General features: G+C 40.9%; 8 protein-coding genes and 2 long non-coding RNA genes across 31 annotated transcripts; 5 read left to right on the forward strand and 5 right to left on the reverse strand.

Moving 5' to 3' along the window:
- Positions 1 to 177,752: 177,752 nt before the first annotated feature.
- Positions 177,753 to 187,694, reverse strand: LSS (lanosterol synthase). Its single transcript, XM_055813020.1, has 22 exons — positions 187,620 to 187,694; positions 187,348 to 187,537; positions 187,135 to 187,273; positions 186,943 to 187,051; positions 186,503 to 186,624; positions 186,075 to 186,171; positions 185,109 to 185,244; positions 184,786 to 184,894; positions 184,324 to 184,442; positions 183,787 to 183,884; positions 183,624 to 183,651; positions 182,961 to 183,017; positions 182,188 to 182,259; positions 181,436 to 181,486; positions 181,142 to 181,291; positions 180,704 to 180,800; positions 180,397 to 180,502; positions 179,779 to 179,844; positions 179,272 to 179,352; positions 178,798 to 178,968; positions 178,295 to 178,373; positions 177,753 to 178,073 (listed from the first exon to the last, which is right to left on the reverse strand). The coding sequence occupies exons 1-22, from the start codon at positions 187,652 to 187,654 to the stop codon at positions 177,888 to 177,890; spliced, it is 2,298 nt and encodes a 765-aa protein (XP_055668995.1). The 5' UTR covers positions 187,655 to 187,694; the 3' UTR covers positions 177,753 to 177,887.
- A 6,236-nt stretch (positions 187,695 to 193,930) lies between these two features.
- S100B (S100 calcium binding protein B) lies at positions 193,931 to 202,599 on the forward strand. 4 transcript variants are annotated; one of them, XM_055813201.1, is made up of 4 exons: positions 193,931 to 194,209; positions 195,483 to 195,635; positions 196,158 to 196,313; positions 202,348 to 202,599. In XM_055813201.1, exons 1-3 carry the CDS (start codon positions 194,030 to 194,032, stop codon positions 196,296 to 196,298), a joined length of 474 nt encoding a protein of 157 aa, XP_055669176.1. In that variant the 5' UTR covers positions 193,931 to 194,029; the 3' UTR covers positions 196,299 to 196,313; positions 202,348 to 202,599. The 4 variants fall into 4 exon arrangements, with proteins under 4 accessions (XP_055669176.1, XP_055669177.1, XP_055669175.1 ...); XM_055813202.1 differs by lacking the exon at positions 202,348 to 202,599 and adding an exon at positions 197,144 to 197,662; XM_055813200.1 differs by lacking the exon at positions 202,348 to 202,599 and having other exon boundaries at positions 193,944 to 194,209; positions 196,158 to 197,113.
- Positions 200,973 to 204,258, reverse strand: LOC101912059 (zinc finger protein 239-like). Its single transcript, XM_055813199.1, has one exon. It carries the CDS (start codon positions 203,886 to 203,888, stop codon positions 202,812 to 202,814), a length of 1,077 nt encoding a protein of 358 aa, XP_055669174.1. The 5' UTR covers positions 203,889 to 204,258; the 3' UTR covers positions 200,973 to 202,811.
- A 234-nt stretch (positions 204,259 to 204,492) lies between these two features.
- On the reverse strand, positions 204,493 to 326,585 carry DIP2A (disco interacting protein 2 homolog A). 3 transcript variants are annotated; one of them, XM_055813197.1, is made up of 39 exons: positions 326,165 to 326,577; positions 290,481 to 290,552; positions 272,740 to 272,859; positions 263,530 to 263,649; positions 257,826 to 258,071; positions 251,353 to 251,481; positions 250,428 to 250,547; positions 249,023 to 249,220; positions 247,263 to 247,354; positions 246,904 to 247,014; positions 246,032 to 246,155; positions 245,649 to 245,758; positions 245,115 to 245,217; positions 243,363 to 243,427; positions 242,949 to 243,042; positions 242,378 to 242,497; positions 240,849 to 240,963; positions 239,589 to 239,728; positions 230,261 to 230,397; positions 228,779 to 228,859; positions 228,456 to 228,583; positions 226,638 to 226,752; positions 225,281 to 225,482; positions 224,591 to 224,700; positions 224,372 to 224,452; positions 221,780 to 221,903; positions 220,856 to 220,977; positions 220,432 to 220,543; positions 220,098 to 220,207; positions 219,448 to 219,578; positions 217,706 to 217,874; positions 216,362 to 216,532; positions 214,248 to 214,277; positions 213,117 to 213,178; positions 211,481 to 211,538; positions 210,939 to 211,013; positions 210,100 to 210,274; positions 207,373 to 207,496; positions 204,493 to 206,488 (listed from the first exon to the last, which is right to left on the reverse strand). In XM_055813197.1, the coding sequence occupies exons 1-39, from the start codon at positions 326,259 to 326,261 to the stop codon at positions 206,236 to 206,238; spliced, it is 4,746 nt and encodes a 1,581-aa protein (XP_055669172.1). In that variant the 5' UTR covers positions 326,262 to 326,577; the 3' UTR covers positions 204,493 to 206,235. The 3 variants fall into 3 exon arrangements, 2 of the variants coding, with proteins under 2 accessions (XP_055669172.1, XP_055669173.1); XM_055813198.1 differs by lacking the exon at positions 214,248 to 214,277 and having other exon boundaries at positions 326,165 to 326,575; XR_008748623.1 differs by lacking the exons at positions 204,493 to 206,488; positions 207,373 to 207,496; positions 210,100 to 210,274; ... (11 more) ...; positions 224,372 to 224,452; positions 224,591 to 224,700 and adding an exon at positions 225,633 to 225,720 and having other exon boundaries at positions 225,346 to 225,482; positions 326,165 to 326,585.
- On the forward strand, positions 206,375 to 207,532 carry LOC129785091 (uncharacterized). Its single transcript, XR_008748625.1, has 3 exons — positions 206,375 to 206,514; positions 206,865 to 207,160; positions 207,407 to 207,532. It is a non-coding gene; the product is annotated as an uncharacterized LOC129785091 (long non-coding RNA).
- On the forward strand, positions 210,991 to 223,253 carry LOC129785090 (uncharacterized). The gene is made up of 2 exons (XR_008748624.1): positions 210,991 to 211,439; positions 223,121 to 223,253. It is a non-coding gene; the product is annotated as an uncharacterized LOC129785090 (long non-coding RNA).
- A 1,979-nt stretch (positions 326,586 to 328,564) lies between the features above and the next one.
- PCNT (pericentrin) lies at positions 328,565 to 420,278 on the reverse strand. 15 transcript variants are annotated; one of them, XM_055811580.1, is made up of 55 exons: positions 420,104 to 420,278; positions 414,185 to 414,412; positions 412,146 to 412,196; positions 411,039 to 411,218; positions 409,458 to 409,601; positions 407,757 to 407,921; positions 403,987 to 406,449; positions 403,785 to 403,877; positions 403,384 to 403,560; positions 402,091 to 402,346; positions 400,147 to 400,205; positions 399,791 to 399,965; positions 398,119 to 398,255; positions 397,490 to 397,601; positions 395,785 to 395,817; positions 394,087 to 394,351; positions 393,729 to 393,813; positions 393,118 to 393,334; positions 391,452 to 391,690; positions 388,542 to 389,017; positions 386,699 to 387,275; positions 385,353 to 385,586; positions 384,332 to 384,496; positions 382,426 to 382,572; positions 380,794 to 380,945; positions 379,757 to 379,971; positions 379,074 to 379,282; positions 377,484 to 377,646; positions 376,255 to 376,398; positions 367,859 to 368,088; positions 367,295 to 367,414; positions 366,715 to 366,735; positions 363,836 to 364,063; positions 363,277 to 363,447; positions 361,720 to 361,872; positions 360,957 to 361,127; positions 359,568 to 360,689; positions 358,099 to 358,251; positions 354,608 to 355,129; positions 353,624 to 353,729; positions 353,013 to 353,167; positions 349,043 to 349,240; positions 348,596 to 348,766; positions 347,767 to 347,962; positions 346,877 to 347,090; positions 346,030 to 346,180; positions 343,609 to 344,313; positions 342,650 to 342,930; positions 341,757 to 341,859; positions 338,280 to 338,444; positions 336,707 to 336,945; positions 335,678 to 335,766; positions 334,080 to 334,233; positions 332,061 to 332,185; positions 328,565 to 328,965 (listed from the first exon to the last, which is right to left on the reverse strand). In XM_055811580.1, the coding sequence occupies exons 1-55, from the start codon at positions 420,155 to 420,157 to the stop codon at positions 328,922 to 328,924; spliced, it is 13,602 nt and encodes a 4,533-aa protein (XP_055667555.1). In that variant the 5' UTR covers positions 420,158 to 420,278; the 3' UTR covers positions 328,565 to 328,921. The 15 variants fall into 15 exon arrangements, with proteins under 15 accessions (XP_055667555.1, XP_055667553.1, XP_055667552.1 ...); XM_055811578.1 differs by having other exon boundaries at positions 353,624 to 353,726; positions 379,074 to 379,285; XM_055811577.1 differs by having other exon boundaries at positions 379,074 to 379,285.
- A 5,767-nt stretch (positions 420,279 to 426,045) lies between these two features.
- C8H21orf58 (chromosome 8 C21orf58 homolog) lies at positions 426,046 to 433,603 on the forward strand. Its single transcript, XM_055812031.1, has 7 exons — positions 426,046 to 426,117; positions 426,744 to 426,798; positions 428,686 to 428,753; positions 429,465 to 429,608; positions 430,061 to 430,175; positions 431,568 to 431,707; positions 433,427 to 433,603. Exons 1-7 carry the CDS (start codon positions 426,058 to 426,060, stop codon positions 433,601 to 433,603), a joined length of 759 nt encoding a protein of 252 aa, XP_055668006.1. The 5' UTR covers positions 426,046 to 426,057.
- Positions 433,604 to 437,966: 4,363 nt separating this feature from the next.
- On the forward strand, positions 437,967 to 448,569 carry KMO (kynurenine 3-monooxygenase). 2 transcript variants are annotated; one of them, XM_005241334.3, is made up of 15 exons: positions 437,969 to 438,151; positions 439,806 to 439,875; positions 441,180 to 441,277; positions 442,217 to 442,306; positions 442,548 to 442,596; positions 443,348 to 443,435; positions 444,094 to 444,259; positions 444,783 to 444,854; positions 445,369 to 445,490; positions 446,778 to 446,925; positions 447,377 to 447,434; positions 447,545 to 447,627; positions 447,897 to 447,998; positions 448,092 to 448,151; positions 448,348 to 448,569. In XM_005241334.3, the coding sequence occupies exons 1-15, from the start codon at positions 438,098 to 438,100 to the stop codon at positions 448,513 to 448,515; spliced, it is 1,428 nt and encodes a 475-aa protein (XP_005241391.1). In that variant the 5' UTR covers positions 437,969 to 438,097; the 3' UTR covers positions 448,516 to 448,569. The 2 variants fall into 2 exon arrangements, with proteins under 2 accessions (XP_055668367.1, XP_005241391.1); XM_055812392.1 differs by lacking the exon at positions 444,783 to 444,854 and having other exon boundaries at positions 437,967 to 438,151.
- Positions 448,570 to 449,921: 1,352 nt separating this feature from the next.
- ITGB2 (integrin subunit beta 2) lies at positions 449,922 to 463,774 on the reverse strand. 2 transcript variants are annotated; one of them, XM_055812390.1, is made up of 16 exons: positions 463,606 to 463,774; positions 457,036 to 457,102; positions 456,625 to 456,713; positions 456,146 to 456,329; positions 455,803 to 455,973; positions 455,345 to 455,586; positions 454,861 to 455,016; positions 454,564 to 454,659; positions 454,335 to 454,424; positions 453,866 to 454,006; positions 453,423 to 453,607; positions 452,490 to 452,734; positions 452,010 to 452,229; positions 451,657 to 451,862; positions 451,383 to 451,549; positions 449,922 to 451,101 (listed from the first exon to the last, which is right to left on the reverse strand). In XM_055812390.1, exons 2-16 carry the CDS (start codon positions 457,097 to 457,099, stop codon positions 451,036 to 451,038), a joined length of 2,322 nt encoding a protein of 773 aa, XP_055668365.1. In that variant the 5' UTR covers positions 457,100 to 457,102; positions 463,606 to 463,774; the 3' UTR covers positions 449,922 to 451,035. The 2 variants fall into 2 exon arrangements, with proteins under 2 accessions (XP_055668365.1, XP_055668366.1); XM_055812391.1 differs by lacking the exon at positions 463,606 to 463,774 and adding an exon at positions 458,647 to 458,736.
- Positions 463,775 to 464,195: the final 421 nt, after the last annotated feature.

Raw genomic sequence — 464,195 nt, forward strand, 5'->3', positions numbered from 1 at the left:
ACTTTGTTTGATTTTGGTAATGACTAATCAGTCATTAGTCTTCTGTAATAAGGTATTTCTTCAACCACCTGTTTCTTGTTAATTAATACCTAGCAAGTACATTTATCCCTGCACGCTAATACTTCCCAATACCAGCTCACAAGTGGAGCCTTACAGCCAAGTACCAACACACACTTTCACACCCCCATACGTACAGGTGGAGTGAATTTCTGGTATTCATTACTTATTTGGATACCTACATCTGTGTCACCTATCCTATCCATGTCAACAAACAGGAAAGAAAACATACTTGTTCAACCAAGCAAAAGATAGTTTCAATTTACAAAACCAGGACTGAAGTTACTAAAGAAAACATCAAAACAATAAAATGTCCATCTGCTACCAATCTTCTTTCCTGCCCATCATGTAAAATTTCTAGGGCATGTTTTAACTATGGAAGCAAAATCAACAATCTAGCGCTACTGTTTCCCTTTCTTTTCTCCCCACCTAATAATCAAGATTACCTTCAAAATTAGTGTGAGAAAAAGGGAAACTTTGACTAACACTGGGTTAAGATGATGACAATACTCTCTAAATAGAAATTTCTGTAAGAATCATGCATACTTTTCAGCATTCTCAAAGTCAGCAGATGTTTTCATGGAGACCATACACAAAATACACAAAGATGACTGAAATTTCACATTTGAAATTGGTTTTCTAAATCGCTTTTTTTTCTACTTAAATACACTCTTCCCATTTCCCAAGAGAAATGATGCATTGTTTTCCTTAATGTATTTTGTCTTTTCCTTAGATGGATTTTATTCTGACTTTTCATCCTTTCATGACTTTCATGGATTAGAGCTGTCCCACTCTCTACTTTGCGCTCACTGCTCTGTCTTCTTCCCTAATTTTTGGATGGGATCTAGCAGTTGCATGGCTTCAGGTGAGTCTCTGCTTTCCTGATGGTCCAGGTTTTAGTAACAGGAGGGAACACCCCAGGGATGCAACATGTGACCGCAGTCCTAAAGACATAATATTTTTTTTGTTTACCAATGAATATCTAGTTTCTATCTCTACTCTTTAAAATGTCACTTCTGCAAGTAGTCTTACTACTAAATAAGGGAAGTGTGAGCAAATACGTTCTCATATTGACAACAGTTTACAAATCAACTTAAATATGTTGCTATTGCAGCATCTTGCATGAACCCGCAACTCCTTATGTCATAACCCAGCCATGCTTTATTCATAACAATCCTCTTGAAGCCAAATGTTGCTACATGAGCTTTTTGCTCTACTTGCCCATTTTACCCTAAAATTTCTTACATACTCCCTACAGCAAAAGAACTCTGCTCTCTTCCCATCTTCTTACTCCTTCCATGAATTTTCCAGAACCTCCTACTCCATTTACCTTAAGTTCTCTAGTCCTTGTAAAATTTTCCGCTTCCTAGTAAGTGGACTCATCCTTCCCTACTGAAAAAAAAAAAAATGAAAATTTCAGCAATTCTTTTTTCATGTTGCACATAAGAGAACACGAAGGATCTTAGCTAATCTTCCTAAACTTAGAATTTTTGTTCCTGTTGTATTGAAAGCTTCTTAGTTCACCCTGAAGGAAGACATCCTTTCAGAACCTTCAGCTTTTGACATTTAGAATGGCAAAGCTGTTGATATTCAGGAAGAACTAATGTACCAATATGGCAAGTAATTTTCCATTAATGTATGGCTGATTATAATGATACAAAGCAGAAATGCCCCTGGAAATACCTCCTACCACGCCACTGCAATCTCTCTTGTCTAGCTTAATGAAGCTAAAGGATGTCTGCTAGGGCAATACAGTCATATTCACCAATGTCAGCAAATAAAATTAGCTTCCCTAAAAAGTGTATTTTCTTGATATTTGCTCCTATTTTTCCTTTAATAACTTTTCTCCCTGCTGCTGTCTCTAACAACATATTTCTGAATCATTACTTTTGTCAGTGACTTGTAAGTTGTTTTCTTTGTCTTCTTTTAATATCTTAGTTTTGCTAATTGTTCATCTGAGAACAATTCTGTGTCTTTTTGCTTTCGTTTGTTGCTGCTCACTTTTTTAAATGGTCACAAATAGTTTTATTCCTATTTTACGCCATATTCTTCTATTAGATATCATTAAATATTGACTTTTTGACAGTCTTTTCTGATATCTTGTTTGTTCAAGGTTCCCCCGCCTCCATCTTGTGCTTACACAGCACGACTGAGCCAACTTCTAAGCATCCAACATTGCATTGAGCTAATCTCTGGTGGCAGATCATAGCACCAGTCTCATGGTCAGATGACAACAAATAGGACAAAGAAAAAGATAGCCGTCACTCAGTGCATATTTATTCCAGGTAGAGATGTATACATCCGCTTCTCAATTTGCTGTAGAAGACTAGCACATGCTCAACATCATACCTGAGTTGCAATGGAAGAGCTCAACTGGTTCTAAAGCTCAGCTTCACCCATCAGTTCACCTTGTTTTACAAGTATTATACATTTGTCCAAAAATCAAATTCCTGTTGATGTGCAGCCTCAAGTACCTTCTGGACAATCAGACCTCCTCACGTTCTCTGCTCATACATGAAACGCTAATGAACACTACCAATTTCCATTTTCTGTGTCTCTGAAGGGCACAAGGTGGAGGCCATTTATTTAAAACTACAACAGAAGAGAACTACAACTACTTGACAACCAACATACCGGGACGTAAACATACAGCACAGATTAAACATTGCTATGAGGTGAATGCCAGCTTCATGGTTACAGCAAACATCTGCCTTTAATCTATATTGCTCATTAGCTGGAAGTATTGCACACTTGGGATTAGTTATAGTAAATAATGCTGAAATGGATACCACATGGATACATTTTTCTTGTATTAATGTGAGAACTGAAAGGAAACAAAACAAAGTGAAACTCCCCCAGTAAAGGCTGCTTGGCTGTAATTTGTTATGCACAAAAGGTCAAAGAAGATCATGTGATTCCTATGGTAATTTCTGATTTGCAAAAAACATTTCGAAGGATTACTGCCCTTCACCCTTAAACACTTACTCCCTTACCTTTATGTTGAGCTGTTTGTGTGGCCTCTTCACAAGTTTATATACAGATCTTGTGTTGAAGAGAAAAACCTAGATATATAGGGTTCATATTTTCTTTTTCACTTACTTATTTGAGAGCAGGATCTTAATTACCAATTAAGACAACTGAAGAGAGCAAATTCCAACTGGGAGAGACTAAAGGGAGAGGGAAATAACAGACTAAAAACAGCTAAAATCAGGAAATAACAGACTTGAATCAGCTGTAGGCTGACAGAAATCACAGGCTGGAATCACATTGTACAGTGGGGTGTTTGTTTACCTCCTCAAAAAGGAAATTACTCCAGTTTTGGCATCATCCTTGAGCTAACTGATACCACCCTTTGGTCAACAGATGCCTAAGGAATGCAAGATTGGCTTCTCAACATGAATTGCAAATGAACAATTTTCTTTGTGTTCGCTTCAATGTCAATTATGTAAGTTGTTCTATTCGAATGAGTGGGATCGAGATTTTTAGTTTTAAAACCATAAATTAAGGTATGAAGAGCTCACTGTCTAACAAATTATGCCTTTGTTCTTTTCAGCCAAAAGTCTTTTCTAATCATTACTGTGACATTTTGGAGGATTTCATTAGTTTCCATCCCCTTAGAATTACTGTTTCCTAGCACACACCCCCTTTTAGTTATGTTTATCTTGGAGAACTCCTAGCATATAAATTTTACTTCTAAAGCAAATTTTAACATTATTTATAAACTCCTAAGAAATCCAGCAAGCACATACTGTTACTTCAAAAGAACTATTCAGCCCCTCCAAAGAGATAAATTTCCAGAGAAAAGTTTGGGACACAAGTCTTAAACTCCTTTCTCAGATCAAGTGTGCATCAACAGGAGAATTACAAGCATTTTAGATTTGTAATTTTATAGTCCTGTAGAAATACCTAGTTAACTAACCAGATTAACTCACTAATTAACTCACATGGGTGTTTGAAAATTAATTACTTATTGTTTAAAAACCCCACAGACAAAGAGCAAAAGTCTGCAAAACACATCAAGATCTGGGAAATCAGTAAGAAAAAAGTAACAAAGATAGAAATCCTTGCTCTTTGTGAAACAGGAGCAGAAAGTAAATCAACATCCTTTACTTTCAACCACTTGTTCCTGTGTTTCATTGCATGCTTGTAGTCTGAAATCTGTTTATGCTGTATACCATCAAGTAGGATATTGAAAGCCTCTTCCCTTCATTCACAGCTGATGAGGATAAGGAAAGCAAAAGCGTAAAACAATGTAGCCATCAATAAATGGAGCCTAGCAATTCCACATATCCACAAGCTCTAGGATAGAAAGGCATTCCTATGAAAGTACGTATATAAAATAAACAGACAGAAAAAATGGAAACTGGTGGGAAAAGGAAGATAAAATAATGACAACTGGGGTAACAGATGACCCAAAGAAAGGGAGAGACAAAACCAACTGGATTTCCAGGCTGTGGGACATATTTTGCTAATGGTTTATGCATTGACTGTTTACTATCAGAGCTTACTAGAGGAAAGATCTCAACTTCAGCAAAATAAATTTATGTTTCCCTGCCTGACAGCCATTAATCTATCTCATTAAAAAGAAAAATGTATTTGAGATCAAAGCATTAACCTGCCTCCATAGTTTTCCTTGTACTAATCTTGCCTTTTATGCTGTACCCAGGCATAGTTTATTATTGTAAGCTAGGTTCTGGAATCAGATACCGAAAAGACCTAAAACATCACTTAGCATGTACCCTGCTATTTCCTTATTGTTTCCCGCAGCTGTTTCTCATACTTTATCTAGTCTGAGTTTTTGAAATTGTGACCTTACAAAATAATGATGGAGAGCAAGAGAGAAGAAACATTATAGGTTAGTATGGTTTCAACAAGAAAAAATTAGACTTATGTATGTGAAGCTACATCTTCTGTGTACTTTTATATGAGAGCTCTTTATCAGCATGCACCACATATCACTGCATCTGTCTCTTCATCGTGAATCTTGCTATGCTACACAATGCCAAAGAACATGCAATTGTTAAAAGTTTATGCATTTAAAAACCACATTCATAAAGGCACAGCTATTTTTGCAGTCTTATTACAGTTTCCTTGTTTTGGAGACATCTTCAGCATCAATACAGTTGGGAGTATTCTTTTGCAATTTTATTAAAGAGGAAGGATGGTTGATTAATGTCGCCTTATTGAAATCAACACCAGCTGGATTTTATGTCCCAGTCGTAACGCATAAAGACTGTATGTGTTCAGCATACAAGCAGCAGAACGGAGACGTTCTGCAGCCTGTTTATTTTTCTTATATGACAAAGAAAAAAGCATTAGAAACACAACAGGGGGAAAAGAAACACGAGGGAAAAAGTGGCTTTAAAGACTGAAGTTTGAAGAAAGTTAACGTCAATAGTAGTCAAAAATACTGCTTAGGTCTGTGTATTCATTTCCAAAAGAAACTTTTAACATTTAACCAAAGTATAGCAAAACAGACACAAAGTGCACAGAATCACAAGTTTAAAGAGCCGTTTTCAGAAAAAGGAGGTTTACTTTGCTGCAAAAATATTTTTCTTAGGAAAAAGTAAAAATTCCAGAATAACGACAACCACAGTTGCAAGTCAGCAGTTTAAGTTAGAGGTACTTTGATGTCCTTGGTTTTGAAACGTTAATAAAAAAAATCTAAAAAGAAATAAGTAGCCTGTATCAATCCCCATGGATGGATAAGACCTTTTCAAACTAACTTGTTATATCAAACAAAAATAGTCTTCCAACCAGCCCTGTTGAAGGAACATCTGATACCACAAAAGTAGAACCATCCAGCTAAAAACACAAAAAACAGATTTCTGTTAGAAACATTAGCCTGGGAAAAAATATATTCCCTCCTTGAAGTGTAGACTGTATATTTAGAAGAGAAAAAAAGATAAAATAATCATTTAGAGAATCCTGTCAAGATAGATTATTATTATGGGTGTTTCCATATGTAACTTGACTTGCATTAAAACAACAGAAATAGAAAAGTGATAACCTCTGTGCAAGGATACTCCTGACCAGAGAGAAAATTAAAAAAAAAGGCAAGAAGGCATCATTTTCCTCTTTTTTTTATTATTATTTTTAAATTTGTAGCACAAAAATGTATAGGAAGGGAAACAGTAAAAGCCATTTGGTAGAAAAAAATCCAGGTTTCACATATTTAGAATCTGAAGTGTTTGAAAGTTAATAGACTCAGTTGCAGTGGGTTTTTAATTTAACTCCCTGTTTAATGCCAATTACTTCTAAGAGTTAAGAAAGTTAACTGCTCTAGGAAGCTCACCTTGAAGACCAAGTCTGTACACTGTACTGTACAAAAGTACAAGTAACAGTGAATTGACTGGTAGTATTCCATTGCATTATCTTAACATTTGTTACTAACTAGGACAAAATGTATTCCCATTATGACTCCGAGTTTGATTTTGTGCCCTGCAACAAACTGCAGATAATGAGACTGTCATTCAGAGTGGTGTTCAATTGTGGGGTAACAGAGCAAGCAAGAGAAGAATCCTTAGGACAATAAAATGTGAGCACACTGAGGAATAATAGCCTTTGAATTTTTAATTGAAGGTATTGAAAGCACTACAGACTAGATAAGGGCACGCTGGAAGCACCTGGCAATTCTCTGTGAACATGTGTATGACTGCACAAATACAAGTTGCTCTATACATTTTTGGATTTGATTTAGGATTAGAACTAAAAAAGTCCACTGAAATTCCTAATAATTTACAAAAGGCATTGGTGTAATAAAATTACAAGTTTTACCTTTTTATAAAACCTGGTGATCAATATAAGTTAATGTAAAAGGGGGCTGTTTGTATTTAAAAATTAGTAAACAGCATTCAGTAAATTCCCTGCATTATTCACAGTTCAAAGACTGCAAGATTAGGTAGCCGCAAAAGAAATTCTGCCCTTAATTTTTTGGCAGCAGCGCTGAATCCTAAAATTGGTATTTTTCAGAAGGACACCAACTGGACTTCATTCCTCATTCCAGATGTGTTTGCAGATGGAAAACAACCCTCCCTTTTCCAGTCCTATGAGAGGTAAAGAATATAAACCACACTATTTAAAAAAACTTTTAAGTGCTGATTAAAAATTAACTTAAACTAGAAAATCAGAAACTTGGGTAGATCATTTGCATAAGGGGGTTCAACCATTTTCTAGTAAAGCATCTTTTTTGTGAAAAAGAAAATAATCCAATTAGAAAGAAACATCAACACATTACCTGTACAACTGAGCTGATCACTTGGTTATGTTCTGTAAGTAAAGAGTCTTCTTCCTTTGTGATTATATTTGAGTGTCCTGACGAACAAAACAGATGCAATAGGTTGTTTTTCCTGCATTACAAAATGGAAGCCAGGCAAAAACTTGCCTTGAGGCAGGCCTTAGGGAAAAAATGCCTGCAGATAAAGGTCTGTCTTCTCTTCAGCTTGGCATCAGGAGAAAGTCAGTGCATTTAATAGTATTAAAATCTACTACGGCACCTCAGAGGGCAAAACATCTTAAAACACATCAGAAGGTCCAGAGCACAGATGAGGTCATGGCCCTTTTCATTACATGATTGCAGAATAGACTGGCTATTCCTTGAAAGGCAACGGCACCATGTATAAAGCTCATTTGAATTATACTTCCACCACTGTGAAACTGATTAAGGCCACGCTTAACTTCAGCAACATGTGCTGTAAATTTGCATACAAAATGCATTCACTATTATGCATTTCTTAAAGTGCATCTTCCTCTTTTCTCTAAATTTCATGCAAATAGAAGTTTCTGTGTTAATTTTAGATCATTGTTGTGCAGGCTGCGAAATGTGTCTTAATATTTTATCATCTAGAATTATTCACTTAGAATCATAGTCATAAAATAGATATTTTTTTTTCTAGTGCTCAAATTATATTCACCAATTGTTGTATTAGCATAGCTTCCAGAGATCAAGAAATAAGGAATGAGGGAGAAAGTTTGCACATTCTGATATACACAGTTAGAAAATTGAATGTGCTTCTGAAATGCAAAATTGCAGACTATTTTTATAATACAAAAACGTCCCACGTTAATCTTACTCTGATGCCCAACTAGTGTGATCATTTCTAATCATTTTATATTTCTAATCACATCAATAACTGTCTGTCATACAAGTGAACTCCAAAAAGTCAAAAAGTCCTATTGCAAGTCACTTCCAAATTGTGCACAGCAAGCGTTACCAGGAGTTAAAATACTGATTCCTCCCTCACCTGAACTCCTTTTCAAGTTCTCATTTATAAGTCACTAGCAATTGTTAGAGCACTTCTGCTTCTACTATAGGAAGACTTCAGAGAAACTTAAGCACGGTGAAGTACAGATGAATTCTCAAGAAGCAGTTCAACAGGATGATGGGGTGGTACAAAAGCAGAAGATAAGCCAATTAGATTATCTGCTCAGTGAACCCACCTTTTCAGACTTGTTTGATGAGCCTTTGCCAGGGAAGGTTCATATTCTGTATCCTGTTGGTAATCTGCTGAAAGCCTGAAGAACAAGTTGCTCTGGGTAATTGCTTGCTTTATTTCTCTCTAGGCCAGAGAACTGAAGCAAGCAGTCTACACAGTGTCAAAGTGAAAATCCTGCATGCAAAATTACTGTTATTAACTTGATTAATACGTGAAAACAGAACTTATTCATCTGCTTATTGTAGGAGGTGCCATCTCCCAACTGCTAATCAATTTGTGTAGAAGTTGTTTACCTGTCTCTGAGAATTGGCAGAATACTTTCATTACAAATTCACAGCAAAGAAGTAGCAAGCCTTTTTTAAGATAATTACTAATCTAGTGGTACACCTTGCTGTGAATTAACCTCATTAGCCTCTCAAGGGTAGTCTTAGTAGGCACTTGACACCAAAACAAGAGTGTTTCCATGCCTCTCAAATTTATCTCACCTCATATCAAATCCAATGATAGTAAAAATAAAACCCATCAATCAGGCATGATACAACAATAAGGAACTGGTGTCTGGATAATGTGATTTTTCTACATCACTAAGTTCTTAATGGGAAAAAAAAATCTTCTGCCTTCTTACACACTGGAGAAAGAACTGGATATGGTTGTTCAACACATGGACTGATTTTACTCATTTAGCAAATTGTTAAACAGGCAATTTATCTATTGATGCATACTGCTGTCATGCAGTAATCTAAATTATGTTTGTTATTCATGGTTGGAACTGTTGCTTAAAATACTGCATCCTGTTGTTGCAAACAAGATTTAGAGCCAGTAAAATGCTTCCTCCCTCATGTTATAAACCTGTCCCTTTTGGAACAAGCATTAGACTTATTCAAATCTCTTAATCCCAGTAGAAAGAGAAAGCCTACATCCAACAGCACAGGAAAAGAAAGCACACAAGAAACAACCTCTGCTTTGAAGGACATTGCTGGAAAAGACAACACTGTATTGACTTTTCTTAATGAATTCCAAGGAAAATATTCATGCCTCTGTAGCCTGTCTAATATTCCCCGATACATCAACTTGTGGTTTAGATATTCTTCCCCCCATTGCTTGGCATTTGTTAATACACCGGACTCTGAAAAGTAAAGGCTACTACAGAGCAGAGATGGAATAACTCTGATTCAGTACAAAACCGAAATAAACACAGACAATTCTTTCTGATATGGGCATGATCACTGCTCAGATCTCTGACATTGGTTCTGTATAACTTGAAACAAATAGAGATGAGATTAATTTATTAATTTTTTTTAGGTTTTAAAATAAGTGATACTAACTAGCTGGGAAAGATGCCAAGATATTTCTTCTTTAAACCTGAAAAAAACCAACCCCATAGTCCTCCCTGCTCTCCAGTTTATTTACTTGAGAGCTATAAACCAAATTAAGAGCCCAAGAGAAAAATACTAGGGGAATTTGAGAAGACTGATCAAACTGCTATTGTAGTTCCAAACAGAATCCAGAGATTTTTTCAGAGTACATCAAGATACCATGTAAACAAAACCCATATCATGAGTATCTCATGGACTGAAGGGAAAGAAAAAAGTACAGCTAACTATAGAGAGAAGGAAGTATCTTTCCTAAGGCAGATTTTTCTTACAGAAATAGTCACTTTTCCTTTTGTCTCTTGAAAAAATTCATACATATGACATGAAGAAATAAAGGGCAGCTGTCTTTGATAATTCTTCTGTGGAAGAAAATGATAGAATTTCAATAAGGAAACAGATCTGCTAGCTACATCATAATGGATTCAGAAACGTCTAATTTCACTTTACCCAGAATTTCAGTCAATGAAATATGCTAGCTAATCCAGCCAAAATACAGATAATGTTTAGTTGCGTGGAGTCCTCCCAACGTACTTCTGCTTTTTTTTTTTTTTTTGTCTTCCTTCTTTTTTAATTAAAAGAGAAAGGTCTGGTTGTTTTGGTTGGGATTTTTTTTCTTTTTTTTTTTTTTTTCCAATTGGCATTGTCCTTCCTGAAGAAAACATTCTCCTTGAAGAGTTTGTAAAAAACCACATTATTGAGGAAGGTGGGTAGGGGGAATGTATTTCTCATTTGACATCTTTTCTAGATTAGATCAAGACCTTGATACCTACTGTAGTCAATCTTGAAAAAGAGGAAGAAAACAGGCTGAAAAACAGAGTTGCTTACAGAGATGATTGTAAACTCATATTGGGACACAGTGTCCTCTAAGGAAGACAGTTCTTTTTCAAAATGTAATATTTTGCTGAAGGAAAAGTATTCATCACTGCCTACATGCCTTGTTTAGTGTTTACGGTAAAGGAGCCTGATCTGTGCCCTCCTTTCTTTTGCACATTATTAGCCACTCACATTTCTGCTTTGGTCTAAACTGTGAATATTTTAGATAAAATACTATTGAGCAGTGCAAGTCTTGAAACCTGACATACCATATGGATATCATATGCAATCTCCTCAATGTGTTTTCTTGCACTGTGGTTAAACTCATAGCTTTTCCTGTACCTGAGGTTTCTCCCATCTGTCATTGCAGACGTTTGTTGTAGTGAGGCTAATACAGCTAAAAGGTGTTTTCAAGTCTTGTCAGAGAACTAGAAAACGTCAAAACATGAAGATTCCTTGGATATTTAATCCAACTGAAACTACAAGCATCTTGATTCAGACTGTGAACCATTTCACTTGCTTGAGAGAAACCATTCTTTTCAAAACAGTGTGAAAAGTTAATTAGTTGTGGTATACCTTTTTCTGGAATTATTACAGCTTTCCTTGGGTCAAATCCTGGCCCCAGCACGATTAAGTGAGCTAAATACTGAGAATTTAGATAGGAAAAAAGTATCAAAGGCCCTTCCTTGCTCCATGACAACTGCCATTAATTGTACCAATTCATACAAAGATAAATTGTGACTTGACCAACTCCTGTGACCCTTCTGGGTTTGTCTTATAGTTGGCAGAGACTCAGCTGCTTAAGAACTCTTCCCCCGATCCTTCTTAACCCAATCAGCCTGCCCCAGCTATTATACCTTCCATCATGTGCTGGGTAGTAAACTGTATTCATCCACTCACCAGTATTCCTCTTCCTCTGGGAGGCTCTGAACTGTTCCCTCTGTTTTAATTTTTCCTTCATGATTACTGGGAAGAAATCTCTCCCTAATTCATAAAAAGTGTTCTTGTAAGTCATCACACTTTGCTTAATAGTTTGGCTGGCTATCTGCTGTCATGTTGAAAAGAGCCTCTAGCTGCAGGTTATTCCTTCTCCTTTAAGGATCCAGATGATAAACATCACTTTTCTGTTTGCTATTCTGAACTATTCCCTATCATCAGCTCTTCATTATCACTAGTGAACTTCTCAAACACTTTAATGAAGTTTTCATTAAGTCTGTGCACACAGACACTTTAAAAACATCTCTAGAAACTTGAAAAATGCAGAATGTAGTTCTGTAGTCATTTATTTCTAGTCCAGTAATTTAATCACTGTACAGTGGAAAGCAGTGATATTTTACAGTGATAAATATCAATTCAAGATACAAAATAAGGCCTAGTAGGAGCTAACATTTTTATTTACACAGGGAGAAAATTCATATCCATTCTTCCTTGCCAAATAAATACTTCTCAAATACTTTATATTAGAACATATTAGCTCCAGAATGAGTTCTGGAAACCAAACTGTTTACCTTCATTTGTCAAGCTCTGATTGCAATTTAGGAGAGTATGTGATGGGCCAGGGGTTTTATTCCTTTAGAAAACTGAAACAACTGCAGAATTTAATTTTGTTACATATATTCTATATTCAGAGGAGTACTTGAAGTAACCAAATAATAGAAATTTTGAAACATTTTGGGGACTGTTTTGTGATGGTACTCTAATTCTGAAAGTGAAAATATTACAGGAGTTTGAGTTGAAAATAATCTGCTAGAGAACCTAGAAAACCGATTAACAAAAAGTATCTGCTCTTCTGGCCAGTGTTGATTGAAATCCTTCATCCTCATATGCTGTTAAACTACAGAGATTCTGGCTGATACCAGAAGAAAGTGAACCATCCTCCTCCTTCACAATATAAAACTTATAATGGATAGTAGATGTTACAGAATATATTCATGTTAAACTCATTTTTTGCTAGGTCAAAATATATTAAAAGAATTATTTATCACTAACAGTAAGAATGAGACAAATACTACAAAAATCAATGAAGCTGAAGTAGAAAGCTTCGGTTCCCATAGACTTTGTGTTCAGACAGTAGGCTGATGCATTGAAACTCAGCATAAACATCTAGGGCCTAGAACAACTTGTAAACTAGTTAAACTTGGGCTTTTTCATCTTTATTTATAGAAGAGTTGTTCTTTAGACTTACAGAATCTACAAGAAAATGTTTTCCTCAACTGAAGTCCAATTAAAGGACATACTAGCTTGAATAGGAGTAAGCGCTGTTGGAAGACAACATGAGAAAGAGCACAGTTTTTTTCCACAATGCAAGGTGACATGAAATGTTTTTCACACACCAAAAGCACATCCAATACACTAACTACTGTGCCCTCTGCTCCATTATTTTTCACCTGTCTGTATATCTCTTCCAGGGAAGTAAAAATACAAAGCTCTTTCCTACAGTTGTGTTGTTCCTATGAAAGTGAAAATCCCTCTTCCCTTCCTAAAAGTGTTACCATATTGTGCTACAGAGCCAAAGTACAGATTTTCAACATTATCTCATTAGCAGACCATAGAATTCCCCCAAAACTGAAGAAAAAATGAGAAATTAATACTTTCATACAGCGTTTAAAGCTATACAATTTCAAATGCAAAATATTAACTGCATAACAGCTTGTCTAGATTTGGGTTGTATGTTTTGTTTAATCATCTTACTGCAAGGTTTGCATGCAAACTTTTTCCACTTGGGCTTACTTTCTTAACTGCTACAGGTCATCGCAAGGAAGCCAAGTAATGCCAAGGAATGAAACTGTTTAATTTTTCTGTTTAAAATAGTTTTTTAAAGTTTTGAATATAATGACCTTGCTCTTTTGCCTTCATTTTGCAAAAGGACATGCAAAGTCTAGTCTTTGAAAGAAGCCAAATGCTGCAAACAAGTGTTTAAATAGCTTTTTGAATGACATGTATCAAAGTCAAGGAAATTTGAATGGAAAGCTTCAGACTGTTAAGCGATGGCCTATGAACACCCAATACAAATATTTCAGTAGGCTTTATACAATGGCAATATCACCTCGAGATCAAGAGATCCCCCCCAAACTACAAGTTAACATTGCTAATTGTAAAATGTTCCGCTACACAAAGTTAATTAAGATGACATACCCGTCCTGTGTAAATGTTCTCTTGCTCTTCTGAGTCCAGTATAACATTCATGACATTTTGTTCTACTTTTGTTCATGTGAGAAGAAATGGCCATCAGAGCAACAGATATTCACAAGAAAACTACAGTAGACTAATTGAGGTTACATTTCTTACACAGCTCAGCTTCAGACATTGTGAGGGTCAGGCTTCCAATACCTACTCTCCTCCTCTTTACATTAAAAGTTTTATTAGTTTTATAGTATATGGGACATTATACATGGTTCTTTCTTAGCAAAAGCACATTGCTTTACTTGTATTCCTTGCATTTGGTCAATTTTACATAGCAGATATTCTGAAGAACCAGCAAATAAATCTGATAATCTTAAAAGAATAATTAGAAAGAGATAAACACGTAATTCAGTATTTAGAACCTCTGCTGTCAGAGAATCAAAATGCAGTTCTCTCATACATTTCTTATACACAGTTGTTCCTCTTGTACTTGTCTTTATGGTTGCTAATATCTTATTGAGTTGACGTCACCTTATAAAGGTATCAGGTTTTGGTCAGTTTCGGTTTGGCTATAGCTATTGTTGGTGCACGGGCAGCGTGCGGTGCTGGTCCGGACCATATGCTCCAGTGACCACCTGGCTTTGGGAAAGGCATGCTTAGCACTGCACCTCACAGTCCAAGGCCTTGGATCATTCAGAGCGGGGGTCCTGCTGGCACAGACCACGGTCTTCTGCCAGCCTGCACATGGGGCATCCATTGGAAGGAAGCCCAGGTCTTGCACTGGAGCACAGGTGGGTCAGGATTTAACATTTGTGATAGCAGCAGCTATAATTGAACCCAGTTTGGCCAGCCCTTTGAAATGAATTTGCCAATATGGCCTACTATAGCAGTCTAATCAAGATCAAAAGGCTTTGAATATCTAAAAGGCTAGACTGTATTTCTGTATAGTCTAGGATGATTAACTTATTAAATAGAAAAATAATTAATGAAGGAAGACAGCATAGAAATAGGGTGAGAAAGGAACTGTTTTTCAAACCATTGCCTTTACAGTGCACATCTGTGCCTCCAGCCTTTGTTTCAACTGACTGAGCTGCAGCAAACACCATCGAAGTGCCCTTGGGTCCCTAGGTGGTGCCTTCAGATTTTTAGTCCTGCCCAGCTGCTTATCCTCTGCAGAGCTGCAGCTCACCAGTTTAACTCCCCTTTACAGCCTCCTCAAGCCTGCCTCCAAGCCTCTCCCCCCCCTCCTCGCTTTACCCTTCCAGCCCCAGAGTATATACCAGGCATACAGCTGAGAGCACACAAAACTATTTGTATCTATCATAGCAGTGTAAAAACAGCTGTTAGAGATGTTAAGCTCTTGGGGGCAGAGAGGGGTGCTAGAAGGAAGAATATTGTTGCTGCTGTCAGCATTGCAGAAGTTATTAAGCATAATAACTTCTTTCTGATAAAACTTTGAAAAGCAAATATGTGAGATGTCATTTGGCAAAGAAATAGCAATGAAATCTTAATCTACATTCGTATTGTGGTACCTGACTGAACTGAAAATGGGATAGTGGAATCCAGAGAGGGATATTGCCTGATGGAGACTATGCAATTCCTGAACTCCCTGGTGCAGGAAGTCTTGGGGGTAACCCAAGAGGTGCTGCAGGCTCAAGGTAGAAAGACACAGGGCTTCCAGAATAAGTCACCCCACATAATGTCACATCAGCAGACTCTTAGTCATTAATTATTGTATCAACATACTTAATTTGTCACTTTGTCATAGTATATTAATGCTGTCTTTAGCCAGGACTTTCAATATTATTTTAATTTTTGCATTGCTGAGAAGAGTCCTATTAAGTCTTTGAAGAAGCAAAAAATTTGCTAGACCAAATTTGCCAGACCAGGGGCAGAATTATATCAAAAGAAAACCTGCATAAAAATGGTTAGTTTAACAAACACTTTGAAAAAATACCATTCCCCATAACGTGCCAACTTTCATATGAAATCAATATTTGAAGGCAGAGGTGTGAACACAAAAAGCATCAGTTATTATCTAATGTGCTATTTGATCAAAATGATCCATTACACATATTTCCAGTCTAAAAAGCTTCCTTCATGTACAATTAAAAGCATCTTTAATCTGAGGCTTGGATTTCACAGTCAACAACAAACAGCTTGTTGCCATCTGTCCAAGTCTGTTTGCACACACAAAAAACCCCAGATTTTGTGCTCCACCTGTGAGGGAATGGGAATGACATCCCTTAAGCTTTAATAAACAAAGGAGTAAAAGAGATAATGTGATATGCACACAGATATATCTAGAATACAAACTTTCTGGGCAGAATAACCCATAGCAATCCCCGTTATCATTTACCACTCAAGAATAATTGAAGTTCCTAGAATAACATAAGTTTTTCAGACAAATTGGCTTGATTGAGTATTTGTGGAAATCAAAATAGTGACCACATCTCCGAGACCTGAGCTAGGGCACTGAAATGAGGTTTCAGTTTTTCTTCTTTTCCCTGAGAAGATATTAGATAAGAACTACATTTATCAAAGTTCCCTTTCTTTATTGCAACCTATCCTTCAATTATTATAAACTTCAGTACATACCAGACTATTTTAATTTTAACACTATAAATAGCTTAAGAAAACCTTTTAGTATCTTATAAATGAAGTTAAGTAGTATTGAGTCACTGACTACAGCTCCCATAGTACCCAAAAAAAGTTAGTTTAGTCTTTAGAAGCAAGGCAAAAACCTGTGTTTTTTACCTGCTCACTGACACACTTTCATGTGCCCAATAGCTCACAACAAGCAACTGTAAAATTTCTCCTGCATAAATTAAACTTTACAGCAACTATTGCTCTCTTTTCTGATCCATCCTGGATTATTTTTCCATTCCTCACAAAAGGTATGCAAAGCCCCCTTTTTATAGGCTTTAGCTCTTGGTGGAAAGCTGCCACCATCTCTGTTACCTCTGCAATTCATGTAGGGAAAGTGATCTGCTAAAAAATAAGTAACTGTCATTGTTACTGTGGGGCCTCTGGAGTCTTTGGACATTAAGTCAGTTCACACATACCCCAGTTACTGTACCCCATATACATATTAAGGGAAAAAACAAGGCTAAATTACTCTTTACGCAGAAGGGAGCAGCAGGAGCAGGGCAGTTCCCTCAGCGAAGGGAAGCTGGGAGGCACCACACAGGCCAGCAGCACACAGGCCAGCGGCGCCATCCTGCAGCACCAGCAGAAGGCAAACAGAGCAGCAGGTCTCCAACAACCTGGTCACCAGCAGGACCACAGGCCAAGGCTGCCACCACCACGGGCCAAGGCCACTGCCACCACTATGGGCCAGTCAGAGCCCCCACACAGCCCCCCCCCTTAAGAAACAACCTAGGTCAGGCCCCAGCCTGAGCTTAAATGGAGTCCCTATACAGAGGAGGCCTCAGTGAGGCTGCTCAGGGCACTTAAGGCCTGTTAGTGCCCTCAGGGACTTTGACATTATTTACCTAAGCTTCTTATTTCTTTCAGGTGCTGTGTTTTTGTTATATTGCAAGGTGTCGCTCTGCATGCAAGTATTTTGCTATAAATGGTGCAGGTGGATGTTGTACTCATTTGGTAAGTAATACTCCAGCTCTTCACAGAGTTGCTTGTGTCTTTTCCAGCGTGGTTTGCATTAGACTGGTGTATTTTTTTACTAGAAGTTGCTTTATTATGCAATTGTTCTCTCAGTATATTTTTGGGACAGTTCTGAGATGCCTTATTGGTATGAATATTGCAGTATTTTCAGCTTATCAGTGCATATGTGTGTCAGAAAAGTACTTGTAAGAGTATCATTTTAAAATTATTCCTGTAGTGGCTTCAATCCCAGTGACTTCAACACAAAGCGCTGTTAATCCTCATGAGAGGTCCTGTCCCTGACATTGTGCAAACACTGTAACAGTTGAAATACACAGGCTGTAGTTACTCTGCATTTTGAAGAGCTTAAGGTTGATGCTTTGGGTTTGAGTTTATGTTAGCCAAAAGTTTAGCACCATTACTCTTCAAAAATCAGAGGGATTTTTTTTAAAAAAAGTTCCTTTTCCCAAGCTTTCTCCAGAGGAATTTGGTCTGTTGGAACATATTGTTTCAGTTCTGATGAGATCACTGCTATTACTGGAAAGTTGGCAGTTGATGATAAATAAAACAACAAAAAAGTCTCTTTCTAGTTCATGCAATACTCTCAAAAAATCACCAGCAGATTATATATAATACCACTTACATAGTCTTCCAAATACGATACCTCTATTGTTTTTATAGCTAGAAAATCTCATTAGAATGTGTTTTTACTTAATAAATATACTCAACAGTTCTAGTGGATGAACAGTACATGCTTTTTTCCCCAATAATTTTGGAAAGCCCAGCTTAACATGGAATTAACAAAAATATTGAAATAGCAATGACAAAGACTTCTATACTTCTGTGCCTCCAGAAGGAAAGTTGCATGGACATCCCAGCAGCAATAAGGGACCCCAGGTTTAATTCCAAATTAAGGTTCAGAAACAGATTGGAGACATGGTAAAAAGCTATGAATGCATTAATCAGAGGCAAGCATTTGCAGAAAGCATTCAGGCTGTATCTAAGTAACAACATGACGTGGTGGCGTGGTTTAGCTCTAGCATGCTTGTGCTGCCAGCTGTGAACTGGCCAGCTTCTGCAACCACAGTTGTGACAACAGAGCTTGTGCTGGACTAGCAGCTAAAATACTTCTCAGGTGATTTTCTGGGTCCCCAGCAGAGCTACCCTAGAGGTGATGCTCCATGCAGAGGGTCCTCCGGCAACATCTGGGGTTTTGCTGCTAGATTAATATTGGGGCAAATTTGCTCACATGTGCTACAGCCATACTTCATTTGGCTGTGCAGAGACATTGCTTTAGAGGGATGTGCTACTCTCAGAGGGGGAAGGAAAGACAAAGATGTTCCTGTTGTGTTGATCAGAAATGGAACATTGTTCAAACCACCAAACCTGCCTGAAATGGCTTCTTGGTTTGATTTTGTCGAATCAGCTTTACATCAAATTAAGACCTCACTAACACAGTCCTGTTTAGAAAGAATGATGTGTGTGTAAACATTGTCCACAGCTCTCCATCACAAGCCCTGCAAACTTGTACCTAAAGTGGTTTACACAGGCCTAAATCTAATCTTGTTCTGAACAGATGCAAAGACAGCCTGGTTCCTCTCAAACTCTCAGCTTAAGCCACAGAGTGCTTGCTTTGAGCAGCTCTCTGATTTCTCTGAAAACTGGACTTATCAAATCCAGTGGCAAATATCAGTGCAGAAGGCATAAAGTACGTCACTAGCCTTGACAAATCTCTCCCAGTTTATCCACAGCTAAAATCCCTTGGAGAAAGCCTTCCAAAATGTACCTGTTCCTACTAGCTACAGAATATCTAATAATAGCTGTGATAACTAGTATAGTAAAAGTAATTAGTGACTTTGTCAGGGAAGAAATTATCCAGCTGTGCCAAAACATGCAAATTAGGTAATTATTCTCAGCTTCAAGGAATCATGTCAACTTCAGCTAACCAGTTTTCAGGGCTCTGAGTGTACCAATAGCCCTTAACTACCCCAATCAGCTTCTCCTGGGATCTCTGCCCACACACCCTCTGCATAAAGCTATTTAGGATCCATATTTGAAGCTACTGGACCTGATTTAGGCTTGTGTTATGGTTTTTGGTGTGATGATTTTACAATTAATGTTCCTGGTCTGGTCTAGTCGACCACATCTTTGCTGGTAAGGATGCTGTTTCTGTTTGTGTTGTGGTCAGTCTTGTTTCCTTGTTTGCCTTCCCTGTGGCCCAGCTCTCTTCTTTCTTTTTTTCTGGTGCTAGTCTACCTGTGTGTCCTCTGAACTCAGTGCACAAAAGTAAGTTACTGCATATTTGATTTAATGTTTTGTATCAGCCTGTTCCTTTACTGATTCTAAAAGGAAGGCTTCTGAGAAGCCATTGTGCTCAGGAGGAAGGGTTTCTATCATTAATGCTCTGGGGTTTTGTCTCCTGGTTGTTCTTAACCAAAACTTAGTTAGGAAAGGTGCCCTATACTAGCCTGCTTCATTTTATAAGTCCTATCAGACTGCATATTCTCATTTCTTTTACTTGGCTTTATTGGGAAGTTTGGATAAATGATTATGTTTGGTAGAGTAATGCTATCATTTTCTTTATTTAATTTAAGTACACTGGAAGATGAATGAACAGCGTTATGTTGTAATCCAGGAATGTCTGAGGTGATGCTGTTAAAAGCATGGGAAAGATAGGTAAAGAGGAGGTAGAGCTTGTACTCTACAAAAGCAGTATGTTTTCCTGCCTATCCTGCTGTTAACAGAAAAACTGGACACCCTGATTATAAATGCTGCCATAATTCTTTCCGCCTTTAAAAAGGAGGAAAAATAAAGGTTTCTTATAATTAAAGATTTAGCTAGAGAAAAACACACTCCTTAGCATTATATGACCTAATAAACTCCCTGAAGATGAAGCTGTAATTGTGAGCAGCTCCCTTCCAAGGAGATAAAGGGGAAGTGGAGGGAAATACAAGGCTGTAATAGTATTCCTTTTATTACTGGATTTATGGCAGGGTTTTTAGACTTCTCAAGTGTTAAATTTGTGCCACCTAAATAATTATTTCCGCTACCTAAATACCATAAAAGTATGTCGTGCAGGAAGAGTTCTAGTTAAATAGTAAGTCTTCCAACTTACTTAATATTACTCAAACACAAGTAGAATATTCACCAGTCATTCCTTATCTTTATGCATAAGCTAAGAGCATTTGTTCAAAAATGTATGGCCTTTTCCCCAAAAAACCTATACAAACTAGAGCTACAGGATGTACAATAGCACTTTTTATTGATTAAAGGCTTGGCCAGAAACACCATCCTTGTCATGACCAGGGAGGTCTGCCTGCTGTTAAATATTTATCTAGCATTTTAGAAACTATATGTATAAACTGCTGGAATTGCTTAGTCTTCTAAGATGAATGCAGGTAAGGACCCAGTGAGCAGACAAGCATGTTGATTTGGCTCATAGAAGAGACTTTAAACTAACTGGAGATTCTCCAGCCTTATCATGTAAAAACTAACTGGCATACCTTGGGTATTAATCTCTCAATTAAGACTGCTTAAACTTTGCTGTGCTAATGCTACAAATGAAAAAACTTGAAGTTCTAAAAGCCTATGTAGTGTTGCATCAAATAATTTAACTGGACTTCTTTTTAGCTTGTACTTCTAGCTTTTTAGCTAAAGAGTCAAATAATTGTAAGATTAGAAAAAAACAAAACAGAATTTGTTTTCATGTCGACAAAGAGTTCGTGTTGCCACTGGGGAGTAGCACTTTCTTGTCATTATACTCTTCAAAGTAACCAGGATAGAATAGTGTGTACTTTGCCAATCTTTCTTAGTCTTCAATTATTCTCAGTGGAATGTCTTGTCTTATGCATTTGTTATTAGAAAATTGGTTTCTTTCCATTATTGCTGTACTCTTAGTTACTGCTAATGCTGCTGACCCAACATATGTTATGAATTCCTACATTATAATACTTGTTCCATTCCAAAAACTTGAGTAATATATTGTGCTTTGACTGTCAGTTTTACCTGTTTGTAGCTTTAAACTTCCTGATCCCAATGAATTCTGCTTATACATTATTTATCTGTTCATATAAGTTTCATAAATATCTGTGGCATGCTGAAGCATTAGCCTTGATGGGATAGAGTGAGTGTTCTGAGGATGTATGCAGGGAAGAAATGGGTCTGAGAGATTAGCTGTCTTGCATGTATTCCTGTGAAACAGTTGTGAATTACTGGATTTCAGTGGACCATGTTGTAGTAGATACTGCTTCGTGTGTTAAGGAAAAACATTCTGGTTCCATTCACCTCTGCTGTTTATTCTGCAGGTTTTATTTTGCAGAAGCCATTGCATTTCCTGACTAAATGATTAAAGCGAGTGTATTTTGTAAAGTCCTTCACTGATATGCAGGTAGGATAATGCTTTGAGATTTGCATTCCCACCGCTTGAAAACACGGTGGGGTCGGGGGCGGGGGGGAAGTATGTTCTAAACATAAGTATTTGTAAACTAAGATTTCACTCTGGCGGGTGTAACGTGCTAGAACCACTTGTTTTGGATTCTCCCATAAATAGGGTTGCGTGCAGCCACAAGCTAACGGAGGGCTGGAGTATAACTATTCATTCCATCTTCCTTTAAAAGCAGGGATTGTGTTTATTTCTGTGGTTGTGTGTTTATGGTGATGGATTATTTATTTGACTTTCCAGAACTGTAAGATGAGATATATAAATATCTGGTAGCATCTGAAATCAGTATTTGGGAAGAAAGCTCTTAAACAACTTTGCGCAAAGTACGTAGCACAATCAAAAAATTTAACTTGCTGATTGTTGATAAATAACAAGTAACAGGTACAGGAAAAATAGTGTATTTCTTTGTATGTTCTCATATCCAATCTAAAATTATCTATTTAACTTGCTGATTGTTGATAAATAACAAGTAACAGGTACAGGAAAAATAGTGTATTTCTTTGTATGTTCTCATATCCAATCTAAAATTATCTTTCTGGAGGATCTTATCTTTACTAAACCTCAGCCTTAAAAGAAATTGATCTTAAACTAAAAATTTAAAAACAACCATTCCTGAGAAGGATTGAAACTAGTATCGCAGTGTAATTATGGCATTAACAAATAAGAATATAAAATTATATATACACATATATTTCAGAGAGAGAGAGAGAAATTGGGAACTTTGAGCACACTTTGAAGTAGGCTTTTCAAATAGGAAACCATAGAAATCAAAAATTCTCAGAAGAATGTGCCAGGCTTTATGGGGTGTCTCCACCTTCCCACTGACTTCCCCTAGCAGGTGCTGGGAAGAACCAAGGTGTGATCAAATCTTTCCTGAGAAGACTAAGATGATGTGTGAAGCTCTTTCTGCTCCAGACTGAGGCTAGCAAGCCTCATACAAATATCCCCATTTGTGAATAAGAATGCTGTATTTTAGAAAAATAATAAATTTTTAGTGATATTTCTCATTGAACCAGAAGGCTGGTTTCTCCTGAGAAATACTATGGTGAAAAGCAAGGAAGTAAGAACAGCAAAACAAGTTAATGACTTGAGTGTAGATTGGCTACAAAAATATTTTTATTAATCTTTTGCATGTCAAAGGAATCTAGCTCATGGTATACTTGAGATTTAGTCATGAAGTTTAAATTGTAGCAGAGAAAGGGACAGTCTATGATTTTTAGTGGGGTTTGGTGTTTTATAAGCCTTTTTTTTTTATATAGTTCCCTTATCCATCTTATTTTTAAATAGTGGATAAATAAAAATGGAGAAATGAGAGTCCTGTGAGTATTGTAGTTCTAGATTTTTGTTTGTAACTATCCTGGAGCAAACTGTGTTCCAAAAGAAATAAATTGTAAAAGAAGAAAATTCTAATTAACCCTGGGCCGTTTGGGTAACATGCAGTGTTTCCATTCCTCTGTTACCTTTGGACCATGAAGAAATTTGTGAAGGCAGAGCTGGCTGAAGAAAGCAGTCAAGAAAGGATGTGACGCACAAGACAATAAGCTAAAAGCACTTTGTCATGAAGACAGTTGCTCTACAGGGTAATACAAAGAAAAAAGTTTGCATTGGTGCCATTCTGATATTATTTTGTATTATGTTTTCCTATTATTTTCAGAAGTAATTGTCTCTGTATATACATCTGGCACCGTTTATGAATCTTACTTGGAGGACTGAAAGCATCAAGGACAGGGGAGGCAAATTGTTGTATAAACCTAGGCCTGTGTATAGATCTTCCTAGGAACAGGGCCTGGCTCTTGACATGAAGATATCATTCAAATTAATAAAGGAAGAATGTTTGGTGTATGATACATGAAAAGTGAAGCACTATAGAAAAGTTTCAGATAAAAAGTATATACATATATAAATTGAAGATGTCTGTGATGGGGAGTCCTGTATCTTAAATGATCCATTTATCATCATCTTTATATATAATCTAAATTACATTACTGAATCTGAACTGGTAAAACTAAGCAAAATCAGAGCTCCTGCACACTGTGGTTTTGTGGCGAGGAGTTAGCATAAAAGGAAATTGTCATGAATCAGAAACAAAGAGGACTGATGGAAGACTGTCTGGATATAATTTCACTTAACTGCAGTTAAGAGTTTTATACAGTATCGTACAAAAGACTAATCTACCAGGTCAATCTGTATTGTACAGGGAGCAATGAATAAAGCATTAGTTTGAACACCAAAGACAAATGATACTTACGTAAAATAGAAACAATTTAAGAAAGGAATGTTAAACCTCTGATACCTCAATCCTCAGTGCAGATGAGAAACAATATATTAATGCACTGATTACTTGGGGTTTTGTCATTAAAAAAATGTACTATTTAAAGTGCTTATCTTTAAGGTAAACCATGTTTTCTTAAAATTATTAGGGTCTTACACAAAATATATTTGGTGAAGGGGGAAGGGATTGTCATTCCTGATTGATTTTGGTTCAGGATAGAAGATTACAGCTGTATTATAAAGTTGTTCATATTGAACTTGTTTATTATGGCTGTGGAACAAATCAAAAAGCAAAGAGCCCAGTTATGTAGGAAAACATCTTCTAGTTTGTTTAAAGATTTATTTTTTTACCATTATTTTTTGTACTACTTTGATGGAAAAATCTGGTCTTTTTTTTTTTTTTTTTTCTAGTATATAACCTCTTCCAGTGGAGGTTAAAGTGGGGAGAAAGATGATAGAATATTAAACTTATCGGAGTGTCCCACATAAACACTTTTTCTTATTGGTAGTGTTCAAATTAAGTGAGGAATAATCGGGTGAGTCACGGGGAATAGCTGTTTTGAGATTCCTGGTTGTCTGTTTTAATAATAAAGTATTATCTAGCTCACACTGACAATGAGTGTGAGGTATTGTCAGGTAGAAATTCAGTCGTCCTCTGAGGGTAAATTTTCTCAGGCTGTATCTAGGTTTTACTTGGTGCTGTATGTTTTGCAGGGAAATGTAATGTGTTTTAAGTTAGAAACATTAATGTCTATTGTTGTGGACAGTCCATGTATGCTGCTAGTCCCTAGGCAGCATCACCAAGCAAGTAGAAGTTTGTAGATTTTTTTAATGCTTTATTTTTCTAAATGTATGTAAAAATGGATTATGGCGAGCCTCTCATCTAATAGCAGTGTTTCATGCGTTCAGTGCACATAGATAATGTTTTCCTCTGAGGGAACACAGTGAAACATATGGCTGGAGTACTTGGTAAACTTTGAAAGATTCAAAGCTGCGTGTCTAGCTCCAATTAAAAAAAAAGTCTTGGGAATCGATGGACTATAAATGGGCAAGAGTTACGTGCTGCAGCTGTTATTGACTATTTAATCACAATGTCTGGAAGCAAAATGGAACTAAATATTGTTCAAATTTACGTATGCAAAAGGTTTGTCTTAGACAAAGTCTGCACTGTGATAACTAGGAAGAAATTTGTTAAGGCTCTTTCTAGGCTGGTATTGATAGCACGTTAGAATACACCAAGCAAATTAGCATCTTATTGAATGATCAGATTCAAAAGTATGTGTGACCAGTAGCAGAGACAGAAGTTCTGATACATTTGCAGAGTACAGATAAGGGAATGGTGGCAATAGGACGACAAAGCAAGGGTCATGGACTATTACTTGCACTGCTTATATTTAAAAAAAAAAAAAAAAAAAAACCAACAAAAAAAATCAGTAACAACCCTGTTATACAGCAATCCCAAAACTCAATTCTTTGCTTTGATGGGTTTTTCTTGCTTACGTGAAATTTCTTTACTAGAAGGTGTTATAATTTAAGCATGTGCAATTCCTTTTGTGTACTACATGTTATAATTCTTAACAGGAAACAGTTTTAGGGGCATGAACTTGTGAAGCGGGGTTGTATATTGCTGCTAATACTCAATGATGCCATATCGATAATAAGTGTTTATTAAAAAGGAAGACTCATTATTTTCGCGATTAAAAGGTAGCATGGTTTAGTCACAGCGTAGCAGTGGGAAACCAAATCAGCGGCTGAGGCAGGTGAACAGAAAATTGAACACAGGGATAGTAGCGCACTCTGAAAGTAGAGTTGTGTCATGGTCAGTGGAGACTGTGTCTGGATGTATTTCCAATCAAAATTTGATATTAAGCAAGTGTTTGTCACAAGGCAATGGATCTATCTTAGGGAGGAGAAGTAGTTGCAAGCAGGAAGGCTCGGTCCTTGCTTAAGCAGAATTACCAACCCAACTGGCCTGGAAAAGTAGGTACTGCCCTGTCAGTAGTGGCCAGTCCCTTTGTGAGAAAGGGAACAGGATATACAGCTGAACCCTAGAGCTTTGTTAGATGGTCTCAAATGTGCTTGTTGAGACTGTATTTTATGTTTGGCTGAAGCGAGATGTACCTGCAAGCAGTACTTGCTGGAGAAAGTTGGAGTTTATTGTCGTGTTAAGGTAGAGTGACACATCAGCACTGCAGGAAACGCTAGTCAGTCCTTTATAACTTTTATGTGCAATAAAGTCTGCAACAGCTAGTGTGAAGTCTGTGTAACTAGCTGTGGTGTGCAGGGCAGTGGGGTCACCCTTGGGAGCTGAGCCTGCAGTAGGTGACTTGAGCTTAGCTCATCGGGCTAGGGGGTGCAATGGAGGGGTGTCTACAGCTGAGGCAGTACCTTGCAGCTGGATGGGGAGTAGGGGCTTGACATCTCCAGCAGAGGAAGAAGGGAACTGCTGGTAAGTGAAGGTAAGATACTAAGGGGCTGAAGGTGGTTAGGTAAAAGCCCAAAGGTCTTGAACAAAAGAGCCTTGTTTTGTGGACGTGGGGCTGAAAAATTAAGAAAAGAACAAGTGCAGTTTGGAAGGTGGTAACAAAAAGTCTTTACACATCTAGTTACAAAATAGTAAGGAAGATGTATACAAGCTGTTAGAGAGATTAGTTCAATGTTGATGTTATGTTGAGCTTTTAAATCAAAGCCACTTAGTGCTTATTTTGCTTCAACTGAAATCAGAGGAAAGACCTGTGGAGCAGGGTCTGTGTGACTCAGGCATTTGTAGAGCTTTCAGCTTGAAGTTTAGTCACAATAAAATATGAAGTCTAGTGTTAACTACTGTAACCTGTGCTAGCTGGCAACAAAGGTTGAATGCTCTCAGGAAGCCAGGGTTTGTTATGCAAGGTGAAAACTTTCAAAGAAAGCTAGTAATAAGGTGTGTCTGAAAGCTTAATCACTGGATTTTATGCATATCCACACACTTCCAAATAATTTTGGTGAAATGCCTGATCAGTTTTGGAGAAATATATTCTCATAGAACCGCAAATCAAGGGATGTTTTAATCTTCCAGTGAGATTATGACTAAATCAGATGAGTGAAAGTGTTCTTTTGAACTTTCAGATTAATTGTTATGCTGAATGAGAGAGAAGATGCTCATTAGAGGGTGTAGACTCCTGCCAGTTCCAGGTTTGTGTAAATGGAAACTCAAGTGACAGAGGATTGAATTGTAAGCAATATGCATTAAGCTCATTACCTTCTCCCTGTGCAGACAACAAATGTGATCAGACATATCTTGTATCTCCAAATTCAAGGCTACAAGCCTAGAAAGTATTTATGTCTGTACTCTGCCCCAGATGTAGCAATAATATTAAAGTTTGTGGGCTGCTAATGCAGAAATGAGATGTAGCACCTAATTAGACAAATGACCCCACTTCATTTGTGCTGGCACCTATATGGGTCATGCCACTGAAATGTTGAATATGTGGGACTGTGGTATGCAAACATTTAGATCTGCCCTTTATTCCTATGCGTTAGGTTAGCTGCATGAGGAATCTGGGTGAATTTGGACTCTGAGGGGTCTCCAAGTGCTTTATAAGTGGCATAATTCTTCTGAAGAGTTGTTCACTGTCTCTTAGTAGTAAGGTTGTACTTAATAGACTCCTCCAGTCGGAGGCATAGAAGACTTAGAGCCGAGAATAGGAAAACATGAAATGTGTGAAATGTGGCTCTTGGAACACATAAACCAGCTCCAATATTAAGTCTGCTAACAGGCTCTGTTACTGAGAGACTAATCAAATGATGTAGGAACTAACAGCAAGATGTGATTCTACTGTATATGTAAATTTTAAGCTTCAGGGTAAGATTGTCTTGCACAGGTATCTTCAGAAGCCAATTTTGACTGAAAATTATTCTACTTCTTCCCAAGTAATTCTGCACAATTTCTTTTTCTATGTGTTTTATGCGACAGGGGAATAGGATCTAAAATAGTAGTGTCGTCTTGTTATTTCCACAGACATGTTTTTTTCCTTTCTTATACCCTGCTGCTTTGTCCTTGAAAGTTAAGAATTGGTTCTGCATAGCACAGTAGAATAAATTCTAAAGCTGATATTTATTTCTATATGGACTGCTACAGTGTTTTAAGTTCAGATATGTTTGCAAGACTTTCAGTGATCCTTAATTTTACATGTTGGATTATCTGAACCTTAATGTTGGGTTAAATTAATTTTCTAAAACACTGTTTCTTTTTTTTTTTAACACTAAAACCTTTCTTGGGCTTAAGTTGGGAAGCAGAGCAATCTGTTTTTGTCTGTTCCTCACCTCTAGGCTTGCTTGATAGCACAGTCCAGATCAGATGTCTGGTATCAGCAACATTGTGGCTTTTAGCCTGGTGTGGTAGTAAGCTTTCTAAAATTACTAAAAATCTCATGGTATAACAGTGAAGCCAGTTAGCCATAGCTGCTCAGTTTTCTTGCCTGCTTACTGCTACGCTTGTAGAGCTTGTACATTAAGAGTTAAGAACTCTATGGGAACTTCAGTATAGGATTAGGCATAAACAATCTGTCTTTCTCTTTCTGCCCTCCAAGAAAGGGGGAGGGAAGCTTTCTGGCTTTCAGGTTTTTTTTCTCTGTAGCAGACTTGGCACGTCGTTTATTTGCACTCAGTTGATGTTTGAAAGGTTTCCTTTGCAGAATGTCTCTGGAAGCTTTTCTTCCCTTCAAAGCTTAGGCTTCGTAAATGCTAATGATTCTTATGTGAGAGAAGGGGTTGCTATGTCTTGTCCCTTCGCCTTCCCAATCTGCCACTGGGAAAGTAAGCCACTTAATGCTCTTTGAGTTTTCTTCCTGAAGATTTGCTTGATAAGAATTCTACCATTTAACTCATTTTATTAGCTGCAATAAGCTCAGCTACTTTTTTTTTTGTTTGTATTTTCCCTTTCCTGAAGCAGTCACAAAAGAATACAAGCTGTGTATTGTGGTAAAAGTACATTAAAAAAAAAAAGAAAACACCACCACCACCACCACCACCAAAATACTTTATAATATGTGATTAGAGACACTCTGTTCTTATTTACTGCACTGATTAATGTGAATGCTTCACAAAAGATTTATGCATAGTCAAGACTAATACCATGACTTTAGTTTTCTAAAGTGTGCAAAAGAACCCAAGGTCTGCTGCAAAGATCCTGAAAATTCAGGACAAAATAGTAGTGTTTAAACAATTTCTGCTTTTTGGATTAAATGCATTTGAAGAACACTTCATTTGAATTACACTTTTAGGAAGGTTTATGATATAGCTGTAGCTGATGGATCCCATTTATAGATTTCAGACTACTTCTGCTACACTAAAAATCTCATTTTATTCCTTTAATTCTTCTCCCAACTTATAAAATTAAAGAGACTTATTTGGTCTATTGCGTCGGGTATTGGTTAAAAGCTCTACTGAGACAATGTGAATATTAGGAGAAGCATGATAAAATAGATCCAAAATGCTCATTTCCTCAAAAGAAACAAGCTGGAACTAGAAATGATTAAAAATGTATTACAGTTGATGCTTGGTGCTTTTTTTTCTAATGATATTAGGGACAATAGCATACAAGATACGGGTGAATATTAAAAGTAATGGGTGCAAAATAACAAATTTTTCCAAGTAATTAATTTGGTTCTACAAATACTTGTGTCTGTAAGTGGCCTCTGCTCAGTTCCACGTGCCTAGCATGACAGACAAACATCTGTCATGATGAAAGTTGTTGAATATATTCAAAGAAATTCTTTAGCTGTATGTTTGAGAAGAGAAGGCTCTGTTAGGGAGTTTGGAGAAGGGGATTTCAAACCTTCTAGTGTACTCCCTCTTGTGTTTTTTAACATGAGACTAATTGATGGTGAAATGCAGTATATAGGTCAGTGTAAAATTCTAGTTCAGCCCTTAGGAATCAATGTTTTAGTTCCTCCGGTTTAAGTGTGCAATGACTGCCAATATCTAATGTGTTGCTAAGTGAGACAACAGCTTAGCTTATGGATTGTGCCCTTTTTAAAGGCATTGAGAAAATAAAACAAGATTCCCTATTAGTGTATTCCCCATAGAAATGAAGAATCCATAGTAAACACAAAGCTGGAGATTTAGTTAAACTTAATGAGATCCGATATCAATTTGTTTGATTTCAGCTTTCTTCAAACTGATTTATGAAGTAATGAGATGGGTGTATTTGGATTTTCTTTAACTGGATCGGTATGTTCATTGCACAGTTGATCAAACGCAAATGTATCGTGCGGAGCCTTCTATTTCCCATTCTATGTTTTAAGCCAACACTTGAAATGTCGTAGTTCATTCATTGTAAAATGAAAGGGTATTATTATGATTCAGTGCAAACACCTTGTATAATAATTTAAATTCTGCCTTCATGTTTGTGTGTTTCTACACAAAAAGCTTTGACTGTTTTGGATAACCAGTACTGCCAGCAGAGTGGCTTGCTACTATAGTTAAGAAAACCAAGTGAAGAGCTGTGAGGAAAATAATCATACGACAATTACACAAGAATGCTCTAACATAAATGAGGTAGAATTTCCTAGTTCTAAGTAGTTCAAATAAACCAAATTTACTTACAGTGCATTTGCAAACTTGTTTCACACAATATGACTTTACTTTTCCAAGAAAAGAGAATAGCCTTATCAAAAATGGGTGAAATCAACTCAAAACAGGCAGAACACCACTTAGGTTTGTTGTTGAAGCTTATTGTTAGGTCTTAAATGAAGCGCTAGATAACAGTTCTTGAGGTGTAGAGTAGGTTGCTCTGCTAGATAGAGCAAAGGACTTTAGATGTCACTCATCTTCAGACACCAATACCAGCTTTAATGATTGGTATGCAACACATGACTTGGCATGTTGGCGAGACAACAGTTTAAATGTCAGTGCTTATTGCACATTGCTTATGCAGAGGAACTGAAATACTGATTCCAAAGGGCTGGACTAGAATTTTATACTGGCCTACATACTGCTTTTCACCATCGGTGCCTGTTGCGCTGAAATGGAGTTCACATAACTGCATTCAGATGGAAGCGTGTAATTCTCTGCCTCTGGACCAGTGATGCCATGTCTGAAATGAGGTAAGTGGTAACCACTTCCCTTCTCTTGCTGCTGAAGATCTTAAGGGGAATACACTTGTGCTGTAACTAGTCATGTGAGAAGTAAAATCTATGTTCAAAATAAACTTTCTGTAACAATGCAGTAAGTCAGTAAGCACTTGTTATTTGCTTCCTACCTGAAAATTCGAAAGCAAACCTTTCAAACACTAGGAAGCAAATTTTTTTAAAGTACTAGAATGTTATGGAAACTCTGGGAGTAACATTTGTGAAGGTAGAAGTAGCAATGGCTGAGCACTACAAGCAAGTAGGCGTCCTGGAATATGAGGCTGTTGCTTCAAAGTCCTGAAAATGTTTTGTTCCATTCTTAATTCTTTATGTAGGTGCATGTCCCAAGAATAGGTACATGGAGGCACTGCTTTGGGGAGGTTGCTCTGTTTTTAATGCCCTAGGGGTGAATGGAAGAACAGTGGTGGTTAGTCTTCTGCAGTTTTTTTGGATGGATTGTCTGATCTGTTTGAACACCTGATGTCATTTGCTCAGTCTCCTACTTTTGTGGTATGCAATCTTTCCTCTAGACAGATGTCACTCTTCTTCTGGGTTGTAGGAATTGCATACTTGTACATAGTGCATCTTGAATACTAACTTTGGAAGTAGTGATTGTTTTAGCAGTATGAAGACCCCTTTGCTTATGGTAGATTTTGCTACGGACCAAATTTTCAGAGATTAACCACAATATAGCTGTAGATTAGTTTTCAAAATTAATGTTTGAGAGGAGTTTTACTAATGAATTGCCTGTCTCCCAAGTCTTCCTCTCAATGCAGTACTTTTCACTAAGCCTTTCAAAGAAATAAGACACTTTTCTTGAAGAATTATTTGATGGGTGTAAGTAACTTTTTTTTCTGCTTATGGCAAGGTGACTCTTCTCTTTTGTGGAAAACAATCCTTAGGATCAGTGAAAAATGCTAGTAAGTCTAGGTTACTACTTCAGGAAAAACAATTGTATTTGCAGGACTACAGGACTGATTGAGTTGTGTATATTTCTCTGTTCTAGTAGAGGATCATAAAATGGAGTAATTTAAAGAGAGTGTCTGTGAAAAGTACATGCCAATCAGATGACATTACTTGTGTTACAGCTTCTGCATTTGCCAGTCAGGTGCATGTCTTTCTGCCTGTCAAAACCCATCATTCTTTAGTGAAGAACTTAAATGCTTTAAGGAATTATCATGAACTGTTAGAGATTTTCATAAGACTCATCAGATTTGGGGAAATAATGGTCTTGCCTATCCTTTCAACATTTCCCTTCTCTATGATTGATTTGAATAAATTCCTTGCTGTGTTAGTCATATGGCTTAAGATCTTTCTTGGACTTACTATTAAACTCGATGTACAGATTATGAAACTGATAAAATAAGGAAAAACAAATTCAGTCTGGGGAACAGAGCCTGATGAGCAACAACAGTCTTACTATTGACTGAAATTAACACACGGGTTTAGCAATTAAAAAGTAGTTCTTTATTTTGTAATTGAACAAGTGATGAGAATATTCTTGTGATATCAATGAAAACAGGAGTTCTTCTGTATTGTAATATTTTTGATATCTTGAACTTCTCAAAGGCACTACTTGCAGAAGATTTAACTTGCTTTTGCCAAAATAAAGATAAGAGTTTGAAACAGAAAACTTGAAGCCTTTCAGCAGTAGCTTATATATCCATCAGTGTTCATAATGAAGTTTCACTATTGGGTGTCTTCCTGACTAAATGATTTTGAATTCAGTCTAGATTTGTTAAAAGTATTTAACTACTCCGCTACAGTCTGAATCAAGGTTAGGACTGCCTTGATATTTCAAGGTATGTTTTAGAAATCTCCTAAACTATTTAAAAAGCAATTGCAGTCCTGTAGCGGAGATTTTTTTTTTAAAAAAAAGACTTGATTCCTGTATAAATTTCAATGAGTAACTAAGCTTCTCTGTTCCTGTTGCCTGTCTATACAGAGAGGATAATGCTTCCTTTCCTCCTCGTCTAATTAGGTCTTTGGAAAAAAAAGAAAAAGAAAGCATTATGTGCAGGGAATAGTATGTTAGATTATTTGAGAATTTGTAGTAAAGTAATACAGATGCTGTGCACATTTAGCTTGTGGTGTACTTGTACATAGTAATAACTTTAATTACTTCTTGATGTGCAAAATAGTAAACCTTGCCAGATCAAAGAAAAAGAATTGCAATATTGTGCTTTCTCTCAATCCAAAACTCATTTTATGTTAGTGTTCTGGAGGCTTACCTATAAAGATCATGTTGCTACAGATCACTTATTTAAAGGCGATGTAGAAAATTATTATTGAAGACTTATGGCTCAGCAGTAAAACATTTTAGGTTGCTTATAAATCAGTCAAAACTTCAATTGTGGTTTAGGGCTGCTTAAATAACTTGTTCTCATCTCATTAAAATTAACATGAAGTACAAAAGAAGGGCTCTAGGAAGAAAATACTCAGGATTTTAAGGGAATATATTAAGTTAAAATTAGCTGCTAGCTTTAAACCTAGAATCCAGAGAGTCTGAAATAGCTTTCCAGTATAAATGTCTCTTGTAAATACAACTGAAATATTTTTGGGGATTGAACATATGGTCATCTGGCTGAAAACTGAATACAGTTTTATGGTACCTTGAAATAACCAGAAAATATTTTACAGTGTGTATAGGGATAAACGTATTAACTTTTGGAGAGCTGGCTTTGTGCATCTGATGCTGGTCTACATCTATGACACATAACACATGCTCTAGTTATCTGTTGGTTGATGAGGGTGAAGGGATGCAGTCTACTGGCTTGAGTTGGGTAAAAAGCACAGGTGAGGTTACAAATGTAAACATTTTTCGAAAGAGAATTAGAGAGGATATTCTTTTCACATCCTTCCTCTCCAACTGCATTGTTCAACAGATGGAATGACAACTCAAAGGAAAAAAAAAAAACAAAATCAACCCCCAAATCAAACCCCTTGTCGTCAGTGATGGTTCTTTACTCCTGTCTTTAAATATACCTTGTAAAACATGTTTCTGTTTGGACTTCCTAAAAGCTGTAGTGGCTTAACAATAGCTGCATATGCAGTATCTTTACTACTTTGGCAATGAGGTATAGCATAAAGTAAACATACTTCTGCTACTGGGGTAGAGCAGGAAGCCTCTCTGATTATTCTTTGAACCATCTCAGTTCTAGAGACTCGGACACTGTTTGCTGTCTTTGTTCTAGCCTCTAACTTAATCTCTGTTGTGGATCATGCCATTACAGATGCTTAATGATTTAATAGGTCGCATATTAGTCTTTAGCTTTTGTGGTTGTATCAAAAACCTTAGATTGAATTTTTTGTTACACAGGAATAGCTGAAAAATTTGGCAGAATCTGATGTTTTACATAGGAAATGCATTGCCCTTACAAATGCTCTAGCTTTTTTCCAAAGAATTAATAAACTATAAATAAGCCTTTAATTTTTCCTAGATTGGTTCTAAGTTATTAAGCACTGCTTATGTTGAGGTGTTCCTTCCTAAGTTATCATAACTGTCTTTGAATATATCATGATGTTTATAGAGTAGTATCTGCAAAGTAACTTCTGTTTAATTGTAGGTTCTTTGCAATCAGGATTAGTTTTGCTTGTTCAGATTTCTTTATGGAATAAGAAAGGCAAAGGACTGGATCCCTCAGTTTCCTGTTTTCGTTGGAATCATGCCATTGTCCAAAAAGAATATGTTTATCACTTAATCATATTTGTTTGAAACTTGTCAATTTAGTGGTACTGCAAAAGAAATCTTAAATGGTACATGTAAATGCCTCTTAGGAAATGACCTTTCTATATTTAATAATTTTAAAACTTAATTCATGTACCTGTATTGGACAGAAGCATGCTAACTTCCAGTTTTTGTGTATTATGGAATCGCATTTTTAACAAAGCATTTTATCATCTCAACCTGGCTGCAGATCAGAAGTAACCCTCTAATCAAGAATTCTCGGAAGAGGTAATTGAAACAGTTTTTAAATCTGTGTTCTATGGCAGGTCTCCAGACTGGGTAGTTTCCCCTAGTTTCATGAAGTATTTAATCATAGCTCAACTTTTGACCCATTCTTGCAATTAAGTAGACTAAAAACTTTTAACAACTTAGTCTGACCTTCCTATTGAAATAGCAACAAGCTTCTGAGGAAAAGATGATGATTGTTTTCTCTATACAACAGAAAAAAAAAAAATATTTTTTACTGGAGAGCCTGTCAGTTCAACTTCTTCACAAATACAGACTTGTGACACAGGCCAGACTTTCTGAATTACACTGGAGTGACCAGGACTTTAAGACTTCTCTCTTGATGTTTTATCCATCGAACTCTGAAAAGAACAGCTGTCCTGACCAGCAGACCACTTAATAATGAAAACAATGTTGTTTTAGACAAGCCCAAACTAACTGCGTCCAAGAGGCCATTTCTGGATCTCCGTGTTTTGACATAGATTTATGAAAATCAGAAGTTATAATTGCATTTTGTTTGCCCCCAGCAAAACTATTGTAGGGCATAGCTTGGTAGACAACCTCGGTTTGTAATCTTAAATATAATCTTTATAGATGACTCATTTTGCTTAAAAAATGTTTTTTTGCTTCAATGTTTTGACAGAACTGTGTAAAATAGAAAGCAATTTCTTGGTGTTTCAGTACCAACTGAAATACTGCCTGGAAACCAACTTTTTTAGCCTATAAACTGCTTGGGAGAATTAAAATCCAAATATTTTTTAAGCTTCTTTTAACATTAGGGTCAGAAACAAAACTAGTTTGATAATATTATAGTTGTTAAAATCAAAATGAACTTAAGCATCATGAACTGTTGTACTGTAAATGATAAGCGGCTGATTAGTGACACTTGGGGCTAATCAGCCTGGAGCTAGACAGTATATTCAATTTTTCCTAGTATCTGAGGAAATGGTGATGTAGCTAATACATCTGTTGCCTCACGTTGTAAAATAAATTAATATGAAGTGACACAGCTTGCTTTTCTACAATAACAAGATTTGAAGTTATACTGTGTGCATGGGTAGTGTATAGTCAAAATGCTGTTACAGCAGTCCTTTTTTTTTTTTTTTTTTTTCTCCTCTTGTTTACACATTTCAGAATTGGTTTAAGGCAAGCTCTTTGGAAATTAAGTTACTCTATCTTCCCCGTATTTATGTATGCGATGTATAATGCTGTGGTGCTGGTAGTTACTGTCAAGCACCATGATTTTAATTATTATGGGTCATCAAAATGTTACTTTTTCTAATTTGAATCATAATTTCAATCGTGGCTTATTATGATGGTAGCCCACTTCTCAGGTAGGTGTTGGCTGGTCATAATACTTATTCATGAAAGAGTATAAACAATACAGTAAAGGCTGCTGTTGTTTGTAGCAAGTAATGTACTATTTGTCATGCAGCAGCTATGCTTTAAGCAACTGAACAGCTGTCTTCCTAGACTACAATGCTAGAGTATTTAAAAGTTGAGGATAAAAATTTAAAAACCAATTTTTGACTGAGTGGGTTTACTGCTTATTTAGTGTTAATGTGGTATTTCTGCATTTCCCTTGATCTTGGCACATATAGACCTTTGATGCTAGAAGCAAACATAGGAAAAGCACTCTCACTAAACCCTTTTTGACATGTGATTTTCAGTATTTGTAAGAAATTATGAAAAGCATACATTGCTTATTCTTTGTTTTCAGTTGAGGCATGCTTTGAGGATGGTAGTTTGTATTCATAAAGGAAGTTTTTTATTGTGTGCATCACAGAGCAAGTTTATTTTAGCCTGCCCTTTACAAATTAGTGTTTATATTAAAGGAAAGATTCTTGCAGGAAGTTAGTGGCTCTACAAATAATGATCCTGTAAACAAATGAAACCTTTCTAGATAAGAGGCATTATTTGATTTTTATAGACTAAAAGAGGGGGGGAAAGGTCTAGTAAACATAACCTTTCCTTGGCTTTGAAAGAGGCTAAATAATGATCTACCATTACCTGTGTAACTCAAACCTGTTTGGTAATTTCTGTATTGCATTTAAAACATAGCCTAATGTTAGGAGTCTCAAACTAGATCAATCATGGCTGCCTCATTTTTTTTCCAGAACTTTTTAAGCTCAAAACCTTAGTTCATCACTTAATAATGCAAACTTAAGGATTAATAAACCTTCTAACTTCATGTCCTGGCCCTCTAGTAATCCGAAAAGGATCTTTGGTTATGTCTAATTAGGACTTCACTTGATGCATGCAAAGCTTGAGATTAAAACATTCCAAAAAATTGTTCCTCTCCGGTAAAATCATGATATTTTTGTCTTACTTTAGGAACATATTCTTCCTACAGCTTTGAGATGTATATGGATGATGCCATTTCTTGTGTATGTTGTAGATATTTGGTTGTGTCTTATACAGATAATTCAGTACTCAAAGACACACAAAAATAATGCAGTGGAAATTAAAACTGTACCTGATACTGTTTCCAGTACTTAATGCGGAAGTAGAATTACTTCATGGTTTCCTAAAAGTTAGTCTACTGACTACACTGTTGCTGTGTGTAGTGATGCTAAAACATGAGGTACACATTTGTAATCCTGAGATATATAGGATGTATATTAAATGAAAAGATTAATGTTCAATAGAAATATTTTTGAAAGAAATACTATTGATCTTTCTAAATCTGATTTTGGCGGGTTTTTTCTTCTTTAATAGCTTCTTTTTGGACAACAGTGAGTTTTTCAAGTTATGTGTTCAAATTTTTGAATGCAAGTCTATGCCTTTGTGGTAATGAACAAGACGTGACTAATTTCTAGCAATTTGGTCTCTGGACCATGTCCTGGAGGGCTGAAGTATTCGGGTGAAAATGTTGACTTGAATCAGCCTGTCTGTTGCCTGATGTTGCAATTACAGGAAAAGTCTTGGGCTCTGCACTCTTACTCCTGTCAGACTTCATCTGTATTATTTTTGTAAGCTAGCCAACAACTTCCAATTCTGTTCACTCCTTAAAAAAAAAAAAAAGGGCAACTAACCCTGAACACAAACCTGTGCAAGTCTTGTTAGAAAGCCTGTGAAGGACTAATTAAAGCTGACTCTTTGTTCATTGCTGTTGAATGTGGTTGAGGCAGAATAAATAGCCTCTGTGTGCATCACTGAAGCCCGTAGACATGGGCATGTGAAACTAGCTGAATTTTGTCACTTCTGCATGTGTTGCATATTGTACCACTGCCTCAAATCAAATTAATTGTACAAGCACCTGTGGAGCAGAAATATGAAAATAGCTTGTTTTTATAAAAAAACTTGTAACAATTTATATATATTAATACTAAAACCATTAAGTTTTAAATAGCATTTAGCTGTAGAAAATTAGTAACTCTAGTGAACAGTTCCCTTGAATTTCCTGGATTGAAAGCCCCTGGATATTGTCAGACATCTCCTGAAATATATCTTGTCAAGGGGAAGGATTACACTGTGGTTCTAACTGGGAAGTGGTTTCCATATCACTTTTTCAGAAGCTCTGAGCTATTCTTCAGTCACCTATTAGGTCCATGCAGGAGGTCAGTGAGCAAATGGAAGGTAAAAATTGGCCACTTTTAATAGGGTTCAGCAAAGCTGTTCTGAAGCATGGTTCAGAACCTGAAGACAAATGCATCCATATCTATCCCCAGATGCATCCTCTGAAATAGGAAAAAAAAAACCCTGATGGATGGTTTTGGCATCTGCTTTTAAAGAAATCCTTTTTTTTTTTTTGTTGTTGTCATACTTACATCATGCTACAGCTTTGATACATCAATGTATGTGAGAGAACAAGGTAAAATAGTGTCATAGAAAAAAAAAAATAGTATGTCAAATAGATCATGTCTTTTAAATTACTGTTTCACTTCTGTCAGATATTGTTCACTATTTACTGATAATACCAATGACTGTTATGTCTGAAGGAACAGTTTGGAAAGTGCATTTCTTGGAGGGGAATTTTGGCAGCTTAATTCTACTTTCTTCATTATTTCTGGGAAGAGATGGATAAAACCTCTTAGGGTAATTTGTTGCTCAATCCATTTCATATCTGATATGTGACAGTAAACTACAACCCATCGCATGGCACGTTTTTGCTCTAGCTTAAAGTACTTTGAATTATTCCCCATACCCCCAATGTAACTAGTCTTAATTTTCTTCTTAAACCTTTGTATTTTTGTGAACACAGATAATTTGTATTCTGTATTGGTTTATCATTTTATCTTGTCTACATATTAAAAAAGTAATCTTCAGTTGTCCTCATATTAATCCCTTCTTAGTCTGATTCGTTTTGGTCAGCTCCTTTTCCTCCTCTGAAGCCAATAAGTAGGAACTGTTATTAATGTCTTTTTGACAGTTTGTGTGAGAGTACTTCGGAAACACATTGTCAGATGTTGCATTCAAATATGTTAGCGAATAAGTGAATTCAGTGCTAGGTAGCTTGTATGTTATGGTCAGCATTATCTCAGTTAGTATACGTTGTTCTGGGTAGTCAGGGTAAAGGATGATTATAATGAAGCGGGCAGGATCAGAGCAGTGGGGCAATGGGGTGGTCCCATGTTGTGGTATCTCTTGGTGCTGATAGTTGAAAGAAAACATAATTGTCACTTCTGCAGATAGGCTGTCTCGTTATGATTCCTGTAGTGACTAATTTGTATAACTTGATTGGAGTTCTCCCTGTCCTTAACTTTATCTTAAACTCCCTTTCCAGCTTTGGCAAGCTGGATTTTGGTTAGATGTTTTGAGTTTTTGCAACCACTTCGTTTCTAATGTAGGCCATGTAAATAATGTCTATGACTATTTATGTTAGTGATAATTATTCCGTAGGTCCCAAACTTATAAACTTAGGTTGTACTTCAAAGTACACTGACATTTTTATATCTCTACATTTAATCTAAATGGACCCTTTCCTTGTGAGAACATGAGACTATGAAGAACAAACAAAGCTCACAAGTGGGAGTACAGCATGCTTTTTCCTTGGAGTCTGCCTGCAAACCTAGAGGTGGTACGTAGACCAGCATGCAGAGATTTATTGGAGTGGTTCTGAGATTCCTCCTTGATTACAGATGACTGAAAGACTCCTGCCCACCTGTTCATGATGGTTAACATCTCCAGGTGAATCCTTCACCACTGTTGTGATGGAGGGAAGAGGCTTTTGGAAGGAAATAAATATGAAAAAACAGTGGTGGAGGGGATGGGATGCACCTCCCTGTTCAAAACGGACTTCTTTCATTTTCTTTGCTACCTCCTTGGGTTTTGCTATGTTTCTCTCTCTCTCTGCGAATGCTTTAATCCCCTCTTTGAGGACAGGAATGGAAGCTTTATTATTCTCAGAGGAGACAGTGAGCTAATAAGTCATTAAAAGAAAAAGGTGCTTTTTGCCAGACTTCAGGTGCAGTTATCTCCCACAGATGGCTCTCAAAGTAAATTGTTCTTAATGCTGGCAGACAGATGGTTTTCTGAATCATCCAAAAGAAATCAGATTTCTGGAATTATTTTCTGTTCTTCATAGGTCTTTAGACTCTCTCATTGTCTGCCAGTGAAAACATTTGTGATAATTAACATTGGGATAATGTCATGCAGACCTAAGTAGGCCTGTCCTCTTATTTCAGCTTTCAGGATGGAGAAGGAAGAGTCAAAGAAATGAGCTTCCCTTTGTGTTACTGCTTTGTATATCAGCTATACTTGATAGTTCATTCTAGAATCCAATTGTCTAATGTCAATGCATGTTTACAATCAGTCAGTGCAGATAATTGATCCAGTTCTGTCAGGGAGCACCCACTCAAAATATATTGTCTAAATGCTACATTGACTGCAGAAGAAACTCCTGTTGTCTTTGGACAATGTCATAAACTTAAACAGTCTTCAAGTTTGAAGTCACTGAGTAGACTGGTATTTTTATGGAGCAGAATATTTAGAAAAAGAGCTTTCTACCTTAAACCATGTTGCTGTACTTACTGTGTACATTTCTTTTTACTAGTGGGAGGGGGTTTTTTAGTAGCTTTTCTGAAAAGCTTGTGAAAAATTGCATAATGTGGTTTTGAAGACGTTCATTGCTTGAATAGATAGTTTGACTCAGTCAAAGTTTCACCAGAAGCTGAAACATCTCAAAAGATGAGTGAAGGGACAATGGGGTTGGGATAAAATGTTCTGGCAAAGGAGCTGTTGGAGGTATAGAATGGTAGTAACGGATTATTTCTTGAGTTCTATTTTGATGTTCTCATTGCCACGGTAGAATAAATTAATATTTCTCAATCTGTAGTTTAATTTTGCATAGAATCCATGGATGCAGGCTAAGTTTTTATTATTCAAATACATTACAAAAATCAAGAGAAGTGATAAAATGTGGGCCTCATTTTTATCGTGACAATTAAACCTGTTATACCTAAATTAAGAAAAAATAACGCCTGGCTTAGCCTTTTTGCCTCCACACTTCTCAACTGCAACAGATTATCTTCAATCTTGCTTCAAGCACTTTGAAGCTGCTTTATTTGTTAGAAACTGGCATTATGCTAAACCAGTCCTTTGTGTAAAGTGTGCCATTAATTACAAGCTTACATTAATTAAAGTAAATGCAATCATGAGGGCATGCTGGCAGTGCTAAAGTTAATGACCCAAGACATTATTACTTAATACAACTTTGAAGATCATTCAAGAGATTTCAAACTGTAGGAATTAGGTTGAGGTATGTGGTCGTAAAATTCTAGAAGCCATGATTTTGGCCACTGTGGGATGGCCCTGATGGATTTTATGTCAGCTTGAATAAATTAACTGTGTAGCCAATTACCCAATGCTGGTGTTTTTGCAGAAACTTGAATTTGCAAAAATGTACATGCTCAGATTTTATGTAATCATGCAATATTTATATATGTTGAAGTCAAAACCCCAAATTGCACTGAAGTATCCATTGTGGTAAGTGCTGCATCAACTTTAGGAAGACAGTGTCTTTACCTGAAATGTCACCAGCATGTTTAAGATGAGGTAAAGGATGTGAGTTAATAAAAAGGCAGAGGAGAGACATGAAAAAGTTGCAGATTATAATAGGCCGGAGTTCAAGCTTATTGAAATAGTATGTTCTAAGCCTTTTTTTACTTAAAGCTTTGTAACTACATTCAATTTCACCAGTGAGTTCCACTTTTACATCTGAATTTATAGTTTCCAGTATGTTGGACTGTTTCTTGCAGGACAAGGTTCATGTGGTAGAAACTGGAGTCTTTCTCTAGGTCACTTCTGATAATGTTTGTAATTCACGTTCATGGCTATTCAGTCATAATCTACCCAGGTGGTTTTTTTAAATTTATTCTAAGGACTGAAGTCTTAAACGTCTTTATCATTAATGCAATGCATCTAAAAGCTGAAATTATAAGACGACCTGTATTTGTCTTGTTTTTAATACCTTTCTTCAACATTTGTCAGTTCTGGCAGTCTCAGAGGACTGTAAATAGCTGTGCAAATTAAATTACCGTTAGGGCTTTTTTTGTGTGTGTTCTGTGGTATCATATTCATCAAAAATGAAATCAATGCTATTTTCACAAAGCATCTTTTTAAATGCAGTGGTGTCAGTCCTGAAGTACTGTGATATCACAGTCTGGTCCCCAAAAAAATTGCAAGGTTTTTTTTATTGAATGAGCATTCAAAAGGTTAAGTGGGTATGGGCCACTGTCAAAGATCAAACAAGTTTTGTCAACAGCAGGATCTTTTTATCTCACTTTAAGTGTTTATGCAGCAAAGCTATCCTTGTCCCATAAACTTAGGTCTGCAAGAGGTAGGATTAAACAAGTTGCTTGAGGCAAACCAGTAATTCAAGGGACCCTTTTACTTCCATACTTCCATTTTATCAATTGATTTGATGAAGCATTTGCAAGAGTAAGGTACACTAGTGCTTAGTCAGAATACACGGGTTAAGCTAGAATGTAACTGCCTTCCTTAAATACCCTGAATAAACTTCTTGCTAAAACTAGGGGTATAAAAACACAGGTCAGTTTAATAGCCTCTTCGTAAACTTTAGGCACTATGGCTCTTAAATTTGAGAATAATACCCATAAGGAAGACAGTACTAACTTAGGAATAATAGTAAGAAATTGCAACTGGAACAAAGTCAATTACTTATGAAGTAGATGTGCATGTTATACAAGCAAAATGCAGTACCTGTGTATAGCACTGGTTAAACCAAGATGATTGTGTGGGGGTTTTTTAGCTACATGTTAAATACAGTCTGTCTTCTGAACTCGTGAATGTGAGGTACTGTTCACCTCTGTTTCAGCTCTTGTCCTATCTTCAATTAATAGTGCTGAATCGGATCTTTATAAGCAAAAAAACTTGGAAAAATCTATGCCATCACCTTTTCTACTTAATGTTTAAATGTCATCATTGAGGGGGATAAAGAGACTATGTTGATAAAGGCGTGTAAGGAATTATTTTAATTACTCTAATGTTCTAAAAATTCTCCTTTTAACAAAGAAACTCATTGTGAGCACGTCTGTGTAAGAAGGGAAGAAGCGGAATTAAACTAATAAATTTTAACAGTCTCTGTGCTTAGGTTAACCTGCAATATTATAGTACTTTCTGTAGGCGGAATCTTGGCTCAAAACTCATAGTAGTGTCTGATTTCCTTTCTCCTTAATTAAGGGTGAAAAGTAGACCCTACAACATTACTGTTCTGTAGAAAGGAAATTATCAGAACTGTAAATCTGTTGCTTCTGTGAAATCCCATTGGTATAGCAAGCCTGCAAAATACTGGACACTATGCCTTCCCCTTTTAGAGCATCACGCTTAAAATTATAATCTATGTTGTAGGAACAGGATAGCACCCACAGTGAGAACACTGGAGAGCTGTAATGGAATCTCCTGTGTTAGTTTGTACTGGAAAGCAACTTTTGAGGTTGATAAAATTGCCCTTTTCTCGAAAATTACCACTAGATACCTCTTTCATGATCATGCTGGATATGCTTACAGTGTTTGCCATAAGATTTGCCCGGATTTTTAATGTGCCTGCCCTAGGCTGTAACATGTTAAGGCTGCTATTCTCCTACATTCCTCCAAGGATGAAACAGTCTATCTTGGCTTTCACATTTTTCTTCAGGTTCAGGTATTTATCAGAGAGCAGAATAACTCAATGTGATGCATTTGCCCAAAGCACTCTGCAAAAATCTGTGGGTGATTATACATCTCTTAACTTCTTCAGGAAGCAATGAAGGTAATAAGTGAATCCTCACTGAGGACACATTTCTCTGGCTTCCTGCCAGCAAATGAAAAATCTTAGACTTATATCCACCACATAAAACAGTAATGAAGTGACAGAAACCTTATTAGCTGCACTGTAGTAAATAGCTACCCTGTTAGAGGTGCTGCAGGTTGAAGGAAGAGTGCCAAGACACTGTGAAAGTAAGAGTGTAGAATGGAGGGAGAGAAGTGGTGAAAAGAAACGAGGGAGTGTTGTCATAGCACAAAGGAACTAGAAGAAGCTTTCATGGTCCTCAGGCTCCTGGATTTTTATGCAACTGTAACTCTGCAGTAAAACATTTGACTGTATGTAGACCCCTGAACTGCATCATGTTTGTGGTAGGATTGATTTAATAGGACAGTGCAGATAACAAAATGAAGCACTTCTGAGACTGAAATCATTCTAAAGGATGCTGTTCCTTCTGCTGGTAACAACCCAAAAGCAAAGAATGATTACCTGTGAAGAAATTTGTGCTGATAAAGAAATGGTTTTCACTGCTGGTGTATGGGATCAAAAGGTATTTCCTTCAAACTCAGGAGTTTCCTTCATGCTTCTGGAAGGAATGAACGTCAGGGAGTTTTCTTACATTTTTTAGGTCCCCCTGCTTTTTTACCACAAAATAGACTACTATGACCAATACAGTCTTTATCTGCATTTTTAAAAAATTCAAAACAAATATTAAGAAATAGCTTGAATAAACAGTAAATTAAGAATAAATTAGTGTAGTAGTCTTGTTAGTGGGATACTTGGTAGTTGCACAGATACAGGATGTGTTTTTCCAGTATATATAATATTGAGCATCTGACTTTCTGAGCAGGCTTCAGTGTCTCCTCGGAATCAATATTGATAATCTTGTGCAAGTGGTATTGAAATTTTTGTGCCTGTAGCATGTAGCCCTGTGCTGAGAAGCCTCAGCAATTATTACTAACCAGCTTCCCAGAAAGTAAATTGTTTTTTAGATATATTACATCTATTCACTGCAGATGTCTGGTTATTTCAGAGTGCAGTGGTAACTGCAGTACAGCTGTTTTTTCTAATATTGATGGAAACTGCCTCAATGAGAAACAGAAGTCTGCTGCATCTATTTCTGCTTCATATGTTCTAGCAGTCTCTTTCGTAGTTACTAACTCTGTATGGCTGAAAGAATTGCTGTGATAGCCTACACACAGCCTGCTATGGAGTTCTGTTTTATTTCCTTGTCCGTTGTCTGTGTTGCTTTCTAGTGTGTCTGTAGTATAGGAAGAACTATCTGTTGTCTATGAAAGGAAGGTAACAAAAAGCTGGCTTTGTACTTAAGCTGTTCAAGGCATGGCTTCTTTTCTTACTGTTTACAGCTTTCCACTTGAATTCCAGAGTTATTGGGTATTATGAAAGCTGTGTGAAGTTTGTTTCAAGCCATGTGATGGATGAAACTGTCCAGAGGCAATAAACAGTGATGCTGAAGAACTAGAGTAGACTTAGAAATGTGTGTGAGTGAAGAAATTTGGTTCTGCTTTCTCAATAACTTTCTAATTCCTTTCTTTCTACACCAAGTATCTTGTCTGTGTGTTCTTCCTATTCTGCATATAGCATTCTTAATGTTAAAGGCCAATTTCGTGAGTTTTCCCCCAGATAAGTGTTGATGTACCGGGGCGGGGGGGGGAAGGAACCCACCAAAACCAAACCACAAACAACCTACCCATGCCAAGAAATCTTAAAACACAGAGTAGACAACATTATGGTGGTGCTTGGAGGGGGGAAAGCACCACAGAAAAAAAACCAAACAAAACCCAAAAGCCTATCAATATGTTGAAACACTCAATTTCTGTGTTGTGTTACACTGTTATTTTGCAGCATTTGACTATTTAAACCTGAATTACATGGACATATTTACAAACTCTGAAAGGAAGATGAATTCTAAACCTTTTTTTCATTGTTTAAGGGATAATGACATTGGTGAATTCTGGAAAATAACCTTCCTGGCCTCCGGAATTTAAACAGATTTTTTAGAGGTACTGTCACAGGTTAGAATTTAATGGGAGTCTATACTTGAGACTTAAAAGCCAATGTTGCTGGCTTAAGATATTCAGCTCATTTGCATTAGCATTCAGGACAATCTTGTTTGCCCAGTCTGCATGTGTTCACATGAATCCCCTACAAACAGAAATTATAGGACAGCATGGAATGAAATTACTTTATGCATAAATATTTATCTTTAACACTGGTATCTGTTTAATTTTTTCTATTGACTATATTACTCAATACTTCTGAATTAAATTAACAGCACATGTGGAAGACTTATACTGCAAGTTAAGATTGTATGTAATGTGGAATTTATCGTGGTGTATGTATTTGGTGCTCTGCTAATAAAGAAAACATTCTGCTTCCCTTCCTGTATGAGTTAAAATGTATTTGAAAATAGGGTTCTACTGCAGCCTTCTGTCTGCCAAGAGAGAGCACCATAACCACCATGCAAAAAGTCATTTTCAAGTATACTTTAAGCTTTAATAGTAATGCCAGAACCCTGAAGATAATTAACAAAGAATTTGGGAGCTTTAGGTCTTCACATAGGAAGGCGTATATAATCAAATAATTTATTATTGAATTATTAAAGCAGGCAAACACTATTGACTAAAGTTTGGAATAGATGTATCTTCAAAATTGCCGTCCGAGGCACTCCTTTAGCCAAGGAAAAGAATCAATTACGCTTACTGTTCATCTGCCAATTTGCTGAATTGAACAATAGGAAGATTCATTATTATTCTAATTATGCAAGTCTTTATTAATGTGCTAACTGGAAAATCACAGACCACCACATAGCAGACCTAGACCTAGTTGATGATGCTAAGTCATCATTCCTAGCTTTCAATTACTTTGCTAAACTTCTAATCGCTTGCTGTGTTTCCTGTTGGTTCTGACTGCTGAATTTCTGCTTTAGGCTGATTGTACAGGTATGCTTCAGCCATGTTTAACACAAAAGCCAGTATGTACAAGAGCGCTCTCCTCTGAAACCTTGAGTGCAGCGTTCTGCAGCTTCAGAAAAATAATAATCCAAACCAACATCAACTGAACTGTTGGTCTATTTTAAACCTTGACATTCAAGACTTGTATATATGGTTTCATGCTTGTGCTAACTCTGCTATAGGATATGGTACTATGGGTAAAATAAAAGCCAAAGCACTTCTATTTACAAAAGACTGCATTGTAACGTGGTGGGGAACAGAAAGATGGAAGCCTGGGGCTTTTGGAATTGGGATGTGAAAGAGAAATCTGCTTATGGAGACAAAGAGGAAGCACCTGGGATTACTCCTTTCAAAGCAACTAAGCAAGTTACTCCTCAGTTAGTGTCAGATTCTGACAGTAACTCATGAAACAATCCTTGCTATTGGGACATGTAGTTTTGAAGCAGCATTTAAACTAATCAATAAGCTATTTTTCTTAAGATTTGTTTATGGGGCTTTGTACTTGAGGATCTCCAAGTTTGTGTGGCTTCTCAACTCATGGAAGGAAGCATAGAGCCTCAATTAATGTAAACCAGAATAGCCCTATTTATTCAGTATTTTCCAGACTACCTAAGTTATCAGTAAAGCTGATTCCTGTCCTCTAGAGTTTGTCAAGAATCTTCCTGGGGAATTCATTGTAAATCTAGCAGTAGGTTACACTCTATCTCTTTAGAAGACTGTAGGTGGCTTTAAAGCAATGGTTCTTGCATTTACATTTTAAAATACATTTGAATAAGAAAGAGTTGGTTTGTGAAATTCTTGTTACACATTTAGAAACATGTTTAGAATTAAATGCATTATGACATTGTATCAATATTTCATAAGCAGTTTTTGAAATTAAAAACTTCTTGTGTAGGGGGGTCTTCTACAACATGGTATGTCAGGTTTAAATATACAGATTTTTTTGTATCAAGGAATGTGTACTTTTAGATCCTTGCTGTGGCTTGAACTTCTGCATCTGATTAACAGATCCAGGAGTAGTAGCTTTATGGGCTTAGATACCAATTTAATTACCAGCTTTTAATGTGCAGTCTGGTACTTTTATTAGCTTGGCATATAGAAAAGTCTAATGAGCTCTGTTTTGCATTACGCTGTTCTGGAAAATAGGTACTAGTGGTTAGGGTGGGTGATGTAGGTTTTCTGTTCCTTTTAAAAAAAAAATAACGGCTGAATAAGCAAAGTCGTCTCTTTGAGAAAAATATTTTAATTACTTTATTGTTGTAATGCATGTAATATTTTCAGTGTAACGATGGGTGGATATGCCTGTTGAAGTGTGCTGTCCTTGTTCTGTGTAGTCCTATATTATGATTTCTAAGATACTGTTAGGGCAAGTGATGAAGAGCTTACGAACTGAGCTGAATTACTCCCGGTGTGATTTTACTGACTAGCTTATTGCATTCTTTTTGCTGCAGCTCTACAGAATAATTCTCAGTGCTCTTTAAGCTCTTCATATTTACATATTTCCTGTTCCTTGGACGTTTAATGTCATCTAATTGATTCTCAAAAAATCGCCACCACCTTTTTCCGATTTTGAAACACTTTTGCCTGTAACTGGCTTGCTTGCTAAAGTGTTTGTAATTTTCAGGGTAAACAGTTGCTAAATTGCTGCTCGAGGACAGCTTCTTTGTTGTTAAACCTCTAATTTATGTGAGAAAAACATTATGAGAAGACAAGTTGCTGTGTCTTCAGGCCCGGTATGTACTCCAAATCATATGTAACTTAATTTTGTTTCACTACCACAGCTATACATCATAGATGTCCCTGCAGTAGCAGGCCTCTTCCAAAGAGAGTTTTCTACGTAGATTTAGTCTGACCCATGCTGTCTTATTTTCTTTCTGAAGTACTGCTTGAAGGTCGCTGTGAAGTGGTCAATAATTAATAACGTAGCTGTCTGCTGCGGAACTAGACCCGATTACCCTTGATGTGCTTTCTAGATCAATGTTCCTAATTCCCAAGATGTGCCTCCCATGTGGAACATGGGGAAAGAGCTGTTCTCTGACTATCTTTTTACTTGGTTTATTTTTGAAGGAGAATTTCTAGAATCTGAACTTTACTAGCAGCCCTGCATTTAAATTATGCTGCTTGAGATCAGAGAGGAAGAGATCAAAGCCTCCAACTCAGTTTCTGAAGTGCTGTGTTCTCAATCTCTCTCCAAAAATTCTTGTCAGTTCTATAAGTATCCTCCAGGTTGACTTGAATGCAGCTACAAGTCAAACTACTGGTCCCAAAATTTTCTGTATTGCTAGGCATGTCTACTCCAAACAGACACCCAACACTCATAAGTAGCTCAGGAAAAAATATGCGGGTGGAACTATAGAGTACTGTGAAACTGGTGTAGCACTGCTTGTATATCTAATTACATGGTGCTTCATTAAAAAAAAAGAAAAACAAGAACATACAAATTGAGTGGGGGAAATCAGATACTATAGACACACTACAAATAGTTAACTACTTAAATCCCATAACACTTCTAATAATAATAAGCTATTTAAGATACTGGAAACACTTTAGAATTTTAGTTTACCATTATTGGAAATGTTTTAGAATTTATGCTACTTCACAACTGCATATTCTCATTTTATCTCACAACCCTTGTACTGCATTCCTGCCTCATTTGGAAATTTTTTTTTAAAAAAAAAAGCTCCTCGGAGTATTTTAAAGTAAACAATTGCCTTTCTCATGCATTGGAAGACTTATCCATATTGCTGCTGCTTTCACTTGAGAGTTTTCAAATATTGTTGAAGGTAGTAAGAGACAGACCGGCAGGGAGTTCATAAACATTCATGCTGTTTCCTAAACTTTTCATACTTGCATCTGTATGTTTTTGTACAATGTCCTCATCAAAGATATGACTTTCTAAAGTTAATATTTATGAAGACCTTGAGGAAGGTCATATAAGTTCTCTAAACTATGTTGGGCTTTATTTTTTTCTCTGTATATGCAGGTGAATGACGTAGAGTTGATTCTATTAAATATTGATTTGATCTGGAATCTTACTGTGTTTTAAAGACTAATCAGGCTTACAAATGCAGACTACAAATGGGTCTGAACATTCTGCACTCTTAATTCCTGGGAGATTACCACTCATTTGTTTTGACAGATAATAATTTGCTGTCTGTTCTCAATTTTTCTACCCCCAGCCATAAATATACTCTTATCTGCAGTTGAGAATTAATTTAATTGGTACACAAAAAACAATTTTTTAAAATGTTTTTCTGGCTATACTGTATGCCTGTACTTTTAATTAATTCAGCTTTGGGGAGAGTGTTTCAAAAGGTCCATCTTCAAGCTATCTCTAGTTTATTTTTCGTTGTGCGACTGTTGGAGCCTGAACTAAGAATTTGCAGTTGCAATATGGTAACAGAGAAATTCTGAGCCAAATATTTATGAATCTACTGTACAATATTCCAATTCGGAGCTTAGATCTGCATATAGTACCTCATCAAATTCAGAATCCTGGCCTGGGTCCTTGAAAGATTCAAAAATATTAATTATTTTAATTGTGGACTGCTCTTGTAACAGTTGTTAATGTGCTTTTTTTTATTTGTGTTTAAATATGACAGAATTTTAGGTTACTCATGTTCACAACTGATGTATAGCCAAAGCAGGCAAAACAAAATTCCCTAAAGCCTCCAAGTTACACACAATAAGATATAAGAGGGTTGCAGGAGAGAAGACTGCCAAGAAATGTTGACTTTGAAAATTTAAAGCACTAAACTTGCATTGCAGAACATTACAAATTTATAGATATCTTTCAATACATGGTGTATTAACAGAGTTTTCTTCTTTTCCTGTTTTAAGGAAAGATGAAATAAAATATGCTGGCAGGTCTCTTGTCAAATCTGTTCATCTTCCCTTCCTAATCTCTTAGCATAGGTGAAGACTTTTTTTTTTAAGGATACACATTTATTTTTTTCTATCTTTTTTTTTTTTTTTTAATACCTTGATGAAGATTCACTGCTGTTTCCAAAACAGTGAATAGCTGTGCAGAGATTGAAGAACAGTCATTAGAATGTGCATGTGGTTTTATGGGATGCCTATAGAACTGTGCGTAACAGCTGTGATACTCGATCAGTAGAGTATCTTGAAGCCATAGTGTGCTCTCAGGGACTTGAATGAACTAGTCTTACGTGACTTGCATTAGACTCTATGCATTTTTATTACTAATAAATAAAGCTTAATAGTGCTTCAGCCCATGGAAAATTAAATGTTCTTCACTGTTATGTTCTTAAAATCCCTACAGGATTCTGGTGTTTCAATGCAAGATCTTAAATGCTAATGACACCTCTGGGGATCTACAGCTATGTACATGTTGAGAGCACATGCTACTGGTGCTTTCTTGTGTCAAACCAGCTTCAAAGGCTCAGTTGCTGGCTAGCTCAGGTGATCATGTATGACCAGGTCATGAAGTTAAAGGTGACGAATGCTGCTCTCTATTGTCTTCACTGGTATACTAGGAGAAGGAGATCATGAGTGCTCCTGTAGAAATTATCATAATATAAAGGGTACTTGGCTGCCAAATAGTAGTACTATTTCATTCACCATCCACTTGTGTTACCTACAAGAATGGACAGCAGCGCAAGCTTCACTCTCTAACATCAGTTTCCGTTGCTAGGCCTTTTTGCATTCCAGGGTGTCCTAGACAGATCATTGTGGAGTCTACAACACGTCAAAACACCTAAACACGTTAACTAGAAGCTGAAAACTACTTCAGTGAACACCTAACTCCTGTAACAAGGGAAAGCTGTAACTGGAATGATTCTGCTTTTCACATAAGCACTGGGAGCATGGATGTTTGAATTTGGGTTATAATGGAATTAAGCAATTTGGGATTATATAGAGTGATTGTCTGTAGTAGACAGCATCTAGTGATGGAGATGTAAATGTATTGTCAGAAAAACTTTGAGCGGCTGTAAATATAAATAAGGCTACAAGAATGGCACTTTTCAGTCCTAGCTATAGTCATATCTCTGACTTTACCTTTTTCTTACTTCCTTGAGATTTACTATAAAACCAATGAAGTACTGAAGATTTTTCCAGTTTCTGGACTACGTACAATGATCGCGCAATAAAGAAAAGCTCATTAAGTTTCTCACACGGATATTTCTGGTGTGACTGGCTTATTAGTCTGAATATTGCATGCCCTCTTCATGCTTGCGCTGCCTTGAAAGTGGCTGCAGGAAATAATAAAGAGAGCTGACTGATTATTTTCAGTCCTGAAGTGTCAGACTTTGAGTCACTGTGCAGTAGCATGCTTTATCTTGCTGCAGGTTTATACGTTCAAAGAGAAACTTGTCAACATGATCTGTGTCCCATTAGTACCTAGTCATCTTAGCAAGCAGAGATGACTGGCATGTGAGAAGCCTTACACCCTACAATTCAGCAAGCCAAGAATAGCCAAACTATCTTCTGGTTTAGCTTGTTCTGCAAGTTATGATTTTTTTTTTTTTTTTTGCAGACCTTTAATGACTGAAGTAAAAAAACAGTAGTAAGTTTCACTTACTGATTAATATATTTTTGCAAAATCTAACTTCAGGAAAATAGTTCCTTGAATTATAATAAAAAACAGCTGACTTTTTTTGAGTCAGAATCTCATTTTCAGACAAAAACAATTTTCTTCCTTTCATTCCCTATGGTTATATACTATCTATTTTTGGAAGGGGAATCTCTTAGAAATGTGAACCATCAAAATTTTTCTGACATGGGAACGTGCTTCTTTCCCTCCTCCCTCCCATACTACAATAAGTTATTGATACTGATAGGTGATCAAGAATATTTTTTCCTAAGTAAAGATTAAAAATCACAAACAAAACTTAAGTACCCAGAAAAGTAAACACTATGCTAGTCCTTCTGTTGAGTATTGTTCTGAGCCATGATTCGTATGTGCATACAAAACTATAACACACCATAAAATTCTCTTGTTCACTCCTTAAATTCTGAAACTATTTCTCACTGTCCTGAAAAAATTAACTGTACCCCTGGAAAAATACTTGTAGGAGAGGATACTTAAAGAAAGGAAAAAAGGAAAAGGTGGTACTTGGTTCATGTTCAGTGTTGTAAATGATTACATTTTTACTGTTTTCTACCATGGTGGTCTTTTTTTATTTTTTCCTGACCTTTATTTTATTTTATAAATACTGCCTGTAGGACACTCGCAAGCTCTCCCACCTGGGATTCTTTCTCTTATCCCTTTGTGTCACACTTTTCTTAATATATTACAGTATTTCTACAAAATCGCCAAATATACTTTGGAGCTGAAATACATAGCCAAAGAACTTATTTACCATAAATGTTTTTTGAAAGCTTCTAAAATAGTACTTTAGTGGGAATCTATTTGATTCAGGAATGTGTGTCTTACATTAAAGGAAATGGAAGTATTATTTCCAAATCTACAGTTTAAAACTACTTAGTGCTGTATTATGATGCCCTCATAAAGCACTGAACAAGCCACCTATACATCTCTATTGGAGACTGAAGTTCTGATGGCCATGAGCCACTTTAAATGTCAGATATTCACAAATACAGGATATTAGTTTGGCAACACATTCAGAGCACTATAAAGGGATTATTTTGTCAATGCCACAATTTTTTTTGTAGTGACTTAAAAATGCTTGGAATTTTTTAACTTTCAAATTGTGATTAGAGATCAGGAAGAAGGAAAATCTACTTCTTCCTTCTGCTGCTGAAAAATATTAAACAGCTCAAAATAACAAAATTTACTTGAGGAATAGGGCTTGCGGCATTAACCCTATAAACCCTAATTGCTTTACATCACAATACACCCTTTCAGTAACTGGTAATATTCTGTGAATTAATTAAAATTAATGTAATGTCTTACTGCTGGTTGCACACTATCAGTGTAAGTCTCCTGAACTTTTTTTTGTACCTAGGTAACGTTATTTCTGTGTAATTCAAATAAGTAACATAGGGCATGTAGTAAAACCTGAGTAACCTGGTTCAAAACTGAAGAGGCTGAAATAGAACAGGCAGCTACAATTTTTAGAATCCTTTTGTGTCGCTGGGGGTATGGTACCTCAGGGGTAGTGTGCTAATCATAAAAGAAAAATTGTTAAAAATACTTGTTGCGACTGCTTTGTCAGTTCTTCTTAAACTTTCTCTGGGAAGCACAGTTAAACTTTCTCTGGGAAGCACAGTAAACTGAGTTACAACACTGTATATACACTTACATGATTCTAATGTAACTCTTGTATAGAGTCTCTCCACTTAATTAATAGCTCCCTACCGATTTTAAAGCCTGTGAACCATCAACAGCTGTATAGTCCTGACGTTCAACAAACACAATGTATGAATACTTTAAATTAATCGGCCACACTGTTAGTTTTATAGAATGGTTTGGGTTGGATCATCTAGTTCCAGCCCCCTTGCCACGGGCAAGGATACCTTCCACCAGATCAGGTTGCTCCAAGCCCCATCCAACCTGGCATTGAACACCGCCAGGGATGGGGCAGCCACAGCTTCTCCAGGCAACCTGTTCCAGCACCTCATTGCTTATTTAAATAAGCGCTATTAAATAAACTACCAAAAAGCCTCCATTTAGAGTTTCATAATACCTTTCTTATTGTTGTAAAATGACATTTGTGGAATACTAGAACAGTTTGTCTGAAGTGCAAGTTATTTTTCTTAGCTTAACTTTTGTGACGTAAAGCATACGCAGACTGGTTTGTTCACATTAAATCTTCCTCTGAGGCTAGCTTTCTAAAGCAGGCTTGCTAAATCAAATAAATACTACTTTAAAAAAAAAAATTGTGCAGTACAAGTAAATTTAGAACAAAACCTTTGTGGCTTCCTGCTTGCTAAGTTGCAGCTTCTTGTCAACATTTCTAGACTCAAAAAATCCCTGTGTTCAGTACTCTGATTCCAGATTGACTTTGGGGCTTGCATACGAGACAAATACATACATACTTGAAGATCAGAGACCCAGTATTGCTTTCTAAAGCTGTCTATTGCTTGACCTCCTGCTCTGGGGATAGTAATTCCTTCAGCAGGACCACTTCCAAAAGGTATTTGTAGTTAAGAATGTCCTTACACCATTAGGAATCATCTGTCTGCCCATCTAGAAGCTTTGCCAGCAGCCAATATCTTAAAGATATGAAAAGGATACAAAATATTACTGAAATTCTCTGAAAGACTCTTACTCATCTGTTAGGCATGTTTAGGCAAAGAATGGATTTCACTTTTCAAATACACAAATTACAGCAGAACTAATGCTGCTGCTGAGACCTGCACTGATGGAAGCAGCTAGTTATCTGGGTACCTTCGTGACCTTGACAGTACAAGGTAACGCAAATGTCTCTGGGGTGGGTTTGAGGAGAAAAGAGTACGTTCCTGCTGGTGGATGTCAGAGGGTCTGTGAAAGAAGAGCTTCTCTGGATGCAGACGCTGACAGGTTAGAACAACCTTTGTTGTTTATGGCTGATAGTTATTTATATACTTACTTTACTTAGGGGTCAATACTATATAACTTGTGCAAGCATACTATTAAAATCCCTCTCATTATTTTTTTTCCACCTTTTAAAATATATATTCTATTTGTGGAGCAGGCTTTTTATTTTCCAACTAGGCGTATGCTAGCGTGACGGCAGTGCCCGTCCTTGCGATGGTGTTAAGAGGGGGCTGCAGGGGTTGGGCCTGTCGCTGTTCAGCTGGGGGACTTTGGGATCAACTCCTGGAGAACCAGCCACACCTTTCCCGTGCTGGTATGGGATGGGAAAAGCAGAGTCCTGCCACAGGGGTGCATCAGATAAGAGATGGGCTTGCTGCGCTGCTGCCTGTACTCTGCAGACTGCGGTAAAATGAAGCAAACCCCTTACATGTGCCGTGATCCTTCAACAGCACTGCACACTGTTGCTTGTTTAAATAACGCATTTTTCCTCTTACTGTGGTAGCCCATGAGGATCGGTGACCAGACTGCAGCTGAAAAAAGGAGCATGGCTCAGGTCTGCATTCCCTCAGTCCCAAACCCTCTGACACTGGCAGAGAAGAAAATTAGCTCATGTTTTTCCTCTCTATTATTTGCTTGGTCGTCTACTCTGGGTGCAACTGGTTTTCCCCGGAAGCCCTGCTTGCTTTCCTTTTCTCTGTTTATTTGTGTTTTCCTCTTCCTTACCAAAGCAGCAAACAAAAAGTAAGAAGTATCCTTTTTCCCACATTTTTTTTTTTTTTTTTTGAGCATGGCAAAAAGAAAAAGTAGCCTCCTGGTTATATAGAAAGGATTTTCAGACTACGAAGTGAGGTAGTTTGAGGATTACATGTAATAAGATTCTGCCATGAAGTAAACACCTTAGAAGATGGCACTTCAAGTGAAACATAGCCTAGATTTACAGAGGACTAAAATCGATCTGATGTGCCGTTGCAGTTGGATGCCAAAGGAGGCTGCTATTCATGTTCATGGTATTTCACAATGACAGCGCGCTATTTTTCTTGCGTAAAGAAGGACTTATACGAGTTTATTTGTACCTTGTCTAGCAAAACAAATCAACACATTTAGGCTGCTATAAGAATGTTCTAGCAAGGAAAAATTAGCACAAATAAGGTATACTTACTCAATTTTAAAGCCTGAATGTTTTGCAAAAGAGAAGTTTCAAGTGGAGCTTGCAGAGGCACCTTGGATCTGAGCCCCTAATTTACTTGCTGTGTTTAGCACTTTTTTAGGTATGCTTTATCACAGTTCAAACCCTTATTGCTCATATGTGAGACCACTCTATCTTAACTAGAAGATATATAAAATTGCCTTATATGGCATTGATAGTCTAATAGATTTTCTCTGTTTTCACATAATATCAGCTAAAGCTGAACTTCAGCTTTGGTTTCTCTGCGATGGCTGATTATGGCAATTATTTGAAATAATTTATTCATGATTAAATTACTGTTTGCTTAGAGGTTGCATGATGACAAATTCCTGTGATCAGTGTTAAAATAGAACAAGCCCTGATTTATCTGTTTGGGATTCTAGAAATGACTTAAATTCTTGGCACCGTGTTAGGTCTCAGAATGCAGTCACTCCCTGCACTGGCATTGCAGCAGGCATTACAGCAGGTTTTCTGTTACTGTCTTACTCGGTTTAATCATACAGACGCGTTGGTGTAGGCAAATGCCAGAATAATTCAGTGATTACCAAAAAAATTGTGATAGCCAAGTACTAAAAGTCTTTTCCTGACAGGAAGTTCTGCTTTATGAATGAACTGCTGAATTTGGTGATAGAGTTTAAAATTGTCTTAGAAATAATCAAGATTTTTGTAGGAAAATAAGCAAAATTATTGAGAGCTAAATCATTTATTGGGTCTGCAACTCAGCTTTATCCATAGGGTGCTTGTGCACCACTTGGTAGCTTGGGGAGTTTTTAATCAGCATGTTTTTATAGAAATGTCTTTTTCCAGAAAGTCACTTGAGGATGATTGAAACTTTGTAACGCTGACAAGATCAGGTTTACTGGCTTTAAGAGGTTTTTTTAAAGAATTTTGGGCTGTTGCTTTGTTCAGTTGAATTAAGGCTCTGGTTGGCATTGGCACCTTGTAATTATGCAGACACACACAGAACAACACCTTCATAAAGGGAATTAATTCTATGATCACAATTTATTATATGTCTTTATTAATTACTTATTACCACTTAACCTGAAGTAGAGAAGGGCTTCAAAAGTATGACTTCTGTTTGATGTTCATCTGGTTTTGAGCTTGCCTCTTAAAACAACATGTACATTACTGCATACTTGTGCTACTGTTTGCTGTCTTAAAATTACAGTAAGGGTAATCAAACAGCAGTGTCCCCTCTTTTTATGACTAAACTTTTTTTTTTTTTTTTGATTCCTCACCATAAATTGAGCTACTTTTCTCCTCCTGTAAATAGATTCTGTTATTTGGTCACTTCACTGGGCAGCCTTGCACGCAACCTCCCAAATGTTATCAGTAGGCACTCACGTGATTTAACATAATCCATACAGATTTTGTAAAGATTAACAGTGCCTGGTCCTATAAACCCTGATTTATTTCACATTTTGGGTGTATAATTAATTATTAATGGAATTCTGCATATAGTTAAGAGAACTGTAGTGTTTGAATAAGGTTGTGAATAGGTGAAAAACGTATAGAAACTTACTAAGGATGTAGACTTTATTATTATTAAAGGGCCTCTTGATATGTTTCTAGTGGAAGTATGGCAATGCTATGAAAAAATTCCTAACATGGTAAACTATCTGTAAATATGTGGTCTAAAGCAGAGCAGGGATGAAGAGTAGGGAACTTCTTTACTGGATTTCTGTGCCTCCACCCCACCCCCGATTACTTTTCTTCAATCCTGATTCAGTTTCTTACTCTTTGTAGAGTTGTAGAAGACCACCTTTAATGAAATGGTCGAATGGAACTTGCCTTTTGTAAAACTACTTCAGTTAAATTTTTGTTAGGTGCAAAGTCCACGATCATTTCCTCTGTAGAAATTGTGGACTCTTTCCTGAACCTTGTTACATGAAAGGCTTCGAACTGCAGTAAATATTCAATTAGAAGAGGGAATTGTAATTCTGTGGAACCTAACTGATAGCGACAGAACTATTACAAGGCTGTATGTATCTGGTGGCTGCTTATTCTGATGTATGTGTATGGTTTTGAAATACTGACTTTTCTTGCTAAGTGTTTGGGTCATGAAACTAGGTGCTTAATTTAACAATTTCAGTCAAAGACTAGCATTTAAATGACTCAAATCTGAAGGCGAAAGCTCATTTCTCATAGCAATGAGTAGAGCTTACTCAGGCAGGTAATAAGGAGACTCTGAAAAGTGAGAAAGCAGTAGAAATTACTAATAAAGACAAAATCAATACATTAAGATAGCTGTTTTTAAAAAAAAAATAACATTCCCTTGAGTAAAAAGCCTGTAAGAGCCTGTAAAAAGTATGTCTAATGGAGTGTAACATTATATTGATATTATTATATTGATTATATTTTGAAATTAATTACCACTAGGACTAACAAGCCATGATTGTGACTTGTCAGCATGATATTGCATATTACTTGTGGTAGTCAGTTTCCTTCACTAGAAAATGTGATGAGTTGTTTCCAGGCTCAAATACAGTCTTGAATTTAGCATTTAAAGCTGACTGTAGTATCTTAGTACCCAAAGGGAGTTAAAATATGTGTTTCAAAAAATCCTCCCACCTTTTCCATGCAATGCATGGGAACTGAACATTCATTAAAGTAGGGAGTCTAATTGATACTAATTACCAGCTGTATCCTTCCAGTGCTTGACACAAAGCTGAATGTTTGTCCACAGAGGGCTTGGATTTTAACAAAAAAAATGTTTCCTGCAGACTTCTTCACTAAGAAAACTCTGTTAAATTTACCTGTTGTATCTTCTTGTGAGGAACAGCTGAAATAATTTTTGAAAGCTGACAGATCTGTTTGTGACAAGTTTACCAAAGTCTTTCTCAGACTTGTCTCTTTCATTTATGTGAGTAAACGTATACTGGATTCTAAAAAGCATTCTTTGTCAAAAGAACTTTTTTTGTTTATTTTTTGGTCCTTTAATACAGACTCAAGCTGATGGTTTGAATTTAGTATAAACATCATAAAAACCAATAAATTGAAATAATTTAAATTTTTAATTTCTAAAAGATGGTATTCTAAGGCATATTTTTCTTTCCGCATTAATTTTTGAAATTAAATGGTTATTCCATCTAACAAATGCCAAAAAGCAAATCTTTTAATTAATCTTGCATTACTGCTATTAAGACAGTAATTTAAGATTCATGTTCTTAGACTTCCTTATTTAGTTGTTTTGTGTACTTTAGCTTCTCTGTACCATGATTCTGCTTTACTCCCCTGTTTCCCTGTGACATCAGCTTGAAAACCAGTTTTTCAGCCTTACTTCACCATTTGTGTTGGGTTTTTCCTGTGCTCCTTACTTTGTGGCACAGTCAGAAATCCTCCTCAATATTTACTTCTGAAATCCTTCTTAAGACTGGATGCTCTTGTGGTGCCTAGAGGCATCATTTGTAATGTTGCACATGTTAACATAATTTATCAAACTTTGAAAATTTTAACTTTTAGTGTGCTTATCAAGAATGATTAAGTGTCAGTGCATTTTTTTAATTATAAACCTGATAGAATTAGTTCTTAACTTCGGAATATGCTAAGGCTAAAGGGCTTGAAACAAAGTTGGTTTGATTACAGGAGTCTGACTACTGACTAGCAAATACACAGCTCAAAGTATGAGATCCAAATGTGATCTGGGAAAAAAAAAAAAAAAAACCTAACAAAATATGAGTTGTCAACACTGCTTTTGTGACTACTACAAACAGTTTGACTCAGGGCTTTTTTCCCTCTTAGTATTGATCATGCAAAGTATTAATATCACAAGGTGCTCCCCTGTGCTAAAGAGATCACTGTACAGATTTTATATCAATACTATCATTAACATCGACATAATGGTTATTTAAAAATTGTGATGAATAGTAGAGCTGTACACCTGTCTTGGGGATTCTGGGTTGGGAGATTTAAGATTATTCCTCTGAATCAGTTGAAAATGCCATACGGGGATGAAAAAGTTAAGGCTTAGAGGTTATTTCAAGACAATTGCAATTAAGGGGGATTAAGCAGCTGCTTAAAGAAGAAGCCTTAATTTTCTCTGCATGCCTATATGATTTTGCTCATCTCTTCTGTATTTGAATAGCATCAATATTAAGAGCCAAGTCCCACTTGTTCCGCTTACAGCTACTAACATGGGTAAGGTCAGAGGAACTGGGCTTCATTGGAAAACACTTCCATGCTTCGAACTACACTATTAATGTCAACAGAAGGTTCCTGGTAGAAATAGTTGTACACTGTAGATAAAAGGAATTACTGATTACTGGGTGAGCAGATAACAATGAACGCTGATTCAGAGATGTAATGCCTAATCTTCTGTTGCATTGACAATTTTCAGACCAACTACTGCTCTGCTTAACAGAGCACACATCTATCTACAGGGGCAGATCTCAAATGAACTTTATGACTTACCGGTGGTGAAGCAAAATGATTTTTCTTTTTAGATTATTCTTTCTAGCTGATTAAAATAACCTCTGATCTTTACGGTAATATTTCAGTTTCTCAAACTCTGTGAAAGTGTTCACCACCTTCCCCCTATGAACACAATGTCTCTTTTGATACTACCAACTGTGACAATGATAGTTTAGAAGAATGAGAAAGACAAAGACAACTTGTTCTCTCCTGTTAACCTCCTGGCTAGTTTGTTTGTAAGATTAACTCTGATGTAATTCATGCTATAATTTTATTTAGTTAAGAATTGCAGGAAAATATGCTAACTAAACTGTAATGCATTTCAGAACATTGTCTCCCTTAGTCATGCCCCTGTCTATAAGGTGCAAATCCAGATACAGATCACTGATAGCAGCAAGTCTTCTGGTAGAGGATGAAAATAGTCGGTCATGGGCTTTGTCTGACCTGCTGAGCTATGATTTGGGTTACAGTCATTGAGGAGCCACTGCAGGGAATCAGTCCTACTGGGAAATATAGTCTTCTCTACCTAGATGATGTCTGATTCTATAATCTTCCTGTAGCTCATATCTGACCTACAGAGAGACAACAAACCGCTTTCATCAAAGCCACGTTGAAATGAGACAACAGAGTAACAGTGTCTGGGAATGTACAGATGGTGATTAGTTCTGTCTACAGGAATCCCTGCTAATCCAGTAAACGATGAATTCCCATGTATTCTGAGGAAGACATTTTTTCTTAAACTAGAAATCTGTTTCACTGAACAGAGTATCAGTCTGTCCTCTCTTGCTTTCAATCTACTTGGTGGATAATCATCAAATAGCCTCCTAAAGTATTTGAAAATTTGCCTGCAGTGGTTTCAGATCTTATCGTATGTCTCTAATTGGCTGCATTTTATCAGAAGTTTTGTGGACAGTGAGATAAGGGAAGCTTATGAATATGAATTTCCGTGGTATCACACTACAAAACTCGTAACATATTAAAACTGGAGTGAACACTTTAAGCCTTATTGAAGAACTCCATAATTTGGTTATTTTGGGTAGGTTTCATAAGGATGCCAGCCTGTTGGGGCTGTGAACTTTCAGCATTCTTGAGTCTAATACTGCTTATTTGCTGCTTGTGGCTTAACTAAAGTTGTTTAGCTAAGTTTATCTACTTAAATTGTAGATTACCATGGTAGCATTAAAAACATAACAAAGCCATATTATATACAATGTATATACTTGTAAAGCATCATAATGAAGAATACAAGTCCTATATTACCTTCGAGATACTAAATTCTGTTCACAGCTCAAGCTTCTCCTTATCTCAGCATGTTTTACAAATATAAACCTGACCAAGTGTGGAACCCAACAAGATTGCTACTGTTCTGACTATAAATTCTTTGTTCTTTACTGTTTATTGGGAAGGATGTTAGAATTCCAGTTAATCCTCATTCATTTTGCTGTAACTATATATTCTATCTAGCGCTTATTATTTAGCAGAAAGTAATTGTCTTTTTAATATTGTTGAAAATTCTTCTGGAAAAATGAGCCCACTTTAAGGAGCTATAACTATAGCTGTTTTTTGAAATAGACAACTAAGCCAGTTAACTCTCAGTGGAAACCTGGAAATTTTGTATTTGTAACCCAGATTTTCTCAGTGTTGATGAGAATAAAAATATGTGGACTTTGTCAAAAAGATTTTTGTGAATCTTGTGACATGGTTTCACATGAATGATAAATTGTCATGTTTAGTATTTGGATCCTATTATATATCAACTAAGAAACCTCTGAAAGCTCTGGAAAAGGGCAGGTCTTTCAAGTAGATTTGAGCAGCACTGACTTTTTTTTCTGTCAATGTAACTTTATGCAAGCTCAAGTGGGGCTTTTTCAAGTTTGTTGTCCTGTTTTCAAGATTAAAGACATTGCCTCTGACATCAGAATTAAAAAAACTCTGGAAGTTTAAATAAATCCTTAGAATAAACTGAAGTTGCGACAAGTAAAAGTTTTAGCTATCTGATGTTCAAATTTGATCAGGCTTTGTATTGAAATATATGCTTTGTATGTACTTCAGAAAATAGAACACAGGGCGCTTAAATTGCTTCAGGGCTTAATCTGTAGTTCATGACCTTCCTTGTTCCATGCTCTGCTTCAGAACTGCAGCAAAAGCTGGTTTTAGCCATATATGAATCAGAGCCTTGTCACCTTCATAGACAATGTGATATTGTGAAAATTAACATCTGTGGAAAGAGTGGAGCAGAGATAAGTTAGCTGAGGGGTTTGGTTTTGGGTTTTTTTGTAGGTTTGGGGGTTTGTTGCTCATGTTCAGCTGAGGGGAAGTGGAGTTTTAAATATACACTCTTAACTTTTTGGAGAAGTTGACTCAAATGAAAACAATAGGTGACCTGGGTTAGAAATAGGACTGTACACATGCCTAGTACCACTGAAGTGTGCTGTAGTAGGGTTGCGAAACACTGATGTTTTCTCAAGACCTGTGTTCAGGCCTGACATAGTACCTTTGGATCATTGGTGAAAAGATATAGGATGAATATTTTTCAGTATTCTAATGGTTTTTTTAGTCTCTGAACTGTTTTGGATGCATTACACATGTCGGTGAAAGTCAATTGTCTGAGGGCACATTAGAGAAAATCATGTCTGAAGCTTGTAGACGAGGAATTGATTGCCAGATACTGTTGGTTAAAGGCAGAAATATTATGAGCAGTTATTTTTCCATGTGTATCTGACAATTATGGCCTTGATTACATTTAGTGAATGAATAAGGAAATCCTTTCTACCGTTGGCAGTACCTCAGGTTACTGCTTATTCTTTCCTCTCCTTAGTTATCCGATAAGGGCACTTAAAACTTGGAATGCCCTACTATTTTTCTGTGAACATTGAAATGGAAGTAATTAAACAGCGTTATGAGTGTAGTTGACCCTGATCTTTTGATAAAACACTGTTGGTTTTAGTTGGAAACTGGAATATAGTTAATGTGCTAATTTCTGCAGTCTGTGGAAATATAATGGCTTAATAGAAATTATTACGATTTCTGTTCCACCAAAGGATTTTATGTAACAGACTTCCTGGGCAAAATGACCTACTAGAAAAGCCAGTATCTGTGAGAAATTTGGAGCTTTTGGTGAGACCAGACCCCTGCCTGTCTGGTCTGCTCACGAGCATTTCTAGGAAATGGGTAACATTGGCTGCATAACACAGTTTGGTCTATCCCTGTTACCCAAGGATCTTTGTACATCCACAAAGAGTCTGTGTTTTCTTCACTGTGATAGAATTAGCCAATTTAAATAGGAGTTAAGATTTTTCTTTTTTTCTCTAAGGAGGTAGTATCAATAAAAATAGGAAGTCATTATTTTGTCTAATATTTCAGTACATCAGGAATATATTGTTAAATGCTACTTTTAGTGTTGTGCCATTAACTTACAGAATAGGCGACTGTTTTTCAGCATTGATGTCTGTTGTGAGATTTGGAAGAGTTTAGCTGTCCCTTGCTAGCATTCCATCTCTTTTTGTTTCACCACCAAGCTAATAAGGCCTAAACCACAAACTTTCATTAATATGTTATGATTATTTGTGTTCTTTTTGTCCTATATAATTTCTGTTCTTGATCAGAAATACAGGCTATCTTTCTCAAATATTGTAACAGTCTGTGTAATCAATAAATTAAGAAGTGTTCTTTAGGAGTAGGCTGATATAGTCTAGTCAAAAGCCATCAGCAGTGATAGTTCTAGGAGTCCAAAAAAGTTGAATAACAATCTAATCTCAAGTGGTTGAAACAGGAAGGGTTATGCTATGAAATGAGTGTTATAAATTTGTGTGTGCTATGGGGTGTACTTATGTCTACTCTCTCCCTGCAGCTTACATAAAAGGGGGAAAAAATGCAGCTCCTGTTTCAGCAGTCTTATGTGAAATGTTGATCTGAAATCTTGCAGGGCAGTGCTATCATAATAGGTACTCTTCAGTCACCTAGCAGTGCATAATCAGAGACACTGAGCAGGGAAAAACCTCCATAAATTTTTGGACAATGATTACACTAAAGAATAGGCAATTATCTAGCAAGCTTCTTTCCATTTGAGGTTTTGTAGGCAATTTTTTCCAACTATGATCTAACTTGCCCACAGCAAAGCCCAGACTAATTCCATTTATTTCCATGCCTATTTTATTTCAAGGGGAGTCCCTCATGCATTTCCTCACAGGTACTTTTAGAGGAAGCATAGTACTATTGACGTTTCAGTATTAAGAAGCAAATACAGTCCTGATGAATATGTGGTTCAATGCATGAATCGCTTCTCAGGGAAAGTGCATCTCTTTCGGATCAAGAACCTGAGTCTACTGTAAGTAATCAGAGCAATCTTATGGGAATGTTTTCGTCATTGATTTTCCGTATTCTACTGAAAGGTTTCACACAAGAATGTACTATTGATGTTTGCGTTTTTCATCTATGCTTTGGAGTAATAACACGGATTTCAATTTTTTGTATTTTGATAATTTGCATGAAGATGTTTGTGTCCATTTATAGTACATTCATAAGGATCCTTAAGGATCTAGCAACAAAAGAAGGCAGAGAAATTGCGGGCATGTATGTCATGTTAGTTAAATCACAGGTACTGACTGTAACAACACACTATGCAGAGTTGTTTGATCTTGTGGTTGTCAGCAAATTACACAACAGATTCATTTTGTGAGCAAAAATAAGGTAGCCAGCCTTAAGTGGTGGTTAGCAGTAAATATCATATAAATGAATATTAGTTATGACTGCGTGGTGAAAGCCTGTTAGATTAATGGATTCTTAACAGTATTTCTAGAGCTTGGAGGTATTAGGTTTGGATATTATCTCTTTGAATAAAACTGAATCTTTCAGTATAAAACCACTAATCCAGTACAAGAACAATTGGGAATGGAAGACATAATGTCCTTGATTGTTTTGATGCTAATGATATACTCTGCACCCGGCACATTCTGTCAGCACAGTATGTAATTCTCCTTAATTGAAGAGTAGTTTGTGTATCTTTCTCTGATTTTCATCTTTCTCTGATTTTCCTCTTTCTCTGCTGTACAGCATCCTTATTCAGTTCATTTTTTTTATGTAACTGTTCATCCTTTAATGTGACCAACATGTCAACAGGAACAGATAGACCCTGTGAGATAAAATAAATGGGAAGCAGGGTGTGTGAAGGCACATATGTAACTTTGGGCTAATAAAGAGCATCTAGAACTTCTATGCTAAATAAACTTACTGGATTGATGCCATTTGAGGCTCTTGAAGTCACCTCTGCTCAGTTACAGAAAAGACTGTGAAAGGAAGACTGCATAGTGTACAGCACTGGATGTTCTAAAGTGAAAAGCAGCTTGATACATATTGTCTCTTCATGTATTTTCTTATAACTACCTGTACCTCAGTGGTCAAAACAAATATTTATATAGAAAAATTGGTATTGACTCTAAGGTCTTGCTTTTTGTCTTTATTCTGTTCTCCCTTGTTCCTCTTCTCCCCAGTCTGTGTGGAACTGCTGAACGTACATCCCTCAGTCAGTAAAAATAAAGGAACAAGGTTACTGGCTAAATTATGAAGAGCTGAAAAAAACCCCCTCAAAAGTTACATTGCAGATATATATCTCATCAAGCTGTTCCTTTAGACATTTTCTTGCATTAAATTGCTTTTGGGCAGTCTTTTCAGGCACAGGTATGAAATAAAAAACTGGCTTCCTATTCCAGTCCCAGCAAAGAGATCAGAATTCTTCATAACAGTGACTGATACAATTTTACAATCCTAAATAATTTTTGGGCAAAATAATGAAATAAAGAAGTCTTTAAAAAACACACTGGGCTTCCTGAAATCCTAGATGGTGAGTTTTGGAGGATTTCTTTTTCACAATCTATACAATACTTATTATGAACCTGCTTCCTAGAAAGTGTTTGGAAAATGTATTTGGTATACGGGGATATTGCAGAACCTGTATAAAATTTGTGAATTCAACATGAAATGTGAGGTTTTTAATTTATGACTGCTATAATCACGGTGGTAATGACACTAAAGTCTGTAGTTTGGAGCTGGGATCAAGCAAAGGAGAGGAAGAACTTAGTTGTTAATGGAACAAAAAGTTTATCCTTGTGACTCTATTGCCTGAGTGGTTTATGAGGTAAGCAGCACACAGCTGAAAGATGGCGATGATGAAAATAAAGTAAGATAGGAATGACTGAACTTTCAAAGCAATATATAAATGTATAAAAAAAGATTTTGTTTCTGTTTGTGCCTGAGCAAATTTCCCTGCAGGAACTCATGTAAAATGCTATGGAAATAAAAAGCAAATTCTTTTGCATGTTTTATATTTATTACTCTTTCATGAAGAGTGATCTTCAAATTAACCTAATGTTCCATCACACTTAATAAGCTTTTCTCTCTTTTGCCATAAAGCATCACTAATAACAGTTCTGACAAATGGAAATACTACTTTAAACAATTTTTTTGTCTCTGCAAATAAGACATAATGCTTCATCAGATCAGAATTTTAAGTGTTGTCAGACAGTGCTGATTAGTACAGGCTGGAGACTTCTTGAGCCAAATTCACACATGCAGTCTGAACATACTAATTTGAAAATTAGATATGATTAGACAGAAGTTATCTTATGTGCCTAGACCATATACTTTTGTTTTGAGGTATAAAAATAAAAAGATAGTCACTCTGTCTTAGCCTGTATGTTTATCTGAACTTTTAGGTCTTTCTCTCATGAATTTTCTTTGACTATAAGTACGTTCAATTTCAGTTCTTAACACCTACTCTGCATTTAAAAAAAAATAATGTAGCAAGATCAGAAAATAAAGAAAAAACTTGTGAAAACAATTTCATCTTACTCTGCAATGATTTCAGGACTTTTTAATTAAGTAGCTCTGTTGCTTTTACTCCATTCAGTTAAATCATATGCTGGACTCATTGGTCCATGACCATATTCCTAAGTGAGATGTTCTGCTGCGTTGTGGCATATTTGCTTGCCTTCATGTCACTGGCTTTATTAAAAATGCTTTTTCTGCAAACAAATAAAAGAAGTTTTGTTTAAATTGCCAAAAATGCTGCCTCAGAAGTTGAAGGAAACTTGTACTTCAAAGACAGAATTAATTTTTGAAAACTTCTTTTCCAATTGCTGCTGAAGCATAACACTGTATGTATGAGATATGTAGGTATTGGAACACAGTCTGCATTACGCAAAGCATTGGCAGATGCTGTTTTCATAATATTTGGTGCTATTCCTTAAATATGAAATGCAACATCTGCCAGTTTCCTTGGAGCAGGCTGTATTTTTTCCAGAATGCCTACATTATCTCATGCGGTAACTTGAAACTGACTTACTGTGAATTAACAGGGGAATCCAGTTTCAAGAAGTTCTGGTCTGAAGAGGAAATTTCAAATTATTTTTCTGTTACAGCAAGAGCATAGCTCAGTTGGAAATAGTTTCTGTAACACCCAGTTTCTTGGAAGGTCTCCCATCTGTAGGGAGTAAAGGCATGTTTAATTTCATGGAAGAAAATCCCCTTTTCCTTCTCATGTTTATAGATTTAAGAAGGCACTTAACTTTTTTTTTTTTTTTCCCAGAGCTGTTTATATCAATGACTGGTTTCTTTGCAAAATAATAAAAAAAAGAAATTTCTAATGATTACTTCAGGATGTACCTTATAAATACAAAAATGGATCACCCATTTCCTGTCCTTGGAAGGCTGCTCAGTCTCCAATGTGTCATACTTCTAAGTTTATTACAGGCTGTTTTGCTTTCAGATGAAATTGTTCCTGAGGCAGTTAAGAACTGTAAGTTATATTGGTTGTTAGCTTTTTTCTTTCCCTTTGGGAAGAGGGTTGGAGTTAGAGGCTCAGCAGCTACAAAAAAACACCAAACCCCTCCAGCTTTTTTTATTTTGTAATTTAAAGACAGACTTGTGCGCTTTTGGAGAGGAGTATCCTTATGTCTTCTGTTCTTCATGATGGCAGTGAGCTGGGACATTTTGTTTTTTTCCCCAGCAACAGAGCCTTCTACCATGGCCATTGTAACAGGGGTTGCAATCCCCGTGTTAGTCATGGATCCCTTGCTGTGGCCATCAGCAGTCTGCTGTCAGCTTGAGAAGGCACTACTTCAGCTGTAGCAATGCTGAGCAGGACCAAGAGATGCAAAGGCGGCTGCCAAAAAAAAGTAAACTGAAGTGTCTGACAAAAGAAAGGGGATTTTAAGGACAAGAAATGTGGCAGAACACATATGCTTTTTGTTTAATGAAAGCAAAATCATATTTTCTTTCCCAATCGTTTTAAATTAATTCCTCCAGTTCGAGAACTGCCAACCAGTTCTCTGCCTGACATGGATACTGGGAAGAAACAACACAGCAGGAGTATCTGATTTCTAGTTTTGCTCTCCCCTTGTATCTGACCCTATTTCCTCTTACTTGTATGCTGCCTTATTCTTTCTCTCTGTAAATGAGCCACTTCTTGTTCCCTCTTGATCTTTTGAATGAAGTGAGAATGTTGTGTGCCTAGTTGGGACGCATCCTTCTCTTTTCTGAGAGCACCTGGAATAAGGCAGAAAATGGTGATCTGATCATGCAGAGTAAGTTCTAACTGAGGCTAGGAACAAGCCAAAGAGAAGCCTCCGGAAGGTAAGACTTAGTATGTAGTGTGTTTTACTGAAAAGAGAGCATTTGGGGGCAGGTATCTAAAATTTCTAAGTAAACTTAGCAGAACTTTTCCAGTTCATTGGCTCAAAACTTGGAAAAGCCCTTTCTGTTTTCTGTAAGGCACCTCCAGGCTGTGGCTTCTGATAGGACCTGTTCTCTAGTCTGTCAGACAAAAAGAAGTGGGAGTTGAGGGGAGTGCAGAAGAGGAGGGGAGAGTAAAATGGAAATAGGAATATGGTCGTTGTTAGCATACTGTGTTAAGTACTAATGTCCTGTACTCTGGGGTAGTAAAACTACATCTTTGCTTTCTCAAACCTGTAAAAGGCCTTTTATGGGAGCTTGGGAAAAATTACTTAGTGCCACTACGTCGCTTTGTGAAGCTGAGTTATTCATTTATTTAAAGGTTATTTAGAAATTATGAAAAGATACTGTGAAATAGCATAGATACAAAATAGATGCCCTGATCCCTGTCACTGCTTTCCTGCAGAGGAAACATGGTTCAAAGAAACCTAGTTAGAATCTTCTCTGGGTGCTTGCATACTGGTTTGCTCTGCTAGCATTAGGTAAGTTACATTGCTAATGATAAGCAATGAATGTTGAGTGGTGCAGGGAGTAAACTCCAAGAAATCCAGCACTGCTCTCTTGGAACTTGAAAGACCTTAAATGAGTTTCCCTTTTGTGCACAACTTTCTCTTTCACTGTTGTCTTATATATTGGCTCACATCTCTAAATACGTCAAGCTGATCTGATTTTAAGGCATTTTTACACTGAATTTAGATATTTGACAGCGGTTTGACTTTTTACCCTCTTACAAAAAGAAAAAAATGTATCGACTGCCAAAATCTAAGTTGATACTTTATCTTTTTTGATCTTTAGCAAAGCAAAACATATATGTTATAGTCTTACACTATAATTTCTTTCAGTTTTTCTTTAATACCATTTCCCGAGCCAGGCTATGTCTCCTTTTTGCAGATGCAATGTAAATCAGAATAGTAATTGGAAGAGAATGGGAACCAGGACCTCTAATCCCCAGTCTGACAGTTCTGGCTTTAGGCAAGTTGTCACTTAAATTCTCTCTGAGATTCCCATAAAATGGGATAACATGTCTTTTGCTCATTGGGGTATTGTATAAATTGATTTATACTTGTAAGATTTTGCAGAATACTCTTTTACTGCATTTTAGTCAACCTCACTCTCCACTCCTTATCCCCCTGCTGATTTCTGGTTTTGCATTGGCCAAAACAGACATGATGGAGGGAAGGAAAATTCTCATTACTGTTAAGAAAGATAAATGTAAAAATTAATATAAGAATAAAATTGCCACTTGTATTCATGTGACTATCGCTCTAAGTTTGCAAATGGAAAACACATGGATGTTATGAAGTCATAAAATGATCCTGGGCAATTTTCTTATGGTCTCTTGTCAAGAATCTGATAGGTAAAGGGATATGTTTTGGATTTTGCCAGATGTTGAGGAAGATATGAGAACAGCAGGTTCATTATGCCCTGTGCTATACCATTTGCAGAACATTTGTATCACCTTTTTTTGTTTGTTTGTGGTTCTGTGAGGGTTTTGGTTTGGTTTGGTTTGCCTTTTTCAGCCAGTAGGCTTTGTAGCTCCTACAATAAATGCAAGTTCATCCTTGTTCTGGAACAGGTCCTGTGCTACAGGAGCTGTTGATGTAAACTTTTAGAATTTTCACTGCAATTTTCTTAAATTGTCTGGCCCTATGTTTACAAATTTTGAACTCAGCATAAATTCTAGATGGGCTGGGAAGAATTCATAAGTGATTTAAATTACCTTTCAGCAGCCAGAGCAATGCTGAGCACTGGCTGGGCAGTCTTATGTAGACAACTATAGCTGCAGAAGCAGTTGAAGCCAAACCCTGATATCCCTCTAGTGTAATGGAGAAAATGCCATCAGAACTTCCCAAATCCCATAAACTAATCAGACAAAATACCACTTCTTTAGGGAAATCTCTCTATATCAGAAATTCTGATGAAGTCAAACCCTGCTGAGCAGTATATGTGATTTGAATTGAACGGGTGCAACTTCATCTGTGGAACTTTGAAATGCAGACCAAGACAAAGCCTTAATCTAACCATCAGTTTCCAGAAAACGTTCCCTGTGTGTATATTTTAAATGCTAATTCTAATCAGTAAAAAAGACATCTAAACTAGTCATGGAGCTCAGTCCTCTTGAGAGCAATAGGATTTACAGTGTAGCTTGTTGTCTGATGAGCCTCCTCAGCAGTCATGTGAAGAGATGCTTAAATGAGAAAGTATTGTATTTGTCAGTTTGTGACTTTGAAAATGTTTCCAGCTGTTTCTTTGAATTTAAAATGCTAAAGACTGTAAGCGTCTAAGTATTTGGGCATTTGTTGCTACAGTAATGTTTTGTTTGCTTACACTACTGTATGTTGAGGGCACTAACGTAACTCCTGATCAGCTAAAAGAAAGAAAATCTGGGAGTGGAAATAAGAAAGGGGTGTAAGGAAACAGTTGTATACTGTTACACCATATGGGAGATGGCAGTGTGTTACAGGAAAATAAGAAACAGCATTTTTGCTGGGGGGGTGTGTGTGAAGAAAGCATTCCCTTTCTGTGCTGCCAATTTTTATCTGCTTGCAACTGCTGTCAGCAGTCTGTACGGACCAAGAGGGCGGTATTCAGTCACTGTTGAAGTGCTCAAGACAATACTATGTACTTGCACTGTGCTTTATCCATTCTAAATTTCCTACAGGGACCTTGACAGTTTTAAGCATCAGTGGGACCAAGACAGGTGTAAGGTGTGATAATGTAAGCATTACCAATAGTTACATCTCTTTACTGTCATTTGAGCCAGCTAATGAGTCAGGCACCACAGGTCTGGTGTGCAAGATTTCCAGTGACACCTAATGGCAAGTTAACACATTTTCTGTAGACATCTTGAAAATTTTCCTTTTGTTATTTTTTTTTTTAGACTTGTCCCTCTCTGACAGATTTAACTCTTGCCTTTTTGATCCGCTTCTAAGTTCTCTAGCGAAAAAACAGGAATTGTTTATTACCTTACAAAATATCAATCTACTCTGAGTTATTTTGGGTTTGGGATTTTGGGGTATTTTTTTGTTCTTCTCAAGTAGGCAAACTGCAACAGTGCCCAGAAATAAAATATACAAAGTGGCACTGTTTATTCTTTCTTCCAATACATAACAAGTTTCTTAACACTAATTCATAATGCTAATTTAGCGGGTATAGTCATAGTCAAATAAATTCTGAAGATCTTCGAACATTGGTAGCAGTGTAACTGCACTATTCATATGCTATAGGTTAACTGCTGTGGTTGAGAGTTAGCTCAAAGACCTGTCTGATATGGCTCTGTATTGTCAGCTCTTTGAATAAACATGTACAACAAGGTAAAATAGTGCAGATTATAGACTGTAAACTCAACCTGATCTGTGGCACTTCACCTGTGAGAAAGATGCAAAAGGCTCCAGTGTCATGTTAGAATCCTGTGTGCTATTTATCTAGTTCAGAATAGTCTCGTTTGCCGGTGCAGGATTGTGCAGTGAGGGCCCTAAGCTACAGTGGCATTCATGGAACCAACATAGTCTGGGTGGGAAGGACCTTTAAAGGTCATCTAGTCACCCGTCCTACATTCATGCTGTAGGAAAAGGGAAAATGGAGATGTATAGTTTCACGTAGAGCCAGAATTTACCACTGTGTAACATAGCCCTTCTGAGGATGTCTAAAATCAGACAGCAACCTGTGTTGTTATGTTGGGTTTTTTCTCAGGTAAGGGCTATTGTGATTTAAATACGCAACAGTATTCTGGAGATTTGCTCAGGAATATCTGATTTGGAAATGTTAGTTAAGAGTAGACACAGCTGAAAAAAATATAAATCAAAAAAATAAAAGGTGAATGACTTCAAGAAGGATAGAACAACTCAAAATTAAGACCTGGATAAAAAAAATTAAGTCCACTATGGCTGAAAAACCTTTGGAAACAGTATACACCAATTGAACTGGAAAGTATCAGGGAGGTGTGCCAGCATTTCTTTGATTAGTAGTGAGATCAGTTTCTCTTCAGAGGGAAATCAGATAAAATTTGAAAAAGTGAAAAACACTTCAACTGCGTTTTGTTTTGAACTCATATTTGTGCGTATGTGCAAATACACTGTAAAAGCAGAAAAAAGCATCCAAAGAAAAATATTTCAGTCAAACGGAAATTCTAAAACCAAAATGTCTGCCGCAAGTTTGTTCATGTGTGGAACTTTAAATATTAATTTTACTTCATTTTGATATCATTTTAATTGACTTCATTTAAAATATTAATTTCGACTTAATTTTGGCAAACAACCGATATTTGGAGAAGAGGCAGAATGAATAAAGCATACAGTTATTTTCAGTCTTTCCAGACACAACACTGGCAGATTCCAGAGATTTATGGTTTAGGAACTTCCCACTTTGTAGCTAGCCACTGCTTTGCAAAGGAGTAATAACAAGATGTTCTGGAATCTAGGTTTGTAAATTACTGTAAATTGATTGAGATGAGTTTTGTTAGGTCAATTCTTGCCTAGTGTAGGCTTAGTGCACAAGCATTTTTGTCAGATAAGCTTTCCGCTTGCAAAAAACTACCCTCTGGAAGAGAAAACCATGAGCAAAATAATTTCAATTCCTTTTTTGTCCCCATAACTAGCACTACTTTGGAAATTCTTTGACACAGAACAATGCCTTCCAGGAAGGAGTAATAACTTACTAATGTGTTTTGTATTCACTGTTAGGAAAGATGTCTGAGTGATATGATTGAAAATAGATCATTTGAAAACTTAGATTTTCCTGTATTCCCTCTGGGTGCAGATTAGCCATCAGCAAATGTTAAATACTTTAATTAGGAACATTATAAGCTAACTGTGGGAAATTATCCAGAAATAAAGTAATACAAGGAAAAGCTGAACATTGAAGAAAACTAGTAGAAGCTATGTATGTTCTTCATTAGCAAGCTTTCCTGAATCAACAGTTGCGAGTGTGAACTTTGATTATGAGAACAACAGAAATAACTGGTTTGAAAATTGTATTGTACAGGCCCGAATCGGCATGCAGTCCCTAGTCACATAAAATTTCATCAATTTAAATGTGTTACCTTACTCCCATTTAAGTTATACTTCAATAGACTCCAATAACTGGCAAAAATTTTTGGAAAGCTGATGCATTTTTATTTGACTGCAAATATGGAAATGTCCATTTATTTCTAGAATCAGAATTCTACAGGTTCTGTTGTGTGCCAATAGACCACTAAAGTCTTTGTTACTCTAGGGAAGTAGTTAGTTAAAAATTGACTGAATTGACAGGAATATTCTGAGGTACTTCAGCTCACCTGCCTGGAACTGGGGGAACAATGAGAGTTCCCACAGAATTATGTTGTAAAATAGGAAAATATTCCTTATTCTTTCATTTAGTTATTCACCAGCTGGTTTTAGTTGTCATGCTTTTAAACAAGTCACTGGCTTAACTGTAGTTTTTTCTTCTGTACGAGTACATTATTATATGTTGGTTCTTAGCAACTCATTATTAACACATTTAGAGATTATGTTAACATTAAATTGAAAAGATCATATACTACCAATATATGTGAAAATCCTATAAGAATTTAATTTCACAGCTAATCAATATACATGTTAGGACTTGTTTCCTTTTTATATTTAATGTGGATGTTAGAGGCCTTATGATTTATTTTGCAAACCAATTGCTTTTACATAGTTTATCTGGAGCAGGAAACGTTATACTTTGCATTTTATTGAGTCCTCGGACCAGTTTTTAAATACCTTAACTTTTGTTCTGCCTTTAGCAATTACGTTTTATCATTGCTTTTTTTCCCCCCATCCTTCTACCCTCTGCCCCCTCAAAATACCATCAGGATATACTCAAATACATGGGTTTTCCTACTTAGAGAACCATTTGTTTCCAAACCCCATGATCCTCTCTGGAATACTGTAATAATAAATTGAATGTTTTCTAAGGCTTTTATAAGGAGTTTCATTTCAAACATAGCATAAATCATGAACTGCAGTGGTTTGGAACAACATCCAAAAGTACCCACCAAATACTGCAGTATTTTTAGTTTAAAAGATGGAATTAGAATGGAATTAATGATGGTGTTGTCCTAGGAGGACTGAGTGGCTGATGTCAGCGAAATGACTCCAGTACAGACGGAGGAATGTTTTTGCTTCATTAGCTGTGGTGAAAGGCAAGTTCAAGGCATAGACAAGGGTCCCAGGAAAACAGGCGGTTCTGTAGGAGATGGGTCTGTGTAGTGAGGTTGGCCATAGTTTATGCTCTGTTAATCCTAATTCTACAGTGAAATTATACCATTTTTTTCTTCTGTATGACTGTTTTACTACACCTGCAGTCTAATGTGTGTTGGGGTGTTTTAATGTCTCCCCTACTGATCTTTGCTAGCTGTTGTGGTAAAACAAATCATGTTTCTTGCATGTGAGGTATAGAAAAACAGGCAGACCAAAACTTACTAATATTTGTGATAATTTTTCAATTTATTTTGTGGAAAGCTTAATTTGCACAGTTTTCCCTTCAAGTAAAAAACCTAAAAATCTAAAATCTTTTGGGTTTGTTTTCAAAATCAGTATGTTTTACAGTTCCTTTACTATTGCAGTAACAGAAATGTCATGAATGGCAATACATAAAACAACTAAATTGCTGGCAATGGGTGTCTGTGAAATGGTTAAAACACAAGGTAGTTTGGACTTCAAACCAAGTCTTGCATTTACTTGTGTCCAGTAATGATGGTTAAATTATGGACCTGTTTATCTTGGAGTGGTGAAAAATGTTATTCAAATGCAGAAGGTGCTTTCTTCAAAATCTAAAACTGTAAATCAGAAATACTGTCAGATTTTGAAAATGTGTCAATGCATTTTGCTTTACAAAATTCTGCAAATTTGTTTCGCTATGAATTATTTTAATTGGGTGTGATATGTTAACAGTGTACTGTATTTAGAGTGAAATAATTGAAAGTAGTGAAAGCTTTCATTATTTTAAAATAGACCTTAGTACTGATAAAGCCATTTTCTTATCTTTTCAGTGTTTCGTTTTGCTGTGCATGGCATTCTGGAGAGATTCGGTGGTGGTGGGGATATTGTGATACTTATCAGATGGTGCTGACTGTAGCTGTCTTTTTAGTTAGGTCATCATAGTAATTAAACTATTTTATTTTTAAGTACTGCTAAGAAATAGTGTAAAACTATAACAATTGATAATTCCAAATGTTTAGTTTGTAGTTCCATATGAAAATTGCCTGAAGAAGGAGGTATTATATGTATATTTGCATTTTTTTATGGAAAAATTAAAACTGCTTTACTCAAAGGAGCAGCAACAATTTTATAGATCTAAAAAAAAAAAAACAAACAACCAAAAAAAACCCCCCATAACTTCTAAGGCTATTTTTCCAGCTCTGATACTGTATTTCTTCAAACAAAAATCACTGTAATCAGTCCTACAGATACAGCTACTAGCACTATTGTTTCTCTGTGTTCAGTTTCCTTGTGTTGTAATTGCTCTCTTCTTTTAATGGCAGACTTGTTATACGGTCTGAGTATACGTGAAAGGGGGGGTGTACATGCTGAGTGCTACATTTCTTCATAATTTTGAATAATTAGCACTCGTTTATTAAGCAGGCACTGCTGCAATTGAAGCCCATGGGATGAGGTATGAGCTTCATGGGTGATGGGTGAATGGTTAGTACTGTGAAATGAAAATGTTTAATTCATGTCTATTACTTCTCCATTTACTTACATAAGAACTAGTATAAAATAGAACTGAAAAGTTATTCAGCTTGGATTGCCTATGATCATATCTGATTCTAGGATTAATTAACTCAATTGCCTGCAGTTTTCCCTTACCTATTTTATTGATACTGACTGAAGAATACTAACACTCAATTTCAATTATAGATACAAGTTAATCAGCACAAGTGCTGTTAAGATCAGGCAGTTTGTCTAGATGTAGAATACATAATTACTCGCTTTGATGTGATGTTAATCTTCTAATCTTTGCCCCTTCCAAAAATAGTATAAGGAAGTACTTTACATTGAGTGGAAGACACTTCATGTGTTTTTTTCTCTCTCCTTTTCCTGTCCTAATTTTGTCCTTCCTTCTCAGATCCTAGGCCGTTTCCTAGGTACTGATTTTTATTTTTTTTTCTGCAACCGTCAGACTTAACAGATTTGGATAGCTCATGTTATTTAGTAAAAAAACTGTTAGTTTAATCTCTTTGGGTTCTATGTTCTATCATATAGCCTCCTGTTCAGCTTCAGAGGACCTGTTAATATTTTAGAAGTTTCACCTTCATTATCAAATGATTTCTAAAAACACATGATTTGGCTGGTTTATGTGCTCTGCTGCTTTATCACCATAATATTGATTATTCCATGAGCTTTAATGACATAATTAGTTTGCCACATGCTTAAAATACTGAAAAGTCAAGAATATGAAGTGAATGTGATTCTTATCAGTTACTCAAGCTTTTCATCCTAAATAAGTGTGGAGCTAGTAATTTCTTCAAATGCAGAAATAGGCTAAGAAAAGTGTAGGGTTTTTTTCTGAAGTTATGGGTGAAGGAAACATCCTACTGCATACATATTTCTTCTATAGCATTAGGGCAGTCTTCTGGGTAACTTTAAACTTCTGCTTCCTAGCTTCAATAAGCATTCTGATAATTTTAAACCAAGTGACATATCAAGGAACTTTTTGTAAAGTATATCACCACGTTTCAAAGCATCTTACAATGTGTTATTTTCTTCAACTACTCTAAAGGTTAAGTTAATATAAGTAGGTTTTGTTTGTAGGATATCTGTTGTGGTTTGTTAATTGATATTCATATAATTGGCTTGATGATTAACTTAACCAATGTACTAAGAAGCATTTTATTGATTTTTTTTTTTTTAATGTTACCTAACATCTTCTCAGTTGTTTTCATAAAACAGCTTTTCTGATGCAGCTGTTCTGTCCCTCGCTGCTAGCATAGCAACTCTCAAACTAGCCTAAATAGGTCAGGAAAAATTTGTCTGAGGCTATAATAGTGCTTTTATTTTATATAGATATATATATATATACACATAGTCTGCATAGACAGTCTGTAACTGTCGTCAGACTGGACTCATTCCCATTACACTAGAAAGTTTTGTGTAATCAAACTGTCATCCTCATCCTGGCTGAAAGCTTGCTCTGAAATCACAATCTTTGCATTATTTTTAAACCTTACAGTTTCAGCACTGCAGCAATATCATGTTGCAGATGTTAATAACAAAGGCTTGGAGCAAGTACAGAGACTCAGGAAAGTACCTGCGTCTGTCATAATTATTTTATGTTGCAACATCTATTGTCAAAGTGTTAATAAAAATATTATTTCAGATGTATTCAGATCTATTGAACTTGTTCCTTAACAATTTTGCATATTTTAGTTTTTTAATAGAAACAAAACCCTCTAAATGCGCCAGCTGTAATGTTGCTTTACAAATGACCTCTTTCAACCATGACTTCATTTTATTCCTAGTTTAGTTTCACTTCATGTGGAAAAATTGGATTTAAACTCTGAAAATGCTGCTGTCATTTTCTCACTTCTCGCTTGCATTCAGTTTGATATTTTCAGGACATGTGATTGGAATGTGCCTGTTTAAAGTGGCTTGTTTCATGTCATAATAAATCCATTCCAGTCTTCACCTGTACGATTCCCCAATCTTAAAAACTACTTCTGCAGGTTTATAATGCTTCCTCCTTTTTTCTCTAAATAATGAGGTCCTTGGCACACAGAGAAGTTTGATTTCTCTACGTGTCTTCATAATGGCTGAGGTACATAATTTCATTGTAGGAAACACTCAAAGGCGGAGCTCTTTTAGCACTTGCATAACTTGCTGCTTTATACTGGAATGGACTAATATTGGTTGCTGCAGTTCTACTGGGGGAAGAATAGAGGGACTATGGATAAACATCTTCAACAGTTTCAGGGCAGGAGCTTAGCTTCTAGGCAAACCCTGCAGTTTTCGCAGCAAGTGCAGGAGCTGTTTGATCATGAACTGAGAACAGTTACATCCTATGGTTTTGATTAACCTTTATCTCTGGCTGCTTGTGCCTGCTCGCTCCTGTCTGTCTCTTCACATCAGCATTGCCCCAGTTCTCATATCTTTAATTACAGCAAGTATTTAGCCTCTCAAAGCTGCCTGGGAAACGTGAAACAGGAATTTAGTGAATTTTGTTTGGCCAGGGGGTGCAGTACCAACAAAGCTTAAGTTGTTTGGAGCGGTGGAGTTGGTGCAGCTCCCAGTTACTCTACACCTTTGGGGAGCTCACGGTTACTCTACACCTGTGGAGGGAGGCAGTCCTGGGACCTGAGCTCACAGGGGGCAAGTTTCTAGCAGTTAGTTGAAGAACTGTCTGGCATTTTCAGTTGGTTGGACCGGGTTGTGTTTAACTGCCTCTAGTTCAGCTGCTGCTATTTATAGATCTAAGCAAAGTATTTTCTATAGAAGCTGCAGTAGTATTTTTGTAAGTATGTAGAGAAATCTATAGTGAAGAACCTCTAGTCAAGTGGAGGTTTGAAGACAGAATGGGGATAGATGACTCTGTTGCACACTAACTCACACGAGAAATACAGGAAATGCATCGTTAAACTATGAAGAGATGAGCTGTGCAAAGATGAAAGCCATAAAAACATTTTACAGTAAGAAAAACAACAGAAAAGTAATAGGTACATAGTCTGACTCTCGGAGGTGCTCAGCACTTCCATCAGTCACTGTCAGAAAATCCTGCAGCTGCTTGACATATCCAAAACTGATACCACCAAAGGCAGTAGAAAATGGACTCATTTCTGGTAGAAGGGCTTAGGCCTAATTTAAAAAAAAAAAAGTATCAAAGATTGTGAAATAGAACACCTGACTGGTTTTTATCTGCTATGCATAAAATGCCTGGCATATTGCTACATAAAGCCTGCAAGGATATGTTCTTTCAGTGCTTACAAATTTAAGGAACAAGGTTCCTTTGACAAGGTGTGTTGCTACATTTTTCTTATCTGTACAAAATCGTTTTTTCACTGCAATGATGACATTTTAGGGCATTGGTATGCAATAAAACTGAGAAGTGAAGTCGAAATTAAATATTTTGTATCATTGCAGAATAAAAAGCTAATAAGAAATATATTCTATGTGTAAAATATTAATGATATTAACTTCATCACCATTGCCTCAAGACTGATTATCCCATTTTCTCCCATTTCTGGGAACCACGCAAAAATAAATCTTAGATATAAATGATAAATGAGTTTAAATGAATTAATAGAAGTTCTAATTCACATAAGTGTTGTAGATTAGTCTGTAGAAAACACTTTTGCATCGGAAGTGCAAATAGCTGTACTTTTGCATGGGCTTTTGTTAAACTTAATTCACTTGCCTAAGGATAAGCCAAAAGATTATTTAGATTTTGCTTCTGTGAGTGACTTTCTGCAATCTATGGAATGTCTTTGAAAAAACATTTTGCACCTTGAACTGAGCTCCGAGTGAATAAGAAGTTAGTTTTCAAATAAATACAGGAATCATTCATCAGTAGAATCCATCACCTAAGATTTAATAAAATTGGAGGAAGAGAAAGGTATCAGTATACTGAGCATTGATCAGAATGACACAGCAAGGCAAAAGTATGCACAAAGTGGGCTACAGTGTTGTAGCAAAACTCGGTCCTATTACCCATCGGAGGGGATACTGGGCCTCTCCCCCACGCACAGGGGTCGAGCCCAAGCAAACATCTTTGTACAGCTTCATGCAAAGCAACTATGGAAGCTGGAGAGGTCAGGCAATCGTTCTCAAAGGTCCTGACTGCGTGCAGTTACTTAGAGCTGTCCACCAAGTGAAAGCATTGGCGAGTATCTTTATTTGCACGCATTGCTCTGCTTCCGTATGGATTCTGCAAATGATAAACTCTGAAATATTTTGACTACAGAAAAGGTGATTATAGGAAGACAAGGGAAGCACACTGAGCTTGAAAACAGGGTTGATGGCATTTATTTTTTAGTCAGCTTCAGCTGATAATAGGAATGTTCATGTAATATTAATCAGGATAGTAGCCTCTGCTAATACGGTAGAAATGTACCTCTGAGGAACGAGTTTATTTTCTTAAATGTAGCTATATGTAGATGTAATACTAAAGGTCTTTTTTAAAATACAAGCATTAAATGCATTCCATAGGAAAATAAATATTTTTCCATTGCCTTTCCTTGATAGCTTTTAACTTTTGCAGTAACTTCATAGAAAACTTGGCTTTTATAAATGTGACTAATCAGAATGACATTTGGTGCACTTACATTCCTGGTATTTATTGTTCCAGTACAGTAATTTCACCAAAATCTAATTTAATCAGCGTGGACATATATGGAAAGAAAAAAAAACCTTGAGGAAATTATTAGTGATGCATAGTCCATCACCCGTACTTTAGTTATCATGTATGCAGGCTCAGATTTGCACTTAAAATATTATTTGAAGTTCTAATGGAATTGTTTTCAATTGCCTTAATGTATTAAGCTATTTTTCTGTGGTCATAAGTTTACTGATGTCATGTTTTGTGACGATATGTTGTACTTGTCTAGCAAAATTAGGATTAGAATGGCCAAATAGTTCACTTGTATTAAAGTCAGTTTGGTTTGGAAGGTCCACAATTACTGTTTACAAATAGTTGTAACTTTAACTTAAACTTTTTAATTTTTACAAATGAAGCAGTCAATGCATGTTGAATATTTGGAAGACAATATTAGTGAAAATGCATTTGGCTGATGACTGAATTTAATTTTGGACCTCAGTTTTTCATCTGGAATGTTCTATTTAGCTAATGCTGTAGCACTATTTCAGGGAGAAAAAAGCTAGGGTGTCAAATACTCTTACAGAATGGCTTATGCCTAACTTAATAAACCTTTACGAAGTTTATATTATATATGAATATACATTCCATATTTTATACAGTGTTTTACATGAAGACAGTTTTCAGCAAAAATTACCTTCATGTGTACACTTTGAATGCAAAATCAATCGGTAGAAACTATGACTGCCCATGAAAAAGAGATGCAGTCAATATTTGCAAAATGCATTTGAATTTAAATAGGTTTAGACTTAACCATCTGTAATTTTACAGCCAGACTTTCTTCCTCCGAAAGGACTGAAATGTTTTATCAGTAGGTTTGACAATTTCATCCTATGAGCTTAGAAGTCAGCTTCCATTTCCTGGAAATATTTAATACCTTTAATGCATACCAGCATGTAAATGTTTTGCCATCTTGAGAATACATTGACGGCTGCTGTCCCTCTGGAGTTGCATGCTGCTGCATAAATTTGTCATAGCATTTTGCTTGCCTGCATACTTATTTTGTAGGCAAAATCTACTTGCCCTGTGGACATATATACTCTACTGATGACTGAGATAGTGAGAGAGCAGGACTTGCTCCACTTTTAACACCTAGTCCCCTGTATGAGATCACTAACTCGGATCTGCCAGCTTGAACTGTTCATGTAACTATTTACTTCAGGCAAAAGAAGCTAGTTTAGAGTCTATAAACAGCAGGTCTTTGCTCCTGGTTCATTTTGACTGAAATAAAAGAAAGGACTTTTTTAGGGTACTATTACTGATATCTAGCCCAGAGAGGGTGATGCTTGCACAGGTAGGATGGATGGAGACATTTTGCTTTCAGCTTTGGAAAGTATTATCTCCAGAAGAACAAGCAGCACCTGTCTGGGGTCTTTAAATTCCTTGCACAAAAGGGAAACTAAGATAAAGCTATGACTGACACAATGTTATGTCAGTCATGTTTAAGCACTCCCCACTGACGTCAGCGTGGTGTTCTTCACAAATATTCATGTCATAATTTCACTTCAAAGCACACATGCAGGTCATGAGTCCTAACATGCATTAGATGTTAATAATCTGATTAAAAAGGAGCCTGTGGTCATCTTGCTAAAAATTATTTGTAGGCAAATAAGATGTGTTAAAAGCATAACACTTTTAATGAAATCTGATGATTGGAACAGCTTATAATGCTGTTCCTGCAGTGATAAGATAAAAAATAGAATTATTATAACTAATGTGCCCATAAATTTGTAGGACAAAGATTATCCCCAACAGTGGTTATAATGAAAAAACACCCAAAAGAATGTAAAGACTTTTTGTTACTTCAGTGGAATAAGTATAGGTTTTGAGGCAGCTTTTTTAATTTGTTTTATATTGGTGAAGACGGCGTGAGGGGACTCAGGAGAATAGTATAAATGGTGTGATGCCTTTTTGGCCTGGGAAGATTACATGTAGAAGAAATATTATACAGCATATTTTTGCCTATAGGATATTTTGGACAAATACTTTGGACTGCAAAATTACATTAAATAGCTTTTGAAACTGGGAAAGATTGGATAAGTTGGAAGAATGTTTGAGTTGCTTGTGGAGATTTTGCATCTTCAACTTATGATTCTTGTCATCACTCTATGCTTCTCTGAAGTTCTTGGTTCCACAAAATAGGGTTCTATTTGATAGGAGTTCAGTATTTTATTATTCAAAACTAGAAGATTTATAGTGAGGAACAAAAAATTAATTATGGACTTTATAACTTCTATTTTTTTAGTTAGTGCACCACTATTGACTGAGTTGGTCTTCCTGTAACCTGTAGATATGATAAGGTGGACGTGTTTTCATTCGGTGTAGCGGTATGATTCAGCTGATGAATATAGCATTGTTCTCATTAACAGTAAATGTGCACCTCTTTTCCTGAAATACTGTTACCAGACAGTAGTTGGTTGATTTGTTTTTTGGCTCTGTGATGAGAGAGCTGATCCATGGCAATATACTGGCATTTCTGTTTAATTGCACTGTCAAACAAACAAACTCTTACAGAAGACATATTCAGAGTCAGTTAGGAAAAAATCTATAGAAATTCCTCCATAGAACTGTGCTGCATTATTTATCCAACTGCTGTGCCTAAATGCAAAAATAATTCATATTTAAGAATAAGCTATATTTAAAAAGTTGCATGAAAATGTTCACCTTGTAATGTTCAATGTTCGAAGAAAAATCTGCCAGAAAATGTAATTAGTGTTTAAACTTTAGATGGGCATAACTAGAAATGTAAAAATTACACATACTGCCCTTCAGAATGCTTATTTTATTTTCTGTTTTCAAAGAGCTATAAGCAGGCATTTGGAAAAAAAATATCTAAAGATGTTAAGAGAATTATTCCAAAATCTTTAAATTAAAAAAAATTGAATAATATTTGTCATGACAGGTGAAATCTTTTCCCTTACAACTTAATTGTGACTTCAGGAGCAGCTATTAGGAAAAGAAGATGCATAATTTTTGATATCTTTTTGGGTAAACACTGAGCCCTGTCTGTCTTTTCTTCCTCCTCATTATGTGGAAGGAGGAGTAATAGTGATCTGCTGTCAGTCTGTATTGGCACTGTTGTAGCATGCTGTGCTCCATCACAGCTGTGTTTTCCGTAAGATAGAATACAATTTCCAGGTTCCTTTCTTTTGCCAGCCAACCTGTCTACCACCTGCTGAAGTGAATTAAAGCAAGTGTAGTGCGAACTGAGTTAGCTTTGCATTCACCTTCTGTTCTGCTAGTGACTGGATGTGATCACCAAGGTCATGAATCCCCCACTGGATTTTCAGAATCAGTTTGCTAATAGGAAAGCCAGACACAAGTGTTTAACTGCTCGTTGTGCCTCTGGGAAAAAAAATGTCTGTGTCTTAGGCTCATTTTCACATGGCTTCATTTGAAATGTAGATAACCCTCAGTCCATCAATGCTGATAGACTGACTGTTCCTTCATTCCACTTATTAAAAGATATTCAAATCTGTCCACTAATTAACGGTTTGCTTTTGTCTGTAAAACTTGTTTTCTGTATTTGTTAAAGAACAAGGGTTTGAATTCCGTGACTAGAAATTAATATATTTGTGAAAATAAATTTAAATCCTGAGTCTGGTGACAAAGCTCACATTGAATTCCAAGGCCAGCATTTTTTCTCTTTAGCATTGAATCTTCCCTTCTGGAAGTTCTTGTAAACTTTCATTGAACTTTATATATTTCAATAGGAGACAGAAAAGCATCAGGAAGGTTAAATATTGTAGGAGCTGTCTTTATGTTTTGGGGGAGATGCATCTGTGCATTTTCATTTATTGGGTGGGAATCAAGTTCCATCTTTCAACTCTTTCGGAATTGTGCAATAACTTGTTTCAGGGAAGATTTACACATATTCATGTATTTTCCTTCAGTCATGAGTTATCTACTGTTTCTCAATGGCTGACAAAAGCTTCTGCCTGGAAGTTGGCATTTCAGAATGCAGCGTTTACTTGCAAGGTATAGAATAGATTATTTTATCTCTTATTTTTACAGGAAAATTGGAGGATACCCCTAAAGCATCTAACCTTAACTATTGGGGGGGGGAAATCCACATGCATACTTACATGCAAATTTAGACAATTATAGACTTCAGTGATCATACTGTTGATCTATGCACTAACTGCATGTTGATCATGCACTAACTGAATTAGTGAAAGTCTGCTGAATCTGTCCCTGAATTTGTGGGTTTCTGCAGCCCTGGGTGATTGAGAACAGATCAAAGAACTAATTAAAAAGTACTGCAAAGAGCAGTCATAATATGCAGGTTCTCAATGGCTGCATGAGTTTAAAAAAAAAAAAATTATGTTCATCTTGGGCCTTTTTTGTGTAGTTGAAGATTAGTTGTGGCCCTTCCGCAGGCTCTAAAGCTTTATGAAGCTCATGAATTAAACTCTCTTAAGTAAAATATCCCCTTGGATTCCAGTCATGTTCAATGCTTGGACACATTTATTATGGCTACATATTTTATCTATTGATGTAAATGGGTCGGGGTGCAATTAAGTTTGCTTTTGTAGGAATTTTTGTGGCACCTGAATTCATCCTTTAGTCTGTCATGCTCTTAAGGCCCTTTCAGGTGATCAGGTCATAATCATTGGTGCTGGGGACTGACAAATCAGGAGTAATACATACGTATATTAAAAGTAAATCTACTTCTAGCAATCTATTTTGAGAGAGTAATGAGGCCAAGAGTAAGGTCTGTTACTAGCATGGTGCAATAGCAAGTGATGTCGTAGCATGTCTGGAGGAATGAGATGTCTGTAGGCAGCCTGTGTCTATTAGTTGAAAGCTTCTCAAGTTTCCGCAGATGTTCTTGTTATAAAGAGCTCTGTATGAATAAATAAAACCATTGCTCTTTTATTCTATGCATTGCTCAGTGTTAACCATTACTGAGATTAAGAGGAAAATTAGTAAGTAAAGTACATTCATGGTAAATTGTTATGGGAATCACTAAGTTTGTACAGTATACATAATTATATAATTAATATCTATAGCGGAAACACTAGGTCTGGGGAATATATTCCCTTGGCTCATAATTACACATTTACTCTAATCATTGAAAGATAACTGTCTATCAAATCAACCAGAAGAAAAGCAATTGGATTGACCACGGAATCACTGAGGTTGGAAGTGGTCTCTGGAGATTATCTAATTCAAACCCCTGCTCGAAGAGGGTCATCTAGAGCAGGTTGATCAGGGCTGTGTCCAGTCAGGTTCTGAATAACTCCAAGGAAGGGAACTGGCAATCTGGTCTAACGTTTGACCACCCTTGCAATGAACAGGGTTTTTCTGTTTGTTTTACGATCAGAGGGAATTTCAGTTATTGCAGCTCCGTCCATTGACTCTTGTCCTTTCACACCAAGTTTAGTCTGGTTCTATCTTCTTTATTGTTTCCCATCCAGTACTGGGCTCATTGAGCATATGTACTAATCGGCTCCCCTATTGCTTGTATCAGGAAGATGTTATTGAGCCCTCCAGGGAATGCTTGTGCCCTGCTCTGTTGTCCTTCCAGCAGGTATTCAGGTGGTTAAGGTCCCCCTTGAGGACCAGGGCCTGAAGATGGGAGGTTTATTCCACTCGCCTGAAAGCCTCGTCTGCATCTTCTTTCTAATCAGCCCACAGCAGACACCTAACAACAACATTGCCCATGTTGGTCTGTCCTAAACCAGACGGCTGAACATACTGTTTTTCAAAGATTGTGATATATGAAAATCTGAAAAAGCATCACAGTACTAGTCAAAATATCACAGAAGTGATTCAAGGGAAGGGTTTTAATCAGGAAATGGGGATTTGGCTTTATTGGCTATTTAGAAATCAGTCATGGTTTTTTACTTAAGACTTACATTAATATGCTTACGTACTATGTTAAATATTACAAAGCACGGTTAAGAAAGTTGTCATTGACTTGTCATGCATCCCTCAGCTTTGCCATTTGTGAATAAAATGACCTTTCATCGTCCACAGGATTTAAGTGATAAAGGCAGGTAGAATAATGAGAGGGGGTAAAACCCAACCTTGGAAGTAATCTTCCCAGAAACCTAATCAGTCTTTAAAATTAAAATGAAGAGGGTTTTGCAGAGGATAGTAGTAGATCCTTTCCTCTCGCAGAAGCAAGTCAGTAAATTATACTGTGTTAGTGAAGCCTTGGAATGCTAATGGAAAAATTCATTACATTCAGAAATTAGTCTAGTAGAAGTAGGGTTCCTGTCAAACTTGCCACAATGTGTTATATTCTAAATCTTAAACCAAAATTTCACTACTATTAACATAAGTTTTAAACAATTAGCCTTTGAGTTATTTCCTTTGAACTAATGCTGGTATGACATTCAAGAAATATTTTATTTACTTCTCACACATATTGGACACTGTTGGCTTATTTTAAAACTTAGATATCTATATCTTTTTTTTTTTTCAAATGTCAATCTCATGTGATACAAAAATGTCATATATGCTCCTAACTGTCATGCAGAAAAAAAGAATGTGAAAATACATTTCACAGTTTCACATACATACACAGTTTCAGACCCTGGTTCAAGAAGTCATCTCACAATTTCCTTCCTATTAAACACAGAAGAAAGATGGGATAAATGAATACCCAAACAGATGCTGCTTTTTCTATTTTCAATCTGGTTGAGATACTTAAAGCTCAAGGACACAGGACTGGGTTTGGGTTCAGAGCTTCTTTCACAGTAGAGCTTGTAAATTTCCATTTGGGTGTGATTTTATGCATGTTGTATCACTTGGAATAGTAGGGCTGTCAAGACAGAGAACTATGCCTTTATAATATGTATGTTTTTAAATGTTTTATCTTGTCCATAGTAACATGGAGGTGAAGTTTGAAGCATAGAAAAGTAACAAAGTTCTGTACTCTGTAATGGCAAAACAGCCCAACCAGCCATTCTTTTTTTCTCTCATGAAGAAAGCAAAACTATTGCTGTCACTTGGTAATTTCAGTCTGGGGTAACTACAAGCAGATGCTAATTTAAACATGACACTAATACAATCACAGGACTTAATAAAATTGGATTGTGACATTATAATTTAAGTAGATAAGGCACTGAGAGCTCCGTATAGCATAAGAGAATTGTGATATGAAACACAGGAGGGGATCTTCGTCGTACTGTAAAGAGCTATAATAGAAGCATTTTCTCATTGCAGCTACAAACCTGAGTCAGAAAAGACTCGGATTCTGTATAAACAAAAATGCAAAAGTATAGTAGGCTTATAGTATATTGATATGGATCTAGCTGTGGAAGGGGTGTGGGGGGGTGGAGATCAAGGGCTTTAATTGGTTAGTATTTGTTTCTTTGCTCTTGTTTTTTAAGAGATTTCAGTCTGTAACCAGTGGGAAACGCTGCTGAAAAGCATTGCTATCTTTTTACCAGGCTTACGTTACAACTAGTAAATTGCAGTACAAAAAGCTGAAGGCTGGTGTTTCAATACAAAGTCCTTGTAAGTGAAGACCAGCTTACTCTTCTGATCAACTGCAAATCCCACAATAACTAAAGGACAGAGAAGACACTTAACATAAATCCTGAGCTTCACAGATAATTACTATTTTAAGTTCTGGAATTCACCATTTTGGTTTCATGGAAGAAATGGAATTGTTGCTTAGGTTTTGGATAGGTGCCATCAATTCTGCTGGATGGCACTGGCCAGGCTACCTAGGCAGAGGTGGTGAAGTGCTTTTAAAGTGATTCTAAAGCTCAATCTTGCATTATTTTGCCAGCACTGATTTAAATATATATATTTGTCTCTATCAAAATTTTGTATTCCAAAGAACTATAGTACAGTTACAAATGTAAGTAAATAGTAGCTATTACTTATATGTTTACCAACAAACTAAAATAATCTGTCAGTGACTGAAACAGCCACTCTGGCCTGAAAGGAAATCAAGATCATGTCATATACTGTTAAGGTTTATAAGTGGTGTCTGTTTTGACCTCTTATTTAAACCTGCTGGAAGAGTTCTTGTTTCATTGTGTAAAACTGACTGCAGTTTTGTCCACAGATATTAGATTCAGGTTTCGGCCAATATTTATTTCTTAATCCATGCAGAGATACTGAGGTTGATACACCTGTATCAGGCCTTTATTATAGCCACAACTGCATCTCTAAACTGATAATTTAAACTTCAGTTTAAAATGCTAGTAAAACTGAGATGATTCCAGAGAATTCCACTGTAGTCTGCTTTTCTGGCCACGGTTACACTGTTATTTACTGGCTCCTGAGACTCCCTCTCTCTGGATTTATCTTTATGTATGATTTGCATCTACACAGTGTTCTCCAAGGTCAACATGGAAGGTGAGAAGACTGGAAAAAGTGATTTTATGCAGTTCATCAAGATCTATCCCCTGTGTTTATGGTCTTTTTGCACCAACTTCTTTGAGATTTTTTTCCCCATTTTTTTAACTGCTGTAGGTGCGATGACTGTGTTTTATGGGGCTGAACACAATCCAACATCTGTTCTGAATAAACAAAAATGCTGCATAAAAAAATCTCTTTATTTAGTAATAGTTATTTCAATCAAAAGATACACATTTGATTTAGTGAGCTCTAAAACAGCTAAAGGGAATGTAATGTTTTTTCTTGTATAAATATTAAGATTATGTATTTAGGCTCATGTATTGATGCTGTTTGCCGTATGATGCAAACAATGGAAAATGATTGCCTAACCAGTGCTTTCCCTAGGTGTGGTCATGAGAAATTTCCTGAAATTAGCTAATAGCTCTAATGAAAGTAATTATCAGAAAATTAAAAAAAAAATAAATAAAAATTGAAAATTGTCAGTTAAAACAAAACCCCACTGCCATTATGTGCACATCCATCATCATCATCACTCCTGAAAGTTATGTATAATTGCTTATAGCAGTTTTCTCATGTTTATAAAAATTGTATCTTGCAAGACCTAGAATTAAGACGAACAACGTTGATTTAATGGGGGATGGGAATGAAGACAAAAATCCCACAATAAATCATGCCCATATCTTTCCTCCTAATCTACAATAGTTGTCCTTTCCTGAAGTTAAGCATAACTGCATAACTTTCTTCCTCTTTTATTCTGCAGTCATGCAGTAGTAAAGTGTAATATTCTATCCCTTTTTCACTAGCCCTGCTTTAAGAAGAAACATTGAGCCACCTGCTCGAAAGCAGACGACAGAAAGAACCCAAAGCAATTTCCCCTCCACACATTATGTAGAGCTGCCCAGTGCTTCTAAAGAGGCTTGGCTGCTGTGGTGTGACATCCTGATGTCATCGGTTTGCATTAAAGGTTTCTTAATGAGGTTGGGATTTCTGAAATTGTAGCAGCTGGGGAAGTAACTCATACCAGTTTAGAAATGTCTGGTAGTTGAATGCTATGTTACAGTAACTGTTCTCAATATTTTACAAAATCCCACTGAGATTAATTAGTGTGAAGGATAAGAAGGGGCAGAAAAGACTTACAAAGCTTCCAGCATTGCATTCAGTAATACTGGCTAAAAGCATTGTCTTTACCACAAGGGGAATTGATGTTGGCTGAATACTAGGTGTTTGTGGAATCTTTAGGTTGTTTTCTACAGGAGCTAGGCTCTTGCTTAAACAGATAATTAGTTAATGTAATACCTGATGCAACTACTAGTGTAGGTTTGTCAGCTTAGCATTGTTAATATAACTGTTTAAGTAATCCAGCACCCTACAGAATCATTCTTCCTCTTCAGTTCTCTGTCTGAGACTCCCTCAATTGCATTTCTCTTTAAGGTACTATGGTATGTAGAAGGGAAAAAGTCCTTTTTCTCCTTTCTCAGCCACAGACACAGGTAGAGAGCTAATCATACTGTTGAAACATATTTTCCATGGTTTGAAAACCAGGCTATGGAAGGTTCAAACAGCAAATCTAATCTTTCTGGTATGACACACACTGTATGTATTATTACAGCAGATGTGTACTTATCCTTTATTTAAATATGTGATTACAGAGGCAAGTTAAGGGCTCTGGTATACTGGCAGTGGAAACCATCAGTATTGTAGAGGATGTCTTAGGTAATACAGTCATGCTTATCTGGAAGGTGGGTAAGTTACTCCACACTGAGCTTCAAGACTATTGGACTTTAGGTCTGTGCCCTTGAGTCTCTTGCATTGTTTGTGAACCATGCAGCACACTTCATTAACAAGGTTAACTTCAGCGATTCTGTCTGAGGTTTTGTACATGCTATAGTGAGATGTGTCACCAAAGCTTCTTCCTTAGCTTGTGCTGGATCTTCAGTTGCCTCCTCAAAGCTTCTGCAAAACTGAAACCACCACCAGTGATTAGAAGAGAAGGTTTTGCTGGTACTGTCACCAAGTGGGATTAGAGTTCAGGCAAAAAACTTTCATTTTTCAGTCTGAGCTCCATGACACAAGCTGTGTCATGGTACAGCTTTTTCACCAGCTAGGGTTTTTTGAGCCAGTGTTCATTCTTGTATAGTTACTCGTTGTCTTATTGTTAACTAAACATTGTGTGCATCTTTGTCATATCCTGTCCCATTGGACCCTCTTTTGATCTTTTGACCCACTGATGTGTTCTGTTCCTTTTTTTTTTTTCTTTCATCATCTGAAGGCTTTTTCAGTCTGGGTTCAGTCTGTGTGGCTAGGATTCAAAGACAGCAGCCAGGATAATATTGTTTGTGATCTGTATCATAGGAAGATTTCCTTTAATTGTCAGAGGTGGGGGAAGGAAATTTTTTTTAAAAAAATCCAAATCAAAGCCAAGAGAGTCATTTATTATATGCTGGGTTTTGGAAACACTGATTTTAGTTGATACCCTTCCATTTTTCTCTTAAAAGATCACTGAGAGTATGCTGGTCCACTGAGTTTTTTGAAGCTAAGTAGGTTGTCGTTGTCCTTTCCGTGGCTTTGCTTATACAAAGAATTGCCTGGCATAAGTAGAATATAATACACATTCTTAAATAACCATTTTATTTAGAGTTGGGGCTATACAATATAATATTATTGAATATGTACTTGTATAATGGTTATGTATTAACGGTGATCTGTGTTAATCTCTTGAACTTTAACATAAGAATTTCTAATTTTGGTGGTTTAGTTTAAAAATAGTGAGGCACTTTTTGTTGTTGTTGTTGTTGTAACACCCTGTCTTTGTAATATCCCAAAAGGACAAGTTAAGAATATCAGATGAATTCCCTTCTTGCTGGTAACATATCATGAGACATATAATTGCATTCCAGATGCTATTTAAAATCTGACAGAGATAAATTTAAGTTGTTGGTACATTATAATGATAACAGAACTGGATAGATGCTTAACAAATAAGGTCAAAAAAGTTTCAGACACTACCCTGAATGGCATCAACATTTTGTCTTACATATGAAGTTTCCCTTATTGTACTCCTTACTATCTTTCTACTGTTCATTTAAAAATTCTTAACTGTATCTAAAGTACCAATCACAGAAGTCACGTCAACGAGACTGTCCACTGAATCTAAACACAGACCACAAAACAAGAGCACACATGTAACTTCACTGAAAGAGCTGTGTGGATGCCTTAGTAATGCTGATACTGTTAGATCTTTGCACATTGCTTTCACAGCATCTTGAATGAAGCATGTGCTGACATGTACTTACTGTCCATCTTCTAGCTTTAATAATTCAATGGTCATTGGTATTGAAGCGAGGAACATTAAAGTGAGTTATTAGTATAGATTAAGGACAGCTACGGGGAATGTGTTTTTAATAAATTTGCTATTCAAAATTACTTATCAGTTTGCTTTCACCAAATGTTATGGTTTCTGTGGTTTCAAAAATTTTTGCAAATGAAAGAAATGTCTGTTTCAGATGTTAAATCTTATTTTATATGAGCAGTGTTGCTGAAATACTTGAAAGTAGGTGGAATCTTAATAAAATAGGCAAGAACTTTTTTTGAAGATTCAGTATCTTTAAAAAGAAAAATGTTACAGCTTTACTGTGAAGGCTTTGTTTTAAAAACTTCTGATAAATGGATGCTGTGAATACAGACAATGTAAATGCAAACAGAATATTTGCTTGTGAGCACAGACCTGTGAACTTCAGTGAGAGCGGGAGATGGTTTGTTGTTCTCTTGCCTCAGATTAGGCCCCTGTACCACACCTCAGGTGTCTGGGTGAGCACCACCAGTAACCCCCCTTGCTTTGCTTTGTATTAAGTACACCAATATTTATACCCTAGAAAGCACGTGTAAACATACACACTTTCTTCAAATATTTAGTATCTGAATGCTAATTCTTTCTCCAACAAATATTCAACTATTTCTATCTAATAAGGTGGTATCAAGAGGAAAGACTGAAATGAGTTATTTTGTGGTGTCTTGTTCCAGGCAGCACACTAGCCTCCGGCACCAATTAAAATTCCCCTCATAGAAGGCAGGGACTGAAAACCAATTCAGTGGTGTGTGGCAGGTTACCATAAAGAGTGAAATGCTGAATAAAGGGAGCATTGTTATCTCCTTTCTTTCTTGCTTAGGTTTGAGGGTTTATCAATGAAACTTTTTTCCCTCTGAGATGTTTTTTCTACCTTTTCGCAAAGAAAAAGGTGCTTTTTCAAAAAAAAAAAAATCTTTCTTTAGATTGAATTACAAATTTCATTGCTAGGGTACTTCAGCCATTTTAACATTCTCAACCTCAATCTCATTGTGTCACAGCAGCACTGAATTATTTTCTCACTTTGTATTTTAGTGAGAGCTAGGATCTGGTTGAAATTGAAATTAGCTGCTGTAGTTCATGGCATTCAATTTTTCTCATTCCTACCTCATCAAAATATGCACCAAGCTGCTTCTTTCAAACTTGCACTTTACTACTTAAAGCATTGATATAAATAGCAATGTAGCTATTTCAGGGATGAAAGGAATTTAGTTCTATGGAAGAGGATGTTTTACCACTGATTTTAAATTCTTTTATGGACATCTGCACCAGGAACTGCTTTGTCCTCTACTGTGAAGCAAAGTGAAACTATTAGTCACCTGATTTGATTGAATAGTTTATTTTCCTTTCTCCCATGCTCTTACTATCACTACACCTATATTTCTCCCACCTTATTCTTTTACTAATTTTGCTTACTCTATTAGTTTTTTTCTTTGTCTATGTTCTCTCCCCTGGAGCCCCCAGCTACCCTGCAGAGCTGGTTCAAAAGCTGTCAATTCAGCAAAGCAAAAAAGCACAAGGCAAGCTAGATCCAATTGTTAATTACAGGATGACTTGTCAGGATTTGTGAAATCCTGCAGATGATGAAAGGGAAAATTATACTTAAAATCCAGGTGGAAGCTAGAATGTTCTAAGTGAATTTTCTGTATTTAAACAATGGGAGTCCAGAAATAGATATGAAAAAGAGTTGGGATACCTCAAATTTCACTTTTTCTTTTGTTTCCTTCTCCCAGACTAAAACGTCAACCTATAGAGTTAGCCTGTGGTTACCTATTGACTTAAGATTTCTTTCCAAATCACTGAAAGTGCAGGGAAAAATTTATATTTTTCAAATGTCAAAAATGCATTAATTTTTTTTAACTCCAAAGTGCATCTCATGAATCGTACTGATACTACACTGTTAAAGGAATATTTAAGAGTATATTCATGGAAAAAGGTAAATGTGTTATATTAAATAGTTATTGCATATAATTTTAAATTTGGTGAACTGTCTAAAGTATGACTTTTGGAATTAACTACAGCAGGTCAATATATAACTGGTCTCACACAGAACACACGGGTCTGGGTCAAAGGGACCTCTGGAGCCCATCTGGTCCCTCCCCTGCCAAAGCAGGGTCACCCAGAGCAGGTTGCACAGGGTCACGTCCAGGCGGGATGTGAATGTCTGCAGGGAAGGAGACCCCACAGCCTCTCCGGGCAGCTGTGCCAGGGCTCTGCCACCCTCCAGGGAAAGAAGTTCTGCCTCACGTTCAGATGGAACTTCTTGTGCTGCAGTTTGGGCCCGTGGCCCCTTGTCCTGTCATTGGGCACCACCGCAAAGAGCCTGGCCCCGTCCTGCTGACACTCGCCCTTGAGGTGTCTGTAGACATCAATAAGGTCCCCCCTCAGCCTCCTCTTCTCCAGGCTGAACCAGCCCAGCTCTCTCAGCCTTTCTCATCAGGGAGATGCTCCAGTCCCCTCGTCATCTTCGCAGCCTCCGCCAGCCCCTCTCCAGTAGCTCCCAGCCTCTCTGGAACTGGGGAGCCCCGCACCGACCACAGCACTGCAGCCGCGGCCTCCCCAGGGCCGAGCAGAGGGAGGATCCCCTCCCTCGACCTGCCGGCCACGCTCCTCCTCATGCCCCCCGGGTCCCACCGGCCCCTTGGCCACCCGGGCACACTGCTGGCCCGCGGGCACCTTGCTGCCCCCCAGCACTCCCAGTCCCTTCCCCAGAGCTGCCCCACAGCTCAGCCCCAGCCCGCGCTGGTGCCGGGGGCTGTCCCCCCCAGGGCAGGACCCTACGCTGGCCTGGGTTGGGCTCCATGAGGTCCCTCCCCGCCAGCTCCCCAGCCTGGCCAGGCCTGGCCCAACGGCAGCGCAGCCTCTGGGGTGCCAGCCGCTCCCCCCGGCTCTGTGCCATCACCACCCCGCCGAGGGCACCTCTGTCCCCTTGTCCCGGCCAGGGTGGAGGCGTTGAACAGGGCTGGAGCCAGCCTGACCCTGGGGAACCCTGCGAGCTACAGGCCACCAGCCAGGCTCTGTGCCGCTGGTCCCAGCCCTCTGGGCTCCTCCATTCAGCCAGTTCCCAACCCACCTCGCTGCCCACTCATCTCACCCACACTGCCTGAGCTTACCTACCAGGGTCTTACGGGAGACAGTGTCAAAAGCTTCTCAATCTTTTCTTCGTTGCATCTAGTGTTTGGGAAATTTGGTTTGTGTTAGTGGTTTCATTTTATTTGTTAGGAAATTTGAAGGTATTACATAGGCTTAAAAGGTATTATTTTTCTATTTCACAGTAATAAAGGATGATTGATCTTCTCAACAGATGGTTACTGGTAAATCACAGCAGCCTTTACTTAGAAATCTGCTTTCTTCTGAGTTATCTTATTAATCTTCGACAACCTCTTTCCTGTGGGATAGTATGTTGCTATTTCAATGGTTCCACAGAAGTACAAGCCATGGAAAACAGAGAGAGTTCTGTGATAATTTCATGTGCTTGAGGGTTAGCTTATAGCAATACAATCCATTCCAAGGAAAGGACAGTGTGTAATGATGAATTGAGACCAAGTTAATCCATGGGTCCTTTCTTTTGTACTTTATTTTATGGTAAGAAAAGAATCTATTACTAGCCTACCGAAACATGAAAAAAAAATATCTGTTTTTTCACTTCGTAAATGTGAAAAATAGGTTTGCTCTGTGATCAAAAATACTCTGATTATTTTTTTTTTCTTCTCAATGCACTGGATGAGGCAGAAAAGAAAGAGCTGTGGCCCTATTTAGGATAGGGGTCGCAGCCATGTAAAACCATCTGCACACAGCCATGTAGAGTCAGTACTATTTCTGTGCACTGGAAACAAGAAATACATATAGAAGTTGGGGAAAATGAATCACTGGGATTCTGAATAAATTTAGGCACCCAGTAATGTTGCAGTCTCCTGTAACAGGGCTTTTATGGATTGCTCTTCTTGTGTGCACCTCGTTTCAGTGTCCATGCCAGTTAAGAATCCCAAAGTGCCTTGTCAATCTTGCAACTTGTGTGGGGAAGATCGTCATCTTTGAGACGATGTATCTAGCCGCTATAATGGACTACTTTAGAATATATGTTATGGCATTTTTCTCTTCATTCAAAAAAATATTTTTAACAGTGTATATCTCTTGCATGATTGCAAGTGGTAGTCTTCTCTGCTTTTTTGTGTTTTGCATCCTTTGCAATTTGCAACAAAAGCTTCCCATTAAGTATCTCTGAAGAGCATACCATCAGAGAAAATGAGGCTTATAATTAAATAGAATGGCTAAGTATCTTTTCAGGGTGTCTGTGACTGGGTGTAAAGACAGTGTTATTTTTCAAGGGTTGGTGTACCACTTACAAACTTATTTGGTGTACTGGTTTTGCCTGGGGTAGTGTTAATTTTCTTCACAGTAGCTGGTATGGGCTGATTTGGATTTCTGCTAGAAACAGCTTGGTAACACAGGGATGCTTTTGTTATTGCCGAGCACACTTGCACAGAGCCGAGGGCTTTTCTGCTCCTCACCCCACCCCAGCAGCAAGCAGGCTGGGGGTGTACAAGGAGCTGGGAGGGGACACAGCCAGGACAGCTGACCCTGACTGACCCAAGAGATATTCCATACCATATGATGTCATGCTCAGCAATAAAACTAGAGGGAAGGTTGGCCGGGGGACTGCTGCTCAGGGACTGCCTGGGCATCGGTTGGTGGTGAGCAATAGTTTTCATTTGCATCACTTGGCTGTCTTGGGGATTATTTCTTTCTCCTTATTATTTTTGTTTTCATTACAATTTATTGTTGTTATTATTACTATTTTAGTTCAGTTATTAAACTGTTTTTATCTCAACCTATGAATTTTCTCACTTCTACCTTTCCAATTCTCTTCCCCTAATCCTGCTGGAGGAGGAATGAGCTAGCGGCTGTGTAGTGATTAGTTGCTGGCTGGGGTTAAACCATGACACTTGGAATTACCAATGCTAACGTAAATTTTCTGTACTTGCCTATTTGACTGTAGACAAGCTATATTTTCAAACCAGCCTTTGACTGAAGTAATTAGAATGATTTTTCAGAGTTCACTGAAATACAACTGCAATTTTATGTGAACCTACAGTTATAAAAATTTCACTAGAATAATTTTAAAAGTAATTTGATACCTGTATAAAACTTACTTTTTACTTGGCAAGAAAAGTAAAATAAACTGAGGTAAAGAAGGTGCTTTCTCCAAATAAATCAGTATAATCAAAGACTGAAATCTTTTAAAAGTAAGCTATAAAGTGTTAATTTGTTACCTGTGCTACATTGTGAAAACATGTTTGTGGCTGTGTTTTTGGTCTGCAATTGCAAATGTGAAGAACCTCCCTTACAGAAAGAAAAATCAGTTAATTCTTAAAATTCTACCTGCTATACAAAATGTCCTAGTTTTGTCCATGGCAGATGAGGAATGAGCATATCTTTCAGAAAGGAAGAATGTTCAGCAATTGACCTTCATCATTAGTCATCCATATCTGCTTGGCACTGTCAATTACCAGAAGAGACATTTCCTGAGTGAAACGTTAGGCAAAATCAGATTAACGTTTGCCCCTTCACAATGCATTTAATGCAAGCTGCCTTCTTTAGAAATACAGAAGTATCTGGGAACGCAGTGCACACTCCTGGTTTCCAAATGAAGATCAACAACAATAAAGTCTTCAAAGGTCCTTATGACAAGCCCTGGAAAATGCTTCTTTAAAAGGAAATACGTGCTGCTAAGAGTGATCATCTGCTTTTAATGCAAACTGACACTTTTTCAGATCTTCTTTCCCTTGAATTTGTAAGTCACAGTAGATCTGTACACCTTCAGAATCAGGGGAGGAGTGACACTATTGCAGATTTATAACTCTTTACCAGTGACAGTTAATTTTTTCAAATTTAGGATAAATAGCTCTAATGTTTTTGCAGCAAATTGTAAAAAGCTTTTTCTTATTCTTCAGAGTAAAATAGAAACAAGAATTGTAAAATACACAGAAAAAATGTGGAATACTTGTTGGCATGTCACCACAAGGATCTAGGTCTCTTTGTTGCCGCGTAGGCATTCCTAGAAAGTACAGGAGCATCAGAGGAATAAGTTGTTTCTGTAATTGCTTACCTATGTGAGACTAAATCCTGCGAGGTCATGAGGTAGATGAATGTTTGAAATTCATTGCTCTATCTAGAGATCAGTTTTGGTTTCTAATCAAAGTATTGGAGAAATAGGTTTCCTCTAAATTCTATAATATGTAGTAAGAAAAAAACAAACCCCAAAATATCCTGATCTTGAGGGTGGGAAGATTGGTTTTAATATGTACACTTCACAAAAATTCTGGAGCAAAGTCTTTTCTTTAGATAGGCTAGTGTTGAAATATTACACGTTTTCCCTTTTGTCAAACTGTTTTATCAAGTCGGCTTTCTAGCAGAGCTGCCTGATGAAATGTCCTCAAAGGCCCTTTTGAATGTTCCCAAGAGCCCTCCACCTCATACAGAGCACTCGTGTTGGCAGCTCTTTTTGAAACACTTGGGAATGGGTACATACTTCTTAGATGCGACAAAATAGCAACAAAACAACACGTAATGACTCTATGGTGAGACACAAACAGAATAGCGTGGGCATGAATTAGGAGAAGGAGCTAGTTTGTCAGGTGAACTAGAGTTTGGTCTCATCTGTACTAGTTTTAGCTTATGTCTTTTCTGGAGAATAAAATTAATCCAAGCTTCTTGCATTTTGTTGCTTTGGTTGTTTGGGTTTGTTGGTTTTTTGCGGGGGGGGGGGGGGGGGGGTTCTGCAGAATGCGGTATTGGGAGCAAATCTATAGGGAGGGAAAGGAGGAGGAAAAAATTAAAAGTTGCTGAAGATGGAATATTTAAAATTGCCAGAAGAGGGGAAGCTTAGTGTCAGAAAGAAGTACAATGTTACAGCTTGTGGAAAGAGGAGAAGAAATAAATGGGATTTGAAACTACTTAACCAGTTCAATTTGAAGACCTTGATGTTTTAGATGAGGCTGCAAACTTAAAGCCCAGCCCAGAAATAAATTTCAAAAATTTCCCTCATAGACTTAATCTGAGAAAGTAGTTAAGGCTCCTGTCTGAAAGTCATGGCTAGAAAACAGCTGCCTGGCTTTGGGATGGAAACTTACGGGAGTTTTAGATTTAGTCCAACTTCCTAAGCTTTGCTGAGAGCTCAGGACTGCTAACCAAGTAAGCCTGTGGCCAGTTACTTAATATTAGAGAAGTCTAGGATATCTTGAATGTGAGAAAACAGTCACAACAGCTCTGGGGTTCCCCTGCTGAGTAGTCTACAGTGAGTGTAGGTTCTGGAGTCTGAGCTCCACAGGAGCACCCTGCATAAGGTAGCAAAGAAGTCTTGAGTACTTTACACTGCCTGCTTCATCTTAGAAGACATAAAAGGCTATATGCTTTTGTAATTTCTATTGAAAATTTGTTTTTCTAGGTAATTTCCAAGCAGCCCTATCATGAAATTTAGACTAGGGATGGTGAGCCAGCAAGAAGAGCTAACCAGTTGCTGGGGTTTGGTGTTTTTTGGGTTTGGTTTTTTTTTCTTTGGATTTTTACTTTCTTTAAAAGCAGTAGAAGGGGGGACAGAAAAAATAAATGCAAGCAGAGGGTATAATTTTGTAAAAGCACATTCTTCATAACCTTTCCTTAGTAAGACATTGGTTAGACCTTCATAGGCAATGGGGCTTTGGAGTCATATACCTCTTCCCTCCGCCCCCCCCCCCCCCCCCCCCCCTTGTAGTTTTTTTATGCTATGAAAACTGTAGATTCTTACGTCTATGCTGCTTGGTAAAAAGCATAATAGAGGTTTGGTTTTTTTAGTGATCATGTCCTATAACACGGCTTTCAATGTCAAGTCACAGTACTTCTTGATTAAAATTTGTGTGGAATTAATATAGTATTTGGGGGGGTGGGGGGGTGGGGTGCCGGCGGTTATAATAGAGCTGGTCTAAACCTCATTGGAATGAAGGAATTTTTCATTGACTTAATTTAAGTATTCAATCATTTGGGCTAGAACTCAAAATAGTGAATCAATCTATATTTTTTTTCAATCTTTCTGAATATTACTAAATTTTATGGAGTGGGAATTTTAAATGGTTTGTTGTCTTTAAAATTAAGTTCAATTGTTTTGTGCCTTTATCAAGCCAGAATGCCAGAATTGAACTCTTAATCCAGCAAATCATTTGTGATGAAAAACTGATTTTTAGCTTAAACCAACTTCAAATACATATAAAAATACAACTTCTGTGTCCATTTTTCCGTTTTAAAATGAGGAAAAGTGGCCTTGCTTGATGATAAGCATGTAACAGAGTATTTCTGGATCTCTGTATAAATTTCAGATTTCTAGTGTCAGGGCTGTAGTATGTCTGTAAGTTATACCCAGCCCAAAAATCTTCTATTCAATCACCTTCACATAGATGGTGGAAGACACGAGGCAAAGGGAAGCACAACTGTGCAAGACACACCTTTTATTCCTTAAAATCGGGAGCCAAAAGTTCCACTGAAAAAGACAAAACTCAGCTGAATGTCTCCTAAACTATCAACATGCTGGGCCCCATTGCAGCTGCAATGCATGTGGTACCTGCTTTTCTACTCCAGCCCAGCTGAGTACATGTCAAAGGTAAAAAAGCTTGAAGTTTGGTTAAGAAATGTTAAGAACAGTCTTCTGTCTTTATGGTTTCAGGGCAAAGATGAAATGGGGGAGGAAATGGGTGTATGGAATATGGTTTCATTTATTCCAGTTTCTCATCCAAGTCTCGCTTAGTTTTCCCATTACTTGTAGCCCTATCAAAGCTTCAACCTAGCTCATAAAATGTAAATGTAATACTAAATTTCCGTCTGCTGTCTCTGTGCTGTTAATCACATTCAGAAATAACTGCAGACATGCAAGATGTGTGCAGTTACATCTGTCCACATAGCTCAGTGTTACAGTCCTAGATGATGGAGTGCCTGACAGGACAGCTACCCATGTGGCAGTTCAGCTGTTAGGGCCTTGGTTTCATTTATACTACGCAATTAGTTTTGATTAACGGAGATACTGATTTCCATGTATTATACAGGCTCTGTATAAAATTAAGGCTTCTCTATTGACTGTATAGACCACAAATGCACGTTATCTACACTTTACGTTGAAAGGTAAACTAGCAGCAAGAGGGATGATACATCTATGTAAACTTGGGAAGCCTCAGTGTTGCTCTCGGCTTAGAACGGTGAGATTATAGCCTCACTGATGTCACTGAAGTCTTTCTAATCCAGTTAGTCTTGACCAACAGCCGTTTGGGGCTGCTATACTGTTCTCCAGAGTATGAGGGGTTATGGCTGAATATTTCAGTCTTCTGAAAACTTCAATTTTTTATTTTTCTTACGTATTTTTGACAGAACAAGGTGGCTCTTCTTCATTTCCCTGTTAGAAGGTAGAGGTTAAACACCTAAGTCTTCCTTTCTTTTATTTTGCATATCTTTTCCTTTCATGACTTGGAATATCCTTTGGGATATGCAGATGCTGGAAGAAAAATCAATGATACAGAACACTGGTGTTCTACTTAGAAATTATGTCTCTCTTTGTAAGATCTGCTGACTTCTGCTTTCGTGGTGCTTTCAGAAGCTCCCTTTTCTCTCTGCTGCTGCACCAAATCAATGTCAAAATAGACAGGGTACAGGTTTATAGTCCATTGACTCTGCTCTTTTAGAAGAAATCTTTACTCTGAAGACAAACTCTTGTCCCTACAATACCATTTGGATAAGAAAGCCTTTTAATTTTTTGTCCTGTTGTTCCTGAGTCAGCAACCTGTTTCTTGGGGCCTTTCTTTGAAGGTCTTCCTGAACGGAAAGTCACAGCCTAGGCAGTAGGAGGCTTATGTTAAAAGTAAATGCAAAGCAAACAAGATGTTAACTTTACCAATAGATAATTTCAGAAAAATAAATCCTTATGGGTTTACTATTGAGCCAATAAGGAATAGTGTTACTTTTACAAGTGAACTCAGCTACCTAGTACTGAGAAATTATATAGCCTTTCTAGGTGAAAAAGTTACTATGAGAGATCTGTAGTAATTTTTTTTGTTCTGATAACCTATGTTTTCTATTTTCTTACTTTATTCATTTATTCCAAATTATACCCTCCTAAGGCACTTTTTAAAATCTTCTCCTTCCAGTAGATGTTTATATGCTGCAGACCTTTATGGATGGCTGTCAAGTCACAGGTTTGCTGTCAAACAACCAAACAATCTTTTTCAGTTAAATCCTTAATTAACCTCGCCATAATTGTCTCTGTTGTCGTATTATTGAGTCCAGTTCACCTATCTTCTGCTGTTAATGATGTGCAAAGGTCAAAAAAAGTCTAATACTTGCAGGCTCACACAAGCTGCATATTCCTTTTTTCATGTATTTTGACTGGTCCTGATCAGTGTCTTTTGAGTGTTGCTCAAGTGGCAAAGAGTCATTGAGTCTCTCCAGCCGTGCTGGCAAAATCCCCTTGTGATTTCAGCTATATGTTTGTCATCCAGTTGCTTCAGCATGGCTACACTGCAGCCTGAAGCACAGTGGAAGGCTATACTAGATAATACAGCATCAGGGGATGCTATATAATGTTTTCATGTTTGCGTCTTGGTCTGAATTAAGAGTGAACTTTCCTGGAGGCTCTTGAAATCAACCCTACTTGTTGTGTTTGGTTCTCAGTGTTGTGCTTTAGGAGTGCATGGGTGAGACTCATTTCAGGTGAAATTAAATTGGCATATGTACTCTGATATACTCCACTGTTCAATCATCAGACTAAACAAGAGCCATTATGAAGTAAAACAAGATACTCAAAATGCATATAATGTGGCTGTCAGGTGTCTAGCTGGTACTAGACTATTTTGCTCCACAGATGTGGTCTTTTGGGATTTTGCTGTTGCTAAAGTAGACAATGCTATGTAGCTCGTTTAGATCAGGGTGTAAAAAGCATGGCAACATGAGCATGACATGCTGTCTGGTCAAATAAGCTGTGCAGACTGTATATATTTCATAAGATTTAGCATGCAAGTATTTTGATAAGTTTGATGGTCCTTATTGATCCTATCCGTGATATATCAATGAAGGTAGAAATAGTTTATAAATATATCAAAATCTACTACTAAAATATGATAAATTCTAGTGATGTGAAAGTGCTGGCTTGCTCATTCATAAAATACTTTTGGTTTAGAATTGTTTAATTTTTGACCTTACAGTAGCATCCCAGTACCTAAAGAGGGCCTACAGGAAGGCTGGAGAGGGACTTCTTACAAGGGCATGTAGTGCCAGGACAAGTGGGAATGGCTTTAAACTGAAAGAGGATACATTTATATTAGATAATAGGGAAAAATTCTTGACTGTAAGGGTGGTGAGGTACTGGAACAGTTTGCTTAGAGAAGCTGTGGATGCCCCATCCCTGGAAGGGTTCAAGACCAGGTTGGATGGGACTTTGAGCAACCTAATCTATTGGAAGGTGTCCCTACCTCTGGCAGGGGAGTTGGAATTAGACAGTCCTTAAGATCCCTTGAAACCCAAACTATTAAGTGATCTGTCTAGCCATTGGTCTAGTCTAGTCTTTAACTTCTGCTCCTAGTTCTAAATACACATTTGTGCCTGTGAATACCCTCAATAGGTGGTAAAACTGCTTTTAGAAAAGATGGTTATTATGCTCATGCATGGAATAGTACCAGCTGAAACATGAACCAACACAATATCTGACGTTACCTCTGAGTTAAGAATTACGTCTAAGTGAACTTCACTCAATACAAAATGGCAAAATTGAGAGTACTTGAAAAGTTCATCTTTCTCAAACACTAGAGGAGCCATTGGATATCTCAATACCACCATGTGGCATAAAAATAATTCTTAACAGAAGTAAGCAGTTATCACAGCAACAAAATAATAAAACATGATATATCAGTTTGTTTGACATCTGCCCAATGTTTTGCTTTATGAAGCACTTAATTATATCTGCTATTGTTGTAAATCTTCTGTGTAACAATATGTGTAATTTGTTCAAAGTAGTTCACAAATTTATTAATGCATTCCATTTAGAGTATTCCCGCTGTGTCAGTCATAGCAGGGAAATACATGACTTAGTCCAAAGTAATTATTTAGTTTAAAATCAATGTCACTGAACAAGTTGGGAACTTAATTGCAAAGAGAAATGCTTATAAATGATCTGTCGGGAGATGATTTGGAGCAGTACTGGGCAAATCACAGAAGTGAAGAATCTGGTCTTTTGAAATTTTGATCTACAGCAGCCTCCTTAACCTGAACCAGTACTGACTTCAGTCTCCTGCATCTGGTCTGAAATAGTTATAGATTGACATTGATTGCATTATGCACTGAGAAAGGAAATTTAATTGAAGAGATGGTAAAAGCTGTCCAAATGGGCAGTTAGTCTTATGGTAGATGATAATCCTACATGAAGGATTTTTAAGATGCACTTCATAAGCAAGTTGAGACCTCTTCGTACAAAAAAGGAGGTATAAACAGCAATATTGATCTGCTGAATCACTTTATTTCTATGTAACATTAAGCAGGCATAAAAGCCTAGAAAAATTAATTGTCTTGACCTTTCTTATTGCTTCTAAAAATTTCTTCTTGACATATTTCACAATTAAAGCTGCCTTCAGAATTTTTTTATTGAGGTTATTTCAAGGTCTTTATACTTATGAACCATAAATTAATAGTACATTATTTGATTTTGAACGTTATGAAACAATTTTGTTTGGACCGTAGGTGACTTCACTCCCATTTTTGGTGTAGCATGTGGCTAATTATATTGCAATGATACTCTCAAAAAGAGATTATCTGTCTTATAGATCTTACTTTTGAGCAAAAGACAGCATGAAGTTATATATACATTTTTTAGCCTTTCCTTTGATATATTTTCTGTGTAATTCTACCTGCTGCAGGAAAAGCTTCCTTGATATTTGAAACATCCTTCTGTTTTAGACATTAGTAGCATGTAACTGGACAAAACGTGGCAGGCCACCTGCCAGAAGCAGGACTGTAGATTTCCCATAGGAGAAGCACGGTACCTTTTGGCCTAATAAAATGTTCCTCCATGGTTTGGAAAACATAGAAGGTTTAAATTTGTAGAGGGTCTGGTAAGACTGTTTTTGCTAGTATGTATACAGAAGATCTGAACAAAGCTAAGAATTTCTAGTTACCTTGGAGCTTGGAAGAAGGCTTCATGTACCCTGCATATAGTATCTTTTCTAATATATGTATTTTATTGCTGAAGAACAATAGTATACCTACCAACCTTCATGAAAATGATACATAAAGGCAGCTTAGCTAAGCTGAAGTAACATCTGTATTTGGAACTTCTTAACTGTGCATATTGTGAGATTCATGCTATCAAAGCTTCTAAATGCCTAATCATTTTTCAGTAAATCTTACAAAGGCTGAGACTTTAAAAAGCATTGGTGACTATTTTTGTCACATCTTCACTTCTCTCTTTCCTCCTCAATTCTAAAAGACACTGATTTCATTACTTTCTCATCAAACAAAGGAAAAAGGCAGACTGTTCTGTTAAAAACGAGAAAATTTGAAGAATTTGAGAAAAAAAAATTAGCACTTAGCTGCAGCAGAAGTTCAATTGCAGTGACCTTTTCCAAAAGGAAGCATATATTCAAAGAATTTCAGGGTCCATAGGAAGTTATTTTACTTTGCTGACAAAATGACTATTTTTAAAAGCCCTATTTTTTTATTATTGAAATTTCAAACATTCAGTTCTTTATTGTGGTTGCTCACTATTCTTTAAGTAAATGCTGCCATCAAACATTAACAGACCTGTTTAATGCAGTAGATCTTTTTACCAAAGATGAACCAGATAGTCATTGTAGCTTACTGGAAATACACCTACTTGGATTCTATAAAATTTTATATAAAAAATAACAGGATTTCCAATTTATTTTAAGATTTGTCTTTAATTGTCAATGTATCATGATGTAACATGAGGGTAAAAAACTAATTTTTGAAATAACTTGAACATGTTTTGCTTAAATAATACAAGAACTTTGGGTTAACAGAGATGAAGCACAACAACCAAACCCAGCTAGTGCCCAAGGTCTCTACTGGTCACTTGCTGCTGGGTTCAGCCACAGTAAATTTCTTCATATAATTTTGTTTTTCCTACAGAAACCTAATTTCCCCCAAAAAATATAAAATATGATAAATATTTGACATCTGCTTAAACGTGATTTGATGCTGAAGGACAACAACCTAACAAATATGTTATGATCAAGTCTGTGAGAGCAGGAAATGTTTTCTAGTGCAGTGGGGTTATTTTACAGATCAAGTGTGACATGACCATAGCAATTTAGCTTCACAGACAAAATTATTACCTGTGAAATCTCTCACTTCCCCAGTAAATAAAGGAAAGAAGATGAATCCTCCAACAGTGAGGAGAGTCAATTTACAGTCAGGATTTCCAATAGTGAATAATAACTTGAAGTCTTTTGTAATGGATGAGAAATAAGTCTGAAATAATTATCTGCCAAGAATCAGAATTCTTTCAGTTCTCAGGTTGTATATTGACAACTAAACATGCCCCTAATTGTTACTTGTTAATGAAAATCTTAGACTGCTCAATTCCTTGCAACTTACTGTGTCTAGTCCTCTCACACTGTGTAGTACCAACAGGAGCCTACTACAAACATTAGAAATGTTTCTCATGTAATGAATCTACTAAATGTATTTTGTCACTGAGATCTTTCAAGTATCTCTTCAGATCTCTGAGTCATCATACATCAAATTTTTGATGACAAAAAAAAAAAAAATCAAAACCCAAAGGGAATCATTGCTATTTATTCTACTAAAAATCTCATGGGTAATCTGGGATGTCAAAGGCAGATACTGCCAGATATGCCATTGAAAACAAATGCACTTGGAAGTGCAAATGAGTACTTATAAATGAGATTTTTTTTTCAGGGTAGTTAAGTAGTCAAAGATGCAAATAAACACCTGACTAATTTGATATCACTGAGCTGAACTGTTTGAAAATCCTATTTTCTGCCTATTTGCATCTTTGTCATTAAAAACATCTACTGTTCTAAATCAGGCATCACACACTTAGTGAAGATTCCCATTGTATTTATGGAAGTGTAATGTAAGCAGGGAGAGAAGAATGTCAGTCTCCTTCCTGCCCTGAGATAATTTTCCTCAAAATTATTGTCAGTACAAAAACTAATGTTATGCATTCGAGTGAAATTTCTGTCGGCTCTTGGGAGCAATAAATTATGTACATATCATAATTAGCAACATTAGGTTGTTGCATTATTTATAAGGATAGAAACCCTTCCAGTAACTTGACATCCAGGTGTTGTGTGTGACGGTAGCTATAAACGGAGTTATGTAACTCTTAAATCCCCAAGGGAAGGTCATGGCTTGCACTGTCTGAATCAGTCTGGAGGAGTTAATTGCTGCAAATATTTGCTAATTAAAGGAAAATGTTCAATCAGAATATAATTCATAATTAAAATAACATTTTCATAAAAAAGATGATGAAAAACTAGTTAGCAACTCTACAGCAAAGATCACCTGATAATTGTGCCATAACCAGGCTTCCATTCAAAATCAGCTTTGTACTAGATAGTGCTTGTAGGCTGCATATTTGGATGCTAGTGTGGGAGCATGTTTTTCATTTATTTGGATTAATGAAACTTCTACCAAACCTGATTTGTTCAAATATTTGGCTAACTTCAAATTAATGTGAGAGAGAAGCTTTTAATCAAACTCCAGCTGGAGCAGGGAATGGGATACCAGGAAGAGCTGCTGCTGGTTCTGAATTTATTACAAAACTGAAACACAGTCAAACCTTTTTCCTCTGTTTACTATTAGCTTTACCTTCTGAAGCTGGAGCGGTGTCAGACACAAAATGGCAGCTTTGACTCACCATATGTAAATGAAACTCAGTTTACCAGATTAACTGCCTAATAGGCAGAAATTGCCTTTATAGGGGTGGGCGTGGGTGTGGAGCGAGGTGTTGGTTTGTAATATGTTTATGCCAGTACTCAAGTATCTCTACATTTTTAGTTATATGTTACTGTAATTATTATAATTGCTTCTGGATTATTTGCAAGGTAAGGTAGGACTTAATTTTCTCAGAAAAAAAAATCCTTTCATGAAGTAAGACAAAACGGTAAATCAAATGAACTTAAGTCTCAATGGTGTGTGAAAATCAGGCAGGCTAGAGGAATGTGTGTGTGTATTTATATAAACAACATCTAAAAAGTTGAAGTTAACAGGTCAAATGAATACCTGTTGACATTCACACAATAACAGCACGCTTGCTTATTAATTTTCCTTAAGATAATTGTATTACCTTTGAGTATTGGAAAGCACAGTCAGTTTTGAAGATACATTTACAAATAGGAGATAATTAAACTTAAAGCACATATAAATGCTTGTTAAACAAGATGGAAGAATGACATTTTGCCACGGCTTGTACAAGCTACCCTAAACCAAGAAATTATTGTGTATTAAAATTACTACTTTGAAGCAAAGAGAAAAGAATATAATCTCTCCAAACCGAAAGATCCTTGTGATACCTAAAAATATAAAGCTATTTTACAAGCTGAGTCTTTGTGTTACTAAGACTCTGAAGCAATTTAATTATGAGGTGCAAAGTTTAATTTCTGCTTGAAGAAGTTTAACCCTTTCCCTCTTCCTCTGGCAAAATGAACAAGCAAATTCCTTGAGCTTTAAATTTAGCGAGGGAAACAGCTCAAGGCATTATTTCAAGATTTCAGTGTGCCTTGCTAGTAGTGTGATGATGCACAATTGGGAAAGTGGGAGGCAAAGGGGAGAGGCTGGATACAAATGTAATTATTTATCCCTGGGACTAATCATACTAGATTACCCTTAGTACTATAGACTATAAATGATTTCTTTCCAGAGCATTTGAAAGGCAATTTTTAAATCAATACAATGACACAAAGGCTTCTGCGATGGAACCTGCAATTGTACCTTGGGTTACTGTAAAACAATGTAGGCAAGGAATATTTCTGTCTGAAGAGGCTGCTAAGTTATTTTTATCACATTTCACACCAATAGCATAGTCTTAATACCTGCTCTGTTGCTCCTGAGCTATTTAAGCTTCTGTGTTAGGGAGTTCCTCTGTGTCCTATTAATTCAGGACTATTTGCACACAGGATTCATCAGTGCTGTGTTAGTTATGGTTGACACTGGGAGGCATTCAACCAGCCACAAGTATGCTTGGGCTTATTGTAGCCAAAATGCTTACCTGTAATAATCCATCTGTCCTTTATAGGAGCCTGTTGAACATTTGAGCGGGCAAATATTGAGGATCACGTTTCTTAGTGGTTACAGTATCTTGAAGATTTGAGACGTGGAGCTTTGTGCTCTTTATTCATTCTGTCAAGGCTCACTTTTCACTGTGCTTTTGGGAGCACTCTGTACGGAACAAACATATAAATGGTAATCATTTTTGCAGCTGTAAAATCAACAGCTTAGTAGACTCTTTCAGATAAAAGGAGAATCTGTTTTGACACGTTCTTCCTACAAAATGTTGACCTTTTAGCTGAAGTACCTCATCCCTTCACTACCATAGGAGTAAAATAAAAGTTCAGCCTGTTTTCTGTGTACTGAAATGCATAAATAAATAGGCTGGGGGGGAGCATCAGAAATTAATAAAGTCCATATGTATCTGCAAGTTGATGTGCTTCTCTGCTAGTTAACAGAAAAAAAGAAGTCACTTCAAAATAGTCATTTGCAAGGATAGCAGAATCAAATAATGTTTGCTGGTTGTGACTGTTTGACAAGACTGTTAACCCAGGTTGGAAAGACAGAAACAGTCCTGGAAAAGCCCATACTTGTCATATATTTAGCATAATTTGGTTTAGCATATTTTAGGGCATGTATTCCAGATGGGTACAGGCACAGAATCTCACAGACACAAAAGCTGGCATCTGCACTGCTAGTGACTACTGTCATCTGCCAAAGCAGTGCTTTGTTCTTTCCAGCACGTGTTTGTGGTGAATGCCTGAGGATTATTTTTATTTTAGGGCCACGAGTTTCTTGCTTTTGTGGTTGGAAAAAGAATTGGCATGTGCTATTTGTGAACTCAGAAATCAGAATGTAATATGCTTTCAGTTTTATAGAGTGGAGCGATGTGGAAGTCTTACAGCACCTGGAACGTTGTTGCTTTTGATCTTGAGCCATTGACCTAGATTATGTGACTGAAGTAGGCAAAAGGGTTGTTTCTTGCCAGCCAGCCCATAGTGCATGAAACTCAGCCGATTCACTAAAATGAAAAAATTCTTAAAGTAAAAGGAGGGGAAATGTGTGGCTATAAAATTTAAATTAACAATTGTATGACTATTAAAAAAAAAAAAAAAGAAAGAAAATGTAAGTTGAGCAATTTAAATTTTCCCTTTCAACAAAATCTATTGATGTTCCTACCTAGGATTATTCAGAAGATCCTACTTAAACCATCTATATTCTTAAAAATACACAAAATTTAGATATATTTTTTCAGATTATGGTCTCTACACACAATTTCTTTTGACATATTTTATTGAATTCTTTGACTTCTATTTCTCTTTGGTTCTTCCACTTGTGCAAAGGACGTTTTTCTCACTTTCGTTGAATCTACAAAAAGCTTCCATAGAATCCATTAAAATACAGCTAAACTTTAGTTGCAGCCGAGATTTAAAGACACCAGTAACCTTGTTTCTAAACATGTCACATCACAACAGCTAATGAATTGTGAAATAAAAGCTAGCAACCAGGCAAGACTTCTTAAACAGTTTGTTCAGGTCATGAACTGCCCTACAAATACCAGAAAGAGATGCCCTGGAAAGCCCTTGGTGTAACAAAATCGATTTCATTTTATTTTTTTCTACCACCATAAGTGCATGCCTCTGAAGGGGCCTCATTCAACGGTCTTTGCATTTGCTTAAAGTTCACGTAAAAGTAGCTGCATGTACATGTTACTAAAATATCAAGTTGTACATTTGTTTGCACACGCTATATTTCATTGTAGTTATTAAGGTGACATAGTCTGTAGGCAGCTAATCAGGTCTTGATTAACAGATAGAGTTGATGCAGCCCATTAAAAATGACAATAGAAAAGTCTGCAGAAGCAGTGATGGGCAGGTTTTCCTTACAGAACAACAGTGTGAAAGAAAACCTCTCTCCCAGGATTACTGTTTGCCTTCCTAGGAATGGAAATGAAGATATGAAAGCGGCTGGGCTGCACTCTATACAAGGTGCATTCATGGAAAAAATGGGATGTGTAGAGAGAGATGAAGCAAACTTATAATTGCTAGGCTATTAGCCTAGTAAAGAGCAAACCGCCTTTTGGCTCTTGTGATTGACTTACGGCCGGGAGAGCAGAGGGCTGCACTCTGGGTGTTTATCTGCAGTAATAAGCAGCGGAATTAGTCCTTTGGGTTGGCTGTAGTCCTGCTGTCTTGTCAGCAGCTGGCAGGCACTGTGTAATCAATCTTGCGTTTTTCACATCTTCTGCATTCAATTTGGAAAATAAATATGAAAAGGATTAGCATTTCTCTAGCAGATGAAGACTGTAATAAACTGTTATTATTAAGCAACTTTAATAATAAAAATCATAAACAAGGGAAAAGACATCTACGAATATAGTACAAGCCTATGCATGCCACTGTTTACTTTGCATCTAATGCAGAGGTAGCCTGAACGCTCTTTGTTCATCCTTTTTCTTAATCTTTGATGCAGAAGGGCTTCCTCCAGGAGATCCTTGTGTCCATTATTTCATTTTGGCTCTGAAAATGAAAAGTCTTTTTCAATACATAAGAGTCCTTAACTCATTGCGCTATTCTGCTTGTGGAGTTCGTACCCCTTCGAGTTTTGTCTTGGTCCCTACTGATGTGGCAGTTTCAGGGGGAAGTATTTCTCTGAGTTACGGGCATGCTGAGCTGCTGCATTTTGGTAGCCCTGAGCAGTAGGCTGGGAAGCTGGATTTTCATCTCTGCTCTACCGTTATCTTGTTATGCAGTACTATTGGCTATTTGTAAGTGTCCCAGGGAGACTGATGCCTACAAAATCTTCCATCCCAGGCTGGTGTTCACTGTAAGGACTAATTCATGAGACCAGGCATGTATTTGGTGTATTGGCAGCCAGAGTAATCCAGCCTGTGGCTATTACATTTTCTACTGTGATGCTCCCCAGTTCCTCCTTCATGAAGCCGCACCACCTCCTGGGGCTGCCTGCCAGGACCTCCTTTCCGAACCATGGTTCGGGCTGATACTGTAAATTTTTAGGTCATACATTGTATTTCCTAATTTAAAGTGTACAGGATCGCTCTAACATTGATCTGGTATTTCAAAAACTGGTGGTTTTGTCATCTGGATTTTGTCTGACTGTTCCGTTGCTGTGTCTTTGTTGCCCCTCTGTTGTGTAAGCGCATGATGTCCCATCTCATATCTGGTTGACGTGATTTTTTTGTTTGTTTGTTTTGTGGTTAAGCAAAGCTTTAGTGAGTGTAGGACAGACATACTGTTTACCTAAACAGAAATAATGAAATTCATGGCCTTCAAAAGTCACCTATAAAGCCTAGCTTTATCAAATTAGCATGCCTAGAACTGCTTCACTCCAAGTCTTTTATGTGGATTAGAGATTACTGCTGCTTCATTACTTGTGTGCAATACATGTAATGTGATATTCTGTCAATAAGATTTAGGTGTCCTTTGTAGAATATACTCTTTTATGCCCCTGAGCTTTAGAAGGTTTCTTCTCTGGAATATCTAACATGACAGGAATGCTTAATTCAAATAACTCATGCAGTTTGCGCCTCATTTTCCTGTATTGCTAACTTTAATTAAAGTATCAATAATGTAAACTATACTTTTAAATTTTCCAATTTCTGGTTGTTTTACTGCATTCACCTAGATTTGCATAATGCGTGTGTCACAACAACAGATATTAGTTCCCAAGTCAACAATTTATTTCAGCATTACTCAGAAATGTTACATGCTTTCTAAATAGTCTGGCTCACTTCTAAGGCAGACAGGACTTTATGCAGAGACACATGAGAATTTTTTTAGTGAGGTTTTTAAATCAGGCTTTTTGTCTCTGCTACCTCATTTGCAGCCACAGTAGTAGCATTATTGTCATAGCTCCAACAAAGGAGCAAATGCAAAGCAATCATTTCACATTATTTCCGGCAATGCAAACATGCCAGGAAGTAATTGTGCCAGTTACAGCCTTTGCTGGAATGTCACCATGAGAGAAAGGACCGATAGTTTCTTAGCGGTGCTTCAGAATACAAATATGTTTTCCTCTGCCCCAGTTATGTGCTTATGGGACAGTATTTTAAGTTACTTCAGTATCTGTTGAATCAGTTGCTAGGAGATAGAATGTGTAGATTGCACCAAGAAATCTCTTTAATGATATCCAAAAAGACTACGGAAAAATCCCTCTGTTAGCAGTCATTCTTTATTAAGAGGAACTGGCAAAGATTTAAGTTGGTTCTGTAGTATAAAGGTGGTCATTGAAAAGTAACTGTTCTTCTTTAAAGGGTATTAATATCATGAAGGTTCCAGAATAAACTGCATTAGTATAACTGACCTGTTTACATGGAGGAATTTGTTTTGATTTTGGCTCACATCAGAATAAAAAAAAAAACTTTTTTTCAGTGGAAACTACAGCCTTTGTAAAATGTTGTTTTATTTAGTTGCGGACCAGAAGCAGTAAAGGTACAGTTGCAACTGGTTGAACGTTTATTAGCTTCATGCTTCCTGTGGACTACTTTGGTCGAAAGTAAACCATTTTATGTAAAATTCTGCCTCCGCTGACCTCAGTGAAGATTCAGTTTTAACCTCTGTCTTTAAAGCAAGTCTCTCCTTTGATGCAAGTGAAGAATAATGATTAAATCCAAGACTGACTATAGTGCATAGTTTTCTACGCTCTCTCCGTTAGGCAAACAGAAGCAAGCCTATAGAGCTGTTAATTTGGCACTAGTTCAAGTCTAGAATTAATATTAATTATATAGTGTAGATCTAGGTAGCTCCACCAAAATCAGTTAAGTAATTGTGAAACAAATGTGAATTGAAGCTTACATTTTGAATACATATTAAAAAGGGCTTATATTTCTTGAAATGTTTAATTAGCATAGTTCTCAGACTTCTTCAAGAAGTGTTATAAGCCAGTATAAGACAATGTTATGGTTGAATTGAATCTGAACCATACTGTAAGGGTTTAAAATATACAAGATTTCCTGTATTTAAAAAATATTTTGTACATCAGTGTGTGTAATTAGGATGTATATGTTTCAGTGTTTATGGCTCCAACTAGACTTCAGAGATTACTAGTCATAGACTAGTTCTTTCAAATACACACTGAATTAGAATTATTTTGATATTTTAATAAAATTAATAGGCTTTAAGGTTACAGATTGAAGTGTTATCTGTCAATCTATTCAATAAATTCCTCTATTTCTTGAATCAAGCCTTAAAGTTTAGCTTTAGCTATCAAAATCCTTTTTTAAAATCCATGATGGTTTGTTTTCACATACAGTGTTAAGCTGTGATTGCTAAACTTTCTTTTCTACTCTGTCACCAGCTTTCCCTTTTTGACATGGATAGATCTTTCAAGACTAGAAAAAGCATTTTCTGTTTCCGTGCAGATTATTTATCTCAGCAAGCCCAAAGTGCAAGAAAAGAGTGTGTCGAATTATTTAAGTAAAGAATTACCTATACTTAACTGCTGTGAATAAGTATAGCAACTTCTGGTTTTGTTTAGCACTCCGGAGGAGAAGAGTATAGAGTTATGGCTTTGCTTTATATATAAAGTCTGCATATTCATTATTTAAATAGGTTAGATAAAGTATTCATATAATTATACACCACACGTATGTGCAGCATTGGTATGTTATTCCTGTTGGCTAGCACTGCATGGATGAAATGGCTCTTTCAATCTAATATTTTGTTTTTATGGCTATTAATATCACTGTATCACTATGTGTTCTCTTAGGAAGATAATAATATAGGAAGGATAATAGGAACGAGACTGCTATGAAAAGGATGCCATTATATGTGTGATACCCTTACAAGCTCCAGTAAAAATACTCTTTATAGTAGGCAAAGAGTAACAGTCATGGGAAAACTGCTGTAAGAAGTATTTAATGGTGCAAAATATTCTAGCGGGGGTAAGGCTGTCTGCAGAATAAAGACTAATGCTGCTTTCCACTTGAGCCAGACAGGGCATGTAAACAACCTGATACGTATCAGTTGGGGAGCAGGGAGGGGGAGACCATATGCATTTTGCTAATCTTCTATGCAGCTCTAAAGACTGCAGGACCCCGTTCAGACTATCTGTCTTGATGCTCCTCTCCCAGTGGTGCCAAGGCTGATCACGATGATTCCTCACTCCCAGACTCTGACGTTTGCCTATACTTTGAAATGAGCCTTATCTCAGTTCTGCAGCTGATTGAATCCTCCTTGAAGTCATTGATCTGTTTCTTTTGAATTCAGTGGACACCAGATTGTGATCATAAAGAAAGAAGATTAAATAATGAAAAAATAGTCTGATGATAAATGAGAATCCCCAGTCTCTGGATTATGGACAACTCGATGAATCAGTGGGCAAACTACAATAGCACTCAGTGCACATTATTTCTCTTCTTGCTTTAAATACGGAACCAATTTACTACCTATACATTCAACATTTTACATTATGAAATCTAGTTGACTACATTTGAAGGGAGGCTCAGATTTAAATATTTCACTTAAGCCTGTCTCTGTGACCTGGATCAAGCATTTCCAATTTTCCTTCAGTTTTTATGTCCGCAAAATGATGAAATAATTTGCTAGCATAATCTTATTGCACTTAGCTAAGAAACTGTTGTAGGGCTGGAGGTCTGGACAGGGAGCCTACAGGGGTACGTACTTGGTAGCTTTCACAGAGCTAGTGATCAGTCTAAACAGGTCAGCACTGCAAAGGAGAATACATCAGCAGAGAAACAACAGTAGGTTAAAAGAGGGAATCCGTCTGAGGCAAACTGAATTCCAATTGAAACTTTTTCTAATTAGGCTATTTCAGATGCCTGGAAATAAAGTACAAAAGTAAAGCACAAAATTTGCCATAAGTATCAAAAGAATTCAAAACTCTGGACACAGACTGATTGGCATGATTAAAAAGAAAAATTATGAAAGGTGGGAGTACAGAATTCACTAGCTGTACATGTCTGAAATGGCAAATTTCACATGGGCAACATAAAAATAAATTGTAAGCCAGCCCTGGGAGCTCTTTAACTAAAATGGGACTCTTTGATTGAAAAGATTTCTTTTTTTCCTAAGCACGTAGGAATGGCAAGAAAATGGGTCTGTCTTTGCGGGGGGTGGAGTGCGGGGGTGTAGTTTATTTAATTGCAAGTCAACAAGAGAAGGAAATGAACCTCCATAGACCAGAAGTATGCTTTCCAATGCATCATGTTATTTTTGTCAGGTTTGCAGACTTTTTAAAATACAACATGGCAGGAAGGTCACAGCTATTTCTCTCCTGAACATTCTGGTAGATAAATTGGTATCAGATTGAAAGCAGAACACTGGATTTTTGCTGCAATTACCATCTGAACTTATTTTAATATTGTTAACAGGCATTTGATTTGGAATGTCTTATTTTTCTTCTTTCCTCTCAAGAGTTAAGGCAGCTGTCCCTGATTTTGGCTGTTGCTTCTGATAATAGCTCTTGGCTTCTAAGCTGATTTTTAAAAGAAACTGTCCATCATTTCCTTCACTTAGAGCCCTAATGTGGGACACCATTGTTCACCATTTGAGGCATAGCATAGAATAATGCTGTGACAGGACTTTGGAAGAATTTAAACGTAATAACTGTAAACTAAAACTGTAAAACTAAACTGCAAAATCATCTTCATCATAGTCACTCTGTCTTGTGTTTTCTAGCTGGAGAGCTTGTGTGACTTGTTATATACTGTAGGCCTGCATACATAAGATTTACAATATTTTAGTCTGTTATGAGGTAATCAAGTTCACCTTTCCATTCATGTTACTGTTTATAAGCGTTTGAGTCTGAAGGTTTACAAAAGCCAATACAAAGACAGCTATATACATACATACAAAGTACCAAAAATAGACATATAGAATAGATGAAACCATTATTACAAAGAAACATTAATTAAAGCAGGTAGAATTGAAAGTATGCACCAGGAATTGTTCATGCTAGCAAACCAAAAGTAAAACTGAACAATTCTTAATAAAAAAAGTGTGTAAGTCTTGGAAGCATAATATCTTTGCTTTCATAGTAGAGAGTAACGCAAGGGGACAATGACAAGAAATCAAATCATCAGTTTTGGTTATTAAGAATCAGTGGACACTGTTTCAACTGTGTCTCGAGGTGACAAAGGGAAGCATGATTCATACGTAAAAATACAACTCCATGAAAATTTCACAGGACCCTTTGCTCTTAACTCCCCATTTGAAAAAATGTGATGTTCTCTGAAAGAGGGGAAAAATAGAATTTGCTTTGGGTTTTTTGACAGGGCTTTAATAAATGCATTAGCAAATAAATTGGTACCAGTTCTGAAGTTGGGTTTTGTACATGAAGAAATTTCTATATATATGGCCCATTACAGAATGGCATGTTGAAATGGCTCAGAGGTTCGAATTGCCTCTGATACCTGGTTTACCTGATATGGTACATCATGGCATATATTTGAAGAAAGATGTCTTATATGTTTATACATGTAGAGAAAAATGCTGGCATGGAGCTCTTATGAGAAATCAAGCCTGAAACTTTTGTCTTTCAGTCTGTGTCTCAAGTGGTCTTAATATAGAAGAACAGTGAGTATGATAATTCGGTAAGAGACCAATCTCCTGTGGCAATTTTCTGTTGAGTGACATGTGAGACACCAGGCTTGTCCACCAAAATGGATGGGGCCATAATGCTATCTCCACAGTCATATAGTGGGGGGATGGGGAGGAGAATTCTGTTTACTATTTTCTGCCTTCTGAAAGCTCAATAATCATATTTTGAATACCTGAGATAGAGAAGGAGAAAAGTCCAGGATTACTTCTGACAGCTAGACATGGAGTCTGCAGACATTAACAGCTGACACTTTTTCCTTTGACATTCATATTTAGGACTAACATAAATCTTCAAAAATGCCAAATGCAATTAAAAATTTAATTCTGTTTATATTAGCTGTCTGTGCTGAGTATGGGCATAGTTGAGATTACTGACAAAGGCTAGGGAAATTTAAAGTGCCAAGGACAGCTGGTGAATGCTGAAGAAAGCAGAAAAGGCCAAAAAATACTGATGGTCACAAAGGTCCACTAAATATCAGAGGACTGGAAACAGCTGCAGTGGGAGGAGAGCTGAGTCTGCTCTGTCCAAGAAGCAGGTGGTGAGGTGGTGTCAGGAGGAACATGTGTGAGTTGTATGAATGGGGAGCTTGGGAGGGGTTTTCAGAATGTCCTGAAGCCTTTCAATACTATGTTGTTAATCCAGAAGACAAAACCCTAGAGATGGTTTATCACTAATTAAGCTAAAGTGCATCTTACTAAAGAGAGGAGAAAACTACATGCATAGGACTACCAAGATGCCCTTGCTTTGCTTAGTGCTATGCCTTACAACAATTGTGTAGCCAGCTTGCTTATCTTTGGAAGTGATGTCAGGGGTGAACAAAGAGAAATTCAATCTTTTTCTTTGAGTCAACCAGTAACTATAATTAAGAAATTAGTAAGCTGTATATACCAATATCCAATTCCACATTCTGAGAGAAAAATCTGATTATAAGGCCCATTAAATTCTGTGATATACCAATAATATACTAGGATAGTTTAATTTAAAATTCTCCTGGCATCAGTTCTTTTAAGTATGTGTATTTCTGTATCATGCAAGTAGTTTTTCTTTAGCGCATAAGTTGGATTACTGTCTACAGTTCAAACTAATTGTCATATTACTATCAATAATATTGGACTGACTTCCCAAGATATGTTGACACTTAAAAGTTTTAATAGTATAGCAGGGTTTTAGTCCAGATTTATCACTCACGTTCTTGAACCGATGAAGGAACCTGAAAATAGCATTGATTCTGAGTGGTTAAAAAGACTGGTTAGTGATTTAACACAGCTTCATTTATCTTTGGTTAGATGGACTAAACACTACCTGGAACATATTCTTAGAAGAAAAAGCAGAACTTTCAGAAATCCAGAATGCAGGTGTCTTTTTAAGTGTCAGTGCAAGAAAGGACAAATGAATCCCACTCCAAATGCCTGCCTTACACAGAGGCTCCTAAACTGAGTCTTCACCATCTAATGTCTGAAAGGCCTGTATCTGTCTCTAGCTCTGCAATTCAATGTAGTAAGGCTGTGTAAGGTGTTTAACTCTCTGGATAATTTTGTTGCACATCTTTTGCTTTGGGGGTTTGAAAGATATTTCAAACTGGATGTTCAGACCCTTGTCTACACTGTTGCCAGTTACTGCCCTGGAGTGGTCATGAGACACAAGTGAGTCTGGATAGCCTGGTCATTCTGCATCGCTTTGCTTTGTTACAGTTTCAGAAATGACCAGGCAGGGATGTTCAGTCTTTCCCTGTACATTGGGAGACCTTATTTTTCAGATTTAAATGAAATTTCAACTGGGTGCAATGATGTTTCTTTGCAAAGCATGCAGTATAAGCTTGCACTGTGCTGTTGGTTAGGTAAATGTGCACTGGTCTTTACTGGCTTGTACGGTACATAAAATTTCTTTGTGAATCGTGATTCAAGGTCTTTATTTTAAAGCTTAATACCTGAGGGAAGGTACAAACCATCAGAAGGAGTTTCCATTTCTTCAAGTGAAGGTTACTAGCTTGATCATTATTTACTTGGACCAAACTGTGGTTAAGTAATAATGCATTTTAATGTGCATTATTACATGTGCAAATGCTTTTAGAACAAATTCTACACCTATTTTAATAAAAAATAATTGCTTTACCATGGTGACTGCTTAATAATTAATATCAGGAATGAATTAAATGAATATTAAGACTTTAAGATATCTGAGGAGTTTAGACATGTTCATGTGGTAGGGGACTGCTGTATACGTACGCCACCTCTCTGGGATCCAGCAGTTTAGATTGCACAAGCAATCCATCAAAAGCTTAAATTCAAAGCTACCTGTAAAACCCCTTAGTTTTCAATGATGAGGCAGAACTTACAATTTCAGTAGTCTGTAAAGCTTTAAATGATAGTCTTCTGTTCAGTAATAAATGTTGACAGTGTTCTTTGATGCAAGTTAGTATGTCTAAAAAGAGATGACAGTACCCTCAAGGACAGCCTTGCAAATACCTGTCATTAGAGGTAGATGAAATTGGAATTTTCCTTTTATCATTTATTGCTATTATTTCTACACCCTACAAAAGTGACTTTCAGCTATTCAAACATGTGCTTAACATATAGGTTGGCACTAGAATATGATGTCAGATATGATTAAAGTCACAAAGTATCAAAAAGTAGAAACTGGAAGAAGAAATTTATTTTAAAAAAAAAAAAGTGCCACTTCTCTGAATTAGGGTGGCGTTTCTATGTATAGCCTGAAGAGAGGCGGAGAGGCAGGAGCCAAAGGATGGGAGAGGGTATAGTGTCATAAAAATACTGTACTGTTCAGATAAAGTTGTATCTTAGTGGTAGTAAGCGATGTTTTGGGAAAAGATTTTTGCCATGTTTTCATATACACTGCATGCACATGATTATGCTTGCATGTGAATTTCATTTTTATTAGAGGTAATTTTATTTTAGTCTAAGCACAGATCAATTTTAAACCCAATTTAAGCTATATTTATTTCAACCTACAATTATTTGTTTAAAAAAAAGACATCTGGGGAAAAATAAAAACCCTGTATATTAAAATCAAAACACAGTTATGTGGTAATATGCAAAGGATTTAAAAACCAAACAACCACCTTAAAGAAGAGAATTTTTTTAAAGAATAAATTTTATGTTCAAATCATGAATTATTCTTAACTTTTTTAAACCTATACGAAAACACCAAGGGAGTAGTCAAATAATGAGTTCCAAAAGAGGTATCTAACAATATCAGAAATCTAGTTTGGCACAGAGAAAACTTGTAGTATAAAACAGTAATTTTATCATACCTATTATTTACCACAATTTATTTTTGATGATGAGGACCAGCTTCCCAAGAAAGCAGCAGCTGGCCTTGAATTTCTCCTTAGATTTAATTGTGTAATAACATTAATCTCACAAATGTGTTGCCCTGTAAATCGCTGCCAACCTAGCAATACTGTTTGTGTTTTCATGAGGATAAATTAAGTGAAACCTTTTCCATTCGTTCATTCTCTTTGTCTTGTTTTGTAATCATAAGGTTTTGGATGAAAGAATGTTATCTGCGTGTCACTGTAGAAAATATTCAAACCTTAAAATATAAATACTAAACAATGTACAACAGTCTTGACATTTTATTTAAAAAAAAACCCAAGCTAACCCTATGGAATCTTATTCCATGTATAGACTGTCTTAGATTTTCAGTAGTATTTGTCCACTATTTTTCCCCATCCTTCCCCATAACATATTAATTTCTTAATACAGTATTGAAGTGAGTGTTTTAAGGAATGGATGGCTGGTATATGACTAATAGTATTTAATAACACTTCTGAGAATGACTAAATGTTGACTGAAAATGTTTCTGTGCACTGGAACTGCAGTGAAATTGCTGTGCCGAGAAAATTGCTGTTGAATCAGAATGCTGCTCAAGGAAAGCGAATAATTTGTTTCATTCATTAGGGTCACTAGGCAAATTAGCTACAGGTTTTCCTTCAGACTGATACAAACAACTATATTAAATGCAGAAAGGTGCTGATAGAATGAGGAAATGATTTGAAATATTAATTCTGTGGAAGCCTATGTCAATATTCTATGCAGGTGAAATTATCCTAGTGTACCATGATGGATGCTCAGCTGCAATAAATACAGTCAGCCCTTCACATCAGTCAGTCTTTTTACGTGTGTCTGCACATTTGTACCTTTCTTCCCAAGTCCTTCCAATTCTTCTGAAAGTCAGCAAGGAGCTAAAATAGAATACCCTCTTAACTGAACAATTTTAAACATGGGTGCTTGAATCTGGCCGATTAACTGCATGCTCATACTTGTTCCCACAGATTGCTACCATTTTCATGCAGAACAGGACTCTGCTCTTAAAGCTTTCTGGAGCAATATGTCAAAATGGAAGCTATAATGCCTGCAGAAGGTAGCAGATGTGCTGTGGCCAGTGGCTACAGAAGCATTGCCACTTCCACTTAGCTTCCCACGGCTCCCTCTTCTATGCAATTATACCTCAGCCCAGATGAACGATATTACAGCTCGCAGCGTTTAGTAGTCCCAGGATCACACAAGAGTCAGTGTCTGAGTCAGTCCTGGGCTTGGATTTGCTGCTGGAATGAGCGAGCCAGATGATTGCACTTGCAATGACAGTTTTGTGATATGTACAGACATTTACTGCTCATCAGCATCAGGGATGAGGCTATCGGGCTCGCTCACAGGAGCCTTCAAGCCGTCAGCTGATGGCAATAGCTTTCAGCGGTAATTGGCTAGAACATAGGTCTTTCATCGCTAAACTAGCTTCCTTGAGTAGTCCTTAGAAAAGGCTGCTAAACTAATTTCTGGTTTTCCTCTGTAAATAAAGAAAATATACGATTGCAATCCAGACCATATCAGTGTAGTTCTATGGATTTCACTTGTTCATAACTGTTGCAAGGCATTATCTATGATATTTTTTCCGTTTTTTTTAATGTCAAAATCTGGGGTTTTTTTCTAGTTGGATGATCTATAAATAGGCTATAGATCATTATTAAATATGAAACCCCACTTGAATTCCCTTCACTTATGTTGCTAGGAAGAGATTGCATAGCCATGATTTATTCTATCAGTTTATGGAAAAAGGAAATATAGCCTCAAAACCCACCATCTTTAAATTGCTTAAATGCCTTTCCAGTGAGAAACTACCACCTGCAAGCAAACAGATCACACGTCAAACTGGTGTTATAATGTAGTCATTTGATTGGGTCTGTATGAAAGTTTTCAGAACATGCTGTGAGAATATTTTTCTCTCTAAAAAGTTGGCAAAGTTCTGAGAAGGCTCCTTCGTTCTCTTATTCTGTTAGAAGGCTATAAGCTAGATATGATCAAAACATATCTTTAGGTTAACATTTAAATTTAATTCAAAGTCCATCCAGATTTAAGGGGTCTCAGCAGGCTGACATTAAGGTGTTTCATTGTCTAACAGGTAAGGAGAGCAAACTTACCCAATGGCTGTCTCTATATACCTTATACTCTTTAATAACCAAGCACCTATGCATCTGTTTTAGATGGTGGCAGGTTTTGCATGAATGTAAAAAAATTATCCAGCTAACATTGTGTTGTCTCAGTGGCAAGTAGCTGGTGCACAAAGCTGCTTGCAGAACAAGGAAGCACAGCAGTGTGCTCCTTCCTGAATGCCTCCCCAGCATTCTGCAAAGGAGAGCATTCCCCCCAGAAAAGAGTTCTGTTTAAGTCCTAGGTGTATTTTACTTCTATCAATATCTCTCTGCGTTTTTTAAAGCCAAATGGCCTTCACAAAATTTCATATCACAAGTTTAAAATTCTGTATATTTGCCCTATAAAAAGTTATTTATTTTCTTTGTTTTAAATTTAATAATAAGTACTTGATAGTCTTTTAGTATTTAATAACCTGGAAAACCACGAGCATTAGTTCTTTATTTACCTCCACATCTTTTGTACATTAGCATATAGTGACTCAATTTTCTTGGTTTTTTTTACACTCATGAAGTGTAATTTCATGAATGCAGTGTATCAATAATGACCAATAAGGCATTACCTACCTGAAGAGTAAGCTTTTAACCTCCAACATTCCTGCTATTAAGTACATGATGAAAATTGTGGTTTCAGCCATAACAGCTGTTTAGAGTTACCAGAAACAGATTGATTTACATAATAACCCTAAGCTTTTGGAAACATTGGTGGTGTGGACTTTTATCTACTGGAAACATTCACTTAGCAGTGTCCTGCTTTCCCTGCAGCCAAACAGGAGCCAAGACAGCTTCACCAACTATTTTACCAGGACCAGTATTTTATCCCATCTGCTTCTGCGTAATTGTTGATAGCATAGTGACACTGAAGCAGATAAGTTTTGTAGGATAACCACAGTTCAGGTATAGAAAACGTCATTGCCCAAAAACTATTATGATTTTTTTATCTAAAACACAGAATTTTGAGTAAAAGATTTTGATACATGAAACATGGCCATTTTTTTCTGATACATGATAAAGTTTTGTAATATATAATGCATCCAGTAGTGTGTCTGTTAAGTAGGTACATATGAGCAATTTGAGGTTTGAATGATATAAGGTTTTGGCGTAGAGGCTTTCTGTTCTACATGTAATGCAAAAAGCAAAACTTGGAAACAAAGAGCCTCTTAGCCCTTGAAAATACAGAAATCAGATTTGATCCTTTGAAACTAAGCTACATTTTTATTCGTGTTTTGACTGCAGAAGTGTGGTAGAAAAGAATTCATCAAGAATGTTTCATGTGATGGAAATAATAGTGTGGTACCCTATTTTTTAATTAGTTCCCTTTACTAGAAGTATTTGGTAACAAAGAGAAAAAGGTGGGCTGAATCAACATTTTGGAGGTGTTCTTTAGCAAAGTAAGAACCACTGTAATGAGGTATTGAAATTATATGATAATATGCTAGCATGTGCTTCTGAGTTATCTGGCTATAATAAAGGTGTCAAAAGCAGAACGCATGTTAACCCATAATTCCCAAGATAATTTTGTTCACTGCAATTTAGACTCCATGAGAAAATGCAACAGGAACTTACAAGGCAATGCACCATTAACAGCTTGAATAATATTTTTATTTACAGATTGATTTTGTTTCAAAAGCATATACTTATTTCAAAAAGTATGGTGGAACAGAAATAAAGCATGGCTCCAGAGATTCATAATGGGATATTCAATGAATATTTTAGCGCTGCATCATAGACTTGGATGCTGTCCCCACCAGTAATATTTCAATGTGACGTGACAGCTGTCTGGTTGCTTATGTGAATTCCCTTTCTGAAGGATTTAACTTTACTCAGGTTTTTCATCTCCTGGATATGTCTTTGCCTGGGGGGTGCAGATGGAGTAATTTTTTCTTGTTCTCACATCTGTAATAAGAAATTGAAAACCACCAACACTGGGGACTGGGAGACTTTCTCAGAGTTGAGTCCCGCAAGTTACTGTTTAGGAGAGTACTATGAAATGGAAAATTTCAGCTCTGGTCCTCTTGGACTAAGAGCTGACTTCTTTACAGGTCATCATCTCAGAAAGAGCTCTCAAACTACTCAGCTACTGGGGAAAAATGTAACTGGCACCACTCCCGATGATTTTGAAAACCCAACCCTGATTATTATTTTTTTCCACTAAAATAAATCAGAGAAAATAGGTTCAAGCTCTCTCAGTTCTAATTATTATTCACTCTGTAACCTTTTCAGTCTGTTGGAGCACAGTCTGCTTTCTATTTGTCCCGAAAGGCAAGTATCCTCCCCCTGAAACTGTGCCGTTGTTAGAACTGGAATTGTGTGGAATCAATTATTTTTCAACATGACTAATGAATCACAATCAGTTCCTCTCCTATGAACTGTAATTTTACCAGGAAAGCAATAGTTTTGAGCTGCATTTAGTTACCCTGAATTCAATTGGCATCTTTCATCACAGGAAGTCATACTACCTGTTGGTGCATAAAAGCTCTTTCTTAAGGTTGGGTTTGGGTACTCACTTTAAACGGGGCAACAGCTATTTATGCTTCAGGTAACATTTGCTGAGTTTGGTACAAGTGTTCAAGTTTCTTCACGGTACAGTAACGTGGCAACTCAAATTGCGATTCCTGAAATTGGCGGTCAGTTGTGAAAGTATTCCTTCATTTGTCTTTTCACCAGTTTCCTCAGTAAAGGGGAAGCATTAAACCGTATACTGAAGTTCTCTGCCTGAATCTGTTCGTAACTTTGTGAATCTTCTATCAGGAAATGTTTAAAATATAATTCCCTCAGTTGGCCAGGTCACTTAAGGAAATGTTTTCAATCATGGAATAGACATCAATATTTTTGGATAAAAAAATGAGCCAAATGGGCACTTGGCATTTCTACTACTGTCCAGTCAGAAAAGATTTTGTACTGTCACTGCTTTCAATAGCAATTTAGGATTGAACTGTTGCCATTTAGACTATATTATGACATTTATGGAATCAAAACACACTGAGTCTGAGTTGTCCTCAACACCTCAATAATTAAGACTCAGAATTAAGAAATGTTTGACTCTGATACAAAACTTTTATCTATTCTGATGGTGTATGTTACCCAGACAAGTAACTCTTACAGAATTAAGCAGGGTGAGTAATCATTGAATTCTTTGATTATAGCAGTACGGAAGTTGGTAAGAGTATCAAGATAACTGAATCAACTGATGAATGGTTCATTGATTTTAGTGCTTATACGTATGTGACTGCAAACTTAGACTTCGGTTAGCTTTCTCGCTAATCTGCCTGCTAACCTATGCATTCCCCATCTATCATTGTATTACATGAATGTTTTGTTATTAAGTCTCTTTTCACTTAAACGCTTTGAATATGGGGAGGTCACACACTCCTGATTTTTCTTTCTGATTTACAGAACAATTCTTGAAGACTTGGCAGAATTGTCTGGTTGTATTTATATCTTCATCTACTGATGCTTGAAAGCACCTAATAAGGTAACTAAACTATGAAAAAGTGCTGGCTGATCTCAGGAACATGTGATAGGGACTTCACAAGGACAGGGAGTGACAAGTATCTCAGGATCAATGGTGTCATTTCAAATGAAGTCAGAGTGTTTCCCTCTTTTCATATGAGATCAACTACAGTGGCATACTTGTTGATTGCAGTGAACACTGATTCATCTTTTATTTAGCTACAAAATAAGTGACGTATAAAAAAACAAAACCAACATGAATCTGAAGAAGCACCCCGGTTACAACAGTGATTTACTTCAGATACTTAGAGGTATAATTAAGCTTTCTCTGGATGCGGACAATAGCAAGTTAAGTGTTCACATTTATCAACTAAATTTGTACTATTATCTCAACAGTTAATATGTATGGAGAGTTGCTTTTGTCATTATCACCGTTCTAATAGCCTTTCAGGGGGATTAACTGGTAAAGTAAATCTGGTGTCAATAAGCAGCCTGTAGGAATTTCTTCACTTAAGTTGTTTTCTTTTTGGACAGCAGATATATTTTCAGTAGGGGCTTAAAAACTCATTTTATAAGGGTTTTGGTCTTATTCTCAAACTTCCTTAGGGAAAAAAAAACCCAACAACCTTCTCTGGCATTACTGCCTTGTGTGCTTTAGGATATGATTAAACTAATGTGTCCAATCCATTTCACCTTAAGTACCCCATTGTGTGGAATGCATAGAAGCAATGAACTGTGCCCTAGGCCACTTACAGGATTTTCTTCTAGAAGATAGTCAAAGCTCTATCTTTTATAAATAGCATAGAGTCTTCAGAGAGGTCTTTGGTGAATGATTTAACGTATTCACACAGTTACTATTTTAAAAAAGATAGCGTGCATTCAGCAGGATATAATGGTGAAGAGAGTAGGGAATAGTTACTACTGTGACCTTTACTGCTCTTGTTATGAGCAGTTGTTATATTTCATGTTTTTATTGCTGGTTTTGCATATGCCTAGTCCTTTGTACAGGACTCTGTACAAACGAGCGAAATACGCTGTCATTTAGCAGGATGAAGTTCCTGGTGGTCTCCACACTTGGTGTCATTTAGGGATCATCTGTGCTGAGATTTGGACTTTCATTTTTTGCATGTTTTGGTGGAGCTCTTGTCTATCTATTCTTGCTTGACAGATTGTGGATTTTTTCTGAATATATATCTTGTTTAAGATGCTCATTCCAATAGCACACCAGGGAGGCTCTATTTCTCTTTTTCCTCATGTATAACTACCTACATGCAGCTGACAGTCAGGATGGGAACTGTGAATGGAACTTAATTTTAATAACTATTTGTATAATTATTTAATTATTTTTTTTAAAACCTAACTTAGTGTTTTAATATTGGGGGGGGAAACAGAGAAACTCCTGAAATTAATCTCTTATTCACAAACTTTTTGACTTGTGTAACATTTGGACTGTCAAAATAAGATTTTTGAGTGGCCTTGTGAGATTGTGTGAAACTTACAGGTTTGTGTTGTAATTACCTGTGGTATTATCTTAGCCCTTGAAAATATAGAAACCTTTGTTTTCTTTTAAGTGTTTGTTTTGTTAGGTGTTTTTCAAGGCTGAATCCTTTTCTGCCTGGGATGGACAAAAGTTGGTCTGCCTTTTATTACCCCTCAGTTTTGATCGCTGTTATGATCTCATTTCAATTGGTATCAATCTGCTGCTTTATCTTCCCATGTTTTATATTTTTTTCCAAACTTCCCAAAGTAGCGAGAACAAATTTGACAGCCATACAATTGTATGACACTGTTATACAAAAGGGACTTATAGCTTTTAGGATGTAACCAACTATTTTAATTCTTGCCATTTTAATGATGATTTTGTGGCACTGGTGTATTGCATCATGAGGAGGCAAAATGCCACCTCTGAATGCTTGGAAAAGACAGTGAATTCATACCCGTAGGATAAAAATCACAGTGTAAAAGAGGTCAAATACATACCTATCCTGAACGTGTTTGCTTCTGGTTAAAATCAGCATGTAACTACCATGCTGTCAGCTGTTCTGATAAAAATGCTATGTAGAATATTTGAACTCTGCTGAATTCTGTGATTCACTGTTGTAGGATTATGCCCATATACTGCAACGCTGTATATTGTTCCGACAAAGTGGAGGAAAATTTATAACGAGTACCTCTGCCTTCGTAGGACTCAAATGTGCATCTGCACAATAAATCAGAAGATAGAGAAACTAGTTGAAATTGTGGTCTTGAAAGTCAATGACAAAGCGCAATTAATTTTTAGAAGACTACGAGTTTGGGTGACGGGGTTTTACTTCTCCCTACAGCCAGAGATAAGTGAATCTACATTCTTGACTGGAAAGAATCTAGAGAATGTAGAGCTATGGGAATAAAAAATTTTAAAAGGCATCTCCCCATATTTCTTTAAAGTCTGTCCTTGAAGCATCCTGATGCTTTTGATCATTGTCATGCCTTACACCGATCAATGCAAGATCAAACGTAAGGATAACAACAAGGAACACAGGAAGGACAAAGAATCTGCAGCTATCCTTGTACAGCAATATAGTTGAAATACATGGCTGTCAATGAATCCTGACTTAATTTGAAAATAGTTCAGGGCTTTTCATTTAAAAACAAAAGTTCTTTAATTCAATATTTATTTCTATAATGCTTTTTCCGTAGTGAGCAATTCCCCAGGCTAGGTCTGTTTTGTGAGCCCTGTTTTCCAGCTAAGCTGGATGTGTCTTGGTGCTGTTTCATTGAATGAGTCATTGATTCAATTAGAGTTAAAGCTAATTTCTCTTAGCTACTGTTTTGCCCTTTCTGTTAGAGTCTTCATGGGTTACTGCAGGAATCCAAAGTGGCAATGCAATTTGTGAACTGGAACCATACAGAAAAATTAAAGAAACCTAAATTCTAATTCAATTAACTTCTAAACAAACAAACAAAACTCTTCAGCTGTTAAAATTACTTAAAATATATGGTACCTTTTGATTTGTGAAAATAGCTGGAAACCTAAAATAAAGTAGATTCTTCTTTGGAACTACATCAGTCCTCCTGCTATCTTCGTAATCACACTGTGTGCAAGCTATTGTATGTGTCGGAATAAATCCTTGACTTCCATGTCACCAGGTCCCCAGCGCTGCTGTGGAAAGTGGGTTTCAGGAGTACTAACAACAGCACGTATGAAACACTCGTACCCTTGTGCCTACACCAGAGGACTAATATAAACATTTATGTAGTAACTGTGGTATTACAATGAGAAAAATTACTGGTGTTATTTTACAACTTCTGTGTGTTTGAAATCATGATAGCATCTTGAAGCATTTAATTTGGTGGTTTAATTTTATTTTATTTTGTTTTAAATTTATTTACTGTGTAGGGAAGCTACGTAAGATTTCCTCTCTGAGCTGAAATAGGAGAAATTATATATAGAATTCTGCTAATATGGTATTTTTTTCTTTTTAATTTCATATAGCAGTTTGGGGAATAGCAAAATATGAGATATATTTTCAAATAGTTCTGGCATCTCAGGTGACTGAAAATGGAAAAAGTAGGAAGCTGGAAAGGGTCCGTGTCTAAAGTTCTTAATACTGTAGCTGATATCTTACAACAACATTATATGAAATTGTAGGTTTGAGAAAGTTAAGTCCTTTTTTCATAAAGTTTCTAATTCTTAAAGGGTTTCACTTTAGACAGGACTTTCACAACTGAAGGTCCTAGCCCAGAACCACAGTCAAACCAAAACCATTAACCAGGTACTAGTTACACAGTAACATGTATGTCAAAGGATTGTTAGTGTCAGGATGTGATGAAAACAAGTGGCATTTAGTGATCTGTGGCTTAAGGGAGGAGTCTCCCTAGGAAGGCCTTATTCTGTGGTGGTTTTAAAATCAGAAGCAGAAACATTAATGAGGAAGTATGCTTAGCTCACCCAGCTACACTGAATTCCCAAAAGCAAAATCTCCCTGTAGATGAAAGCTGAGAAACAAAAGAATCAACCAGTTAGACTTGACTACATTAATTTGGAGAGGCTGTGGGGCATAATGGATTTAGCTTTTGAACTGGCCAGGAAAAAGAAGGATGCTTCTCGGTGCCTAGAGTCAGTGAAACAAAACTGCAATGTTATGCAAGTACTACTAAAAAGAATGATCAGAAAAATAAAGAGGTTTTTGTCTACTGCAAGAAAGGAATGAGACAGAAGCATCCACAACCCTGCTCTTGGGGCCTGTTTGAAAACCTGAGGTTTGGATGTGTTCTCTTGCATGAGAGGCCCATAAGTGGGGAAGGAAGCTATGTGAAGATAATAAACTCTTAAACCTGAGAATAAGAGAAACAGGAAGAACTTCTTGGTTTCTCTCTGTCATTTGCTTTCCTTATCAACTCTGACTTGCCTTAGTGAGAGAGGAGAGAAAGTACAACAGGAGAAATAGAAAGCACTATGTATTGGGTTTTTTTCTCTTTAGAAACAAAGATAAAGATACTATGCTGGGATCGGATGGACTGAGTTAACAGGGTTTGTATTATTCATTGGGTTTGGCAATGGAGGCATAACTTGGAAAAAATTATTCTCTTTTTGTAAACGGCTCTGGAGGGAGGGAACAGTTTTTCCTATGATATATTTGAATCATACTTGTCATGTGATCCCTTAGCATCATGGGAATTTCTAAATACTGGGTGTAATTTAAAAATTAAAAAAATTAAAACTTGAAAGCCTAATTCAAAGGCCCCGGACTCAAAGGAAAGGATCCCACTATCTCCAGCAGTCCCTGGATCAGATTACGTTCTCACTGAAGAAATAGAAAATCTCTCAGCAATACCATTTGCTGAGTTACCAGAGATTTATTTACCTATTTTTAAGGTTGTTTGCTTTCAGACAGCCAGGTGTTGCAAATATTCATGCTGGAATAAATTTGCTTGTCAGGGGTATTCAGTCCAAATGATTCTTTCAGTAGAAAAGGTGCCTCGTCCTTTTTCTGCCCAAGGGCTCTGGTAAATTTTTGATACGTACTGTGGAAAGAGATAGACAGTTCTAAATATTTGATTTATCAGGATCCCTGACCTTTCTGTCTTGTTCTGTGGCTCGCATTGTCTTTAGATATTGAAGCCAATATAACTGGTTCTCCATAGAGCTGTGCAATTTAACTTTTGTAACCTGTGAAAAAGGCACCAGGTGTTACTGGGCTCCCAAGTTTCACATCTCTGCTTCAGACTTGTCTTCCTCCAATATAGTTATTAAACTTTGGCTATAGCCATAAAAGCTTCTTGTTGAAGACAGTGACATTGTTGTCTGATGCTCTTATGTTACTGTTTAAAATACTATCTAAACCAGCTAAAAGGACAGCACATCAAAGCATGTCAGAAGCTGTAAAGGAAAGGCCGATTCCTTTTTAGGCAAAAAATATATCAAGATTCACATATTTCTAAGCACAAAAGCGTAGAGTACAGGGTTTTGTCCTCGGTTATAGCCCTGGAATAGCTATACATTCCTCTGTCATTCAAAAACTGGAAAAAATGTACTAAAATCCACAAATAGAGCAGGCGCTACCTGCCTTAGGGAGCCTGATGTTTAGTCATGGTGTAACTGTTTTGTAACGCACGTTCACGTTTTTCCCTCCTGGGTTATTAAAGACAACACCGCTAAGGTATTCTGATGTGACTCCTTTGAAATGTTTGTAACTGTCATTGACTTCATAAAACCCAAAATACCCTGAAGGTCTGAAATCTTCTAAATTTTCCCCCACTTAACATGTTTTTTCATTGGCAAATTATTGTAGTTTAAAAATCTGGGCAGCTTTTTGCATTTTGAGAAAGCTGATCTAGAAAACAAGTTGTCATACATACTTACAACTTAATTAAGTAATCTCAGTAACTTTACTCATGTTCCACAGACAGATTTTCAGAAAAGCAGTTACCATTCACTGTTCTAATTAGCAATACAAGCAGAGATCATGACATAATTCTTTTGTCAATTCATGAGTCTTTCCAGTGGCTTTCATGAAAGAATAGATTTTGTTGGATCTTAGTTTGCTATACTTTGCAAGACATTCTGTTTTTCTGAAATGTTTTCATCCTTGGGGGAAAAAAATAATCTGCACTTCAGCTGGGCAAAATACCTTGGCTAAACCATAAAATCTTGAAATAAATCAGAGTATTTCACTTTTTGGTGCCTGACAAAAAGCAAAAAAAAAAAAAAACCTTCTTGTTGTTTTCAGTTAAACAATAATTAAACACAAATAACAGAAATAGAATAAGATAAATAAATAAATAAAAAGCCAAAAAGTGGTTTCATTTGGTAAAAGAAATGAGGAAATCAATAGAAGACTTACTCATGGATGCCTAGTGCTTATGAATGTCATTTCCATAGATCATGAGAGCAAGCCCATTGGCAGTTTCATTACTCCGAAAATCAGTGGATATGGGCTATCAGACTTGCAGGACCTGCTGGAAAATATTGATCCCCTTGAACCTTAACAGGGCCCCTTCAAGCAAAAGTCTTCTGGTTTATGCTAATAGTTTGTGCAGTTTACCTCAGATCGTAATCGACTTTCTATTCCTAACGAAGCTTTAACTGTACTGAGCAGTACTGAGCAGATTTACATACTGACTGAAAGCTTGAAACTGTAAAAGGGGTAAAAAACAACAATAAGCACCCCTACTATCTGGTTAGTGACCAGCAGCCATCCGGGTTTTTTCTAAGTTACCCATCTTAAAAAAAAAAAAAAAAAAAACACCAAAAAAACCAAAAAAAAACCCACAAGGAAAACAATAATAATAATTTAATAATTTTAAAAAAAGGCTAAATTTGCTTTCTGTGTGTATGACTGCTGGAGAATGATATTACAGAATATAACTTATGCGTAGCTGTCAAGTTTTTTGCATTGATTTTTCATTCTTTTTCAGAGGCTGCCACAAGTTGGTTAACTCACACTTTTCAGTTTTTGATTATATATGCACACATGTATATATGTGTGTATCTTGCAGGCTTATAACCTATAAATAACAAACTGAAAACTTTAAAGATGAAATCTGAACTATTAACTGAATATGCAAGTAGTAGATGGCTTTATATAGTAGTTGACAGTATATCAGTTAAGAGTAGTTGTTTGTTCCAATCTCTTTTTTATGTATACTATGAAAAATACTCTGGGACACTGCTGAATATTTTAGGGCTTGAGTAATGAAAAGGTTAAACTTTGGCCAGCACAGCTGCAGAAGCCGTCAGACCTTTTCGTATCTTGCAGATAATGAATTCTCAGCAACAATTCAGCTTCTCCAATTTCGATCCAGGCTTCTAAGCCCAAACCTCTATCACTAGTAGCAATTTCAACTAACATCAGATGGAGCTTAAGAAACACCTTTCCATGCCTTCTCTGTATTTCTTCTTTCTTAAAACAAAGAAATAAAAAATTAATCTTAAATTCCTCTGAGTTTCCTTCACAGAATGGTAAAAGAGAGAGAGAGAGAAAGTTATGGATTTATTTGACAGCATAAAGGAGAACGAACTCAATCTCAGGGTTCTGAAAACAGGTAGGACTATTTTCACAAAAAAGCCCAGTGGATGAGGTATAAATGTACCTGCAAACACTTCTAAACTGCTGATAGCTCCCAACTTTATCCTGTCACTTTGTCAGTGTCACTCATGTCACAAGTCTTTCTGATGAAAGAACGACAAGAATTTGGCAACTCCTCTGTCATTTTTGTCTCAATAGACCTTAAGGGACAGACTGCACAAAAAATCGGAACAAGGCAATTGGTGTTGGACCATGCATAAGAATTCAGGAGCATGAGAAGATATTAAAAAGCTAAAACTGCAACTTTTTCTCAATTCAGCATACTCATAATATGTTTCCTATTTTTTACTATAAATCAACTTTAAAAACATGAACCTTATTTCAAACTCTGTATTTATTTCTAATAATTAATTGCATTGAAAACCTTTACAACCAAGTGGCTAAATGTGCATTCCCTCTATTTTTTCATAATTAAGCTTTTATTTTGTCTTGTATTACCAGATGTACGTGTCTGTCATTTCTTATCTCATTGAGAGGAAAATAGTCAATAACAGATGAAACCTTGTTATTTTAAAGTATTTTCTTTAAGGGCAAAAGGAAAAGATGGAACTAGAAAGAAAAGGGTGGTTCATCTTCTGTCAAAAATATAAATGCATGAGGAGAAGGAGCATATATATACACACAGGATTTGGTTTTATATGAATAAGCATACAGTACATATGTGTAATAGCTATGCATATCACAAAAGAAAGAAAAAGTCAGAAGTTTCCTTCAAAAGTCCAACTGCTTTTTACCGAAAAGTGGGGACCTGGAAATCTTTTACCAGCCAAGATTTACTATTGTCATTATGATAACTGTTTTTCACAGAACAGGTAATTTGCATGAAAACTTTTATGTGAAATGCCTTCCTCTTTAGCTACTTTAAGCTGAAATGTAACTAATTAAAGTTCAATAGGGAATAAAGGCTAAAACAAATGTGCTCTGTGTTCAGGTTTGTTAGAGTAACCTTACTGCTCCAGGGAGGACATAAAAAAAAGTAATTTCCTTTCCATTACGAAAATTCCCTCGGTGTCGGTACCTCATTTCACTTCAGAAGCACAGTATTGGTTATTCACCTCTGCATCATTGGCCATCTAAACACGTTAGTGTTTGAAATGTTACAATACAAATTTAAGCTTTCACCAGCCATACCTCATGATAGGTTACAAAATTCTCTTAATTCTTTTTTTTTTTAATTTCCCAGATTTTTATCTTTTGTGATAGAAAAAAAAAAAAGTAGTCACCGTTTTTATTGAAATGTAGCAAGCAATAAACCCAGAAGTTGAAACTGAGGAGAACAAGTGATTATAAAACTTGTGAATATTCATAAGCATGCTCCATTAAAAGAAAAAATATAAAACCCACAAAAATTTACACAAAAGTAAAAAATTGAAGACTGCCATTCTTTTTTAGGCAGAGTGTTAAATCTCAAGTGCTTGCAATGTTTTATCAGCATCATTTATGGGTTTTACCGTACTGTTGACTGGACAATGTAATAGCAGCTAGTAGAGCAGTAGTCTGCATGTGTGCTTTTATAATTCCTCCTAGCAATAGAAGGATTAAAGAGGCATTTCAAATTTTCTTTAGCTTTAATCTAATTAGTCTCAAATGTAGGATTGAATATCTGCATTGTACAGACACAAACAAGCGCAACCAAAGAGCAGAGTTTAACCAGTTACCAAACCTATCAGCTAAACTACTGTAACTGGGTATATGCATGCTTTCTGCTGGTCCCAAATGTGATGAGAGCAATGTTGTGGGGTTTTCTGTTGAAGTACCTTCATTGACCAAGTGTTCTTCAGCTCACCCGGTAAGCAAACTCGGCCTGTACCATTACAAACCTCTGCTGTCTCTTACAGATGGCAATTTCCTATGCTGCTTTAGTGCAATCACGTGCCAGTCTACTCACACTGTTTCAGTGGATGTGCTTTTTAAGGCAGATTTCGTCATATACGGACTTGTTACAGAAAACAAAGTAGCTGAAAGAACAGTAGATAAGCTCGTAATTTCATAGTAAAGTCTATTGACACTTTCTCAACCCTCTTTCTCTAATGTATTAACATACAAAACATTTGTGTGTCAAGCTGACAGGTCTTATGTTCTTTGGGGCTGAATAAGCACTACTATTTAGGTTTCTTTTGGCTACGTGGAATCCTCTGTCAGAAGACATCTGCTTTTGACATTTCTATCAGCAAAGTGATACTGACAGCAGAGCTGTGTGATTCTACTGATGTCTTCACGTTCAATTAAATTCACATCTGAACATCAGCCAGTGCCATTTTTCTACATTGTTAATTGTTTGGAATATTTTGCACTTCATTATGGCCAAAAACCTTCTAGGTCAGAGAAGATGGTGGAATAACATAAAAATCATCACAAATTCAGGCTAAGAAAAACGCTAAATGCTGGCTTCTGAAAGCCATTGCTCGCGTTATTAAATACTACTAATCCTTTGAGTGTCTCTTCCTTAGTGCAAAGTCAAGGGATTTGGCTTAAAGAACTTTTGCTGATGGCTTTGTGTGGGAATGCTGACACAGTGCCCACACAGTCCTGTTCAATGTCTCCACTGAGACACTAAGCCTACTCCTCGTTTTGTATGATCTGTCAATACGTTTCTGTTCCAGCACAAAGTTGAACAGTTAGTTTCACCTAAGCTCTTCCTTCACTCTGCTGCATTGTCAAACAGCACTTCAAGCAAACTTGTTTAACTTTGCACTAGGAGTCACTGCATCGGAACCGGCAGTTTAAGAGGTCACCCTTTTCTGTCTTGCAGCATTTAGTGGCTACTGACAGCTGCGATGCAGTACTAGGCTTTCCAGTGAGTTAAATGGAAAAAGAGCAGGAGTCAAGAGGATCAAGGAAAAGCTCTGGACTGGGGCCAACATCAGTCCAAGCACTCACCACAGACTTTGTCAGATAAAACATGTATGTCATGTGTTTGCCTGAGTTTAAGAGAACGCTACTGCACAAATCAAGAATGGTGTGTAGGTTATCAGTTATCAAGACAATATTAACAAGATAAGCAAATTAAAACTGTAAACAGAAAAAATATCTGTTACCTTGTAAAGCATCTTCTAATATTTTTGTACATATACTTCCTTCTTTAGCCCAAGCTGCCACATACATCACTGAGTTTTGGAATAGGTAGCAAAAATCCTACTGAGGTCTATTACACAGGTGCATGAACGCTCAAGGGCTCGATAACACTTTTCCTGAACTTGCTTTTCAACACAAGAAAGGAATTGACAGGGAGGCTTTTTTTACTTAACAAGGATTAATGAGATTTGATGTCTCTGATGGTGAATAATGCAGATGTAAATGATTTATTCAGCTTATAGCATTCATTCTGAAATCAGAGAAATCCAGCCTGAGCTATATCAACTCAGACTTGCATGTTCCCATGACATTTGTGATTTAATTCTGTGTATTTTTATTTGGCTTGTCAGCTACATTATCTACTTAAGCAAACTCAAAAGATAGTAGATAAGGTCTAGTATGCCTAAAACTAAAGCAAGTAGACCCTGGTATGAGATGAAATTATCTGCCATTTTCTGTAAGCAGTAAAAACATACTCTGTTATTCAGCAAACTATGTCCCATCACCTTAAGAGATGCAGGTTCTGCACTTTTATGATCCGAAGCTGATTTCTTCTCCCTTCAACTCTCTTTGTGTCTTAAGACATATTGTACTTAAGATCATATTTAAGAGCCTTGGAATTGTTAAAATATTAAGCCTTGGGCAGCTGGCCCCTGGAATGGAGTGTATCAGAAAAGCATTGGACAGATCCCTGTTCAGAAACAGAATTCTTTGGGGAAAAGTATTTTGTAGAAGCATAGAGTTGCTTTCTCACAGGCTAACCAGTAATGTTCTGTGCCTCTTTTTCAGTCCTTGTCTGGTTTTCTATCATCCTTTATTTACTACTCTTCCCCCAGTACCATCCCCGCCTTCACTTTGTTGATTGCATTTGACCCTTTGCATCCTTTTTATCATTGCTCGGGCAGTCTTGGTCTTTCTAGGATGAATAAATCCTCCTTACTTTAGCATGTGAAATCAGTGGAGTTCTTCAAATTAAGCAAAAGCATAATTTAACTGGAAGACTGATGTAGCAGCAGACAGGCAGAGTAAATTCACTTAAATTGCAATAAGTAGATACTATATAGCTAGAAGTAGGAGAGGAAATTGTTATCTGGCAATTATGAACTTGGGCACTTCATCATGACACAAGTCATCTTCAGTGCATTTTGTGTGAGATAAAAGGATGATGGTTTTGATGATACTAGCCTTTACTAACTGGAAGGAATTTGTTTGGTTTTTTCACATTTGAACTAGGAATTCAGTGGAGTAATCCAAGTGCTTGCTGTTGGGTCAGAAATGGAGAAGGCAAGGGAGAATACCTGTAAGGTCTTATTGGCTTAAGGGAACAACATCTAGGGCCATTTGAAAAACTTGGGTGCTGTTGTAGCTGTGCAAAGATATTCAGAAGCAGTTCTGCTGTTATCAGTTTATGCTTGGAAGATTTGCAGCATTTGGGTCGTCAAAGGCAAACTGATAATCGAATGTACGTAACAAAAAAGGGTGAGAGAACTAAGGTGTCTACAGTCAATTGCAGGGGAATCTCAGGGAAGGTTTTGTGGGAGTTCTGTATAGCTGAGAATTCTTCCATTCTCCAGTCTGCTTTTCACAGGTTCCAAAAGGATTGCTCTGGATAGAGCTCCTTGTGTGAATGTGATCTACGTTCACATGTAGGCAATTCAAAACTGCAAAAGTGGGATACGGGATCCTATTTTTGCAGATTCTTTGATATGATCCCATTATACTTAATAGGAATCTGGCTGTTGCATGTAATAGAATGAATTCACGATTTGAAGTTTGTGTCAAATTCAAGCCTGTAGCTAATTTTGGTCTATATTTCAGGACCTCCCAGAGTTTTCTTTAAAAAAAAAAATGGTGTAGGTGTATGGGGGGGTGATATATAATTATGGCTATCTTCATGTTTCATTTGTTCAGGATTTTTTTTTTACATTTCCAATGTGGATAAGCCTGCGTAGGCTGTACACAAAGAAGTTCTGATGTAGAGTGAGATATTTTAATCCTTTGATACCAAGTCAGCTGACTGGTAAATTTCCAGCTACTTTGACGATCACAGTAATAAATCCAGAGGGCACAGTGAACCTCATTAAATTGCAGTGAGACTTACAGAGTACATATGAGTTTTTTTCCATTGAGTATGAAAATGTTTGTTGTCTGTGTTTCATCTCATAGCGGTCATTCTATATACTGAACAGGATTTCTATTTTGACTTCTAGCGCCTAGGTAGAGAAATACACCACAGTTGTCCATAAATGATTTTATTTGGACTCATATTATTTTGATTGCCAAGATTGGAACTTGTACTGGAAAAAAAACCAGAAGAGTACTGAAGAGAATCACTTATTTGGTTACGTTTATTTATGCTGATCCCTTAGGAGGTTTCCAGTTACTTTCTTAGCCAAATCGTTTTGTCAGAGGTCTAGGCACTGACCCTATTCTGTCTTGAGCCTGGTTTAGAACTTCAGTGAGCTTTCCTCCAGGTTTATGCTGCTTTTGCTTTGCTGACACAGAGCAATCCCATACATAGTCTGCTCCAAATGTCTTGTGCAGTCTAAATCAAAGGTTCTTTAATCCTTGTTAGGTTTTCAATATCTAATGATTTTTCACATAGAATAGTTTCAAAACAAGTGCTGTGTTTAAGAGATTAAGAACATGGACAAGCCAGGGCTTATCTTTTCCAGAATATGATTGTTTGTATGGAGCTCTGATTCTCTGACCACTCTGCAAAAGCTATTTGGAATGAAAAGTATCCCAGTGGTATGTGTTTACTAAACTACTGCTTGCTTAGGGACTCCTAGGAAAATTCCATTCACAGAAACAAGTACTACTTGAGTGAATATAACCTGTAGTTTGTCTGCCCAAGAGAATGTCTATTGTAAATAAAGGCTAAACAACGTAATTTTTCTTTATGGTCAATAGATACCTTCTAACACCTTTTCTACACTTTATGTTAAAGAAATACTTCAGAAGACTTGAAGTAAAAAAGCTGTTCTGTGCACGTCGTGACCACAGTTTTAGTTTGAAAGAAGTGTTGAAGGGAAAAGGAACTTATTCTAAACATTAGTAGAAGAGGCTTGGGTTTTTTATTTCTCCAAAGAAAGTTTAATAGTTTGTGACCTGAAATCGGTTCATAATTTTTGAGATTTTGAAGTTTTCTGCTTGGCTTTACAAAGAAACTTAAGCCTTTTTAAGTTGTTGGCTGAGGCAAGGCTAGATTAATTGTCTCAAAATAAACTGATTAAATAAAATGAAAAACCTGCAATCCATGGTTCTATTTGACTCGAACCTATGTATTGTGAACTTTAGGAAATGGTTCTAGCTTTTTTGTGGGTCGGTTTTATTTTGTTATATATGATGTCTGACCAAAAGATTCTACCCTGACCTGAAAAATTCGTTCCCATTTTAGTTATATGCTCTGAAAATTTTTGATTTAATGAATCAGTATTTTCTGATATAAAGTCAGAATGTTCCCAGGAAACTTTCATTTTTTTATCATCCTGAGAATTTTTGTGGGAGCTGATGTTACAGAAGGTGTGCTGGATTTGTAGACTGGGGCAACCAGCAAGAAAGTGGCATTGAGGGATAAATGAGAAAGTGGCTTAATGTGAGGGACAGCTGGGAAAAGGTGGATGAGTCTGACGGAATGGCCAGTTGGGAGGTTTGCCACAAGCTGTGGGAGTAAAAGCATCTAGCTAAACAAGGAAAGTCTAATAAGGAAAGATATTTTCATACCACACTTTTGCACAGCACTGTAAAGATGTAAAATGCTGTTGTTGTTATGATTTATTAATTCATTCGTATACTTTTGTAATAGCTCTAGTATTTTCTAATGACAACCAATACATTTATAAACACATTGTTGGCAAAGCTGTTTTAGCCTTGGTTAGCTCAACCAACTGCTTATAAATTTATATAACTTTTGTCACATTATTTTAGCATGCACTTTAGAGTTCTCTGCATATAAAAAGCTCCTAATTTCTTTTAAATGGGACCCTAAGGAATTCAAGCCCAGCAACAAGATTATTTAATGGCTTACTGAGTCGCTAACACACACTGTTTTATAGCTACTTGAACGTAGTACAAGATTTGCCTTCCCCTTTATGGGATGGACTACAGTTGTTTTGTTTTGTGCAACTCAGGGTTTAACAACCAGAGCTAGAGTAGGGTATCTTCTCCAAAGGAACTGTAACATCAGGAAATGGAAGTCCTTCAAGCATGATAAAATCTTCGGTCTGCACAGACTAACCGGACTTGCTTTACATGGGTTTCGTGATGGAACCTAACCGACTTCAAATCTGCTTTCCATTTCCCAAGCCTGGCAGGTTTAGCTTGGCACCGCATGCTGCTGTGGCAGCTGGAGAGTTTGTTCTGAATTCCCCAACAGCTTCATGGCAAATTCACTCTAATCAAAACTTTGGTCACAGCACAGAGAAAAGAGCCAACTCTTCAGTATCTTGTTTACTGTAAATTTAATAACAAAATATTTTGAAACAAATAAATTTCTATTTGCACCACGAGCAATATTGACATATGTCTGATGAACACATTTGCCAGGTGTTTCTGGTAATTTTTGTTTTCATATTAATTTTTGGTAACTCTGGTAACTCATTTTGGTCACATTTTAAATCTTGTTTTTCCTCTGTAATATTTACTGGGAAATGTGGCCCTGTATTTCTAATTTTCATCTCATTGCTAATTCACCCTGTTAGTTAGCTAGCTGGGTAATTTTCTCTCTCTTCCCTGACAGCTCTCCCCTTGTAGCAGAATTTACACACACTTTTGTTTTTCTCTTGAAAAACAGATTGATGTTCACTAAAGCCAATTTATAAATCAGTTCTTCTTTGGTTGGCCTTTTTTTGGGGGGGGGGGCGGGGGGAGAAGGGGTAGCAATGAGTGAATGAAAGCTTAAATACTATCTCATGTTGGACGGTTGGTTTTAAAGGGATCTTAATCTAGAGATTTAAAAGGAAACACATTATCTGTAGCTTTAAAATGTATATTGGAATTGAGATTTGACTCTTAGCATGACAATACATAATAGGTTTACCAGAGCTGAATTCAGGAAAAAAATCCAGAAGCCTGTGTCTCTCTTTTTTTTACATGTTTTAAAATATGAGCCCTATCTCTTTTTACATAAAGGTTGAAATAGGAAAAGAATTGAGTATAGATGGAAAACTAGATTTTTACCATAAATCAAGGTAACTTTTTTCATTCCTCCCCTTCTATTCAAGACGCTGAATATTCAGCCGCATTTGCTACACGATGCTTTGTTTGCTCAGTTTCAAAATAGGTTTAAAAGGATGTTGGGGAGAATGGGATGTGAAATGTATTCAAAATTATTTCTGAAATGTGAAAAGTAGAAACCACTGGAAAACTCAGCCTAACTTGTCAACTAGCATATTAGAGGAAAGGAACAATGCTAAGAAATATCTGAAGTACACATTCTCTTGTTTGAATTTGTGTTTTCTTATTTCTCAAGCTGGTTCAAAAAACTGAGAATGACTTTGGGTTGATAGGCATGGCAGATGTAGGGAGATCTATTCAGCAGCTGTATGCCATTATAAGTTGATAATTCTAGGCAGATTAGTCTAAAGGAAGAAAACGGCTGTGAAGTGCTAATTATATTTAAGGACACCTGCTCACACTCTCATAACTTCAGTATGTTCCATTTATGCAATGACTCTGTTTCTATCATTTCAGTTGCTGCGATGAGAGTGTAGTGAAGTAGTGTCAGATAACGTTTGATTGCTATTTAATGCTATCTGACATGATGTCATCTGACATGATCACCTTTGGGCAAATGAGACTTTTCACTGTTGCTCTTAGCTGCAAAATAAAAATTCGTTCTGTGTATGTGCTGTACCTGCCAAGTCTGAGTTAACAGTCCCTTCATATACAGCACACTAACCATTCCCTTTCAGAGGCACTGAAGGTATAGCCAAAAGTGAATGCATCTAAATCACACGATGATAATTTTTCAGTGTACAAAAATGACCTTACTGAAATGGGATGAGTAAAAAGCCTAGTTTACATAGCACACTCCACCCAAGTTGCTTGCATAGTGCCCAGTGGGAGGGCATGGCACATCAGGATGGGGTCTAGAGAGGCCAGTTATCTGGCTGGAGAAGGCTCCTCGGAGCCATCTGCGCCAAGCGTACAGAGGGGTGTGAAAGTTGGTTCCCTTCTGAGATTTCAGCTCTTCTCCAGCATCAAGAAAATAGCCGCCACCTCCTGCAAGGCTGCTTTACTTGAAGGCTGATATCCTTTCTTTCAAAGGAGTTCTTGAACTCTTTGCTTCAGAAGAAGATGGTGTTGGAGGCAGAGCAGCACACTCAGGATTAAAGCAGTGTTCCAGAGCAAAGGAGACTCCATTCCCACAAGTGCTAGTGGTGTTCAAAGCAACACCTCCTGGCTTCTGGGGAGTGTGCTAAGCACAAAGGTCTGAGCATGCTGCCTCAGTGCTGAGCTGGGATAAAGAAGGTGCCGTTGTTTTCTTTACGTATTTATATCTTAGGAACATTTCTCCCATATAAATATATATTACTTTATAAATCACTCAAAAAATAGGCTGAAGGTAGCCTGAAGGACTTGGCAGATCCTTAGCTTCATAATTATTTTTAAGGAAAGAGGTGATATTGCAGGTGATTTTGATAAATGCCAGTGAGGGGACAGCAATGTGACAGAGGGGCTTTTCAAGCTCTTGAGAAAAACGCTTTTACCCTATGCAAATGTTGCGGTAGGGTTCCTGATGATTTTCTGCACTGTGGAGGGATGTGCAGGCAGCTTTCTGGGGCTGAATACCTTTCCTGCTCCAGTTAGCATAAGCAAAAGCTCTCTTTGGTCACAATTCTCATGTTCAGATCACAGTGTGATGATGCTTGGAGCTTCTGGAGCACTTGACCGTTGCATATGTTTTCACTGGTGGAGAAGCTGGTCAGTTTGCAGGTGGGTGGTCTCCAAACACTGTTCTATGTCACGAAGATCAGTTTGTCTAGGAGGAAAAGCAACAGTATACAGAGCTTTCTTTGGAGTGCTTTGATACTGTTTTTGCAGCTGTCCTTCAACTGTTTTGTGTATTTCAGGGCCAAGAACATTTAGCTTGTGGCTTTGAGGGCAGAGGCTCTTTGGCTTCTTGTCCAATGCTTTGTGAAATAGTTACAGTGGTTATCATAAAATGATAAAAAGCACTAGCCATTTTAGAGCCTCAGACTCACTTTATAAATGGAACTGTGAATAGTTAGAGCTTTAGAAATGGTTTCTCATGAAAAACAATTGTCAAAACAATGAATGCAGGGAAGGACAATAGATTATTCAAGTCCATTTTTTTTTTTATTTCTTTAGAAGTTATGGTTAATAGAGTTAGCTCACAGAATCTTTTATATCTGTTCCTGGCCTGCAAAAAGCACAAGGCATCAGCATTGTCTGCAGCCATTTGAAATGTAAGAACTGAACTTTGCATTTTACAAGACAAATGAACTTTACTTTTTAGATTGCTTTCAGTCTGGACTTGTTCTTGTGTTTAGCCACTGACTGCAGAGTCAGGGAAAGTCGATACCATGTTCACTTCTAGAGTGACACAATGAATTTAGCAGAAGTAGGTAGAAATTTGATTGGGTGTTTCAGTATTATCACAAACTTACCACTCCTGTTGGGTTTTTTCCACTTTTTTCCACTTGTTTGATAAGCTGAGTAATTCCCATTGGCACCAGCCAGAAATGTGAGTTTCTATTGCTTTTCTCCCTTAATGATTTGTTATTGATAGATAAAAATGAAAGAAACACCTTTTTAACTTTTTTTTTATGTATGGCTATTCCAGAAAGGATCAAGGAATTTGATTTAAACTCTGAAAAAAATTACATTAGGCCAAAAATTTCCATGTTCAACCATGAAGCAGGTTTAGAGAAAGTCAATATACAGCATAAGCTCACACACCAGCTGATTAGAAACTTATTTATTTCTCTTCATTAAAATCAAGAAGATACTGTGTTTATAGTCTTACACTTGATTCACAGACTCTGAATTTCCTTCCTGATGAAATCACTGGGATTTAGCAGCTATTTGCAATTTCTTATCCAGCTCAGAGCTGTATCAATATAATTAAGAATATGTATTTGAGGCTTAAGTGCTGGTATGTATACACCTGTTCAAAGAGAAAAATGGGTCGCTAAAGAACATTCTTTACACAAAATTGTTGTGTATCTTGTACTAGTTTCAGTTTTGTAAATCTTCTTATTTCTATAAACTTCAATAAGAACGTGGTGCATTCTGCTACCAGAATGTGTTTATCGCTTGCTCTATACACAAATGGTTTCCTCATCACTCAAAAGAAAGACAATCCCAGTAACTGGCAGCCCTTTATAATCAGCTGCCGAAAACCTGAAACACTGTAAGCTGGATACCTGATTGATTTCCCTCTATAGTTTGTTGATTTTTGTAAAATACATATGCCCTTTTGGAAATGTGCTGTCTGCTTAATGCATTTGGAAACAATTATGAATTGCAGCTTATTTTCCTACAAGAAATAAATGTCTCTTAGTGCATTCAGGTTACAGTGGTCCTATACCCCGCAGTTTCCAGCTGAAAGAGTTTACAGAAATCGTTTCTCCGTTTTGGTTTCAAGTGTTACCTCTTTATATCATTCCCTCAAAGCCCATGCGAGTTATGAATTTTGAAAAAAGATTATTAGAAACAAGTAAAAAACATAACTTCCACTCCCAAACTCATAAATTTTTGCTCCCCATCTTCTTCTAGGATCCATTCTCTCATAGGCCTGATTTTCTGTTTTCATTTTGGCTGATCTATTCCTTGTGCTCCTAGTTTGGATTTATTCCTTGTGCTCCTAGTTTGTGTGGTTTGCTGACCAAATTGACCCCCAGACATTGCCCAACTTGGACAAAAATGCTGGACCTGATGACCTTAAAGGTCAGCATTTCTCCTTCGCTGATGGAGAGCTCACAAGGCTAAGCAGGCAAGTCCTGTGGCTGTGCAAACACAAACAGGAAAAAGGGCTGTGAAAGTCAAGGGAGAGAAGACTGAGCCTCTGTCCTCTTCTACGTCCACGAAAAACAATACAGTCACTGTCTTTGGTACTGTCCTAATGGTCACACCTCTGGTTCCCTTTACACCAGGATTGCCCACAACCTCCAAAAGTCCAAATCTTGGTTTACCTATCTTCCTGGAGTATTTAAAGTCAAGACACCACTCTTTTTAGCACAGCAGAACTGGAACCAGGTGTAATTTGTAGCTACCACAATACATACTTAGTACCCTGACCTATGAAAAAAAAAATAAAAATCTAGAAAATGACCAGCAGGTGAAAAAATCAGCAACTTATGGCTCAGAGAGACATCCACAACTGAGAAACTGCAACACTTCGCTCCCAAACCCCTTGCCCTGGTCCAGGGGAGCTGAGCCCCTGCTTTCCATTTTTTCTACTTTTTACTTCCATTTTTTTTCCTACTTAGATTTCTTTTCCAATCCTTCACAATGCCATTTGAATTCTTCTCGACTCTGTAAGGGGTTCTGAGACACAGTTTGAAAAATATTGCTTACCCCAACTGTTTGGCACTGTGGGAACAGAGCATCTACCCTGGGGCTAGCTATGTTCATCTGTCACGGACCTCTGAGTTTATTTAAACCGAGAACGTCCTTGAACAGACCCTGTGTAGGGGAACACTCACGTTGAGAATGTGAGAAAAATCTGAAGAAAAAAAAGTCCATTTATCCTGATGGTTGCTGTTGTTTATGTCAAAGGACATACCAATATTTGTTAAGGATACAATCTTACAAACATCTCATGAATGGCAAACCAGTTTCTTGATTCAATGCTTTCTCTGCTTAGGCTATATTTAGGGTATTTCTAATTTTCTTGACCCTTTCCACAACAGAAGGTTTTCTAAAGCCTTCTCATTATTTTCTTCCTCTCAATAAAATAGAATTTATTTCATCTCCAGCATCTTCAGGCATTCCCAGGGCTGACTTTGCATTAACAAGGCAGATGTATTATACAGAGTAAACTTTGGAATGAATACAGATGCATGAAACACTTCCTGTAATATAGGATACCCTTGTGCCTGCAACAGTCATCTTTTTTCTTTTCTTTTTTTCCCAGCCAAACTAATGCTTCTTTAAAATTTTGATATATTCAGTTGAATAGTCTTATTCTCTCTAGTTCCTGTCTCAACCAGAGTTCAAAACAGAAATGTCATTGGACTGGCTTTTCTGATGATACTTAACATTCCAGTTTAGTGGACTCATGAAACTTGATAAGATCCATGTGTTTTAATGGACATCCAAATTAAACCTCTATTCAGAATCCTTTAAGTTATGGGGGGAAAACGTCCTGAAAAAGTTTGTAAAATTCAGAAAAACATGACCTATATTTTTTGAATTTTCAATTATTCAGGAAGTCAGTCTTTTTTTTTTTTTCTTTTCTCCTTCCACCAGAAAAAATTATTTTAAAGAGAAACATTTCCCTTTTGGGTATATTCCTTCTCATGCTGATCATGCATGCAAAACTCTTACAAAAACTGTATGAATGAAATATCTAGTACTGAGGATCCAACATTTCTCTGATTAACTAAAATTCATGAATCTGTGAGCTGTTTATTAGTGTCTTTTATGCTGAATGTGTTGTAAGGGTTTCCTTTTCAGAATCTTACTCTTTGGAGCAGACAACACTTTCTTTGTTCTGCTAAAACATTCCTACTTAAACAGCACATGTGTAAGTAATATTTTAAGTTTTTCTTTATATAGCATTCTTAATAGAAATCAGAGGCACGTAGACATCAGGAGGTTAATTTTCCTTTTTTTCTTTTTTCTTTTTTTTTGTTTTTTTTATAATAGGAATTGCTGTGCTTTATAGTCCTTTTGATTTGGAGAAAGTTAGAAGCTAACTGGTCCTTTTCCTGACGTATCCAAGGTAAGGACTGATTTGGTGGGGAGCTAGCAGTAGCTATATGCCCCATCTCTCAAAAATTTTGAAGGTGTTCTGGTATATTTTACTCTGTCATGAGGAAAATTAAATGCAATTGCACACAAGTGAGTTTCAACATGTACAGTGGAGGATGTATTTAGGGATAGTACTTAGATGCACTTTCAAAGAGAAGGAAACCAATCATTTTATCAAAAGTTGAATAAAACGCCACTGGAGTCAACAACATTTTCCTATGAAACTCATTTGGACAGCAAGGTCAGGCCTTGCAGAAGCGTTTCAATTTCTTGCATGCCAAAAAAAGCTCAGAGGGACCTTGTTCTGCTCAGTTAGACTTAACGGGTAATGACTAACTCTCTTGTTTTGCAGCCAGATGTTTGCAGAGGGCACATGCTGCTGAAATGTAGTGTTGTAGTGGGATATAAAAGTTGCTATGTAGCACATGATCCCTTCCAGGACATCAGTGCTTTCCACAATATGCATAGATATAATGAATACTTTTCTGTAGATCTGGTATTTGTGATGTGGTAAGTTAGAGATTGGATATGTCTTTACTCCTGGCCTTGCAGAACAGGCCCACACTACAGCGAGGGAAACAAGAGGGTCAGAGCCCGGGGGAGCCCTTGTAGAAGAGTTGCTGAGATGATGTTTTGTTAGCTAGGTGAGAGAAAGTGCTGGAGCAGTAAGTGCTAGAAACAAAACCAAATCGCTGGAGACCACAGTATTGAAATCCTTCACCACTGCTTGAAAGCACCTGTACATACCTAATAATGACAGAAAATACTTGCAAGGATAGTTACTTCAGAAAAGATTTGATAACAGTATAGATAACTTAGACTTGGGATCAGTTCTGACATCAATTGGTGCTAGTTTTCTTCTCTCCTTACAAGTAGTTTTTTTATTATTATTATTATTATTATTATTGTTGTTGTTGAAAGCAAAATGCTGGTTTGGGGGACTCAGTGAATTCTGGCACTAAAAGCATACCATATGGCAGGTCTGTCCACAGAATCAGTTTACATTCCCTGCTACAGGACTCTCACAATAGGTGTTTAAAAAATTCAGTATTGTGCCATAATTTGTCCTGAACAGCGTTTTATTCTACTGTCATGTTTTAAAAGAAGAGCTGTATTGTGGATATGTCTTATACTTAATGAAAAGTCTAAATTTCTAGCAGCACAGCAGCAAGAACCCTTCCACAAGCTGCAAAGTCATCTCCAGCCTTGCTCATTTCAGTACTAGGTAATAGTACCAGCTTTGCAGTACTAAACCTAATGAGTAATAAGCAGCAAGGAATTGAGTCTTTTATAAATAAGTAGATCTAAGCCAGCAGGTTCCTCAGCCTGGAAGAAAATGAGCATAGAAGACTCCTGAAAATTGCTTATCCTTGAAGAACAGGTTTTTCAGAGGAGGTAGGGAGTTTTCAAGCTCTGGAGGCATGAAAGAGAGCTTAGAGGTTTTGTTATGAAAAAATCTCACAGCAAATAATGCTTCAATATATACTAAATTATTTCAAAACTATCTACCCATAAGTAAATTTCTTGTGAATGCGTCGTTTGGTTCAAATCTCCTTGATGGAAATCTCAGTATCTTGAGCCTTAAGCTCTCACTGTTGTGCTGCAGCCTTATCATTCACAGGGAAGCCTAATGGTGACCGAAACCCAACCTTTTGTTTAAAGAAGCCAACATGCAGTTAACACAAGGTAGAAGGCGGCAGTACTTTTACACAGCAGAGCAACTTGCTCTTCATTAGTAACATGCAGAGAAATATTCACTATAGTATGTTTCCTTAATTTAACAGAACGGTTTTCCAAGACATTACATTAAAGAGGAGTGCTTTATTGACTATAAAGCTCAGCGTCTGTATCTTGAAAGGGTAAATCTATGATTTTTTTATATATATATATCACTTGCTTCCCATTGCTTCTAAAGTACATTGTTCCTTTATGGGTGTGTTTGTTTTTTTTTCCTAAACATCACTGTTGGATATAATACTTCAGCACAAGAATACATAAACTGAAGTGCATTTTGAGATATTTATGGCTTTATGAATTTCTCTGAAATTAGGAATACATACTTAGAAAGTCTGTGCTAGGTTTGAAATGAAATAGCAACACTTTAAAGTAGAAATAGCTACTTTATGTAAAAATGAGAAATTCTGGGGGAAAGCCTAAATGATTGGGTTCCAGATCACGTCAAGACAGATGATAAATATGGCAGTTAATCAAAACAAAAAAATCAGTAAAACAAAAATAGATAGAACTTGGATAGAACTTAAATCACAGTTGGTGATGTGGGGTTCACATTTGCTCTCTGCCAATTAGAAAGCTGTTTTCTCTGATTCTCATTTCTTCTACACCTTCTTTTTTTGCAAAAAAAAAAATACTCTTTCTTCATTCAAACACTTTTACTGAAAACACTATTTCTGTAAAGTCTTGGACAATGAAACTAGGTGGTTTATGTAAACTGGCAAGGGAGGAAAAAGGGGGGAGTTGCTTAAAATATGTTCAGGTTTGAGTCCTGGGCTGGTGATGTTACGACCTTGCCTTATACCATAGTCTTTAAATATGCTATTAGTAATCAGACACAAAATATGGCTTTAGAATAAGCTACATCTTACAAGTCTGACTGTAGGGAGAAGAAAGGCCAAAGCATCATCTGCTGTTATACAATGTTTTTCAATTAGAATTCCACTTAAAGGGTTAATTCATCATTGCAGTCTGAATCTCTAATTTTATAATGCATTTGGGGGTTGTGAGGGTGTGGAACTGGATTATAAATAGAATTGGGGGTGTTTCTTTTGGCAGCTGTATACTTTCATCTTGAAGTCTTTTCAAGTGAGCTTTTTGATTGTTCTGCTTCTGATCTTGAATCTAAATCCAAGTAATAGAGTAGTAATATATAACAGCTGCAATAGTTGTGTCCAAACACTTTTATATCAAATAATACTCATAGTAATATTCATTTATACATCTGCCATTGAGGCTATATTAGGAGAAGTTTGTCTGAATCAAAGAAGCAACTTCTGCCAAAGCATTTTTCAGATTAATGTTGAGATGTGCATCTTATTTCAAAGGTTTTAAACAGTAGGGAAAAAAAATGATTACACAGAATAGAGGAAAGACCTAAAATTTTGTGAAGGCTGAAAACTCTGTTTCCACAGAAACATGATGGTGGTTAGAATACAGCAATCTAGAAAGCAAAGACTGTTAGAAACAAATGAAACTGGGAAAAAACACAGAATGTAGAATTGATAGTGAAATTATTATGTAGAGCTTAAGTGTAAATTTAGCACACAAGAGCGTCCGTCAAACATTTAGTAACGTAATGTGTGCTTAAACAGGAAAAAATAGAGCAGCACAATAATAAACCAACGCACTGATTCATGTTATGCTTGTAAGCACTAATTAAATTTGTGTAAACAGCCTACTTGGGTATCATTATGTACTAAATCATGAATTTGTCTTGTTGTAGATAACATGTTGATTTCTAGATACAACAGAATCTAAATAAAGGCTGAGATTCTTCTGTTCAGGGAAAATAAAACCCTCAGGGAGCCTCAGCTCCAAAGCACCATTCTTAATTGGGTCAGTCGGAGACCAAAGAGAAATGACAGGTTATCACTGAATAATTAAAGGTTTGCCTAGAAGTGTAAGGGTAGACTTAATGAAAACAAATTACATTGTTTTAGAGGTTACTTGGGCAGGAATGCTATAGAACAAGGGATAGATAAAGGAATGAGATGAGTAGAGGTTATCTGAAATAACCAACGGATTTCAGTACAGCTCTTGGAGGACTGTACCAACCCTTTTCCTTTAGATTAGCAGAAGTGGACTGAACATCAATACACTATTCTGGGTTTAAAATTCTCCAGCTGACAGCACCAGCTTCATCCATGGCAAAGAGGGACTCTGAGCTCTTGGTTCCAACCTCCTATTTTTGGTAATTTAAAATAGGTATCAAAGTTGAATTATGTGATTCTTAAATTTTGTTTCACTTTCTGTTTTCTCAGAATCTCCTTCAAATAATAGCTACTTACTTACCAGCGGGTCAGGGATTTCATACTAATCTCAGTAGGGTTTTTTGTGATCTGCTTATGATTTTATGCAAGGATGCATAAATACGTGGGGAATTGTTTTGAATTTCCAAGTTGTTTAGGTTTTTTAAGAGGCATTTATATGGATTTTTGAGGAACTTTGCAAGACAGTAGGATTATGACACTGAAGCAAGATCTAAGTTTAAAAAGGAAGATAAATAATGTCTTTTCTGTAGACTGAAATTGGATGAGTCTGATTCCCCTTTTTTGGCTGGTGAAAAGCACCGAATTGACCATAGTGTGCAAATAGTGAGATACGCTGCAGGAAAAGATGTATGTGATGTATGTGATTTTTCTCAATTTAAAAGATGGTGATATGAGGCATTGGTATGTCTCTTGTAATATCTCTCCTGAAAAACCTCAGGACAACCATGACATAATGTGAGTGTCAACGTGGCATGTGAGCTATTACGTACAACAGGGCTTTGAGAGCTCTACCTTAAAACACTCAGGAGTAAATTTATTCATGTAAAAGTTAATGAAGATTATATGCACAAGGGTTTGGGAATGACTTGGCAAACTGTTGGTGCATTCATCAAGGCTCTTTAATAGAATTTGGTCACTTTCAATGGAAAACAAGAAAGCCAGAAGATACACTTTCTTGCTTTTCCTAGTTTTCCTCAAGATTTGAAATGCGGCAGGGTAACATATTGCTGAGAGAGCCTATGAACGCACAGCTCCTGAACGCTGAAGATGCACCCAGAAAGCAGAAGGTGGAAATAACAGACATACACAGCTCAGGGAAATAAAACTTTGTATTAGGGGAAAAGAAAAATACAGAAGTCTGGAGGTAAAGCTCAAAGTATACCACACAAATGTAAATTTTTCAGTCAACCATTATGTAGTAAACCAAGATCAAGAAAGAGGTAATTAGTTATCTTTTAAATATGAGACTGTTAGAGAAGAAACACCACCAAAATAACATTTTATACTTTCCAAACAGGATAGAGACTAATGTATGCTTATTTGAGGAGTATGTATAATAAACTTATTAGGAAGGGAAGTTTTACTGCCCAACTTCAACCAAAGAAAATAAAATGCCATAGTGGCAGGGCAATAATTCCAAAACCACAAGACCAGTTCTTCTCAGTATATACCAAAACTTTGAGGCTGAATAACCTCCTATGGTCTTTGATTAATACCTACCTAAACAATAAATGCATTCTTTTTTTCCCCATGACAGTGTTGCTCCTTAGCATAATCCTGCAAATAAACAAAACTGAAAACGTGCTACAAATGAAATTTCAAGCCTAAATGTTTATTGAATTTTTTTTGTCCTGCATTATTCAGTGTAAATCCTAGAGGAGCTTTCGAGCAGAGATGTTTAAATTGAAGACAATTCCAATTTCCAGGCATTTTCCAGTGAACTGGTGGTATGTGTTCATGCTGCTGCCCTCTTGATTAGACATGGTTTCAGAAAGATGCAAAAACTTCCAAAAATATCTGATAAAAGAGTATTTCAGCAGAACTGTTGCCAAAAGCAGACACTAAGGCTATCAAGTGTGAAATGAAAATTAGAAAGTCATTGGACACTGATTTGAATTAACTCATAATGACCTGGTTTATGTTTCTGGCCTCTGGAAAGATGATTAGAACATAAAAACAACTTTCTGTGAAGGACATAGGACTATTAATGAACTAGTCATCCGAACCTGAGCAGTAAATGTCTTCAGTTAAGGTCTTCAGAAAACAATCATCCTGCTAAAATGCTGCAGTAGGCACTGGAATGGGATAAAAAGACCAGAAGAGTCTAAAAAGGAGATGCTTCAATTTCAGAAGCAAGCACAGTGGCATATCTAAGTCAAAAAGCTTTTGCAGCTTTTAGAAGTGTAATTTAATTATAAATACAAGAGAGAAAGCAGCATATGGTATTGTGGATTGTATGACCTTGGTGCCTCTGTGAATTAACTGAAGGTCAGTTAATTTTATTAATTGAATTAGTAAAAATTTTAAAAATAGTAATTTTACTAATTTAAAAAGGTAAAATTTAACTGCATTCAGTTAAATTCAGTGGGTTTCCATCTGAAGTGCCATGGGTGCCCCACATAAATAGTCGTGTTGTCAGTGGAGCTGTAACAGTTTCCCTGTACTGAAGATCTTTTACGTGATTCTGGTTGACAGAACATTATTCTTCGAAAATACATTGTAGGAAATGAAATGTAAAACTTGAAAATGGTTCTGTGCTCCTGGAAACACCCTCAAAATTTAAAATGGAAAGTGATGTTTATTCATGGGCTACCCTATTGCATTTCTTTAGTTTCATTATCTTTGCATTTGTTGAAGTTTAGTGGGAAAAAAACCAACAGCAAAATCCCCTGAACATAATCACAATTTAACTCCAAGGGCAAAATGTCCAAATTGGATTCCCCATTTTCCACAGTATTCTAGCTTTTAGATGATATTGGTCTCAAGAAATGCAAATACAACAGTAAAGAATTCAAATGTTGAAATAAACATATAATACTGATGAGTTAGTTTCAGGGTTAGCTGCTTGGAAGCATTATCTGTTGTACTTGTAGCCTCTACCTGAGGGATGTTATCTTGTTAATTCTTCAAAATTTTTCATGAAATCAGATCTGATATGCACCATATATAACTGTTTTGGAATTCCATAGGACTGCTTAATTCTGGCTTAATTTAGTGGATTTTAATGTATTTTTTTACAGTTTTTTTATAAAATCCCTACATTCCACCCAAAAAAAAAAAAAGCTCCAGAATGTTAATATATATATATATTTAAAGGCTTTTTTTAAAAAAAAGATCTTTAATATTGTTGCGGTTGTGTAGTGTTGTGGTATCTGAACTGTAGTATATTGTAAAGACAAAACCAATAGCTTTTAAAGCGAGGCAAACTTTATTTTATAGGATTTTTGCATTTAGGTATTTGGTATTGGATGTGCTGTCACTAGGAAGGTCTTTATTTGAGAGAAGAAATGTTTGAAACTGATAGCCAGAAACTCTAATTGACCCCTGCTAATTATAATATTGATTTAACACCTTTGTCATTCTGCTCATGTTTTATTCTTGAGTTTTATGGCGGAAACCAGTCTTCAGTGTAAATCTCTCCTCAGCTGACAGCCCTTAATGCTTAAGACTTTATATCAACATCATATTAAAAGGAAGTCTTTTTAGTATGTGGGACCTGATAAAAACCCTTAGTTGGCAACAACAGCTGGAGATTCAATTCCTGTGCGCTATACCCCTGAAAATCTCCTGAAAAATTACATCTGGCTCGCAATTCCCAGCCAGAGTCTCTGGTGAAGGAGGTGTAAAACTACAGGACTATTACTGCAGCTTTATTCTGCAGCGATTCGTTAAATCACCCCTTCCTGCGATCATGGTGTCTTTGATGGTCTAAATAATGTTTTGGAGTTTAGTTGTTATCAAAAGTACCAGGTTTAAAGTGACAGAGAACTTCTGATAGCGGGGAAGCTGTTATCTCTACTTTAATGAGGTCTGTGGCCCCAATCCGCCTTTAGCACTTGGGGGTAGAATGGAGGGGAATAGGTAATTTGTAAGTGAAAAGGTGATATATAACATTCAAAATCTGGATTTAGAATGTTTTTATTGCAGGGCTGCCTCTCATGCGTTTCTTCTCTGGTTCAGGCTATGGCTCAGTCTACGTAGCAGAGGTTGGCAAATTCATTTTCCAGAAGGTAGACGTGACTTAACTGTACGTAAGATCAGTTAGCTTAACTTAAACTGCTGACTTGCATTAAATGAACTAAACCAGAAGGGGTTTTGCATCACTGTGGTGCTCTTGTGTTTTTCACTGCATGCCTCATCTGTGGATGTTGTCAGATTGATGAGCAAGTAAATGATGTGCAAGTAAATTTTGCTTTTCTCCACCAAAATAGTGCATGAAGTGTCTATAGAGGCTAAGATATCCAAAACTGCTTTGGGAATACCTGTCCTAAGAATCAAACATCTTTTGAAAGAGGACTTCTGTTTTCAAAGTTTGCTTGTGGGACATCTCTCGTGGATTAACACATAGGAACTTAATGTATTTCCATAGATTTTTTTGAGAAATCCTGTGAGTTGTAATCCTTCTCTGAGGAATAGAAGCTAAATGAAAATGCAAGGATGATGTAGAAAGGCTAGAAAGGACAGAAAATTCCAGAATGTTTTATCACAGACTGCCCACAGATGATATTTCCGTATGTAAGCATTACTGCAAAGTTCTGCAGAGTTTATTTCTCTAATCTGAGGCTCACATGACCATTTACTGGTTTTTTGAGACTTCTTTTAAAATGTGTAAGATATTCAAGACCAGCCACCGATGCCTTTGTTTCTGATGAAGAGGAGAAGAGCAGATGGGAGTTTTCTTGCTAACACAATTTCTAACTCTCTCTGGCTGCAAGTCAGTGGCAAAGGTGGGCTGAACAGGTGCAGGGGATTTACGAGCTGTGAGGAGGTGGGCAGGAGACCTGCCAAACCTGTGGGCACTTTGCCCAGTTGCTGTCTCCTAATAATGGCCAAAAGCTTAGAGGGATTTGGATCTCTCAAAGTTGCAATTTGCAACAGTTCAAAAATCTATGCTGTATAATTCCCCACTTCTCTTTTTGTTGATCTTTTTCTCTCTTAAAAGATAGTAGAATAAAAGCAAGTTTAACTCTCTAATTAGTTTCAGATGTTCATTTAGCAATAGAAGATTGCAAAGTATACGAAACAAATGCTGTCATAGATGCCTCTTCAATTGTTTGTTAACATCTTATTTCCCATGGTATTCACTCCTCAGGAAAGGCATCTCTGCTTGCATCTGAAGTGATAAAGTTTTATCATGGCAAAAATCTAAATAGGAGACAAACCCCCTAACACTGTACCTTGGAGAGAAGTATTTCAGAAAGGTATATTCTCAAACCCAGGTTTCTGTATCTTTGCAGTGACGAGGATGGCAGAGGAGAGGATGGAGGGGGGAGTTTCATACTTTAGTTTGAGACCAGTAGAACTGACAATTCCTAAAGGGTTATTGTGCAACATGATGGACGTTTAAAGAAATTAATAGAATCCTCTTGTATTTATTTACTCATACGATATTTAATTATTTGCTTGCAAAACATATGGGCAATATTTTCTTCATTTAGTGCTGTAGAACTGCTTCTAAGGGAGAAGTGTAATTTTAAATATAGCAATGCAAAGGAAAAACCTAACCTTTTCCCATGCCGTGGTAGTCAATTTTTTTTACTTGGGCAAAACTGGAATAAATACTGAAAATCAGCTATGAAAATACAGAGGATTGGCTAAAGGTCCTTGCAGTAAAATCTAAATTATGCTTACAAAAGCTTCTCATACTTCCAGAGCTTCTCACAGCTAAATATCTGGTACGTCCTAACTGATTTTGTCTTGGGAATGTAATCAAGCAACAAACCCATTAAAAAGATTATCAGTTCAAACTGAAAAATCACCTTCTATGCAGTAGTTAAGGCTGGTTCAATTTTAAGAAAAACTGCCCGCTGCAAGATGTTTGTGGGAGAAAAATACAGGATTTCAGCCACAAAAAACCAGTTGAGCACAGCATCAAGTGTGTGGTATTCAGGTTTACTGGCCCCTCATAGGAAGGGGAGAAGCACTACTTCAGAATGAAATAACAAAGATGTAGCTTTGGAGAATGATTATGACTGATAATTCTCCTGATCTGGTTGGTGCACTGTAGATTGTGATAAAAAGTGAGGTTTTCTCCTTTTACATGCAACAGTTTCATTACCTCAACATTGCTATTACCCTTCAAGTGTCAGGCGATGCTATTTCTGTTTCCTAAAGGAGACCTTAGCTACATGGCTCCTGCACCAAGGACTCTGGTTTTGTAAAAGAGAATTTTTCTGTTTAATGTACTAAAAGATAACAATTCCTTTGGAAGATTTGGAAAAGTTTCTTTCTTCTTAGACTGGTGTAATACACTGTCCTTACCCTGATGCAGGGGAAAAGAGAAGCTGTTTGGTCTGAAGATACTCTTTGAGCTAGCACAGCTGGGGAAAAAAAGGTATACAAACATTTGTCCTTATCTCTTGATAAATTCTTGTCCATGCAAGTTGCTATTTTCTTTTCAAAAGTCAGGTTAAATGTGTGGAATACAAGTTGTTAAAAATGCTTTATTTTGAAGAAAAATATGAAGTCCTAAAGCAAAACTCTACAGTTGTTTATTATTATTGTTGTTGTTGTTATTATTATTACAAATTCCCACTGAGCAAAGTTATTTTCTGCTGCCTTATGTCTAAATGAAAGACAAGATATATTACAGTGCTGATTGCTGTAGTGGTTTGGGGTTTTTTGCGTTTTTTTAATCACTGCAGTTCAGAGAAAAAAGCTTGTAAGGGTTTCTTACAGCAACTTTAATAGGAACAATGTTTGTTACAAAGTGGAAAAAATAAGAGAAATCATGTTTATGAAACTGGAAAACATTGTTTTTGGTAAAAGCGATGCTTTTATTAAATAATCTTCATTACTGAACCTGCCAAATGTAGCCCAGAATTGTTAACTGAGCACTGGATGGTTTATACCTCTGCATTCACTCAAAAATACACATCATCTGAATGATGATAATTTTTTGTGATGGATGATATGCTGGTATCATTCATGTGGTTTTGTTTTGCTGTTATTTCAGGGAGTGCATTTTATATATTTCTATATCTTCTGTTTTAAAACAATTACATTGTCCGGTTCAGAACCTTTAGAGTGAGTGGCAACTGTAATGAGTGATGCATAGCAAATATTTGTGGTGGGAGCATAACACTAGTAATAACACATTTTATATTGTAGTCAAGGAGGGGGCGGGAAGGCACCCTTGAAGGAAAATGTGGCAATGCTAAATGGAAGAATTACTGTCTCAAAAAGGATATTAGGAAAAAGCAAGCAGCCTACAGAGAAAGTGATACTTCCCAGAAAGCTGTATCTTAAAGGTGAAGGACTATCAGACTTAATAATTGTCAGAAGACAAACACAATTATATTTTAGGGGGGAAATTAAAAGTGATAAAAATGGTCTTTTAGTCATAAGATAAAATGGTGTCTCCATGCTTTGACAATGAGGATGAGATTAGAGCTGATCAAGATATTGATCCTGAACTAAAGGCATACGTTATCCTCAACTAAAGGCATACATTAGCTTAGTTTTCAGTAACAGTGATAACATGGAGCACAAGGATGGAGACGGGATAGCTAGTGGAAATGGAAATCAGCATATCTGAAGAAAACGGAAATTAATTCACTCATAATAAGGATGAAGGGGAGATAGACAATTTCCATTCTAGAATACCAAAATTGCAATGAAACTGCCCTTTGAAAAAATATATTAATAAATCTATCAAACTGGATGTAGTATTAGATAATAGGCAGCTAACAAATATGCTGAGGTACAAAACTATCGATCTGTTGTTTTGACTTAAGGAACATCTAAGACTATAATAAATAGTCCAAGAAAAAAAATTAAAGACTTTGAGGTAGGGGATGAAAAGAACATTACTAAAAGCTGATCATGCAAGACTATATTTATTGCAGTTTGGATAGGAAAATAAAAAGAAGTACGAAACTCATGGCAAGAAAGTTGACCTGCATTTTCTAGCTGAGATTGACCCTTACATCTAGTATCAGCAGCATACAAATTTGTAGGAAAAAAAATCATGACCTAAGTACTGCATTCTTTCATGCATACATGAAAGGCAATTACTCTCCTTAAGGCAATTACTTCTGTCTTTTAAACTATTTTACACTAGAAAAGAAATAGGGAATTAATATAGGTACATTTACAACTTGTTCTTACAACTTGTAACTGTAGACCATAACTTTGTTCCACATTTTAACACTGTAACTGTTTATCTTAATGATTTTAATTTTTGCAGGCCTAATTCATATTTTATTTTAATCTCCACAGAGGGAATTGCGGTTCTGACAGCTGTGCTTGGAGAGAACTATCTCTAATTAATAATTGCTGTAATATGTATACTTTTTCGGATACCCATGTCAATTCAGAGTATTAAGTATCAAAAATAGAAATAGTTTGCTGGAGATCTTTAGAGCAACTGTACTACAACACATGCAAAAGCTAATTTCACGTTTTTGTCAAAAAAAGGCAGTTCCACTTCCAAAGGGAACAATTAACACACCTGCAATACCGAGTCAAGGGCAAGTTAATCACAGTCCTTGAAAACTGAATGTAGCTGACTTTGCTGTGTGCAAAAGTTATTATAACAAATATTTTTCCATTTGTTTCCCTCATTTTATCATTAAATCTCACACTTCGTGTAGGAAGGTTTATTTTTCTTCAAAAGAGGAAAACAAGGGCATGTCTTTTTCCGGCATACATTGCCGGTTTTATACACTCATAGCTTGGAAATGCTGATTTTCCTTCAGTTATGCATTACAGCTTTTCTGTTCTATAATTAAGGAATTAAGAATTTTCTAGTTAGAACAAATCAAATGGGGTTTTATCTGTCTTATCCTACACAGTTCTCTGCTTACAGATTGTAATGCTGTCCGAGTCCCCTGACATCTATGGTATTTTGACATATACGTTGTCATACTTTGACATATATAGTATTAAACACGTGGAGCATGCTAAGTCTCCAGCACATTAATACTCAGGTTCTGAAGCAGATCTCATTCCAGAGCTGTCCATTTAACCGTAATATTTGCTTTGAGTTGTTGCTTATTTATCTAACAGGCGTAAACATGTGCCACTGCAGTAAAACATTTTCAGTTGACCTTAAAGAGCAGGTACCTTTATGATCTGGTTTTCTAAGGATGTCGTATTTTATTTCTAATTGTGCACAGTGGTAATACAGTTCAAAGATAACCTAAATCTTGAAACCATAAAGCTTTCTCTGGGAGCGTTCTGCTGCACAATGCACAACTCGGACGGTGAGGGGGTCACCACCTGGTTGTAGCAGACTGATGTTACTGTGGTGTTGCTTTAGATCTGGCAATTTCCTTAAAGGTGGGCCCACAACGGCCCATAACTCAGATATGGAGGAACTAAATATTTAATTCCGATGAACAGTTTACGCTAGCCGCAGAGCCATGTTTGTCAAGCAGAGTAGGACCGCCAGCCACTTCCCGGATAGTCACAGCATTTGTATTCAATTCAGCTTTCCACACAATTTTTATTACCCTTCGGCACCTGCTGTTTTTCAAATGAAAATTTGTTGTTAAGTAATTCGTGTCCTCCTAAGCACTGTCTGTCTCTCTGTTCTTCCCCCTCCACAATGGCAAAACTTCTCACATTTTTTTAATGTAAGGTTTGATGTAATTTACGAGGTATGGGTGTGATTGCACATACTTCTTGGGGAGAGTCAAGCCAAAGTGGTGACAAAGTAGCAGCTGTAGTTGTAGCTGGCTGTTTTGTTGTTTAATCTGGTGACATTTATCTTAAAAAAATCCACAAATTAAATTAAAAATCCCTGACAATGAGTGCTGTATCATCACTTTCTTGTTCAGAGAGGCACATAATTATTTCAATGTCTATTTGTGTTCCCTTGAGACTACTATCATGCATTACTTTTTCATTAATGACTCCGCAGTTGCTTAAATTTGACAAGTCGAGTTCATGATTGTTTGATAAAAGGACGTTAACTTCAAGGAAAATATCAATACGTAGACAAGATGATACAATCCCGGTATACCAGCTTCCTGATGAAAATGAAATGGCAGATGGTAGTTGTGTTGATTAGCAGTGTTCACAAACCATGACAGCAGAATGTGTGTGGAAAGGATGAAGAAACAATCCGCAGGGCAGATGACCAAACAATTGAAAAATGTTTTGTTTTTTCTTTCATTCCAAAAGAAACCCAGATTAACACTGAACTGATTTCTGTTCAACAGAGGGGAATCAAGCGAGAAACAGGAATTTATCTTTTGTTTTCTAACATTTGTGCACAGAGGGACATCTAACCAGCAACACAAATGTTCACAATATCGCTAGGAAAACGAGTGCTGTTAAGCCATGTTTTCTCTCAGTCATTTACATAGGATTAGCATTCTCAGTGTCTAAACAGCAAGAGGGTATAATGGACGCTTCCAAATAATATATGGCAAAATATATACCAACTTATAGATAGTCAAGTTGTAAACGGTGCTGCTGATTTTGGACAGTTCTAGGAAAATATTTGTTTTGTATTTTCTTAATTCCACATCTCACCACTCAAGTGTCAGCCTTTTCCTGCTATTTGTCAGTGTGACTCCATGGGTCTTAGTGAATCCAAGTACATTTCCATCAGCCTCATGTGGAAAGCAGCATCAGATACGCTCCTGAGTTTTCTAGATATTGGACACAATCCTCATGCCAAAATTACTTTTAGTGGAAAGCGGAGGGAAATAGCTCCAATATCAGTATCAATTTTCTGCAAACTATGAGAATGAGGAAAAATTATTAAATCCATAGATGTTAATACATGTAGCGTTGCTATTCTTCCTGAATAATATAATATGAAAATTGAACAAATCATGAAACTGCAGTTGCCTGTTGAACTACCATGAAAACGTCTATCAGGTGGTAAGACTTGGCTGCCCCGTTGTCAGGAGCGATTAGCCCTTGCAGAGAGACTACAGCACCTGCCTGATCTGTTATGCATCTAGTTTTTAAAAAAAATATGCTGAACAGATAAATCTTTACCTTCATAGTATGAAGAAAAACGGCTGGAGTGTTTGTATACAGTTTATTTTGCTTATTGCATTTATTACAGTGGAATATAAACAAGGCAATATGCTGAGGGGAGGGGGTGGGATGTCAGTTCCTAGTAGACAACACTCAAATTCATCCGTGCCATAGAGAGCACGTTAGATTATGCATTGGCTGAATTTTTTGGTTTCGGCTTTTTAGAATTAAAATCCGTGCCATTTTCTAATATAATTTAGAGATAGCTTTCTGAGCTGTGTTTAAGCTACATTATAACACAGGTACCCTAAAGAGACTGAGTAAATGTGGAATTTAAGGAGAATTTGAACTTGGTTTGTTACAAAGTGTTAATGAAAACCAGCTCATTTAAGAATCTGCATATTGTTACACTAGCTTTTTCCTTTAGGTAATAGTCTGATGTTGTCATGAGTCAGTAGCACATGAACTCTCCTCTATTGTATGTGTGTTCCAAGTATCACAAGTTGGATGAAGCGTGGTCGTATGCAGAATTATGAATCAGCCCTCAAACGTCTTCAATTTACAGTGCATAAGCCAACTTTCAATTTAAGCAATATACTATTTTTTTAATAGTTAAAATTTGAAAAAGGAAATAACATGATACAGTCCAACAATGTACTGTGCATCCCAAGTGGAAGTGCACACAAAACCAAAGATGTGGATAAAGCCAATATGATGAAGTGGTTAGGTGCCTGTGTTCCATCTCTCCACAACTGTGTGGGTTAGATGTTTGGGGTTTGGTTTTTTTTTTTTTCATTATTCAGCTGCTGATTCCTGTGGCTTCAAGTGTGAATTTAGTTACGGTTTTTCTCACTTGGACCAGCATGACTCACCAGCATGAGTAAATTAACACTTACAGCAGAAATACTCCAATTATCTACTATGTGAGCTCAATATTTACTAACATTACCTGTTAGTAAAGGAATGGTATACCCTCACTGTAAATTAGCCAAAGAAAAATGAATATATGGGATGTTGTATTAGTGAGTACATTCACAGATATAACTTTTTTTTGTAGCATCATATCTAAGCATACAGGGAAAACAATTACTTCTTAGGAAAGTACAAATAAACTGGTAAACCTTCAGAGGTAATACATTGAGGATATCAGGTATATTAATTAGCCGGGATGAATGTCAGTGTGCTTATTCCCTTCTTTGTACCAGAATTATCAGTAATTAACATCTTAATGGCTCTTTAAAGAAACACAGAGAACAGGAAACTGATAATTCTTTTCTTAGACAGAAGTAGATAAGATTTTTTTCAGGATTATAGCCGATGAGATTTAATGATCTGATTCACTGGCCCTGTGCTTGTACCAATTACAGTGAAAATGTCATGTGTTGAGCACCACTGAAAATCAGCCTATAAGCAACCAAGACCTGAAAGCATTAAACCTTAACTTGGGAACTTTCTGTTCCAAAGGCATTCTTTGTGCTGTGTGTGTGAGAAGTTATATTTAGAACCACAAAGCGGGAATGGTTATATGAGAGGCTACAGATCTTAAATGTAATACAAGTTTAAACTTAATTTAATTTGCATAACAAGTACTAAGGTGTTACAGAATATTTTTTTAGTCTGGGGAACCAGAATGCGCCTTTTAACAAACACAAAACTACTGTGATCCGGTTTGCTAATAAATTACGTAGTTTTGCTGTTTTCTTGCTATAGCTCAGCCATAAAAGCTTTCAATCTACTTAAAGCTATTTAAAAAGTTACTATCTTCTGGGCTTGGCAATCAGCCTTGAGATTTATTGCAACTTTGGAAGATACCACATAGGGTGGAGATTCTGTAGTCATCTCCCACCTGGTACTGGCCACTTCTCCAAGGTATCACACAGTGAACAGCACAAGCGAATGTGATACGTGCAGTAAGTAGCACAGAAAGTGGCTCCTGCTTACCTGTCAGGAAACAAATACTTGTGTTCTGGTTTTAGGAAAAGTTCCTAAACGGTTTGTCTTCAGAAGGTTGATTTCCACCCACCCACCCACACCCCCATCCCAGTTTGCCTATGAGTGTACTGAAGGATTTCTGTTTAGTGTGGGAGAACATCCCCCCAGCGTCCCTTAGCTGTTATGTAGCGCTTGACATGACATTAACTGTGCCTGTTGATTTTGCACTGGGCTTGCACCTGACCCAGCTCCCTCTTGCTTGCTGAATTTATCTGATCACTGTGTCGGAATGTGGCCATGATGTAGTGAGACTAATTGAAAAATTTGGATGATTAGTTCTGTTTACAGCAGAGCGATACTGCGCCATAAAAAGCAGGATCTTGCCCTTGGTATTGCGCTGAGTTCCCAGCAAAGAGCAAGATCTATGATTTTGTAGAAAGGTTGAATGTCTAAACAAAAGTGATGGACTGTGTAGACAATCTTTCCAAGGCATACCTCTTTTGCAGTCCAAAGTAGACTGTAAGTATGGATACTTTTATTCAGAAGAATTATTAGCTTGTTTCTTGTGTATAGCTATTTGTTTGGAATGTGACTGCACATACATTAAATATGACACCTGCCAGTTCCAGATCCCTGCTGATTTTTAACAGCCATCAGGGGCTCAGAGTTATGGGGTAGGCAGTAAAGTGAGAGCTGTGTATTACGCCATTGTGAGGCACTTGTGATTCAGTGTGATGACAAGAGCACTAAATTGAATTTGCCTCTCATTTTCTGTTTTCTGGACTGCTTGAGAAACCTCAGATATTGTTCAGAAAATTGGGACTCGGCAGATAAGGAACTAGTACAACAGAGGAACATGCCACTAGCTCATACAAAAAGGCAGTTGGGACAGAGGGGTTTTACTATTACAGGGTATTTGCCTTAAAGCTTTTTCTTAGCTTTCAAAGCTGCAGAAAAGACGCTTATGTTTGAGTTCATCTAAGGTCAAAAAGATCAGTTTTGTGTGCTTTATTTGCAAATAGTCTCATTTTCTAACCTAAAGTTTGGTGAATAACTCTCTTATTTTTTTATTGTGCCCACTTCATACTTTTACTTCTGTTAAATTTCTATATGGAAAGGCTGTGATTTATCTGGAAAATTGTATGGGATATAAACCTGATATTCCAAATTGAAAGGCTATTTTTTTAAACTAATGAATGTATTTGCGAATGAGTTCAGATTGACTTCACAATACATGGCGCAGTTAACCACAAAATTTCCAAGAAGCATATAACACTAGCGTCACAAACTATAGTTGCACACAGGCATTTAAAATTTCCAAAACACAAACCCTCTTCCATGTGCTTATGCTCTACAGCAAAAACCTCTCACCTCCATTACAAGCATGTGATTTTTATGACTTCTGGGAAAGCTGCTAGCACATATCTGGGAGAAAAATCTGCTCTTTAAAACGGAAGAAAAAAACTGCAAAGGATTTTGAAAGCTTAAGTGCAGCAATATATCATCCAACTTGCCTACATGGTCCTATTTTGTGAGCAAAGTGCGAAAAAAATAGACTAATATAAACAGAAAGGTTGGAATTCTCATTTATTTCATGCAGAAAGATTGTAGAATCACTTCCAAAAGCCATGTGGGTATAATCCTGTCTGTCTTTTGCTGCCAAATCAACTAAGAGACTTCAGTGAGAGATTTGCTTGCACAAAACATGGGGCTGAATCTGCAACCATGCAATTTTATTTGAAAAACCAGAGATTTTAATCTCTGTATATAAATGGTTAATGTTTTTTGCAGAATGTAACCAAGATAAATTGGGTCATTTTCCCAATTAACTTTAAGGGTCAACAAGTGAAATAATCATAAAGTTTACAGGAGGAAAAAATCAATGTTGTCCCACAGGGCTAGTGTTTTAGGGCTGAGAGGGTCATATCAGCAGGTTTTCTGGCATTTCAATCGGTATATATGTTTTGTTTGTATTGAAATACTTTTAAAACAATGTATACTTGCTGTATGCCACTATGTTTTCCAGTTTAGATGCTTGGAGGTGAATAACAAGGCTGCAGTAATGCATTTTGTTATCATAAACTGTCTTTTTTAAATTGTAAATTGGCTTTTTGTTATCATAAATGGTATATTCTTCAGATAGCGTGTTTTCTGCACGTAGCTATTTGCATCTGTTTTGTAGGTCAAAATGCAAATTATTTTTATCTTGTCATTTTGTTTAAGTTTGAGTTCATGTGCAAATCCTCATCTCGGAAACCTTTATGTTGTTCGGTGTGCTTAGGTCAGACGTGGACAGACGCTCTCACTAGCTTCATGGGAAAAGTTCAGCTTGAAAGTGAGAGGTGGCTCATGCATCAAGCCTTGCCTTTCAGACAGACAGTGTGAACACAACCTTTTGTAACCTCCTGAAAAGGCTGTTTTCACAATTACAGGAATAAAGACAGTACATTGGAGTATTTTTGTTATATATTTCTTGTCTAACTCCCACATTAGTCAACAGAAATTTTCCCTTGTGAATTTGATGGATTTTTTTTTCCCTGCTTTTGGATTTGTTTTCTCTTACCAGTGTGTGAGTACTGCCTTCTGACTCTTAAGAGATGTTTCATTTCTTGTTTTTAACTCTGGTACCATTTTCAGAAAACTGGAATGAATGCTATATCTGCTTATGTACTCACTTAAACAAACACATTTAAGAATACCACAAGCTGATACATTTTCAGAAATAATATAAACCTACTGGGAAAGCAGTGGCTGTATTGATACATGGGTGAATTTGCTGTATTTTTATTATAGCCACCGGTCTGTCTTGTTTCCTGCTCTCTCTGAAGATTTCTCAGGACTCTGACCTATTCCAGTAATAGAAACTTGTCTGTTGTTGAAGAGTCTTTTCACGGCATGAAAAATGAAAAAAGCTTTTACATGTTCTGTCAGCTTTTCAAACTGATGTAATAACTCTTTGTAGCAGCAGAAGGCATTTAAATTTTTAAGTTTTGCAGCTCTTATGGCAGAGAAGAATCAAGTTTTCTCTGAAAAGGCACAGGCTACAGTATAAATAGGTAAATTTACACGATAAACCTGTGGCTGTCTTAATGCAAACAAAAGCTGCGAAATGGAGACGTGTATGGTTGTGATGATGAGCCAGCTCAGGGCACTATTTCAGTACTTGTGTGTTGCAGATCAACCTCATGACCTAAGGCTTTACTCAGGCTTCTAATTTTTTAATACTCTACCACTTTTCCCAGAAGCCCAGAACCATGCAGACAGTTTGCACTTACTGATCCTTAAAATTCTGGCATAAAATGCTTCTCTGAGCCCCCAAGATGGGACAGTTATTTAAATGGCACACACACATGTCCACCAGAACCTGCACGAGCTCTGCTGTTCTTCTAAGCCTCTGCTGGAACTCCTGAACAGCGGCAGGAAAAAAAAAATTGTTACTGAGTGCTTCATTTGCAGTGCTAGAATTTAATCTTCATGGTCTGTCAGCAATATTGTTCAGTCTTACTGTACACAATATATGTCCCTTTTAGAAACAGTCTGTAAATACTTCACTACAGATTCTCATCCCCTGCCGTGAAAGCTGGTCTTTCAGGTTTTTGATTATGTTGCTTCTGTCTTCTATTGAAGTTGAAAGATTGCTGCAATCCATTTTTATAATCTTGTGGTTTTCTCTGGAGCCAAAACCCAGAGTTTACCTGTCTGACCTCTTTGTGGATTGTTCTCTGGGTAGTATAATAGCAGCCAGTGGTGTTTTCCACAGTTTTTAAAAGGGCGCACTTCAGCTTGGTACGGCCATTGAGGCTCCGATTTGTTTCTGTTTGCACAAAATCAATTTTTATCCTTGTTCAGCTTTAAAGTAGTCCTAGTCTTAACTTGTTAGAGCAACTGCTTAAAGGTAAGCTCAGATTTCTGTATTTATTCAGCATATTCTGCCTGTACCCCTGTTCTATGGAGCCCCGTGTGCTATTGGTAAACACCGTATTTTCTTTTCTCGGTCGGTTTTGATGCCAAGCCCATTACTAGAGTTACATTCAGTGGATTGACAAGGAAATATTGATGTGTCTTAAACTTTTTTCCATTTCATCTCTTGCCTTAAAGTCTGAACTGGCATTAGGCTCACTCTAACGGAAGACTGCTCTAGGAGTGCTATAGCAGCTCTGTGTCCCAGGCATCACCCCACGTATTGCCGTAGGCTGCTGCTGGGCTAACGTGGGTACCTGGTAGCTGTACCCGCTGAGAGCACGAGGCCTTGTGCTTCAGTATCAGCTTAAGGCTGTAAGTTGCATTTTTAAGTTGGGCCATCAGTTTTATTGTCTTAGCTTTTGACTTTTTGTTAGTAGTTGGGGAAATTTTGTACTTCGGTTTTAGCGCACATAATGCAGTCATGAGTCAGGGTATTGGTTCAGTAACATTATTCAAAATCAGAGACTTCAGAAAAAGCTAATGAAATAAAGTGAAATATAATTACTGTGCATCTAATCAGTTGTGCAGTTCTGTGTGTGCTGTACCAAAACAAAGAACAGTACAAATATCTCTTTACCTATGGAGGACATTCTGCAGGTGCTTGCAAAACAACCCAAGAATTAGCATGTAAAATGAGCAAAACCAGAAAGACTACAAATAGCGTGGAGGTATCAACCTGCACATAAAATCCATGATTACTGTAGTTATGTACAAGTATATGCAAGTCATTACCCTGAGCGTAATCTTTTCATGATTTTTTTTCAAATATTTGCTTTTGCCTTCATACTTATTTTTAAATAATCGTCTGGTTCTTGGCCTGTGCTCTCAGCTGATGGTACTCTGTTTTGATTTTTATTTTGTTCTGCTTATAGTAACTGGGTTTGGGTGTGTGTGGAGAGCCCTGTTACTGGAGAATTGCTTTCCTTGGCATGAATAAATCACAAGTTCTCAGGGGTGGCTTTTGCTTCTCCACAGACTGATGGTGGTGCAGGAGAAGGTTCTTGAACTTCCACAATTTCTAGAGGTTTTGTAATTTATGAACAGGTCAACAATAGTTACTAGAACCTGTGGACTAGTCTGTGGACAACACAGAGATCTGGGGGATGGAAAAGTGCAGTGCAGGTTTATATTTTCAGTCCTGCTCCCTGTGAAGTGCTCTTTGGCAGAATGAGAAGGTGCCTTCCTAAAGCTTCCTCGGTCACAATGCAGCGGTTCCTTAGGGATGGCAGCCTGAGGCACGTGCATTGCAATAAAGTCCTGAACTGTGCTATTGTTGCATATGTTTTACGTTTCTTATGACTTTCACACAGATTATTATTGCCTAATTTTAATATTTGCAGTTCAGTGCTCTCAGGAGATAGGCATGGAGTTAAAAATGAAAGTATGTACGTTAATAAATCTCTCCACTTTTTTTTTTAAAGATTTTTCAGGGGTGGTTGTTGTTTTTTTTATAAACAGCTGTTTGAGTTGAAACAGGAATATGTGAATAAAAATAAAGTCAGCACATGAAAGACTTTTATCATAAAGCTTTCAGAGTCCAATTGGCTGAAGTAGGACACAAAAGTTATTTCCCTCTTGGGAGAAACTGATAGTTAATTCACAAGGGCTATGCTGACTATAGTTCTGCTTCTTTATGAGCTGGTCCTCATCAATCATATTTATTGTTAGCTATCCAAGCTGTGCATGTAGTAAATTAACCTCTTTTCAGTCTTCTTTCATGAATCTTTTACCATGCTATCTAAATGCATAAAATGGATATTAAGTAGTATAAATTATAATTCTCAGGCTCCTTACACTTATATGAATATATCCAAAAGAAAACTAACTTTTTTGGCTATGTTCTGAATAAAGACGGTGATGTCTTAAACCATGCTTCTTCTGATACTAGGCCAGAAAATACAATATTTTTGAAAAGAATTAGAAAACAAGTTTGTTTTTATTTCCCACACCCTATCACAGGAAGAGACAGCTAGCATTTCTCTTTTGAGAGCACTGTCTGAGTGCATTGGCATCTGAGTACACCAGATGTCCTGTTGGATACCCAGTGGCAATAAAAATCAGATACTCACCTACTTTGAAAGACAAAAGGTAAAATATAGCTCTTTAAAGTAGTCAGTTTCAGTATCTTTTGAAAACAGTTCTGTATATCACAGACCTTGTTGTTTCTCTTTTTGTCCTTAGGTACAAGAGACCCCCTAGAGTGGGTCTTCCACAAGGCTCCTACCACCTCTCCTGTCAGTGAAATACATTTTCTGATGAAGATAAATCACTACAACAGCATTTGAAACCAAGTCAGTTCTCTCTTTCATGGGAAGTCTTCCTCTTCATCAAGTATGCAACTGTGAGTACAATGTTATCAACAGCTCTAGTGGAGTTGTTTATCTGCCTAAGATTAGACATAAATCTAAGCAATTAAATTGAGTGGATTTAAAATTATATATATCTATGTATATAAACCAGTCATACATTGAAATGGCAAAACTGTACATGGGCCTTAGCTATCCAGATCTCCTAATGCTTCCTGAAGCTGCCGTTTCACATTGGATCTGTAGAGATGGCAGCGGAACCCTAAACTGGAGATGACTTTCAGCTCCCTTGCAAGCCTGTCTCTCACTGTGTGACTCAGATTTCGCTTGTGTCTCTCCCTTACTTTCACAGATTGATCTCTTTAACAAAAAGACTGAAAAACATGAGAAAACTTCCCTTTTATTCTGGTAAATGTGATAAAATTCATCTTCTGCCCTACCAAGAACAGCTGAGATTACCTGAAACTGTTGAAGGAGCTTTACCTTTCCTCAATACAGCACCGCTCTTGAGCTGCTGAAGGAAATGGTATTCACTACAAATTGCAAACCTCTTTTCTCATTATCACAGACAGCAAAGCTTGGCTTACAGAAATGAGCTATGACATGAGGTAACCTTAGCAATGAGTTACTGTAAGTTTTTCTCATCAATGAATTTCTGTAAGTTTTCTTCGATGTATTTCACGGACAAGGTCACGCGTGTAGGGAGAAGAATAAGCGGGGACAGCACCCACAGATTTAAATTAAAATTTAAATCAATTTAATCCGTACTACTGAGATGGATTAGTCTGGATAGTATACGCACTTTTTTTAGCAATAGAAGGATGAAAAGGCGAATAAAGAAACAACTCTTACTTTACTTTCAGATGCAAAAACCAAGGAGCATACAATGAAACTAGCTAATGGGAAGTCTGAAGTCCTGCCAAGCATCTCCCGGAGTCCTTTGACCCCTGCCTTAGGGCACAGAAGTCTCCAAGAAGATACCAGAGGTAATTTTTCTCTTTTGAGGGAAAATCTCTCCTTTAGAATCCGAGACTCCTCCTACGTCTATCTCAGAGTCTCTTGATCTCTTTATAGGTAGCTGGCATCCTGGGTAGCAGCCCTATATTCCTGCAAGGACACTACCTGAGATTTTTTTCTCTCTTTTGGTAGAAGCTATTTGCACCTCGAATAGTGTGTCACACCCTGAATCCTGTGTTCAGTTTTTGGACCCCTCATGTCAGAAGGGATGTAGAGGTGCTGGAGCATGTCTAGAGATGGGCAGCAGGGCTGGGGCACAAGGCTGATGAGGAGCTTTGTGTGGGACCTGGCTGAAGAGAGAGGGATGCTCTAATGGCTGACTCTCCAAAACGATGTCTGCCTCCCTTTGCAGAGTCATGGTACCCTGTTGCCTTGCCCCAAGGTGGGGACACCTCTTCGGGACAGCCAAGGTCTCATCCCCAGGCTGATCTAGGTCACATCTGGGACCTTCTCAGGGCAGTATGGAAGATAAACAGCAGAGGCACTGAGCATAGGTGAACCCACTGAGCAGCCCCTCACTGCAGCTGCCCTCCTCCCCCCCCCCCCCCCCGCCCAAGAACCACAGGGCATGGCACTATGCCCTTGGAAGCAAGGACAATGAGGTGGAGAGCCTGGAGCTGCCTCCTCCTGCTGCTGGGCCCCTATCATCAGTGCAGAGGTTCTGGCTGAAACGTGGAGTAACTTCATTATGTGTTTACTAGAGGCTTGTGGCCTCATCTTGTCAGGCCCTGCATGCTAACGGGGCTTTCCAGGTGGCTGGGTGACACCAGGTGGCTGTAAGCAGTGGCACCAGTTGCTCCAGTGGCCAGCGTGTCTCTGGTATACTGTGCAGCCCAAGCGACAACCTTTAACGGTATATTTACATGAACAGAAAGGAATAGCCAGTGGCGCGTTGGCCCAGAAAACAGCTTAACACATCTGCAAGCCACAGTTTATTACTGAGCAGCACCAGAACTCGTACTTCAAGGCATGATTTCATGGCTAGGGCTGGTGTAGCAGCAGCAGCAGCGATGGAGAGAGCAAGAAACATAGTCCTAGGGCCCCCCCTAAGGGTAACGATGCCCCAGGCAGCGAAAGCTGTATTATAACTCCGAGGGGTCGTTCCTTATTTACCTGTCGATGCCTGCATCATTATGGATTGATACTACTAACCGAAACAACTATGACCTCACAACAGTGTGACCTGTTAAATCCAGTAACCCTACTGCTGGAAATACTAATAGCCAGAACAGGAATCTCTTTACAACTGCCTAGAAACTCTGGAATTGAAACAAACAGTTTTGCTAAAAGAAAAGGAACAGACCCTCGGCAGCCTGGACTTGCTGTTATTCTGCGAAGGATCATCCTACTATGAAAAGGGGCAACGAGTTACAGGACACACCATCACCACACAATTTGTGGTGCTGGCAGCAAGAGCTCTTCTGGTACACCCTGGGGCACAAGCTGCAGAATGAAAAGTTTTAACTCAAGTATATGCTTTAGCAGAAAATCAAACCACTTACATCCACATAGTCTCCCAACTATGTTCTGGGAGTAGTGTTTGCAGCAGGACTGATCTGGAAAGAAAGAGGGTTTCTAGCATCAGCATGACACAAAATGGCACATCCAGAACATATTTTGGATCTTCTACATGCTCCAGAAAAAACAAGTAGCAGTATTATACCATAAAGCCCACCCGTGAGACACTTCTGATCTGATGGAAGGAAACAGCCTTGCCAACGGTGCAGCTAAGGCAGCGGCTTTACAACCCTTACAGGTACAATCAAAAATACAAGAAGAAATGCTACCATAACTGCAGAAGAATCAAAACAAGAATGTGAAACCGTACCCACAAAAGAAACTGAAAAATGGAAACATCTAGAAGCAAAACAGGTAAATGGAATCCAGACGTTAGAAAGAAAACCTTTTCTCTCCAGGATTCTTCTGTTGATATCTTTGGTCAGAGAGCTCCACCATCAGACACATGGAGGAGCATCTTATCTAGAAAAGCAAGTCTCTCAGTCATGGGTGGCACCTGGATTGACCCAAGCAATATTACAAGTCACAAAAGGATGTCTGAGAGATGCAGAATGTAACGCAAACTCCAAAATAGACACAAACCCAAAATGAGGGCCCTTGGACCCGGATGCCATTCCGGAAACTACAGCTTCACTTCCAAGATGTGTCTGCCAAAGAGGCACAAAAAAACCTACTGGTTATAATGGATGAACTGCCCTGTTGGGCAGAAGCATTCCCAAAAAGCAACTGCTCGAGTGGTGGCTAAAGCTTTACTGAAAGATACTGTCCTTCTATGAAGTTAGACCCAGGCAAATAAGAATATTTTGCCCCTAGGATGGAATAACACCGTGTGGTAGCACAGGTCACCCTACTGGCCAGCCAGCTGGCTGGGGAACAGCTTTGCAAAAATGGACTGAGGGTCTGGTGGGCAACAAGTCCAAGAGAGTTCAGCCAGCTGCACACCGGGCCTATTTGCACGAGTGTAAGCAGCACATGAAGTGCTCCTTACCTTTTAGTCAGCTGCTTCCTCGATTATATTTTTCTGGGGCCAAAGGCAGAAGGAGGGCAAAGCAGATACAGGCTCCAAGCATGGCTTGCTTGTTGGTGGAGATGCTGCCCATCCCACTGGGGACAGGTGACCCAAGCCAGGTTACATGATGCTGCTGTGCAAGCTCCCCTCTGCTTGGGACACATGTTGGAGCAAACGATAAGGAGACCAACACACGGTTAAGTTCCACTTGCAACACCATTAGCAATTTATTAACCTGTCAGTCAATGTGACTTCCAACTCTGACAACGAAACATGAAGGTCCAACTGCACCATAGACTGAACAGAGGCACCCGCTGCGCTGGGGGAAGGCTGGAAGCCCAGGACCCAAGATGTGCCCTGACATTCACCACCTCAGTGCTTTCTGCTTCAGTTTCCCCTTTTTCAAAGTAGGAACGATGGTGGCAACTTCCACCTGTGAGGCTCTGGGAAGCCAGGTGCCACCATCTAGGGGATAGAATGCCAAGGAAACTGAGCCAAGCACTTGTCTTTCCCATCTGTCTGGGGGAGAGGACAGGTGCCCTTCCCCTGCCAGGGCTTCAGAGCAGAGAGCACTTCAAAGGCAGTCGCTGGCACCCACAGCACCCAGGCTGGCTCAGCAGGGCCTGTGCAGCACACCCCATCACCATGCTGGGCATGGGGGAGGCCCAGATCCCACTCTTGCTGCAGACAACCAGCCTCCACAGCACGAGGGGAAGGTAAAGGCAGCCTTGCTCTGCCCAGGCTGAGAGAGTCTGTCTAGATACGTAATACAACACAGCTCGGCAGCTTTCTCTTCTCAGATCACTAAACTGTTCTAAAAAGGCACTTCACTCCCTGTCCCATGAGGAAGGATATATCTGGGAAAAACCTTTAAGAGTAAATTTTTAGAAACGTTTCAACAGAAAGCAGAGGACCTACAGCACCACGGCAGCACTCCTCCCTGGCAGAGGCAGTGTTAAGATCAGCACTGAGCAGCAAACGCCCCCAGGGCCCATGCAGCAACCCATACCTACTACAAGTCAGAGGCCACGGCCTCTGCAGTGGCCTGGGTTCAGGCAGACAAGGCCTCTGGCAGAGTCTCCACAGCCCCAGACGAGGATCCGAATTGCAGCTGCCCAGCAAGAGGATGGCTGGGATGCAGCCGGCAGAAACGCCCCAGCGTCCAGATGGGGAAGACATTGCGGTAGGCAGTATAGCTGATAGCGCACGACTTGTTGAATACCCCAGCAATATTCTCCTGAGAGAGAGAGAAAGAGAGCAAGATGGTATGGGTGACAGGGCACCACAGTGTGTCCAGGGTGCGGTGTTGAGCTCATTGCCTTCCCGAAGTCCCCCACCAAAAGCCACATATGGCTTCCTTTCCAGGTAAGGGAAAGCACATGACTGCAATGGCTGCACAATGCCCAGGACATCTGCAACACCAGGGAACCCCTTGGAAAGACCAGAGGAAAGATGTACCTGAGGCCAGTCCCCGTTGGGCAGCTGCTTATCAATCAGCACTTTGATGCCCCTTTCCAGCACGCTGACGTCAGGGTACCTGCAAAGCACGAGGCCGATGTGAGCACTCTTGCCCAAACCATCATCCATCCGCTCAGGGAGCCCAACCTTCAGGCTGCCCCGAGCGTGTCCCAGGCACGCCGAGAGCTTTGGGAAGGCCCCCCACAACCCCAGGACACCAGACATGAATACAGCAATATTTTCCCAGGCTGGAGGCCTGTGGTTGTGATCCAGACCTTTGCTTTGCACCGGCTCCCCCTCACCCGGCATTACAAGCTCCACTGGCCTGTGGAGCACTGTGCAGGCCAGTCCCTCATTGCAGGAGGCTTGTGACCAGCAAGGTCACGAACAAACATGGTTGGGTGCATGGCCCGCACCAGCCCCGCCACACAACCCAGCCTACATTCCCCACCTCACCGAGCACCCAGGGCCAGGCGAGGGGAAGAGGTGAGGGCTGCTCCTACCTGACAGCCATGAGTCCCAGCAGGGCCCAACACGTGTTGTGGATCTGCGACGTGGCACTCTGCACATATGTGCGCTGCTCGCAGGACTCGAAGTCTTCTCCCCAGCCACCATCTGCCATCTGCTTGGAGAGGAGGAACTGGCAGGCCTGGGCCACCTCTCGGCATGCAACCCTGCACGGATGGGGCAGAGAACCAGACAGGGCTGGGGACAGGGAGCCTTTGCACACCCACGTTTCCCAGCGGCAAACAGGAGCTGTGCTCTGCCCTGCCCACAGCTGGGATGGCCCCCAAGAGACTGAGGCTCTCGGGCAGCCAGCACCCTGGATATTATTGCAGGGCCAAGGATCTGGGAGGAGCAGCACCCGGGGCAGGAGAGCCCATGTGCATCCAGGGCATCCACCCAGCCCCACCACGGAGTCTTGCCCTGGCCCAAGAAGCAGGCAGGGGTAGGGTAACCAGACAGCCCCTCCTCACCCGTTGCGGTATGTGTGCTGCATACTGGCGAACGCCTCCAGACCAAACCAGGTGCCGTAGGTGAAACAAACCCCCCAGCTCCTGGAAGGAAGAGGAGAGTGGTATTGTCAAGGGTACGAGGCCCCACGTGGAGGCAGGATGGAACGTGGCCATGTTCACAGGAAGAGCAGAGCCAGGCACAGAGCCTGACGTCCCTTATGGTGCAACCATGCCCAGTCCCACCAGCACCTGCTCCCAGCTCACTCAGGTGTCAGCAGACACTCTGGAACCAGTGGAGCTGGAGCCACCCTAACCCCCAGGGGTTGTCCGAGTCTTGTGCAATGCACAAGGTGCTTGCCTCACCTAGGCAGGAGGGAGAGGAAAGGAGAGCAAAGAACCGGAGCTACAGGAGGATCAGCCCCTTCTTGCCCCTTCCCACAGATCCTGCCAGCCAGGAATGCTTGCCGTCATGGTCCCTCTCACACTGGGGCACCCAGAGGAAAACTGGGCACCAGGAACACCGCTTACCCTTCCCACGACCCATCAGCTCGCTGCTTCTTGCGACAGAAGTCCAGGCCCTTCTGCAGAGTCTCCCTGGTCAGGAGGAGAGACACCTACTTCAGAAGCAGCTCAAATTCAGTGGCTGCTTCATCAGGGGCATCCACCAGTCCCTCTGAGGCTTTGATGGGTCCCAATATTATAAGGCTTAAGAGGCAAGAGCATGCTGCAGACAGGCAACCACACTGTTCAGGATCTCAGAGTCAAATCATGCACCAGTTGGGTGCTCTCATGCCAGCATGCAAGCAGGGGACCCAGCCTACAACTGCCTGCAAGATCAAGGCAACTGCTAAGAGGCAGGCAGATCTCCCCCAGTTTCCCCAGTCTGGTCCCAAACAGCCGATGCCCTGCTCCTTGAGAGAGGTTGGGCCCCAGCCTCTTGTGGGGGGCTCTGGTTTGGAGAAGTCACCAGCATCCCAGCTGCGCACACACCGAGGGCCTCTGCAGAGGCTGCTTCATGCCAATGCAGAAATCCAGGCAAGCCCCCTGACAAGACTCAGCAGGGACTGTGCCAGGAGCCCAGAGCAGGCAGTACGGGACACTGCAGCCTGTCCTCTCCCATACCCGATTCTCACCTCAGTGCCTCACCTGATCTCTGGGGCTCTGTGCTCAGGGAACTCACTCTGGAAGTGTCTCAGTGCCTGCATGACAGCTGACGTGCACTCCACGTAGGTGTAGTCGATCATGATGTCGCCTACCAACAGGTGAAGGATATCAGCCTCTCAGCTGGGGAGCCCCTGAGCCACACACTGCCAACCCCTCCCTTGGACCCAGGGCACCCTTATCCCACAGGGGGGCCCGGGGCAGCACCAGGCACCCGCTGGGCACAGCGAGGCCAGGCCACTGTGTCCCTTCACAGTGCACAGGGTGACCAGCCCCATACAACTCCCCTTACCAAACACCTCCGAGGGATTCAGCAACTCCAGTAAGTGTCCTCCTCGTTTGGTTTCATATGTAGCAAAGCCTCCATCGGAGTTCCTCATGCTCAGCAACTGCCCAGACAAGCAGAGAGAGGGGTTGAGGCTGGCTCACAAGCAGCACCACCCCAGTCTGGCCGCAAGCCAGGTGTGAGGACAAACTCAGACCCAGAAGTCGGTGGGGCTGGCAGACAACCCAGGTCCCAAACCACATCAACAGGCCCAACCTGGACCATCACATTACAACACATATGTAGCCCTGTATCACAGTAAATATGGTGTTGCCATACCAGGCCACAGGCCTTGTACTAGCTTAGTAATAGCAGATCTAACAACTTGTCAGGCCTTGACCTCTCCTATCTTAGCTCAGTTTAGCTGCCCACATTTCCCCTAGCCCTAATTTTTGCAGCACTTACCACATTCACTGCATCAAAGAGGCGCTCAGGGGGCACAAGCTTGGCTATGAAGGGGCACTTCTCCTGCAGCAGCATCACTGACTTCAGTCCCTCTGCTGTGCAGTCTGCCACGATCCAGCCACAGTCTCGGGTGCTGAAGGGGAAGCCACCCTGGAAAGGGGTCAGGAGGGCTCAGCACCTTCCCCTGCACACTTCTTGTAAGTAGGGGGAGGTGCTGCCCCTCATTCCCACCCCCTCTGCCCAAATCCCTGCCCCGTTTGCACATCCTTCAGAGACCAGTTCTAGCCATTGTACCTTGTTCATATGGCGATAATATTTCTGGTAGTCAGGTGGGTTCTCTGGGATCTGGAGAAGACAAGAAACAAGTCAGGGCAGGCTGGAGGTGCCTGGCTGCAGGACCACGCGCTGGAAACCATTGCAGATGCAGAACCATGTGGGACTGGCACTACCTGTCTCTTACTTGAGAGAGGCGGACAAGGAAAGAGGTCAGCTCTGGAGCAGGGAGTGCTGAAGAGAAAGCACATTTTGGCCTTTTAGCAAACGTTGAAAGTCCCCTCTTTGGGTGCTTTCCTGTCAGGGAGCCACCTGCTTTTAATGCTCCCATTAGCAGCACCATGAGCAAGACCTATAACTGCATCTGCACCAAGCTGCTGGTGATGGTGACCCCCACCTTGAGCCACCAACCCAGCCAGTAGGAGTGGAGTTCATAGTCACTAGCCAAGGAGTCTGGGTTTCCCAGAAGGGTGCCTCAAATGTGTGGGCACCAGAGAGAACGAAGGGCAGAGAAGTCTAAGCTCTGAGTTTTCCAGTCTCTCTTAACCCAGGTAGCCAACCCGAACCTGGGCCTGGCCAAGGTCCTCTCCAAGCTGCAAAGATGGCTCCCAGCAACAGGGAGCAGAAAACAGGAGGCTGTCCCTAGGACTTTGCTAATCTGGCCCTTCAGAAGAGCTCTTCAGAAGGCAACAGATGCATCCAACAGGACTCTGAGAAGCAGCCAAGTCTGCATAGCCAGCGTGTGTGAGACACCACCAACTGGCTCCACTCACCTGGGTGAACCGGAGGAACTCATAAGCGTTTTGGAGGCAGGATGTGAATTCAGGAATCTTCTGGGCTTCCGCCTAGAAACAGATGTGCACAGTCAGCAAGAAGTTGGGGCCACCAAACATGCCCCTCAAGAAGAGGATGTGCGGGAATCTTCCTGGCCTGCTGATCTAGGTGCCGTTAATGCCTGGCCCTTCATATAGCCCTTTCTGTAAGTTTGCACTCATACTTCATTTACTGTCTCCATTACAAACCTCTACAGTGAGAGCTGAACCCACAACTGTTGCCAGCATTGCTGAGAGAGCTATTTGCATGACCAGGTTAGGGGCTTACCAGGGTAATCACAAATCACACTGCCCTCCAAAAAGCACGCCCACCATAGCGGTCTCTGCCCCAGTGCGGGAAAGCAGGAGAACCTGCACGCTGTCCCTGCCAAACGGCAACACTCTGAGGCCAAACAGAGCAAGGAGGAAGGGCCAGGGTTTTACAAGACTGCAGCAACTGGGAAGTCTAACTGGACTCAGCTGGTGCTGTGGCCTCCTGCTTCAAAATCAGCTGGCAAAAGTGGGCCGTACCAGCTGTGCTGGGCACCCTGCCTACCACAGCTGAGGTGGGCTCTGAGAGGTCATGTGTTTGCCAGGCTCAGTCATACAACGCAATGCCAGAACTGGCACAGCAGAGGTCTGAGGGAATGCACAGCAGGAGCTGCTGGTATTCAGGGACGCAGCAGGAGAGACCATTTTCCCAAGATGGCACGTAGCACTGAGGGGTGCGTTACCTCCAGGAAGGCTTGGATGGCAAAGGCAGTATCCCAGAGCTGGGATCCATTTGTGCCCTGGAACAGAGAAAGCAGATAGTGAGGGGCCAGTGCTGGCAGCAGCCTGACCCAGCTGTGGGGTCTATGGGACAGCATATCGCCCCTGCAATACCCCCACTAGCGCCCTGCATCTCAGTTTTAGGTTACCCAGCATGATGGCTAATGTGCTGGCATAGAGGGGACAGATGCAGCAGCTCAGGGTCAGCAAGGGTATAGGAAATGAGACAGCTGCTTCAGCCTGCTCTGCCAAGACAGGAGAGGTGGCTAGTGATAAGGAGCAGAGGAACACAGTGACTGTGAGAGAAGCACAGCTCAGTCCACATGCAATATCCAGGGCCAGGCTTTCTCCTTCCCTTCATCCAGGAACAATGGGAATGAAGACAATGGAGGCCTAGAGCTGCCCCCTCAGCTCACAGCCACAGAGAGGCAAACTAGCAGGACAGACACTACTCACTCCTGGCACAGCCAGGCAAAGGGGCAGTGAGATAGACAAGGCCACCAGGCACCAAAGGCAAGATACCAGGAGCTCAGGCCTAGGGTGAACAAGCTATCCCATTATCCCACGGGCTGCCCCAGCATGCCAGAGTTCCTCTCAGTGACAGCAGAACTCCTACAGCACTTCACCTGCATCTTCATGCCATCGAGGCCCAGCCTGTGGGAGGAAAGAGCACAGTGCTGCAGCACAGACACAGCGAGAATGCCAGGAAGCGGGTCAGGAGACACGGTGTGCTCGCTCCACAGGGATCACAGCCTATGCTGTGCCAGATGGACCACACTCAGCCCTTACCAGAGATAGTCGGGGATCCTGGAAACATGCTCTTGAAAAGCTGGGGAGTTCTTCCCATCCACAAACCAGCGAACCAGCATGTTGATCGTTTTGGAAATCTGCCGAGACCAGCACTGTCACTGCTCTGGATACAGCTTCTTCCAGCCTCAGAGACACACACCCCTCCCACCCAGCGTAAAGCCATCTAGAGGTGGTCCCAGGCTTGATCCCAACAGCTCCGTCTGTGGCACCACTCAGCATAGCTGAGTGAATGAGGCAGGTGCCACAAGATTACTTCAGAGCTTCCCCTCAGACCATTTTCCTGGACTACAAGAGGCACCCCTCACCAGGGCCACAGCTGGCCCCATGCCCTCTGCACCTTCTGTGCCCTGTTAGCATTAAGCTCTTGAGCATTAGGATCCTGCAGCAGGAGTTGTGCCTGAGCAAGATCTGGAGACTATGGTTGCATACCACAATTACAAAGGGCTGGGGGGCCACAAGTTGGTCCCTAAAGAGCAAGGGGCAAGATTTTTAAAAGACTGACAGCAACCGTCTTACCGGCCCAATGCTGATGCACCTGGTGAATCTGTCATCAGCTTTGATGTGGTCATACAGCTCTGTGATGGCTCGCTGCCGCAGGCGAGTGCTGTGGTGGGCTTCGTACACATTCATGATAGCTGCAGGAGAAGAAAGGGACATGCAATGAAAAACCCACCCTGTGCAGCCAAGACTCACTTGGTGTGGCAAGCCGCACCACTGCTCTCGTGATGACCAGTTGAGGAAAGCATGGGAACTGCTATACCCCAGAGTGGCTCGAGGACCCGAGCACAAGGCCATGCTGTATTTAGGGAGGGAGAAGCCCAAGGATCACACAGTCCATGTCTCCATCCCAACTCCACGGCATACATCAGTAGCTGGTAGTGGACCCTGAAGAGCCCCCATGGTACCAGGCAGCTTTAGTTCCACCACCACTGGCCCATATGCCAAGGGCCTTCCTGCCCCAGCCAAGACCGCACTCACCATAGGCAACCCCCAGCAGCCAGCTGTGCGGGGTGTACACATCACAGGCAGCCACGTTGTTCCTCTGGGCTGGCCAGTCTATGCTGGCGTAGTCTTGCACATACAGCTCCTGGCACAAGACAAAGGGCATCAGCCTGGCAAGCTGGTAGCAAGCACCCAGAGGCAGCTCACTGCTGGAAGCTGCCTCCACTGCCTGGACAGAGAGACTGCGCGGGTATCAGAGCTGCCACTTTGCAAGCCAGAACAACGACATGGCTGGCACAGCAAGTAGTCAGGGAGCCACGTATCCTTGTCAGGGAGCCCCAGCAAGGTCAGCTCCTTACCTGCCGCAAGCTCTGTATGAGCTCATCCTCTTCTGCTGACAGACGCCTGGCGTAACAGTAGCTCATTGGGAGGTAAACCTGGCGGCAGTGACACCAGAGCCGGGACGGGTGGGCTGGGAACCACGTAGGAAGCAGCCTGTTTGCAACAGAGAAGGTGCTACTGTGAGGAACAGTGAAGGTCACAAGGGCAGCACAGAGAAACAATGCCCAGAGCAGGGTGTGCCTTTCCCTATCCCCTGTACCAAGCCTGCTGCTGCTGGTACAGCTACAGGAGAAAAGAAGGGAATATCCACACAGCCTGGCCATGCTCATATCATCCCCAACAGGGCTGCTCCCTCCCCACCAGGGCCAGTAGACACAGGGCAGGGAGGATGCTGAGCTCAGAGAGGAGGCAGGGGAGAAGTCAGTGCAAGGGCCCTTCTCTTCCCCATGCGACTTTGAAGGCAGGGGCCCAGAGTGATGGTTAAGTGCATTCGATGACAAAGCACCAGCAGCCCTTGGTACTGTGCAGTCTGCAATTCCCCCCAGGGAAAATGTCATATACTTTCCCCCTCTGACACCCAGCAGCCCTCTGAGTAATCGGAGAGCACCAGTAAGGGTTAGGGTTAGAGCTAGTAGCCTTACATGTGGCTGTCCCGCCCTGCTAGGGCCCAGTTCTGGCTAGTCACAAGAGCAGAAGATACATCCGTGAGCTCCCTACCTGCCACCAGTATCAAGGACCCTGTGGGTAAAAACCTAACAGGGCTGAGCTCTGGCATCTCCCTTCAGTGCAGCATTCACTGCTACACACCCACTGGCTGGCCTTGCTGCTGGTCTCCCAGCTGACAAGCAGCCTGAGCATCCCCAGCTGCAGGCCATAGCTAGAGTTATCCCAGCAAACACCAGTACTTGGGAAAAGGTCTGGATTAAGGCTGGTGGAAAGGCTGAGAACACCCCCCAACATCCAGATCTGAGGGGGGCACGTACCACAACTCTGGGAGAAGTGTGTTCATTCCTTCCCAGCTGTAAACATTCAAGACAGCCAGCCAAAACTTCCCCCAAGAAGGGATTCCCACAGCACCTCCTGCAGAGATTGATATTGGCTTTCAGAGTTAATGCAACCGTGCCAGCTCCCTGCTTTCTCCCCCATTGCAGGGTCCACTTCTCCCCACGTTTGAGAGCCAGCTGCTCAGGCTGGGACACATCCCAGGAAAGGGCAAGCAGGCAATGGTGAAGAACATAACACACTTTCCCATTGTTAACTCAAAACACAGGTGCCATCAAGGGCAAGCGAGATTAACAGTTCCTCCGCTGCCTGGCAGCCCCCACGCTGCACGCAGCCCTCAGCTCAGGCCAGACCTCTCTGAGCAGTGTACCAGCCCCACAGCTGCTACGCCGGGCACAAGGGAGCTGACCTTTGCTGTGCAGGTTGACACGGGCCCTCACAACATCAGGGTCATCTGGTCCGACCCCCAGGATCCTCAGGGCTACGTAGTTGAGTGCTGTGCCAAACACCGTTGATTTGTCTTCCACATGCCTGCCACACACACACACAGACAGCACAGCCATTAGCAAGACACAACCCAGTGCTCAGGGTTGTCTTTGCTGGGGTGAAGTGGGATGCAGCGGGGACCATGGGAAAGGGGAAACCCTACCAGCCCAGGAGAGGCAGCCAGACTCGATGCTCCAGCATCTCTGTGACAAAAGTACCTGCCGCGCCACACGAGCGAGTCCAAGCACCCCCAGGTGTCACAGCTGCTGAGCCCCACTCCCCAGGCCCGGGCAGATCTGACAGCCGCTCCCAGTGCCGGACCCCTGAGGGGCCATCACTCAGGGAACCATCTTTGCCACTCACAGTCCCCAGCCTCCGTCCGGGAGCTGCACAGAGCGCAGGTAGCGCACCATCTCCTTCCGAAACCCCGCCGGCAGCTGGATCTTGGCCGTGTGACACACGATGAGGAGACCTGGAGGACGAGATGGGCTGGCTCTGACGGGGAGCCAGAGGCGACACCCTCTCCCCTCTCAGGGACGGGGCCGTGTCACCTACCCGGCAGGAGGAAGAGGGGCCCGCCGTAGTCGCCTGCCCAGTGCCCGTCCTCGGCCTGCAGCGCAGCGTAGAAGCGCATCCCCTTGCGGGCAGCCTCCCGGGCCGTGCCGGCCGCCGGCAGGGGCCGCAGCGCCCGGCCCTGCGGAGAGACAGCGGCTCAGCCCTCAGCCCCCGGGCCCCGGCCCCGCCGCCGCCACGGCCCCGGCCCCGCACCGTGTCCAGCCCCAGGCTGTGCTCCTCCAGCGTCGTCTGCGCCCGCCGCTCGCCGCCCGCCTCGCCGTCCTCGCCGTCACCATCGCCCAAGTAGCGCCAGCGCTGCCGGCCGCCCTCGCAGCGCAGCCGCCAGGCGGGCAGCGCCGTGGCCGCCGCCGAGGGCCACGGGCCGCCTCGCCGCCGCACCGCCCTGCCGGACACGGGCTCCGTTAGCCGCGGCCGCCCGCCCTCGCTATGCCCTGCCCGCTGCCCGCCGCCGCGCCCGCACTCACCCGCCGTCCGCCGCCATCGCCAGCCCCGGCTCCATCAGTGCCGCCACGGGGCCGCAGCCCGCGCCGCGCCACCTGGGCCCACATCGCCCCACGGGCGGCAGCCAATGGGGACGCCGAGCCGCGCCGGCAGCCAATGGGAACGCCGAGCCGCGCTGGCAGCCCCGCCCCTAAGCCCCGCCCCTAGGGCGGGCGGCTGAGGCGGGCGGCTGAGGCGGGCGGCTGAGGCGGGCGGCTGAGGCGGGCGGCTGAGGCGGGCGGCTGAGGCGGGCGGCTGAGGCGGGCGGCTGAGGCGGGCGGCCTACGGAGCCTGCGGAGGGTAGCTGTGCCGAGTTCTGCGGCCTGCCGTGCCGAGTCCTCACAAAAAAAGCCACGTCAAGTGGCTTTGGGTTATAAAGGTGCTCTCGCAAGGCTGTCTCCTGGCCGGTAACTGCGACACCTCCCTTTGGCTGGGGAGCCAGGCCTGTGTGAACCTGTCCTCTGTGTCACTGTCTAAAACTCCCGAATATTTGAACTCTGATTTAGTGCTTAACTATACATGCACAGAGTTTAGATCCAGCTGACCCTCTAGAGTTGTCAAGAATGATGAACGCAGGGACTTCTCATCAAGGGAGTCAGCTTTGGGAGAGACAGAACAAAGAACACCCTATCTTCGCACCATAAGCCATGGATGCTTAGGCTAACTCATTTATGCTAAACTCTGATTAGTCAGCTCTTACGGCTCTAAAAGTGAACTATCCTTATTATAATACTAAAAATCACACTCTCTAAGGGAAAGACCCAGGCCCACTAAAAGACCCTTCCTCAGAGAGCATGCATGCTAGTAACATAAGTTAGGTAATAGATATGCAAACGCGTAGCCGGTCGTCTATAGGAACCTGCTCTCCGGGCAGGGGAAGCATGATGACATTTTGCATATAATGTTTGTAGTGCAGTGTGCTAGCTTAGTTTGCTGGCATCCAGGCTCACACAACTCTGTAACCCTCAGTATCTCCCCTCAGTGTGTAAGATTGGTGTGTTGCACACTAGGAACGGACTCATATTTTAGAGACAACATCACAGCCACACAGGTGGTGTTGCTCAGATGTCCTCTGCCAGCCCCAGCAGCCACCACGGGCATTAAATGCACTTTTATTTAAACCAGAGATGCTTTACTTGCTGCTGTTAAAGGCTGGGTGGGAATTTAATGTATACTTGTTTAAATGTAGTAGTAAAATTTCTTCCTGCTGCCTGAGTGACCTGGCCTCCCTCCTGCTGAAGAGGTGACACCAGATCAAGCTAAGTCAGTGGAAAGTTCAGGTGAAGAAGCCCAAATTCATGGTCGTAAATACCTGTGATCAAAATTTCACCTTGCCTCTAATGCCTCGGAGGCAGTGACCACCTCCATGCCTGTGCACCGCCTGGCACAGCAGTCTCCGGGGCCCTCAGAGAGCACGGGGGGCCCAGGGGGAGAAGAGCTATGCCCAGATGTGGCACCCATCAGCAACCCAGGACAGAAACATGCCTGTGAATTAGTATTCATTGCATTCACACACTACAAGTTGAATTTAAAAATGCTCCTCTGCTGGCAAATACCTCTTCGCTCTTGTACAGTATAACCTCAGGGATTATTTGGAGAGGATACAGTAATTTTATTTGGGAATTATAAAATTAATTTGGTATTTATTTTATAAAGTAGGCTTAGGTCACACCCATGTTCAGCCCTGGCTGTGTTCAGTAACAGCAGAGTTTTGTTTGAACAACTAGCGGTGCTGGAGCCTTCCCGGGGGGTGTCGTGGCATGAGGTAACGTCTTTTGACTTGTGCCCTATACCACTGGTCCTCACTAGGGGGCGCTGTGTTGCTTCTCCTGAACAGCCTAAACGGACAGCGGGAACTCCAGAAGTTCCCGGGTTCGGTGTTGTATTCGGGGCTTAATAGCCTGCCGTTTGGTTTTGGTTTAAGAAAAAAAAAATAATGGTCATAATGAATCTGCCAGAGTTGAGCTTCGTGTAAGTATCTTCAACTCCTTGCGGATGCCAAAATCTTCAGGTAATTTACGGTAATATTTGCCTAAAGGCAGTGATGGAAGAGTAACCACTTTTATTTTATTTTTCTGTCTCTGTACAATCTGCCCGCCTTAGAAATTCCGGTTTAGTTATGAAACTTTTTTATTTAATAATTGACAAAATCCTGTATCCTGGGCATTATTTTTACACTAGTTTTTGTATGTCTGAGGTTTAGAGCCCAGCTGACAGGGTAACACTCTGTTCCTGTCTGTGGCCATTCTGCTTGCCAGAGACATTAGAAGCTTTCAGTCTTCCCCCGAGAAAGGGATGCCGGCAGCTCGTAAAAGCAAAGGCTACAACTTCCCTCCTTTATTGCAGTCAGTGCATGACAATCCGTCCACAAGGTCTCCTCTGCCAATTGCTATTTGTAACCTTGCTAGAGTAAAAATTGCAGAAGTCCTTTAAAGCCAGGGGATATCATCTAGTTTGTATTAAAAGGGATCTGATCAAAAGGATTTTACTAAACACAGTCTAAATATGGCCACATCTGCTTTGAGAGAAGACAGACCTGAAACAGTCACAGTTTCAGCAGAACTACCTTAAGCAGAAACACAGGTGTTTTAGAAGCATCTAAAACAGCTCTGTGGTTCCCTCTGTCCCTGTTAGGGTAGCTTGGCTCTATCCAGCAGAAGTGTGAGCCTGCAGCACCCTGCTCCACCAGCAAGCCTGTGGCCCTATCCTGCTGGGGCTGTTGTCGGTACTAGGGGCCAGAGGAGTACTCCAGATCAATGCTGTAATGCCTTCTCTGAGCACAGGTTTGATGGAGAACATATTCATATATCTTTTTAATGAACTTAAGAGTAGTCTCTTGTTTCAGCTGAATTCAGCCAGGGACTGACCTAAGCTCAAGGCTGTGTTTCAGACAAGGTAACAGCATCCCAGTGCTTTCAGCTCTAGAGAATTTGTTGCAGTGCCAGCAGCACTACTTGATGTTTTCTTTAGGGACCACAAAAACTTCCAAGATGACAGCACCTGGGGGGCCAGCAGCAAGGTTCAGAGCTGCTCCTCTGCAACCTTAGTGCATGGTTGCACTGGGAGGACAGTGGGGCAATGGAGGGACTGGGGGAAATGCCAGTTAGCCAGAGCCCAGGATTTATGAGGTGAAGGTGGATGTAAAACTACCTTTGCCTGTGGTCCTCGAGAGGGAGTCACCAATCTTAACCTTGCAAGTCTGTTCTGTGAGGGCAAAAAAGACCCCCTGCTCCCCCCACGGAGCCTGCCCGGTCTCTCCTCATCCTCAGGCAGAGGCAGAGGTGACATTTGCACAGAGCTGGCACAGATGGTGCAGAAGCCAGTAGGTCCTTCCTGGGGCAGACACGACACTTTGGGTCCCCTGGACCTATGTGCAGGGCACTAAATCGGGCCCCATCACCTCTCTCCAACAACTCCAACAAGCACTAGCCCAATTCTCAGATGTGTCCAGGTGTATCTGCTTCTAGGCACCATTCGAGGCTTCTCACAGGGACCCTAGCTCGTCTCTGGCTGCTGTCTTTGTGGCGTCAGAAAGGGACACAGTGACCACGGCGCAGAGCTGGGGAACCTGCCCTCTGCAATGCTGGGACTGGGAGCACAGCCCTGCGGAGGCAGGAGCAGCTTCTTCCCCCTCCCACTCAAATTCCTCTGCTTTCATTACTTTTTTCTCCCAGTTCAATGACCGCCGGCCTTTGTCTCGTGGTCTGGCAGAGCCTGGTGCCACACACACCAGAGAGACAAAGAAATACACTGGCTTTTCTCCCTGAGCCTGCTATGAAGAGCCCACATTGTGTTTTACTGGGGAGATGGAGACAGGCAGAGGACTGAAGTGTTTTGCTCAGCTCTGGGCTCTGTAAAACCCTCTGTTTCTTTAAACACATCAGCCCAAAGCTCTGGCGAGGAAGCGGTGACCCTGAGGAAAGGAGCCCCAAGGTTACAGTCTCCTATTCAAAGATCAGGACCATGAATTTCAAAATAATGGAAGCAGCTCTTCGGGCAGCACTAAAAGAACAGCCAGCTCTCAGCCCCACACCCATGCCCAGACCTCCTGGACTTTCACAGGCTGCGTCAGGGACAACCCAGGGCAGGAGAGCAATGTTTGCCAGGATATGAGCCTGGATGAGGATCAGGGAAGTCACCTGGAGCAGCTCATCAGCAGAGGCAGGAAAGGGCCAAGGTTTCTGGTATTCACACCTGATCCTGCGGCTCCTTCCCACGCCATCAGCCAGTGCGGCAGATTATTCCAGATCATTCCCTGTAAAATATAGAAGTCAGAATGGTTTGGGGTGACATGGACAGTAAGAATAAGCAGGAAAGAGACTTCCAAGACTGTGCCGGTTTTGATCTGCCAAATACTAATTTTTCTGATCCTTTTAAAGAAAAGGTCACTTTCCAGAACAACATCAGAAATTGTTTTAATGAGGCTGAGCTAAGATTGTCTCTGACTAGAAATGGTGTGCTTTGATGCATTTCTTGGCTAAGGACTGAGCTAAGAGATCTACCAGATCAATTGCTATTGATGGAGAAAAAAAACCTGTTTCTTTCCTGCTGACAGAGAGCCCCATTTATAGCTAGCTCTTAAATGAAAACAAACACCCTTGGAAAAAATAGAATATTGCAAGATTATCGATAAACTATCTCCACGCTAGAAATACCACTGCCTAAAAGCGTGACTTCTATCTCTGCCAGTCCAATGAGAGCACAGATAACTGCTGCAGTTTGCAGTGCAATTAATGCAAGAATTTCAGTGGTCAGGACTATATTTAGAGTCAACATACTAAAGCTTAACACTGGGGAAACTGTTTTTCTCCAAACCAGCGTTTGAAGCTGTTACAAAAGCTTTCAAGAGCTGATGTAAGAAAATGATCAATGTGGAAGGGTTTCTTTCACACCGGTATGTGACAAGCCGTTAAATAACATGGTAACCCTTGTGTCAGTGATCTCATCCACGGTAGCTTTGGGGAACACAGGAACGGGGTTTGCGCAGCAATACAGTCTTACCTCTTCAAAGGGACATCTTTTAAGAAGTTCAGATCTTCTTCCTGCTCCACAAGCATATGTTTAAGGCTCTTACACTCCTCACATTTCTCCACGGGAGCTGACTATGGTAATGAGATGACACCTCTGGGCTCTCCATCATGGGTGTTGCTAACCCATCTTCTCAGTAACAGTGGTGATCTGTTCTGAGTTGTACTGAGCCTGAAATTCGACACAGGCATAAGATAATTATTGATCCTGTACTGCAGTAAAAAAAGGTGTAAATGGAAACGTGCTACATAAGTAATAGCAGACAGCTTCAACTTTGGCTCATCCCATCCCATTCTCGGAAAACAGCATGGCTAGGCAATGAAACACACTGGAAACCTGCTTTCTTCAGCATGTTCTCTGTGGTTATAAACCACCTGCTTGTGCTGCGCTACCAGGAGCGCTCTGGATGAAAGACGCTGTTTGCTGCTCGTTCCCTGCTCCCCTCCAGATCCCCCCTCCCTGCTGGGCTGCCCGCCAGCCCCCACAAAGCATCACCTCCATCAAGCCTGTGCACCAGCCTGCGAGGGAGCCTCTGGTGGGAAGGGAAACTTGCAGCTCTTGGGTTTAAATAAAAGTGCGTTTAATGCCTGTGGTGGCTGCTGGGGCCGGCAGAGGACTTCTGAGCCACACCACCTGCACAGCTATGACAAGCATGACAGGTAGACACAGGCAGGAGGTTCCTACCATCCCCCCAGCCAAAGGGAGGTGTCACAGTTGCCAGCCAGGTGACAGCCTTGTGAGAGCACCTTCACAACCCTGAGCCACTCGACATGGCTTTTTGTGAGGGCTTGGTAAGGCAGGCTGCAGAATCGGGCATTGTTCCTCCCACAGGCATCAGGGAGGAGCTGCTGCTGCTGCCAGCTCTGTCCTTCAAGCACGCACAGCCCGATACGATTGCAATTCCCCCAAAAGGGTGCCACTGTCCCCCAGACTTGTGGGGTGGCAGAGAAGACACAGCCAGACCTGTTTCAGAGGTGCACGTGACAGGACAAGAGGCCGCAGGCACAAGATGCCGCGATGGATGTTCCCGTCAGATGCCAAGGAGAACTCTGCCCTAGAGGGTGCTGCAGCCCTGGGACAGGGCCCACAGGGACAGGGACGGGCCACCATTGCCACACGCCTGGCTCTGGCCACGGCCGTGGCTGTGGGGCACCTCGGGGCAGGCGTTGGGGCCCCCAGCCCAGCTCTGACCACGCCTGTGCAGCCAGGGCTCACGGTTCATCGCCTTTGCTGTGAGCGAGAGCCGCAGCACGCGCGGTGCGGCCAGGCCGGCTCTCCTGCTGACTGCCCAGCGACGTCTTGTCCCACAACGGCGCCTTTCTCTGCGGCAGCGCCCACGCCCGCGGCCGTGGGCTGCGGCGCGTCAATGCGCCCTGTGTGCGCGGCCCTGCGCTGCGGCCCCGCGCCCGGCTCGGCCCCCCGCCCCCCGCTGCCATTGGTGCCGCGGGCGCTGCCGCAGGGCCCGGGCTCTCCGCCCCCGGCCATAAGAAGGCAGCGAGCCCCGGCCGCCCCGCGCTGCTGTGCCACGGCCCCGCCGCAGAGGGAGGTGAGAGGGGCTGGGGGACGCCGGGGCAGGTGCTCGGCTGCCAGAGCAGGTGGGCCGCTGCTGCGGGAGGGGTGGTGCGGGGGCACCGGCACAGCTCCGAGCTCCGCCGCTAAAGCAGAGGCTGGCGGGGAGCTGGAACGCTCCTCAGCCTTGCGGATGGGGAAGCAGGCAGCGCCACTGGCAGCTGGCTCAGGGCACGAGCATACAAAGGGCCGTTAGGATGGATGCATGTAGTGCTTCAGGAATATTTCCTACCTGACTGGAAACGGTTTTGCAGTTTGGACGCTGACTGGTGCACAGGGGAGGGAGTCAGCTTGAGTCAGGCTGTAGGATGAGATTCAGTGCCTCCAGCAGCAGGCCTTGCGGTGGCGAAACAGGAGCCAGGCTGCAGGGAAGGAGACATTTATCCGAGGGGTGTGAATTAACCAAGTGCCAGACAATAAGGCTTTTTTTGTTCTCCCCACCATCAGTGCATTAGACAGCTTTTCAGAAGGTGGTTTTGCATCTCCCTTTTCAGTCAGTCTCTTTGGTTTGCCTCTTTCTGAAATCTGCAGGAAACACTGCGATCCCGATGATTAACATTCCCAAGAGGGTCTCCAGATCAAGTGTGGGAGGAGGGAGGTTAGAGGAGATGTGCTTATTTTGTGCCACTGGTTCTGGCCCTGGGTCCCCCGGCTACTCAGTTGGAGCCAGGCCTTGCAGGCAAGGAAGGCAGGGGCAAGAGCACCTGCGGAGAGGGGACAGCAAAACCTTTCTGAAACTCCATGTGCAGAAATGAAACCCCTGCCTGCCCCTCTCCCAGGTAAGGAGAACAAAGTAATGGGTTAAGCAGTGGGAGAAAGAAGAGGTGAAGTGACATGCCGCCTTGATAGCCAGGTCCACGCAGGCGGAAAATGCAGGAGCACTTTGCTGGAAGCTGCCAGGGCTTTGCAGCCTCTCCTCGCTTCCTCCCCTGTGCTTTGCTCACACAGAGACCCAAACTCACATCAGCCCGGGGGATGTGTCGGCTCCCGGCATGTGACAGTCCCACACCAGGCACTCTTCACACTGTGGCTCTCCTCTCCTCGAGAGCTCTCGGAGGCAGAGCCAAGGTCTCTCATCTTCCTCCCTGAATCGAGAGCTGATAGTGGTGGCCCTTCAGCAGCACGTTTTCAGTGAGGGCCTCAGCATTGCTGATGCACGGGGGTAGTCCTGGGGTGGCTGTGCTTGCAAAGCAAAAGGCATTGCTGGAACTTGCCCAGGCTAACTCACCCATCACTCCCTCTGACCTCAGGGCCACGCTGTGATCATGTCTGAGCTGGAGAAAGCCATGATTGCCATCATTGATGCCTTTCACCAGTACTCAGGGAAGGAGGGAGATAAGCACAAGCTGAAGAAATCAGAACTGAAGGAACTCATTAACAACGAGTTGACCCATTTCCTTGGCGTAAGTATTGCCCTCCGCACAGCATGGCTGGGTGGGTGCAGAAAGCCGCGTTGAGCAGCTGCCAGGCTCCGCTAACTCCGTCTCCCATGCGAAGCAAGAGAAGGGGAAGGGGGTTATTCATGCAGTAGTGCATTAAACACTTTGCCTCAGCTCTGCAGGAGCAGCGGGTGGCAGGACAAGGGCAACACCCTGTGTTGGAGGTTGGGGTTTGGGTTGGATACTAGGGAAATATCCTTCCCTGGGAAGGGGTGGGGGGGGCAGCCTTGCCCCAAGGGGCTCAAGGTGGCCTTCCCGGCAGCACAGCTGTGGCTGAAAATCCTGCTTCAGGAGGACTGCTGTTGCACAGCTGCTGCTGCAAGTGCAGAGCGGTGCGCCAACGCAGATGGGAAACAGGCACCAGCTATTTGGGATGTGTCTGAACGGAGATTCAGCCATGAGAGTTCCTGAGAAGCGGGGACTTGTTACTGCCTGGGCCTCAGTCTGATCCTGCCCAGCTTTGGCTGCCTGTTTCTGTCCCTTCAGGAGATCAAAGACCAGGAGACTGTGGACAAAGTCATGGAGGCACTGGACAGCGATGGGGATGCAGAGTGCGACTTCCAGGAGTTTGTAGCCTTCATTGCCATGGTCACCGCTGCTTGCCATGAGTTCTTTGAGCATGAGTGAGCTGGTGGGAAGCAGGTGAGCACCTCCTGCTCATGCCGGAGAGATGCAGAGCAGCATCACTCCTCCAGGAGAAAGACTGGGTGTGATCGGGGGCTTCTTGGAGTTAAGCTTGTGCTAGACTTAAGCAGCTTATTAAGTTCTGCGGCTTTGTGAACAAGAAACACCCACACGGCTCAGGAAAGCCTGTCAGCCAGTGCCCACCTGGCTGGATGCGGTGTCTGAATGCCTTATTTCAAGCTCCTTCCCTCCTGCTGTATGCAAAGGACGTGCATGGGGCTGGAGGCAGGCGGACGCTGCAATCCAAGCTTGCTTGCAAAGGGAAAGGAAATTCAAGGGCTGAAGTAGAAGGTGATTGCAGAAGGGCTGGTTACAGAAACATGGTTCTGAGCCCACTGGCCTGAACAGAAAGGCTCCCGTTGATTCCTGTGGGCTCTGACCACCCTGTGCATGGTACTAACCCAGGCAGCACAGCCCCTGGCCCGTCACAGGGGCTCAGCAGAGCCCACGCATTTTTGAGATACCCTTGGCTTGAAAGGCAAAGCATAACCATCTAACAGCCCAGGCTTTTCTCATGTCAATGAATCCTGCTCTTAGCAGCCTGCAGAACTGGAAGCGAAAGCATACGAGGCTCCTGGGCTGGGGACAGCTTCTGGGCCTGGGATGTGCCTTGGCAAGGTCTCCAGGCTCAGTCAGAAGGGAAGGGGGGATCTGTACCGTGTGACCACAGTGTGTTAATGTAGACCAGGCACAGCCTCCAGAATGCGTGGAAATGGTGAGAATAAAATGTTGGTTTGGTCTCTGGGCCGCAATTGGTCTGCGGTGAAAAACGTGTCCTTTTGTGCCAGGGCTGTGTGCAGCTCCCCAGCTGCCCTTCGGTGTCAGAGGGGAAGCCTGGAGGACGCAGCCTGAAGCACTGCTATGGCTCACACCCCTGGGTTTCTTTCCTGTTGGGCATCAACCCTTCATCTCCTCCCTGGCATCACTGTGGCTGGCCAAACAGCCCAAGGCTGTCACCACCGCTGTGTTCTGCCTGGCTGTACTAACTGGCAGATGTATCTGCAAGGCCAAAGGAGCGCAATTCATCTCTGCGCGACTGCTGCTGTTCAGGATGTGTCTGCTGCTGCCAGGGTCATGCAGGGCCTTGCAGTGGTGAGCCTTTGCAGAGCCAAAACTGAACCTAGGACCACATCCCCGCAGCCTAGGTGCATGCCTTTTTCAGCCTGCACTTGCTGTCCAGCTCAGCAATACCTGTGAGTTAGGCGTTCACGGCTGGCAACATCTATAGCAACAAATTCACGACAAAGATGCCTGCAGATGATGGTGTCATTTTTACCTCATTCCGTGTTTTGTAACAATTTAATATGCAAAATGACATGGGCCATCTTGTTGCTCTCATCTGCTTCCCAAGCTGTGGAAGGGGACACTCAGCAGAGACACGCATACAAGAAAGACAACGCTTTGTACTCCATCTAGAATTAAAAAAGCAGTTTTTCCAGCCCAGGGTAGTGCTCATTGTGGAGAACCTGTTTAGCATCCAAGAAACTTCCACTACATTAACATTCCCATCGGTTCTCAGTTCAGCTGTTTCCAACACTTGTACAGACCTGGGGCAGCGTATGAGGACAATGAGTGGGGACACCATCTGTCCCAGTGTCCCCAGGGTTAGGCAGAGTAGCGGGGACTCTCATGACCCTCTCTTGAGCCTGAACCTGAGTTCAGCAGAGGGCTCTGATGCTTCAGCACAAGGGTCTACCGGTGAGGTTGTCTGGCAGGTCTCCAAGTCCCACCTGCCTTCTGCCTCACCGCAGCAGCAGTGCTGACATGGATGAGAAACCCTTCCCTGAGACTGAGCCTTTTCAGCAGCTCTGCACAGCATCGCAGTGGCGAAGAGCTGTAGGTGCAACACGCGGCTTGAACGCTGGCAGAGCCGGTGAGACACGGAGCAGGCCGTCCTCTCCCTTGGCGAGCAATGAGAGCAGGAGCAGGGAGTGACGCAGTGTGACTGTGCACGTTTCTGGCAGGAAGGGTGACCTTGACTTGGTAATGCCACTACTGGGAATTCACAGAGAGGCTTTACCTGGCACAGGAGACAGCACAGCAGAGCTGGTGCCTCTTGTCAGGGAGGCAGAGAGCGCATCTTCCTTTGAGGTGAGCACCCTGACTGCCAGCGGTGCCATATGTGGTGCACAGGCCACCAAGCCCTGAACACTCCTCCCCAGTCAGCGAGGAAAGCAGAGGTTTCCCGAAGTGAAATTCCTGAAAGAGAGGCTGCATGGTCACAGCCCTCAGCACCACCCGGCCTGCACTGCAGCTCAGCTCCCCTGGCGTCCTGCTCTTGACACAAAGTGGTGGCTCAGCTGAGAGCGCGGACTGTGGGGACAGCCGCACACTGGCACGGTGGGAGAGGCCGGCAAAGCAGTTTGGGCAAGACCAGCCCAAGCACCCAGCATAAACCGCCTCTGCCAACAACCCACCACCGCACACTGCTGCTCGCACGCGGGGGCACAGCTGCTGCCAGCCACCCACAGCACCTCTGCCAACACCCCACAGCCCCACGGACTGCGGAAGCCCCCTGCATCCAGCCAAGAAAAAGGATGCTGCCATGACAAGGGGCTTGGGTGGCACTGTGAATGGCTCAGAAGCGCGGGGAGGCTTTCTGGGGAAAAAGGAAAATCCCTCAAGCCTTGGGGCTGACCAAAGAGCAGGTGTCAGAGCTTTGCAAGGAAGACGTCACAGCTGGCTCTGAAGGAGGCTCAAAAGGCTAAAGCAACTGGCTAGCCTCCCTGAAACGACAGGGTAGATACTTAGAAGTGCCAGTCTTGACACCACTGGTTTACAGGCTCTAGCAGGGATAGTTCAGCCTTCAGGAAGGGAAGGTGAGAGGCTAATGACATTATTAAATAATTTTTAGTTATGCCCCCACCTCATGCAACAGATGTGCCTGCTGGGTACCAGAGGTGTGCGTGCTCTTAGCTCACTGGCACTGGTTACATCGATCTGACATTGCATCGATCCCAGGAGCGCTCAGAAAATCCACATTTTTGCCATCAGTGCAGACTGGCGTGTGACAACCTGCAGAATGATGGTTTGGTAACAGGGAGCTCTGGGGTCTGCGCTGTGGGACCCTTGGGGCCCTCAGAGGCTGCCCGAGGATGAAACAGCAGCGTTACACTACCAGTGCCTACCTGACGTTTGGACACATTTGTCAGTTACACTTTTGCCTGCCTATAGAAGAGGATAAAGGTGAATTTCCCATCAGGAAGGGCACCAACAGATGGTTTCTTATATTAAATGCCCTGTCAAGACAAGAACTACTTACCAAAAGTACTAAAAATGAAGCAAAGAAAATAAAGTACACTAACAGCAAGAGCCCAAGAGTCCAATTAACTTTGCAAACTAGAAAAGCAACAGACTGGGGCAGATTTAGTTCATACATGCTGCATTGGAGCTCTGCTGAATTACATTTTCCTAATTAAAAATGCTGCCATTCCTTTTTGCTCTGGGAGGTTAGAACCTGCACTCTTCCCAGATAATTTAGATGGACAGCGTCTGTGAAGGGGAACCCTCTGGATCAGACATAAAATTACCAGCACCAGACAAAATGACTGTACCAGATCCTCACAAAAATGTTCTTCCACAGAGGATCTAATCTTACTGGGACTGCTGATTATTGTTGTGAGCACATCCAAAAAAAAAATTCATGCTGTTAACTGTTGATGGAAGTGCATTCAGGCTGAACCATTCAACAGCAGAGTTCATGTGCTGACAGCAAGAAAAATAACTTATTTTAAAAAGGAAAATGAATTATGCTTTTTCCACAAATCAGATGTGGACTTCTACAGACCCCAGAGGAGGAACATTCCTGACCTTGTTGAATGGAGTAAAGCAAGTGTGTAAGCAAAGCACTGTGCTGCTGGGGCACGTCTCCTGTGCACTCAGAACTCCATGCTGCAAGCTGCGACAGCACTGAGAGATGCTTCTCCATCCTGGCAGTCTAGCGACATCAAAGCACATTCCTGCTCCCTCTGTACATTAAGCTGAAAAATACATTTCAAAAGAAAGCGGCAGCATTTCTGTGAGTGCTCCATGGACTGAACTTATTCCCTTACCAGATATTAAATCTAAAGGATTTGCCTGGCCTTACTGACTGTAATGCAACAGTCAGGGCATTAGAGCACATTTTCCGTTTTCCCAGTCCGAAATATTCTTGATGCTGGATTTCACCATACAAAGTCTGAGTTCACCCTGCATCCCAGACAGAGTGGACTTCTGCTTGCAGGGGGAAGACAGCTGACAGAGGAAGAAACTAGAAGAAAAAAATGGGAAGCTTGTTAAACAAAGCAAAATAAACCAAAACACCTCCAAAACTATTAAAGGAGCAACATACAACTGATCTTTAAAAGGCCACTATTACATTTTCTTCCCACTGAAATTTTGGTTCTGCGTGTAGGCATGCCATGTTACAGGTACAGACAGAACCACCAGGGCACTGCTGTCCACATCTGGCAGAGAAATGCCAGAAATGAAAGAGAAATCGTTATTTTGCAGTTACCTTTGCAAGCTAAGTTTCAAGGAATGCTAGAAAATTAGCAAATATTTTTCACTTCCATAAGCAAACTTTTATATTTAGGTGAGAACAGGATTAAAGAAAAAAAGCGACTGCAGGAAAAGAGAGCAGTGTGTATTATTTTAATAACCTGTACTGAAATACAAAACAAGATAGAACTCTGCCTATGTGGGACTGGCATAACTGAACTGGAAATAAAACCCAGCGTGTCTAGTTCCTCCTAACAACATGACTGGTCACAACCCAAAATCTCAAGACTGTAGCAAAAATTTACATTAGAATTTGTCATGATGAGAAACACTGGTTTAGATAGATCTCATTTGAAATATCTGACCACATAAATATTTAAAGTATATTAATCAGCTGAATACAAAACCATCAGTTCAACAAGAAGAGTTGTATCTCAGTATACCCAGCGCCAAGGAAATCCTGAAGTACAAAAAGTTAAAGAATTATTTAATGCAGTTTTGTTAGCTATAAATTAGTTCTTAGATGTAATCCAGATCTATCATCTACCAACGTGATTTGTGGCCTGATACACTGCAATACTTTAAATGTGCAAGCTTTTGAAAAATTCCTTTTTTGGCCTTAAAGCAAAGCTGTGAACATGCTATAGAAACCCAAACCAGAAGCCTATCCAAAAAGATCATTAAAGTGCGTAATACGTGTTTTCACACAATGGCAGGGAAATAGCATTAAAATAATCAGGGACTTGGTACAGAAAATCAGGAATGTGAACTTAAAGCGGAACTCACTGCTTCCATTTTTCTGTCATAATAAATTACTGGGTAACAATAACCAATAAATAAGGATGTAAAGAAGCTCATAGTACTGTTGCTACAATGACATAAAGCTTATCGAAAGTCAGTACAAAGTGCTGGCTCATGAAGAACACTGCTGTAATAAAGGCCATTTTGTTAATGCTTACAAAATTACTTAGTACTCACTGGAGTCCGATCTTGTACCCCAGAATAAATCTGAAACATTCCGCTTCGACAGCAACCCTTTCGTGGCATCTTGCCTTATTCCCTCAGCATGGTGACTAGCCAGCAAATCAGCTACAGCAGTTTAATTCAGGAGACAAGGCTTAGAATTCCCTTGTCACTATATTTTACATTCCCAAAAGTCAGGTTTAAAATAAAATAAAAATTTCTTGTACCTTTACTACAATCTGGGATTTCAAAAGTCAAACTCAGTCAAGATGAGTTACAGATTTTTGGCACCTGTCTTTATTAGTTTCGAGAAAGATGAGTTAAGTTGCCTTGGCAATAAATCTGCCGTGCTTTAAACATACTTCATACACAGCAGTATCTGGATGCCAAGTACAATGCCTCGTTGTAACTAACAGTGAGAAAAACAGAAAAGGCTCAAAGATGCTATTTTCTTGCTATGTACAGTGTTTTTAAAAACAAATCCTGTTTTGCAGGATAAATTCCTACTTGTTTCCTAAACCCACTGTTGGTACAAATCTGTTTTCTGTAGGTGCACCAACTCTCTTGCCTCTTCAACCAAAACCTTTGCCTTCGCTTAAAAGACTACAACTTAATTTATTTCTGCATACAAAGAACCATCATCCCTCCTTCAATCTGGGTAAAAGCAGGTGCTTTGGTCAGGAATCCCCAGAAGTCTGCGTTAGCAAACACTGCTGACATGAAACAAAACCACTGGGGCCTGCAAACAGGGTGGAAACCCCCTGTAACCGCGCAGCGTTCTGTACGCCACCCGGACTGCGGGGGACCTCAGCGGACTTTTAAGTACCTTGCTGCGCCCTGGAGAAGTGTTTGCATTGAGCCTTGCGGCAGAGAGAGAATCTCATTGGGAAATACGCTCTGGAGTAATGCTGGTGCAGCATGTCATTGTTGTTTTTGTTAAAAATTAAACCAGAAGCTCCCACCTCCCACAAGCCATGTTGCAGGGGCCCAGGAACGGTTCTTGTTTTAATGATTTTACAGCTTTTCCACCTGCTGCTGCTTTGGGTCAGCCTGCTGAGGTTGCTCGAGGCAGTCATCTCGGCGCTGCCGTTTCTGCTCCTGCTTTTTCTTTTCGGCCAGGGCTTTTGCCCTGGTGGTCATCGCGCTGGGCCTCACATCAGGCCGCTCTTCATCCTGCTGGTGCCTTTTACAATGTTTTTCAAAGGTTGAAATTTTGGCATACGTCCGGTTGCAAACCAAGCAGTGGTACGGCCGCTCACCGCTGTGCGTTCTCATGTGAAGCTGGAGGTAAGAGGACCTGGAAAAGGCTCGGCCACAGACCGAGCAGCAGTGAGGCTCGCGCGCCTCATGGGTCTTCAGGTGCTGCTTGAGGGACGCCGCCTGCTTGAAGGCCTTCCCGCAGGCGGCGCACTTGAAGTTCCTCTCCCCTGACTCCAGAAGCTGGTGCGAGACGAGGTGGGCGGAGGAGCGGAAGTTCTTCCCGCACTTGTCGCACCGGTAGGGCCGCTCGCCGGTGTGCAGGCGGACGTGGAGCACCAGCCCGGCCTTCTGCGTGAAGGCCTTCTCGCACTGTGCGCACTTGAACGGCCGCTCGCCCGTGTGCACGCGGCGGTGGGTCGCCAGGTGGGAGGCGCGCCCGAAGAGCTTGCCGCAGTCCTCGCACTTGAAAGGCCGCTCGCCGCTGTGGATGGCCTTGTGGCGCACCAGGTGGGAGGACTGGAGGAAAAGCTTGCCGCAGACGGGGCACTGGTACCGCCTCTCGCCCGTGTGGGAGCGCAGGTGGAGGGCGAGGTGCGAGGAGGAGATGAAGGCCTTGCCGCAGAGCGCACAGGCGTGGGGCCGCTCCCCGGTGTGCGTGCGCTTGTGGAGCACCAGCCCCGAGGAGAGCGCGAAGGCCTTGGCGCACACCGGGCAGCGGTACGGCTTCTCCCCGGTGTGCACCCGCCGGTGCTTGGCCAAGGCGCCGGCCTGCGCGAAGGCCTTCCCGCACTGCTCGCACCCGTGCGGCCGCTCCGCCCCGCCGCCCCGCGCCAAGCCCCGCCCGCCGCCCGCCCGCCGCCCCGCCGGCCCCGCCGGCCCCGCCGGCCCCATGGCGCTGCCGCCCCGCCGGCCGCCACGGCCCGGCACCGCGCGCACGCGCCGCCGCGCGCCCTGCTGACGTCAGGAAGCGCGGGGTAACGCCGCCCTGAGGCAGCGGCCGCCATCTTGTCGCTCTGCGGGGCGGCTGCGCTCCCTGCCGGGCGGGCCGGCAGCGGCTCTGGGCAGCGCCCTGGTGCCGGGCTGCTCCCGTCTCCCCGCTGCGCGGAGCCAGCTGGGCTTTCCGGGCCTCGGCCGGGGCTGCGCTGTGCGAGACGAGCAGCACCGCGCTGCGGAGGGGCGTGACCCCCGCTGCCCCCGTTCCCAGAGACCTCGGTGTGGGCCCGGTGCCCGCTGCGGCGGGGAGGGCCCACGGGCAGGGCAGGTAAGCCAGAGCCCGGAGAGCGCTGCCATGGGGTACTGGAAATACACACAATGCGGGAACATCCAGGCCTTGAGGATGTGCAGTTGCTTTAATTATAAAGCAACCGGAATGAAATTGACCAGTAAAAGCTCCTCAGACATTAAACTGACCAAAACACCGGGGAAAAGGGCGTTAAGAAAGCTAAGCTTCTCCAACAGCGTCAGTTTCAACATTGAGCAAGTCAGATTTTCAAGAGCTGTTTTGAAATGTTTAATGTGCTTTTTGTTTTAGATTTACTTTACAAGGCAACTTGTCTCACTGTCATCAATATCTCAATACAAAAATCTTACAATGCTTTATTTGCTAAAAAACTACAACATTAAAATGGGGGTTAGGTAGTTCTTTCCTTTTGCCAGCTGTCTTGTTGTGAGGGGCATCCCGAAGTCCACTGCAAGAGGTTGCTGTACTTAATAAGTTACACAAGTTCTGTACATAATTACAGTCATAATAGAGTATGCAGCTGTATAATACACCACAGCCAAACACAAGTAGGGCACAGAACTACTATATACGAAAGCTTTTTGTTGAAGATTTTATAGTCTATCTGACCAGGAGTCAATTTGATATCCTTGTATCGGGAGACGGACATCCATCTTTCTTAGGCACTGATCTGGGCAGAATTGCCTTGCAGAAAAACCTGGCTCTTTTGCCAAACTCATGCATTATTAAAAAAATTTCATGTAGCTCAAAGTCTTTAACAACTCTATAAAAATAATTATTTGCTAGTCTCGTGCTTGCCTTCAAATACCTGAAGTATTTGAGTAACTTCACATTCTCTTTCTGAATTAGGTTCACTGCAGTATTAGATCAGGCAGGAACTTCAAAACCTTAATTAGTCAAGTGTGACTCAACCAACTGGCTATTTCAGCTTGAACAAAAAAGCTGCCTACATACAACTCTAAAATTAAAAAAAAAAAAAAAAAAAAAAAGAAGAAAGTTTGTACCACAGCATAACAAGCTAACTAACACTTTTCCATGGTGGGGAAAAAAAAAAAAAATCACTATCGTAAATTTTAGCACAGGATATTCAGGGAAAATATTGTAAGACCATGCTTTGTAAACATTTCTACAAATCATTCAGAGACTATTGGCTTTGGAATGAGTTTTCAAATACTTGGCGTTATGCAGGGCAGTAATTAACAGCTAATGCTATGAAAACAAGCAACTTTAACATGAAGTTACGACAGTAAGAGCAGTAAAGGCTCCTGCATGAAGTAGTTAAAACTGGATATTAATTTATATTTTATTATAAAGTTTATAGCATTACAGAGTCCAGCATGGCACGATGAGTAACCTTGTTACAGTTGCAGTATTTGTTTTCGCTTGGTACAAAAAAAAGCTGAACAGCAGCATAATTGTTGTTATATTGAATCTGGATTGGAATGAATTTGTTTCTTCTGAATAGGGGTAAGTCAGTGATTTAAACTAAAAATGCTGCATTTTTAAATCTCAAATATGTGCAAAATTCCTTTCAGTACAGTAGAGAATATGGTAGAGATGTGTGCAATCTTGAAAGTTACGCCTCAACCCAGATACTGCCAATATATTGCAAACAATGACACGGAGGGTGAACTCCGAACGGTTACTCACAACTTTCAGTATTATTTCCAAGAGTCCTCCTCACAGCTGGTGTTCTCTTCCTACCCCGCCTTATGTCCTTTTATGCAGTGCATCAAGTACTGACATTCATAATTATTGTAAAAAAAACACTGGTCCATGACAGTTCCAATAAGCTTCCTTCAGGAATTCCAGTAATCTCTCCATCCTAAAACAGCTGAAATCATTACAATGGACTTATGAAAGCAGATGCAATCTGAGAGATGAAGGTCTGTGAAGATTAGTATCTCCATTTTCCTAAGGTCTTCCACAGCTTTTAAAACCACAGAAAATGAAAGGCCCTTAATTTTGGTGCTTTAGCCTTGATGTGATTTTCTGTTTTCACATGTTGTAGGCAACATAAATAGGATCCAACTGGTCAGCTAAAAATCCGTCTCTCAAGTGCATTCGTTGTTTCTCACCACGGGAATTTATAGGAATAACACCAGGGTCCACAATAACTACAACACCTACTATGAGATAATGCTCTTCCAGAACCACATTTGTTACCAGCGCAACCAGGTCCAGCGCTTCTTGTTCTGAGCCTTCCAACTCCACAACCACCACAAGCAAGTTGGTCCATGTAAACACAGCACTGTCAGCATGATACAAATATTAATGGTGAGAAAAAAACCAACACAACAGTCAAAAGAAGCTAGTTATCAAAGAGAGTCTCACTGGAAATAGATTTTGTAAGGAGTTGAACAATATAACAAATGGGAACAAGTGATATAACAATAATGTGAGAATACTCATAAATCAAGAGTCTTAAAGCTGTAACTTCTTGGGATATTCTCTGCCACTTGTTTTGTAACCGTCTGTGTACAAAATGTAAGTAGGTCTTTTTCTTTTACATGTACACAATCATGTGTTTAAAAGTCCTTTGCACTTACAGATTAAAACAGGAACCATTAAGATTTCATGTTCAGTGTGTGCACACTTGAGATTAATGTACTTGTGTAAACTTTCAGCAACTATTAAAGGAAAAGCCAAAACCTCCCAAAGCTTACCAGTAAACACTTCCACTTTGAGACTGAAGAGGACCTACAGCCAAATGGCGTAAATCATCCATTAGGACCAAACGAGACTAATTTAAGTTAGAAGATACCATTCAAGAAATCCTTGAGATGTGTTTACTACATCCAAGTGCATTCGTCCTGACACAGTAAGGGCAGTCAACAGCACAACCTGCAAGTGCTCTGCTGCCCTGTTCATGCCCCAGCCTCTCTGTGTTTCATTCAGACTTTGAAGACCAACTCTGATAAAGGTGTGGGCTTTTTTTTTTTTTTTTTTTTTTATTTTTTGAGTGACAGAAAAAGGGCATTACATTTCAGTTGCTCTCCCTGCAGTAGTTTTCTAAGCAAAATTTTGGTGAGTTCACTCTACAGCAAGCTCTCCATCTAGCATGCTGTTCCACAGAGCTTGATTTCTGCTGCTTTAGAATACAAGGATACAGAAAAGTAATACCGAGGCTCTTACCATTCTGCAATGCTCTTGTGTGCTCTTATTACAGAGGTCTCTATATCAATGGGATGGTACCTCATTCCTCTGAGCTCCAGTGTTTCATCCAAAGAGCCGACCACATACAGGGCATCATGCCGCTCTGCAATATAGCACAGATGTGTAAAACATCAGGTCTACAGAACCAACATGGTCATTCGTACATGCTCATTCCTGACGTTCTAAGATGTTCCTCGTGCTTCCTAGGAGAAAGAGTCTATAATACACATCAAGCTCTACCATTTGGAGAGAAAGGAATTCAGAGGTCACGTAACACTTCTGCTTACTTACTCCAAGCAAATGAAACCAGACTAAAAAGAATTTCTGGGTCATCCAGTTCTGCCCCTTCTCTCACGTAATATAATCTCAGTTCACAAACCCAATCAAAATCCATTGTTAAAGCATCTTTTTGTCCCGCTATTCTTACCAGAGAGCTTCTCTCCTCTGATTAACAGGAATACTCTTCCAATTTCCAAATTTAACTTTCTCTTTTTCTCTTTAAAACCAGCTTATACCCACTTGTCCTCATGCCAGCAATATTCTACTCAGCTTCTTCAGTTCCCCACTAACATTAAGTTAATGCAGCTAGAACAGCTCTATCCCCTCCCTCAGCCTTAGCTTTCCTAGACCCTTTTTGAAGGACACACTCTCCACATTGCCACCTGTGGAGATTCATCCTGTAACTCTCCAGTTCAGCTTTGCTTTCTTTTGCACCTATTTTATAATCCTGCTCAATCGTGTAACTTGAGACAAAAAGCATGCTGGGAAGCTGCAGTGTATTTCATGCATACTTGCTGCGTTAATTCACCATACATAGACAGCCTCTCAAATGCTGACAAACTAAAGGATAACTGACATTGCTGTGATAAAAATCTCTATGTTACGTGATTTTTCAGAAAGCTACAAGGCACAAAAACTTGCTGTAGTAATCTGGTGCCTTGCCATCTGCAACTTCTCTTTGTGAATGTCTACTCACAGATTCCAATTTCTGCCAAGTACCAGCTTTCTCAAGAACAGGGAGCCATTTCACTTTGAGCACTGACAGAAGGACAATTCTGTCAAAGCGTCTTGTGCAGAACCTTGCATTAAGCAGCAATGTGCCCTGGAGGCCAGGTAAAACCCTAGAAAATCAGAGATGAGGAAAGCAAGGAAACTTTAAGAGCACCTTGGTTAAGCATTCCTCTATCATGTTCTACCAGCTCTGAAGAGGAAGAGAACATGCAGGAAAAGCTTTTTCAGGGAGCTGGATCTACCTTACATCAGCTCTCACCGATAGCCTGAGCCCACATTCCTTCAGGAAGAGACTCAGGAGGGGCTGGCCAACGCAGAACTTCTCAGTGTACTTAAGTGGGTTGAACGGCCTGGTGCCAAGACGGGACCCTTCTGTGTTACACTGGTAGCTGTGGGATACGGGTACCACATATCCCTGGTGAGGACTGTGTCTTTACCAGAATTCACCTTTTTCTCTCTGATGGCACTCGGACTGTGGAAGAGGGAAGTCTGCAGGATGCAGCTCTGGAGGAGATGGAATTGGGTGGGCTGCAGGGATTTCTCCAGCCGGAGCGATAGCACCCACACTTCTTGTTCTCAGGGGCCCCAGGGAGGCTGAACAGCACACCAGCACAGTGGACTCGAGGGTGACCCTCTCTTAGTGACTAGGGCCAGCAGTTACTTCACACCCCGTTTCTGAACCCTGGGCTGGTATCCACTGCAACAGATAGGGTAATGCCTCAACAGAAGCCTGCGCCTTCAACACACTGCTCTCCTCGCTCACTCTACTGCCTTCACACAATGGAGGACTAAAAGTAGGAAGGACATGCACAGTGTCCCCCAAACAGATGCTTATGTTCCAGAAATGCGAACGCTGCTTTTCTGTATAGTACCGTGAGCGATTATAGGAAGTGTAACACCCCCCCCCCCCCCCCCCCCCTTCATGATCCCTGACAGCAATGAGGGGGCACTGGCACTATCCTTGTAGATACCACCATTCATTTAAGTCCAATCACAGACAACTAGCAATACACATTTGCTAATGAGTTATAAGCATTCAAACTCCTTTTCTTGGTATGTTTAGAGATTCCTTTTTTCTTAAAAAAATGCATGATAATCAAGACTTATACCTACTCCATATTCTGTCTCAACAGAAAAAGGAATAGTTTGTCTTCCATCTGCTTACACTTCTCAAATTTAGACATCTCGGCTTAGACTGAAAAAATGAGATTAACAGTTTATTTTCTATACTGGAAAAATTATGGAGAAGTTACTCTTCTAGACCTTTAACTTCTGAAAGGCTGAGAAAACCCTGGTATCTGTGCATGTCCTAAAACTGCTGAATGACAACATTATTCGTATTCTCTAGATCAGCACTGAAATACTGCATCCAGTTTGCAAGGGAAGAGGTTCAGAGGAAAAGTGAGCAGAAAGGCTTTAGTGCTTCTGACAGATGTATTATTTTGTCTAAGTGGAAATAAAAGGAACATGAACATGATTTCTGAATCTGCCAAAAGGTCATTATAAATTTCTCATTTTGCACTATTACTCAGTATCATTATTATCAATGAATATGCAGAGAGTAACAATTCCTGTTAGATTCAGCATTTTGATGGAAATCAGGATGAACTTGCAGGACAGGTTACTCTTTGCTAGCTCTCCTACCCCAAGGAGTTTCAAACACGTGCTTCTCTAAGTACAGTTATTTTCTCTCACCTCCACTAGCATCAGTAAGTTCTGTTCTGCGCAGAAAGCCGAGGTACCCAGTCCGAGCCCATATGGTCTGAGTGTCTCCAAAACTCAAGCGAGCAGTAAAGTGATCAGCGTGCAGTGCTTCTTCTCCATATATAGTGTAGTAACCAGTAGCATTGTGTGGACTACTCACCCATATCTAGGGGGATAAAAAAACCAAACCAAACCCAACCAAACGAAAGGGAATCATTCCCAGACAAACACAGGTTATGTTACCAGACCTGGGCAGCTTCATTTATTAATTTAAAAGATCTGTTCCACTGACAACTTTGTTGCTTCTAAAATGCCAGTAGTTTTATTAAAATAATTCATTAACTTCTGCCTCACAGAAAATGACCAGGAAAAAAAGAGTAAGAAGGTGTTTTATATACATGTAATTGGGGTGATAAAGAGGCAACATGAACATGAATAAAGAGGCATCTGGCTTACTGGGAAGGAACACCAGTTAACCTGCAATCTTCTATTAGCTGGGCATCTTAGTATACACAAATGCAGATGTATATTAAATGAAGGTTAAACCAATCAGCTAATTAATTACCTGTCCACTGATGGGAATACGTAAGATATTCACAGACTAGTGAACTGATCACCTGGTACTGGCATGCGGTAGTTTGGCAGAGGAGGGAGGAAACTGTGCAGACATACATACAAGTACTTAAACAGTTCCAGCTCGCTGTAGAGTTCATTCACTTGCCACGTTAAGGCAACTGTGGCCATCCCACCAAGAGGCAGGCATTTATCTAACATGATTTATCTACATATTAAATCACTGCTGATAAAGTACAACAGCATCAAAGCTTTACCTCTCCTAAATGTGAATCTCCCAGAGGTCCCTTGGTTTCTGTGTGCGCTATGATGACCTTCACCCCTGGAAGAATCTTGAATAAGAAGTGAACAGAAGTTAAAAGAACTTGAATTCATCAAAAGAAAAGTTAATAATGCAGAGCCACATGGCACAGTCAACAGCCTGTGCAGTTCTTCCCTTTCTGCTCCTCTCTGCACCATAGATATTAGCTATCTCTTCCTGCCAAGTTGTTCAATCATTTAGACTCTAAGCAGCTATTTTGCAGCTTCCGAGTTGAAGTTTCACACCTTAAAAATGCCTTCCATACTTTTTAATTCGCCTTTGATTTTCTTCAGTTGCAGCAACATATCATAATGCTTCACTTCATACATCTGACTTCATTTTAACTAGCTGTTCATTTTATGCTCTCTCTAGTGCTTCTCTTAGGTAACACTGTGATGAATGAAGCTCGTCGCACGGATTCTGTACTGAGACCCAGCTGAAGCAGCTCACCACCCAGGTAAGGGTCATGAGGAGGCAGGATTGCTCTCTGTCTCTCACCTTCCCAGACTCCATAAGGGGCAGACTGTGTGGAGAACCTCTCTCTACCAAACGCACCCTGAGAAAATAAGAGAATACATTTGTACAAGGATTTATGAGTTTATAGAAGGTAAACAGATGTGTTCCAGTATATGCAGTGTTACCCTGCCCTTAGCTGCACTGGCCAAACTGTTAACGATGCCAGCCAATTATGCTCAGTTATTCACAATGCAGTAAAACAGTTAAGAGTTTCTAGCTGTCTTCAAGACTTCCATATTTGCACGTTTGCAGAAGGAACAAGAACTGAGTGCCATAGGAGGAGACGCACAGGAGAAATGGATCCTATATATTATGTCATATTACGCTAGCCCCACACCCATAGGCTAGAACTGGCTAACACAGTGGCAGCTTTGAGGCTACGGCTGAACTTGCTTTTACCAGGAATATATACCATGAAGTCATAGCGATATATTAAACAAGGAGAAAATGACTGTAGTTTACACTGATCTGTTCAGAGGCCAAATCAGGGTCATGCAAATGATGGTGAATAGCCTGTCTTCTAACGGCTAATATTTAAGCTTGCAAAAATTAGAGATGAGTAGTCACAAAAGCTGCCAGTTAACAAGCCCCTAATTTAACATTACGAATTTATTTTTTTTTTTTTAAAAAAGCAAATGCTCCGTCTTGATATTATGTTTCTTAAAATAAGTCCAGAACTAAATACGTATATGCATGTACTCTACTAAACTTAGTCTGACCTTGGTGCAGCTGGCACTTGTATTGACCAAGTTAACTGAGAAACAAGTTAATATGAAAATTATGACTACAGAATTAAGTCTGATAGAATGGTGTATCCGCAGCAAGCTTCCAGATGACACGTGTGTACATGTGTGTGTGTGTTTCAATACGCTGTAGTACAGGCCTGACATCAATTTATTGGATCAGGGAAGGCTGAAGGAATTGAGTTGCTTTGGTCTAAAGGGCGTGGGGAGGGGAAGACTAAGGGAGACAGACTAATTATACTTTTTCTGCTACCTAAAGGATAGTTAGAAGACGGAGCCAGATTTCTCAGAGTTGCAAACCTTAAGGAAAAGCAGCCAGGGACGTAATATGCAGCATAAATGCCAGTAAGGAAAACTTCCACAGAGTGGGGTGTCAGTCTTAGCACATACACCGAGAGGAGGAGGATCTCCATTCTTGGAGATTTCCTGTACTGAACTGGTCCTGCCACTCAGTAACCTGATAAAGCCTTGAGGGTGGTCCTGCTTTGAGCAGGAGGTTGCATGAGGGACATCCAGAGATCCTGACCACCCAAACTGCTTCTGTGATTCTGTGACTGATCAGCCAGTTGGCAAAGTCACCTTTTGCTAACAGCGTAACTAGGTAAGAAACAGCTAATGCGCCTAGATTATACATGACTGATGAACAGACAGCAAATTAGGTGAGGGTCTAGAAAGCAACAGCTGAAAAAGTGACAGAGGTGGAGATGCCAGACCACTTGAGTGCACAGCCATCATTCCCTAGGGAGTTGTTCCCTGGATACGGTGACAGGGATTAGCCGCTGCCAAGAATATTTCAGCAAACCCATGCAATGCAGCGAGGCTGAACTTTCTCCTCTACACTCATTGAATAGCTAATGATTTAACATTATCTGTACCTGTCATGTCGAAGTGCTCTCATATCTACGTAGACTGTTGTTGGATCTGGTCCTGCTGTTCCCTAAGAATAAGGAGGAAGAAACAAATTCAACAGAAGCCAGAAAATCCTGCTTTCATTCTCACAGCCACATAAACTCACAAACTCCTCTCCCTTTTTTACGAAGTACTGTCCTAATCTAGCCGAAGTATAGTAAAACAGCCCGCCCTTTCTAGAGTGACTGCTGTAAAGCTTTGATGTTTTATGGAATCTGTAAATGAATGCACAAGGATGTATTCATACAGGCAAATCTTTAAGTTTTTAGTATTTTAAAGTTTTATTTTGGTAAGCACCTCCTCTAAAAACTACATAGCAAGTGCAAAGCACCTGTGCAGGCCTAATCCCCTTCCCAAAGCCTAACTGTTCTACTTTGTATCAGTTTTGTCAACTTCAAAGAAAAAAAGATGGCAACACGTAACTAAAACAACTCTAACCAACCCATGTCTTTTCAAGGCTCCTGCCAGTAACAGGCTAGGCAGAGGCAGAGCTGTGTTGTAGTCAGAGGCTAAACCTTCTGACCAACCCTGGTGAGAGGTTTTCCATTTCCCAACATGGGAACAAGGGATCTTTTTCTTTCCCCCAGCAGAATTTAACCTCAAGACAACTAGAAACTACTAGGAAATGCATATTTAAGCTAAAAAATTACACAAAGTTTCAATGACTATTCCCCCCCTTAGCAGTTTCTCATTTTAGAAATACTTAAAATGAGGCCGCTTTGCCATCGGCTCAAGATTGCAGTGCTGGAGAACAGTAATAATGTCTTTATAACAACACTCACTTTTGTAGTGCTGCTGAGGCTCAGCGACGCTGATGGCCACACCAGATTAACGGTATGATCTTTTTCTTTAGGAATATACCATTTAGTAATTTAATCATTGCTATAACCCCCTTTCTAGCTTGTTTGAGAAAGAGGTTTTGTACTTGAGCTGCAAGTGTTCTTTGTGAGTAAAGCTGAACTTCTTCAGAAAAAAAAAATATCTTGCTTGGTCTGTGTCAAATGAGAACTCTCGAACGGCATACATTCATTCTATAGAGTCATACCACTGAACCAAACTGACTTTAGGACATTACAAGCACACATGCATCACTATACCTGTTCAGCCAGCTTGCCCAGCCTGTTTGGCTGACAGCGGGACCACAAACAGAAGTAACAGAGGCCATCAAAGTGTGTGAAACAGAGAGAAAGGGGAAAAAAGAAAATACAAACAAAGAGGCACTGGAAACATAAGATACACACAGTAAGACAGAAAACAAAACTTACACTGTTTTAGAGTGAAAAGAGAATTTTCATTTCAGATTACTTAAGAGCTCGGCACTTTTAAGTGGTTCATTGGGAAACATGCAAGTCCCAGTTAATAAGAAGAGGTTTAAGGCAGATCATATGTAATGCCCGTTGCCTTAACCATAAATCCCTCCTCTACCTGTAAGGATCTAGAGGCTGCCTGCACCTTCAGAAACACCTTCTTAGTAAACTAGTCCAATAAGGTTGGAAGACATTATATATCTATTTGCATGCTAACTTGTATCAAAGACCCTTCCAGTTTGGTTATTCAGCTATATTCATTTAAATTCAATGATTTAAAAAAGTCAAAATACATGCATCACTTTGGAAGAATGGCAGAAGGGGGTTAAAAAAAAATACCTAAAAAAGGGCTCAAGAATGGAGAACAGAGATGAAAAAGGTGTAAAATGAAGGGGAAGCTTAGCTGCCCAGCAGCCCTGCACTCTTCACAGTTTTCTTGAAGCACTTTTCACACTGCCATTTAACATTCTGCAGAAAAACTGTTTCCCCCCCAACTCTTTTGTGTAGTCTGAACAGCAAATAACCAAAACTGGCTTTTAAAATTCTTATTTAGACAGGCAATTCGGAAAGTTTTTGTTTCACACATGGCATCTGAAATGTTTTATTCAATGAATTTAAAAATCTTGATTTACAGTCATCTTAATTTTATCTATATCCTTCCTATTTTTCCGTCTACCGATTCATAAAATTTCTCTGGCTGCATTTCTTTATAACCATTTATCTAGGGATGTTAAAAACCTTTTAGCCTTTAATATGTGTGAAGAAGCTATAGAAACTACAGAAAAAATTATGAATGGCAACGTATTTAAGAAGTTCATGGTCTAAACCATCTCTCTTGTAGGAAATAGAGAACAGTAAAATACATTCTGAGAAGGAAAAATGCTTTCCTTCATCTGGTGGGCACCGGGGGTCGGGGGAAGTTATACAGAAGTACAGTAGCAATCTTCATAGAACCATATTTTTTTTTAAGTGTAATTCATACCAATAAAATAGGAAAGAAAATTTACAATTACACACATACTTAATACATGTGTCATCTGTGAAATTCCCCACATACAATGCTACATGTTGCCACATCTGAAACTTGAGCAGTTTGATCATCCAAAACCCAGGGTGCTTTGCCATTTCCTAGACCATGCTTAGTACCTGATTTTCAGGTAAGTTGTGCAATAACTTTTTTTTTCTCTTAACTAGAGAAGAAACATCTCATTAAGAAAAGTTAAGATTTTATCTGGTTAAATTACACATACAACACTATCGTCAACTGAATACTAAACTATCAAAGGCAGGTCTGGACCACAGCATGTCATTATCTCCAGTCTGTGAAGTAGGGCAGTGTACTTTATGGGCATATTCTCCACCTCACAGCTTCCAATTTTATACCTTTAATTGGGGGGGGGTTGAATCCAACTCTCACATGAGGCGAGACAAACATACTTGCATGTTGATAATGCTAATTTGAACTCTTGAAAAGTAAAAAAGCCTGCCAACCTTGTCAGTTTCCCTGGGTTTTATCTGAGGAACTCTGTCTTCCATTTAATTCCACATATACACAAGTTATTTTTAAACAGGCAAAATACGAATCCCACAAAAGCTGAAATAGCACGGCTGACTTTTTTTATCAGCAGGAAGCTGTATATTTAATTTAATACTGCTCGTCAACAGTAGGAAGGAAGCAAGTTTCTTAATGCTGATTGCCTGTATTAGAAAGGCAAATCAATTGGTCAGTTAATACAGAAAAGTGAAGTTATCGTAATCCCTATCTTCAAGGCTTATTCAACTTGGGTGATGAAACCAGCAAGCAACAGAGCTCTAGTTCATTTTACAAAATTACATTAAGCTGAACATGGTTTCCAAAAAAGCTCCCAGAGATTCTGTATATGGAATGAGCAGTTTAATCTCACCTGTAAGCAAATTGCTACGTTGACCCTGCACCCAAACGTAGTGCTCACTGCACGAGCAGAGAGGCCCAGGTCTTTGAATAACTTTGAAAAAGACTGTGTTAATGTAATCCTTGGTCTCTCTTCTGCCACCACCATGCATGTTCGCACACAGGACAGGTTAACTCCTTTCATCTGAGAGGCGGGATGAAGAAAACAATAACAATTTAAATTTGAGTCAACAATTTTAGAAATAAGCCATTTTAATTTGCGGAACAGATGGACTTTAAAAACACCAGAATAACTGACATGAACTGGTTGAACAATATAGAGACGATGGACTGCACTCAGTTTGGCTCCATCCATCCAGGACAACCCTCCAAAATTGTGCCAAGAAGCTTTATGGCAGCATTTGACACGCAAGATGCAAACTACTTGCATCATGTAACTGCAACACAGTCACTCATCATTTTGAGCTGAAAAAAACCCACAAAATGTCATTGTGTCACAGGAGTGGGCTGACAGGAGACCCGCTTGCTCCCAGTGCTGCACAGTTCAGATGCGAGCAGAGCACTGGAGACGTTAATAGCTCTCATCAGCATGAATGCGAACCTGCAGCAACTGGCTGCGGGCCAGGACTCCTTTCAGCGAGGTCCAGGAGAACAGAGGGACAGAGCTTTTTGTCTATGCTGAGAATAAGCACAATGTGGCCGCTTTCTTGTCTGCAACAAGCTGCCAGACATTCCCAGGGGAAGTCCTGAGCAGCTTAGTTACTCCAGCCATGGGAACTCTCCTACCATTGAGACAGAGGCGCCTCTTCAAGTTTCAGTTAAGGGATCTCCCTCAAAAATAAACTGATGTATTAGCGTGTTAATTGCTGCTGTTAGGAAGATTACATCCATTTTAGAACTCAATACTTTTGGTGTCAAGTGATCTGAAAGCAGGTGAGACTTGCCAGCTTTTGGGGGGCGTTTTTTTGGGTGAGACATTTTTTGGGGTTGGGGTTTGGTGGGGCTTTGGGTTTTTTCGTTTCTGTGTGGGTTTTGTCTCTTTGTTTGGGTTGGTTTGTTTGCGGTTTTTTTTTTGTCTCAGACAAGAAAAAGTTGATAGGCTTGCTACGGATTTTGCCCCCAAATCTCAGAAATATCCAGCAGCACAGAGGTGGCACAAATCAGACTTCTTTTTTGCCCCACCAGAAACATGAGAGCTGAAACTTCCAGCAATCTCAACATTTCCCAAAAAGCAAGTCATAATGAAAAGCTTTCACAGAAACACAAAAGGGCCCATCTTCTGCAAGCCAGAATGCAGTATTTCTAGAAAGATACATGTATTTATACATCAGTGTGTTGACAAATTAAGTCTGCTCACCCGCAGTATATCAGTCTGTGTTCCAAGCCCTTTGGTGCACATCTCCATCACAGAGTAAGAGCAGAACGTGACACGCACTTTATACTGACTTACAGCAGACAACCACAGAGACACATTGCTCTCCAGTTCCAGAGGAGGGACTAGAATAGACTGATGACCCGAATATACACTAGGGAGAGGAAGAAAAAGAAACATGAGAACTTCAAGCCAGTGTAAAAACCTCCAAAGTTACATGAAGTTAAAATGAAGCAAATACAGGAAAACTGTAAGCCTGGTATCTATCTGAACTGCAGCTTCTTGGCAGAGAGCAAATATCTCTTAGTTAGCCAAGAACCACAGGTTTGAGTTATGCCACAGTCTTTAACGAGTATATGTGTGTTGCCCTCAGTAAATTGTGTTGAACTGTAGACAAATACTGAATACCTTGAGTAGACAGAACTTCCAACACTAAAATGTTAACATTTGAGACATCACTCCAATTACAGATCACCGTTGGTAACTGAGCTTATTTTTGTGAGTCATTCTAGGGAAAATACACCTTTTGCTTTGAGTGACGTGAGTCTTTAACACCTACACTGCACCACTGAAGTTTCTTGTGCAATTTTCTAGCCTTTGCCATGGGTGTCTGTTTTTAAACAATGTTTATGTGAAATTCTTAACCTGGATACCAGTTAACATGAGTGGACAGAAAGTCAAATTCAGAATCACACCACCTTTTCACTTTTTTTTAAATATTATATACTCATTTCAAGACACTGTATGTCATGACCATGCAGTCTTAAATTACCAGATGGTTTTTTAGATCAGTTACTATCAACAAAATCAGTGACACAACCCTCCATAAAACCAGGCTTAGATAAACCAATGCATCTTGAAAAAAATAACAATATCTCTAATTGCTTTCAACAGGTAGCGTAACAGGCTTGCCAGTTCTCCTGACTAGAGTTAATGTGTTTCTGTTATGGGCAATGTGAGGAGGAGTTTGGTTGGTTTTTTATCTTTTAAAATATTCTATAAAATAGAAAAAGAGTTACTCTGTAATAAAAGTCTTTCAAACTAAAACTAAGTTTAACTCGGATGAAACACAACAGACCTTGTATTAACTCTTCTACAGAAAGCATGACACATTTAATTCCCTTCCCTAAAAATATTCTTTTAAATCCATTTAGATTTTAATTCTTCCATCACTGAGGTTCCTTCTCCCTCGACCCTCCCTCACTTTATTGATGATATAAATCATCAGATGTTACCAAAGTTAAAAGTTTTGCTTTCCTTCAGTACACTTCCTTTCCACCTGGGGAAAATTTTGCAGCTTTGCAAGATGTGCTGCACTGTAGTAGCCATCTGATTGAATCAATTCACATCTTACTTATTTTAAGAAACATTCAGTTGCTTCCTTTAGTAGTATTTCTTAGTACATGCCAATTTTGCAGTTAATACCTTACGGGTTTTCTAAAAAGATATGGTATAATCTCAAAAGATTTTAAAAGGAATCTGTAAAATAGACAGTGAAGTCTTTTTTTTTTCCTTGGATTTGGCATCTAATTAATTCCATTTGCAAAACCCAAGTTACTCAAGTAACTAACTAACTTAAATGAATTTTGTTACCACAAAAGGTATTTTATGAAATACCTATAAAAAGGTTAATTTGGGTTTATCTGACGGTTTCATCCACAACTGCTCCCCTGGATTCTAGAGAAGGCTGGGAACACGTGGGAAAGCCTATGACTCAAATGACATACCTGCACAAGCACCACAGTGCAAACCCCAAGCCACAATAAGGGTCGAGGCAGATGGCAATCTGGCGCGAAGGGTACAGCTCACACTGTAGCTTTATAGAGCGACATAAGGCACTTGTAGCTGCATGTGACATCTGTAAAAGAAAACCAGGTGCTCTCAGGGACTACTTTGTTTTTTAAAAAAAAGGGTATCATGTAATAATTGATAGGAATGTTTATCGTAGAAGGCATGGCAACACGTAATGGTTTGAGTTTTTTTAAGCACCTTTAATAAAACAGGAAAAGGCAAACGAGCCCAAAATTTAACAGGTACTTTTCAAGCTAGTGGCAAATGACATCTGTCATGACATCAAATGGTGCCAAATGACATCTGACGTCTCTATAATTAATCGCAAAAGAAAACATTAATGAACTTCCCAACAAACGCTCTCCATTTAGACCCCTCAAGTGATTGCTCCCATAGGGCCAGTAAGACTGAATGCTTCCAAAAAGCACAAGAAATTTTTATGTCATGCAAACTTAAAAATAAGCTTTCTGAACACTAAGATGGTCTGTTTACATTTCTGTATTTCTTCTCTAGCAGGAGGAATAAATGTGGAATATACCTATATATAAGGAGATAAAGTATAGTAATATCTTTCTTGTTACTCTACCTTTACTCCTGCTAATATACCAGTAGTAGACACGCTGAAGTCCAAGTATGCCAACGTATCTGGAGATGTAGGTCTGAAAATACTAGCCAGCTTCTTTTTAGGCATATCATCTATTTAAGAAGAGAAAAATATCATATTATTGTTTTGGAAAAACAGCACAGGTCAAAAAATGTATCTTTACAGCATTAACTCCAGGTGCTTTTGATAGTTTCTGGACAGCTGTTTCGATGCAAAGCAAGATACATCCATTCAATTAGGCGGTTTTGGTATAATAAAATAAATAAATCAGCCTTCAGACTATTTGAATTTTGGATAATAGGCAAACATCCCATACCTGTATCCAAAATAGTGGGCCATGTTTTAATATCTACAGCTGTTGCAGCTTCCTTGGACTTCAGCAGTTTCATTATCGCTTGCGTGGTCAGTATACATGCAGACTTACTGACCTGTAAAAGACACAGCATTAAAAACATTTATAAATAACTAGTGAAAGAATGCTCAAGTGATCACACATCCATCCAGATGAGATAAACAGTAAGCTGAACAGATGAAGAAAAAAACATTGGAAACACCACAATAGAAAGAACATTTTAAACAAGTTTCTGAAAAAAAAGTATTAATTGACTCAGCCACAGCATACTGATTTTTTTTTTTTTTTTACCCCTAGTTTATTTTACATCGACTGTGGCAAAGCAATTTATCAGGCTGCATCAACCATCTTACACCCACCAAAAGCGTTAGGAATGTCTTATACATACCTCTACAATCATTTTGACAGTGGGCAGAGTGGTAGCAAGATTCTGTGGATGAGGTGGGCGAACAGTGATAGGTATACAGCCAGCATATAAGCAGCCATAGAAAGTTGCTATTAAGTCTACTCCTGTAAAGGATATTTGTGAAATTAAAGCCATTTTTATCAAAACAAAAGGCCAAACTCATTCACCAAAGCCAAAATACACACTGATTTATTTTATTAGGATGTAAGGACTTGTCAAAAATGTCTCTTCAAATCAACAGGCTGTTCTTGGCCATGCCCAATTCTATAAGGTTAAGAAACTTTGCATTTGAAGGTTAGCAAAAATTATTCCTTTTTTTAATTAAAAAAAACCCAACCTTGCAAACTTTAAATTTGTGGGGATATATTTTCATGGACAAAAATAACAAAACAAGGTATTGTAAGTTATGAAGATGACAACTCAGACTCTTTTAAAAAGCATACATTTGCTTTTCACCATTATGACTCTGAAATACACCATCACCCAACTTTCATGAGGTACATTTGCAAATACACACTAGTAATGCAAGTCTGGGGTTCACATCTGACTTCTGGAGACAGCCTTTCAGGAAAGGAAGGGTGTTTGTGCACTGACATCCCTCACCTAGCTTCCCAAGGATACTTCGGCAGTTTTATTCCATTCTTGAGGCTGAAAATCGAGAATCTTTCATGTGGTTTAAATCAACCTACTTTTGCATAACTGCCCAGACATCTGGAGCAGTCAGATGAAATGTTTGCTACATGTAGTTTGCCACTTAGGACAAGCAACTTAATAATAAAAAACCCCAAAAGGACGTCTCTTTGAAATACCAAGTCACTGCCATATACCATGATATTAAACGGATGTTTGAACACCCTTAGTTCCTTTCTTGTGATGTCTGACCGATTCTGCTGTCTGTTGCCTTACCTGGAGGATAAACTAGGGCCACGTGGTCACCAACATTCAGTCGCCCTTTCTCCATTAGTGCGACTGCCACTCTCTCTGCGCGCTTGTGCAACTGTATGCATGATGCAGTGCTAGCTACAGTGCCCTGCACAGAAGAGAAGCAACATTAGACAACTTTACTCAAACTGTTCTCCGCAAAGTACATGCTGCAGGTGCAATACTGCATTGTCCTTATTTTAACAGTGCAGCACACTTAAAGACTCTGTCTTGGTGTTTCAGAAGCCATGCTGCTGGTACCATGAACTTCTAGGATGCTAGAGAATTTTATACATATTATTGTGAATGTCAGAGAGCAAAGCAGCTTCTAAATGTATTTGGTATCACAAAACGAGTATCTTAGAAATATTTGAAATTTCACCGTCCAAGGGAGAAAACACAGTAGCAGTAGCAAGAACACAATTGTTTTAGCAGCAAGCTGAGCACTGCATCAGCTCTACCATGCACAGCCAAACCTCTACATACTTTTGCAATCAGCAGTCTTTAGAAGTGCAAAGGGAACTCTGCTATGTCTTTAGTACAGATACTCTTTCAAAGGGTCAGAGAGGCAACCTGAGCTCTGTTTGTTATGCACTGTTACTTCTGCTTCAGTGCGTCTACTGAAAGTGTATTTCCCACAACTATGCATCTGGGAGGTCTTCACATGGAAGCAGCTGTATCTTAGGATTGCTTAGGCAGTTGCAAAGTCATGAGGATACCAAAAACCTTAGATGTGAAGACAGAAAACACACTTTGCTATCCAGCCTAGGAAGTGACGCCTTAGCCTTAATTAAGCCCCTGAGGTTGGGATGTACCCTTTTTTCCAAGACTACAATCTGATACAGGAAAAACTGGTGGGACAACCACCTCAGAGGGAAATACACAGAGACTGAATCAAGCCTCCCACTATACAGATAAGGATTATCACAGCAAATGTCTGCAATACAAGCATCTGCTTTCAAGTCCAAGGCAAGCTGCCACATGTAATCCTCAGCCCAAGCGCACAGCTCTCTGATGCAAGGTCTAGTTGATGCAGGATGGCACTGGCACTGCTCAGTTTTACTAAGGATATTGTTGTTAAAGCCTGGGAGCTAAAATCATGCAAAATCAGAACAGTAAATACGGTGGATTGTTGATACAGGAACAGCAGCAGTTCAAGGACTTGGGAGAAAAATCTAGACATGAAAAGGTGTAAAAGAGATTCTCATGGAGACCTGTGAACACTCTAATGTTTAGCATTGTAGCTCGTTAGTCCCCTGCTATTTTAAGATGTGTTCACCAACAGGTAGTTTCTTTGTGCCTAATTTTTGTGTTTCCTTTTTGCAGAGTCTCCTTGTGAAGGGTACAGGTGGCCTGAACAAGTGACCAAGAAAGGGCCTTCTTCGTACTAGAAAACTTCCCTCAAAAGCCATTTTACTCTGAGAGTAAAATAAACCAATTCTGCGGCTTTTAACAATAACCATATCAAAGCAGTTTCTTTCGCTAAAGCAGAGTCTCATGACAAAAGTCAGAACTTCAAACCACATCCTATACCATCCCGCCTGTCTGAATGAGCCCCCCAAACGCCAACCCTTCACTTCCCAGGGACTGCTGCTGGACCTTCACGAGGCACATTCCCTGTCTCACATGTCTGCAGTACAGCACAGCACAAGGCAGACCAGTTAGTCACTGGGCTGTTATTGTTGCTGGAAGCTACCAAGTACAGGCTCAAAAAAACAATTGACCAACTCTGCCTCCTGAAAAGAAAGAAGGGGAATAAAAAAAAGTGCCAGAACAGCAGTAGAAGTATCTAAAATATTTGAGTTTTCTGAAACATGCACAGCAGTAGTGCTCCTCAGGCCCACGGAGGCTGAAATACTGAGGAACATAGAAAAGTGCACATTTTTTCACACCCCTGTACAAAGTGTTGGATGCACCAGACACATAAATGCTCCAAAACTACTGAAAGTCACATGCAGAACGGCTTATGAGCAAAAATGATGCATTTACTGAGAAACGTGACTGTTGCCTTGTTGTATGTCATAAAGGCTCAGACAGCCCTTGAATAATCAAGAATATAGAGCCTGTAAGTATGTAGAGCCTGTGCTCTGAAACTGAAGCGTTTGCTTGTTCATGTTGGAGTGACTAAGTGCTATCCTTTTTGGGGGCAGAGCCTGGCCAAGGACAAGGTATCAGTGTTTCCTGAAGGGTGGGCAGTGCTCCTGAACCATATGGCTCCAAAGGTGTCCCAAGGGTTCTCTACTTAGGCTCGAGACCTTCCAATTGAAAGGTCCTGCAGCTCGAACTTCCAGTTACACTTGTGCTCAGGGACAAAGACAGAGTAGTGGCTTCCATTAATATGACAAAAGTTGTGTTCCAGCAGGAAATGCAACTACTGCAATGTTTTAAGCTAGGCAGAATACATACTGAAATTCCAGATGTGGAAAAGTTCTGCTGCTTGTTAATGAGCAATTTTTGTCTGCTTCATCAAAGTAACCTGAAGCGTTTTAGGAAAAGACTTCTAGCTGGAATTTTCTTAGAATCCAAACAATGTTTTGCTGATCTCAATCTCCAAGTATGACCTAAAGTGCATCTCACCTTGGAATTCAACAGAAGGAAGAGGGGATGATCTGGAGTTGTCTGGGCTCGCCACTGGAGAACATCCGCTAAATACAGGAACTGAAACAGAAAAAAAGGAGACACTCAGATTCACTCAAAATGCAGCATGCTTAGTTTCAGCAGAATACCATAAGTGGTTTTCTCTCATTTTGAATTAGCCAATTCAAATATTTACCAATACCAGGACATCAGTGTTACCTTTCTTGCCTGGTCGTTATCCTCCAACTGGGTAACATCTCTCCCTGAGGCTTGTGCAATTCTCTTTCCAGCAACAAGGTTTCCTACTATCATTGAAGCAGGACCAACATCTGCATTTTGAAAAACACAGTGCAAAATGAGGAAAAGTAATATAAGGAACATGTAATAATCTAGAATTCAGCCTGCGCATTACTATAAATGCCGTATGTAACACAGATCTGAAAAGATGAAAAGCTAAAACCAAGGATCACACTGCACAGAAAAAGAGAGAAGAGGCTAGTATGGTACACTAAAAATCCGCCCATTATCAGCAGAGCACATTAAAAATCAGTCTACACTGATTCAGCAGATTGAGGTCTGCCTGGACTTCAGTGTTATTGTTTTATATTTAGAGTGAGTTACTGGCCTTTGCAAGGTGGTCAGTACAGGAACAATTGACAACACAGCTACAGAAGCATGAAATGGGTACATGCTGTACGCCCTTGCGTTTACCTGGGATTTGAGGCATAAGACAACGCCCTCCCTGGGCTCTGGGCTGCTCTGACATCACCACTAGCTCTGCCAAGTTAGGCAGCTTAAAGCCACCCAACATGCACAGCCCTGAGCTGCCACACTGCCCCTGGATCATACTCCACGCACACCCTTGGAGACAGACGCGCAGAGCTAAGGAACGCGCTCCGGTTTACTCACCTGGTTGTTTCTGTCGTGGCTTAGGCAGGTTAGTAACACAAGTATGTGGACACATCAAGACATTACAAGGGTGCAGAGCACCTTCTAGAAAGCGCTGCTTCGTTTCCGAAATATGAATTCCTCCAAGTGGAGCCTTTGGCAAAGTGTTGGCTGGCACCAAGGCGAGACAGTAGACGCCCACTTGGTGAATGCTATCAATTGCCTTGACAGAAAGAAAGAAAAAAACCCAAAAACATTCCACATTATCAACTGGGATGTAGCTAGAGCAAGAATTTGAATTCAGTCATTTAGTAACATTAAAATTTTTACTTGCACTACAATTTGCAAATAAAGGGTCCAATTCTGCACTCACTGAACTCATAGAAGCTGTGCCATGACTTCAATGGGAGCAGGAGCAGACCCAGGACTTTGCTTGTGCACTCTTATCAAGGGGATGCCACCTGCACATCAGGGATTAGGAAAGTCTCTTAAAAGTGGGCAAAAAGTGCAGAGATTTTAAAAAGCCAAAATTATACCACAGCAAATTTAGCACGTATGGCACAATCACAGAAGCGCAGTAGAACATAAAACCACAAAAATAGAGGGAAACATCTTGCTGTCTAAAACTTAAGTGTCTATTTTAGCTATGACACTTCTAAAAAGAGAAATATGTGTTTTCTCCCATGAAAAACAGCCTTTCTATTACCTGATATTCCCTCTAAAAAGATTATAAAGCTGAAAGTAGATAGCAACCATTATTGCACAACTGCTTTACTGTTAAGAGGAATCTTTCCTTAAGTTGTTCTCTCTAGCTTTCCCTTCAGTTGTCCCTTCACCAGTCTTCTTCCATAATTGCTCTCACTCTTTACCTTCTTTAGAACTGCTCAATTAATTCCAAAATCCTCAAATGCAAATCTGCCAGATTTCCCCTCCCTCCTGCCCCCTCCCCCAGAACAGCAATAAAGTAATCAAGGTAGAGTTTTTAACCTTACTGTTGGAGATCTAGAATAGGGATGTTAGTGATATAAAAAGATTTCAGGGTCTGTTTTAGATACTTGGCACTAAGAATACCCTTAAACATTTTCAGACTTAACTCTCCCAGCCAGTATGAAATCAGCAGAGATGTGCAGAATTAAACCAAAAACTATCATCCTTAGAACTAGTAGTATGAAGTTAAAAAACATTATGAAAGGAAATCCTACTTTTTACAAAATTCTGTTAACTACTGACCCTGAAATACATTCTGAAGTCAGCTTATTACAACTTTATGTAGTAACACTGATAGGTTTTTCTTATGGAAAAAAAAATATGCTCTAATATTCTCATTTCATACATCAGCCTTATTCACCTGAAAAGAGAGAAAGGACAGACTGACTACCTGTAGAACCCTGCTCATCCACTGAAAACTATCCTCCTCTGATGCATCAGGGCGCTGCTCTGCCACAAGCACTATTCGATCATCATGCAAAACGGTCACAGAAAACACTGCTATCCTAAAACGCAAAGGACAGAAGAATGATAGGATGCAACATATGATGAACATAGCATGGCTTATTATAATGTGGAAAGGACCGCAACCTTTAGTGGTACCGTTTCAACAAACACAAGCATTATTCATGCCAGATCATCGCAAAATCACAGACAAATTTATAACAAAATAGGTTCATTATTGTAACTTCTTTCTGTTGGGTGTCAAATTTGCAGTCACCAATGTAGCATGTGTTTAACACAGGCAGGTTCCATACGTGCAGGGGCTGTGCAAACCTTGCTCATGTAACCATCATGCACGCTAAACTCATTGCACCTACATATGAAGTCCCCTCTGAAAGACAACCACTATGCCAAATTACTGACCAGCACGTCTGTAGTGCTCGCACTGAAAAATACTTACTCTCACTTGTGACTTAAATTAGTTTTAGGCTTGCATCTTCTAAGGTAAAATGTTAATAATGTCTCAACCAGGTATGTGCTGTTATTTTTATGATACATGAATTGCACAAGTGATGCAAAAATGAGAAAAGCTTGACCTTCATAGAATCACAGAATGGCTGGGGTCAGAAGGGACCTTTAAAGGTCACCTAGTCTAACCCCCCTGCAGTGAGCAGGGACATCTTCAACTAGATCAGGTTGCTCCGAGCTCCATCCAGCCTGGCCTTGAATGTTTCCAGGGATGGGGCGTCTACCACTTTTCTGGGCAACCGGTGCCAATTTTTCACCACACTCACGGTAAAAAAATTCTTCTTTATGAATTTACCCTCTTTTAGTTTAAAACCATTACACCTTGTCCTATTGCAACGGGCCCTATTAAAAAGTCTGCCCCCATCTTTTTTATAATGCCCCTTTAGGTGTTGAAAGGCCTCTAGAAGGTCCCCTCAGAGCCTTCTCCAGGCTGAACACCCCCAGCTCCCTCAGCCTTTCTTCACAGGAGAGGTGTTCCATTGCTGCCCTGACCCAGCTGCAGGACCCTGCACTTTGCCTTGCTGAACCTCATAAGGTTCACATGGGCCCACTTCTGGAGCTGAAGTCCCTCTGGACGGCATGCTGTCCCTCAGGTGTGTCACCCACACCACTCAGCTTGGTGTCATCTGTAAATCTGCTGAGGGTGCACTCGATCCTACTGTGTCATTGGTGAAGATACTAAACAGTACAGGTCCCAGTACGGGCCCCTGAGGGACACCACTCATCACTGATGTCCATCTGGACGTTGAGCCATTGACCAGCGAGGAGCAGTAAGGTTGGTCATACAACAAAGACTGTCTTTGAAAGTCTTTCAGCAGCCTCAACACTCCTCGTCTGTTCTTCAAAACGTGCTGCAAAGTTCTTCCCTTGGCCACCCTGCATGAAAGGCTCAGGTGGACAAAGGGGAGTTGTGTTTTACATGTGGCATACAAGCGTCATGTGACTGTCTTCAGAGCAGCTCTGAAAGGTTTAAACTGACACTCCAAGATCTGTGTTTATACTACGTGAAAGGGAATGTGAACCTATTATGTATGCAGAGGGTGTCTGCCAAGTTCACAGGGACAGCCAAGTTCTCACCTGGCATATCACAGCCTAGTGCCACCCTTCCTACAAAATACACGTGTAACAATTCACATGCAGAGCTTCTATGTACACTGTGTTACTTGTCGATCATTTCCAGGTGAAAAAAGGAGTAAAAAAGTCTCATCAGTAGCGGTGACATTTTTAACATACTCACCTTCCCCGATAGACAAACTTCATGGGTTCGACCGCCAGCGCGGTGGCTACCACATCATCCGCATTGTGCCTGCGGCCACTCACTGTCATTAGGCCATCCAATTTTCCCACCACAAACACTAAATAGTCCTGTAAAGAAGACAGATTATAAATAGAGGGGGGTAGCTCCGGACTCCTGGCGATACACGCCTGACTAAAACCAACAATATTCTCAAGATCTGTATGAGGTCACTGCCCTGACACAAAGTTCTGCTGAATTCAGGGGCAGCACTTAGATTTGGGGTCAGGACAAAACCGAGCCCCGGACAGTTCATTCACACTTACAGGACCCACAAAGCCAAGCAATCCTGTTCTTGTAAAGGGCTGGTCTGAAACAGGAACGCCGGCTGCCGTCACTGGAATGGCCTGAAAAACAAATATTCAGACACTCACAGTACTGATAAGAAAAGTGAAGTTAAAATGCTTTCTGCAGCTCTACACTCAGTTGAAAAATTAACTGATACAACAGTGAGTATCACGTGAAGTATGTACAACAGTTTTTGAATAATGAAGAACACACCAGTTCTTAACTCTCTGGTAGCTTGCTTTCTTCCTTTTCTCAGCTGCTTAGCCTTCATAACAAGAGTTCACGCTGCTTTTTAAAACAGGTGTTCCAGTATGGACTCTTATAGCACATACTCTGTTGTTACTACTAACATCCCCCATGAGATCTGTATGCAGGCACCTTGCTTCCATTGCACAAACAACACCTATCAGAAACTTAGACTCTAAGTCAAGTTTGTTGCAATTATGGGACCACCGCCTTCAATGGAGAAAGAGAGCGAAAGCATTAAGCTCATCAGCAAGTTCCTCCCACCTGCCCAGGTGGTTTCCTTGCCTTCCCCTCACCCCCCACCTCTTCCATTACAGCAGGTTTCTCACTGCTCTCTCACTAGCTAAGGACCGTGCTGAAAGCTAACGTGTTTGAAGTGTTGAGGCTTGGCAAGCCGAGAGAAAAGAGCTTTTCTTTGAAAGAGAAGACTATGGTCAGCATTTCTTTCATCTCTCAGGTAGAACTCCATACTTCAGCCAAGTCTTCACACTGCTGCCCAGTGTAACACTACTGTGTGTGTGATTCCCAAAGGACTTTCGCTCCTTTCTTGCCAGAAATGGAAAACATGAAATTGGGGTGCCACTGTGAGGAAAAATCTGGGCAGAAAGATCACTTTTGCTCTACTGTGACAAACTACAAGGCTTATGACTGTTAATGCTGTATCATCCTTACTGTCTCTTCTTCCATATACCTAGGAACATAATGTCATACATCCCACAGCAAACTAGTGTTCTAAGCATTACAGCAGATCACCAATAAAGTTCATTTTGAAAAGCACATACTGTTTGCAATACACAGAGGAAACTTTTAGAACTAAGTTACTGCATCTTCACAAATACATTTTAGTTGTATTTGGAAGAAGCTCGCAAGTATCAGACCTACTTGGAACTCTACATCTCAAGCTGCGCACCAATAAACTTGAAATGTCTTCAGGTCAACTCTACATAAGACTGCTGTGTTAATGCAGAACCAAGATGAATTACAATGCTAACACAGGCACAACACTGGATTGCAGAGTATGCAAGCAGCTAGTTGAGTGCTGATGGTACTTTGGATTTTTGGTTTTAAGAGACAGAATTTCACATTCTGATAGAGAATGAAGCAAAGTGTATTTGGCAGGGCTTTTTCTAATAAAATTGGAGGTTTAAGGAACAAATAAGTTTATTTGCAAGAAGAAACACTAGAAATTTAACAATGAAAAGAGAAATACAAACCTCAAACACATTCTTGGTGATTCCAACAAGGCCGAAATATGCCATGCCAGTTGCACCTGAATTCACACATATTTCTCCAACCTCATCGGCTTTACACAGATATGGAGTCCCATCCACCTTCACAACACACACATTTGCTAAAGGGAGAGGAAGAACACAGAATCACAGCATTGGTATGCAGCAGCAGCTGACACAGAAGTTGCTTCGCCACTGACAGGCAGATGAAGGTTTTGGGATCAATTATCTACCAGTTACAGCAGAAACACAGCATGCAAGAGAGCTCCGTCCATCTTTTTGACAGCCTGTGTAACGTGTTCTCCAAGAGGAAAGATGGAAGTTTGCAAATGCAATTATTTTTTCCTTACAGTGCTTTACAGCCTACATATCAGCTGCACTGAATCCAAAACCATACCAACTGCTTCTCAACACGAACGCAGATGGCTTGATCAAGTACAAGCACGTATGAAAATAAAGAGGAAAAACAAGAAGATAGCATTTACAGACCTACCATTCCTTTTATTTATTGCACACTTCGGTATTCATAGCATCACCCCTTAAGTTACATGAGAAACACATTAGAAATGGAGAGAAAACAAAGCTATTTTACTCTCTCACTGTCAGGTCAATGATTTTTCTGCACTATGTCCCATCTTCTTTTAAAGCAGGACAGTCTGCCAACTATTATTTGGAGAACACAGACAACTTAGGTCAGAGTTATCCCTTACTGAACTTACTCCTGTCACTGCACATTCTCTCTTCACTATCCCCAGTCTGATGATGACCTTCAGCTCATTTAAAGGACTACATTTCATGAAGGTCCTACTGCTATTACCCTTCATCAGTTTTCTTCTGAAATCTCTTAAGTCTTCCTACACTTTATCTTATTTTTAATCAAGGATATACAGACTTGCAAACCAGCTATTACACTGAACTTTGCTCTGGCCACCGGCTATATTTACTTTTGAAGCCACTGTTTTCTGAGCGGTTTCTCTGGCTAAGCAGAGCCCTTGTTTAAGTAGTCTGGATTTGTCCTTTCCTAGGCTGAAAGGGAAAGGAAAAAGGATATGGAGGCAGAAGACATGATGAAGCAAGAAGTTTAGCTTAGCACTTAAGACTCAAGATTAGCAAGGAAACCAAAATGGCTACCTGGGTCAATATAAAATAAACACAGCCTTTGAAAAATAATGCAGACTGTGCCATACATGTTCTGCCCTTTCCCACTGCATCTGCTTCCAACACAGATTAGAGTACTTTGTGGTCAATGCACACTATATTAAAGACAAGAAAACAGCCAAGAGACACCTGAGGTATCAGGAAGTTGGTTTATTTTCATCAGCTCCTTTGGAATGTTCTGGCCATGGAACATAAGTCAGACCGGAAGCCCAGACGAAGCTTACAACAGCCATTATGAAAGACTGTATCACTGTTTTCTAATTTAGCCAATCTTAAATGATATACAGGTAGCCCTTAGTTTTACCACTGTCCAACTAGCAGGAAGAGGAATCACAAATTCCTTTAATACTACTAATACATGATAAAGCCAGCGCCACTGCAAGCACGGACCAAGAATTCTGCTGGCAGAACAGGTTCATAGGCGCATTTTCAAATCTCAGAGAAGTATTCAGTTCTCAGCAACTTAGGTCTGAACAGGAGAGACAATAATTCACCCTACCAATAGATCAACCTGTAAATTACCTTGGTTTTATAAAAAATATCTATCAGAACAACTAGCGTTAATGAATAAAATGTTTGGAATCATGCAATGATAACCTTTGGTGACCAAATAAGGAGATGACACTCAAATTCTGGTACAGGTTGTTGTGGTTTAACCCCGGCACATGTGGAAAGATTATGTCCATCAACCAGGTGAACACATTTACTACCTGGTTGCTTTTTTGCTGGGATAATGGGGCTAATAGTTTAGAGTTGGCAGGTCCGGGAGCCACGCAGCTGGATCACTCCCTAAAGAAGGGGGCACTGACAAGGCAGTTGGAAAAGGACCGTTGCGGTTTAACCCTGGCCAGCAGCCAAGCACCACGGCTGGCTGATCGCTGCTCGGGAACTGGCTGGGCATCAGTCAGCAGTGGCGAGCAGCTGTATTGTGCATCACTTGTTTTTCTTTCTCCCTTTCCCTTTGCATTTTATCCTTTCCCCTTACCCTTTCACTATAACTTTGATCGTCATTATTGTTAATATTGTTCTTTCATTTTTATTCTGTTTTAATTAGTAAATTGTTCTTTTAACCCTCAAGTAAAACCCTCAAGTTTTACACTCCTTTCCGATTTTCCTCCCCATCCCTCTGGGTGCGAGGACAGGGAGTGAGCAGCTGTCTGGAGCTTAGTTGCTGGCCGGGGTTACACCATGACACAGGTCCAAGTCGGAACTAGAAGAGTTTCAGTTGCTGAAAATCATACGTATCAACTAGAAGGTTGAAGTTAAATTATACTGTATGAACTATATCAATTAGTCATGAAAAAAAAAATACATTTTGCAATTCAGGAGGAAAAACTGGAAGAAAAGGCCATTTAAAATGTAATGGTAAATCGAAACAGAATAAATAGTTTATTACCACAGGAAATAACTTGAGTTAATCGCAAAACTTTTAAGCAATGATGCAGAGATAAGTGTTAATAACTAGAGAAAGCACACCAATTTGCAGGCATACACAAATGCTGCAGTCCTCAACTCATTCACAAACATGGAAAACCCAACAGATTAGCCTACAGTCCCAAAATGATGCTCCATCCATGAAACCCAAGGACAATCCTATCACCCTGATCAAGTAAGAAAAAATACTTACCAGTAACCAATGTATGATACAGGTAGTCTACACGTACATTCTAACAGCAGGCAGAGTTCTGCCCTGCCATGTGATACTGCAAGGTTTTCCTTTTGCAGTATCTGTAGAGCCTGTACTCTCGCTTCTCCTTCTTTTCCTGCTTCATGTGACATACAAGAGAGTGCATCTACCACCATTTCAGTCTCTCTCAACAGCATTGCATCTGAAAAAGAATTAGAGAGAAGGGAAAAGCAGATGGGACGGGAATGTACATGTGGACTACACATCACGAAGAACACTGATTACTGATAAGAAAGTTTTCTTTCTTCAAATGAGTCCACATGTACATTCTTATAGATGATGACGCTCAGCGGTTAAGCCCTGCCATGAGACTTCTGGCAGAGGATGAGAACCGTACTGTGCAAACAAATGACTGCACTGATGCCCTACCAAAGACTGGATTCAGCTTTGATGTTTCAAGACCAGCACAACATGATGTAAGAAGAATGTCCGAGGCCTGCACAGCAGGTGGCTACTACCAAAAAGCGCCTGATGAGTGTTAGGAAGTGCTCTCTTGTTCCACTTTCTCAGTTTCACAGTGGATCCTTATGCAACTGATATCCATTTGGACTGTTACTGTGTGCCAGCAGTGGAACTCCAGGATCTTCTTGTAGCAAGCAAGTCTTCCTAAAAGCCCTGAGTCCATGAGAAAAAAAACAAGAGGGCCCTCCTTGCACTACAGTCTTTAGTTAGAACTTCTGCTCTGGAGGATAAAGCCTTAGGAAAAGCACTAACAGGCCAGGATGTAATGCCTCTACCACCACTCTGGAAGGTATCTGCAGGGTTTCCAGAGAAACCTAATCTTTGAAGAAAGCAGCACATGGGGATGTCCAGCGCAGGGACCTGAACCTTTCCCTGCTCCTCTGAGAAGGGCAATAGGCATAAAGCAGGTCAACTTCCTAGATAAGGATGCACAAGAATTTAGACTCTAGAGGTGGTCACACAAGCATGCAAAGCACAACAATTAAATTGGAAGCAAGCATCTCAACGCAAGTGTGCACACTGCCACAGATCTCCAGGAGAAGTTCTGCAGTGTTGCATTCTGTTGTGCCATCATGTGACAGACTGAAGCCAAGTGGAACATGCAGAACTGATTACTATGATAAATCCTAAGGACTGAGCAGGAATGAGGCACTGCTATCCCGCATTCACAACCTAAGGAAAAATAATGAAAGCTTCACATAGTTGTTCTGTAACAACTCCTTTCACGAATCAGGCACCAAGATAAAGCAACCAGATTCCTCTGCAGTGAAGATGTATTTTAACAACTACCAGAACGTAGGTTAATGTTTGCTGAGACGCGGACAGAAGAAACAGTAACATCCCAGACATCCACAGGCTGGAGACAAAGTAAGCATTCTGACATTTGAGAAATTCCGACCATCCTCCTTGAACTTCTGGGAAAAGTACGGAATACAGTCACAATCCGGAACTTGAAACTGTATATGCATGTTCATCTTGCAGAAGTCCAAGATCTGGCACCAACCCAAGGTTTTCTGCTGGAGTATAAAAAAGTAGCTGCTGCAGCAGTCCTATGAACCAGGCTTTGCATGATTAGGAGCTACAGGGACACAGGTCTTCTGGATTAGAGTGGGTTACTCTCCTGTCAAGGAAAGAATGTGAGAAGGATCCCAGTAAAAATAGAAATGCTTGGTCAGGAAGCAGCAGGGAGGCAAACTTAACTTGAATATCCCAAGTATCCATGTCCAGGTCCAAACACAAGGTACAATAAGCTTCTAAGATGACAGATGACATATCACATCCCAGTTGATGTGACAGTTGGAGGCACAAAACAGGCAGAAGAAGAGAGGTTTGGTACTCTCCCTACCATCTTTATCAGCCCAATTTGAAAAAACGAACTGAAGACTGTTATGAGCCAAATACTGCTTTTCCCAGAGAAAAACCATGCAGAATAGCCCAAGGTGGTCAACAGGTGAGGCAAAACATCATCCCTCCATCAGCTGTGGAGAAGATTCCAGGGGAATGCACACAAGGTTCACTTTCAAGAATTCCCATGCTATCTTTGATGGGATGGGAAGATTTCTTCGCGGGTGCTTGCACTTCCCTGGTGGCTCTTGTGATTGGCATTCACGATAGATAACGAAAGTGAACAGCCGAGGCAACTGAAGTGAATGTGGCATCAAGAGTGGCCTGTGGGTTAAACAGCAGTGATGTAAGACGTGATCCTGGTGCTGAGGGGTCTGTTGAATAAGATCCCCTAAGCCGGTGGGCTCAGTGTCTTAGAACAAATAGCAGGATCTGAAGAAAAGGAGGGCAAAAGTGGACCTTTTAACCAGCTGGTTCCTGACTGAAATACACCAGGATCTTCCAGGGTTATGAGATCAAAACCACTTGGCTTGACTGAACAAGCCTCAGCATGATTTACTAGTTCTTGGCTAGGAGACTATAAACGAAATTCAGAAATGTGAGCTTCTGTGTCCTAAGACGTTTGAAAGACTGGGCATGTAGCCCCTTTCAAGACCTTGAATGTTTTCAGTGGGGATCAGAAGATGGAACAAAGCCTTCAGGGATGGCACATGACTCAAATTAGGCCTTTGGTGAAAGCACAGCAATCTAAGGGAACAAAAAAAAACCCCAAAAAACCCAACCTACAAACCCAAAACCAGATAAAGAGCAAGACTCATCTGTCAGCAGAATAATTCAAGAGGGCAACTAACAAGAAAGGAAATGGTGGTATGTTCTCTCCTGTATGCCAAACATCACGTGAGAATGGACAAAGCACATCCTCCATGAATACTACACAGGAAAAAGCACAAATCTTACAAGGTAAGGCAAAAGTATATCCACTGTTAGAATGTACATGCAGGACTCACTTGAAAATAAGTCATTAATTTCCTTAATTTCTTTTCATTTGACACACATCTATAAATATCTGCTAGTGATTTTACTTTCTTCCTACTCTGGAAGCTTTTAACAATTTTAAATTTTCGATTTTTTTTTCTTTTTTTAGGAAACAGTCACAGGGAACAAAGTCATTGGATTCTTGTCTAGAAAAAACTGCATGTTCTGACCTAAGGAACGTACAGACAAATTTCTGCTAAAAACATACCTTCAGACCTGGAACTTTTATTATTAGGTCAGACTGAAGCTAATCTGCCCCATATAGGGATAGCGCAATGCTGAACACAGTTTTGACAGAGTTAATGAATGAAGTTGCTCAACTTCTGCTTAACCTACAAGTAGTTTTGCCAGTTGCTACTGTATTTTAAAATAGCAATAGCCATCAATTACAAGTCATATCACTTCAAGGGACTAAATGGACACACAGTGGACTGTTCTCCCCTCACAAAATCTGACGAGTAACTTGATGTTTCTTACTAATGTATAGAAAGTCATGGTAGTCTTGTCAACTGTCTGTCAATGGCATCCTAAACCAGAAGGGTCTGTTAGATTTGCCAGACAATGCTCAGGCATTTGACAAAGGAAGAGGAGTTTTGACAAAGATCCCTCTCACTACCCAATTAAGCATTTAACAAGGACAGGGACATGTTTTTCATTAATGACTGTGAAGAGGAAGGTGAAATTACTTACCCACAAACAAACAGGTAATTCTTCCAACATCATAAGGTACACTTGAACCTGCCACTGAGCAAATGCACTACGGAAGATTACCCAAGGGGACTTACAGCTGTAATGGCTGAACACGAAGCGTAGCTTAAGGTGCAACACAACTGTAGGCTGCTTTGCGCCTTAGTGTAGTCAAGCACACTGCCCAGACAGCAAGCCTACAGCGAAGCCAGGAGGATCTCCATGTGATAAATTGATCCAAAGGAAGATTTTAATTGATCCTGCATCAAATACCACTTTTTTAAACTCTCAAAAACCAGACCACCACCAAGTTCAACCTTAGCCAGTTCACCAAAGGATCCATGACTACCTGAAGGGCATGCAAACTTATTCCCTCTTGTTCCTGTGACTAACCCAGGCTCTGTGTAGAAGACTGGGAGCACAGCCAAATTTCAGTGGGGTTTAAAGGGGTCATCAGTAGTGTGAACAGCCGAACCAGGCAGCAGTGGTAGACCATGCCACCTGTAATCTCACTGAAGTGGAAAAATGACCATTCTGTTGAGACACAGAGGCCAGTCACAGCTGACCTGGGTCTTTGCAGACCAACTGTAACCATCTGAATTTGAACACTCAGGTGAAGCAATTCAGAAGCCATTAAACCACACTCATCTTTTTTTAATTTTTTTCCCTGCACTCATGTTTTCACACTGAGGCCACACAACAAAGCAGTCATTACCCTCAATGGCTGTATTCACATTGGCCTGCCCTTAACAAACTTACTTCCTAGAGCATTAAGTTGAAGTTATTTTGCTGTAAATTACCCAGCCCATCTATCTTGTCTCAGATCCACAATGCTATAGTATGCTCAAAGATCAAGAGCAGAAAAGAGAGATGGTGATCTAATTAATTGCCACAGCAAAGAGGACACAAGGATTTTTCACAGACCTACCCAGATACCACCTGCCTGAGGGTGCCTGGCACACTAAACTCCAGCAGGATCTGCAGGATACATACAGTTCTATGAACACGTCTAGGAATGTACTAAAACTCACTGGCTGGTCACAAAGTCCTTGCTCCCAGAACATTTTTAGTATCCTGTCTACCTAGAAGGTCACAATAGAGATGTTCAGTTCTCTGCAGTTAAATAAGTATGTTGGACATGAATCCCCCCAGGAACAGCTCCTTCCCCTTTATTTTGGTATGAAGTGCAGAGCTTCTACTTAAGTTGTTATTAGTAGCAGGAGTAAGATCTGAATGTGAATTGAAGTTCAGCAAGAATAACTGATCCACCAACCTTATTGGTTGCAAAGTGGTTCTGGGAGCAATGAGGAAAATGAACAAGATCAGTACCACTTGCTACGTGACGGCTGAAATTTTTATCACCAGACTGGAAAGGTGTCTGCCTCCTTACTCGTATCGAGGGCCTTGATGTATGGAGAAGAGCTGGTTGCTGAAATAGCACAAGATGGCTCCCCACCCTCACCCTGAGTATACGCTCTACAGAGAGGAGGGCTTGGGAACCCTCCTCTCCTATTCTTACTGGGACCAAGAACAGCAAAGCCACAGGTGCCAAGGGCATGGCCAGAACAAATCAGGTTCTTTGTTCATTACATAGTAAACCTGAAGGGGTAAGGAGAATTCCAGACAATCTGTCTCTCATCCTCTCCAAGCACACCTAACCCAGGTCAGGACAGGGCCTGAAGCTAGCAAAGCTACCTCTGACAGACAGTGCCAGGGAACGTTACACTACCAACCTAAGTGTTGCAATCTTCACTTCTGGAGTAGATGGCCCTAAGTGGTCTTTCAGGACACAGATCCCAGTCAATGTCCAGAGCCCTAGGTCTAGTTTGGCACCCTAACTTTATTAATCTTCTTCAGAGTGCTCTCCTCTCCAAGTAGGGCATGACTCAGCAGCCCTGCCTCAAAAGAGAACAGGAAAGAGACAAAGTCTCTTTGCTTCAGGCCACTTAATGGGCTGGGGAACAATACCCATATCTACCCCCTTTAGGAAGCCCAGTGTTGCACACAGTGGCCTCGCAGTGACATCAAACAGCTCCCTCAGCACTCACAGGTGAATCCCACCAGGGCCCATGGACTTGTGCATGTGCAGTTTCCTTAAGTATTCCTTAACTTCAGCTCTTCTACCAAGGGGATGTCTTCCTTGCTGAGGACTCTGGGTTTGTCCTGTTTGGAGAAAAGGAGGCTGAGGGGCGACCTCATTGCTCTCTACAGCTTCCTGAGGAGGGGACACGGAGAGGGAGGTGCTGATCTCCCTGGCATCCAGCGATAGGACATGCGGGAATGGTTCAAAGCTGTGCTAGGAGAGGTTTAGACTGGACATTAGGAAGCATTTCTCTGCCAAGAGGGTGGTCACTCACTGGAACAGGCTTCCTAGAGAGCTGGTCAATGCCCCAAGCCTGCTGGTGTTTAAGAGACATTTGGACAATGCCCTTAATAACGTGCTTTAACTTTTGGTCAGCCCTGAGTTGGTCAGGCAGTCGGACTAGAGAGATCATTGCAGGTCCCTTCCAACAAAACATTAAATTCCATTCTATTTCATCCTAACGCGTGGACTGTCACTTCTGGATCAAAGACAGTATTTCTTACTACACTTCACGTTTTGTTTTGTTCTGCTGTATTTGTCATTACACAGCTGTATGTCAGCACTAATGCTAACCAGTGAAAAAGAAAACAACTCTGCAGGCCAGCCAATAGCGTCCGCCCATACCAAAATGTGTGGTCATTCAAATTTATTGTGGATTAACCTCTACTGAAAACATTGAATAATCCAGTTGAGACAGTACTTAATCGTCACGCGTTTAAGTAATGCATCAAAACGTAAGTCATACTACCTTAACGGCACTTACAATTTGACATTTTTATTTATTTCACCAGCACAAGTATAAAATAGTAGATAACTCTCGTGGAGTATGCTTAAACCTACATGAAATGCTTTCTTACCTCCAGGCATAATCTGACCAACATCCTGCACAGTTAACACTGACAGCTTCTCTTCTGTATCCACTCTTATCACGCCGAAACTCAGACAATTCATAGACAGCACTGCTTTTCCTGGAGGAGGCCCACCCAGTTCTGGAGGTCTGAAAACAGAAAGTCAAATCAGGTATGAATCAACAAATCAATGGCAATATGGCCATCAAAAATAGCATGTGAGTCTCTCAGGCTTGTTAAGGTTAAGAGAAATAACTGTTTCTTGTTTTAAACAGAGTTCAAGACTGGTAATATATTTTAACTAGATGAAAAAAGAGCTATCACAAAACATCACATAGCTTCCTTGCACTCTAAAATGTTACAGAGAAGGTTTAGTTCTATTATGGACAAAGAAGTGTCAAGAATAAGCATTTGAAGGCTGATTTTTCAAAACACCAGGAAAAATTACCAAGTGTTTGAAGGGCTTGACACCTCTTACTCTAAGCAGAATTGACTGAGGACCAACAACTCCATTTTGTGTAACTGTTCAACTTTCAGGAAGGAACAGAGCAAAAGATTCCAGGTGCTGCTGTAAAAAATAGGTAAGCACAACTCTTTAAAACTAGGAAATGTCAGTCCTCCCATCAGAGAAAGTACTTTCCAAAATCTCAAACTTTTTTGTTTCAAGTTTTCTTAAATTGTTTTTCTGAAAAAGCACATTTTGATCAAAAACCACCATAAAAAATTCCAGCATATTCGATCCATATGTCTACTAATAATCAAAGTATTTCCTTTTTTTCAGAGCACCCCTTGCTATCTCCAGAAATTCAATGGTATTTTTCAGACCAGTTACAAATATTTTTTTCTTTCTTTAGCCCCCTGTTTACAAGACATTGTATATAAGCAATTGAAGATTCAGCATCATCATCTTCCTCCCAAATAAGTAACAGTCTTGATTTTGGGGGTATTTTATAAAGGTCTTCCAGCAACATCAGTGAGGATGAGACCTCTTTTTCCCAAGCAGTAAAAAAAAACCAACCCAGCCCAAACCCCAAACTCTCATGACTGACTACTTTTAGGAAATATTAAACTTTTTAAAGCAAAACCAAAACAAAACCCATCCATCCTTCGGTGAGGGAGATACCTGCAAGCCTCAGACTTCCTCTGTCTGGGTCTTTGGGCTCCTTTATGCAGAAAATGGTCTTTTCTGACTAACATTTTAACGTTTCAATAGTCAGATACGTTTCAATAGTCAAGAAATGCAGTTCACTTCTCAGAAAAGAGAATTACCTGCGAATAGCAACAGTTAGTGCCTCAGAAGAACTAGCACAGGGGCAGATTACTTCTGGCCTCAAGCCTCTGGACTGAAATACATTCAGGAATGCATCACATGAAGATATTGACCCTAAAAAGAACAATCGCACAACTAGAAACATTTCACCAAAGCTTGAGCCGTAGGATTTCCAAGTCTACACTTAGCTCAGCTACACAAATATGGTTGTACCTGCGCATAAAACCAATATACTTTCAAACTGTCTAAAAGACATTCCAGCCTATTACTATGTGTTACAATTTGGAGAAAAAACAACTGCATACTCTCTTTCTCTGGGAGCGCTCTGTAACACTTAACTTTATGGACAGTCCTTCAGCAATCACAGTATTTTGTCACTAAGGGTAACTGTATCTGTCAGTTTCCTATATAGCTCCTATAGGAGTGTTTCTCACAGAGGTCACAGAACCAAAGCGTTTAGAAATTAACATCAAATACTTCTGACATATCTTCAGTTCAGAACTCTAACTGGCCTTTAGCACTCAGCCCAAAATGCAAGAGGCTACCTCATCACCTACAGCTTTGTATTGCACAGTTGTGGCACAGCAGCATATAACACGAACCAGCAAACTTCACTGATTTTATGACATCCTACGTATCATTTCATGTCAATTCATGTAAGAGTACAGCACTGACGAAAGTATGAAGTTGAAAAAACCATGAATTTACACAGCTAAGAAATGCAAACAGCAATGAAAAAGCAGCAGCATCACTAGCTTACAAACAGCATCTCATTACAGAATGAACTGCCTAACTTTGCAAGCATCAGCTCTGAAACAATGCTTACAGCAAATACAATCATAGCAAGACTATTTCAAGCTTTCACCTTCTGCCAGCACCTTGCTGACCTCTCATCACGCAACTCCAAGGAACCTGAAATACTATTGATTTTCTGGTGTATATGAGAACAGCAAAACTAAGCAACTAAGGTATGTATATTCTTGCCTCTTGCAAAAAAAAAAAAAAAAAAATACCAACCCTCCCAGCTGCTTTCTCAAATTACTGTAAACCACCACCATACAACTGACAGAAAAAGGCAAGAACCTACCGCATATTCTAGTTAATAGTTGTCATGGTTTTGAGCTAAGGCTGTGATTGCTCCCATTTTTATGTCCTTGCACGTGACTGAGACAAGCCCTAGGGTCACGTACAGAATCAGACACACTGCAACTCAAAGATTTTATGTCTACATGCAATACATGAGCAACTACTTTGAAACTGGCATTACAATTTACTTGAAATTTTTAAAAGCCTCTTTCAAATCACATTGCCTACTATTCCTTCTATGAAGAACAGATCCTTCAGAACAATTTCTATGGAAGTTTTGCTCCAGTGTCCTTGGCAAAGAAATATTGCTGCTGTCTGTTTTGCTGAGGACGAACTATAGCCAGTGCTGCTGAGATCCTACAGTCCAGATCCAAAGATCTGTGATTTACAGCGTGCTTCAGCTCACCTTGGACCGACACTCAGAAAATGCATCCATACTCACATGGATTAGCTCCATCTGCCACTATTAACATTCGTAAAGAGCTCAGACTGACGTCTCTCTGATCCCTCTGAGCCAAAAGTGACCAGTGCATATCACGGGACTTCACTACTGCTACACGGGCTGAAAGTAAAAAAAATAATTATGGTGTGTGTGCAGAACAAAACAAAGTCCAATTATAAATGTATATAAATATTTTTGTGTATTTACGTAAATTTATGAAACAAATACAACTGCCAAATATGTAACTAATATGACGTGTATACTCAACGTCTCCAGATGGACTTGATTATAGAATTTAAATGTTTGGTATAAATTCAAATACTGAGATAAGAAACACCGTTTCTTTAAAAGTCTATCAGAAGAAGCCATCAATGTCACTCATCAATGAATCTATCAGTACAAGTAACACTGAAATGGAGTCCCCAGTTGCTAAAGATGTGGCAGAGAAAGTTATCTGGATAAACAGCAGTGGCCTCAGCTTAGAGCAGACGTTTTACACAAACTAATTATTTTTATTTTTTTTTAAATCATCCAAAAAGAGATGGGTTAAGTAAAAATCCTTTAAGGTTACCTTTGTATGAGCAGACTTTCTGTATCCAGGAAAGTGGATTAACCTTCATTAATGCATAGGGAATACTGATGACATGCATCCTGTTCATAACACTCTATCAGAAAAATATTTAAAAAATAAACTTTCAGGTGGTTCAAAGAACACACAACATGTACCAACACTTTAAAAAAAAAACACCAAAAAATTCATTACAGCTACAATGTAACTCTTACATGTAATTGTTAGTGAAAACTATGTGACTTAGTAAAAACATAAGCTATGTCTGTGCAGTCTGTTATTGAAAAAGTAACACTTTATTCTGAAAAAAATAAATACTGAAACATAAACAGAGTTTATAACCTCATTCCGAAACCAGCACTCTACCCCTGAGAGAAGCAACTTGCTGCAGTTCTTTCCGTTCATTCAAATACTCACCGTTAATACTCCATGCCAAAGACCAGCATCTCTTTTGAAATCCAAGACATTTGTTAGCGTTTCAGCTGAAAGCAAAGGAAAAACTATCAGACTTAAGAAGCGTATTTATGAAAATATTTAAACACCCAAAATATTTGTTAAAGCAACTATGAAACTTCCAGCACTACTAAGAAATCAAAGTTACGTTGCCATGCTTCTTGTCTATAACACACAGACTGCTTAAGCTGGAAGTGTCTTATTTTTCTTACAACAATCATCTTTGTATTATGATAACAGATTAGATTGTTACAAGGTATACTGGGTATGGCTTACACAGAACACAAACCTTGTGACAGCATCTCTAGCGTGTGGCAATAGCTTTGAAAAATGAACATACAAGAGGACAAGAGAATTCAGTGCCCTCTGTGAAGATCGAAAATGTTAATGGCCAGTAACATGTTACTCCGCAATTGTCTGAATTAACACGTGTGGACCCCTTTGGTCCATAACTAGCTGCCATCATCCTTTCAGGATTCAGGAATCACTGTACAATCCTTTACCTACAAGCTGGGTGCACTGCCCCCTCTCCTGGCACGGTTCTTGTAGTCGGCAGCTGTGATGGGAAGGTGCCCCAAAATGAAAACGGGAGAGTCCTCTTTGGTAAGTGAAAAGAATACAGACACCTCACTGTGAAAACCTCTTTTACCCTATCATACTACTTATGTGGACTTGAAAGCACTACCAGGCATAAACCGATTGCCCAAATGAGGAAGGAAAGAACCCCACAAGTGCAAGAGAGGACAGTTAGCAACTGTTTGCAGCCTGCTCATGCCCTCAAATGCAGTACCTACGATCACAGACCTAGTGTAAGTAATCGGACCACGTGACTTGCACTGGGACTTCCAACTTTGTGATCTAGGCAGGCAGGGTTATCAAAGGTGCAAGAGCAGTAAGGCCAAGCAAGTTGGGGTGGTTTTCAATAGGGTAACTCGGACTTTCTTGATCAAGCCTGTCTTTCGGGGGTCAAGTCACACTCCGAGGAATCACAAAAGTAGAAGAGCTGTAAGGCCTATGATGGATATTACATCCCACCGAGTCATTACTGGCTTTCAAGTCAGGACTTCCAAAGGCCTTCCCTTTCGTCAATAACCGCAACTCTTCCCCCGAAGAGGTAAGAAGCTGCGTAACTGACACCAGCCTGTCTGCACGGCACACCAGTCTGCACTGTTAGAGCTGCTACAACTGCAACGGGCAGCATCCAATGCTCTTCAAAGAGATCCAAGCTACCCAAATGGCCTCCAGGATCAGTTTCTGCGGGGAGGGCTCTTCAACTCCACACGTGGGCATCTCAAACTGGCCTACTCATGACTTCTTAAAGTGGCCAGTGTGTTCAAAAGGCATTAGGGAGGGCAAACCACATTTGTAGCAAAGCTGTTTTCAAGATGATGAAAAAAAAAATAAATCAGTATAGCTCTTATCACCAACTAACAGATTTATGAAGACTGAAAAATCCAAACGTCTGAATAAAATCGATAAGGATCTTAGGTTAAAAAAATGTTAATACATTATGATTATGGTTTCAAAACTGGCTTCTTATTTTCCTTCACATAGCACACCAATTTTGAATGCGCAAGTTTGTCTTCCCCTTTGCAGTCAAAGCTACTACTGCTTATCTAAAGTTCTTTTAAGACACTAAACATGACTTTGCAGCGTAAATTGTCGGAATATTCAAAGTTACGAGTATCATTTTAAAGCTGTACCTATCTAACTTACCTTCTGAATAACCACATGCCTGCGTCAATGCATGACAGTGTGCCAGCATGGAAGCATGAGATATAGTAATGCCCACTGTGCTGCCCTCTTTACTTGTTTTGTACTGAAAAGAGAAAGTTTACATATGCGTTAGAATAACACCAAAATGTAGAAAATTTATAGCTCTGAACTGAAAGGACATTTTATTACAAAAATGAAGCAAGCTTCTTAAAAAAAATCAAAAAGCTACATAAAGAATACGTTTGTGTTCAGAGAACACAGTACTATCATATGAAATCTGACTGTTTCTCTACTCCAATTAAACAAATCATCTCAGGGATCCAAAAATGCCAATAATCCCCAATCTTCAATTTGATCCAACACAACCACTCAAATGACAGTTTGCCTGGCAACCCTGAGGGAAGCATTCTTGTTCCACAGTTAAAAATAATACAGTCATCTCTCCTATTGCATCAAGAGATTAAAGGAAGAAAACATGCTGTGACAGAAACTGCAAGAGAGTAACCGTAGATTAGGCATATTATACTGGATCACCTCAATATAAGCAATCTCAGCAGTGGCATCCCGTACTTGTGGATGCCAGTCCTTAGCTGGTTTTGCCAGATGCTTCCCATCAATCACAAACCAAATGAGACGAGGCCAGCCTTCAAGGAAAGAGAAAAGCTACTGTCATTACAGTTCCAAAGTCTGTTTTCCCTCCCTGCCCCGGCATTCGGGGATAACACCACAAGGCAGGCAAAGGCTGCAGCATCACCCCTCTGACAGGGAGCAGCACTAAGTACTGCCTTGACAATTAAGGCAATCGTTCTTTGCATGTAAGCTAGAAGCATGCAAGCAAACTCAAAGATTGTTGTTTAATAGCAGCAATGGGTATTTTCTTTATCCTATAAAGACATTTGAGTAGCTTAAAAACATACCTTTGAATGTAACCACCTCGCCAGTCTGAGCTTTAGGAAGGCCTTTTTGACAGGCGTCAGTGGTTAAAGCTAGTGTTACCCCACAGCTGCCCAAAAGAAATCCAATCTGCTGGCTGCCAGCATCCTACAGAGAAAACACGTTATAGCAAACTTATAAATAATGAAGCCTTCATATGGTTTACTGTAACTTTTCCATGTTTAGAAAATATTAAGCCAATTTATATCACAGGAAAAAGTATGCTTCTAACCCGTAAGACCTTTTATGGAAGACAAAAGACAAATCTACACTCAAAAGGCTTAGTTTTGCTTAGTGCCGACAAAGTTAGATTTGGCAGCAGATCTGGCAAGCAATGGTAGCAAAGCAGTGTCAAAAGCAATGCTCGTGCAGCCCTCTCCAACCCAACAGCGATGTTTGCAAGTTCTGGTAGAACAGAGAGCTGGTCTGCTGCTGTTTCCGAGTCCTGCAGCACTGAAAAGCGCAGCCTGTGGCTTTTCAGTTCTTCCCTAATAAGCTCAATGTGTGTGGGATTATACCAGTATTTCCAATAACTATGGTGTCTCTGCCTGCCTACGCTCTCATTACTCAGCGTGAGAACTGAAAAGACAGCATTTCTGTGTTGTATTCTGAGAAACACTTTCACACATCTTTTAAAAAATAATGAATTAAAATAATTTCTGCGGTTCCATATCCTAAAAATAGTTAACTTACTAGCTTCAAACTATTTCCCCCCTTCCCCAGCCAAATATTAAAACACTTTCCAAGCACATAACATGCACTGAGTAGCTCAGCCGATGCACCATACCAGGCTTGAGACCCCACCCACTCTTCATTTATTTATGAAACCATAAAAATGCTGAATGTATTTGCCTACCTTTCTTGTTAGTGGAACTTCTATTGGGACAGGAATAAGTTCTGCCAGGAGACACCCATAAAATGCCACCATAAACATAACTGGATCGCTATTAGGAAATACGAGAGCCACCTACAAAAATACATTCAAATAACAATAAATGTTTTTTGTCGTCATTTGTGGGGTAAGGGCTGCATTTTCATTTGAGAAAAAGAAAATCTTCACAGCAATGTTCACATTCATATTTAAACCAGGAACAGAAATACTAAACGTTGTGGTAACATGCTATTACAAGCCACAGTATTACAAGATTTTCTTTAGCTAAAGCTGTTCCCCACTGACTGTTTTATCTGTGGAGATCATTTCCAGCAGCAGCCTACCCGGTCTCCAGGTTTCAGCAGTGGTTCATTCTTAGTGGTTAGCTTGTTTAGCAGGGTATACGCTAACTTCAAGCTTCGACTCCACAGCTTGCCTGAAGAAAAAAAAGACAATACAGAAATTAAAAAAAACAACCCCAAAACCTAAAACTTTAACACTTAATCGGCAAATCTCAGTGCCTTATATATGCACTAGGCAAGTCAGTTTTATTAGAACAAGGTCAACAGGCACATGAGCAAGTAATTTGGGAAAAGTGAACATTACTGTTGTGAAAGCAATGCCACCCCACAAACCTACTGCGTTCTTCCAATGTTTCAGTGCACACGCACACACACACACATGTAATCTGGTTGATACAACCTAACTGCAATTCCAAAAGGCACTTAACAAGACTCCTTCCTAAGGGCTCTTAGAGAAAGCAATCTGCTTGGGATAAAAAGAAAAATCCTAAACTGGCCAAAAAAAATTAACTGAAATTTAAGGAACAATGGGTAGGAGTACATGCCAGAATATGTGGCTCTGTGAAATGCCACTTCAGTGCCCTGTAGTGATCTACAGAGCTTTCAGTAATTCAGAATATAAAAATTATTCCAAGCTACTAAATACAAAGACAACAATCTAACTACTTATTTGACACAATATATAAATAAATTCTTAATTTGTAGCCTGAAAAAAACCCCCAACCCTCCACATTTGCTAAATAAAAACCCCACCTGTCTATAACAAACGGAGCAACAGCAAAACTCTTCCACCGTAAATGGTAAATCAAAAGCAAGAACCCCAAAAAATGCACGCCATGGCAAACCACGTGCCTCTGGAGCTCAGCTTTCTAGTACAGCGTCTTTACCATGGACTGACATCCACACTCAGATCCCTTCAGACCACGTAGCAACTACCAGTTATTTTATGTTTGTCAGCCTCAGACTTCTTCAATTCAACAGTTGGGTTTTTTCTGTGTAATTTCCAGTTACATAAAGAAAAGTTACACAGGACTCAAGTACCTCAAACCTCCAGTTCTTTATCGAACTGGCCATTCAGTGCAGCTAGCAGAAGTACAATTTAGAGCTTGGTTTCTTTTTAGTTTGTCTTTTCCTTTCCTTTCTTTAAATGCAGAATTAAACACGATATTCTAAACGGTTCTCAAAGCTCCACTGCAAAGCGATAAAACTAACGCAGCTGCTCAGCTACGTTTCCTAGTATACTTCATCTAAAAGAATGCAAACAAGAAATCTTAACATTATAACATACTATACAATGAAATGCTGCAGTTAGCTGTCCTGGGGGACACAATCATCTTCCAAAAAAATGAAATTACTACATCACTTGTATTGATTCAGGCAAGTTTCACTTCCCACAGTAACATCCTTAATATGCTCCTGAAATACAAGCCTTCTCTATAAGGATATGCAAGAATATGCTAAAATTTAGTATCTACTCTGGGAATCTGAAAAGTGCATTATTACTCATCTGTTTCTTCCTCCTATTTTACACCAGGCTATTTTTAGTGTTCTTTTAAGAACACCCCCCACCCCCCACGATTGTTTGAAATTTACAAACAGTCACTTGTAAAGAATCAATACCATAGACATTTTCCCTTCATTAACTTTCAAATGTTTTTCATATGCAATGAATTAGTAATTTGCATTCAAATAGCAATCTCAAAGTATGTACCATGAGCACAGTCAGCCCCTCTTAAGCAAAGCAAAGTGTTCATTCTGCAATGAACATCTAATCCTTCCTTACACTTACCACCAACACTTACCGTAGGTGAGCGTGTAAATAGCTTTCCCAGTCGTATCCAGTGCCGTCAGGCAAGGGGCTTTTGGCTGGGTAGTTCCCCAGCGCTGCAGGGCAGCCAGCAGAGAAGGTGGCCAGTTGGTTACCACACCTAAGGGTTCACCTTTGAGTACATTCATCTGATTTCCTTCAGGCTTTGGTTGATTTGGGTCAGGCTGTTGCACTAAAACCAGAGTAAAATGGCAAATATCAAACTTTACAATGTGTGCAAGTTACACTTAACAGACTATTCTACAAACTGTTCTCACCTTCCTCTTCCTCACAGCTATCATTACTTCTCTGCGTTATGATGATGCTACACTAATCATCCGTTGGTTCACAAAAAATAATTACCATCCCTACAGAGTTCTGATTCCACATTATTGAAAGAAAAGGGCCACAGGCACCGAATTTGAATCTCTAGTTTACTTTTTTCTCTGCTTTGGAAAGATGGTATTTTCTCTTTGTTCTGCACATCTATTTAAATGAAAGCCTAACCCAAGTCAAGAAGTGTTATCAGAGAGAACGGCTTCAATGACAACTGGTTGTTTATTTTTGCTGCACCAAATTCTCAAAAGGTAACAAAGAATGACACTATGCTTCTATGAAAATGTATTTTTAAAAAAAGCTGGATGATATGCTCCTTGTACAGATTATCTACAATTAAAGCTGCACTGCTCACAGAATATTTCATTTGATTTCCGGACCATGTCTCAGCGGTGGAACATTGCAGGGTTTGTATGCCATTTGGTCTCTGAGAAGCCTGCTGTTAAAATCCTGCCCCAAGCTGCTCAAGAAGGTGAAGTATCTTCATCTCAGTTATTAAAACAAAGTGACATTTGGATTTAGCTAACACTCAATCTATGCCATAGCTAAACCCAACAGTTCGAAGCGATGCTCTCTGCTCTCCACAATAACACACATGCACCTCAATGAAAAGACTAGAGCTGCAATCACTTTGTATCTTAAAGCATCAAAAAAATAGTACAGGGAATCTAGTAGCAGCTGCTCAAAAACGTCACATCAAGAACAAAATTTTCATTTACTCTTTAAGACTAAAAGAACAGAACGCAAATGATCCTCCAAACTCAGCTGATGCAGCTGGTTTTAAAGGCAGCTACATATTGCTAAGCAACTTCTCCATTTCTAAGATATGGGTTTTTTCCACCAGAAGAGAGAGGACAAGAGAACAAGTACACTAGGTGGGAGGGTTGAACTGAACATAGCTTCACTTCAGTGGTCATAACATACGACCATTCTCTCTCTGATTTAACAATTCCACCATGATTTTCTATTGGGAAGAGGAAAAGAAAACAACACTTGCTAAGAAGCATCTGTACTTTCCTGAACCGCTTACACAGAGAGAAAAATGCGTTTGAAAGAAAATTAACCTTCTAGCAGTTCTTCAAAATCATCAACAAAAAACTCTTTCAAAGGTGGGCGCTTTGGTCTTTTCAAGGTATTTAGAAGCTGCTGGATTTTAGAGGACACTCTGCTATTCACTGGGACACCTGCCAAACAGAAAAGACTTATTACTTACCATATATTAACAAACAGACTAAAACACATGCTGCCACACTGCTGACAACATTACGCTAAGCTCAGTGCAGCTTTCATGCGGAAGAGTCATTCAAGTTGAGCAGCTTGTTTGGAAAAAGCCAGCTTTAATCAGAAACAGTTTCAACCATGGATTTTTTGTTTTAAAACAACACTGTTGCCTAGCTACCTGGACGATGCATATACCTTCTCACACTTTAGCTTTTCAAACTGCTGACTGCTTCATGAGATTCCAATACAAACCTGAAGAATGTTATTTTCTTCAAGGGTCTAGGTATTTGCTGCATCTTAACATTCACCCAGTTCTGAAAGTGTGAGGATGCTTGGAAAAAATAAGTCAATCTTTCAATATTTTACAGGTCTAGGAAAAAATAATCACAACAAAACCCATTCTAAATGCTCATTTTCAATTGTATATGCGATATATTTTAAATGAAATATAAATATGTATGTTTATTTATATTTATGGCAATCTATAGCTCTGAGGTGATACAAAATCAAAACGTGAGACTGAAGGGCTTACATTGCCTTTTACCATAGAAATATATCCAGAAATGGGGGCATGGCTCCCACCAGCAGAAGATGGGGAACACAGAACAGGTCCCTCCCCTGTGACAGACCCACAGACACACCACACTGCTGCAGAGCTTTGGAGGGGCAGGTACGCAGCACACAACGGGCATCACGCTCTGTTACGCACTCGCTTATTCAGAAAAAGGGACACAAGACAGAGGGGTAGGAGGTTTGTAATACAATCACCATCTGCAGTTTCCAAAATGCTGCTGTTGTAGCCTCTGGGAACTCCTCGTACTGATGCTACCTGTGGACGCTCATGATGTAAATGTTCTACCAGGCCAGTGGTTACATCTGGAGGTGCAGAGTGGTTATCTGTAGAAAAGGAAGACAGACATGGGAGCTCATCAGTCATCTTAAGAATCAATATCTCCAAAGCTGCTTCTTAAAGCATTCTTGCTGTTTTCTCATGTGTTTTTAACAAACACTGATTTCTCTAATCAAACTGTAATCAAAATCTTCTAGATACAGAGGGAACCCTGAAAGGAACCAGCATGTCTTTCCAGAGTAGAGAGGGGCTATTCCAACTTGCCAAGGGATCCAAATTCTGACAAAAAAAGACAGCGGTGGTTCACTTCATCACTTCAAGGCGAAACCAAGGAGATCCATTATGAACAAACAGCACAAGTCTAGCTGTTTCTTCTGTGGTGCAGAGCAATGCTTCGGGAATATCATCATTCCCAATTTGTCACCTAGATTATGGAAAGGTTTTGTAGTGGAATCACAGGTTAGGAAGTGGCAGTATCCAGGAGAAGTGTTCGAACAAGAAAAAACAAGAATTGCAGGCCCAAAATATTCAGAATCCTAATGAGTAAAAATAGGAGTGCAAGAGGAAAGAGTTTAAGAACATGCTGCTGCGCTGTGCTGGAGGAACTGCTTGGGGTCACACAGCTCTGCGGTGATAGCTCCTGCAGGGCCTCAGCATGCCACAAACCCTGCAGGAAAGAACTCAAAAACATACGGAGATCTGGGCAATGCTGTGAAATGCATGTACTACCTCACCCATTTTGCAGAAACAATTAGCACTAAGATAACAAGTGCTCATAGCCCTGACCACAGATTTCCAGAGCTGACATGTAAGCCACCAGTCACCAGTACAGCTCTAAGCAGTTTTAGAGGGATCACCAGAAGAAAAAAAGAAATCCATTCCCATACTTTCCGATGGTCATCGCTGCAATGCCAGCTTTTGTATTGCAGAGACCTGCCTTGCTGAGTACAAAGCAAGGACCAAAACTCCTGTCATGTGGATAAGGTACCTGAAGGACAAAGTATCGCTTCATCTCTCTGATAAATGCCAGAACCAGTAACAAGAAGTGACAAATAAAATCAGCATAAAGCTGATCTGTATAACCATTTTATAGGGCATATAGACAGCCTGCACACTCCGAGTAAATTGAAACACTCTTGCTCTGTTCTATATACTTTTTTAGGTGCTTTTTAGTTGTTTATTTTCCTTAGCTTTACCGAAGTCCCAAAACAAGCAGCACAAAAATCAACCACAGAAAAGAGGGCACAGTCAAATGTACCTGGCTGCCATACTGCAAATATTAGCCCCTAAGTCCATACTTCTCACCTGAGAAACCCTGCAGTGATTATCCGTGTCTAAAGCTTTCGCTCCTTGGATACACCAGCAAGAACTACAATTAGGGACGTATGTGCAGTGGGGTTTCATCAGTGGAAGGCCCCAAAATGGCATTCCAATAGATGAAGTTGTCACCACTGAACATTAAGGCGACTCAAAATGTACGCTGAAAGTGACGTACACGTAGGTACAAATAAAACAATCAAGACAGGACAAGACAGACTGGCACACACTGTGAGACTTGGTGCACATCAGGGTCAGAAGCCGTGCATAAAGTACAGAAGTTGAAATGCTGCTGGATGCAGGTTTTACAGTGCATATTTCTGTTGGGAAAAAGCAATCTTCCACCCACATGCATGAGGCAAATATCCGAAATACAAAAGCTCTGCAATTAGATGCTCAGCAAATAACAGAAGAAAGAAGCTATTTGGGAACATTTTACAGAAGAGCTGTGTACTTGGGAACAGCTCAAAGAAATCACACAAAAAATGAGAATGCTCAGAAAAGGAACAAAAACCCCATTAACAATCATTCCCAACTGAAAACAAGCACAAAAATTTGCTATATATGGAGATGCTAATCTAGAGCATTCATGTATCTTACAAGCATCTCAGAGCCAAGGTTCACAAAAATCGATGTCCCTCACCACAGAGGGGAAACGGCAGGTGACCTTATGAACAACTTCTCTGCTGCCCACATCTATTTCACCTTGCATACAGCAGAGAACTGACTCCCTCCTAATTCTGCCTTGAGAAGGCAAAATTCTTTCTATGCATGCAGAAGGACCAAGTCCAGTTTTCAGGATTTATGCTCAAATAAAAACCACATTAGCTTCTTTAATTATTTAGGCATTTTATTAATGTATGCCCATGAGAAACCATTAAATTAGTCTGTATCATCTAGAGATACTGTGGCAAAGCAGAGAAAGAAGTGGTGAGTAGTTAAAAAAAAAAAAAAAAAGTCTTAACAGACTTGTGACTTCAGGAAAAATGTTAATTGGATTTAGACTGAAGTACCTTTCCATTATTGATTAGAAGACAGACATAAATGCAAAAGAGAGCAGTGGCCCAAGAAAGAACAAACGGGATATGATACAGAAACCAAAAAGCTAGGCATTAGAGAGAAAGTAGGCTCTAAGGGGGAATCTCAGGGTAAAGAAAAGTCCCCTCCCTAGCAGGAAGTCAGGTTAGACCTAGAGATGGCTATGTATGACTGGTTCGTCTCCAGGAAACCACTGGACCAAAACAGACATTTAAAAGAAGTTTATTACATTGCATGGGAACAATAGGAGAAAAGAAAAAAACAACCAAACCACCAGAAGAGTGCACCAACCCAGCCAGAACACAAAATAGCATCCACAAGCCACTACTTCATTCTTGCATTTACTCTTCCATAAACGCTTTGAAACAGTTTCTAAACACACTTCACTCTTACAGCTCCTGTAAAACCGCTTACAGAGCCATGGCACTTCAGAACACCTACGCTTATAACGCTGCTTCCCCTTAAAAAACCAAACTGTAAGTCGTTCAGTAACTAGTGGGTCAATACCATGATAATCCCTTTTTCCAGCTACTCTAACAAGAGCTAAGTTGGGAAATACTCCATAGCTGAGATGGTGACCTTGAAAAAAACCCAGACACACTGGCAGCCTTATTCATTTTAAAGAAAATATTAGACTACAAAAAAGAAGCCCCCCAAACAACATCCAGATGTTCTCCTTGCTTTTATAGCTGATCAACGAACAGCTTAAAAACAATGCATATTCCTATCTGACTTTATTAATTACTGTAACCTTGCACTTGCAACACTGCAGTCTACTGCTTGGGTATTTAGTACAATTCATCATTAAAAATGCAAGCCGGAGAAGATGAGCCGCAAGGGAACGATCTGCTAAATTTAAATTCTCTGACATATCAAAATTGTGAATAGTTATTCAGTACATAGTCAAAATACCAAATATTTTAGTAAGGCACAGTATTTAAAATATATAAGATGCCTTTTATAATGCTGATGGCAGCATATTAACTGAGAAAATAAATTGTCTTCTATGCTCTAGGACAAATTAAAAGGGTCCTTTTTGAAAGTATACTAGTATTTATCGATAATCAGAAAGGTTTGCCACGTAAGAACTGCCTAAGTTTTCATATTCTTGTGAGCAAGGAAGACTACAGACAAACATGAAAAATGTCACAACTGAATTGTTACCAGACATGCACGAATGTTACCCAGCTAGAAATGAAAATTGATGGAACATGGCAAGCATTTCAGAAATGAGGAAGATTATTCTTATGCAGAAGGACATTTAATTTTTTGTCAAAGGCACTGGAAATTTTACCTTTCTGAATATTTTTAGTAGAACAGCTCTTAATGATCCCTGAGCTCCCTTCCTGATAGATAACGTAATTGCACACTTATTTCCCATTAATGAAATTTCAAACCACTCCGCTGCATGTAGTCCAACATTTAACTGCTTAAAAGCTGGACTTTCAACTGTAAATAAGGCCTTGATTTTGCATACAATTTTGATAATTAAATATCTGATGAATAGGTCTTAAGAAGCTAGTTGTGAAATTTGCTGTGTATTTCTATGGCCTGAGACAGATGTAACAGGATGCTGTGTTACATTTTGTGTATTTTTGAAGCTTTTACAGCTATATTAAGAATTTCATCAATCATGCTTGGAATTACGGAGAGCCTCCATGGAATCACAGAATGGTTTGGGTTGGAAGGGACTTTAAAGACCATCTAGTTCCAACCCCCTGCCTTGGGGCAGGGACACCTTCCACTAGATGAGGTTGCTCAAAGCTCCATCCCAGCTGGTCTTGAACCTTCCAAGTTTGTTAATTTTAATGAGTTAAACATTTTTCCTATAAATCCACAGCGTGAAATCCAGAATGCCCTCAAAGCAAAACAGAGACATGTTCCATCTTACTTACATTCACTAAGTACACAAAAAATTTTGCAAATTTCTCATTATAAATAAGCTTGGAAATGGGAAGATGGAATTTCAGATTTCTTTGTACAGAACATCTTACTGCCTTTAAACGGAAACACTTCACTAGCAACAGAGGCACAAAATTTAACCAGAGGCAGCTCTTTCTCTGTTTATGGATGAAGTACTGATGAAGTGCAGAAAAATGAACAAAGCCAAACACTGCCCATAACTTTCTAAGACACAAACCAAACCCCAACATTTCAACATGCAGGAGCTTTCTAAGGCAGCAGCACCAAGCAGGCTTGGGGAAAAACACTGTGCCTTGTAAAAGCTTATGTACCGGAATTCCTCTCATGCTTAGCTTCCATAATAAAGAGATTGCCATGAAAAACAGAGCAGGGAGCAAAAGAATGTAGGAGCGACACAGATAACGCTTCCCAGACTCCCTGAAACCTAACGAGCCTCCCAGAGCACAAAGCAAGCTACTACCTCTTCCCATCTCAGCTCCACTTACAGAAAACTGCCTGTGCTGTGAGAACTGGGATGTCAGTCACAGCAAAATGAGTCAACCCCTGTTTCTGGCATCACCTAAGCCACACAGAAGATCTGGAGGATCCTCTTTTGGAGAGCCTCTAGCTTGTTCACACTCCTTTCCCCATGCTTTAGGAACCTGAAGAAGTAGAACTCCCTGTCACAAACTACAAGCACTGTTTGCATTTTAAAGCCCATAGCTACTATAGGGTTGATGTCCCAAACTCAGCATAAGGCAGGAGGAACTCAGAGGGCAAATCCACAAAGAACAGAGAAGCGACCCTCTCATGACCAGCTGCCTCGCGCCTAAGAGAACTGTGAACTGTTTGTATCATCTAAACAGAGAAGTCTAAAGGACACATGACTGGGCTTTCAGCAGAACGTGAGCCTAACAGCTAGACCAGCTAAACAAACAGCTATTTGCAAAAGGTATTTGTGTCTTAAATTATCACATGAACTAACGTCTCTAAGTATACAGAACCCTGTAGACTCAGTTTAAATCTAAAGCATCTCAGTGTGTTTTCTTCATCTGACCTAATCTGTCCTCGGTAAACAACTGGATAAAGCCTGTCCGTATAGCGCACGTAGGCACACGGTCACAGGTAAACAGTCAGGTAAGTAGAGCACTAAAGCTGCCAAAACCTGAAACGTCCAGAAACAATATAGGTGATGCCTATTGCATATTACTAGAAGCACAAGAACTTCATGCTGTAGCCCAGAGGTGAAATACAAACCATCATTGTTCATTTCATTTTTCTAAATTACTTTGGGGAAAAAAAACCAGTTAGAAATACAAAACTATTGTTTCTTGTCTAGGTCCTTTCCAGTTGCTTAACATTAGTGCAGACGTACTGTGTGCACATAAATCCACTACATTTCACAAAAACATTGTAAAAAGTACTTCCATGATGGAAGAGACTGCCATCCTCCCTCCCTACCAAATTTTGCAAAAGCAAAAGACTAGTGTTCTGCATTTTAGGAAACAATACAAAAAAAAAAAAAAAAAAAAAAGTAACCTGAAGTTCTGCACTTTCGGCTTTACAGAGCTTGAAACAAATCACACATATACATTTTGGCTTACCAGTACTACATTTCCACTCTAGTTTCACAACAAAGGCCTATTCATGATCTAAATTTTACCTAAAGGACAAAAAAAAAAAAAAAAAAATCACATTCGAGCTTGAAATCTAGCTTTGTCAGTACCTCTGATTTCATAACTTTCTCAAAAGGTTCCAGATGTTTTTATGGTCTTTTCAGTGTTCCCCAACTGAGTCACCTTAGAAATCCACAACCTGATATTGTCTGTATTGTAAATACATGCGGATGGGAAAGCATGCACCAAAAATATGATCCCTTTGAAATTCTGCTTTTGACCCAGTAAGAACCTTTCTTGATAAATCAAGCATTTTACCAAGAAGAATGCACGTTCAGATCTCATGAACAACTGGTTCGGCTTAAATTAAATACATACATATCATACATACCTGGTCTGTGGATTGTACATTTTAAGGCTATTTACAGATATCTTCTGGTGAAGACTTTTGTGTTTAGCCTCGCTTTGGGATTTTTAATTTGATTTTATTCCAACCACACAGGCAGTTCTTTACTGACCTAGCTGGGTGTGTGCCATGAGATCTGCAAGCACAGTGGCAGCAGCGGTGGCAGTAGCAGTATTGGAAGCAGCAGCAGGTTTCCCTCCTGGATGAGATGAAGTGGAGGATGCAGAGGATGAGGTGGAGGAGCCCTGAATAACCCGGTTAAGCCAGGGCTCTACGTTGGAATGGCTCTGGAACGGAGTGGAGGTGATCCGCCCTTGCCGACGTAACGAGCCCTCATCTTCTGATGCTGACGATGTGTCTGTGATTAAAATAACGATGACAGGCATGTAATGTGGGAATGACCCAACAGACGGGAACATGAAGTTTTCCATGTTCTTCAGGTAGCGTTCTCATGTGCTACACATGAGATGCGTGTATTAAGCAAATGGTATATTCACATGCACATATTCTGCTCATTGCCATTTTTTAGATTAACGCAACAACTTCTACACATTATAGCTAGAACATACTTGAGGCAAAGTTTCAGCTACCTCCTGTATTTGGAATGACATTAAGACTCAAAAAAGGCTTTACCTAAGTTACCTAGTACATTCGCTAACCATGCTCAGTGAGTATAGCATACCTACTCTGCTGAAAGAATACTTTGTTCTGAACAAGTAAACTGGATCTCAATCTACCTGAACAAATTCCATTACATTTTTTGCTGGGTATTTTCTTTTTATTTGGGGTGGTGGTGGTGGTAATTCTTCAGTTTTTGGTTCCTTCGACAAATTTTTTGAGAACTAATTACTCACAAAAACATTGTGCTATCAAGTTCAATGAAAGAGTAATATCATTAATCTAAGGATAATTAGAAGAAATTTAAAAGCACAAATTTTAACCACAAACTGATACGAACAAGAACTACACAGAAATGCTTAGTAAAGCATCTTTTCATTCTAGATGTAGATTTGTTGCTGTTAGAAATCTGATAAAGGGCTCCTATTTTAACTACCATTCAGTTATTTACAGCATTCCAGAAGCCTCCCTTTGGCACTCAAACTTTCCACATTGTTATCCACTCAGTAACAAATAAAAAGGTCTTTCTAAATATCAAGAAAATACATCCTTGTTAGTTTTCAGTGAAAAATACAAACTCTTATTAGAGAAAAAAAAAAATCCTGCCCTCCTAAAGAGACTGCTGCATTTTAAGAACTTGATCTTTTATGTCCCACCCCAGCTCTCCCCCCCCAGGTAATTAAACGAAAGCTCCTGAAACAATGCAATGCCCACACCACATACTGTTGAAGTTTGCATCAAGTCAGTTTGTGAAGAGTAGTTTTAAGTCACACACTATGGCCAGACCAATTAAGAAGTCAGCACGAGCTGAAAAACAGCTTCTGAAAAAGATAGGGTGTACGTTACTATCCTCTAGAGTCCCTTCCAGATATGGAAATACTGGGTGATAGTGGGGTGGGTTACATGAGAAATTCTGCAAACTTAATTTTGGCTTTTTTTTTTTGTTTGTTTTTATTGTTTGTTTTTAGCATCCTCTGAACACATAACTGTTCAGCTATATAGAATTCCACGTAAATTTTGTTGAAGCCACATTAAAAATCTTTTCCTTATCTTTGGCAACAAATTTCAGTTACCAGGTGTCTAATTTTCTGCTTTTCAAGAGTATGTGCATTTCCAATAGCTTCAAAGCAATTGCTTTTAAACAGTCTAAAACCACAAAAATCAGACATCATTTCATAAGAAGCCCATTTAACTCTATGGCATTTTTAAAGTTAAAATCGTGGATCTCTCATTACTTGACCATCCCTTGTCAAACATGACAATTTTGGATGAAAATACACAAACAATTGATCTTTGAGAAGATACAGCTGTGGTGCATCACCATTCCTGGGTTTGTGCCTTGTATGATATTTCTGGTCTGCTGCCATGGTTGTAGCTTTTGGCTGCTCCTCCTGGAGAGGAGCCAAACCTGCCCCTTGGTGCTTGCGACCTTCCCTTTCTTTCAGGCAGAAAGCAAAAATAAACAATTCCCAGGAATATTGGACAAGATAGGACAACAGTCAGGTTTGGGGAAAAAAACCCACAACCAAACCACCACATTTGTGATCTATTATCAAGTATGAAATAAAAATACAAAACCACGAGGAAAATACACACTCTGAAGCTACCTCCTTACCCAGATGCAAGTTTAATGAAGCCTCTAAAATTTCTAAGCTTTCAGATGTCTTTCATAAGCAGAGAGGAGAAAAAACCTCACTTTAAATGTAAAACATTAACTGTGTATAGGAATGAAGGATCCATAGTAAAAACATTCTGATACCAAAGCCTAACTACAACAGAAAAGTCACAAGGTAACATCAGTAACCAGCTCTGCGGCAGTCGCAGGAGTTAATTAGTGGTTCTGGTGTGCAGTGAGCAGAATGCTATGTACTTGGCCTGCAGCTCTTCCTGGCTGGGAGCTGACCCAAGATAGCCACAGAAACCACCACCCTTTGGACCAAACCTGCATCTGGACTACAGCTCATGTTCTGATCACGTGAAATCCATATGGAAAGGACGAAAGACTCGACGGGACAAAAACAAAAGTACAATAAAATTTTTGGAAGGATGGCTGATGAAAGCAGTTCCATTACTGTAGGTCAGGAGTTGGGTTTGAATTTAACGTTGCGACCAGAAACTGATGCTTCCTTCCTGGTGACTGATAGCAACTGTTTGTAACAAAATTTCAGTTATCAAGAAAGCCTGGTTTTAGTTGCATTAACTTCTGCCAATACAAGGATTTTAAGACAGTGCTTTAATGGCTCAAGACAACAAAACTAGATGCTTCGCCACTACTCAGGTTCTTTGTAATTTTAGATCTTTCTTGCTGAACTGATTTTGCAAATAAAGGCAGGCCATAAAAAGACAATTATTTTTGTGGATTGATATAGCTGAAGCAAGCCTTCAGAAAATTTTTGAATGGCCTCCCATGATACATGATCTTCTATGATCACCCATGATACAGAATTCATCCACTGGCCTTACAGTATCTTACAGAGGTAGAAAAGGTATCTCATAATAAGTCACCTTCTCTTAAGAAACAGCACAACAGATCTCAGAGACACTTAACTCTTCTTTCAGAATGTATTAGTTAGCATGCACCCGTATCCCCCTAAAGCCCAGCATGAGTTTGCTTGTCTTCTCTGCTAACCACTTGGGCAGGCATGTAGAAGATGACACTCTCCAGCAGCACAAACACACAGAGGTAGATCCCATGGCCTCATCCTGCTCCCCTCTCTGGCTGAGCAGGATGGAGACCATACACGCACACACAAACACAACATGGACCCCTCCAGCAGCTGGGCTTGGACACTCAGGCTACAGGCAACGGTCCCCAGATCCCAGTCTCCCCAGTTGCTGCCAAATGGACATACAAGCCCAAGGCTGCAGTCCCACCCCATTTGTACAGACTGACTGAGCCACTCCACGCACACAGACTATAGAGTCCCTTACCCAGGAGAGGTGTTAGAAATGGAGTATAACAGGAGGAGAGGACAGAGCGCGGGGTCAGGTGCAGGGCACAGCCAGGCAAGCGTACCATTTATACATGACCAGCCCTTTTTATCCCCTTACCCCACTGCTTTCCCCACACTTGTTCCTCCCCTAATCACCTAAATCTACCCCTTTCCCCATCTGTGGTTCCTCACCTAAACATTCCACAACAGGTCTCACGCAATCTCAAAATACTTTTGCCCTGCACCCCGTAACATGCCCCGTACCCCTGCGTGGCACCGCCCTCAGCCCAGAAGGTGCTCTGCTGCTGACTACTCATGATGGGTTTCCAGCCTGGGCAGGAGGGCTGAGACTCTCCAGGAACAGCCCCGGGAGGGGCCCGGACAGGGTGACCCTTCTCTGGAGCCCTTAACTCCGGTTCCTGGTGCTCCTCCGGGCTTGTGCCGATGGGTCTGGGCCAGGCTGGCGGCTCCTGGGACAGGCCTGGGAGCAGCTGGGCCGGGCAGGATTTGGGCTCCCCCACCTGCCACTCTCTTTGCTCCTGCAAGGGGGTGCCCACCAGCTGTAACCACACAACCTAACATTTTACCTACAGCATCTCCATTTTTTTTAATAGCTTCTCAACCCCTCAGATACTTTGTTCCTTCAGCGCAGCATGCAGGGCCTTGACCTCAGGCTGAGTCGGCACAGCATTAACCACAGGGACACTGCTGCAAATCTGTCCCGAACATATTCCAAAGAGAATGGTATTTTGGTTCTCTCAGAAAAACACTGCAAGGAGATTCCTTCCAGTTTTAAATGCCAAGAGAGACCAGAAAACCTAGCTGTCCTCTGCTTTCAGCAGAGCTTCTGGCCACCAGCTCTTTTTTTGTACATCAAATCTTAGGCAGAACAGTGGCATGTTCTTATTTTGTCATGATATTACCTCATGCCAAGCACACAGCAATTTGTCACACTAGGGGAATGAGAGAAAAGGACAGAGCGATGCTACATGAAATGTACCTCCGACTGTTCTAGCAGTTTATTTTGGAGAGTGAGAAGGAATATTGCTTTGAACAGCTACAAACAGACACCTCAGGGCCTCTCTCCCAAAGCCTCAGTATACAGATAGTCGCTATACATTAACTTTTCTCCAGGATTTCACTTCATGGAATTCACGACAGCTTTCACATACAAAAACAACATGTATGCAAGAAAACTCAGAGTATAACCACCAACTGCAACAGCTGCCCTCATGGGCTTCTGAGTATATGAGTATTAGAAGAACAAGCCAATCAAAACGTATTTTAACATACCCTATAGAAAAAACATAAGGGTGAAGAAAGTCCATATATAAGACTACAGAAGCAGGTCATTATTTATTAACTAATGAAATAACCAGAGAATCCACAAAAGCAATGTACAAAAGCATGACTAACAAAGAAAAGTGGCATTTCCTTCAAATGGGAAGAACAGAAAGAAAAAATACAGCCCAGGAAGCAAGAGAGCAGCACATCAGACCTGGTTTTTCACAGAAGCGGGATAAGAAATAGAATTGATGGAGAAGGGCACTAGAGGTCAGTGTGCTTCTACTCCCGGGCCACATCAGAGGAGACAAGAGCACATCATTCAAAACTTGAGCTTAGGGAAATTCCTCTCCTTTGTATACAAGATACTGGCCTCAAAACACTTAGCTTGCTAGCACAAGATGTTATCTAGAGAAAGATTTTCTTAACCTCTAAAGAATTCATTGTGACACAACAGGAAGGTTACTTTATTTCCCCCCCCAAAAAAAAAACCGAAATAAACTTTCTGACCTAAATCTGAACAATTCTAGCATATGATTTTCTGAATGTTTTAAATTGCTTACAGTTGAAACCATCTGACGAGTGCTCTGCAAGCTAATGCAGCAACTTCATGCTCTGGCATTTTCTTCACCTCGTCAAGAATCTTACGCAATATGAAATAAGGTATTTACAGCTCTGACATGCTTGCCAAGATTATCTCCTCCCAAGTGAGACGTTACATAAACCAACATAATGCATAAAGGGGAACTGCTCACTCTATTATTGCTTTCAAGTGTATCTTTAGCAGCTACAGTATATGAGACACTAAAAATTTTAAAACAAAGAACAAATCTGACCAACACCTGATTATCAGGAAATACAGCCATGAATATTGAAGAAGTTTATTGCAATGTACTTACAACTTAGCAGAACAAAGCATAACTTTATATTTTGCTATCGTGTTCACCTGGCAAGATTTACATATGTTAACTCAATAGATACCTGGAGGTGTGTACGTTTCTACCGAAGAGTGCACAAGAACCGACCGTCTTTTTGAAGGCATGGGCATTTTTCTCTCTTTGTATTTTGCAAGCGCTGCTTGTACTGCTTCAGTGTGGACATCTACATAGAAAAAAACCAAACAAACAAACAAAAAGGGTTAAGAGATTAAATTTAATCATTATTTATTTCTAAAAAACACAGAAAGCAATACTGCCATCTTCTACAGCTCAAATCCAAAGGCTGAATCGCACATGATAGCCCTTACAGCTTTAGCCCTGTTCAGCCCTGTTTTGCTTAGCTTGCAGGAAGGAGCAGGTTCTCGCCTTCAGAGGAAGCAGCACTTCGGGAAAGAGCAGAAAGGTCCAAAGCTGAACTACAGTAACATGGTTTCAATTCTGAAGCTGTGACAACTCCAGTAATTGTTCCTCTCTCCTTCAAGGGTGTTTAGTAGGTCTGAGTAAACATGCGTGCCTCCCACTCAAACTCATCTCAGAAGCAATGGTTTGAAAAGTTAAGGGAGGATATAAGCAGGCTCAAGTTAACATATTTTCCTCATGAAATCAGCTTGAAAAGGCTTTGTGAGTATAATTTAGGAAGAACACCCTGAAAATCAATACTGAAGTTACAGAATACTTAGTACGTTTGTTCTGAGCTATGATTTATTTTCATTTGGGGGGGAGGGGGGAAGGAATTTCAACACAGATACCAAAAAACTGGAACAGCATTGGACTCTTCATCCTCAAAATCCACAATGGGAAAATTAGTGAAAAGCGTATACTTGAAGCTCTCACAAAAGAATGCAAGTAATAAAAGCCAGAAAGAAGAGGCTAAATGGATATGAAGAATTAGGGAAGAAACACAAAGTGTTTTCACTTTCCTGAAAGCAAAAATTACCCTAATATACTCATGGGGTACATTTTAACTTTTCTTATTTTTAAGCCAAAACTGAGATTAAAGAGGAACTTAGTGTTCAATGAAGACCACACTGCAGATAAAATTTAATGTATTCAAGTAATTCTAAATTGCCTTCAGCAGATTTTTCTCTTTGACATATGTATTTCAATGGTGTCAAAAGCTAAAACTTAGGCAAAAAAAAAAAAAATATCATGAGAAGTGAACAGATGTCAAGGAGAAATAAGGCAGACCAAAAATATACTTTAACTTGCTGCCTAAGATTCAGACTCACGAAAACCAACTCCAACATCTATGTACTTACAGGTTATCTACAGAGGGCCCAAAAGCAAGTACTGCAGTTACGCATTCATCTTGCCACATCTCTTTTACATGGAAGCTGCTGTATGAGAATTACCAAATGAAACTGTTCAATTTGAAACAAGATTTATTCTTTCATTAAGTATCCATCTAAGAAGAATCAGGAGAATACTATATACAAGTACATTAGCAACAGAAGGAGGGCCAAGGATAACCTGCATCCTTTATGGGATGCAGGGGGGAACACTGTCACAAAGGGTGAGGAACAGGCTGAGGTACTTAACGCTTTCTTTGCCTCAGCCTTTAACAGCCAGACCAGCTTCCTCAGGGTGCTCAGCCCCCTGAGCTGGAAGACAGGGATGAGGAGCAGGATGAAGCCCCCACAGCCCAGGAGGAAATGGCCAGTGTCCAGAGCTGGGCTGGGGGCTGGGGCACAAGGCTGATGGGGGGGACTTGGGGGGGTTCAGCCTGGAGAGGAGGTGGCTCAGGGGGGCCCTGATCGCTCCCTGCAGCTGCCTGACAGGGGCTGTGGGCAGGGGGGGTCGGTCCCTTCTCCCAGGGAACGAGCGACAGGACAAGGGGAAACGGCCTCGAGTTGCGCCAGGGGAGGTTTAGGTTGGGTGTGAGGGAACATTTCTCCACCGAAAGGGCGGTGAAGCCCTGGGACAGGCTGCCCAGGGGGGTGGTGGGGTCACCATCCCTGGAGGGGTTTAAAAAATGTGTAGCTGTGGTGCTTGGGGACAGGATTCAGTGGTGGGCTTGGCAGTGCTGGGTTAAGGGTTGGACCTGATGATCTCAAAGGTCTTTTCCAACCTACGTGATCCTACGATTCTGTGATTCTAAAGCTACAAATACCTAACAGTTTTATCGAATTGTAGGTATGAAACTCAATGACATACATAGACTTACACAACTTGCGTACAAAAGAAGTAATTTCTCTGCCCCATATTAACCTTGATGACAACTACAGGTAAAGCTCCATATTTTACGGTACCTTTTTTACTAAAAAAAAAAAAAGTACCATTTCTGGCACTAGCCCTGAACCTGCTTTGACCATGCTCAGCAGGAGGTTCTTCCTGATTGTAAAATTTTTAGATATTTTTAGAAAATTTTTGACAAAGCAGGAGATAGCTCAGGGGAAAGCTAATCAGTATATACTTTAACAAAAACCAAAAGAGATTTTTGAGTATCCCAGTGAATGAAAGGCTATGAAGCAGCAAAGCACAGCACATCGGTGTGAACCTCTATGAAGTCTAGGCACAAAACTCTTTCTAAAGGCAGCTTTGTCCCAATGCACTGGATAAACCTGACACTTGGGGGACTACTAAATCAATTCTCCTTTTCAAAACCAGATTACAAATGTTGCCCATAAGCTCAGAAGCATGACCTCGCCAGGGAGGCTTCGTGCAATACATTTCAAACCAACTCTAACAACTGGCAGATGACTTTCTTTCAGAACTTCTGTTAAGTAATCAAACAAAAATCACCATAGCTTAATCTGACCTCTTTTCCTATGTTAGATAAAAACTGTTCCATTTCCACATGTAAGTTGCTCCCTCTGCTCCAAAGCATATTCACACCATGTACTTCAGGCATCTAACTTTTGGTCCCTGACCTACACAGCACCATTTACTGCAATACATGAGGTCAAAGAGACGCCATGGAAGAAGCAAGTTAAAACCCCAGTACTGGAAGAGCACAGCGCCTTTAAGAGAAATGCCAGAAATAAACAATCCACATTTAAACAAAAATCAGGAAGCTGCTTTTCTTAGTCACAGGTCCAAATGAGAAACAAACTGTTTCCTTCAGCCTGGCCAAATCAAAATAAGCCCTGTGTGTAGGGTCCCAGACATCACCTAGTTCTTTGCAGTAAGAATGTCACTTTTCAAGTCTGCAGCAACCCCCAGATAATCTGTTCAGCACTATATTTAAAAAAAAAAAAAATATATATATGCAAATATATATGCAAATATACCATGCCAACTATGTGTTCTTACAAGACTCGGGAGTAGATGCTTGTCTCAAATAAGAACTTTTTATGCAACTAACCTGTGAAGTTCAAGGACAATGCTGTTAGGAAGGGGGAGTGTTTGGGTTTTTTTTAAAATCACTTCTTAAACCTCTATCTTTTAAGACAAGATTTTTTATTTTTTTTTATACTGGGTAACATGTTAGATTGCTGCTGCTGTCCTTCACACCAAGGAGCTGTTAACAGATGTTTTATGAATTAAAATCTCACCATCCTCTCCCTATGTCTCCCTGCCTCCCTCCCCCACATCTGGGCTATTGCTTTTTTGTCAAGTCTTCATTTTTCCTGATCTTTAGTTTTAGATTTTTTCCCCTCACCTTGTAAATGTCCACCACTGAAGTTTATTCTCATGGTTACAGAAGCAAACCTCCTAATTCCACAGAACTCCAGAAAGTTTAAGCAGAACTCAACAACATACTTCTTGTTTTGCTGTGTTACTTAGATGTCCCAGGGACATTACTGCTGTCCATAGACTTGAGAATATTACTTAAATTCAAGGTTATTTTTGCAGCCTTAAAAGTTAGGGGCAAAACACCAATTCAGCAGGACACATTCCCACAGCAGAACCTTCAGTCAGAACGAAGCTGCATGTTTTAAGAAGGATAGTAACTATCAGATGCATCCACTTCAAGCATGCACATATCTCTATGTAATTCAGAAGACATTTTTGTTACATTAACATCTGGTAGGAAGAAGGGGAACATAAATGTTTTTTCTCCAGAAGAGAAATGTAACACAAATTTGTAGTCTGCATATAAATTCATTAAGTCATTAAATAACACTGCAGATAAAATATGAAAGCATTCTTAGCTAGTTTTTGTGAATTCCCATTTAGGGGATGGAAAGGACTAGCTTGAGGCAAGGGTGTGTTGAAGCACTTTAACAAAGTAGAGCAGGACAGGTCATAACATCACACAGATAGGTGGTAGCAAGCATGGGAACTACTTTTTAATTCCATTTCCAGAGGGCAAAATCAGCACCACCTCCTTTAGCCCTCCCAACTCTCACCCCAAAACATAGCAAATACGACATTAGATAATAAAAATGCAAGCAAAAGACAGTAAGGATGAATTTTTATTCTGTTTCATGTTTTGTTTTTATAGTGCTGATTTAACTCATCAGTTTCTTCTGTACTCATTGAAGAACTATTTCCAGCTTGAAATTCTTCTTTTAATATCTTGTCCTTGGATAACAACTGAGTAGGACCATCCTCTGTCAGCTAAACAAAGTACCTAATCAGCTTCACTTCCCTGGAATGCTTTGTTCCTGTTCCATGTTTCCTTTAAGAGCTTTTCTACACTATGTACACGATGAAACAGACTTCGCTAAAAAAAAGTGAAAGGGATGAAATAATTTTGAAGCAGCAGAACATTTAGGGTACAAGAATTCATGAATACTACAAACTGAGGTTTAATTGGATATTGGAATTGCAAAAAGAAGCTTCTACCATTGTCTATTACTAAATTCTTAAACATGAAACTCATTTAACATGTAAGAACTGGGGACTTCAGTATTCTTCAGTGGATTAAATAGTCATTAAAATCAGATCAAATGTAATCTGTAATACACCATATTTCTGAGAAGAGGGAAAACAAATGTTCAACAGTGAACACTGGAAGAGATGAACAAGCCCAGCATCTTATTAACATGAAGATTATGCATACCAAAGAGAGCAAGAAATACATATACTGCCATTCAAAAGCAGAAGTCTTGAAAAAATAGTTCTAGGTTTCCACGCTTCATTAAGCTGCAACCAACCATCAACAATTTATTATTGATTCAAAACATTTTTTTTTGCTTCCTCTGCTGTAGTAAACCACATAATCTTCTCTTCCATTTTATGTACCTATTCTCATTTTCTTTCATTCTACGTGTCCTTAAAAAAAGGATGGGGGAGGAAAACTAAAACACAGTTTGTGGACTATAAATCACCTAAGCTCTTACGCTCCAAACCCTCCAGCTATTAGAAAGGCCTTTTTCCTTCCTGTTTGCAGCCTCTACTTGTTCATCAGCCTCTGATTCTAGTTCCTGCCTTAGGCACAAGAGGAAGAATTTCTACAGTTGTTTGAAGAAAAAATGGCATTCATAGGGCGACCAGTTTCCCTGCTGCTCACAGATCTCCAAATTCCAGCAGCTAAAGCAACCAGCACTGGCTGCCTCTACAAATGGCTGCTGCAAACCTAGTGTCCCATATGACTGCATCCCTGTGAGAATGATTGCCAGGGGAAAAGTAAAAATATTTTTTTAAAAAGCTAGTATAACTACAGGAAGGCTGGCAGAGCACAGAGGATTAGTGTGAGATCAAGCTCTATTCACATGAAATGATAGAGCTGCTGTATGTACAGGTATCACCCCTGCGCACTGCACAGACTTGTTCCTCACCTGGAGCAGCTCCCCAAATGCATCTCTGTATCCTGTTCCAGGGAAGCTGGGAGAGCAGGCTGTGTATTACAGCTGTATGTCCAACAGGCTGAAGAACAGTAACCAGAAAAAAAGTGCGAGAATGGAAAGAGAAAGCATAGCTGCTGGGAAAACTTCTTCAGACGCCCTAAAGGCTTACCAGCTAACTCATTTGTGCTCTTATCCAAAACCAGGCAGCAGTGGGACTCAGTGCAGGAGAAGGCACAGTGCCTCTACCAGTAACCACACACCTCTCCTGACAGAAAAGCCAGCAGCACCAGCAATACACTCATCACCAAGCATCCTCTGAAGTGAGGGTATGAGGGTCTTCATGTTTATCACTGACAAATGCTTGCGAAGTCTCTGCATTTCTCACTTCCTCCATCACACTGTCATCATTCAAAAGAACGAAAACCTAGTTAAAGCCTCTAGTATTATCTCCTGTTCCAGGAACTCTTAGGTAATTTAGTAGCCTACAGTATGTACTGATGGTATTCACTGTTGGAAATTTTTTGGTAATAATTTACTGCTTGAAGACAAAAATATGTGGATGATAATTATAGTTCATTTAAATGGACAACAACTCTGGGAAGCTATAGAAAAAATGTGCTTACAGCTAGCAAATGGCAGATTAATAAAAAGGCAAAATTGTTTCACTTGCTTATTTTAAGTAATTTATGTTGATGGTTCTAAAATAACTATAATTGCTCCAGAAAGAGATCCTGTTCTATTAAAAGTTATATCCCACCCTCATCAGCTACTCTTGAAAAGGACACAGCAAACTGATGAGATGCAAAGATAAGAAGAAATAAAGGCAGCAGTGAAATAAAAAAAGAAGCAGCAACACCCCCTCCACTGCCCTCAAAAGTCTGAAAAATAAATAAGGCATGCAATTGATAGAAGCAAAATACCCAGGATTATAGCCTAAAGCTGTTTGTCCGTCACAATAGGTAAGATGCCAGCTTACAGGGAAATTTTAAAAGGTAACAACATTTCAAGCCAGCGGTGGTGGAATCTTTTCTTTAGGCAGAAAATGCTTTTACAATAGCTAGAATTTCTCAGATAAATTGGGACTGCTCTGTGAAGCAAAACTGTGACACTTTTTAAGCCAAAGTATTGGGAGGAACAAAATGAAGCTACTTTGCAGTAACTGGCATTTTCTGAGATGTCAACATTTCCATTCGTGTCCTACATACACGTAAATCTCACAGCATGAGTAGTTATGAACAACGATGTGAAGCATTTTCATATTCAAATCAACTAGATGATTCAACATCTATTACCATCAGTAGTAGCGCTTTCAAGGAGTAAAAAAACATGCAATAGATGTTTTTCTTCCAGGTTATCTCTTCATTGAGGTAAAGAAGAGAACAAATACTGCAATAAATCTGAAGAATTTTTTCTAAGAATCAGAGAGGAAAAAGGGGAAAAAAGTAATGGCTCTTGAAAGCTGTATCTACATTACCTTGCATAGACATAAGTTTAACCTAAATCAAGTCAAGCAAAACCATCACTATTTGGTTTTGATACCACCTGAGCACACTAAACCTTGTCATATATCACTGATGGGAAAACGCAATCCAATTACATATCTTACAACTAAGAACCTTCCCCCCCCAGAGGTTTAAATTTCAAAATGAAGAACACATTCTAGGGAAGAATATTTAATGAAACACGAGTGAGCAATGCAGTGATGGGAAACCGCATGAGGATGTGGAAGTCCACACGAAGTACTACCTAGCGTTTTGGCACAGTGATAATTACAAGAAGTAACCCCAAATCCCTGCACATTAGGCTTCATCTGGAATTAACTGTCCACTGGCAGGACTGCCTGAACTCTCAGGGTCATTCAGAAACACTCACCTTGAAATGTAAAAATATTGGCTGAGCTCTAGACTGACAAGATTGGGAGCACTAGTTCAGAATCACTAAAAGTCAATTTATAGAAATTTAAAATCAACAAGGCCATAGAAACATTAACTCTAGGAAAAGAGGAAGCCCTGATAATTAGCACTGATAGTTAGACTAACATTTAAAAGCCACATCTATTCATGAGCAAGTATGCTAGCTGAACTTGCTAACACCCACCCACTTCTACGTCTTACACTGTAAAAGTAATGAGCCCAATGCCAAATTTCCCCCAAACAATACCAATAATATGGCAGGGTTGTTTACTTAATTCTTGTTTCGTTTGTTTGCTTTTTTAAGTATCCTCAGTGCAAACTAAATAGGACATCTGAGCCTCTCAGACAGGGAAACTGTCCATGTACACAGCATATTGCTCTAGACCCTCCTGGCTCTCTCAGATAATGGTCCCAAGTATTCCGTTATAGCTGTGCTCTTTTTGCAGATTTTATTTCTGTTAGTTTAAAAACATCACATGCTATTTTAAAATTAATTAATTTCTATCAGATTCATGGCTGTGCTTGAGTTTATGTGGAATCCACTTGGTCACAAAGTAACTTGAAAATCATGGCTGTAATTCAACCACTAAATCTGTGGGGTTTTTTTCCCAGTACATATATTCAGCAGTAGGTTATATTGATACATTTGAAATGCAAAAATTAATTTAAATGACCATACTCTTAAACGCGTAATTTAATGTTGATACTATGTAATCTTCCCTGACATTCTGAATACGGCTGAACACATGCATCTTCCCCAGGAATCCATATATATTCCTCAGAATATTCAAAAAGCCTCATTCATCCTCCAGTTATTCATAAGGAACCCACACAGGCATATCAGCCCCATTTCTGGAGCGAAGTTTTAAATGTCAGCAATGCAAATATGATGCAATAACCCCTATGCCCAAGCAGTTGCAAAGCAAGGTGATGCAAGACCAGCAACATATTAAGGATGTGCAGTGCATGTCATCACTTGCACTTCTTATCCCAAGACATATAATTACCCCGGAAAACAAAGAGAAAAATTTCCAGTTAAACGTCCAAAGGTATTTAGGAGAGAAAAGCTTCCAAACACGTGTGTTTTCTCACTATTGTGACAAGGAATTTCACAGGGAAACAGTGTACTTCAACCACCTGAAAAGTAACAATGGGAACAGGATGTAATGAGGATATTGGTATTTTCACAGAAGTTTCCAAAACAGGTTTGTCACAGTGGTGTCCATTTAAAACTATGTAGAATATCCATTGTGACACTTCCCTTTTTTGTGCACTTGCTTTAAACCAGGAAATATTTGAATGAGAGTTACAGTAAATATGATAATCAGTCCTATAACCCCACAGCCCACATGCTGTAGTCCTCTAAATATTTAAATAACTGTTATACAGATCGGAAATCCAATCTTGTTTACTCAGTAAACAAAATTATTAAGCGCGGTGTAAAATTCACAATAAGAAAAACATCAGAAGGTGGGCCTATGATTTCTTCCTCTCCTAGCATTTCCAAACAAAATCACTCATTTATAGAAGTACAAAAAGCTACTTGAAAAATAATTCATTAGCTCTTCACTTCTTCCGATTTTTTCTTTAGGTGAGGGTACTACTTTACTGGTACACTTTTCCTCTTGAGACACCCGATGTTTCAGCTACATTTCTTTTCCTTACCAGATCGGAAGCGTTCATCCCTCGAGTTGGTAGAACGGGTTTTCTGCTGTTTAGATACAGCAGCGGTAGCTTGTGAAGAGCCTGGGACTCTGTTCTCTGCTTGCAAGGATGGATCCACACCTGAAATACAGTTTAATTTCAGTATGAATTCAGGTTCGCAAATAAAACATCTGCTTCCCACGTGTTGTGTTCTTTTAGCACCCTTGACACTTACTTACAAGTTGAACTGGAGCCCTAAGACTACACCTTTAAAAAACTCTCATCCTCCAACTGCGTTTTAAATTGTTTAAACTAAACCCTATCATGACCTGACAAGCATTTCACACAGAAGGAACACTTCTGCTCCTTGCAGAAGTTGACAGTCATTGGCTATTAGGTGCTCTGCATGCCACATCCGTGCAGAGGGAGGAGAGGGAACCAGTCCTCTCCCCGCGTACTGTCAGCGATCGAGAGAAACACTGCAGAGATGGGTACAATCACACACTGGACTTGGAGAGCCTGAAGAGACAAGATGATACTGCTCCAACTTTCAAATAAAAATTGAACTATTCTCTCAAATTTCTTTTGAGTCTAAACACAAGGCAGCTAATTTGAATTTAATTTAGGAATTATATATCTGTTTAACCTATTCCCATTTAATAAAGCAATACTCAGAAGATGCACATTTTACAAAAGACTTGAACCAGGAACCTTCACTTGCTGTTTTATTTTCTCATCTTCTATATATCTACACCTGAAGTACAAAACCAAGAGCTGAAACCTCTGCAGGTGCTCTCTGAGGATACACGTCACACAGCCATGAGAAGCCGGAGGAAAATAAGGAACAAAGAAGCACTCTCTTCAGTTTAAACTGTTTTAAGACCAGTGAATGATCACCTTCAGAAGTACAACAGCCACTACACACCAAGTACAACAGATGTAAAATTACAATGCAGTTGGAAGTGGGGTTTTTTTGTACAAATCCATCATAAATTTATGATCTTGTGTGGCTATCTGATTTAAGTGTTGTATTTAACAGCAAACTCCTCTTAGCCATTTAAGATTTGTTTCACCAAGTTTACTGTGTTTCTAGTCCTTGTACCATACAGGGTTGAGTTTTTCTTTCATTATACTTTTTCCTTCTCTTGAAGAGCTTCTGCTCTCCTACCTGCCCTCAAGTCTTGCTGGAACTAGAAACAGCATTTTCAGAACCCAAATTCTGAATGCCTATTTACAGAAAGCAGCTTTCACTGAACTGAAGATGTGATTCAAGAGGAATCTGTGCCAGTTCCTTTGCAAGTAAGGCTCTGACTTTAACAAGACAGGATTCTTCTTCCTCTCATGGGGTTTCTGTTCCCTCCCCTTCTCCCCAAGTGCACACCAAGAAAGAAACTGGTAATGAATTATTAATAAATCTAGCAATTTTAAGAGACTTTTATTAAGACCCTTCAGTAAGATGTCTTCTTACTTGTGAAGACTTAAAGTCTTCACATTTGAATTGTAAGTTTTCAAATAGCAATTGGATTAAATATACCAGTTCTACCTCACCTGACCAAAATGAACTTTCTAATACTCTCTTTAAATATAATATCCTCAGGAAAAGCATTTTATCATCTTCCTGACTGGATCAGTTGTTATACATCAGCTTGCTTAGGTGTCTGCTAAGACCACAAAGTTAATGCACTCCATAATCGCATTCCCACCCCCATTTGCAGCTCAGAGTTAACATATTTTGATGTAGAGAAGGCAACTTTGAGTTAGCCATGGGTTTCGGGAAGGCATGGGCCTAAATAACAGAAAAAGAAGTAACATTCAATAAATCACACAGATCTAAGTTTTCAGAAATTCATTCGACTCCAGAGACATGCTCCTGTCTTTTACAATTTGCTACACAGAAAAAACAAACACATTCTCACCTAATGGAGTTTTCCTATTCTCCAAAAGTAAAGCTTTTTAAGGAGACGACAGGCTAAGTAAGATCAAATGCATTTCCCAGTAGGGGAAATTAGACAAGCCAGTAAAGAAACTGAAGTGTGCTCGGCAGAGAGCAGTTGAGCACAGATGTGACTGGTGTTCAAGTATCACGTGCTTATCCAATATAAAGAGGTAACATTCCCTGAAACACTTCAGCACAATTCTGTTTCTAAAAGAAAAGCAAATTTAGTCTACCAACTGGATTGGTTCAACATATCCGATACTTGAAGAGCAGTGAAAACACCCGAGAATTATTATTTTATCTTTCATGTGAACAAAAGTTTTTACATAACCACAAGTCAAGAGTCCAGAGAGATTTGTTGACCTGGAAACAGTAAACAACTTCATATTTCATTAAAATGACTGAGGTAAGTCATCTCAAAGCCCAAGCCAAGAAAAAAGCAGATGCAAATGGATAATGCAATAACTAAGCTGGGGGAAAAAAGAGAACAGGACAAACAGCTCAGCTGGGAGTCTCCTTAAAATAGACTGTTTATGAAATTTTCAAACAGCATACCCGCATTAGGGAGGTCAATGTGCCAAACAGCAGGTCAGTTTTGTGTGAACTTGTCACAAGGGACTTTGGATGAAGAAGGTAACAAAAGAACATGAGATTTGTGTCCGTGTATGAGCACATGCCATTCTTTTTCCAGCAAACGAGGGTTGTTGTAAGTGAAAGAAGAGATTAATGCTCTACTCTTAATTCCTTACCCTTATCTTCTCCAGTCCCACAGTTCAGCACCCAGCTTTCCAAACCTGCCCCTCTCCCTGGGCACAGTACAGCCCACAAATCCCCACTGCGAACTCGTGCAGCTGGTATGTAAGCAAGTAACTGCAGAGCCTTGGAATCAGGACACGTAAGACCACAACCAAGCCCCTTTCCCACTCTGTGATCCCACGTGCCCAGCAAAGCTGTCAGCATAATCCATGATGAATGACACTGGCACAAGGGTTTAGTCCTTGAACATATGGGGAAAATAAGATGGAAAATGAGCTAACTGGTATAATCAGCAAATGACAAGCTGCACGTGGGACACTCCCAAGCCATGTGCAACTTAAGCACTGCTATTTGGCCACAACAGCACTGGGGGCAGGAGGAGTGGGGAAGAGAAGGGGCCACAAATAAGCAAGAGGGTACACGAAAGCTTACTAACTTCAAAAACAGAACCCTCTTGTCCTCCAACAGTTACAGAACAGATTTTTGTGGATCACAGGCAGGGCAGGTGTATTTTGATGAAATAATAGAACCTCAGAAGTTCCCTTTAAATTAGGGTGCATTACAAAATCAGCAGCACTGTTGGAAACCACAATTGTGTTTTCTTCAGGTTGTGTCCCTTTTTATTTTCTCAAAGAAGGTGGTTTCACACCATAGTGCAAAAAATACCAAGGATAAATCTGAAAAACATCACTTTTTGGTAAACTGCATCTAACTCTTAGGCTACACAATTACATGCCAGAAAAAAATCCTGTTCCACAAGCTTGGCGAAGTTAATTTATTCTGGTACTATGCAAATCATTACCTTTGCCTTCAGCAAAAACAGCTGGGTAATTAGGCTAACTCCCCCCATTCACACTGCAGATCTTTATAAAAATAACATTTTAAGAACTATACACTAAAGACATTTGATCCACTATCACTGTATTTTGTCCATTTTTAACTTACCCAAGGCTATCAAGAATGAAAAGTCGTCTTAAAGAGTCCACTTGTTCCAATTAACTGAACAATTCACTTCTACAGGATGAAACTGAAGTTAATATTTGAATTATAACTGTATTTTTCCATCCACTAACTCTGGAGAATCACGACTAACACTGACATTTCTATCAGTTCTGATTTATACAAGCAAAAATTGTTTTACTATAAGAGCACGGAACAGTTGACAGGACAACGAAGACTGCCAGCATTGCTGGGGAGGATGCCTAGGTAAACACACCTGGCATCAGATAGGCAAGAGATAAATATTTCAAAAACATACTTAGCAAAAGCACAAACTTTATTGCTAGAGGACTCTCCTGGGAATCCACATGCAGAGCTGTTGCCCTATTGACACTTTCATCTCATCTGCTTAAGATGTGACGACTTAACAGCAAACTCAACTGCTTTTAAAGACTTTCACCAGTGTCTCAGCAAAGCCTTATTTTGTAACAGCTATTAGACATTCAAATCTCATTACCCTCACAAAAAGACTGATCTTGAAATTCATCTCCCAAAACACAAATCTGGACAAAGTAACTTCAGTCCTAAACTAGGTTAATTTATATGAGGTAAGTTGTATCAGTTAACTAGCTGAACCTTTCAAAAGTATTCTCTTCCAAGGCTTAATGGTAAATTGAAAAGTAAAACCAAAGGAGTTAAAATGGCATGGCAACAATTCCCTCATCTCAGTTCCACTTGCATCGCTACCCAGTTATGTATCATGCCTCCAAGCATCCACAATCTGCAGAAGATGACGTTATCATACTGAAGAGCTTTGCAGAGAGGAGAGGGAGGCCAAAGAGGAAACTTCAGGCTCTGCATACACTATCAAACCTTTCTGCAGCTGTTCAACTGGATCTAGAAATAAGAAAGGAACAAAAGACAGCAACTAGGTTCAAAGTACTGAAAGAAAGGAAAAGGGGTATGACAAGGCAGAAAATAAAACAAGTGTGGGAAACTCCCGGTCTGGCTCTAGGCCAGCCTTTCGGTCCATCCAGCCCTACCTTCTCTGCTGTCTCCTCCGCACCCAGCACCCTGCTCTGCCCAAAGACCGTGGCCAGCCATCCAGGCTGCAGCACACTCCTTCCCTTACTGGCCCTCCAGCCCCAGGCTCTTCAACTCATCTCTTCCAACCCTGACTCTGGTTTCTACCCTCTCTCCGTGGATTCAAGCCCTACAGACCTCCTGTTCATATTTCTATGCCGTGGTCTGTTTGCCACCCCCACTCACACAGGGCCCCTACCAAAAATCGGAAGGTTTTTGCCAAGGACTACGGTATTTCTTAGTTGCCTTTGCCTGCCCTAAAGCAGAGGGAGCTTTGGAGGTTCCCTAGTTACAGACCTGTAGTCTACAAGAATAGGTAAGGTCGCTCCTGGCAGTTTTTTCAGCCATTTATTAATGCATGCAAGGAGCAAGGGCAGGGCCCGGTGCGCTGGAAATCGCCTTTCCTTCCTCATTAGTACCACTTCATATATCACAGCAGAAGATACACATTGGTGCCTAGCACCTTCACATAAAGTATCTGCGTGCAACCACCTCATTTCACCGTCACTAGGGCACCTCCTACTCCAGCCTTCTCAAGCAAAGCTGTGTAGCTGTGCTAATGCATACCTAGCTGAAGTACAGCTCCACAATAACAGTCATAGTAATTCCAGATTTCTTGAAATACAGTTACTTCCCGTTGAACCGTTAAAGGAAAAAAAGCAAACTCTTCTCACAAAAATGACCCTGAGATACTGAAGTTTTACATGAAACACATACACTGCGTTCCAGATCTTTTCATAGAAAATTTAAGGCAAGAACCTAAATGGAAATTACTCCTCAAGAGACTGGAATCTGAGGACTGAGGACTTCTCTTTACTTTTTGGTCTGGTAAGCCTCACCTCAGTAAGCACCCAGTTTCTTCTCAGATCATAGTTTAATTTTATCATTCTTTGCTGTCATACCACATTCCAGAACATGTTACCTGATGCGCATGTTATTGTCTTCAAGTTCTGAAACAATCTATGTTTTTGCACCTTCTGGGTCAGTGAAATCAGCAAGGTTCTACCCAATGTAAAAACAACCAACCACAACAAAAGGCATCCTATACATGCATTATGTTTGACAACCTTCTACTGTTCTGTACATCTTCCTCTACTCAAGGAAGTACATTTCAGCTTGTAAGTTTCCACACCAAGAAAATGAAACAGTTCAAAGGGCACTATTACTTTCCATTAAAGCAAGCATACAACAGCAGCCAAAAATACAAAAGCACAGAAGACACTTGTTACAAATTCAATGAATCCAAATACTAGCCAGGAAACTAAACTGTCTCCATGAAAATATCAACAGCAAGAGACATGTTTATTTAAACATTATGACAAGGCTAGTAAGCAGAACACCTACATATCATTAGCTAGAATTTTTATTTCTCAAAATAATAGTTCATTCTAAGCAACAGTTCAGGACACGCTTCACAAGCAGCCCAGCTTTCCTAACATAAGCAGATTCTGCCTGTCAGTCACAGCCCAAATTAATATAAATTACTGTGCCACGCAGCACAGGTCTAATCAAAGCAGGCAGTAAAAGAAGCAGAAGCCAGATATGAAAAGCCTTCATGGCAGAAAGTCAGCAAAATCAACACAAGGAGCAAGGAACAGCCAGTGGAGCACAGCAATCAGAGGAGGATGCTGGCTACATAGCACCTGGCTCCAGCAGGCAGCAATGGGACAATGCAGCCCCCAGACCTTGGAAGATCCCTGTTAAAACACGGTCCTTGCTTGGCTATCAGCTTTCAAGGTGATGTTGGCCACAACACTCAGGTAAATTTGGTTGTATTAGCTGAGCCAGCACAGGCAACGTCTATTTAAGCACACTAACCAGAAAACATGAAAGCAAGCTACCAAGGATGACTGACATAAGCACATTTTGGGTTCCTGACGGGAACAGAGCGCTTACATTGTTAGTTCTAGAAAAGTACAAGGCATTGTCTATCAAAAAAACACGCCTCTGAAACAGCAGCAACGCTTCATAAGCACAAGGAAGCATGAAGGGCTACCACCTACAGAACACGTCCAAGGAAACCAAAACCTACAAATCCTGAATCAAAGTCCACTTTGTTTCTCAGAAATACATTATTTCTAGATAAAACTCTGAGATCACAGAAATGTAGCTTTTAATTTTGGCATTTTTTAAAAACTATTTACCTCACTGTTTCCTGTAACATGAAATCCTTCGAGCTTAGCATGCTGCTTAACCATTTGCTCTTGACTGCGTCAGAAGATTTATGCCAAGACATATACTTCGAGCAGCTTCTAAACCATCAACCAAATATTCTATAACATTAAGATCCATACACAATACACCATCCTCAAAATAATATGATTATTAAATTCTATACTATCTAGGCAGCCTTTACCACTACTTAGGTGGTAACCACTGACCGATTACCAAATGAACCATGGAAAAAGATTTAACGGCTTGGACCTGACTACTTAAGTTCAGATTACTTCAGAGCCACCTGCCCTGCCTGAGGACTGACTGAATTATTTTTGTTTACCTGACAGAGTGAAATCACCAACATTTTGCTTCTTCCCTTGGCAGCAAGCTAAAAAACATTTGCCGTACCTAGACACATAAAGTTAGACTGGTGCGGGATGATTCTTAGATTTCATGAAAAACTAACTTATGACAAAAAAAAAAAAAATAATCAAACCCCATAGTCAATCTAATAGCCTAATCTCCATATTCAAGCTCCCAAAAGAATGTACTATGAAATTCGGCCATAAGAGTGCAATACTAAAAAAATCACTCAATTAAAAAACCACATGAGCAGCAATCTCTTGCTATTTTCAGAAACTCTTGAGCAATGAATATATAAACAGCCTTTTCAACTAACCCACATGATCACATTACATTTTCCTGTATCTCATTTAAACCAATTACACTAAGATCCAACCAAATTAGCCTATTAAAATCCGGACATGCTTTGATCATAACTGCTTTACCTGTAATATAAAATAGGAGTTTAATTCAGTAGCATCAAGAAAGCTAACTGCCTCTTTTTTTTCCTATAGATGATAAGTGTAAGAAATTACAAATGCTATTGTAGACTTCAAGACACCAGAGTCAGTTGCACATTCCTTAGAGAAGGAGCTAAAGAACAAAGTACTACAGGGTATGTACAACTCATCCCCCTCTAATCGGATGCTAGGCTGAAGTACCCACAGAGCAGTAAACAAAAATCATAGATACACAGAATCACAGAACAGCCCAGGTTGGAAAGGACCTCAGAAGATCATCTGATCAAATTTTTCATTGCAATAGAAAGGTCATCTATCCTTGTTAGCAGCAGAAACATTTATCAGACTAGAGAAATTCCAAAGGACTGCAGTCTTAAACCAGTTTCCCCTGCTAGCTGTCTATACCTTAACCCCTCTCTAACATGCCTTTCTATTCAGCACTGCTAATATGCACTGATAATTCGCCAAGTAATCAAAAGTATTACAGTGTAAGAAAAATGTTCTTTCATTTTCAGGACTTCATATGGTCAGTAGACATGTCTTCAGTCATACCAGGCTGCACCGCTAAGTTATCTTAAGTAATTATTTGATTATTTGATGCTTTAACTACAGAATTAGGATTTTTCAATAAAGTTACATAAAGCAATGAAAATGTGAGAAAAATGAAAGTATGGGACATGCCAGCCTCAACCAAAACTAGAGGAGGTTTCTTAATGATCTTCCCTTAATTTTTCTGGAGCAGAAAGGCTAAGGAAGAAAAGGGGAGAAAACAAGAGAAAAGAATTTTAATTACAGTGGAATAAAGTTACTCAGCAACGTGCTTCTCTAGCACTAACTAAATCTAGTGAAATAATTTACACAGATTGTTCTGTAAAGCAGCACCAGAACACTGGCTTCAGTTGCAATCTTATTTACACAGTAGAAGAGGCAATTTGAAAATAACCATTAACACTGTAAAAAGATCTGTAAAAAATCAGAATACTAAGAAAATGACCACCAACAGGCAAGAGGACAGATGCACACTATCTCAGGAGGATGCATGGCACAGCTGGCCAAAGGTCCTCAGACTTAGATCCAGTTCACCAAAACAGACAGAAAGTTCAGGGAGACAAGTTCCCTTGAACACCCAAGTAACTGGCCGCAGAGGAGAAAAAGAGGGTCAACAAGTAATTCAGGGGCATCACAGAGAAATCCTGTTTCTGTATTAGCAGCCCTAATAGAGGAGAAAAGTTTCCACAGAAGACTGCAGCAACCAAACAAAGATAAACTATTCCATAATGTGTCTGCTTGATAAAATGGCCAGATTTATTTTTGAGTTGATAGATGTTTCTCTAGGGGCAAGAAAAAAAGGAACTACTGTGTTAGGTGTTTCCATCATGAAGTGTCGAGATTTCTGACAGTATCAGGGAGAGCTGCATGATGACTTCCCACTTGCGTGTAAAGTTCTCACAACGTATCTGAACACTGTGTTGCAAAATATCGGAGATGAAGCAGCAGTAATAGTTCATGTAGGCACCAGTAAGGCAGGAAAGAGATTTTAGAGTTACAACTTGAGCTGTTTAGAGAAAGAGAGCTGACGACCAGCACCATCATGGTAGCATAATCATTCCTGCTAAAAGACAGGGAATTACACCAGGAGATGGAGACAACACGTGCCTGACAAAATCATGGAACAAAAAAAATATTTCCAGTTAATTGGAACTGATAAGCTTTTGGAAGAATAAGCAAGTACAGTAAGCAACAGAGCATGCGAAGTGTAAGGAAGTAAAATTAGCACTCATGGCAGACACCATCCCCCAGCTTCATCTCACTAACTAGATGAGTCTTGTCCTGTGTTTTAGACAGATCACTTCAGAATGTCTCCAATACATTCAATCCAAGTAAAATACTATTTTCCTTTACAAACATACGTTTCTTTTACAAATGCAATTGCCTCTTCCCTTCCAGCGAGGTTCCCCATTCCCCCCACCCACCCCCGGCATCCTTTGCTGATCCTTTGCTGGACCTTTAACAAAACTGATGCTCCCACAGTACTGCCTAGGAGATGATGGACTTGTACTACAGGCAAGAGCCAGAAAAACCCATGTGGGACCACCTCCCACTCCAGTCTCACATCTCAGCTTCCCCAGAGGGAATTTCAGCAGAAATACACTAACATGGCAGGGATGAAGTAGCACCTGCACATGTTCAGAGCAGAAATCCCTCAGCGAACACCCAACACCAATATCTTACTCGGCACAACACATCAAATGAAAAGGAACTGAGATTTCATGGTTGCTTTCCCTGCTCAGACAGTACCCAAGGAATTGGTCAGGATGTAGTCACTAACACTAGGTTTAAGCAAAGGGGAAAATGCTAAACGAGCTAGAAAAATTGGCTGGTTCTCTTATCCGGAGGTTTGTTTATGACAAGCCCTTTGTCAAACCTCTCAGCTGTTAAACTAACTAATTCCTATTTGACATTACCACACCCTTCTGCAAATATTTTGAGGAGTTTTGCAATATGATTCTTCAGGGCAGCCACCCAGCTTACATAACGCTGTTTATATTGAAGAATAAACTCTTCCCCTGATGTGATTGCACATAAATCCCCTTCCTTTTGACTGTGCCTTGAAGCCAAAGGAAGTTAATTTGTTTTCAAGAATATCAACATAACAAAAAGGAGTAACACCTTACATGCTTTTAAATATTTTTCGGGGTTTAATGACCCAAACAAAGGAAAAGCATAAGTGGAGCAGAGGAAACTGCAAAGCAAATCATACCAAAGTTTATGCAGCAATATAGTACCTTGTATTAGAACAAGTAATAGCTGGGGCAATGTCGATGAGAAAAAAAACCAACCTCAATTTCAGACATAATTCCTTTATCATACAAGTCCTGTGCATTTGTAGGTATTTCACTTTTATCAGACATACCAGCGCATTGCTTACAAGATCCCCGATGGCAAAATCTCCTTGTATTATGACTCGCAAGCAGTACTACCACTAATGATATTTGTGGTTCTTTAAAATTTTCAACCCACCTTTATAAGGCCCTCACTCATAAAGATGTTGATGCAGTAGAAAACATCAGTTCTTGATGCAAGTAAGTAAAGGACACTGACTGAATTTGTGGTTTAAGCCTCAAAGAGCTCCTTAAGACATCTATGAGAAAACAAGCTGAAATCACTTGTCCTTATTTTTAAAAAAATCTGAACCACCATGTGTTTTAATAAAAAAATACAAACAGCTTGTTTCCTTTAAGACTATACAATCTTAATTATTCTCCAACTTAAATATAACACAGTATTAGTAACAGAACTGAAAAATGTCTCTGCATGTGTTAATTTGTGGCAGATTAAAGCACTATGAAAAACTGGCTTAACTGATACCATTGAATGACCATTAGACTTCAAAATACTCAGAGGCAAGGTTTTGCTGTGTTAAAGAGCAGCTCAGGTTACTTGATATTTATAAAATGCAACATCTAGAATCACTTTTAACTCAATAAAATAACCTGTGATTTGCTGCCATACAGGGGTTTGGGGTTCTTTGTATTTTAATACTTTTTTTAAAAATCCTGAATATTAGGAATAATGTTTTGTTAATGACAATCAATTCAGGGATTTTTGTTCTCACTAGTTACACTCCTACTCTATGAAAACGTACACTGGAGATGTGCAAGTCTCTAAATTTAATCCACCACAGGAAAACTCCAGAATAGCAAGCTGATATTAGCTCTCAAGAATTAAGAGATGCAAAGCTTCACAGGGTAACAGCTTGCTTTTATGGGGCTGGGGGCAGACAGAAATACAAGAAGCTTGACCTGAACACACTGGGTTTTGTAGGTCCTATTTTAAACCAGATTTCACTCAGGTAAGCTTTCTCAAAACTACCATTAGCCTAGACAAGTACTTACGTTTGACAAACACACCATGTCCTGTAAATAACAGCTCTCGGAGAAAAATGAAGAACATGTGTTTTGTCAAGTTTATAAAGCAGAAACATGTCTGGGGTTTATCTACACATCCCTCCATTTTTGGTTTCTTCATATTTATTATATTTTCACTAATAGATAAGCAGCAGTGGCAGCTGCACTATGGTTAATGTACCACTTATTTTCTGCCACAATAAATCCATAAATGCAACAAGAGTAAAAATTTGTTTGTCCCAAAGTTCCAAATACCTATCTTCACGTGAAATCTGATGGCTGAAGAGATGAGCATGATGTAAGAAAGCTAACAGAAATAGACCATTGTGTGCTGTGGCTAATTACAATCATGTAGGAGATGCAGAACACGTCTCTGTCATTGGATGATTCAGTGCAGATCCACTACTGACTGCAGAAGTATGGCCTCAAGCTGAAGCAATTACCTCCAAGTCAATAGAGGCCTCTTCCGTCATTTCAGGATTAGATGGAAATCAACCAATGTATTTTTCATGTTTGATTTTATCTCATTTCTTCTGCTTTCGCTTGGAAGTGTTTTTGAATCTTTAAGATCACCAGGTCCTAGCAGGTTCTTACAACAAATGGTTTATTTTTTGAGTACTTAAGCATATTTGAAGTACATTTAAGTACTTTTAAAAATCCCTTATGCTGCCCAAGACAATCTCTGAAATTCTTTTCCCAGCAGAGCTCTCTCAGTTTGGTTCTAGGTACCACACCAAGATCTGTCTTGGACTTTCTCAGAGAAGAATCTTGGAATTTATTCTCATTGTTCACACAAATGGCAAAAAAAGGGAAAGGAAAGCTTACATATATCTTCTGTTCTCCAGAAATACAGGGCATGCAAGCCCTGATGACCCTGGGGTGCCCTGGCTAGGAAGAGGTCCCTGACTTTCTGAACGAGTGCAGTGGTCAATCTGCAAACCCAGTAGCAGCATGGAAGGTGCGTCTCAACGGAACACAGGTGCTCAAGGCACTGGTCTTTGACAACTAGTCTACAACATGACAGCTGGCCTCTAACGCTAGCATTGTCAGCTAGTTTTCTCAACTGAAAGCCTATCGAGACCAGGAGGATTTGACTCCTGAAACATTCAAGAGCTAGGAAGAAAACAAGTAAAACACAGGCAAATAAAAAATGAATATAGAGCGCGCTATATAGCTATTACTATTAATTATATAGCATATATAAAATACATATTTTAGGTATTATATATGTAACAGTGCAGCTGGTTTATTTATATATATTATATATACTGCATTTAAAAATTTTAAACAGTTACACTGGCCAAGCTTTTACAACTACAGAAAATTCTCAAGAAACAGCTGGCAGGTGCACAGGAAACTACCACAGTAGCAAAGGATGGCGCCTGGCTAATTCCTATTTAACAAAAGGAAACACAGACTACCTCCAAGTGACTGACTGGCTACTGTCAGAACCTCTGAGGTTCCTATTTCATCTTCCCCTTTGGTTAAAATAGCTTTGAAATGGTTTCAAGTATCTGAGGTATCAGCACAATTCAGGTAATGGCACGGCAACCATAAAAAGAAATCTACAGTTACCCACATATCACACTTGAGTGCAGAGAAGAAATTTTATTTATTTCATATCCATCAGCTCATGACATTCCACTCCCTAACATGCATTTTTTAATGCTCCTATGACAAATGTAACTTCACAGGTAGAAGTTACGTGCTCTCCCAAGCACAGCAGAGATTGCTTATAATGAGGCTTTTGGAGTTGCCATTATCCCTGGTATTGTTTCTCATTCTGAGGTTATATTCCCACATCTGAGATTATAAAGTGATTCTAGAAGGAAACAGTTCCTTTAATCATCAAAATCTTCCTGAAAGCCAACAGAAAAATGACGATGAACATTGGCTACAAGGAAGAAAAGGGAGTACAGTATTTGCTCCCCATCATGACAGTACACTCCAGGATGCAAGTTACCAAATTTCACTATAAACACCGCCCATTTTACCATGGTATTTCCAAACCTTTTTACACCCAAGTTCTATCCGAATTCAAAATGGATTTTTGCAATGTGTCTGACACTGTATCCATTGCTCAGAAGCTTCACCTAGCAGCACGCCAGGTTGTCCACAGATACAATTATTTATTTCCTCAGAGTTTTATCTGAAATTTGGGTGCACGGGTTGACTGAAGAAACCCAGTACTGACTGATTATTGTTAAGGCTTGCTATTACTCAATACTTGTTCTTAATTTTGCATAGTGCATTTGGTTGGATTAGTAAATGGTAACGTATTTTAGCTAGTATTTCCCTGTAACTACATAGTTTTATGGTTCCTAAGTAAAATCTTAAGATTTCTGCCAACTCCTCATAACTGCAGGTTTAGAACTTTAGAATGCAAAATGGAGCCTACTGGCATGCGATTCCTGAATACTAACATGTTCTACTTAATTTTACTATTAATTGAAAACGTGCTTTGCAAACACTTCCGTCTTCTATTCACCAAGCCCTCTGTGGGGTTATTTAACACTCTCTCTATAATGATTCGGTTCCCCACGGATCAGCTACACCGTGCAGCAGAAACTTAATGCAATCCATTGTACATGGCATTGGAAGAGCAGGAGTTCTCATATGATTAGCTTTTACATGGCAGCTGAAGAGGTACAATATGGAAAATTAAACATCCAGAACTCAAACCTTATGACTATGAGTATGCTTTAAGACACAAAGATCATACAACTTCTTGGTTAATAAATATTTGTTAAAAGAAGATGCCATCAGCTACCCATGTACATCTGAATGCTATGAGTACAGATATCTGTCTCTAATTTCTAACAAGACCTAAGAATCACGTACCCCATAAATCACCGAAAACCCTGTCCACATTCAAGTCTCAGTTGGAGAACCTACATCAGATTCACAGAACAGTAACTCTCTCCTCTCAGTTTAAACCATCTCTTTCCACAGTTGCTTCCAAACCTGTGCCACCACTTTCTTCTTTCTTTACAAGTACCACATCAACATGCAGTCCTCGAGTTCTCTAATCATTTCATATTTCATAAACTTGCAGTAATCAAAACCTTTCATTTCAAACGATCTTCCCATTACTCCTTTTTTTACTTTCCTGCCTCTCAGAGGAATTCTATTTCTTCATCAGTACTTTTGCTGCCCACCCTACATTTTGTTAAAAGCCTTAAAAATCAGCAGAATTGTACTATCAGTTTTGTAACAAAACAAGTAGAGCTAGGTATCGATGCTCTATGAGGAAGACATCAGGTTTTGTGAAATTCAAATAATTACTGGAAAACATGAGGTAAAGACTGCTGACCAGTCAATTTTATCTCATAAACCAAGAGAGAAAAGATGACAATGCATGTACTTGGAAGAGAAACAATGACCAAATCAGCTTTAACAAGACACAGGTTACTGGTCCTTGGGATGGTCAACTCACAGACTACCTCTTCAAATCTAAAATGCTGGCATCCATCAGTCTGCAGAAGCTTGATGGATAATGGGAAACTTAAGCAATCCTGTCAGGAATGCTACTGAACAAAGGCCATTACAAAAAATCCTGCAATCAAATTGTTAATGATAAAAAATTACTTCAGGCTCAAAGCCACCGGGACTCCCACACATTAATCTGAGCCACACTGAAGCTGCATCAATTAACAAAATTCCAAGCTAGAACTGGGTTAATGGAACATATGTCAGGAAATTGAAATAAGTAAGTAGTTAGCTTAGGATTTTAAGTAAACTTTGTCTTTTTGCCAGAGTAACATTCTTTGTGCTCAGAGGTGGACAGTCTGCTCACTCTCTTTTTTAGTATATTAAAGCTAGATGCCTGTCAACTTAATGAAAAGCTAGGCAGAAATGGTAAACAAATCAGGTAGGTATTTCTTAGAAAATGTGATATCAAGCAAGTAGGACAAACCACAGGATCAGCTAATTTTCAACCACTCCTTAAAATGATTTGGCAAAACCTGACTAAAGAAGAAATTTTAAGCAGCTGGAAATCTAAAGGGACCTAGGATTCTTAGCTGAGTGTAATACCAGATCACAGACAAACTAGGAGACTGCTGCGCTGCACTGTCATCTCCTTAGGACATGCTTTCTTACAATTATAGTCCAGGATGTTAAGGTGTTAACCTAGATTCTATGAAGTCACTACTGAGTGAAATACTCCTGAACATCTCAAGTTTGAAAGAGAAGCTTCAGTGAAAAACAATTCTAAAAAACTGCCATTAACATATTTTCCCTACTCCTTTTGTTTTTTTAATTCCAAAGCTGTCTAACAAGTCAATTCTGTAGTTTCATGCACTGCTTCAGCCGACTGAGTTCCTGAATGAGCAGGTTACCTAAACAGGATATTACAAAACACCTTCAGAAATTATACAGGTATCACAGCAGGCTTCTAGAGCACACAACTGAATTTAATCTGTCTAACAACCCTGGAAATCCTGCACAGGAGTCAGTGTTGCTTCTAAGACCCCAAGAGTTAGAATATGACAGAGTCAGCAGTATTCACGCCGAAAAGGGGAATAAAGGTGCTTTACACTGCATCCTAGCTTTAAAACTTACTTTAAAAGTATGGAAGACAAAGTGCTGTACTTCTCTAAGCTACACTTAGAAGCTCAGACCTGGAACAATTTATGCAGTCTTTCAGTTTAAGGGTTGAGAGGAAATAAAACATAATATATAAAAAATCCCCATCAATAGAGAGAAGACACGGTAAATCAATGGTTATGAGAGATTAAAACAAGAGACAGAAAAATCTGAAGACACGACTTTCTAATAGACAGAGTTCCCTGACAGAACATTTCTCACAACTGCTAATCCTCAACCAAAATCCACACTTAGCCTGGTCTCAAAATCTTTAAGCTGAGCTAGAGGACAGTGTATTTTGAACAGAAAAGCGAGACAGCTCCTTAGCGAAAAATGGTGTAAGGAGGAGAAGCTGTGGCAGGTAAAGCTAGAGCTAGCTGCTGACTGCAGTATTTATCAAAAAAGACCAAACTGCTGCTATTCAAGGAATAAGCCATTTTACAGAGGTGAGTTAAGTCCTGTATGGTCTACAGAGTACTATAAATTTGCTAAGGGAAAAACTACAGCTGTTCTTAAAAAACAAAACACAACAAAGAGAACCACTAACAACACAATGAACCTGTGCTAAGAAACCCGATGATGAAACACTGTTTAACGCCACACGCGTACCGTAAAACTTTTTCTAAAACACAATTTCTCAGCAGTCAGCAGAACTCATGAGAATAAAGCTTTTGTATATCCTGCTATGGAGCCGCAGGGGTCACTACATCAAGATTTCAAAAGTAAAAGAGACTATCATCTAGTTCAACAACATGCACAAAAAACTGTCCGGAGATGCCCGTTTCTCCTTCAAATCAGTAACTTCTGTACATATCAGAACCAAAACAGGATGAAAATCACAGCAGCAAGTCCTCTGTTCTCTGATCTGAAAGCATAAACTAACATTGTAAATTAATACCAGTTCTTCTTCTCTCACCTACCTACAGTGTCTCGTTATCCGTTCCACCCATCTCTGTTGTCTTCTCATTTTCCCTTATCTCAACTGGAGTCTCTCAAACTACAGAAGAATTGGCCTAAGGTTATTATACAAGGCCAAGGCTCAATGGCACCACAACAGCTTTAATGCCAAGTGATTTAAGTGTCCTAATATAAAAATAAATTTTAAGAGTTTGGCATTTAGCTTTTGGCCACTGAAGATAAAGACTGATGATAACCAGCTTAAGAAGTAATAGTTTGTAATAAAAGGTCAGTATTTTGAAGAAATTGGGGCAGGGGGAGGCAGAGGGCATGTGCAAAAAAGGACACTAAAGAACAAGAGTGACAACTAGTGATTGTTTTCATTTAATGAAACTGGCCAACTTGCTTTCAGGAATAACTTTACTCATCTTTAAAGTTATCTTGAAGTCTTGGATGCAGTTCTCAAACTAAAGTTTGCTGACAAAAATGTTACCACTTAACATTTCACAAAACCCCCACATTTCAGACCACATTTTCTCTTGTTCTGCACTTCTCTTGTAGCCATTTTCTACTACGGGTTAGATGCCAGCTCAATCAAATGCTATTAATTCATCTATTCTATTTAGTGAGAACTTTTCCATTACATATTTTCACAGATCTAGTGCAAAAAGGTGTAACTTATATGCAGTCTCTTACCTTGAATTAGTGGTATGTACCGTGCTAACAGCTTTGCTCTTTTCTTTTCATAGCCTTTCTGAGTGATGTCTCCTAAAGAAACAAAAAAAATAAATTTATATTGTTTTGAAAAGTTTTTAAATAAGCCTTCTCATTTTCATGATACCTATGATTAAACTCGCTCACTTTGAATCAGTCACATTAGCAACAAAGACCTGGGCCTGTCAGAGACCTTCACGGCCATACACATACCAGCCATGCAGCACAATCTGTGCACATATGAAAATGAGCGTCTTGGAGATATACAACAGAGGAATAGTGGGTTTGTCTACAGCACCTGTGCTGAACCTGGCTCTGGAGATATTTACCGTAACACAGAACGCAGCACAAAAGACTTGCAGGGTAGTGGAAGCCAATGAAGCTGACAAACCTGGCTCTGCACCCTTCTGGGGCATCAGAAATGCTCAATATACTAAGGCTTGAGAGAACATACCCTAGCACATCTGTGCAGTCCCTTTCAAACTCTACATCATGTTGCCCACTCCGCACCATGCAGCACATCAGAGTGTCTGTCCACTTTCAGATTCTAGGTGGTCATAATCTCCTTCTAGCACTAGTTTTTATTCACTGTTGTCGTCTGATATCCTGTTTTAAAACCGTATTGCAGAATCCACCAGTAAAAGATAAAGTCATTTTACACAGACTAGAATAAAAGGAAAACTTCTATAGAAACCCAAAATAAGTTTCTGAGCCATTTCAGAATCTGTACTTCCATTATTCTACCAACGGAACAAGGTGGCTTCACCCAAAACTAGCAGTAAGCTTAGTACAAAAAACGAACCCCACCAGAATTTTATTGCCTTTATCCATTTTTTAGATCTCAGCATAGACATGAGAACAGTGATCTCAAATAGCTTAAAACCACACTCCCAAAAATCACACTTGCTTAAAGACTGAGATATCATGCAGTTCCACTAACAAAGTGGACTTTTATCTCTCCATACCCGGCAAATATATCAGAATAGCATGAAATATAATCAAGAATAAAGACATTAAAAATATCTGATTATATTTTTGAAAATGTACTCAAGTAGAAGGTGAGTTTTAGAAATTTCGGCAGATAATTACCTTGACTTTAATTAGGAAACAAACGTAAAATTTTACATTTAGATCTTTGCTTCAAGCACATTCTTCCAGCAACATACTGGTGAAAGAACATATCAAAGCAAACTAAGGAGGAAGGGGAATAAAAAAAAAAAAAAGCATGAATTACATATATGGATTAAGTAAAACCGCCTACCTCTGGCAATTTGCTTTCTGCCAAACCTTAAACTTTTTTTCTACCCTAGTCACACAAGGAATCGAAACTTAGGGCAGCAAAATTAAAAAATAAAGAAATAAAAATCTGTGAGTCTTAGCACACTTAGTGCTTGAATGGATTTATGTCTTGCATTTGACAGAACTCCAAGAATTCTCTGACCTCAGTTATCAGGTGTGCAGTAAGAGCCGACAATGTGCCCTAGACCTGGGATTTTGCTGGGTTATTTGTCTTCATCATTACCGGAGTTTTCTGCAGGCAACCAGCAGAAAGAGCAGCATGATTTACACTGGATTCATCCCCTTCGGAAATGAAGCTATAAAATTATATATATGTAAGATTGACTGTTACTAGTAACAGTCATTTTTAATTCGTCTGGACGAGTGATACGGCTTAGGAATGAAAACAAGAAAAAAGAACCCCTTTTCCTCAGTCAGATTTTACACAGAAAAGTTCTTACTCTGCATTTTAAAATGTTTCTTGGGTATCTGCCTTAATACAGAAGGGTTGGTTTTGGGTTTTTTTGTTTAATGTTGTCCATAGCAGTATGTGCTCTAAACACATTTCCTCAAATATCCAGCTCCCTTCTGCATCAGAGGACACTGCTAACAGAAACAAAGTCACTTCATTCTAACATCCCCTGCAATTAAGTGAACCTTAAAGGTCCTTTCCAACCTAAGTGTTTCTATGATTCTATATGCATCATTTAAAGTTACTGACAGCATGCCAGAACAAGCAGTGAGAGCTTGAAGACACTCTTCAAAACAGGTAAGAAAAAAACATGCAATTGCTGGAGTGCTTCAATCATTGCAGGTATTTCAACCTACAACCAAACAGAATCTATCAAGTTTTTTCTCATAAAAACATAAAAACTGTGTAAATATTTAACATAAAATTTGAACACAAGACAGAAATGCTTTGGTTACCATTCTTCTTGAGCAGAAATTTTTTTAGCATAAGAAATACAGAAATACAGTTTTTAAATATGTATATATATGTATGTTATATAGTCATATCAAAACAAGAATGAAATAAAAACAAAACTAAAACCGCAAACACTTGAGCAGATTTTTGTGCCTGGGAACAGCTGATCAAAATCGCAAATTACACTCCAAGTAATTTCTACAAAGAAAGAAAAAGGGTACCAAAGAAGATGCATCGCTTTTAGCTGGGGTCAGGGGGGAACCCCACAAACCACCAGACAAGAAGTGCCAGGAGAAAGAACAGTTTATCTTACAGCATAAGTATTTTGGAACGCTAAAGCAATCTCAGCAAAATCCTTTAAGTGACAAATGCTGCACGCAACACAAATTTGCCATACCGTAACTTCACAGCTTCATAAATGATCCAAGTAATTCTTAAATCAAACCTCTACGCAGATCAGCCACCTTGCCGGGTATCACCCAGTTGAAGAGGTATGCCATGGAAGCAGCACATCAAAAGAGAGGGTTGAAAAGAAAGTCTCATTTAAACCAGAATATCTCAAACTTTGGCATCTCACTGCATTTGGAAATTCTTTGATTTTGCTGGAATGCTGACTTGGAAGAATTTTCCTTGAATCAGGTTAAGAGAAGTCCAAAATCAAAAGCATCTCTGTCGACTTTTGCAGCCCCAATGGCAAGTCAGACTTCGCTGCCTAGCAAAGCTTTTCTTTGTTCCTTTCTCAAAGGATTGGGGGTGGATTCCTCCTGACACTTGCTCCCCACCCCCTCGCCCTCAGAGCCTCAGTGGGATTAACCCATCATTTGGGGTCCTTTGTGATCCCTCACCTCTTCCAAAAAAAGCCGCTTAGCCACATCTGGTATGTCGGGGCCACAGCTGCTGTCATTTAGCCTCACTTTCTCTCTAGTTATTAGATTACACAAAAGCAATATGAGGTTCCTCAGTCTCAGCAAACCAGCTGGGAAGCCTGGATAAAGCTAGACACTGGGTTAAGCAGTTAGTTCTCCGCCTGGAATATCTGTCATATTGTAAAATACATCAGAGGTGCCAAGAAAATTAATCTAGGCAGAGATGAAAGTGTTAGCATTTCATAAAATTACCTATAAAAATTATTCTTTGATTAGTACAGAAAGAATCTGACATGCGGTTACCCCAAGCCTACCCAGGCATGTTTTTATTTCAGTGTTAGCACTGTAGCTAACAGAATCTTAATGCTAAATTACCTAAATAAGTTACCTGCATTTTATTGAGTTTTCATGAATTATTTTTCATTGGCTACCAACTTGCTGGGTTCCAAAATTTCAACTAGCGTATTTTCAATTCTGAAAAGTAGGTGGTGAACACTAAGTGCTTCGACACTCTTCAAAACCACATGAAAAGGAAACAAGCCCATGTTTTACTGCCTCGATACAGCTGCCGTGCCTCATGGCACCGCAAAATCCTGACTTTGTAATCTCAAGTATTTTACTGTAGCTCTGCCCATTGGATGACAGTGCTTAGCAAAGGCTTTTTTTAAGTAGGAATTGGTCATATGTGAGCTATGTAGTTCATAAATAAACACAACGTGCCTAACCGAGAACATTATTTCCTTCATCACCACCAGAAAAGGACACTCCGAAGTGCAGCAGCCTCTTCTCCTCAGTGCATGAACATACAGGGCAGAGCACATCCAGTGCTGGTCCAGCTCCTTCGTAGCTTTGTATCCCTACGCTGACGGGTCCTTGGAGGCTTCTGGCGGAGGAGGGAAGATGAGCGAGACACAGACAAACACTGAACAGCTCATGGAAAGGTGAGCTTTCTATGAAGGCAGCAACTTCTCCAGTCCTATCAGTAATATGCACTTAAATTATCACTGGGAGCAGCTGTAGGAAACCATGCACCACACTGTGCTGGCAGAAGGTCTCAAGAGTCTGTCATGCAAACGCTCTCTACAAGGTGACTGTGTGTACCACACTCTGTGAGAGCCTAGTACTTGCTAAAGTAAGGAAATGGCTCCTGGCTGTGAAATCTGCAGAGGTCAAGAACAGGAACATTTCTAAATGAGATGACTGTGCATTAAACATGGACGAAAAGAGTAAGACATGTTAGATCTGCAAGATGAAACCCTTAAGGATTCCAGTGTTTAGCCACTGGCAAACACAATCACAATCTCAGATATATCAACAGATCACTGCAGAAACTTCTGCCAGCTCCTTCAGTATAAAGTAAAAGTCAAGGGTGTGAACACTGGCTTCTCCCTAAAGAGGTGATTCTTGGATGGTTTGAGGAGGCGGCAAGTTGCCAGCCTAAAACATAACTCAAAAGTCACCCATGGAAAAATTTAAAGTAAATCTGCAGAGCTTCTGGGGACAGCCTGTCAATGAATTTTGAAGGGTTAGTGGAGTTGGAAGAATCAATTCAGCAGGCATCATTACTAATTCCACCCTTTAGACATGCCTGGTCAATGCTTTTGTTAAGTGAAACAACTTGCCAAGCTTTATTTTGCATCATCCTAGAAGAATTATAAAAGGAACACTGCATCACTATAAGATGTCAAGAAACTACAAGTCAGAAACAACAAAAAACAGCAAAAGAAATAATTACTCTGACATCTGTGATTTTTGTCCACTATGAAACAAAAATAATCAAGGCATTTTTAAGAACTATGATGACACATAACAATAAGGAAAACCAGTAACACTTGGTGTAACAGCTGGGGAATCAAAAGATGGTGCTGAGGAACATTGAACCACGCAGCCAGCAGAAGAAATGGCTCAGTTTCTCATGCTATCTGTCCTCCAAGTAAATGTGCCAACCAGTCCTGAGGAAATTGCTGGTAGTGAAAGCACACAGGAAGAGAAAAGAGACGCCACCAATACAAAGACTGACAACAACAAAACCATCAACGGATGGTTCGTCTCCCATGCTAACAGGGCAAAGCTCTGAAACTACAGCTGTTACAGCATGAAGACTGCAGAGAACATGAGCTTCTGAGTCATATCATGCACGTGCATTGCAAGCTTAAGCATTCTTGATACAGCCTCACACCGTGCCAATGAGAAATCATATCCAATATCAAGAGGGACAAAGTTCCTTAAGGATGCTTACTACTCAAAGGCTCAAAACCAATACAGGCAAGTAATATCTACTAACTGGTACATCTAATCTGTAATAAGGATGAACAAAACATCTGAACAACAATTCCTGTTACAAAAAACTCAAGGATGCTGCTGTCTCAAATGTAGCTCTAAGAACTCCAGTAAACAGTGTGAAGAAAAAAAATCCACACTCCTATGAACACAACATTTATCTTTCCAGCAAGATGCATTTACAGTAGATCAGCAGGCTTCAGAAAGCCCTTGCTAACAGTAAAAAACATGTAGAAGATTGACTATGGAGAGACAGCAGGATAAAGCTCTTCCTCAAGGGTGAGATGCATAGCCGTAGCCACATGTAATTCCTGAAATGAATGCCGAGTTATTATTCTATATCAAATCTATATTCTCAGTCATATATGATGCAAGCAATGTCACACATCCCTTGTTACCCAACTTTCAAACTCCAAGGTATGCCATTTGTTACAGCACCCTGGTAGCCAATACTGGTTGCTGATATCCTGAGGAAAAAATAGGGCACGGTGCTGAAATACAGTAGGATGGTTGTATTTATGCCTAAACTGGTGGTCACAAACAGGGCCTTGAGGAAGAGGAGGAGGAAGAGGAGCAGCAGCTCTCCTGGGTGCTGAACAGCCTCAGCAGGCAGGGCCGTACATTGCAGGGCATCTTCGTGCTGTGGCACTGAAAAGCTGGCAAAAAGGCAAGGTCAGAATCTTCCCAAACAGTTGGCCTCCTGTTAATACCAGATACCAAACCAAAGACCAAACCATAAAAATGCTTGCCAAGGTCGCCGCTTAACTGAAATTAACATCCCAAAGCCAAATATTATGAGGGTGTTTCGAAAGCCTAGCATTTTCTTTTTTGAAGATGAATGTAGCATAACTGTCCAAGTCTGCAGACATATCTCATATGAACATGGATTCTGACAGTTACACATAGTTAGGGTTGAAATATGTCCCTGAGGAAAGAAAGTCCCTGAAGATGAACCAAAGTTCAACATACAAATGCTTAAAGACAAACTGCAGAAATAGTGGAAAAGTTTAGCATCGGATTCTTTCTTCCCTAGTAGCTAAATTACCAGCAGTGTTTTGATGAACCAGCAGGACACCTCACAACTGTCTGTAAATAAGCAGTCTATTAAGTATTCTTGGTTCTACATTTTTAGTTACTCATATTTTTCCCATTCCAATCTTAACCTTTGATTCTTTTTCTAAAATTGTATTACAAGCTGTATTTTCATCATTAACTGAACTTTATACTGAAATAAGTTACTCTATAAAGATTAGTTAGACTGCTAAACTGAGCAGTTTGGGGTGGGTTTTTTTGTTAATCACGGTAAGTACATCTGTTTGCAATTGTTTGCTCTTCTATAAAACTCATGCTTTGCAATCACAGCTATAAGAAGTACTTCTAACTTTTCATGTAACCTGAAGTCCATTCTGGCATGCAATTTCTAGTAAAAAGTCCCTTTTTTTTCTCCTCTACACAACATACCTTCATTCCAAGACTCATTCTATAGCACAGTATTTCAGCCACAGCTAAGCTTATGTTCATGTTGTCTTTGAAACACATGGAAAATCAGTCACCTGACAAGCAGGTGAAGCTTTATCTTTAAATATCCAGAAAAGAACAACACTTCCTTACAGATGTTAAGTTTGAAAAACAGTCAAACAGCAGTCCTTTATCCCAAATCACTGCTATTTTCTAAAGTCAGGGCTATCCATTGATGCCTTACTCTAGTTTGCATACGATGAGCTAAGTGAAGTGTGAAAATATCTTGATTATAATCTTTCGTATTATACGAATATGTTTAAAATGGAAATAAGTGACATCTGATCATTCTATATGGTGACACATTTGCCTAACCTGTAAGAAATTCTATTTCAAAGATCCTATTTTAAACATCCCAAGAGCATCAAGATGGCTTTTAAGCAGTATTAGAAGTTTAGCACAACTTTACCGAAAATCTGTTACTGGTAATTCTTCATTTGCTGCAGGACTTTCCTCCCTTTGACAGAATTTAAGTTACCGAAGTACAAAACCTGTCTGCATGTAAAAATAGTTACGTGGAGATACACAACTACTTAAATATACAGTTTCATTAAACCTTTGCATATACAATGAAAGCACTGAAACATCAAATTCTAGAAACTAGACAAATACTGACTAGCTAATTGCATGTATCTTAATGATAGAAAGGGAAGTAATTTTTATCAATGTGTTAGTAGTAGACCAAGTTTTCCACTTTGTGCACATTTACATAATGGGACTATCACCATTAATTGCCTTAGCGTGCTTTCTCTTGGCCTAAACTTAGTCTGATTCACTCATCAGCAGTTTTGCTATTGGCAAAACAATGCCAAGTATGTTAGAATTTAAAAATTACATTCTGACACATTTATATACATACTTGTCACCTCAATGTTTCAAAGCAGTTGGTAGACAAAGGTGGCACTTTAAAATTTTACAAACTAAAAAAAAAGTCAAGGTGAATGAAGTATGCATTACAGTCAGGATGAGAAAAGTGTGCATTCCAGGTTATTCTGTTCTGCACAAATCCACACTTGTAAACTGCACGTGTATGTTGAAAGGCAAGAGAAATGCTCCTTTTTAAATCATGAGCTGCCTGGCTTTAAGCCATTATTTGCTTCATCTGCCAGGAGTCAGCATTTGACAGAGTAAAAGAAGGTTAAATAATTGCATCACAAAAGCAACCTGGCAAGTTTCCAGGCTCAGTTAGCCCAATTAATTAATTGTTCTTACACTGCTTCAGTAAATCCTTAAGCTCACTCCACAGGGAGACAGGAGAAGCTCAAACTCTACCACCTCCCTTCTAGCCCATAAGGGCTCTCTGTAGAATACAGGAACAGACTGGCAGATGCTGCCTGTACAAACATCTGTGGGTGTACCAGTCTGACCCTGGCTCCTACTCTTACCATGATTTAGAAACTAGTCCTGTTTTATGTAAGTTGAGATGTTTCCTTTCAGTGAAACATACTTTTATCTACCGTTGCACCAGGAAGACAAATGAAGAACCGTCTTCATTAAGCTTGTATTAAATTACACTTTGTATTTCCACAGCAGATACAAGCTTCAAAATACAATACACCCTGCAGACTTGTAAGCATGGAAACTGTTTTTGAAACACTTAATTGATATGTTTTGTAAAGTTGATTAGAATCTTCACCCAGAGGTTATGAACAAAATTTTTTGAACCAGATATAGCTTTCATATCTCATTATTATGTAAATCATAAGTGTTGCCATCCCCTTTAACAAGCTGAGGAAAGCTATACACATGGGGAAGACTGGTGGAAATCATCTGGTAAATTGGGAATGTACTGTCTGCTTCCCACAAAAGCCAACAAATGAAGGTGAAAAAAAAAACAGACTAGGAGTGGCAGATCAATGAACAGTATCTTTTAAATTCTGAGCTTAAAAAATATTTTCCTGACACAGATGAAAAATTATTTTGGTAAAATACAGACATGAAAAGCTTTTGAAAGGATTCTGTATGCATGCAATGTGTTCCCCTTTTCAACACTATTAAGAAAATGGCATTTCAAAATAACCAAAATTTCAGTGTACTGCAGAGATGAAAAAATTCAGACGTTTTGCTTGTCACCTCCTCGATGCATCAGGGATACAATATTAAAGCAGAATAATTATGCCTGGCATGTAGTAATCAACCATTATAATGAATTAGGCCAGAAATAATTGTCTGAACCAAGTCATTTTAGCCTAGAGCATGCAATGGGGAAGGAGGGGGAAGATGAGTTGCTGCTAGGTACAAAGATGCTTCTCTTCCCTTCACTTGGTTGCATTGACAGTTTCTATTTCTGTAACATTCCGGAGCAGCCTCAGACCACATTCTATTCTGTGGTTACCTCAAAAGACTCACTGAAAACTGACCCCAAAGATGCAAATCTAGAAACAACCAGATACAGAAATGGGTGACCATAAAGAAAAAACCCCACCCTTCTATAGTGCTTTTTGCAACAACTTTAATATGCAGTCCTCTCTAGTAACATTGCTAATAGAAGAAAATTACTGGTTAGATAGAATTTTCTCTGTATAATTCAGTTAAGACAACCAGTCAAAAAACAAAATTCATATTTAACTTGGCAATAAATGCCTGATATCATGAAATCATCCCCTGCCTTGACAGATGTCTGTGTGAAAAATAAAAGAGGACATATGCACCATTTAATGCTGTTTGAAGCTGTTAAGTTGTAACCCCCTTTGTGATCCAAAGAGCCATTTTTTTTCTTTTCACGTCCTCTACACACTCATTACATAAGGCACTGTGATTAATGAGCAAGATGAAGACACTTCAGACTATTAAACTTTTACATCTTGTATGAAGCCTTATTTTTATAGTACACCTTTCGGATGTCAGTGACATTGCTATTTTTTTTTTTCTCTCCACGAATACCCAAGTTACAAAATCAGCTGCACATGTTTTACAAGCAACTGAGCACCTCATATCTACTAGTTGAAAAAAAGCTCTTATTAGCACTTTGGCAGCAACCACAAAGCCCAACAGTTCACAGCAAGGATGTCATTTAGGCACATTGTACAATACGAAAGACCGAAGCAGCCCGATTCAGAAATCCATGACTACAGGCAGATCCAATGCATTAATTACACCATGAAAATCTTTTAAAGACCTACCAGAAAATCCCAAAACACACAGAGAACAGCACAGCACAGCATTCAAAATTCACAGTGCATTCAAAACGTACAAACGGAAGTCCTGTAACCTGAAGTACCTAGACCATACACAAGTTATTTCAATTTGTAAACTATGAAACTTCTTCAATGGATTTCTAGGTCTCAGGGTTATGTTTGATTAGTTTCCTGACACATTATCACCACACCCTCACATGTATTGTCAAACCATGCTTTTAGAGGAAAGAAAGGCAAAAAGGCATTTAACATTGATCTTGAAATAACTGGGGTGGGGTGGGAGTGGCTACCGGGCCAAGTTTTATTATGAATGCACACACTGACATTTTAAAATAAAAAGGTAGTATGTATTTTTTAAAAAAATCTTAATCAGTATCCATGGTAAAGCTACACAATAACATAATACAATATAATTTTACTAGGAAATTAGGCTTCCCTAAAAGACTTTATATTGGATCCACATAAATCATCTGATGCGATCACAAAGACACAGATTAAGTGATTCAGAGATCCTGGCTGAACTACAAAATTATAAACTACGCTGAAAAAAGAAACCAGCTGAATTATTCACAGAAGCATGCAGAAAAGCAAGCCAGCTGGTGCACACAAACAACCTCTCATGGCAGGAGAAAAAACCCATCAATCCCTATTAGAACCAGAACGCTTCAGTGCTTACAAGCTTGGGAAGCTCCAGTAAGGGCCCCCATGACGACTACATATATTTATATTTACTTCTAGTTGCAACATTACTTATTAAGTGTCTAGCTGAGGTTAGCAGCCTATAAATGATCAGCAAATGAAGTATTCAAATCCTGGATTAAAGCAAAAGTTCAAGAACATCGTTTATTAAGGCTTTTCTTGATTATTCACAAGAGCCATGCTTTACTAGTCAAGGTTATAGAATCACACCATTGTTTAAGTTGGAAAAGACCTTTAAGATCATCAAGTCCAACTGTTAACCCAGGACTGCCAAGCCCACCACTGAACCCTGTCCCTAAACGCTGCATATACATGTCTTTCAAACCCCTCCAGGGAAGGTGACTTTACCACCTCCCTGGGCAGCCTGTTCCAATGCTTTACCACCCTTTGAGTGAAGACTTTTTTCCCAATATCCAATCTAAACCTTCCCTGGTGCAACTTCAGGCCATTTCCTCTTGTCTTATCACATCATGTATCTGTTCAAAGCCAGCAACTGTGAGCACTCACAAAAATTAAACCAAACTTCTCACGCCAGCTTTCTGTGTAGAAGGCCGTCATCAAGGACCATCCCACCCCACCCCAGCCTCCCATCAGTGCTGGTTATGGGCAAGCAGACTACTTCACTCCTGCATACCTCCCCTGATGCTCAGCTCAGTCATTCCTACTTAATGATCAGACAGGAGCCATCAGCTTGCTGCTGATGCTAGGAAAATTAGTTCCTCAAAAGGAAAATGTTGATTACTTTCCAAATTTTCATATCCTTAATGGGACAAATCTTCCTTAGAAAAACATACAAATGCCTGTTTGCTGATGAACTGGGAGCTCTCCTGGAACAGCAAGACCAAAATGTTGTCATTCCTGGCAAGCGTGCCTTTTCCTCATTTACCTTATTAGTAAGAGCCAAAGAAAAGCCAGGTTTAGTGTCTGTAGCCTTAGATGCTCAAGCCTACAACCAGCACCCTGTTTGAGGTTGAACGTAACACACTGATACCATGCTGCTGCTGAGGCAGTGAATAATGAGCAGTATCTGCTATAAAATAAAATTTGTTAAAACCAAAGTAGTGAAACACATCACTTTTATTAAGTATTGAATACAATATTTTTTAATTGGCAGCTAAAGAAGGACAAAGTATGTTAGGAAGAAAAAGTGAAACAACTCCAGCAACAAAACAAAATGTTTCCAGAATTTCATATGTGGTGATACCCACAATCAAAGGCTGCAATGTGTCTTTTGCAGTAAAACACCCTTAGTTACTAAAGTAACAACGGTCTAGAAGAGGTTCAAAGCAACTGGTAAAAGAGAATCTGGGAACACCACTACAGCAATATCCTGGTTTCAGCTGGGATGGAGCTAATCATCTTCTTAGGAACTAGTACTGTGCTGTGTTTTGGCTTTGATGTGAGACTTTCCAGTTCCTCAGGCCTTGTTAGTGAAAAGGCTGGAGGGACACAAGGAACTGGGAGGGGACACTGCCAGGTCAGCTGACTCGAACTAGCCAAAGCAGTATCCCATACCATGGGATGCCATGCCTGGTATACATACCTGGGGGGTTGGCGAGGGTGGGCAGATCATTGCTTGGGGATGGTCAGCGGGCGGTGAGCAGTTGTGCACCACGTGTTCCCTTCTTCCTTTCCCTCTGGATTTTATTCTTTCCCTTCCCCTTTTCATTATAACTGTTATTGTCATGATTGTTATTATTGTTCTTTCATTTTTATTCTATTTCATTTATTAAATTGTTCTTATCTCAACCCTCGAGTTTTACATTCCTTTCCAGCTCTCCTCCCCATCCCTTGGGGTGAGGGGGGAGTGAGCGAGCGGCTGCGTGGTACTTAATTACCAGCTGGGGTTAAAACACAACAAGCAGTAAATCTCCTTTCCGATGAGTGTCACCATCAATTCAGTAGCAGAAAAAACACTGCTGAATCTGTTAAACCCATTTAATATTACCAAAATATATCTGCTGTCAAATGTATCACACACACCCTCTGTAACATTCTTTTGTATGGTAAGCTAAATATTCAAAAACTGAGGAAAAAAGCTTAGAAAAAAAATTTATTTGGCTGCCAATTCATATTTCCTCAGAAAGTTCCTCAGCTATGCACACTTTTTGTCTTGTCTTTTCAGAAGTCCATTTCTTTCATTTCTGAAATAATTTTTAAATCTCCTTCTGTGGATAAGCCACTGAGTAGGACTGCACCACTACTCAAAACGTAGCACACACTGACCACACCACCTGCTGAAAAAAAACTTTTTTCCTGCCTTATTTGCTTTCAGACAGTTTACTTCGAGATGACCAGGAGAGCCAGCAAAAGGGGTCAGCAATCCTCCCCAAACAGCGCTGAGGGCTTTGTTGGAATGAATTAGCCCAATAAGGTTTTATAGCCATCATTTTACCCCGCCATATCCTGAAGCACTGCCATGGGCTTGACTGCTAAATTCCATCTTAGTTATTCAGTGAAGACCTACCTCCTTACTTGGGACTAACCGAAACGCAACACTCACTTGGTAATTTTAGAAAGGTAACATGAAGAGCAGGTCAGGCATTTTTTTGGTTTTGTTTTTTGTTCCAGCAAATAAGTGATTTTTATTTTAACACCTCTGGTAACATTGTTCTTTAACAACATGTATAGCCCGGCCTTTGCATTAATAAAATAGAAAGTATTTTTTTTACCTTTATTTTATAATTCAGATCTTCTAATGCACACACTTTGGAAAAACAAGGCAAAGAATACTGCGACTCCAGGCAATTTACCTCATCAATCTGACCAGCTGCTTGACCATAGCTGAACAAATATTTGCTATTCATACGGTGTGCAAAGGCTGATTCCAGTGAACTACTCCGTGTTTTTTCTCTGATTTGAGCCATTCTTTTATTAAAGAAATGTATTCGGCAGAATCTAATCCCCTTTTAGAAGCTGCAGATGAGTGCATTAAATTGCAAAAACAAAAAATAACGTAAGAAGAGTAAGGAATGGACTGGCAACTCAATTAGCTAGGAAATCAAAATGGGGCAGGAGATGGGAGGTGGAAGGGACACCCACAATAAACTGGTATGCTTATCTTTGTTTACTGATTATAGTCTACTTCAGCCCATGTAACAGTTCCTTCTTTTCTCTGTTAATCCCACAGTCTTCTAAGACCTTGATATATTTAAGTGAATGTCAGCAAGAACTACATCAGCACTATCACCCTGAAAATTATTTCTCAGTGCAAACTCTGAAATCTGCTAGCTGCCTGTGTTACCCAATGCATCCCAGTTCCTTCCAAATCACCCATTTAACAGTTCCCTCACTGCTGGGGAGGGGTCCTTGTAAGCTTCCCAAGTCTTTTTCCTCCACCTCTCAAGCTAAACTTTCATGAAATAATTCCTCCCTTCCCACTCCTTCTAGCACTGCTGAAAAATTAACATAGAATCTGAGAGTAATTCAGGCTGGAAGGGACCTCAGGAGGTCTCTAGCCTGATCTGCTAAAAGCAGGAAAATTAAGAGGTCAGACGGGTTGGCTCAGGTGTTTACACAGTTAGATTTTGAAAACTGGAAAGAGACTGCACAACCTCGCTGGGAATTCTGATCACTCTCATGGTAGAAAGGCCAATACTAATCCTTTTCTTTATATCAAGCCAAATCTCTCCTGCTTCATTTTAAGCCCACTGTCTCTCATTCACCCTGCATGTACTTCTCTGAAGTGCCTGGCTCCATCTTTCAGATAATCTCTTTGGAGGTAAGGCACTCCAACAGTCCAAAGGTCTTCTCCACTAGCCTCTTCCCTCCTTTTTCAAGGGCTCCTGCATGTAAACTGCCCTTAGCTACTGATTTACAGTTTTCTCACTCCAATGGACAAGGCTTAACATTCTCAATTACAGCTGAAAAAAGGCATACAGCATCTGCTATCCCTTCCCTGTGCTCAATTTGAATTTGAATTCCTACTCAAAAGGGAATTCCTTTGAGTACTTCTGCCTTTCCCAAATTATTTGAGAAACATGGGATTTCAATACAATTATGCTCCAATATTTCTTAGGATTCCTTTGTCCTTAATATAGTTATTCTTTCAGTACGAGTAGGTCACACTGTAAGGACCTTTTTATGTTTCTGTGCTTTGAACCTGGGACTTTACATTTTTAACTATAGATAATACCACCTCATCGTTTCTTCTAGTGTTTGTAGCATTATCATCTCACCTGCCTCCAGTTACGCAAAATAAAATTGCTCTAGCTATTACAACCTGCCAAATTAAGCCTCTGGTTTCTTGATGGACAGTTTCTTGCTTTCTTGAGTCTGGAAACAGTTCTTTCCAAATCAGGTTGGAGAGAATGATGACCACTTAAGCAAGATCTGACAATACAGAGAGTTGTTTTTTCTAAACCACAATGCCTTCTTCCTGCTGAGCCACCAATACAAGCCTCACAGAGGAGGTCTGGCTTCAGGTCAGAAGGAGGAGAGCACTCACCTGCTGTTGATCAGCGGGACACCAATGCAATGTCTGCATTACAAAACTGTGTCTCAAAACATTGTACGCCTCTTCTCAAGATACACTTGCAGTTTCAACAGTAGCAAGAGGCAGGTGGAGATCCTCGAAGTCAGCAGATAAATAACAGAAGAGGACAGGTTAGTTGGTACCTAAGCTCCCAAGCCAAGGCCAAAGGATATAGCAACGGAAATAAGACTAAAGAAAACAGATTAATTTCTCCAAGTCTGGTCACACAACACACCTAGGCTAATTTCATAACTTGCTGCTGCTGAAAGATGTGGCCCTGCTTATAACTCCCACCCACTGCACCCTCCCACAGGGCAGCCATAGAGCTCATGTGATCACAAAATATGCTCAATCAAATCGCTAACCTGGCAAGGTAACAAACAGCCAGACCCATTAACTTTGTGCCAGACAAGTTTTCTGTTCAGTTTGTGAACTGAAGCAGCTCTTTCTTTGACACCAGCAAGCTGCTAGGTCTCCCTAGTTCCTGCAGGGGAATTAGGTCCTCATTTTCACTTTTCGACATCTCCATACAAGGAAATATCAACAAAGTACACAAAAAACGTGAGTGTACTAGAATACCTGTGAGTGTCAAAGCCAGGCAACTCATTCAGGAGGTTTTCCTTTTTCTTCTCTCACACTCGTACTCTCTCCATCTTCTTTTGCATCTTGCCCATATCTAAACCATACAGCTTTATCTAGAGCTCACATCAAATTTGGTGTGCATGTTTGGTGCTGTTATTAATACAAGTGTTTTTGAAAGAACATTTAAATGTGCTGAAAATTGTTTCAGTTCATTAAGAGGGTGGCTGAGGAGAGGTGCGGCAGCATAACTATTTTTCACCCTGGCAAGCAGGCAAAGGGTGCGGCTACACAAGGCAGGATTGCAGCTGGAAGAGACAGACCTGCTCCCCTTCAGTGTACCTGAAACAACCACTTCTGCCACAGCTCTGCACCACCTCCAGCTCTCAGACCCCTCCAAAACCCGAGTGATGCTAACCCAGGAAGCAAAATGATACGAAAGCCAAGTGGGATGGGTGGGAAGAATTAGTTTTCTTCTAAACGAATGATCTGAATCAGCTCATAGAAAGGCCTGTTGAGTCCCACAGTTAGCATATGGGATAGCATCCCACAGCCCAGAGGACAAGACGAAATAACAAGCAGCAAGGGACTATGCTGTCCTCAGCCATGGTGAGGACCACTGGTGAAATGCCAAAGTTACTCAGCTTAACAGCAAACAGGTTTTCCTCAAGCTCTTCCATTACTACCAGTTTTCCCCACAGCTCCTCAACAGTGACTGCTATTAAATGATTACTAATCACTTAATCACTTGGAATCTCTTTATTTTAATAAAGAGATTGCAAGCAACCCCTTTAGAACAGTACTCACCTATGAACTTTAGAAAGTTCACTTATTCGATGCTTTAGCCATGAAGCCCAGTACAAAAAACCCCCTTGTATGCAGTGCTACCCAGTACTACACACAAAGTCTGACTGCCCAAAACACAAGTTTAGACAAACATAAAAGTTATAGACAAATATAGGAGTTCAAAAATACCAGACTTAAGCTTGTCCGTAAAATCCAATGTAGTCCCTTGCATGCAAGTACTGGGAAAAATCTACATGACCACATTTATTTTTTCAACAAGACCTCTGACTCATCCAGTGCACTGAAGAGACATTGTTCAATGAATGGAATATTGAATAGGTTTGTGTTGTGTTTTTCTATTCTTTTGCCAAGATAGAACAGGCTTCAGTATGCAAGAGCACGTGAACAGGAAGGTCGTGGTTGGGGGTACAGATCGTGGGTACTTGTGAAGGAGTTACTAGGCTGGCACCAAGTGTTCACACTTTTTCATCCTAAAATAGAAAATCTGTCGTATATACTCAAAATAGTCTCAATTCAGATATGTTATTGTACGAAAGGCCACCTGATCCTAAATTCACATCTAGTCTGAGCAGAGATTAATTTCAAAAGTCCCACCAAGATCCCAGCAGTGCCTCTCGTTGGTGTTCAGAACCTGTTGAAGCAGCAGCAACCTGGCTGAATGCTTAGGACTGGATGCAATACAAAAAGCAGGACCACACAAGAATTTAAAAACAAAACAAAAAAGATGGCACTGCTTGCACTCAAGTTGGTATCTTCAAACATCTGGATCTGGTTTCACCTTGTATAACCTGTATTAAAATAGTTTCCAGATATAAGCAGAATAAAGCTATCTACTGATAGATTGTTTTTAAGCAATGTCTTGCATTTAAACTTAAGAGATCGGAACATAAAAATTTCCACATTGGAAACTCATTAGCAGTGACACTGCCCTGGTTCAAAGCAACAGATTTGACATTTGACTCCAAAAGCCTTGGCAAACTTAAGGCACTGCTGACATTACCCTTACTAATGTCGTCTTACAGAAGCATTTTTTCAGCTCAGATTACAAGGTTACATTTAACAGTAGCACGTTAAATTACTTAATATCTAGACCTACTTTAGCAAATCTGTAAGTTTCTGAATGATAAAAATGTCAGAGGACCATGCTAAAGGGCTGCTTTCTTTTTGCTTCAAAGTTAAAGCAAATGGTCTTCCAGGCAGTGTAAGAGCTCACAGATGGGGATGACAGAAAGATGAACAGCAGCATAAGGGAGAGGGCAACATAACATAGATGACATCCACACTATTTCATGTCACAATGCTTGCTCCATCTAAGCTTACCCAGCAGCACTTGGAGCCCTGGGTGCAGCTTTGGGGCCCTCGAGTCAGGGGGGACGCGGAGGGGCTGGAGCGTGTCCAGAGCTGGGCTGGGGGCTGGGGAAGGGGCTGGGGCACAAGGCTGATGGGGGGGGCTGGGGGTACTGGGGGGGGGGTCAGCCTGGAGAGGGGGTGGCTCAGGGGGGCCCTGATCGCTCCCTGCAGCTGCCTGACAGGGGCTGTGGGCACGGGGGGTCAGTCCCTTCTCCCAGGGAACAAGCGACAAGACAAGGGGAAACAGCCTCAAGTTGAGCCGCAGAAGTTTAGGTTGGGTGTGAGGGAACATTTCTTCACTGAAAGGGCTGCGGAACACTGGGACAGGCTGCCGAGAGGGGTGGTGGGGTCACCATCCCTGGAAATGTTGAAGAAACATGCAGATGCAACGCTTCAGGACATGGTTTAATGGTGGGCTTGGCAGCCCTGGGTTAATGGTTTGACCTGATGATCTTAAAGGTCTTTTCCAACCTCAGTGATGCTATGATTGTCACCAGAAAGGACTGGGGCATAGCTGTATGTCCGTACAAATGCCAAATATTGACTATTCTGCCTGAAAGTTACAAATCTGTAGTTGTTTTCCACCTGACATAACAGTCACTACATAACACAGTTATGACTCAACACCACCCCTTATGGTGGTGACTATTTCACTTACCACCAAGCCTTTAAAAGATTTTTGAGATAAATGAAATGCACTAGCATGTTTAAATTGACACCTCAAATCATGTTCAAATTTTTTCAATAATTGGTTTAAACATCCATGAGACAAAGCCGCTCCTGTTCACAACAGTCAAATGCTTCAGGGCTCTATATTATTTTAGACTGGAATAACTAAGTCCCTACATTGCCAATACAAGAAAATACAGGTAGCTTTTAGAGTTAAGTATTTCAAATAGCTATAATTCGTCCCTTCATTTCAACTGATGATCAGAAGACACTTTAATGGCCTCATTGCATTTTATAAACAGCTGTGGAACCTTAAATCAACTACATTCCTGTTAATCTAATATGTAGAAGCTGCTGACATGATCTGTAGAAATGCTAAGTTTCATTTACCTTGCCCATTCATCTAATTTGCTTAGGTTTCTCAAGTTCCTCAGTCTTGTCTCTCCAGTCTTGAGGTGAGGGAAAAAAATCCACCAGAGCTACTATCCACTTACCTACCGTGGCTTTTATTAATTCATTAGAGCACTTTGCTTTTTACTTCTGGAAAATTTAGATGCTCTAAAGGTCTGGTAACAATGCTGTAAAAATCTATGTCCTGAGTCCCCACCAACTTCTCCATTACCCATTAGTTTGACAAATTTAAATAAATCTGGGAAGCAGCCCAAGACAATTTTCTTGTAGAGGTTAGGCAATATTACCACAGCCTGTTTTAATCTTAACCATTATTTCATCCAATTTCTATGTAACTGTTATTATGTTCTTTAAGACAGGGCCCGGAAATCTTAAGTAATAAGCTTCTAATAGGAAGTGACAGGTAGCTCTTCAGCCCTCAAAAAAACTACGTATCATTTTCCATGGGAATAATCCAAGGATTAACCTCCAGGCTATCTAATAACATTCTCCTTAAATTTTTAAGTGACACAAAAGTAACAAGAAATGGCTAAAACTCCATCTTTTAATATATTGCCATTACTGTAAGCCAACATTGCAGGAACTCAGCATTTCCCTCAGAGCTCCAGCCTCTCAGAGCCTGAGCTGCACGTGGACACCAGCTTTATTCCTTTCATTGAGATTTCTTGCTCCGAAAAATGTTTAGTGCAATCTTCATACTACTACATACATGTATTTGCATAACATTTCTCTTTTGGAAATGCAATTCCTTCGGCAAAAGAACTGTCTTGGTATACCATTATTAACGGCTCCGTTTTTCAGCCAACATTCCACAGTTTTAAACTTTCCAATGTCACCAAACTGCAAAGCTTTTCTGATTTTTGCATGTGTTTTTTAAGCATGCACTTTGGTCTGGATGAATACAACTGAATACAAATAATCATATATTCTCTACAGTTTTGTGGCTAAATTCTCTTGTGCTTCAGAAATGAGATGTTCCCTTTTTAGTTTCTCTTGGGAATAAGGGCATCATAGTTTTCCACAATTCTTACTTGCAATTTTTTCAGTATACACAACAACGCAAAAACTGTGTTTAAAACACTCCAAAACTGACACAAGTGGATAATAATTCCAAATCCGAACACATTTCTATTAGATACTCAAGTGCTCTTTCAACAGCTAGACTGATTTCCTTATAAATTTAGAAAGTAATTTCAGTTCCCAAATTATGAAAGCTATTTAAAGAGTTCACAATTCTAAAGCTTTTACAGTTGCTAAGGTCCCTTCTCCCTGATATTCTAGAAAGCAGCATTATTTTAACCTTCCTATCAGAAGAAGAAAGACTGAAATCAAGAAATTCTGATGATCCATGTCAGCCATCGAGTCACTGCAGCTAGGGAAGAAAAAAAAAGTAATTTCAAATTCAATATTCTGCATAAAGATCTTCCTTAAGGTCCTGTTGTTATTTTTTTGTTGTAAGCAAGAATAAAATTCACTACAAAAGCTACCAGTGAAGTCCCTTCCTGCAGAAGCTGGAAATCAGTGATGTTATTAACATGGAGTCAAAATACAGTAATATCTACTGGAAACATCAAAAAAAGGTTAAAGACATCAGCGTGACATTCTTTTGCCAAGCGACAGATTTTATGTTTTCTCCTATTTTTAGGCCTTGCTTTCAGCAGCTCTCAGTCATTAAAGGACCTGCTGCTCCGAGCCTCCTCTAATAAATTCACATGTATTCTAGACTCTCCAGGAAGTGTCATGTGAAAGCCCTGACATCAGAAACTTCCTCGAAAACCCTGGAAGAACTGAGGGGAGATAACATTTGCTAATTGGCACCTAAGAAACCTTAGGAACTAATAAGGGTTTGCCTTAGCATCCTTTCTGAACAAAGGTGGATGGTCTCCTGGTAGAAGCACCACTGGTTCTCCCTGTGAATGTGTAAACAGCAACATCCTGAGGTCTTCACGTGATGTTTTCCTGACTGTTTGTAAAGCAGTAAACATCCAGTGCAAAGAGTTTCCTTGAGTCCCAAGCTCCCATCTTCCTGGGGTAGCAGAGGACTGCATTTGGCAAAAAACTGCAACTTTCTACAGCACAAAAAACCAGCACTGAGGTCCACACCTGGCAACATACCCCTGCACATTCTTGGAAGTCCTTCTCTGCCTAATATTTAGCAAACATTTCAAGTAAGACAACAAACATTTTTCAGAAAGAAAAAGAAAGCCTATTTGAAATTGACCCTGTGATGAGAAAGAGGTAGAATAAAAACTTCTTAGCTAGCACTAGCAACGAAAAGAAAACGTCTTCTCTGCTTGTCATCTGTTTTAAGCTGATCTCCAGCTGTCCTGTCATCTCAAGTCAGAAAGGAATATTATGCTGTTAGGTTTTCCTCCGTGTGGTAGAAAAAGAAAGTAGTAGACAAGAGTTAGAGCAAGTGCCAGACACTTGGTAAAAAGAATTTACGCTGAGCAAGTATTGAGACACTGAGGAAAAGAGAATTACTATTTTGAAAGTAACCAACAGGAAGTTTCTTATGATGAGGGTGGTGAAACACTGGCATGGGTCACCCACAGAGGTGGTAGATGCCCCATCCCTGGAAACATTCAAGGTCAGGTTGGACAGAACACTGAGCAACCTGATGTAGTTGAAGATGTCCCTGCTCACGGCAGGAGGAGTGGACTAGTAGACCTTTAAAGGTCCCTTCCAATCCAAACCATTTTGTGATTCTATTCTATGATTCAATTCAAGAAATAACTGGAATAGTGGTTCCTCCTGGTTTTGAAAAAAAATAAAACCACCAAAACCAAAAATCCTCTTCAATTTCTTCAAACATTTCCTCTAGTAAACATACCAATAGATTTTTTTTTTAAATGCTTATGGCAGTTAAGTATAGACTGCACAAACTGGCAATTCAATAAACAATTAAAGAATACTTGGATATACTTGGAATCAAATAAATCATTTATACAGAAAAACAAGTTCAAACCCTGAAGATGAGTCTCAAAGGAGTAACAGTAATTCCTATAATGTTGGTAATTGCATTTTTCTTAAATTTAAGTTTCCTTAGTCTTAAAATACAATCCACCAGCATTTACCATTAAACACTCAATAGCTTCATTCCATTACATGTGTATTACTTCACTGCTATTAAAAATGTCTACAAATCCATAAACCTGCAAAAGTTATTATTTTATCACCTGGTTTATCATCTGACGATAGTATGTCAACATGAGCAGTCTGGAGGTTTTTTCCCCCCTTTGGTCATAAATGTTGTGCTTAGAGAAATATCTCTATTTAAAATAATCTGAACCATATTCTGCCAAAGATACTTCTACCAGTTATGCACAACAGCATTATTTTCCAGTGAACAGTCATATTGTCCTCCTAGCACAAAACTACGATATGGTCTTTACACTGTATCAGTTAATTTTACTGCAGTCATTCTACCAAATACAATACCCAGTGACGGCTGCAAAATAAGTTCTCAAGTTTTGAAGTTCTGAATTTCCCTTATAAAAGGGCATTGAGAAGCTATTTCATGTGATAAAACACTTTTTTGATCACATCAATACTGCATGAGTCATCAATCTATCCAACAGTACCCTTCAGTCACCACGGGGAATTATCTCATGCCAATTCATAATCTCTCTTTATTTAACATTGTCAAAACATTGCTTGTTTTAACACTGCAAGGTTACCTCTTGTTATGATTTATTCTATCACAAACACTAGTTACAGGCTCAGTGAATAACAGCCAGTAATGAAAAAAAAAATACTGGGGGGACAACAAGGAAAGAACAAACGGCTCACAGAATACCTGTCCAGCATGTCTCAAGCAAAGTGTTTGTCTGAAGCTGTACGGCTGCTGTTAATTTCTACCCCTTTACGCAGAAGAGCTTACTGTGCTACCACACTTCTCACTGCAGCACATAACCATACTGCAAACATGACACAGAAATGGCTATTGAGCTTCATGCACTGCATCATGCTGCAAGAGATACCACCTACTTCATTTACAGTCTTTGAGCTTTATTATTCAAAAAATACTCCACGTGCACTTAAAATTCAAAACTTGAAACTATAAACTTAACATTAAATATACAGATGAATGCCCATGATTTAATTTATTGGGCTTGAGAAGCACAATACTGCACCAACACAGCAAGCATGATTGAAGCACTGCAGAGCACGGCTCAAAGTTAAGCATGAAGTACCTATCAGTTCACCTCACTACTTACAAATATCCACTAAAGCAAGGTAAAGCTGCCAAAAAACTTGTGGGTTATCAGTAGCGCTGAAGACTTTGGCCAGAGTTGGGTAAAACCAAGAACAGGTTCTTCTCACAGTCAAGAAAAATCTACCCGTTTATAGCACAACAGTAAGCAAAATCACCCAGGTGGAAGATGCAATGAAGCAGCAGGGCACAGAACAAACAATTACAGGAACAAGTTGTCAGACATTAACTATTCACAAGTTTTGTGTATTTAAAATTATTTTTATTTTTCTCACCTCTGGATGTACATGAGACAACACTGGTCCTGCCAGGGGAGAAGAATAAGCAATACAGGAGTTGTGGAAGCACCTACTCAGCCAGTGAATTTGTCAAATGTTATTTATATAGCTTCCATTTAAAAATTACAAGACAATTTATTTCTTATTACTATCTACCACTTACTGGTTTTTACTAAGCATTCTGTTCCTCCTCCATTATCTCAAACCAGCCTGTCAGCTACCTTCATCAACATGACTATCCTGCTATGATTTTGCAACACATGGGACTTCTCTCAAAGTTTAAGACCCATACAACTTGCTGAGGACAAAAGGAATATATATCAGAATTCACACACTGCCCATTTATTGTTTCTAATCTTAACAGTAGCTTAAGATCAGAATATGGAGGCATAACTACAAGTGAACACTGAATACAAGGGATCCCTATGAACGGAACTTAACAGCTTAAGATGGACAGAAACTCTCAGTAACTAGGAATCATGCTGATGCCTCTACTACAACGCTGTCAGGCTGCAGCTGATTACTCCATTTCCCAAGTAAAATTCATACAGCTAGTCTGTAAGTAATTTTTTTTTTGTCACCTCTCCTGGAAAAGGAGAACAAGTGAAGCTACAGTTATTCCATGTGGTTCTGGTTCCCTTTCTCTTCCTGCTGGAAAACGATGCAAGGTTTCTCTAGTTTAGTGTACTGTGCCACAAGATTCTACTATTAACAGTAAGGCAAATTAAAAAAAAAAAAACACTTTCACTGAAAAAGTGTGATATTCATAGTGCTACCTTTTGTAGATCTTCATTCTATGATCTCTGGAGTAGCCCCTGCCTCCTGCAAACAGCTCTGTTAAAAGAATTTCCAGCACCCAAAATTTTTCATTTCAATTAGCAGCACCTAACCATTCTGAAGGACACCTGAAAAACACCTTCTGTTGGGAAGGAAAGATACTAACTTGCTAATGGTCAGTCTCAGGCACTGATAAATTTATAAACTGATGTTCTATGGAAACAAACACAAACCAAATCACAAGAGTGTCAACATCTGTTAAAACCAAAATTTGAAGAAAACTACGACTTTGCACTCATTTAGGCAACAGTTGCTGATATATCCAATTCTGGCATCACAAGTTTGTAAGTCTAGATACATAATTTGTTCTAAGAGTGTTTCCTGTTTAAAAATACCCATTTCCTTAACACATTCCTCCATCTGCCACACAATCACACTAGTCAATTACTATAATGATGCTTTTAAACAGACCAGTTTACTGCATTATTCAAGAAAAGCAACCCAAACCCTTACAAACAAGGTGGGGTCACTGGAAAGGGAGCACAGGGACAAAGGCACATGCCACCTCTTCTCCTGCACTGTTCCTCAAATTGACATATCCAGCTACAACTTTGGATTTGACCCCCACAAAATAGATTGTTTCTCAGTTTACCAAACTGCTCAAGGAAGACGAATTCACAATCAGCAAAAATACAACACACAAAGCCGCAACAGCCAAACTAATCCTTACCTCACTGGTCTCTTCTGGCTAAATGGTTCAGTAATAAGCAGCAGAAACAAGGCAAAGAGCAAGAATTAATATTTCCAAGCAGAGTCATTGTAATTCCCACGACATGTACTACAACCTCAGCCAGCTGGTTTATATAGCTTAAGTTTCTTAGTGATTGTTACTTAGTAAATGAAAACTTACAACAACAAAAAATTAGAAAAAGATGCTCAAACCTAAATACTTGCTTTCTTCAAACACAATTTCTGGGAAAAAATGAAGGGAAAAATCTTTACTGAGCTTCTAACTCTGGTGAATACTCCCTGCAAATGGAAGTAATCCCACAAAACACAAATTATACACAAACATCTGAAATGAGAAACTTAAATATTTTTTTAAACAACATGTCACAGTAAACAAACATTTTTCCCCAGTGATCCCAAACATCTTTTCCTAACCCTGCCTCCCAGTGTGCTTTAATGATACGATATGTCTGACATGCTTTCTTTGCAACTACAAACTCCTGCATTTTCTTAACATTTTTTATTCCTTGTCATATAAGACAAGAGGTCTCATACTGTGACACTTTTAGCAAATTCAGGCGTCATACCAGCAAGCAAAATGGTCTTGAAGATAACAAGACAGGGCAGCACACTTTTTTAGCCCTCAGTTTCTTCTCCCTACTTTATTACAGCACGCAGTTTCTTTCTGTCAAAAAGAGGTCGGTTCAAAGACCAAGGGTGAAAACCTTACAAACATCATGGGACAGCGTGATGCATTCAGCTGGAAATATTCCTTGCTTTGATACCTTGGGATCATACAAAGCTCCAGGATGGTAGAGACCACTCTGGCACAATGGACAGTAACCAGCAAGAGAAGCGTGCAGTGCAGCATTGCTCATACGCAGCATGTACCACTACAGCCACAGGATGGACCCACCGGTGCATCTGGAGCTGGGAGGTCTGCTGGAGGGAAATGCATCAGCACAAACCCATGAGATAGCCAAGAACCTAAAGCCTGGTGAAGGGGGAAATTCACAGGTGCTGCCCCTTCCACTCCCCCAGATGACACATTCCCACCATGGACTTTGCACAGTGCATGACGCTTACCAGCATCTGTGAGCTGAACCTGCTCTGCACAAAAAAATTGCTCATCCTTTATCTTTATACCATTCACAGTACTTCTCTTTTCAGCCTCGCTGTTGTACTGCCATCCTCCATAGTACATACACCTTTCTTCATTCGCCCCACCTACCCATGTGCCTTGCTGCAACAGTAAAAAATAGAACCAAACCCCCCAGCCCTCTTTGCCTCCAGAAAAGCCACAGTTCCTGGACTGCCCTGCCGAAACCTCTTTGTGCCAGGACAGAGCTGAAGGCCCTCTAGTTATCTTTAAACCACCTATCATTACACATTTTCAATTCTCCACATATAAATAGCTTTTTAAACCCTATGTGATAAAATAGCAAGTGGCTTGTATTTTCCTTGCATCTGATGAATTGCAGATCTGTGGGACACTAACAATATCGATCTTGCACCGTGATTTATGGGAGTTTTTATATTTCAAGCTCTAGAAGGTCAAAATGCTGCTATAACCAGCAAGGCTAATGTTTCATTCCAGGCTGGATCCAGGACAGCTCTGAAGAAACAGCACTACAGATACAGGCAGTCACTGAAAAAATTATTTTGGATATGAATTCATGTTGTAGCTACGCTGAAGTATTGGCAACCTCCATCATTTTCCCTCCAATCCAGTCCAGCTCTGCACCCAGCTGGCTGTAACACTAAGCCAATTCAACTCACTACATAGCTTACAAAAAATAAAATAATTAAAAAAAAATGTCTTTCTCGTCTGTTAATTTGCTGCCACTGTATCACAGCATCGGACGGGTACCAGATATAGCTCAAGATAAAAACTTGGTGATGGGAATTCCCCTTTTGGCCAACAGCTCCTTCTTCAGTGTAGCTGCACGGTGAAACAGCACCCTACCCAGAACCCAGGATGGACACAGGCCCCCTTCCAGCTCCCTTCCCAGCAGCAGCCAGAAAGCAGAGAAGTGAGGCAACCACTGTAAAAACTGAGGTTCTCTTGTGCGCAAGATGGGAAGTGGACAGAACGAGCTCCCGCTGCAGCAGAAGGGTGCCCCCAGACTTCATCGGAAAACCACTGCACAAAGGATAATAGGGCAGAGAAAGGGAAGTAGCAAAATCTCAGTGTTAGAATCTTTCCCAGCAGTAAGGAAGGAGCTAGCTGAACAGATACGGCCAATATATACATATATGTATGTGCACACCCTTTAAACTTCATTATCAGCTTCTAAATGCAATCAACAGTTTCTGCAGTAGTGTGGAATATTGTTGTAAAGATAAATAAGGAAACGTTACCCTCATAACTCTCTTCTGAAATAGCTGTTTGCTTTGGAAGGGACTCTAGGGGAAAGATAGATAAGCAGGAAGGAAAGAAACAAGAAAACTGGCAAAATGGAAAAAGAAAAAAACTCAAGAATTTGAGCCACAACAAATTATAACAAAAAGCCAGAATAAAAGATGCTTGCAGCTATCTTCATAATACTGCATCAGCTATTAGTGCATTTTCAATGCATAGTAGAAGAGGCATAATTTTGTCAGACCTTTCTTGCTGGCAACCACGAGGAACACTGAACAAGAAGTTCCTGCTCACAAAGGCATGAGGCCCAACTATATTCAGCAGCTATAAGAGGTCTATCCAAATTCTTAAAGGGATGCACACAGAAATAGCAAAATGGAAACATCTTGACCTTTAAAAGGTAACAACATGACAGGGAAGATTCTGAGCTCCTTTCTTCACTGTTTTCTCAATAAACTTCTCAGACACTCACTAGGAGACACAGGAAGACGCACAAAAAATTCAAGGAGGTTTAAAAGAAAGCAGGTTATCAAAAAGGAGGAGTGAATAAAATGCACTTGTTAGGAGGCAAGCCAGACAATGCTGCATTTTTCAACTTTGTGTCCCGTCGAGCATTGCCGGGGTAACAACAGTTGAGAAAGAACAAAGGTGGTAACAGAACAGTAAGAAAGTAGAAGGCTACAATGATGATTTTGAGGCTTTAATGATTCAGCCACACATTTCAACTTGGTGCCCCGAGTTCTGCATTGCAGAACTGCTTTCTTCAACCTTAGCCCAAGAAAATCACTTTTTTTAATCTTACTGCAGATCTTCAAGTGTGGGTCTGCAACCTTCGACAAAACTCAGGAGAATGCTCCAGGTTTGTTTCCTTGAAAGCTACAAACCTCGTGCCAAGAAACTGTCAAATACTTCAATATTTATTCCAAGGTAAACATACAGATTCTTTATAAGCAAATGATTGTCACATAATCAGAAAGACTGAAATATTTTGCCTCTGATTTGCATACAGGTACAGTAAAAAGATCTTTCTTCCAGTAACAGAACTGGATGATAATCTTTAACTCAGCCGTATGAAATGTTATGAAGCTGGCATCTTGAATCTCTGTGTCATGCTGTTCTTCAGTCCAAAATATACCCATAACCCTTCATCAATGAAATCGCACTCCAGAAGAAAAGACAAACAAACAAACAAAAAAACCCCAACAAAACCCCACAAACCAACAGCATTTTAACTACCAAATGAGAAAAAAAACCCCAAACCCCAAATCACTTCATGTTCCCAGGGCTGACAGACCTTGATTTAGTTTTGGAGGGAAGGATAAGAAGGTAGAACACAGGACAGTGTTCAATGTTGATTTTATAAAAGTCTATTTACTTAATAAATACATGCATGTATAATTGTAAGGGAAGCTTACTTTTGCATGAAAACAGCTGGAAGAAAAACATATTTCCTTTAATTCTCTTTGAGTACAGGTTGCCATCATACTCCTGCTCCTCAGCAGGATTTAACCTTCCTTGCAAAGCAGCATACAGAAGAATAACAGGGTTTAAAGTCCAGCCCTCTGCCACAGAACAGCTGAAGTCTGAAAGAACTCAAGTTCAACCCAGCTCAACCCACTGCTCCAGCAGTGGCAGCTAGAGCAGCCTGCCCAGAGGCACATCTAAAGAAATCCTAAAGGAATTTCTGACAAAGGTCACCCATGTCTTAGCTAGATAAAACCCAGCACTTCACAGTTATTATTGTGTTGCCATTCAGACTAGCAATGAATTAAGGTATCTCCCAGAAACATAGTGACCCACCACTTAAGTCTTCAACCTCAATCTCCAACAACTGCAGTCAACCATTCAATGCAGGATAGGTTATGAATGAGGCAGAGAGTATTTTACATTCTTCCACTCAAACACAGTGAAGATGATAAATTTAAACACTGGTTAACTAGAGCAGAAATCCAAAAGACCAGAAAAAGAAAAAGCCCCAACCACCTAACTGGTCGAGTCTGAAATTCTGCTTTGATTGGAAAGAAAGTTGATGACCTAGCACTCCCAGTTCTCCCAGCTGTGCATTTTCTGTTTCCTCAAACTGATAAAGATAACACAACAATCCTTTTTCTGTAAGCCTTTAAGTATATCACCATCACTCCTAAGTCGGAAGCCACAGATGTCAACATAAGACTGGATGTCCTTATGTTTTCTGCAGATTCTCACTGCTCACAGAACTGTTTTCATCAGAAACAGCTAAAGATAGAAATGTAAGGATGCTCTCAGCTAAGACAAGACACCATTCTTGACCATACCAAGTAAGGCTGTTATTTCCATTTTACAGTTTAACAGAAACAGTATCATTAAAGCTGTCATAACCAGTAAGGAAAAAAAATCTTCACTCCAAACATCACCTTATTAGACAAGTTAATTTGTGTTTTCTACCATAATCAGAAAGTTTTACTTGGAAAAAAGTGGGCTTTAAAAGCAATCTAGTTTTCAGCTGCTGCTGCTATAAAAGAAAATTTAGTTGTGACCAGAACACAGCTTCAGAAAGCTAAAGGCACATGGCACCTGCTCTTTAATGACATGGTTTAGCTCACCAGTCAGAGCAATGGGACAAGACAGAGCAATGACAGCCCGCAGGGCAGCTAGCTCACAGCCAGCCTGTCAACGGCTGCAGGGGACTTAGCATCCACTGGTGCCGTCAGTGAAAGAGAACGGCTGGGAGAGCAGTTCCATCCAGCAGTAACACCTCTTGCCTGTGAAGCCACCAGCTTTCACAGCAGGCAAGAGATCTGCTCGCACATAGAACAAAAAGAAGGTTTTGGAGCAAAGGCCTACCACTGTGAGGGCAGCAGGTTTCATCTCCTAGAACTTATCCTCAACGATGGCTGAAAATGCAACTCCATATACACATTCACAATGCTCATTTCAAGTAGCAGCAAATTACATCCTCCACCTCTTACAGACTGTGAAAAGCCCCTCCCTTCCTTTCTAACAATAATCCCATCATACATGCATTAAACAACATAAATTTAAGAATGACAGGAGATGAGAGTGTGATTAAGAGACCCACTATTGAAAAATTGGGCTCCAACAAGGCCAAGCCATTATAACTAGATTCTCTCAATGTTTCCGGAAGGCAATGTTAGCTACATCATTGTGTAGTTTTACAATCAAAATTTGTGAAAGCAAAACCAGTTTAAACACAGGCACACTTTGATAAAAGGATTCAAATATGCTAGTACCCATACAAGGTGCATTTGAGCTGGCTGCCGCTAGTTGGCTTATATACAATATAGCATTAAAGCAGCAAGTATTTATAAAGAATACAACAGTAGCTGACCTCCAGACAAGAGCTGGCAGAAAAAGCTAGCCTTGTTCCATCAATTGATAGTCACAAACAACTAGCCCTGAAGACCTTCTTCAGACACCTTACATGACCAGAGTTAAAGGATCCCTCGTGTACGGTAACCATGAAGCTTGCAATGGCAACCACTCCTTGCCACGGGACTGTTTTATAATAAATAAATAAAATAAATCAGAAACCTGCTTCCCTTTGAACATTGCATGACTATTTCAGTCATAAACCAGACCTAAGGATATGAGCTAGCCCGAAGGACGTCAGCCAGTCACGGAGACCTGCGCCAGGTATGACATGTGAGAACAAGCTTTTAAGACTTACTCAGTCCCCATGGGCATTTGGCAAGCCCCAAGTACTATCACACAATTAACAGTTTCTGTTGGAGAGGCCCAGAAATTAAGCAACAAAGATGCTGCAGGTCAAGTTTCACAGACTACCATCCACTTACCGAGCATCCGTCTCCCCAGTTTCAACAGCTCTTCTCCCCAACAGCCTCGCACTGCATTTACTTCCAAGCGTTAAAATGAAATCAGAAGTGGTAAATTACTGCAATATGCAGAAACGCCTTTTGAAGACTTCCGTAACAGAAAACTACCAAATTAAGACCAGAATACACTTAACACCCAAATACCATGCTTTATCATAAAAATATTAGGTTAAAGTATGCATTTATGTGCGTGCAATTTCACATACAGTATTTTAATACCACAACAATACTGCTAGTGTAACAAAAGGAAGTGAGTTAAAACTTTTCAACTCTGACCACTACCTTTGGTTTTTATAAGGAAGGTGTTCTGCCCAAGAAGAGTATTTTCTTATCAATTTATTTAAAAAAAAAAAAAAAATCAACCACACTGCTAGTTGGCTAATATTGGCGAGTTATTACAGTAAGTATTTGCTAGAGCATCACTGGAATATTTGCAACAATCAAAAATGTCAGACACTAAATACCTTCAATTTTTTTCAGTAAACCTTTCTTCACCTTCTTCCACGCTGTATGCATTACACTACCTGCAGTACTTCAAAAACCCCCCAAACCCCACAGATAAAGCTTCTCACACACACCAATTCTTCCTTTCTTAAATGGTAAACCAAATCCGTATATTTAATGTTTAAAGCCGATCCGATATTCAGACAAAAAAAAAAAAAAAAGCAAAGCATTTTAACATTCACACACTGGTCCAACCGCCACATGAAAGTCTGTAAACCCACATTTTTCTTTCCTCAGGTTTTTATGTAATGTTTACTGAAGGCAAATCATGTTATGCATCCAAATGGCCCAGTCTCGTCAGAACCACACAGCAATAAGTACAAAAAATTTCCAAGAAAAGACACAAGTGTAGTCATATGTTCTTGTAAGACTCTGAAAGACCAACATATATTGTCCTTGGACTAGAAAGAACAAGTGAGGCATCTTGTTGCACAGATGACCTGGAAGAAGCAAAATTGACCCAATTCCACATCCCTTCAGCTGACAGGAGTAAAAGTGAGGCTGCTCGAACAGTGGAAGCGCAGCACCTAGCGCTCTTCAGAAAGAGGTCTTTAAATGTCAATATTTATTTCTGCCAGAGAAAGGGTTTCATGACCTCTCAAGCTTATCTCTCTTACCCAAAACACACATCTCATTGCATAAGCCAGCAAATTATAGCTGTGCGCCATGGAAAAAACTACAACACAATCTGGGAAAGCTCTGAAAAGGAAAAGCATAAAAACGAGGAGCCTTTTGCACAGACAGCAGTCAAAAGTTGTTTTGAGGCACAGCTTTCTAATAAAATGTGGTTTTCATGAATGGACAAATTACACAATTAACATTTGTGTCCAAATAAGACCTGCTCTTCAAAATTAGCATACCTTAATGAAAAAAAGCATGCAAGTACATTTAGACACATAAAAGAACACACAAATATATGACACGCTGTCATAAAACAGGTACAGGCTTTAAAACAGCACATTCATGTTCCTCCTACAAAATCTCCACTGCAGATTGGATTATTTTTAAAAAAAAAGAGGGATCTATAACCTTAGTTCTCTTTCAGAGCATAGAAGAGAAAAACCCACACATTTTATAGTAACTAATAAAAAACTGAAGTACTGGACTTTCACAGCATCACTTTCATGCTTTTACAGAAGACCCTGCCAGGCTGATTAGGTAACTGCATCTTTCCATGACATAGAAAGCTGCAGCATCTTACAGTCTTAAGGTAAGTAAGCTTAGTCTACAGATCAATCGGCTACAATTCAGCTTAGCTGCCAACCATCATCTCAAAACTCTCCTTATCTCCCAAAAAGGTTGTGGCAGATCTCTTCGTTTTCACTAAAAGACTAATTTTTTCAGCAAGAAATTACAGTGTTGATATAACAAAGCAACACAGCAGCACCGTTCTAGGGTTTCTTTTATACCCACAACTATTATTTTTCTAGTACATGAAGAATACAAACAATTGTCAATCTTTGGATTGACAATTAGGATCTTGTAAAAGTGAAAGGATCCATAACAAGACCTGTGACTAGAATTGTAGCAAGAGCTGGAGTTCCCTGCCCATGCAAAACTCTTCTAAACTAAACACTCTATTTGGGATTTTGAGCTGTCGTTAGAAAGTAGTAAAGTACTGTGATTGTCTTCATTCTTCTTCTACATGTAAACGCAAAGACTCTTCCCAACCTTTGCTATGACAACCTGGGGCAAAACCGAAAGACGTTTTTAATAATCTTCTTGATTTATTTACAGGTGAAAATAAAGTAGTCAAAGAGAACATATGTTATTCCTGCCCCAGCAAAGCATATATGACATTTCAATTAAAGTACACAGCCAAAGTAGAAAGGAACTTGCTCTCAAGTTTCTTCTTTTCCTCCCTTCACGCTTCCTCTCAGGTTGTGGTAACATACTCCCAAGCACGACCTTCTCTAATTACAGCATATTCAGCATAAAAAAATCCCCCATTAAATCTCCCTGCGGTCTGCCCGTTTTCACACACACACAAGCCTTCGTTAAGGCAGAGGTCAGCTACGACATCCATACACAAAGTACAGAAGAACACTGTACACCAGTAAAAAGGCTGCTGAAAACTTGAGGAAGCGGTTGTCAGCAGAGGACTTCCACTATGGGCTGATTCTGCTCATATAAAAAGAGGGAAATAACTGAGAATCTCTGCATAGATTCAAATGCAAGCACCTAAACCTAGATCACTATTCCTTCATCTCCAAGTTCTGAATATTAATGATAGAGGGGTCCATTAAAAGCAGCATATACAAACATCAAGTGACTGCAGAATGTGACCACATAACGTATTACCAGATGTTGAAGAACTACCCGCAAATGCTTTCAAGTCATTCAAGCAAGGCAGAAAAGGGATTGCATCCAAGATAATGAACTAAGTCTTCAGAGTGGTCAAGAAATTTGAGATAATGTTATTACTTTATCTGTTCACTTAACTAACGCAACAGCTATACAGCAATACAAATTTCAATATCAGATGCACTGCACTAAGACACTTTGCAATCACTTTAGGTGTTTCAAACATTTACCATACTGCAGAGCCATATGTATTAAAAAAATAATGTATATATTCCAGTGGTTAAACAAACACAGAGTCAGGACCTACGCAAAAGAGAAGCCAACCCAAACATATCCTGGCCGATCCACAAGTGCCCGCAGGCACACAGGCAAGAGGCACTGTACAAAGCATGGCCGCAGTGTGAGAGCACCGGGGTACGCGGCTGCACGCTACTGTGTCTCGGAAGTCACAGGAACTCCTCTCACACAAGCAACAGTACGTATCAGGTGCCGCTTCCCACTGCTCTGGCAGACATGCAGTGACACGTTAAATTTGGACAACAAAGTTACCGATCGTATATTTTTCCTCTGTCTCTGCACCAAAGGTTCCACACTGGAGGTGACAACAGCCAACCTGTGAATCATTTCCTACACCACAACATAACCAGCCAGCATATTAAGGTGAAATAACCCCAGTTATGCCCACCTGAACATACTGAGTTGAAAACTGCACCATCTGAGGAGCAAACTGAATGCTCCTACACCAGGACCACGGCACTAACAGGTTTTCAGACAACACAGCTAGGGAAAATGCCACAACCGCTCCCAGAAAACGTTGTCCCAGTCTTGTCCAGCCCTTGCGTGCTCTCCTGCACCAAGTGCCTACACCTGCCTGTCTGCAGCGCGGGCCGTGCCAGGGAACCAATACATTAAAAAAAAAAAAAAAAAAAAACACAACAAAAAACCAAGTATAATTTCCAGAGGGGTCACAGAAGGCCTGTTACCACCAACCACAAGCCTGGAGGTGGATGGAGAGGCACTGTGCCTTTGGAGGGCAGCAAACCAACAGATGGGCACAAGTATATTGTCAAAGTGAACCTCCGCCTGGCGCCACATCTGCGCCGCCGCCGGCCCAGGGCTCCTTCACCGGAGGCGCGGCGGGAACGTCACCGTATTTCTGACTGGAAACTTGATATACAGGGAAGGGTAAAAACGTTGGGGCTTATGGAGAGAACAGAAGCGAGAGACTTGAGCTTTCAGTTGTAAGTAGGAAGAGGTATATTTTTTTTTAAATGGTATTTTCAGAGTATCCAGCTGCATGCTAACTGGCCGCCTCGGTGCCTGCTCAGATCGAGCGGAAAAATACCTCAGGGCCGTTGCAAAACGCCTCTGAAGAGGCTCCCCCGCCGCTCCCACCGGGCGCGGGCGGCAGAGGCGGGCGGTGCAGCCGCGTCTCCCAGCGCCGGGGATCCCGGGCAGAGAGGGGCCGCGACTCCCCGCTGTACGGCTCCCGAAGCCGGCTCCCCTGCCAGGGCTGGCGGCGGGACGAGGCTCCGGCCGCCCCCGGCCCCTCCGCGGGACCAGGCCCCCGCCCCGCCCCGGGCGGACGGCGGAAGCGCCCCGCGGGCTTCCTGCCGCCGCGCCGCGCCGGCCCGGGCCCCGCCGCCCCCCCGTGCCCCGGCGCCCCTCACCCTCCGACAGCTCCAGCTCCAACTCCGCCAGGCTCTCGCGCACCTCAGGCGGCAGCGGCACCGCCTCCAGCGAGCAGCCCCCGCGCTCCGCCGCCATGGTGCGGGCGAGGAGCGAGCGGGCCCCGCCACAGCCACCGCCCAGCGCTGCCTCAGGTGGGGCCGGGGGCGGGCAGGGCAGGGCAGGAGGAGGCGGCGGCCCCGGGCCGGGCCGGGACAGGAGGAGGCGGCGGCCCTGCCGCCCCGCGCAGCCACTGCCGCAGCCAGGGACGCGTGCCCCGCGCGAGGGGCGGGGCGGCCAACGGGGGAGGGCGGGGCGCTCCCAGGCCGCCCCGCGCCAGCCGCGCGCACGCGCCCCCTGGCGGCGGGAAACGAGGCGGCGCGGCTGAGGGGAGTCACCCGCCCGCCGCACCCGAGCGGAGCCGCGGCCCGGCGGGGCCCGTCCTGCCCGGGCTCTGCGCGCCGGGCCCCCGCCGGTGCTCCCCTAGCTCCCCCGGCGGTGAGGGCAGGACGGCCCGCGGGAGGCGCCGCTGCGGGCGGGCCTCTGCACAACCCGTCCTCTCCCGCGTGCTGCGGCTGCCCTTCCCCGTTCCCCACCTGCTGGTGCCGTGTCCCCTTCTGAAAACAGCGAGACCGCACGTGCTCCCGCTTCTCCCTCTCAGCAGAAAACAGGACAGGGACAGAGCCCCAGTGGCTGCTCTCACAGCCCTTCCCAGGAGGGGGCACGGACCATCTCACAGAGCCGAATTGCACTGCGTGTACCTGGGAACACAAGAGCCTAGACGTAAAGCAGTGTTTGGGCCTATGAAAAGTTTAAAAAAAAAAAAAAAAAGAAAGAAAAAAAGTGTCTTTTCGATAATTCTGTGACTATGATTTCCTATGCAGTGCCAAAATGCTTCAGCCTATGACATCGCTGCTCATGCTGCTGAGGTCAACACACTGCAAGGGGCATGGCCCTTTGTGCAAGGGGCACAAGAGGGCACAGCCACCGCACCGGTACTTGGAAAGGCAGGAGGCTCCAAACTACCTGCCCACACCGGGCAGAAACACCTCTGCCACGGTGCTTCCCTGCCCTTCAGAAAACCGTCTGGGACAAGGGAGCTGACAGGAGCACAGCCATAAGCAACACGTTACCTATAGTCCACAGATCCCGGTAGAATGACAGGTTTGATTTCTTCTCTGCAGGTTTCTTTCCTGAATAGGGAGCTGCAGCGTCGTCTTCTTCTTCCCCTCCACCCCAGCCATCCTGCCTGTGTTTCTGGAAACAGCGAATGCTTAAGGAGACTATCTTAGAGGGGCCGCTTCGGTGCCTGTGGGGCAAGAGGTCTCTATGAAGGGAGGAAGCAGGGCAGGGGAATAATACAGCACTGACTGTCACAGCAAGGTCCCTACTGAACGCGCAGCTGAATGCGAGCCCTGCAGAGGCTTGGGCAGAGGCAGGAAAAAGCGCTGTTGTCCAGTGGTGCTGTGTGCTTGGCTTCCGCAGGTGGTGGCGGGGAGCTGAGCCGGGGAAGCCTCAGCAGCCAAAGCATCAATTTACTGATAGCTCATGTTGCCTAGAGGTGAACCCCTAACAGCCAGCCTTACTTCATTCACAGCTCTCATTTCCTAGAAGGATGAGGCCAACTATGCATAGGAACACTTAAATTATCCACTGTTCCACTATGCTTAGATCTGGCACAAAGCGCCAAGGGAAAATAGTGTTTGTTCCTAGGGCTTTTGTGTACACATTAAGGCAATACTTGAATTGTTTTCACCCTATCAGTCACTGACCTAAAAACAGTGCATCTTTGGGACATTAAATTACTTACCCTGTAGACTGATTTAAAACCATGCAAATGCAAAGCCAAAACAGATCCGATTCTTATGATGTGTCAACCTATGAACACCTGGGCATGCCGAAAAACCAACTAAATACACACATAAAATTTATCTTTTGTCCTTTAAAAGGTGCTCTATTGTCCACCTACAAGTGCCCGATTTTAAAACTAGTCATCAATGGCAACATCACTACTTACTGGCTCATTATGAGTACAGGCCCTAAGGTCTAATAGCCCTCCTGCTTTCAAAGTCAAAATTGAAAGTGCGGTTTATGCACGAGTGTGAAATCACAGATTTCATTTAGTGCCAGTGCATATCTTGGTCACAGAAGAGCTAAGGAGTGGTGGCTTCACATGGAATTGTAATGCAGTAAGAAAGACTGAGGGGGGGAGGACTGACTTACTGTAAAACCAAAAGAGCAAACCCTAAATTCACAGAGAGCTACACATGTTTTCACATTTGGGAGAGTATTTTAGCTGTTCTGTTAGTGAGAACAATCCTACAGAAATATTAAAACCCAATTTTAGAAACAGGAAAAAAAAAAGTAAATAGGTGGAAACAAATAACCATACAATGTAAGAATTCACTAATAAAATGCCATTTAATAACTTTTTTTACACGGAATCCACCTATACACTATAGAAAAATAAACACCAAAGACACTCTCGCCAACTTTCAATACAGTGATGCAGGCACACTTCAGCTATTAACTTAGTAGTAATTTCACATGAGAACGTAAAACATTGTTCTTACTGAAAAGTAATTTCCTCTTAAAGTACTAAAATATAATAAAAAGAGTCATATAAAAATCTGCAAAATCACTGCCCTTTATTCAGTTGCACAAGAGATCACAAGTGCCTCCCCATTCAGTATGGACCAACTTGGAAGGAAGTAGTAATGCAGGGGGGGTGCGCAGTACAGATTTCAGAAGCATTCTCATCAGTTTTTCATGTTTCTCTGGCGAGGTGGGCCTGGAACTTGTCCTAAATTTAAACAGAACAAATGAATATTAGAAAACTGCTTGTGTTATGAAGCAACAGGGTGCAGTTAGCAGCAAGTAATTTTCTCAATGTGCTTCATGTGAGCTACACTGAAAGCAATTACCATTTTCACGAGCCACCTAGGAGCAATACAAAACAAGATTTGAAAGCTTACATGTCTGCCAAAGCAAACCTTCACACATTAAGACCAACGCTCCACCACAGCCCTGCTTTACACACAGCAACAGGGCTGCTCAGTTCAACTCCGCCACTCTTGTAGTTATTCAATATACGCTCTGCTGCTGGACAAGGTCTCATCACTGAGTAGATGTTTTGAAGTTCATTAGAAACTGGGAAATCATTCTGCTCACAGCACGGTTCTAAAGGGCGCAACATCATTTTGTAGTTCCTGACATCATCATCATTCTGGTAACATGAAAATTACGGAAGTTATATGCACTTTCCACAGAATTCTTATTAATGGTGCCCCAGTTGGGGAAGACTTATTCCAAACTTAGCACAAAGTAAAATACCTTATTTCTATAAATGCTCTCAGGTTTCAATTCTAAAATTCGTTTATCCATCTATATCTGCCATATACAGTTGCAGTATTTGGGGGTGGGGGAGGGAACACAACAAAACCCCGCAAAGTGACAGTATTAAGCTTTCTAGGTAAAATCCTGCTGAGAATAACATCAAAGTTCCTATATGGAAGTGTCACTGTAGCTGTTGGCTTTAGTGATATAAGCAAGACCAGGATTTGTAAGCAAAGCTTAGCCTTTTTTAAACAAAAAACTTTTTTTTTTCTTTTAAATTATATCATCTCAGCCAGAAAAACAGGCAATGTTTCAGACTTTCCCCAGAGCTGCTGTCCAGCTGTACCAGGCTCCCATGAATGTTGACAAAGCCAAGTTCCCTCTCTTTCTAGAGAAACACGTAATTTTAAAGTTTGATTTTTTAAAGTTAAGACGAAAAGTGTGTTAGGAATGTAACATGTTCTCATAAAGAAACTGCCTCAGAAGTTAAGAATCATTCTTTTTCAAAAAGCAGTAAAGTCAGTAGTCACAATAAATAATGCCTTTTATAAATCGTAGGGAAAGTGAATGAGAGCAATACAGCACCTCTACAGTACAGAAGAAATGTTCAGACCTGGTACTGCTGAGGAGCCAGTGTGGTAGATACGATTTGAATGAGCATCTGCAATGACTGCAGGGCCAAGAGTCATTACTCAATGCTGTGATCAGTGACTGAATCCCTGCCTCTTGTCCCATAAAAATCACCACGGAGGTGGATCTGCTGACAGTGACAACCAGAGAAGTGGCCTGCAGTAAGAGTACTGGTGACTGGCAGAGATTCTTATGGATATGGTCAAATATTTTTCTCATCTTGGCACAACCAATATCAAGGCATACATCCTTGGACAAAGGCTAAAGGAAAATTACAGGAGGCAAGTCAGCCTGGGAAGCAGCAGGTGACAACGATTATGCTTAGCAAAAGGGACATAAGATGCTGTAACATGCAAAGGAATCCATACAGCCCTCCCGCAGTGCCACAGCCAAGTATCTACCTGGCCGTCTTCCCAGCTTTTGACTGAAATTCTGGGAAGCCACGGGTAGTGGCTGGTGGAAGGAAGTAATCATCAGTGCTTGCCTAGAGATCAAGGACCATAGTGACCCAAAAGCAGCATCATGAAGTAAACTGTGGAGATGAGCAGCCAGAAGTAACATGGGGAAGAAGCCAGCCATAGCCCATGAAAGGGATAAAGGCTGGATGAAAACGTCAATGGCATTACCTGACCTGGTGACCCATATTAGCTCAGACCAGGACACTGTATCAACCTGGATGGGCGAAGCAAACTTTAGGGAAGATGCACCAAAGACCCTAGGGCAATAGCTTCTCAGGAGCTTCCACACAGGAGGCAGCACTGGAGCTTTGTGCTTCTCCCTGGGCTTGGGATGAAGCTCTGTGTTATATCCCAGCGTGGACCGTGGTCATCACGATCCCATTCCCGTCAGCCATTTGAGCCAAGATGGGTGCCCTCCCCCCGCCACCTGCTGGGATCGGTGTGCAGAAGCATGGCATGGGCTGTGTGAGCAGGCTCTGTGCACAAACTGTCATTGTATATTATAGAAGTACATTGTAAGTACTGTGTTGCTGTTTAATTTATGTTGCTGCCCTGCGGTGGGAAAGGCAGACAGCAGGAGTCTGCCCTGCAATACGATGGCTACACATATAAACAAGGAACAGGTTATCTCTGTATTTGGTCTAGCACAAATGACCCTGCAGCTGGAGGTCCAGCTCTGTTGTTCATAATCCGGAGATACTAATACACTGCAGAAGGTTTAGACAGGCGTCTCAAAAATAACAGAACATTGGAAAACACATGTAATCATATCTTGATAGGAGATGATTTGAGGATGATGTGATGACAGTTTGTAAGTACTTCCCTGGGACAAGGAGTTTCTGTGATATAACTAGAGATATAACAAGAGCAACTAGACTATTAAACTAACTAAATTAAGTCTAGAAATTAGGTGGAAGTGTTTTAAATAGCAAAAGGTAGGTGCCACTACCATCCTTTGTGTGCTCCTCAGTCAATTTTAGAACTAGATGGCTGTTTTTACCAGCCTCCAAGGTTTTTTTTTAATCTACTGTGGAATATAAGGAAGCAATAAATGAAGGAAATACTATATAGTTTGTGTTGCAGAGAAAGCCCTGTTCAGTTATTACAATGGTTGTCTTTGACTTTAAAGCAAATTAGTTCTACATACAACTTCATTTAAACTGCAACACTTGCTTACTTAGACAATAACAGGAGGGGGGGCGGAAATCACATGAAATTATTCAGCCTTATATTTGAAGAATTTCACTAAGAACTTATTCTGGGAAATGTCACACTTGGACTAGTTTTAGATATGATTCACAGAAAGGTTTCATATCAGAGACTTACTTAATTCCCCACACCCCCCCTTACAATTATTCATTAAAATGATGCTCTTTACATGCTTTAAGTGTTATAGGCAACATGTAGGAAGAACCTTGCAAAAAGCAGCCCAGGCTCTTCTGGCAGCTGTGAGGGATAACAAGGTTGTTCTTACCGTGTAGACCCCCTAGTCTTTGCTGGATAACCTCCAAGCGGTGGATGTATTCCGTTAGTGACTGTTCAGAATCCTGAGTAGATGCAAGTGCCTTTTCTGAAGCTGAAGTTGTGGATGGATGCAATCTTAAAAGGAAAACACATTATTTATTTCTTCTCATACTATATACTCAAATCAATACAATAAAATTTAAATTCATATTGGCAGTAATTCGTGCAAATCAAACTGGAACAACAGCAAAAACCACCACAAACTTACATATAAAACACTATGGACTGGGTGGATTTGTATATAGGGGAGTCAAAAAAAAAGCACGTTTTGATTAAAGCTGGAGTATCTATGAATTTGTCTCTGCTGATACGCAACACAGAGCCCCTCAGGTAAGAAAGCTGCATTCAGAGGCAAGTCTAAATGGCCCAGCGGGAAAGGACTCACTTCTGTGGAGAAGGACTGAAGAGGAACATGCTGCATCCAGACATGTCCTCTCCTGTTCAGCAGGTAAAATGCCATCTTGAAAGACGAGGTTGAAGAAGGGGACTCTTCAGATGGTATGCTAGTTTCCTTTCTGGACATTAACAACTAATTTCAAATACTAGCAGAAATCTACATCGGAGGGGACGCTCTGCACAAACATACTGCTATTTGGAGTTCAGATCTATTCCTTCCCCCTGCACTTTTCCACCAGCGGAAGGTAGCTCCTGACCATCCCTCCGTTCTGCTAGCTTTGCCAGCAAACAAAAGCAGCAACAGGCATCGTTTAACCTATCGTGGACCCGCATTACGCTTGAGCTACCCCTAGCCCAGTCACACCGAGTAATCGGTCAGGGGCTACTATTATTAACACCTCTGTTCCCAATGATACGGATGACTTTTCTTGACCAGTAAGCTGCCAGCTACTGTTTGTGGCTGTCAGACCTAGAGATGTGCCAGGGCAGAGGAATAGGGCAGGGGTAGAATTAAGTCTTTTGGGAAATGCTTGCAGGTCTCAACTCTCCAAAATGTTTTGCTATAACCTATGCAAACCAGAACACTACCTGTCCTTCGTGACAAGCACTGTCCTGTCCCCCAAGCCAGTCAGCAATGTTAAAAACCCTAACATAATTGGGAGCATCTGCTGTCTTTGCGTACCTATAGATCACCACAGCTACTTCCTGGCTAGTCTTGTCCTTTATGAGGAAGATTCTTGCCTGCTAGTTGCAAGTTTCTAATTTAGGAAGGAGGTTAAGAAACAAACAAAACGTCCCAAGCTGACAAGACCAAGAACAGCTATTTTCCACATCAGCTCCTGCAAATCCTCACTTTCAGGAGGAAGCTGCATATGAGGAGTGGCTTGAGAGAGGATACACTACAGCCAGTAATGGATTATGCAATGCCTGAGGTTACTCTGGGTCCCAGAAGAGCCTGGGAGTGGGAAACTCTGCAACGACTGAAGGCCACCTTCTGCCAACTCAAGCACAGAGCTTGCAGCTCAGGCACTGTCATAGCAGCACTGTGCAGAATGTTACCTGTGACATCCAACCCAGCAACAAATAGCTGGGATTGTATTTCTGTGCAGAATTGGCCATAATTCATGAAAAACTGCAACAGCACACACCTCGCAAGTTCTCCCCTTCCCGTTCTGCGTGCACACACAGAGCCTGAAGGCTGCTAATACTAATGCAGCGCTGCCATATGGTAGGGGAGCTGCTTCCACAGGATGCTCAGAAATTAACTTCCAGCTTAGCAAAGGCAACGAGAATTACCCCTCAAAGGCTAACAGACATAGCCACTGTAAACCCTGTAGCCTGTCCAAATCAGATCGGGGAACACCACTAGGAAGGCTCTCAGTAAGAACACTAGACATGCTTAAAGCAAACAAGAAATTTTCTTCTCCTGTAGCATCTTGAAAGAAATAGAACATTTACAAGATGTAAGAAAGCAAACTCCCCTTCTTCAAGTACTTCCTCCAATAAGTGGTTACATTTTTATGAAAGACCATCCATCGGGGTGATTAAACACAGGCAGAGAGTGCAGACTGACCTGTTGTGTGAGCAGTAGGAGGATCTGGGGGAGTGGCTCACAAATCTTGCAGAGCTCGTTCTGTGGCTCAGCCCAGTGTCCCTGGTTGGGGGAGAGCTGACGTGAACAGCTGGGTGCTGCTGCTCTTTCAGAATTTCTGTTCTAGCAGCAGAGGCTGTGTAAAATAGGAAACAGTTAAAAAACTATGCACTGGGAACCATTCAAAACAGGCTATCATAAACATAACCAATTAAACCCACAAGAATTACAGCAGAGTACAACTGTGGTTTTCAATGCAGCTAAAATACATTTTCCACAGCTAGCTGTGTTTTTGGGGGTTTTTTTTTGTTTGTTTTAACCAGATTTAACAGAAGTTTGACATTTCAATATTGAACAGCTGCTTCCTACAAACTGTGAACGTGCACTCTTTTTCTTTCTCCAGACTTGCTTTTTCATCAGCTGTTGCTATATCCGTACAGGGCACGTTCCAATGGTTAATATGAGCAAAATACTTATTTCAATAAATTTTTAACGTTGTTTGCTCTAAATATATGTTACTCTTGACTTAACACTCTCAAACTTTAGAGAGATCAGAGAAAGGAAGAGGGCTTGTTGTTTGGTTTCATAAGGGTTTGGGGTTGAGGATGGAGTTTTGTTTTGTTTTCATTCAAAACGAAAAACCCCTTCAGATAAGTCCTTCAAAATCACAAAAAGAAATCAAGTACTTTTTAATGAGGCTGCCAAGGTGCTATTTTGTAGTGAGGTAGAAAGTTCAGCATGCATTTCAGGACTCACGTTTCGTAGGAACTACACCGTAGTGGTTTTATGGAGGAAGCTAAAATACTTTAAGTATCTCCAGGAACTTAGAAACGGTGAAAATTATGTAGTACCAGGTAATTAAAAACATACCATTTTGTTTAGTGTTGAAAAGCCACCAGTAATGGAATATTACATAAAACGAGACAGTTCCACAATATTGGGTACTACAAGAAGATGCACGTTTGAATTCTTACAAACACATCCCTAAGTAACTCAAAGGAACATAGTCCTTGCTGAACTGCACCAGACCATCTATCCATCCACTCCACTTTGTCGACAGCACTTAAACTCCTAAGGAGATCATTATGGGGTATGTGCCATCAAATTAAGCCTCTTCTGAACTTCTAGAACCACTTAAAACCCTTTTTCACCTCTAGTAACACCAGCAAGTACACCACTTCTAAGGCTTATTTTGATACCACACGTACCCATTTTAATACTATTACAGCAGCATTTGTCTCTGCCTTATGAATAACTTGTGGCACTCATTTCCATTACAGGTAGCTTCAAATTGTCCAAAACATAATTCTCTGAGTTTTATGAACATGACGGAACTTAGTTTTGCAGCTTCAGCAGTTGCAATACAGGGAGTAAAGGAGGAGCTTGCCATTATAAATTCTGAAAGCTTTCAATTGTAATTTCTTATAACGTCCTTGTAAACTCATAATCATTGTGCTCATGAAACGGATAAACACATTTACGGTAACAGTTAAAATTTTTTTTGGTGGTTTTTTTTTAAATTAAACTGTTCACTAAAGAGAAATTATGATTAAAACAATGTACTTGTCCAAAACGCTTACCTGTATTACCTCGTACACCATGAGAAACGATTTCTCCCTGTGCACTCTTCCTGTTATCTCTGTTCCATTTTTTCACCAAAAACTTCAACCTTAGTAACAACATAAATTTGTACAATCATTAAAAATAAGCAAAAATACACTGAATTTTAATATTAAATTCTTTGTTGGCATGAAACATATTAAACAACAGAAGTAACAATCTTTGCAGGAATGGAGTAAGAATTCTTCAACTTCAGCCTCTGGAATGAAGGCTCATCCCATTTTACCCTGCAACAATCCTCTCTTGCTCATTTTGGCACTGCGCCTCCACTTGTCCCTAATCTCCAGAGAGTTGTGGCAGCTCTTCCTGCCTCGGAGGAGTGGCTTTGGAGGTCACTGTTCCTACATCTTTTGACATTGCTACCATTATAGCATCCATGTCAAACCCAACAACCTAAACACATCCTGTGCCATTTCCTGAAAGTCTTAAACTTGCTAGTAATCATTTTTACTAGGCAAGGAAATCGCTCAAAAGTAACTTTTCTTCATTAAACGGACTCAAAAGCCATCATGAAATGGCATACTGTCCCAAGTACAGCAAACAAATCCATTTGAGACTAAGTGGCAGAGTACGATAAAACCATATCCACTAAAACTCAGGCTACTGGATTCAAGAGAGGAAAACCATCAGTAACGAGATGATCACGTTCTGATACAAGACAGGCTATTCAGTGAGTCCAAACAGAGAAGGGTCAGACCTGAAAGGACATAATTTGTGATGGTTGTGTACCAATTCTCAAATATATTGCAGCTGGGTATCTCTCAATAAAGCAGCAGCTCTTTATAAATATTTAAGTTTAGTACACATCCAACTAGCATAGACTTTGAAATAGCAGTTTCACCAAAGTTACAGCGAACAAGTCAAGTTTGAACTAGTTTTGGCGATAGCTTTTGCTTAATATCAATGTAAGATAAACCAAAGGAACTACCAATTTTTTAAATTTCCAAGAAAACACCATGTATGAGAGACAGCAAGTGTTTTGGCTTTACCTTGATATCGCGATGATTGCCTTGACTGCACATCTAAACTTGGTAAAAGGATGGGATCGGAATCCAGAAAGCTGCAGGTCTGCAGGTGAGGGGTAGACTCCCATACGTGCTATTAGAGAGAGGGTCGCTTGCTCACAGTCCTGAAATCCGCCAAGAAGTAACAAGAGGTATTTCTTCTGAAAAACTAGAGCCTTTCTAAAGCTCTCTGCTCTAAGGTACTTCCTATATAATCTCTGCAACTAGAGAAAGAAAAAAAAAAAAAAAACTGTTAAGATTTACTATAGAAAGCTCAGAAAAGTTGGTTGCTTTTTCCAGCAAAATCTCCCACAACTTGGGTATTCATGGGTATCTAAAACCTGGTTTGCTTTACAAAATTATAGCAAGCTATTTAATAATTATGAAGTACGGAAGCAGTGCACACATCTCTAAAATGACATTTTGAGCAAGTATTTGTATAACACTTTGTGACTTGGCCAGCTTTGGTCAATGTAGCGGTATACACTCTGGCAGTTTGGACATAGAGGCTTGTACCAAGTCTACTGGATTTCTGTATGTGTATGAAGTCTTGGCTAGGTTAGGAAGTTTTAGCATGGTTACTGGTTGGTGTACAAAACACAAGAGAGCCACAAATAAGCCATCTTCATGTCAGACATCCATACTGCAGACACAAGAGCAGCTGGAACAATTCTATACACAGCTAAAAAGCACCCAAGTTTAGACTACTTTACTCCTGATTGTTTCAAAGCAAAATAACATCTTCTTTAAATAAATATTAACCAGAAAGCATATTGGGATAAGCACCCATCAGACTTGATTACAAGCAAATGTGTCAGCAGAATAAAAAGTATTTAAGATTAGAGGGGGGAAAATTAAAAATAACTGATGTTCAGTATTTTCATGCTTAGACAAGAAATCCGATTCTCCCTCTCATTTAAGAGTAGAAAGAGATCCCAAAGAGCTAGCTTGCTTTTGGTGCAAGTTCCTGTCTAACACCAAGAAAGTTACAAAGGAACCTCTCTGATGCCGTACATATGAGGAAAGCATTCCTAATTTAGGAAATTAGAAAATTCCTATTATATTTATTCCTATATTTTTTATTCCTATAATATTCCTATAATTAGGAAAATTAGCTGTATATTAAACTATTCATCTATAAAATTACCTTTTAAAATAGCAAGTGAAGATTACAGCAATAAGTGAAAGTTAAATGCCATAATCTGACAGATACTTATGATCCTAGAAATCTGAGCTGTACACTTCCTGGCTCTGCCACAACAGCAAGTTTTATCATATTTATTTGAAAAAAGAAGAAAAATTACTAAATTGCCTGTTCGACATGTGACATTAGTCCCTTAGGCAATGCCCAAGAACAGGACTACCAAGGACGGAACTCTCCAGATGCTTTTATGATCTTGAGTTGGTAACAGTTCTTACAGAGCAAATCTGCACAACACGCAAGACAGCAAGAGCAAACCAAGCGTCAAAGGTTTAAACAACACGCTAGTGGCGATGACATTGCTTGCTCACCAAGCTCCAGACAGCCCATTTGCTGGCCATCACATGATCATTTTACCTTAGGACTGCAAGTTTCTAACACTGGTTTGTTTTCAATTTCAACACTCGCTTTAGCCAGTTTGGATTCAGCCTGTTTCAGTGCATTCTGCAACATGTTTTTCTCTCGCTGCCAAGCATCTCTTTCCAGTTCTTGAACAGAGTCAGTATCACCTGTAGATCTGATCTAAAAAAGAAACCCAAAGGAAGCAAGCCATGATGTTTTGCACATTACTTCCACAGCCAAACATCTCAATCTGAGCAATAACCTAAGTTCATGGACAAACTGGAACACAAAATAATGAGCCTGAAAATGAGTAATGGCATTCAGGTGTTAAACGGTAGGATGGGAGGCTGAAACACACAAGCAGCCCTTCTTAAGAAGTATCAAATTAATTGTTAATCAAGCTACCCTTTTCTCCACAGTTCTGTCTGATCAGCTTTACAGGAATCCTGTTCCCCTTAATTAGAGAGAGTCTCCCAAACACTTGGAAACAGAAACAAATCATCTGGCTTTCTCCCACATCCACAGGCAGCACAGAAACTGAAGAAAGGTATCTGTGTACGTGCATGCACAAGAATATGTTGTGAAGCATCTACAGAAGTAAATTCTGAAAAATCACATTCAGTTCTAGGAAATTCAGTTTTTTGGTAAGTAATCTCTTGTAGGAATAAGACCCACAACTCCAGGTCCAATTCTTTGTGGAAGTTCTGCCTTCATAACCCTCTTCGTATAGACTACCAATTTAACAGTTAAACCAGTGTGTGATGCACAGATCACACGCTGAGAAATAAAAGGCAGTTAGGCTGTGATTCCTTGAAACAAAATCTATTCATTTAAGGAGCCAGTACACCCAGCTGACCCCAATTTCTCCTAGCAACTTGTTTTAGTACAACCTTATTAGGCATTTGAAATTTTTCAGAAGTCTTTTCTTCTGAATACCTTAACATACTATCACATGCCATTTACATTTGTCTTCTATGAAGAGCATAACTTGTCAACCAAAAAATCTTATATAATAAAGCTTAATAAACCACAGCCATCTAAGTCTTTTTACCGCCTGCAAAATACACAGCAACAAATGGCGATTCCAATGCTACCCATACCTTCACGGCACATAATCCACCTCCCTTCTTTTTGACTTTGCAGCTTCTTTGAAATTTCACAAAGCAAAGGCTCTCCACTTCTCAGCATATTTAAAATGAGTTTAAAAAAAAAACAAACGCTTCAAGAATCTAACACTACCTTCATTATTGTTTTGAAATTAGGTATTTCTGTCCAAATTAAACTCCTGTCCTGTACCTATTATCTAATGCACAGATGTTCTATACAATTTCAGGTTTTACACTGAAACTTTTTAAACTAAAGCACGCATTTTCCTGCATATGGCTTTCACCAGCACAGCAGTTGTGTCATACCACACACGGAGGTGGGACAGAAGACCATTTTGAGAACAAAGGCAGAGATAAGAGCTTCAGATACAAAAAATACTTCAGATAAGTATTATTAAAAATAGTTCAAACACAGGAAACAACTCATCTGTGTTGTACTAAAGTGAGGGAAGCTGCTTTATATTGGTCTTCTCAGTAAGGACTACAGTCCCACCATCCCAGGCATTTTATGGACCTAGAAAAGCTCAGTTTAGAGGTAGCAACACATACTTGCAATATCTGAAGGAGTTTTACATTATTCATCTAGGCACTTAATTTCTACCATGCCATTTAGCATTTGACTGACCAGTTGCCTCCATATTCATTTGGGAGCAGATTTTTAATTTTGGCATTTTTCCATTTCCCTGTCAAATAGTGTCCCCAGTTTATTGCAAGTCAAGGAGGTAAGAGCAGTAAAGTCCGTTGATCTCCAGAACACGTGGTTTAGTACCTTAAGGGAGGGAGAAATTCAGGGAGGAGACTGAAGCAAAAGGAGATTCTGGAAAGAAAAAAACCCCAAAGCCTGAAAAGAGGGCAGAGAGGAGGGACTGTTTGTGCCCACAGAAGAAAGGATATCAAGGTAGAGATTTTGCTCTCTAAGCTATAGAAAGGCATATGTTAGAGTGCTCCACAAAACTTTTTTTTTTTTTTTTATTGTTAAAGAAAACTTAAGTCAGAACACTTGAATCCCTTTGTTTTGGCGTGGTCATAATCCCTGGAGGAGGCAATTTGCAAATTCTGGTCCAACAGGAAAAGGAACTGCTATTCTGCAGAGGATTCACCCGCTTAATGTTAAGAGGCCTGCTAACTGATGGCAACAAGAGCCTGGAAAACCTGGAAGCTGTGAAAAGCATTTGCAACTGTGTTTCTAATGCAGAAGAACTAATAGCATCAGAGGAAAAACAAACAACCCAAACTATTTTGTTTCTTTTCCAGTAGAGTAAAAATTTGGAGGGAGCTGAGTATGAAGAACAGCTCAGTTCTGGAGGGAGTTCTGCTAAGTCAGATTTAAATAGAGCATAAGGTCGTCTAGTTCCCTTCCACAGGCTCTCTTGGCTTTTTGTCCACAGCAGAGGACTCTAATGCTTTGTGAGAGGAAGGCTTAACCAAAGTAACTCTGTGAACATCTGCCTGGGAAGAGGTTACATCGCCCTGCTCGAGGCTGGAAATGATCCATTTGGCAACCACCTAAGCGGCCGCATAGGTGATGGGGGGAAAATATTTATTGTATTTTGCAAGCAGATTGACACAGGGAGAGCGTGCACCATGCCAGGCCATGCAGCTAGAGTTGCAGAGCACATGAGGAGAACAGAAGTTACAAAAGCCTCTTCATGTACCAAACACTCAGAACTCCTTCTCAAAGGTGTGTTTTCTGGGGATCTGCTACCAAGTAGGTGAGAAAACAGAGAGGCTGAATCAAAGAGCCAAGACTGTTAGACCTAATCCCAAAATTCTGGCTGAGATGCAGTTGAAGATCTCTTTCTTTATTACAAAAGACAGACATAAATGATAAGGCAAACATCTCCGGTGAATGAGATGGAATCTAAAAGCTATGTGTTCATGATGTATTTTGTATCAATAGACCTGTGTTGAGTCTTTGATAATCCCTACGCCTATTGTAAAATATTTGCAATACCACGAACATCAGTCAAAACACTCCTCCTGAGATGACAAAGCACTATTGTGCTTTTTGAAAATTACTTGACAGTTTGCTGAAAAACAACTGTCTCTAGATGCATACAGAAGCAGCGGCAACACATCCCAGACTTTTGATATCCTTGGGCATATTACATACCTAGGAAAAAAACTGCATCAGAAGCAGACTGCAATACAATAAAAAAAGCAAGAATCTGGTACTAAAATATGTCAATATAATGACAGTGTGAGTACAAGAGTATATCTTTTTTTCATCGCCAAGACAAAACACAATTTTCTTCAGAATGTTTTACCCAAAAAAGGAAGGAAAGGGGGGGGAAAAATAAATATTAATCAATCAACTTATATGTGTACTGCAACCCAAAGAACACAGAACAACTTACTGATAACAAATATATGCTGTTTTCCTTACCTGAGATGTCGAAGGAGACAATAAATCTGATTTTATTTCCTCTAACGTCTGCAGTAAAGAGGCTACGGCTTCATCGTTTGATACAGACCAATCATTAACTGTTCTGTTAAACAGAAATACTTTTTCAGTATCAGGTTGATTTGTAGTAATATTAACACACACTTGATTCATTCTCCCCACTGGACAACCTTTAAGTTTTGAGGCTGTACTTACATACTATTCAGCACAAAAATACTATGAATACACACAGAAATCAGGAAGTTTTGTTAATTTTTAAGAGTAGAATTTCTAAATAGTGCCACATAGGAGGTATTTAGAAGTCTGTATTTTATATCAGCCTGACATTCTATCATGCAAGTTCAGGCTGCAGCAAAACATCATCAGCATTTCACTCTGCTGCCAAAGAAATAAGAAACTACTGCTACCTGGCCGCTCATTCCTGACCCACAGCTTTCCCTGCCACGCTCAGTGGAGTTTCCCATTCTAAACATGCAGATGTATTGCTTCACCTGTTGTTTGGATTGCTCTCCGATCAGACTGCTGCAGTTGCCAAACTACCAAACAACTCATTCCAGCACCGTTTTGGGGGTTTGGGGGTTGGGTTGTTTTCTTTTTGTTTTGGGTGTTGGGTTTTTTTTAGTTGTTCGTTTTAAGCCGGGTCACTTCACAGATCTAGTTCAAACACCGACATGCAAGCTTCTAATGGGAATGGCTGCACTGGGATGACAATAACCAGAGCCTGCTGCCACCACAAAACCATGGTTTCACACAAGGCTGAATTCTGTAAGCAGATACACTGCTCAATCCCTTCAGCACAGGGCTCTCAGCCATGACCCACACAAATTCAGAAGCAGGATGGAAAGAAAACTACTAATTTATGAACAACTACTCACTTATCTACGGTTTTATATATGAACTCATTCAGGTACACAGCTACAAAAAGCAACTGCTGTCTTATCTTCTCTAGCCGTTGTTGCTGCTGTTGCAAACACGATTTTTCGGTTTCTTTTGTTATGTCCTGTTTGGCATTTCGATCTTTGTTTAAGGTATACAACAGTTCTTGCTGACTGTTTGAAGATAAGAGCTTTCTTTCTCTTTCTTCTAATATTGTTACTATTTCCTGCAGCTCTTTAATGCTTTGTTCATCCTTCTGGTGTTGCCGTTCCAAGTTTTGCTGTTTGAACAGAATAAGTAGTAGTTAATTGCATCTTCTACACATACACACATATATACACATACACCCATATAAGTGGGTTTTGTTTTTTTGTACACACACAGACTGCAAATAAAAGCATCACATCTAACTAGCATATTCTTCTCAGTGTTCCTTATATCACAGACCACTTTTAGAGGAAGGCTTACAGTACTGCCTTCCAGAGCCACCAGGAAGCCATTTGATGACTCTGGAGCAGGCATTTTCTTCATCAACAGATGCGGTGACCGACAAGTCTCCAGAAAGCCTGCAAAGCCTCCCTCCTCCTCTAACAGAATCGAAGGAGCTGAGAAACAAGAAAGGTGAAACTGATACTTTGCAAACCATGATTAGGAGCCTAGCTCAAAATAAGGGCAATGGCATCTTTTCTGCCTTTAAGTCATGTTCTCCATCTGTTACCAACCGGCAGTTCCCAGCATAGGCAAAGATGTAAAGATCAACTGTCATCAATAAACCCAGACACAACCCCCTGAAAACGGCTGTGTTTGAGAAATGCGGGAAAAGAGCTCATCTAATGTGTTTTTCCAAATGCTTTGTTTAAGGGAAGGAAACATTTCAATTAAAGAACACCATCCACAGAGTTAAATCCCAGTTTGTGGCTATTTCAATGGAAGGTAAGGCTTGCAGAGCCATTCTCACCAGTCTCTCTTGATCTCTCTGCTGGTCCTTCTGTTTCTCTAGCTCTCTTTGTTGCTGCTGTCTTTGCTCTCGCTCTCTCTCCTCTTTCTTGTTTTTATCTTGCTCTTTCATTGTCTTCAAGAGCGACTGCAGTTGTTCACAGTCAGCTTTCAGCTTCACCTCTCTTTCCTTCTGGGCCTCCAAGGAACGGGTTACCTCTTGCTTTTCAGCCTGCACAGATTCCAGCGTAGCTCGCAATTCAGCACTGACCTCTCTCTCCTTCTGGGTTTCCTCACGGCACATCTGTATTTCGGCCTCGAGCTGCCTTTTGGAATGAATGGCCGCCTTGTGCGTTTGCTCAATAACAGCAGCAAGCTCTGTAGTTCGGGACCTCTCTTCTTCCAGCTGGGCTTCGAGCTCTTGAACAACAGCTTGTGACTCCCTGTGCTGACAAGCTTTTTCTTCCACTCTCATGATCAACTTTTCTGTCAAAACACGTTCATAATTCAAGGAATTCAGGAGCTTCGAGGAACTATTTTTCTCAGCATCCAGATTTCTCTGAAGCTCCAACAGTTTGGCCTGTTCCTGGGACAGCAACGCCTCACAGCGGGAGTGCTCGATCTGAAGTTCCTTGCGGAGGTTATCATTTACCATCTTCTCATGCTCTAAGGATACATCCAGCAGGCGATTCTGCACTGACTGCTGCTCCAAGGCAGCCTGCAGCTCCTGTTCAAAAGGGGGAAGCACGTGTCAATACTCTGGCACAAACACTCATTCGTGGGGCTTGCTGGCATTTGGCAATTTTCAGCCTCCTGTTTTATCCAGGAAGAAATTCAAGACTAAACTACAGTAGTTCAGGTATTAAAAAGTTTAATTTAAAATGACAGGTTTAATGTTCTAATTACAAGTGCCAGACATATGCTTGTTAGAAACATGACATCAAGTAACAAAACCAAAGACTGTAATGTTAAAATATCTTTTGGCACATTATTTTTGATTCAGTTAGTGAGACCATCCTTAGGAAATCACTATTCTTTACATTGCTCAATCCCATCAATAGGTGACACCTGAAGCAGAAATAACCCATGCTGTTTTAAAAAAAACCAACAACAAACCAACACAAAAATCTAACCAGTAAGAGTAGATGTAAACCCTCTGGATTTTACAGCCCATCTGTTTAAGGCACACAGTACAGACTGATGAAAATAATTCATCCCCAGGTCCGTTTTGGGAGCCAGCCAGCCTTCTTCAGAAGGGCAGGGAGTGACTGAAGGGGCAGTCCCAGGGCGTTTGCAGACAGTCAGAACTAGCATTGCTGTCCTCCTAGCAGGGGAGTCTGCCCTAACCCCTCAGCCAGCACCACCTGTCCTCTGATCTGGTAGAAAGCCAGGTCAGATGCTACATGGCACCAGCTTTCCCTAGTAGGGCTTCAAGGGACATTCTGGGAATGCAAGACTGCAGCAATGTGAACTGTGAATGGTTTAATATGTTGCACAACTACACCTGGGGTAATGCACTTTTCTCTTTGGCTAAAATGATCCCTCCCTTCCCTGCACAAGCAGTCTTTCCAAAAAACAAAGGACGTTAGCTCCATGTCCTACGGTGGAAGCAGTAACAAAAATCCCAACAAAACCCACCCACAAACCTAAACACCTACCAGAAAGATGATGTGAGAGGCCAAACTACAAGGAAATAGTCAGAATTGTGTTTCCTAAATTTGGGCATTTAACTAGGAGCGTTTGGAAGTTATCTGCTGAGTTTGGTTTTGGTTTTTAAGTTAAAAAAAGATGGATGTTAAATCTTCCTTTTCCAGTCACTGTAGGCTTGTTACAAGAACTGAGTCACTGCTATCACAGTATAAGAGAGAAAGCTGTTCATTTACTTTCTATGCAATTTAGAAGAAAGGGAACAAAAAGACTTTGGTTAACCTCCAAAAATGCATGTTCTATTGGAAAGGTTCCAGTTACTCTCTGCCAAGGATATGTATCACTGGGTGGTTTTCTTTATAATCTCAGCTGATTACACACATCACATCCTCATAGCACATTTGCTCTGGAATAAAGGGTGCAGTTAGACAATTGTACGATCTAGCTCTCCCTACACAGCAAGGGGCAGTACAAAACGGTGAAGATGTGCAATGTGAAAGCATAAGGCTCCAAAACCACTAAGATACTGGGGGGGGGGGGGGGGGGGGGGGGGGAGCAGGGCGGGATACAACTTCTGCTTATTTCTGCATGTGCCATTAAGAAAGGTAACTGAGAGCTTTAATTCTGTGAAAGCAAAGTAAGTGCTACGCACATTCAGTAGAAACTTGGGCAGGGTTTGAACAGTTACTAAACAAAAAAACATTGGACACGAAAAAGACTGCAAAAATAACCTGTTTAGTTAACTTAGTAATGCACAAAAGCAGGTGGACTGAAGCACTGAGGTGTATGGCATTACCTCCAAGGCCTTTGTCTTTTCACCTTCTGCTTTCTTATGCTGAAGCTGTTGTTCCTCAAGCAAACCTTGTAGCTCTGTTTCCTTCAGATGTTCAGTCTGCAAGTCTTCAAGTGCAGCTGTCAAATCCTTCGCTTTTTTTTCCAATTCAGAACTGCAAAGTTCAAAATGACACTTCTGCTTTCAGAACAGAACATCCTTCACCAGCAATGTAAGCAAGACATTTTGAGTTACTTTTTGTGAGTTGGTCTATTGATCTTTTTCTTTAAGATGGCCTCTATTCTTTCTAAAGAGGGTGCGTTTTCAAATCACAGCTATTCAGCATCTGAAAACATTTACCTTCCTGCAAGCAAAGCTAGAATTGCTCCATTTAGTAACAATTAAGAGATAGGGAGAAGTTACCTATCCTGGCAGAGCAAAACTGTTGTCCTGTGAGAAGAAAGAAAAACACTGGTATACACTAGAAAATTGCAGGGGGGAATACTACACAAGATGACAGGCAAACAGAAGTACCAACTTAAAGACTAAGACAAAAGCTGCACGAGTTGGATACATCAGGGATACAGGGATCTAGTCTGTTCACTTTTAATACACCCATACAACATACACTTGTTTCCGCAGCCTTCTCAATCAAGGCTACAGAAAAGATAAACATGCAAATTTGAATTGAAAAATAAATAAATTTAAGCAGTTAGCAAAAATGAAACAAAAAACCCCAAAAACATCCATGAAAAATGAGAGGCTAGTTTTCCTTCCTGTGTTTCCAAGTGCTAAACCATTCGTGGATCCAGTGAGCATAAAGCTCTTTCAGACCTACTGATGTATACAATAAATTAATAAATCTCCTCACCATAACTGCTTTTTTTCCCTCTGTAGCTCTTCTAGGGATTTCTGCAGCCTTTCATTTTCTTGCTTACTGTCATAAAGCTCTGATTTCAGGGCTGCTTTTTCTTGATTCAAGAGATCACACATTTCAGAGGCTCTCTTCTGCTCCTCAGACTGTGTGCTGTGCAATTCACTTAGAAGAGATTTTTCCTGCTGAAGCTTATATTCTAGTAGTTCAACTAGAACAAGAAAACATTAACAGTTATTTGTATTACAGAGAATTTGACAGCATGTTATCACTTACACTGGTTCAAATTAGGGGGGAAAAAAATCAGCTGTATTCAAGTGTATAAATACAAAGTCTGGAGAATTCATTTATTTTCAAACACATGATGAATCAGCAGAAAGATGCAGATAGATGCTACAGCTCTGCTGCTAGTGGACCAGGCAAAGAGAGAAGAACATGAAAGCTGGGTGTGGCTATGAGAGCCACTGTGATATACTGTACGTACCATGTTACTAATGGATTCTAAACCTCCTTAAGCAAACCCATCCATTTAATAGCAAACATACATAAAAAGCATTTCCTGAAAACCAGCAAGGGTATTTTACTGTCCTTGATGGGTTTTCTACATGTATATACTACTTAACAAAGAGTTTCCCTTCAGTTCTTTTCTTTGGATTTTTTAAAAGCTTCTCTTTGCTTTTTACAGATATTTTTTTAACTACCAATATTAGAATGAAGAACTCCTTCCTCTGCTAAAATCGTAGGAAACCTGAGCACATTAGTAAAACTGAAGAATTGTACAGCATCTGCTTCTTCGCAAAACAATCTTTTTTTACTTTTTATCTTCTAGGCAAAGAAGGAAAGAACTGACATAGAAGACCAGATAACAAGAACTTGGCAGTTACTACCTTTCCTTCGAAGGTGATGTTCTTGTTTGCTCCCATGATCTTCCACATTGGTAAGGGTTTCCTGTAACTGCTGTAGCTTCTCCTGGTTCTGAAGATGTGTCATGCGTAGCTGAGCCCGGAGGTCCTGTATTTCAGAAAGCAAGCTATTCCGGTCTGAGGAGAAAAGGTGCTCTACAACCAGCTGCCTCTGTTCCTCCTGAAAATGAACCAAGTCCTATTAAATCTACAAGGCTATTCTCGTGTTTTCTACGAAGATATACCCTAGAGAAACCCTTGCAGTATAGTTTTACATGATACTCTTCAAATTACTAAGTTCATGCTTCATATCAATGTTAATATTTAGTTAATGTTAATGTTAATATTAAGTAACAAAGAAAACCCCCACTTCACTAGCTTCCAAATAGAAGAGTTATTATTAATAATTTATACATAATAGTTACTATAAACCACCTGGTAGGAACCTAAAACCTCAATATTATCAGTAAAAAATCCCAGATTCAGAGTTAGCTCAATATATATCCATTGCAAGAGAGGTCTGTAAAATTCTAGATAAAAAAGGGAAGGAAGGGAAGAATTCTATCACATATCTCCTTTTCACTGTCACTGTCTTACTGGATGCCAGCTAAAATAATCACTTTGTAACACAACATACGAAGTTTGAGAAAAATGGTACCAAAACAGACTATAAAAGCCTACTGATCCCACACGATCTTGATTAATGCTCAAGATAAGATTTAACAATGGAAGTAATAAAACTGTAAAACCTTAAAAAATATCAGGCAATAAAAGTAGTAATTTATAAGCATGACTTTTTAAAAGGTTTTCTTACTTGTTTCATGATATAGTCCAGTTTTTCCACTAATGAACCTCCATCATCAGACCCAGGACTGGAAAAGTGAGACTTCAAGTGAACCTGCAACATATTTTTCTCCCTCTCAAACACACTCTGTACTGCTTGCAGAAGGTCTCCTCTCCAGTCAGCAGCATTATCTGAGAACTCCTGTTAAAATAATTACTTTGTTTAAATGGCAACTCTCTCAATGTCTAACCCACTGTCTTTCATATTATTACTGTGTGAGAGTATACCTCTCTGTTAATTTAAGCAGACCAAAGGTGTTTAAAACCAGGCCTGTTCCAATCTTGGAAAGAGTCCCTTGCTCCTCATACGTACATATATATACACACACACAAACTACATAACCATATACATTTTTTTACATACATATATATATAATAACTGGTCACCTTGCTTGAAAGGATATTTTTATTGTCATACCTTGTCTTCTCTATCTGGCATCTTGCTAAGGTAATCTTTCAGCAACTGTATAGCATCCAGCAGGGCTAAGCCCTCCTTCTGCCATTCTTCTACCGCCACTCTGGTCTGAGGAACATTTTTCAGCTCCCTAAAATCAAAGGGATGTTCTGACAAAGCCAATATTTTGCGGCTCTCCTCATATACCATCTTCAGCACAGTCTGAGAAGATATAAAAAAAACCAACAAAAAAACAAAAAAACAACAATAATGCATAATATTAGGAAACAGGAACCAGCATCCTGACAGCGTAAGAGTAGGATGGGATAGCACTAGACGACAGAAATAAGGTGGCTGCGGTAACAGATAAAGGCACACAGGTCTGCCCTGCTACTTGGTATGCTTAATAAACTAGGAATACATGTATACACACACACAGAGTAAGCCAACAGTTAACAAAAGAATTTTTGTCTCTTAACACTTGAGGTCAATATTTAAGAATATTGGCCACTGTATTCTTAAATACTGTATTCACAATGTTAAAGTACCAATGGCAGCCTCAGCTAGCACATCTTATTGCTGTGTACAGCAACACGCTACTATGCAATTAAGCCAAAGGACTGTATGTTATCTTTGTGGTTTCTGAACTATTTAGCTAACTTTCCTGGGAATAAATCCAATTCTGAAAAGTCTGAAGCCATGTTACTAAACCCTGGTGATGCCAGAAAACTGAATTACGTATTTAGACAACCTTGGCTTAATTTAGCAGATACATACAAATAACATCTCCCAGAATAATCCGTCTTCATAATTTACACAGTGGAAATAGTTTCCTCTGACATTGTCAGGCAAAATAACCTCTTTTAAATAAATTCCCTATTCACAAACTATTACATCATGCACAGATGTTTCCTGGTCTCTTCTCAAGGAAGGTCACTGGAGAATTAAGTCCTTTTCTACATACATCTCATCAGAAATATCCCAGCCTCAATGTGGAGCTGTTCCTCATTGCTACTCACTTTAACAACAGAGTGCTTTAACTCTTGATATTCTTTCTTTGCACTTGTTCAAATGAGTTAACTTTTGAACCAACTTGAGTTGCTTTTCTGTCACTGGAATCAAAATAGCGATTACTTCAAGGTACAATGCCAAAAGACAAAAACCGAAACGTTAACAACAGAAGCGCAGTAAAGTGTTCAAACTGAACACCCAGTACTGGAATATACACTCAGATCTTATAGCCAGTAAAGTCTAGACCGATGACCCACAGAAGAAACTAAATTAAAAAATTCTGTTTCTTAGATAAATGACTAACATTTTAGATACAGAACCAGGTTTTAGATACAGAGCCAGAACAAACAGGTTTGGTTTGGAAGGGTCCTTTATAAAGAACATCTAGTCCAACATCCCCGCCACAGGCATGGGGACACCTTTCATTAGATCAGGTCACTCAAAGCCTCATCCAACCTACTTTTGAACACTTCCAGAGGTGGGGTCCAGGAGGTTCAGGGACTTAGGATGCGAGAACAGACTGCCAGTGAAAAGTTGGCAAAAATGTTGTTGAGTGCCTCAGCCTCGTTGGTTGTCACTAATTCCCCTTATTTATGTGTGTCTGTGTGCACACACATTTTCCTTTTCTGTCCAATGTACTTATAGAAGCCCTTATTATTCCTCACATTCCTTGCCAATTTCCCCTCCAACTGTGCCTTCGCTTTCCTGATCCCATCCCTACACATCCAGGCAGCGTCCCTATATTCTTCCCAAGTTACATATCCCTGGTTCCACTGCCTGTGCATTTCCTTCTTACACTGCAGTTTGACCAGGGGATCCTTCCTCAGCCATGCTTGTCTCCTGCCTTCCTTGCCTGATTTCTTACACATGGCAATCAAAAATTCTGGTACTCTGAGAAAGGTGTTCTTAAACAGCTGCCAGCTCTGTTCCATTCCTTTATCCCTGAGGGCAGTTTCCCAGGGAATCCCATCCACAAATTTCTTAAACGAGGCTTGCTCTCCTAAAACTCAGGGTCCTGACTCTACTCTGTTTTTCAAAGACAGCTCTGCACAGTCCCCACTGCCCCCCCCCTTTTTTTTTTTAACATAGAAACCCTACTGCCTCTCCTTCCTTGCCTGTCTTTTCTGAACAGTTTGTAGCCATTAATTGCATCGTTCCAATCATGTGATTTATCCCACTAAGTTTCATTGATAGCAATTAGATCATGGCTTTCTAGCTGCACAGTGACTTCCAGCTCCTCCTGTTTGTTACCCATGCTGTGTGCATTTGTATAGAGGCACTTCACTTGAGCTGTTGGCTGTGTCACATTTTTGGTGGAACAAGCCCCAGTTCCTTTGACACATGTCATCAGTATTTGTTGGTTCCTAATGCATCAACAGCCCCTGACTCTTTGTTGCTCACAACTCCATCCCCCTCTCTCACCAAGTCCAATTCCAAGCTCTCCTTACAGGTTTGGCTAAGCTTATTGGTGAAGATGCTCTTGTCCCACTTGGTCAGATGAATCCCATCAGCTCCCAACAGACCTGGCTTCTCAGAAGGTAGACTCATGATCATAGAAACCAAAACCTTGAGTACAGCACTAGCTACGCAGCCAGGCATTCACCTGTTCGTGTCCTCTATACTGAACCCCTTCCTCTGGCTGGGAGCATAAAGGAGAATACCGTCTGTGTTCCCAATCCTTTTAACATTGATCTGAGGGACATATAGTCTCTTTTGATGGTTCCAAGTTGCCTTGTTACAGTATTGTTAGACCCTACATGGAACAGTAGGAGAGGAAGATAATCTGTAGGGTTCACCAGGCTTGGCATCCTCTCAGTGACACCACGAATACAAGCTTCTGGTAGGTAACAGACTTCTCTAGAGAAATTGTCTGGGCAGCAAACGGGTGCTTCAGTGCCTCTCAATAAGGAATCTCCAATTACTAATGCTTTACATGCTTTTCTGGTAGCACTGGTTCTAATTGAGTGGGTGATTGCACCAACTTTGCATGGTTGACTTTTCCTGGATCTGTCAGTTACTCAATGTGCTCTTCGTTCTGCAATGCCAGAGCATCATGTCTGTTATGAAAAAGCACTTCAGAGGATGGATGAAGGTTCTTCCTTATGCCTCAAGCAAAGATAAAGGTCCAGTCTCCTTCATCTTGCAAGTTACTTGTGTCAGGCAGGTTGACTTTGAATTCAGGCTTGAATTCCCCTTGCACAGCTTCATTTATTGCACAGATCTTCCTCCATTTTACTGAGAAAGCTGAAAGAATCTGCTAAATGTTTTAGGCAGCAGCATTCACTTTCTAGGAAGTGTATTCCTTCCAATTTCTTATTAGTCAGGAACTCCCTGTAGCCTACTGCACCGACCCACGTACTTCTCCCCAGCCTCACAGATGAGATGATTTGGAGCACTGAGTTTCTCCCTTTCACCAGCTGGAATTCCTGGAATGGCCGAGAGCTTCTTCAGCTCTTCACCAAACCAGAGCCCCAGCCATATACCTCCTTAAACTTGCCTTACCGACTAGAGTAAGCAATCACTGCTCATTCTTACATTCTTCCTTCATGCTCCTCAAGCTGACTCTGAAAGATCCCTCCACACCTTGCAGTGGTGTTTCCACAGCTCTCTGTCATATCAGAATGACAAGACTAGGCAGGGGAGTATGATGTCAGTTAGCTACGTTTATTTAAGAAACAGCATTCTGTAAAGCCTCCAAGACAAACTCATAAATCAGATCAATTAGTCCTTGTAATGCCACATTCTGGAACATCACTAGTGCTTTCCTAGCAAATCTTTTTTAGTTCTAGCAAATACAAGCAAGACAAATGTCAGTGAATCTGTCACATGAGAGATGCAAAAATGACTCAAGAACCATAATCGACCTGAAGTTTAAACCATTACAGAACCGTTAAGGTAGCAGCTAACACTATTTTATATTAGCATTTCACTTTCACTGTTTCAGTTTTAATTTGCCGATATGCTTATATTGATCATATATTACCTTCAGCTGTGGTGAAAGTATTTCTTTTTCTCTCATTGATTCCATAGTATCTGGAAACATTCCACGATACCGCAGATAAGCCATGAAACTAGCATCTAAGTGGTCTGATGTTTCTAGCTCCTGCTTTAGTTTCGCTGCCAAATTTGAGGTGGTATCTGAAGAAAGAGACAGTCCCCCACCACACAAGTGTTACAAAGATGAAAAGAACTTGAAATCAACATAACCCTTTACAAAATAACCATGATGTCTGCTAGTATGAATGCAAGGTCAGCTGAAGTTAGCTGGCTGAGATCTCAACTATCTTAAATAGGTAAAAAGGTTGTAAGTTGCCTTAACTACCACACTTTGTCTGGTGTTAAAGTCAGGGCCCATTAAAACCCCATTAAAATCCTATGCCTCCTTTTCAGTATGTAAAGATGGAAAGGTAAAAGCAGACTTCCACTAGCACAAATATACAAGTATTTCTAAACAAAGAACCACCTGACAAAGACACAGGTTTCAAATAGAAGATCCACAGTAAAAGAAAATGAGAGAAAGAGGAAACATCAGTTTGTAGATTCCTTTCACCTTTTGTTAAGTTCCATATAAAAACATTATGAAGTTAAACTTACTGCTGCCATATCCATTGCTCATCACATCTATGACAGATGCTGTTGATCTTACATCATCTTGTAAATCAGAAGGGGTTAAAGTTAGATTATCAGCATCGCTCATCTGCTTGGAAATAAATTTTTCACATTAGTGTAGTTTTCCGAATACAGCTATAATTTTCTGCATTTATAACAACTTTGTTACTAGTGCAGATTTCAGCAAATGCCTATTTGATTGTAGTGTTAGAGGTGGCAAATACCATAACCATCATGAATGAAACCTTGGTGCTCTTTGGAAGCCGTGCCATCTCATTTTTTTTAATCCCTTTCAATAGTCTCAAGAAATAGACATGTACTTATAATGAATTGCCCTTCAAAAGCAAGGCACAAAAATATACAACTGAAGAAATGATACAGACACAATATATATATTTCCATTAAAAAGAAAAACCTCTATTCTCCTTTTTGAAAGTCTCTTCTAACAGCCAATGGCATATATTTGTAAGCAGAGAACTGTTACAGTTCATCGAGTACTGTGGTAGCAAAAAAGTTTTACAGGTTTTACCTCAATTACTTCCATGTGAAATATTATGACAAATTTATCAGTTATCTCTGTGTAGCATTACTGCGAAAGTACCAGGATTTGAAGAGTCCTCTCAACAAATCTTCTGAGAGCACAAGAGCAATATCTGGATTTTTACTGACACCACATCAGCAGCATATAGCCATGCAGGACACAAAGCTTGCTATAAGCAGCTTATTGATCAATTTTAGGATTTGGAAGACTCTTCAGTTATTAAAAGCAATGGTAAACAGTTTTAATACAGGCCAAAAATTTGCTCTACTACCTCAGGAAGAGATGAACTAACATCCAGAACGTTACCGTACCAACCCTCTCGGCATGTTTCTACTACTTGGAGACACTGGCCCAACAGTGATCTGAGGGGGAAAGAGCTGAGCAGTCTTGTTTAATTAGAATTAAATCAGACATGAAATATCACTTACAAAAATCTTCTTCTCCATATCTTGCTCATCATCGACAGAGTAGGTACTTTCAGAGAACTTTGGAGGTTTTCCAACTACTCTGACTGCTGCTTCCTCACTACCACTTTCATACAGGTTAGAACAGCCCAGCAATACAGAATTATCTTCTCGTGTGGATGGCCTGGTCTGCATCATTTCGAAATCCACGCTTTCAACTTCCGAAAAGGGTGTCAGATGCAGCTCTGCTTGAAGTTCCATGCTTATATCTTGCTTTCTCACAATCTCAGGTGAGCCCCACATATCTGCCACCAAATCCTGGAAGTCTTTCAAAGTGTCTTTGCCCATGTTCAAATTGTGTTTTGGAGAATCAGAAGTTTGATGAATTTCCAATATTTGCTGGCAATGCTTTTTTAAATCTTGCTCCTCTTCAGAGCTGTTGATCACATCCAACTCCTGAGTCAAGATATTTCCTTGTGATTGCTTCATCTGAGGTTTTGGATTTATACTGTGAGTCGTCAATTCAAACATAACTTCATCTTTTTCCTATGAAGAAATAACACGTATTAATCGTTTAATGGAATTTAAATATGATTTTACAAACTGGAAAGTATGCATTTAAAAAGACAGTCTCAAGTTTAGTAGTCATATCTGTTATAATTCCCAGGTTTTACATAAAATGATCTGATACTTCAGTACATTTTGTATGCCAGCTAACCGTGCTTTTTAAACAAGCATATCATCAATAGCAAAAACTAAATAAAAATTCTTACAATAAGGAAATTATTTCTGCAGAGCTGACTTTTATATCCATACGGAAAAAAAGGGTATTCCTTGTAGCTCTGGAGATAATCTTCCCACTTTCAAATAAATACAAATCAAAACCTGTTGCTTTCCTAAGTGGACAAATCTGAGCTATCTTAAGTCTTAATTCCTGACCTAGTGCACCAGGAAAAAGTGGTTAAGAAGTCTAGAGATGGTTCCTACGCCTGCCATTTCAATACAGGAGACACTGTCAACCATCTGCTTCTAGTCACTGCAGGGAAGAGCAACATGGATTCACGTTTCCCATCACGTAAGACACAGCAACCATACATACCAACATGCTATATTTTAAATATTGGTATGGCCATACTTGTACCTTTTAGCACCCTGTTCCCACAAGGGTACTCCACCCATTTATTTTTCATTTTTCAAAGCATCAGACTACTAACTTCGGTCTCTGTTGATCAGCAGCACTACAGATCATTTCTCCAATCCTTGACTCCACAAACACAGACACACTAGGTCAGACCAAAGTGTTTCTAATCAACCCCCACCCCCACCAGAGGCCGACAGGGCGACACAGCACGTGGACAGACACTACACATGCCCATCTTCCTCAGTTCTTGTGATCCCGCCACAGAACTAGCTATTTTCCAGCCTTGAGGGCTTGGGTATCTAACGGCCACAGAACCTTTCCAGCATGGTCACTGACCAGGCCAAGGCTACACTTCCACCTTCAAACTACACAGACATCTGAATAGTGTCAACACTGTGCTGTGGAGTACGCAGATACATCCTTGCCTACTTTGCTACAGGGACTCTCAGTTATATAGAAGGGATGACCAGAGAGCTTTCTTCTCTTCCCAAGGCCTCTTGAAGTTACTGTTGTTCTTGTATCACCTTAATGCTCTTTTCAAAAAAGCAGGTGTCACAGACACCATGGGAAGGCTGCTGTTGCAGAGGTCCCACTGCTTCCATCAGAAGTCAAGTTCCTGTCTTTTAGCCTCCAAACCCTTTACTTACTCCATCTAGAAGCTGACATCCCAATGGAACACCTCTGAACTGCATCACTACATAGGCGAGTAAAATGCCTTTATTGACATCATTCTTAGAACCTCAGGATACAATGTGGTAGGGCTTGCCGTCACCAAGCAACGAAGGCACCCTGCGGCCAGGGCCCAACTCACTGTAATTCCAGGGCTTACTGGTATCACTAACAGAGAAATTCCTAAGGGAAAAGCACGCAGAGGTGTGTGCTCATGGCAGAGGCTGTGCCTCTTTGCAGTGCCTCTTCTGTGGCAGAAAAGCATTCACTGAGCATGCCAAGCTGCCCCTTCTTTTCCAATGCCCCCACAACTTTGGCAGAAAGTCTGGCTGCCTTGTTCCCTTCCAGATTTTCATCTTCAGTGCCCCAGGCACTGAATCCTCTCAAAGCCCTCTCCCAAGATGGCCTACCCACTGCTTTAAGAGAGGTCCATTTTCCCTCCTTGCTGCCTTTTTTTTTTTTTTTTTTTTTATATCTTCCTTCCCTCTCTTCTCTGTTCCCTTCAAATCAGGAATTTTTGGGTCCCTGGTTCTGTGGTTCCCTCTCCGTTTTACCACCATCATCCTGAGGAAGTTTTAGCAGGACTAGAACAATATTTCTGCAAAGGAACCTTTGCCCTGTCCTTGCAAACTCGTACCTCCCCAAGGTTGCCTGCCCAGCTTCCTGTGATCCAAGATCTGCACGTCCCAGGCCACATGTGCAGTCAACATCTTTCTTTGATGGTTTTTCCTTGATTTTGCCTTAAATCACTTAACCTGAGGCGTTTTAAGATACAATTACTGTTTTGACTGCTTAGATTCCATGCCTAAGAGTCTAAACGATGCACTGTTTGAAAAGGTATTTCAGTTTAAACCTGCCACCATGCAAGTTCCATTTCACCCTCCATACCTCTTACATTGTAAGATACAATGAATAATTGTTCTCTCTCCTCATTTTAGATCATCCCCTTAATGCTTTTGTGTTAATCATCCAATTAGCTGATGAGCCCTACCTTGTTTTAAGCCCAGCGCTAGCTGCGAATACTTTGCATTTTCAGCTGCTCCTCCAACTTTCATTTTAATACATTTCCTAATTTTTACATCATTCTCACTTTTGAACCCAAGAATAACTGTAGGGCGTTTCTTTGCTCCTCTAAGAAAGCTGCGTTCGGTTTTGCTCACTATTATACAAAGGCTCTTCAATGTTAATGATTTGAAACAACTCTCATTCACTATTCAGAGTTAAGTAAAGAGCTGCTTAATCTCATGTGGGTTTTCTGTCTGGGTACTCCAAGCAGCAGTCATTTCTTTTCCTCTGAAGATGTTCTGTATAACGGCATTTAGCTAATCCACACCAGAACAACAGAAGTACCCAAATTTTGTTATTTCTCCCGTTCTCCAGCTCTCAGACTCATGCTATTTTGCTCATATAGTTGATACTCTAAACCAAATATTGTACTGTTCCTTATACTGGGATGAGCAAGATCCATAGGAAAAGGCCTATTGTGATGAATGCATGAAGACACAGCAGTTTACTTACTTCGACTCAACGTATTCTCCAACTTTGATGATCAATATCCCTCCTCAGCCTACTTTGAAATTTTAGCAGTTAATAATGACTTTTCAAGTAGAAATTTAGATTCTGAATTGTTTAAGTACATGTATATATGTCAGTATGTGTACTTCCATGTTTAAATCATTTAACTGTCCCCAGAATTCCAGCATACCTTTATATCCTTCAGAATTTCACCAGTTCTGTCTTCACTGAACCCTAACTCCTCTTTTGCTGAACCTAATTCAGAATTAAGCTCTTTAGGAGACGCCATCTTTACCATTAAATTATTTTCATTCTGTGAAGCATTCATAGCTTTTAACTCTCCCTGCATTGCATTCAAAGAAAAAAATATTTTTTACATGAGCCATTTCCATATTCATATAGATAGTATGTTTTTCCATACATTCTTTATTTGTATCTACAGTAATTATGATTTTAAAGTTGTGCAGGCACCTCACACTGTATATGTATTTTACACGACAAACAGCATAAATAATGCAGTTGGCTGGAACTCACACAGCATATTCTGGTAATGTAAGCTTGTAATAAATAGCCATTACTAAACTGAGATTAAGCAGCTGTACTCTTCTTCTGGACAAGAGAAAGACAGTGTTGCTGCATGTGATTTCCACCCGATACCTGACCGTCACGAGTTACCACTACTAGCAATCGGCTTTTACAATTTGAAAGAGACCTGTAGTGACTGACAAAAAAAACCAGCCAGCGAAACTGGTACATAGTGTATTTGGTTATGGCAGTTACTTTCTGTTCTTTAACAGGGATCTAACGATCATGGTCCAGTAGATCACTAGACAGGCTTACAGAAGAGACAAGTGTTAATAAGAGTGCTTATATGAAAAAAGTTTCTGAGCGCATAGGAAAGGAGAAGTTCGGCGTCAGACTTATGTGGACGTTGGGGGTTCCGACTGGCAGTATGACCAGGGTATAAAAATCCAAGGCGGTTGGCTTATCCTGTACTACCTGCCTCTTCTTCGTGGGAAGGGAAAATGGATTTTCAGCACTAGATGTAGGAATGGTTGTTTGTGGACAGAATTATTGGGTTTCCCAGTTAGGTAAAATAACTGAGCTTTAATATAGGTACCGCTAACGTTAAAAACCTACTTACAGAGTTACCATGATGTTACAGAATGTTTCGTATTACTTTGCCATTTCGCTTCATAGCCCGGCAATCACAACAGGATGCAGTCCCCTGTTCTAAAACACAGTCAGTAATAATGGTGGGTTTTCCTTAGACTTTTGCCTGTTATCTTTAAGCTACACTAATGTATTTAGGAAGTATCTCATTTAAATTGTACTTGAATGCCATCTCTCCTTATTTAAAGAAATAATAGGATAATTACTATGTTAAATGACTTATATTTATTTTTTAAGCCATAATGAAGGGTATAACTACGCAAAACATGATTGTTACTGGTCTTCCTAGGCATCTATCTCTAACCACTGCTGGAGGAACTACAGAGACAGACACTTCAACTGACCCACCACAGCTGTTTTTAGGCCACATTATTCATCTTCACCCTTTCTTACAGCACTGAAAAAGATAACATAGAGGGCTTTACATGACACATAGAATTAGATTATTTAAAAAACCAATAGCGTTAAAAAAAAAATAAAAATCACCAGTTTATCAGTAGGGGAAGCCAGTACTGCAAATGACTGATTAGTGTTTGCTTCCAGTTCTTCCAATTCCTCCATTCCTTCTTTAAGGTCTACGCCTTTTCTTTTTCTCTGGCAGGACATCTTGAGAAGGTTAGTCTCTTCACGATCACATTGCTCCTTTGACTTGTACAATTCCAACTGTGAAATAAGTTCACCTCTTTCCAACCGTAAGGCTTCAAGCTCTTTCACATATGCCTCGATTTGATTTTTCAGTTTTTCAGTGCTACCTTGCAGTTCATGGATTTCTCTCTGATAACCTACTTCTTTCTGATTCAGTGCTTGCACCTGGAAATCAAGTCTAGAAACTTCCAGTTGAACACTATAAACATCTTGAGCCTGGCTCACATCTCTCTTTTCCAACTCAGTTTGAAGATCTGCTGCCTTTTTTGTTAAGTACTTCAATTCAGTTGTGTCAGCTTCTCTTTGATCTGCCATTGTCTTCATTTGCATATCTTTCTCTAGAATATTTGCTTCCCTTTCTCTCACAGTATCTTCAAGTTCTTGAATGCGGGAAGAAGTCGCCCTTGCTTCAGCCTCTCTCTGAGCAAAACGAGTTTGGAAAAGACTGTGGTCTTCCTGAAGTGTATTGTACTGTATTCTCAGAGAGGTTAGCTCTGCAACATGCTGCTCTGATGACTCTCGTAGGTTTTGGCATTTTTTCTCCAAAATGTCTACTTCCATTTTGAACTGCAACTCCTTTTCCTCCAGTTGCTGCTGCAGAGCTTCTCTAGCAGCTGAGACAAGCTCTAATTCCTCTTGAAGTTCCTTCAATTTGGAAAGTAGCAATGCACTACTTCTGTTTGGATCAGTATCACCCTGACAATCTACCAGTCCCTTCTTCAACTCATTCTGAAGGTTTTCCACTGGCTTTCCAAATGCAGGTTGATAGAAATCCTCCTGGGTGTCACTAACTTCATGACATACTGGTCCAAATTGTGCCAGCTCTTTCTGAAGCTTCTCAATTACGCCATGGAGTTGCTCTACCTCTTCATCTCTGTCCTTATGCAGCCTTTCTTGGTCACCACGAAGGTGCTCAACAAGGGATCGGAGCTCTTCAATTTCAGACTTTTGGTCTTCCACAATCTGAGCAAAAGAATAAGGTCTCAATATTACTCTATGTAGGCACAATTACTATTGCACAGTTTAAATACTGTTCTTCCTCTGAATCATGCAGGCATTAAATCACACGTTTAACAGCAAGAAGAACTGCATACTACAGCTGACAGCTACTCAGAACACTCTCTATTTTCCTAATAGAATGGTCAAATGATTTCATTTACAACAACATTCTGTACACCCTGCTTGCCCCAAAAAAATCAAGCAATGAACATACAGTAAATACTCTCTTACTTTATTCTCCTGAATATTCTCTAGCTCCTGCTGGAGTCTCTTCATCTGCTCATTCAAATGATCGATTTCTTGATTCTTTTCTTTAAGCAGTGCTTGTGGGAATGACAAAGCTGAGGGATCACTAATACTCAGGTCCTGATTTTGCTTCACATTAAGTTTTTTTAGATCCTCCTGATCAGAAAAAACAGCACTCTCATTAAAAAAGGACTTACTTTCTCTCCCAGCCTTACGGCAGAACAGAACTAAGAGCTTTAAACATTCTCCTCCTTACAGTAAAGTTAAAGAACTCAAGAACACAACTACAGCTATTTTGTTTGGGTTTGTACCACTGGATTAGATTGCCACAATGTTTCTCAACTGTCAAGGTAAGAGATGAACACTCTAGTTGCCAGACTGACAACTAATCTGTTTTCTAACCTGCAATATTTGCTATGGGTGTAGAGGTCAGGAATGCACACAAAACTGTGTGCTGTTTACTGACTGACAACAGTGTAGTTCATGATCTGCCAGGGCCAGAAAAAAGCTAAGCTTTTTATTTAAATCAAATGACTGTAGAAGACAATGCCATAAGCATGAATCTAGAGTACTGGGGTGGTTTTGTTCTACAATGTGCAGCATTAGCCTTGTCAAGGGAATATTGCATTACTGTTGCAAGAGAAACAAACAAAGTATCTGTTTATAAAATCAGGAGATGAAGATCACAACTCGCAAGAAAGGAGGTCTGAAGTTTTAGCTGGTGCACACTACCGCTAAGAAAACCTACCTTCAAGTGTGCATTCTCTAACTGAAGCTGGCTGATGCTGGAAGTGCTAAGGTTTTTTTGCATCTCTAACTGCAAGTTCAGCTGCAATATCTCCTCGTTTTTACTGATCAAATTATCTTTATATTGTTCTAGTTGGTCTAACAAGCTTGCAATCTAAAAAAAGAAAATGCATAGTTGTTTCAATTAAGTCCTCTTATTTAAGCAGAAAAGATTAAACTTCAGTCATCAGCTTATTTATTGAGAACAAGTAACTTCAGCAAATTCTATGATTTAAACTCTCTCTAGTCAATTTGCATTAATGAAATACTTGAGACATAAAAGGAGAGTGAGAAACTAGTGTTCCAGTTCCTCAGCTGCAAAACCAAAGTACTGCAAAGGTGGTTTTCCATGTTGTGTTAAAACAAAATAAAAATCTAACTGCTCGTAAAAGATATGTTAATCTTGTTCTGAACAATCAAGGCTTGACTGATATCTCCTATTGTTATGTCAAATTACATGTTAGCATTTGATGTCTAGTGTAATCACAAGCAGTTAACATAATTACCATTCTCCTCCTCCTAGAAGACAGAAATTAGCCCTGCAGTCCTAATCCCAGTAACACAACAATCAAAAATAGTTTCTGGGCATTGACTCCTTCAACCTGTGAAACAGTCAATAACTACACATTTCTCCGCTTGTAGCGATTTGAAAGCTTGACAGCAAAGAGCTATTTGGAAACACCGTGATCTTGTCACCCTCAGGTTTTATCATCTCTTGCCTTAATGTGTAGCAAGGTATAGTGGTTTTGAGAATGAAAAAGGCTTAGTGGCTCCTAAAGTCAGCCTTCATAAGAGACATGGAAGTTCCATCTGTAAGAAATTAGGTTTTATTATCTTAGTGCTCTTAAAACAATGTTGTACAATTAACTGGAGGTTCACCCATGTTTTTCTTCTTTGCACATGCTGAACTGTATGTTTATGTATTACAGATACTATAATAATTATGTAATATTAATCAACATACAGCAGGGGGGTGGGGTGGTGTATGTATCCATGCATGTAAACCCAATAAATGTTCTAAATGTGACCAGTTACACTGTGTTTCAGCTTAACTTGGCACAAAAAATCACGGCCAACATTCTCTGGCTCACAAAATAGGAAAGGTCAGCTGACACCATTATGGGTAATTGTCCTTTCTGTTCTTAAAGGAATTACCACTTGCTCTCAAAGTCAAACAAAACTGTATCTACCTTACGTTCCACTTCAGCTTTGGAAGGAAAGGAAAATCAGTTTATAACAGATATTGATCAACCAGTCTCAAAGTCGATGTGAATCAACCAAAGACAGTTTCCAGTGGGAGGGAAGAGGGACAGACAGGGGGATAACAAAACAGAACAAAGGAAGAAAATGGAATGTTAGTTTACACAAAAGCACAGAGATTACTGGGTAAGAAAGCACATTTCCTATAACATTAGTTACTGGGGTTTTGAATGACTTAATTGCAGAAACATTTTGTGCAAATTTGTAGCTGGGAATTTAAGTGACTCCAAAGCCTACAGAACTCCACCAAAACTCTTACCTCTCTCTCTTTCATCTGAAGTTCTTCTTGCTCTGCCTGTAACTGCTCCTTCAGCACTGGGGCAGAACTGCCATCTGCTGGTACTCTGTGCCTTGCTTCATCCAATTTAGACTGTAGGGCCGAGATCTGAATCAAGTTATTGTACTGTTGCTGTTGCAATGCCTCTTTATCCTGCAAAATATTTTTGATTTTTATGTTAGAATTAATTGTCGTCAATATACCAACCTGAATGAAACAATCCTACCGAAATCCTTCATCATCGTGAGATTTCATATTCAGTAACAGTATCTTCTCAGGAACTTCCAGAGAAGCAAAAGAGCAGCTCTGATCCATGCAACTATGACAACTGTCAAAAAGTGGTCTCTATAGTAAGCAGGCTTATAGTTTGTAAAACCAGAGCTCATTTAAAACTGTGGCTGTGATACCTGCCATTAATACAACAATTAACTCACCACAAGGTGCCAGAGAGTCTCAAAAACCACTAACAGAGTCACTGATATCCCCCATGAAGACAGTCTGCATAATGCCACTCCCATTTAAATAAGTATTTTAAAATTACTTGTTTTAATTCAGTTTCCACTTTCTTCATTTTTTGCAGCTGTTGTTCCATGCAGCGTACAGTCTTTGAGGCTTCAGTACCGCTGTGCTCCAGTTCTTGTATCCGTGCCACCAGGTTTTCTATCTCTTTATCACGAGCTGTTACTTCTTCATGGTTTCGCTCCTTTTCTAATAACAGCTTATTGTAATCATCCATCTTCTCTTTTATTTCTGCTTGCAAAGATTCTACCTGTACAGAAGTCACGTTATACATATATTCAGGCAACAAAACAAACTTCCCATTGGAAGCAAGAGTAATTCCATGGCAAAGCAGGTAGAGTTCTACTATGGACTAAACTAGTGCTAAAATCCCGGGTGAAAGTAAAACGAAATCTGGACAGAAAGGATGAAAAAGTAACTTTCTGAATTCTTGTTTTTCACATGCAGCAGCTCTTAAATACACATTTGATTACTCTTGATATTTGCAGTATTCTCACTAATAAGTATTGGATGAAGGCACACTCGCAAGGCCCAGCAGTCATCAAAAGGGACCTTGTGGTGTGTAGGGTTTTGGGGTTTGTTTGCTTAAGATTAAAAAAATCCCAAGATTACACAAATTACTGCTAATAGCATATGAGGTATTTCTGTAACCTCAGAACCCTCTTCTGCTACTTCAAGGAATTTCAGTTTAAAGGAAGGTAACAAGAATTAAATTATAAATATGCAACATTAACATATTAAATGTCTGCAAATCAGAGGGATTCGCAGTAGTCAACATAGAACAGGTACTTGTTTTCCTAACATCGCTTAAATATGAAAAGGATAACAATTCTGCGTTTGAGCTTGCTCAGATCCAATCATGCACAAAGCTGCAGGAAAACCGTCACTCATTCATCCCAGTAATTAAAGTGAAGGCAAGGCTAGGCGCTTAACTGAGGCAGGAGAGAACAGAGTGTGACAGACTGACTACATCAGAAGGCATAAAGTCATTAAGCACATTGAAAGCAAGCTCAGATAGGAAAGCAACTGGAACCTTTCTAAAGAAGAAATAATTTAGTCAATACCGATGAGCAAGGAAAATGAGATTTTACAAAATAAATGCTTTGCTCCCCGGTAAGTGTCTGAATTTATTTTATAATACTGAAGTGGAATTTGCATAAAAAGTCTTTTTATTAATATAGACTTTATATCTTCAAAGTATTGTACAGCTATTACTAGACAGTTTTTCTGATTTAGTAAAATACAGAATAGTTAATGTGGTGAAATTAATAAGCATGGAGAGTGTCACAGACTAGTTAAGAAAATCAAAATTGATTTAACATTAAATTTTCAACTGCTTACAGGCACATATACATTTCCTTAATTCTGTACTTATCTTACTCCTTTCTTATCTCATCAGCAATTAATTGTTTAAGCATAACACAGGCCTTAGAGTAAATCCTCTCAGTACAGAAAAATCTTTTAGAAGTTTAACACTTTCTAATGCTATAAAATTTTGGCATCAGAATCCCAGAAACTGTAACACTATATACATGAAAAGCATGGGGTTTTTTAACACCACATTGCTAGAAAGCTGGTGCTGCAGTCCTGTAGCTAAGAAAACACTTTCACAACCTTCAACCGTTGTGGCATACTCTCAAGATAGTAGCTCCCAGTACCAGTCAGCACTCTTTTCACAAAATAAACCCACTCTCATATACCTTGAGCCTAGAGTACAGCAGAAAGAACAGCTATGAACTTCACCTAACTCCTACGTGCAGAAATTAGAAGTTCACCTGAACTGACTTGTCTCAGAGTTTAACAGTTACCAATGTTACAGCTGCATTAAACAACTGTACAAGAACTGTCTAAATACTGACATTTTATTTTGGCACAGATTGCATGCATATCTCACCCTACCCAGAAATGTCACTTGATTAGTTACCTTCCTTGTGTGCCTTTCTCCTATTAAGTTTTAATCCTTTCAGAGAGGGGCTGCAAAGTTACAGCAGTAATCTTAACGTTTTCAGATATTCCTCTTTACTAAGCCACAAGCTCACTAGTAACTGTCAACCACCTAACATCTCGGATAAAAAGCACTTTGACATATTTTGAGTAACCTGACATACATCCTTTATGATCCTGTATGCCCAAGACTGCCACAGAGGTGTACCTTCTGGGTACAAACAGATCTTCAACAAGTCACGTGGCCTTCAAAACAAAAAGCTTTGCCACAGTGTAACACATAGGCTACGTGTATGATGTACTCTGAAAACCTTAATGTCTGATAATGGTATTCATACAAATGAGAAGCCGAGACAGATGCAGAATGATATGTAATCACTCTACTTCTTAAGAAGCCTAATGAAGTCCTATCAGAGGTTACAGAGGGCAAGGTGCCCACCAGCATGCAAAATTCACGCTATCAAAGATTCAGTTGTTCCTACCAGACCATGTACCTCTGTGTTAGAGAAGCCAACTTCATAAACTGTACATAAATGAAGAGATGAAAATGACATTAAGTAGTACAAATACTGAAGTTCCATTAAGAGCAGGGCCACAAACAAAAGCTGGAGGCTAAGGCACAGTGTATCTTCCTACTTCCATTATCTCTGTTTCATACTCCAAACCTGAACTTTTCCTTTCATGCCAAAAAACTTTTTTTACAGTAAGTAATGCCTGTAACACACCTGAACAATCAGACAGTAGAATGAAACACTTATGTACAGGGAATTAAATGTAAAGCAGTTCTTCACTCCCTGCAAGAATTCTGCCACCCTAAAACATGTATCCTTATCTTCAAGCAAGTTCAAGCAGTCTTGACATACCAAGAACAAGAAAAAAGCCAAAGCAGATCTAATTAATAGAAGGGATTGAAAGGAAAAGGAAAGAAAACAGAGATGTTCATGCTGTTTTCCATACCTGTAGAATCAATTCATAGTTCTGTATAATGTTCATGGGGGGGGGGGGGGGGGGGGGGGGACCACAAAAATAAAAAACCAATAGTTAATATTTGAAACCAAGCATCAAGCAAATGAACATGTGAAAAAAAGGACTGACTTACAAACTTAAATAGGACAAGGCATGCAGACAAAGAACATTTTTTGTATTATAACGGCTAGAACTGGAAAAAACAAACACATTTACAACCCAGAAATCATCCCTCAGGTGTGCTCTGTAGAGCGGAGTGCCTGTATTGTTGTCCTCCTCGAGGAATTTAAACCAGACTCGTAGGCTGTGAAACTTCTTTGTAATGCACATACACTATTTCTTATGGAGATGGAAAAGAAATATTCTAAGTTCACTCCCACTGCCTAAATGTAGTCTAGTCAGCTAGGGGAAAAACTGCAATCTGAGTGACAACAGAAGAAAAAAAAAATAAAAAAAAAGGGGAGGGGGGGGGGAAGTGTCTCTCAAGAGCCAGTCCCCCAAGACAATACAGGTTTTCATATTTAATTGTAGTAAATGAACTCCTTTGGCCGTTAAGTTTGATTTTACTCACCCTATATTCTCTGGGCTCTCCTGAAGTCTGTGATTTTGCTGAAAGTTTTAATTGTTCTTCCAGTTTCTGAATTTCCTGCTGAAAATCATCACGTTCATGTTCCCTTTCAATAGCTTGCTCCTATAAACCCAATGAAAGATAATGAAAATCTTCTTTAAGAAACTTTGCATTTCATTAAAGTATTGAGTACAAGAAAAACTTGGGTTTTGCTTTTTGTGGTGAAGAAACTATGATCACTTAAAAATAATTAAGATCTTTTAGTAGTCCTGAAAGCATAGTTAAAATTACAGGGAAAGAAAGAAAACACAACACCTTTTTGACTCCAATGTACATACAAACTATAATTAGCAATTAATAGAAAGGAAAAAATATCCTGTAATACTACAGAAAGGGAATTTAAAAACTATTTTTTTTTCTTTTACAACACTGAAATATCAAGGTCTTAATTTCAAACAAAACAGACCATACCCCATTATAGGAATCATCTTTCACATCTCAGTCACAAACTAGGAGGGATATTTATCACCTCAAAAACCATGGAAATGTGGTACCAAGCTTACTTACATCCATGAATTGCCGCTGGTTTTTGAGCTGTTTTTCAAGAACTTGAATCTGCTGCTTTAATTCAGCAACCTCCAATAACTGCGTAGCCAGGTCTTGGTTACTATGCAGCTGTTCTTCCAGTTCCACCTCCAAAACTTTCATTTGAGAGCGTAAGTTGGAATGGTCCTTTTCTGCCTGACACTGAAGCTCTAACTTCTCCTTTGCTAAAAATTCTACTTCCTTGAGTAGACCTGAATAAGAACACAAAAATAACAACTAAGTTGTCAGTGCAGGGTACAAAAATCAAATAGAGGTTGAGATTAAATTCAGGTACTTTGGAATAGCATCAAAACCAAAGGAAAAAAAAAAGTCTCCTGAGATGGCCTCTTAAGAGACACAAAAGCAAGTCTGATACTTGACTGCCCATTGTGTCTCTGAAAGCCATCTCTGATAAGACTACTGTAGAACGTAGTCAAGGAGGACACGAGCATCTGTTCTCCACCCCCAAAGTGAATCCTGGATGGAGATATTCTGGGCACATAGAAAGCTTTCACCTTCACCCCTGGAGACCTCACAATTCCAGACAGCCTCATCTCACTTGACCAGGAGTTCTTCAAATTCCCTCCCTAGATCCCTGCCCTCTCAACCCTGGTTCCACACTCTTCCTGTCCCAGAGGCTCTTTCCAAACCACACCAGATCTTCAATCCTCCAAGTTCATTCCATTCCAAATGTGCTCCATCCCTAGTTTAAGCCCCACACCCCACTGTTAGCCACCTAATCTCTCATACCTGTCCTTCCAACTGCCCCATCCTTCACTATTCTATCCTAGATCTTTGCCACCCCTTCCATCCCAAATTCCCATCCTACTTCAAATCTCCTCCTAATCAAGCCATCCGACACAGAATTCTCCATTTCTCCAAACTACCATGATGAGATTCTTCCTTAGCCCTCCAACATCCAGTCTCACATCAGCCTCTCAATTACTCCTCGTGCCACAATGAATACTGCTGCTGACGCCTACTACGTTGAGTTAGCAGCCAGTGCAGCTTTTCAGCGGCCACTGGTGCCCAGCCCTACCCTAAAGCTAGCTGCTATGAGAAAGCAAAGTTAATATTTATCTCTGAATCTGAGTGGGGATTAAAACCCAGAGAAAAATCACGCTTACAGAGAATGACTCTAGTTCTGAGGCTACAAAGGGAACACACACCTGGGGAAAAGATGGCACATATCTGCCATATACAGACTGAAAAAGAAATACCACAAATACGAAAACATGCATAGCTCAAGATTATTTAAGTTATCAAGAGCTAATTTATACTTACAAACTGCAATTTCAATCAGTTGGATGCACCAAATACACCGTTTAGGAGACCCACACAGAGACTCTACTGTGAGTGCACTCAGAGCAAAGCTATTTTAACGTGGATAAAGCCAAGTAACCTGAACATGAAAACAGAAATCTGGCTATTTAGTATTTAAAGCAAGGTCCTACAAGAGCTCATTATTTTATTTTTCAAACGTCCCATTATTCATCTTAAATGTTTTCAGTCATAGAGAAAAAGGTAAGAGGCTATGATTCCAACAAGGACCTTAACTGGTCATCCAGCCCAGTTCCCAGAACGGGACAATTCCCTTTTCCAAGCATGATCAACAAAATCCACATGATTTCTGACCTAACACCATTTTAAGCTGCTGTTACAAACCTTCAAAAACAAAGGTGACGCCACAGCCTCCTTACAACATCTTTTCTAGTGCTCCACTATCTACAGGTATTTAATTACTTTTCTAGACACTTTAAAATATGCCAAGAAACACAAACATTTCTATGTTCATGCTTAAGAGAATAAGCATCACAAGCTTAGAACGATGCAACAGCATTTACAGTAGGCATTGAGGAAAACGTCACCACAGCAAGGATCGCTAAACAGAACGTACAGGGACTAGGAAGTCTCTGTCTCTGGAAATTAAAGAGGCTGGACAAAGAGAAATAAGTAGATTCTCTTTTGAGACAAAGATATGGACAAAACAAGCTCTCGAGGACTACAGCAAGCCTGTGATTCCATGAGTTAGTCACCCTGGTCTCTTACTGCAGAGCTAGGCTTCCCCTACATTAAGGCAGTATTAAAATACACAAGATAAAACTACGAGGTTAATGGAGCAAAAGAAAACTTAGCCGATATGGAATAGTACCAGAATCTTTAGCCATATACTAGGCACCCATGGTAGCTTTTGAAACCAACTGAAATGAACACAAAATTGCTTATTGGGCACTTGTATGTTACGCATCACGAAGAATTCATGTACATTGTCAATATGAGAGCACGACACACACCAGCTGAAGGAAAAAACCATTTTGTTTCATAGTCACACTAGACAACATGTTAAAAGCCTTCCCCTCCCTTACACACAGGTACACTGGCACCAGGCTTCTCTTGCCATTTTAAGTTTGCAAATAGTAAATACAAATCACAGGATTAATAGAGGACTTTGAAGAACTTGCTGGAGATCTACACACAGACTACAGTATCTCAAAAAGCTCTAGTTCTCATAGTACTTTCTACCTTTGAGTGATAATCGACATCTACATTTCAACTACATTGTACTCCAGGCACTAATCTTGCAAACTAAACAGTTACCAAGACCGCTCTCTCAGATGCCTACATAATAACAGCTGTGCAATCTCTGTGCCACATCCTAGCACTGTGCTAAATAATCACATACACAAAGCTTCAAGTTTCCTCATCAAGTGCTCACTGAGTCACGGATGTCACTGAGGTTCTGGCAGAATGGTCCGTGAAGAGCCTCCCACGAAGGAATTTCTCTCACAACCCACCTGGAGCTGTAATAGCCAACTGCCAGCCTGAGGTGCAACGCAGCAAGTTATCCAAGGCTGAAACACAGCCCAGAAGAAAGCCAGCACCAGCCTGACTTCTGATAGGAGACCGACCCCCAGCCGTAGCTGCACCACAGAGGATCTCTTTTACCAAGCACTGTGTTTTGGCAGGCAGGAGGTGGGAATAAAATAACGTTCTGGTCGCTTATACACGGTATGCAAAGAAGGGCAGGTATAGCGTGTACAGATCAATGTGCACCCATGGGAAGGGCGCACGTGTAGAGTGGCCCTCTGTGAAAAGAGCCGACTTTTGTGAAAACAAGCACAGAAATTTTTCCTTCTATATCCTAAGAAACATGGTCATTAACAAGTTGAAGGCTGCTTTTTAAGCTTCAAAAGGAACACTATTCTTTTCTGACGAACAAAATACCGATTAGCTAAAACTAAACTAAAGCGTCACCTCCTCAGACGGAAACATAAGTTAATGAAAAAAAGCAACTAGGCTAACAGATTTTACATAGAATTGAAAATGTTTCATGGAAAGCAGGTATCAAATTTCGGCAAGTTCAAATAAGTGTAAATTTGCTTGAACAATGATTTTTTTTTTTTAAAGCACATGTTCCCCAAGTGTATAAATATCATTTCAAGCAACATTAATAGAACATCAATCACAGGTTTGTTTCTTTGTAGGGACAAGCCTGCTATTTTATTAATGCTAACTGAGATCATGCAATTCCACTTCAGTAAAGCCCCAGCACACTCCTCCCCACTCCCAAAACCATCATTAGCAAATGCCAAGCTCCATTCTAAGTGCATTTTATTAGCAAGGCCATTCTACTCACATTAGTGCTCCACATCAAAAAGGGGAGGAAGCATCAGCTTTTCAAGGAAGAAGCCATGTCAATCAACTCCAAACAATATGACTTCTATTTATTATATTTTCCACATACTACAAACAACTCCAAGCCAGAGGAAGAGTACTACTGATGGCTGGGATGGGAGAAAGGGGATGAATTTCAGGGCTTAGCACTTGCAGCAAATGCAAACTGTTCAAGTTCTAATGAGCTGCTGGCAAGAGCTGGCCTGCAGCTACTGGGAGAACGCCAATCCTCAAATGCACTCCAACCAGCTAGGTTAGACATTCCCTCTCACTGAGCCAGCAGCACCAAATTTCAGGACAGTGAGGTGGTTACCAAAAGTACGATAAATAAAAATAGTGTTTGAGGGAGATCTGAATGGACAGAAGGAATAAAGACATAGTAATGGACAAGACAACCCAGTACAGCTTTTTAACTCTAACAGGAATTTACCTAGACAATTCTTTTTTTATTCACCTGAGGGACTTTGTTTACCCACCTCACACCCTCTAGGGGAAAAGAAAAAGTCTAGAAACAAGAGGCAGTGAATATGCAAGAGAACACATTTACAAATATAGATGTGCATACAAATAAAATTAATCTAAAAACATGAAGGAATTATATTTTGAGTACATAATCATCATCACGGCAGCTATGAATTTATCACATCTAAATGTTAGCTACTCAGGAGTTAACTATGCTTTGGTTTAGGAGGGGTAAGAATGTCTCTTTCAATTTGGCATTTCAAACTTTCAACTTCAGCATCAGACAGTATAAAATTATACTGATTCTTCTTGCTTGTTTTTGGCTTTGTCTTTCTTCCCATAACAGGCCTTCCTTACCCTTCTGCTCTCTTCTTTTTTCTCATCTACCTATCCGTTCAATTGCATTTCTCTAGTCTCCCTTAGACTTCCTTCAGTTCCTGGTGTATGTTTCTTAGCTCACCCTTTCACATCATTTCAAATATTTTTCCCCCCTTTAAATTAATTTAATAATTTTGCAGCCCACTGCGTAGCATTAGAAGTTCAAAGCTACAACCTACTCCATCCTCTCAAAAGGAAAATGAAGTTGGCAAACATCAAGATAATGGCACAAAGCACTTTAAGCCTAATGACAGCAAAACTTTTTTTCCCTTAAATACTTTGATCAGCAAATTGAATGTTCTTAGTTTTAGTTGTTTTCTGATGCATCACAGAAGTCATAACTTTTTTTTGCCAGGATATTCATAATCCCAGTAATTTGTTTGGCCTATTTATGAAGTACTATTCCTCTTTGTTAAAATAAAATTAAAACTACCATTTCATTCACTCAGTGTTATAGCAACACAAACCAGAAAAAAACCACACATCATTACAAACCTGAACCTTCTTTTTGTGCTACATTAGCAATAGGTGTTCCTAGAAATCAAAACACACAGACATGTACAAAACAAGAACGGGACATTGTGATCCATTCCATCTTCTAAATCACTAAAAATTCATATATAATACAGATAGTTCCTACCTTTCATTTGGCAAAAATGCATTTCATCTGTATTATCACTCAAAGCTCCTGATGACATGTGTTGATCCATGCCTGTAATTGGACTGGAACTACTACAGAAATGGTTTTACATTATAACCATACACGTTTGTTGCAACATTCTTGGCTAGTCACTTAAGCATTTTCTAAGACAATCAATATTCTCTTTTTGCAATTTTCCCCATAGACAGATAGAATAATTAATGCCTCAGACCCCACTTTTATTTCCTGGCAGGAGACTCAAGACAGGATACAGTCCAGCAGGACTCACTGGCACAGACTTACAGACTCTCTAATCTGTCATACATTTCCACGACACACAGATGTACTTGTGTTCAACAATATCACAGAATGATTTTGTGTTTCCTGTGGGACATTGCTCAATGACATAATCACTGTTGTAAAGCAAGCACAACATGCATTTAGTTTCAGTTACAGCCCCCAGATCTGTTTATGTTCTCCTGTCTCTCCCCTGAGGGAGAGAGGTCTTCACCCACCTCCTCTTCCTCTGCTTACTGGGGCAAATGAGTGTGGGCTCTGTAAGCCAGCACAATCTGCAAGAGACCACTAACCAATTTTCTGTTAAGGCAATAGGAAGTTATTATTAAGATGCCATTATGAGAGGTCAGAGACAGACACAACTTAACACTAACAAATGCATACTATACTTTTTAATAGGGCCAGTAGCGATAGGACAAGGGGTAATGGCTTTAAACTAAAGAGAGTAGATTCAGACTAGGTATAAGGAAGGCATTTGTTATGATGAGGGTGGTGAGACACTAGCACAGGTCGCACAGAGAAGTGGTAGACGCCCCATCCCTGGAAACATTCAAGGTCAGGTTGCACGGGCTCTGACCAACCTGATCTAGTTGCTGGTGAAAGGGCTGGAAGGCATGTGGTATGAGGAACATCTGAGGACTCTGGATTTGTCTAGTTTGGAGCAAAGGAGGCTGAGGAGCTACCTCACTGCTCTCCACAGCTGCCTGAGGAGGGGACACAGAAAGGGAGACGCTGGTTTCTTTTGCATGGTATCTGGTGATAGGACATGTGGGAATGGTTCACAGCTGCACCAGGGGAGATTCAGACTGGACATTAGGAAGGATTCTTTACTGAGAGGGCAGTGAAAACCTAGAAGAGGTTTCCTAGAGAGGTGGTCAATGCCCCAAGCCTGTCAGTGTTTAAGAGACATTTGGACAACGCCCTTAATAACGTGCTTTAACTTCAGGACTGACCAAGAGTTGTCAGGCAGCTAGAGTAGACAATTGTTGTAGCTCCTTTCCAACTGAAAATACTGTATTCTGTTCCACTTGAAAATGTCCCTGCTCACTGCAGGAGGGTTGGACTAGGTGACCTTTAAAGGTTCCTTCCAACCCAAACCATTCTACGATTCTACGTAGAACATAAGCATTTTGATTGCACTGTATTTGAAAGGCCCAGTGCAGAGCCAAAAGGAAGAACATGGAAGGATGGTGGTCCACAAGAGCAGGACAGTGGTAGCGTCAAGATTCAGAAGAGAGGTGAAGAGCAGCAAGGTGAAGAGAAGATGAGATGGGGTAGAGAAGAGAGGCAGGCAAGAGTTACAGAGGAATGATACAGTAGGGCTGAAAGGCAGGAGTCTACAACAGAGGCTCCTGAGAAGAGGACAGATAATTGCAACGTACAGACAGTGTCCAGTCAGACACATCCCTCCTGTAACACTTAGGTCTATACCCTGAAACCTAGATTCTTTACATTCCTCTACTACTGACAATGGAGAAATTCACTAGAAAATTCTTTCCTGCCGTCTTCATTTCTGACCTAAGCATGCACTATGTACAACTACCTGTCACATAGTCTGCTCAGGCAGTAAAGGAAACGTAGTTGAAGGTGGCACTGTGGTGACATAGCTGAGGGCACTGTAAAGTTGGCATTAGCAGAAATGGAAAGGCAGTAATCCCAAATGATAAAATTTCTACTGGAAGACAATACAGTGAAATTCACTTACAGAAGTACTACAACGTCATTAAGGCTGCAAATTCAAGAAGTTTAAGCTATATAATGCTATTTAAATGATTCACAGATTCATTAGTAAGAACCAGCATAACCTAATCTAGAGTACCTGTGTAGTGCAAGTCACATAACATCTCTGAATTTTCTTTTGTGAATGCAAGAAGTATCTTACATGTAAGCCAGCTATATTACTGCGATTCTTCGGGATCTTAATTAAATCACTGCTGTCACTGCTAAAATGCATGCTCCTTCATTTGCAGTGTGAGTTATCACAGCACCAACTTTCACTCACTGAGTGTTACTAGACTCCATCCAGGATGTTGAAGTTCCCCACACCCTGTAATATCCCTCCCTACCCGCTCCCCATCTCCCCTGTTCCCTACAGGAGCTCCTTGTAGCTAACTTACGTCATAGTCACATACTCTGTGGGGCTGAGGGAGTGATGGTGTGAAGGAAGGAGTTATGTAGATTTCTTATTTCGATCTACTTATCTGAGTTTGATTTGGTATTTCAGTGGCTGGCTGTGCCTAGCAGTGAGTCACCCTTCACATAAAAGATACGGGCCTCACTTTATCTTCTCCAACACTATTTCATTCAGCTTTTTCAACCCATATACTTTCCTTTAAAAACCTAAACAGACTTTGAGCTTGATCATTAAAATCTTCCCACGGTCACCCTTACTGATCACGTGCATGTGTTTTGACAGAACAAGGCTGGGGAGCAGGGGAAAAACTTATGTATGAAACAAAGTATACTTCATCAGCACAATTTTTTCATAATACAAATTATCTCCCAGGAGTATTTTATTTCTTCCATCATTATTAAGCTATCTCCTTAGTCCTGGAAGCAGTGGAAAGCCTTGAAGCTCCAACTCTTCTCTGACTGTAGCGTCAAATAACCAGCATTTCACTTATTAATTAGGTGTTAATTATCTGTTGCAACTAACTACCTGTAGTTAATACAAGCTTCATTTTCTGAGACACTTGCCATTAAGACTAAAACAATAGGTTTCACTAACAGGGCTACTGCCAAAGCAAAGAACCAGCTGCTTTATTTTATTTTCTGCTTTTAAAGGAAGACCCTGCTAACCTCTGTATCAGACTGAGCTGCTCACTAAGTCATAAAACCACAGACTGATACATTACAGAAATGCTGCAGTGTTCCCTGACTGGAGACACTTTTGTCTTCCATTAATAGCATCACATCCACTCCTCACCAATAATTGCTTGCTCCTGGGTTAGCTCCTGGAAGCGTTCACGCATATTCTCCAGCTCCACAACAAGGCGACGTTCAGATTCTTCTTTCAGATTCAATGCCTCTTCCAGTGCAGCTTTTTCTGCAACATAGCCTTCAATAATGCCTAAAATCCCAAGTCAGAATGCAAATAAAGCAACAGAGAAACTCACCTGTTGGAAAAAAGCAGCTTGAAAACATGAGTAAACAATTTTTTGTAAACAGTGGAAGACAATATAGAAAGGAAGCAGCGCAAGGTGACTTAAATTTGCACTGTAGCTAGGCTTTTGGAAGTATTTGAAGGAATAAAATGTACCAGTTAATGTATTCCAACAGATGTTATGAGGCTGCCATGTCACAAAATGTCTCCAAACATGTAGAATATATATGGGGATTGGTAAGCCTTGATGACCTGGGATCACCTCACAACACAGGACAGCCTGACACATCCTCCGCTGGGGGCAGAGGTTCAAAGAAACAGATTCTCCAGAAAGTAAGGTCAAATTTAGATTCAGAGCACAAGAAATCCAGGAAAGATTCATAGAAAGGAAGGAAACAGGATTTTGGAAAGACTAAATAAGCCTAAAGGAGTACAACTGAAGAGGAATGGAAAGCAGATGCCATGATTAGGGAGAGAACCTCAGCTTGAAGGACATGGAAACTCTCAAAGATTCTCCTACATAAAGATGAGGACCTCAAATAGTGATCATCACAAGGGGGAAGCAGACTGATGATATGCAGTCTGTGGCAGCGCTGAGATCAACAGCCTCAGCCTTTCTGTCTCTTCTAACAGAATCTCTTTATGGCTGCACTACCATCAAACATTGCTCTTGTTCATGTGGAACCCTTCCAAGGTCAGACAGGTGGGCTGATTTACACTGGGAGTATATTTTCTTTTCAATAATCCAAGCTCCCATGTTTAGACATGCAGGAATGCAAACTGCTGTCTGAAAAATTATGATATTTTTCACATGCAGTCAGTGTTGTAAGTATAGGACTAGGCACGATCACATTGGCCCCAGGGAAATGCACGAAGAGAATTAAGTAGTACATTTGCAAGAGAAGACCCCGCTTAGCAATCTGAAATGCAGAAATTGGATTATAGACAGGCAAATCAACAACAAAAGACACAGAAAGCATATCATAAATATTTGGAGGAATGGGCTATGAATAAGTTATACTGAAATCTCTATATTGGTTTCTTTGTCTTACCCTCTGCTTTATGAAGCTCTAGGGCCAGCTGATTCTTGGCCTCACTCTCCTCGCTGAGGCACTCCATTAGTTCCTGGTGCTGACTAACCACGTGGGCAGTTTCCCGATTTCGGCGGCTGAATTCTTCTTCAAATTGCACATGGTTCTCATGCATTTTCTCTAGCTAGAGGTAAACAATTTCCCCTAGCATCAGATCGTGGACGCACATGCAATGTAATAATACTACAGACATTTAAACAAAAAGCTTCTTAATTTTTTTATAACGTTTATACATTAAGGTCCAGGTTTTTAAGTTTCATTTTAGTACTAGGTTGACTTTGCTCAAAACACCTGGACATTCTGGTGACTCTCTGTACTCACATACCTGTATTTTTGCCACAAATCTTCCTTCGGCACATAGGTTTCCTTACTCTGCATAAAAAAAGATACCTCCCTGTTGGCTAAACTGCTCAGCTTGACACTTCTTGAGCCACTTGACATTCAGAGCATCCTTAAACTCTTCAAGAGACTCAGGCATATGTAATAGACAGTGACATCATCAGGTTTCCAAGGTATGGCCCCAGTTCTCTGAGACTATGTATCTTGCATTCCTACATGCAATGTCTCAAGTTCAAAGAAAATGACTAAGGCAGCCCCACTCCCATTTAGTTTATATTTAGCTTATCCAGGTGGACAGAACGTTTCACAGACGTAAGCAGAGTATGCTTGAATACAGCTGATGAAGGTGACCTAGAACGTAGATCTGCCATGACTTGGCCAGGTGCTTCAACCACAGTTAGCTACGTGCCAGAGGAACCAGCATCAGTACCCAAAAGTACAAAGTTAAGCACCTCATTCTGGGAGGTACTTCTAAGATGGTGAATATCTATCTCACACATACGCTTATCTCCGAGTTGCACAAAATACCTGACGAGAAGATGGAATTTCAGACAAATTCCTTCCCTTCACATTTTCTCTTAAATTAGGGGCTTCCTTACTCAACAAGCTAATTACTGTAGTACTAAATGCTATTCTCTAAATGCATACAGTACTCAAGACATCTACCTCAGAATTACAGCTTCTCCTCCTAAAGCTGAATGACTAGACACTGCAAGACTCAGTATGGAAATATTCAAATTCTTTTATGATATTGAATTCAGCTCCTTTTATCACAATTAAACAGTATATAATTATAAAGGATGTTTGGTTGCTGCTACCTACATACCCCCCAAATATTTTAACACAGGACTATGTTTTCTTCAACCTACTAATCAATGTTGAAGCATTGATGTGAGATGCAATAAAAACCTCGCAAAAACATTTAACTCTTGGTCTCCAGAAGTTACCAAATGCATCTAAAATCTACTGAAGGCAATCAACTTATAAGTTGTTAAAAGTCTCATTAATAAGAAATGATCAAATAAGGGCAAAATCTTCACTGTAAGAAGCAGGGGATGCATATGCCTCCCTATAATGATAACTTGTCATGCATTCACACAAAATCTATTTCTTTTTAGTAGCCTGTCCTCCAGGGTGCTAAATACATAAGCCTTAGAGCAGATTTCAGATTTTCAGTATAATTACACATCTATACAGATTAAAGAGTTTTACTTGTTCAGTTGATTCTGTAACCAGTTCCAGAAGTCTCTCCACTGCAGTGCGCAATCGATGACAAATTTTCTGTATCATTTCTTCATTTTCACATGCCAGTTCTGGCTTTGTAAAAACGCTTTCACATAAATACTGGCTCAACTCAGACCCCTCATCAGTCACTGGAGACAGCTGGTTGTGCTCTGTGAGAGTTTCATCAAGAGTTTCATCTACTGAAAACACACAAACTACTTAAAAGCACAGAAAAATTACACAGAATTGGCCACACAGATAACAACTGACATCAGACAGTGACATGGTTGGTCCTGAAGATGTATTACAAGGTAAAAACTTGTACACATCAATAACTCAATGTTGACATATCAAGACAGTCTTTCACAACGTTTGAAAATATTGTGCTATACATCAGGGCCTAAAATTGCATTCACTGAGTTCATCTCTCCTGCTCTATATAATCTATTCTGCCGTCTCCAGCAACATTTTAGTAGTTGCACTATTAAAAGAATTAAAATGAAAGAACACTGACAGCCACTATCTTAACCATGGAGCAACTTTGAAAGAAACACAGAAAACACTGCAACAAGAGATAACCCCTTTCTGAAACCCTCCACAGAAAAGGAAAAGAAAATATATTTTTCAAGAACATGAATTGATTACATCCAGTTGTACAGATTTATACTCACCTTTTTCTAGGTGATGCTTTTCTTTGGCTTTGAAATACTGCATGAATCCCATTTCTTCCATAATACTCTGATGTTCTCTAGAATCTCCACAAGCCAGACTGTCATCAAGGCAAAGACCAATCTTGCTACAGGTAAGGTCCTCAATAGCTATTGTGGCCTTCACCAACTCCGTAAGCAATTTCAAAACATGCTGGTAAGAATCCTGCAGCTTTTTCCTAGAACAAAAGCATATTGAACACTTGAAAAATCGCATGCACTCAATTCAAAAGACACTTTTAACCTACTGAAAAACTGACAGCCTAAAATGGATGTCTTGCCATAGTCTGACAGTTACCAGTGAAGATTATTTAGATGACTCAGAAAAAAACCAAGGTCAATTCACAGAGCAGGCTCAGCAAAAAAGCTCCGTCTTCTCCACAGGTAGATGGAGAGATCATACTACAGTCACAAGCAGCTCAGGCTTGCACATCTGTGGAAGCACCAGTAGGGAGAATGCACCTACTATGTGACATCAAAATAACTAGGGGTGTTCTGGCAGAGTAGACAACAAAAACTGTATTTATGAAAACACTTTATTTTTAAGAAAAACATTAAACCAGTTTCTGAAAGGTGAGAGAAGCAATTCTTCTAGAAGCTTACTCAGCATGATAGCTTCTCTAACCCACACATTCCAATGACAGATCACACCAGTCCACACTGCACTGAAAGGCTTCTGTGACCAAGAGGCTTTCTCCATTTACTAGCTTTTTCCAAGATTATAGATGGTGGAAACCCCAAAACACCAGTCTCCATCAGACCACAAGAAAAAAAAAGAAAAAGAAAAAAATAATCTTGCTCTCCATATCAAGACAGGTTGGTAATTTAAAAAAAAAAACAAACCACCACCTCAAAACCCCCTTGCAAATAAAACCATCATCCTACACTATTAATTTGAGCTGGCTTAATTTTGCCTAGTTATTGATTTCTTTATGAAAAGTGAGAAAAGCAGCAAAGGAAAACACAACTACTAATCATTATGTAACCCAAGACAGACAAACCTTTCATCCTTGGATTGCTCAATATCAGCTCTCAACATGGCTATTAAATTCCCTCCTTCTTCGTTTTCTCTGTCTCGCCGCTGAAGAAGTGTCTCCAGTTCAGAGTTGGTCTCCTCTATTTCATGGTTTAAAGACTCCACTTTCTTTTCCAGCTGTGCAAAATACAGTAACAATGCAAAGTCAATCATTTTGCCTAAACTAGGAACTTCACCTAATGATCTTATCTCCTTTATCACTTTCATATTTATCATTGTCTGCTGTTATGGAAATTTGCTTCTACAAATACTAGAAATGAAGGACAGCAGAAAGCCTAAAAATGAATTATTATTTTTTTAATTCTCCTTTTCTGATGTTGGTTTTGCTTCAGGGAGCTGCCTCACTTGCATTCACTCAGTGCGTACAAGCAATGCAAAAAAATTGTAAAAACTTCATGTCATACTTTAGTTTGCTCTTAGTTTGCTTTCATTGTTATGCTTCAAAGACACAAAGCAATGTCCTAGCACAGATTTTGACACTGTACCACAGAAACCTGAACAGCAACCTGATCCAGTATCAGTGCCAGCTAATTTTCTTCTTTGCTTTGTAAGCCCTGCCTGAAAACAAGTTTCTAGATAACTGCCTTCTCACCTCATATTTATATTTTCAGATGACACCTCTATCCCATTAAAATATATAAATATATGTATATATCCTCCGCGACCTTCTTTTGCTGCCAAACAGTTCGGTACTATTTTGTTATAAACTTTGTCTCTTAATTAAGCCAACAAATTAGTCAAAGCATCTGTTTGGGAAGAAACTCTGCAAGGAAAGAAAAGCATTCTACTCCCACACCAAGTTGCTCACCCCTCATCACATCCTGCATGAACAGCAGGAAACAATAATACATTTCTTCTAGTAGGGGAAATTCTTAGTGTTACTCTCCATTTTTCCACTGAACATAAAGGCCTAACAGAACAGTCTAATATACCAAATTTACATTTTGGTCAGAGCTTTCTGAATGGTGAGATAAGACGTTAATGTATTATTTCATTGTATCTTCTATTTTGAAAACTCAAAGCTATTATTTTAACGATTGAAAAAGAACTTGATGTTTCTAAACTTCTTAATTAACACAGATGCCTTTTCGAAGCTGTTTATAATGCTTTCTGGGTAAACTAGATTCAACTTAGATATATGCTTTACAGGAGGCATAAAGTTGGGCAAACTAAGATTATCTTTGCTACTTGTGGATCCACACTTCCCATTTGCCTGTCACTTCCTCTAAGTTACAGGTCAGCTGGTCTAACAAAAGCTACTAGAGCACATGGAAAAAAATAAATTGACACAGATGGCATCAATATACAGACCACAAAAAGGTAAGCATCCAGCATTCTCTTATAAAGCAGCATTAATCTCCCTGAGAAATGGCCGAAGACTCATTTTCAAGCTGATCCCCAGTTTCAATTTCCATGTTACTGCTGCAGCACTCCAACTCAGAGACAGAGCCCATCATAGATTACACCTCGAAAACTAGTGATCAAAAGAATGATACACAGGTCCCCTACATAAATCTTGAGAAAGCTGTGAGCACTGTGCTAAAATAAAATCACAAAACCACATACATTTAAAATCTAGGTTTAATTTTCCACGCACCTGGATAATTATTGCTGCTTTTTCCTGCAGCTGGGCTGATAACATCTCCTGTTCCTTTTGGTGAGCAGCTAGTGCTTTCTCCCTGTCCTGAAGCAACATCTGCTCCTTGTCACGTAGTGATGCTTTTTTTTCAGCTTCAAATTCATCCTACATAAGTCACATATACTTTGATTTACAGAGAAACAACCCCCAAAAAACCCACAACCAACCTCCCCCATGCATTTTTTCCTCTTCCAATGTGCACAGTTAACACCCCCAAATCAACAAAATTATGCAGAAACTATAATTTAAAAACAGTTAGGTAGGTACAAGAACTATCTGAATGCGCTCACTGAGACCTGGGTCACTTCAGACTGCTGAGATAGCGATGAGGAACAGAAAACAGGTAAGTCAAGAGAGAGATGGACAGAAGCCACTTTAGAGCAACTGCAAGTAGTACAACATGCATAGTACTCAGTTTCACATAGGAGGAATGATTTACCCGAACAGAACTAAAATCTACAAGGTAGATTTACATGGCTAAATGATCTAGAAGCTATTAAAGCAGATCTCACCTTTAAGTGCTCTAAAGCACTCTAAAGGAAGGGATTATTAGACATCCCCCACTCCTGCATCAGCAAATAAGGGAGGTGAAAGAAGGTCCTGGGATACCTTCCCAAAAACACTAAAAAGAACCCTGATTAGTAATTATTTCTGCAACACCAGAACCGAGAAATTATCTAAATCACAGTATAAAAAAAACTTGTGCAATTTGACTTATGAACACCGATATGCTCCAAGGTGATAGGTGCCTTTTTTTTTTTTTTTCCCATTGGTAAGTTAACAGCTTTTCCCCAGGTCATGAAATAAGACTTCAGAGCAGAACATTGGCAGCCCTTGCACTGAGCTCTCAAACAGCAGAGTGCTTAGCAGTTAGCAAGATCAAATGAACAGACACAACAAGTATGAGGACTTTCCTTAACCAGTACAGAAAACTTGTTGACAAAGTCTCTGAAACAGCCTGCCTATTCTTCTCAGAAGCAATGCATTCACTAAAAGAGCATGTCAGACTGCAAAGGGGAACTCTGAATGCCTAAAACCTGCTAGGGGAGGCAGAGGGGAAGAAAGCAACAAAACTGGCTGGTATGAAGACAACCACATAATTGATCACGGGGGAAGCAGGCAGGGGAAGGCTCATTGTAAAAACCTGTAGCAGACCAGGACACAGCTCAGCCTGACATTGCAAAGAGATCCAGTCAGTCTCTCCTGGGACAAAACACTGGTCATCAAGTTAATGAAGAGGGGAGAAAAAAAAAAAAAAAAATAAAGACAGCCGTACTAGCTATAGAATTACCCCTGGCAAAATTTCAGTTGAAAGAGAAGTTTCCAGTGTTCCAAATGCTAACTAAAGTACCTAGGCAGCACAAGAGAGAGAAAAAAAGAGGAATCACTTCTGGGGTGTATGCATAACAGCCAGTCCAGTCCCAGCTTCTGTGGACTGAAGGCTAGGGTTCAGCTGAGGACACCAATGCCAAATATACCTCCAGCAGCTTTTCAGGATATATTTGTGTCCTGTTTCAAAAGACAGCTGCACCATACAGAGAGAGGTCAAAGAATGACCAGGAGTCCACAAAAGGCCAGGGGCAGGAAACAGAAATTTTCTGCACATCTGCAGCATCCACTTTTAGAGGTTTGTGCAAGTTTTCGGAACCCGAGTCCCATCTCAGGTTGGAGCACTGACAGGAACAGTAAAGATCTGTTGAATTCTTTCAAAGAGAAGCAAATAGATTACATTGTGAAGCAAGGAAGAGATCTAACTCAGGTTGTCATCTGAGAGTCATACAGCTGAAGAACAAAAATGCATGTTCTTTTTCAGCAAAACACGCTACCAGTGTGAACTCTGAAGTTCACTTTAATCAGACACTACCTTCAGCTGTGCAATCTGCTGTTCAAGCAGTACCTCCGACTGACACTTTAGCAGCTCAATCTCTTCCTGGAACTGAAGCTGCTGCTTCAATTTTACCTCCTCAAATTGAGTCAGAAGAGCTGTTCGTGCAGTTTCTACTTCAGAGGCCAATGCAGAAGCATACATCTGCAGACAAGTAAGTAATATAAAACATTTTAGCCATAGTGTTATAATTAAGGTAAAACTAAAACCAAACGCAAACCAAACCATCAAACTCTCAAGACTATTTTCACTATAGTTCTCTCCAATCCTCAAGGTCATACAGAGCTGCTATTTATCATCATGCTGACTATAGAAGAAAGCAAGTTGATAAAAACAGGTAGGAAGCAACCAGGCATTAGGTGCCAAGTATCTCCTGTATTCATGAGACCATTAGGTCAGACTAGCAAAGCACTCCCTACTTGTTCTTTCCAACAGACACTTCCCTAAGAGAAATTCAAAGAAATAAGCAAGAAATAGGGGGAAAGAAACACAGGGAGAGTGTATTTCGTTAAAATGTGATTTCTCTTGTTCATATGGGATTAAGCATTACACAGCTATATTTAGTGCATTATCCTATGGAATACAACAAAGAAGTCCACCAAAAATATCACAGAAAGGTTCGGGGTTTTATTTGTGCATTTGTGTTTTTTTCTATTATCCTCTTTAACAGTCACTGCAGTCATCAGAGTGAAATCCTGTTTCTGGATTAAAGGGCTTAAAAATTTAATAATCATGAAAGCTTCCCAGAACACAAACAAAACTACCTTCCCAGGCAAGCTATTCTTCCAAAAGTCAGGAGAGTTTGCTATGCACTCCAGCCAACTGGAAATCATTACCAGCTCTAAGGCCTGATACTCCAAAAGAACGCAGGAGATAGTATTACCTGGTGCACCTCACAAAAAACATTTAGCATTTAGGTTTGAGGCAAAGGCGCACCAGAGATGAGGGAGTCATTTGGCACACCATCCAATTTTCAAATTATTAAGTAAAATATTCTGACCTCTTGCTCACGTTCATGCTGTACTTTTAGTTTCGCCAGTTGTTCTTCCAGTTCCCTGCAGTATTCTTCCTTATGTTTCTTAATTTCTGCCTCACGAAGATCCTGAACCTCTTGGAGTGCTTTTCTATGCTTTTCCTCCATATCCAATACTTCCTTATGCAATATGTCCAGGGCCAGACGTTTTTCTTCTTCCAGCAACCTCCTTTGATTTTGAAGAGCTGTGTTCAAATCATCCTGTTTAAGCGTTAATTAAGAAAGGGGAGAAATAAGTAAATACAAATACCTTTGTAACCCACTGAAAAAGTCCACGTCATGCTGTATTAAAGCTTTTTAAGTAAACAGGAACAATATTTCCTCACGAATAATAAGCACACTTACATATCATTGAAATTTAAATTATATTTTGTATCTAGTAGAAGCTTTGTAAATCCCCTACTTATTCGTCTATCCACAAGGCCACTCCCCATCAGCACTATCTTCAACTTTTTTCTTTTTGAAGTTCTTTACAATCGAAAACAACTGAAATGCAGATTTAAGATCAGGCAACAAAGATAGGACAGAAGAAAAAAAATACCTACCTTTTTCCCCACAGGACCTTACTCTTAGCCTTTGTGGGCAAAAATCAACACATAATCATAACTTTGGGAACAGGCATGGTGACAGACAAGTCTGAAAAAAACAGTGCATCCCTCTCTGGAAGGCTCTGAAGTTTTACCAATGAGCTAAGCCTTCTTACCTCTTTGACTCAGAAAAGCCTCGGGATCATTTTTTGCCCATCTGATCTCTAAGAGAGCTCGAACTTCTTGCTCCATCAAGAGTAAAGCTACTGACTTCTGCTAAAGGCCCTAAGACAAGATATGCTCATCCCAAAATCCCATCTGGGACCTTTAGAGTTACCTTTCTTCTATTCCTCTAGAGACTGTGCTACTTAGGGATGGCATTTAGATTCCTAAAGATGTAGCTTAACCTATAGAATTACGTTTGCTTTGTTCTGATCACTTCTGAAGAATAACACAGTTAACCATCTAGGCAGAGAAGCTCCGAGTCACAAAATGAAGACCCTCCAATCCAAATTATGTTAAAAATATTTACCTCATTTGTACCTTTTCCACACATTAAGATAGAAAACTCATTAGTCTAAGCATCCGTGGGGAGGGAGCAACAGACAGACTTAATTTTCAGCTTCACAACAGTTTCCTATTTCGGTTCACAATATGGTCACACACAAGTGTTAGAGCTGGCACAAAGAAGGTTGTAGATATACACCCCAAGAACAAAGGAGAACGTGATCTCACATAACGTACCACGAAATTTCACCTTCTGCGCAAGTTTTCTTTCTGACTCACCTTATGAGCTTCTTCTGCTTCAGCAGCTACGGCTTTAAGTTTTTCCATATGAGCAGTAGCTAGCTCAATTTTCAAATTATTTTGGGAAAGCCGAAGTTCTTCGGCATGCTTTAATTTTAACATCTCTATCTCCTGAACCAAGCGCGCTTGATCCATTTTGTCCTTTTCATGGAGCTGTTCTTTGTGCTGCAGCTGTAGCTTCTCAAGAGCCTGACTGTGTTCATCTCTTATATTCTGAATTTCAGATAGGTAGGACGACTCCAAAGAATCCAGATTTGATAAGTGTTTAGCCTCCAACTCATCAATCTGTGCCTGATGCTTTGTCTGTAGTTCAGCAACACAAGCTTCAAGTTGAATCTGATGCTTACTTTCTAGTGTAGATTTAAGTGTCTCAATTTCAGCTTGGTGCTTTGTCTGAAACTCAGCTGTAAGAGACAAAATTTGCTGCTTATGCTTCTCCTGTAACTGTTGACTTTGGACTTCCAGTTCATCAATGTGTTTCTTCTTCAGTTCTTGAAGAAGAACCTCTTGCTCAGTTGTGAATTTCTGAGTCATAGCTTTGTGTTCCTCCATAAACCTATATTATTTCCAAGAAAGTTCAGAGAATATTGTCAAAAAGGCACTGTTTGTTTTTTTTAAAAATTGAACTAATAAATGAAAAATCAAAGAAAAATAAGTAGGCTTTACTTAACCTCCACAAATTTTACTTTATGTTTCAAAATATGCAACTCACTCAAAGCAAGCCTCAACAATTATTTCAAAGTTACATACTTAAAAGTTTATGCAATGTCACTTGGTAGTATCTGGTCATTACTAGGTAGACTGGCATCCCTATTAAATTACTAACACAGAGCAACATACAAACACTCTTCACTGAGAAAATACTGCCATATGAAAGCATCTAGGACATGGTATATACGTTGTCTACATCTCAAATGTGATGTCTGCACGTAAAACTACCATAAGAAATGTCTCTAACAATGTCTGGTTAAGACAAAAAAAACCACTGTGGAAGTCTATGTGTGATATTTGAGGGCTCCTTCAAACTCATCTCAGCTCTCCGAGTTCTGCTTAAAGCTTGATGCAAAGATTTAGTACGACATGCTGCAATTTACTGTAATCATTAACTATAGTATTTCTGGATACAGACACCAATAATTAAAAAGTGACTGGTTACTTAAAAGCTAAGTTCCTGCTTTCAGTGTTTTCTTACTGTATTTGTTTCCCCAATCTTGTTCTGCGAGTGTATGTTTCTGGAGGAAAGAAGGGATAAATCTGAAGGAATGCATGCAAATACAAGCTTGTAGTTATTTCTTTTAACACACTTAAAACAATGGGGGTAGGAAGGGAGGAAAAATTGAGCAGTTACAGCCTTCATGTCTAACCAGAACTGAAAAATACCATATGCAGCCCATCAACCTTAGCATTCAGTGGTTAACACAGGCTTTATTCACCAGGAAAAACTTACTTAAATTCATTTGAATCATTTGAAAACATTTAGAGAATTTTTCCACTTACATGTCCCATAATATTCCTCTCCTCCAAGGCTAGGAATACAACACGCAACTGAAAATCGTATACTAACTGCAACAGACAGTACTTGACTATGCTTCATTTGATTTGCTAGACTAGATTAAACGCATTTACATGAAGCAAAATTCTATCGTAAGTCATAACGGACAGTATTACTGTTCCTTGGGAGAGTAAGCATTACATATATAACTTAGCTGGTGCCATCAAGTGACAAACTTACATCACTACCACTCATTAAGTTTAAAATAAGAAAAAGCAACAATAACAACGAACTAGTAAGTGAAAAGTGCTCACATACTCAGGGACTTACTTGTTTTGAGCTTCCATAAGTTTCAGTGCACATTCTTCCTGCAGACAGAGCGTGGCCTTTTCCATTTCTTTTGCCATGAGTGCTTTAGCTGCCTGCAGGTCAGTGTCATACTGCTCCTGAGATTTCTGCATAGCCTGTGCACTTGCAAGGCTGTCCTCTAGCTGCTGCAAACTGTTTTGCTGCTCTTTTACCAGCTTCTCCAACTCTAGAATTTTGGCAGCTTGGTGATCTTGAAGTTGATTCATTTCAGCTTCACGAATTTCAAACTCTTTTTGTAAATTCTGCTTTTCACATTCTGCTCTGTTTTGCAGTTCCATACGCAACAATGATAACTTTTCTTCTGCTTGGATTCTCTGGTCCTCGCTTTCACATTTCCATTTCTTCTCCTTTTCTTTGTACACAGCCTCTATTTTCTGGACTTCTTCTCTGGCCTCCCTTAATTTTTTCTTGTGATCCTCAGCAATTGTATATTTCACCTGTAAACACAGTTATTAAAAAAAATACATAAAATAGCAAAACCAAACTGAAGTGTCTGAAGTGAACATTCTCAGGCATTTAAGGTCTTGGAGAGATTTAATTCCTCCAGTGAAGTCACCCTTCCAAATAAAAGTAAGGCTGAAATATCAGTTTATAGGTAGCTCAATTTAATTCATTATTAAGAATTAATTGGGGTAAGGAAGATAGGAAAAAAATAAGGCAAAATTCTAGCATGAATATGGTACTCTGCAGTTTTCTCTTGAAGCTGCTTTTCCTCATTTCAGGAGTTCAGCTTATAGAGCTATGGGCACCTTCAGTATTTATATAGGGCATGATTGAAAATCTCTTAAACCTCTCCTCTCTTTACACATTCCAGTGGCATTTCATATGCAGGGTCCATGACAAGGACAGTATTCATACATAGCATACAAGACAACATAAAAAGCACATAGCTTAAAAACAGAAGCCAAAGTACCAAACGGTTTCACCAGCTCAGTGAAAAAAGGCAAAGCTTCTAAAAATACACTAGAGGCAAACAGGTAAACAAATAAATAGTAAACTAAGGAAACAACAGGGTCATCTCTTAAAAAAAAAAAAAAAGCTAAGACATAATATAGGAGCATCAGTATGATATATACTCTTCAGTTTTCACTTGGAAGGTTTGTTTTGAACAAAAAATTAAAGCATTCATTTATGCTGCAACCTAAATAAAGAAGCACAAAAGAAAGGCAAAAAACCCTAGTGCCTGTGCTGGGCACCGGTGCGGCTGCCCCTCGAGCCCTGGGTGCAGCTTCGGGCCCCTCACGTCAGCAGGGACGCGGAGGGGCTGGAGTGTTGTCCGGAGCTGGGCTGGGGCACAAGGCTGATGGGGGGCACTGGGGGGGGTCAGCCTGGAGAAGGGGTGGCTCAGGGGGGCCCTGATCGCTCCCTGCAGCTGCCTGACAGGGGCTGTGGGCACGGGGGGTCGGTCCCTTCTCCCAGGGAACAAGCGACAGGACAAGGGGAAACGGCCTCAAGTTGCGCCAGGGGAGGTTTAGGTTGGGTGTGAGGGAACATTTCTCCACCAAAAGGGCGGTGAAGCCCTGGGACAGGCTGCCCAGGGGGGGGTGTGGGGTCACCATCCCTGGAGGGGTTTAAAAAAAAAACCAACCCACACATATGCGACGCTTCAGGACATGGTTTAGTGGTGAGCTTGGCAGTCCCGTGTTGATGGTTGGACCTGACGATCTCAAAAGGTCTTTGCCAACCTCCATGATTCTAAGATTAACACACAATCCATGAAAACTTTTGCAGGAGGCACTGGAAATAGAGGGGCAATTGAGGAAATTTACTCCATTTCTGAGAGCCAAGAGACCAGAAGGCAAACAACATATGTATTTCCAAACAGAGGATCAGCATGTAGGACAGGCTCATTTCAAGCAGCACATTCTGTAGGTACTTATCTTTTACCCTGCCAGCAGCACCACAAACCAGATACTGCAGGTGGTAGGAGTAAAGCAGTAGTACTGAAAGCTTCACTACTGGAAGCTTCAGCTGAGTCCCCTTGTTATCTACAGCCTGTAACTGTTTTCTCTGGCCTGCTCCATCAGTTTTGAAATCGTGAAAAGAATATACATACCCATCTCTCTTTAAAAAGAGAGGAAAGGAGGGAGGGTTCATCCATCTAATTCTCATAAGCATTCAAATATGGGGACAAATTAAGCAATTAATTAACATCCAATCTAAGTTTACCCTCTAATGGGACAGCTGATTTAACAGGTAAGAGTGAAGGTGCCAAGGAAGAGTCTCTAAACTCCCAGACTTTGACAGTGAAAGTACGAGTGCTACACCAAAGCAAAGCAAAAGCAGAAATCTGTTGTCCAACTCTCTCTTCCTCCCTCAAAAAACAGTCTCAAAAAAAATATTTCTGCTTATTTGCTTCAAAATAGAGTATTAACAAAAGCAGAAATTTCTTAAAGGGGACGTGTTCAGCAGAGGGGCCTTTTCCATCCACAGTGCTTTCTGCTGAATTCTCCATTACCACATGACACACCACGGTGTGCAAGCGCACCCTGTTACTTTTCCACCAGGACACTATTATGTGCTGCAGGAAGATGTTCCGAATAAGGATCTTTTGTACGTGCCTGTGTTAAGAGTAGTTTACATATGCTTGACCTACGTCAATATAAAAGGTGGACTGGACCAACCCTTGAAGCACCTGCCTTCCCACACTATCTGTGCTCTTAAAGAAAAGTTCATCTGCAGAGAAACTAAGCGTTTAACATTAAAGTGCTCTGAACTTCAGACTCCTATTCCAGTATTTGTGTGTATCACACAAGTCCATTTAAAGCTGAAGCTACTATCACTAAACTAGGTACACTGAAAGGGAAGTGCCGTTTCCATCTCCCTTGGCCTTCCCAATTCTATACAAAACAGTACTGTAATATGAATTACCTTTTCCATTTCCTCTTTCAGATGCTTTTCGTTCTGCACAGAAAAATCTTTTTGTTTAGTAATCTCTTCCTTTAAGTGCTTTATTTCTTCCAAAAGTTCTGCAATACGCTGTTTCTCAGAGTTGAGAAGAGAGAGCCTAGCTTTGTGCTCTTCCTCCAGCACAGACACTCGCTCAGCCACCTCCATTTCAACTTGACGTGCTGCTTCTTGAGCAGTTTGTAGGCGCAATTTGGTGATTTCTGGAAAGAAGCAAAAACCCCAAACCAAACAATAAAATGACGTTCCAGAACTTATTTTATTTTAAAAGGTCCAATTAGTCCACAGAAATAAATCTTAATGTTGCCAGCCATTCAGTTTATCAGTAGCCATGCTAACCACAGGCCAACAAGAATCCCTCCTCAGGATGATTTTGTACTCTGTTCTGCTTTATCACTGCCTTTGAAATTTTTCAGTTTCAACACACAAAGAACAACAGGGACAGATCATGAAACCTGTGGCAGGACCTCCCTCCTAACAGCAACAGCCACAGGAGCTGACTTTCTTTTTGGACAAGTAATGGCAGATTTATGGAAGTTTTATCTTCTCTTTTGCACGTGCTATTTACATAAGGCACTTCCCCAAAAAGCAGACGGGAAAAATCTCTATTCTAATTTAAGCTTTTAAATTTTTAAGTTTTGATATACTCGTCTAGTATTTAAAAATAAATAAATAAAGATAAGAAATATAACAGCAAATTAAAGAAGTCATACTGATCCTTTTAACTGACATACACTGGAATATAGTTATAGCCATGTGTGTTATGTGGCTAACTGCAAGTTATGGATTATAAACTGAAATGTTTGCGTATCACACTATGCTTCTAGAAAGAGGCTGCAGACAGAAGAACTGCCACAATCCCCGACCTGCACCTCAACAATATATGCATTTCATATTCAACCAGTACAAGGCAGTATATCTCTATAAATTACAATTCCAAGACAAGCAGCAACTGTTAAACTGCATAAAGCCATGGTCACATAGGAAGTCTCACTAAATTTAGCCTTAAAAGGAACTTTAACCTGAACTCCACAGTAAAAGATATCTATTACAAATTCTGTTCCCCATAAATACTTTCTTCTCTGTTCACAAAGTTCATCCCAACATGTATGCCAACTAGGGGAAAACACACAAAGAAAAAGCAATAAGCAGAGCAGTGTCAAACCAACAAAAGGAACACAGGCAAAAAAGGTATTGAACATAGAACAGAAGTGCATCTACTCTATGGAATAAACCGAGAACTGGCCTGTTTCATGCAAATACAAGAGACATTTATCATAGCTGACAACAACACTAAGAAATTTTCAAGTAAATATTAATGCAGGAATTGACAGTGCCCTCCTAGGCATCAAAAATAGAAACCTGAACAACTCCTTTTAGCAACTGCTCCACAGTTGTAGTAGGTTTTACTACAGATCAATCAACTTCAGGTCACCACATCTGGAATTGTAACTCAACATGCCCATAGAAGTCAAAAAGTGCTCAGTGCCAGGGATTAATGTGTAAAATGCTCCCTATAGTTTAAACCAATAACAAATTGAAAACTTCTTCAGATCAGCCTTTCTATAGAAAAATATAAGCCACACAAGCAGCTTACTGTTTTACTTCCCAGTCTGCCAGATCATCTTACCTTTAATATGTTCTTCTGAAAGCTGGGCACGGAGGTGCTCAAGTTCTAAACAATGCTTTCTTTTAATTTCTTCAGTTTCTGTGATAAATTTGTCTGACAGATCCATCTTCATTTTCATTAGATCCTCTTTATATTGAAGTGCAAGGGAAAATCTTAAGGAATCTAATTCATGCCTGTGCTGTTCTTTAAGTTGCACCTGCAAACAGGCGAGTTCTTCCTACGTAAGAAATGGGTTAGAGAAACATCTTCAGCTTTGAAGAAACCACTATGAGAATCTTTCAATAAAAGCACTACATGAATTGCACTATAAAGCACCCGTTTGACACTTACATATCTGGTTTCCAAAAACCCTACTGGTTTTGTGCCATTCTTGCCACTCCGTCTGCTACCAGAGCAGCAGAGCCCCTTAAGATCTTACAAAACACTGTTTCATCTGTTCTGCTAGTCTGAGAACTATTTAAAGTTGATAATTTACAATATACTTGTCAGAAATTATTAAGCCTTAATAAATGTCTCAAATTAACTCTTTACTAAGAGCTAAGGAATCAGACACCCATTTACATATAGGTCATGTAAAGAACAGTAGAACTTTAATATATAAAAAATCCTACCTGATGTTGTTCCAGCTGTTGATTTAGCTGACCAAGCATATCCTTTCTCTCACCCTCAGCAGTCTCTTCAAAAACTGTGACAAAACTGGGAAAAGGGTTTCAAAGTTTAAGAACATAACACGTCAAAAATTAAGTTACATGAACTTGCTGACTTATGATGTAATACTGAAAGTAGGCACAGAGCAACTGTAACAACTGCACAGGACTGCAAACTCATGACTTCCATTGCTGGGTTTCTAACTACAGATTAGCTAATGGTCAGTCCCAATATATTTAGAAGCTAGCATCATTTTTTATAACAAAAGAAAAAGCAGCATGCTTGTCATAACATGACATGAAAGGAAAAAGAATGGATCACCTGGTGTCCCCTGCTTGATCTTGATTCACTTCCAACTCCGACAGTGAATATTCCTTCAGTTCTTGCAGTCTCTGATGCAGCAAAGTCAATTCCTCCCTGTAGTTTTCTTCAGCAACTCTTAACTTCTTTTCAAAGTAAAGTCTCAGTTGTTCCAATTCAGTTTCATGTTCACTTTTTCTTTGCTGACGCTGCTGTTCAAATTCTTGTTTTAAACGCTCTATTTCTTCCACCTGTGATGCACGAGCCAGGAGCTGCTCTTTTAGCTCTGGAATGGAGGCAAAACCAACACAAGTCCTCAGAAGTACATATCTTTAGTCTAAGCCATTCTGTGAAGATCAGCCTCATTTTTATTGTTGAGATAGCAGTAAAATGTTCTCCCAGAAGCTACATAAGAAAACAAACCTGAAAGATGAAACTTTCCTTCCTTCAAAGACTGTAAAACCATGCTTTCCATTTACACTGCAATCAGAGAAACCATTCTCATCACCACAATCAAAATTACTGTCAGACTGTTAGCTCTCCTTGTTTCCTTGTGCTTCAGGTCTAAGCTAGTAACATGCAAAGTCCTGCAATATTGCTTGATCTTCATCCCTGCTCATTGTAGCAACCAGCGGCCATAGTTTTGCCAAGAATATTTCATTTGCTCCAGGGAAAACTATCCAACAAATAAAAACAACTTTAGCACAAACTATGCAGAAAAACAAAATCACAAGAAAGGAAAAAGAAAATCAATTCTTGGTTATGTTAGTGATGGTTCAGGTATCCATTAGCTCAAGCAGAGATTAAATTCATTGGATTGAAAAGAACCATCCAACCAAAGAAAAAACCACAACAAGAAAAAAAAATGCATTAGAAAACAGCTATCAAGGCTGTTCAGCAAGCTACCCTCCTTGCAGGGAGCAAGGGGAATGGCCAACATTGCAGCGTATTCGTGAACTCTCTGAGAGCTTTCTTCCCCGTGTTCTCTATTAAAGAAGCAGTAACATCTCAGGAAGTTAGAAGTTAGGAAAAAAAAGACAAAAATAATGAGAAGGAATTAAAAAGTTTCCCACATGGCTCAAATTCACAGATGACTGAAGTTAGCTGAATGCCCACAGCCTCAACTGAAGATGGAACTGCATTTCAAGAAGAAAGAACTTGGAGAAAAGCAGCTGCTTATGTTATACAAGAAGAGAAACTTTAGAAACTAAACTTACAGAAACAGAGGATGCCACCCAGGAAGCAACGCAGCTGATTGTCACAGTGTGTTGTGTAGCAAACCAGAAAATACACACTTGGCTTGAAAAATTCTCACAACAAACGTGCAAACGGAAAGAATAAAAGGAGAAATCACAAGCCTGCTTCCAAAGGGAGCAGCTGCCAAGCACAGAGACCAGAGGAATCAAGTGACAAGCAGGCACTAGTAACACCACCAGCAGAATAGGCAACAGAAGTCCAATCTGGCATGAGTAGGTTTTGCCTGTGCAGCAAAGTCTGCCGGCACAAAATTAACCCAGAGAAGTGTTTTAACAGTTTTGAACTGGCAAGTCATTCTTAGATCACAGCAGCGATCCCATCACCCAGCTGCTATGTTTTGAACCTGCCACCACAAGTCCTCAAATGAATCCAAATGCATTGTCAAATGACTACTCAAGTGAAAAAAAGCAGAATAAAACAAAACACTTTTAAGATCTCACACACTGAAAGAGATATCCTCACCTGGACCATGGGCTTGCATTCTGGTCTCACCATCTCAAGCAAGACGAAGAAGAAACAGAAAGGGTCCAAAGAATGGGAATGTGAATTTGAAAGACATTTGAAATGTTAATAAGGAGTAGGGCTACAGAGAGGAAGTATAAGAATTACAGCAGATACTATAAAGGGCTATCTGCTATAATTCTGTAATATCAAAACAGACACCTGAAAAAGTCAAGATAAAGTCTGACTAGACAGAAAAATTATTGATTCCATTTATGACCAAAAACCAACAAAGAATCAGCCTCACAAAACCCTATTACACTTCATAAGCTATGCACAGTTCTATTATTCAGAAAACCTGAAATTGTATTTGAAGCATATTACATTCGCCTTTTAATTACCCCAGCAGTACAGAATCCCACCTAACGTTACAGACTCAATACATGGTGAACATATAAATGATCAAGGTAAACGACAGTCTGTTTTTTTGCTTTTCCAAATTTTTTTCCATTCATGTTAATATATGTCCGTTTGCACACACACAAGACATGCTATACTTCATTTCAACCAAAAATCTGTGTCATCTCCAATCCCTACACTGTAAAGCTGTTTTGTTTAATATACCCAGATCTTGAAACAGAAATCCAAAGACATGTAAAGCATACATGTCAGATTTCATCCAGTCATTATTTTCTCCCAGGCTTTAAATTTTTTTTCATGTGTTTAATGCAGATACATATAAAACTAATTTAAAAAAAAAACAACAACAACAGAAAGCCCAAAACTGTTCATGTTTAATTGGTGTGCACAAGGTTTTCCTTTTATTTTTTGCTTTTAGGTTTAGATTGTTTATTTTTTAAACAGAAGCCTCATTATGGAAAAAGGAGGTTACTTTTAGTCTTATAGGAAAAGCTCATTATCATTCATTCTGATTTCAGAAGCATCAGCTGAATATTTTTATTTTATTTTTAAATTAGAGGTATCTTTAATCCAGGGCTTTTCTATATTTAAGACTTAAAAGTCTTTCAGAAGATGATGAATCTCCATGTTGGGTGTCAATGAAAAAGCTCTTTTTTTTAAATTTATTTGTTTTAACTCACCTCAAAAGTAAAAGGGCAAAAAAAATCCATTTCCACCTCAAGATATAACCTAGTCACAGTTTTAAAATATTTCTGCCTTTTTTTTTTAAGTAGACTCTTCTTAAGATCTCTTCATTATCTCCAAATAAAAGAAAATAGCCACAATAAACCAGCTGAAGTCATAAATCAAGTAGTGAGTTTTATTGTCTACCTACAATTAAGTGATCTCAATCGAATTCATACCCACTTCCATACTGAATATAAATAGGGGTATGTTATTGCATTGGCCAGTATTTTCTCCTTTTTTTAACCACATTATAGCTAAATTGACATTGCAATGAAAAACATATGGTTTTCACTAAAGATTTTTATAGTAGGAATGGAGAGGGAAGGGAAAGGAAACCAACAGGAGTGAGCTCTTTCCCACTGCCATACCATGGGTTTGGATATTGCAGAACTAACTAGTCATCTGACAACGGCTAACCTCTCACTTCACCAACAGATCGTGAGGGTGCAACCCACTGACACTTCTGTGATCTACCTGTGTGTTTCTGGCACACAATTAAAAGTATTTCATGTCAATAAGGCATACTTCTATATTAAAAAAAAAAGATGCAAAAAATAAAATGCATCAGTTTTGAACCTACCACTTAGCTCTTGCCGATTTGCTCTGGTACTGTCGAGCTGAGACCAAAGCTGCCTGATTTCTTCTTGCGACTGAGTCTTGAGTTCTTCATGCATGACCTGAAGTTTCTCCAGCTTCAAAAGACATATCAAAAAACAAAATAATTTAACTTGTTTTAAAAAGTTTGTTCTAATTGCTTATTTTATAGGCAGACAGTTCTATCAGAGATAGGTGGAAACACTTAGTGACAACCAGACTCTCAGCTCCTAACCCAGGCTACCAGAGATACTGAGTAGCACTTAACTGTTAGACTCACTCCGCAGAGAGGAATTTGTTCCTGATGCCATTATTTATCATTACTGGCAAAAATAAAGTATTAGCTAGATACAAATCAAACACAAGAATCAGAAAATTAAGCATATAAATACAGAGGAAGAAATGACACCAAGTAGCACAATGGCAACTGCATTCAAAAGACTTTGAACCACTGTAGAAAATCCCAGAGTATTTATCTGCTTCATGAGATGCATTTCAGTTTTTCAATAAAACCCCTAAATACAAACAAGTCACCCAAATGAGATGTATATGGTCTAATTTTTCTTATGGAGAGAGTAACCAGCCACTCTAAATGAGTAAAGAAGCCTTATTTACCTCCCTCTGAAGATTCTGTTCTTTTTCTTGGCTTTTCATCTTCACATCTTCTAGGTGTTGATTATGTTCAGTCTGCAGCTGTTCTTGTAATTTTGTAATGGCTACCTGGTGTTGCTTCTCCAATTCTACACATTTTACTAAAATTAAAAATTAGGTTTGTTACTCCATCATCCTGGTTACTGAATAACCTGTACAACTTTTGTGCAAATAAAACAGAAATTCATGTCTCTAGACAAGAATGCTAATTTACAGGGAATCACAAAAACACTTGAATAGTAAAGCAGTAGAAAGTCAAACATTCCCACACAGCGCTTCCTAGTTCCTGCACCCCGCGCTGTTAGCCAAGAGATAACCAACAGCAGTGCTGGAGGGATGAGCATCTACTCTCTGCGTACACGAACAACCATCCTGAACTAGAAGCACACGTACTTGGAACGGGGAATCAAGCATTTCTTCACGTCCTACAAGCACAGGATTTCTCCTACAACCACACTGAGCAGCAGGTAGTAGAAAAGATGAAGGAAGGACTAGGAAAACTCCTGCCGACTACACTCTGCCTCGGCACTGAGCACTCTCTGAACCCTACAAACTTGCTACTACCTCATTTGGTCAACAAATCTTGGCCTGCCCAGAAAGAATCTGCAATCAAGTGACTGCATTTCAGCCACAGTGAGCTGCAAGAGAACCACGTTATCTTCACAGAACAGATTTTAATGATACAGGTTGAAGGAAATCCAGTCAAGTCAGTACAGGCTGGGAAGAAGCAGCCATTGCTACAAACACGTCCTTGCAGCAGCCAAAGGAGAGCCAAATACTGTGAAAGCATCCGGCCCTTGACAGGTCGCAAAGGCTACTCCTCACTTCTCACATCTGGTCTTGCTGCCTGCCAGCCAGCATCATCCAATACCCTTAACACTGCATGTCTATTTATTTGAGAGTGTTACTTCCCAAGTGTCTCACCTGCATAGCGCCTCAGAGGCTAGGCAACCCAACCAGCCATCTCTCCTCACTTCACGGCACACCACATCTCGTGGCTCCTTTCCATGCCACCACTGACAGCAAATCAGTCTCTGTTGTGCCAGCCAACCACTGTCTCGAGAAATGTGTCAGATTTCTGAGATCTACACAAACTTTTCATAGCTCTACCTCCCATAGCACCTCAGCAAAAGACACACAGATGTACCTGGCTAGGTACTCACCCAAATTTCATTTTTCAAGTTAATGAAAGCTCTAATTACAGTAGTCTCAAAGACATCACTTCCAGAACAGTACTTAAAAAAAGCTACTGTTCCATTAAGCTTTAACTATCCACAGTCCAAACCCAATTTGTTTGTTAGATGCTGCTTCCAATCAATATTAATTGGAATTTTGATTAATTCAGTAACTGCCAAAGCTAGTTTTCAGCTGGAAGCAAAACAGCACCTCCCTTTAATACACCTGAAGGAAAATATAATCCAACTCTATGGAAGTCATAACGCAACACAGCTAAGTAGGCTTTAAACAATTTTTCATTTATGTCCTGTTTTCTAGACAGTCTCATGCCATCAACCAAGTTTTTACGTAGAAGTACATGGATGTATCTATATTCGCTTTTTACACAGGTTCTGAAAACATTTAGTTAGCTTTGCCATTGTTCAGTAAAGACAACTGCTTCCCAGACCATGGCACTTACTTTTAGACTGTTCGTTCTCAAGGGAAAGAAGCCCCAGCTCTGCTTTGACCTTTTCTAATTCCATTTCCAAAGTTTTCTGCAGTTCCACCATTTCAGTTTGATGTTTTTCAGACAGCTCTTCACACATCTTTTTTAAACACGTATCAGACTCCAATTCCAAATCTCTTCTGAGAGCCTAAGAAAGCAAGACATGCATTATTAAAGAAAACACATTTAATAAATCAGTACTTTTTTTTTTTTCCCTCTTCCACTTATTTGCCCTCCACAACAAAAGAGTAGTAAACACAGGACTTCTACCAGCTTTAGTTTACTGAAAGGAGTTTTACTTTTTCTTGTATGAAGAACAGAATTTGTACCTCTAATGCCTGGATATGTGTCTCTTCCATTTCCAACTCTATTTTCTTTCTCTGATCAACTGTGAAATAAAATACTTATTAATAAATTTACATAAAATGTTATAATTAAATGATAAGTAGAAATATGGATGAGATTACCATTTTCAGCATCAAACTTAGAGCTTAAATAGTAGGCATGCAGCAGTGTAAGGTACTCGGTTCTATCTAAACCTTCTGTTATCTTATACCCCAGCAATTCACTTTCATTTTAGAAACTAAACATCCAGCAGTTACAACTGAAAAGACAACCCTGAAGGTTAAGTTCAGCTTAATTAGCAAGGGAAAGTCTGTTTAAATCTACAGAGAACACAACACTGGGAAGGAAAAAAAAAGGGGGGTGGGGAAGAAAAGAACCACATCTTTAATCCTAAAGATATAAATTCAAACGCCCACCAATACCATTTTAGATACTAGCATTTCACTGTACATCACTATTAACTACTTGAATCATCTCTGCCTCCAGAGACACAGCAAAGGAGTAGCAGGCACCAGCAGCAAGTAGGAAACTCTCTTCAAACTTCTTCTAAGAAAGCCTAGGAAACAGACTGCAAGACAGATGGTATTATCTGCCCAGTTATCACTGACACCAATGGCTTTTTCCTTCCCATATTCATCCCAGCTTCTTGTTCAGCACTTCTCTTGGCCTACAAGAGCCCTGTAAAAGTCTTCCTCACAGCTTCCAAGTACTGTTGCCATAGCTTGCAACCTTATTCCCAGTCTTTCAGTGGGAAATGAGAACTCGGAGACTAAGATGGTGCCAGCTTTCCAGCTAATGGTCCAGTGAAGGAAGAAATATCATCGAAGTTACAAGCCAGCGTCCCAGCACTCAAGTGAGTTGGGTCATGCCCAGTCATCACCTCCCTGAAGAGAAATGCCATTCCTCTAGCCACCCAGGGAGTATCCACCACTCCCACCACATCTCCGGCATCACATGATTCCAGATTCTTCTTCTCAGCCTCTACATTCAAGCATTCCTAAGTGGTCACATGCATACTAAGTTACACTGCCAAAACGCATGTAAACAGCATTGATCTTAAAAGAACTGCATCTAGACCTCTTGCTCCCAAATCCCATGATGCTATCAGTTCACTAGTGGTAACAAACTGTTTTCTATTCTTGTGTCAAAAAGACACAGCCTTAAAATATTCTCTTCCTCTCAGGGAAGGAAAACTAAAGGAACGGTTACTACACTCCTTCAGTGACTTGCTGCAGGCCTCACCTTTCTCCAGAAATTCCTCAAGCGCTGCCATATAGGTCAGAAATGGTGTCCTGATCTGGGAAGAGATCCCAGATATCCCAGTATCCCAAACAATGCCAAGAGCACCACCAGCAGACCTTCAGTTCTGTCAAGTGCAGCTTTCCCCTTGCTGACGTCAGAATATAACCTTGTATCAAACACATCTCAAAGGACACCAAGCTGCAGGTTCTCACTGCACCTTTCAGTTCCAATTCCTTTATACTCCTTTTGAAACCACCGAGAGGGTAAGCCAGGAACCATTTCCTTATCTTCTCAGAAACACAACTGCGGTTAGTGCTGACTTAAGGCAATAAAAAACCTTAAGAACCAAAAGAGGTAAGAGCTCTACCCTTTGCACCAATTAAATTCTTTATGAGAGCTCTGTCTAATGCCTCCTGAAAGCATTTTCTAGTTCAGTACAGAGCTATTTTACAGATGCCACAGCAAAACACCCATACAGTCAAATAAAAATTAAACCTGGGTCTAGATGTTCCTTTTTGCATAGAAAGAATGCACTCTTGCACATGCCAGTCTAGCTGCTGTCCCTGTTCAAGGCAACACCAGCTGCCACTCAAAAGCCCAGCTCTACACCAAGACTGGAACCTGTGGAAGAAGAAACATACTAATGGGGTTTCAATTTCTGGTCCATTATTCGCAAATTTTAATACCTAGTTCTTGCTGATACTTTGACTTAATGTCTTCTTTTTCCTTCAGACACTGTTCTTTAATCTTTTCCCACTCCACCTGATGGCGGCTTTGCAGAATTGCTACCTCTTGAGCACGCTTATCATTGAGCATCTCCCGTAGTTCCACAAGGGCAGTTTCCTTTTCTTTTCTCAAGTTAGACTGTGTAAGTTCAAGCTGAGAGGTATGCATATTATTTAAGCTTAGGCGTAAAGCTTCCAGTTCAAGGCTGTGCAGTGTCTGTAATTCAGAAGAAAAAGATTTTTTCTCTCCCCTTTAATGAAATGTGTTCATTTTTTTCAATGACCAGTTAGCAGTTGAAAGGAATGGAAACTAAAAACACATCTAAGTTTTGCCCTTCTGTACTTGCAGTGTTCCTTCATGTCAGGGACAGAACCCTGAAAATAAGCTGACTTTTGTTACAATGAGATTTACCTAACATTTTCAGTGCCAAGTAAAAAGTTTTCCTTACCTGCCTCTTAACTTCATGTCCTACAAAATAACTCGTATCTGTCCACTTTCTCACAATGTCATCAGAACAGAACACAAGCTCACCCCAACCCTTCACCATCTATTAAAAGCATTCCTCATATTTGCTATGCATTATATTTTGTTAAAAAGCAAAATTCTGAAGTGGTATTGGGAAAGTAGAAATAAAATTCACAATGCTTTTTTAATAAAAGAGTGAGGAATATTCAACAGTTACAAATGGCAGCTGAAATAGACCAACTGAACTTTTCAATTCTTAAATAAACTATACAGTACACAAACATCTTATAATTAGACCTAACGCTAGACATATTCTGTCCATTTCCACTTTGCATTTCGCGGAAGTGTTCAAAAAAACAGTAAATATTTAGAGGAAAAAGTCAGGTATACATTCTTCAGTTTAGCAAGAAAGCATTCCTAATTACATTAGCGGGATAATTAAAAAGTGGTAGGGGTGGTTTAGTATTCTTTATAAATTTACTTATTAAATTTACCAAGACATGAAAAATTACAAAGTGTTTTGGGTTTGGTTTTTGTTTGGTTGGTTTTTTTAAACCCATCAACTTTAAGCACCCAGTTCTCTTCAGAATTAACATTAAAATATAATTACAGTGAGGAACCTAGAGAACTCCTGTAGAAAATATCTATTACCACCCACAAAGAGAACACTCCTAATTCTTCAATTGCAGCACTACATAAAAGCACACATAGTATGCACAAAAATCAAGGAGCCTTCTTTTTGCAACAGCCATCTAACCACTACAGCAAGTAGCTTTACTTTATTTCACCTGTAATTGGAGCTGCACTTGCTCAATCTCTGCTTTGTGTGTGGCTGCCATTTGCTGGCAAAGTTCATCCAACAGGTGCTGCTGTTCTTTATTTAGTTCAGCACGGAGCTTCTCCATTTCCTCTTCATGTTTAGTAATTAGTTCAGAGATTTCACGATCATGCTCTCGTTCATGTACCTGCAGAGAATATTCAGATAAAGCGCTGTCTTCAAAATACTGTTAGTTAGCTCCCTAATTAATTGTTGAGCCTGAATTCCCCCCTCCCCCGACCCCAAATCAAAGACCCCATGGAAAAAAACAATTAATAGATTTTTGCATCTCTAAAAAATTTATACTGCTTGAATGACAAACACCACAAAGTTAGTTTGTATTTCTGAAATAAACCCAATCATAGCATTTACCTTTTTTATGAAAGCAAGCTGTTCCTTTCTTTCTTCTTCCAACTTCTGCTGGTTTTCCACTTTATCTTTTATTTCAGCATTTAGCTCTTCTATCTGAAAACAGGCATACAAACACATACAATGACTACCTTAAGCATTCTGAAATCCCAAGACTCCTGCCATTATGAGGGTTCCCTACCTCTTTGTTGTGTTTAAAACTCACTTTAGTTAATTCTGCAAGGTGTTGAGCCTCCATTTTATCAATTTCGTCTTTGTAACGTTTCACTATCTCGGACTGTGCCTCTTGCGCAGCTTGTGCAGACTGAAAGGACTCCTGCAAGCGAGCCTCAAGCTCCAAATGAGCCTTCTTCAAATGGGCAATTTCTTCAGTCAACTGGCTTTTTTTCTCACTGTATTCAGTACTTTTTGCTTTCATTTCAGCATTAAGTTTATTAATTTCTAAGTTGCTGAAGTTTAACCTTTCCTCATATCTCAGTCTTTCACACTCCTGTAATTCTTTGAGGTTTTTCACTTCAGCATTAAGTTCATGTATGTTTCTCTCAAGATCCTCAATGATGCTAGCATTCTCTGCTAGTGCTTTTTCTGCCTTTATTAGATCCTCCTCCACGCCAGATAATCTTTCTTCTAAGGCTGTTTTTTCTTTCAATAAAAGTGCTAAATTTTGTTCTTTATTATTGATTTCAGCTTTGAGCAACTCCTGTTCTTTTAGCAATGTCTCTTCAGATACGGTTTTCTGACCAAGCAGCTCTGCTATTGTCTGGTTTTTAGCCTTCTGAGCATCAAGCTGGCTTTGCATTTGATCCCTTTGACTTTGCAAAGCAGCTAACTGCCGCCCAAAAAGAGACTGAACTTCACTAGTTACAGAATCAGAAGCTGTCTTCTGCTCTTGAACGTCTTTCACTAATTGCTCCTGAGTTCGTAGCTGCACCATCAACGCTTCTCTTTCCTCCTGGAGATCTTTTACCATTTCTTGCCAGGCAGAGGATTTTGACATTTGTGTCAAAGGCTCTACAGCACCGGCAGGCTGGCCTCTATCCTCACCCTGCTGCTTTAGTAGAGATGTTATTTTGTTTTCAAGTTCTTTCTCCTTCTCTGTTTTTTGAAGGAGTTCTTTTTCACAACAGATCCGTGCTTCACGCTCCTCACCCAGTTCCACACGCATATGTGAGAGCTCAGCCATTACTTTTTCCCATTTTCCAACAGCTTCTTGTGTCTCCTGGTAAGATTTCTTCAAGGCTGACTCCTTCTCATGGAGCTGCTCAGTTAGCTTCACACATCTCTTTACTAAAGAAGTTGTCTCTTCATCCTTTATGTCACTGTGGTCACTTATTTTGTTTTGCGGCAGGGAGCTATCTGACAAAAATGAAACAAAGGCCTCTTCTCCCACCTCAGCCTCTTCAAAAGTCTCTTGAGCCAAACCACTAGGATGAGTTCCCTCATTGAGGCCAAAGGCTAACGGAGGAGGTATAAAACCTCTGCCGGGTTCTAGAAGCACACTACTGTCTAACTCATACCTACTGCATCTACCTTCTTCAATGGCATACCCTTCAGAAGCGCTGGACGCATACGACTCATCTGGTCTCTCCGTGGAGATGAGGTATTTAGCCAATATGCCTTCATCACCACTGAAAAGCCCTAGTTCTGACAAGTGTTCTCTTTCACTACTTTCGCTATTCTCCATGATCTTTGAATTCTTTATTTCTTCTAATTGATCCCTTAAGGAGTCTACTCCCAAGTCATGCTGGAACTCTAGTTCCTCGTGAACTAGCTCATCTTCACCTTTCAACTGGTGCAATTTATTCCATGTCTCCTCAAGCTCTGCTCTGTGCAGCTGCGACACCTCTGGTAATATCTGGTTTTCCCTCAATGTCATTAGCTTCTCATTGGAGACAATCTCTTCATCATGCTTTTGCCTCACATCTATACTTTTTGCAGCATCATAAAGTCGCTTTTCATTTAATTCTTGGATGAAAGAATGCAGTTTCTGAATCTCTTCATTCAAGGACTGCTTTTCTTGTTTATATCGCTGGGCTTCCTTCACCTGCTCTTCTGCGTCAGAAAGTTGAATCTTAAGGCCATCAATTAAATCCTTGTATTTAGTCTCAATTTCATATTTTTCTTTCTGGAACTCTTCCTGCTGGTTTTCAAGCTTCTTTCTCAGATTTTCATTATTCATTTCAGACTCACAAAGACTATTATTTAAATTAATTATTATGCCATTTAAAGTCTGAACGTGTTCTTCAGAATTCAGAGCCCAAAGTTCTTTTTTTAACTGTTCAAGTTCATTCTTATATTTTAAGAAACAATTTTCTTCATACACGTGCTTGGCTTCTGCAATCTCTCTTTTGTGGCACGTCTCCAGCTCAGCCCTCAAGTTCTCTAACTGCTGGCAAATATCCTTTTCATGACTGATTTTCAGTTCTTCAATACGTTGCTGTTCTTTCATTCTGGATAAAGCTATTTCATTTTTTAATTCTGTTATTTCTGAGTCCCGGAGAGAAAGGGTATGTTGTAGTATAGACAAGCTCAATCTTCCCGATGTCAGTAGATCCTGAAGGGTTTTAATATGTTGTTCTTTTTCTTCTACACTTTTGTATAGCTGTTGCATCGTATCTTTCATATCCTCTCTCATTTGGGCAAGCAGATTTTCCTTATCTTTAGTATTCTTAAAAATAAAACATCACATATGAAATATGCCATTGAAATATGACATGCTTTAATTTCCTTAAGCCTCATGCTTTTAATTTATCTTTAAAAATAATATTTACTGTTAAGTGCAGGGTGTATCCTTAGCCTAGGGAAGAGGATTTTTAAGCACATCCTTGAGAGTATGAAGTACTACTGAAAAACCCTTCAAACATAGAAACAAGCATCAAAATTGCCTAAGCAATAACAAGTGGTACGCCACTGACTTCAGAAAGAAAATAGTGGCAGTCTCAAATTTCAGGTATTTAAAATAAAATAAAATGATATCAAGAGCTACAGACACCTCCCCATCTCACATCTGTTTGCACAGAGAAAACACCTCCCACAGGCACGAGCAGGCCAATAAAACAGCCATGTCAAATTTTGACTCGTGTGACTCACTTAAAAGTTTAAGGCTTCCACCTATAGCATTGCTGGTTATGTGCTTAAAGGAAATCAGACCTTTTAAGCTGTTCCTTTACTGTATTTTAGTAATCACAATCCCTATAAATCCGTTTCTAAAGACTTTTTTCATGACCATGCCTCTACAGCAGGTCAGAGTTTATCACCAAATCTGAAATACATATTGGAAAAAAGAAAAGCATTGTTACATGGTTTTAACTTTAACTGAGTTTCTTTATTCACAGTGCCTGTTTCTGGAATTATTACATCAAAGTATTTGCACACAAGCTTTTGACTTTGTTTTGTACCCGAAACTAACATGATTATAGATACAGTTAATATTGTCACCTAGATGTTTCAAGTTCACACACAAGTGTATTGTTATATGCTTATGCAGTGTACCCTGCAACGTTCACCCCACTACAAGCCTCTGTCAGTTATGTTCTCACATGCCTCAGTTCAACAAACACCAGATGGACCTGCTTCTGATGGAAACTTCTTAATGTTATACAACAGCTTAATAACAGAGTTAAAGACCAACCCTTCTGCAACAGAAAACAATGGAGTATTTTCAATAAACAAGCAAGTTTTTAAGAGCCAGAACTGAATTCTTATTTCTTTAATTTCACAATTTCCTTAAATTGACAATCTTAAAATTGTGAACAGCTATTTTGCTTTATCTTAACATCATTACCTTCAGAAGAACAGATTTTCAATTCCATACTATAGTGTAGTTGCAGTCCTGAAGCATCAATGTTACCTCATGGACAAATTAAATGTTCATTACAGGTTCTTCCTCTAAGAAGAACCTTGGCTTGAACAATCATAACAAAGGCCTACCTACCTACAACTCATAATTATAAAGGCACTTTAAACAGTTTTTACCTTTTCAGAAGATTCAAGCTGTACTTCCAGGTCACGTGCCTTCTGACGCAGCACCTCCAAATGTGCATTTTGCTCTCTGAGATGGTTCTGTAACACGGCCACCTGCTGCTGGGCTTGTAACACTTCATTTTTCCCAGGGCTTTTACTCCTCAGCATCTCATTAACCTGAACACATAACGGTGCTCACAGTCAGAAGTAAGTTTGTATCAGAATAACTCACACACAAGTGTCACTGTATGCATAAAATATACTGTATTAATTTATTACAGATTTACCCTATGTCTTTCATTCTCAGTAAGAATCTCCCTAAAAAGTCAGACAATACTTGCCATGTTTTAGATTCTTACCGTAAAGATATCAATATTAGGTAATTCATCTCTACAAAACCTCCAAAATGAAGCAAGGCTTCCAATGGACTAGATATACCGGTAAGAGGACAATGAACAAACCCAGTCTTCTCTGCAAAGTATTTACAGTTGGGTACTAAAGGATTTTTCTCTCTACCTCCCTCCAAATGAAAACATTTACCCCTACAGGGGTAAAGTAAAATGTGTTCTATTCATTTTTTAAACCTTTTCCTAAAGGCTTTGCTAAAACAAAGAAGATATTTAAGACAGTATCATTACTTTCACAAGTTACTGGAGTTGACACGCTTCCACAAACAACTTGGATCATATTACTAGCCTCATTCAGAATGAGCCCAAAGTGCTATTTAGAGGCTTTACTGTTGTCTTTCGATGGCTTATCTGTAGAGTAATTTTCACTATTACCACATTTTTTTTGAATAGCAATAAGAGTTGTACATAGAAAGCAGTATTTTTTGTTCTTTCCCAAAATTTCATTTAGCACAGGATTTATTTCCCACATCATGAGCAACTCCTTCAAGATAATCCCTGGCCTTTATCCCAGCTTTTATTTTTAGTTTTTTAAAGCCCCCTCCTATCCAGACATTTAAGACATGTAATCCCTCCTAGTGCAATTCTTACCTTGGAAACCTGAAACGGTAAGTAAACGTAAGTATTACTCTTTGGTATACACTACAAGCCTCCCGAGACAACAAATATATAGGTGTTCTGGGAGAATAGCCACTAGAACACTGAGCATCACCAAAAAAGAATAAAGTATTTTTTTAACAAAAAATTTACAGTAGATGAAAGACTGAAATGTATCTCATTAGCCAGCGATCAGATTCATGATCAACCTACTGCACTGAAGCAGGTTCCTATGTGTCATAAGGGCTGAATCAACTGTCTTCATGTTATTTTAAATTCCTTCCTTGAGCCAAGTCACGTTACTTCAGCATAGTCTGTATGACAGCTGAGCTGTTACAGTTGCCCAAGCATATACTCAGACATTTTTTGGCAAAGACAAGGAAAACTGTCATTACAGCAACTGCTGTGCACAGATCCCAAACCACCAGCAATATTGGACAAAATTCCCTAGCAAGGGCTAAACCGACGGACAAAGAAGTGTAATGAGATCCCAAATACTACACGAGCAAGTGGAAAATGAAAGGGTATTTCCGGAACTTCTCCCTAGCAACTGCAGAACACTCTGCCTTGCCCTGAAACAATTTTAACTGCTACACTGCAAACCGGGCTAGGGAGAGCTATGTGATAAGGTCAGTATGTTTTTATGTTCCTATTCCAAATCTGTTCTTACTGTCTTTGTAAGGAAACAAAAATTGGAGGAGAGGCACACCTGATGTAACTGAAGTTGTAAATCATGGATCTGACCAGCTACACGTGAAGCCTCTTCCTCTAGGACATCCCGATCTTTCTTCGCCTGTTGAAGGCAGCTTGTTAGTTTCCTGATGACTTCATTCTGTTCTTGAACAGTTGTTTCCTACATGGATCACAAGAAGTGCACTTTCAAAATCAAAATATGCTTAACATATTAGGAACCCTGTAAGTTTTCTTCGAGCAAAGCTGTTAAAACTTGAGTGTAGCTAGAAACTGTAAGAAACATGCACCAAAAGACCAGAAGTATTTGCGTTCAAACACGATGGCAGGCATGATGAAAAAGGAATCTTACACTGATCTCGGAGATGACAAACCTAAGCAAAAGTGACTTTTAAAACAAACGATAGGATACTAGTAATGAAATAAATATTTTTACTTATAAATTTTGTAGCTCTTATTGATGTAAAAGCAATCAAGTTTTCTACAGCATATAATGAATATTTAGTACTCCCTAAATTGTTTCCTATCTGTCAGCTCTTCTTTTCAGCCATGTGAGAGAAAGCTAATGAGATGGGACACATCAATCCTATTTTATGTTAATCACACTGATCTTTTCCATGTGTTTCTCACCAACAGGAAATGTCTTTGTTTCTGCAGTCCTAGACAGAGAAGAACAACATGCAAAGAGGGAACTAACTATTCTTTAGAAGCACCTGATAATTTACGTTTACATAGAAATGCTAGAGAAAGGGAATTCAAAATATCTTTTTTTAATATTTTGAGAGAGGGAAAGGTACGTGTCAATTTAATAATGTTTAACCTATCCTTCTTAATCATTTTCCCATACAAAACAAAAAAACAACCACCACTCCAAAACCAAAAAGCATAAGTATTTACAAATATTCAAAAAGTGTGAATAATCTCGGGGGGCAGGGAAAGTCATCAAGGGGAGGGTAAGTCATCAGGGAGTTGGCGGGTGGTGCCTGCCATCCCATGTGAACATTTGAAAAGGAGCCTAGCTGCGTCCATGTAATGGTTTTCACACATATCCACAGGAACACTGACATTCCAAGAAGTACTTCCTTTACAATAACATGAAAAATACTTCAGGGCCGGGGCAGGGTGAGGGGGGAGTTGCAGCATTTTTTCAGCATGACCTTTATATAGGTATCAGTATTATAAAAATATAAGTCCCATGGTTTTACATTGAGCCCCTACCTCAATGTATGATTAACTATACTTACCTTAGTGGTTCTTGCAGGTTCTCTCTATAAAGGCCCACTCTCAATATAGTAAGAAAATTTATCAATAAAAGTAGCAGCAAGCATTCAACCATTTCTCAGCAGAAGACTGCATTTCATAAAAACTCTCTAAATATAGAAGCATTTCAAATTTAATTTTACTCTCACTCGATTCAAGCAATATGAAGTCCTAAACACTGGTGAATGGAAACCCTTAGTACCACTTTTCGCAGCACATGTTAGAAAGGTGAAGTACTTTTCAAGAAAAAACAACAGTTATTTTGAGTTTTCCCTCCGAAATATTTTTAAAATTAAAATAAAGCAGCTTTATCCCCATTACACAATTCTATGAAACATACCTGGAGTTGCATAGAGTCGCTGTGCTGGCTAAGTTGCTCCTGTAGCTCATCCATCTCTGCAGTGAGCCTTTCAACTGCTTCCTGTTTCTTCAGAAGTTTGTTCTCCAATTCAGCTATTCTCGCCTGATACATCTTAGCATCAAGCTCACTGTATTCTGCAGCAGAATTTATTGTAACTTTCTTCATAAAAGAAACAAAAATGTATTTATTCACCAAAACATTTCTGGTTTGCAATTAACTCTGAAAATAAACTCAGTTTCAAGCTTAAATTCAGGGCAGATTCTAGTTTACAAGTAATTCAACAGTGGGACTTAGAATTTAATAGAAGCATTATACATAAAGTCCTTAATTTTAAAATATTTCAAATAAAAAAAATCATAAATAATATATCTTTGTATGATACTTTAAGGCACAAAAGTAAATTAGGGAGAAAAGGCTGTGATTCTACAGCACCAAATTGTGGTAAAGTGCTATTTTGACATGTGCTGGAATTCAAAATACATTCCAACTTACAAGCTGGGGGAATACTACCAAAATTAAACAAAGTTTTTACATCCATCTGTGCTGATTGGAGAACAGTCCATCCACAGGAAAAACAATAATGTAAAGTTCTTGACTTAAAATTAAATTCAAGTGTAAGCAGCTATTGCAAATAAGTTTTCAACATACTCTGAGTGTCTACAGCCTTTAACAGCAAAAGAAAAAGACAAGTACAACGACAGAAGCTGCTTCAATCAGTCCTGTGGTTTCTTAGGAGCAATATTGTTACAGTTCTCACAGAGGAGACAGTATCTTGTATTTTATTTTAAATCTTTTTGGGTTTCAATGTATGAAACAAACAACCCTATTTTTCTACTAAAAACATCATTAAATGTCTCTGGACAAGTTCCATGATTTCACTAAAACTTAGCAGCCAATTTCACAGTCAGTATGTGAACATACAAATAAGTACCTGGTTTAGACTGTAAAATAGTGAAATCACATCAGTTTTACTACATTTGATAACAATGCTCAAAAACTAATCATTTCAGTAACCAATTACCACACTCTTCTTTCACATTATATATATCAGCATCTTTTAATAAAGATACATTCTTTCACACTTACTTCAGCTGCATGATCATTCAGTACATCCCAGTTGGACAAGTCAGCACTCCCCTGGTAATAATCAAATAAAACAAACACTAAATCAAGGCATTTTAAAGGTGCATAAGGAAAAGCAGAATTATTTTGGAAGCACTCTAAGCAGATGAGCCAGAAAGGTCCAAGTTGTGAGACAACATGCCAGTGCGAGAGTGAAACAGAGTTTAATGCTAACCTCAGTTGGTCATCCATGGTCAAATGAATGAAATAAATGCAAAAAAAAAAATTAAAATTATTATGTCTACTTAAAACTTTAGGGCTAAGCTTCACCACTGAGATTCAATGTTTTATCTTCTGATTTAGCGGCCTGCAAATATAGTTGAGCATTCTTTAATCTGCTACTCAATATTAGTAAATATTGGTAAACTAACTGACAGGAGATTATTTAACAACCATGCTAAAATTGTTCAGGTAATTGCAAAAGCAGTACTATTTTCTGATGCATATACTTAATGTAGCTTGATATCTTGGAAGACATTTACATCTCACTAAATTCACAAGACAAAGACGACTGTAGCACCATTTAGAAAAGGGAGCCCATAGCCCTCCCTGCACTTTTGAATCTGCACAAAGTAGTTTCCAACAATTACTGTCTCCCTAGAGGCGCCCTCTTCACATAACCTAGAAAGCAATTCCATTTGCTTATAAACCCAGCTATTTTGACAAAAGCTGTTTGGAAGCAATAAGTGATTTTTGCTTCTTTTTTAAGTTAAGTTGATGTGAATGTAGTAAGGACTGCCCTGGTTGAGTGACAAAATACTGTATGCTTTTTTCTTTGTGCAGACAGCATAGCAAGTAGCTTCATAAAATCTTCTGCAACGCTAATGTTACGTTCAGGATATCCTGAAAACACTAGGGATACCCTTACAACAGAAAGGAGGATAAACATGTATACAGGGTCCTCTGTTATGGCAGGCTTGCAAATACACTAGTTTGATGCTATTGTTGTATGTTGTCAAAACACACCAACAGCTGGAGAGATGCTTTTTATGCAGAAGGCACCACCTCCCCAAAACTCACAAATCTCTGCATAGACAGCACGCTGAAATGCACTGAGAAATACTTTTTAAAGAAACTCAGACCAAGACAGATACAGTTTGTTGTCACCAGAGAATTGCCTTGTAGCTTCTGAAAGCTGTAAAAGCATTAGCCAACCACTTCTGAAGTAAGCTGGATCCCTATTAAAAAAAAAATTGCTTAAAACTACATTTTGCACATTTTTATTACAAGACAGAAGGAAAGAAAGCGTTACGCGACTGCTTAATCCACAGCTAATTAAAAATAAGAATCTTGCTTGTGAGCTGATGCAAGAAAGCGACAGCTTTATTCAGGTAGACTAGTACATCTATCAGCTTATGTCTAGTAACCTCAAGCTGTATGAAAAGCTATGTTTCTGTATTTATTGACATAACTACCTTTAGAGGGTCACCAGTACAAACACACTGAAAGACATCAGGCAAAAGCAGAGTTACATGTTAAATAAATATGTCAGACAACGTAACATCTATGCTGGCTTTACAATGGCTACTAAAAGCATGCTGGAACAAGTCATACTTTTTCAGAAAAAAAAGTATATTTGAGCCAGCAAAGTGATACAGAACCAAACTAATGCTGTGCATTATAAGGTCCCAGCAGTTTTGCTCATCTACTACGCCTCTCAGTCTGGATTTGCCAGAGTCACAGCCACATAACCTTAAGTCCGCCCAAAGAGAAGTTCATGGCAGTAAAAGGTGAAAGACCTCAATTCAGCAGGCTAACGGAAGACAGCTCCTTGACAATACCAGCTCTCCAGTCCATATAATGTTTTGGGGTTTTTTAGCATCCGGTATCCCTTTGTAAGAGAGTTAATTATTACAAACGAAAAGACATCAGTTTACTTACTTCTCAAGGGCAGCTAGCTGACAGTGTCAGAGCACCAATACCCAACTAAGCAAAACAGTCATCTGGAACACCTGTTATTTGCAGATGGAGCAAAGTGAAACACGAGAAATACTCAGATTTACCTCCGTCTCTGTTGTTGCCTCTAGCAGGTTGGCGTCTTCAGCCTTACTCTCTAGCAGGTTGGTGTCTTCAGCCTTACCCTCTATACCCTTACCAACATCTTGGGCTGCTAGTGCGTACTCTTCCTTCGGAAGGTCATGCGCGTGGACAGACGAGCCCTTCCTCTTCGCCGTCTTTTTCTGCGACTGCGTGATGTCACTTTTTGTTTTTCGTTGTCTGAAGTAAGCAAACTGTACAGAAAAGATTGGAAGAGGTAGAGGGAGAGGTAAGTGAGGAAAAGGTAGCAGGACCACAAGATTAACCCACCCATGGGTGACGAAGATCCTATCTTGATAAAATATATACATCTGCAGAAAAACTGCTTTATCTTCCCTACTTTCTACACATTCAGAACATACTGGATAACTGTGCAATTAAGCAAGAAATCTCACACCAGTACTAAAGGCTCATTTCAATAAGAGAATCAAATTTTACTCAATGCAACTTTGTATGTCAATGACAATCCAGAATTACAGCAAGACAGATTAATAAAGGAATGAGTTGTTAATATACTAGAATCATTAGGAAAAATAATAATTGAGCAGTCTTTCCGCAAGACCGGCAAAACCAACAACCCCCTACAAATTTATCTAAACAGATCGTTGCCAGCGTAAGCTTTAAGATTAAAATTAACGGAAGTGAATCCTCACGCTCCTTCCCTGCCACCCCCTTAAGAGAATACAGCAAAACTTCCTAGCCAGAAAGCAGTCTACAGTACATAAATAGAAATTAATTAAGCCAGGTCATTTTAATTTCTTCTGTTGAAGAATCAGATGCTCTACTTTATCAGACTATCACAGCTCTATGAAGCACCAGGGACTTGTAAAGAATGTCACTGATAGAATTTGTTACCCAACTTTCCTTAGCACCTTAAACAGCTTAAAAAGGATTATCGTCTTTTCAACTCTAGTTAGTTGGAAGTGCTGCCTAAACACAATACATCTCCCTCACAGCACAAATCCAGACATCCTTCTCATAAGGAAAAAGCCTTCTCCAAGGTTACAACCATAGGTTATCAAGTGCACTGCTAATACATCCTTGCGACAAGATAAAATAATCGAATGATGACAGGATGTAAACATAATTGCCAAGTTCTACCTGCAATACATATGAAAATCCACTACTTGACAGTTTGGTTTTCCTGTAAAACAGCCACCTTGCAGAAAAATCTTGTCTGTTTCTTTTCATTCAACTTGTGAAACTGATTTAGTTCAGTCCTTTCCCCTCACATCGATGCCATTATAGCAACTCCCACTTGACAGCTTAGCTACTCAACAGATGCACAGCTACACATCTGATACACTAAGCAGGGTGTTTAAAAGGTGTATTTGCAGAAAGACATCAGTTTCTTGCCAGACGTTAAGATGTTTATGTACAAATAGCTTATTTTTAAGATTAGCTTCTGTAGTTTCCATAGTTATTAATACTGAATGCAGATTAAACAGAGATTGCCAGGTGCCTTGTTGCCTTTCGTAAGAAGCAAAATGAACAGACCAGTAAATAAAGCTGTAGTGAGACACAAACACTATTCTTTGAAATCAGGTGTTAACTCTAGCACTTACTGATGGCAATATATGTCAAAAATAGCTATTGCACTAATTAACCTAATAACATGGGGGAAAGGAACAGGAGGAAACCTGCAGAAAAATTGAAAGTAGAGGAAGCTGCTAAAGCAGGAAAAAAAGGGAAAACAGGAGTAAAACAATCAGAAAAGTAAAAAAGTTAAGGCAGAGAGAGTGGCCATCAGAGAGCAGTTAATGATTTCACGAAGGGAGACCAAGTATTTGACATTAAAATGCCAAGACTTACCATGACTGGACATCTAAATGAGTATAAATTTTTAAATGTACAGCTCAAAGAAAAAACAACTTTTTTTGTCCCACTCATATGCACGAAACATATGAAACCATAATACACATTATGCAAAAACATCCAACTACTCCAAAATTTTATGGAACTACTGGACTTGCTGGTCCATGAACGTGTCTGGAGTCAAACACATTCCAGATTTATGGAATCACTGGATGGGGAAAAGTTCTGTTTATGGCAGTATCAGGTTTCCAAAGCCTTTAACCAGCTACATAAATTTCAGTGCCATTATAACAGTATCATGAAATTCACAGACAGTTATCCACCATGAAACAGTGTGTGAATATGAAGGAAGAATATAACACTGACTCTCCCCATTCCCAGTGAGATCCCGTCATGCCCCTTTTGAAGGATCAGATTCTCAGTGTGCTCTCTAGCAGCATGTGCAAACAGGAAAGCTTCACCATTAGCCAAGATTTAGGATGCCACAGGAACACCAATAGCACCAATCAACACAGCATCCAAAGCAGCATTCCGTAACAGGAGAACACCCGGCCTTTCTGCAAGTACCCATATACTGCAACTCCATTTCACCAGGACCAGCCAGCTAACAGTAGCAACTGCCAGGCACCTCTGAATTGGTATGGCCAGCACCACAGAAACATCCCACTACTAGAAGAACAAGCCTGCCAGGTTTTGTGTCGTGTGGTCCGCATGTCATCCCTGTCCCCAATTAAGTGCTGCGCTGACATCCTTCCACTGCGTCACTGCAAGCTGCCCAGCACCAGCAGCATGGGTCAGAAGACAGGAAAACTACAGCACAGGCAGCACTGTTCAGCTCTCCCGAGCCTACCTCACACATAATTTACTCCTTGACTTACTGCTTTACATGCTTCAGAAATTAGTACCAAAAGATTACACACAGAAAACGGAACAGAGCGGAAAACTACATTAGCGACAAATAGAAACAGGTTGTTCAAATAAACCTTAGTCCACCTCTTAGATACGGTAAACATAAGCAACAACTGCTCTTAAACAAAACCCAGAAATATTTTCTAGAGCTTCCTCAAACTGATGAAGCAGGAAAACTTCCTGGAAAACACACATTTCTTTTCAAGCTTCTACTGTGCAAAATGCAGGAACAGCAAAAACTTTCTCACACATGAGGTATGGCACATACAGGTCTGCAACTAGAGGCACTGCTTACCAACACACATAATGGCTAACAGAAGGTGGAAAGAAACATGAAGAAAACAGCAGCACTGAAGACTTGAGGTTTGTTGTTTCTCAATTACTACCTTGACTATCAGTATTGCACTTATTAAAATTGAAATCTCAAGTACCTGATACAGTCAGTATTTAGCTGCCACATCATGGTAATTTCCAATTAATACATCAGTTGAAATTATTACTATTTGGTGATAACTTAAGGGCATTTCAATAATGGAAGGTTTATTCCTGTATGAAAAAGAATATGCAAGCACTGGTTTAAAGAGGAAAACATTCATATTGTATTCCTTTCCCAAATGATTATTTAGCAAACTAAAATCTAAGGATGCCAAAGACAAAAATAATTATTTGGGGGGTGGGGGGGGTGGGAGTGAGGGTGATGAGGCAAAAAAAACCAGAGCAGTTCACACTTCCAGATTCAAGCAGTACCAGACTGCAGGTTGCTACAGCAGAAGACCGCAACACACAACTAGCCTTACACTCCTGTCCCCTGCCATCATGAGCACCCTCGCAGTGATGCAGTGAGATGATTCAGGAAGCTGATCTGGACAAACACCAAACACTTCCGAGGCAGGATCACCTTAAGCTTCTGGAGGTCTGTACTCCAGGAAGGAAACACTGTACCTGCTCATGGTCATTTATCCCTTTCAAAATTATATTCATATTCATGAGGAGGGCAGCACAAAGAAAACAAGAAAAAATAAAAGGAAAATAACAGAAAAACATTTCTCTACTAATTAGCCCAATATACATTTGTTCCATAAGTTAGCTGTACAAATTCAGGTGTATATATATAAGATACAAAAACAGGGATACAGCCATACATGGTAGAAATCAGGTATGAACATACTAAGGAACGTACAGCTCAAGTGTTTGCCTTCCCAACCCTAACATACTATCTTTGTGTCTAGTAAGCTGCAGTAGATATTGCTGCCATCATTTGTTCAGGTGTTTTTTGAAAGTTGGTGTCCACAATCTCCTAGCTACGTAACAGATCTCTGTGACATTTTAATAAGCAGAGGAAGCACTACATCTGTCTCTGCCTTTCTAAACTCTTTCCTCTCTGTACCAGGTACGTGCTACTATGCAATAGCAAAATTGACAGGGCTGCTAACAATTTTTTTAAGTGGTGGAATGAGAGATATTTAGCACATATTTAAAATAAATAAATAAATGCAACATTGGCTCCGCACACATAACTTGAAACATAATGCAAGTCCCTACTTTTTTTTTTTAAAATGGCAAACAACAGCTGTACAACAGGTGGGAACTAATAACTTATCCAAGACAAGTCTATCACATTTTTCTAACCATAAACAGATCCTGCACTTAGAGACGGGTTACAAAAGAAATGCTAACATAAGCCTTGCCATGAAGAACTTCAGCCTGAAGAACTCCTATTTCTCAAAGTTTCCTCTCTCGATATTAATTCAAAAACTAATCATACAATCATTCTCCAACAGGGGATAATGTCCACACAACACATAACAAGGCTGTGAAAGCAAGTGGAAGAGGAGCTGCTGAGTGGGGAGTATGGCAACCACAACAGCATCTGGGTGGGACAAGCTGTACTGCGCACCATCAAGCTGCTTCAGCACAGCTCCAGCCCTGCTCCCCTCCGGGTAACAGTCTCTTTAATTGCCTTCTGCACAGCACTGGGAGGGAGCTGAAACAGAAACACAGAAGACTGATGAAAAGATCTGAGGCAGACAGCGTAGCTCCAAGCCACCTCTGACCCCACCAGCTACATTTCCAGACAGGTCCCCTGCAGAAAGGGTCATGCCCCTATGCCTGTGGGAGAATCACGAGTGATACCAGGCATGAAGAAGCTATAGCACATCATGGAAAGATCCAATCTGTCTAACCCTCCTGACAGCCTGTGCATCCTCATCTATCCCCTTCTAACTACATTCCCCCATTTCAATCCTGCAAGGACAGTGAGAACAGGGAAAAGCTGTAGCTGAAGACTGGCATGTCTCATTCAGCAGTAGATTCCCAGAAGGGAAATATGACAGTAACAGCTCAAAAAACAACAGAAGTGCAGAATTAAAAGAAAAGTGATCAGGCATTTCCAACCAGCTTCTTGATCATCATTACAAAAACAAAGCAGAAGTTTATTTAAGAGGGTTAATACATACCAAGTGTTAATCACATAGTTACAGACAATAATTACAAAATGAATGTTACTTTTATGTATCAGTGGCATCATATGAGCTGTCTGCATAGCCCTACCAAACCACACCTAACTGAAGACATGTAACTGCTTAAAGCGTCCAAAGTGTTTGCCAACAGCATGACTGCAAACCAACCAACCCAACCCACTTCCCCAATGACCCACCTGCAGATGGAAGGGCAAACGGACTAGTCATTTCAGTAATAAAACGTGCAACACCTATTCTTGCAGATTCTCACCTGGATATATAGCATGTCCACAAATAACTGAGTGGAATCCCTGGCAAAGTTGGGAAGAAAATCAAAACAAAACAAACCCTGACCCTCAGGGAAGATATACACACTACTTTTAAACTGCTCCTTGCTCACTGAAGATAACGTTTATACACCTCTGTAGTAACTCGGGAAATTTTCCAGGCAACCTGCACCCAGGGAGCACCGCCGGGCACATTTATTTCTGGCAGAGCCACGCTGCCCAGGCAAACCCCTCTCGCCCCGACACAGCCCCGCCACGCACCGAGGGGCACCCCGCCGCGGGGGAGAGGCTCGGGGCGGGCTGAGGCGATGCCGCAGGTGGCTCCGGGAGCCACCCCCGCCGCCAGGCCCGGGGCACTGCGGGCCAGGCCGCGGCGGGCGCGGCCCCCCGCCAGCCGGGACCCCTTCCCCCTCACCTTGGCCCTGCCGGCCTCCAGTTTCCGCCTCCGCGAATCCTCCTGCGCCTCCATGCGGCGGGCAAAGCCGGAGGCCCCGAGGCAGCGGCCGGGCGCGGCCCGCGCCCCTCACCGCTCCAAATGTCACACCTGAGGGGGCCACCAACTTTCGGTCATGGCCGCCTCAGCGCCTTCTCCCCGCCCGCTTCAGCTCCACCGCCAACCGCGAGGCGGCGGCGGCTGGCGCTGGCCAGTAGGAGAGCGGGGGCTGGCCCAACTTCCCCGGCAAGGGAGGAAGATCTCCGGCAATTGGTGCCAATCGCTGTCCCCGGGAGATTCGCCAGCCAATGGCGAGAGCGATCGTTACCTTAGCCCCGCCCACTCACGCTAACTGACTCCTGGGATAGACAGCGCAAGCCGCCGCGCGCTTTCTGCCCTTGCTCCCGCGGCCGCCACTGCCTGCCCCCTCCACAGCAGCCACCAATGGGAGAGGCAGCCGTGCCAGCCCGGGCCGCGCTGGTTGGCCAGTTTCAAACAGGCCGCCAGCCACGGCCCCGCCCAGCGTCGGGAGGCAGCCAATGGGGAGAGGGGGACGGCCGCCGCGGGAAAGCCGAGCGGGTCGGAGCCGAGCCGAGAGGAGAGGCGGGCCGGGCCCCCCCGCTCCCGTTGCCCGCGCCGGGGCTGGTGCTCGGGTCGAGGTCGGCCCTGTGGAAGCTGTGTGCTTCCGCCTGCCGCTCCGGCTCGGCCGTGAGCGGTCCCTCGCCCCGTTGGAGACAGATGAAGGTGTTGGCGCAGGGGGGTTGTGCCATCCAGCCTGATCATGAACTTCTGTGTAGTTACCCTTCCCAGCACGCACAGGGAGAAATCAGGGGCTTTCTCCTTCATTGTGTGAATAATTCACCTCACAGTCATCTACAAAACTGGTGGCTCCTTTGTCCCTTGAAGTGATTAGATCATACTGAACTCGCTTTAATCAAATCTGCTCCTCAGCTCGGTTCAGAGGTAACCTCTTGTAGAACACCGGCTTTTTCTTCCAGGTAAACATGGAAACACGAGTGTCCTTGTGATCTGACAGCTCTTTTTCCACCCCTGGACCCTTCTGTGCTTTTGGTCCTTAAGCTGGGCTCTTCTCTGTATAGGCTTTTGCCTCAAATTCGGACATTGTATTGTCCAGGTTGTGAGCTGGACCTAGCTGCTCCTGTGGGCTGTGTCTGCTCTGTCTGGGCTTCCTATGCCAATGTCAACCACCATCCAAAACGTATGTGGGAAGAAACACAGACACGTTCATGTAATAAACCGTTTTGTACCAATCTCCTGGTCTCCTGTGTTATCTCTATGTAAATATTTCAGCATAGACAACAAAAGGACTGGAGCAGTGCGAGTGCTCAGTGCTCCAAAGAGAAAGCTGAGGACGCTAGGAGCCGAGCAGGGCTGGCAAGGCTTCCTCTACACTTTAGAAAAGCTGTCTGTGTCCAGAGCCAAGGTAAAGGTTAAGTTTTGAACAACCTGCAGAGCTTGCTGGGGGACTGTATGTGTTGGCTTTTCTTCACCACCAATTCTGCTCTTCTAAGGAAGAGTTGAAGTTTCAGTAAGCAAACCGTGCAGGGATGCTAGATCTGACAGCGAGGACAGGCTCCCGAGGCTAATTCTGGTCACCTCCTGCTTTGTCAGCCCTCGAGGGTTTTTTATTTGGTTTTGTGGGACGGCCGACATCCTCTCACCCCAAAACCAGGATTCTGAGTACCCCCAGTCAATGCTGAGGGCTAAAGGCTGAATTATGAGATTTTTTAGTGCAAAAGCTTGTGTAATTGGCACCATCCGAGAAGCAAAAGGAAACTGGTAAGCTCAGAACAAAGTTTCTTAAAACAAAGAAGATAATACATCATGGCATTTATAATGGCAATTTTTTAAAACAGATATGTCAATTAAATTTGGTTTAAAATAAATTACTGCTTTGACTTCTTGCTCTAGCTGAAAATGTAAAATCAATAAGTCATGGGGGTTTGGGTTTAATGGATTTTGTTTTATTGGTAATTGTCTCTCTCTCTTTTTTTTTTTTAATAATCACCTCATGCATTTTATTTGCTACTATCCCTGTCTGTTAAAACATCAGGATTTCTGGTGCTGATCTAATTAAATTTACTCATTTGGAAATATTGCAAAGGGACCTGTCTCCGGCAACACGGCAGCTAGCTGGCAGCGCCAGCAACACTGTTTGCGTGCTACCCACGTTGTTCTGCTGGCAGCTGGACTCAGGTTCTGCACAGTCAGTGCAGCTTTGTGGGGAGGGAGCTGAAGCCAACCAGACAGGGTGGTGGGGCCACCACTCCTGGTTTTGCTGGGGTCAATCCTACCTGACGTAAAAGCTGTAGCTGCCATTTTGTACCTTGACTAAATTAGCAGCAGCACCAAGGCTGGAATCAAAACCTTACTGAGAACTCTGGGTGCTGCTGCAACATATCTGCAAATAAATGAGCAGCATTTGCAGAGGCTAGGGGTTTGCAATTGTCATATAGGAAGACAATAATCTTAAGTACAGTATATGATTAGTATAGTGTACTTACTCTTAAGTAAAAAGTCTTAATTATAATTTGGTCCAAACCATTTTCAGATATAACAGTAAAAACCAACATTGCATGTTGTTATATGACAGTGGTGTGAAATAATTCTTAATTATAAAATATATTTTATTCATGTGTTTAGCTTCAAATGCAGACAGGATATTTTTATGATACCTGTAACCACCAAGCAACCTAACAAGAGCTCTCAACTGTTAATTTGCCACATTACAATTGGCAGAAGCAGACAGTTGATTGAAAGGAAATTATACGTACTTCTCCACTGATGATTTGTGTGTGAGTTTCTCTTTTAATTCTTTTAATTGTCTTTTAAAAAATTAAAATATTCTTGTAAGACTGAAACAATAAGAGACCCTTCTCTGAGGAATCAGAGCATGGAAGTTTATCATCTCTGGATATTTCCAGGTGTGTCAGTTTGTTTGGTTCTTTTTATCTCATGTTTTAGAAATCATACTAATTAAAATTAAAGGCACAAAGTATCAAAAGTATCAAAATCCATCAAAAAAAGACAACCTAGAAATGTAGACCTCACCAGGTTATCTAACCCATTCTTTTATCTGAGGAGTGGTCTAATAGTCCTACAACATTCACCATGTTTGTTTTTCTATATTGTTTTAAACAACATCCGTGAAGTAAAAATAGTTGTTATCAGGCTTTCCTCTCCCTCACTAAGCCAAATGCTTCTTGCCTAGCCTTTCCAGTCAGAAAAAAACCACCCTGTTCTTGATTATATCCTTTCATTTATTTAAATATTGCTAGCCTTTCCCCTTCTCACCATTACTGCTAATGGTGAGAAAAGTCAGGTCTTCCAAGTCTTCCTCAGAACTTAAATTTTGTAAATACACCGTTATTATCTTTTTTTTTTCCTGGACTTCCTTTCTCTCTTAAACCACCGTGTCTAAAATTAAACTCTGACTTCAGCTGCTAAATAGAGCAGAATAATTGGCTCCTGTGAGGTGCACATAACGCTTCTGTTAATCCTTTGCAGAATTAAATTTGTCTGGTTTTGCTCTTTCGCATCACCATGTTCATGCATGATCCCTAGTGTGTGCTTCAATGTAACGTAGATTACTTTCAGCAAGATCCACTTGTGTCCAGCTGGCGGCTTTCTGGCAAGTCATTAACGAGCAGGTTGTAAGGTGTCCCTAGAGTAGGGATGCCCCTGTGACCAGGCCATCTGTAAGTGTGGGGAAGGAAGGATCCCTTAGCAGATTTGCTGGAAAGAGTTTTTATACCTAGAACTGGACTTTCTCTAGGATACCTGTTACATCAAGCAGAAGTTTCTCTCTCTTCCTTTCCTCTACAGTCAACTCAGTTGCTTAACACTGGCACTGTATTTTTAACGGAATACTTCTTACGGGGTTCTTTTTGTCAACCTTTCTTGTAAATTTTGATTCCTATTGCAATGAAGGCTCTAGTAATTTAACTTCTAGGGGGCACTGTGTTAAACCAGTATAATACTCATCGGCAGTCGGAAAGTCTACCGCAGCACTGCTATGTCGCTTGCTGTCTGGAGAAGCCAACACAGCTTGCTTTGCTACATCACTGCCCCAGTGCTGCCCACAACCCCGGTCACCCCGTTGCAAAAGGGTTTATGAAACTAGAAAGGTACAGAGAGGAGCAACTCGGATAATAAACACGAAGGCTGTACAAACACGTACAGCCACAGTGTGATCAAAGGTGCAGCTGATGCGGCACCTTCTGGGAGCAACCGATGGCAGAGGCCTGGAGGTGGGGGTGAGAGCAGTCAGTGTGGGCTCTTGCGTTACACCCTCCCAGCTGAGTTATGAGATCAGTGGCTAAGGAAAATCTGCTATTTGAGGACAAATTGAATGGATTCCTGAATGAGAAAATGTTACCTAAATGGTTCTGCATGGAGAGCAGTCATATAAATTTCATGTAACAAGTGAGAAGATTTCCAATGAACTTTTCAGGACTCTAGATTTAAAACAGCCTAAATGTAGTCCTTTTTTTTGTGTAACACTGAAATAAACAATACTTATGCGGTTTACTTGCATAACTAGGCTTATGCTTAAGTTTAAGACAACTAGGAAACTCCTTGCCAAAGGATGAAGGGATCAAATATGTTAGAACAGGAGGAGAAAAATCTATTGGGGTTTTAAAGTACAAAAATGTACACAGAGTTGTTGCTCAGGAAAACTGCTGGCAGGTGAGAGGGTTTTCTGTCCTGCCGTGTAGCCTTCACAGACGAGCCCTGCCAAGGAAAGCTGAACCCCAGCTCTAAAACAGCACAGCTATTTTTGGGATCCCCACGTCCCAGCTTCTATAACCTCTCCGGTGACTACCAGCCTGTTTATTTTTAAGGACAGATTGCGCACACATGCCGTGTGGGACACAGCTGGAGGAGGTGGTCTCTGTTGCTCCCACACAGCTCTCTACAAGCATCTGTCAGCTGTTCCAGCTGCGGTTTTGGTATGGCCGCCTAGTAAGCAAGGGGTTGCAACTTTGCTCTCCTAGGAGCAGAACCAGGCTTAAAATACGAATGAATACCTGTTACTCGGCTTCTTTCTCATGCCTTCGTGTTGATTTTACAGATGTCATTGACAAATGTTGCCCTGTTTTTTATGCTGGGAGAGTGAGACACCCTGCAGGTTGCTTGGGAGATGGTAAGCAGAAGGGTGTTATACCATAGCTTCTTTACTCTTTTACTCATCTGGAGATGAGTTCCAGCTATGCTCCTTCATTTTTTGAGTTTTTAGTTACTAGCTGGTGATGAAAACTCATACAAAGGGCTACATCAAAAGTGAGTGGGCACCTTACACTGGGATAAACGTTGCTATCAGGTATCAGCAAGATCATAACCTGACACCCAGCATTGTGCTTGTGTTAACAAATCATTAGCTTAGATTTCTTTTTTTCTTGCCCACTAATGTGCTGGGTATTTGCTTTACAAAAGGTACAGAAGCTTCTACACCTGGAGATTAGATTGTTTATATTATGGACTGACACTACAAACTTAGCAACCGGGTTACAGGCACAAAACTCTGAGCTACTCAGAAGACGCTGACAACACAGAGAGCCAAGCCTAGTGACACTGCTGGGGAAAGGCTAGCAACCACTAAGAACAGACAAATATTCACCCTGAGTTACCCTTCTGTGACCATCGCAACCTGCAGCACTAAACTGCATTGAAAGAAATGGCAGAAAAAGCTGCGTCTGAGACATTGTGGTGAACATCTGTGCTATTTTTTTTTTATCTGGGAGTGAGATTGAAGCTTTTATCTTTTCCCCTCAATTGCTCACAATCTTTTATTTTATTTTCTTATTCTTCTATGAAGATCACGGAAGGGGAAAAACGACCACTGAAAACCTATTTGCCTTTGCTTAGCTTTTTAACCAGTTTTTGCCTGCCTACTCTTCCAGGAGATTACTACAATGACAGATCCTCCAGTGGTGGATCACCTGACACGACTGAAAATCAAGCTCCTAGAAAAGGTAAGGGAATAACTCTGCAGTGGTCACCTTTGCTCTGCTTTTTGCTCTTGTGTGTTTAAGCATTAACGTTGGATTTTAAATAATTATATTACTACTGAGATTCAAAGAGGATTTGCAGCCAATTGAGAACCTCTTTCTTCGCACAAGCAGAAGAAGACCAATGTGCAGGGGTGCTACAGTCACTGTTGCTTTCTTAAATAACATTGTACACATTTATGTGGACATACGGTAAATTAAAAATAGAGCTAAGGAGACTTCACTCTTACGGGAGATGTCACCCGTTAGCTCAAAACCAGTTTGAGTTGTGACAGGCAAAGTTTAGGAGTAAATTTTGGGTAAAGAGGACCTCAGACAGTTTTAAGGCAATTCCCTGTCTTTGTTTTTGTCTATGTTCACATAAGATATGGTGCCTGGTGAAACACAGGCAGACCTTTGCTGGAAGCAGAGCCCCGACAGCTTTGTTGTGGCTCTGCACACAAACACACCCAGAGGTCTCCATTCAGCCCTGTTCCTCCACCTTCAGCACATCTGACATCCGTTACCTGTCCCTGCAAGGTAGGCTTGGAAATTGTTGTGAGCTTTGCTGCCTGACTCATAACCAGTCCTTTTTGTGGTTCTGCCAACAGAGACTAGAAAATGAAGAGAACCTAGAGAAGATGGAGTCACCTCTCCCAACTGCAAGTAAAAGAGAAGCATTTGTTCTGATTATGGACATAATACAGAAAGGGCTTAATGGTGTTCTCAGGCACGAGTTCCTCACTAGGTCATACCAGATGATCACATCTCCTCCCTAAACTGAGTTGTACGCTCAGTAGCTGGGCATTTGTGTAGTCAGAACTTGCTTTGTCTTAGTGTCTGTGACAGGGACTTTGTCTGGAGGACTGGAGGGAGACTCTGAACTGGAGTCAGTGCTGCCCCAGCTCAGCCTATGTATCTACACCTGTATGCAGCCCTGGGGACTAGAAGCAGTAAAAATGCAAGTTCCAGCGAAGCTCGTGCAGTAATGTCAGTCTCTATGGTCGTCTCAGTCCTAACTAAGCTGGTGAATATTAGCGGCCTTGATGCAAGAGCAGGCTTGCTATGCTGTGCAGCTATCCACACTTTATCTTTGGGATTTCTTCTACTGTTTTTTTTCAACAAAGGGAAGGGATCCACCAGACAAGCACTGACGTAGGAATGACCTCCTGCCCAGGTGTCTTCTGCAGCCTCTCAGCCGTGGATGCAGGTTCAGCTGGAGCTAAATACTGGTGATCTTATTTGTCCTAGCTCCTGTACCTAGTACTAAGCCCCTGTTGCAGTCCAGCTGTACTCTTGGCTCTGGTGATCCTGGAAAGGAGTCATTGGGATGTCTGTGTTTCTCTGAGGGAGCCAGGCAGGAGGAACACTCCACTACAAATGCTGTTTTGCAGCTTTGAAGCTCACCAACGCAGCCTTGTGCAGACCAGAACATGGTTTCCAGTGTAAAAAAATGTGACTCAGCTTATGAAACAAATCCTTATACTGAAAGAGTTGGTCTTGATAGTTGGTTGAGTTGGTTGTGCTGATAAAAGCTGGGAAACCATTTTACCAGAAACACATACATGTGCAGTTACATCCTAACTTTGGGTTGGGCTGAGAAGTTAGGAATCCAGCGTGCTTATAAAACTTCCAAAGTTTAGACAATATAAAAGCTAGTGAACCAGCTAAAAGTTGATAAGTAAGGGAGCTGAAAATAACTTGTGTCTTTACCAAACCCTGTCAAAGACTGTGGTGACATATCACATACAAGTGTGTTCCCTTCAACAACACTCCCATGGAAGGTACGCATACTACGTGCAGTGCATTCATTTCTTTGCATGGCACATGCAGTGTTTATAATTATATTATCTATGGATTAAAGGCTACCAGTAGGAGATCAGTAATATTTCTAGATTGTACTCTGGGCTCATATTCATTGAGCTGATGCACCAAGAGTTGGAAATTTTCAGTGCTGTGGCCAGAAATCATAAATCCCTTTAACAACTTAGAGTTTCAAAATACAAAGTGGTGCTTTTCAGAGCAGATGCCAGGCGTGCCTCCAATGTATCTGAAAACACTCTTTCCGATTTTCATTTCAAGCTAATTCAAAATCAGCAGCATGTGGGAAGAACCAAAAAGGAAGTTGATTCAGAACAAAAAAGAAACAGAGAAGTTGATATTCAAAACTGTGTTTGTTTTGGTACTTCACAACAAACTTTTTTTATACTTTGCATGATCATCGCCTGCATGTACAAAGCAAATGTAGAAAATTCCAGGCTGAAATGAGTTGCTAAGCCAGGAGGTTAAAAGGGGGCTTTAGAGAGCAATCTGAAAAGTTTCTCTTCAGAGAAGGCGCATTGCCTTTGTAAAGCTGCTGAACAGCTGAGTCTGCCTGTGGCATAAAGTCATTGTCTGTCCATGGATTTGACAAGAAAAGTAGCCTAAAGCCTTTTGTGGAAGAAGTCAAGCTATCTTATAACATGTTTTCCAAAATTAATCTCATAATGTAAGTGCTATAACAGCTCTGTCTCTGTGATCTTATGAGAAGATAATGGACTTCTCCTCCTCCAGGGAACAAACAGGAGGATATGCTCCAAAACGCCCTAAGGAGAAGGAAAGATCTGCTGCAGGAGCTTAGGGTAAGAGCTCTCTCTGTGGACAGAAACAACAGAAAGGGTCAGGTTATCTGTACATCCACTGCCAATGTGGATTTAGGTTTTTCCCGTCCTTTAATTTGTGGGCTGAGCAGTGTTCAGTCCTCTGCTGGTTTGGAGTTTAGAGGCTGGGCCATCTAATCAGGGAGAGGGGCCAGAGAGCCTTCCCTCACTGCAGCTAACGATGCTTGCACCCGCTGCAGTTGGTTGGTGGGCTATTTGTCCTGAACTGCTGTACTATAAACTCTCTGGGGTAGTGCCAAAATGCAAACAAGGGATTTTTAATGCCGCTGAAATAGGGACAATCGTGCCTGGTACTTACTCCTAGTTTGTGGAGGGTACCAACCATTAATAAAACATTTTCCCAGACTTTTGGCTGTTTGTTCTTCACTTCTTTTCCATTCCTTCTCCCTTGCGCTGAAAACTGTATGGCTTCAAGATATGCAGGAAGAAAAACTGTCTTTGTACTTGTGCAGGCACTGGTTGAGTGCTTCCCTTCATGCAGTGGTCGCTTGTGGTCTGCCTGTCAGACACAGCAGTGCTGGATGTGTCTGCAGCAGGGTTTTGGTGAGCGAGGCTGCGCCCTGCCCTGCCGTGGGCTCCCAGGGGCTAATCCCCATTTAGTCCAGAGAGCATAACAATACTGTCTGCCTTCCTGTCACCAGGTTTTCTTTAAGAAGATACTTGATTTTGCAGGAGCAGCGCCTTCTGGAAGAGCTTTCACAGCCCCCTGCACCAGCTGGAGGACACTGTCATAACCACCGATCTGCCTCTCCGCGTATCTACCAGATACCTTTTCCAGCTTCCCAAGCGGAGCCACCAAGGATTATCCAGCAGGCGGTAAGGATCCTCTCTCCTAGGACACACTGCTGGCGCTGTGCCAGACTGAGACAACAACCACTTGGCAGCTGTATGGAGACACTCATCCCACCAAAGATACATCTCTTGCTGTTGTATGGGACCTTTACCGCCCTAGGCAAGACTAAGGGAAATCATTTTACAAGTAAGGGACAAAATGAACAGTGTAAATGGTTTACCATAGGAATGAGGTACCGAGAGCTGTGGGAGGATTGCCCACGCTCTGGCCCGGCTGCCTAGCCAGTTTCCAATGCACATCGCTGTCTGCTCATGCAACCCACAACCTCAACAGCTTCTCCACAAGGATCTCATGGGAGACAATGTCCAAAGCCTTACTGAAGTCCAGGCAGATGATACTCACTGCTTTTCCTTCCCAAAGATGAGGAAGCTGGCCAAAACCAACCCCAACTTCTCCATTTTCCTTTCTTTTTCAGATGCCGCCTCAGCCTGCCACCATCATCCAGCAGTTACCTCAGGCATCCCCGCTGATCACACAGATCCCCCCTGCCCAGCCTTTTGCAGCCCCCCGCTCTGGAAGCATTAAAGAAGGTAATGAACCTGTCTAGCAGCCAGCTTCCATCATCAGGCCTGGAGAGGGCAGGCAAGGTGCCATGGCAAGTGGAAGGGGGCACGGGACAGCATCCAAGCTAGTTAGCGATGTGCTTTTTCATCACGGGGCTGCTGCTGTGGGAACTGCAGTCCATAAATGGACTAGATACCATTTCTGAGAGGCTTTCAGGCAGACTTTTATCACTAAGACTGAAGAAAAAGGGACTACAAACTCAATAAAACCAGGTTAAGCTGCTGGGAAAGCTTGGGAAAGCAAAACAGCTCAGCCCATGGCACTGAGGAATATTCCAAGGTCAAACTCGTGCACATGGGTGATTCCAGAATTATCAAACAGGCTTCTAAAATCTGGTTTTATTCTTTTGTTCCCTCTTAACCTGCTGCTCAATCTCCTCAGAACAAAACAGGCTTTTATTATGCCCCGTGTTTGGAAACAAAACAGAGCTGTTGAGAGTGCTGTTCCAAATATAGTGCAATACCAATGGAAAGAGTTTGTTTCTAAACATAGGTGGATGCTACTGTTAAATAATACAAGACCAAAAACCTGGGATGACTTCCCTGACTCAGCGTTCAGCCAAAGGTTTCTTCATCCCACAGAGAAATCCTCAGTTGTGAAACTGCAATATTTCTCAGCTCTTTCTTTATCTAAGCGTCTGGATTTTTGAATTGGAGTTTGTTTTCATAAACAAAATAGTCGCAATTCACACATGATTTTTCTGAAGCTGATACATGTATGCTCCTTTTGGTATGACCAGTTAAAGACAAAAAGGAAAGTTGCCTTGATGTTATTTTTCCTTCTTTTTCTCTACCTTTTCCCTCCTTCCTCTCCCCCCACCCTGAGTGAATTAGTTACACTGCAAAGGTCCTTTGTGATCAGGACCCAGAGATGATGGTAAGCAGATCTAACGTGCATGCAGCGGACTCTCAAGGTGGCACTGCAATATCGTGTAAAGTAGAGGAAACCTCTCAGATGGAAAGCAATGATCGTGAGCCAAAGCAACAGAGAGCACTGTAAGCAGTGGGTCCACGCTGGAGTAAGCAAGAGCTCTAGTGCTCAGCCCTTCTCCAGCCTGTCGGTCAACGTAGTCAGAGCTGGTTGCAGGGAAATTATCAGACAGAAGGTGCGCAACAGCATCTTTCTTGTAGGAGGGAGGAGCAACAGGAAAGCTGGTATGATTTCATTATGCATAGGCATTAATTTTGCACTGCCTGTGCAAATAACGCTAATATTCTTCACGTGTCCCTTTCAGCTGCTTTGTCTTGGCTGCAGTGACCAGTCTGTATGCTGGAGGGCATTTCTCACCCAGATGCCTCTGCTGCTTGTCTGTTGCTGATAAAGCTCTTACTTTCTTCCTTGGGTTGACCTCCTCCCAGATATGGTAGAGATGATGCTGATGCAGAACGCTCAGATGCACCAGATCATCATGCAAAACATGATGCTGAAGGCTCTGCCACCGATGGCGTTCGCACAGCCTGCTCGAACCAGCTCTCCCCTGCTCCAGCATGCACAGCAGGTAACCACACCAGTCTGAAGGGCATCCTTGCTCACACGAGGCAATGGCTGATCCCCTTGGGAGGGTGCAGGGACTGGATGAAACATGCGGAAAGGCTGGGCCATACAACATCTGTGCACATCTTTAAAACCCACTGCACCAGAAAGCACAGCCTGCCTCTTTACCACGGTAAGTGCTGTGGAAGGACCTCGTGGAAGAATATCTCCTCCACAAGTGCAAAGTAGATTCATTCCAGCTCTGAAAATTATCTGGCCTGTACTGTTGAACCACTAATGAGACTACGCACGGAAGATATCTGCACTGGGCATCTGCTGCTGCAGGTCCGCTTGCTGCAAACAGCAGGGGAGTATTTGTGTTACAAATCCTGTAATCGGTAAAATTTGAGCTGGCAGTTTCAAACTTGCTAGACCTGAAGCACAGATTCTGTGATTGTACTTGGAGCCCCGCCGCTCTAGTTCCTGCCTCTCCGAAAATCAATGGCTACCGAGCTCTGAAAGGATAGATCTTAAAGGTATTTTGGTGTGTAGATCCCTATAGGGATTTTTCCAAAACGTGTCCAGTGCCTGATAAGAGGTAGGTAATTTTGAACATATCCTTAGATGCTCAATTCCTGAGCTATTTTTAACAAAGTGATATCCTTAGCATCCTTAAGTGCTTTGGAAAAATGTATTTCTGGTTTCTACTCTGTAGCATTTATTACCTAAGAAGCAAGGACAGCTGATCTTTGGGGAGGAGGCAATGTTTCAGTGTTGCAAAAACTTCCCTTGGACTTTTCCTACCCCTCCTTTTTCAGGCTAACTACATCTTGTCCCTGTACTGTAAGAAAGATTTGTTTTCTTTCGCTCAGATGTTGAGGTTCTCAGGTGCTGAGACAGTAACTCCCACACTTCTGCAGTACTTGCCCAGCTTGCTCGCACTTTTCCTACAGGCTGTTTGCAAAAGCGACAAACAGCTTAAAAGCCCCTGAGCCCCAGCTTTAGCGGAGGGGTAGGAAATGCAATCCTCCTCCACAGCCCATCCCATGGCCTGGAGGGAGCTGATGGGGTTTTGCACCTGTTGGGACCAAACGGCTGCCCTGGACAGAAAGCCTCCCACAGCAGCTGCCAGCTCTCGCTTTTCGGGGCACCGATATCCCACGGGGCCACCCGGCACACGGAGGGGCCCGCTGGCTTCCTCCGCCATGGTTCCAGGGTGGACGTGCTGTGCAAACAGCAGGCAGTGCCAGCTCTTCCCCATGTCGGAGCTGTGCCGAGCGCTGCCTCAGACGGAAGTCCTTTTCTATTTCCCTTAAACTTTGCAGTTTCTAGTTTTGAATACACTTTCCACCTTGCAGTGGGGCAGACGGTGGTGCAGGGAGAGCCAGCAGACTCATCTGCAGCTTTCTGCGGGGAAGCCCACATCTAAGGGGAGATGGCAGAGGAAGAGTGTGCATCCCCCTGGTCCCCATCTCCCTCCCCAGACCATCCTGGCACCATGCGTTTCCCTGTCATAGAGCAGTGGAATAAACTAGGTGGGGGTGTGGGGTCTGAGTGCCTCTGAATACCAGGTGAAATTTGAAATCAACCTCCTATACTGGAGCCTGCAAAACTCATCCCCATACACAGGCTGAAGGACTCCCTTTGCCAAGGGGTGGCTTAGTGGGAACCCAGCCCCTCAGCCACAGACCCTTCCCGTGGGGTCACAGATTTCACACGTGGCCCTTTCTCTCTCTCCAACAAGGATCTGCAGTTTGCTGCTCCCCTGGCTGTGAAAGCAGACAGGCCTAGACTACCTGTGGTGCACCACCATCACCACTACCCTCCCACCGGGATGCTCCCAGTGCCCCATGGGGGCTTCCCATCCACATCCATGGCACATCCCAGGACCGGCAGCACACTCCCTGCCATGGCTACGTAAGTAAACAGGCAGCCATGATGTAAACTTTTAGTCCATCCTTCCTGCGCAGGTGGGGTGGCAAGGCAGACCAGACAATCCCATGCCTTCTTGGTTCTTCACTAAGGCCAGCCCTGAATATTGCCTTTAATGCAACAATGGAATTGAGGTGGTTTAAGTGATGATCTGATACACTCAATCTTATAACTCAAGTAATTAACCCTTGCTTACTGTGTAATAAACATGAGGAGCAGGCGAAGTCTACAAATGATAGCAAGCTGTGTTCCTGCGGCACAGAGCCACCCCCCAGCGATGCTGCATGGCTCCACTCTGCCGTGGCTGGTACCCTGCGTTTGGGGTCTCCCTGTGAACCCAGCAGACACCTGCTAATTAAGGTCTGCGTGCATTTTACAGCACTAAGATTCCCAGCAGGATTTATATTCTTAAAACACTGCTGAGACATGCTAATCAGAAATTCCTGGAACAACCCACCACCACCACTCACTAAGAAAAATGATACAAAGGGAGGGGAGTACTCAGAAATAAAGCTGAGCTTTTGCGATAAGCCTGTGCTTGCAGCTGGGGTGCTTTTCCAGGAGCAGGAATGGATGGACTTGTCCCCAGGCTGCGCCCGGGTCTGCAGAGCCCTCGAGTCCTTAGCAGAGGTCAGTGGCGGGTGCCTCCAGGGGCTCACTTGCCTGTGCCTTCCTTGCGATGGCTGAGCTCGTCCCTGCCAGCTTTCTAGGTGTGAGCACATCACACTGGGACTGGTGCTGGAACTAGGCTGCTCCTGCGAATGCCAGTGGGGCAAGGTCTGAGCCCGGAGAGAGCGGTGCGAATGCCAAGTACGTCAGGAGGGGACAGGCAAGAAGGCAGGCATGGAAGCAGCAGTGTTAGAAGGTTCTTATGTGCCAAAGCTGGTAAAGAAATGCACATTGCTAGAGGGGGTGAGGTGGCATGGGACTTTGGCACAGGGACTTACTGTTGCATTGGTGAGAACGCGGCTTTTATTTCCGTGCTATGGCTCTTTCAAAGCCTTAGGGAACAGAAGGATGAGACGGAGGCAGCTGCATCCTCAGGCAATGGGGGACCTGCTGGAAGGGGTATCTATACGGCCATCTTTAACAAGGGGCTTGCATTCCTGAACAGAGTATTTACCTAATGGGATTACAAGGGATAAACATTTCTACCCATTTCACTTTTACATGGATTTGTAATCTGTACCAGCAAAGATCTTTTGGCTCCTTCCAGAATCGGTGCAATTAGCCATTTGCCGAAATCAGCAAGGGAAGATGTCACGGCTTTTAAGCTGTCTTCTTCCCCTCCTTCAGCTGCTGTCCACCATAAGCTACGAGATCCAACACACCTACACTGTCCTTTTGGCTATTACCAAACACAACAAAGCCATTTTTCTTGTTGCAGGTGGCCCACGTACTGACAGTACGTGTTCCTCTAATGTGGACCACAGCATTTCTGAGGTCAATCTGGATTTGAACAGTTCCTAAACAATCTGTCTGATTGACAGTCTGTCTGTAAAGCTGCGCATCGTTGGTTCAAGAAGTGAGCAGCAGAAAGACTGCAGATGTTCAGAATGAACGTACCATGCACTTGTAGTCTCCTCACCCCTGTTTCTGCTAGTTCAGTTGTTTCCTCACATCTTCCAAGCCCAGACCAGCCACAGGCAATTGCTGCTTTTTTGCCCATCTCTCTGCAGAATCAAGAAAACCCACCCAAAGTGTCTTGCAGGCCTGGCAGCCCAGAGCAGCCCCTGGGCAGGAGATAATCTTGACACCAGGGTTCTCTGAGCCCTCGCAAGTGAGTATGACCCAGCTCCGGGGCTGAGAGTCCCCTTCACGTCCAAACTGAGGAACTGCCCCTTGCAAAGAGGCCTTCTGCTGTCCTGGGGAGGGTGATGGAAACTAACCCGGGATGCCTGAGTGAGGGTTTAGTCACCAAACCTCATCATCTGAAGTGATCCTCAGGTATACTTGTCCTACAGTAATTACCTACCCATGGAGGTAAAGCTGAGTGGGAATGATCCAAATGCAAGTTACCCCCTGGCACTGGATTTTCCTCAAGACCAGCACTCTGCCCTACCTGCGTGAGTTGTCTTCATGCACTGTTTGGATAAATAATCCTCAGTGGAGGAGAACAGACAGAAATCTGCTCCTGCAGCCAGCGGGTTTGAACGCTGAAGTGCAACACCTACCCACAGCTAACTGCCCGCCACCTTTTCAGCCCCAGGAAGCTTCTGACTCTCAGGCTCTCCCAAATCTCACATTTACAAAGCTACCCGAGCTTTCCTTCTCAAGGAGCTACTGGAAGGCGATTTAAGCAGCCTGAATTAGGTATATGCGTTTCATGATTTCCCAACCTTTCCCTCATATAATCAGGGTTTAGACTTGATTTAAACAGAAAATAAATAAAATCCTGAAGTTGTCCCTTGGATATTGACATGTCTTTTTCTTCAGCAACAGAAACACTTTTCCTTTCCTTGTTTCTCCCACTAATTTTCAGAGGGCAGGCTTTAATCCAAGCCCATGCTATCCTGTTCTTTTTGGCTTAATTTAGGATTCCTTGGAAGGCCCACTCACAGTTTTCATCAAGCGATACTTTTTCATGCTTTCAGCAGCCTGGTTGTGTTTCATACAGAAAGACAAACAATGAATTAGTAGCACTTTCTCAATGTCTTCCAGCCTTCCCCTGTTCATAAAGTGGAGAACTTCTTTATGTTGGTTTTGCCTGGTGCGATTTGTCGGTGAACGTGATGAAGATAACCCAGGGACCTAAATTTTGTTTAGAATGGTGACCAAGAAAAAAAGATACTGTGCTGGGCATAGATAGACCCTGACAGGGAAAACTGAGTCTCGTTTGCCAAGCTATGGTCAGTAGCTAAGGAGATAGGCTTGGCAGCAAAAAGCTGATGTTATCATCTTGGAAGGAAGGAAAAACTGTTTGTCTGTGGCCCATTTATCATGCCACACAGTGCTGCTCACTAACAGGTCGGGTCGGATGCTCCCCTGCCTGCCTCTGCCTCTGGAGCAGGTGCACGGTTGGCAGCTGGGGCTGCTCCTGCAGAAAGCAGCATTGCAGACCAGCTTTAATTACACAACTGTATGCTGGGTTATCCACAGGAGCCCCTGAATTAATTGGCATACCTTAAAGTGCTGCTATCAAATTGGTGAGCCAGAGTGGTGGGATAATCTGGAAAGTCTACCAGACAAGTATGCAAAGGGTGCTGAGAGCATTTCCAAATAATAAATGTCACTGCTGGAAGCTAATGGTGTGCTGTCTGTGCTCTGAAAACAAATAATGAAAATTTATTTACTGTGTAAAACTTACCTTGCTCTTTGCCCCCTCTGCTCTGTTTTGTTTGCTCTGTGTGTGTGTGTCAGCGTGGATCAATTCACTGCCACATAGATCAGAAAAGCCCAGCAGAGGGTCTTCAGAAGCAACTCATTTGGGCACGGCACTAGGGCACTAGTAGCTTTTAATGACCCCAACCAGCTGCACCTGAGACCCCCACCCTCCCCAAGGCCAGCTGTCCTATTTAAGCTTGGGCCTGGGACTACTTGGGGGGTTCTGCTGACTGATGGTGCTGCAGGTTGGGGCTGTGGCACAGTGCTTTCTGCACCCAGGACCTGTAATGGAGAATGGTGCTGTGCCTGCACAGGGATTTGCTCTTGCTCCTTTGAGACAAATCTGCTGTTTAGGGCTGTGCTTTGCAGGTTTAGCAATAAATTGTAGTTAGTGTATGTTAATGTCTGTGGGTTTGCTGCTGTTTATTTATTGTGTGTAGGCTGTAACTTGATCCCCCCTTTTCCAAGCTTGCTGTGTGCAGTGTTGGTTCAGCAGAGCATTTCCTCCCAAGGATGGGCATGTGAGATGGTGCTCACAGAGATGTCTCCTCCCAGCCTCATCCAAGACTTTGAAAGCTTCTGGAGGTTAGACATGGACCCTCTGCTCTGCATCATGCTCCAAAATGCTCAAGCCACACACAGCTTCCTCGGGCAAAAGGTGCCCTCATAGATGGGATCAGGCCCCTGGGTAGCAGTGTGGTTCACATCTCGCCCTCAGGAGAATGCCTGTCAGGCTTCAGGAGTTACCCTGCATCACCCCACTGCTGCCTCTGCAGTCGCAGCCCAGCAAAGCAGCAGCAAAAGCCCAGCAGATGCAAATTCTCCTCATGCTCTGTGCATGTCTCGTTAGGAGGTTCTTGAAGACTGCAGAGTTGCTTTACAATTTTCAAAAGAGACCTTTTAATGAGGCCTGGATGAATAACACCACAGTCGCATCCCTTCACCAAAGGCTCAGCGTGGCTGGCCACGTGGCCAGGCTCATTCACCTACAGTCTCTGTGCTGGGAGTTAAACTTTAATATGAACCAGGGGAGAAAAATGCAGATGTCACTCATCAGTCCATATCCTTCCCTTCCCCTCCCGCTGGCGAGGGCAACACAGCAGGACAGGGAGCCGGGACACAGCAACAAGACCCTGCGACCTGTGTGGCTGCCCCGGTGATGGAGCCCAGTGACCCACGGGGGAAAAGAGTCGCCATTGTCGGTGGTGGTCTGGTAAGAAACTCAATTTAGCTGCTGTGTGATTGCATTTTCCGGGGAGCCAGAGCTGTGAAAGCATTGCTTTGATGTGGAGGGAATGTTTTTCTCTTAAAAGAGACAGGGAACTACTGGAGGGGTCCAGCGGAGGGCTATGAAAATGATGAGGGGATGGAGCATCCCTCTTACAAGGGAAGGCTGAGAGAGCTGGGCCTGCTCAGCCTAGAGAGGAGAAGGCTGAGGGGGGACCTTATCGATGTCTACAGACACCTCAAGGGCGAGTGTCAGGAGGACGGGGCCAGGCTCTTTTCGGTGGTGCCCAACGACAGGACAAGGGGCAATGGGCACAAACTGCAGCACAAGAAGTTCCATCTGAAGAACTTCACCTTGAGGGTGACAGAGCCCTGGCACAGGCTGCCCATAGAGGTTGTGGAGTCTCCTTCTCTGGAGACATTAAAGAGCCACCTGGATGTGACTGTGCAACCAGCTCTAGGTGACCTGCTTTAGCAGGTGGGTGGACTAGATGATCTTCAGAGGTCCCTTCCAACCCTGGCCATTCTGTGGTTCTGAGAAATCATTCCTCCTTCAGATAACGAGGTGTTACAGAGGAGCTGGTTGAGTTCCCACTGCGGGAAGCAGCAAGGCTCATTTGAGCAGCTAGGACTTTGTAGGAGGAGAGCGGCTCTTTCCCTCAAGAAAAAGCTTTGCTGCTGAGACGCTCCAGAGGTGAAATGTGTGTCTGTGGCTAACCTTGCCTTGAACACTGTGTGCAAAAAAATCCTGCCTCCAAGAGCATTTTTCTCAGAGGAGGGGGGTTGGGAGGTGGAGCCGTGGTGCCCAGGTTCACTAAATAACAAGTTCTCATTTGGGCTGCCAGATCCTCCTGCCCCTTGGCTGCTTCTGGCTTTAACCGAGTCACTGATGTGAAATGCTTTGCGAGGACTGAGACTTGGTAAGTGCTAGGCTAAAAGGAAATCCCTTCCTCTGCCCAATTTTTTGGGGGATTTGTTTTCCTGCAGTACTGTTTGCAGGGTGGTCTGACTCTACAGGACAGCATGAAGCACTGCAGCACCTAAACCTCTTTAGAATTTTTGGCCATTAGCTTCTTGTTCCCCATGCTGCTGGAAAAGGGCAATGACATCAGAGTCTGTAGTTCTGACAGTGATTAATGATGGAAATTAAACAAGAGAAAGACAGCCATCCATTTACATAACAACCAGGACGTAGGTGTGTTGTCCTTTTTAAGGTAACATCTTGCTTTTGCACAGGTCTAGCATCCCGTGCTGTGTTCCCAACGGAATGCTGCAGCACCCTGATTTCTATTGATGAAGATAAATACAGTCTGGAGGGGAGCAGGGAGCTTGCCTGTACCAGCTCCTGTTGCCTCTGGCTGGAGGGCCGTGCTGCAATCAATCCGTGCATGTAAACAAGCCCTGAACTTGGTACAATGAGTTTTGATGGGTGACTTCTGTCTTGGAGGCTCTTCAGGTGCATCAGGGGTACCAGAGGACTTGTATCCAGGAAGAAGTCCCCTCAGGTTCTTGAGCAAAGGATCCTCCAGTATATGCTGAGCTGTATCCCCTCACTGCTGCCTTCCCTTGATGCATCTCATAGTGATGTGTGATATAGCTCCTAGTGAAACACCTCCCCATTCCTGATCCTTCTCTTACAGGTGGGTGCATTAAATGCCTGTTTCTTCGCTAAACGAGGTTTCCAAGTTGATGTTTATGAAGCCAGACAAGGTAAGTTCAACCTGATCATTACTGCTTTATCAATATGTTTCTGTCCCTTGATAACAGTCCTTGAAGAAGCTAAACAGGAACTGTGTGGGCTCACTGAAACTGCAGAAAGAAAATTAAATCTGAAAGCATGGCACTTTGGGGATATTCTTTTCACTCTTCCCTTTAATTCCTGTGGTGGGGAGGAGCATTCATTTGAAATACGTTGTTTTGTGTGGAGGAAACCCACCCCTCAGCTACTAAAATTATGCCCTTTTTTATGTTCTTGGCTCAAACATGAGTTCAAATGCTCACCTTCAAAACCTGGTCTCTGCATGAAGAATCATAGCACAGTGCTTTTGAACCAAGCAGGGTCAGAAGTTTGGCAGCAAAGGCTGTTGTTGATGCTGCAGCATCTCTGTTAGGGCTAAAAGCATCGACTTGACTCATAACCACTGCCACGGTGGTGAGGAGGGCTGGTGGCGAGAGGGGCAGAAGGAGAAATGAAGTGCTTTCAGGAAGGCTTCAGCACCACAGGGTATCACAACAGAGAAATGATGATTTGGAGCCCAGGTGTTGGCTGAAAGGCAGAGAAATTGTTTGCCTTCAGTGTCTATCAGCTGGCAGGTAAATGAAACCTGGGCAGAGATGGCAAGCCAGACAGCAGATGAGAATGACACCATGGATGGTGAAACTCAACTTGACTGGGCATCAAAGGGAAGGAGAAACCCCGTCTGACACGTGGTCTCTGTGCTCGCTGCTCCCGCTGCGGCAGATGTTGGGGCAGTGGTCCTGCTGCTCGGCTCCCAGCTGCCCCTGTCCCCACTGCTCTGCTCCTGTTTTTGGCCCATGGCTCCTGAAAGCCATTGGGATGAGGCTCTGCCACACACATTGGCTGGACAACATGGGAAGCTTAAGTGAGGGCATTTGGAGGAGGAACAGGCCAGAGCTGAGACATTTCCATGTGAACAGTGACGGGTCTCAGCAGAAGCTGCCAGGGTGCTCTTTACTTAGAGGGGAAATGATGCTTAGTGATAACGTGCCCTCCAGCACCATCAGGATCCAGCATTCCCTTTGCAGCACTTGGCTGCAGCTGCTTCTTCCAGGCTAGAGGTGGCATGGAGGAAGCAGCCCTCGAAGATGCTCAGCTGCCCTCCTGACAGCTGAACGTGCCTTTTGATGCTTGCCTTCTCTGCATGCAGATCAGGGGGATGGGGACTCCTCACTGCCCTGCCTGCTGTCACTGCAGGGATTTTGGGAGATGCTGCCTGCACCAGGCTGTGGTATCAGTATCTGTGTCTCCATAACCAACTCCTCTTTCCGTACAGATATCCGTGTGGCCAGCTTTACCCGTGGCAGAAGCATTAACTTAGCCCTGTCCCACAGAGGATGCCAAGCCCTCCGAGCCGTGGGGATGGAAGAGCAGGTACCCTGGCAGTGTCTGTCAGTGGTGGGGTCTCTGTGGTTAAAATGCTGTTGGCTTCAGCTGCTGATAGACAGGCTCCCTTCCAGTCCCCGAGCAGGCAGGTGCCACCGCAGAGGTAGCCCTGCTTTTGTAAGGGTGGAGGCAGACCTCTCCCACTGCACGCCTGCAGCCTGGCTCTCCACTGTTTGCTGGGACAGCTGCCAACAGGGATGTCCCCCAGTTTGGGGGCAGCTCCCTGACCCAGGCAGCTGGGATCTGCTCATGGTACAGTGTGCTTCCCTGGGAGACCATCACTCAGACAACACCTTCCAGCATTTACCTTCCCGCCGTGCTCCCCTCCCTCCTAGAGGGTGAGAGCAAATGGGGCAGGAGCTGGTGAGCTCCCAAAAGAGCTGGAGTACCAGCAGGATGCGGTAAAGGGGGCTGGTTTCCCCAGTGACATGCCCAGATTTGTATTTTCCCCACAAAACCTTGAGCTTTGGGCTGACCCCTGAAATCCACGCATGCTTGGCTCAGAACCCAGTGCTCCTCTGCATCACAACATCCAGCTGTTAGCAGTGGTGGCATCTCCTGGCCCCAGGGTCCCTGTGGAGGAGCCCAGGCTTCGACAGCTCATATTGTGGCACCAGCATGTAAACTGGCTGTTATCACCTGCCCCATCTAGCACCCTGGGACTTTTCATTTCGCTTCTATTAGAAAATAATTTCCCTCTGATTTTTATGAGAATGGCCTTGTAAGTAATCTCAGTAAAATGTAGTGACTTGGCATTGACAGCGCTGTAAAATTTTCCCCGGTAACTTGAACAACCTTGGTATGAGCAGGGAGCATCCCACTGTGCCCAGTGCAGTGCGCAGGGGGTTCGGTGCTTGGTAACTTGTGCCCTCCCCCTGGCATCTCAGTTTGGGCCAGAAGGCTGGGTTGTGTTCCCTTCCGTTTCAGATTGTGACCAAAGGCATTCCCATGTGGGCAAGGAGGATACACACACCCTCAGGGAAGAAGTACTCCATCCCATATGGGAAGAAGAACCAGGTACTGGTCTCATGATGCCGCTGCAGAGATGCTTCGCGTGTGGGGTCTTGGGCAGCATGTGTATCTCTGTGTGACGGACAGCCTGGGGCTCATGCTCTTAGAAAGGATGCTGTGAGTGGGACGGGGTTACGTGACCCCTTGGTTTTGGTGGGGCAGTTTGGAGAGGGTGGTGTTTCCCACCTGGCTGTGCAGACCATCCTTCAGCAATGCCTCCTGAACCCCGTGTTTGTTTGCCTTGCAGTACATCCTCTCTGTGGACAGAGCAAACTTAAACAGAGAGCTGCTAACAGGTAGGTTGCCAGATCTGTTTGCAAACGCTTTTACACCCCATTCACCGAGGATTTAAGGTTTGCCCCGCACGCAGGAGACTTTGGGCCACCCAGCTCTCTTTGCCCGTGAGTTCTGCATAACCTGGCTCTCAGAAAACGTGAACGTGAGTTGGCTGTGTTTCTGAGAAGACAATCGGTGCTGTTTCCCTGCTGCTTGTCTGATGCAAAAGAATATTCAGACAAGTCCTCCGAGGCCTCTCTGCGCATGCGGCTCTCCCACATCAGCCATCGAGTGGGAGCCACCTCCACTCCCCAGCTCCTGGCACCGGCATCTGCTCCCAAAACTCCACAGCCAAAGCAGGAGATACCTCCTTACCCTTGCCATGGTCTGCAGCATTTTCCACAACCCCTGATTGTACAGACAGTCAGAAATTGGAGCACTGTGGCAAAGCATGTAATCAGGCCAGGCCAACTTTCCCATTGACTGCAGACACCTCACCCCGTCCTGAAATACAGTGCAGTGACAGTGGAAACAGGTCAATGACTCATGTCAGTGAGGAGAAGAAAGAAAACTTTGCGGCATTCCTTGCACTTTTTAAATATTTGTCACCAGAGTTGACCGAGCACAGCCCTAGTGTGTCCTGCCTGCCAGCCGTCACTCAACACAACAATTTATTTGCTGTAATGCCAAAAGCCCCTGTAATTTAGGGATCCCTTGGAAATATTTTTGGGGTCACAGTACAAGCCTCTACATTTAGTTGTCTTTTCACAGCTGCTGAGAAGTACTCCAACACTAAAGTGTACTTTGGACACAAGCTCCTGGGGTGCAATGCAGAGTTGGGGACATTAACCATAAAAAGGTAATCCCTGCGCAAGCTTGGGATCAAGTGCTGTGTTCTGTTAGTTTCTGCTTAATCATTCATAAAACCTCAAACAATTGAGCAATCTCGGTTTGAAACTAGTGTGTTATTACTGAGCGGGCAGAACTCCGTGTCAGCTTTGGAAAGGAGAAACAGGAAAACAGGGTTCATGGGGAGGCTGAAAAAAAATGTAAGCAACTCACTACTCACCCCCCCAGCAGCAGCAGCAGCCTGGCTGTAGGTTAGGCAACGCTCGCTGACCTGTGCGGGGAATAAATGTGCCAGGCTCTGTTGTGCTGGTTTTCAGGGACAGATTGCTTATCAGGGAGGGCAGCTAACGACCTTGTTTCATAGTTGTGTTAAGTTCTGGTCATGTCCCCTGTCTGCCTGGGGATGCAGGCTCTAAGAAATATCTAAGAAAAATCCCTGTGCAGTGCCTGTTGCGTTCTTGGGTAGATCTGGCAGACTTGTGCTTTTGATAACCTACAGGATAATTATTCAACCTAACGCTAAGCGTCCCAGTCAGTGGAAGACAATATTCCCTCACCCTAGAAGATTAATAATGCTGGAGGCGACCCTGGCATTTTGCAAAAGGCAGATGTGCTGAGCTGGCCTGGAGTTACGGCAGGATTGGTCTAAGGGACTCTCTTGGTTTCAGAGCCGACCAGCAGCCCTTGGAAGTCACCTACGATCTCATTGTGGGATGTGATGGAGCCTTCTCAACAGTCAGAAAGCAGTTCATGAGGCAAGCACGCTTTAACTACAGTCATGAATACATTCCTCACGGCTATATGGAGCTGACCATCCCTCCCAAGGATGGAGATGTAAGTGTGCCTGTCCCAGGGTCTGCTCCCACCTTTGCAGGCGGGACACCTTGCTCTTCTCTCATGGTGGCTCTGCTACAGCAGCTCTAGAGAAACTAATTTCTCACCTGGGGTCAGTCAAGGGATTAAAGCTTTCCTAAGAGAAGGCAGGCATCTCTTCTTCTTCCAGTGGTGGATGCAGTGTCTTGGAACCTGGCTAAAAAAATCCTAGAGAGCTTGCCCCAGAGTGGTGGGTTAACTCTAGCTCTGAGAGGTCCTGGGTATATGGGAACATTTCTGTGAGGACATCAGCCATTGCAAACCAGCAGATTTTTTGCCTGTCTTTCCTACCCTTTCCTCTTGCCCTTGTTTTGTTTCTACCTGAACCATCAGGGACCAGAAAGGGAGCCTGTGTGGTCATTGTGTCTTCTCATGGTATAAAGGATGGGGACCAGTGTGCTGGTGTGGAGGGGAACCAGTGGCTGGGCTGTGCAAGCTGAGCAGGTCAGGGCAGGGACACAAGGCAATTTTCCTTCTCTTTCAGTTTGCCATGGAACCAAACTACCTCCATATCTGGCCAAGAAACACCTTCATGATGATTGCGCTGCCCAACATGGTGATAACCCATGGCCACACTCCCTTGGGGCATGGGATGGAGCTTGTGGGGATGAATTGGCTGCAGTGACAGGCACATGGCAGGGGCTGGGAGGGCCAACTAGGCACCAGGAGGGACCCTCAGCCTGTGCCAGGTGTCCCACAGCCTGGGGAGTGCAGGACAGGACCCCCAGAACCAGTCCTGCCTCACAGCCCTGAGCAGATACCCGCACCACCTCTCTCTGCCCCCACGTCTGAGCCCAGCCGAGCCCCCCAAAAACCAGCTGGATGTTATAAACTAGACACGGGAGTACCAGGGCAGCATGCCATGCCCATGCTGGCAGATCACGTGCTGCCTGTTTCTGCCTGCCCCCAGCATGTGCAAGCCCACCACGGGGAACGGGATGGCCGGGCACTCATCCCTGCTGCAGGCGGGTTGCTGCAATTGATGGGTGACAGGCTGGGCACTGAGCTGCTGCTCCAGGTGCTCTCCATGGCCTCTGGGCCTCTTTCTGACCTTCCTCCCTGGCTGGCAGGACAAGTCTTTCACCTGCACGCTCTTCATGCCCTTTGAGGAATTTGAGAAGCTCACAACGGGCGAGCAAGTGCTGGATTTTTTCCAGACCTACTTCCCAGATGCCATCCCCCTCATCGGAGAGTAAGTGTTCCCATCTCCCTTTCTGGCTCATCACCACAGTGCCACGAAGCTGGGCACGCATTCCCACCTAGCCTTGAGGTCCTGGTGACAGGTTTTAAACACTGTTGGGATGGGTCCCCACTGCCTGTAGGTCTGCATTGCATCAGCACTGGGATAACAAGCTCAGCAGTGGGATGCAGACCCATCCCGCGGCAGTTTCTGACGGAGCGGCACTGAAGCACCGCTCTGCCCCTCGGAGGCACGGCACAATCCCTGCCACAAAGAGCAGATCACCTCCCGCTGCTTTTGTAGTGCTCTTGAAGGCTTTGAACTCAAGGGATGGAATAGCTGTTCATAAGCGGTGGGGTTTTGGTGCTAGAGGTGGGTGAGCAAAGCGACTCTGCCAGAGCGCAGGTAAGGGTTGCGTGCCGAAACCAGCAGCATGCAGGTAGTCCCGCTGCTCAAGAGCTGGGTTGCGCAAACAGTGACATTTTAGCGAAGGACTGAGAAAATCTGGACTTGGCAAAAAAACCCAAATCAAAACCAAAACAACCCGCTGTGCTGACTAAGCAAAAGACTGACACTTATTGATTGTGTGGCTAGAACGAATATCAGGGTTGTGAGACACAAGAGCGGGCGGTCCCCAGCTCCCTGGGCAGCGGGCACCCTCTCCTGCTGGGCAGAAGGTGCAGCAGGACAGAGCCAGCGCATCCTGCTCCTCCCGGGGACCCTGGTGGCAGCGGGGACCGGGACCAGCCTTCCCAGGTCCTGATGGCTGTGGCTCTGTTCAGTGTGTCCTCGTTTTCCTGCAGAGGGGAGCCTTTCCAGATGGTGGGAGCTCCAGCCTATTAATGCTTCTGCTTTGCAACGTAGCTACCTATTATGGGCTTTTTTTGGTTGATACGAAGGGTCTCTGCTGTGTTCGGCAGTTTCCTCTTAAGGAGGCTGTATCGCAGGACTTCATATAAACATAGAAACTCCGATAGCCCCCGGTGTATCCTTCCTATGGTGACCGACATCCACCAGTGCTCGCTGTTAGAAGACTGAGCTGTTGATGACGCTCTTACAGTCAAGCTGCGTGCAGAGCTTAAAACACACAGACAAAATATTTGCTCCCCAGGGGAAGTTAATGAAATAGGCCGGCTGACTTTCCACATTCTCCTGAGCACAAACTGCCTAGTGAATAGGCTCGGGTTTTGCATGCTGCCGGTACCCGTGGCCCCGGCTTCCTGAGCTTGGGTGGGGCGTGACTTGCTTTTCTGGTCTCTTGTGGTCCCACAAGTGAAGTATCTGTTGTTTTGCCTGAAGGCGAGAGCTGAAGCACGATTACTTTTTGCTGCCAGCCCAGGCCATGATATCTGTGAAGTGCTCATCCTACCACCTCGCTTCCCGCTGCGTGCTGATGGGAGACGCCGCGCATGCCGTCGTGCCTTTCTATGGGCAGGGCATGAATGCAGTAAGTTCACGGCTGGCCCTGGGCCATCTCAGCTGGGTCCCCACTCTTTCCACCCAGAAATGCCTGGTTTTAGAGTGTAGCTCCGTAGAGATCAGGGGCTGGCCTGTCCCCACAGTCTGATGTCCTCTGCCTTGGCCGGTGTTGAGCTCCCCTCAGGTACCCGGCTGCTTCACTAGGAACTGGCTGTCCTCTGGGCAGGAGAGGGGACAGGGTGGTGGGGTCATCTTCCCATGGGGCAGAGGACTGTGTGGGAGGGGGGTCTGGGAAAGGCAACCCTTGGATTTCTCTGCAAGACCCCTGGCAGAGTGGCCTGGGGTAACACTCCTGCCCTGAAGCTGTGGTCAGTGGGACCCTGCACACGTGAACAGCCACACTAGCTAGGCATCTGTGAGAGCACTTCTTGAGAACGCGTGGTTCCTTCTGCCTATTGACCCTCTAATTTTCCTCCCAGGGCTTTGAGGATTGTCTGGTCTTTGATGAATTAATGGACCAATTCCACAATGACCTTGGTGAGTGAGATGGCTGGGAGGAGAGAGAGCGGAGGGGGATCCCTCTGCAGCTGAAGGCAGCTGGGTATACCCTGCTGGGGTACCCGTGAGCTGCCGCTTTCTTCTCCCAGGTGCCTGCCTCCCCGAGTTCTCCAGGCTGAGGGTGCCAGATGACCACGCGATCTCAGATTTAGCCATGTACAACTACATAGAGGTAGGTGAGCTGCACACAGGCGTGTGGTCCTGTGGGCTGTGCAATGCGATGGCACTCTGCTGAGATGCATGCAGCGGGCAAGGTCTCTGGCAAGACTCTGGTAGGGCTCTCACCGTGGCAGACTTTAGCCAAATTGCTCCTTGGGAATATCGCTGGGGCTGGGGAGGCTCTGATCCCTGTGGTGAGCCCCAGGAGAGGCAGTGGGAGAGCTGGCAAAATGTAGGGGAGCCAAGGCATCCTGCAAAGGGGTGACTGTTGCTCTTTCACAGATGCGTGAGCATGTAAATTCAACATGGTTCATTTTTCGGAAGCATGTAGACAATTTCCTCCACACCCTTATGCCTTCCACCATCGTCCCGCTGTACACCATGGTAAGGCCAGCACCTCGGTCCCCACTGCCTGAGCCGCCGTGAGCTCCTCCTGGCTGGCTTTGAGGTGGTGATGTGCTCCTGCAACCCTCCCAGGTGACCTTCACCAGAATTCGCTACCATGAGGCACTTCAGCGCTGGAAATGGCAGAAAAAGGTTGGTCAGTGGTGGTGCCCATCCTCCCCGTGCCATGAGCTTTGTGAGCATCCCGCGTGCCAGCGCTGCTCAGCTGCTGGGTGGGGGCTTTGGTGGGGGATGTTGTTAGGTGGGTGCAGGTGTGAAGACTTCACTTGGTGCTGCAGGGTAGAAGCAAACCTCTGACGATGCCGGGGGTTTCTCTTTGCACTTGCAGATAATTAATCGAGGGCTCTTTGTCATGGCCGTGGCAGGACTGGGTGGCACCTACCTGCTCATAAAGCGGCTGGCACGGGACTTGGACTTCTGTGTGGAAAACTTGTGGGGCTGGTCCCATTATCTGCAGAATATTGGACGTTTTCCCTTTGGCATGCAAGAGGCTTAAATGTAAGGGGACAACCTGGTTGTAATAAAAGTGAAGGCATGGGCTGTTGACTCAGCTGGATGACATTGTTTCTCTTGGGATGTGGGCTGGCAGCTCCTGCAGCCCTTCTGCCTCCTTGCCCCTCGGGAGCGTGGTGGTGGTCCCTCTCCCTGGGCTAGAGGAGCCCATCGGGGCACAGAGAGCCTCTGCAGGGGCTCAGGCATGTCTGTCTCATCCCAGCAGCCTTGTCTCGAGTGATGTGGTGTGTCATGGGCTGGGTGCGGGTTTTGTGTGCAGTAACGGGGGGAGTGTGTACCCTCCCAGCCAGCAGGACGGTCACTTGAACTGGTTGGGGTGTCCCAGCTGCTACTGCTGACTTCTGATCTTATGAAAAGCAAGTCAACATCTTGACTTGAAATCGGCCAGCTTCCTCCTCACCCCAAGTCAAAGAAAATACAGTTCAGTTACTCTTGGTGGAAATGAAACCGCTTTAAGAAAAGCTGCCCTGAGGCGGTGCTTGAAGCCTGGAGAATGGGCCATTCCACACCTGGCTAAGAAATACTTCTGACTTTTGCAAGCGGGTCTCCACAGAGGGACCACCAAGCCTTTGGGTACTTTGCACTTTGGGCAAGACCAAGTGCCTGAAGGACCCTCCTAGCTCACTGTTTTCCCTCTGGGCTCTTGCACGTGTCCTAGCATATACTTCTGTCTAATGCAACTACTGACCATATTTCTTTTTGAAGAACTCTGGATCCCTCATCAGTTTTCTCTGATTGTCCTCCGAAGCATGTATGGGGTTGTCCTTGTACTGCACGTGCTACACCAGCAGTAAGACCTGGAGCTGCTGACAGGGGAGATACTTGAAGATGAAGAGACTAACAACGACCCCTGCCTGGGTCCCTGGTGGTGGGCATTGCATCCAAGACCCACAGCCCTTAATGGGTGCCACTGGTGTCCTTGTGCAGCTGGCCAGGGAATGCACAGGACCTACACTGAGTTGGGGGTCCTTGAGCCAAAAAATAGCTGCAGGCTAGGATAGTACTGGGGGGAGCATCAGACACGCTTTCCTTCTTCTTAGCTTGCCCTAGACCCTCACAGTCACTCTTGAAAAACAGCAAAATGGCCCAGATTAACCCCTGACCTGACACGGTGCAGCCACTGTTCTGTAAGGTTTATCTGCCAGCAGATGGGCAGGGACAAGAACTGGTTTGCATCATTTTGTGAGTAATTTTTGGCTTGCAGAGGAGCACTTTTCAGGACGTAAACGGCAAATTAGTGTAGAAGACTGTTTGTTTCTCTGGCCAGCATTTTTCCTAGGCACTGTACCTGTGGGAGATGCTGGCAGCAATGCCAGGATCTTGCTGTAATTTCTCCAACAAACACTTCAGCTGCTGCTCTTGCACCTGATTCTAAGTAGGCCAGATGTATTTACTTTATATATTAATTTTTATTGATGCTAAACCTGTTCAGAGAGCAAATGAAGGTTGACATAATACAGCTATTTGCAAATTATTCCCAAACTTAAAGCTAATATGGAATTGTACCGCTATTTCATGGCAATGACTCCACAGTGTAAGAGCAATTAGCTGCTGTGCACGGTTTGGAAAAGTGCTGAGCCGGAGATGCTCCAGTATTGCCAGGCCTTTTGCATACCTGGCCCTCGGCATGTCTGAGTGCTCGCAGAGCAGGAAAAAGCTCTCACTCTGGGGGTGGTGGAAGGAGCTGTGGCCCAGCTCTGAGCAGCAGGCAGTTTCACGTGCTTGGTGCCGACATCTCAGAGTCCAAACAATTGCTCCTTTGGCTCCTTGTCATGCAGAAGGCTCAAGGTAGAGGTAAGCAAGCTTGCAGTAGCCCAAGAAGAACCTTGCCCGAGGTAGGTCTGAAAGGGCAGTGACACCAGGAATCAGCTGATGGCTTGGAAAAAAAGATTCAGTGCCTGTTCCTCAGCTGCTCTTTATCTTCGGGTACAAGTGCTCACTGCAACCTCCAGAGCAGACCACCAGCCTGCAGGGCCCTCCACATCCAACTTGGCTTGAGAAACTAGTGCAAACATAGTGGTGGAAACCAGTGCAGCAGGGAAGGCATTGAGCAGCCTGGGAGCAGATCCTGCTAGAGCAGGAGGGAAATGGCAGCTTTGAAATCCCCGCTCCAAATGAAAACTGGAAGCACCCTGTGCACTCAGCCGTTTTTGGGGCTTGGTGTCCGAGCCTCCTGCCAGAAGGCAAAGTTAGCACCAGGAGCTGAGATGGTCGGCAACCAGTACAGGAGCTGTTGGGTGTGCCCTGCTCTGCAGTCCCATCCATGGTGAAGCTGTGTCTGTTCCCTTCTCTCAGCTCCGCTAACCCAACCGTCGAGCACTGTGCCAGGAGTCAGGCATGGTGCAGCCCCTAAGCCAGCACCCGATGTGCTGGTGGCCTCTTGGAAGAAGGAGAAAAAACCAACAGGGTAAAGGAGAGGAGGTGGGAGCCTTAGTTTGGGATTTCTGTAGCTTGGCATTTCCTTGTTTAATGGCAGGTCCTAGCGCTGCCAGGTGTCACTGCTTCATTGCCCATTAAACCTGGGGTTCATGACCGTGGTGGTGGCACTCTTGAAGAGGGGGTTATCAGCCTGGAGGGAGAGAGGTGACAGGCCCACATTGTTGTGCTGTATCGGGTTTCCAGCAGTTACCCACCTCACCCCTCCCAGCGTCAGCAGCGCAGACAGCGTTGGCAGAAAAGCCCACAGGCTGCTTCAGCCCCCTGCAAAACCCAGCCAGGCTGTGAAAGCAGCTGGTGGGGACAGCTCAGCCTGCCACGGCTGCCTCTGGAGAGGCTGTCCCCTCCAGGTGTCCCCACCACATGTACATGAGCATCCTGGCACGCTCCAGTGCCATGGACGGGCTCTCTTACATCGTTCCACTTGGCCTTGGACTTCTCCTTCTCAAACCGGCGGTATTCCCGGCGGTCAAACAGCTCTGTCAGGAGCTTCCAGATCAGCAGGAGCAGCAGGCCGATGAGGGCCACGCCGGCGACGGTGCCGCCCACGATCAGCGCAATGTTGGGAGGCTCTGGGCACTCTGTGGGGCAGGCAGAGAGATGTGTCCGGCTGCGGCCCCCGGCGAGGCTGCCGTGGCAGAGCTGGCAGCCTGCCTGCAGCGGGGCAAGAGGAGCAGGCCTGGGGTACCTTTTTCAGGATTGACAGTGACAGTGTATATCTCGTCACCATCCTCCTGGAACATGTGGAAGGAGATCCAGCAGTTCTGAGAGTCCTTCTCCCTGCACTGCCTGCTCACCTCCGTCAACTCCTCGGTGACATGGATGTTGGGGCAGGCCTGGGAGCAGTTCTTCTCGAAGGGGCCACTCTGGAAGGCCTTGCACTCCACGCAGGAGCTGCAAAACAGGCAGACACAGCTCACCTCTGCAGGGGCAGAGGTCCTCTCGCCTGGCTTTGGCCACAGGCAGGGCTCGCCTGCACCCGCCCGGGAGGTGGGGGGCATCCCCGCAGACCCCCGTGCCATCTCCGTGCGCATCACTCACACGTATCTGCCGCAGGGCGAGGGGCAGACGGGGCATTCCTGGCAGAAGGGGGGCTGGTATCCCTCCTGGCACTGGCAGCGGTTGCAGTGGCAGGTCCCGCGGTGGCTGCACTCGTTGCGGCGGATGTTCAGGCATCCCTCTGTTGATTTCTTGCACTGGCAGGCGCTGCCCTGGTACTCGGCCATGCACTTGCACACCCCACAGTCGCATAACCCGCGTTCTGTGGGGAAACATCTTTCAGATCAGGATCCTACAGACAGCCAGGTCATCACCCTCTGCCCATGCTTGGAAAACACCCCCCACCCCATGCTCCCCGTGCCACCCTCCGTGGGATGACCAAGGATGTCCTGCAGGCTGGTGCGGTGGGGCCCAGCACCCTCAAACACACCCGCTTCTTGGGTTTTGCCAGGGAAATGCAGCATCTCCCTGGGGATTTAACCTTTTTAAACCATGCCCCGGTGGAGACCCCATCATGCAGACCTCTGCCGCCGCAAGGGGCACCATTGTAGAACTCGCAGTTCACGTTGTTGCACTCGCAGAAGGTGCCATAGATATGCTTGTTGGGCGTGTCGCTGGTGTGGCAGATGCACTGCCCACACACGCAGTCCCCCAGCCCCGAGCAGATGACTGAGCTGTTGTCCTTCCGACAGCTGCTCTCCAGCTCCTTGCTGCTCTTGCCTTTGGTGTCACACTCGCAGTTCTTCCCCGTGTATCCCGAATTGCAGCTGCAGTCAGAGAGAAGCGAGCCCAGGTCAGCAGCCACTAGAAGTGCTGTGGGGCACGCGAACAGCCCAGACCTCAGCCGGAGTGGAGCAGATGTGGGACAGCCTCACCGAAACCCAACCACAACGTGTTGGTGCTAACTCCATGCTGCAGAAGGGTGACCGACTGGGAGGAAACCTGAGAAATGCTGGTTTTCCCCCAGTCGTATTTACAACACCAAACGGTTGCCCGGAAATTATTGTTACACTTATGATTTTCAAACCCTTGCCAAGGAGATCAGAATATTTCCTGAGGAAACCCAGTGTTTTCCTGTCACCGAGGGTCCATGAAGCAATAACTGCACTTTAAGACCTGTGTGAACTGCAGACCAGAAAGTGGGGGTTTGAGAGATTTCTGCAGAAAACTGTCTGCTCACTAGGTGGGTTGGTGGATGGGTGCGTGGGTGGATGGATGGGTGCATAGTTGGATAGATGGGTGGGTGGATGCCCTTAGGAAAGCAGCAGAGGCTCCACCAACATAAGAGAATGCTAATTGTGTCCCCTGCCTCCACAGACATAATCCACCTCTCTGAATAAGAAAATTGGTGCAAAGCTGCAGAGTCAAGCCCTCGGTTTAGCCTGAGGGCCCTCTCGCAGCAGCTCCCCAGCTCTGGCAGTGTTTGAAGTAGTGTTTTGGGCAGACAGCAGGTACCTGCAGATCCCACAGACGACGCTGCCTTTCCCACTGCAGGCGGTCGGGTCAGGCTGTTCGTTGCAGTTGCAGTCGCAGTTGCTGTCCAGGTGGACGGTGAGGGTGTCTGTGAAGCCCAGAGGCCGGATGGTGAAGGACTGTCTTTTGATGCATTCCTTGGCTGTGACCTTCACTTTGAAGACAATCTAGAAAGTGCAGTAGAAAAAAAGAAGGGCCAGATGCCATCAGGTTAACTTCAGCAATTGGAAGGTGGCCCCAGGCTGAGCGCACACACATCCAGCACAATGGAGGATTCCCCCATCCCGCAGCATTTTTGCATGCTCTTGGCATGAAATCCATGCAAATAGAAAGCCTGGAACAACCGTCTGGGTTCCTGCCGTTAAACAGGATGGGCAGCAGGAACCTTACAAGCTGTGGGGTGTTGCCGGTATGGGGGAACGAACCTCATCATTGATCTTGACATTGTCGCACTGCCCTCTTTCTTCATCCAAAGTGACCTTGTCCTTACTACATAAGGAGTCATATTTGACCTCCAGGACATCTGGCAGGGTGGAGTGGTCCAGGATGATCCGCGAGGAGAGGTTCTGTAGGGAAATGGTGGAGAAAGCACCTTCAGTCCAAGAGGAGACCAAAGCAAGGGGGTGTGGGGTTGCAGGTCAGGGCTTCCCTCCAGCCCAGGGGATAGGGGCAGGAAGCACCCCTGGCTGGGGTCTCAGCTGCATGGGGTGCTTCTGGAAAGGCAGGAGATGGCAATGAAGAGGTGGGAACCTCTTGCTTGTTGTGGGCAGAGGGACTCAGCATGTCCTGTACTCAAAGCCCTGGTCCCAACTGCTCTCTGACAGCGAGGATGGAAACCTTTCCCTGCTCCAAGCCCTGCCAGACAGGCGGAACACAGCCTCCTCCAGCACTTACATTGTAGGCCACCTGGATGAGTTCAATGATGTTGCTGGAGTCCTCATTCAGCTCTCCCACCGCCGACTTTGGGATCATCTCGCTGAGTTTCTGCCAACGGAGAGCAAAGAGGTGAGCGGTATCCCCTGTGTGACGGCAGAGCAGGGGGCAGTGGCATGGGACACGCACAGATGTTTCTGTCCTCCTGGGGAGGGACAGGAGGCACCTAGACCATCTGAAGTCTCCTTACCTTGTAAACATCCAGCACCTTACTGGTGACAGCAAAAATGGGCTGAATGTTGTTTTCGGCAAGTTTCTGGACCAGCTGGCCAACAGACGGGTAGTCCTAGGTGGGAGAGGGATGCCGCACTCAGCACGATCTCCCCCTCCAGCAGAAGGGTGACAGTTTGTGTTTCATGGCCCAAATTATGGCAATTACGGTGACACTGTGGTCTCAGCCACAGCCTTTTTATGTGACTTTTTTTTTGTCTGCCTGGGGGAGCAAGACTGAAGGTGTAGAGTTGCTGAGCAGCCTCTGGGTACTTACAAACTCATTGCTCTTCTTGTACATGTTGTCCTCCAAGTGGCACTGGCCATCATTGGGGGTCAGGATGGCCCCAAGTTTGCCATCACCAGCGAAGTGGAAGCCATCATCAGTAGCATACACCAGCAAGCGGGTCACGTTGCGCCAGCCGATCAAGTCCTGCAAGTGGCACGGACACCTGGCTGGTCTGGGGGGACAGTGCCAGCGAGCATGGTACGGCCTTTGCCAAAGTCTTGTGTCAGCCACAGCGTGGGGCAGGGGGCGTGGGGGAGAGCAGGGTCAGGAGGCTCTGGAGTAAGATGCTCTCTCATACCCACCCCACCCCCCGAGTAACCTGCCCTGCTGCTGAATCAGGACTTACCCACGATGGGCTTCCAGAGCCCACCTGGAGAGCTGACCCTCCTCCTGAGGGACAGTCTGTGAGCGCAGGTCACAGCCCTCATGCCTGCACATAGCTGCCAGCAGCGGGACAGATGCAGGGACTCACCCCGCACACTGCTGCCTGCATCATGGCGTCCAGCCCCCCCTCCGGGGCATCCAGGTTCCCCGAGATGAACTGCTTCCCCACTTCGCTCTCAAACTGCTTGGCATTGTCGGTCAGCGAGAGGATGTGTTTGAAGGCGAAGGGAGGCTGGCATTTCTCGTCCTTGTTGGGGCAGGGGTTCTGCAGCTTCTCGGGGTGCGTGTTCACGAAGGGCAGCACTGTCTTGTCCACAAAGGAGCCAAACCCTAGGGCATCCAAGATTGCAGTGTCAGGGGCAAGAACCAGCAAGCATGCCCATAGCACATGGCACGGACAATCTGCTGGCCCCCATGTGCTCACATCCCCTGCCCTGGCACACTCTCCAGTCTGGCAGAGGACTCTGCCTGTGTCCCACTCCAGCCCCGTGGCTCTTCCCAGCAGCAAACAGCTGTGCTGGGGTCCCATGCCGGAGGCAGGCTCACCTATGCGGCGAGAAGGGGTGGTGCTCTCCAATGCCCTGAGCAGCTCCCCTCCCAGCTTCTTCACCTTCTCCAGGTCATCCAACATGGAGTAGGAGAGGTCCATGAGGTAGTAGAGATCAATGGGGTACCCCGTGGCGCGGCGAAACTTCACCTCAAATAGAGCAGGCTGGCCTGCGGGACAGGGATGTCAGAACCAGCTTCACACCTTACCCCATAGCCCACCCCCAGCTGGGATCCTCCTCTTTTTCTAAAGAAAATGGGAAGGAAGGTGGGCTGTGACATGCTGCTGCGTCCCAGCTGAACCTGCGGGTGAGAGGAACCGGGAACGCCAGGCAGACTGTACCTATCCTCAGTTTCAGGTGCACCTCCTGGGGAGTCAGCTGTATGTCGTTGCTCAAGGGACTGTCCTGTGTTCTTGTAATAACGTTGGCTGGAAACTCTATCTTGTTGGGTGGGCATCCCTTCTGCTGCAGCTGCTCGACGGTGTCACAGCGGATGGAGTCTGGCTCACCGGCTTTGGTGAAACTCTGCGTGTTGCAACACCAGCAGGGAAAATATCAGAGGAGTAGGATGTGAATGAGCTCATTACAAGATGACCCAGGTCCCAAACCAGATCTCTAGGGTATTGATGGAGAAAGGAAGGTTGAAGGGTGCTGTCTGACAGTTCCTTCCTGGCCCCATCCACCATGTAGGACATGAAACCCTCCCCAGATACAGTCTCCCCCCTCCACCGCAGGCAGAGCCGGGTGGGCAGGGTGACCATCCTGCTGCTTGTTAGCCGGCTGCTGGGGACTGACAGCACCAGAGGCTGCATGGACCTACCGGCTCCTTGCACCAGGCACAGCCGGGACCAGACTGGATGCAGTCCTTGCACGTCCCCACCTTGATCTTGGGGCACTCCATGGCAAAGGCTGAAATGGAGAGAAGACAGAGTTGGTATGGGAGGTGCTCGGGGGAGGCCGGTGTGCAGCAACAGCAGCCACGGGGTGCTCTGACACCCCGAGCCGACCCTGCCTATAAAACCCAGGCTGGGGACTCTGGCAGGGTCCTTCACCTGCCTTGCTGCCCCTCAGCTGGGCTGCCTTGAGTTAGCTCCAGCTCCTGGGAAATGCAGGATCTAGCCCTTGCACACCTCTCAATGCCACATTCCCCCTACTGCTGGGCAGCATCTGTGTTCCCCCCCTATTTCACAGCCCACGTAAGGTGCTGGGAGGAAGGGCACATCTGGCTCACCTGTCACCACCAGCAGCAGCACGCAGGTCACCACCGGTAGCCGGAGGCAGCAGTCACGCAACATTTTCTGTAAGACAAAAAGCATCCCTGTGACCACCCGAAGCACGGCAGCCACAGGGAAGGTAAGCCCTTGAACCCTGTAGAAAGTGGCCGCAGAGGGCAGTGGCCCCAGGGGGACGTGCCCTTCCTGCAGCCATCCCACTGTGGGCAGAGCCTGAGAGGTGACGCTATGGCAGCCAGGGGACTCGGGCAGCCGGGGCCAGGGCAGGGCACCCCGGGTGCGTGGGCTGACTCAGGGTGGGTGCTTGTGTGCTCTTACAAAAATAAGTTGGTTTCCAATAAATATAGCTTTTGGCCTACAGACGGAAGTCAGCAGAGCCGGAACTTGCACTGTACTGCTCTGCGGTCAGCTGAACTGCTGCGAAGCTTGATGCAGTATTTATCCAGACTCTTCAACCTATAGATTGTATCTACGAGACACTGGAAAATCTCAACAACTGCACTTAGTTTTTACTAGATCTGAGTTTTTTCAGCTTCTGCATTGAGCTATATTTGAACGGAACTGGAATAAAAATTAACAGAAAAACGTTTCTATTGATTAACTAGCATGGTGTGCTAGATACATGGCAAAAAAGTCTATTACTACTTGGTTTACATTTAACTGATTCATCAAGGAAGTGAAGTATTTCATGTAGAGAATTAATCTAAGATTTCCTGCTGAGGGATCCCAACAAGCAAGGGTATGCCACATCCCAACACAGGTGACCGACACCCTAGGACAGCTGCAGTCCTGTCACCAAGGGGAGCGCAGAGGCTGGCTCGCACCGCGTGGTAGGGCCAGCCTGCTGGTGTGGCAACCGCCAGGCTGGCTCTTGCACAATGCGCAGGGTGGGGAAGAAGGAGGGGGTGGTGGATTCAGGGGAGGGGGCCAGGACGTGATGCCATGGGTGGGGGCTGTGAGCCCAGGGCTGGGGAGGTGGCTGTGTGTTTCTTACCAGCCTGCAGGGGAGGACTCCCAGCACCCCAAACCCCACAGGCGCTTGCTATCCTCGGTTACACCAGCGTTTCAGAGCATGATGGAGACCCTGTCCTTCACAAGCATGTTCTCCCAGTGCTTGTTCTAGTGGCTCACACTACTCGCCTCTTGCCCCAAAGCACATCTCCTGATCCCAGAAATTTATGCTACCCGTAAAGTTGGCTAAATCACTCTCCGGGAGTAATCTTTCAGTGTTCTTCCTGTGGTGTCAATGAGATCATGGTCATTAACACCATCATTTCTCGTAACGCCTTGCCCCTGGTACAGCCCTGGAGGAAAAGGCACCAGACTAGTGGCCTTGCAACACGGATACACATGGGGAAGTGAGAAAAGAGGAATCTGTAAGAAGAAGAAAAAGGAATAAGAAAGCTCGAAGCAACAACAAACATTGCCCTTTTTAGCAGTATTAGACACAACAGCTGAAAAAAAGGTCATCGGTTTTGAAACAGCTCTGACGCTGCCCTGAGCAAGCAACCAGCCACTCCCTGGGTCCTGCCACCTTCACCAAGCACCATCACCCCCTCCTGTGAACCTGCCAGGTTAACAGCTCAGAGTGAAATAGAAACATGGGAAACCTTCAAAGGGCACTGCGGCCAGGTTGGTATGCAGGGCTGTTTAGATCCCCTTCTGAGACGTCAGGATGTCCTTTCTCGGCTCACCAATGTCTGCAAGATACCAGACAAGCAAAGGATGACAGTGGTCAGCCTTGAAAGAAGGTACGGTCTCCTCTCGAGGCCACAAAAAAGGTCTAGGTATGTTGACAGGTGTCATTTCAGTGACATTAGCACAGCGAGGTTTGGTGCCCAGCTGTCATTCCGAGTCGGGGATGTGGCAGGACAGCTAAGGCTGGTTGCCACCAGTGATTTGGGCAGGGGCCACCTGGGTGTGAAGGTCTGCAGCCTTGGGCCGCAAGCTGCACAGGCAACAGGAGGCACATCTGCAGTTACTCAAACCCTCATGGTGACGTGGCCCAAGAGCACACTCTGCTGTGTCTGGCCCACAACCATCCTGTTGTGGGTGGACAGAGCCCTTTTTCACAAGGACATCCTCTGGACGTCTCCCTCTACCACCACAGTCCGCTTTGGTTAGTTCTTAGTCATCACAGCTGCAACAACCCTGCCTGCATAAGACACGCTTGCCATGCTTAGCTGGCCCAACACATTTTTGCCACCTCCAAATTGTGCTAGCATTGTTTGAGCTTGCACACAACAGGTAGAAACTCTTAAAGTTAATAAAGAAATAAATAAATCTTAACAGTAAAAGCCCTTATCAAGGCAGAGTGGACACCAGATCCCTGCTGGACACTCCTGGGATCACCTTTCTGGGAAATGACTCTCATTTTGTCTGTGGTGCCCTGTGCCCAGGATGCATCTGGTGACCAGTGCCAGAACCTGAGAGGTCCTCCAAGATCAGCATCGCACTCCGAGGCACAGCTGGCTCCAGCATGACCACATTTGCTGCACTCTCAGCTGTACTTATGCTACCTTCATTTGTTATTGATCACTGCTTGCATCTGCTTTGCCACCCATGTCTAGTTAATTAGTAGTGCCCCAGGGATGCTGAAAATAGTCTGAGCTCATATTTCTGCAAAACCCTCCAAAAAAACCGGGGTCAGGGAAACAGGATTTTGTCCAGCAAGAGTTTCTGCTGCTGGCAGGAGAGAAGAGCCCCTCCCGCCCTTCGTTTCATGGAGCTGACTGACACCCTAAACGTGCATAATTAGGCTCCAGCTCTTCTACAAGCTAGAAGTTCCCACACAAACTCATAGGCTGGATGAGCTCCTGCCATCCCACCTGCCCAATGTTTCCAAGTGTTTAATTCCAGCTGCCATGCCAAGGTGTGGGGCAGCAACGGGGTGGACCAAGGCTCTAAAAGCTTCTCATCCTGGCTGCAGGTTAGAGGTTTGTGCTTACAGGCGCATCTCATAAAATAAAGCAAGTTTGCAATTAAAACTAGGTTTTAAAAAAGCTCCCAAAACCCGGAACTAAAGTGGGAACCTTGGCAGACCTCCAGCTCTGGCTGCTCTTGAGTTATGTAGTGCAGGGTCCGTTTCATGGGCTGGATTTGGATGTCTCTCTGATCCCCAAAGTTGTTTCTTTTCCCATGTTGCGAGCATGTAAGGCACACCCTCACACTAGGGGAGAGAGCAGAAGCAAGCTCACCATTTCTTGTCTTCTGCTGTGGAGGGAAATTTTTCACTGCTATGTGAGTGGATGAGTGTATACATGATGTAGGGCGACTTCCCAAGAGAACAAATGGGGCTTCTGCTTTTGGCTGACTCCTTACAGCTTTCGGAGGAGGGGACAGCAGGTTTTCAATCTGACTCTCAGCATCAGCAGGGCCCAGACATGAGCCTCAGCAGCGTTTTCTCCAACCGCCTTGACGATCCCTTCCGCTCAGTCCCACACTTGCACTGCCACCACCAGTCCTGGATGCTGTTCTCCTGAGTGTGTTCTGCCTGGGATGTTGGGGTGTCTTTTTCCTTTTTTCCATAAATTAAGGTATGCAGAGAGATGCACGCAGTCCATCCTCCTGCCCGGGTGTGAAGGAGCATAAGTGCAGAGCTTTACAACCACCTCCATCCTGGGGTGGGGAGCGAGGTGCTGAGAGCGGGCGCCCTGGCTAGGGACAGGGTGTGCTGCCACCGGGCTCTGCTCCCTGGCCAGGGCTGCACGGTGGCATCGCGGGGAGAAGACTGCACCCCAGGAGTGGGGTCCCCCTGGGCCCTGAGCACTGATCTCCTCACCACATGCCTTGGGTGGCTCGGAACCAGGGCTTTTCTTCACCAGGAGCCCTTTGCAGAAGCCACCAGGGCACTCCATCCATGGAGCAACTCTCGCCTGCTGTATGCTGTATCCTTGGCATGGCTCTGGCAGGGCAAGATGCTCCTGAAGGGTCTGCGAGCCAGGGAAGGTGAAGGCAGCCTCGGGGAAGGTGCACGAGGGAACGCCTGAGTGCTGTCCCACGTGTGGGCAGGGAGCAGAGCTGGGGCATGCCAGTTCCTCAGGGTGCTGGGGATGTCAGTGGGATGGACAGGCTGCTGTGCAGCATGGAGGAGTGAGTTGCGATTTATAAATAGGACAGAAGGGGAAGTTTTGATGCTAGCAGAGGTCTCGTTGCTATAAATAAGATGAGTGTTCAACAGCACAGCCTGTTAGCCTCAACTGCCCTTACAGTGCTTTGCTAAACATCTGTTTTCCTGCAAAATGGGAGGACATGCTCTGGTGCCCAGCATCCTGGGAGGACTCCTGAGGCATCTGCACCATCCATCTGCACCATCTGCACCATAATGGTGAGGTGCCACTAGTGTCAATGCCTCCACCTTGGTGCCCCTGGGTGCTTCCTCCACGCTCCCAAGCATCCCCGGTGCTGCGTCACCATCACGCCGTGACAGAGACGCCGGCTATCACACCCAGCAGTGCTGCTCCTTCCCCCCCAGCTCTGGGCTGCCCCAGCCCCCATGCTTGGGTGGTAAATGAGAGGAGCAGGGTACAGCAAGGACGGGAGTCTGGATGTCCCTTGGCTTGTGGCCATTTCTTCTATTGTTTGGTTGTGTGATGCAAGTAGCTCCCATCAAGGCACACAGCCATATGCAGGGCTTTCTGCTGGCTAAAACGCCCTCTGTGCAGAGTATCACACTCAGGATATATGTATACACACTCAGTCTATATGTATTTTTATATATATATATATAAATAACAGAAAAATATAAAAAATATATAAATATATATAATTACTTTAATAGATACAAAAGGAATATATATTTTTTCCTATGTTCTATTATAGGAAATAAGTATATATTTTATATATATTTCCTTCCAGAAGCCTCCAGTACCTGCAGAGGACAGGTGTGTGGGATGAGCATTCCCCCATGCGCACCAAGCCCCTGCTCTGTGGCACCTATTTGGCTCTGAGCGCCAAAGTCCCTGGGCACCTGTGGGACCCTCACCCTGTCCCGGGAGGGTGGGGGTTTGTGCTGTTGGGTCTCCCTGGGTGAGAGCCCTATTTGAGTAGCAAGGGGCAGCCCTGCCAGCTGCCCTGCCCTGGGTAGTCTGGGGGTTTTAAGAGCAGAGAAGCCATTTCTTATGTCTCATCTCCAGTGGGCATCACCCCTTGGCTGAACCCAGCAGGGATGCTGTGATGGCTGCTGGGTTGGCAGAGATGCAGGACAGAGTCCCTGGCCTGAGCAGAGACCTGCCCACAGCCTGTCCCCTGAAGCTGGCCGAGCTCCTGCTTCGTGGGAGCAAAGGAGGGACCCCTTCTCACCACCATCCCCGTGGCAACTCGACTACGTCTTTCTCTGAGAAAATAAATCACCCTGCACTGTGCTCTCCAGCATGCTGAGATCTGTTGCGATTGAAACAGGACCGAGATGAGGACAGAAAAAGCGCAAAACCACTGTGTGAAGCAGGATGTGACAGCCATAACAGCAAAATGCACCATTTACAGCCTTCCCACACCTTGCAGAAGCCACATACAGGCATCCACGCCGGCCGCAGAGCATGACGCCTCTGCAAGTGTTCATGTGTTTGCTTTTCACCTGCTTGGGCGGCACGGAGCTGGGGCTGTGGCATTCGAAAAAGCATTGGAAACAGATATCAGGCTGCTTTCCCTTTCACTTGGGGTGTGCCCTGCATTTTGCCTGCATCCAAAAGCCACAGAGACTTTGGGAAGGGCCTCCTTTATCTGGGGTTAGCTTGCCCGCAGCCACTGCTGCCGTGCCTGCCACTGCCAGGCGTCTTCAATGGTCATCAGCAGAGTATTTGATGTGTACAGCACACAGATAGATAGATGAGAACAGCGAGGCTCTCACTCCCTCTCCCAGCTCTTCTCCTAGGCCCACAGGGTGCTGAGACCTCCAGGGAGGTCCCTGTGCCAGCATGCTGGCAGTGGCACCCCACTAAGCCCCCCCTTGGCAGCCATCCCCCCAGTCTCTCGCCACGCCACCATGCCAGCTCCCCCTTCCCCTCCGCACCATCACATCCTGCAGCCGGCGGCGGGTGCTTGTACAGGATCCCATGAGGAAGAGGGGGGTCCCAGGAGGGGAGCCGACACAGCCCCCCTGCCCTGGTGCTTGCCTGGTGCTGCCGGCGGGCACCCAGACATGGCTGCGCTCCCAGCGCCATGAGCCAGGGTGCAGGGGGAGCACACTGCACCCTCTCTGCTCTGCCCTCCAGGCCTGCAGGGTGGTGACAAAAGGTATTTTGGGGGGGTCTGACACCCTCCCCCTGATAACCACGTGCAGTTCCAAGCTTAATCCTAACTCCCAAAGCAAAGCCATTACAGACCAGGCAAGCTGCCCCTGCAAAGGCTGCGTAGGCTGACAGCCATGGTGTGCTGCATGTGGCAAGGACACTGCGCCAAGCTGCCTGAAACCTGTCTAAAGACTTGAGCAGCCAGAGCTTAGATCAGGAATTATAAAACAAATTCACTGGAAACACCAGAGTTACAAAACCACCTTGTCGCCCGGGCTGCTTCCCCCTTAGAAAGGAAAGGAGGAACAGAAGCAAAGAAAATGGAGATGCTGTACTTGCCTCGCATCAAGCCCTCTCTTCCGTCCCGTGCTGGGGCTGGGACGAGGATGGTCTCAGCTTCTCAGGCTTGGCTGGGAAAAGCAGCTGGGCATCCAGAGCCTTGCGATGCACCCCAATCCTTCCTTCCTACTTCTGTCGTACAGTCGGCTGGGGCAGAAAGAAGGAAGTTGGAGCGGTGACCGTGTGAGGGCGTTCCCCGCCCAACCCAATCAGCCCCACTCAGGCTGGCCAAAGCCCTGCCGAAGCATCCCACCCTGCAGGGCTGGGGCTCATCTCCCCCCTGGGCCACACCCTGGGGTCTGCAACCCTCCCGCTGCACCTGTGGTAGGGACTCTATCCAAAACTCGCCCTTTTTGCCCCACTTTTAACCTTTCACAGAACTGCCAGGGCCTGGCTCAGTCCCCCAGTGAGCAAATTAAGCTGGCAGGGGGGGAAACTGGTTCCTTTGGGAGTTATGGGTAGCCCCTGGGTGCGGAGAAGGGGAGCTGGCTCCCCCCAGGCTCTGTGTTGGGCTCGCTGCTGGGGTAGGGAGGCCTCCTCGCTTGGCAGAGGATGCCAGCACCATTCTCACTATGGCACAGCTGTGTGGT

The sequence above is a fragment of the Falco peregrinus genome, chromosome 8, assembly GCF_023634155.1.
Source record: "Falco peregrinus isolate bFalPer1 chromosome 8, bFalPer1.pri, whole genome shotgun sequence".
Lineage (NCBI taxonomy): Eukaryota > Metazoa > Chordata > Aves > Falconiformes > Falconidae > Falco > Falco peregrinus.

Bases quoted from the DNA above. Each gene is read 5' to 3' on its own strand.
- C8H21orf58 (XM_055812031.1), top strand. From the start codon at position 426,058: ATGACAGATCCTCCAGTGGTGGATCACCTGACACGACTGAAAATCAAG. The intron at 426,799-428,685 runs GTAAAAGAGAAG...CTCCTCCTCCAG, and splicing joins GTCACCTCTCCCAACTGCAA to GGAACAAACAGGAGGATATG. The intron at 431,708-433,426 runs GTAACCACACCA...CTCTCCAACAAG, and splicing joins TGCTCCAGCATGCACAGCAG to GATCTGCAGTTTGCTGCTCC.
- DIP2A (XM_055813197.1), bottom strand. From the start codon at position 326,261: ATGGCGGCGGAGCGCGGGGGCTGCTCGCTGGAGGCGGTGCCGCTGCCG. The intron at 230,398-239,588 runs GTAAGAAAGCAT...CTCTCCCTTTAG, and splicing joins TGGTCAGATTATGCCTGGAG to CAAATGTGTGTGTTGTGAAG. The intron at 224,453-224,590 runs GTAACACTGATG...TTTCTGTTTCAG, and splicing joins ATAACGACCAGGCAAGAAAG to TTCCTGTATTTAGCGGATGT.
- KMO (XM_005241334.3), top strand. From the start codon at position 438,098: ATGGAGCCCAGTGACCCACGGGGGAAAAGAGTCGCCATTGTCGGTGGT. The intron at 444,260-444,782 runs GTAAGTGTGCCT...CTTCTCTTTCAG, and splicing joins TCCCTCCCAAGGATGGAGAT to TTTGCCATGGAACCAAACTA. The intron at 444,855-445,368 runs GTGATAACCCAT...CCTGGCTGGCAG, and splicing joins TGATTGCGCTGCCCAACATG to GACAAGTCTTTCACCTGCAC.
- S100B (XM_055813201.1), top strand. From the start codon at position 194,030: ATGCGCCCTGTGTGCGCGGCCCTGCGCTGCGGCCCCGCGCCCGGCTCG. The intron at 194,210-195,482 runs GTGAGAGGGGCT...CTCTGACCTCAG, and splicing joins CGGCCCCGCCGCAGAGGGAG to GGCCACGCTGTGATCATGTC. The intron at 195,636-196,157 runs GTAAGTATTGCC...CTGTCCCTTCAG, and splicing joins AGTTGACCCATTTCCTTGGC to GAGATCAAAGACCAGGAGAC.
- LSS (XM_055813020.1), bottom strand. From the start codon at position 187,654: ATGGAGCCGGGGCTGGCGATGGCGGCGGACGGCGG. The intron at 183,018-183,623 runs GTGAAGTGCTGT...TCTCTGTTCCAG, and splicing joins TCGATGGCATGAAGATGCAG to GGCACAAATGGATCCCAGCT. The intron at 178,374-178,797 runs GTAGGAGCAGCC...CGTGCTTTGCAG, and splicing joins CTGGGACTCATGGCTGTCAG to GTACCCTGACGTCAGCGTGC.
- LOC101912059 (XM_055813199.1), bottom strand. From the start codon at position 203,888: ATGGGGCCGGCGGGGCCGGCGGGGCCGGCGGGGCGGCGGGCGGGCGGC.
- PCNT (XM_055811577.1), bottom strand. From the start codon at position 420,157: ATGGAGGCGCAGGAGGATTCGCGGAGGCGGAAACTGGAGGCCGGCAGG. The intron at 353,730-354,607 runs GTAAGTGATATT...TTTATTTCCAAG, and splicing joins ATATGGAGAAGAAGATTTTT to CAGATGAGCGATGCTGATAA. The intron at 342,931-343,608 runs GTGAGAATGGCT...CTGTTCAAACAG, and splicing joins AGAGAGATCAAGAGAGACTG to CAAAACTTGGAACGGCAACA.
- ITGB2 (XM_055812390.1), bottom strand. From the start codon at position 457,099: ATGTTGCGTGACTGCTGCCTCCGGCTACCGGTGGTGACCTGCGTGCTG. The intron at 455,587-455,802 runs GTGAGCCTGCCT...TGGATGCCCTAG, and splicing joins CACCCCTTCTCGCCGCATAG to GGTTTGGCTCCTTTGTGGAC. The intron at 454,007-454,334 runs GTAAGTGCTGGA...ATTTCCCTACAG, and splicing joins TCATCCAGGTGGCCTACAAT to AACCTCTCCTCGCGGATCAT.